Source organism: Ylistrum balloti, unplaced genomic scaffold, assembly GCF_031769215.1.
Source record: "Ylistrum balloti isolate Yb309-2 unplaced genomic scaffold, AGI_CSIRO_Ybal_v1 Utg370416, whole genome shotgun sequence".
Lineage (NCBI taxonomy): Eukaryota > Metazoa > Mollusca > Bivalvia > Pectinida > Pectinidae > Ylistrum > Ylistrum balloti.
This window is the reverse complement of record NW_026782282.1, coordinates 19,209-588,708: the sequence shown is the minus strand read 5'-3', so window position 1 is coordinate 588,708 and position 569,500 is coordinate 19,209. Positions and strand designations below refer to the sequence as shown.

The 569,500-nt window shown below is 34.8% G+C and overlaps 17 protein-coding genes and 1 pseudogene across 17 annotated transcripts; 11 read left to right on the top strand and 7 right to left on the bottom strand.

Moving 5' to 3' along the window:
* Positions 1 to 12,404: 12,404 nt before the first annotated feature.
* LOC132554544 (L-threonine dehydratase catabolic TdcB-like) lies at positions 12,405 to 15,420 on the bottom strand. Its single transcript, XM_060218869.1, has 3 exons — positions 15,301 to 15,420; positions 13,224 to 13,572; positions 12,405 to 12,944 (listed from the first exon to the last, which is right to left on the bottom strand). The coding sequence occupies exons 1-3, from the start codon at positions 15,418 to 15,420 to the stop codon at positions 12,448 to 12,450; spliced, it is 966 nt and encodes a 321-aa protein (XP_060074852.1). The 3' UTR covers positions 12,405 to 12,447.
* Positions 15,421 to 18,488: 3,068 nt separating this feature from the next.
* LOC132554564 (lipopolysaccharide-induced tumor necrosis factor-alpha factor homolog) lies at positions 18,489 to 25,565 on the bottom strand. Its single transcript, XM_060218889.1, has 5 exons — positions 25,499 to 25,565; positions 20,401 to 20,478; positions 20,136 to 20,165; positions 19,266 to 19,464; positions 18,489 to 18,597 (listed from the first exon to the last, which is right to left on the bottom strand). The coding sequence occupies exons 1-5, from the start codon at positions 25,563 to 25,565 to the stop codon at positions 18,489 to 18,491; spliced, it is 483 nt and encodes a 160-aa protein (XP_060074872.1).
* A 53,804-nt stretch (positions 25,566 to 79,369) lies between these two features.
* LOC132554568 (L-xylulose reductase-like) lies at positions 79,370 to 80,101 on the top strand. Its single transcript, XM_060218893.1, has one exon. It carries the CDS (start codon positions 79,370 to 79,372, stop codon positions 80,099 to 80,101), a length of 732 nt encoding a protein of 243 aa, XP_060074876.1.
* Positions 80,102 to 92,639: 12,538 nt separating this feature from the next.
* On the top strand, positions 92,640 to 112,527 carry LOC132554567 (RYamide receptor-like). The gene is made up of 4 exons (XM_060218892.1): positions 92,640 to 92,646; positions 101,552 to 101,630; positions 110,598 to 111,360; positions 112,066 to 112,527. The coding sequence occupies exons 1-4, from the start codon at positions 92,640 to 92,642 to the stop codon at positions 112,525 to 112,527; spliced, it is 1,311 nt and encodes a 436-aa protein (XP_060074875.1).
* A 36,180-nt stretch (positions 112,528 to 148,707) lies between these two features.
* On the top strand, positions 148,708 to 156,160 carry LOC132554541 (beta-lactamase domain-containing protein 2-like). Its single transcript, XM_060218865.1, has 9 exons — positions 148,708 to 148,770; positions 149,283 to 149,385; positions 149,889 to 150,080; positions 151,082 to 151,181; positions 151,527 to 151,632; positions 152,785 to 152,907; positions 153,404 to 153,561; positions 154,063 to 154,317; positions 154,488 to 156,160. Exons 2-9 carry the CDS (start codon positions 149,309 to 149,311, stop codon positions 154,740 to 154,742), a joined length of 1,266 nt encoding a protein of 421 aa, XP_060074848.1. The 5' UTR covers positions 148,708 to 148,770; positions 149,283 to 149,308; the 3' UTR covers positions 154,743 to 156,160.
* Positions 156,161 to 156,885: 725 nt separating this feature from the next.
* On the bottom strand, positions 156,886 to 170,596 carry LOC132554524 (DNA excision repair protein ERCC-6-like). Its single transcript, XM_060218844.1, has 22 exons — positions 170,233 to 170,596; positions 169,611 to 169,710; positions 169,227 to 169,341; positions 168,926 to 169,013; positions 168,430 to 168,596; positions 167,613 to 168,054; positions 167,123 to 167,312; positions 166,701 to 166,826; positions 166,345 to 166,497; positions 165,876 to 166,011; positions 165,001 to 165,171; positions 164,457 to 164,633; positions 164,090 to 164,200; positions 163,440 to 163,535; positions 162,927 to 163,142; positions 162,583 to 162,693; positions 162,042 to 162,256; positions 160,398 to 161,461; positions 159,982 to 160,113; positions 159,339 to 159,525; positions 159,004 to 159,079; positions 156,886 to 158,795 (listed from the first exon to the last, which is right to left on the bottom strand). Exons 1-22 carry the CDS (start codon positions 170,522 to 170,524, stop codon positions 158,322 to 158,324), a joined length of 4,839 nt encoding a protein of 1,612 aa, XP_060074827.1. The 5' UTR covers positions 170,525 to 170,596; the 3' UTR covers positions 156,886 to 158,321.
* Positions 170,597 to 171,164: 568 nt separating this feature from the next.
* Positions 171,165 to 184,035, top strand: LOC132554514 (tether containing UBX domain for GLUT4-like). Its single transcript, XM_060218830.1, has 18 exons — positions 171,165 to 171,263; positions 172,015 to 172,073; positions 172,420 to 172,641; positions 173,062 to 173,143; positions 173,344 to 173,417; positions 173,922 to 174,537; positions 174,851 to 174,934; positions 175,116 to 175,162; positions 176,434 to 176,458; positions 177,018 to 177,090; positions 177,629 to 177,701; positions 178,114 to 178,256; positions 178,922 to 178,984; positions 179,290 to 179,342; positions 180,466 to 180,517; positions 180,988 to 181,060; positions 181,909 to 182,084; positions 182,861 to 184,035. Exons 1-18 carry the CDS (start codon positions 171,186 to 171,188, stop codon positions 182,869 to 182,871), a joined length of 2,004 nt encoding a protein of 667 aa, XP_060074813.1. The 5' UTR covers positions 171,165 to 171,185; the 3' UTR covers positions 182,872 to 184,035.
* Positions 184,036 to 186,622: 2,587 nt separating this feature from the next.
* On the bottom strand, positions 186,623 to 231,489 carry LOC132554561 (coiled-coil domain-containing protein 33-like). Its single transcript, XM_060218885.1, has 23 exons — positions 231,210 to 231,489; positions 230,300 to 230,769; positions 229,527 to 229,693; positions 226,940 to 227,073; positions 221,269 to 221,378; positions 221,058 to 221,162; positions 219,788 to 219,879; positions 219,477 to 219,597; positions 218,842 to 218,974; positions 213,157 to 213,290; positions 207,566 to 207,586; positions 205,884 to 205,955; positions 205,195 to 205,476; positions 203,294 to 203,335; positions 196,041 to 196,249; positions 194,774 to 194,818; positions 192,855 to 193,105; positions 192,425 to 192,513; positions 190,962 to 191,151; positions 189,196 to 189,272; positions 188,851 to 188,955; positions 188,307 to 188,435; positions 186,623 to 186,697 (listed from the first exon to the last, which is right to left on the bottom strand). Exons 1-23 carry the CDS (start codon positions 231,487 to 231,489, stop codon positions 186,623 to 186,625), a joined length of 3,333 nt encoding a protein of 1,110 aa, XP_060074868.1.
* A 5,066-nt stretch (positions 231,490 to 236,555) lies between these two features.
* On the top strand, positions 236,556 to 243,347 carry LOC132554534 (caspase-3-like). Its single transcript, XM_060218859.1, has 6 exons — positions 236,556 to 236,635; positions 239,426 to 239,519; positions 240,136 to 240,386; positions 241,024 to 241,199; positions 241,935 to 242,076; positions 242,427 to 243,347. The coding sequence occupies exons 1-6, from the start codon at positions 236,608 to 236,610 to the stop codon at positions 242,660 to 242,662; spliced, it is 927 nt and encodes a 308-aa protein (XP_060074842.1). The 5' UTR covers positions 236,556 to 236,607; the 3' UTR covers positions 242,663 to 243,347.
* Positions 243,348 to 248,936: 5,589 nt separating this feature from the next.
* On the top strand, positions 248,937 to 257,939 carry LOC132554557 (THO complex subunit 1-like). Its single transcript, XM_060218882.1, has 8 exons — positions 248,937 to 249,060; positions 249,835 to 249,959; positions 250,439 to 250,544; positions 251,286 to 251,380; positions 251,605 to 251,659; positions 252,489 to 252,619; positions 255,187 to 255,366; positions 257,345 to 257,939. The coding sequence occupies exons 1-8, from the start codon at positions 248,952 to 248,954 to the stop codon at positions 257,462 to 257,464; spliced, it is 921 nt and encodes a 306-aa protein (XP_060074865.1). The 5' UTR covers positions 248,937 to 248,951; the 3' UTR covers positions 257,465 to 257,939.
* Positions 257,940 to 268,510: 10,571 nt separating this feature from the next.
* LOC132554562 (dual adapter for phosphotyrosine and 3-phosphotyrosine and 3-phosphoinositide-like) lies at positions 268,511 to 273,845 on the bottom strand. The gene is made up of 9 exons (XM_060218886.1): positions 273,803 to 273,845; positions 272,130 to 272,222; positions 271,623 to 271,742; positions 271,036 to 271,169; positions 270,598 to 270,722; positions 270,230 to 270,277; positions 269,680 to 269,831; positions 269,261 to 269,348; positions 268,511 to 268,591 (listed from the first exon to the last, which is right to left on the bottom strand). The coding sequence occupies exons 2-9, from the start codon at positions 272,192 to 272,194 to the stop codon at positions 268,568 to 268,570; spliced, it is 756 nt and encodes a 251-aa protein (XP_060074869.1). The 5' UTR covers positions 272,195 to 272,222; positions 273,803 to 273,845; the 3' UTR covers positions 268,511 to 268,567.
* Positions 273,846 to 276,679: 2,834 nt separating this feature from the next.
* Positions 276,680 to 277,336, top strand: LOC132554566 (uncharacterized). The gene is made up of 2 exons (XM_060218891.1): positions 276,680 to 276,757; positions 276,893 to 277,336. Exons 1-2 carry the CDS (start codon positions 276,680 to 276,682, stop codon positions 277,334 to 277,336), a joined length of 522 nt encoding a protein of 173 aa, XP_060074874.1.
* Positions 277,337 to 282,311: 4,975 nt separating this feature from the next.
* Positions 282,312 to 471,970, bottom strand: LOC132554521 (ankyrin-2-like). Its single transcript, XM_060218839.1, has 52 exons — positions 471,917 to 471,970; positions 425,595 to 425,696; positions 421,780 to 421,878; positions 421,313 to 421,411; positions 420,986 to 421,084; positions 420,393 to 420,581; positions 416,586 to 416,615; positions 412,409 to 412,507; positions 411,586 to 411,684; positions 411,115 to 411,213; positions 410,779 to 410,877; positions 410,279 to 410,377; positions 409,922 to 410,020; positions 409,514 to 409,711; positions 405,607 to 405,822; positions 405,193 to 405,390; positions 404,110 to 404,208; positions 403,702 to 403,800; positions 403,409 to 403,507; positions 403,103 to 403,201; positions 402,668 to 402,766; positions 401,647 to 401,821; positions 397,588 to 397,683; positions 390,735 to 390,799; positions 387,338 to 387,493; positions 385,497 to 385,673; positions 384,360 to 384,599; positions 381,897 to 382,084; positions 380,485 to 380,502; positions 375,748 to 375,972; positions 368,549 to 368,703; positions 367,940 to 368,157; positions 366,831 to 367,035; positions 364,726 to 364,749; positions 363,651 to 363,747; positions 363,065 to 363,293; positions 362,337 to 362,667; positions 361,963 to 362,166; positions 361,612 to 361,740; positions 360,880 to 360,980; positions 355,466 to 355,547; positions 354,429 to 354,596; positions 353,061 to 353,204; positions 351,039 to 351,104; positions 348,172 to 348,270; positions 339,067 to 341,385; positions 333,408 to 334,403; positions 294,661 to 294,711; positions 292,309 to 292,407; positions 290,024 to 290,137; positions 284,787 to 284,835; positions 282,312 to 284,471 (listed from the first exon to the last, which is right to left on the bottom strand). The coding sequence occupies exons 1-52, from the start codon at positions 471,956 to 471,958 to the stop codon at positions 284,267 to 284,269; spliced, it is 9,786 nt and encodes a 3,261-aa protein (XP_060074822.1). The 5' UTR covers positions 471,959 to 471,970; the 3' UTR covers positions 282,312 to 284,266.
* A 7,362-nt stretch (positions 471,971 to 479,332) lies between these two features.
* On the top strand, positions 479,333 to 482,406 carry LOC132554518 (modulator of smoothened protein-like). The gene is made up of 3 exons (XM_060218836.1): positions 479,333 to 479,492; positions 480,061 to 480,276; positions 480,932 to 482,406. The coding sequence occupies exons 1-3, from the start codon at positions 479,390 to 479,392 to the stop codon at positions 481,117 to 481,119; spliced, it is 507 nt and encodes a 168-aa protein (XP_060074819.1). The 5' UTR covers positions 479,333 to 479,389; the 3' UTR covers positions 481,120 to 482,406.
* An 8,087-nt stretch (positions 482,407 to 490,493) lies between these two features.
* Positions 490,494 to 491,264, top strand: LOC132554565 (keratin-associated protein 19-2-like). The gene has a single exon (XM_060218890.1). It carries the CDS (start codon positions 490,494 to 490,496, stop codon positions 491,262 to 491,264), a length of 771 nt encoding a protein of 256 aa, XP_060074873.1.
* An 8,587-nt stretch (positions 491,265 to 499,851) lies between these two features.
* On the top strand, positions 499,852 to 526,186 carry LOC132554559 (voltage-dependent calcium channel gamma-7 subunit-like). Its single transcript, XM_060218884.1, has 4 exons — positions 499,852 to 500,652; positions 516,406 to 516,486; positions 519,704 to 519,841; positions 522,424 to 526,186. Exons 1-4 carry the CDS (start codon positions 500,406 to 500,408, stop codon positions 522,675 to 522,677), a joined length of 720 nt encoding a protein of 239 aa, XP_060074867.1. The 5' UTR covers positions 499,852 to 500,405; the 3' UTR covers positions 522,678 to 526,186.
* Positions 526,187 to 539,287: 13,101 nt separating this feature from the next.
* LOC132554554 (uncharacterized) lies at positions 539,288 to 551,202 on the bottom strand (annotated as a pseudogene).
* A 12,254-nt stretch (positions 551,203 to 563,456) lies between these two features.
* Positions 563,457 to 569,267, top strand: LOC132554525 (alpha-L-fucosidase-like). Its single transcript, XM_060218846.1, has 8 exons — positions 563,457 to 563,800; positions 564,256 to 564,362; positions 564,787 to 564,914; positions 565,461 to 565,594; positions 566,809 to 566,906; positions 567,274 to 567,406; positions 567,622 to 567,792; positions 568,152 to 569,267. The coding sequence occupies exons 1-8, from the start codon at positions 563,457 to 563,459 to the stop codon at positions 568,411 to 568,413; spliced, it is 1,377 nt and encodes a 458-aa protein (XP_060074829.1). The 3' UTR covers positions 568,414 to 569,267.
* Positions 569,268 to 569,500: the final 233 nt, after the last annotated feature.

The following is a 569,500-nucleotide window of genomic DNA, read 5'->3' as shown; positions in this document are numbered from 1 at the left end:
CATATATATACAAATTTGATATATCATATATGTTTGGTTTAGAGAGATTTTTCACATCGTTATCCCAATGTTGGGTCACCATTGTCTTGCACTATCTGGATTTGAGACCAGATTATCTCCCCTTATGGTATAGACCTTACAGCTGATTTTATGTAACTGTTTGGTGCTAGAAAAAGACCATACCAATGTTTTTTCATGAAATGGAGATTTTTTTTATCTAAAACAAAAACGTTATGTTGCAATGATGTCATGAGGTATAACATATATATATATCATATACATGTACCACTTAAGTACTCATTATTTCAAAATATTTTAATCTCAAATCTACATGTTTGTGTGATTTTCAAATGTAGATTTTGAAGAGAAAATGGTATGTTAAAAATTAATATCAACTTTATCTATTTTACAACAATTGCGATACGAGTTATTTCAACTTATACTAATCACTCTTGTTGGCCCAGATGTAAGCGCATTATAGGTTTATTGTGGGAGGAAACCGGAGTACTCAGGGAAAACCCACGTGGTTCCCTTACCTTTTCACGTCCGTTCCAGGAAACAAACCCCAGACGGCTAGGTAAATGGCGAGCGCATTACCACTGTGCCACCAAACCATTGATGTTAGAAATTGAAGTTTATTTTGTTGAATCTCTGCTGTTAGATAGATTGTGTGTTTTTCCCTGTGATCAGTGGTGCTTTGATAGTTGCATGTAATGAAAACAATATGATGGAAATCATTTTCATTGTTTGTTTTTTTTTAATATACAATGAATATATGTATATGTGAGATTAGAATTCTATTTATATGATAGTAAATTGTTTTCATAATGATGTTAGGAATAATAGAATTCTATTTTATAAAAATACTGACATAATTAATTATATATTACTCAAGATTGAGATTTCATTTCATTGTGCAAGTACATTGCATTTACATGGTCACACCTTCTTTGGTGATACTTAAAAGTTGGAAGTTATTCTATTAATGGTGTTCAGTCATCAGGAAACCAGGGCAACACATTATCATAGAATACTGTTAGCAGAATTTTAAAACTCAAGAAATTTCATTTTGGAACAATAATGGTAGATGTTTGATTTGTATGTTAACACTTCATAAGGTCGCTGTCACATATAGGTATTAAACAGTGTTGCCAATTCACCTGATTTCATCAGGTCAACTTTGATATTGGATATATAATGACCTGCTCAAATCACAAAAATGCTGGAATCGCCTGATATTTATTTACATTTAATCAATTTTTAAAATTAGGAAATAAACTTTTTGATCTTATATAGTCATTATATTATACAAATAAAACATAGCACATCTTCTAAATACAGACAGAAGTGACAACTATATATATAACTGAGATAAAATCTTTTTCCTTAATGTGACACCCTATTAGGTATTAGATGATAGGAGGCTTGCGACACTGCTGACACAAAACACATTGTTAAAGATAGGGGTATATCATCAGTTATACTGGTTTTATACGAGGACTGTTTCTGGTACATGTGTACCTGTACGTAAATGATTGTTTATTTCAAGGGGAAGAGAGCCATGTTTATCTTAGTTACCATGCATAATTAAGGTATGATCAGGAATTATGATATTATGAATACATTGCAACTACATAATACTTATCAGAACATTGAAGAAGATGTAATGTTGAAATGCTATTTCTATACAGTGAAACCTGTCAGATCTGACCTCTGTGGAATATGGCATCCAGCCTTTTAAATATACTACTGAAATCATACTAAAGCAAGAAAACTGAACCTGAGTATTCTGATAACCTGAATAATTTGACCTCTTTACTTTTGTCCTAGTGAGTGTCAGATAAGACAGGTTTTACTGTTCCATTACTAGGTCGATGTTTATCATGGCAAAAATGAAGGTTTCATGTGCAACACCTCGTGGACAAGACAAAATTGGTGGTTTCATGTGCAACATCTTGTGGAGAAGACAAAAAGACTAGTTTGATTCTTTGATGTACATCATCGAATCTTTAAAGTTGGCTTTAAAGTTAGGTGTGCTGTCTCCGTAATCTTCTAAGGAACATATCAGTCTGTTTTTTCCTTATGAAATCCGCTCTAAACCAATCAAAGTCTTCAATTCTGCCGTGACATGTTCCACAGGTGTAGAGAGCGATAGTGATTGTAACCTCTGGAGTATCGAGGATGGGAGTGGTTTAGTAACCGTAAGTTGTTAAATTACGACTGTTATCTGAATTATGTTGATGTTTGTATTTCCAAATCTGATCTCATTGCTGTTTATTATGTGGTAACATTGTACGTTAATATGGCAGCTAGGTATAAATTTGTCATAGACATTGTATATTTAGGTGTGAAGTTCAAGCTTGAATACTCAGCCATTCATTTCTCTTAAACGTTTTTGATATGTAATCTCCATACAAACAGATTCACTGGTTATATTGTTACACTACAATGAACATTCATGACATCTTTCTTGATTTTGATTTGGCACATTCATTCAAATGTTACCTGTGCTTTACCTTATATTTTGATATATTTCAGGACTCAGATATCACAGATTAACATGTTGTACATAGAGAATGTTGTTGCAGAGTTATCTCCTCTTTAAAAAAATGAAATCTTTATATAAAAATTATTTAAAATATGTTTCTTAATTACACTCCAGTTTTTTTTTAATTGCAATGCAACATGCATTTATATGGTAAAGAGTTCAAATTGAAATTTCATCTCCTTTTCTGTTTACAAGATACACTGCAGTATACAAAAAATAAAAGGAAGTAACTCTGAAGTTAGGGGATTTATGTATGAAGGTAGTACATGAAAATATATCTTATGAACTTGTCAGTGATGCATAATTATAGTGTTAATTGTGAAATTTTAATGTTGTTACTAAAATTTGCTTTTAGAATAAAGCTATTACAATCTTATTTATTATTATTTTTTTTTATGTATTGCCCATTATCATCAGATGATTGGCTATTCAAAATGCCTTTCATCCACAATCTATCAATTTTTTTTTATCATTCTTTCTTTAGCAGTGGACACATCTCTCTCAAATTTCATTTGCAGGTTCCCTTGGTCCCTAAAGTAGTGCCCTTTTGATTTTTTGGACTAATCAAAAAAGGAAATGGTCAACTGGCGGCCATCTTGGAGTTTGACAATGAAAGATTGTCATCACTTTTTACTGAGAAGTGCTGGATGGATATTTTTCAAATTTTGTATGCAAGTTCCCATTGCTTCCTAGTTGTGCCCCTTTGATTTTGAAATTGATCATCTTGGAATTTGATGGCGAGAGTTTGTTATTCTTTTCCTTGAAAAGTCTTGGATAGATCTTTCAAAAATTTCATCCCTAGTTTTGATTTTGGGACTGATCAGATGCAACAAATTGGATGACATGCATCAATCTTAAGTTTTGCAGTTAATGATTTCCAGGGTATTATCAATAATTCTTTAGAGGAATTTTCACATTTCATATAGTTTATTTAAGCACAAAAACAGAGGATTGAAGAGACAATAAGGGAAAATGTTTTTAAAGAAAGATTACAGATCAAATGATTTTGGGTGGCAAAATCCTTCTAGGATCTGTTGTATATAAATCTGGTTTGACAGATTTTCAAGCTGAAGTGTTTTCTTACGACTCTGATAGTAACACTTTATATTATTTCTTGTTGCCCAGCAATATTATAGTTATTCAGTGGGGTTCACAACTGTTTCAAAGAACCAAAGATCCAAATGAATTGTTGATGGTGCAAAGTGGACAATATCCTGCAGTTCCTAAGGAAGGTATATCTTTAAATAATTGTTAGATATTCCCCATTGGACCCCACCCCTCCAGCCCCAGTCGTTTATACAAAACCGATTCCTCTTCACCCACGCATGTTTCAGACCAATTTTGGACAATATCCTGCAATTTCTTGTATAAAAACAAGATTAATTCTAAAGAAATTGATAGATTTTCCCTGTTAGGCCCCACCCCTCCAGCCCCAGAGGGCAGAAACCCACCATTTATAGAAAACGGATTTCCTTTCACCAGAACATGTTTCATGTTTAACTCTTGAGTTATTTTTTCCACTCTACAATCATTTGTAAGAACCCACTTACAATATGCCAGTGCTGTTTGGAAACCCTACAAATGAAACATATTGAGCAACTTGAAGGTGTCCAAAGGAAGGCAACAAAACAACTACCTGGAATGGGAAATCTGTCCTATCCGGAAAGATTAAATCTTATGGTATCTTATCTTATGGTATTTTTTCCAACACAGGTCCTTAATGGTCCTCTTTGTCGGACTCATTAGTGTTTTCATATTTATGACTGGTATTGTCTAATACAAAATCCGCCTTTAAGTCATACAGTACTTCTTGATCCTTCCAAAAGTTGTCCAGTCTATTCTTAAAGGCTTTGATGCTACTGGCATTCACAACTTTTTGTGGTAGGCAGTTCCATAGTTCTGCGGTCCTCACACTGAAGCTGTGTTTCCTGATGTTTAGCCTGGATCTTTGCATATATATCTTTTTTGACTTCCCACGTCCTTGCGCTCTCTGAACATTTCGCAATTTGATGAAGTTCCCAGATTCCATATCATATTTTCCATTCAAGATCTTGTACACTTCAATCATATCACCTCGACTTCTTCTGTATTTCAGGGTGGGTAGTTTGAGTTTCCATAATCGGTCCTCGTATGTTAAGTCATTGTATCCTGGTAACTGCTTGGTTCCCCTTCTTTGAACTCCTCTATGAGGTCCATGTGGTATGATTTGTACGGAAACCACACTGAGCTAGCGTAAACAAGTTGTGTTCTCAGTAATGTTTGATATTGGGGGATGAAGGATGACTAGTCTAAATGCTGGATAATTCTTCGTATCATGGCCGACATAGAGATTGCCTTCATTACATTTTCAACAATGTGGTGCTCAAAAGTTAACTGGCTTTCAATTCTGACTCTGATGTCCTTTTCATGATCCACCTTCTCCAGAGCTATGCCCTTTTTTCCCAATGTGCATTAAACTCACACTTTTCAGGGTGGAATTTCAGTAACCATGTTTCACTCCATGGTGACTTATTGAGTTCCAGGGCATTTAAGGCTTTGATAATGTTATGATCTGTGATTTCTACTTCTTTCCGTGTTATATTTTCTGTTCGGAGATTAAGCTCTGGAACTGTGTCTTGTGGTTCTTTTGTAAGGACACTACTGAAGAATTCTGCTAGTATATCTGCCTTCTCATCATTTTTCTGATTTACTATCTGCTGACTCCTGGTTTGGTCTTACTCTTTCGATTTCTATAATGCCATATCTGTTTTGGATTATATATAAATTAGATTTATTAAAGATGTTGAAACTGCCAACCCTAACCTACCTCGAGGTGATATGATAGAGATGTACAAGGCAGTTAGAGGAAAATATGATGAGGGGGCTACACAGTTTATAAGGATGTGGTCTGATACCTCTGAGAGATCCAGCACAAAAACTAACTCAGTGAAAATATAACCAAAACATCATTAAGGAAAAACTCCTTTTCCATTTGCTGTATGAAACAGTTTTCCTGACCACATTGTAACTTCCAATACACTAAACAGCTTCAAAAACAAACTGGATGACTACTGGAATGGGCAGGAAACAACTGCAAGGGAACAATACGTATATCTACCGGAAGTGACATTTATAATTACAATAACAATTCATATGAGTCCAGCGAAGTGGATCCTAACGACCCTGTGCCGGAAAATATCATTAAATATCATTAAGTAATAAGTAATAGTTGCAATATATAGTAAAAGTTGGCAGACAGACGTCACTGTATTCCGATAGCACACTTGGCCTTTCGGGCAGGGTGAGCCAAAAATCTGACACTCCAGTCTGTTTGTGATGATAGGTTTAATGAATATGACACTCCGAATGATTATTTTTTAACTTTCGCGTGGTCATGTGGTACAGTCTACTTTCGGTTTCGGACATCTCTTTATTTGTACAAGCTAAGTAATCTCCCCTTACCGGAAATTCATGCGGCACCTGAATCGAATTTCGTCTGTAGAAAATTTACCAATAACCTTGCGGGAGACAAAGGTGGAACACACTATCCTAAGTAACTTGTGGTGAGAAAATTAGTTTTGCAGTGTCACAAGAACTCAGGAATAGTCATATCACAATGTAGACCTAGTACAGTAGATATTCAACATTTCTCTATGATCACGATTGGTATGTCTGAATTTGCGGTATGTCCCCAATATTTATAAATTTTGAACGTGTCTAAATACTGACAGTGTTGTGGTTAATAACTTATATGGTTTTGAGACTTAGATATTTGAGTCCTTGACGGGTCCAAATTGTGAGAACCCACTTGTAATCAATATTGTGACTTGTAAAGATTTTGTAAATTGCATTATGGACTCGTCTGGGAATAAAAACAATACTAAAATTACAGTTGAATATGATTAAAAGAACTTTTGTTTCTATTTCAAATTATCTTGCATTTGTGTAACTAATTGATTATATTACTCAAAGCAGCAACCACGTGTATCACTCAAATGCAGGACTATTATTATACATATATATTGTAATTTAGGGGTGGGGTGGGGGCAACCTTCTCAAGTGCTCCAGAGGGTGCGCATGTGGTTACTGCCAGCCCGTGTTTTGCACAAAAACAAAAAAAAAACAACAAGAGAAAACAAAATTCAGAAAATTGTTCTGTTACTGATACAGGACAATGTAAATCACACACATTCACTTTATAAAACCTGGAACAGTAGGTACATGTACTGTGTATGCTTGGGCAGGCAATGCTAGCTCAGTCTGTAGAGCATTCAATTTCTGCATCCTCCGATAAAGGGCCGAGATGTGTTTCTTAATGATCCCATCATGAGGAAAACTTACAGACCACGCTGTACTGTCATGGGTGTCATTAGGTAACAAACTGTCTCCACTTTTAGGACAGCACACAGCATACCACCTGCATGTTATTCAGTAAGGTAGACACCAGCTACTACAAGGACAACCCAACTCCAAAATGACCCAGACTGTTGATGGCTAGATAAATTTTACTCTAAAACAGAAACTGCTCATTGGTGGTTGGCATGGGAACTTCACATTACTTTACAGGAGAATAGACTGGATTGTATCATATGTTCCTCTCAGCTAATGAATTATAATTTTAAGTAGGGACATTAATTATACCCGCTTATGGTAGCAACTCTAATCCAAGAATCACATTGTGAAAATTGCGACCACATTATGTGGTATACAGAGCATTTCATGAAAACTGAAGAATAAAAATCAACATTTTCCATATCTTTATAAATGTATAAAATATTAAGCTTGTATAAAGGAATAAGTATTTAGATACAAGCATTATTTTTTGTATATACCTTTTTTTTTCATACCACAGGACAAACAGCTGTAAAGAAAAACTGAATGTGATAGAAGAGGTTTCCGTGTCAGAGAGTAAAAATGATGTGTTCTAAAACTGCCTCCTGCTACTCTCGTAGAAGTTTGTGGCTGCTAATATCAAGGAAGTTCTCTTCAAACAGTGTTTTACAGACCAGATTGTTATCGTGTGGGAGTCAAAAAACCTGTTTCCAGTCAGATTATAGGAAAGCCTGTACAGAAAACATTCATCATCAGTCAAGGTATTTCACAACAGGAAAATGTTTAATGTTGGGTAAAAAATTGGACGAGACATTACCAGAAATGGATGATAATCAGACATTCACGACGATATATAAACACCCATATGTACCTTCATTTGCATTGATCTCAAAGGTTAAATCGGTTGTGTACGTTTTTGCCTTAGCGGACATTGGGTATGGTTTAACCACATTCCAGTCTCCAGATGCCAACCTCACATTGTATATCACAGGGTTAATACTTTCGATGCTGGCTGCCATTAATTTGACAGTTTTTAGTCAATATGCATCTAATTTTGTTGGAATTATCCAAGTTAATGAAGCTAATAAGAGAGTCAAAGTATCTCATCTAAATTTTAGGGGAAATAGGAAGGATTTATTTATGGACACTAAGGATATTGTGCCCCTGTCGGAGACTTCATATACTGATGACAACAAAGTGCCTTTCCTCACAAAGGATGGCACTGTCAAACTTCGTATGTCCTTTTCCAAAGGCCACGTCCTAGATCATGACAGGTTTTATAAACTCTTATGTTAAATATGATGGAATTAATTTAAAAAAAGTGCTGTGAATTCATATTTCCATATACATGTATGTGTGTCAAATTTTTTTTATGCCCCCGCCATTTATGGCCGGGGGCATATAGCATTGCCCATGTCCGTCCATCCCGTCCCGTCCCGTCCCAAATCAGTATATACCACCTAACAACTTCATTCGGAAGGCAATTTTCATGAATCTTCATACAAATTTCAAGTATGGAAAGACCTCATACAGTGTTGAATTTCTCGGCATTCTAAAAAAAGATGGCCACCATGGGGAGATAACTCAAAAAAGAGGAACATCATCTTATTTCTACATAATTTGGTACTTGTGGGTTTTAAGGCATAAGGAACTAATATACTCCCTCATTTTTTCCAGAGAACAAAATTCCAACTTGTCAATTTAAGTATGAAACTTAAGTTGTACATAGTTGCATACAAATTAACAAAATCATCTCTTTCGGACCTTTCACTATTATTTCACATGGGGGGACCGGGGCATTCATGTCTTACAGACATTTTCTAGTTTTTTTTCAAATAAAATTTTTAATGTCATGAATTTGTGTTTTTATTTAACATTTCCAAAAGAATTACTTAAATTACTTAAGAATTTATAAAGTATGAAGTATTTGATTAAATTCGAAATATTAAGAGTATGTAAAATGTGTTAAATAGTCATAGCTGTTTATGTACAGACAGGTTAAAACTGACATGTATACAGGAATTTGTTTTAACAAATACATTATACATATTTTGGAAATAAAATTAACATTGAACAACTTCACACTAAAGTACCGATGCTGTCACAGATAATCCGATTACTCGATCTTGCAGATATTCTGCAACTACTCCAAAACTACTCTTACTGCGACTACAGATGCTCTACAACCACTGAGCAGATTGCTCGGCAACCACTCAAATAGCTGTCATTTTTATACGCCCGTCTTATGGTATGGCGCTGTCCGGCGTCCGTCATAAACTTTTATTTGTCCGGAGATCACCTCCAACATTTTTCAGCCGATCTTTATGAAACTTGGTAGGCTTAATCACTATGATATGAAATTGTGTTTTCCTGAACAGGGTTTTGATTAGACGATTTTAATAAGAGTTATGTCCCTTTGTTTATTTCACTATAGAAATCTTGTCCAGAGATCTCCTCCAACATTTTTCAGCCAATCTTTATGAATCTTGGTAGGCTTAATCACCATGATATGAAATTGTGTTTACCTGAACGGGGTTTTGATTAGACGATTTGAATAGGAGTTATGCCCCTTTGCTATTTTGGATTTTCACGGGCGTATTTTGTTCCGCTTTGCGGTACTCTTGTTATACATGGGGGCCATTAGAGAAACCATAAATTCCCTATGGTTGTGTCATATCTATTGTTAATAGGAAGAGGGATCTCTGTAATTTCCCACATGATGCACAGTGGCATATTTAGATTTTGAAACAAACAAGCAGAAATAGGATTTTGTACTTATAGGTGTAAAATATGTTATGTTTTGTATAATCTCTATATATGTTTACTTAAAATCAGCAGAAATTTGTTGCCTTTAAATTACCACTACATAAAAAATGTATCCAACTGCATTCATAATACCATAAATCCAATAAAAAAATGCTGTCTGATCCTAATTGTTGTTAAAATGTACAATGTGCAATGTACATGTAAATCACATTTTCGATAAATCACATTGGTTAATAGTTCCAAATTGTGAGGCAATTTTGCATTGCATGGTAATGTAAAATCTCACCCGTTCTTTAGGGAAGAGGTTATGACTAGTGTATTGCATGTAACACTTGACTGGACACTGTCCTGGATTGTTAGTTGAAGCTGAATATCTTGTTGATGTGAAAATTGTGCCTCAAGTTGTGACATCATTTAGGTCTTTTTTTTCAAAATCCTGGATCTGCAAAGTCAGCCTTTCAACAGGGAGTTGTTACTATTTTTAACCTGTTGAACAGTTTCCTAATTTTGTATGTAAGCTGTAAATTAAGCCTGATTTCCCATACTACAATAAACATGTTTCAGTTGAATGTGTCAATATCACAATTTTTATGTAAAATAACCATTAAACTGGCAACACAGGGTTTTTTTTTCCAATATTTAAATTTGATGACAATGTGTAAGCTTACAATCATGATCTTTTTGATTGCCAAATGCTGTAAATGTAATTTGTTTTGGGAAAGGGCTTAAATAATGTTGTACTCAATCCTGTTGCTGATGATTATGACAATATTTTATGTTTGAATCAAAAATTAAAAAAAATATAAATCTACACAGGGATTTGAGTGATGCAGGTTGTGAAAAATTTTGGGGACGTTTCATAGTTGACACAACAATCCCCCACCGCCCTCTTTTAGGTCATCTGACCCCCAAGGGTCAGGATGACCAATAGTCTTTGTGTTGTGGTGCACCATCTGCCGTCCATTGTCCACTGTGCAAAAATGTTCCATTCAAATGACTTCTTCTCAATAACGAAAAGCCCCAGGGTTCTTATATGTGGCATGTGGCATGATGGGATGAAGGACTACCAAGTTTGTTCATATCATTGACCCTGAGCCACTTTCAACAAGGTCACATGTGTCAAATATATCGAAATATGTGAAGTAAATGTGCAATGATGCATGTACCGAAATATGCATACGGTAGTTCCGAAACAATAAATTTGATCAACTCTATATATTTATTTTTACATTTATCTACTTAAATATGCATGTCGTAGTTTGAAACAATTTGGTGTATCATTATGGCGCAAAGTTATTTTAAAGTTGATTTAGAAAATCTGTCTTCCTTCAATATTCATTATGATTGTACAAAAGATGTTTGGTCCTAGGGCTAGTCAGTGGTGGTGCATCATACAATTGTTTTGTCCATCTTGGACTAGTTATGGCGCTAAGACCCTAAATAAGTATATATGTACCACGTTCTTTGAAAGTTTAGATTTATTTACTTCATTTCATTTACAGCGTTAAAACTCGTCGATCATACCGTTGTATTATACACTCAACGAATTTTAAACGTGACATCCTACATATGATTATTGTAAACCATATCTGGTCAGTATGACACAGTACTAGTATGTAATCAGACAAATCGTCAAACATATACCTCAAGATATCCATTATGGCGCACAGTTTTTTTCCCCCGCGAACCGCTTTTTTAAAAGGCGCCAAATTGCTATTTGTATCTGAACACAGTGTGCTGCGCTGGACAACATTCACTATGCGTTCTCCAATCAACGTCAAATTGCAATGTAGGCACTTACTATAGAACCACACAACTGTCCAATCTGTACGTTAAATGTAGGAGCCATCAATTTGGATTATCACAGATCATCGGTATACGTGTTTAGCGACACAACACATTTGGAAGTGCGACTGATCGCCCTCGTCCTCGAAGGCAACGTATAAAGCTCCCATCTTCAATCTTAATGTCAATCATTTACTAAGCGAGCGACGATTGAGACTTTCGCGGGCCACTTTTCTTAGCCACAAAGCATAATGCTTTCCACAAATATTTCATTGTATTCTGCATTGTAAGAACACTGCCATGCCTACACAATTACACACTTAAAGCCAATTAAGGAGCAACAGATAGCAATATAGACACGCAGAATGCAGAATAATACGAGGTAACATCGCCACAAGTTTCACTACATATGGGCTTGGTATCAGATTTGATCAACGTGGAGTTCCGCTGACATCCGTGACTAAATTAAGACATGGATTATCTGGAATTATAATGCGTTGTTATCGATGCCATCAACGCTTAGATTTATTCTACAACTGCACCAACGCCACCAAAACCACCAAATAAGGGCATAGGCGCAGATTTCACTAACGTCGAATTCCGCTGGCGTCAGTGACCCAATTAAGACATTCGTTGGCGGGAGCTAATAACGCTTAATTGCCGATACCTTCAACGCTTATTGGGGGAAAACATGAATAACATTTGTTTTTGTTTTATGAATGATACGTAAGAACGTTTTATGGTTGATTAAACATCTCAGATTTACAGTTTGTTAATTGTAATGATAAGCCACCTTTACTTCTCAAATTTATAGATTTTATAAACGACAAAATTTCCAATGAAACAAGTTGTTGGCCAGGATGGAAACAGATTATCCGGAGAAATTAAGGTGTCGAGCAGACGACTCGCACACCTTTTCAGTACGATCAAGAAATCGATCAGATTTGATAATTAATGTACAAGAACAATGACAAACAATATTTGATGTCTGGATCACCCGTGGAACTGGCATATACCCCGTTATTCAATATATATATTTAGGGTATGTTGCCTTGTAAGATTGTTGTCAATTTGTCCGTGTCGATATTACCACCAGACACCACACACACAATATTCCCTTTTCCGGCTTTTCCTGACAGGGCAGCCGCGAGAGGGGCTGCGCCTGCACCTTCAGCAATCACGTGGTTTCTTTCGGCCATCAGTTTCAAAGCGTCAACAACTTCCTGTAGTTTTACAACAATAGAGTCGTCAAGAAGTTTACGAGCCAGGGGCCACATTTCTGTCAGGACCGATTTTCCTCCCATGCCGTCAATAAAGGAAGCCTTGTAATCAAATTCAACGGGTCGGTCCTCTGTCATAGATGCCTTTAGAGGAGCCGCTGTGTCCACTTCGCATGCGTAGACCTTCACATCTGGTTTAAGTGCCTTGATAGCTGATGCAATTCCACATGACAAACCTCCCCCTCCATAGGGAGCAATGATAGCATCAACTTCTGGCAAACTTTCAAATATTTCCAAGCCAATAGTTCCATTTCCTATAAAAAAAATTAGAATCTTATGATAGATAATTTCATGGTAGATACCATACATTAAAATCTGAAACACGACTTTTCATGACAATTTCAGAGAATCTAGCGCAATCAAAATGTTGGCACACATACTGGTAGTTAAGCCCAATGCAGTTGCCTCTGTGGATGCTAGCGTGACTATTGACAAAAGTAGAAGTGTGTCATTGGAATGTACTGACAATTCATTTTGACATGTATATATATAAACCTGATATAGTTAAGATATGGCTGACCTATTTTCTTTACCTGCTATGACTGCTGGGTCAGACACCGGATGCACAAACGTCCCTGCCATCCCATCAAAGTTGTGCGTCTCTAAAACTTTCCACCACTCGCTAAACGGGACCTTTACAATCTCGCCCCCAAGTCTCTTTATCGCCGAGAGTTTGGCTGCTGGGGCGTGGTCAGGGACAATCACATTGCATGGTATACCTAGCTTCTGTGTATTCCAGGCCAGGCCCTGAGCGAAGTTCCCAGCACTTGCGGTATAAACTCCGTCTTTAAGTTGATCAGCTGACAATTTCCCCAAGACGTTGCAGGCTCCACGTAATTTGAAGGAACCGATCGGTTGAAGATTTTCTAATTTTAGATATATCTGTTAAAACAATAATTATTTTGAACAGAATATGCATCGTTTTAATTCAACATACTTTTAATAAGGTGTTGTATTTTCCGAAATGACAACTTGATATCTCATTACTATCACGGTATAAGCTTTTTCACCTTTCCTACAACTGCATACTTTGTTTAAGACACTTCACTTCTTATTTAAATTTCTTTCTTATAAAATTTAACATGAATAAGTATTTCTTTAAAACAAATAATTGTCTATTCTATATTTTTATACTTTTGTATATATCGTCACCAAAGTCCTTTCCTTATGTAATGTGTTATCTCTGCACCCCGACATGATATCGCGTTTTACAACGACGTTTATCAGATCCGGGTTTTGCCTAGGTCACAGTAGAAGCAGTATATGATTTAGAACTGATAAAGTTAGATCAAATGAAAACTGACCCTGATTTATCAAGAATTTTTGCTTATTCAGGACGTAATATATCACAATACATTACAGACTTAAATATTCCTGAACACTTCGTAAAGATTGGAATTGTTAGATTTTGTTTTAGAATTACTAATTTTGTATGGTCACGTTCGTGGTGTTTTTATTATCTTTTTTGTAAAGTTAAGTTTCGAAATGAGTTGTTTTATCTCAGTATTTGCTAAAGAATTAAATGTGTTTTTACATTAACTCCCTGACTTTAATTTAATAAACTGTTTTGGGGTGTTCCTCACTACAGAATGAATAAAAGTTTTGAACTAATGTTCATTGATAAATTTCTTCAAATATATCGACTATAATTTAGGTTACTCTAAATATGCACTTTGTAAATATGTTATAAGTTTGTTTAATATATCATGTCTAAGATAGTGATAGTAAAATACTTTATTGATTGATTGATTGATTGATTGTTGACTGATAGGTCTATTACATGATAACAAATCCGTTATTAAACCCACATTTGATAATCTCGTGACTTGTCTATAAAATTAAGCACATCATGTCTACCGTGTATAACATAACCTAATATTTCATTATCACTACTTGTGACAATTTTATACCACATTTTCAGTTTCTCATTTGACAAAGCATATTACCCTACATATTATGAGTTAGTGCCCAGATTTGAGTTTTTTATGGGTTAATGCACCTCGCAATCTAGGTTTTGATTTTTTTTTAAATTTAATTTTGATTTATCTCTGGCGCCTCATAGCCTTCAAAGTTCGTGTTGAAAGATGTTATCCTCTCATTAAACCCTGGGAGTACAGTTGCTTTGATCGGGAGAGCATATAAGAATGTGATATCATGTCCCACATAACCGATTTCAGGCTGTTAGTTCACCTCTCGTACATAAACAAACAGGTGTCTTTTGCAATCGTATGTAGTTACGTTAACTAAATAATTCGGACTGCGGTGAAGTGGCTCAGGTGAGGGTCTGGACAATGAGAAGTAATGGAATGCAAAATCATTTTTTCCTTTTAGAATCAAGAATATTTATGAAACTGTGCCGTTCATAGGTAGAAGTCATAACATGTCACTCGGTGAAAATACGTGTCGTGGAAACTACAGTCTAAAAGTATATTACATTGCTAAATGTATATGCTTAAATATTGAGAGGCTGTCCTCTCTCTCAACTGACCACTATACACCACTATATATATATATATACACACGTCACGTCCGTGGCCTTAATGTAGTACCTGGTCATTTTCTCCACCACGCACATATAAGTAGTTTATGCAAGTTACATAAATCACCTACATTTATATCAGGGACCAGGTAATTCAGTGGTATAAGAGGACTGCTCCCGACCTTTCCGTCCAGTCTCTTCCGTGCTCCCTCTATATCCTCGAGAGAAATTGTGTTAGTAGTGTAATCCATAGCAGGTCTATGTTTGCCGAGTGACTCGCCGACAATGCTAATACGCCCATGTACTATTACGATTGGGGCAACACGTGACTTACAGCGCTATAACACAAAAATGGAGATAGAAAACGTCGATTCGCGGTAAGTTTTAAGATTTTCGACTGTATTGTGCACGGGACACGCAATTTCGAGTAGTTGAGGGGCTTTTTATGGTTGTCGCGGAATATAGAATTTATAGAATGATTACTAAACTCTAAATTCCACCTTTATAAATACAGCTGTGGGATTGCACAACGTTACACTGTATGCGATGTACGCACGACGTCTGCACAATGTGCCCACAATGTATGAGCGAAAAATGCACCATAAGAAATTCGGACACAATCATCTAGTTTACTATCGCACAACGACAGCCATTTCTATCGTGGTCCTCATAATTTAGAAATGTCGTGATGTTCAATGTATATGATTTATTTCTTTTCTAAACACGTAAGACTATAGCTAGGAGCTAAGTATACTTCCTAATTCAGTCATATTATTATAGGTCAGACAATTATACATACCAAGTACATAACGAGCTATATTTACAAAGTGGTATGTATGACCGGTCTTAGCGTACAGCCAGTCATTACATACAAAGTATACGTAAACATTAAATGGACGTCTCCCTTTGTCACCGCAATGAATCGTCTAAACTGTTATACCGTTGACGATTTCTTTCGTTGGTGTCGGAAAGCTGTGACATGAAAATTGGAGCACTTTTAATTTTGAGAAGACTGTAGGTAACAACGAAAGATGTTCCCCATATCCATTAAAACACAATAGTTCCTCATACTTCCGTTAAGAGAATTAAAAAAACAAATATTCTGAAATACATAATTATATGCTACAATGATAAATTATAAGGTGAGATTTGTAATGGCGAGGTGTCCAATCCTAACGGTTTTGTGGAAATTATGTCATATTGTCTTCAAAAACTCATTTGTCATTATTTTACTTGGATCGCACATATATACTCGAAACTGCTTGTCGCGTGCACACGTGAAACTTAAAATTTAAAAAAAAAAATCTAAAAATCTTGAAGCGACCATATAAATTCTTGTATTCATTCGATGTTTACCTTAAATTGCAGAGTGCCTTGCTTACTGCTTAATTAGTGTGTCTTCAGTGAATATATGAATATATGGTTTACGCAAATCAGTTGTTTAATTTAATGTTTGTTTCAGTATGGAAGTATATGATGAAAAGTGTAAACAAATAAGTGTAAAGATAAGTTGAGATCTTCGTTTTTTACATAATGATTCGCTGTTATTGTGTTTCTGAGCCTCATCAAATGATGGCCTTGCTGATAGCAAAATGGACTTTCGGTCTGCATGTGTTGAGGTAAAGATATTTAATCTCAACGAATACTTAACAGATATAAAGCCTATTGATTAATAATACATATACAAAGTGTACCGCAGGTCTATTGAATTGTTATCATTATCTAACGTCTATGTTGTATGCTAATGTATTTTGTCTTGTACTTCTGTAATGACATGTGTAGAAGAGGACTTACATAGGCTCTGCCTGATGTCCGATCCCCTTGTCATATATGTGTTTATATGTCAATAAAATTTATTCTAAATTGAATACGCCATTGACATGTTTCTTTACTGCAAACATACTTTTTCACATACAGAGTATTGTACATTTATTTAGCTCCTCGAAAATAAATATTTTGAAGATCGCTTTTTCGATGATTCAAATTTTCGTGGGTTTGCCAGAAGTTTGAAGTAAAATGGTCGCACACTTCATGGCAACTGGCAATGATTTTCCTTTGAAATATTATCTTTATTATGTTTCATCAATGTTATTTTCGAGCTTCTTTTTTGGGACGTTAATCCATCCTCGAAAATAAAAATTAGAACCCAATGAAAACTAACCCCACCCCTCCCCCCCCCCTCCCCCTTTACAGAAAGACACAACAGTCTTCTATAGTTTCGATTCGCTATATGAGAATATTTTGTATATTTATAATGAATTCATTCAGTGTTCAAACGGTCATTCAAATTGTGTTATCGTCAATTTCTTCTCCGAATTTGAGCCGTTGGGAAGCACTGTTGTCAGTTTTGTCACCAAATGACTTTTTGTCCATGAAACAATTGCAAATTTCTTTATATCATTGGAAATAATCTGCGAAACGCATATGTCAATCTCTTCATGTGATGATGAAATGGTTTATGAAGAACAATTTCGAACTGCATCACTGACATTCAAATCGTCAATGAAGCGTTTGCCAACTTAATGATAAAATTACTAAGCTTTGTAAAGTTTGTAAAGTTGCATCCTTTCACGGATCATAAGTAGTACATATGCCTATCTTCCAGTATAAAAAATCAAATTTTAACAAAAATACCCCGTCCATTCACAAAGAAATGTCAAATGTTGCTAAATCAAGTTCAAAGTCTACAAATGTGAAATCAACAACGTGTTTTATTACATTTGGCGTTCATATAAACATAAATGTCAAATTCATATATTTCACACGAGAAATTCTATTGTGAACTTGTCCACAATATTTCATGTTTGATCAAATCGGTTGTTTATTTTAATATTTGGTTCAGTATGGAAGCCACAACTGCTATGTACTGTAAAATATAAACAATTCAGCGTCAAACTCAGATCTTCATATGTACATATCTTATTATATCTATCATTAGTTATCTTACCTGACAATCAAGTTACATGTTTGTGCAAGTAACATAGATAAAAGACTGTTAAACTCGAAACATTCTAATCGATTTTGTACAGTGAAATAGTGATATACGAGTTTGGATTTTGTTTTAAATATTGGTGAGTTACAGGGGGCAGATAAAATGATACACATGTAAGCTTATTTGCATGGTACATGAATTTGTCACATTTACATTTCACGGTCCATTAGTCACACACGATATAAATACTACTAACAAAAATCACGGTACAGAGATGCATTCATATATAAATGAAACAAGATACATTTGTAAGACTTATCTCCCCTGTGTAAACGTGGTCATAGATGTTGTCCAGTTTTCAGCTCATCAACATTGTATAATTGCCCGTTACATACGTCTCATAACGCCGAGTTGGTGTCGACAGTTGGGACACGAGTGTATGACATCTTTGAAGATGTTCACGCAAAACGGTATTAAACAACATCCTGCTACCAAGCTGCAAAAAGAAAATTCAAAACTCTTAAGATCCAAATAAACTTTAGTGAGATAATTTAATATTGTACTGTACTGCCAATTAATATCCATGCATTCCCATTCTCGACGAAATATTTTTCGATATCACCAAAGGCCAACCTGATTATGAAACAGCAATGATATCCTATTTTGGAACTAAAGTAAAACAATATGAATACCCAAGAAAGAACAAATCGAAAATTAATATGACGTCACCATCTGACGTCACCATACTGAAATATATGCATTTTGGAATTATGTGGCGTGTTAATTTAACAGATTGATGCAATGATGCAAGTGCAAATGTAAAACTGCAGTGACTGTAAAGTCAAACAATTCGTTCAACGTTATCACACAGATGCTTCGTCCTGCTAGGACACGTCAGCAATGCTAAAGACATAAATGTTGAAATACAGAAGGCTATAGAGGAAAACAAATTGTTGAGAAGAAAATTGACATTTACTTTCAGCAATTAGCATTTTAAAATAAGTTTTGAGCAAAAAATGCATTAATGGTTGTGGTTAAATTTCAATTATTAAGGGCTTTTGCTTTTTGCTTTTTTGTTGGTTTTTGTTTGTTTGTTTTGTTTAAATTTATTTATTTATTTTTTTGTATATATCTAATCACTTTCCACGTGATGTAAGTAGTTACCCCAATACACAGCAGACAATGGATATTAGATACACCATCATGCCGGTCTCGTAGTGAATGGACGTGAGCACTTCCTGGTGGCAGGCATCACACTTCATCCTGATTGGTTCTTCATTGAACGCATCCTTGGGTGGTACAAACCTCGGTTGATTAATAATCACTGTGGTTCCTCCACCCGGGGGCGCATACGCAGGATTGGCTGCGAAGAAATCAATATCTTCTGTATATAATTAGGAAAAGAAAATTCCGTGTGTTTTAACGAATCATGATTCAAAAAGGTTAAAACAAAGAACGTTACTTATAGATGTCAAGATGTTTTATCCAACTTCTAGATTTCCACATATCAAGCCCCTAGCATAAGTAACGAGTCCTTGGAAGGACGGCACAGCCGTGTACTTCAGTTTGTTCCTTAATACTGTTTCTATTAAAACAATTATTGATAGTGAATTTTTCACAATGATAATCTATGCATGGTACTTTCAAACAAAAAAGCGAATAATTAAAACGAAATTGAAGTGTCTATATTTAGATCATATGTATACTGTACGCTCTTCTTTTTGTCTATGGTTACAGACAACCGTAAACATAGCGGTTAGGATAACTATATTTTGATTGTAATAGCTGTTTTTTCATCTACTAAACAAAAACAGTTATTCCAAACTTGATACTCGAAAGAGAAAATCCAGATATTGTGCGGTAGTGGTATTGTATATGTGTTTGGTGCTAAGATATTCAATAGCGGGGGTTATATAGAATAAAATATCCTCAACCTTATGTAACCCTATACGAAATCGTCTGAGAATACAAAATAAATTACATACCTTTGAATGAATTTATGGAAATTACATCAGAAAATTTTCTTTTACTTACTAGGTCCATAACCCTCCGCCGGGGGCTGAGCTGAAAATGAAAATACTTTACATCACATGATTATAACACATTAATCGTTATTTTGAAGACTCTGAATAGATAACGGAATCCAAATAAAAATTATTTCAATTTTAATGAGACAAAATAATATTACACCGAGTTAAACCCTTGAGACTATGTTGAGAATACTACTCTATTGATTATTAGTTACAAAAGTATCTTTAGAGTACGTTATTTCATAATGCATGTGTTGGCAATCACTCACCTCTAGGGGGCGGGGCTCCATGGGAGTATCCTTGTTGTGGCTGCTCACTCTCGTTAAGGTTCCGGCTGTTGTTGTCGTCTAGATAGTAAAAGACGAAGTTAAGTAAATATACAAAAGCATTGCAAGTACCGCTTTTTGTGGAATTGTTTTTTTATTGGACTTTTAAAACTGAAGTTTTCGTTTGAAATCTACCTCGCAAAATTACTATCAGAAATGTATTATCCTCGTAACGAAAGTGATATTTTAACAGTTCATCATCATTTTCAGTAAACGTAGTATGTCTTTGGTTGATCCTGCTCCAAAGGACAAAATAAATGGATGATTTGAAAATGTAAATTTATCAACATTTGACTTTTGGTATTTACATTGTAATATCACGAACTAAGACAGTAAGTCTGCGGTTATATGTCAACCTCCAAAACATTTCTTCATTATATGAACGAAATCAGTGCTAAGAGTGTTATCACAAGATTACCGTGTACTTCAGTCCATGGCCTCATTTTAGATGACATATTGGAGGCCAGGATTAGATAACGAAAAGACATCATACAGGGTTAAACTAGACATGAAAGCATATGGATGACCTATAGCCATCATGTTCCGTCCGTCGTCGTGCGCTGTTCGCTGTCCACCGTGTGTAAACTTTCCATTCAAATACCTTCTTTTCATTAACCAAAAGACCCAGGTGCTGATATTGGATCTGTAGCATGATGGATTAAGGGTTACCAAGTTTGTTGAATATGTTAAAATCTTTAAATGATTTTTCAATAACAAGGTCCAGGATGCTGATATTTGGCTTGTATGATGCTAGGATGGAGGGCTACCAAATTTGTTTATATGAATGACCTTCATCTGCTTTCAAGATCACAGAGGTCAAATGTGTCGAAATATTTAAACGACTTTTCAATTACAAAAAGGCCGAGGGTGCTTATATTAGGCCTGCTACATGATGGAATGAAGGGCTATCAAGTTTGTTCAAATGTATTACCTTGGCCTACTTTCAAGGTCACGGGTCAAATAGATTAAAATCTTCTCAATAACCAAAAGGCCCAGAGTGTTGATAATCGGCCCGTAGCATTCACGAATACAGGGTTTCCAGTTTGTTTTGTTCATGTGATTGACATTTTCACGTTTAAAAGGTCACAGGGGCTAAATGAGTTAAAATATTCAAACGACTTCTTCTCAATAACAAAAAGATCCAGGCTGTTGATATTAGTTCTTTGATATAAGTGGATGAAGGGCTGCCGATTTGTTCAAATAATTGACCTTGACCTATATTGAAGATATCTTGGGATAAGTGCGTTGAGATCTTAAAATTTCTTTCTCAACATGCAATAAGTTCGGAGTAATGGCCTTTGTGTAGTAGCAGGTGTTTTTTAATGAACCAACAACATGCTTCCTTGTAAGCTGTAGAGTAGCTGAGCAATTCATTTTAGGCCTATTTGTCTTTATATTCAGATGACCGCTATGGCCCATGGACTTATTGTTCGTGATTTATTTTTAGTATCAGAACTTGTTTATATAATTATCGATATGAAGCTTGGTGATATAATCATTAACAGTTTCTCTTTATGACATATTTGATATCAAACACTGGTGATATATAATTTACTGGTTTTTCGTGAAAAATATAGATAATTTGTCACACTCCGCACTTCGTCGAATTTCAATGCAGTGAATAGAAAACACCGTTCTGATGGGTCAAATTCCTACATTGCACTGTCAAAAATGTAAACAATTTATTAACAGGTTTCCATAATCTAATACAAGTACAATCATTATTTATTATCAACCAGCTGTCCTAGCACTCAGTAGGAATTTTAACCTTCAATGTCACAAATATTGTCAATGTTTTTTTTTTTTTTTTTTTTTGCTTCAGATTTCTACCGATATCTTTTTATCGTTATCGTTGTTATCGTGTTATTATCGTTCCTAATCTTATTTTCAACAGATTTTTTTCCGTCGGCGAAAATTTGAACCACCCAAAAATAACTATCTTTACAGTAAGTAAGAAATATTGAATTATACAATTATGAAGATTCTTATCCGTTTATAGAAAATGTTTTGAGCTTTAATGATAATCTGCAGCTCCAGCAACGTTTCTGAAATGACAATGAAAAACGTTTTATAACATTCTTTGTCCTACATATGTACAATCGAAACACGTTATCTCGAACCTGTATAACTCAAAGACACCGTTTGATTCGAAGCATTGCGTCGGTCCCTGCTTCACTTTACACAAAACATTTGATATAGAATACTCGGTTTTTCTATGACCCCCAACGTGTTTGAAATGACATGGTTCGACGGTATATATCAAACTTATTATCTCTGCCTTGGCTGTTGAAATATAGATTTTATCCCTCTTATTTTGTAGTTTATAACATACTGATATTTTCCTCAGGATTCAATTTCATTTTTATGAAAAGTTTGAATTCATTTTCGATAATTAAACTTAAGATTTGTCTTTCATACCGTACAACATTTATATCTATTTCTATGATGGAGTTGCTTAGAGCAAGCCAATTGGATTCTCCAGTCAATTCTTTGTACTTCTTGGCCATGTGTCTATTCTTTTATTGTTGTTGAAACAACGTAAGAGACTGGTTACCGATATTGATCAGCCTATGTTTGGAAAACTGAGCTGAATGTAGCCTCGCACACAAGGCTGATTTGATACTTAGTTTCTGACCAGTGTCAAGAAGTTGCCAAAAGGTGTTCTCATCATCACAATCATCACAATCATGTAGGTTAGTTGTTTAAAAATTAAAATCAATCAGCCCCAAACAGATCGATATAAATAGGACGAAATAAATTCTACGTGGTGTTATATATATATCGACATGCACGTGCAATAGTGTACTAAGTAGGTAACTGAGGTGATATGAGTTGCCACGTTTAGCTTTATGCAACTGTTGCAGACTGCGGTACAATCTCCGGAAATATCGATCTTAATTAAGAAATTATAGGTTGTTATGTAGCAACTGAAACAACATCTATCTAATTATAGTAACATCTATCTGATCACCTGCCAACACTTAAGATAACTTGGTGCGTCTCTAACATGGAGGTCATTATCACTTCTGAACAGTTTGATATTGGGTCATTTTGTATGTTAGTGTTTACCTGCCGATAACATATATCTTCTTGATTTTATATCATTTATTTTTAAATATACATTGCAAAAAAGTAAATTGCAAGATATTGAATAGAATATTTTGAACAAATACATAACAAAGTTGTATATGAATTACGAGATTTTGAATACGAGTCACAATATTCACTATGTAAAATACGTATCTTGAAAGGTAAAATCAGATTAAAAAGATGTAAAATATCTTGCAAATGTTTTATAATATGAATCACATCATTAGCAATAGAAAACACAACTGTAATAATATAAAAACTAACGATAGATATGAATAAAAAATTGACAACAAGAATTATGATGTAAACAATTTAAATCACAGCTCTAAACTATAATATAAGAATTACAACTATAATCCTACAATTATATATCGGATGTGAGCCTTGTATTGAAAACATTAAGCAAATATGTCCTTTTTCATCTCTACTAATCCCTAACTATTTCAGGCTGTGTAACCGAAGGCTTGTCCCATTTGGCTGGTTTATGTCGAAGAATTAACATTCTTAAGTAAACAAGACAATTGACTTTTTGCAAAATGGACAAAATCGCTGAAAGAGCAGTGATTTGATATTTGCACAAGAAAGGTCTAGGACCTATATGCATATCCATACTGATATGGCATCAACACTAGAGAATGATTTTCCTTCATATGCTACAGTGGAAAAATAGGTGGCGGAATTTAAGCGTGGCAGGCAGTGCCGTGGGAATGACGCCCATCCTGGAAGGCCTGTCACTATTGCAACACAGAAATGGTCAATAAAATCCATGATACTCTTATGGCTGACGGGCTAATTAGATAAGATATATGTCCAGTACATTTTGGATTTCACAGGAAGGAGTACATTCCTTTCTCATGGAAGATCTTCCAATGAGAAAGCTCTCAGCTCGTTGGACGTCAAGACTTCTGACAATTGATCGGAAGTCCACCAGGTGGACTTTGTCGCGTGCTAATCTGAACATTTTAGAGGTAGATCTTGCTAACCTTCTGCAGAGGTTTGTGACTATGGATGAAATGTGGGTCCATTATATCACCCCACAGGCCAAACAACTGTCAAAACAATGGAAATACCCCTGTTCACCCCCTGCGAAAGAAGGCTGTTCTAACAGCAGGAAAGGTTATGGTTTTCTGGGATGCTGATGATATTGTGATTGTAGATTATCTACAAATGGGACAAACAATCAATGACACTTAATATGCATCACTTCTTAGGTAGTTAATAGAAAATATTAAACGCAAGCGCCGCGAAAACCTCAGTAAAGGTGTTATGTTCCAAGAGGACAATGCCCCTGTTCACAAGTCTGTCATTGCCAAGACTACCATTAACGATTGTGACTTTGAATTGATAGAGCATCCGCCTTATTCGCCTAATCTCGCCCCAGCATGCTGTCATGTATTTTGTTTGAGAACGCCTGAAGAACTCTTATACTTGACATCTTAATCATCACAAAATATAAGGCATGTATCCTTATTCTCCTTAACTCAAATAACGTTTTCCGTCGGACAGGTTTCAAAATCTTCCATCGAAGAACGTTTTCATACCTTTTCTTACTGTTGTTGAAAAATCAATATTTCAATATTACAGTTAGCATTGTTGGCCATTATGGTATTAGTCACCAGAAATAGCAAAATCTATCATGTTGTGGTGACTCCCTACTCAAAGGTCGCTGCAATTTCACAACTTGAACCGGGAAACTGTGATACAATGATGAATTACACAAGAAGAAATCTAATACGAGAGACGGTTAGGAATAAGGCGGTATCTTCGTGTCGAAATAAGTTAACACTGGTAAACATGCTCTTCTTTTGTGTGGCATCTCTTCCTTTTAGTGCATTTACGGTGTGAGTCTTTCTGCGTCTAGATAAGTAGGAATACAGTAGGATGTGTACAACATTAAGTACCTGGTGATACGAAAACTATTTCTAACTGATGAGTTTGACAACGGTTTTACCTGATGACGGGTAGGGTGGCGGGGCCGGAGCGTCCTCCATTGAAACCTTTAGAAAATCGTCCGACATTCTGTTCCAAAAAGTTGAAAATTGTACAAGTCAATAGCACCTTTCAATTCAAATTTAAAGTCAGATACAGTAGAACCAAACAATGAAAGCAAAACTGCACCACACATCTGTTTCGTCCTTCTCGGACCTGTCAGTGATGTTAAGAGCGTAAGTGTTGAAACCAAAGCGACGACTGAGAACATCAACATAATCATAATTTTCAATATTGTTTGATTTCAAATGAACGTCAAATACATCAGTGAATTAAAAGGTGACATGCAAGTTACCGTAAACCTCGGTGACAAAAATCCTCCGTTTGAGCTTTCTCAAAGGGTTGTGCAAAGGCACAGTAAGTGAAACGCATTTACAGGAACAAAACATGCCATTTGAGTATATAAAATGATCCTTCAAAGGACACACAAAGGTAGTACGTAGACTTGGTACCTTTACTAGATATTCTGTATCTATATTAAAAATAAAAACCAAACGAAACTTTTAAACAAATTTTTATCTTCCATGGACTCATCAATGGTGTCTATTTCAGAAAGAGAAGAAATCTGACAAAAAAGTTCAAATCGATCAAAATCAACGTTACAATACAGATATGCTGTCTTTAGATGTTAGAAATATGGAGAGTACATACCGAACAAGAATTGTGATAAAATTTAAGTATATACTTTTCAACTGGTACGAACGCCAATTCACAAATACACAGCAAACGCCAACCCGGAGAAAATGTTTCATAAAACAATTCTATAAGTTGGTTCCATCCTGCCTCGTTACGACTCTTATGATACGACTCTTGATAATCATCCACACTAGATAATTCCGAAATGTATTAAAATATGTGGAAATCGCGCTTCCTCACTATGTATTCCAATCATTTGTATTTATTTTCCTTTATCGCCTCCTCGGTTTCAAACCTTTAGGTTCCAATCATCATTGATGGATCTTAGAAGGACGAAACAGATGTATGATACAATGTAATTCATTGTTTCGCTCTATTCTATTTCGTTCTACATTAGTATTCACGTGTTTGTCTTCCGTAAAATCATCACAGATCAAACGAAAGAAAAAGTAACTGGTACCAAACAATGTGTTACTGTACATACAAATAATATATTCTTATATCCGAAAGATCAAAACATCAAGAACACATAGGAAAAGGCATTACGCAATTCGCCTCTTATCCAGTGAATTCCTCGATGTAACATTTCTGCATAGTTATCACTGGTATTATCTACTCTAGAACGTATTTAGATAATGATGTTACGTCATGCATTGAAAGTGGCGTAACATAATGGCTGCTTTCTTTTTTATTTGTCCTCTACATTCTGACTTTCAAACCTGTCAAAATGTAACGTCTTCCTGATTTTGTGATTAATAAAATCTTGGATTTGTTTCTTTTAGTTCTTATGAGATTTTATGAAACTCGGCTTGCTGTGATTCTCAGAAATGAAAAAAAAATTCTTTGACTAGTTTTATAACATCCCATAAGAAATATTATATATATATATATATATATAAACTTTATTTCTTTTACAACAATTGCGGAACAAGTTTCAATATTATATTAATCACTCTCGTTTGCCTAAATGGAACCGTCCGAGGAGTCTTGGTGTGAGATGAAACCGGAGTACCCGGAAAAAAACCCACATGGTTAGTAAGGTCACCCCATACATTTTCACGACTGTGCCGCGAATCGAACCCCTGATACCTTTGTGAAAGGCGAGAGTGTTTCAACTGTGCCATTCGACTACTAATATTTAGTGAAAATAGAAGATTGACATAGACACACACAAGTGAATAGCATTCTTAAATACAAATTTCGAGTTAGATAGAGAAGAGCCAAACAACGTCATATACTGCATCATACAGCTGTTTTGTCCTTCTAGCACTCGTCAGTTATGCCAAGGGCCTAAATTTTGAAGTCTGAGAGGCGACTAAGGGAAATCCGAAGTAACCGAAAGTAAAGTCAGAATCAAGACGGGGAGGTGCAGCAGCTCGATAAATCTCGTAATTTCTACCTACATGATAATTATAGTCGAGATTTTGAACCTTGACACTATTCGAATGAAATGAAAATGGAGGGGGGCGGGGAGGTGGCAAATTCGATAACTGAAACAATATTTAGTATGATCGTGCTATATTTGAAATATGAACGTTACCAAAATACTGTATTGCAACTCATGATAATTTTATATAAGTTCCTTGCGCGAGAATTATTTCTCTGCTACAGTATACAGCTATATAGTTAATTAGTGCGGTGACTTGGCTTTCTCAGCTACAAGACTTATCGCCCGGTGTCCAGACATTGCCGATAGAACACTCTACCAAATCAATCCTAATTAATAATTTACAGTCATTCCGTTTCTACGCTAAGGAAACGATGTAGATCAAATTAGAAATTATGCTTTATGTAGCATATATATTCTTTCTAAATATTGGAATAAAAGGATCTGTGAAAAATGCTTTGAAACAGTTTATACACTGTAATGTCTTATATTACTTACACACATATATAGATAGAAATACTTATCTTACCTGCCGGTATGGTGTTGAAAGGCGTGTATACAGCGAGGTAGATATCCAGGTAACTAACTACAAACGTCATCTCTTGGCGTTATATTAACGGTAGAGAGGGATGTCTACATGTTGCAGATACAGGTATACATAGAAAACCAATTTATTTTGTGTGTAACGAATAGGTAAAGAAAGCAGGGGATAGGTTTTGGGGTTGGTTGGGTGCAGGGGTTATAAAATTTTTATTTATTCATTTTTATTTCACGGTCAGGGGTCAGACTCTCACTCCAATATCCAATATCATGAGATGCATTGACTATTAAAATCATAGCCTGTTTAATTATGAAAATGAACTCTGGGCCCATCGCGGATCCATTTTCAACGTTACACCGGAAACAGACTGTCATGACCGGAAAAACGTTTTGAGAAGAGGAATAGTCAAACACGAAATTTAGAAACATTATGACCGGAAACAGACTGTAAGACGCGTAGTAAATATAGAAAATGGGAATGGATAAATGTAATCTGCGTTGATTACATCTTGACCAGAAACAGATTGTCAGTATCATGGGTTTGAGATTGGATGACACTGACCGGAAACAGACTGTCAGACGCGTATCATGGGTTTGAGATTGGATGACACTGACCGAAAACAGACTGTCAGACGCGTATCATGGGATTGAGATTGAATCACACTGACCGGAAACAGATTGTCAGTCGCGTATCATTGGTTTGAGATTGGATGATACTGACCGAAAACAGATTGTCAGGCGCGTATCATGGGTTTGAGATTGGATGACACTGACCGAAAACAGACTGTCAGGCGCGTATCATGGGTTTGAGATTGGATGCCACTGACCGAAAACAGACTGTCAGGCGCGTATCATGGGTTTGAGATTGGATGACACTGACCGAAAACAGACTGTCAGGCGCGTATCATGGGTTTGAGATTGGATGACACTGACCGAAAACAGACTGTCAGGCGCGTATCATTGGTTTGAGATTGGATGACACTGACCGAAAACAGACTGTCAGACGCGTATCATGGGTTTGAGATTGGATGACACTGACCGAAAACAGACTGTCAGGCGCGTATCATGGGTTTGAGATTGGATGACACTGACCGAAAACAGACTGTCAGGCGCGTATCATGGGTTTGAGATTGGATGACACTGACCGAAAACAGACTGTCAGGCGCGTATCATGGGTTTGAGATTGGATGACACTGACCGAAAACAGACTGTCAGACGCGTATCATGGGTTTGAAATTGGATGACACTGACCGGAAACAGATTGTCAGACACATTACCAGGGTTTGAAATTGGATGACACTGACCGGAAACAGACTGTCAGACGCGTATCATGGGTTTGAGATTGGATGACACTGACCGGAAACAGACTGTCAGACGCGTATCATGGGATTGAGATTGAATCACACTGACCGGAAACAGATTGTCAGTCGCGTATCATTGGTTTGAGATTGGATGATACTGACCGAAAACAGACTGTCAGGCGCGTATCATGGGTTTGAGATTGGATGACACTGACCGAAAACAGACTGTCAGGCGCGTATCATGGGTTTGAGATTGGATGACACTGACCGAAAACAGACTGTCAGGCGCGTATCATGGGTTTGAGATTGGATGACACTGACCGAAAACAGACTGTCAGGCGCGTATCATGGGTTTGAGATTGGATGACACTGACCGAAAACAGACTGTCAGACGCGTATCATGGGTTTGAAATTGGATGACACTGACCGGAAACAGATTGTCAGACACATTACCAGGGTTTGAGATTGGATGACACTGACCGGAAACAGACTGTCAGACGCGTATCATGGGTTTGAGATTGGATGACACTGACCGGAAACAGACTGTCAGACGCGTATCATGGGATTGAGATTGAATCACACTGACCGGAAACAGATTGTCAGTCGCGTATCATTGGTTTGAGATTGGATGACACTGACCGAAAACAGACTGTCAGACGCGTATCATGGGTTTGAGATTGGATGACACTGACCGGAAACAGATTGTCAGACGCGTACCCAGGATTTGCGATTGCATGACACTAACCGGAAACAGACTTTCAGACGCGTTTCCAGGGTTTAAGATTTGATGGCAGTTACCGGAAACTGACTGTCACAGGCGTATCCGGGTTCGAGATTAGATGACACTTCTCTGAAACAGACTTTCACACGCGTATCCAGGGTTTGAGAATGGATTACGATTACCGGAAACAGACTGTCAGAGGAGTATCCGGGTTCGAGATTGGATGACACTGACCGGAAACAGACTGTCAGGCGCGTATCCGGGTTCGAGATTGGATGACACTGACCGGAAACAGACTTTCTCACTCGTATCCAGGGTTTGAGATTGTATGACACTAACCGAAAACAGATTTTCAGACCCGTATCCAGTGTTTAGGATGGAATGACACTTACCGGAAACAGATTTTCAGACGCGTATCCAGGGTTTGAGATGGGATGACGCTTACCGGAAACAGACTGTCACACGCGTATCCAAGGTTTGAGGTAGGATGTTATTGACCGGAAACGGACTGTCAGACGCCTATCCAAGGTTTGAGATTGAGTGTTATTGACCAGATACGGACTATCAGACACGTGTCGAACTTTAAAGTTTTGTAAGGAAAATACGCGTGTTTAGGGATATAAGAAATATTATTGATAAAAAAGACCATCGGCAGCAGAACTAGTATTGCCGGAATCTACAGGCTCGAATCATTGTGAAATACATTGAAATAAAGCTGTAAATGGAATTATGTATACATAATACTAAGATTATTAATGTATTTTATGGTAAATTTTAAATATCAGAATGCAAATCATGTTTTGTTATGTGCACATGTTAGGGTCACTTTAGACAATAAATTGCACAAGAAATAAAACTAAACGTTCGACTTCAGCTAATGATGTATCGAAAGAAAAGATAATTTTCCATATTCCTCTATAATTTCCATTCTCCTGGGCTCAGCAAAATTAAAAGCAATTTAACATTTTTATGATTTAACGAGTCTGTGAGAGAGAGAGAGAGAGAGAGAGAGAGAGAGAGAGAGAGAGAGAGAGAGAGAGAGAGAGAGAGAGAGAGAGAGGGGGGGGAGGGAGGGAGGGAGAGACTGACAGACAGCAAGACAGACGGACAAACGGACGGACAGAGATAACAAGTCATTTTAAGTAGTTTAACTGTTCCAAAACAATATACTTAATGCATAAATGTTCTTCGATAACTCGTCGTTTATAACTATACGCCGCCCTACACCTTACACAGACTGTACTCATCGGATATTATAACTGAAGGGCAGTGTCGGACAACAGGTAAAACGCGTGCGATTCAAAGAGTCACATGTTATACACGTGAATAGGAAGACCATGCATGCATACGATCCGTGTTCGAGCAGAGCAGAAGATGATCAGACGGAGGAGGTCGTGTTTCTAAGAACGTATGTACATCAGGTTTCACTGAATACCTTCCTCAAATGATTTCATATAATGTAACAATTTAGTGTTAAAGGCATTGAGATTGATACACTCCTGAAGACGCCACTTTCCAGAGGATAAAACATTACCCTCTGAGTATGAGTTTTGTTTCTTTGTGTTTGCTGGGCTGATCGCCCCATGATCAGAAAAAAATCATTCAAGGCGGGGTCTTCTTATAGCATCTGGTGGCTACCTTACTGAACAACATACGGAAGGCCCGTTTAACAGTCTAACACGAGTTAAATATGTACTTTATATCGTACAAATAATTGTATTTTGATATTTTGATCTCTACTAGCTTTTGTATCATAAATCCTTCACGATGTATGGTCCGAATAGTTTGTATAACAATGTCATATGTGTACATAGATATATTTCACTCCATTTCCGTTTATATCATTATATAGAACGTCGTCACTCAACTTCCCAACCATCCTACTAATTAACACTGAGGACTTAACAAGTGAGGAGATCACAAGTGCAAGCAGGGGCAAGGTATGTTTATCATTTCGTAAAAAAATACTTAAATGCATGATTTTTTTCCCCAAATACTTTTTTGAGCGTTACTTGAGGAAACATCACTTTTTAGAACACACGACTACCCTCACGTTCGTCAACTTAATAATTTTCACACATTAAACGTTTGAATACACTTGTGCAAGGCAATAAACCTATCATGATACAAATGTTTTAACTTTAGAAACAATGAAAATAATATACATAACGGTGACGTCACTTCCTGGATACAGTCGGAATTTCCTGCGCTCCGACAATCAATTTACTTAATAAAGTATTTCCTTGATATATGACGTAGACAGCGTGTAAAATCCGTTGTAAAGGAAATCGGGACAACTCTGCTCAGTTTGGCTGGTGTCGTGAGCTACTTAAGCCAGAGAAGAACAAGATACAGATCAGGATACGATGGGCGAAACCAAGGAGAAAGACAACAAAACATGGCGACACGTCACCAAGGGAGTCAACAGGCAAAACACGGGCAACGCGATCGTCTAGTAGGAGCGACATACAAGGCAGCACAAGCAGATATAAGGAAAATAAATCATCTTTCCAAATGAATTGGAATTGTGACGATGTACATGATAACTGGTATGAATGTTTTGTGTGTAAAGCGGAAGTTTCGATGAGTTCGAAACACTTGGAATGTGGACGTTGCAAAGAATGATTTTGCATAAAATGCCTGAAAATCAAGGACCATGAATACAAAATCTGAAGTCGAACCGACTTCATGTGGTTTTGTATAGAATGCCGGCAAAATGTAGCAAAGAGTATTTCGGTCGACAGAACGATAGAAGAGAAATGCAACGAAATATTCAAGGAATTTAGGGAACGAGTCACAGAAATAGAGAAGTGTCTTGTCAGCAAATGTGACGAAAAAAAGAGTACGCGAGATAGTGAAGGAGGAGATTGGTCAGGAGAATGTCCGGGTTACAGCTACAATGGAAGGGAAGAAGGAAAGGACTAGTACACTTGATATTGTTATGTCCGAAATATCGGAAAGGAAAAAAACAGAGAGAGAAATATTGTTGTTTACGGTATTCCGGATTAAACAAGTACATCTGGTCAAGAGAGGAAGAAAATGAATTTAGAGAAAATACGGAAAATATTCTCGGCATGCAAATTGGAACTTGAAGAAACGGAAATGCTTCAAATCTCAAGACTAGGAAAGTAAAAAAAAAAAAAAACAGAAAATGCTGCAGCATCAAAGAGACTGATGCTAGTCGTTTTTGAATCCGAGCAAATAAAGCGGGACCTATTCCGCAATATTAACAATCTACGGGACAAGGTCGAATTTCACGGCATCAATATTAGTAATGATTTAACAGAGAATGAAAGAAGGGCAGAAAAGGCACTCAGAGATGAAGCCAAACGAAGAGCAGAAAACTCGTCGGAGGAATACATGTTCAGGGTTCGCGGACCTCCGTGGGCTCGGCGAATAGTCAAAATTGTAAGCGGAATCAGGGCGGGGAATGAGGAAGGAAGTCAAGTTGTCGTTATAAAGTGTTTATACACCAACGCTGATCAGCTAAGGAACAAATTAGACGAACTTTTGATAAGAACAAATATTGAAAGTCCACAGAAAATTGGAATCACTGAAGTTAAAGCAAAAAAAATAGCAAATATACCGTGTTCAAATCTGAATATATCGGGAACAATTTTTCTATGTTTTGGATTCTCCTACCGGAAGGGTCCTTATGTTATATATTAGTAACTATCTAACTTGTAAGGAGGTGACTTTTAACACTTCCTTTGAGGAATATCTCAGCGTAAACATAACTTTAAATAGTACGGATGAGATGTTAGTATGTCTTTTGTATAGATCGAACAGCGGATCAAGTGAGAATAACAATCAGTTACGAACCTTTTTACAAGGCATTTCTAAGGAACATTATTCGCATATTCTCATACTGGGAGATTTTAACTATCCGGAAATAAACTGGAAAACATGAAATGTAAATAACACGGAATCACCGGATTACAAGTTTATAGAATGTATAAAGGATTCGTTTCTATATCAGCATGTTACCACAGCAACTAGGTGTCGGGGTACAGGTAAGCCTAATTTACTGGATCTTGTATTAACAAATGAGGAAAGCATGATTACAAATTTAGATCATCAGAGTCCACTAGGAGAAAGTGACCACTGTGTAGTTGTCTTCCAATTCGAATGTTACTCCACAACAAAGAAACCGTCACGACCTAAGATATTATATGATAAGGCCAATTTCTCAAAAATTAACAAGGAAATAGGAGAATTTATTTGGAACAATCACTTTAAAGTGATTGTTCCAAAACCAGCACATAAACATTTACACGATCAACAGTATTTCCTTGTAAATTTTTGAGAAATTGGCTTTAAACCAAAGATGTAAATGACAGTTGGGAAATATTTTACAACAAAATTATGGAGGTTGAGGAAAGATATGTACCGGTGAAAATGCCAAAACCAGCACATGCGAAACATGATTACCCGATCAACAGTGAAATTAAAGAAATCACCAGGAAGAAACACTCTCTCGGAAAGAAAGCAATAAACGGTGGCGAGCATGCTAGGACAGAATACTGCAGAATAAGAAACAAAGTAAGGAAAATCACGAGGAAATTAAGAAAAAAACTTCCAAGACAAATTATCATCAGAGGCTTAACAAAATCTAAAGGCTATTTGGATATATATCAGATCGAAGTCGAAAACTAAAGCTGAAATTGGCCTAAAATTACCAACATTGGCTTTCAGGAGGATTCGTAGGGATATGATTGAAGTCTTCAAAATTACGAACAGTTTTTGTGATAGTAACGCTGCTAGTTTCCTTAAATTGTGGATCGACAAAGCTCAAATTCAGCGGACAAGGGGTCACTCAAAAAAAACTTTACATGCAGCACTGTAAACTTGACAACAGGAAACATTCTTTTGCTTTGCGTGTGGTCAAAATATGGAACAATCTTCCGGAGTATATTGTATCGGCATCAACAGTAAACTCTTTCAAAAATAGTTTAGAAGAACACTGGGTAAATCAAGAACTGGTATATAATTATAAATAAGAAATTCTGTAGTTCCTGGATCTGACGTCTCAAATGACAATGATTATAAACATTATCATTGTATCACTGAGACCGGTATAGAGGATCGTAACGATCCTACACTGGTAGTAAACTAAACTAAACTTATTTGAGCTTTTCAAGTAGCCTTATTCGCCGATTGTAAAACTAGCATAGCTGATCAGATTCATTAAAGAGAGAACTCGAATTTATATCATAAAGGAAACCTACACTTAATTGTAGTTCTACGGTCTATTTAACATCGAGAAATGGACTTGATTTTTAAAAACAAAATCGGCATTTGTCCACTCATGCAGAGCTACGTCACGTTATTTCGCTCAAAATTTGCGCTGCAAAATTGACGTTTTGGAGCAGATATTGCAGGTAAGGCAGTCGTGCCTTTTGAAAATTTTTTAATTATAACACATTAATTTAAAAGTTTTCAGCTTTAGCACACGTTGGTTGTGTTTATGTTTTTGCATAAACATTGTAAATTAATTCCGGTACAATGCAGTCGTTTCATTTTAAAGTTTAAGATATTTTAAGAATAGGATGTGTCTTTATTAATTAAATACAGAAACCAACAAATATTGAATATAATAAATATAATTTTTAATTTGCTAACTGAACATTTAACACAGAAAGTTCTGTAAAATAATGCATCGTTTTTAAACTGATAAACATTCTGAAAGTTTTTTTTCTTCATCCAGCACCAAAAGGTAAAATCTCCAAGGTGACTTTGCGGACAATGAAATCTTACATGTATTTGCTTCGTGTGATCATCCTAGTCTGCTTGTCATCACATCGATATGAGACAAACGCTCAGAATTTTGGTGAGTATTTCATGATGTTTTTGATGTGTATGAAGGAACAGCTATATATAAACATACATACATACATACATACATACATACATACATACATACATACATACATACATACATACATACATACACATACATACATACATACATACATACATACATACATACATACATACATACATACATACATACATACATACATATGTAAGTACTTCAGAGGGATATTCCGTACAAGTAAGGATTTCATAAGCTGCCTTCAAAGAAAATTGTACAAAATTATCTACTAATATTCGTACACCTCAATTGGTCATTTAGATAAACAGATGATATCTCATTGGTGGACATTTATATAAAATCAACAGAAAATACCTTTCGAAATGATAAAACTGTACTCCCAGCAGAAATTTTAGTGACCAGCATACACACGTGTTTATTTACCAAATACTCTGCATGATATTAATAATAATGATAATAATAATATTTTTATCTATAGAGGATAAATGACTTAGTACATGTAAAACAAGTTATGTCCTCATTAATTAATCAATTCATTCATTCATTCATTCATTCATTCATTCATTCATTCATTCATTCATTTATTCGTTCGTTCGTTCATTTGATCTTTCATTAATCAATCAATGCATTCATACAGAAATGTAGATTAATGATTGGATACATAAAATCATTGATCGAGTCATTCATTGTGTGTATCAATATTAAATATACGTTGGAAACTACAGTTACATTGAAATGAATGTATGAACAGTGCCCTGTACGATAAAATGTTTGAATTGTCGACAAGGAATTGGCAGAAACCAGCCAACATAGCTTGGAACTATTCCTACTATTTTCGGCAATCCAAACTGACCACAGGAGACTTATTTTGATGCTAGCAAAAGTTTTTAAAGTCATTAGAATGAGTTTTTAAAAGATACAGAACAGCAAGAAAGTTTGCAACTTGGGTTGAATATCCCTCTTACTTAGGTACCCATGTTAACCAATCAGGGCTGATGACATAAGTCAAAGTATCGAGACATATTGTAGCGGCGCCATATCGGCGGTGGTGATAATTTAGATTTCTGATGCAACAGAATTTAACGAAAACCAAAATCGTGGCCAAAACACTTTGAATACAAACCGATGATTAAAAGGTATCTGAAATTAAACCTTATGATCAAATCGATTTATTGCTCGCACGATTTTTTTATTGACAATTTCCTTCGAATCTTCCTGCTTGACAACAGGTGTAAACAAGACATCAATGTGTTTCCATTTCCGATATTAGATGCTTCTTATAAGTGTATCAAAATGACTCCAAGCACTTCCTCATGGTTGCTAGGTTACATCCGAGTCTCTACACCCGGGCCGCGGAGTTCAAAATTGGTGCGATATTGTGAATACCGAAAATGTTTTATGCTGTAATGAAAAATTAAACGAAAGCTTTTGATACAATCTTAACTGACCCCTGTATTCGGATTGTCTCTGTTTTGATGGCATTGATTAATTGAAACATAACTGCTATATTAAAATTTGATGAAATGCGCATGACTTGGAGGTATGTTCCGGTACTTCCCTTTTGGACATTGAAACCAAAATTAATAACGACCTAGCTAAAATTCAACATTGGGCAGAAAAGTGGCTTGTAAAATTTAATCCCCTAAAAACGGAAGCCTTACTTATTTCAAACATAGAGCATGATCATGTCATAGATATTAAATTTAATAATGTGAGTGTCGATTTTGTTGAACATCATAAACATCTAGGTGTAACTTTAGATGAGAATTGTAAATGGGGTAAACATATAGAAAACATTTGTAAAGATGCATCTAAACAGGTTTCCTACGTAAATTAAAATACATGTTAAATAGACAAACTTTAGTCAAAATCTATAAGGCTTATATACTTCCATTATTAGAATACTGTTGTGAAGTTTGGGATGGGTGTTCTCTCAGCGATGCAACAAACTAGAAAAACTTCAGTTAGAATCTATCAGAATTATCACTGGTTTACCCTCTTATACCAGTAGAGAATCACTGTATTCTGAGAGTGGTACCATTATCAGAAAGACGCACTAGAAGAAAACTACAGCTTTTCTACAAAATAGTTAATAATCTCACTCCAAATTATCTGTCTACTCTATTGCCCCCTTTAGTATCTGAAAATTCACAATATAACCTCCGTAATGCACAAAATTATTCTTTACTAAATTTCAGACTACAACTAACAAACTTATCTTTCTACTATCCGACTTTGGAACCAACTTGAACTTGAACTTAGACAAAGCGTTTCTTATTCTATCTTCAAACATTCTCTTCGAAATACTTTCCATATTATTATTTTTTTGGTAGTCGTAAGGCTAATATACTACACGCTAGGTTAAGAAATAAATCCAGTACCTTAAATAATGATCTTTTCACCAATCTAATAGATCATCGTTTCTGTCAATGTGGACACCCTGTTGAAGATACTTACCACTATTTTTTTGTTTGTAATATTTATTCGGATTCTGTCTAAATAATTTTATCCCTCTTGCAGTTACTCCTACATGGTAGTATTATCTACTCATATGAAGATAATGTAAAAATATGTCAAATCACTCAGCAATATATACTTAATTCAAACAGATTTTGATCTTTATCTCTCTATCTACCTCCATCTATCTCCTTCCGTGATAAATGTAAAAATATTTTTCTTTTTTTCTGAAGGACCCGGATGCCAGGAGAAAGCGATATTCGCACGGGATGTGATGAACTGTAGAGAAGTTTGAAAGTTATGAAAAGCGTTTTGTATTTTTACTTGTGTTGTTTGTATCAGGAGAGACCGCTCTACATGAAGTTATTTAAACTCTCTCTCTCACTCTCTCTCCCTCCCTCTCTCTCTCTCTCTCTCTCTCTCTCTCTCTCTCTCTCTCTCTCTCTCTCTCTCTCTCTCTCTCTCTCTCTCTCTCTCTCTCTCTCTCTCTCTCTCTCTCTCTCGTTTTTTTTTCGTATATTATAATTGTATTTAAACATGTCGTCTTGTCTTGCTAATACGTATTGTGTAAAATTTTATAGGAAAGGGCTTTATATAAGTTAGAAAACTTGTGCCCAATCCTGCTTGTATACTTTGTACAAATGAAATATGTTTAAATCAAAAAAATGGCTAAAAGAGTAGATAAGGGAAGTAACTCGTGCATACGTTTACAATTCTTTAAAAAAAAAATACAGATAAAATAACACAAAAATGAATCCATTTCTTGTCCTTTTATCTCACCTCCTACAAATGATTTGTAATTTTATTTATTGATTTTAAGTGAATATTTCTTTCTATCACATTTGCAGTGATTTGAATTTCTATCATATAATGCATATGTCTTACGACGTAAAGATAAGGGAGATTACTCTGGTAGGACTAGCAGCTAGATTACCAGGTCTCATTTCCTTCTTCTTTATATAATAACATTTTTATTATCTTGATAGTTACAAGAAGTCGTAATTTCATCAATTTTCTTTTTGTAATCAAAATCTGTACAAATTTGGTCTGCCCTCTAAATCCAAGGCTAATTTAGTGTTCAGAGTGACATTTAGATTTGGTTGTACAAGTGAGATAGGAAGTCGATTAGACACTTGATTAAATGTCTTATCATGCCGCGTTGCTGGCTGTTGAACGTTGAAATTCCCAAGACTTTCAATGTCTAAGTTGATGGATTGCATTTTAAAATATCGTCACCTAAACCGTTGTTGTATTTATTTTTTCTGCACTTTAAAAATCGATATTTACAGCACATTTATTGTACATGCAGAATTTTGCTTGCTTCTCACGATATATTTTTTCCCTCTGTGATACAATTTTTTATGTCGAATTCTGCTGATTTATTGATCAAAATTCAATTTAGTGAATTAAAAAATTTGGTTCTCTTAGATGTTTTTGTGTCTCTCGTTTGGTTTCTTTACAAGAGTCTTTGCTAAGATAGACCGTGTGTGATGCCATGTTCACTGTTATGTCGATGTCCTACTGTACTCCGAACCATCACATACATAGGCTTGACATGAAAGCAGGATACCTCTGCTAGTCGAATGACAAACCAGCCCTTTTAACAATCTCGTTTAAATATAAATCCGAACGTGAAGCAAAGAGCAAAATAATTGTTAAATCCGTATATAGACCGAGACAGACCTCCTACTCCCCTTCTTTAAAAAGAAAAAAATCCAAAGTGAGGACAGAGTTATGTTTTACGATATCTGTAACAACATATAATGGCTGGGTCTTACAAGAGCTTAAAAGATAATGATCATGAATTTTTTTAATTAGGGCCGTGTGCATGATCGCATAGATTTCTAATACGGAGGAGGCGTTAGAATGAAAATTAAACGCGTAGGATTTATAGATTTATAGAGAAAAAAACCTTAATGTGCATGGTTTTACAATCAAATGTAACCTAATTGCTTCTACTGATGTTAAAGATGCTGTACTAAATCTGGACTGTTCTACAGCCACTGGTCGTGGTCTTGCCAATCCTCAATTACTCGACACTATGCAACCCTCTAAGCACACTCTTCAATTAATCCCTCACATCTGGATTTTTTTTACAACAGATTGGAAGATTTACGAATGCAACACGTGCACAAAAACGACTCTCTTACAGGCATTTCTCTTTAATATCTATTTTTGGAACACTGGCGGAAAGATGCATTTTAATTTTTTTTTTTTTTTTTGTGATTTTAGTTATACGTTTTGATTGCGTTCGGCATAAGGAACTTCTATGTAAGCTTTCTTGTTTTGGAATTTCGGAATTCGGGGCTAACTCTTAAAATTGTTTGAAAATTTTCATCATAACCACAAACAGTAAGTTGTTATCTACGGAAAAGTCTCTTATTGGTCGGACATTAAGGCCGGGATTCATCAGGATTCGGTACTAAGTCCCCTTTCGTTTCTCCTTTTTATAAATGGCTTTGTGAAAGACAAACGAGAAACTATCAAATTATTTGCAGATGACATCTCTTTATATATCATTTATTTATTTTGGTCTGTTTTTATCGAGAAACGGTGGCTGGACCAATCATATTAACCTCATCAAATATAAGATTTCACAATCGCTAAATGTTTTTCGCAGAATTAAGTTTACTCCAGACTGTGTTTTTCTTCAAACTCTGTATCTTAGCTTTATTTGACCCAATTTGGGATATGGCGACATCGTGTGAGATAATTTTACAGAAGCTCAGTCTGACATGTTAGAAGATCTCCAATTAGAGGCAGCACATATAAATACGGCGGAACTAGGCTGACTAGTAGAGTGAAACTTGATATTGAGACTGTCTGGCTTCCTCTAGAGCAAAGACGAAAACATCATAAAATCATTCATTTCCATAGCATCATACATGGTCTCCTCCCTCAGTAGTTTAAAGAAATTCTTCCTCAAATTAACAACATCCGTGATCATAACACTCGCGTTGGTAAGATTTTTCGTCCTCTTTCTTGTTGAATAAGATCTACATGACATTTTTTTTTCTGTCTCTCGAACTCTTTGCTAGTTACGATAAAAAAAATGACCTGTCAATAGCCAAATAGAAAAATCATTTAAATGCACCTGGCCACAAAGTTCCATCTTATTTCTATAACGGTAGTAACCTGTGTTAGATCCACCATGCCAGATTGAGGATGGAATGCAGTTCATCTTGTTAATAGTCCATTTTGCTTATTATAATCAAAAAGACGAAAGTAGTGAACACTTTCAATACACTGTCGACAATTTCTTTCTGAAATTCGCCTACGTTGTTTTAGTATCATGAACACTCATATTTCAATCGAAATACTATTCTTTCATGATAAAGGGCTTATAGATGATGCCAATTCGTTATTTTTTTCACGTGTTCAAAACGTCATCGTTGCCCCATGATATTTGAATGATAATTTTTTTGGCCCGATACACAGTTGTTACGATCCTCGTGTAACTAGGTATACGTAATGTCCGTGTCTTATTCCTTCAGTATCAGACTGTCACTTTCTCTCCTTATTTTCCCCCTTTATCCTACGTTTTTTCAAATACAAAACCAACGCCCACATCTTCCCTCCTTGTTGTCGTGTAGCGTTAATTCGTGTGCCTCAGAAAAAGAGACGGATTTATATAAGTGGAAAATCTTGTTTCCGAATCCAATTAAGATATGTTTGGTCTTCTGTAATCTTGATGTATATGTACACGTCAATGAACGAAATTAAGTTTATATTAATGCAACTTACGATACTCTCTACCTGTGTAGTGACTGCAAAGCCGTTCGGAACACAGTTTTACGGCTCATCAAAACAACTTGCCAAGATATTCCGAACAAATAAATTCAACGACTGTTATAAGTCTCTAAAAAGATGTTTTTTCATCAGATATTGTATCGAACTACAGCTGGAATGAGGTCATGCTAGTAGTGCATTTTTGGGACTAGTTATTTCATTTATTTCAAAGAGATTGGTTTGGTTAGAAAACAATTTCTGTAAATCTGTCGTCTTAGTAGTAATAAACGCAAACTAGGTTCAGTTCCACGACGTATCTTGTAAGGCATGTTGTTTAATCTAAATGTCAAGCGAAAGAGCCCGTACGAAAGGTTATTAAAAACTTCACAGGGGTCTGTTTCGTTAAATCGCAATTCTTTTTTTATTCTGTCTTTTTAACAAGACGTTATATATGTCTTTTGCTAGTAGACCTCTAAGCATTCGGAAACTTCACCAAAATCCCATTTACTCTGTAAAGCAATAAATAAATTCCTGTATAATTATCGGCAGCCGGCAATGCACAGTCAATTAGAGTTAGCTGCTTTCGAAAAATGTCTCATCTGTGAGGTAATATTTTACAATGAAGAGATTTTTTTGCTAAATAAAAATTCAGTTCATACTGGTCACAATTATATAAATACGTTTTATTATACCTTTTGGAGTTTTAATTATATTGATGTCTCTTTTTAATTTCTTTTCAAGTTTAGATAAAGAGGAAAGGCGGACTTGAAGTGGGCAGGTAAATTGGTACTGTGTGATAACTAGAACGAAGTTTGTTTTAAAGCTGATGAAGTAATCACTGGTTAATGACCTGTTTAAAATGTCCATGCGTTTATATATATATATATAATTATTACTTTTAGTCTCTCCGAAATCAATAAGATCATTTGGTTTTTCTATTACAATTATCATACTACACGGTTTAATTAATATGCCCTCTTATTTCGGATAATATTATTAATTTACCATAGTAGTGATATAAAAGAAAAAAACTCTGTTAACTTTTCTCTGAATTTGATAAAATAATTACAAATTCACACAAGATTACCACCAGTAAATGTCTAATTGTGACGCTTTGATGAATATATATATATATCTAAATTTGATATAAAGTTTATCAATTACTTACCAAAATGTCAACGTCAACATAATGTTACTATTTGGAAATCTTTTCGTTGTATACGATAGGGATTCAAACGTGGTAACTTTAGATGAAGCAATTTAGGTTTTATCGATGCCTAAGAAGTGTTACAATATCGTTAATGACTCTCTCGTGCGTTGGAGACGATATGAGTAATTCAATGTAATGTATTTCTCGTAGATGTGGTAGACAATACAATAATTTCTAGTGTAAATTAGGGGAACCAGTATGTGGATATTGATGTAAGGTTTCAGCATTAATTCGAAGATGGAAAAATTGAAGTTACTTATTGAGACAAAATTAATTCTTATTAACTTTCCTTCAGCAAGATTTTCTGAAACATTACAAAATTGATTTCAACATTGAAAACAAATTACACGACTTTAGTTATATATTCGTTTAGTTGGAAATGTCCTTTGTGAAGAATAACGATTCAGCTGGAAGGCGCTTGCATCAACAAAAATTCTTAGCGGCAAGATTAATTCCTCTGAATTTTGAATTCATGTATATTGTGATAGATTTGAATTACAGAAAACATGTTTTGATACAAACGCGATTTATATATTTAAGAAACGAAATCAATCAAAACATATTTAATAAAAGATGGATGTTTATTTGATTCATACATATTGCGCTCAGCTGAAAATAACACTACAGAAGTCTTGATGCCGCCAGTTGTATCCATTGTATTAAGAATGATATATAATGCGCCGTATAAGCTCTATTTTATGTATTCGGCTGTCAATCCCACGAAATACATGCAGTTTTTTTGGACTGTAATGAAAATAAGGCATCGTTATGGATCAGTTTGATGTGTTTTTAAAAGCTATTTTCCTGATTCGGGTAACGTCATATATCCTGAATTACCAACGGAAAACCAATTACCATATACCCTAATAGACGAATCCTTACATTATAAGAACTTGTCTCTCATCCATTTGTCTGCTCTGTGACAATAACATGTATTCAAATATTTATTCTTACAAGTTGGATTACAAGTGACATGATTGCAAATAGTGTTACTCTCGAGAAATATTAAATTGATTAAGACAATATCGCGCATATCACAAAGTTTATTGTTAAGTGGTAAGCCACATTTGACAATTACATAGAAAGAACAAAAATCGACATAAGCGGTTTATTGAATATCGACATAAGCGGTTTATTGAATATTACTTAATAAAGGGGAGATATTTTTAACTCTTCAAAGTATATTACAATTTTCTTCTCAACAATTCCAAAAAGGAAAGAGAAATTCTATGAAGATATCTCATGCATAGGGTCGTGCACTTCATATGAAAAATCTCCAGAAGATACCAATGAATAGAGAAATTTGACTCATTATACCAACTTTCAATTTTAAGAAACATATTTCCGTTATGATTATGGCAGAGGGGATGGAATGGATCGATCATGGATGCTGGTTTCGGACAAACTATTATGGTCTGTAAATGCTTTGACTAGAATGGAGCGATCGTGGATGCTGGTTTCTGACAAACCGTTATGGTCTGTAAATGCTTTGACTAGAATGGAGCGATCATGGATGCTGGTTTCTGACAAACCGTTATGGTCTGTAAATGCTTTGACTAGAATGGATCGATCATGGATGCTGGTTTCGGACAAACTTATTATGGTCTGTAAATGCTTTGACTAGAATGGGGCGATCGTGGATGCTGGTTTCTGACAAACCGTTATGGTCTGTAAATGCTTTGACTAGAATGGATCGATCATGGATGCTGGTTTCTGACAAACTATTATGGTCTGTAAATGCTTTGACTACAATGAAGCGATCGTGGATGCTGGTTACCAACATACTATTATGGTCTGTAAATGCTTTGACTAGAATGGAGCGATCGTGGATGCTGGTTTCTGACAAACTATTATGGTCTGTAAATGCTTTGACTAGAATGGAGCGATCATGGATGCTGGTTTCTGACAAACTATTATGGTCTGTAAATGCTTTGACTACAATGAAGCGATCGTGGATGCTGGTTACCAACATACTATTATGGTCTGTAAATGCTTTGACTAGAATGGAGCGATTGTGGATGCTGGTTACCAACAAACTATTATGGTCTGTATTTGCTTTGACTAGAATGAGGCGGTCGTTGATGCTGATTTCTGACAAACTATCTTGGTCTGTAAATGTTTTGGGCCAGTTTGGGTTTGGTAGTGGACGCCATTCGTAACAGAACGACGATGGCATCATCCAATTGCAACATACCGGCGATAATTTCCGAAGATTGCCGAAAATTTCCCCGATATGTTGCGATGGGGTGTCACCTACACACTTCTGAATACCTCACACACTTAAGATGAAGAAAGTGGGTTTCACCGGAATTTTTGGATAGTCTGTGACTAATTTCAAGTTGCAAAGCCAATACAATACCTATGAGTTCGAACCCGGTTTCAAATAAATCGTTATTTTTTTTGCTTAATTTACACGTAAAACTTAAAGGTGCCGAGTGACAGGTTTAAATTTTCCATCGATTTTATGACATAGCATATTGATATCATGTCACTTTGAGTAGGAATAGGCCATTCCTGATAATGCTGGCAGACTATTGTAACAATCGGGGGAGTTTATTTACCTCGTACAGATCTAGGTCTATTGCACTTTGTTCAGATTCACCGAATGACAAAGGTGCAATTTATCATTGTGATGTACAACTGATATGTAATATTTATTAAAAGGTAACCATTTTTCCTACAGAGAAATAAACTTGACAGTGATATAATTGAGTATAATATTTGGAATTTGTTCTGAGGACGTTGTATTTCTTCTCTTGAAAAATAGTCATACAGCTATATTGTACACTGTACCCGGAAGTTTAGTTGATGATGAACTACCCTTTTTTCACAAACATTCGCCGTTGAGTTTTCATCAAGCGTAGCTATTTATGGGTACATAGAACAAGATAAATATGTTCTGAAACGAGTTATTTCTGTCAGAATTTCCGGATTGAATTCCACTTTTGTTTTTAGCTGTGTATAACAAGCTATTCATGTTGCGAAAGGCACGTGTATTTGAATATAATATCCCATATTATTTTTGAATTTCCACAGAAACTAACCAGGTTATTTGTAAGATATTTCTGTTATGTTATGAGGAAATCGCATTGTAAGTCGTACGTGGTGACCCATTTAGCACTCCCTCGCCCCGGGGATCAGCGTCTCGTCTAGTCTTGATTCTGATTTCCACTGGGTACTACAAATGTAGTAGGCCTTGTTGCCAATTTTGTCAAAATCCGTCCAGTAACATCAATGGAGAAAACAAATATAACTTGTTCACACAACGACGGACAAACCACGATCAACATATGCCACCCGTGTGACTAAAACAATATTCGAAATTGTCGGCCAAATCGTGCATAATGATAAACTGAGGATCCGGTTTACATTAATGAGCCAACTTCCATGCACAGGGGGATGGAAAAGCGTATACACATCCCATACTTAAATTTGCATTCCTCATAGTCATACCCCCTATCTCCCCAACACCCCCACACCCACCCCAAAAAAGGGAGAAACATCTCAAATTATCCTAACTGTAAACGAACGACCATGAAATACTTAGTGGTGTATTTTCCGTTGGTATGGTGGCGTGCAGAATTGAAACCGAAGTGCTTTTCAAACACTATTATTTATATGTCTTTTGGATAGTGGACGCGCCTCACGGTGAGGTAACACGTATCCTTGATATTCTGTTCAATATTCTACGTCTAATATATATTTGTATATAGAGTCACGCTAGGCTATCGTTCTCAAAAAAGTTGCGATATGATGACTAACCATTAGGGACGTCTGCCGGTGGACTGAAAAATAATTGCCTTTTCTTTACATGGTTTCATTCGTAAAATTCCGATTTATACGCTTGTTTACGTGGTAAGATAATAAAATAAAATAAAAAAAGCTGTAAACGAACTTTTTTCGCTCACATTTTTTTTTTCATATTTCGTTTAATAGTGCAATAGTTAATCCCTGCAAATTTAGTCATTGATTACAAACAATAACGATAATTTAGCGTTATATAGTCTGCTTCGCGAATGTTTAATTCCTGTCACCTAGCTATGATGCGGAAATTGTGCAAATTATTATTAGTTGATTTGCCTACATTATCCATTTAGCTATTTGTATGGTTACACTACCATTATCTGATGTTGATATCTTTGTTATTGTTAAGTTAAGTACTCTTTGTTCTGCTAACTTGTTCCTTCTTACTTCGGCACGAGGCGTCAATCTACCCTTGTGTAGTATTTATTGACCTATAGTTATCGTCATAAGAAAAGTTATGCTTGCACGGAACATTTTCACGTATGGGTTTTTTTGGAAATCTTCACGTGGACTGCGAAAAGAACAAAATAACAAAAATGACTAGATACATATTGGAACGATATACCTGGATTTGTGTTTCCGATGATCAAGGTAACATTATTAATTTATTGTATCATTATGAATTTGTAGCACACTAGTATTGTTTTAAAAAAAACATGATAACTGACGTCACAATATCCGATTAGATGATTTATCAACCAATAAATGCGTGTCAATGGACCGCTTTTACTTAAACGTCTTCTGTAAAGTTCTTTATTGGAAAGTCTACTTCTAAAGAACAGAAAAATAAATGTGTGCTACTTGACCTGTATAAGAAGGTGATTTTGCATAATTTTCATTAAGGTTTTAATAATGTCAACTAATATAGGAGGATCTAGTTCACAGAAATCTGAAATAAGTTTTGGATAAACATCTTTATATGAAAATTACAAAAAAAAAATTACTGAAATATGGGACAAGTGTACCTCCCCGTCTAGATACCGCCATTTTTTTCAATCACTTGAAATTCTCCTCATTCGCCTCCTATGTTTAACCTTTAAGCCCTTAGCATTACTGACGAGTCCTAGAAGAATGAAACAGCTGTGTGATGCAGTTCAATTCATTGTTTGGCTCTACTGTATCTTTTTCGATTTTGTATAATGCTATTCACTTCTATGTCTTTTGCACAATTTTATTTCATATCTTCTGGCGGTTACCATACTCTTCCTTTGATATTGGAGACCTATAAATCATTTCAGAAACACAAAAAGATTCATTCGTTGCAAGTTAGCATCAACTAGAAAACAATATTTATCAAAAAATATATTTGTGAAGAACGCTATTCCAAGACCCAATAACAAAACCGGGGAGACTGTAGTCCGCCACACACATTACAACATGGTAGAGAAATGCGCAAACACATTCAGTAGTGCACAGAAGTATTTGACTATGAATCCTCAACCACGAGTGACTTCAAATTAATGTTAATCTCACAACTAACACATTTCATCGTTGATGTTACTCTTTTTTCTGATCATGTGTTATTTCCATAATTTCTAAAATCAAAGTTATTTAACTCCTTGTTAACGACCTTCAGAAACTTCCACTTGTCCTTAATGGAGAACAACAACTATGAAATTGCACGTAAAAAATCTCCCTACATTTATATTGACTGCAAAGTACAGTACTTTTCCAATAGACCATTAAGACAACACCAAACAGAGCCCTACATTTCAACTTTTCCCGAAAGTTTTATTGATGAAATACGCAAATGCTTTCGTATTGCTTTGACACCGTCCATTTCCAAATTGTTTTTTATACTCGTACCATCGTGCCAAACTGGTCTATTAACCGGGAGATTGATGTTCTCGGTATTTAAAGGTTTTCAAGCTATGCATACTTTCATGTAATACTCGAGATTGGTTTTACCAATTAGGCAAACACGCCCGATACAGTAAAGCATTCGATGGTGACTCAGGCACCTCTGGTTACTGTTCAATCTAATACGTGATGGATGTTTGTACGAAAAACACACGTGAACAGCACTTTTCTATACAAATGTAGAATTTGACACAATAGAACCAAGTACTGCATTTAACTACAACAAACAGCTGTTTCGTCCTCTCGTCCTCCTAGGTCCCGTCAAGGATGTTAGGGGCTTAACTTTTGAAAACTTGGAGGCCACCAATAGAAATTGTTTGCTTGGATATTTCATAACATATTTAGTACTTAATTAGCTTTTATATAGAAATTATAAAGAAGATTTTGAGCGAGTTCAGATAGAAATGTCTCCATTAATTCCGTGACCAGCCATTGTAAGGATAAACACAGTTAGCCTATGTAATACAATTACATTGATATAGTTAGAAATCTGGTTTGATCCAGGGAAATGATATGTGTAGTTATTATTCAAACTCTTTTCTCCCACTTGTCAGCTATTTTCCATTAGTTAAAGACCACATGTGCGTTATTAGGCACAGAAATGTTTAGGAATTAGTTGCTCTCAGTTTATCGATGCAATGCTATGATAAAAGCACCTTGATATAGATTTACATAAGTGAATCATATGATTTGTCTATGATGAATTGGCTTTGTTATATGAAGAATATCGCTAATGCTTTACGCTTATATCCACATTCAGAAGTTGCATGCCTTTTTTATACCCTTGGATGTCCGTAAGCTTTTCTAAGCAAGGTTTGGACAAAAATATCTGCCACTTCCTTAGCCACGATGACCAGAAGATATCGTTTGCTTAGGCGGGGGGAGTGTCTCAGAAGCATTCCAAAGTTGTTGTTGTTGTTTTTTTAATCTGGACATGGGCGTTTCTAGCTTGCATTGTCAGTTTTAAGTCAACTGGTTTTGTTTGCCGGTTTTCATGATATTTGGTCCCAATTCCAGAGCCGCCACGGTCATTTTGAGGCGGGGCCTACTTGAAATAGTTTGTGACCACCTCACAGAACAACATACGGAAGGACCTTGCATGTCATTCAGAGAAATGATGTTAACATGTCATGTCCAAGGACGAACCTCGTCAGCACAGACCGGACTGTCTCTAAAAAACCCCGTTACAGTGTAAACAACATCCCTCAGGTCTCTACCTGAGGTTACCTAGGCCGGTACTCTAGCAGACTAAGACTAACCTACCATTATATATACCTGACATGTTAGTGCTTTACCTCATAAATGCCAACAAAAGAGAACAAATGATCACATGTTCTGTTTTTTACTCTTATTTCCCTTTAAGTACATATACCTTTAATACAATAGTTCGCCACCTCATCCGTAACTATAAACTTCGTTACCAAAAATAACTTTTGCTCGGTTGCCTTTTGTTGTGGTCATTAACAAGTTAATACTGACCTATTTCCAGTATTTTATTTTCTGCCATTTATTGGGGTTTTCAAAGTGTGAAAACCTGGGATGAAAAGTAGGACACAAAGAAGGAAAGACGAACGAATGTTAAAAATACCTTCTGTGGTGTCATGACAAGTAATAGCAAACCAACTAAAACGAGGATACGATAGAGAATAGAATGATTATATCCTTTACCATTTCCAAACTACCCTCATTATTTTATTTTTTATTTATAGCATAAACTACGATCATCCTCACTCTTTTTTTATATACTTATATGAATATTGATATGATTTGCGAGGAGAGACGTGGTCTGTAGGGAAATCGATTACTTAATCATAGTACTAACCTAATCATGACGATTAAAAAAAAACATATATATATATATATATATATATATATATATAACATGACTTTCCCAAAAGGCACCCCACAAAAGACGACAGTGATAATTAAAAACTGAACGCAAGTAAACCGACTATGAAAGGCATAATTTACGGCATTACATAACGGCCAATATAATTTGAAAAGTTACTTTACGACACCCAACAGTTTCTTAAGGTAATACAGAATGTAGACACAGACACATGAGCGTTATATCTTTTCATTTGAATCTTGCAAGGGATTTCAACTTTCTGGAAGACAAAACATTCGACGAAATGACCGATACAATTTAAGAATATGTTCTTTTGTGCGAGATTTTCGAATTCATAGATTCGACATTACTGATGGTGTCAGTTGATAGATAACAGACTCAACTTGAAAAGTAAGCTATTGTTTTCGGTTGATTTACACTAAAACAAAATCTCTAACATATGGGTATCTAATGCAAACGAGAAGTGGAGACAAATCAAGAATAAACGTATATCAGAATATTTTAGGGAAAATCCCCAAAATACACCTTTTGCAGCTTCTGTGCGTTTTATTTTTGTTTATTAATTATATATGCATTCACGTCCAGAAAGTGTTCAGGTACATGTAGGTACATCAGCTCTATAGATGTGCTACACAACTAGAGAGTCCTCAGGTACATGTAGGTACCACAGCTCTACAGATATATTACACGACTAGAGAGTCCTCAGGTACATGTAGGTACATCAGCTCTACATATATATTACACGACTAGAGAGTCTACAGGTACATGTAGGTACATCAGCTCTACATATATATTACACGACTAGAGAGTCCTCAGGTACATGTAGGTACATCAGCTCTATAGATGTATTACACGATTAGAGAGTCCTCAGGTACATGTAGGTACCACAGCTCTACATATATATTACACGACTAGAGAGTCCTCAGGTACATGTAGGTACCACAGCTCTACATATATATTACACGACTAGAGAGTCCTCAGGTACATGTAGGTACATCAGCTCTACAGATATATTACACGATTAGAGAGTCCTCAGGTACATGTAGGTACACTAGCTCTATAAATGTATTACACGACTAGAGAGTCCACAGGTACATGTAGGTACATCAGCTCTATAGATGTGCTACACAACTAGAGAGTCCTCAGGTACATGTAGGTACCACAGCTCTACAGATATATTACACGACTAGAGAGTCCTCAGTACATGTAGGTACACCAGCTCTACATATATATTACACGACTAGAGAGTCCTCAGGTACATGTAGGTACATCAGCTCTACAGATATATTACACGATTAGAGAGTCCTCAGGTACATGTAGGTACCACAGCTCTACAGATGTATTACACGACTAGAGAGTCCTCAGGTACATGTAGGTACATCAGCTCTACAGATATATTACACGATTAGAGAGTCCTCAGGTACATGTAGGTACACCAGCTCTATAAATGTATTACACGACTAGAGAGTCCACAGGTACATGTAGGTACATCAGCTCTATAGATGTCTTACATGACTAGAGAGTCCTCAGGTACATGTAGGTACATCAGCTCTAAAGATTTGTTACATGACTAGAGAGTCCTCAGGTACATGTAGGTACCACAGCTCTACATATATATTACACGACTAGAGAGTCCTCAGGTACATGTAGGTACCACAGCTCTACAGATATATTACACGACTAGAGAGTCCTCAGGTACATGTAGGTACATCAGCTCTACAGATATATTACACGATTAGAGAGTCCTCAGGTACATGTAGGTACACTAGCTCTATAGATGTATTACACGACTAGAGAGTCCTCAGGTACATGTAGGTACATCAGTTCTATAGATATATTACATGACTAGAGAGTCCTCAGGTACATGTAGATACACCAGCTCTATAGATGTATTACAGGACTAGAGAGTCCTCAGGTACATGTAGGTACACCAGCTCTATAGATGTGTTACACGACTAGAGAGTCCTCAGGTACATGTAGGTACATCAGCTCTACAGATATATTACACGATTAGAGAGTCCTCAGGTACATGTAGGTACATCAGCTCTAAAGATGTCTTACATGACTAGAGAGTCCTCAGGTACATGTAGGTACATCAGCTCTACAGATATATTACACGATTAGAGAGTCCTCAGGTACATGTAGGTACACCAGCTCTATAAATGTATTACACGACTAGAGAGTCCACAGGTATATGTAGGTACATCAGCTCTAAAGATGTCTTACATGACTAGAGAGTCCTCAGGTACATGTAGGTACATCAGCTCTATAGATGTCTTACATGACTAGAGAGTCCTCAGGTACATGTAGGTACATCAGCTCTATAGATGTGTTACACAACTAGAGAGTCCTCTGGTACATGTAGGTACACCAGCTCTATAGATGTGTTACACTACTAGAGAGTCCCCAGGTACATGTAGGTACACCAGCTCTATAAATGTATTACACGACTAGAGAGTCCACAGGTACATGTAGGTACATCAGCTCTATAGATGTCTTACATGACTAGAGAGTCCTCAGGTACATGTAGGTACATCAGCTCTAAAGATTTGTTACATGACTAGAGAGTCCTCAGGTACATGTAGGTACATCAGCTCTACATATATATTACACGACTAGAGAGTCCTCAGGTACATGTAGGTACCACAGCTCTACAGATATATTACACGACTAGAGAGTCCTCAGGTACATGTAGGTACATCAGCTCTACAGATATATTACACGATTAGAGAGTCCTCAGGTACATGTAGGTACACTAGCTCTATAGATGTATTACACGACTAGAGAGTCCTCAGGTACATGTAGGTACATCAGCTCTACAGATATATTACACGATTAGAGAGTTCTCAGGTACATGTAGGTACATCAGCTCTATAGATGTCTTACATGACTAGAGAGTCCTCAGGTACATGTAGGTACATCAGCTCTAAAGATGTCTTACATGACTAGAGAGTCCTCAGGTACATGTAGGTACATCAGCTCTATAGATGTCTTACATGACTAGAGAGTCCTCAGGTACATGTAGGTACATCAGCTCTATAGATGTGTTACACAACTAGAGAGTCCTCTGGTACATGTAGGTACACCAGCTCTATAGATGTGTTACACTACTAGAGAGTCCCCAGGTACATGTAGGTACACCAGCTCTATAGATGTGTTACACTACTAGAGAGTCCCCAGGTACATGTAGGTACACCAGCTCTATAAATGTATTACATGACTAGAGAGTCCACAGGTACATGTAGGTACATCAGCTCTATAGATGTCTTACATGACTAGAGAGTCCTCAGGTACATGTAGGTACATCAGCTCTAAAGATTTGTTACATGACTAGAGAGTCCTCAGGTACATGTAGGTACATCAGCTCTGTAAATATTTAACACGTCTAGAGAGTCCTCAGGTACATGTAGGCACACCAGCTCTATAGATGTATTACACGACTAGAGAGTCTTCGGGCACATGCAGCTACATCAGCTCTATATATGTAATAGTTATGCGTTTATAATAAAAAAGAAAACAGGCAATCTTTGAGATTTTGAAAGGGTCGTTAAATTTGCAAAAATTAGATACCCGCAAAAAAGTATACAAACATTTATATGTCATGTAGGTTTCAAGATAGAATAAAGACAGTTTCAGGTGTACATCAGGTTCCAAATAAGAATTTGGATTTTTTCCCGTTTCTTCGTGGTCAGTGAACAAACCTCGGTCAATATTATGTGTTGTGTTAATGTTCATATGGCTTATGTCGTCTATGAAGCAGAAGACACTAACCCTTCCGGAACACTTGCTCTTATTCCCCTTTTACGTTTCCTTTGCTCATATTTTGCCATAAAGTTTCATCAAATTTGATTATGAGTTGGAATTTTTTTTGTTTGTTTGTTTGTTTTGTTTTTTGTTTTGTTTGTGTTTATTGCTTTATCAACTCAGTAGGCAGTGCCGTTCTATAATTGGTAATGTATTAAGTGTCAACTGGAACCCTTTTAAAAATATGATTAATTTCAATACAGATTTCAATACCTCATCTCTCAATTTACACAACTTTGTAATTTAAGATTAAACACAAATACAAATGGCTCAAATTTCACGGGTTTGCAAAAAAAAAAAAAAAAAAAAAACACGCACACACATATATGTATACATTTCGTTGGCACTTCATCTCGTTAATAAATGCCAAAATTTCTTTAAATATCATTTAGTGGACATTAGGGAAGAGACGCAATCCCGCATAGACTGCACTCGTTTCTCAACTTCCCTAGAAACACAAAATGCTACGGGTAGTTCGCGTCAAATATTCACCTCAGATCTTCAAATAATCATCGGTTATTTTCCAAGCAATGTGTCGCTACCATTACACAACTGACACTGTCTGTAAATAACCTTAATGTGTTGATCAGATATTAAACATTACGTTCATTCCTTTAACGGTTGCAAAACGCGTATTCTATCTATGACGGGCGTATCATGTACCGCCTCGCGGAACTCTTGTTCCCTCTCTCTTTTTGACCCGAGTGATCGGATTCCGCTTAACATTCAAATATTTCTTAATATTTCTATGAGCTAGATGCAGTTATAAATGATCCATGACAGATATCGGACAATTGTTTAAAGTACGTGTCCCATTTGTGTCAAGTTTTCTGTTTTCCTTTTACGCTGCATTCCATTCAAAGTAACTTTCGGTCTGATTTTTGTCATCATCATCATCATCATCATCATCATCATCATCATCAAATGCTGTTGTTATCACTAAAACTGGTAGTATTCATTTATTTTATCTAGTTTGTCTCCAATAATTCTGTATTATTCCGACACCCTTTACACTATTCATTCATTACCTGACTGATGTGTATATTTATTTAAAATTTAATTAAGAGAGGACATTCATAAGCTATACCTATACTCCAAATCCTTTTGTCACTAATATTATGACAAAGAATGTTCTGAAATGAAAAACCCTCGCAAATGAAGTTACGTAGACAAACGCCGTGGCCGACTTATCTCTCGTGACCCATCTTAGTGTATCCTCAACGATACTAAAATGTTAAGAATTATTCGATTTTACAGTGGGAATCTTCAAAAAGGTACATTATTCAATGTTAACGGGTATTCCCACAAGTCAAAGTAAACTAAATGTTCACTCCATCTTCGTTAAAAATTGCATAACTAGTTAATGATATGCCGTAAATGCTGTGAAGACGATTAGTAAATTTTTGTTATGTTAAAGATGATAACTCGGCGAAATTTCCTTAAATAGAGTGTTTCACATTATGTAGAAGTGTCATTTAGAATAGAGTATTTGTCGTCATCACTGCTGGTGTACTGAAGTAAAAATACGTCGTGAATGAATAAAACGAAACGAACGACAAACAAAATATACGAAACCAAAATTGGTCGGAACGAACAGAGCTTAGAACTTCAATCAAGGTGAACGGAACGGAAAAGAAAAATGTGAATTTTTAGATTCTATTGAAATGAAAGGACTACTTCGTAAAATTTTCTATAAAATGGTTTCATTGCCGGCTACAATAATGATCTCTTGACTGACGGAAAATGTTACGATGAAGCTATTTAAGATCAGAAAGAATTGTAGGGCTTGTGCACCTCCCAATTAAAAATTGATATCTCTTTTGATCAATTTTAGTTTCCTTCAGTCGCTTCCGATATTTCAAAATTTAGGCTCCTTAGTATCACTAACCGAATCCTACAACGGTGAGATAGCTGTATGATGTAACATCACTGATGAGTCCTAGAAGGGTGAAATAACTGTATAATATAGCATCACTGACGGGTCCTAGAAGGGTGAAATAGCTGTATGATGCAGCATCACTGACGGGTCCTAGAAGGGTGAAATAGCTGTATGATGCAGCATCACTGACGGGTCCTAGAAGGGTGAAATAGCTGTATGATGCAGCATCACTGACGGGTCCTAGAAGGGTGAAATAGCTGTATGATGCAGCATCACTGACGGGTCCTAGAAGGGTGAAATAGCTGTATGATGTAGCATCACTGACGAGTCCTAGAAGGGTGAAATAGCTGTATGATGTAGCATCACTGACGAGTCCTAGAAGGTTGAAATAGCTGTATGATGTAGCATCACTGACGAGTCCTAGAAGGGTGAAATAACTGTATGATGTAGCATCACTGACGAGTCCTAGAAGGGTGAAATAACTGTATGATGTAGCATCACTGACGAGTCCTAGAAGGGTGAAATAACTGCATGATGCAATTCAATTCATTATTTGGATTCACAGTAACTAATTATAGATTTACATCAAAAGGTGCTATTCACTTAGGTGTCTATTGTACAATCTTATGGCATTTGGGGTTGGAACTGCAAAATCCGTTTTGAGATTTACAACATGTTAGCGACTGTAATTAACACTGGTTTAGACGATGCATGAATGAATGTTGTTGAAGAGATCGACCATTAATCTTCAGCTGGATTTTGACTGGTGTCTTTTTTGATACACAATAATTTTGTTGACAGAATTTGTGTACCAAAATAGCTAGCAGCAGGATGATAATGATCATGTGATTTAACCATTCATCTTTTTTAATGAGTCGAAGGCACGGAATTTATCCATTTGAACACATTTAATATTTTTCATTCCCCATTAGATGTTTTTCGATTAATATCTGGCTATTTTTTGCCGAACTTGGGAATTTCCATCATGGTTTTTTCTGCTGATTAACTTTGAAAGCTCTATGATTAAATCTTTTTGGCTCGACCGAAATAAGCACAAAAAATCACGTTAAACAATTTAGGAAATAGAACAACTTCCTTTTTTGGTTCATTCAAACGAGGTATTAGTTTTATGAAGCAAGACATCATTTCTAAAGATATTGAAATGCAATGCAGCCCGAACTGTATGCAATTACATTGCACTCGCTGTATCCGACCTTACTTTAAATCATCAATTTGACGAGTAATTTGTTTTGCAACAAAGTTTTTTTTTCTTTAATTTACTCTTCTGGGATACCTTGTACAAAAGACACACAGCTTTAGTGTCGTTTTAATGATGTAGAGCAAAATCATTGACAAATGATGTCGATTTTCAAGATTTTTTTTAACTTGTATTATAGAACAAAAGCTGACAGAGATTGAAGACATTATCGAACCAGTCACCGTGTCGTTCTTCCAGAGGGTATCAGACATGTAACATTTTCTTTGATACTCTTGTTTTGGATAATTTCCTTAATGAAAAAGACGTTTTGTGTTTTTTTGTTTCCTCTCCTGACAAACAGATAGGTCATACCACTTCGGGGTACATCACACTTCTTGTCGTTAGATAAAAAGGAATACAACCGAATGTTCAAACTATTGCTTTTTCCAAGTACAAAGATGACCTCATACCCCTTTGAACCTTGTACACAACTGCTGTTTATGTGACATACTCCCTTGGGATTAGGGTTCATGTTTCTAAAGAAAAAGTTATTAATGATGCTGTATCACCCGTTAATAAGACCGGTATGCTCCAAATGATCAAGATTTGACATCATCTTATAAGGCTTTGCTTATGGAATTGTGGCTTCATATATTGTCATTCATTCACTTATTAACGTTATTTTCCACATCGCTAAGTTTTTTTTATTAGCCATAGGCTGATTTCAGGAAATTAAGAGGGAACTGGGCGGATTTAATGATCACCAATACGTCATTAATGTGTAACTTGTTCGTTTTTTTTTCTATATTAAAAAAAGTACGAGTCTTGTGAAAAGCTGTGTATGTTTTTTTTTCTTATTTAACACGATGAAATATTGGGAAAATAAGTCATATGTGCCGAACGTATTTAAATAAAGTACATATTATTCTAAATGAGGGAAGTTTTGCTGCGTGTATGAATAACGATGCGCCCAATTAGATTCCTCTTTAGAAATGCTACGAATTTTTGGTGTAGTTAATCTCTACATCGAGGACTAATTAGACGGAGTCGCCATAGATGGGACTTTAAACCCGTTGTTTGATATTAGATATCATATGTAATCAACCAAGAGGACTTAGCAACGGTAATTTGACAATGCAGTGCTTCAAAAGGTGAGAAGTTGTCGTGATTTTCTAAATATAGATACGTTACGATAGATTAAGAGGTGAGAGGTTTGTCGATAATGATTGAAAAGAGTCCAACACTGGCAGGCTTTCATTTTCCTCCCGGCTACCAATAAAACACACAAAACCAATTCTTATATGATGTCAAGATTGCGGCAAATTAAAATTTCATATACGGATTTTACAAAAAGTCAAGAAATTTACAAAATTATCAAATATTATCGATAAAACGACTTCGATGGTAATTAATTAAATTCAATTCTAGTAACTTATTTTTTCCATATCTTTTAATCGGAATGCAGTTTTATAGCTGCAGATCACGACCTAAGTAATAATGTAGCCTTGGTTTTCTACCGGAGATGTATCCATACACTCTTTTATGTGTACGGATATAACGCTTATACAATTTTTTACCGATTTTTTTCATTATTGCACATATATGTGTGTATATAAGTGTTTCACTTTATAAACAAAGACAGTTGGTTTTCGCTGAAATAAGCACATAAAGAGGTTAACTAAAGATGTAAAAAGGAAATCCTTATCTGTTGGTCAACAGTCTTGATATGTAATTTTTTACGTCATATATGATTACGCATGCGCACAAACACAGTCGCTTTTCTGCAGAAACGGCTTCCTGCGTAAATCGGCCACGACAAAGTTTGCGATTAATGTCGCTTAATTCGTAATTCAGAATTGACTGGAAGCTATGAAATAACATTTGACACACCCATTAAAAATCCGGTTCATCAGTGACATTTCTCAAAAAGATATATATATATATATATATAGCATACACACAATTTAAGATTGGCATTCAACTGAAGTATTACTTAAACTTAGTCTGTTTTCAACTGCTTTTAAAATAATTTTGAGAAAAATTAAAAATAATAAGATTGACGTGTACAAGAATGTGTATCTCAAAATTACATTAAAAGTAATTAGAAAAGTAATTCATATTTACTGTGACAGAAACCATTAATATTGTGTGGAAAATGCAAGAAGGAAAATTATTACGATCATTGCGATATGCACTTCTGAAGATGCCTACTCCGAGAAACAAGATTTAGCTTTTATGGTTTCTAGTGAGGTTTATTTTAACTTTCTTTGTTTAATTATGTCCCCAAAACGAAGTGGGAGAGGGAGGGGGAGGAAGGATGGGCATATTGTTCTAGCTTCGTGTCTTATCTTTATCATTCTTTCTTCCACTTTCCTCCGCCGCCGAGTTTCCGACACATTCGAAATCTACTGGATTGAATTTTACGAAACTTAACATGATTGTTATTGTGTGAGAGGCAGTGTGCAGGAGTTTTTTCTCTCCTTTTTCTCTTTTCTTTCCATCGGTCAACTGACCGGTCAACCGCTGCCTTTTTGGTCAAACTTTGGCCAAACTATAGATATCGTTCGATTTCCATGGAAATTGGTAGCGAGGCGTAGTTTTACACTTGAAATACGATGGTGACATTCGTTTTCCGATTGTACAAGATGGCCGCCACATAACTGCCTCTGATTGGTTGAAATTTAGACATCGCCCGATTTTCATGAAAATTTGTATCTGATTTCAGTAACACCATGCTGAAGATAATTTTCTCATTTAACAAAGTAGCCCCCGAGGCGACTTTCTGATTGGTTGAAATTTCCATATTGTTTGCTTTAATGAAAATCTCTATATAGGTGTTGTCTGATAAAACAAATATAACGCTGATGTTTATTTTTTATAAGGCCAAATTACTGCCTCACGCCAATTTGGTGAAATTCAAATATCGTTAAATTTTTATCACATATCTCACCTATTCGTATTTACCTATGTAGTACTGTGTACATGATTTACGACTGCAAGGGTGTTTTTACATATGTCACGTGTCTCGCTACAGTAATTTTTGTCTATCTAATTATGTATGATGTCATTCAGCATTAACATACATAAGGTCATGTCTAAATGTTGATGTCCGTTATCCAGAATCCGATGTCCGGCAGGGCTCATGTCGTAAATGGTCAACCGTCATAGTATCTCGTTAGGTGACGGAAGTTTGAAGTGAAGTGAAGAGAATATCGATTATTGTAGCTTATTTCTGAATAAAATTTCGTTCTTTTACTTCGTTCCTGTTAATCACTTATGTTTATGTTTTAAGTTTTATCTATTAGAAAAGGATGTAATCAATTTTAGATTGAACAAACACCAAAGAGAGAGAAGTACAGAAAAAAGCTACAGACATTTTAAAATGTTATCGATATTGTATGCATTATTCACATCAAGAAATGTTCTTCTAATCTGACTGTCATTAATTGTCGATATCATACTGATAGTGCATAACTCAGCAAAACTGATGTGGTCTAGGAGTCCCCAAAAACATCACAGATCTGTATCAAACGTTGTCACATGGTTCAACAAGATGTAATCGGCAGGATGTTTTTTTTTCAGACAGAATGTCGTCTCCTCGTAGCCACAGTCAATAACTCTGACAAGGAGGGAACACACGAATCGCTACAAATCCGTAGGCGATGTGACTCCAGCTAGTTATCACTACTGAATCCTTGAATTTCTTTGGCGCTGTGGTAACGCAATCGTCTTTCGCCTAGACGCTCTGGGTTCGATTCTTCGAACGGGCATGAAAAGGTACGGGGTGGCCACCTACCCGACCATGTAAACTTTAGCAGGTTGACACGGTACCGTTAACAGTGTGCTCAATACGTTTATGTAATTTTCTGTCTTTTAGATGTGTCTACTTTTATACACTGGTCCTTGCTTTGTGTCTGCATGGGTTACTCGCTTTTCTGATACCGTAAGTTAATTTCCCGGTATATTAAAGTGACCACGAAAATCTAGTATGTGAAATGATAAGACACTTGTGTATACGAAGTCCTTTTGCATACAGAGCGCAAAGTTGAAATTCGTTGAGATATAATTCAATAGTTTTTTTCCATGAATATCGCGAAAAAGTTGATCCGCAAAATTTACGTACTGTACGGTAGGATTTGAGATATTTTTTTTTATATCTTTGAAGAAAAATGAGCCATATACAGACTTGTATCACATATCGTTATCTATCCTGGGTATGACGCCTAGACATTCTCTGTGAATGATTGCCAGATTTTAACCAATCGTAATTTCCTTTTTCTGAAAGAAGAATCAAACAGAAGGTCTGTCATATCACCAGGGGGATACACAATGACACTGACTTGACAGGACAGAAAATGGCGTCACAGACGAATGCTTTCTCGTGACAGAATTCTGCTAAGGGAAATACGACTTTGTGACAGGTAAAGTCTGGCACAGAGGCAGTATCATATTACAAGTGATGTTACACGAAACGGCCAGTGGTGTGGTCAGTTGAAGCTGTCCATCGGTGGATAAACAGGCAATATGGTAGTTTGTGATTATATGTGAGCATTTGAACCAGTGTCATTGATAATTGTGTAACAGCTGTTTTAATTCTATCTTAATGTTTCCATTATGATTTGAACCCGGGACCTCTATCTGTGAGTCCCTCCATATAAGGCATTGTAACAGAATTTATTATCGTTTTCCAATGTTACAGCTAGAATTTTACCGCGAGAGGTTATGCTTATTAATCTTACGTTCAGACGATCGTTTCTCTAGACGAACAGTAAATTTTTGCGAGTAAAATGTGTGGTTGTCCTCTCTGCTTGTTATATAATCTTCTATAAAAGGCCAACTTAAATCAAATTCGTTTTTGCAAAAGTTTAAGATTGTAAAAACTGACGATTTTCATTGATCTCCATAAACAGGTAACATTAACAGTTAAATCGGTAGCCAATGACGTCATCACAACGATGACGTTGAAAGTGGAAAAAATAAAGTGGAGTAGACATTATTGGTTGATTGGAATAATAAATACTTTTCTTGTAGCTGCATCAATTCCTTAATCAAAGTGTTTCGATGTGATGGTGTTTACTTTACATGACGACATATATCACCATACATGTATAGAAAGTTGAAAGGACACACGTGCATGTAAAAATAGATTAATGCCTACTGATGAACAGAATTACAGCACACAATTGATTCGTTCATCCAGCTCGGCCTACACAGACATAAGAGGATGGTGTATCATTCTTATTTTGAGTTCTAAGTTTAATGTTATATGCAGCCATATTGTGACTGAGTGGGATATTCCGCACAAGAGAAGATCTAATATGATGCTTTAAATTTTACTATTTAAGCAAACATGTGATTTTAATTGCGGAAATTCTTTACAGTTCGCGTGGCTCTGATTGCGTCATAACAGATTTGCGTTGTTATAAGCCGAGCAGAATAAACACATTTTTGTAAATTATGAACAGCAAATAAGCCTAATGAAGTAATGAAATTTCTACCCCTGCAGAAATTTAAAGTGAACAACATACACATTTGTGTATTTACCCAATACTCTGCATAAAATCTATGATCCAGTAATCCTTCAAATCTGGATTTCCTAATTAAAAATTATATTGGCCGGGACTTTCCCCATCACTTTCGCCGCCTGTCCACACCGACCACAAGAGAGATATTCTGATGTTCACAACAGTTTTAAAAGTCGCTAGAATGAGATCTTAAACGATAACGAACAGCCACAAATTTTGCAACTTGGGCGAAATATCTCTTTAAATGTCGCGTTCTGTTCGTGACCGTAAACATTTAAACGGCTCTTTGACGCCGCGAAAGAAACATAAACATGTACGCTAGGTAATCTGCTGCACATTTTCCCCAGACGCTATCTTATTGTTCTGAAGGAAATGTGCCTTTTTCTATCGGAATATCACTTTTTATTTATAAGGAAATAGGTTGAATTACTCGATAACACTGTCTTACATTATTTTTATTTGTTTTGAATATCACAGCACACACAGAAGGCCGTTTCTACAGCGTAGAGATGTTGAGCAGGCGTATCATTTCATTGACCTGTGCACGAAACATTCACTGTTACTAGAACATTGGACAAGCCGGAAACATGTCATTTAAAAAAAATTTAAAAAGTCTGATATATGAATTTGTTAGCAAAGTTTTTTTTTAAGTTTCTTGTATACAACACGTTAAATTCTAACACAAAATGAATATCTATATTATTTGTTTACTTCAACCAACTGGAGATTTTGTTCCTCTTTGATTTGAAAACTCTTTCGTAACATCGTCAAATGATGCCTACGTCACTTGCCTGAATGATGTGGTTAGGTGGCAGGGGTGTTAATTCTTTTGTGAACTTCCAGGGCAATACTTATTTAAAATAAAAATAGAGATATCTTATTATGATAAGCACAGCTATGAATTTATCCGTTCGAGTAACCCAACAAACAAATAAAAAAAAACATTCATTCTAAGATATTTTTATTCTGAATGAACGATGTTTACATCTAGGGGATATTTGAACAACTGATTGTTAAACCACGTGATTTGACTCACTTCCGGTTAAAAGTGGGCGTATAGGTAATGACGTAATTGATTGCTACACGTTTCCATCTCGGAAACATGCTATTGTTAACACAGTATCATATATATCAAAACTTTTGGTAATTGTAACCTTTGTATCGAATGGCCAGTTATTTTCGTGGTGATATTTTCGCTATTTTGCATTACAGTAACGTGATCGCGAAAATTAAATCCGTGAAATAATTAGACGCGGGTGTATTACATGTATTCTTTTACATCTAAATCACGAAAATTTGTGATTTTTTTCAAAAATACAATTCGATCGATTTGAAAGAAAAGCGCGAAAATTTTGACCTGTAGCTATTTCCAGTTATAAAGTATGTTCTTTTAGTTGTGATATATAGACAAATTGTTTACTACGTCGCCGAATTAACACCATTATATAAAAGTCGTATTTAAAATAACACAATACATCGTTTTTACGTTTCAGTTAAGAAAATGATATATATTATACGTGTCCCTGATCCTCGGGGTTCTCTGGGTTACTGAATGCAAAAAGTCTTGAAACACTTCCGTTACAATTTTAGCCTCAAATTATCCACTCAATAGAATATAAATAGAGAAATCAGTGAGAGGTAAGATCTATGGTAACCTTTCATTACTTCCTATTTTCGTCGAAGTGTACCCCGTAGGTTTGTTATATATTGTAAACAGACGATATAAATATAATTTCCATCTTTGTTGTCATTTTCCCTCAGCACGCTGTATACCACTCTATCTATGTGAGTCAAACGCTTACATCTGAAATGTCATTACTTAATAAACAAACGTCTGCATCACGGAGACTCGACTAATGAATAAGAATGAATTGTGTGTTTATATACTTTGTTATCAAAGATATGCGTCAAAACTGAAAAAAGGAAGCTTTATATGACGTTTGGAAGAAATCTAACGTTTTTGCTACAGTTTTCACGGCGTTAGTGACGGCTTAATTCAATGGAAAGCGTCAACATTTACAATGTTTCCTCGTTGCTATGGTAATTTTCTTGAGTATTACACTGGATGTCTTGGGCGGAGCTAACTACACTTGGCATTGATTATTACCATAAACAATATATTTAAATTCTTGAATTCTGACTTTGTGAAACATTTTCTCTGATTTTAGCACCCGAAAACAAATATTTTTTGATCATGGAAAAATTGGTTACTTGGATAAATAAAATGTTCAGTAATCCCCTTTTTGATCATGAACAAAATATCCTCTGTAAAATTTTAAATACAAATAGATTGCCAAATAAAGATTCCTTTTTCAATATTCTCTTTTTTGGTTGCTATGCAGTATCAAGTTCATAAAATTAATTGTAAATTCAGTAATGAAACGTTGACTGACATTTCTTTAAAAATTGGTTACCTGGAAAATTGCAAAAATATCTGTTCGTCAGGGGAAATAATCCTGTAACACATTCTGACACCTGTATCGGAAAAAAAGTATAGCAACAGCTGATTTTACACTTTTAAATTATTTTCTAAAATCTTATATTTAAAAAAAAAATTCACCAGAACAAAAGTTTATACTAGATTTTTAAAATTTTCTCATTGGTTATCGACTACTTAGTGGAGTGCATCCTTGCATAGCGTTAACATAAGTATATATGTGATATACACCAAACTGTATCCTTCATTGGTTAAGATTGGGTATAATCACTATTTACAGTAGACTATATATATCGCATACAGGCCCTCAATTTGATCGCCCTGTCCATTGTAGCCAACATGACTAATATTTCTCTGAGTAACACCGTACCAGGAGGACAACAAAATCTACTTGTAATTGTCCATTGTATTCCAAAACTATTGTTTCCCCAACCGATGCAACTCGTGTCATTCATTCTTAAGCAACTTAGAGCGGCTCAGCAACAAGTACCATAAACGTCATCCAGTTTTTTGTAATGTTTTTTGAGATATACTGAATTTGGTTTATCATCCTTAACAGGAACCACTTTGTATCCGTATAACATTATATTCCAGTCACTTATGTAGGTTTGAGTGACATATGGTGTCTGATATCCACTAATTAATCCCATCTCCTACAGATTCACTGCAGCTGTTCGATGCTTGCAAGTCACTTCATCTTAGCACGCTACACGCTGACGGATCGCGAGCTCACAAAATACCATATGACACAGACCGGTAATCGAGAGATTCTCTGGAGGCGATCTCTCTTTTTTTTTCTTTGACGTATAGATTTCTTTGCGTAGATATGAACATATCGGACATATTTGGCCAAGAGAGTCATCCCAAAAGTCATTATCTGAGTTTTCTTTGACATGATAAAATCATTTGTGACCTCGAAGATCCCAGTGGATTTTCATCGTAGGTTTATAAGATATATATCTATACTGAAAACATTTCAGCTATTCCCCGATGTCTATAATGATATCTTTCGACCTGACAATTTTTTCACAATGATGAAGGTCTTTCAGTATAATAGGTCAAAATTTACAAATATTTTCCTATAAGTACAGAAAGCCCTATACGTCAAAATTAATCAGACTGGCGCATCCTGTCAGTAAAGTATTTTGTATTTTCAGATGTACAAACACATGAGAATAGAATACAAATCTATATTTGGGTAAGCAGAATTAAATTAATGAAATAAACTTCATCACAATATTTCTTTTTCTTTTTTTTTTTTTGTTGTTGTTTTTTTGTTTTTGTTTGTTTGTTTGTTTGTTGATTTGGGAAGGCGCCCAAGCCCAATATTTTGATAAATTTCATATCTATTTTTATTATTTGATGACTTACGGACTTCCCTCGTTTGTATTGGATTATACTAAAAAGAATCTATCTAAACTGCGTTGCATTGCTGGCTCCTTAATTGTTCAATTTTGTCAATCTTTTCAATACCACTGATATGCTTATCAAACCAGTAATATAGTCTTATTGTGATTATGTTAATCGAGAGGTGGCATTAAATGAAGAACCTCAAAGAGTGTTTTGCCAATCTCGAACACTCTCTTTAAGAACATTACTCATATGAGAACATTTGTTTTCATCCTTTACGCTATGATACTCAATCCAAACAGAATGAACACCTTCATTCACTTGTTATTGGAGCTTTCTTGACAAAGGAAAGTGAACTACAGTACAGATATATAGTTCTGATATATCCCTTCTTACTCCAGTCTACACTCGCTCTTTTGAACATGATACAATATCTCATTACTTTTTGGTAATGTCCTTTACCTAATTATCAAAGAACTGTTTTGTTATTTTCTCTTTTCTTTATGGCAATAACAGCCTTTAACACTTTGATATAAACATGCTGCCAAGACAGTCCTGATTGCGATGGACCAACAAAAAACGAATGCTGAAGGATATGCATTGTTTTATCGGAAACCCCTGACATTTTAATTTGTATATAAGTATGTATCTACCACGTTAGGCGATTCTACTTGAGCACGATTGCTGTTTTTTACACTGAACAATTACAGTTTCTATCTATTGAATATATACATTATTCCGAATTCTAACATTAAGAAGTTGTTGATATGAATGATCTGTGGAATAACTTCACAGGGACCTTTAGTCCAGGTTTCCCAATGTTTGTTTATGATGTTATATATATATTTCTTCTGAAATTAACGCACTTGTATATGTGTATATGTGTATATTTATATATGTATATGTGTATATGTGTATATGTATATATATGTATATGTATATATGTGTATATGTGTATATATGTATGTGTATATGTATATATGTGTATATGTGTATATGTGTATATGTATATGTGTATATGTATATGTATATGTGTATATGTATATGTAGATGTATATATGTATATGTATATATGTATATATGTATATGTGTATATGTATAGGTATATGTGTATATGTATATGTATATATGTATATATGTATATGTATATGTATATGTATATGTATATATGTATATATATATATATGTATATATGTATATGTATATGTGTATATATGTGTATATATATATATGTATATGTGTATATATGTGTATATATATATATATGTATATGTATATGTATATTTTGCGTTAAATTTTCATCTATTCATTGTTTATTCCTTATTCCTCAATGACCATTTGACAGAGAAATTTATATAGGGTTTTGCTTTTTCATTCTGTTCAATTGACTTTGCAATTAAATGTCACAAGATGTTGAGAGACAAGTTTTTAGAGAGCAGGATTATGAAAATTATTGGAAGTTCTATGGTAGGCATAAAGGTCTCACTGGGAAAGATTGTATCCTTGTGTGATACGGAGTAAGACTCCTTTAGTGCTCGTTACATTGGTGGCTCTGCTATTGTTTACCTTGTTCTCATTTGGGAACATGACATTACGTAGTTCATTTATGTGGCAGGTGTCGTCGATGTAACATAAAACGCTTACCCTTTCAGAACATGTGGTCTTATCCATAGTGTCCTTTTTGAAAGGTCTCGGTGTAAATGTTGTTTTTTTTCAGATTTGCTCTATTTTCATTGGATTTGTCGGTATTTTCTTTGCTATTTCAAAAGAACGCGAGACAATTAAAACATGGCAAATCACAAATGTTTATTTATGACACGAATTATTTTTTTTCCAGATCTAAGTTACAAATCTATGATGTCGTTAATGAATTATTTAACGTATATTGTGTATACAAGTAAAACGATGTTGAAGGGCATTTTTATTTCTGTAGATTTTCTGATATTGCAGGAGGATATATTATGCCATATCCCATATGAGGTAACGGATACGCTTAATGTTCTGCTGTTCTTTAGCGATACCTGGTTACAAATAGGCCTCTAATATCAAATAAATTCTCCGTACAACCTGTTCGATTGGTCTGAATGGTTTATTATGTAACTTTAACTGGTATTGCTAAGCATTTTCCTTCCCATCGTCCCAAGCCTTGTCTGCATCATGGCTTTGCATACCAGCGTATCGTTCGTGGTAAGTCTTGAAAAGATATTTAAAAGAAAAACATAAAATCTAGAATTATTAAAAAAAAATTAAAACTTGGTTACTCATAAATTATTGTTGAAATCATTTTCAAAATCTTTTAGTGTGATACGAAAACAATTTTGCGCAGCGCCTGATTTCGTTTGAACGTTGGCCCTCATTTATGTTCCAGTGCCTTTTCGTGTTATTAGTGTAAGCAACCATCAATGATTAAACAAAACCAAATCTCAGTGTCACTAAATCCAATAAACACCCACAAATGAGAAACATTACAGGGAACATACGACTATAGATACCAGTACTTTAATAAGCTTCAATCGTAAAGGGACCGTTACAGAAGAAAATGGAAAATCAGTGGAAGGAGTTATAGCTTAATTGTAAAAAAAAACGTGATATTCGGACGATGTTTATGCTTAATATCAACAATTTTATTTCTTATACATGATTTATTTGAAAGATAATACTTATCGCAAGGTGACAATTCTTTTAAAACCATCCAAGAGGTCCTATTTCTGATCCGGGCCAAATAGAAAATGCTACTCACCGCACTTGCTATACTTATAAAGCAGATTACATTGCGTTGGATCTAGGATAAAGTTCAATTAAACAAGATTACATCCGTGTGATAACGACGCTTTAATATCGCATCAGCGTCATTTGATCGCTTTAATATCAGCTTAATATCTCTTTATGCTTAAGACTCTATAATCTAAAGATAAGTTCACTGATTGATCGTCAACCATTCAAGGTCGTCTGCACGTTTGAAGTTTTTAGTGACGTAAACGTTTGGCTAAAGGAATAAAAAGGTGCCAATTATCAGAATCACAATAACAGATTGGTCTGTAGCTCAGGGGATAGTTACTGTTTTTGCCAAATAAGGATTCCGTTTTAAAACTGTATACAAAATTCGACATCTTCTGTTGAGATGATTATGATTAATGCAAATATCCTTTCTCATCATCACATTTCTACAATCATACTGATAATTTCGACTGTATAGGCTGGGCTTTTTTGACAATAACAGCTATTCTACGTGTAAGTGTGCAGACTTGTTATCAAGTCTATCCGGATGGATTTAGCAGTTGCCTGCAGGGACGTGTGTGCAAAAGACACACAAATAAATAATACCTTTCAATATCAATTTAGAATCGGACACAACATAGCCAAGCAAGGAATAAAACTGCACCATGCAGCTGCTGTCTAGGACCCGCCAGTGATGCTGGAGATCGTTGTTGTTGGAACCTTACATGCCAATAAGGGGAACTCAAAATTGGTCGAAATAAATTAATAGGCATAAACTATTCCCAAAATGAAATAAATTTTTTTTTTTTTTTTGTTCTTTTTCCAACTTTCAAATTTCAGCTTCTGACCATTGGGTTAGTAAGTTTTCGAGCAAAAACTAACGTTTCTAAAGCAACACAGTGAAATAGCCTGCACTGGGTGCAATGCAAATAACAAAATCGCACGAAGGTGTTTTCAGTGAGTTGATTTAATGTAATTTTAGTGATGAAAGAACATTATGGCAGGTATATAGATTTATGCCTGGTATTTAAGACTCGCCTTCCTAGATGAATGACTCAGTAGAAAATCCACTTTTCTCAAGTCATTTACATCTCGTCATTTCCTGGGTCAAAGGTCAATCAATTTTTATTAATAATACACTGATGTTTGTCAGATGTTGTTTTTACAGAGAGTCTAGACCAGAACTCTATGGATGAAATCGTTTGTAATGATACCAGACATGCACGAGACCGATATGTAAAGAAGGGGGTGATTATGACAACTTAAATACGGAGAAAACCGTCAAACTAGCATAGACAAAATAAAACCAAAATTGATCATAATGCCGGACACAAAGGGAAGTAACTTCTAGAAGAAGAATAATGGCTTTGTTACTTTCATCTTTAAGACAATACTGTCGCAGTGATTTGACTTAAATGTGTTTCTCTCTAGCTAACTGAACATCTGTGCGTAAATTGAAAAAAACAAAACAAAGAAAAAACATACATAAAGGGAAGAAGTTAAAATGAACTATAAAAAAATACCAAACCTTGCGTATATTGTGTAAATGAAATACTTGCATGTATGTCTGAAACAGCAATTTATATTAAACGTATACCATTTATTGATGTAAATTGTCTTATAAAGCAATTGCAGACTCCTTCTATTATAGATAAATAGTGATTGGCATGCTGTAACATTCAGCTGACCTTGACATTAATCGATACAATACTTATTCTATTGTGTGTAAACAATTGTAAGTGACGGAGAAAGTTGACATGCTTGGATATTGGTAGTGTTTCGTCTAAGGCTGATTAATGCTACAGCGATGTCGACCATGCTAATGCTTAAATGACAGGCTTTAAACTTCCGGTAAAGGCGTTTCCCCGACTACCCGTTATACTGTCACTAGTTGCGTTAGTGAACATCATCGTCTACCACAGATAAACCCGTCAAACTAAAAGCTTCACATGTAATTGAGGATTACAGTCAATAGACAGCATGCCTACGTGTCACTGGCATCTGTGATCTGTGATACCACTCCTATTTTCGAGTCAGATTTAGCCAACTGGACGCCAAATTATGGTCAAGCTTTCAGCGTTCTCAACAACGCAACGTATTAATTATCGTTAAGAAGAAAAAGTACAGTGATTGGAGTTGGACAGATGGATTTCTAAATACTAACATGTAGAATATATTCCGAATAGTTCTGAATACTCTAATCAAATTAAGATAAATGAAATATATTATCAAACACAAGTTTCACAATATCAAACAACTGCGGTTCGTTATTATTCACGCCAATAGATGATGAATGACATTAATTAAGCGTGCAATAAGTTTTGATTAATTCTGACTGAGGTTAAGTTTGCAATAAGTATGGATATAGGTTGCCTGAAATAGAGCAAGCAATAGTTTGAATTTATATGACGTGACACTCAACATGCCATGGTATTACGCATGCAATAAATTTAGATTCAGCTGCATGGCATTAATCATGCAATAAATTTAAATTTAGCTGCATGGCATTAAGCATGCAATAAATTTAGATTCAGCTGCATGGCATTAAGCATGCAATAAATTTAGATTCAGCTGCATGGCATTAAGCATGCAATAAATTTAGATTCAGCTGCATGGTATTAAGCATGCAATAAATCTAGATTTATGCATCATGATTTTAAGCATGCGTTTTCACCACGAAAAGAGCCTTTAACCTGATTTGTAAAGCAGCATGTTATTTCGTGTTGCACAGACCTCTAAATGAGCCAGATTTAGTGTTGGATTTAGGAGTGTTTCGTCTATTGATGTGATTTACATCCTGGTAACACATGAGACCATTTGATGACAATGGCAACTGATGATGGCCACTAAGACGTGCCATCACACTGAAATGCCATTAATCATTACAGAATAATGTTATCATACGACCTTTTGTAATGTTTTGGCATGAAAAAAACAAAATATCTTGGACAATCTACCAATATTGTCGCATGTTATGCTATAGTTATATGGTATGAATTCGTTGTAAGCGATCTATTGCTCTTTGCCAGACACACACATCATTCTGGTCGTCTATAAGTCATTGTCTGCATCCGTCAACGCTTTTCAGACATCTTTATCTAATATTCCTTTGCTTTAACGTGGGTTAGACGTTGAATCAATCTTGTATTGATAGATTTTTTAAAAAGGGATATCGCTTCTTAATTTCGAGGGGAAATTTCAAAGCTAATTCAAATAAAATCTATCTGATGTCATTACATTAAATTAAATCCCAGTCACCATTTGTAAATTTAATTGTTTTGCATTTGTAAGTGCAAGTGTAATGAAATTTATATTTTTGAAATGAAGGAATTTTTTCTGACTATACTGATGCAGATATGATTTTTCTTTCTGTAAAAGGGTTTGCTATGATTGGGGAAAATGTAGATTTTCATGTTGTATAAGAAAGAGTGAAATATGAATTAGTGTTTAACGTTGAAAAAAGAAAATAGCTTTGTCGATTTTATCTGCAGAGAAAACCGATGAACCACTGAAATAGTGTTTTGCTTTGTTTGTTGTTATTGTTGTTTTCCAACCTAAATAATGATTGCCAACATCAAACGTGATATGAATTGACTCACAACATTTTCATTTTGAATCTGTGTCACGTTGGTGTCTATTGTTTCCCAATTGTATCTGAGCTCAAAGCTGGACATTACATGGAAACACTGTGGCGTATCATTATCTTATCTTTTTTTGATCGACTTGTGGTAGAAATAGTGTTGATTTTGAACTATCGGGTTACAGCTGAATCATAACAAAACTGTTCCGTTCATCAGGAAGATTTGTTAAGGGTCAAAATATTCGTTTAGTAATGTGGAATTACAGTAGATATGAATTACCGTTAAAATCTTGATGATCAATACCTAGACAAAACTTGTGAGTAGGAAGTCAAGAGGGAATGAGGTATCCATTCAGGAACTTGACCCAGACAACGCTTAAGGGCATATTAGTCAAAGGGAAAAGACGAACTATCGTCAAGGGGTAAAGGAACAGCTGCTGGTGAACATGACTGAGACAACTCTTAAGGGCATATCAGTCAAAGGCAAAAGACGTAACTAACGTCAGGGGTAAAGGAACAGCTGCTGGTGAACATGACTGAGACAACTCTTAAGGGCATATCAGTCAAAGGCAAAAGACGTAACTAACGTCAGGGGTAAAGGAACAGCCGCAGGTGAACATGACCGTAATAATGCTCGGGAAATGAAGTGATGGGGGAAAGAAACATCTATTGGAGAACATGACACAGTCAATGGTTGAGGTCCTGAGGACGTTTTAGGGAAAAGGAACAGTCAGATTTGACCGTGGTTGAGAGGGAAGATACCAGTAGAAAGTGGCCTTCTAGTCTTTAGAGTCAATAGAGTTAAACTCTCACCAGTTGGCTTCTCTTCCAACGGTTTTATAATTACATGGTCTTAATATGTTTCTTTGTTCATTCCAATATTAGTTTTCTATTTTTATCAATAATCATAGTGCCGTCTTTGACCAATAGTCAACATCTGTGGAGCATTGTCAAAAAATCAACATGTTGGCATTCGGTATACTCGGAGAGAGTTCTTCTTATTGACATTGAATCGTTTCAGTTTCAAATTCTTATTATTAAATTGGAACATGGAACCAAGCAAAGTGCTGAAGGTTAAAATGACTTGAGTTACTATCAAAATAAAAACGACGTTTACTGCTTAATGTATGAATAATTATAAAACTGTGTTATAAGAGCGAATTCACGAACTTCTCCAATTTCACTAACAGAATGATTAATCGTGGGTCAATCGGATATACACAGGAGTTGAAATTTGAGGGCAAAACGAACTCTTCTACATAAGCTGCTTACCTTGAACTTTAATTAAATTGCATCATACAGCCGTTTTATCAAGGGTCTGTCAATGATGCTTAGGACCCAAACTGGTGTAACCGAGAAGGAGACTTAGGAAGATCCAGATTGGTAAAAAATATGTGTCATAAATTAGACGAAGAGGTGGACTTTTCCCGAAATTCCGGGAAAACCTTTTACGTTGTGTAGACATGTCAGAATGTATTGTTGTTTCCCATTACTATCTTTTGTGATAAAGAGATCATTCAGTGAACCCTGTTTATCGCTGAATCTCAAGCGGATGGTTACAGAAACGGCTGCTTACTTGAAATAATGCAGAAATGTAGAATTGTATACAATTATATTGGTTTAAAGCAGTAAATGATATAAGTATTCAAACTTTTTCATAGGATGCTTAGCCAATCATTCAATGCCCTGCCGTTTGTTGGTCCATCCGTCCGTGAACAATTTCATTATCTCCATTTCTTGAGAAGTGCTGGATGGATCTATTTCAAATTCCATATATAGGTTCCCCATTGTTCCTAGTTGTGCCCATTTTATTTTTGGACTGATCAGGAAAAACAATGACTGACAAATGACCGTCTTGATTTTATAGCAATGGCAGTTATTTGCTATATCTTAAGAAGTACTTGATTGATCTTTCGCAAATTTCCCTTGGTTTCTAGTTTTGCCCGTTTGACTTTAGGACTTAAAAAAAACAAATTTAAATTTCGTTTGTCTGTATCCCTTGATCCCTCTTTGATTTTGGGCTTATCAGAAAAAGAGGGCCGAGTGGCGACTTTCTTGAATGTAGCAGAATAACGGACAATAAATTTGGCAGTTAACAAAATAACAAAAAACAAAAACGAAACAGAAAAAAAAATCCGTTTGGAATCTTTATCTCTCGTTTTATCATTTGTTTTCAAAATTAATAACAAATTGCATTACATTTATCCTTCGAGATGACATAGAATTACTTTCTACAGCAATTATTAAGCAAGGTTAAGCAATGATTGTTGCGTAGCCTTCGTCAGGCAGCTGGTCCTAGATATCACAGTTATTTTTGTTTTCAGTTAATAACACTTTCCGTAGAATACTGCAATTAAGACAAGTAAATTAACATACACACAAAGCAATTTCCATTTTTCTATTAGTTTTTTTCTTTCAGCGACTGGCTTGTAACATATACACCCACTATTATCAAGATAAAAAGGCAATGATGCCATCTAAACGATGTTAATAAACCGCCTGAATTATAACTGACAATTAAATCATTATCAGGAGTTTGCTTAAGCGTTGATTTGCAAAATCAATTTGTCCGGAACGCAATCGATTTTACACAATTTCGTCATTCTCAAACGTGGCTTTTCAAGGTGTTCAGGTATCGGATTGAACTGTGTCCGGTTAGTTTTAATCGGGATTTTATTTACCCCTTACACCGGGAGAACAACTATTCAGGCAGAAAATACCATTAGCATCAAAATTCCCCAAGGAACTGAACCACTGGTGAGTATATAAGTATCTAAGTAAGTATGGTATAAAGTCTTTTAAGTTAATTGACAAGCTGACTTTTCTTCAATGTTATCCGTTTTCAGAGTGAACCAGTTACAATGTAACAATGGATTGTTTCCTGTTTTCAATAGCTGTATTGTAAGGTATCATGCAAAATATATACAGATCCATGAATATTTTCTGATATGTAAGTGTTTCCATACCATATTAGTAATACAACGTTAACTCAGTAACGTTATCCTATCGCCTATGTTTTACACCCTTTAACACTAGTCTCTGGTGTACAATGTAACACGGTCGAAGTTAAAAACTACCTGTTGTATGTAATTATAAGTCACGTGTTCAGGAGATCCGGGTATCAGTACAGTGTATCTGCGTCGCGACGTCACATCTTTTCATCTGATCACCTGAAACATGTACATATATCGGACTATCTACTACAGGTAACCGAGAATTCAACCCATGCGTGAACTCCTATCCATCACATTGTAGGTAACCGAAGCGTTGAATACGGCCTTCTCTAACTTAATCATATTAATAAATAAACATTTAAACATTTACACAAATTATGCATTTAATCTATGATGAGCTGTTCTTGATAAAGGGTTTCTGGTCACATTTTTTTTTTTTTGAGGATTGGGGATTGTTTTTTTTTTTTTTTTTTTTGTTTTGTTTTGTTTAAGTTTTGTTGTTGTTGTGTTTATTTATTTGTATTGTTTTTGTTTTTTGTTTTTATTATTTTGTTTGTTTGTAAATTTCCAATGATCAATGCTACAAGTATACACACACACACACACACACACACACACACACACACACCCTCACACACACACACACACACACACACACACACAGCATTTGGTAGCTTTCTGGTCACGCGGTATTAGTACGCCCTCGCTATCACTCGGGTATGACGACTGCAATCTTAATATATTTAAAGAAATCAACTTTCATGCAATACTATTGCTAAGGAACTGGCATATTATTTCATTAAAGTGTACTTTAAATAAATCATTAATGGTCAACAAGTTAACCGACATGTTGGTGTAGCAACATAACAAAGATACTACGAGGTATGTATTCTACAGAAAGATTAGGGTTTAAAATAAAAATGTCAATTACATTTTTTTGTTTTTTTAACAGTTGAAATATCAAGAAGAAGAATAAACTTTGCAACTGGAGTCTTGAATATTACGTAATAGCCAATTTTTAATATTTGAGAGGATGTAACAGTTTCGTTTAGTTACATCAACTTCCGATAAAACACGAGACACTTATACTCGTTAGAACACGTGACATTAATTTCCTAATGGAGCTGAATAAACAGGTATGAAAAAATTATACCTGAATTTGCTACAAAAACAAAAACAGGAAACATACATAACATAAAGAATGTATTTTCAACGTGTGTTGCTTTACCCAATATTTCCGCTTAGGATAGGCAAAAGCACCTAACAAATATGTCGTGTTCCATAACAACATTCTTAAAGGCAGCATGACTCTTGTTCACCACTTGTTCAATGCGCGGAAAACCATTCGCGTTATAACGTGAAAGTTTCGCAACATAACCGTTTAGTGTCGTAACATTATGCGAAAGCCATTTGTGTAAATCAGCGGAATAACTTTCTTAAGCGAGTATGAGCTCAATAGTGTTTCGTACTATAAATTGTGAAGAGGTCATAAGACTATCTATATCAGATAGACAGCTGATAATGAAATATCCTGCAGATACAGCGTATCATATGCAAACAAAATATGGCTTAGACTAGGCGGAGTTCTAGCGATAAATAACTATTCATCCAAATAGCTTAAAGGAAAGACAGTAAGTTTCTTTCTTTTCTTTCGTTCTCTCCTTTTTTTCTTTCGTTCTTTCTTATATTATAGAGAATCTTTATCACAATTGGTTTTTTTCATCTGTGTTGATACAAACAGTATGATATGATTTATGTGTTAAGTGCAAATCGTACATTTTAATAGACAATGAAAACTGCTGGTGTACATTTTTTATTCATTTGAATACCTATGTCGTCTCAAATACACACATACGTTTGACGGCCTTTTAAAATAGTGTGGTATATACATATGATGTATTTTGATTCTATCATGTAAATAACAAAAAACAAACCTGCTTTTCATATATACCTTTTTACTAGACAGGGTTCATTGAATAAGGCTTTAGACCTTTTATAACACAGAGCAGTTAAGTACTAAGAATTACATTCTTATGATTTTTGTTGACCTATCACAGACGGCGTTTGTGTGAATAGCGTTAAAACAACGTTACCCTACGCCGTATCCTGGTCCAAATCAGTAGCGTGTGTATCCACCCCTGGGTTCATTAGCTGCTCAAAGTCTCCTTAACACTGACCCCATCAAAGTGTTTATTGTCTGTTGAGGGATATTATTACACCACTAAATAAGGGCCTGCTTGAGTTGAGCGACGTTATATAAACGTTGACGCGCCTCCTAATCCTCCTGTCCAGCTCGTCCCACAAACAGTCGATAGGAGACAAATCTTGACTGTAAGGTGGCCAATCAAGAACTGGGACGATGTTATGAGCCAGAACATCATGACAAAGCCTTGCAACATTGGGCCTCGTTTTTCCCTGCTGCAACGTAAGGTTACGTTGTTGAATAAGAGGAAGATCGTCTGAAGAGCTGATCCCGATATGTTACTGTTGTAAGATTGCCATGGATAACCACAAGAGGTGTTTTAAGACCTTGAGTATCCATGCCCATATCATAACAGATCCTCTCTCGAATCTTTTAGAATATCGTTCACCACGACGTCGATAGACACGTTGTCGTCGATCTGACATACAACATACATGCGACTCGTCAGTGAACAACACGCGTCTCAAACGGGCCAAAGGAAACCGATTTTCCAAACTAGAACAAACCAAAAAGCATCTTTTTGATGATTTGTAGTAAAATCACAATTAAAATTTGTATTGAATTAATTATTTCTCGTAAATATGCAAAATATAAGCATCAAGACTATATGCGAAATAAGCAACTGTTTTGATGTTTATATTTGGAGACATAAATTAGTTCCTGCTGTAAAGCCAATGTTTCTCCTTAATTCAAGGAGCAGAATATCGGTAAGAAGATATCACAAAAAAGTGGGCTTCTCAAGTTCTTAAGAAATCATAGATCTGTAAAACATTTTCATTCAAAGTAAGATTATTTATTTAATTTGTCCAGTAATATTTATGAGTTTCCTCTTTCAGGAAATAGGACGCTTTCAACATGTTCAAGGGTAAGCGCGCATTGGTGACGGGCGGAAGTCGAGGAATCGGTCGTGACATAGTGCGCAAACTCAGCAAAGAAGGCGCCGATGTCATCGTCCTAGCAAGGGATCCGTCAAATCTCGAGAAAATTAAAACCGAATTACCAAATGTTCAAACAATACAGGCAGACCTTGCGGACTGGGATGCTACAAGAAGTGCTCTGAGTGGATTGGATCCAGTTGACTTTCTAGTTAACAACGCCGCAAGTGGGGGCTTTGCTACCGTCGAGTCAGTCTCTAAGGAACTATTGGATGATTTGATGGAAGTCAACGTTAAAAGCGTGGTGAATGTTACCCAGACATTGCTTGAAGGTATGAAATCGAGAGGGAAAGGAGCAGCCATTGTGAACGTTTCTAGTCTCGCAAGTCAACGAGTCTTTCCTATGATTGCCATATATGGAAGCACGAAGGTCGCCGTCGATTTTCTCACTAATTGTATGGCCGTAGAGTTTAGCCCCTACAACATCAGAGTCAATGCAGTAAACCCTGGTATCGTATATACGGAAATGGGAAAAGGCTGGGATCCGAAAGCTGCTAACAGGCTCCTGGAAATGGTTCCTGAAGGAAAGTGGCCTACCTCTGAAGAAGTAGCGGATACAGTCGTTTTCCTCCTCAGTGATAAAGCTGTGAATATTAATGGGACTTGTCTACGGCTAGACGGCGGATTAGGACATGCTGGTTTCAGCGTATGACAATGTAACAAAACACTAAACGTCTATGGTGGTAAAGTATCAGTTCTGTGTATTAAAGCCACATCATAGAAATTGCAAATCCTTTCGAAGGAGTTCACATAAACATCAATCAATCATTGCTATTAACGAAGTGACACGGTAATCGCCTTGACCGTATATTTAATATATTCTTAATGGTAGGTAATATATCCATGGGAAAAAAAGGAAATCAGTTCCTAAATCAGATGACAATAGAAATATTCTCATATTTGATGCAATTTTAAGTTTGTAGTCCTCAACGAACAGGAAACAAAAAACGAGGAATACAAACGAGATATAAATAATTGAGAGGTGAATGGACACGCCACTCATGATTTACGGGGTCTATTGCGGTCTGAATGCCACATTTAAATACATTTGAATAGTAGCAACAGTTAACACACTGACGCTATTCTTCAATTTCTTATTCTTAAAGAAAAATTAGTTTAGTGGTTGCTGCACCTCCTCGTCTGCATTTTGTCTCTTTGATTTTCCTCAGTCGCCTCCTAGGGTTCAAAATTTAGGCCCCTGGTATCACTAACGAGTCTTGAAGGACAAAACAGCAGTATGGTGTAGTTTAATTCATTATTTAGCTCTACTGTATCTAACAAAATTATTAAATGTTATTTAACTGTTTTTCTTTTGTACAATCTTTGCCGGTTATATCTGAAAAGAGCTGGAATGACTGTTCACGTATGTGACTTGATGGGTTTCTTTAAATAAACATGATTCTTCCACAACAAGATTTATTTGGGATTAAAACAGTTTTTGATACAAATACATAAAAGATCTTAATACTTGAAAAGAACAGCGGATAACTAACTCAAAATAATGGGCATTACAGGTTCTTGATTGCAAAATAGACCACAGCTGAATAAGCATCGCATTTTAAGTATTGAAATTGTGTTAACGAACCAATCTAATTTCTGTAGACAGTCTGTCCTAAAGTACGGATGAATGGATTTGAACTGTATTTTGTTTTTGGAATTTATTGCTGTGAAAATGAAAGTGAAAATGTGTAAAATGAAAAATTATTGTAACACTCATATTAGCATTATTGAATTAAGAACATAACAATTGGCTGAAAAAGTCGATATTTTTCTTACATTTCTCTCTTGGTCTTTTTCAATTTGGTGGTCATCGACGGCGTTGCCCACACAATGGCTTCCTTGTGTCGACGTGGCATCACGTGGTGAAAAGACACGAGCTTCAATTAGTGTTTCATTGCTGAAGTGTCTATTTAGGATTTCTGTTTAGATGTGACGGACAATCAATGGTCATGTTCATTGTAGCTATAAATAGAAAACTGACCCTTTCATCACATTGATTTGGGTTCCAGTGGGTTGATACCTCAAATGTAGTAAAGTAAGTCAGTAATTGATTGTTAGTTTGTTGTTGACATTTAGGTCTGAAAGGAAAAGCCCGTGGTTACTAATATTTCAGAAGTTGGAAAGTGCACCTGCCTTTTGATAAAATCAAACGAATCAATATTTAGCCTTTTGATGAGTTCTTCGTGCAGTTGTTGTTTTTCTTCGATGTATTTTTCGTCTTTTTATAACTCGAAGATTGCACAATCTCAAACATCTCAGCTTTTACTACTCAATCAAAAAGCTGAGTTAATCCAAACCGTGTCTTGACACGTCTAATGAGGTATATTTTTACTGTATGTGTAAAAATAAGACATCCTTTTTCCCTCAATTACTGAAACAATTTGACAGATTTACCTCCCCAACGGATCAGGTTTAATGTCTGTGACCCGGTAAGTTCCTTTACCAAATGCCATTATATGAACCAATAAAAACATAGAATGACTCACATCATTTTCCGTTAGCGGGCTTCAAGTACAAATAACTAAACAAATTAGCATACGAATCTTGATCTGTGTCTTTTTTTCCAAAGTCAGACAATTATAGATGACATGTGACCTTATGGCCACCATGTCTACTAAAATAACATGTACTTGAAGTGCGATATATTCTACACCAAGGAGGACTAACAAACAGGATGAATTCAGGTTCCGACACTTGTGAATGTACCTTTGAAGGTTAGTGGAGAATAACCGATAACCCAAAAACTTACTTATAACCATACATATACCATTTTATTTCTGGTTACTATATGGAGACTGGCGTTTGATGCGTGTTATTATGACTGCTGTTATTTGCATTGCTCTCATTTGTGCACACGATATTATTTACTTGGATCAGTCAAGAAGTATATGAAAGGTATCATCGATGATGCAAAAAAGCTAACTCTTCCGGAATATCATCATACTATTCCATTCGCTTTTCTATACATCTTTATTTTGTTCAAAAGTAACCCTTGGTTTTATCGACTTTGAATCTAAATTAAGGTTCTGTTGACACGTCGGGATTTTCTGTGTTGTTCTTGAAGTCTGAGAAAAAAAATCAACGACTAATCGATTTATGCCCTTGTTGACTTGTGGGGAAATAGATTTACCCTTGTAGGTTAGAATAAAAAATAGGATATATATTAACTAAATTGAAATAGATATAGACCCCCAGTGGCTTAGGAAAAATGAAATAAATTTATCTTATTTGATCTATTTCAACATCGTAACTAGTTTATTACGAAATTTTGAAATGATTTACAGGGATAATTTAATCTCCTACTTCCTATGGTTCTTAAGAAATGTTGATTTTTTTCTTTGTTTTGTTTTTGTTTTTGTTTTTGTTTTTTTTTTTTGACACCTTTGATATCATATTATCCCTGTCTCTTATATTGCATCTCTTTGCCCCGGCAACATTGACAAAAGCACAATCCTTCCTAACTGTATGTAATCGAATTTTGTTGCTTCGTTCCCAACAATTATGATCTCACATTTAATAGGTTACATTAATGAAGACAAATGTTTAAACAGGTTCCCCTCTAAGCATAATTGACATCTGAATTTAGAGTGCTAATAGATAACCCAAACATGTTGATGTTCAAAGCGAAACGGCACTTAAACATACAGGATAAAGCATTGAAATTCTGAATTTTTTGCTTGTTCGTCATTCAAGTTTTATGTGAATTAAAGAGTTCTTTGGAGTCACGCTGGGAAAATAATTCAGAATACTACATCAGCTACCAGCATTTAAAGTCATGTTACATCACTGATGCATTTTAATGACTCAATGTTTTAGTCGGCCTTGGCGAACGAAATTTAATTAAAGACATTTCAGCAATCCATTTCTAATTTAAAAGTAATTCTAAACCATGTATAAACAGATTCTATGCGAAAAGTCAGACAGAAAATTTATTTCAGGGCAAAATGTTCAATCAATGGTTGGGAATACAGCTTATTCAAGTAAATAGACCTGATGCATTTTAATCAAAATCACTTAAAACAGTACAGGCACATTTTTAATATATAATTTCACAACACATTTTGACAGGGAGAGTTAATCTGTGCTGCAATAAAAAACCTTGTCAAGGTACTTGTGTTATATACCGTGCGGGTAAACCTTCTGTCTGGGCATTGTTGTTATCAATAGTGCCACAATACCTTCTGTCTGGGCATGATTAATATCCATAGTGCCACAATAACTTCTGTCTGGGCATGTTTGCTATTGATAGTGCCACAATAGCTATGGACTTGGCACGTGTGTTTTTCAAGGTGCTACAATACTTTCTGTCTGGGCATGTTTGATTTTCAAAGTGCCACAATACCTTCTGTCTGGGCAGGTTTGTTTTTCAAAGTGTCACTATAAATGTTGACTTGACACGCATGTTCTTCAAAGTACCAAGGTATCTTTCACTCTGGGCAATTTTGTTATTTTATAGGGCACCAATACCTTCTGCCTGGGCATGATTAATATTCATAGTGCCATAATTTCTTCTGTGTGTTGGAATATTTCTTAACTATAATGCAACCATACCTTCTGTCTTGGTACGTGTGCTATCCATAATACCACTGTATCCTTCACCCTGGACATTCATGTTATTTATAGGGCAACAATGCCTTCTGTCTGGGCCACGTTTGCTATTTAAAATGCCACAATACCCACTGTCTGGAAATATTTGTTATTAATAGAGTCACAATGCCTACACTACTGGCCACGCTGAATATCAATAATGCCTTTCAATCATTTTCTACACTTATCCATCGATGCATTTCTACGTTATAGGTTTTGAAATTATATTCATAACTTAAAATTATGGATTGAATACTTACATTATTAAAATAGTGATATAAAGCATAGTTTCAAGACATTAAGTTGTTGCTGTGCAAATGGTTTTGTTTTCATTACTTTTATTTAAAGTGCGACAATTCATTATCAAAAACAAACAACACCTTTCAATGCAAAATCTAGAATAGAAGCTGCACCAAATAATGAATTAGATTACATCATACAGTTGTTTCGTCCTTCTAGAACTAGTAAGTGATGGTGTATCATACAGCTGTTATGTCCTTCTAGGTCAGTGATGTAATATCATACAGCTATATTCTCTTTCTAGGACTAATCAGTAGTGATGCATCATACAGCTGTGGACCTAAATTGTCGACAACTACGCGACCGATGTAAATTTGAATAGGTCGAAATAGTGTAAAATACTAGGAGATGCACTGACCGCAATAACCTCCATTACTTCCAATACTTCACAAGAACGTGAAATGCATGTGTATATTCCGAACCGTTCTACTGTTCGAATGAATTAAAACTTGACATACAGGTGATGGCAAAGCCATAAAGAAACTGATCTATCATGCTAAACAAATCACTCTCTTGCTGACTCGGAAGAATTCAATAAGGTCTCGATAAAGCAGCGAATCAGTGTACGGTTGGCGACTTGTCGTTTCTGGGCAGATGACCGGATAACTTCTCGAATTTATGCTTAGAATCGAATCCAAACCGTCTTAGTGAAAGACAGCTGCGCTCCTGCCGTCTAGCCAAGTATACCACTAATGATACGCCCAACGTACTAAGATGTGGCACGAAAAGTTGATGGTTTTCCTAATCGAAGCTGGGAATTAAGAATCTGTCTCCAACTGACGGAATCCAATGACGGAAAACAGCAAGAAGTCTAAACAAAATTTTCAAAAAATGTGATTTGGGATGAGAGCCATGCTATACAAAAATATTTGTAAAACCTTAACTATTTATAGCTTTCACAGAAACTATGGTATATTGCATGTTTTTAAGCACACGAACAACATATTATTTCTAGCTATGATCCAGTGTCGAAAATTTTGGTGAATTTATAATTTTACAATACACCAGCTCTACTGTAACTGGTTATGAGAGAGTATCGGGTTCTGAAGCCCACGTTAGCCTAGTGCCTCTCTACCTGGACCTGTTCAACACATCTCGAGATCAATCACTGGTCGTTACCACTGGTTCAGTAGGGACTCAGCATTAGACGTTAGCAGCGCAGCTTCAACGGAGAAACAGAAAAAAATAAGAAGAGAGCGCTGAATGTTACAGTAAATCAAAACTATAGGATTTAACACATAGAGAAGAGCGTCTGTATAGTTTTCATATGACTTGTAGTTGTTCCAAATTCGTATTTGTATCTCACTTGTCACAGTAGTTGAAAATGGGATGTGGATGAGTGAAACCTGGATATAAGCATAATTCGAAAGGTAAGTAATTTTTTTTTTTTTTTCATTTTGTTTAACTTCTAAAAATATCAACACGTTTGTTGTTTTGTTTAAATACGCGTTCATATGCAGTGACGTTAACAAGAACCGACAAAAGCTGTAGGGATACAAGAAAAATTCTCTAACAGTTGAACAAAAAATGTACAACTGAATAGCATTATTTGAGTAGATTTAAGATTAAGAACCAGATAAAAAATGCCAAACAAGAAATTAAAGTACGACATACAGCTATGTCGTCTTTTAGGACTCGTCAGTGATGCTATGTGCCCAAAGTGTTGAAATCTCATAATAAATGTTTTGACAAGCTTAATATAACATTACTTTCAAGTTAATTTTGACATTGTCAAAATACAAATTATTAGCAGAAGTACGAGCTGCTGTTGACGAAAAGTCAAATTCAAACAGTATGACGGTTTTGAGATTATATACTCTATTGATGTTAAACATAGCAAACAGTTTTGCTAAAATATCTCTTTTAAAAAAATCTTTTGTTTACAATGAATTTCGAGTTAAAAATTCGCTTATTCGAATATAAAAGGCATTAGGTCAACATCACACCCTAAATTATTTTAAACTTTGTCATCATTGTGTAATCTATATCTTACAATAATTGTTTTGATAAGCACATGATTATTACACTGTGCAAAGTTGATAGGGCCACTGTCAAAATACAAACGTTGCCAAAGCAACAGCTGTTGTTGACAAAAGTTTTGTGATTAATTTCCCAGTATTAGCAATAATAGGAAGAGCTTTATCAAAATGTCAATTTGAAAATGCCTTTATTTACGATGAGTTTTGAGTTATAAATTCGCTAAATCAAATATAACAATGTCATTTGTACACCATCACATCCTACATAATTACAAATTTTAACAAGATTTTGTAATCTGTTTGCCAGTTACACCAATAAACATTTAAACACGATTGTTCAAATGACACATAAGAGAATAGCACACAAACAAATTAAGCCTAACGGAATAATGAATCAAACTAGCGCCTACAGTTTCTTTGTCCTAGGATTAATAGTGATAATAGGGACCTAAATGTTGAAACCTGGAAGGCAATTAAGGAGAAAATTTGGCCAAATGAACAGAATAAGTTGTAGCATCATTAAAAGGCATTTGTCGATATAATCAGCTTTGCAAAAGACTCATTCTTACTATAGGGCAGGTCCACATGATCGGTTTCGTCGATGAAGTAGAAAACGCTTACTCTTCCAGAACACCTGGTCTTATACTTTTTGTACTGTTTAAGAAATCGCCGTATATATCTTTCTTTTGGTCATATTTGCCCTAGGTTTATTGCATTTGTGTATTGATTATAATTCTGTTGACACGTTGGATATTTGTTTTGTATATTTAGATCGTTACATATTTTAATCATGATCTAGGTTTTGTGGAAAATCACGCAAAATCCATTAAAAAAGATAAATTGGAGTTGAAATTTTATTAAGTATAATATTTCTTCATGAAGACAACTCAATATACATTTGTTTCATTATCTTTTTTTTAATTTATTGATGCAATTTGCTCCTGACGACAATTTATATAAATGTTACAATTCTGAGGAGTTTTTAATAGACGTTTCTAAAGTGGAAAATCTCTGTTGAGGTGCAACGTTTTATTTGTATGTTACTATCCGTATGAATTAGCATGTATCAGAACATTAATTAGTATATACTTGGCGTTATTTTGAATCTCGTGGCGAAAACAAAGAATATTGAGTTATTGGGTTAGTGTACCTCTCCGTCCCTAGTTTAACATTTGTGTCATTTTTTTTTATTTTCCGCGGTCGCCTCCGAACATTTAAGGCCTCTGGAATCACTGACGATTCCGAGAAGAACGAAAACGATGTATGATGTAGTTTAATTATTGGCACCACTGTAGCTAATTCTAAATTACGATATATTAATAATAATAAAAAAACACGCATTTTGTTTCATGTGTCTCATTGTTAGTGAATTACTTTGTATAATTCGTTAGTTATTACTGGTGTTATACTATTTACTTAATTACGGTGTAATTTGGCGGAAGGCGTTACACCTCCCAAGTGATTAAATGAAATCGTGTAATGCTAGAGACAATCAAGAAACGTACAATAAACCTTATGTAATCACTGCTATTGGCAGCAAAGATCTACAGTAGCTTTATTTTGTAACCAGGCACCACAATATCTCTGTATATTAGAACATTGGCATATGTAACCCCAGGTGACGACCCGAGGTGTGTGGTTCGATGTGTTTTACTCTTGGTGGTTTGCTTTTCTCTGAAAGCTGAGAAACGGACCTGTCTCTGGATATAGTATGTGTCGGGCCTTCCGTATGTTTTCAGTGTCACCAGCTACTACGAGGAGACTCCACCACAAAAGACACTAGATGGTGAACCGTGCAAGCCAGCAAACAAACAAACAGATTATAAATTTTGTAAATAAGTAATTGTAGTAGCCCCTCATAACAAGTGTAATTATCATGCATTTTTCACTTTAGTGTAACCTTACATATCATGAGCAATGTCCGCTAGTTCCTTGTTGGTGTATAAACTTTAGAATTCAGTTTTATCATTTTTATTATCAGCCAATTGGACCAAAATTTTACTCCACAAGGCCTTTTACAACTTGAGATATTGCTGTTTACTCATTCCTTGTGTGGGATTTGAGTATGTTTCGTATGAGTGGAAACATGGGCAGTACTTCGTTGGTAATCAATATACGGTTGGTTTGGAGACATCATGATATATGCCAGATGTGACCCAGGCAAAAACTTTGTTTATGATTTCTTTGTGTCATCCAGGTCTTTTCTTTATTTTATTTTTTTCTTATTCATTTATTTATTTTTTTTTTAAATTTTTTTGTCTCTTTTGATGTAGAATTTTCTTTTCGTTTTGAATTTTCGTGATGTAGGTTTCACTTTTTCCAACGAGTTCAAGATTCATGCGTTTAAACATTTTTTTTTTCTTTGATTTTTTTTTCTTTCTTTTTCTTTTTTTTTTTTTTTTTTTTTTTTTTTTTTTTTTTTTTTTTTTTTTTTTTTTTTTGTTTTTTTTTTTGCCATTTTTGCCATTTTTGCACTCCATTTTAGTTCATTCAAAAGCCTGGAAAGAATTTTAGAATTTTGGAACAATCATTGTTCTCCTGAGATTAAAATATTCACGCTGACTCGGATGTTTACGTCTTGGGCAAAATTAAAACGGGAAGCTGAAATTATCCATGGGTTCTGTTAAGAAATATTTGTGAAATGAGTTGGGCTTAAAATGTATTAATCAGGCACATGTTTGACGGTATCAATGTCATATTCAATGTCATGCCTACAGAAATTTTAGTTTTATAATACCTTGGCATTGTATAAAATGGCTGCGAACAACTCGTTTGATGCTGTATCAAAATATACTGAATTTCACAGTGCTTCTTCGCGATGGTCCCAGTTTGTGCTAGTTCATGGTATTTTATTTCACGATCATGGATATTGGTATCCATGTATACAAATAAAAAAAAAAATATAGATTTCCTTATAATTTCATTGATGTTAAATGATTTATAAGTTCGCGCCATCTATGATGACCGGGAATATATTTGTAACAGATGTCATTATTTATTTCAATGCCTCCGCTAGGAATCGAACTCTGGACCGCTGCCTTACTAGTTTGACGCTCAACCAATCGAGCTAAAGAGAAGTTCTCGCTAGCCGAGCGGTATATTGCGGCTAGTATTTCACCAGGGTTACATATCGAAATTCAATCATCCGTCAATATTATCAAATGTCCATCACACAAAAAGTCCAAATATTCATATATCGGTATTGTTGATCGACACTATTACGGGAAAATATGAAAACAAATCATAATATGTAGACTGCAGCCTTAACTTGAAAACACTTTTGTTATCATACCATTCTTGTTATTATCTATTCTGGAATGCTTTCGATTTGTGTGGGTTTTTTTTAATTGCTTGTATTTATTCGGAGCACAAGCTAAAACCGTAGCAAGGTTGAAAGCTTTCTTGTGGACTGGTGTGTAACAGTTCTATTTTATGTACATTAATAGTTATTTTCTTATTGGAAAAATCAATAGCATAACCACCGGCAATTTCATTCATAGGTCATATGAATGTCAGTTCAATCAGTAAAGTATGCGTTCTCAATAACTGCAATCATTTTCAGGGAAATCTGATGGCATTTAAGCCAGTCGAAATTTTCAGTTTTCCAATTTCCGGAAGGAACATTCCCCGGAATGTATTTTCATAATGACTCTCAGAAAATGCTTTCCTAACAAAAATGGCCCCAACACAAAACATTTAGGGATAGGTTTAATTGAATGGTGCAGTGCACTTCTTCCACCCAATATAGGTATTACGTAAAGGACGGCAAGCAGACTGTATAGCACAGGGATCGTCCAGAAGCAACACTCGAGACATACGTGCATAATGGTCTAGAAAAACAAGCGTTCGAGTGAATGAGAATTGATCACATTGGTGGTTTATATATTATGTGCTTGACCACAATCATTAGTATACGCCTCTGTTACTGAATACACCGACTGTCTACACAGAAGGATTACGTCAGCAATGGTCGGGGAAACATTCAATTATCGGCCAAATACCTGCTAGAAAAAGACAGTAAAGGTTTTAATACGTTTATAAACGGAATAGATACATCGGTTAAAATCTAAAAATATCTGTTTCCAGATGAAACAAAATTGTTATAGAAAACAGTATTCAATAGAATGATTAATAAACCTCACACAGACAAGATTTCTCATTAAGCTGTAAGTATTTTACATCGAGTTATGTCCCTTATCACGGGAGGGATCGAACACTTAACCACAGTTGTCGTTCCTTTACAGTCACAATACACCTCTGTAAACGGCTCATGAACTACCAATATTTGACCTAGCGGCCAGGGTCAAACTTTAACGTCGGACAAAAAACTGCACAGAGTAAAGTTTAAATTTAAATCTTTTTATAGTGGCACCAGAGTATGAGATATCCACTAATCGTTCCTAGTAAGGCTACACGCATTGGAAATTTACACGCCAATCGTGTTCAATAGGGGCCTAATTATGATATGGCCAGAGACCGCTTCTGAACGTTAAAAGGACATCTAATGCACACGTGTCTCATTATTTCATGGATAAAATTTTAGCGGTCGCGTTAATGTACTGGGAAACAGCGAAAATATCACCCCCGCGAATATAACCGGCTATGCAGTATTATGAAGATGGCACCATGCATTCTTATGCAAAGTTTGACATTTTTTCTATAAGTTGGCTTCAGTATTCGTGAGATCAGTCCCATGTGGTGATGCAGTATGCGTTTTAATACATCATTCTGCTGTTGACATTATTTCCTCTCCACATTAATGACTGCAGGGGAAGCTTTAAAATTGTCATACGTTCAGATTTTTCCATTAGAATTAGCAAAACTGGTATGCGACTCTCTTGCCAAAATACATTGGATTCTTTGTGAAAAAAGTAATCCTTTAAATAGTAAAATTACTTTTTACCAAATGTAATTTTTTGAAAAACTATCTCAAAATACAGATAATGCGTCTTGACACCACTGAAGACACTGCTGTGTTTAAGTTTTCTTTTCTAAAACGGCTTTGACACTGGTTGACCAAACTTTTAATCAACATCGTCTTTACATGACCTTAACTATTGTTACAAGTGCATGTGTAACAAACAGTCCTTGGTATCGTTTTTGTCATGGGATTATGATTGCCTCTGAAATTGAAAGAAGCTCTTTCAACACGAAATAAATTCTTTGCTCGATAGTTAGGCAGCTGTTCAACTTTAAGTCATTAATTCCATAAAATTAAACGGTTGATGTAGGAGCATTTCTGGCAGCCACTCTCACTCTAATCCTTGATAATTTTTCACAGTAAAATCTACGAATTTCTTTCGCAAATTAAACATTTTTTTCTAATTCATACAGAAATATACCTTTCAGTCTGAAAAGAAATGAAAAGGATAGATTTTGAAAGAAAATAGGTGATTTCAATGTATCTGATACGTGACGTAACCGTTAATCTCCGTTATTAGATATGTGAAAATTTAGCAATTCGATCAGTAACAGATATTTTAATAAGTCCTTGAAAATAGAATGCAGACACAACACTGCGGCCTGAAATATTTTCTGTCTTTCATATTTTCTGCTCTGGCAGAATTTCTTGCTATGAATGTTTACTTTCTTGATAGTAACAAACTCGCTCCTCCTTTTGTGGTATTCATAATTCAAACTTGATTTGGTTCTCCCATGGATTTTCTCCGGACGAGAGCGAAATATGACACAGGCGACTATCTTGGATTTTGAGAATGTAATATTTCATTGTTTTTTGGCGGAGTGATTGAGCGATCATTTTAAAAAGTTTTATATGTAGGTTGGTCCCTACTGAATAGTTTATTCTGAGTCTAACAGAAAAAAAGAAAGGAGAACAAGATTTTATGATCAAAATTTGTTATCGTTATTTCTAGCACCAGATCGATCTTTCCCAAAATTTCTAGGTAAGTTCTTTTTGGTGCTTTGTGTCCCATTTGGTTTTCGGTTGAATCTGAAAATCTAAGATGGCTTACACGTCGCCATCATGGATTTTGACTGTAAAAATTGCTAACTCTTCAGAATATCTCAAATTTCACATGTAGGCTCCCGTTGTTACATGTACCCTTTTTGATTTCGTTACTATCCAGAAAAACAAAATGGCCGCCAGGTTAAGATAATTAATACTATAACTTAAAGCGAATCTTCAAATTTCATGTAACAAAGAGCAGAAACAATGAAAGGAAGGGAAAAGGGAGAAAAATATTCAACTTCTAAAGACAAAATAAAAATCATTCAACGGTGACTGCCACGATCACTCTAGCATGTTTTGTTTCTTTTTATCATTGAAATAAGTCATGCATTACGTATGCTTTAGGGTTTCACAACATGGAAGGTGAGTGTCGGCTATTCCGACCCCCGAATCACTGCACCATTCTTCTTCTACGTTCAAAAGGACCCTATATCAGTATCTTTGTTAACATGTTGTCCTTGTTTGTCTGAATTTGAGTATAAGTAACGGGTTTGTTCACGCCTTGAATTAGTTTGTTTTCTTAACAACAATGATGATTGTTGTATATAAGCGATATTCCCAGTGGTTTCTTCTGTCATGTTTTCTTGATTGGCTTTCCAGTTCACACGAACAAATGTTTCACTGCGTCACTGTAACATCTATATGTTTACGACACTTACACAGCCGTTTTATTTCAACATTTAACAAAGCTATTCAACTATGTTTGGTGAACACGTGCTTCAATTTATTGTAAAACTTTTAATGAACACTTGCCATTGTATGTATGCTTTCTATTGCATTCTAATAATACTACAAGAGGTCCAAAAGGCCTGTACCCATTAATCTCTTTCACCCAAGATTGCTTCAGACCAAATTCGGTCATAATACAATCATTCCTCCGGGAGAAGTAGAATTTTAAATAATATGCTCCATTTTCCCTCTGGCCCCAGGTCTACAAGGCTCAAGATTTAAACATAACTGATTCCCCTTCACCTAAGAATGCTCAGACCAAATTTAGGCAAAATCCAATCATTTCTACAAGAAGAGTAGGATTTTAAAGTAGGATGTGTTGATTAAGTTATATCTGTACGATATAAATTGGTGCATATGTTCTTTAGTTTCATGTAAAATATGAGATAGCCTGTATAATGCACGTGCAGAATTTTGTCGCAATTTCTGTTTACAAGGTGTTATTTGGTAATGCATGTATGTATTTTCACGATATACGCCCAGAGGGCTGTAAATTTTTTCTATCCACGTGTTGAGAAATACGATTCATTGATATAGTGCTAAAACTGAAACATGTAAACAGTTTGGTACCGCTGAGATTCCCAATGTCTTCATGAATCAAATAGTCGATGGGTCCTTAAACACTGAACATGCTGAGGAACACGACACCAGTCTCTGAAGTATTCTAGAATTTATATATCTCACCAAATCAATGGCAAATCTCCCTGTTCCATAAAATATAAACATTATTTATGTTACAATTGCGAAACATGTTATTTCAACTTAAACTAATCACACTTGTTAGCCCGGGGGTTATTATTGTGGGAGGAAACCAGAGTACTTGGGGAAATCCCACGTGGTCGGCCTTACCTTTTCACGTTCGTTCCTGGAATCGAACCCCGGACGGCTAGGTGAAAGACGAATGCGTGGCGATTACGTTACCACTGCGCCACCCGACCACCCTGCCACTCGACACTTTGTTCCATTGTCCTTCGAGATCATTCATTTTCGGCGGAGTTTTATTTTCGTTGATTTCGTGGTTGTTCTTTATACGCAAATTTATATGTACAGGAACTGTTGCAATTAGTGTAAGTAGATGAACTGAGCTATAGTTATCCACGAAATCGAACGTCCAGGAATTTTTTTTTTTTTTTTTTTTTTTGAAAATCTTCTGAAAGCGAACCCGCTAAAAATATATGGGTTTACCAAACTGGTTTTACGGATTGTCATATTTTCCTCGTATAGATGATTAATATACCTAGTTAATGGAAAATCGTTAAAAATCTTAACATTGATGACGGATTGTCTCATTTAGATTTAAGGTTTAATTTTTACAAATTTTCCTCGTATAATTGAACTATATAGCTAGTTTATGGAAAATCGTTAAAAATCTTTACATATAAAGGTACTATTTATCTATTATTCAAACCTTAAACTCCTCGAGGGAAAAAGTTTATGACTAGCAGCCGGGTAACGACAAACATGTTTTTGTGCTTTTATTTTCTTCATTCCTCCAGTGGTACTTACGTCATTGCGAATACGCAAGGCCATACCAATTAGGTTCCAATGTCATGAAGTTTAATGTATATGCCAAATTACAACAAAAATGCATTATAGTAAGCTCCAGGACCTGTTTGCATGAAAAAAAAAATTAAATCTGTTTATCAGATTGTCTTTTCTTCTAAGCAAATTGCTTACCTCATTACCTCATTAGCTCATTGTACTAAATAAAGATACCAGGGAGTGTAACGTCAAAGTAAAATGGAAATCGGTAACCGGAAGGTTAATTCCGGAATTGATAAAATTTCGGTAACCTAACATACAACACTATGATGAAGCAACCTAATTGATTCCGGAAGATCGTTTCACTAAATAACTGCGTACGATCATTAAGAAATATTTACAAGAGAAACTATTTCCCCGTGACTCTATATCAGGTATTCTAATTCAGTTAACCTGTATTCAGTAAGGTGCCACAATGACAACAGCCTGAGAAACGAAAACGAACTCATCCTTTGCATGCCTTAAAGGTATAATTACTATGCTAATTTCAATGATGAAATTGTTCAAAATCTTTCCAATTTCTAAACAACACGGAATCTTTGAATCTGCACGAAAAACTGCGTAATGTTACAAAGGATGAATGCTTCCGAAATGTCGGTGTCACTCACAAATTTAATTACGCATGATATATTTCCAAAAAGGAACCGTAACTAATTGATCTACCCTTACGGAATGCAACATACTACAATAAAATCGATTTCGAGTCGACATGGCCTTGCAGTGTTAATGGAATCGCATTTTTGCAATATGTGTGTATGGAGCGGGAATTAGAACGACGCCCGCGTTCTGTTATTTGTGTTATTTTGTTATGTTACGAGTTGGTTGCGGTAAATTCTTGGTATTTCTAAAGCGGATGGATTGATATTAAAGGACATTACTGCAAATAGGTAGATGCCTTTTTTGTACATATTTTCTATTACTTTGAAGACAATTTAGAGCTGCAAAAACAATAGTGAGGTTAATTGCAAATAATTCGTATAAATACTTTAGAATACAATAATAATGACGAAGTTGTTGCCCAGGAAACTCAGGCTTGCTCTAAAACGACAACGCTTTCTACCGGATATCCATTTTGCCTTCAAATACAATATCTGCTAAACATTCAGTGTATAGCATTTTTGGACTGATGGACGTGAACGAAGGTGGGTCTGGTGACGCAGTGGTAACGCACTCGTCTTTCACCTTACCGTCTGGGCTTCGGTTACCAGAAAGGACATAAAAAGTCACATGTCCGGCAAAGTTGGTTTCCCATATGGACTCTGGTTTTCTCCCACAGTAAGGCCCACAAAAGTTAATATCTTTATATAAATGAAGGTTAAACTTACCCCGATGTTATTTACTCATGATTCGGCTGGCCCAAGAATGTAGGTATTTTCATTACCTACATTGGCTGTAAATTCACGATGATTGGTTACATTCCTAAGCCTTATATGAAGGCAGTTTAAATGTGAAGAAACATGCAAACCATCTAGATGTTATACTACATGATGTATTTGTGCCTACAAACATAGATTTTATCGTTTCCTCTTGGAACTAGTATATTGTTGTTATTCGCGTAGTCAATGACGCCATGTGGCGCCACCTACTTCCGGTATGATTCGGATTTTCAATCGAACTCGCACTGTTGCTTATCAAATGTAAATACAACAATTGTTATTTATTTTACATCGAAGCATATTTAGGGGTGACTGAATATTTCTCTTGGTGCCAAATCATGGACGATAAATATCCCGATGTAATTTCACTTCGATCAAAACGTGACTACCAGCAAAATGCAAACAGTTTCTGACAAAACATGGACGTAGTTTTTATATACCTGGTTCATGGGGAAACGACAGGATATCTTTTATATCTATTTTTAGCGACCAGTTTTTCTTGACAACATCCTGAAATCATTATATGTTATATGGTTGCGTTTTCATGACTATTTCTAAGAAAATATAATCTGGTAACACCTCCTTTCCCTACAAATATTCATACACAATAACACAGCCACGAGCTATGTAATTATAACTGTATAATTATACAACGTAGAGATTTTATTTTTTGTGTTCATTCTTAAAAATCAATGGTAACTGGTAAAGAAGACAATTATAGTTCAATTAATAGTGAATAAGAGAGTATGATTATCAACAGGATGTAGGGTTTAATGTATCAGGTTTAGGACCAATACCTTGTCGTGTACATTGTTGGTATTTCTAGTCGATGGCATTCAGGATGTTCATAAATCAGGTAATTTTTTTATCCATGTGCAGGATTGAGAGGTTATTATTTTATTTATTTTTTTATTATTTATTTATTTATTTATTTTATCAATTTTCAAAGCTTGGTTTGGTAAGAGTTAATCAGTGGTTGATCAAAAATCCAAATTGTTGCTGCTTTAAAAAACACTTTCAAAGCAGAATTGAAACTCAAAAATATCAATTGTACAATCAAAAACTGTGACATGATAAAAAAAAATCTTCAAAATTTTGCTTATATTTGAAAATGTTCGCCTCACCATTTGACTTTTCTAACCAAGCTTTGAGCACTTGGGGCCAGATCTTGTATTTTACGTCCTTCGTAGCATTCCGTGTAGTTGTTGATTATTTATTTCACTTTTTGCTAATCTGCACCTCGTGCCACGAGATTTTGTTTCGTCATATACTCTGAACCTAATTGTGTAAGTCCAGCTTCGAACGATCATCTTGTGGAGTTAACGAAACGGGTTTCTACTATGACTGCATACTTATCAAATCCTTCCTAATGCTGAAAATTATTCTTATTTGCAAGTATTTTGTGTAAATAATTCTCGTAAATTTCTTTTCTTTCTTTCTTTCTTTCTTTCTTTCTTTCTTTCACTTTCCCCCTTTCTTTGTTTTCGTGTGTTTTAATATTTTCTGCAATTTTCACCATGACAACATAACCATTCGTCGAACTCAAGAAAATGCTTATTTCTAAACTCAAAATGTAGAACTAAAGCCTGTGAAATACTTTTAGATGGATTACGTAAGCGCTCATCTCTTTAAACCTCGCAACTAGTAACTAAAGACAAACCGAGTCGAATGATAATGCTAAAATCTTAATCGATGTTATCTTATTGTCACTATGGCCTTTCAATGATAACGGAATAATAAACTTAACAATAATCACAAATATCTCTATTGCACAGCTGCAAAGTTTCTTTTCATCATTGGAAACAAGCACCAACTGTCTCCGAGTACAGACTACGTATGCTAGTATGTTTTCTACTCGGGATCCGTTCCAAGTCTTCAGGCATTGTAAAGATGGATGTGTGTTGTATAATTGTACTTAATTTAGATAAAGATGTACCGGCATCAACCGATGTGAGATAAACCTTATTCAGTGGTTATTTATATTCCTCCCACGATATTTCGGTATCTACAACGATGAGCTGCAATGTTTGACAGGAAAACATATGGAATAGAAACAGCCTTTGTAGAAGTCGGTTACTATACATTCAAAGACTGCATCGAAGTTGGATCATGTAAATGTCACGTGAATGTGTTTTGCAGCTGATTTATAGAGTTACAGTGTCTGATGTCGCTACCAGATGACTGTCTAACTAACTAAAATTTGACAATTTAACGATGTTTGATGAAGTTTTTCGCCAATAATATATTGTGAATCATTTATCAAATAAAGGAAAATTTATATTTATCTGTCGATTCAGACCTGCGAGATATCTCCACAATGATTTATTGACTTTCATATGTCTCCCGATATCCGGTCATTTCATCAAGCCGATGATGTTGGTCACTTTGATTATAAAATACTCATATTTAGAGATGAATCCTGTGATATACCTTTATTTTAACAAGCAACTACGAATCAAGAATTAGATTATCATTATTACTTCCGTCCCGTCCGGAATCTTGAAGAGGTTTGATCAAACTTTAGAAAAAGATCAACTATGACAATAACCCGGATGAGTTTATGTTTCAAGATTTCAGAGTCAAAGTAAATGTTATTTGGTTGAAGGTTTTCTGTCACCTTGACTCATCCTATTTCTAGGCGTTGTCTCACTGACGAACGCCTGTATTCTAGCGATGTGGGTCAAGGTCAAGGCCACCGTTACTATTTATAGAATGTCATAAATCAGTTCAGTATCATCAATGTAGGGACTTCATTTCTAATAATATACACGAAAACAGAAGTGTTAAATTCAGAAATTTTCTAGTGGACTGTTTTTACCTAAAAATTTAAAAAAATATTTCTTGTCGTGCCTACAGAAAATAAGCTGAAAATTACCAATCAAAATAATTCCTCGGTTCTCTCTTTGGCAGTGTTACTATTTAATCTTATTTTCATAACGGTAGATGTAGTCTCAGATCTAATTTAATGTTAAGTTAATGTAGCTAGCTGAAGAATGAAACTGAATTCGTAACAAAACCGAATTCAAACTTAAAATAGTTGAAACTAGGGCAAATATGAAGATTGATATCATGTCATACCAATGACAGAAGTAACAGGAGAATTTAGCTTTACGTTCCAGAAGGGTAAGCGTCTTGTCAATCTGAACAAGGTTGACAACAAAATGCATCATACCGATCATCAAGCACATTAATCTCCGTAACATACTAAAAAGTAGGCCATTTCCCAAGGTCACGGAAGCAAAAATGTCACTTATCTTTAATTTTAGTGAACCTGTATCTCACAAAAGCCAGTGATGAATGCTCAGCTGCCAGTTCTTACGTGTTATATAATTGAATTTCGAATCAGAAACAGCGTTATTAATACGTAAAAATCTTAAATGCATAATGTCAAAACTGAAATAACCACGGTTATCATACAGCTAGGTGGAAAGTTGTAACTTCCGATTAAAAACAAACCAATGCATTGAATGTAGTTTAAATCAAAACTGTACGATTTGAGGTTTGTTACACTGAAACTTTGTCTAAAATTTCAATTTCAGAATATTTTTGTTGTCATAGCAACAAAAGGATTGGACAACAGTCAAAGATTATATAAGTCCTCTCCTATAACTGTAACATACTCTGTTATACAAACATAGACTTATTATAAAACTTTATAAATACCAAGCAACCCCAATGGATTCAAACTTCAATATTTTTCTTTTTGTGTGTGTTTTTTTTATTATACTTAGATGCGGTGTGACTGAATAAGACTGAGAATAAGAACGTTAAAAATTACTTGCTTCAATGAATAAATATCTGATGGAACATGATTTCCTCACCTTAACAGATATAGCTAAAACCTCAATAAACGTCGCTCGGGTGGCACAGTGATAACGCATTCGTCTTTCACCTAGCCGTCCGGAGTTTGATTCCCGGAACGGACGTGAAAAGGTGAAAGGTCACCTGCTCGACCTCGGGTACTCCGTTACTTCCATATCAAGACCCCTCACGCTCTTACTTTCGGGTCAACAAAAATGATTAGTATGTTGTTGTAAAATAAATAAAGTTTAAATTTATGTATTTAAATATATGTTTTTTATCATTCGCAAGAGCACTTTATCGACAAAGGACTATATAGATATCCGTTTTCAATGTTAATGTTTGCTTGTTTTTTGTGTTTTTTATGTGAACAAAATAGGCATCGGCTTCTCTTTATCAAAACTGTTAAAGAAGTGATGATGATAAACGTTTTTGCAAGATGTTGACGGTATTGCATAATACAATTTTGACAGGAACTTGCCAAGGAAGTTTTAGATAATGAAAACATGGATTTGGTTGCACATTAAAAAACCGTCGAGAACTCTGTCAATCACAAACGGAAGTTATCAAATCTGTTTTATTGTCATGTAAAATATATCTTCTGGCATCATCAAACTGCAAAGTACAAAAATAATGTTGATTTCCTAAACAAGCCGACCAATAAATCATTGCTTAATTGACAAGATATACGTTCCTCGTTTTTATGCGATATCGGATGCGCTAGATAACTTAAAGGTTATTTGTGGAGGGCCTGACTGAAGAATTTGATGCGGACTAAAAAATATATCATTTGGCATATATCGTTATTTTTAGTTTATAGATCAAAACACATCAAAGGACATAGTATATCGAGGTACATTTTCCTATTTTTCGTTTTATGACAAAATTACGATCGGTACATTTAACACTTCGTGTAGAAACCTCGTAATTTCGTGTCAAATTGACTGACTGAAAGAACACATCGTAGGTCAGTAAATATTGATTAAAATGGAAATGAAGGGGAAAAACAAGTAAACATGATATTGCTGTTTTTAAGACAAATATGGACCCAAGGGATAAAACATCGGTTATTAGATGATAGTTTTAATCATGAAACTTAATCATTCGTAATGAAATGTCACCTGGATCATTTGTATTAATTGACAAAGATGACAGATAAGAACAAATTATGGCGATTCTGAATATAAAGCTTGTGAATCAAAAACATTTACAATGCAACTTTTTTTTATAATTTTTATGGAAATGACAATTTTATCGTTACAAAAATTAATTATATTCTATATATCAGATGCATCTTTATAAGGATGGGACTGTGATGGATTAAATTGAACCTTATAAAGATGTTTGTTCCAATATCACTGGTTAACCGCTGTGATGTGCTCTCTGCTGATACAGCAGCTGAAATAAAACACGTCATTTGCCTCCCATTACTACAGCGGTATACACAATATCAACACTCTCTGAATTATCCATGAATTAGCTTTTGCTACGTCACTCGTCTCTGTTAATGGTCATATCTTCACATTTATTACATATTAATTTCGAGCAAACCATAACAGAATAGGAAGAAAGAATATATGTTTTAGACCAGCAATGCTGACGACAATGACAACGACGAAGAAAAATAAAAACGCCGGAAGGCAGTAGTTTATCTACAATTCTGTCGTTTCTGCATTAAAACAAAAATGTTGATTAAATAAAACTCACATAGCAAGCTTTCCATCACTTAAATGGTTATTTTTTGCGAAATGAATATCACTAGTTCACTTTCACGTTAAATTGAAAGTAGAGTTTATAAATAGCATTTTTATCTTCTACAGGAGAATATGACAGAGAAGTTTCAACTGGGGCGATGATCTACTTAATTGTTATAACGAGACATGCTTTCAGGTACAAAAGGTAAGACATCTAACCATCACACCTAGAAAGAACTTTTCTCTGGTAAATTCTCATTGGCGGGCAGAATCCTTGGTTCTTCCGGTCGTATTGGAGATCTTGGGAAAAAAAGCCGCGACTGTAAAGGATAACGATATGTTTGTAAACCCTGATATACACATAATTCGTTTGACCGAAAATGTATCTATACTTTTTTTATCATTCTAGTTTCTTCACATGACTTTCTTTTATCATACATATTTTAAAACCACAAGGGATGATGACAGCAAACTCAGGAACCAGTAGAACGAGAAAGGCTTGTCACAGAAAATATCTCTCACAAACGTATTGCGTAGTTTCTTGCAAAAGCGACAAAAAGTGATTAAAGGTTTTCTCCAACGAATGCAACAATATAGAAATTCCCAATTTCTGATATATTAGAAATAGAAGCTGTGAACATTGAAGCCTCCAATGAGATTCCCAGAGAAGTGGACTCATAACCCATACATTTCAAGTTACGTATTTGAATAGTGATTGACAGACATTAATTAGGTTTTAGATGCCACTAACTCTAGCAAAACAGTGCACTTATAGGGTTTATTGCGTTGAGACAAAAATATACATTGTTGTTCATTCCAAAAGTAGCAATAATTGACGACAAAAGCATTGTTGTACTAGGTGTTTAATTACGATCCTTACCAGATCTTTAGAGATAAGAAGCAATATTCTAGAAGTGTGTTCGATACCAGATAATCCCAGTTTTATCTTTATTCAGATACAGATGGTTCTTGTGTAATCCTTTGTATAGTACATCTTATAAGATTTTCATGACGTGCTTAAACATCGTTTAATAACAATACAATTCTGATTAGTTCCGACGCCTTAAAAGGCAACCAACCTCATCCCACAAAAGAAATCTCTTTTCTCCAGATCATGCATTGTAACGAAGAAAACGAAAGAAAATCTGTATTTATGATAGCTTTTCAAATTACAAGAAATTTATCTAAGAAGTAATGTTTCTTGAAAGGGAATATTTAATGTTTGGTACTGTTAAAGAAAAAAGCCTTTATATCAAATCTCGTTACCCCGAAAACAGTTTAAGCAAAGTAAATGGTTCCTTTTCCTCGTCCCTTGAAAGAGAACAAGGAGAATAACACCATCTGTTCCGTTAATGGTAAGCATGTTCTGCTTCAGCGTCAACATCGGAAATCTTGGATTGTTTTCAATTTTATTTTAAAATCACCATTCTTTATGTTATACAATAATATATACTGCTAAAAATAAGGGAAGATTTCAATCATACAATGGGGAATTTGACTGATTGGTTTTCCCAACAGTGTGAACTCACAGAATCTACACCATAGAACAAATAATCAAATGTGTCAGAAGTGATTAATTGTGTGGGGATGTTAGAAGATGATATGTAAACAAGCAGACAACATACCAGAAGGAAACGACGGGTCCGGAAAATGCTAATAATCTTATATATGATGTAATAAGACCCTGTTTTTGATCCGGTTCTAAGATTTACTTCTTGGTTATCTCCCATTATTTATTCACCAGAGGTCGCTCCGTTGACAGGTTCATGTCTCTATCAATGGCGCGCCGCCTGAATTTGTTTGATAATCAGAGCTTGTCAGAGAGAGGCTCTTGTATTATTCATAGTTTCAAATATTAATCCATCAAGCAAAATGACATCATCAATCGAAATTAATTTTCGGGTTTGTGTATATAATGGTATAAATCATTGTCTGGGGACGGTTTGTATACATAATAACATATATCATTGGCTGGGGACGGTTTGTGTACATAATAACATATATCATTGGCTGGGGACGGTTTGTGTACATAATAACATATATCATTGTCTGGGGACGATTTGTGTACATAATAACAGATATTATTGCCTGGGGACGATTTGTGTACATAATAACAGATATCATTGTCTGGGAACGGTTTGTGTACATAATAACATATATCATTGTCTGGGGACGGTTTGTGTACATAAGAACATATATCATTGTCTGGGGACGGTTTGTGTACATAATAACATATATCATTGTCTGGGGACGATTTGTGTACATAATAACGTATATCATTGTCTGGGAACGGTTTGTGTACATAATAACATATATCATTGTCTGGGAACGGTTTGTGTACATAATAACATATATCATTGTCTGGGGACGGTTTGTGTACATAAGAACATATATCATTGTCTGGGGACGGTTTGTGTACATAATAACATATATCATTGTCTGGGGACGATTTGTGTACATAATAACATATATCATTGTCTGGGGACGGTTTGTGTACATAACAACACATATAGGATATGTGATCTAGCTACCCTGTGTGCAATGACACATTTTTTAAAAGAAAAAATGCCTTTTTTATACTCAAGAAATTTAACTGAAAATGAAAAAATGGGAAATCAACCTTGCTGAAAAAGCACTACACTGACATTTTCTCAAATCTGTTGTTAAATTCATGTACGTTGAAGAGCGCAAAAATAAGTTATCGAAGATTCCCAAAGTGTCACGATCGTTCTCGTGTTGAATTATTTAAAGTAAAACTAATCAAACTGATGGATGTATGTGTTACTACCAATAAATCCTACTCACCTTACCAGAGATGTTATGCTGATTTTACTTCACTAACGCATGCAGCAAAATAAGTGAATGCAATATTGTCGAACCAATTATATGCTTCGTCCCGTGGGAGTCTCGGCTTCTCCGCGTCTTCAAAAGTCCATTGCGATTGTAGAAGGTTATTGACGGCATTGTAATCATCTACTTACCTATGATGTCTGGTCCGTGTCGCCAGCAACATGATTTATGTTAGAACAAAACGGATGGTAAAAAGAAATAACCTTGAATCACCCCCGGGAACATCTGGCGAAAGATCGCGGACATGATGTGAGGGAAAATAGGGTAAAATAACTGCTTTGGAACATTTAATAAATTGTCAGATGCATTTCAGCAATATTTGATGTTTGTTTAATACATTTCTTAAATATTCTTTGCACAATCCTGATTTCTATTTTTCCTACGTTTTGAAATTTCCGTTTGTTCATGCATCGTTAAGTCTTGTTAATGAAGACGGATTATGGAGTGTGGCGGACGATTATTGATAGTTCAATATTCCTTGATGTTAAAAGATTCACATTGGAAGTGTAAGTCTTGTTCAGGATTTAGGTTTAAGTCTTTGGATATGAAGGAGGAAAAATGATGATAGATAGGGTATCATTCAGGGACATATTTCACAGCAGTGTTTATACAGATTTATAGACAGATGAACTCTCAATTTACAAGCCCCTCCATCACTCTCTGACATTATAAGCATAGCTTTCCTTGTGATCGATCAATGCTTCTAATCAACTTATTCTCCGCATAACTACCAGGAACTCAACGATACTCGCTGTAAGTCAATTATCAATTTTCAGTTGCTGTAAAAGCCTATATTTTCGCGGGGATATATTTTCATAATTTTTCAAAAAAAAAAAAAAAAAAAAAAGATGTTGACTTGATAACTAAAATGATAAATTAAATAAGTTAGTACTAAAACTCAAGTCAATATTTATATGTTTATCATTTTTTGTGGATATATGATATCACCCCACGAAAATGAATGATTTTACAGTACTTGGGTGCTTCTATGGCATTTACTGTGATGAAAGATTTGTTTTACTCTTTTTTTATATAGGAAGAACCAATCACTAAGGACTTGTGTTTCGTTCTCAAATAATTTCATAGTTTTTAGCCCATTGTTAAATTCGCTCTAGAATACTTACTAACATTCACCCACTCTTGATTTGCACTGAAATGGCATACTTGGGATACGACAGAAACTTATGATGCGGGGAATTGTCCCCTGTATATAATATCTCTATTTCCATGTCATATGATTTCGAAAAATACAAGGTTATAGATACGACGGTAAATCTGGTCACTGCCATGACATAATTTGTACATGATGTTACATCCTTATGTCATATCAAGGTTGGCGTAATTGTAATCCATTGCAATGTATCTTTTTGTTTAATCTTCGCTACCTCGTTTCTCACTTTAAGTACACAGTATTTTCTGGATTTGATCTATCTTCACATCGTACTTTCCCCAGTTTTTGCGTGCCGGTTGTATTTACGCTTCGTTTGTAAAATGTAGATAACTATCGTTTATTATCAATCTCAGTTAACCTGCATTCGGTATCACAAAATTGTTAAAATATACACATATTGCATGAAGTAATACTATGAATTTATTAGTTTACCACTACCGCATTTGTTTACATTTTAAGCCGCTGTTTATGTAGCTAAATAATCTTAAATATATATGAAATTCAGGTTTGATCGGAAGTAGGACATGAAATAAATATTTCATTATAAAATGCGTAATACCTTACACGTCAGAATGTTTAAGTTAGTTATTATCTATTGTTATTCACGTGCTCTTAATTGGAACGCTAACATGATGTTTTGCCTGTGAACTATATTTTGTGGCGGAGTAATTGACACAGTGATTTGGGCGAAAGCGTCAAGTTTCAATGTATTTCCGTTGCGGAGGTTTTTTTCATTAGCATAAATCTGAAAGGTATACAAACACGAAATTTTGCATGGATTATCAGGACGAGTTACAGATCTGGAATAAGTAAATATTGACTATAAATATTTCAAATCGGTTCTTGATCCTTTTTAAAATTGCAAAATATAAAGCGCATCATTCCATCCCTGTTCTGATGAAAATAAAAATCAGCCCCCGTATATCAAAGATATAGCTAAGCAGCATTGGTGAAATGATTGCTTGGGTCAAATAAAATGGAATGATTATGATGACAACACTCTGTAAAATTATAGGAAAAGTAGGTTAAAAATGGAAACTGCAAATATATCTGTGGTTTGATTAATTTGTTTTAAGTAGAAGCATTGGAATAAAACTACTAACTACTAACAACCATCTCACCAGTCCTACCCCGGATATCTCTTTAGGGTGCATCCGTCGTGCTGTGTTACAGGGGATGCCATTCTGAAAACAATCAACAACCACGTCACGCATAATTCTTAATAATTCAGTAAAAATCGCTTAAGAGAAATATAAAATATTTGTACCTTGTTGACACCAATCAAATATTTTGGCCTGGGGCCTCTTCATTTATGTCCCGGTTCTTTATTATCAATTCTGATATTGTAGGCATAAATCCTGGTGGACCACCATATGTTGATAAAATCTTGAAAGTCTGCCAATGTTCATTAGAAAACATAAAAATAAGACCCAAGTTTGCCGTTGTTTCCATTCTGATCAAACCAATCAAACCGTTTTGACCGTGATATAGAAACGTGGCATGGCAGCAAAGCGTCCTTGACCTCGCATTGAAATAGTTTCCATAACAACCGTACTCGCAATAAAGCACCATTTATAATTCATGTCACTGGAATGTCACTTAAAATTTCATTACTGAATTGAAGTTATGGATTTTTTCTTAATTTTTAAAAACATTCGATTTAATATTGATATGGAACAGTCGGATCTGATGTTGAAACAAGCCACTTAAGACTGGTTACTTCCTGAAATTCAGGAAAATTGTACAAACCGGAAATAGAAATATCTAAATTAGCTGCACGTCCAGCTTAGAGATAGTTGAGATAAAAAAAATATCAGAGTCATGTGTTAAATCGATTTCAATGAATCTGTTTTACACTCTGTACGATCTAAAAATCATGGTGTTTTTTTTTTGCACTCATGTGCCGAACACCAAGCAAGTTGCGATACTGTGCTGAAGGGTGTAAAAAAAGACTGTAATATGTTTAAGACCAAAATGTCTGTTGAAACATGAAGCACAAATATTCCTACAGTTGTTGTAGTTATGAAATGTTTTGTAACCCTTGTCTGTCAATTATATACTTACTATTTACCGTACAGATCGATCAAAACCAGCATCCAACCCCTCCCTCCACCAGATTTATATGAATTCATAAATCTTCTTGACACTTCTAGTTTTATATAAAATTCAGATTTAAAACCTTTTATTTTCTGACTGATCAATAAATATGATGAAATTAGCAAATTAATGAACAATACTGGGCTGATCGTAACCCCTGGAGTATCGAGAATGTAGTGTAGTGATCGTAACCCCTGGGGTATCGAGGATGTAGTGATCGTAACCCCTGGGGTATCGAGGATGTAGTGATCGTAACCCCTGGTGTATCGAGGATGTAGCGATCGTAACCCTTGGAGTATCGAGGATGTAGTGATCGTAACCCCTGGAGTATCGAGGATGTAGTGATCGTTACCCCTGGAGTATCGAGGATGTAGGGATCGTTACCCCTGGTGTATCGAGGATGTAGTGATCGTTACCCCTGGAGTATCGAGGATGTAGTGATCGTAACCCCTGGAGTATCGAGGATGTAGTGATCGTTACCCCTGGAGTATCGAGGATGTAGTGATCGTAACCCCTGGAGTATCGAGGATGTAGTGATCGTAACCCCTGGAGTATCGAGGATGTAGTGATCGTTACCCCTGGAGTATCGAGGATGTAAAGATCGTAACATCAGGAGTATCGAGATGGGTATTATATGAATTACCAGGTATTTTGACGTCTTCAGTGTTAGGATTTGATAAATTCGATCGCGTCATTAACACAACCTAGATGTTCCCTATAAATAGAATTGTTAGATTAAGCACATTGTGTATGGCCCAATATGTAGGTATGATGGTATTTCTGAATCATGTTTAACTCAAACATCAGGAGACAATCATTGATATATGTGATAATTGTATTTGCTATGTTGAATCATATAAGAATGCTTAATCCTGCCGAAATGATTAGTTTGTTGCATCGCCAATTATTTCGGACTTAGCCATCCTTCAGTTAATGAAACTGTATCATATAGGTCAATTTACTGTGTATAATTCCGAAGGGGCTATAATCACCTGTGTGCCATTTTAAAATCAGCACACAAGATTGAGACCAGACAGTATTCATGAAGCGATCCTAGGCCACAGATCAAATCTATATCTAGTCCTACGTCTCGCAGAAACTAGACGAAAACAATTCAAATGCATAGAAAGACGTGTTTTATTTCTTTTTTAACTTCTCCAGACTTAATGCATTTAAAAGTACATATGTATCTTATGACGGCCACTTTCCCTACATGCTGATTGGTCAAAACACCTCTCAAAGTTCTAGATAGATAATGATCTGACACAGGCAAAATCCGAGCACGCAATGAGAATCTAAAATGACCACATGTGAACAAAATCAAAATCCAAACTGAAATTCAATTAAAACTAGAGGGAAATATGAACAAGAGAAACATCTACACGGAGATTCCTGATCAGTACAAAGAGAATAAGACAAGGTGTTCCGGAACAGTAAGTGTCTTCTGCTTCATCAATGAAACCTGCCATGTAAATCTGGATTAAACTAAGTAATGTCACGTTCTCAAAGGAGAACAAGGTATAAAACAACGGAACCAACAGGCAAATATCAAACACGTCAAGCGTCTCTCGGGTAAAGAAAACAATCTGTGCTAAAGTTTTTTGGCCAATCAGAGACGTTGGTTGTCAAGATATTGAAAAACAGTTAATGACTGGTTTAAAGTGCAAAAGGTTCCTCTTTTTGTCTTAGTGTTAGGAATGGCGATTTTGTTTTCAAAATACCCAATGACCTTTCTCGGCGCAAAACATATAATCAATTTACACAACATGTACGTGAAAAGACCAAAAACAAAACAAAATTATTATCACTAGGTAATGGGGGTTTTCAACAACATTGTAGTTTCATTTACATTATTATTGATGTTGTTGTTGTAATTGCGTTTATTGTTTTTCGTTGTTGCTGTTGTTGTTGTTTTGATATTTTAAAAAAAATTGCAATTACTGCATAATCCATTAGCGGGATGTCGATGAAAAAAAAGAAACACATTAGGAACTGAGGAAATGATAACACGGGGAAAGTATCAACAGCTACCTTAAGGTAAAAATTTGGCGTGAGAAGTGTAGGCTACAGTTAAGCTAACTATAATGTATAGAGCTCATTATCACAATAATTACACGTGTCTGATTATATGTTTTATTCATTAAAAAGTAAGCAGTGTACAACCAATAAAGTCGATAATAAAATCATGCTGGACCATATACTATAGATAAAGACATGGCGCAATCACGAGAGAATTATCTCTATTTTGGTCTCCAGTGTACCAAAAGCGAGCTCTCAATGAAAAATCATCAGTTCTGGTAAGGAGTCCATGATAGCCATATACATCAGCATACCGCAGTGGAAAGTACATCAGAACAGTTACACTTTCTCAAAAACCTGTGTCCCTGAATCATGAAAACGAACATGATTTGCAACTTCAATATCAATACATAAGTCAAATTCAATGTCTTTTGTGCTCTGGAGAATATTGGCAATTTATCATATTTATCTATTAATCTGAAGGTATCAAAGTCTGAATGTGGTGTGGAGAAGAACGTCATAAGTTTGATCCCGAGACTATCCCTGAAGTGACCACAAATATTACTCAACATAATGTTACATTTTTCATATGTTGTGAGACCTTGAGTGAGAAAGAGTTTATCTAATATTATATCAAACGGCGCATTTCCTGAGATCACTTCAACGTACATTATTTTAAAAAAACGATGATGTTTATGAGTATGGTATATTAAGTGACATATCAATAGTGTGTCTACTTTAAGAATGATTTAATATTCGTTGATTTTTTTTCTGATTTCAGATAAAAGTTTATGAAGGATATATGAACCCAATACAATTCTACAGCTGTTGTATTAGTTCTAAGGTATATACTAGTTTGCAACGACGTCCCTGTAAGAAGGAAATTGCAACTGCAGTGTAAGGATTTTTGGATCAGTAGTTTGTGACTTGGGAATTGAATTGTCCGCCAAATGTCAGAGTTTCGAAAACAGTTTCGGATTGTTGCGTTGCCTGACTATAAGCAGAGAGAGATTTGCTTGGTATATGTCTCTGTAGAGGAGTGCTAGAAACCAATATGGAACCGACTTGTAGTACGTACAAAAACCTAACTGCCAATTCATCCAATGGGATTTCTCCGGACAACTACGGTATCCCTGAAGTATTTCAATTTATCCTGCTCGGAATGTACGCCGTAACATGTGTGATAGTTCTATTTGGAAATGGAATGATATGTTATACAAATTTTAAAATCCAAAGCTTTAGAACAGTAACAAACTTTTTCATCGTTAGCCTTGCCATCACAGACATCATCATGACGATTCTGTGTGTACCTTTTTCCATCTTAAGTAATCTATTTTTCCATTACTGGCCATTCTGGAGTTTCTTGTGTCCAATTATGATGTTTATGCAAACAACCAGTGTGTTACTAAGGTCATTTATGCTAATTGCCATGACATGTGACATGTATCACGTGGCCACAAAACCTCTGAAGCCACGCCTCCTAACAAAATGTCGGGCCAGAATTTTAGTGGCGTGTATTTGTGTTATGTCTTGTTTGATATCATTTCCAACGTTCATATACTCACACATTGAATACATGGCTTATGAGCCAGGTTCCCTGGGTCTCTGTGTGGAACAATGGCCGGATGACTTCGTTCGTAGTGTCTATGGAGTTTGCATTATGATGATGCAGTACTTTATGCCTCTTATCATCATTGCGGTCACTTACATCCACATCGGGGTACTCATATGGGTGAAGCGAACACCAGGGGAGGCCATTTCTGCACGCGACGAAAGGCAAGCCTCGTCTAAGAAAAAGGTAAGGCTTCATAAGAGAACCCGAATGATTATTTTTGTCTGAAACACTGATAATTAATGAGGTCATAAGTCATAAGTCATCGACTCAGCTAATAAAATGCATGTACGTGTGAACATTTGGAAATGTCACAGTGATCTAAAGATGTGACCACCTTATCAGTGTTTACACTTCAAGAGCAATTTGTGAGAATTTTGTAAATTTCGCCAATGTAATGATCTCGTTTATGCACAAAAAGGATTTATATCGCTTTAAAGCGTGCGATTGATATCATATAAACTCACCCCATTTTAAGATCGTTCTGCTCTGCCGATGACAAAAATATAACACCAGAGCGTGAAAACATAATTGAAATATACATTATAATTAACGTTATTATTTTGCTACATTATCCTAATTTTTCATAAGTAAAGTTTGCTGCAATAAAACCATTCATATGTAGACATTGAATAAGGGTTATTTACTAATGAAATTTCATACCAATTCAGCCATTCCTGTATTAAGAGGCCAATATTTGGAGGTTCAAACAATTCCTTATTACGTCTGGTTGTCTCCCAATAAGGGTTCTGAACAAAGGAGTAAAATAAATCTCTTGTTAGCAGGTTGTTGTTTACATTTTGTGTATAAATAATTGAAAATATGAAACAAGAAATATATGAAATTCTACCCTTTAAATGTTTCATTTTCATATTTTTGTTCTATTTTCAGACGATCAAAATGATAATTGTTGTCGTGATAGCGTATTTGTTGTCATGGCTACCTCTTCACGTGATCAACATCATTGGAGATCTTGATCGATCTATTTTTGACGCCGACTATGTACATATGATGTGGCTAACTGCTCATTGGTTAGCATTCAGTAACTCTGGTATAAATCCGATAATCTATTTTTGGATGAACTCAAAATTTCGTCACAGTTTGATCGTGTGTATTCACATGAAATGCTGCATTCCAAGAAAGCATTTGAAGAACATGTCTCACAAAGATTCATTTGGTATGGCGTCATACAGAAAGTCCAATGGTGGTAGAAGGGTTTCTACCGGAAATGACACCACAATGAGTATGACATCATATCCCTGTCGCACTCCTTCCCCAATGAAACAATCGAGCCATCGTTTTTTCAATGAGAATGGGGTAAAACAACAAAGTATGAAGTATGACAGAGTGTGAAACTACATAAACGCTAATAATAAACAGACATTCAGATGAGCTATCGAAAACTACTCCGTTGTGTTGGTATGAAAAAGTTAATTCCGTATACGTTAAAGCATTCGGTAGACTCATTGAGTTCAAAAGTAATCTTATGAGGCAGTCTAGTGATCGCTTCCTTGTATTTCTTCCAAGAAGATTGGTGTATTTATGAATAGCTGTATCTATAAATCGCATGAAGGACTAAGATGCGTTGTGACAACATCGAGTTTTACAACTGATCAAATTTTGGTGATCGTCGCTCAAGGTTAAAGGGTCAAATGAAATTTAACCAAATTTATGTGTGGGGTATATATTTTTAGGGTTTCGCTCTCATTTTGTTTATCAATCATTGCATAATAATGATACCAGTAATTAATGTTCTCGCTTTGGTGTCATTATATCATTTCCATTAGTGTGGTAACTTTGAAGACATTAAAAAATAAATGTAATACAGTTTGAGAAAATTCACATTTAAAGATTTATCACATTCAAAGATTTTCTGTTGTAGATAAAGCATGTAACTTTTCACTAATCGATCTCCTTTCCGCTTCATGTAATCTGTCTTTATCATCCTTTTTTTCGGAATAAAGCCGATATTCAATAGAAAACATGTCATGTTTGTATTGTCGTCAGTTCAGTATTTGAAATGTGATAATTTTTCAGGGTTAGTTCGGGAATCCTCTCTCAAGTCAGGCAGGGTTACTCCTTGTCATCAAAATGGGACGTATAACAAATATAGCATCATATAGAAATTTAAAGAAACCAATTTATTATTAGCATGAAATGTGATATTGATCAATATGTCTTTTTTATTTTGTTTGTATTTGTTTATTTATTATTATTATTTATTTTTTTTTTTTTTTTCGAGGCTTTTTTTTTTTTTTTTTTTATTGAATGTATCAATTTTGTTGCACAATTAGTCTTCGGTTGCAAATACAGTTAAAAACAGTTGATGCAAAAGAGTTAATCAATTTAACTACGTCAAACAATGTCTCTTGTGTGACTCAGCAATGTTGCTTGAGGTCAAAATTGTAAAAAACAAAAGATAAGTGACCTATCTTAGATTTGAGTTACCAATACTCTTTTATTTTTGTGAATAAAATTGTCATGATTTCATCAGAGAAAAGTGTATGTTTCAAAAAAATCACCAAATGAGCAATAGCTTTATCAATTTAAACTTTGTTGCATTCTCTATAGTAGCAAAAATAAGAAACCCCTCGAAAATATTAATTTCTACAGTAAGTCATTGTTGTTCTATTTAACATTGTGTTACATTACTGACCCACAACATTGTGGTATTTACAAAGGGGAATTAGTTTTACAGAGAAACTAACACTAGAAATGAGAGAACAAGTTTTATCTTTCAGGGCGAAGCCTATTTAGTGAACACTGTCTGAATCATCAACGATAAACATTCTCATACTGCTGTTATTCATAGAAATAAAATTGTACGTATGAGACTGTGTTATTCTTTTTTTACATTCAATTCCGTATTTCGAGTCAAATCAACAGACCCATATGTTGTTAATAGTTTAAAATATACAAGGTTATCGCATATCTGATGTAGGTCCACTTGTGCAATACCATGTCTCCTTAAGTTGGAAAATCTATGATAAACTTTGATAAAGAAGATATCATGTTCCACATATGGAAACAAAATAGAAAATCCAGATATACAGACACACAAACATTTGTCATCAGACGTAATATTGAAGGGGCATTATAAACATAGTAGGATTTATCACGAAAATGACTAGAATAGGACAAATTGTACCGGAAGGATAAGCGTTTTGGCCTTCATCAGAAACAGTTGGTCAATTAGCAGAGATACATCGAGGTCACACAGACGCAAATCTGTGTTACATCGCATGATATAGCTGGAATACTCTATATGTCAATGAAATGTGAGCATAATATCTTAATGTCAAATTACGTGAAAAAAAAAAAAGGAAAAACAACAGAAGACAAAGGTAAACTTATTTCGAAATAACAGCAAATGGAAAGCTTTTAAGATCTGACTTTTTCATATCCCGATGCGTTAAGAATCTGACCTATAGTTTCAGGATATCGTTACATTTAAATGCTATATTTCTTGATCATTGCCCTCAGCTGTCATCTCTCACACAGAAAGGGCTTTGTGTCACACACAAAGTGATATTGCTCTGATACTGTCAGGAAAGAGGTATTAGAAGGTTTCGATATTCAATATGCGGCATTGTACGACCGAACACATAGAAATAATACTGTTATCAATTTTACTTTATGTCAATCACACGTATTTATAGAGATTTCCTATCGTGAAAAAAGGCTTTGCAGGTAAATTCGTTGGGTTCATCCTGATTGAAGAGGTGCGAAACGAAACAAGAACTAAGCCATGTAATATAATGAAATGTACATGTTGTCATCAATCTTATGGTTTAATGTTTATGATATGCGATGTGCTAATAAACTGATACAATCCATGCATTCCGAAGGAATCAGACAAGGAATTTATACCATGGTGATATATTTGGTAGCAATAAACAGAACGCGTATAAGGCGGGAGCTTAGGTTAAAACTAGAATGTATGTCTAATGATCCAGGATATACGAGGTTTAGAAATGTCCTTGGTAAGAAATAGGTAAGTATACAGCATTTAATTTCCACAAACATTTCACATGTCACCCTTCAGAAAAAAATGCATGCAACTTCGGAAAAATATTTTTGCTAGTATGACAGTACTTTTGACTCCTGCGCACTGTAATATAGATGACGCACTTCCGTGTATTTTAGTGCAGATAAAGTTTCAATGGACGTTTTAATGCTGATAAAGTTTCAATCGACGTTAAATCGCCCTCAACGAAGCTTTTTTTTGAAGTTAGATTGAATCGTTTGGAATACGAATCAAATTCAAACAAATTTCCTGCAATTATCTCTGAAATCTATATTCAAACACAATTTGCCTGTATGACAAACCCGATATAGAACTATCATAGTTATTATTTGGCCTGAATCGCTTGAAGGCAGTGTTCAACATTAATTATTGCATTACACTTGAACCAAATTCTCACTTTCATACTATGAATCATTTTTTCCCGTTGACGCAGGACCCCTTACTTTGCGCTAATAAGGCTTTTTATAGAATTCTTCAATACTCCGGTCAATAGAGAGTTCTCTGAGCCATCAGGTGTCGGTGAATTATGCCACTTGGAGTCGACGTGAATAAATGTTTGTATCGCTAGATTGAAGGTGAATATGGTCTAGAGCTATTGCTCTTTCTAGCAATTTAAACATTCGGACTATGATAAAAAGTAAATCTTCCATTTTGAAGTGTTGATAAAATATCACCTTTCGATTACGACTTAATGACAGGTGTGATCTGAAACACTTCTTAAACGAGTAAATATAATAATCTAGTGCAAAAAGATGTCCAATATTTATGAACTTTTCAAATGTTTGAAAGCTTTAAACATATATTTTCCATGTGGAATTAGTGGGAATATTGACACCATCACACATCACGAATATTCACACATCGCAATACGGTGAGAAGACCATTATTTAAATCACAATGACTTGGGTATGAAATATTCATTACGATAATGATGGACTCATGATATATAACGATTATGCATATCTCTTTTGTGTTAAAAGTTAAAAGTGTGATATTTATTGAACAATTTTGCGTTTTACGTTCCGGAAGATTCATAGAAAATATAGATATATATTCGCGGTTGCCTTCATATTACGTTTGCATCTAATTAGTCAGTGAAATTAAGTTATATACAAAACATATCAGATAGAAGTATCATTCTGTCAATAAATAGCATATCTACCAATATTTATATTCCTCTTTGCATGAATGGTTGAAAATATTTCGCAAAAATTTACATGGCAGGTGCCATCGATGAAGCAGAAAACGCTTACTTTTCCGGAACACATGGTCTTATTCTCATTTTACTTTTACATAGATCTCCGTGTAAATCTTTATTTTGTTTATATTTTACTCTAGGTCATAATACTTAAATGCGATACTTATACCTACTTGATAAATGATTTTATAATCAATATGTATTACTTGAGAAGTCAATGTTAATTTATAAACTCTCTACCGACCATTAATTGTTTGAAGGCAGAACGCGCAAATATTTTTCTTGACATATTTTGAGCTGTTTTTTTTAACTGTTCGAAACCATTTAACATAACTGGTACTGTAAATTAATCAGAATATGCTTACCCTTATTGTAAAATATTGCAGCTCTGGAAATTCGTCTTTGAGGTAGTTTACCCTAAAATTTTAATACGCTAAATTGTTTCGCCTAATTGAGAATGTTTAAAGTGAATTTATTATATAGAACTTTTGAATTTCTTTCAATTTCTATTTCTATTTTCTAAGATATGATTGCATGCATTGGTATATTCGTGTTGCTTTCTTAGACATAGAGTGTATAATGCCGTTCATCAAAACGTATCCTGTATCCTATATTTTTACTTAAAATCTCAAGTTGCACCAAAGTCGTGTCAAACGATCAAGACGTCATAATGAACTTAAATGACACCAAAGATAAGAAAAACTCTATCTCATATATATGCCATTATCATTGGCCAACTAAGTACTTTAAGCTGATTGTTTTGTAATCGATTCCCGTTTGGCTACACATGATCGATAGCACTAAGATAGGATAGAGAAAGGAATGTCTTTGTTGCACCCTTTTTTGCGTGCACTTTTACTTTGTGTTAAGATGCATCGACTGGCAAATGAAAGTGTTTGATTTCAACGATCTGTTATCAGTATATTTTTTGTGAGAAATAAAAACTGATTTATTGCAATCAAAGAAACAGGAAATCATAACGAATCGCAAACAGTACATGCGCACAAGAATCAAAGACGACGAAAATGCTAAACGTACTTTAAAATGATTGAATCAAAGTCAGTTGACAGCCGGTTACATTAGCCATCACTTCACTAATGATACGCTAATTTAAATATTCAAATCAAGATTTTAACAGTATTGATAAAGGTTTGTAATTTGTGCCAAATATCCAAAAGATTATTCTTCAAACTCTTGCGTGAGTCTTGTTTTCTATTGTTAATGAATAAAGTATCATTGATTCAAATTTTTACATTGATACCTTATAAACAAAGGATACTGAGCCGTCTATTGATAATATCTCTGCATTAAAGCAATAGCATTCCAGTTATTGATAATACCAATCGACTTTTATATGCAAAATAAAATTGGAGAGAAATACTATAATGCCATACATGAGAAGGCGTGCAACATCATCACTTATATCTAAATTCAAATTCAAAATTATAAGTAAGCCATGCTGAAAAGTATAGTAACTTTTTTTCATACAAATGCACTTGAAGTTACTCAGAATCATGAGATGTATCAAAATTATATATAAATATGTATACATTTTTGAATTATGGGTCTAATGCACTTCCCAATTTAGAATGTGACATTTTCCCAGTCATTCTCTTTTCTATTTTTCTTTGTCGCCTCCCAGGCTTCAAATTTTAGGCTCTTAGTATCACTTTCGCGTCACAGAAGGACTAAACAGCTGCATGATGCAGTTTCGTTCATTGTTTGGCTCTACTGTATCTTGTTCTTAGTTGGTATTAAAAGGTACTATCGGGTTGCATTTCTTAAACAGACTTTCAATTCCAGTGTTATTTCACTTCACAAGGCTATTCTTTATGTGATGACAAGGAAGTATTACCTGCTTCGGTACAGCGCGTCATTAAACACAGCCAGAAGGTTCTCTTTCGAAAAGTAAATGTCATTTTAATTGCACACTCTAAAGTATATCTATCAAGTCAAGATAGAGAATTTAATCCTAATTGTCCATCAGCAATGCCCCAGAGGCAGAGAAGTGTTGGTTCTTTAACACTTAAAAGTCGTGAAAATATAACCTGATTTGAAATGGACAACTCTTGGGTACAGGAGAATTCATTTCAATCTGAATAAGTAAATTTCCTAAAAGCTGACGTGCAGCATGAAAATAGAATACTCAACATTGTATTTCATTTCCTCCGGTTAAATGTGTATTATCGTAGATGGTGAGAGCATAAGCATCACCAAATGTTGATAGTTTTGGAAATGTCAAACGGGGGTATTTTTAAAGACCCATTTCGCTCCGTTACATATACGAACAAACAAAAAACAATTCTCAAGTGGTCTTTATCATTTTTTGTATACTTTCGACTTTACCGATGCTTAATTCATAAAGTACGTAGGCTAGGCAATGAATTAAACTTCATCATATACCACCATCCTTTAAAAATTAAGCATCATATTGATATACTATTACGTTGCATGAGTAAAGTTTCTTAAACGTTTTTGTGTATGGATGAATATCTCGGCGTTTTTGTCTTTTAGAAGTGTTTGGAACTAAAAGTTATAATTCATTTCTTCTGACCAAACTATTTTATAGTGATAAGGCTGTTAGCTGTAACTAAACCTTCTTCTCATTTTGGTAGCATGGCTTATCTCGGATTTGACGAACATTCTTGATATTGAAGGCCGGCATCGTCGATGAATTTAAAATTTCGGTTAATCTTGTATTTTGACGTCTTATTTAGGGTTTTAAACCAATAAGATATCCAAGATTGCAGTCACAGTCTTAATTTTTCACTGACGTAGTCTCTAGTAACACACGTAGGAGATACAGATCTCTCAATGGTTATGCCCTCTCAATACTGACATGATTTGATAATTTTCCCTGATATTTAAAACAGAATTCAAGAAGTCGTCGAAAAGTGAATGTGAGACCTCATACAAGGAGAGACAAAAGCGAAATTCTTCATGCGAGATCCTACACTCAGATTGATGGTCCTTAGATAGTAATTGTCTTTGTAGAGTACATTGGTATGCAGGCTGTATCATTTATCTGTGATTTGCATGACAAAATGTTGTTTTACTTTTTATCTCCTTTCGTTGTCGATGTAATTCCCAACGAATTGTTCTGCAAAGCCAATTCAGAGGTGTCCGCATCCCAGAAGGAGGCAACTAGAAAGGAATGAATTTGTCTTTTAACACTTATGGAACTTCACTACTTGTGGTACGGTCAATATAGGGCGTCAGACGGTAATGAAATCAGAGACGAAATGATTAACAGGACTCCACTGTAGCATTACGTGATATAAACACGAAATTCCTAATTAGATTTTCTATTCATTGACAGGTTGTCACACTAATCTTTCAAATTGGCTGATCGTTAGACAACAATAGAGTGTTTTGTGTTGTAGACTTTGTAATACAAATTACATCAACAAATATTAGATGTTAACAGGGAGACTTTGTGCGCTTTGCTATGATAGTGACCTGCATGTAGTGTATGAGACTTTTGAGTTTTCTTACCTTTATGAAACGCTCTAACATGTGAAATCAAGTAAGAAATGTTCAATCCCACTTCACGCATTACTAACTCACTCTCAAGCCCCTTTCCTCCTCAACACATGAATATAATATACCATCGTCTCACAGTCTCACACGCTTTGTTCCTTAATTGACACAAATGACGAAAATGCTGATAGCTTTGTCATATTAGTTTCCTTGGTTATTTTGTCAGGGTACAATCTCTTTATGGTGGTTGTGAAACAATTTTGAACAATTGCAACCTATGTGTAGTAGTTTATTGGTTCCACTGAAGGGAAACATGTTATGATTTATGATATTGGTCTTCGCTGTAGTTTGATAATCTCTGTTCTTATATCTATATAGAAAATTCTTGAACAATTTATCCATGCCGTTCCCGATTTGTTTTCGAAATGATCCATTAACCTGACCATTCTGCACGCAAAACATCCCAACATCTATTTTTCTGACATTTTCTTCACGCAAAACAATATCTATCATTCTGATCATTCTTCACACAAAACATCATTCTTTTCTATTATACCCACATTATTTAATTATGTGCAAATTAGATGCTTAATACTACGAAGTTTGCAACTCTTCAATTCCAATGATATGTTCACTGTATTTGGTACCCCCAGTGTACGATAATGCAGACTTTATATAAAGATTTAAGATATAAGTTTCATCTATTTTACAACAATTGCGAAGCAAGTGTTTTCGAACTTATAATACAAGTTAAGCTTGTTGGTCCTGATTGAAGCGCTTTTCGAACTTATAATACAAGATAAGCTTGTTGGTCCAATTGAAGCGCAAGAGGATTCTTAGCATGAAACCGGAGTACCCGGGGAAAACCTACGTGGTCGGGCAGGTGACCCTTTCACGTCTGTTTAGGTTTCGAACCCCGGACATCTTGGTGAAAGCTAATGTCTTACCATTGTTTTACACAATTACATCTATAGATTTTCTCAAAATAAAACAAATCAAATAAACAACAAAAAACAAAACAAAAGTAAAGAAGTCCTCACAAACACATTAGATAGTCGTTGGAGATACTTGATCTTTGTATATAGATTATTAATCACAGCACGGAACTAGTCAGTTTTGCTTATTTTCTTAATTACATCTCTCTGCACAGCGATAACTGACCATATAGAGCGTCTATCGAATAGAGATGATGGGGGAATAGAGCATTAGCCTGATCAGTAACATCATGTGAAGGTTCCAGGTGTGTGTTTTGACGCTCCCCATCCGTTTTTATTTGTACATCTCAGCAGGAAACGGACCGGTCTGCGTTGCAATGTATGGGTTGCGTATTAGGACAAGGCACTTTCCCCTATTTGCTCTAGGTGACATCCGACAAGTCTCTTTTGTTTTGTTCAGTTAGGTAGCCACATATTACTAAAAGGAGCAGTTCGCAGGGTGATAAACCCAGAAACATGCGACTAGTAATGATGATATACACACATATATCAGTAATCATTGAGCTGATATCAACATGGAAATGCTTTTTCATGTAAGAACAAGAGGTTATTGCCCTTGTAAGTATATGAGATTTAATACAGGTTTTTCCAGATCGCCAGATCGCCTTATTGAACGTTGATGTTTGTGGACGTACAACAGCTAGGCATATCTTGGATTTCATTTGATCAATCAAGTTTATTTAACGTTATAAAGCACCATAGGTATAGCTTAGATATAATCAATATACTTAATAAGGACACTTGTGCTCAAGAATAGTCACTTCAAATCAGCCTGAGACACTGTAAATGATGTTTCTTGTTGCACTTCAATTGAAGCAACCTAATAAAGTCTACCAATTTACATATTCTTCAGTGATCGATTTTTGTTAAAGTACATGATAGCAGATTTAAAATCGCAATCATTGATTTTATTCTCTCGTCACGATAGTAGGGTTTTCTCCTGCTCGACGTTCGGGCAAAATAGTTAGGAAATCTGAAAAAGGACAAAAATATCGTTCCATGATCTTGTAGCATATCGGGAACCAACAATATCTCACAGATACTGATTTTCAGGGTACCAAAATACCATATTTCGTAAATCTTTCTAAAGGCTGGTTCATAAGAGTTTAAAGATACATAGCGTTTTTTATAATATCAATATAGTAATATCAAATCATTAAGAAAATACAAATATGGAAATAGCAAATTCAATAAAACTAGGACAAAATATGAACAAAAGAGAAATTTACACTGAGATAAAAAAAAAGTACAAGGATAATAAGAACAGGTGTTCGGGGAGAGTAAACGTCTTCTGCTTCATCGACGACAACCGCCATGCAAATATTGGTTAATCAAGGTTTCAAATGAGGACAAGATATACAACAACTAACATCAAACACATCCAGTTTCATATCACTCAAAGAAATGATAAAAAAAAAGAATATTTCTCAATGAGACCAATATAAGTGAAGATATTTAAGTGGTAAGCATATTTTAGAAAGTTTTTCGCGCACGAAGTATTGCGCTGAGATATGATTGCAGCTTCTGTATAGAGTGTGTTTGAATAAGAAATATAGGTGTAAAATTGTGTCAATACAGCTGACCTTATCATCTTGATCACGTGTTATAAAAACAATGTCCCACATTTAAATACATGTATCTAACCCAAATCCGTGGGATGTGCCGAAACATATGTATGTCAATTTGCATGGTACCGATTCGTGGCTAGGAATACTTTCACTTCATCAACGAGGAAATTCAAACAAGGAATCGATCGGTTCGCCGGGTCAATAAATAAAGAGGGCATGATTCAGTCCTTACAAATGATGAATAATGGACTATAAAGTAAAAGGTAAATTATCTCAAAAAACTCAAAATAAGAACGTCTCTTTTTTCAAATGAAAAGATTTTATCATGTATTGTTAGGTCGCTCCTTAATCTTCGTCTTGGACGAAAGAGCCGTTGGCATCTTAAGAAATAACACTGAATTATGTACATCGTTCAATTGGTTGTAGTGGATCATTAAAGCTATACCCAGAGAACCTCTCAGTAATTGGTGACCGTCTGGATCAACCCTACAGTGTGGTCGCCTTCTGCAAACATCTTTACTTAGTTATCGCTTCATCACAGCTAAAAGCGTAATAAGGATGTGTCGTTTGTATGGCTCAATTATTTAGATAGAAGTGGGCTCCGCACAGCTTCAGTAACACCTTATTTATCTATTTATCCTTCAGTCCCAGAGTTTAAGCAAACGACACACATCGAATCCTTCTCGTCGGTTTCCTTTCAAGTTACCAACAGAGTACTTAGTTACCCCTAAAATTATCGGCTACTTTTCATTCAAGGGATCGTTAAGATAAGTGGCAATACACTGCCAAATGAGGTTTATATAGTGAAGACATTTTTGTACTGCAAATGTTGAAAAGACATCAGATGTGAAGTGATAAAACGTTAGAGCAATCTTGTGATAAAAACAGCGTTGTCAAGGAAAATCCCTTCTGCCTCCAGGGGCCTGATAAAAAAAAGAGTTTTCTCCATCAAGTGACCGTGTACAAAAATAATCTAAGAACGCCATCCAGTTGCTCTCCATCAATATATTATCAGGGGCGTCTGTACCATAAGATAAATACCTTATTGGGCAGAAGATGGTCGAATCTAAATGAACTGTCATCCTAATGTTAGCCCGGTCTGAGTTACAGAGTCAGATCTTCTCTCTTTGTATTCTTCTCTTACAACATCCTCATAATTCAAACATGCATACAGACTATCGACAAATTGCTCTCCAGAAAAGTTCTTCACAAAGAAAAACTTAATTTAATTACTGTGTTATATTTTGCGATAATGAGTCTCTATTTAAAAGGCAAAGGCACTTCAATCTGAAAGACGTAGTATCATTTCTGTATAAGAAAATAATAGCATACATATAACATACCAATAAGCGCTAACTAAGACACGGCAAGTCATGGGGAAAAAAAAGATTTTTACAATGGCAATAAATTTGCTTTTTACTTTTGTTTATTTTGCAATTATGAGTCTTTATTTAAACGTCAAGGGCGCTGCGTGTATCATTGATTTCTGATTAAGAAAATAGATCTTTAGAATAATACTAACATCTCCTGTAGTAAATAGGCTTAATACCATGATGTTCAAAACAAGACCAAGGCTTCATGGCCGTCAAAGTGAGCGATGTTTGCGTGATGGACTAAGTATAATTAAGTGTGGCCATAGTATATAACATACGAAACAAAACATTATCCTTTCTGTGATAAACATGAAATGAAATGACGGGAACCCACTCCGGATCAGGAGTGTTTGAGCTTACTTAAGAAGTGGGAAATCTTATGATCAATTTCAGGATTTCCGTTAAGAATGTATCCATTGAACGATTTATTGTTCGCTGTTTTGTTTTTCCGAGGAATTTTTTACTTCCTTTTCTTCTGTTTAAAAAAGGTGGTTCATATTACCTTAGAACGAAGGTGCATGGTTCGACAATCCCTACCCTTGACGTTTTGTGTCTTTCTGTGTTGTCGTGTCGTGGTTGTGCCCTTTGGCAATACGCTTTACTCTTATCGCTCTGAATGACAAGGGACGGGCCTCCCCTGTTGTTCAGTGAGGTTATCGCCAGCTGCTTCATAGAGATTCAGTCATTGTCCTTCACGAAACGAAAGATACATAAAATACATTATTTTTACGGGCTATACTTTTTTTATTTTTTTTTCTGGCGAAAAAATTAATATAAAAAGAAATCTGACAAAATCATGTTGAGGTTACAATTATACAAACAGTGATGAAGCTGGCGGTACAACCCCCAAAGATGAATAGTCAGTTTAGCGGAACAACACTAATGACCTGAAACAGCATGGGTTGAGTTACCATTGCCGTTTCTGCAGCAATCATCAATATTACGGTAGTGTTGGTACCCACTGGAACAACAGAGCATTTCTGAACACGTTTGGAGATAATAAAGAAATACAATTATATTGATATATGTCCTTGAAAGGAAATTGTGTTGGATTTATCTATAAACAGGGTCTCATCCTGTCAACATCTAATTTGTTTTATGTACTTACATAGCTCAATATTTCAAAAATTGATTCTCAAATTGTTTAAAAAATCGGAACTAAAAAAATATTATGTAATCAATATACGACCTCCAGACAACAAAAATAGAATTTGAACATTTAAGACGATAGAACATCACTGCCATAAATATTGACTTTAAGCTGACTTTTAAGCGATGAAAAGACTTCTTTGTAAACACTTACTCTTGTGGTTGAAGCAGTAAGATGGGCAATAAGGATTTTAAAATCATTTGGCAGATCCTTGCAAGGAACTCGTTCTTACTCTGATGCGCGACTGTGACCTCATTATTGAAACAAAAATAGTTATTTTCTCCTATGTCAATATACTCTATGGACGATTGTTTATAATTCAAATTAGCCCTTGCTTTCAATAGCGCTTAACACCTCGGCATGTCTTTTTTCGGGACAATTACAGTTTGTTCGTCATAAATATACAGTTAAGTACATCTTGATGTTTTAGTTAAACTATAAATCTTGTTAATAGACATCAATAATAATCAATAGTTTTGACTTAAATTTTTTCGGTAAATATATCAAATCATTTAACCTTTGATTTGCATACAATTAAAAAGTTTTTAAAAAGTGAAAAAAATCTTTCATATTAACAGCGACTGTTGACATCATTTTTGAATCTTTTAAAACGATTACCAAGACGAAAAAGAAAATGTCGACATGTTAACATAATTCAACTTCAAATTTCATGACATGATATGAACAAAAGGAAGACCCTTGAATGTTCGACGACAGTCGCCATGTGAAACTTAGTCAATTAAAGTAAGGAACGCCATATCCCCTAACGAGATCAAGGTTAACAACGAATGGAACAGAGTATTAGTAAGTATATTTCCAATAAGATCAGCATGACGACTGTTTAAACAAAATCAAGTTTTCATACTAAAATTCGGAGTTGTTAATTTCAACCAGGACATTTCAACTGTATGTATGAGATCTGTCATTGAAAATCTTTGCAAACAAATTGCAGAGCAATAATAATTTTTTGCAATATTTTAGAAATCTTAACTTAAATTCTTCTGATCGCTTTTATAGGTTGGACTGGCGGCGGTAATTTTTCCAGACGTTTGCTTACAATTCCATTAGTTTGGTGTCCAAATGAAAACTGATTTGTAGACCTTCTATTCTGTGGTTTGAATTTCAACACATGGAAGTCTTTAAAAGACTACATGTCTGGACCAGCATAGAATTTATATTGATTTCTCCATGAATTCCGCTTTACAGATACAAAACACATTCACTAATATATATATATTGTATTTAAAGTAAGTTAGGATAGAAAAGACGTCAAAGTTACCCTTTTCAGATATCCGGTGTTGTCCTTTGGGAGGAATGACCGTCGAAGAATATCTCACTGCCGTATCTCACGATAAATACCAATCCAACCCAGCGTCATTTCTATCTCTCTGCCCATTTACATATTGTTCTTAATTGTCCTCGGGATTTCCAAATATACCTTTATCTATATGTGTGTGGATTTACGAAGTAAACGTATTCAGATAGCCTAGGGTATTTGGAGCATTGTCCAGATGTACAAAATATATTCCATTGAGTTGACGCGGGTTATATTCCGTTACCGATTTTTTATTTTTCAGTCCAAAAAGTTCAAGTAACGCGCCTCAGTATATTGTATTTTACGTGTTTATAATGTCGTGTTATCCAGACTGTGTACATATCACTACTTCACATATTCATAACTCAAGACGAACTATTTAAGTCGCATGACCTCTTCCCTTTATTACAGTCTGTAGTGGTGTACCGCGCCGCAATATATCCTGAAGTAAAGGAAATTCATCTGTAGCACTGCATCAATACGTTTCCGGTATATTGGTTACACATATACCTTTCTGTATTATTTTACTACTTTGTGACAAAACGAATCCCAACTTTTCAGAATTAACTTTTTATATGTGATTAGATATATAACTGGGTGTTCAGTTAAAGAAAGGCGCTCGCTTTTTTTTCTTATATTTTTTCATGGCCACCTTCATGAGTCCTATAACATTTTAAAAGTATATTTGTGGGTATGATATTCTTTTGAGATGGATTTCAATGGACTGAAATTGGACCGATGGAAGAATATAATTTGAGACACGGTATGAACCCAAAGTTTTTGAGATTTCAAATGGATTAAACGTCATGCCAACCACTATGGTTATTAAGTAAATACCCATATCAGTGGAATCATATGTTAAACATTTTAATAGGTAACAGTTCATCATGTACATATGACGTTTTAAGCTTACCATTATCATTGGGTATTGATGGTCAATTTTCGAAGAGCGAATAAGGACGCCACAATGAAATGACGTAAGATTTTTTATATGTCGTCAAGTATTCACACGGGATAAGGATACGTGTCCGTATATTATCTCGCCAATCCTTACACTATAGGTTAAGTTCTGGACATTTTTCTTCAGAGAATGGTACAGCTCCTCATAGTATTTGAATAATGAATTATTCTTCGCGTAAAAACGTAAATTTATAAAGAAGCAACTGGGATAGATATTGGGGAATTTATGGCCCATTAGCTATAAGATCGAATGTAACTGAAATTAACATATATGTTAGTATACAAAGAAACAGAATTAAACCTAATAAGAAACAATATAAAAAATAAGTGCTTAACACATGTAAAGACACACAGCTAGAAAACAAAAAAACGCAAGGAGTAAGAGAAAACGGTACCGGTAAAAAAATCCTATATAATATACATCAAGGCACATGTCACAATAGTGTAAGGGAAGTTGGCGGGAAAAGAAATTAACGTCGTACTTTCTCTTAATGAAGTGAATGATTTATTTTGTTTTGCTACTTGGAGGACAATTACCACACTTAAGGATCGGAAGTTCTTTTCCCTACTTCTTCCGGTGTTGTCACCACTGGGATCAATTTCTATCAGACTTTTCATGTCGTGAGGACGTTACCGACAATAAAGGGAAACACAATTTGACCACTAAAAACACAAGCCATAAGGGGGCTAGCAATAAAAGCAACCAAAGCATAATAAAAATCAAATGAAGCATGAGTTATAGGGAATTAGAAAGACAAACTTATGTCCAGTTTAATCAGGGACAACTACCACTTTTGGTACATATGTACCAAAATAATTTCCATGAAACCTGAATTAGGCATACAGAAAAGAAGAAAATTATCTGTTGTCTCTTCTTTTGGAAACTACCTCTTTCGATATACGCATGATTCGCTGACCGTATTGTAATATATTCATAGAATTGACCTAAAAAAAGAAATGAGTTTCTGTGTTTTATCTTTGTGTGTCATTGTCAATACTAATGATGTCAAACGATTATGAATTACGATAGTATCAATTCACGTTGTACGTGCCTGAAGATTGTTGTCCAAGTCATTAATGCCAAGCATCGTTCTAACTCCATAACTCATGATAGCATTGATGTGTGTGATGTCGATTGATAGAATGCTAGGTAATACCGCTCAAATTACAATTACCGAGAAAACACTTCATCTCAACTATTGATATGTTGGAACTTGATAGCATTCAATTACTGTTATTATTCTCGATTGTGAATTTCAGCAAATAAGGTAACACGATTTGAAATGTATTGCATGAAATTAACACGAGTCCGGGTTTGCTGTACAAAACGTTGTGCAATTTCTTATAAAATCGCTTCATTCCTCATTTTTTTGTTTTTTGTTGTTGTTGTTTTGTTTTGTTTTTTTTTTCCTTTGTAAATCCCATCGCTTGGTAACATCGGTGCATATGATACGCAACCGCTGGAAACATTGGTCATCATCAGAAGAACCAAATGATTTCTATTGGGTTTTTACATTCACATGTCTCTGGTAGTGAGATACAAGTTTGATATCTGATAACACTTTTCAGAAATCAGCTTTGCTCTTTCGTAAGTGTACGTGCAGTTACTATTACTATTACAGTTACTATTAAAGTTTCGAAGAAAACAAATACCGATAACGTAACTGATTTTTGTCTTTTACAAAACCTTTTAAATGGTTATCGATTCTGAGGATTCTGACAAATGATACCATAAAATAACAGAATAATATAAGTTCTTCCCTTTAATATCATTCAACGAGAAACTTTAAGAATGACAAGAAGTCATTATCTAGTAAGACATTCTAAATTGAAACATATAACCAAAAATAAAATTCAGCTGGCATGAAATTTATGCATCGAAATTCCGTTGTTTTTGTTAAACTGACTTTCACGATGACGACAAGTCATTTAGATTAACAATGGCGTTGGCCACTGTTTGAGCCGATCTTCGCTTATCTGACAAACCAATAACCGCCATAGCTATTATTCCATCACTTCGGAAAGCTTTGATGGACTTAATGACAAGAGATAGGATGCCTGGTATAACCGCTTCTTTGTCGATAGCATCGGAAACGTGTTTCTCTTTCAGATATTAACTGTTAATTGCATTCGAGTTTTGAGAAGTTATGACGAGTGTATCATTTTCATGTAAATTTAACCAGTGGCAACGAACATTTCATCGGTGTAAACTATACCTGATAATGAATTATTATATGACTTACTGAATTCATAAGGTCAAACCGACGGTTTAAATCACATGTACCGTTTGTTATTGTACTTTGTAAATATCATATAAAACGAAATAGGTGAAACGTGATTTTCTGTCCGGATAAATCCATGTTTAATATGTATCTTGATTTCAAATCTGACGTACGAAAGTTTCAGGAAGGCTTCAAATCAAGGGATTTAGTTGATATGAACTTTAGCTTATCTACTCTGAATAAGCATCATTATCACAACACAGTAAAGCTCTCCAAGCACTGTGTCTCATTAAATGTGGAACATCTGGATATACTATATAACAGAGTCTTTTGAAATTCATTTGTGCAACATTTATCGGATGAAAATATGACGTGAAATATGTGATTTGGTCATATAGCATTGTTTTCTATATACATTCTGTATATATATATTTTTTTTGGGGGGGGAGTGGGGGGGTATGTAAATAGATAAAATAAAGCTTACAAATAGAAGCATTTGTAGTCAATAAAATGGTTACAGTCGTCGTAATCTGTATTTTTGTTTAATGAACTGGACGGGAGATTTAGAATATACGACACACTTAAAACAACGACACGTTTAATATATCCAAATCTATGGGGCGTTTCGGCAGAAGAGAAAGTTTGATAGTTTTTTCTACCTTCATGCTTTCGTAGCTCTATGATGAAAAGATACATTTGGTTTTGAAATCAATCATGAAACCTACATTAATATTCTGTATCATAAAATGCTTGTTATCATTTTCTCAACTTTCATCAACCTACATGATGATTTAAATAATTGTTGGCTATTTTAACAGATCAGTTTGGAATAAACTTCTTACTTTCGTTTAATCGACCCTAGTGTATATGATTCTAAGTTTGTACTGAAAGACGCTATTCACTTGTGTTGTATAATTTTAGAATCGATCCAGAGCCGACATGTTTTCTATTTGGTTTAGAATGTTAATTACTGTGCCTTTTTAATTGTATACCAGACACACAGGTGAATGACAATTCTCAATACAAATCTAAGAATAGTGAAAATGGGACTCTAGCGCAGTGTGAGACAATCAACGTCCTGGTCATAGGTTAATCTTTGAATGAACAGTCAACAGAATCCCATCAAGGAAGGTTTTAATACAAAAGGGCACATGTTACGGTATATTAGAACTAGTCATCAAAATAATTCTACGGTGGTATTGTAGAGCTGAGGTGCAAATATTGGCTTACATAACGACATCCTGATAATTGTTATTTTGATCATGTGATGAAAACATGTTTAGATTGTGAAGTTTAGTCACGAATTGGCGATATTTTTATTTATTACAAACAGTTTTAAAAGGACAGAAATTAGAATTAGACACAATAGAGCTGAGTATTGAATTACCACTGCTGTATTGTCATGTTCAAAGTCAATCTTTTCGCCATTTACATATTTAGATATTCTTTCATTGGTTTTGAAAACGGATCACGGTTTTCTCAATATATTGGTATTCTCTTCAAGAATTTTGGACTTTGGTATCGCTGACGAATCTTAGATCTCTTTTGAAAGGTGGTATTCAGTTGGGTGTCTTTTGTATATTCTTGTCTCTGTTATGTAAAATGATTGATGTCCTGAGTCATGCATTCTAGTTTCTTTTCTTAGATGGTCTTTGTAACATAATTGAATGTTCTCGTTTTTTCGAAGTCGGTATTGGGACGGATCGCTTTAATTTTTTAAAAAAAATCTTTCTTTGTATTTCTGATATGAATTCCATGGATGGAGACTAAAATCAAGGTCCATAATACACATACAGTCGAACTTTGAACCTCGAACTCAGCAGGAAAACTTCGAGATAGCAGTGAATTCGATTTCAGTGAGATTAAAATCAATGTCCATTATACACAACCAGTTTGGTAGAACGTCTTACCCAGACTGAACGTACAATCGATCCTCGAATCCCGAACTATGCGGAACCATGGAAAGACCTCGAGATAACTGTGTATTCGACTTAAGTGAGTTCGAATGTCTTGAGTAATGTCCGGCAATGATCGACGAAATGCTTCGAATTAAACGGGGTCTTCGATTTATACGAGTTCGGGATGACGATGTTCAACTGTACATATATATATACCTATCCTTTTATTGTTATTTTTCTCAAGAAAAAGTTTTACATTAATAAGTGTAAGTAGTGTTAAATCGTACAAAGGACATTTTACGTTATAATTTGTTCAATTTCTGACGAATTCTCACTTGATCAAAACCTTTTATGGTCAAATTTACATTTGCTGGTAAATTATATGTTAGGCATTTTATGGAAAATGCAATGTCTGACGTTTTGAAAACAACCGGCCTTAAAGTTGTTATTTTGAATGTGTTATTCTATTTAAGTGTTGTGTAACTTCAGCACTATGGGTATATATATCATTATTCGAATGAGCGTCTGTAAAATTTGTTTACTGAAAATGGTTTACCTTCAGACAAAATACGCTTCTTTGCTTTACTACGGGTCTTTGTAGTTTACTCTCACGATACGTGTAAGGAGTATTGAACATTGAAGTTCACACAATGGAATCGTACTTCTAGTCTGTATTTAAAAAGTGTAGATATATATAAATAATATTGCAACAAAACATAATTGAACATGACTTCACAAATAATAATGATAGTGATGGTTTATTGAAGTAGAAGACACTTACTCTGATCGTATCCTTTTTTTTTCAGGAGTCTCCGTATAAACATTTCTTTTTGTACATTTTTTGCCCTGGTTTAATTGAATTTACGTATGGATTATGATAATGTTGACATGTTTTTATTTTCTGGATGTTCTGGTCACTGGAGAAAACAATGACGTCATTATTTAAAATATCCATCAAATAAAAACACCTTCGTTTCTATGTATACATAAATATAGAAACTTAATTTGTAGTCACGTGACTATATTGTTTATCATGAAAATTAGTACATTAATTAATGACTAACACTCACATTGGCATATAGAGGATTGAAAAGCGAAGGAGACCTGGACAGTTCCCGTAAGCACCAGTCAAAAAAGTGTCGAGGATCCTTAAAACATTGAAAATTAATAAATTTCTATTTACCTTCTTAGACATTCCTCGGATAACAGCGAGTTTGTTTGACGTTCATGTATTCAGGATCTGTTAAGTAACAGAAAATATCGATCTTTGATAAACAGGTCGTACTACGTAACCGGCAAACAACCGATGAAAAGAGGGTCAATCTTCGATGTACATTGTCCCCGTTCATAGAAACACGGCTAAGTCGAATTATCGGATAAGTCGAATATTTCATTTGGTCCCTTCGACTTCGACTTATCCGAGTGTTACTGTAAATAGAAAATAAATTAAAAGTGCAATGCAATTGATAGGAATGAGTATGAGTATTTCATATAGCATCATTAAAAATAAACAAAGTTCTCGCTCGGAGCCCATGTATTTATCAGACAAGACAGTGCTCGTCAGTAATGCTAACGGCTTAAAGTTTGAAACCTATTAGGCGTCTGAGTAACATCCATATCAGTCGAGATAAATGTCTAGGGCCACACGGGGAGTGACTTACCCCAAATTTCAATAGATTTTAATATTGAATGATTTCAAAATAATGTCAAGTATAGGGATGGTTTTAGAACCGTGCCCATGTTCAAATGAATTAAAGCGTGACATACATGTTACAGAAAATTTAGGGAATTGAAAGTTCGCCAGCAGTGTCTACCACCTGCAATCTGGAAGATTTTACAAAAGACAAATGGTACATTAGACCGTTGTCTTCGCGGTGTAGTCTAGGAGGATATAAAAATGTTATATTGCAGTATCTGTGTGAGTTTTTTAGAGCGCTGTCGACTAAACTTGATGGTGAAGCTGTCATTCCCATGATAATCTTAACAAATTTTGAAAGATACCCAGATGGTTGAATCTGCATTTGTCAGTTAAAGGGTTTACAAAAGACACAAGCTGATAGCATATTTTAACACAAATTTAGAATAAGATTCAGTAAAGCCAAAGAATATAGTGAACTGCATCATACATATGTTTGTTGCATCTAGGACTCGTCAATGATGCGAAGGGTCTAGATTTTAAACCTAGGAGGCGACTGAAAAAAATCAAATGTGATCCAAAGAAATGCAGAACTCTAGATAGTATGGTGCCCCTGCCCTGTCATTAAATAAATTTCGTATCTTTTTATGTCAGATATTTTTATAACAGCGTCAAGTTCATGTGTATATTTCTGAACCATGGAATAAATGTGGCTTGCAGGTTACGGCAAACCTCGGGGACTATAAGTCCAACACCAATGTCTACAACCTGCTATCTCAAAAAATACATAAGATTTAGTAAGAATTGATTCAAATTTAAGGTGGAGGTAAATATTTTGGAGGATTTATCATTTCTAACAATACCAGTCATTTTGCACAATCGTGATAATTTAAGAGTTCGCCAGAATCCTGAAACAGGTTCAGAGTCCGTATTTCTATCGTCTCCTTATTAGAATCATTTGATTTGGAAAAAAAATATCGTTACCTAGTCTTGCATTATTCATTTATCTTCCTAGAGATGACATATTGACTGCAGTTATCAGGGAATATGACACGCGCGAATCCCTACAGAATAACTGGTCAAATTGATCTCTTTAAAAAACACGTTCAATTTCAAGGGAAATCTTCCAACTTCACAAGAGATGCAATTACACCGCAAGCAGCTCGCACAAGGTATTATGTGTGATCGATTGACTTGCCACAAACCTTTATGGGTAAGAAACCAAATTTTATAGATTGTTTTTCACATAACTTTTTAAAAAGCTTTGTAATCGATATAAACACAATTTTCTACTCAAATTTTAAATCTGTCTGACATGTTGAAAAACAAAAAAAAATATAACTCTAAGTCAAGAGCTGTAATTTGCTACGATTCAATGAAACGATTTTTTCGACTTAACAAATGCTGATAATTTTCTTAAAATTGTTACGAGTTCGTCATTAGATTTTAAAAAAGGATTACAGTGGTTAAGAATATAGCTGTTTATGCTTACCATCGCTTTCAAATCCACATGCATTAAAGCGTTGCCCACCGACAACATTAAATCCCTATACATCGGTGCTGTCACAAGAACAGCATATCGATTTATTAACTATTCTTTGGAGTGCAACATTCGCTTCAGTTGATAACCAATATTTCCTAAACTGTCTTTACACACAAACTTGAGTACTTTAATAGTACATTGCGTTTTCGTATATCTACCCATAAAACAGATTGCTTCTGAAGAAAATTTCTCTTTTGGAGTCGCATCCCAAAAAACATTTGGTAAGTTCACTCTAATATGATTTTCAAAATTTCCGGAAGTATATGTAGTATTTACATTGTAACCAACTTAATTCTAACATAGCTGCATCTAGCATTGTCAGCTTTATTTTTTTTTTTAAATTATTTATTCTTATATTAAAATTAATTCTACGACTATCTTGTATCATTGTCACCACTATCGATGATTGTTATACGTCAATCACTTTTATGTAAACAAAAAAAGATAAATCACATGTGGGTTTAACTATAAATTTGAGTGCTATGATGAACTTTGACCGGCGCTTCACGCAAGTCTTTTGAAGATAATAGACCCGTTGATCACGTGTTATATTTGTGATAAATTATGATATTTTCTCATGTTTATTATCTTGTCAGTTTTGCATATTGATTATTCATTGATAACGGCATTTCATCACAGGTCATATCATTACGTCCCAACAGATACAAACAATCCACACGTGAGCACAGTACCGGTGAACCATCAACGGATAAAACTGATCACAAAAACTCGCGGTTAATGTACATAAAATTTCTGTCACTCTCGCAAGTAGTTATTTTTCAAAGGTAAATAGCATTCGTTAAAGTTAGTGAAAAAATACTAATTTCACCATTCACATGTTTTAACCTCTTTATAACCAGCATCCAGAGGGATATCTTTGGTGTCCTTTGAACCATTCGTTTAAATAACAGGGATTAGTCTTGTTATTGCCCCTATGTTTTGATACGTGTTCTTGATTTTTTTCCTTTTCAGCTTGTTTTTGGTCATAGGCACACGCTAATAAATTTGCACACCAATGAATGGTTAATGCTACATAGAAAGGAAAATTCATACTAGTAATTACTGTATATTTGAGGTAAGCTGTCCGTGTTGGATCGAAAAGATCAATAGACATCATGGGAAGACATAACAAGACGTCTGTGATAAATCATCAAACCTCCCCTACAATGAACTGTATCATAAAGACAAATACAGTCGAACCTCGTTATCTCGAACTCGTATAACTGAAAGATCCTGTTTTATTCGAAGTATTTCGTCTGTCCCGCTCAAACTTTTAACTAAACTTTCAATCTCACTTAAATCGAACACTCGGAACACTCGGATAACTCGAAGTTTTCCAACGGTCCCGCCGACATCGAAATAACGAAGTTCGACTGTAAATGGAAACGAAGGAAAGGTTATTTGCGTTCTGCTCTGCCAATGACATTGATACTCACATAACTGCTTCTTACTAAAACAAATAAATCTGCCAACATCAACCAGCTTGTTCCCAAGAAGGAAAATGATGTTATTGGTTAACGAAAAGCAAAATGATGTAGACCATGTTGTAGTCGTGTTGACGATTGTGGTGTGTGTATAATCTACTTGTGTTACATTTGATTGATGACCGCTGTTTCTTAAAGTGTACGGAGAGATGCTCGTTTTCTCTCTCTCTCTCTCTCTCTCTCTCTCTCTCTCTCTCTCTCTCTCTCTCTCCCTCTCTCTCTCTCTCTCTCTCTCTCTCTCTCTCTCTCTCTCTCTCTCTCTCTCTCTCTCTCTCTCTCTTGTTATCTTGGATCCAAGTGGAAATAGTACGCTGGACTCCGTATATTTTGGAAACACAGCGGAATCTATTGACTCACTCCAAAGATCTTTAACCCTATCCGTGTGTTCTAACTTCAAAATAACACTGATTATTGTTGTTTTCTCAGGGAGGGAGGACACTTAACTCAATTACCATTATCGATTTTGGATGTATGTGATACAAGTCAGCTTGATGTTGGGATTTTTGTGACTGATTCTCTACCATTTACTGCTGCGAAGTAACAAACATCGATACAAATACATGCATTTTTATAAGTTGAATTTGTGATTTCCCCCGAAAATAAAATATTCAACAGTAAGGAAATTCTTAAAGAATAGATGACGGATATTTTTGTTAAATGTGATTTGCAATCAGTACAGTCGCTACTGACAGGAACTCTTTACAAATATGCACTAATTATACAGAAATAGGAAAAACATTTGCATGTCACACTTTAAGTATCAGTAAAGTCGCTACTGACAGGAACTCTTTACAAATATGCACTAATTATACAGAAATAGGAAAAACATTTGCATGTCACACTTTAAGTATCACATAGTGATCTCATATATATGTTAATATAGATAGATAGAGATTACGTGTTGAGTGTCTTAAAATATAAACTCTATTTTGGCAAGGGTGAAGAAAGACAAAAGTGGCGAAAGACTTGGGTGACTCTGCTCCCAGCCAAAGTACATCTTATATTTTTAGTCTCTGATAAAGTATTCCAGCTATCCTGGAACACTTATTGAAATTACAGACTATTGAAAATTTCAGCAGTTTGTTCAGTTTTGTTTACCGGATGTTGACGTTACGCTAAATTTTGCCTAATGACATACGTACAAATAATTGCTTCGCGCGGAAATATAGTTCCAAACTACAACGGATATTCGTGTAAATAAACTTGTTGATTACAATAGATAAAATCGCTTATTTCAACTGTTTCTGGTCTGTTTTTCATTTAAGTAAATAGAAATAAAAATATTTCTGGAGTACTAAAATACAGCGTTTTTCGTCACTGGGAATACAGCAAAGATATATGAGGCAATTGTATTCCGAAAATAACAGTGCCAGTTGCAGGATAGGGAAATATCTGATAGCTTATGACGTCATATTGGAATATCATTTCATTTGCATAAAGTTTCTGGTGCTAAATACATCACAACGTGATAAATACTCGTGTTCATTTTAGGAAAGAACATGTCATGATTTTTAAACATGGCCTTATTACGGTGAATAAGACAGTTACATGAGAGTCAAATGCGTTGCTCCAGTATATTACCACATGACTCGCGCCTGCAAATATAAAAGCATATACAATGAAAAAATCGAAAACAAGGCGCCCTCTGACATAAAATCCTTTTATCAACAAAAGTCATTCTTAAAATTACCTGTACACGTAATGGGGTGATGAACCCAACGGAAAAAAATCTTTCGTATGCGTGGAAATTCAATCTAAAGAAACACCAGTATCATGGCCTTAAAATAAAACTCGATGAGGATTTGTAAAGTATACTGAGATCGAGTAATTTATGCTGTAAATGTTGTAATTTTTTAGGTTTTTCTTTATCTAATTTTGTTATATTGAAAGCAGGAATCATTTTGCGAAAAGATAAAGGGTTTTTTTATTGATACTTTTAAAGCTTTTGGTCACATCGCGAAAATTTTATCCGAGGAAAAATACACCCTTTATAGTTTTATGTGTATTGTATAACGCCAATTTGCTATTAGATTTTGTGGCAATCAAGATGACGATTGAGAGCATTTGTTTCCTCAGGAGTAAGATGCCTTCCATGTCTCCTGTTTAATGTATGTTCAGTGATTTAATCCTTTTCAAAAGTATTTAAAATATTGATATGTGTTACAGGAGCCGCGATAGTTCAGACGGTAGAGCGTTGTCTTATGCAAACCTTGGATAAACATTCCAACGTGTGATTCGACACTACATGCCTGTGGCATTTTCTCATGAAGCTGCGAAACGGACCGGCTTGTGTTAATGTCGCTATGTCATCAGGCAAGACACGTTACCCTTATGGTTCCGATGACATGCGACGGGCCTCTTGTATGTTGTTCAGTGAGGAACTACAAGGAGACTCCGCACCTAACAGACCCATGTTGTTCAGTAAGGTACTACAAGGAGACCCCGCACCTAACAGACCCATGTTGTTCAGTAAGGTACTACAAGGAGACCCCGCACCAAACAGACCTATGTTGTTCAGTAAGGTACTACAAGGAGACCCCGCACCAAACAGACCTATGTTGTTCAGTAAGGTACTACAAGGAGACCCCGCACCAAACAGACCTATGTTGTTCAGTAAGGTACTACAAGGAGACCCCGCACCAAACAGACCTATGTTGTTCAGTAAGGTACTACAAGGAGACCCCGCACCAAACAGGCCTATGTTGTTCAGTAAGGTACTACAAGGAGACCCCGCACCAAACAGGCCTATGTTGTTCAGTAAGGTACTACAAGGAGACCCCGCACCAAACAGACCTATGTTGTTCGCGGAGCGATAAATGCTGCAAACAATCAAAATAAAACGTTCAATGATGAATGCCTAGGATATGATATTTTTAAAAGCTTTAAACTGACATATGTTGCCAGGAGGAAAGTCATAAGATAGAAGACGAGAATGTCCCTTTCGGTACTGAGTTAGAGACCTGAATATTGACCTGTCCCTTGTTCAGAGATTTATTAACCTATTTCACTCATTTGAAAACGTGATATTACTTTTAAATAGGCAATCTCTCATTCGTATACCGATTTTCTTGCACTGTCCGAGAAGTCAACAATGGATATAAAGTTAAATAAACGAATTAAAGACAGAACCTTTTGTAATCACACATCATCAAATAGAAAAACTTTTTGCATAGACAATAACGGAAATTCATCCATAAATACCATGAAATAAAGACACGATTAACGTGTATTCACAAGAAAACGGAACACCGTACAGCATATGCCACGACCGCATTTACAGAAACGATTACGAAGCCACAAGCGGGTCACTCTTTTAGGGAGCTTTGTTCATGTGACAACCCATGCTTGACAGGAAAATCACACTTGGCTTCTTCTCGAAGACGTGTTTAACACGCTCTTGTATTCTGTATATATACAACACGACAAATCTTAATTGCGGTGTTTCAAATCTATTCAGTTCAAATGCACTCATTTCAGACAACCAATGAAATCAGGCAGTGAACTAATGTCGGGCATTGCATTTTGTAAATTGTGGTAATGAATTTCGATCTTCACCTCCGTTTAACTGATTTTATTTCATTGTTTTCACATGCTATCATTAGGTATCACGGGATAGGTAACGAATATAGAACGTATGTGAAAGACATCCACAACACCAGAGAATAATAGCTTCAAAATCTCACCATATTTCAGTTTTTTCGCGAAAATATCGCTACGCATTTGGTTATTTTAAACATGAACACCTCCTAACAGTTTGATTTTATTCGTTGCATTTAATTTTAGGTGAAACACCACCATGTATGCAAATGACTCTAAAACCACAAAAACGACGTCATGACACCAATATAAGAAATGCACCAAAGGGAGTATGGTGGGCGTGTCTTTGCTTTTTAAAAATGGGGCTTTTAAACGTCACTAGGTCCAAATTTGTCAATATATTTAAATGAGTTATTTAAATATGCGAATTGGGTTTTCCCGATATTTTCGATTTACGCTTGATCAAGATCTACTTATTATGTAAATAATCAACACAGACTAGATGAATTCGATTTTAATTTGATGGTGGTTGGAATATCGAGAAAAGCGGACTTACCTATTACCTTTTCACTTGTTTTCAAGTAAACTACATACTTAATAAGATTCCTAAATTTTCACTTAATCATATGTAACGTAACGATAGCACACTGGTGAGCTTTCCGCTCTCGACTCCAAAGGTGCTTGGATCGAAACCTCAGTTGACATCTTTTTTTTTCAATAGAAAAGGGAAATTACATGATATCGAAACTTTCACGACATTGCTTCTATTTTGTTTCGTTATGGGTCACTTTAAAATCTGATGAAACAATTAAATACATTGATTGTTTGAGATGTGAAATTTTAATCTTAACATCAATCTTTTAATTCTCAAATGGTTTCCAATCACTAGAACTTCATATTATCTCTTAAGCGTGCGAAATTCTTTTTCTCATCAGCAACAAAAAAGTGGTATGACATAGATATTTCTATAAGGAACTCTCATTCTCTCAATACATTTGAATCAATTATCAGTAAGACAGAAATAATACATGACAAATGCTTTTAGGTATGGGATTTACGTAATTTAAACATACTTCATTTCCGTTTGAGAAATCCTGCCAGATCTCTTTATTAAGCATTTTCAGAGCAAAAGGTAATACAGCTGAATGTAGATGCTGTAACCCATGTGAAGACTTTTATTACTATTTTGATGTTTGTCCCCTATACATTCATAATCGAAATCTATTGATAAAACAGTTACAACCTCTCTTTGAGAATTTACTTATATTTATCCATATAGGGCGATCAGAAATTAAACAAAGATGATTAAAACTCTTGATTGCAAAAAAAATAAAATAGGGATTTGATTGAATGTGACTCTCTCCCTCTCTCTCTCTCTCTCTCTCTCTCTCTCTCTCTCTCTCTCTCTATCTCTCTCGCTCTCTCTCTCTCTCTCTCAATGTCTCTCAATGTCTCTCAACATTTTATAGAGCTCGTCAAATATCGTTACCAAAACAGACCCACAAACAGAGCTTAAATGTACTGTGCTGTATCCATACATCTGTGATGCACGTTAAGTTGATTTCAGTAAATACTGTTATAGCAGTGACTGCTGCAGGGGAATCTTCCTTCGCAAGTTACTTCAAATGGATTGAACAATCTGGAAATATTTACCGTTTCCTGTCTACTCGATTATATCATTTCTACTCTTTCTCTCTTGTCAACCATTGTCAGATATATTTCACTCTGTGATGACGCAAATTACCAAACAAACAAACAGTGCTTTATCGGCTGTTATTTTTGTTGGCTTCGATAACCCATTCATCGCATATCTTTATAATTATTCTTCAGTTTAATTCCACGTTTCTACGGTATTTTCGGAAATAAATTGAAATTGCCTTCTGATGAATCAATGTTGTTATTTGCAGAATGAAATCAATATAAAACACAGGACTGTCGCCATTGATTTGCTGGAATGCAACAAGTTTGTAACTTTTTATACAGGCTAGTTAAAATCTTATATGCTTAATGTCTTTCTGGTTAGCTTTTCATGTAAATCTAAGAGAGAGTGTCGTTTTTCAAAGAATGACATTGAAAAAAAACACAGTTTCATATTATTGTACCGATTTGAAAAAATACACGTGGAATTTTCATCGACATTTTTTCGTTCTTTATCACAGTTATGGACTTTTGTTGAGGTGAACGGAAGGTTATGTTAACCTGAAAAAAATGTCGACTCCCGGTATGTGTAGTTTACATATTGACTATATTGTAAAAGTATAAAAGGAAACACGCTGTTCTCGTAATTTGAAATATTTTCCCCGAGTTTAAAGTATCTAAATGACATAAGAAATTTGTTCCACTAAGCTCAACAATTAACGTTTCGTTGACTAGGAAAATCAAATTATATTCATTAGACAAATTCTACTTCCTCTTTACATTTAAAGAGTAGGCAAAAGAGAAAGGAAGTTTTGTACCTTTAACTGGAGTAAGGTCAGCGTAGCCTGTATCTTACATTGTCACAATGATCATGAGGTGGATAGCTTTGCAGATAAAGATGATCACAGCGCAACAAAAATGTCACTGTGATATATCTTACCATACAAACACACACATCCAATATGCATTTGTATTACTTTCACGTTATGAACTTGAATAACTTTACTTTTAGATTTTAGATTTTTTTAAAACAAACTTGAAATTTGAAAAGATATTTGTTCAACAGATAATCACTGATGAGTCCTAGAAGGACGAAACAACTGCATGATGCATTTCAAATTGTAAACTTGAAATTATTTTTTCAATTTCCCTATTGTGAATTTTCCATTTCTGGATAGCAATATCCCTGCATCTCATCCGAGGGCCTGTTCCCGTTATAACGATTTTCGTGCAAGAAGTCATCAACTGATTAATAAACTCGTAACACAAGGGTTCAAAAGATTCAGGTTAATGAAAATTATAGCGAAGTTTCATGGTTGCCATAGTGATCTCATCGAGAAATATACCAGTTTGTTTGTGCGACATGAAGCTGGACGTATTGAATGCTCGTTAGCTGACCTGTTGGTTCCATTGTTGTATAACTTGTTCTCATTTGAGAACGTGACATTACTTACTTGGGTTGACCAAGGCTTACATGGTGGTTGTCGCCGATGAAACAGAAGACACTTACTCTTCCGGAACACCTGGTCTTATTATCCTTGTAATTTTTTCAAGAGTTTCCGTGTAAATACTTCTTTTGGTAATATTTTGTCCTGGTTTTATGGAATTTGTGTTTGATTTGTGATTATGTTGCCATGTTTGTATTTTCTCGATGTTTTTTTTTTTTTTTTTTAAATAGGTTCTTTTAACTTGTGTGTCTTTCGTGAAGTCATTTCATCGGGTACCTTTCAATAGCACCGAAATAATATAATGACGGAACCGACATACATACCTACCTGAAGTGCTTCTTAAAATTCATTTGGTAAACGTCTCGGAGACGCACGTAATTGCACGAAAATGCCTTGTTTACTTTTCATGCAATATATCGTTCAGAAAACAATGCTTTTCAAAAATGATTCATTACACTGTACAAAGGCGACAATCGAACGAGAAGTACACATCTTATCAATGTTAAAAAGGAACATTGATTGTACATATGAAGAAGGTAATGTGGTGTTCAGGGCTTGACAATGTGAGGCCATAACATGTGTTCCTTAATCTTTTCACATGCATTTTATTAACAACTTTTTTTAATCTCCTTCCCGGAGAGTTCAACAAACGACGCAACAATTACCTCCCCTGTACTCTAATTGTCAGATGTGTGTGGTTCTCAATTACATATGTATCATATACATATATAACAGTGCGTACTCTAAGGAGATCTGATGATATTTATATATTAATATTTTATCTTTGTGACTTAAATCGATCGCGAATTTGAATGTCTGTCGATGTTTATTAAAACTACACTTCTAAATCAAGGAAACCATGATACTCCGGTAGCGTGCCACACCATTTTTTCTTGTAATCTGAAATATTCATGAAAACAACATCGCGTTAATCATAAATTGTATGAAATAAAATAAACATAAAATAAATTTGTTTATGGAAAATTGCCCATATTTGTATTGACCAATAGTTTGTAAACATCACGATAACGTTTGTCATCAGCGATCGGATAAATAACTACGTTGAATGTGAACAAAACAAAGACTACGGGGCCTGCAGTGTAAGTGATTTATTCTCATGGTTTAATGCCAATCTCTCGAATGAATTTGTAATAATTCCTGCACGTAAACAATTAAATCATACTTAAATTTGTTATAATGTTATTGAACAAAATACGTCCCACCTTTGTAATTTGTATTGCCGATATTGCAAGCGTCTCCGACATCCTCACCCTAACTGTTCGTGCCTAGTAAATTTATATTGTGATAAAAAATGGTCTGGAATCGGGATGGTTTTCTGCAGATATCGACATGTTGAAGGAGCTGGGGATAATGTGATAACAGAAAATCAGGCCTTATATTCCCCTTTTTAATGGTTTGCCTTAATTTAAACGCTTCAGAGTTTGAAATGAATATTTTGTCAAAATGTTGTTTTCGTTGTTGTTGTCGTTATCTTTCTTGTGTGTTTTGTTTTGTTTTTGTTATTATTATTGTTTTTTTGTTTGTTTGTTTGTTTGTTTTGTTATGTTTTTGTCGTTGTTGTTGTTGTTGTTGTAAACACACATTGTTTTTATCACGTGACCTCCTGTCGTTGGTACAGTTGAGTCTAGACATTCTTTCCGGTGAAAATTAAAAAAAAACCGAGAGAACTATAATTCTTGTATAAGCAGCATGACAACGACAAATGGCTACATTTCCACCAGTTGCCCACTGTGAGAAGAAATAACGAGTACACGCGTACGTGCTTCCTTCGCGAACTATGTTTTTGTATTCTTCCTGTCACGGCAGGGATACTTTGGGTTATCTAACATGGTCATGACCTATTCTGATATTTTTCACAGCCAGTCATCATCTGATTTCACAACCTTACAACAGTACGATAGGTTTAACCGTGATGTCTTCGTGAGTTTACTTATAGAAACATCACAATTCATAAAGATGCTAGACTGATGGCTTTCGAGAAAAAAAATCACATATAGAAAATTTCGGATATATTTTTTATTGCTTGTCTTTTTAAATTCCAGTAGTTACCAATGCAACATTTATTATGAATGAGTGCTTTAATACGTCTTTTTCAATAGACCTTACTTAGTAATTTTTTTCGGAAATGTCCGTCGCTTCATCAAATAGGGAGCGGTAGAGATTTGTGCTTACAGTTATACAGTGATAGGTAACATGACAACTGACTCCAGTATAATTCATTTACGCTTTTCACACACCATGTCGTGTCATGATCAGGACGAAGTTCCGCTTTATTTTGCTCTCATGCAAAGGATCATGATTCATAGTATGTTTTTCTAGAACATCTCTTCGCTACAAGCAAAATAAAATGACTTTTTCAATAATAAATAATAAGAGTCGTGATCAAATTCTTTTTGCAGATTGTTTACTGCGGATGTTCATTATCATTTTTTAACAATAAACAACAAGAAAATACCGACAGGTCAACATAATTTTAATTCAAACTAAAAATCGATTAACACGTGTAGAATAAGACCGGGTGTTCCGGAAGGGTAAGTGTCATAGCTTCATCGACGAAACCCGCCATGTAAACCTTGTTCAATGTCGTTCCCAAGCGAAAAACAATGTTAACAAAAATGGAACCACCACGCTTACTACGAGTAGCAAACACGTCCACATCACCAAAAAGGATAACACATCCCAATGAGATCATTATGAAGACAACAAAACGCCCCCCCCCCACCCAATCCCCACCTCTAGTTCATCAACCTGCTTCTCTGAAAACTCTGTGTTGTGAGTTTAGCTTTAAATTAAAATCAACGTGTATGATTCGTCTCCACAGAAACAAGCCATATCGTAAATGCTTCTATTATGTCTTTGGTACAAGGGCTCACACAAGTATCAAAGTATAAGTGTATAGTTCAGTCTGTAGGGAATTTATTTTCGTTGAATCTGTGTGTATCAAAAATCAACAAATGTATATGTCCATGAAATGACACACAGATAAATGTTGACATGGATCATATTTTACGAGTTAATGTTGTGATCAAGATCTGTCCATGATATTTCGTGCCAAAATGTATATTTTCGAAAAAAAAACCAAGAAATTTAGGACCCGCTAAAATATCTGATTTTACAGTATACAAAACATTTAAATTAAATCAACACGTATCCTGTGATATATATACTCAACACTAAAATGTGAATGCAAACGTGATTGTGACTTTAATATTGCAATATATGAGAAGGGAAGTAACTCTATTTAGTCATTGCTAGTGTTCACTTACTTCTTGCCATTGTAGAGCTCCACTTGAGCGACTGCGACACCTGAAAGCCTCGTTCTGGTATACACGTATTTAATTAATTTCAGGTTTCTGTTGTCTTCTATTAGCAGAACAAATCTGATCCAATTCTCCCTTTGCAATAACTCAGGCATCTATATATTGGTTTTCTTTTCTATACAGTAGATAAACAGACAATACGGTCGTGTCTTCAACCGGCCTCTGTATCATGAAATCGGATGATGGAATGCCGCGTCTCTGTATTCATGTAAATTCTAAGTTGTATATTTACAACAGGGTATGAAAGGCCATACCATTCGTGGCATGCGTCTTCAAAGGAATTAAATTTTTTCTCGTATATAACAACGTCGAATGACATCCGTTGGCAAAAATATAATGAGATATGATGTGTTACTGGTTTTTATGTCCAATTTTGATAAATGAAATTGGTTTTCTATGTTCAGTTTGGTTCTTGGTTTTGTCTCATTTGTCTTTTCATGTACATGAGTTGAATTTTCATTCCTATTATTTTCATTTACTATCTTTGTTTCTTTTCATGATGTATACGACATCCATCATGAATGGCTGCCATTATTGATCGATACGTTTTAAATCCTCGTGCAATTTGTAAACGTTCGCGGGCAGTGTTTTGTTTCCTCCATCAACGAAAGAGCACTTTAACGAAGCAAGGCACTTCAAAAACACTTAATTTCCGTCACTTTTTTGACAAACAATTATTCCTGCTAGTGCAAATGGTTAATTTTCGCTAATGATGTTCTCGAGTTAATTCGCATCGACGATTTTATGGTATATCATCCTAGCTTTGTTGTTTGTAATTAATTATATACATGTAGTATGTCCCTCAGAAAGTCTCAACAAACACATTAGCGTTTCTGTGGCAAGTCATCTTGTCTTTTATGCAAAGAGAAATGTCGGTTCATATTTCATTTCAATTATATAAAATATCTTATTTAGAATTTGTACCAGATGCTATATATAGATATCTCGTATGATATGTAAGAAAATCTCTGTTAATTTTCTATATAAAATATCTTATATAGTTTATAAAATATCTTATTTAGAAACTGTACCAGATGCTATGTAAAGATATCTCGTATGATATGTAAGAAAAATTCTGTTAATTTTCTATAAAATTTGAATAAGATATCAAACATATTGTGCATCTTTGATTTGCATCATACAGCGATCCTTCGTGAATATTTTTGTAGTTATTACAAGCGTTGTAATATTCCGTGGTTGTTTTCTTCTGGCATTTCAATCGGAAGATATTATAGGAAATTATCCCTGTAATCACGCGCGCTCGTGACAGCATAACTTCATATCCTGTTAATTAAAACAACTGGTGATCTTTTTTGTGCATTGAAATATTCTATCTGATTTCGCTTTAACAAATGTTAACATAAAAGTAGAAATGTTATATGTTTTCTTACAACACCAAAATGTAATTGTGCAAAATACTAAACCCCAGTCCTCCAAGATGCCATGGAACGGGCCTCTCGTATGTTGTTCAGTGAGGTGGCGATCCGCTACTTTAAGGAGGCACCGCTGAAAATGACCATGACTGGTGACGAAAATCCTGCAAATGAAACAAAACACAACAATATCGAATTCTTGAATAGTTTATGAATGAGATAAGATGAAAAAAATGATACATTATCAATTGTATCGCTGCGGTTAACAAAATCATGATTTAGTAGGACACAAAATGTAATTTATTAGACATAATGAATTCGGTAAATTTATATCGGAATTCGGCGTAAGAGAGACTATGGCATTTTATCAATAGTGTAGAAAGATCCATCTTTAACACACCACGCAGTCTCAGAAATTCCCAGAGGCAAACATGGTAACAGAGATTAAGTCCCGGACGGTAAGTCTATGGTACGGGAGAAAACCTTTCTCAAACAACGCGAGTTTGCTTGATGTACGGAGAGACTTACCAGCGCACGTCACAGTTCCAGGGCGAGGAACTTACGTGACCTGAATTTCTGGATGCGTGGGTGTAGGATGACATCAAAGATATGTGCTGTCTGGTCGTGGTGACCAGCCGTGATGAAGATAATATCGATATGACAACAGACTACTAATCCGAATTCCACCACAGAGCTCCTTGAAAATGTACCAGGAACCAGACTAGCAATATATAATCTCTTTATTTCCTTGTTAAACTCAAACATTTCAGGAATAGTGTAAGTAATCACGTATTTAAACTCACTACTTCCAAAAAATACTGCCGTCAGCATCACCAATGTCTTATTAAAAGGGGAAAAAACCGCTATACTTTATCAAAAAAGAGAGAACGCCAAAAATAAACCTGTGGTTCTAACGTGAAATCGAAGAATCGAGAGCTGCCTTTACACAATTAATAATAATTACACAAAGATAAGTTGAATATCTTTAAGAAGACCAAATCAATTAATGTCATGTTCACAAAATAGGAACCGGGGCGATAACAATGAAACCACTATGTATGAAACATGTCGGAATTTATCAAGCATGAACAAGGAATCTTCATCATGATATCGTAAGATCCTGAAGAATACCACCAAACTTCGCCATAATCTTCAGCATTCTCTTGAATTTTAGATACCGACAACTGTCACACCGGAAATCGCGATTTGAAATTGAACTGGAAAAAAGTAAGATACGTGAATGTAAAAAAAAATGAAAATCATAGATATTGCAGGGGAGATAAGTTGTAAATTCGGCTGTTTTGTGTTCTACATTTTGACACTCCGGTGATAAAGTCCGAACTGTGATGAAACACCAGATAATGATAATTCATAGTTCGTACTGAACCTGGAATATCGACTAAGAGGCAGGTAATTAATTTGTAGTCAACTGGTTATGCTTCTACCGCAAACTTGCTTGGAACTGCACGTGTATTTGCAATTGTTGTCCAACTTGCTTTCAGGTTGTGTGATGAAGGACACCTGTGCTATGACATCTGATTATTTGCACGCCAAGCATAGCATAATGATATCATATGGTATCAAATAAACACACGTTGAGATGAACTGGTTACAATTCAGTGTAGAGTCGTGGCATTTCGTATCAAATTTGTATTTGAAATATCCATGTTTACTTACATACGTTCAGAGTGTGTTAAATAAGAGTTGTCTCCCTTGCTACAGATCGAGATCGAGTAATTCTGCGTTTAGATACAGAAAATTGAATAACAATTTTATTGAGATTTTGAATAATCAAAACTGCAATGTGAAATATTTCGTATGGGATGACATGAAATTTCAACTAGATAAAGTTCTTGTTAATCTATTGATACCAACTGAATAATGAAAATAAACTGAAAATGAATTTAAGTATCTTCATTTAGATTTAAACTAAAAAGACCGTCCCAGAATGTCTCGAGCCAAAGCCAAAATTTACGTCGATGGTTTTGTTAAGCCTGGGTTTGAGAAGATCCTGCAGACCTTTAGGTAAGTGTCATCCAACTTCCCAGAATCTTATTTGATATTCATACGCATTATGAAAAATAAACAATACAATTATATGTTCATACTAATTATTATAATTTTACCAAGATAAATGATAAAGTTAGTTATGTGAATATATTATGTAAGCTTACCCATAGCTATTGATATTCTGTAGAATTTCAGAAATTTACTAGAAAAATTGTATTTTGCCAAAATTTGTGTGTATGCCCCTCCCCCCTCCTTCTCTCATATAGGTGTAATGCAGAATATACTAGGAGCTGTTTTCAGATTTCTGGCATTAAAGGTGACCTACATACCCCAAACTTAGTTAAATCAGCTGATATGAACAATAACACAGATTATTTTTGCTTTCATCTAAGCATTTTTTAGGTATTTATTTTCATTTTTTTTTTTTTTTGTCAAGTTCAGATATACCCAAATTATAATACTCCCAAAAATTCAGATGGAAATAATTAAGAAATGATTTGTTTTATCTTCTTTGTTAGATACAATCTCGAACAAGGACTGGAGAGAGGAGGAGCATTTGCTGCCTATTACAAAGGAGAGCTAGTTGCAAACGTTTGGGGTGGAACTGCTGATGGCAAGTCTGGAGTTTTATGGAAAAAGGATTCTCTCCCTTGTTTTTACTCGACAACAAAGTCAATGTCTGCTGTTGTTATAGCACACATGGTCGACAAGTAAGTATAAGATGTGTCCTGGTCAAGTTTTACCCCAGCATCATGTGATGATGGGCTATTTAAATTATGTTACATCAGTAGTCTGTCATTGGTCTGTCCGCCCATTGTCTCATATCTTGTTACATCAGTAGTCTGTCATCTGTCTGTCCGCCCATCATCTATCTTTAAACAACCGTTGTTGTCACAATTTTAGGGACGTACTGAATAGAATTTTTTTTTTTGCAATTTTATGTGTAGGTTCCTCTTGGTCCCAAGTTGTGCCCCTTTGATTTCTTGACATATTAGAAAAGCAAAATAGCTTACAGGAGGCCATCTTGGATTTGAGAGTTAAAAATTATTATTCCTATTAAGGGAATTCACATAATTAAAATCAAAAACAGAAGGAAGAAGAGAAAAGATGGGAAAAGATTCTTTGAACGAATAAATTAAGATAAAACAACAGAGTGTCTACGTAGAGTCTCTTGTTCTAAATGTATTCACTTTGAGATGAATTCTGAAACTACCATTTGAGCTTAAAGAAAATTTTTCGAGAAATTTTTTATATAAGCCTTCATTGTTTCCATCAATATTTTTACTAAATTCTTCTATTATGCCAATTAATACATATCTGAATTTGATAGAAACATGGTATAATTTACATGTAATAGAGGTTTCCAAAACACAACTAGTAGAAGATTTGAGTGTGACTATACAATCACCTTCATCGGACAAAGGAAGAAAATGTTTAAAAATAATTTATATGTTCTAGTCCCCAAAATTCAAGGACTGGCCACTTAAGGTTCTCTTGAACATACACGTTTACCGATAAGAAAATGTTGTCAGAGTTGAGAAATAAAAGTTCATGTTCAGAACATGGTCCAAAAATTCTGTAAATGCTTTCCTCTGAAAGATGAACAATTTTCGTTACGGAAATTTGGTCAAACTGAAGCCAGATTGTCACCTGTTGTAAGCCGACTGTCTTATGTCAGATTTTAGTGTCTCACATGTGCTTCACTTTGCAGAGGATTGCTAAATTATGCAGAGAAAGTTAAAACCTACTGGCCTGAGTTTGCTCAGAATGGAAAAGAAGGTGTTTCACTGGAGCAACTGATAAGCAATCAGGTAGGGAACAGTTCACATATTGCTTACAACATACTTTCTCATTATAAAAACCTGGATGATTTGTTGAAGTGTTTTTGTGTAAAGATAGGTACACATGAGTTGCATGTGATTGATCGTATCAAAGGAAAGCCCCGGAAGGCTTTTGATCAGAAACAGTTGTTCAGGATTTACTCCATGGAGTTTCAATGTTGAATAAATGTGGATGCAGAAGTCCATGGAGCACAGGGATATCACTTGTTAGTAGGACTAAATTTGGCTTACCTACAATACCCATGAAACATCCTTAATTAATTCTTTTTCCATTTATTTCCTGACTGGTGTTGTGTATCTGTTTATTTTTGATAGGCTGGTGTTGCTGCCTGTGACGAAAAGTTCCAGATGGCCATGATTCAGAGTAATCCTGATAAACTGGGTGAAATCTTAGCCAAGCAGAGGCCTTTGTGGAAACCAGGTATGATATTTCACCTGTATACCAGTCTTTTAACTATGGCAGAGCCGCGCATCAGTGGTATATAGATAAATAAATAAATAAATAAATAAATAAATAACCCAGACCAAATTTTGCTGAAACATTTTACATATTTATCATATTTCTGCGTTTTGTCCTACCTAGAAGCTTAATGATGGGTTTGTGTTAGACTAAATAGCGAACTGGCATGATTCACAGAAATGTGACTTTAAAATTGTTTCAGCAGTAGTGCTATCTATTTCTCATTTTTATTTTTTTGTATGATTGTAAATCAAGATTGTCAAAAGTGGAAGTTGATGAGAAAGGTGAAGGACAGTCACTGATTTTATGTGTTTTGATGAGTAAAATAAAGGTTATTTTTTCTGTGGTCTAAGTTTCTGCATTTCAGCTAATACCTTGAAATAAAAAGAATACATGTTTTATTTGATGAAAGTCATGACCAGCTTATGACTTTCACTGTTGAATCTTATTTTTCAAAGTAATCTTTTTTTCAATTTTTTTTTTATCAGAATTTTAATTTTCTTGGGGGTATTTCAGCTGTGATACATATTCAGTTTGGTCATTTTACTTCATTATGTAATTCATAAGTCCCCCCAAGAATTCTATTTGGCAGTAAATAGTTAAGTTGCCTCTCTTCTGGTACATAGCTCGGCCAGCAGCTTCGATATCTTGACAGTCTATTTAAGCATTTACTTCTTGGCCGGGTAATACTGAAGTTTTGGCAGGCACTACAGCTGTTATAGCCCCATATTGTTATAATGTAATAAACTATTAAGATTCCTCGCAATGTGCCTCTGCGTTATTTGTTCATAAACATAATTTTAATTTAATTGAATTTTAGCCCTTTTTTCAAACCTCGTAATGATTAAAAATAGAAATAGAATGTGAAATATGAGTAATGTTGAAGCTATCCTGTACAAACAGTCAGTTACTAATATCATATTTTTGAAGCATGAACTACGTCTGATATGGCACATGTCCTAGACCATTTGCATGGTTTTAAGTACTTCTAATTTTAAGTAGTATTTCATCTATAGGACTGCCAAAAGGTTATTGCCTGATACAAAAAAAAACAAAAAACAAAAAAACTTGATGAAACCATGCCATAACACAATTCAAATTATTTTTTAACAGGAACCAACCACGGTTACCACCCAATCACATTTGCTCTGTACTTAGACCAGATTGTTAGACGTGTCGACCCCAAAAAAAGAAGTCTTGGAATATATTTCAAAGAAGAAATAGCTGATCCATTTGGTAAATTTTCGTCTATTTTAGCAATAAATTTGAAACTATAAAACCACAAAATTATTGACATTTTTCAGTGAAGTCAGCCTTACTTAGCACATTGGTTATGGAAACTCTGAGTCATTAGTGAGCTATTATTTTCCTCTTGTTGTTTTATCCTGTAAAAAAATTATTTTTGAGGGGAATTTATTTTCGTTAAATTTGTGGGTACTCCAAATTTATGGATTTACATGTCCAAGAAATGAGAAATTATAAACATTTCATGGACTATATTACTACAGGATTTCATGTGCTAGATTTATCCAGACAATCAAATGTCAACAAAAATATATGCTTTTGGAAAACTACAAAATTTTAATCCCACAAATATATATGATTTTACAGTAATTGACTTGATTTTCAAACATCAGATGTAACATACAATATTTTTCTTTATGCAATTTTAAGTCTTTTTCAGTAATACTTATTTCTCATGTTTGAAACATTAAAAACACACATTTTGCAGATTTAGAATTTTACATTGGGCTTCCAAAGGCATTGTTCTACCGGGCACCAAGAGTTGTGATGATGAAGAAGTTTGATGTTGCTGAATACATCGCAAATTTTAAAGGAGATATTGAGATTTTAAATAAAACATCTGACAATCCATCAGATTTCCGCACTGTAAGTAAAAATTTTCACTTGTGTGAACATAAGAAATCACAATGAGTGGACAAGTAATTGTGACATAACTTGTATTTTCTGACCTGAATGAAGTTCTCCTTATAAAGAATTTTCAGCTGAGCAGCAATGACAATAACGAATTCATTAAAAATAGGCATGCCAATAAATTATTCGACCAGGAAGTAAATGTTCTTTTGGCCGATTAGATTTCAGTACTTTGGGATCACTACATTGTACGAAAGACACACAAGTGAATAGCACGTTTCAATAAATTAGAGTTTGATGAAGTAGAGCCAAACAATGAATTAAATTGCATCATACAACCATTTTGTCCTTCAAGAACTTGTCAGTGATGCTAAGGGTCTATATTTTGAAGTCAAGGTGAGGACTGAGGAAAATCTGAAGTAATCGAGGGAAAAGTCAAAGTCTAGACAGCGAGGTGCAACATTATTTCTGAATTTTATTCTTGCCTTGTAAATTCCACCTTAATTTTAATAACAGGTACGCCGTATGAATGACCCAGACATTCGCTGCCTTCCTGTTGGGTCTGTGTGTGGCCATGGCACAGCTGAAGCTGTTGCCAAATTTCACGGTATCCTTGGCAATGGAGGAATGCACGACGGCAAGAGGATGCTGTCACAGGAGGCCATCAGGAGGATCCAGGAAATGAAGGTTGGAGGTTTTGACCTCTCTTTCAGTATGGACGGGATGTGGAGTCTGGGCACAATGGTGTTTCCCGTCTTTGAAGATGGAAAGGTAAAAGTGACACATATTGTCTATGTTATGAATGCCACCTAGAGATCCCCTCCGAGTCTCAATTCCTTTTAGTTCCCATATTATTTGTAGGAAAATTTTTTTAAAGTGTTATAGGAAGAGCAATTTTTCTTTACTGAATAAAACCAAACATAATATTTACTCATTTCTAGATGACGATGATGTTTGGACATGGAGGTTATGGAGGACAGATGGGGTTGGCAGACTCTCACTACAAGGTCGGGCTAGCGTATGCCACCAACCACTTAGATCCCACATCCAGGGCTGGGGCTGATGCTGACAAAAGATGGCCGTCTCTCTACCACACACTGTATGAATGTATACACAAGATCGAGAATGTGAAAGTCAATCGCAAAACTCTTTACCAATTTAATGATTATAAAAATTATACTGCGAGCAAGCTGTGATAAAGTTGGGTAATTTCGAGAAATATTGGAATTTCTCAAGAGAAAATTGGTCTTCCTATCAAGAGTTTGTCAAGAGTGACTGGTTGTCAATTTGAATACATGATAAGTTTGAAATATTTGGTCAAGATTCATGAAAGAATCTAGACTCAGTTTGAAGACTGTTGTTTATCATTTGGTCCAACCTTACCTAACAGAATTACGTAAAATGTGATTATGTGACATTTGGTGTTAACATTTGTAAGCCTTCATCATGTAACTGTAGTGTTGTAACTGACCATGTTATCACTCCACCTCTCTATCACTATGTCATACTCATGTTTCTGCTCAAGTACTCAGGAGGGATTGAGGTGCGTAACTGAAATTTGGTATGTTAGTGTGTAATGACATGTAGAAGTCTTATTTGGTTCAGGTCAACCTACGATTTCCAGAGTTATGGCCCTTACAGTTTGAAAATTTCATAAAAAATATCGGGATCCACTTATTTTCTCAGAGTTCAGGATTTAGATGTGAACTCAATTTGAAATGGAGTTGTTTTGTTTCAAGATGAAATTGAAGTCAAATTCATATTAAGATTTGGTCCATTTCTATTTTCTAGATTTTAAGACTCAATTAAACTGAGAAAAATTGCGAAATGTCAATTGCTCCTCGTTTTTTTCTGAAAATAAGTACATTGCACATACATATATACCAGTTAGTTGTATTGTTTACATCAGCATGTCATCTTGTCATAAACTTTAGTAATCAGACTTGCTCAACAGATGTCTGATACTCTCTTAAAAGTCATGAGAATTGTTTTTAATGCAAATAACACTACAAAGCTCTGTTAATCTCATCTTGTTGCCAGCAGGGAAATTTGTGTCACCGACACATCTATCTTATTCTAAAAAATTAAAAAAAAAATTCTATAGGCAATGATTTTTGGCTGGTTGAAAGTTTCTTCAAAGGTCAATGTTAAAGGTGTCAAGGAGACTTTGACATACTTTACTGGTTGCGAGGGGTCAAATAATGTAACCAGAGAACCTTGTACTAAACCTTATACATGTAGTTGGACTATCTGTCTGGAGAGACAAGCAGGTGTGATTCATGTTGCAAATCATATGTATTTATGTGATATTCTAGTCAGATATATGGTGCTTTAATTCTCAGGAAAGCAGAAGTAATTGTTTGATATATAAACTTATACTAATCACTCTTCTTGGCCCGTATGTAAGCATGCGAGGGGTCTTATTGTGGGAGGAAAACGGAGTACCCGGGGGAAAATCACATGCATCAGTAATGTGTACCAGTACTTTTCCAATATAACAACGAATGCATTCTAAAATATTTCCTTTTATGGGCATTCAAATATCATGTTAGTCATATTTATATGAAATCCAAGTCATGATTAAAAATTTTTAATTTCAATTTTTCTTTTTAAATTCCATGTATTTTTTATCACATTTTCTTGTTTTGAAAGCATGAATTTTGTTATTTGAATGTTCTCAACTCTGTGTACATTCCAATTAAAACAGCAATTATTACTGAATAAAGTGTTTACAATTTTTGCATGACATTTGTTGTATGTTCATTCACTAATACTTGGTCAGAAAGAAGTACATCAGTGTAGAGCCAGTTTATTCACTTCACCTACATATACTTGCCTTGTGGCCGTGAAATGTGAAAGAAAAGAAAGTGTTGATAAAATACCAATATCAACATTTTGTGATAATTTTATTTCTCAGATTTGATGAGAGATGTCTTCGGTGCCAGTTCTAGTTCAGAAATTCTGAGTATCTCAACTCCTCCTTGGTTTTGATATTGACTCCTCCTTGGTTTTGATATTGACTCCTCCTTGGTTTTGAAATTGACTCCTCCTTGGTTTTGAAATTGACTCCTCCTTGGTTTTGATATTGACTCCTCCTTGGTTTTGATCTCAACTCCTCCTGTGGTTATGTTAACATCGTTTAAATTTGATATCAAAGTCCAAGCTTTATTATGTTCAGAGAAATTTGGAATTTCTGGTATTCATTGATTAATGACTGGTGGAAATATCAATAAAATTTACTATACATGACTGGTAACAAAATTCACACAACAAAACCGTTCTTTTGACATTCTTTTTTTTATTCGTCATTTTTCGCGAAATATTAGAATGTGTCATGATTGAACATAATAACTTAAAATGTAACAATTATAATGGTTTTGATCAAAGTAAAAAAAATCTTGCTTCAAAGAATTCACAATATACTGTTCTTGTTCATACTTATTGGGGCTGTAAGTAATATCACAAAAATACTATTTTAACAAAATGATATAAAATAAAATGCTACTGGCTGGCCCTGGCAGTGGTTTTATTTCTTTCATTTGAATTTACTTATATGTTCATGAACTGATTTATAGATTAAACAAAAATGACATGTAATAATGAGTACTAACGGATTTTGTGAGCAAGTCTTATCCATGAAATCAGGCGCCAAGAAAAATGCACATTTTGTTTAAACCACATAATTTGGGCCCCATGAAAATATATAATCTAATGTAAATTGAAACCTGAGTTTTTGAACTTTTTCTCTCCATACCAATCCACTGAGAACTGTATTTTAACATAGTTTGAAATGTATTCCATCATTATACACAAGATGCCTCTAAAATCATAGTCACAATAGCTCATCACTGTATGATAGACTCATGTTGGGGCACTTGTATGAAGCATTCCTGATTGTAGCTGCTGTGTATTGCCTGAACTGGCTTGGACGGAAAATTTTGATACAGAATTCAGGAAATGCAAATTAAATTTACACTTCAAGGTACTTACAAATTAATTGTACAATACTTAAAAAAAAAGATGAAAACAACTTCATATGATTCCCTGATTTTTTTTGCCTTGATGTCTAAAATGAACACATGATTTCCAAATGCATTTTACATTCAACTAGTCTTTTTAGAAAACGATGGAAGTGTTTCAAAGGTAAAAGTGTATCTTCCATCTTCATTCCAGTTCTAATGCCCAACACTGATAACTGGTTATAAACATATTCTGTACTGTTAACAACACCACCTCTAGCTTGGTACACACTACAGGTAATTATACAGGTATATGGCTATATAATTGGGATCTGTATATTACCTCCCCTCGCTCGGTACAATCTAACAAAACCTTAATTATCCTATAACAATACAATACTGCCTGCATATAAACAAACTTATTCACCTTTGTATTAGAAAACAAATAATAAAATTATACAAAAATTCAGGCACACACATATTCATACCCACCTACACAAGAAACCACTTTCATTTGTCTCGGCTCCTCTCTGCTTTGAAATGCTAATTATATAGGTATATAGCTATACAATTGGGATCTGTTAAATGTTTTAGAAGTGGAATTGTAGCCCTACTGAAGTGACTTGGTGTCTGCAAGTGATTTCTTTTTGAAAATTTCTGTTGTTTTCTTCTGGTCATGTAATTCAGAATAAATCATAGAGAATTTTTATGGATATTTATGAGAGACATTCTGCTTTGCCTAATCACACTACACACAAACAAATGTTCCTGCCATTTTTTCAAACACATATACACCTGGTTCCACAGGCAACAACACTACCTAAACTGGTTTCTTAATCTCCAGCTTCCAACATCATTTTTCTTTTCATAGTCACATATTTCCTGTAACATAGCCCTGAATTTCACAGAGTCTGCTTTCGGCAGTTTAGGTCCAAATTCCCTTAAAATTTCATCAGTCGTTGCCTCTCCAATCAGGTCACACTCAAACATAATAAAATTGCGAATGTCTGTGATAAGGTTGAAGGCTTCAGGTTCTGGAGCTGGAGTAGAACTGTCGGCCTCCTCGGTCGATTCTCGAGTGCCCTCATTCCTCTGTCGCATCCTGTTGAGCAATTCACTAGAGGTCATCATGCTTGCTTCTGACAAACCTGTCTCAATGTCCTTCACAACGTTTCCAGCACGTGAACCATCAAAATGGTGCTTAGATGGGGGATTTGAAGTTGATGTGCTAGAAGTTGCAGTACTTGACGTTATGGTGCTGGAAGTCGTTCTGCTTTCTGACTTCTTCATCTTTGATAAAAAAAGAATCAACATTCTTTTTAAATTTGAATACAACAGCATATAAAATGCAGTATTTTTAAATAAAGAGGCATGCTTTCTTAATACAAGTAAGTGTTTATCTATAAAAATACAGTATTTCAAGTTCGGAAATGTTCATTTTGTAAATATGATAAAGGGAAGTTGCCTCGGAGTTCTGTGACCAACAAATGGCACTTACTTGTACTGGTTTTGATGTGTCTGGTTTAGAGGACTTCTCTACCAACAGACTATTCTTTTTCTGTCCAAACCTTGGCCTACAGATCAAAGTAACATTACACATTATGATTTCCAAACAACAAAATAAGAAATATTATATAATACATGTACATATGACAATCTAAAACATCACTAGACTTCAAAGATGATATCTGAACTCTGAACTGCTGACAGTTTGAAATTTTTACTTTAAATGCTGACAGACTGAAATTTTAAACTTACACAATGTATTATTTTATCAATTCACATTTTTTCAAGCTTTCAAAAACTTTCCAACAATACATGTATGGAACTTACTTCTTGATAGCACCAGATTGGCCAGTCCAAGTTGGTACGCCAGATATTGCAGAGGAACATTGTGACCTTGACCTTTTCAAGGCTTTCATGGCTTCCTTAGCAACACGATCAGCTTCCACCTCTACAATCATATAGTCATGTTTGCTGGAATCCATGATCACGTCATGCTTCATTGCACTCTGTATTCCTGATGAAGAAAATGAAAAGGATCTAAGGCTACTTTTTACCATTCTGGTGATTTTCAATTTTTTTTTTGTTTCCCATAAAAATTGAATTTCCTTGAAGTTATCAACAGCCATAGTAGTAAAACTTGCATGCTCCATTTTTGTCATACTCTTGTTTGTATAAAGTGTGAACTGTACATCATATCACCCTGAAAATAGGTGAGACCAATGTGTAGGAGTAAATGCTGATTATGGACAAGCTTTAGGTCAAAAGGCAACTGTAATGTGGCTTCAAACTGCAGGAATAATAAGCAAGCAGGCAGGTACGTCACCTTATAAAATCCTTCTTCACAGATGAATCAACAGTAGTTATTCAACTCCTCTTCTTATCTTATGTGATCAGTCATGCAGCCTTTATATTCTACAGTACTTTCTGTGAAACATAGATAAGAGTGAAAGAAACCTAAATAGAACAATACCTGTTTTCTTAAACAAGGTCTTCAAAACATAATCATCCATCTTTTTTCCCTCTTGTTTCTCATCTTCTTTTGATTGGTTTGTCTTATACTCGTCTTGTTTCACCAAATTAGGGATCCTTTCACCTTCGAACTCTGTAAGTTCATAAAGAAACTTTAAAGCTGTATACTGTATATTCTAAAATTGATTCATCAGAGCAGATTCATACCCAACTTTGATTTATATTCAAGTCTAGAAATTAAAAAAAATAGGTACAAAACAGCCTCTTGGCTGCAGGTATCAAAAGGTCATGAGAAATGCATTCAATCTATTTGAAAACAAATTACATATTTGTTCAACAAGTTATGAAATTAAATTGAAATATGTATAGAATATTTTCTGGTTAAAGAGTTATAATATATCAATGTTATCCACCTACTTGCATCCCTGTGTTTCCGTTTTTTATGTTTTCTCCTGCTGTGATGTCTGTCCTCCTCTCCAGAACCAGGCCTCTCACCATCATGTTTGTGTTTCTTATGCCTCCTCTTGTGTCCCTCCCCTTCTTCATGGGAATGTGCTGCCCCCTTGCCATCATCCTTGTGTCTATGTTTCTTGTGTCTCCTACTGTGATCCACTTCTTGGGAATATGCAGCTCCTTCACCATCCTCCTTGTGTTTCCTATGGGAGGATGAAGCAGAGGCTGACAGCACTTCCTCCTCCTCTTTACGACCTTTGACCCTACCACTATGCCTTTCTCTATGTATTTTATGGTTCCCTTCAGTACCAAACTTTTTCTGAAGATCCTGCTTTCTTTTGAGAATCTGTTCTAACAACTGAGACTGGGCCTGTCCTCCCCTGTTTTGAGGATGGTCATTTTGGTCAAGATTGACTTTGGCACTGTCCTCTGTAGGACCTGGTCGAGAGCCACTACCAGGTCTTGAACCAGATCCTGAACTGCCAGGCCTGGAATCTTCATCATCAAAACTTGACTCCCTCTTTATTGTGACCTCTTCTGTACTACTGGTTCTCCCGCGACCTTTCTTCACTGACCAATCAGAGGCTCCTGATCCACCTTCCTGCTCCTCCTCTTCTTTGATATCCTGTCGTAATTTTTCAGCGAGTGCATACATCCCTTCAATCTCGTCTTCGCTGTCACCACCCTCCACCCTCATTGCCATTTCTCTCCTCTCTCTCTTCTCTTCTTCTTTTCTTCTTTCCTGCTCCTCCTTTTCTCTTTCCTTTTCCTCTAACATAACATCAAATCTGTTGCTTTTGCTGCCTTTTTTGACCTGATCATCCTTAACCTTGCTCTTACTCTGTGATTTCAGAGAGCTGACCTTGACCTCTGACCCTGTACCAGCAAAGAGTGCCCCTGTTTCAGTCTGCTCTCGACCATCAGCACTTCCAAGTTCAAAAAGTTCATACAGATCATTGGATTTGAAAAAACGTCTTTGTTTTGGATCTTTGAGCACACGATTGGTAAGAAATTGCTTGAAGATTTGTCTAGAAAATTAAATAAATCAACTGCATCAAAAAGTTTCATTGATAATTCTTTTTTTGTATTGTAATGATTTCAGATGTAGATATAATGGCGAGTACTTTATCATCATTATTCGTGCACTAAAGAAAGAAAACCTTTCAAATTAAATTACACCAGACTATGTGCAGACATGGTAATACAGTGAAAATTACTAAAAGAATGATAATGTTGAATCAAAGTGCATTATCATTTCCCTCTCGAAATATTATAAACAAATTTGATTTCAAACAATTGATCCTGTTAAGCTTAGCATATGAAATTTACATAACTATGAGTAAATTACAGGGTTTTGATCTTTAAATGTAATACACATGTACTGGTTAAAGTCCAAAATGTCCAATTTCAACCCATTATTTCTAACTTTGGGCTCTCTTATACCAATCTTCTGAGACCTAACCCACCTTATCCCTAGATGAACCCTTCACCTCTTTCCCAATATTATGCAAACATTTTGATGAGGTAAGAAGATACAGAATCTTCTCCTGAAGTCTGCTTCAATTTTCTCCCCTATTTCTCATTCCCCTTTATGTCTGCCAGACTGACCTGTGGTAAATTTTCTCTTCTATTGTACCCGTAGTCACTAAACGGTAAATGGTCACTTGTCGTTCTTGGCCTATTCTCCAAGTTCTCTCCCTTGCCTGGGTGTCAGTGCTTGGATTCCAGTCTGGGTCGAAAATGATTACACGATTGGCACCTATCAAGTTCACACCAAGACCACCCACTCTCGTTGTCAACAGAAACAGGTAGTATGAGCTATCCTGTAAATCAAGACAACATTAATATTTCTATTTCACTGGAAATCAGGAGTTTCCTTCATATCTAACCCAGGTTTACTATTTAACTTTAAACTTCCATTTGGAAAAAAACCTTCATAAGAGTTCCAAAGAATACATTTTTGAGTTAGATTTATTATTTCTAAGAGATTTTGTTAGATCAAAGAACATTTTTGCATCTGGTTAAGTATTCAATACCTGATAAAAAGATCACCACGGAGAAAAAGGAATTTTCATTTGCAGTTTTATTCTACTTCAATGTCTCCTCATATATATACCTGAAAATTCAACTGAGCAGTATCTTCACAAACCTTATTAAACCTGTTGATGAGGCTTTGCCTTCCTGAAATGGCTGTTCCTCCATCCATCCTTAGGTAGGTGTATCCCTCCTTCTGTACAAATTTCTCCATGATGTCGAGCATCTGTAATATTATCAAGGAAAACCTAACAATCAAATGGAGCATACAAACCCGTATAAGCAGGAATTAAAAGAAAACAAGTCATGTAGGGTCATTCTAAAACTTTTTGATCAGAAAAAATCCAAAGATTAAATTATAAAACTCAGCCATTCTTCAATAAAATTTACACATTATAACTCACATCTTTAAATAAACTGACTATAACTTATGTTGTACACCCGGACATTAAAACTTACAGCTCTACTCTGGGTAAAGAACAGTGCTCGGTGGCCCTGTTTCTTCCAAAGCTTTAATAGAGACTCTACGACGATCATCTTGCCCGAACGACACTTGTGTCCGAACTGAAGGTCTGCGTCATCTCCCTCCTCCTCCCCAATATAGAGCCGAGGCCCACCGGTACATAGATCGGGATGGTTACAGATTTTTCTCAGAGTAATTAAACCAGCAAATACCTGTCATTAAGCAATTTCATTTGATAATTTTTACACAATATAAGTAACACTTGTTTTGAGTGAAATTAGTCTTACAGTACAATATTAGTTGAAGCAGTATGAAATATTTCATTTTGAAAACCGAAACAAATGCAGACATGACACATATATGTATTTTTCTATGAAATATTTTGGTCTGAAAAATCAGTTAACTAGGAAATGAAACAAGAAGATGGAAATAAAAATGTTAATGCAACAATTTCATGTTTAATGGAAAATTTTTACATTGATTTCAATGTAAGTAGAAGAAAAACTTACCTGGAACTTGCCAGAGAGTATGGCCTGACATTGTCGAGACTGAAGGTATTCCATGTACACTTGTCTCTGTTCATCTGACAGTCTGCAGAACAGTACCTAACACAAGCAACAATATCTGATGAACATTTATATCAATCAAGGTGACAGTTTACAATGCTTAAGAAAAACATGGGTACTACTCTCCTAAATAGACACTATAATCCTTGGTTGATTCCAATCTCCTACACTGACACTATACTTTTTACTAGACATATAGTTTTCAACCAAATTTGGTACTAGAAACATTGAAATGGTAACATACAAACTATGTAGTGGTTTTGAAACAAACTGGATATCATGCAGTTTTTTTTCATCAATGTTGAGCAAAAGAAAGCACATGAAGTTTCATAAAAAAATTTTGTTTCTTTTTTCCAATTCAGATGTGTATGTCGTTGCATAGTTCATCTTTGGTGTTTTATCTATTAAAATAGTTTTAAAGTTTTTGAATAAGGTTTCGTGTTGGAGACTTAACTTACTCAACAATTACATGTGCATATAACTTCAGAATTTTCTCCTGGTGTAAATAGCCCAAACGTTCAAGGACAAAATCCCAGGTGAAAATAATTTGGTGTAAAAAAGTTCACTTTATGGTACGAAAGGATGAGACAAACCTGTTCATTCTTGTGTGGAAGATCTATTTTTACATCAGCTTTCATGCGCCTCAGAAGGTAAGGATTGATGGTGTCTCTTAATACACATGCACACTTGTAGGCTGTCATCACCTGGTACACAAAAATCACATTTCAATAGTCTTAGTCATTTTTTTTTAAAGAGTCGCAACTTTTGCTAAGACTTTCTCAGGCTACATGATTATTTTATTTCTCAAATTGAGGCTAAAATAATGTACTTTAAAAAGGGGTAATGAGTTTACATTTGTTTGAGCAGAAAAATGTCTGAATTTTTTTCTCTTTTTCCTAGACAGTGTAATACAACATTTCAGAAAACCAACCACTGTAGACCACTGAGAACAAGAAATACCTGAACTTCTGAAGCATTGGAATAGCCGCCCTGTACAATAGGCACAGAGAAATGTGCCATAAAATCTGGCAAGGTTCCTAGTTTCCCAGGAAACACAAAGTCAAACAGGGACCATAACTCCTTAAGGTTGTTCTGTATTGGTGAACCAGACAGGATGATCCTGTGGTAGGTACGAAACTGTGGAAAACAAAATAAATCATTCTGTCATCCAATACATAAATTCAAATTTGACTGACTAATATAAATCAGGAAAAATTTTGTGCAAAGAAGCCCATCTGGTTTTCGAAAATGTTTTTTTTTTGGAAAGGCAGGAAAAGAAAAATTCATCATACCCTTTTTCTTTATAGTATTCAAACTGATCTTGATATCACTTCAGCATAAAAAGTTGTTATAGTACCTTTTTGAGAACTTTCTCAAAAGGGTACTTCAAAAGTCATATGAAAATGTGGCTATAACTTAGGAAACTAGCAAAGACTTATTTTCATGATTCTCTCTGCAGACCAGCCATTCTGGCTTTTACAAGGAAAAAGATGTCTGCCTGTACCTGTTTAACGGCTACCGTAATCTGTGCATCTGGGTTTCGGATCTTGTGGCCCTCGTCCAAAACCACGTAGTGCCAGTTATATTTGATGAGTAGCTCTTGGTGGATAACAAGTGTGTTGAAGGATGTGACCAGCACACCCCTGTCCTTGACAATGCTTCTCACAAGCTCTGCCTAAATAAAACCAAGTACATCAGTAATATTCCTCCACTGTTAGCCACAAATAAAGAGTTAATAATCAGTTCTGATTACAATAGATTTGTAACAAGTTATAGCAAGTTATGTTAAAGTAGGGTATCTTAACCCTTTCGGTGCCAAATATCTCTCACAATGTACAGCTCAGCGCCAAATATCTCTCACAATGTACAACTCAGTGCCAAATAGCTCTCATAATGTACAACTCAGCGCCAAATATCTCTCACAATGTACAGCTCAGTGCCAAATATTAAAAAAAATATAAAAAGTGTCGACTTTAGTCGCCTACGGCAGCCTGTCTGCATGTCGACTTTAGTTGCCTACGGCGGCCTGTCTGCATGTCAACTATAGTCGCCTACGGTGGCCTATCTGCATGTCGACTTTAGTCGCCTATGGCACCGAAGGGTTAAAATAAGTAGACACAAATATTGATACATGTTGTAGTGATACTGGTTTTCAATGTCATAATGGTTGTTATTTCGTTTCATGTGTAAAGAAATTGTGGATTTCACAGATAACATTTGAAATTTAGCAGTTATTAAAGAAAAATAATGTTGTCAATTTACAATATCAATACTCCTTTAGAGGAAGATGTATCTGGTTCTTAAAATTTCCATAATTTAAAGTTATTATAGTATGCATATGAAGAAAACTGAGAAGAACAGAATAGACAAGATTGTTACCTCTGTACATGTGTAGGAGCCAGAGGAGTGCAGGATGGCCACACGAAACAATGGCCACCAGGTATGGAACTCTTTTACCCACTGGTACATTACTGTAGTTGGGCAGACAACAATTGTTGGCCCAAGACCCTGGTATCTGTAACAGTATGTAAAGATAGAAATATGGCAATTATTCAAAGAGAAATGTTGACCTTAAACTTAATCAAACTTGTTAAAGAGACAATGAAGATATTGAAGAATTTATTACATCAAAGAATAGAAAAAACATATTCATTCAAAAATCTTTAAGAGAATTTCTCAGAAGTCATAATAAGATATCTTAATTCTGAACATGACAGCACGAGTCGAGTACCAAAAGAAAAATTCTTCCTACAAAGAGGATCAATATCCTATCTATTACATTTTTAGGGTTTAAAAGTAAAAAGTGGCTGAAATCTGTTTAACTGCCATACATCATCACAGTACTTACTGGAAGTTTTTATCTTTAAGTTTACTATGTCTGAGAGCAGCAAGAAAGGCGATCATCTCTATAGTCTTGCCAAGTCCCATTTCATCTCCAACAATACCACCTGCCTGCTGGCCATGGAGTTCCCACAACCAACTCACACCAGTCTGTTGGTATCTGAAGACCAAGGTCAAATCAATATATCAGAAACCCATGAACTCTGGATATTACATGCTTTGCATGCAGTAGGAGTATACTTTTGCTATTGCAAAACAAAGCACTTTGAGTTAAGGATTGTCCAGGAAATATCTATTTTTCATTTTTGGAGTGCATACATTAATTTACTTGAAGGATTTTACACTAAACATTGAGTATCTTACTTGAACAGTTTTGACCAGATACGTCCTGGTACTCTAAGACCCCCCTCCAGTTCATGGTCTTCCTCATCACTCTCCTCTCCATTATCCACCCGCTGCATCCTCTTTCTCTCCACTTTGTTGAATTCTCTAAAATAAAAAATGGAAATATATCAAACAAGTGCAATTTAGAAATATACAAATAACTCAGCCTTTGCCTATTTAATTCTCCGGAAAAATTGAAACAAATTTTTGTATGATTTTTTTTCTCCTTTTACTACTTTAAAACAAAATTTTAGCCATCATTAATGAAGACAAACTTCATAGACTAAATCTCCAATCCTCCTTTTTCTGTTCTAAGATGACAGGCAATCTCTAGTTAAAAATTCCTTCCAGATTTTTATCCAACAGTGTCAGCATTGTGTCCTGATTACTGCTGTACTGACCTCATTCTGTCTTCATAATCCTCTTCACATCCATCGTCTCGAACTTTCTTCACTCTCACTTCACCACTGAATCGTTTTCTCCCTGATGCTTCTGCATCATCGGAGTCACTGTCACTTTCACGATACTTTGGAGGCTTTTTCGGCCGACCAAACCCTTTCTTTTTTATTTCTTTCCTTTTCTTCATACGTTCTGTTTGAAAGAATGTCATATAAAATATTTTTGCTTATATGTCCAACAACCAGGAAAGAGACAAAAAAAACTAATATAGATACGGTATATCTATTTTGATTTTTGCCAATGGATGAAACAAAAAATTCTTTTTAAACAAATTATAAACTGCCTGTTAATATCATCTACTTTCTCCATAGTTAAAATGATTGTTATGTTTGTACATCATATTCTGGGTTTCATGTTGTAGAGCACATAGAAAAAAAATCATAACAGAACCAGGAACTTTTGAAAAACTAATCACATCTTTTGGTAACCTACCTTTGATTTCATGGTCACTAAGGTCACTCCACATAGCTAACTCTTGTTCATTTGGCTGATATTCATCACTAGAATTATCCCTATTTTCCTCGTCACTCATGGCTGGATCCTCACTGAAGTTATGATTAAATTTTGGAAATTTTGTTTTGCTTGACTTTAAATGACTGAAGTCTGCCCCTTCAACATCATCTCTATAATGTCGATTATCTCTTTCATCAAACAGATTTTTTTGTTTCGATTTTGATTTGCCTTTTTTCTGATCTTCATCTGAGGTAGGTTTTTCTGGCTTTTTTTTCTTTTCAGATTTTTTGGAGTCCTCTGATAAACTAGCTTTCATTCTTTCCAGTTTTCTATTCAATTCCGACTGAACTTTGGCTGCTGGTTTCTTCTGAGATATCCTTGAATGATCCTTGTCCATGAAGAATTGATCAAATGAGGAGTTCTGTTTAAAAAAATATATAAAATAATATAATTCATATCTAGACTTACCTTTGTTATCAAATACTGAAACTTAACAGGATAAGTAACTGGTCAATGAAATAAAAGAAACTAAAGATAGAAATGAAATTCTAGGCTGAAATCTATAACAATGTTTCAATGAATTTTATCTTACATTTTTCCATTTACAGCTACTATTAAATATTGATTGATAATTATGGTCACAAATTTTCCTTACAAATGATCAAAAACAAAAGAATATACATTTCATTTTATTGTCATTATTATGCTGCAAACAAAAACTCTGAAAAATCATATAATTCCTGGTAAAAAAAAAAGTTAAAGTAAAAGTTGTGAAAGGATGAAGTGTGTCTTGTACCTCTATTAATGAAATTGATGAAGCTTTCTTGAGTGATGAAGAGGTAGGTTTAGACACAACAGTACCGAACGGCGTCATTTCTCCGAGGCGTATCATCTTTTCACGTTCAGTTTCCTTTGAAGGTCCAGCAGTTAGACCCAATACCTGGTTTAAGTCAAAACTGTCACCTGCAGAAACAGATAAAAGCTACATTTATTAAACTGAACAATGAAAAATCCTTACTGTAAAATAATTGTCCATACTGAAAAATCAAATGCTTCAAATAACAAAATATCAGATCAGAAATTTTAACAGAATATTTATATATTTTGGTTCATCTGATAAACATTTTGTTAACAGCTTTATTTTTCATGTCCCACATAAACAATCTAGTGAAATACAATTAACTTATAATGAAAGTCTCTTAAAAAACCTGACTTAGGTAATCTGAATAACTTATTTGAAGTAAACTGTATCATCAATCATATTTTACGAACAATTCATCAGATACACTCACATTCTTCTCCCTCCTCCTCTACTGATGCTCCAGGCAACTTCCTAAGAAGGGACTTCTGTTTTACCTTCAATGTCTTCATATGACTGATCTACACAAAGTTAAAACTCTTTGTGAAACATTTTATATATAAAAACATGAACTTCAACTGTGGGAGTTAGTAACAGAAATATTGGAAAAGAACCCTTAATAATAATTTCTGCCAATGTAATTTTGGCTTTTACAATCAAACATTGCTAAAATTTAAAGACAAAAGGAAGGAGGGTGTCAGAGCTGATTTTCATAATCCTTGTCATAAACTTACTTTGTTCTCCTTCTGTCTGCGAACAGAGTCAATTCTGCGCTTGGTGTAGTCCGACTGACCACTGCTAAGACTGGTCAAAACTCTTTCAATATCCAACATTTCCTGCTTGACCATCCTAAAAGTTACATGAAACTACAAGTTAAATTCTGTTATTGAAAGTCATACATCAAATTGTAGTATGTATTTACTTCTCAAGATAAGTTCAATATGTGCCTGTTATTTGTAGTTCATCAATATTTGACTATTGACCAAATGATGTTTATATACAGATGAAGTGTTAATAGTATTTAAATTTGAAATAAAATATTACCTAGTTATGACTTCCAAAAATTCAACGACAACAAAACTTTTTTGTATCTTATATACCACATAATATTGACTAACTTGATATCATCTTCCACTTCCTTTATTTGCTTCTCAACAATTTTCCGTTTCCTTTCTTCTTCTTCAGCTGCTATAACTTGATCTACCTGGGCCATTACACCTGTGTGTGGAAAATATAAGTTAATCAAGATTCACATTTAGAAATGGAAAAAATAATTAATATCAAAGAAATATCATTACGAAGAGGACAAAGTCAACACTATTTCTAAGTATAAACAAATTACTTTTTGATAGTTGTTGGTACATTAAACATTTTATATTATTTGAATTTAGAAAAATGATATTTTGCTAAACCTGTACCCTGAATATCACTGACCGAAAGCTTATAAGAACCGTCAATATGTGAATGCTTTCCAAATTCTCTTAATAGATCTAACTAACGTTCCATTACTGATCACATGTATTAAGCACCAGAGATTTTTCATATTAATTTGTATGTCAAAAGTTTGGTTTTCAAATGCCAGTTTGAGGAAAATTGGACTACATTGTAATTTGCTGGCAAATTCCTTTATCTCTTTTGACTGGGTTGACATACTGAAGAATACACTTTGTAATCATGACATCTACATATTTTGAAATGATAACACATGACAAATACAATGTATTTCATGTAGAAAAACACCTTGCTCAAAGTCTTCCTGGTTAAAGACATTCAGTCCTAAACCTTCCAGCTCTGAAGATTCCTGGATTTCATCAAGCTGAGCGGCTGGAATCAATGACTTGTCCACATGGAACTTTCCAGGTTTCTCATGTACTCCTTCATGATCATCTTCCATCTTCATTTCTACTGAGCCAGCTCCATCACCATTTTCTATACTGCTACTAGTACTCTGTTGTTGGTCACAGCCATTCTTATTTGGTTTGGCATTACTCTGGATTCCTAAATCATCTGGCCCTGTCTTGAATTCTTCCATGATTGACAGTAGGTGAAATCCGTATATTCTTCAAATGATGTATATGACACGAGAGAAGCTCATACCGTTTTCAGACTTCTTACTGAAAAGAAAAAAATGTTGAGTCAGATCATATAAACGATTATTATACTTAGTTTAAAATGAGTCTATATCTTCATTTAGCTTTTCGTCTTCTTTATTGCATGTCATTTGTGACTGCCAAGAATTATCCGACTGGCAATCATTTATGTTCAAGAAACATTACAGAGAACCCCTATGGTCTTGACTTTTGCCTTAGAAAGACAAGTAAATTAATGTGAGTTTCGGACGCAAAATTAATAATAACAACAATTCTGTAGATACGAAACTGTGACGTTAGGGACAGGTAAATAAGATTAGAAAATAGCGTACATCCTTATCCATAAACAGCTGACAAAGCAGTGTGCTTTTAGTCGGCTGCTTCTGTCATTACACAACAAAATGTTGATGTTGTAAACGGCATGACTAATTTCCATATTTGAACTATTGAATAAGAAAATAATTTTAGACCAAGCCATCCTTATTTTTCTTGTATTTAATTATTTTGTCAATAAGTAACATTATAAGTATATTCATGACCACTTTAAAATAATATTTTGTCATTTTTTAATGATTAAGGGGCACACTTCCGTTGTAAACAAGCATGGCGACCGTTCAAGTTTTGTGTCCGAATGGACGTCGACAAAATGTGAAAACAACGCCTAATATGAAGCTTTTACAGGTAACATGTAGAAAAATGTTGTGAAATGTACACCTTAACACTTTGTCGGTCGTGGAAGAAAACAAATTTACATCTGTCGCTTTGTGAATAACTATGCTGAACCTGAAAAATAGCAAGTCATGTTAGATCTGCGTTGATTCAATCGCATGGACAACCCAACACCAGGGCCCGTATTCATGAAACCGTTCTCATGCTCAAGCATGAGTTTTGTGCTCAAATCTGATATCTTGTTTAAGTTAAAATTAATAAATGAAGCTGATTTTGCCGAAGATTTAAATACAATTTTAAAGGATTTCAAATCAAAGCTATATTCAAGGTTTAAAGTTGGCATTTGTTTTATTTTATATGATTTAGGTGAATTATAAAAAAGGTTTGCTTGAGCATAAAATCTATTCTTGAGCATAAGAATGGTTTCATGAATACGGGCCCTGGTCTGCGAGTTCAAACAATTATATAATATCACTATGTTAAGCAAATTACATGATATTGTACTGAAAATCAATGTTTATTTTTAAGGAAGTATTTATTTTAACAAGTCCCTAAAACAAGAACACTTGTTGTTAACGAACTTTTATACACTTTATATAAATTTGATGGCTATGTACTGTGTATATGAATCATAGATGTTTAAAGAAGGATATACCGCGGAGTACCGAATATTTATAAAATCATATGCGAAGGGATTATGAAATCAATGTGCAAGTTTAAATTTATATCATCAAATAAGTAATCCTTGGATTTTTTAATACAGGTTTTAGAAGATGTCTGTCAAAAACAAGGATTCATGCCACCTGATGATTATGGATTTATGTAAGAGAATATTTATTTTTTGTATCATTTTGTTTTCATATCATTTACTTCCAATTCTTCTTCTTCCTCCTCATATGCGACTGAGAAATGACACTTTATCTAACCAGTTGTACATTTCTTGTTATGGCCTTTTGTGACAAAAAAGTAAACACTGATGAGTAATAGCATTGTGTGTACACTACATGTATAGGGAAAATACACTCTTGCGTTCAACCTTGACAATTTTTAACAGTCATTTGCCCTCAGAAATGTATGATACATATGATTAGTTCATCAATACGTATATTGTAAACTATCGTCTAGATGATCAGTAAATAATTGACATTTATATTTGTTTTGTCTCCAGTCATGGTAACAGCAAGAAACAGCTAGACTTGAGTCTATCAATGCGCTATGCCAACCTAGCTAATAATGCCAAACTGGAACTGGTTAAGTCGCAGACTAGTCGGGCCATCCAGGATGTCACCATTGCCCTACAGCTGGAGAATGGAACACGCCTACAAGGAAAGTTTCCTCCACAGACATCTCTGTGGGATATACTAGTCCACTGGGAAGAGAAGCCAGATAGGTATGTCTAGTAGTTGTTACAGATGTTTATATAGAGAGCAGAATTTTCATTTCTGGACTCTCCTTAATACATTTGAAGTTAAAACAGGAATTTGTTTTGAATTTTTGTACTTTCATTTGTTTGCTGAATTTTCTAAAACTTTCAATAAAGTTCTGTTATGTTGTAATATATGATAATATTAGCATGGCTTTTTTTATTTCTGTTTTAATCACTTAAAAAAAAAGACAGTTGTTGTTATATGTATGCCTGCTTATCTTTTTGAGGGAATAATTATGAATTGAACATGTATATAAAGATGTCACCATTTTTTGGTTAAAATATACAAAACATACAAGTTTATTTTCCTGAAATTTCTCAATATGACCAATAAAAAATATAATATCATGCTGTCATCTTATTTCAAGACATTGTCAATTTTAGTACCTGTAAAGGGGAGCTAACCAAGGTAGATATGTCTCATGACCCACCTATCCAGCCTGTTTGTATCTACATGAGAGAAGAGGTCAGTACACAGTTAAGCGCTGATACTTAAAAACAAAACAGTTGACTGATTCATCTTACAATAAACCTGATAATAAGCAGATTTATATTTATTTTAGTGAGGTAGAAAAACCAATAAAAGATATTTTATTATCATTTTCAGCTTTCCATATTTGTTAAAATCAGTAGGTAATTATTGGTTCTTTCATTGATTTTTTATAGGTAATAGGAGAAATGGCTCTTATTGCAACTAATTTAAGGAAGCTTGGCCTGACAAGTGGGAATGCTGTGATCAGGTATATACAAATACTAGACAGCAAAACTGTCCCCACAATGATCAGAAAATAATTATGCTTATAAAAAACTTAATGTATGTCCATTTGATAAAAATCATTACATTAACTATCTGCTTATTCCATGCGGTAAGTGTTTTAGTGGAGGCTTAAGTGTTATAAACAATTATGTAAGTTGATAGAGGAGATTATTTGCAATATGATTTTTTAATAGTAAAATTGTATGTAATAAAAAAAAATAACAAAAGATAACAAAAACCACTGATAATGTAAACGAAAATCAGTGAAAACATACATTTTAGATTGTAACTGAATTTTTTAGTGAAAATTGTCACATTATGAAAGTGCAAGATAATATCCAGTCATTGTAAAATATTTCAATTTTTTCTGTCATTTTACAGTGGCTTTATTTACATACCCCGGTAATTTGATATTCATATGTGTTTTGGGGGGCAATAAGTGAAGGATAATGATCAATCATCACATTGTTGTAATTCCTTTTGTAAGGTTGACACACAGAGCAGTAGAGAAGACCACAATGACAGATATTGCTAATCAGTTAGAAAAAGAAAAATCAAAGAAAGCCAGACTTGAACAGATGACAAGCAAACAAGCATCAGAGCCAGAAAAACAGGCAAGCAACATGTCAGAACTATCAAAAAATGTTTCAAATCCTGGTATACAAAACATAAATAAGGACAACATAGATATAGAAACAAGTAAATGTGGTTCTGGGGCAAGTTTATCCAAAATGGACACTTCTTGTGGTGTTACAAAGGATTCACCTGAACCTATGGAGATAGAACAGAATTCTTCTAAATCATCGGTTTCCACGGAAACATCAGCCATGGAAGTTGAATTAGGAGCCACAGGAGGAGAATATGATAGAATAAGGAGTAAAACAGAAAACAACAGGCAGGAAGAAGTATTGGTTGGTCAAAGTTCAGCAAGTGGCGTTCATATGGCAACGAGTGGAGTTCAGAGTTCATCTGGGTCATCAAGGAGAGGTCAGAGTGCATCAGGATCAAAGAGTGCTATTGACTCACTGCGAGAGATGAATATCCCTGGTGTAGAGATTTTCACTCCTCAAGATTTCCAGAATTTGTCTCCAGATGAACAGAGAGTGAGTACCATACAATGCCCAACCAAAATCAGTGAATTTGAAAAAAGAAAATATTTTTGAAAAGACATGATGAATTATAAGTGGTGTTTGTGGTCGTTATTTCTTATGTCATATTTAGATTGCAAACTGATTGTCAAAAAACCATTTGACAGCCATATCGTAGCATTCACAGCAAAAAAGTTTTAATGGCTGTTTACAAGCACAGGTACAGAAATGATTGTTATCGCAAGCAAGTTAACAGAATCCAGATAAAAAGTCATCATGCAGCTTATACTGCAGCAATTTGTCATGTTTCCTCTTGTCATTTGTGTAGATAGCAAGACGACTGGCAGCAGAATATGCTAAGCGGAACAATCAACAGGTATCACAGGCCCCAGCTTCATTTGCGGATTTTAAAGTAAGTATCTTGCATTACAAATATCACATTCTTACTTTAAAGTCAAGTTAGAGGTTTAAAATGTACATGTATATACAATATGTATATTTGACATCAAAACATTGAATGCATTTTAATCACATGTAATCTTTCTAACAGAGCTATCTTATCTTTGAAACAACATTATAAACTTTTTTTCAAGTTTCCAGAAGAAACAAAGGGAAAGGACCTATACCACAATGAGCTGAGGTAAGTGTAGAAACTATACGATAGTCAATTCATATCTTAATCAATATCAATACTTGGCTCCCTTGAAATCAGAACAAGTTGTTGTTGACTGGGTACTGTATACCGGGAAATTTTCATCCTTGTTTACTGGGTTTTCCATAAGAGCCGGTTGCTGGCCAATTTGACCGGCTACTTTGATCATTTGGTCACCTACACCAATCCAGTTCCGTAATAATGTTCTGTACACGACTACACGTACACGGCAGACCAGCCTCCTACTTTCACTACACAGCCTACTACTAACAAAATTATGGAAAACCCTGTGTTTAATTATTGCATTTTTTGTCCATGAACAGGGAAGGCAAATTTAAGATGGGGACGAAAATATGTTAATCTTATATTACCCGTTTTTATAATCCCTGAGGGGTGAAATGAACATGAGTCGTATTCATGTGTAATGGTACAAGGGCGAAAATAACCTAGAACAAAAATATCCCGGTATACAGCATGCTGAATTGTGTTGCCTGAAGCATCTACACATAGGTATCATCTCATTGGGCAGCTGTCATCATCAGCTACATCTTCCAGGCAAAAATTTTCATGTGTATGAAAACTTCAGTTCCTGTGGACTAAGGAAGTTTCGTCTTCATGACATTCTTCCTTATCGAAAAACTACTTGTTGCTCTTTAAATGCATGTACCAATACACACATGTGGAGCTAAAAATCACTACTCGGATAAGTACATAACATTATCCATGAAACAGCCTGAACTCCCTTGTGTTGAGTAAATATCAACAGTCATGTACATTTCTTATGTTGAAAAATTGTAATTTTTCTACTGCTGGCTATGTACAGGCTACATCATTTACTGTGGAATTCTTCTTTATAGGCATTAAATGAAACTAAGTTCTTACCAACTTATCCCATCTGTCCCTAATCAATCACTTCATTTCCTTTGGGGTTTTGATCAAAGTTGATACCAATATCTTTTACGCAACTACCATGGATGAGTTAGTATTGAAAGGTTTCTGAGATTATGGTCTTAGTAATTTTGTATAGAGGGGGCTCTCACATGCAAACTTGTCTAGTTTCCTGCATATATGTATGTATACACTGTACATATATATTATTTCTGTGCTTCTATTAATTTGTGTAATACGTAATTGTGCTATACATGTAGATATTATCGTTGCTTGGAGTTAACATAAGTTGTTAATCACAGCTGTTTATTGTGTAAGATATTAAAAAGTTATTATTAATTAATTTTTTTTTCATTTTGTTCTGTTTGCAGTTCTGTTACTAAAGAAGATTTTCAGGTGAGTCATGTCTCTGTAGTTATAGAAATGTTAACATGCACTGGTAAATATGAATGAGAAAACTGAAACACTACTGATCAAATAGCATTGGAATGATTACATCAGGTGTAAGTCTAGTTGTAGGAGAGAACATTCATTATTAACACCTTGAGTGAAATACAATGAATACACACTTCAATTCATTTGAAAAGTGACTTGGTTTAAAATATACACACGTATTTGACGTTGTTCTCAAATCATCTGATAGATGAAATTTATTTTAATTACCGGTATGGGTTTAGTGCATCACCATGTCTAGATTTTGACTTTTCTTTCAATCACTTTGGATTTTTCACAGTCACCTCCTAGGCCTCCAAATTTTGGCTGTTAGCATCACTAATGAGTCGTTAGGAGTTTCATTCATCGTTGGGCTCTATTGTATCTTATTCTGTATTGAAAAGTTCTGTTCACTTGTGTGTCTTTTGTACAGTCTTTAAAGTGTTTAATTATTCAGAGTATCACTCCATAGAAATGTTTCACTTGTTGACTTTTGTATTTATGTGTCAATATATATATTCAGCCCTGTGACAGGGAAACAGTGCTGTTCAATGCTGAGGAACCAATCCGCTCCCCAGGGATGCAGTCCTCTCAAGGTATTTTGGTCTAATTACAAAACAATATCATTTATGGTATAGGGAGTTACCTTCGTGTTTACTTACCTGGTAATCAATAACCAAATGTAACCATGGCAAATACTAGCTGTGTAATATACTGCTCAGGAGAGGCATTTGAAATAAATCGTGACCTTTGTTACATTGGAAATAAATACATGGTGGTCAGTGGTAAGGTTAAATGGTCAAAGGTCACATTTGACAACTTCTACTAATTCACTGACTAATGATACATATACCTGGTACACATAGGAGCAGGGAACATTAGTATTTTGAACACATTTTCTAGATTTATAAATGCCTTGATATATTATGGTGGAAACTTGAGACCAGCAAAACATTAAGATAAACTGTCTCTGATCTGTTGATGGACACCTTTTAGTCCTGTCAATTTATATCTTTCTCTCAAAAATATATATATTTTTTTGCAACATAGCATTAGAAATATGAAATAGTATTGCTAAGGTGTATAAATAATTTCCAGCACTGTGTTTTATCTGTTTTTTTTTTTTTATTTTAGAAATATCAGATGAATTCTTTGAAGTTACTGAAAAAGATTTAAGGAAAATGATGACTGACTTGCAGAAGCAAACGTAAGTCTCTTAAAACCACATCAGTGAATCATTAAGGTACTTGTTTCTCATACCCTGGAGATGTGCATCCATGCTTTTACTTGTGTCAGATTTCCTTGTCATACTCTAGGTTTGAAGTTCCTTCACATTACAACTGTATAATGTCATAGTAAAAATCAAATGATGTCATGATTGTGCACTTAATAATCTTTTACCTCTGGTTGAGATAGCTCTGTCTTGCCCTCAAAGAAGTGAATGATTCTATGAATGTTATACAGTTTTATAGGCTGTGTGTGATTACAAATAAATGTGACCTCATATGGAAGCAAAATGTAAATATTATTTTTCCTGGAAAGAAATAAAAAAAAAAGATACAGAAGTACCAACAGATGAAGTTATAAACAAAAACAGTGGAGACTAAATATTTTTTCAGTGAGAGTGATCAGATGTTGATGACACAATCTATGCGTGAACTGAAACAGGAAGAAAAATACAGTAAATATCAGAAAGTCGTCATACGAGTTCAGTTCCCAGACAAACTTGTTGTACAGGGACTGTTCAGGCCAAAGGAGACAGGTAAGTAGTTGGTAATTATCATCTGGTCAATAATGTTGTATATAGGTTAAGTGTATCTTAGTTGTTTCAAAGAAGAAGATTATCTGTAATTGTAAAGTTATATTATGTTTCTTGTAAGATCTCCTGTATTGAAACCTACATATAACACCACCTGTAACAGTGTTGAAACACTAGTGATGATGTTGTAAGCCTTTGTTATATAGATGTTGATATGTCAGTTAGTCTGTGACATAGTACATATGGATAACCCCTCATCTTCACTTCACTGCCATCTCCACCCGCACCCCTATCCCCTACCCCTAAATATACTTTAAATATAAACTTTATTTATTTTACAACAATTGCGAAACAAGTTATGTCAACTTATACTAATCACTCTTGTTGGCCCGGATGTAAGCGCGCGAGGGGTCTTATTGTGGGAGGAAACCGGAGTACCCGGGCTAGGTGAAAGGCGAGTGCGTTACCACTGCGCCACCCAACCACCCAATATACTTTGGCCTGTACCACTTACAAAATTTCTATGTAACTATCTCCTGGTATTGAAATCAAGTCCTACTCAACTTTATGTAGAGTTACAGCCCTTGATAATCTTTTATAATGTAAATTGTATGGAGGTGAGGGACTTTGAATTACTAGTCCTAATTAATATTACTTTGGTATTTCAGTGTTTCAAATACACAAGTTTGTAAAAAGCCTACTTGAAGATCAGAAGACACCTTTTTATTTGTGTAAGTTAGTTTCTAGTTTCTGGTAACAGGGGTATTTAATAAGTTTTCTTATACAGATGTATACATTAAGTAAAATAATACACTGTCATTTATCAACATAGAATTACAACAATGATATTCTACTTTTACAAAATATTATATCATGTTAACATGGAAAACAGTTGTATTGTTATTTAAATGAATTAAATTTTTGTCTGACAAAAAACAAAAAATAACATGTTTAATAAGACAAATTTCGTCAGAACTTTGACCTTTGGAAAATCAACATCTCACCTTTTTCATCAAATGTGATTCATCTTTTACAGATACTTCACCACCAAAGTGCGTTCTGAAAGATCAGGCTAAAACCCTTATACTGGTGAGTTTACAGGATATTTTATATGGAAACAAGATGATTACAGGATTGTGTTTATAACAATATTGAGAGTGTGGTGGGGGGAGGGGTCATGATAGCTACTAGATGATTGTAGGATTGTCTTTTATAACAACATCGAGAGTGTGGTAGGGGCTGGGGTTGGTCTCGATAGCTATGAACCGAGCAAGTAAACAAATGAAACCATTTGGATGCATGTCTCATTCAGGCATTTGAGTGACCTTCATTTGTACAGGATGCTGTACTTGTTGGTGGACTGTTTATGAATAACATGTCAACATATACATCATCAATATGGTAAAAAAAATGTTTGATTTCTCGTAATACTTTACCCATCGTTCATTAGGCACCGGTAACCAAACACTGTAAACACGTACATCTATACATGGTATCAGAATCCAGAGTACAAGGTCGGGGCCACTGCTACTAGGAATAGAATTTTTTGGTCTGTCTTCCCCATCTTTTGTCAAATTTTGATTATTGTGTAAAGATTGGGGATAATTTCAAATGATTGATAAATTAATGTTTCAAAGAATAGTGTTTGAAATCATTTAGATAATATTTGAATGCAAGAGAAGACTAAAGAAATAATTATTCATTGCTAAATTTGTCAAAATGAAGCTTCAGTATTATTCATGTAGCTGTCCTGTTTTAAATTCTGTCATTCACTCCTGGATGGTACATCCGGGATCCCATGAGATGCGTGTGCATCGTTAGCAGTCATTGCGTGTTTTGTTAGCAAATAGTACAGAGGGAACTGAGTTCCTCTGACTTTATATCGCCTTTTATACTTTCATTATTTGTTTCACACCCCCAGAGGCTCTCTAGGGTTTACTTGTTGGTTCTCACTGTTCGTGTAAATACTTTTTACATTTCTGAACACTGCCGTCTCAGCATATTTTCACATTTTCTTGTGAGGAGGGGCTCCCTCTCGGGCGCGCTTTACGGCCACCATCTTGGAAAAACGTAAAATTGTGAGTGAATTTGATTTTGTTGGGGACATTCTCAACAATATGGAGCCCCGTTACATTATTCATGTAGCTGTCCTGTTTTAAATGATCTGATACTGTACTTGTAAAGTGTTAAACCGATTTATAAAATGTTTCAGGCTAATCTGGTGCCAGCCACCTTAATTTATTTTGGATCTGAAGTCCCAAAAGGTATGTAATAATGATATATTTTGTTTTTACATAACATTAAATGAATGTTTACTTGTAGTGCTGCCTGGTAAATAAAATGATGTAAACAGGGTGTTTTGAATTGAATTGTATATCTTTGTTCTTTCTGGGGTAGAAGTGTTATATGTGAACCCCAGGAATGACTACAACACACTATCATTAATTTGAAGCTGTGCTGTTTTTGGAAGTCTTTTATAAAGGAGTTGAATATCAGCCAGGAAGCATATGTCATTAAGATTAAATTTAAACATTCTATACTAGAGTTAAGTAAGATAAGTAGTTATACCTACTGCCATATTAAGAGATCATAGTTGTTTCTGTACATACTGAAAGCTTATCAAATTGATATGTCTAACGCCAATGTCTCTAAAAAACAGATGTCACAAGTCGCTCATAATGTATTATTTTTTGATGAAAATAGAACTGATACATGTTTCTGTGTTTGTTTGTAGAACACTATTTATCTGCTAAGCTAATGGAGGGAATGGAATCCAGGAAAGCAGCTGATGAGAAATTAAATACATGGTATCGATCGACACTATTCAATCATTTTCAGTATCAATATTTGATACTCAGCTTCATTTGTCTTAAATCTGAGATTTTTCATGTAAAACCAATTTTCCTCATGCAATAGTTATCATAAATTTTGTGTACACCATAAAGAAATGTGCTTTTACCCGGGGGTTCATGACATAATTTTATCTGTCCATTCAATGGTTTATTTTACCTCACACAAATTTAGTGTCAAATCCAGAAAAATTAATTGAATGCAAGCCTTATTTCATCATTGAAAAGTCAGGAGCTAAAAGTTTATGGTGTAACACATTTTCAAATATATTATTTGCTAGTTCAACTCCATCCAATCTTCTGGAGAAAAATGACAAAAAGGACAGACTGGTGAAAAAAATGTACTGTGTTTTCTTCAGAAGAAGCATTTGGAACTCTCTGATCAGGCTTTGATCAGACTTTAAGAATAGCTTTTTTTCTTTCGTAATGTTAGCATCTGTGTTTGTTTTCTTGTACCAAAAATAGGTCAATCAGATTTTGATCTTTGGAAAACTGTAGAGCGATATTGTAATCAGTGTTGTTGATTTCTTATACTTTCTGAAGATGAAATTTTTTTTATGTTAGTTAAATATTTTCACTCATAAGAATCTCTTAATCCTAGAAAATGTAAAATGCTTTTCACTCATAAGTACGTTTTAATCTTAGAAAGTGTGAAATACTTTTCACACATAAGTATGTCTTAATCTTAGAAAATGATATATACAGTGCACTAGTATTTATCAGTGGTGATGATAACCACTTGACAGAGGCAAAACAAAATTTGATCGTCAGTCAGTTAATATATCTCACTTGTTTTTGTGTTAAAGCCTTCCCATTAGTGCAGAGTCACAGGCATTGGCTCCAGTTAGTGGTCCAAGTAGGGCCTCCGCAGGAACATCAGGTGGGGCCTCAGCGGGGGCAGCACAGGATCGGCCACGCCCCAAACAGACCACACAGCCATCCACTGGTAAAGAGCCAGGTGTCCCCAAATGGTTCAAAGCAGGTAAGGACAAATACATGATAAAGATTGTCTTGTAATGAAATGAATTTTGGGAGAGAGTTTACTGTAATTGATTGGAATAACAACTTGAATGAATCTTGACAAGTCGTAAGATTTGTAAATGGTGAACGGGTACCTTATACAATACGTTATACAAACCTTTGACTGTAATTAATGGATACTTTCGGCTTTCAGGTATTTTTCAGTGTTTTAAACCTTGTGATAACTATTATTTTTCCAAATAAAATGTTTAGATAGGCATTGTTTCATTGTATCTTTTCAAGTAAAATTCCCACCTCACATGTGAAGTAAATGTTGGAAAGCAGAAACTTTAAAGAGAATCACTTATATAGTACAAAAGTCGAGGAAAATCACTGTTCTTAGGGTAAAACAAATCAAATTTCAAATTTGTCTTCAAAAAATTTCTGTTAGAAACAAATCAATTTTGCAAATCTGAAAATCAACTTCTGTGTTAAGACACCAGGGAAAATGTGTCAACTATTAATGTCATGTTTTGATAAAATCACATTTCTCCCTGACAAATAGTACATGATGTTAAGCAGGTTTCACTGTACTATATAAATAGTCATCAAGCGTAGAATTTCTTGATCCTAAACAAACTGCCTCTTTCTCTTTTCTTTTAGACTATAGAATAACCACATTGAGATAAGTTAATTCAGATGTCATAATTTTCATTATTGTATGTTTGGAAATAGGTGATGGGTAGTAGTAATGGAATTGATATTTTTTCTAATTTAATAATTTTATTTATTTCACAGGCAAGAAGTAATTGCTGTACTGTCTCCAGGTTTTTAAGTTTGAAATCATCTATTACGTGGGAATATCTTTGAAAACATGGAGTGACATTGCTGAACTGGACGAAACAGAAGAGCGTTGTCTGAGAATTTGGGAAATCTTTCTTTGGTACAGGATGGATATTTATGAATTCTTGTTTTCTAAGACAAGTCATGTCTCATCATAGTGTGGTAAGCTGATATCACATTGTGTTTTCACATCTTTGATTTATAAACTTAAAGGGGTTGTATTTGATCAAGTCTGTTGGTCAAATGCCAAAAAAAAATAATATATACATGAATGAAAATTAACGATTGAAATGCCTGACTGATCAATAGATGGTAATATATGTAGTTGAAATAGTCAGCATTCTTTTTTGTTTGTTTTTTGAATAAGATCTAGTGCTAAAGAATATACTCTTTCATTTGTTTATTTCTTTTGATTTTTGAGATATAGATAAAAGATAAATAAGTGTAATAATCCTGAACTTGTAAAGTATTATCAGGGTCAGCTGTATGAAATCTGTTGACTGTTGTTGATTCTTAACGAATTACCGGTGTAACCAACTTTAAAGTCGCTTGTCACATTGAGTTGGTAACGGAGAGCACATTTTCTGTTCATTGATGTACTATTTCAACTGCCACAGCTGATAAAAAACAGTCTTCCTAGCAAGAGTTTGAACATATGTATAATGTAAAACTACAGGTACACAGAATTTGAAAAAAAAAAAGAACGATTTAAAACTAATATACCCTGACAGCTAGAATCCAAACTGGAGTATTCACAATATCGTGTGATATATACCGGTCAGAAGTCAGAACCTTTGTGCTGTTTACTGAGAAGAACAGTGGTTATGGTAAAAAAGTTTTGTGATCCTCATCGGTTCAATGTAGTCACAGGCTGTATCACATGGAATGACTTTACAAAGAAGTTGATATTAACTAGTGACTGTGCTGACATTTTCTGTCGAACAATTTGAAAGATAATGGCCATATTGGAGTTTACTTGTCGAGAGAACTTGTGGTATCATTGCACTGTATACCATGGTTGGTATGCTTTTTGATGCAATATACATGTGTATGTATTATCATAAATTGTACGTTGTAACTATCATGTCAAAGTGCTCCTACTTTATCTAATAAAGACGTTACTTGTTAAATATTATTTTTCAAAGTTTTCTTGAGTAGGTAGTAGTAGATAATTCACACATAATTGGAGAAAAATGGATTCTGTTTTATATCTTTAATCATTAACATCATAAATAAACAAGAATGAAATATTTCAATACATGGTATGTACAAAAATCACAAAATATCACATTCACTTCATACAGATATCACAGAACATTAAATGAATTGTTTTGAAAATAAACACTTCACAATATACGATACACAAATACTAAGTAACATTATCTGGCACGGGAAATTAAGAATGATACATTGTGTGCTCATTGACAGGTACTGTAATTAGCATTAAACTTTGACCCCACCAACCATTATCACAATTGAACTGTTCCTCTATTTGGAAACATCACTGTTAAGTGAGAGCAATACAGGTATATTATGAAAAGACAAGCTTGGAAAATGGTTGTTTTTGTTTATATCAAATATTTTACTTACAAATGATGTTCCAACTTACTATTTTTTTATACAACTGTAAACTTTTCACAAGATTGATAAATTTTATCAAATCTGATTTCAAAATAAATTGTATTGTATATTAAGATATCTTAACTTCCAAATTTGACTTTAACTCTAACAATGGAACATTAAAGAAAAAGATTAGATGAAGTAACTATACACAAATTGTATCAGAAGGTTCTACAGACTTAACGTGCAATCTTATCATATCTATAATTCATTAAAGCCCATCAATAAAACTAGGTATACAATATATATTGGACTTCAATTATAGTAGTTAACCTATAGCAAATACCCTGGTATCCTAGCCTATCAGTTATATCAAATTTAATGAACAGATGTAGGAAACTTACTATGATACTTACTGAAATATTTCTGATAATACGTATTAAATTTTTAATAGTGGAAACAAAAAGCCATCAAGAAAACAGACATCAGAGACAAAATTTATGATTATATGTAGGACGGACAATGATTTTGGTTTTCATTATGAACATGAATGACTAAAAAAAAATTAATTAAAAAATGGACGGATATCTGAAGTAGAAACAATACGAAGCATAGATTGCTAGTGTTATTACAACTGATAATGAAAGTTTCTGTACTTATCCATTGATAAGCCCACGCCTGTCCTTTCTATATCTACTGTTTAGTTAAAATGCTTTAAAAAATGCAATTTTATTGTCCTGTTATAAGCATACCCTTAGTCATTAACAAACCCTTTCAGACTTACTGAAGGATAAGTACAGATACAGAGACATACAAATAGTATTAAGATAATTTATATGGACATGATTTTTTTTTTATATATGAACATATAAAGCACCAAGCAAGATTCAATTCATCAAAGCAAAAATGTTGACATATATATGTATATTGTAATGGAAGAAATTGTATGAAATTTAAAAAAAAAAAAAAAAACACAGTCATTATCTGACAATGTTCTGATTAATAAACGCACAATGGACATCAATTAATCTAGAAAATATTGCTTTAATATTTTTTGTAAACTAAATATAACCAGTTTCCATACTTTGCATGTTTTGCTCTATAAATCCTATTTCTTTTATTTTCTGGTATCCTGATTCTCGAAAAATATGCAGTAATTTAAAACAGAATGTTCATTACGTCAAATTACTACAGCAGAACCCATACAAAGTTTACTGGGTGAATGACTAACGAATTGGGATTGACTGATTATAGGTGATGCATCCTTGATGCACCATACCCTGTATAGATAAAGTACAAATGAATTTAAAAAACAATAACTCGCACGCTTTCACACAACATCAAGACAGATTTTGTTATAATGGTATTTCCTATGGAAGTTATTCCCAATACGGTACAAATTTGTGGTAAAGAAGATACTTCCTGAGATGTCATTACAATGTCTCTTCCACATGAGATCATTATAAAACATTAATAAAATACAGCTTTAAATATGGATAGTGATTAATTCATTAACTTTTCATGAACACTTTGTAAGAACAATATTCTCTATTGTTTTTGTATTAAATATTGTCTGAACGCTGGAGTTATCCATCTTTTTATCCAAGTTTCTCAGCTTTGCAATGAGCAATTGTATTTGTAAAAAGTTTAAAAGAATTTTTTTTTTTTCAAGTTGAATGCAAAATGATAAATCTTAATCAACCTAGATCGTATTTCAATGTGTTTTTTATCTGACAAGTATAGAACAGAAATTAAACCAGAAAAAAAACACACATCTTTAGATTTCTTTGAAAAGATTCATCAGATACCACACTATAAGGTTATATTGTTCTTGGCTATCCCTGATTACTGATGTCCAATAAAACAGAAGTCAAAATGTCCTCAAATCCATCCAAATATTTAGACACAGTGAAAACATCTGTATATGATTCTCATGGGCTCAGACCTCCACTAGTAATTCTACGACGGTACTTGTACTGTCCTGTTTTGTCACGGTAACAAGTAACATGATTTGCAACATGTTGTATCATGCTTGGGGCTACTGCCGTCTGATATCTAGGATAGTTCATGCGGGTGACATGAGCCAGAGCTGAAGTAATCTCCACATCAGCTACCAATGAGTCAGAATTCAAAGAATGGAGATTTCTGTGTGTTGTTTCACCTGTAGAGTGGCATTGGGGACAGTCTTTGCTTGGGTGTGTATCTACTTGGGTAAGAGCGACCAACAGGTTCCTGGAAATGAAACAAAAAAAATCCTGTGAATGAAATAATTTAACACAAAATCTATTACTTTACTGGTACAGTAATTATTAGGAAAATAATCAAACTTAAAAATAGAGCATGCATGATAGTTAAAACTTATTAGTAGCAAAAACATCATTAATATTTACACAGATCTAATTATGTACACTTGTATACTACAACTGTAATAATGGTGGATATTATCTTTCACAAACCTTATTAACCCAGCATTAATTAAGCTCATGTCTGTTAATAAGCCCACTTGTACTCATGCAGGATTATGGTACTTTGATATGCCAATAAGCCCATATATGTGATAAGCCCACCCATATCTTTAGCCATTCAGAAGACTTGTCTTGTAATAAGCCCATCCTCTGACTTAGAGTCAGAGGTGATATGATAAGTAGGCCCCTGTACATATGACAGGAGGAATACAGTATTCTTTACAGACAAATCAAAACTTCCATCAAATGACAGTGATATGACAGTTTTTTGTTAGTAACAGAAAATGTAAATGTCTGAATTGTACATTTTTAATATATATATATATGAATTCAACCATGCTTTGAAGGTTGAAAGTAAAACCACATTAGTAAGTGACATGAAACTTTCATGACAACATAAATTATTCAATTTTGAATAGGTATCATTGATTTCATCCAACAAGGTCTTGCATCAAATTTTCAACTTGAATTAAATACGGGCTAAATAAGGTCCATATTGTGAGAAATTGTTATAATATTAATATAAAAAAAAAACTTTTCACTGTTTCTTAGATTATAAGAGATTTCCTAATACTTGCTGGAATGAAAGTCGTGAAGCACGGACAATAGATATTATTGCTGTAAAGTCACTCCGTAGAGTATAAATTATAATCAGTTATTACAGTTAAAATGGCTGCTTTGCTACTGCATATAGACCACATCAAACAGATATATATATATATATGATTTAGGTGCACTGGGTAGCACTTCTGGTGAATGTATATTTACGTTTTCTAGACAACTAGGGAAATCAAAGCCAATGGGTAATGCAACATCTACATAGTATGTACATGTGCAGATATATCTGATAAGTAATCACAGAAAATCAAATTATTTAATGATGTCTAGCCAAAAAAACTACTAAAAAATACAATACACAATTCTAATACTGCCAGGTCTTAAAACTGGTTACCTATATGACGAAATACGTCCTTCCATGTCCTTTCAAATCCTTACAGAATAAATTATGAGAAAAAAAATACAAAATGTATTGACTTTTCAAAGTTTTAAATGGTATAATTGATCATCTATATGTATTGTGATATCTACCTTAAAAGAAAATTGAAGCTGATATATGTTAGTATAATTAGCACATTTCAATCTTGATGAAATTAGAAAATCACAATTCTCATAAACACTGAAATTCTTTGCAGTTTTTACAAGGATTCAAGATCTCTGCAATTTGATTCTGAAATCTGGATTTGGTATGAAACCAGCTAAATACAGAATAAAATGCATTCAAAATGTAACATATGTTTATCTAGACTCTTGAACTGTGATAAAAATGATGTTTACATAAACATTCACTAAGGAATTTTATTTATGAAAACACTTACATAGGAGCTTGCAGTTGGGTAGTCATGCAGAACCATGCCCTGTGAACGACCAAATCCATGTTCTGCTTCATTGAGTCGGATCTGCATATCAGCTCGTTCCTTTCCCCACTGCCGTGAATTTTCAGCAAGCTACAATCACACAGGAAAACAAAACCTTAAAAAATAGTTTGAGGATAGACAACTTTGAAAATGACTTACATTTAGTGTGGGATTTATTTTCGCATTTGCATGCAAAGATAATCAAATTCAAATCCTTTGCAATTATTTGTATGAAAATAACTATGGATGACATTCATGTTGATGTGGTTACCATTATCGGAGACTTGAATAATGCAGGTTTCCATAAGCTCGTCATTCGTGAATTTTAAAGTATTTCTAGTCAAGAGTTAGTGAAATCATGTATTCGTGAATACATATGAAAAGGTAAGTTAGCAAAATACAGTATTCGTGAAATCTATGTGATTTGCAGTATCTTATTTTTATAAATGTTTTGCTCATTTTCAACATTCAGACACTTGTATCAAGTAAAAGACACGTTTTTTACCTGTTTCTCAAGGGCCAGCACTCGTGCGTCTGCTCGCTCTAGTGCCTGGTACATAGCAAACTTTTCCTTCTCATCTCCAGCTTGCGCCCCCGTCCTTAGCTGCTCCTATATGGTAAAACAGTCAACAATTAGACCAAATATATTTTCTTGGGTAGATGTGGTGAGTTGTAATCAGATTATAACAATTAAATCACTTTTATCGTATTATCTGACTTCTTTCCGGGGTCAGAATCCAAGACTTTGTTATTTTCAGTAAACAAGATGTTTATGCATGAATTGGTTGTCTGATTATAGTTTTTTACACTACCAGGTATCTGTAACTATAGCATATAAAAACAAACCTACCCTGAGTTCGTCCATTTGTGAACGCAAGCGCTTGTTTTCCTCCAGTAAAGCCTCGTTTGCCTCAGATGATTTGTCACCTTAAAGCAAACAAATAAGTGATAATCATTGATATAAAAGCAGGTCAAAATTCCATTTGATTTTATTAAATTATATTATCCGAATGGTTATCCACTGTTTTGCCTCTCTAGACCTGTACAGTATATAATGATTATCATCATAAATCTGTCCCATGTACTGACCTATGTGTGACCTGTCTTATACACATGTACTGACCTATGTGTGACCTGTCTTATACACATGTACTGCCCTATGTGTGACCTGTCTTATACACATGTACTGACCTATGTGTGACCTGTCTTATACACATGTACTGACCTATGTGTGACCTGTCTTATACACATGTACTGACCTATGTGTGACCTGTCTTATACACATGTACTGACCTATGTGTGACCTGTTTATACACATGTACTGACCTATTTGTGACCTGTCTTATACACATGTATTGACCTATGTGTGACCTGTCTTATACACATGTACTGACCTATGTGTGACCTGTCTTATACACATGTACTGACCTATTTGTGACCTGTCTTATACACATGTACTGACCTATGTGTGACCTGTCTTATACACATGTACTGACCTATGTGTGACCTGTCTTATACACATGTATTGACCTATGTGTAACTTGTCTGATACACATGTACTGACCTATGTGTGACCTGTCTTATGCACATGTACTGACCTATGTGTGACCTGTCTTATACACATGTACTGACCTATGTGTGACCTGTCTTATACACATGTACTGACCTATGTGTGACCTGTCTTATACACATGTATTGACCTTTATGTAACCTAGCCTATACATATAATGACATGGTTGACCTGTTCCATAAGCTGTCCTTGTTAACCTGCCCTATATACTGACCTAATTGACATATCCTGTAAACTGACCTGGTTGACCTGCCCTCTATACTAACTTTTTCCACCTGCCCTATATACTGACCTTGTTAACCTGCCTTAGAAACTGACCTGGTTAAACTGTCCTTTTATCAGACCTTGTTGACCTGTCCTATACACTGACTAGGTTGACCTAACCTATTACCTGACCTTGTTTACCTGTCTCATAAACTGACCTAGTTGACCTATCCTATACACCGACTAGGTTGACCTGTCCCATTACCTGACCTAGTTTACCTGTCCTATAAACTGAACTAGTTGACCTGTCCTACTTACTGACTTGGTTGATCTGTCCTATAAACTGACTAGGTTGACCTGTCCTATTACCTGACCTGATTGACTTGTCCTATACACTGACTAGGTTGACCTGTCCTATTACCTGACCTGATTGACCTGTCCTATACACTGACTAGGTTGACCTGTCCTATACACTGACTAGGTTGATCTGTCCTATTACCTGACCTAGTTGACCTGTCCTATACACTGACTAGGTTGACCTGTCCTATTACCTGACATTGTTGATCTGTCCTATAAACTGACTAGGTTGACCTGCCCTATTACCTGACCTGATTGACCTGTCCTATACACTGACTTGGTTGATCTGTCCTATACACTGAATTGGTTGACCTGTCCTATTACCTGACCTGATTGACCTGTCCTATACACTGACTAGGTTGACCTGTCCTATACACAGACTTGGTGGACCTGTCCTATTAACTGACCTGGTTGACCTGTCCTATTACCTGACATTGTTAACCTGTCCTATAAACTGACTTAGCTGTCCTGTCCTATACACTGACCTTTCTTTGACTTGTCCTTATTTTGTTTCTCCAGCAGTCTCTCCATCTTTTCTATCACAACTTCCTGTTTTTTACAAGCCTCCTCCATTTTTTTGTACTTTCTGATTCTCTCCTCTAGTCTCTGTATCACTGCACTTTGTCCAGACTGAGACTGATTCAGCTTTAGTAATTTCTTCTCTTCATCGTTTTTCTGCATTTAAAGAAATATATAATTCAAAAATCTTCCGTAAATTTTTCAACCAGTTCAGTGTAATTAAACTTTTTTTTCACACATACTGACAATGAATACTTCGAAGAATTACCTCCGTCTAGTTTCATTTCATTTTAACTGTTTGGATTGCTGTACATAATCTCATCAATACTCTTTATTTTGACTACCATAATAAATGACTGTAGAAAGAGGTTTCATCATACATGGTACATGTATTGATATTTTTAAGAAGATGGCCATTATCACACAGGAATACACCAATTAAACAAAGGCATGAGAATCTTAACATTAGTTTTTAGGGCGAGACTAACAGTACACACAGTTAAGGTAAGACCGTGGGATTCTAACACAATGAACAGTGACTGATACTATCTAAGTGGGATTCTAACACAATGAACGGTGACTGATACTATCTAAGTGGGATTCTAACACAATGGACGGTGACTGATACTATCTAAGTGGCATTCTAACACAATGAACAGTGACTGATACTATCTAAGTGGGATTCTAACACAATGGACGGTGACTGATACTATCTAAGTGGGATTCTAACACAATGAACAGTGACTGATACTATCTAAGTGGGATTCTAACACAATGAACGGTGACTGATACTATCTAAGTGGGATTCTAACACAATGAACGGTGACTGATACCATCTAAGTGGGATTCTAACACAATGAACGGTGACTGATACTATCTAAGTGGGATTCTAACACAATGAACGGTGACTGATACTATCTAAGTGGGATTCTAACACAATGAACGGTGACTGATACTATCTAAGTGGGATTCTAACACAATGAACGGTGACTGATACTATCTAAGTGGGATTCTAACACAATGAACGGTGACTGATACTATCTAAGTGGGATTCTAACACAATGAACGGTGACTGATACTATCTAAGTGGGATTCTAACACAATGAACGGTGACTGATACTATCTAAGTGGGATTCTAACACAATGGACGGTGACTGATACTATCACAGTGGGATTCTAACACAATGAATGGTGACTGATACTATCACAGTGGGATTCTAACACAATGAATGGTGACTGATACTATCACAGTGGGATTCTAACACAATGAACGGTGACTGATACTATCTAAGTGGGATTCTAACACAAAGGACGGTGACTGATACTATCACAGTGGGATTCTAACACAAGAAAGGCTACAGCTCTGAAGTACAATAATGGCCTGGTGAACTACAAGTGACGTTTAGCTTCTGAACTTCAACAAACTTACCGCGATTAATTCGTTCTGGACTTTCTGTACTTTGTCTTTATACGTGTTCAAGTCGTTGGTTTGTGACTGCAGTGTCTGCTTCAAAGCAGCTGAAAATGAAATTTATGAAATATTATACAATGTATAGCAACTTTTCATCCTTGAATATTACCAGCCTTTGAGTCACTGTTGACATCTAAAGTTAGCAAAAATTGTCTTTAGTTAAAAGTATGAAAAGGACTCATTTTCAATTGGTCTTCTTTTGTATCATGTTCTGTTTTGATTTAGGTTGTGATCTTCAGATAATATAAATTCTGACGAGTCGGCAATTTTGCAAATATCATTCTGAGACTAAGATTGTTCTAACCAAGAACAGATGTCTGTATTTCGTCCCAGAGATATAAACCTTGCAATAAAAATTTCAATCTGTTTTGATACTAAAAAAACTCACCGTATCGGGACATGATTTCAGGTTTTGAAAGGCCATCAAGTTCGGCAGACTCGATCATGAGTTTACTAGCATCGTTGTAATTTGCAAGATCGCGACGAAGCTGACTGTTGTTGTTTTCAAGCTCGCGGATCCTTTCCTGCAGTGCAACCATGTCCTGGCCCATCTTCTGCACTGCCAAACGGTAGTTCTCCAGCTCCTTTGACTGGTGATCAAGCACATTCATAGACGCATTGTCGAGGTCAGGCTGCCGACTGTGGACAGTAAACAAAGAATTAATCAAATGAAGTGGTACAGAACAATATTGTCAAAGCAGTTCCAGTTAGAGTTTTGATTCTGATTACTATCATTCGAGTGGGAATTACATTTAACATTTTTTCAATAGGTCCGCATAAAATTTCTAAATATTAAGTTTTTCGGAGTCAATCAATTAATAGATCAACAATTTGACGTCTTAATGTGAACACAACATGAACCAGAAAACTTCTTTGACATGCAATATCAAATTCAATGATTTAGAATACGTAGTTTGTTTTTAATCAACCTGCACTTTTGTTTTCAATTTTTGGATACATGATTAGAACAAGTTATATTTTCCAAAGTGAAAAAGAAACTGACAGTTCTGCATGCGTTTGAGACAGAAAGTGCCTAGAAGTGAAATACAAATGGTTTTATTTTTATCAAATACTAAAGGCTAATATTGTAATCCAAATTCATTTCACAATGTATGACTATTGATATCCTCCTCCTCTTCATCATGTGACAGATCAGCTGCGCATGTTTGATAAGGTTAATAATGAAACGGGTGATAAAGAAATAAGTTCAGGTCAAGGTCTAGAAGAATCAAGAACTAAAACAACTAAAAGTGGTGCATTTTAATGAATATCAATGACGTGATCGCAGTCAAACCTTGTTACAGCTGATTTACACTTAAGGCTGTATGTATGCTAAATTGTTGCGATACATTATTATATATGTATTTAATTTCCAAAAAAGGAATGCTATCATTTTTTTATATTAACAAGTTTAGGGTAAAGTTATGTGATACATGATTCTCTCAATATTCATAAAACTCTGTTGATAGGTATACAGTGTTGTGTTTCTGTCTCACGAACTACGAATGTCATGGGAAAACACAAGCATTTAAGCAAATTGCAGTTGTCTCCCCTTAAAAGAAGATAAAAATAGAAAATTTTTAATATTATCAAAGAACTGTTTTTAGTTGGCATTCCTAAGTAATATGAACTGAAAGCAGATCAATGCCTTAAGTAATGCAAAATTCAAGGGAGATAACTCTTACACAAATCACTAGTAATATGATACATCATTCAGCCATTCCAGTAACGTTAGCTAACATGTATTTCTTAATCATATTAAACAGTCTATATTTCAACATTTTGTTTTGTATAACAAGATTTGACTGCTCATAGATGGACAAAATATATGGATATTCAATTTAATACTATTATTTAGAATGGAATTTGTTTTCGAATTAAAACTTTTGGCATAATTGATTAAAGAAATATTTTCTTTTATTTGGGAGTTATTGAAAAATAATCCTTTCAGGATATTTGGGAAGTCTTGAGAGCTAGATGCTACATTCACTGAAAAACAATGAATATCCATATATATTAAATTTTGTGTACTTATAAAGAATCTTGTAAAGATTTCTACCTGTAGAAATTAAATCAATTATATAGTTTAAAATATATGTTTATAGATGTTTATATCAATTTAAGAAGGTAGATTTTAGGACTTCTGGTGTCAACATTTACAAGATTCTATAAGATTTGATAATTTTTACAAACATGCAATGTAAATGGTAGAGAACACTTAGAAAAAGGAAAAATAAGAGACAGTGATAATACACAGAGGTAGACTCCATCACCATTGGGGTTCTAGTGCTGGTAATTATAGCAAACCTGTCAGGGAGAACTCTAAGTCGATCTCTATAATGGGGCCTAATACTGGAATAAGATTGGATTGAAATTGTCACGCAAAGCAGATAACATAAACACATAATAGTGATGTTCAACACATAAAAAATAATTTAAAATGCTGTAATGATATCATGATGATTTCATTATTACACAAGGAATTATTTTGTTATACAAATGATAGTGATGTTCACGGTCAGTCATGAAAACACTACATAAAGGAATCGTGTCTTTAAAAAATAATTTAAAATGCTGTAATGATATCATGATGATTTCATTATTACACAAGGAATTATTTTGTTATACAAATGAAAAGATTTAATATTCAGTGTACATGAATATTAGCCGTAGTTTACATTTCTGGTAAGCAAAACAGATTATATTCAAAATGAAAAGATTAATTGAAAATTATATCAGCTATCCTAATACTAATTTTTGTCCTGAAATTGACAATATGACTATCAAAAATTTGAAATTTTAACAACATTTTGTGTATTGGCAGTTGAATTCCTCACGTGAAATGACTATGTTAGAATAAATTTGCTTGCTGGAAAAGAATTGGTTCTTTAAAGGTATTTAATTCACAAATGACTACTTAGAATAAATTTTTAAAAGAAATGGTTCTTTAAAGGTATTTAATTACACACTTACTTTTTAAAAATTTTGAACAAATATTTAAAAACAAAAAAGGATTAAGTACATGTAATAAAAAATTATAGACAAAAATAATTTCTGAACAACCGTTTGGAAAATTTGTTATAAAAGTACTTTTTCAAGCACTAATACGACCCTGTTAGGACATCTCCACATAACATAAATTATTTTACGATAAAATATTCTATCTAAAGTTAAATATTTCAGTAAATAGGACAGAAATGACTGTTTCAGGGTGACATTTTTGTAGTGTTATGGGTTGGGGTGGGTTATCATAAGAAACATTAGTGGAGTATTATATATTGTTACAGATGCCATCACCACTGTGCTAGTTTAAAAGTTTTACCACAAAAATTTCTCCACGAAAAATCCAGTCTTACAAAATGCATCGGTATAGCATTGTTTTGTTTAGTAAGTAAACCCTGCTAGGATTATGCAGCGATATTGATAATACTATATACAAAATGTTTTCTTCTAAACATTTTTAATCTACGACATAATTATGCCTTGCAAATAAAAATAAAAGCTTATGAGAAATATGAATAAAGACATTTTGATTTCTTAAAATCCTTTAAATTATTAATCTGGAATCATTTACCTCTGTACTGGAGCAGCATACTTCGTATATGCCGCTGGTGCGTTTGATGGTGCAGCTTTCTGTACAGGACGAGGGACACGCCCAGTGGGGCTAGGCTGTCGACCCCTGGGTGCATGCTGCTTTCCCTGGGGGTCTACAAACACATACTGGTAGTCTGGTAGCACAGAGTCCACGGCACCATGGGAAGGCATCTCGCCATCTTTAATCGGCTGCAAGAACAAACACAAGCTTGAATCAGTGAAAATTTCTATAGTCAATTTTTGAGAATAACTTTAAATTGACTAAACTGAAGGTGAATTTGAACAGCATCTCCCCCCTCCCCTTCCTCCGAAAAAATAAATAAATCAAAAAAAGAAAACAAAAGAAAATAAAATTTTTCAATGTACCTCTTCAGCTTCCTGAACATTGATTTTTCGTATCCCAGACCCATTCCCCATAGAGATTGGTTACAATAGCCTTCTCTCAAAATATCTGTCGATTGTTCTCAAAGACAAAACAGCTTTGTTTAATAACCCATAATGTTAAATAATTTATTCATAAAGGAAACTTTCAAATGCATAACAAAACTTGTGACTTACATAACAATACAACGCAGAAAATAATCAATTTTCTCCGTACAAAAATTCATCAGAACAATTGTTAAATTTCCTGTATGTATGTTTATCAAAGAATAGAAAATGGCTGCCGTGTCTGAAGTACCTTTTCATCTTTCTTACTGTTTTATGGACCCTGAAGGAAAACGATTGCCTTCACAATGAATAATTCAGAGACAGGTCCGTGAGTTCAGTGACTTGCATGCAATGAACAATACAGTTACAACTCTAACTGATGTATAACATACTTTGGTCTATATAACGAGTTATGTACCTCACAGAATTCTCCTGTCAACCCACGGAAATGAGTTACTTTCTGATAAGAATTTCTGTTTAAATCGATAACGCTTTAATAACAGACATCTCAGGGCAATTATAATACAACAACTGTTTCCTGCATGTCTTTATAAGTATACATTTGTAATTAAATGAACATACCTTGTTAATTTTTTTTTAATTTTGTTTGATTAAAGAAAGTATCCTTTGAATTGAAAATAAAAAAAAAAACATTCAACTCTATTTCTAACAACTGCACAAATTGGCTGGCAAACTATACTACTTGAAATTGGCTTGTTTTTTATTTCAAAAAAGGCACAAATGAAATTTTTGGAGTAAATTATGTGTACAAGGCTTTCACAGAAAAAACAAATAAATATGAGGCTCATTTTTTTTTCAAAAAGCTGAAGCAGTTCTTCAAAGTTATTCAACAGAATTAATGGTCGTGTTTCCCCTTTATTACAATATTAATTCCAGACAGGTAAATATATTGAGAGCATATAGATCAGTGTTACACTTGCATGTAAATATTTACAGATGGCATACTTTTTAGTAATTGTCATCTTCCAAATAGAATATTTCAGTTAAAGCTGAAAATGAAAGTTTGTTCTACTCCAACTTTCACTGTTTTGGGATGATTTGTTTCATATGTCTTTATTCTTAAGGAAGTGTAATATCTTTTTATCTTTGTTTACAAAACTACACATTTTTTTTTTCTAAATCAATATAAACTGATAGATTTTTTCTGATTTACAATAATATAGTTGATAGCTTTTGATGAGGACTTAAAACAATTAAACCCATTATAGTGAAATTTTAGACAACTTTCTACACGTCTTATCAAACTTTGATCATCAAAAGAAAACCACAATCAAAAAGTCTATAATGCTTGTATTTAACCCCTACTTAAGTTATTAAAACTAAATCCTACACACTGATCTACCAAGTCTGACAGACTACCTGTACGGATTTCTCTAATGTCAATATAAACAAACATTTAAATATCATTTTACACCTGGACTACCTTGTCCCTAACGATTCACCCTAACCAACCATACAGTTGGCCTCCAGCTGATCAGTGGCACTTTCTATGCTTTCATATACACTGATCCCCTTTTTTCAGTTATCACAAACCCCAATATTCATTCATTCCGACCTCTGTCACTATCATAGATAGTGTTGTTTTCTTACTAAACTAAATTCACTGAATGAGAGCATCAAACCAGATTCAGAATTTTCCTAATTCAAAAATGTCTATGACATTTTTTTTTTTTTTTTTCATTTGCTTTTTTTTTCTTTTTCTTTTAGACATTTTTCAAGCAACATTTATATGGATGCTTTCAAAACATAGATGTATATGACATCGTTCCCACTAAATATGAAGTCTCAAAAAATAAGCTAATTTTAACCAAAGGCAGTGAAGCAGAAAATACAGGTCACATTGACTTCAATGATACATTGGCGAAGTGTGTCTCAGGATGAATCCACACAGTATGATGTATGGACAGAAGGACAAAAGGACAGTCCACCAAACCTGTGTCTATAATTATACCTCCAAAGTCAAAATAAAGCCAAGGATTTTGTTTATTTTTATTAATCAAGAACAGAAATGGAAGAAATAAAAATACATGTAAAATATTTGCAATGTTTTAAATAAAAAATTGCATTGAAATAGATATTATTAATGATTAATCTTAAAAAGTGGGATTTTTTTTGTATATCTTAAGAATATGAATAGCCATCAAATGTATTTATGTGTTTTACAGGGGAAAAAAACAGACTTTAAACTTTTAAACTTGATCTTGTTACCTTATCTTATTTGATCATAATCTGGATATTTTTATTTCATTTAATCAACCTAATAAGAATCATAGAAACCATTACTAGTGTTATACAACTGTCAACATCCCTGAATCATGCACAACAGATCTCAAACAATTCTTAACGTGATTTTTCTTATCACGCAAACTTTTTTACAAACTTACCTCTGCCGTATATGGACGATAGTACATAGTAGCCATCTTGGAAATTTTATCTCAAGTTCAATTAAATTTCCACTCAGTTTATTAGTAAATTGATGAGACACTGCACCGAAAGTTAATTAAAGATATCCGTCTATGTGTACACTTTAATCCAAATTTGAGTAAGTCAGGTAAAATTTTGTTTATACTATAATAATCCTCAAAGACATTTTGTTGGAATATGGCTGACAAAATATCCTTGCCAAAGATTAGTGTTCTACAAATAGTCCATAAGACATATTACACAGAATGTTGTATGTGTGTATATATATCCCATTCAAGAGATCTCATTTTTGATAGAGGTTCCTCAGGGTGAAATCCAACTACCGTTATAAATGTCAAAGTTTCCGTAATCAAAACTAGCAAATAACTAGCCTGTGGTCTTTCTATCGATATATTCTGATCATTAAGCTGAACTACGACCGAAATTATATGAAACAGGTAGAAATCAATAGGAAACTAGCCCCACTGGTATTTCTTCCATGTTTTTACCTGGACACACAGGTAAGTTAATTAACTGATCCCTAGGCTACCCCTTCGGACTACCTGTAATGATTGTTTACCTATGGCCGCCTGGTTACCCCAAACAAGCTGTTTCACGATTCAACAGGTGATCTAGTTAAACTGTATGCCACCCCTAAGTTCCTTTTAAATGTCTCAAGACACTATAGTCAGTTCTATATAACTGGCCAGATAACAGATTAGCTTTATATAACCCATTTCAAATAATTCAGATTCCCCCCACCCAACCCCCCCACCTATTTCTCAAAAATATCAAATGTTCATTCACTGTTTCTCAAATTTAGTTAATCAAGTAATAAATAAGAAAATACTTAAGTAATTAAACTCATATATATGTGTATATAATACAAATGAATTATTTGATCTATTGATTTTTTATTCAAAAGATATTCTCTGTAATACATCAAAAACTAGCAATAGAATATGCGGCATTTAAACGAAGCAATGATCATTTGTTGGAAGACAGAACAAAAAGTTTCAGCTTATTTTGTATAAGAAGATGGTTAAGAGTTGTTTATAGTGTATGATTATTAAGCCCTGCTTACACTGAAGTAGTAAGTACCTATGTGTATGCAATATTCGCGACATGTGCATGCATGCCTGTATGCCATGTGTGTGAAGACGCTTCTGGAGCATATCTCGGTGAAAGTTTTGTGTACAAAAATCTAAGTCAGGAAACATTTAAAATGTAATATGTTCAATACTAAGTCAGGAAACATTTAAAATGTAATATGTTCAATACTTTGCATGTAAAATGAGGTCAATGTGACCTCCATTTGACCTCTGACCTTGACCTGTATCAGCCACTCTTTCTTGACTTAGAGTTTGTGTAAAGGTTTATCCTGATAAATAAATGTATGTGTAGGAGGAGATAGAACACTTCACTTTATCAGTCTCAGCATTAAGGAATTAATTTCCCTTTAGTCAAACAGTATAGTCACCAGCTTTATAAGAGACCAAAATGTTGCCATTAGAAACCCCAGTCAGGGCAGGGTGATTTTAATCATTCCTTTTTCATATTAGGCACGATCGATCACTCCAACAGTAGAAAATATAAGAAAATGAGATGTTTTCTTGAAAATATTGAACAGCAGTTTGTGCTTGGGGGCATATTTTTGAGACCAATCAGGGATTAGTGTAGAAGGATAGGGTAAAGACTATCCTACCAACCACCCACTAGCAAAGCAAGCAGTTACATTGAGTGTCTGGCTGGAGACTCAAATGTTGCTCATTCACATCCAAGCTTAACAGGGTATGTTTTCCAGTACTCCATCTTGTTTCACCTATATCGGAATAGATTTCTGGTGAATGGGTATCCATGAAGTCCACAATCTACATTAAATCTAGTTTGCACTCATCAAACAGAAATGTATTGATCATATGACTTAGAATCAAATGCATGCCAAAAAAGTTAATAACAATAATATCATATAGAATATGTAAATAATAGCAAATTAAAATGTGCAAATCTCTGTAAATATGCCAACAAATTACGTCTCTAAAATAAGTTTTGTTAGGCGCTCAGTGACGTAAACAGACGACGGTAATGAATTCTCTAACATGCTGTATTTCAATTGTGACACACATTCACCACAAGACTTAATAGTGTTCATCCAGTTAAATATGTTTAGCATTCCAAAACTTTGTCATCATACTAAAATAAATTCCTTGGGATTTTTATATCAAATGTCCTAGGGACAATAAATGCGAGCACAAATTATCATGATCACACAGAAGCCATATAACAATGAATACCGTACACTCTGACAAAAGTTAAGCACCATCTTTACAAATCAGTGAAATTAAAAAAAAAAACTGAAACATTTAGCTATCTGTCATTTTCTTCAAATATATATGCAAAATGTTCTTGTTGACATTTAGTAAATAAGTTATTGGTCTGTGCGATAGAAAAATGTGTCGGGCGGTTTCTCAGATCGTTTTGGTACCTGGTCATTTGGCCATTCGGTGTTTGATCCTTGTGAGTACGGACAGGACACACACTCTGCGAAACAATACTACCCTGGTAGTGATGCTATCACATGTGAAATTTAAAGATATTGAGACAAAATTATCCAAAGCGGTTAAAGGGCAGCTCATTGGCATATTAAAAGTGGTTGGAGAATGGAAAACATCAGTTCTCATTTTGGATCACTTTATTGTACAATAATTCCAATAACTAGAAATGTTATTGAGTGTTAACATTCAAGAAGAACTCTGAAAACTACTGCCTGAGATGACAGGGCTTTGCACATAGTACGCAAACAACACCTTTAGCAATGGGATGCTAGTAGTGAAGTCAACAGTGAATTCCAGAAAGTGGGACAGTCAGAACAGTAACACTGCGGCTATTAAACATCCTACACTAACGCTAAGGCATAAACGGATGAGATACCAATGGCCTTGAGGCCGACGTAAATGAAGTGTCGGGGGAAAAGGTGTCATTTCCATTGGTCAAGTTAAACAAGTTTTTGCTACATCCTAATCTGGGTATATCATAGATATGACCAGAGAAATCCTGTAGGTACTAATACTTCCCGAGGTAGTCAGTCGCTGTCTGAACTGACTAACCGAGGTGGTCAGTTACTGTCTGAACTGACTTACCGAGATAGTCAGCTACTGTCTGAACTGACTTACCGAGGTGGTCAGCTACTGTCTGAACGGACTTACCGAGGTGGTCAGTTACAGTCCGAACTGACATACCGAGGTGGTCAGCGACTGTCTGAACTGACTTACCGAGGTGGTCAGCAACTGTCTGAACGGACTTACCGAGGGGGTCAGCAACTGTCTGAACTGACTTACCGAGGTGGTCAGCTACTGTCTGAACTGACATACCAAGGTGGTCAGCTACTGTCTGAACGGACTTACCAAGGAGGTCAGTTACTGTCTGAACTGACTTACCGAGGTGGTCAGTTACTGTCTGAAATGACTTTTCTAATGACTGTAAGTCAGACCTGCATTAATTCACGATGGTATCTTGATTGGTTGTCAGGGAAACAGCTGTTCCTCATCTGACAACCATCTGACTGCCAGTCTTCCTCCCTTCAGGGATGACAATGTCAGACAACATTGTGGCAGAATTGTGCAAAATTACATGCATGGAGAGGAAATTCATGTTATTCCTTGGACTGCCCTCTGACTGGATATAAACCCAATAGAATATGTATGAGATCAGATTGGAAGACACATCAATCATTTGGATCCTCTTTGTCAAAATCTGAATAAATTTGGAGTTGCATTTGCATCAGTTGGGGTCCCCCCCCCCCAAAAAAAAAATTTTCAGTACACGAGGCAATGTGTTCAGGAATCAGTTCAGTTCAGAAGTGAGTCACATGAACAATTTATTGGACTTAATACTATGATTTTGTTGGTAGAATATTCAATTTTACAAAAATTATATATATATATATATATATAAATCTACTCTTATGCTTCCAAGTAGGTAAAAGCACTTCTCAAAAAATTCTGTGGTGCTCAACTTTTGTCCAAGTGTATGTATACATGTACCCACTCCCGGGAGTGTATGCATTGAAGCACATCAATACAGAGAGTAATCTGTTAAGCCTGCTATATAGGGAGATAGAGCAGAAAAAAATATACTTGCTATCACTATATTCTGGATTTTTCTTGTGACCATTTGTAATAAACATTTACCTGGTATATTTATGAGAATGCGACACACAATAATACAATAATAATATATCTTCACACACATGCACAATGAAATCAACCTTTATATAAAGAACAAGTAATAAATCTAAGCTAAAAAAAAACAGTTTATTCTCATGTTAGATTGTAACTTCAAACCAAAAACCCTCCAAGCAAATTTGCAGATTTGACTTACCTCCCCTTGAGCATCAGTGTGAACTTGATAAAATACTTGTGGCTGTGTATGTATAGAGACACTATATAGTGAAATGTGTCAAACAATATCCTAAAAGATGATTTCATTTACACACGTTCGCTAATTAAGATGAATTAATCAGCCACCTTCATTTGATCCATGATACATGCACTAGTATAAATACTAATATCGACATATCTACTTAAATGAATATGAAATTTAATCAAGCCATTACCTTTGAGTAACTTTATCTCCCACACATCCATCAAACAATTTTATCTATCTGGCAATAAGCCCAATGTTTGATAACAAGACCATCCATATATATTGGTTTGCGGTAGAAATATCAGTGAACATTTTTTTCAGTGTCATGCAAGCTGTTGCACTTGAGGTATAGCATAAGTCCCCTATTTCACTACAATGGTCTTATTGCAGAACTGATATGGTAAGGGAAATGTTCATATCTTGTGAATACTGTGAAATCATATATTTTTGAGGGGTTCAATTTTCATGGTTTTCCAAAAAAATTGCTATTGTGTAGACACCTTATTTTGATGATAATCTTTGCTCAATAAATTTACTTTTACAAATTTTCAATAATTTATGGACATATGAATCCTGGATTAAGACAACCCAAGAGATGAACAAAAATAAAAACTCCACAAAAATTAATGATCTTTCAGTATATTTTGTAACAAAGAGATCAAAAGTTGATACGTTGAAGTCGTTGATGAAATTATTTGAATCTAGGATTATTACAGGTGTTCTTTGTAAATTGTGATTCAGTATACTGTATACAAAAGGCCAGCAGTGAGCTCAATAAAGACTTTGTACAACACCTAGGAATGGAACTCTGAACATACCTCAGACTTATGCTTAGCTTGCTATATGGCACACTTCTCTAATGACAATAGTTTGAGTAAAAAAGATTAAGATATCATTAAGATGTTAGTGCTGGAGTTTGAGAATCTATACAAGTGAGGTTATGTATGGCAAAGGTGGGGAAGGGAAAGTAGACTGGATTGGTACACATTGGTTAATAAGACAAAAGTGAAGGTATCAGTGAAGGTTTGGAGAGACTCAGACGACCAGTAAGAAAACAAGTTGGAGGCAGTTCTTAAGCATATCCTTTCACAAAGATTGAGGTTGTATAGAGTTAGGTACACTAGAATATAACATAAGAAAGAATGAGATTTACCCTTATATAGTGAAAATAGGGCGATTTGTAAAAGTAATGAATTTGACAACAAAGAGGTTGAGTCAACATCAATTTGGAATAAGTAGGGTGCTGCACGTTGGGTGTGGATAATGAAAACAGGGCCATGAAATAGAATTACAAAATTAAGAAATGGGTTACAAATGAAGGTATGTGGGTGGCTGGAAAAAACAAAATTCTAGAAACATATATGACCTTTACTTTACAATTATGAAACATTCTTAATGGCCATGAGGACTTAACATGGAGGAGACCTGAGCGCTTATATAAACACATGTTTGAATACTTTTCGCAATCTGATAGTGGACACCAAAGTCCTAGCATTGATGACAGATGAGTGTTCTACTGACTGGGCTACTTGACCTATGTGAGTATATACATGCATTTTACAAAAGCAGGGGTAGGCCGAGGCAATATCAAATGATCAAGGAAGACAAGAATGAAAACAGACATCGATGTAATATGGTTTAGGTAAGACTGGCCCACTCTTGTACCTTAAAGGAGAAAGACAAACAGAAGCAGCAGGACAGAAAGGCAACCAGTAAAGAGGCAGACTAGTGGACACAGGAGTTCAAAACTGGAGTAAGGAGAGAGAGGAAACAAAAATTAAAGACAAAAATGAAATTATTGAGAAAATCTAAATATATAACCTGAACAAAAATTATTTGAAAAGAATCTAACTTACAGATAAAGGTCTTTTCTTCTGTTTTCTCATATAATAGCCTCCTCCTGGCGGTGTAGGTATGAGTCGACCAGTGAGTCTATCAGCATCATCATCATCCTCTGACTCCTCTCCTTCCTCCTCCTCCTCCTCCTTTGCTGTACCTTCTGTGTGGACACTTCCCTCCTCTCCCTCCACTTTCAGTACATCCGGAGTTGTGCGGTGATAGGTGCTTCCCGGATTGGAGAACATGTCCAGTGTTGGAAGGGCATCTATGTCACTATTGGTTACCATGGTGTCTGGATCCTGTGATTGATATAATAGTCAATGTATTAATAAAGGCTTGAGGTACATGGACTTTCATGCAAGGAAATATTTGCTACAAATTTCGTGCAGATTTAAAATGGCTATTCCTATTTATGTCTTTAATTTCATATTTCTATTTCTTTCCCTTTGTAAAGTCTGCTGATAATTTTTTTAATTTTTTTTTTCACTAATACATTTTGATTCAGAGACCTCACTGGTAATACACATAGAAATGTGTGTGTGCATTTATTATCCTTTGTTTCAACTGAATTCAAATACCTCATTAACTTTCATAGAGAAAAAGTTATTCATTGACCGGAACTTTATAATTGTGAAATTCTCAAAACTTGAACATGTACCGTAAATTGTTCGTTTTCATTTAATGGACTTCATAAGTGCAGACTTACTGTGGTGGTGATGAGCCGTAGCACCATGCCAACTTTAGGTGGGTTGCCGTTGATATCCTCCACTTCCTCACCCTATAGTAAGTTTACAATAAATTGATAAGACTTCATACAGTACTGGGCTTTGATTAATGTTTATTTTTCATAAAATATTGTAGGAGAAAGAATTCAAATTATTTTACTGGGAAAAAAAATACTACATGATATTTACAAATTCATAATTTCTGTTTCAAGCTACTCATATTAAGAAATGAAAATCTTAGATTACGAAAGTATTTTCAGAAAAAAAAAAACATAAACATACCTGATTAAATTGATTTTTGAAATTTCATTTTCTCTTTTGATAGATTATATTAAAATAATAATATTTGGTAAATTTAACAAATGAAGTTTAAGTTTGAATCAGTATTTAACCTATTACAAACCTGTTGATTTCTAAATCAATATATTAATTTCAAACGTTATAGATTCTGTACGTATGTATTTTCAAAGGGAGATAACTGCGGTAGAAGAGCCGTTGGCTAATTACTGATTAATTAGTGCAAAGAAGATTAATATCTGAACAGAGAGAAAGAAGGTTAGTAATCTACTGATAAGAAATGTTCATCTTCATCAACATCTGTCTTAAACTTTAAATTACATGTTTACATGTATAAATGATAGAGGTTAGGATTTTGAACACTTTTATCCATGCTATCTCTGAAAATATTGTGTTATTAAATATTAAGAATTATTTAACATGCACTTTACCACTGCTAAATTCATATCTGATGTTGCTGTTCTTATGTGTGTATTGCTTCAGATTTTCAATTAAAAGGAATACACAACCAATTCAAAACTAGACACCCCCACCCCTTCTTGACTTTCAGATTGAAATACAAATTGTCTAAAATGGATTATTTCATTGAAAGCTGAAGTTTGAACAAATGTTCTGTCCATTTCTGACAGAGGAAAGATTTGATGTTTTTGTTACGACTATAAATCATAATAGACAAGTATGTCCCCACATAGACATCAATGTGACGAGAACCAACAATCTGTTATTTTAGAGGAGATGATAATCTTAAACAAAAAATTACTGGAAGTGCTTTTAGTTTGTAAAGGTACAGGAAAACGTTTAAAATCAATCTGTCTTAAATAGCCAGTCAATGTGTTTATAGATCTATATCATGCAGTTAGGAAACTTATCACTGTTTGAGGTCATGCAGAAACAGGTGCATGTTAATAATTAACATGCATTGTAGAAATGAAATATTAAATCTACTCCAGGTAGGTTTTTTTTAACACAGGCAACAGTTTCATATTATAAAAAAATGGTTAATCTTTATGAAATATTTTCAAATTTTAATCAAATCTTTAAAATTATGAACGACTTTTTTTTTTTAAACCAGGTTTTTTATTTCTTTGTGTACATTTTCTTTCTTTACAAATAAGTTTACGAAGTTATTTAAAAACCGAAAGAAAATAATAAAAAAATCACTAAATCAAAAGATCAAAGAGAATTAGTAAAATTTTCTATTTAGAGAAAAAATGGTGCATAGATTAAACAGAATTATAAAGTCACATGGCATGCAATATATTTTCACTACTCAAGAGTGCACTTTTCAAATTTAGGACAAAATCTCAGCACAAAGAAAGTCTACCGTGCAGTGACATGCAGCTACAGAATTGTTCATATAACTTACAGTTAGAACATCTTTAAAAACCTTCAAAAGAATCAAACACTCAGGGTCAAAATTTATTTTAACAACATAAGACAAATCTACACCTGATTTCTTAAAATAAAAAGATAATATACACAACAGCATGGAGTCTGCAAAATTTTCTATGTCAAGTCTATTTTTGTTTGCATGAGAATAAAAAAAATTCAGTAAAAGTCAAAGAATAAAAAAAAAAAGGTTTGCTTGTTTTTCTGCAACACATCCAATAACATTCATTGGAAAGAATGTATAAAAAAAAGTTATCTCTCTTCAACCACTGAAATTAGAACACCTAAGGACAAAGGTAAGCGTTCCACCAGAACACGTTCGTCGGTGAGACCATACCCGGGCACGGGAGTGGTCACAGAGACGGAAAACCTGTCAATCAATCAACTGAGGTAAAATGCCTGTCTCAAAATTAAACATTTCCTAAAACTAAAATATGTTCGTTCTTAAAACTTAAAAACTTGGCATTATCTAGTGTGTTACATACAATCGGCTTTTTGCATCATGTTTACGTATTCAAAATGGATTATCAAAGAATCAGAGGAATTTTAGTCATTTTTTAAGATGATAAACTTTCCATTCAAATTTTGATAAGCTTATAGAAACAGCATTTGCACTCCTTGTTACATGTACATAAAATATTTCAAAATGAGTGCATACATGGGGACACTGAGTATAATTCAACACAAAAAAAGTATTTAGATTTTAATAATTGTGAATAAAATTCAATTTGATTACGATCAGTAGGTCACATATATATATATAAAATGTTGATTAAAATATATGTCAGATTTTTTTATTGGTTTGTTGAAAATTAAAGTGATTGAATATAATGTTGATTAAAACAATTAAAACAACATGTAAACATCAGTGTTAAGGACCGTCACCATTCACTGGATAAATAAGAAAATTTTGTTAACAAATTCTAAGAAATGAGGGCTAATTACTTTTATAGAAGTGAAATTTATCATAATCTGGTACTGAAATATTACTTTCCATAATTACACAAAGCATGAAAATTGAGGACCAATTACTTTGATAGGTGTGAAATTTATCATAAATTATGATAATTTTGTACATACTATTCAAAAATTACTTTCCATAACTACGTCTACAAAAATACCATCAGCATCCATTCTTTTAGAGGGAAAATTGAGCTGATACAGAATTGATGAATAATTATTTGAAACAACAGATTCAGTCTAAACTTATTATTCTTAACATAAGAAAATCTTAGATAGGCAGTGAGTATATCCACCAAGAATATAAGATGAATGTTTCTACTAAAATAAACAGAGAATTGTAGAGAATTTAATCCATACACCAACCAGGTCATCTCAGAGTGGGTTCTCTGATGTAAAATCACAGACAACAACAATGTCATTAGTTGAAATTAAACACATAAGGAACAAGCCGTTCAATACTTCAGTTTCCTTAATGTTTGAATTAATATATTTTTTATCAAAATTTGCAGGATATATTTACTTTGGAAAAATAAACAAAAAACAAAAACAATAATCACACCCCTTACTGTTTGTTTCTGTTAATAATTCACATAAATTCCAAAATAAAATTTCTGTTTGTCTGGGAAAAAAATTAACACATAAAAAAAGATAGAAATGATAAACTGAGAAAAAAAATATGTTGGATGTTTTTTTTTTTTTTTTTTTGCATGAGATTAACAAACCTATTTAAGTGGAGGTAGTTCAACTGTTTTTTGGTAAGATTTCATGAAGTATTGAAGAGCTTGATCCAAGATACAGTCACATAAATATACATGTACAGTAAAAATCCGTTCAGGTTCATCAAACAGATATATATTTATGGTTAAAGAATATACATTATATGAGGTAAACTATCTTGAAAATTGATAAATAAAACATTCAAGTTTAGAAACACATTTTATTTCTAAAAGAAAAATGTTATTGGATTTTTGATGAGACACGTTACAATATATGATGAAAAGGAAGAAAATTACATGTAATTTTTGTATTAAAATTCATTTTCTTAAACAAGTATAAGGTTTTATTGTGAAAATTTAGTAAAATTATTTATCATCATTTCAGGAAAATTTACCTCATCTTTAATTATAATCCCATTCCTTGATGTTATTGTTGTTCTTTACAAACCTGCTTTATAAACCTAAACTGCAAATAGTAAACAAACAAAAGAAAATTTATCAGAATTAATTCCAATTTAAAAAAAAATTGTATGTATTAGAGCTATAAATATATGTGAATTTCTCCGAGAGGAATGAATGTACAGAGAAGGTATTTGTTATTTATAGAACTAAATGTTCTTTAAGAAAAACAATTTATTCATATCTACGTATAGAACAATTGTCAAATTGTATCATTTCTTGATTTTTTTCTCCCATGAAAAATTTCCGTGGAAATAACTTATTTGTGCATGTCACTAAAAACCAATAGATAATAGGGTCTGACACACACAACCAAAGTCTTAGGATCAAGTCATTGAAATCAGAGATATAATTTGATCAAGTATCAACATGGTCTATTCTCATTCTTATTTTTTCTTTCCTGTTGTCTAAATAAATAAAATGTGTGGATGGCTATATAGAATGTTCTGATAGACCTGAAACAGAAACATGAATTTCATTTCAGGAATAATTACCATAACTTTAGTATGCAAATATAGTATCTGAACCCATCTGTGTAGCCCAGAAACAAAAGGCTCTCCCTACCGTCCCATAACCTCAAATTATTACACTACAACACATTGGACAATACTTGTGCACAAATAACAAAATTAGTTTGTTTGTTTGTTTTAAAAGTTCAACAACTATAGATGAATATTCCTTAGGTCCTTCCAATCTATCATGGCCCCTTGGGGGTCAATGCATGATTAAGATTCTGCCTCAGTTAAACATCACTTCTACAGACAAAATGCAAAGCATAAATGTTCCCTCTTTAAAATGATTAACTTGCCTTTGCAATAAGCAAAGGGGTCAACATATTACCACTGAAACAGAGTGAGAGGGTGGGCTTATTACAGACCCAAAAGGGGTCAACATATTACCACTGAAACAGTTAGAGGGTTGACTGATTACAGAACCTGAGGGTGCCAATACATTACCAATGAAACAGAGTTAGAGGATGGGCGTTTTACAGGACCAGAGGGCACAAACACATCACAATTGAAACAAAGATGGAGGGTTTGCTTATTTCAGAACCATATTGTCAACACATTACCACTGAAACAGCAGGTGATTTAATTACAGGACAATGAATTTGTGTTCGTTTGTGACTCTACTAAATAGTAATATGAGTATGGATGGGCTTATTTCCTATCACAGACTTATTTTAGAATAAGTATACTATTGTTGCATTACAAGCATAGATACTAAAGACTCTTATAATTTTCTATAAGTTGAAAAAGGGGGATTGAACTGTTTAATTGTAGGAGTTGCTTATAATAATGCTATGAAGTGGTTTACAGAAAACTCCACAGCTAGGAAAATATTTGTTTTTGAATTTGAATTGAAAATATTGAGGTAATGACAAGGTGTGTTTGTCTATAGCAAACAGCAGATATTAATAACTGTTGGTATCTAAGGTGTGTGTGTCTTCATCAAGCCTAACAGACAACCCTAGGGGACACTTAATCAATATTCTACATGTGTTGTTATCTTATAGCCTAATTTTACTTTATTTGAATAGTGACACAGTTCAGAATATACACATGATCATCCCATTCTGAAAATTATAATGACAAAAATGAATTTCTGTGCTAACACATCTCCCCAGATTGAAAATTCCTTTAAAAGATTTTTAATTTTTCCGCAGCTGCCTCCTACGATTCAACTCTTTTGGCCTAAGATCCATGAACAAGTTCTTGAAGTCGGATACAGCTATATAAAGCAGTTTGACACATATACTGTATGTAACAGCAGTATGGCCAAAGCAGTATATTTTTTTGTTATATTTGAATGGTATGTCAGAAATTCTCATTCTACTTAATTACATCTACTTCTAGTCTGACAAGTCTTGTCCCTTTCATGGCTTGGTTTATTCAATTTTGCACAAGGTATTTAAATTTTAGGAGACTTAAGTAGGGACACGAGTCCAGACTGAATTATACATATAAACAAGAAACATTAAACATCAGCTTTATTACATTACACACCTCTATATTACAAATTCAAACCATATTCATACTGTAATACAACAACAAACCACAAACACAGTGTCACTTGAAAATCATTTTTAAGATATTTCATTAATTTCTTTATGATACAAGGCAGTTAAATTTCATAGATAATTCGTAGCTATCAATCTTTGTCAAATAAATATTTTCTTTCTTGAAATAGTATTCATGTTACAGGTATGAAAACATCAAATGTATTTATTGACAAATGAGTTTACAGTTTTACATGCACATACATATCGTACACAGCAAACAACCCACACATCAAAATACTCCACCTCGTATTCCGCTAATATCTCATCTAGAAACTGAAATTATATAGATTTTGTACTCTTAATATGATTACAAAAGTAATATTCTTATACATCAAAAATTATTTGATCTGAAAATACTTGATCCGTTACAAATGATTGGTTCTACAGGATACTTGGTGTGTAATTCTGAATAAGATTATCAAAATCTTCTACAGCAGTTTTTCAAATATGCATGATTCAAAAGGCCGAACGAAAAAAAAAATTGTATAGCCTTTCAAAAGAACAGGATTTTAAATACTGTCTTAAATCAGTTTCTCATTACTAAAAGTATGATAATCAATCCATATCGGTCACTGATCGATTTTCCCACTACATGGGTACCCATTCTCAATAATAACATGCAATAAGGGCATTAACATGGATGGGTACTTGATAAGAATAGGTTGGCAAGCAGTGTTGTGAACAAGCTGATATTTAACTAACTACCTTGGGTAGTATAGTATGATACTATTAAATCTGGTCTGATTTATAAGTGGGCATCCGAAATGAAAATTAAATTCTTACAGAATTTTAGGGTTCAGAGTCGAACCTTTAACAATTAGTCTAACATATATTTTTTTTTTTTTAACACTTTTACAAAATGTCTCCACTCATATAATACAATTTTATATCAATATTATGGCATCTTTTATCCATTAAGCTGTGTTTTAATACTGATGAATATACAGTTTTAATTCCTTAATTTATCGAGACTTTCATAAGTTGATAAAAAAATCAATGATGAGACCCAACAAGGTAAGACAGTTGAAAAAAAAAACAGTACATGATTATATTTGTTTTAACTACATGTTTTAACTTTTTTTATTGAAAGATTTCTGGAACTTATTTTTGGCTTAACTTTCAACTTAAGACTGATGTAATGGGTGCAGGATACACTGTTATTTCAGGGGATAATACAATGTTTAAGTTTTGAGTCACATTCACTTTTGTTCACCTGTAAATTTTACCTGCTGATAAAAAACACAAGTAACATAAAAAGAAAACGATGAAAAAATCAAAAAAAGTAAACATACTGTCAAACTACAATTATATCATTTTTAAAAAACATAGTTTCTTCAAAAAGGTTAAAGGTCAGTTTTGGTATCCTACCTGGATAGGCACGCCCTCCAATCTAAGGCCATGTTTTCCACGCATTGACATCAGCTCTGAATATATATCCTTGTCCATCAGAACAGCTGAGTAGCCAATCGGGCTGCGGACTTTCCAGAACTGGTCCGACATCGCTACAGGCGGGAAAAAAATTGTTTTTAGATACATAGTTTGGACAATAAAACCTACAACTTAAACTATAACCTTTCAAAATTTAAATAATAAATTTGACTTTTTATCTCCTATAAGATGGATGAATTGAGCATATTATGACTATAAAGACGTACAACCTCTATTTGTTTACATGAAGTTGTTTATAAGTGAGTGTAAAGTTTCTTATAACATCTTTGAAGCAAGATATCATGGACATTTTAGCATAATTTCTAAGGGAAACTGCACTGAATGCAGTCTCCGATTGCTCACTTTATTTCAAATGTTTGTGATTTTTACCATCAAATCAGATGTTGAAATTTTAACTATCAAAATACATAAAATGTTAAGTAAAAGGAGGCAAAACTATCCCCCTGCCTATTTATGAGACTCTTAAAATTTGACAGTTTTACCGATAGCAACATATATTATAGAGCAATTTCATTTCCATATTGGATGAATTTTTGGTCCATACTTTAATTGAATTCCATGAAAAGATCTTTTCTACTGTAAATCAAATACATCTTCATCGCCATCTCAAATACTACATCTTCATCACTATCTCAAATACATCTTCATCACTATCTCAAATATATCTTCATCACTATCTCAAATACATCTTCATTGCTAACTCAAATGCATCTTCATCACTATCTAAACTATATCTTAAGACTATCTCAAATGCATCTTCATCGCTATCTCAATTACTACATCTTAATCACTATCTTAAATACATCTTCATCGCTATCTCAAATACATCTTCATCACTATCTCAAATGCATCTTTATCACTATCTCAAATACATCTTTATCACTATCTCAAATATATCTTCATCACTATCTCAAATACATCTTCATCGCTATCTCAAATACATCTCCATCACTATCTCAAATACTACATCTTCATCGCTATCTCAAATACATCTTCATCACTATCTCAAATACTACATCTTCATTGCTATCTCAAATACATCTTCATCACTATCTCAAATACTACATCTTCATCGCTATCTCAAATACATCTTCATCACTATCTCAAATACATCTTCATCACTATCTCTAATACATCTTCATTTCTACATCTTCATCTATCTCAAATACATACATCTTCACATCTATCTCTCAAATACATCACATCTATCTAAAATACATCTTCATCTTTATCACTATCTCTAATCTTCATCACTATCTCAAATACTACATCTTCATCACTATCTCAAATACATCTTCATCACTATCTAAAATACATCTTCATCACTATCTCTAATACATCTTCATCGCTATCTTAAATACATCTTCATCACTATCTCAAATTTATCTTCATCGCTATCTCAGTAGTAAATTGGGTAAAGAAAATAACAAATAACATTCAGAGATGATGACTCAGTAAGTCTACAATAGATAAACATTATTTTCAATATCTACTGACAAGGTTGTAGACAATAGTAAGCAGATATATGTACTGTTATACCATACAAAAATGATACAACAGAGAAACAAATATGACTTAAGAAAACCAGATTGGTAAGAAAGGTATTAAAGACTTTTAACAGATATAAGAAGAAAAAGAAGGAGGTTTAATACAATTTGATAACACAGTTGAACCTCGTTATCTCAAACTCGTATAACTCGAAGACCCCGTTTAATTCTGGAGCATTTTGTTGGTCGTTGCCTAACTTTACACAAAACATTCAAACTCACTTAAATCAAATGCTTGGTTACCTTGAAGTTTTCCCATGGTGCCTGTGAGTATGTGATATCGAGATTCAGCTGTACTGATTACAGGGGTATGTTATATCGACTGTGCTTATGAAAGTAATTGACTTTGTTCAATAGTTTGTATTTTCAGTAGGATCACTAAAGAGAAAGAAAACAAACGTTTTTCTTAAAGAAAAAAATATTGCCGACATATGTTATATAATATCAACATGCAACATCATAGTTTGTAGGGGAAAATATTTTGATGTTTTTTATGTTTTATTTAAATTCTAGTAATCAATATTAATTACATAATTCACACAACAAAGTTTAAATATATTTTGATAAAATAAGATGTAAATAAATATATTTGCGAAAAATACACATTTTAATATTTGTTATACACAACATCAACAGATACATATAAATATAAATATATATATATATATATATATATACAGACAAACAGTTTTAACGATGTACCCTTTCAAGCACCTGTCAGAAAAAAGACCATCACCAAAATGTTATCTGGCCCCACTTGTATAAAATATCTCAATTTAAGATTTCCTCAAGCCCATATTTTCCTCAGCTAATATCTCCTTGAAAATACCTTGTATGAAAATTCCTCAAGGAATTTCAGGACATCCTAGCCGATGACTTCCTCCTGTTCCTTGAGAAAATTTTACACAAAGCCGTTTTCGAGGAGATATCAGCTGAGGAAAATCTCGACTTGAGGAAATCTTAAATTGAGGCCTTTTCCCATCATTAGTTACATGTTTATACATTTTGGGTATACAGGTAAATTTACCATTGGAATATCAATATTGCTCTCTGCTTGGTTGATCAGCTATTGATTCCAGGGACCTTTAGAGTATCACTGAAATGTGTCTTTGTATGAAAGAATGGGAGCTACATGTAAGTTTGATTATTTACCTAATGAAATGACAATGGCTTCATGATGACACTTAGTAACAGCTTCTCACAGGCAGTGCTTCCATCATAAACATCATGTGATGCCCTAAAAGGTTCTCATTTGGAAATAAGTAGATAGAAGATCCTAAATATTTTTTCCCCAAAATCCTTAACGTGGTATTCATTCAATTATAAATACCTTAATTTTAACATTTAACATTTATCTATTTGTTTTCTGGGTTAATTGCCAAAAGGGTTATTTTCACTGCTCCTTGGAGTAGGTAGTAGCTACCTCACTGAACAACATGCTGGAGATCCATCACATGGTGACTTGGGAAATTAGGTTAAAGTATTAAGCCCAAAGACACAACCATGACAGCATGAACTAGTATGTGTTGTTTTCCTTTGAAACACAAACTTCCACAGGTAAGAAACATCAAGTCTTAACATCTCCAATGTTGATGTTTTATAGGCCGATACCCTATCGACTGAACCACCCTAGTCTGGATGGAAGCACTTACAGGGTTTCACTCTGACAAGAAACCTAAGTAGCAACGAATTGCCACGATAGAGGATTCAAATCATGCTAGTGAAAGGCAAGTTTCATTTCTGTAATAATTACCATAACTTTAGTATGCAAATATGGTACAAACACCCATCTTTGTATTCCAAAAACAAAAGATTAAAAAATCGCGCCCTCCCTACGATTCCATGAGCCTTCACGTCAGGAACATAGAGTGATCTCCCTTCCTCTTAGCCTTTATGGGGCACCCGCAGAGGGGCAGCCAGGCAGATAGGAAGAGGGGAGGATAGGGTGGGACTGCATAACGTTATGGTAAGTATTACCTCATGAAAATTGGTTTTACATTAAAAAACCTCAATTTCATTTCAGTAATAATTACCATAACTTTAGTATGCGAATTTGTCTTACCGTAGTGGTGACTAGCAACCAGGCAGCCCATCTAGCACAGCCGAACATGGTAGGGATGGGGGACACAGTGGTGAGAAGTATTTTACCTATGAAAATTGGTTTTACATTAAAAAACCTCAAGTTAGTCAGACTTTGGATGCTCGTAATGCACACATGTCAAGAAAGCCACATGTCTGGCTGGCTATAGCTGAATTGTTGTATGTCTTTAGTTAGATCAGAGTGACAAGGCATAGTCTCTACAATATTTTCATCGTCATTTGGAAGCTGTGGACAGTTTTTCTTCTTGTTTATCAGCATTTTAAATCACATGAAAGGGATGAGCCTATTTGTAATGAGTGGTCAGTGCCTAAAGCACAGGGATTGTAATAACTGGGATATCTGACAAAGATTTGAAAATACAGTAATTTTCATTCACCAAGTGTTTGAAGAAATAGCTATTTCCTTTGAGTTCTGTTATTACTCTGTACAATCAAACTTCCTAAGTAGTAAAAATCACAAAACATCAAGATCACCATGACTGAGCCAATACTAACGTCTGTTAGAGTAGATTCAATCCTTAGTTCATGTACTTACTTCTGAACAAACTTGAACTTATATATGGCCAAAGAAGGAAAATACTGAGGCAGTAAGAGTTCGTATAGTATCATGTTTGAGAATGTGAGTTTAAAAATTAAAGAACTAATTTCAATCTGTGACATGTTTTTAATAAGGAAGATTGACTGTACTTGTATATCAGACAGAAAATGAAATACACATATATAGTGAGCACTGTAAATTACTTACATTTCCAATGGGATATATTCTTGCAATAATGTTGTGTTAGGAGAAGAAATTGCGAATTCAAATCCCTCACGATTATTTGTACACGAATAACTCATGCTGACTTTGATGCTGATTCGGTCACCGATATCAGAGTCCATTTATCTAATAGCCCATCATTCACGAATTTACAGTCAATTCTAGACCACTTTTCATGAAGTCTTATTCGGAAATATGTCTCCAGAGGTAAGTATGGGAAATAAAATATTTGTGAAATGTGAGTGATATACAGTGCATACAGTATAGATATATATAAAGATCATCCCACAGCTTGATAAATACAAACCCGTGTAATTTGTACTGCTTTTACTAGAAGGCATGGCAACTGTAAGAAATGTCATAAAAATACTGATACATGTATTTATATATCCTTGTAAAATGTTACGCCAAAATTCTGACTTCAAACATAACAGAAATATTGGCCTTACATTGGGATAAAACATCTCATTTGTTCCAATTTTTTTTTATTTTGACACCAGTTCTCAGTATGGATTAGATTTTAAATGAATCCTTTTGAGTACTACACTGAACTCAGTTTCATAACATATCAGAGACAAGCGTTGATTTGTTTCAAAAATATTGAATTGTGAAGTTTATTTGTTAAAATCATTTTGTGTGAGGGTGTGAAAAAATTTGAAGTTAAGAGACAAAAATGAAACAATGTTTTTGTAAGTGCCATCAATTTAAGCAATAAACACATGGCTGGAAATAAACCCATCCTTATCCAATCCAGTTCTATAGCCCTGCCAACAAAAGCAATTTCATTATCTTGTAAGTCCCCCCCCCCCCCCCACCTTCCCCCACTCACTTCCTTGACTTTGAGTCAAAATTCTGTATTACTTTCTTTGTTTTTTGGTTACAGAATAATGAAGTATATGATCATATTTACACTATATATGTGATCAAAGCAAAATAGCCAACTAGGTGACAAAAAACGACAAAGTACTACATAAGACGATACTAATTATATATACTACTATAGCTCTTATATATATATTTTCCATGCACATGAAGCAAAGAGGATTGACAAATTAGATATAATTCAGTGCTAAAAGCTCTGTTTTTATCAATACCTGAATTACATGTATATGAAAGACTAACCTTATATTGTATATCGTAAAAGTGATATAATGAATAATATTATACTAATAAAGAAGAGATGAAACTTTGTCATACCAGCAGTGGCGATGTAGTATTCTATGACTAAAGCAGCTCCAGGTGTGAATAAGGTAGCCTTATCTCGTTCATCACAGAATAAGTACGGGTGATTCCACAATGGCTGGGTATCGGGTCGCCCTGGTAAACTAATCTATAAAAACATCAATACTTAGACATCAGAAACAAGAATCATACATGTAAACCTCCGAATTTTTTTACTTGTGAACGGAATTTCTTTAGGAGTTTGAAAGTACAACAGAGGGTGAAGGCTTTAAATGGGGTAAATAGGTGCTACAACATATGAGTGAAGCTATGTAAATATATTTCCTTGGTTAAAGTTTTGAAGGCATGACATTAAGGAGATTGTGACATCATCTCTAATGACCTTCATCATCAATACCTCATTAAGAATGAAGCTTGCAGGACAGAAAATATGGAGATGTCATAAGATTTCTTTGTTCATTTGTGTGAAGTTATCAGTTTGAAGGCAGAAAGATGGACAGATGAAAGCTTTTTCAACAGGAACGTGAAGTATCATGTACGGATAGTTAGGCCTTGAAGAGAGCAGGACAGACAGCATGACTGGATGAGATGGAGAAAATATTTTGTATTCTCATTCAAGTAAGGTATTGAGAAAATCATTATGTGCTTACCTGTGGGTAGCCATGCTTAGTCCTCGGTGGGATTTTAAATGTGGCAGGATGAGGAGAGGGAAATGTTACACTTGTCATACTAACGGCAGCAGTACGTGGGTGGGACAGTAGATTGTCACTTCTACAATAAAGTCATCAGGAAATGGTGTACTGTGAGTACAATCTTAACAAAAAAATAAAGGTTTTTCAACAATATAGTCATCGGGAAATGCTGTAGTGTGAGCACAATCTTAACAAATTGTTTTTTCCAAAAAAAAGTGATAAGGTTCAAAATATTTTTATAGATCAATATTTGATGAGCAAAAACTTACTTATAATTATAGTAGTCTGGCACCATTCTAGCCACAGCTATGAGTGGACCCAGTGGATTTCTGAACGGTCTCTGGACTGATCTCAACATCACCTGAATCCAAACAATCACTTTATGTTATACGAAACATTCATTTATTTTTTACCTTCAGACATGCTAAATGCTCTGGTTTGAGTGTTACTGTATATCAATCAATGACTCTGCAGTCTCCCAGAAAGTAGGACTGCATAATCTATATTATAATTTTCAGATTTGTAATTTAGGTTAAGTTTTTAAATACTGATGACATCCATTTTCACAGTTACATTGTGTAATTAATGTTTTTAAAACAAATAAACAGTAAACAATAAGTTGAAATTTATCTATACCTTATATTTATGTTTAAAAAATCTTTCTCTTCTACGCCACATAATACAAAAAATAAGAATCACAATATTTTAAAAAAACGTGTTGCATGCATGTTTCCTGTAACGTATCTACAAAACTGTAACAGAAATAATCCATAACCAAAACAGGTGAACATTTAATTTTTTTTCAAAAATACAAAAAGAAATAAAAACAGAAAAACAGACAGAAATTAACACGACAACAATAAACGTTTGAAAGTGAATACGTTAAATACCTGTAAATATACTGGCTCCTCTATTTCTAAACCCCACTAAAATGTAGATATTGCACGATATATATAGTAACTAAGTCTAGTTTCTCATCTAAGTGATAATGAAACTGTGTATATATGTTTACACACTGTGTTTTATGACATATTTGGAAGTCAATCTCTCAACAAGCAATGTATATCAGGATGGCATTTCTTAAAGAGTTGGAACGACATAATCTGCAACTTCCTCAAAGACCTAGAAACAGGAATATGGTGAACATAAATCCATATTCAGGAACTAACTAGTTTATCCAGTTCATCATTTAAGATATATACCTTTTTATTTAACTACGGCTATATTCCAGTAATGTTATTTTACTGAAAGGTTCCATGTATGTGGGTGGCTCCCAATACTGAAGCTCACAGCATTATGTCCGAATTTTCAGTGTACATAAAAAAATTTGAGGTCAAACATGATTTTGATGTTCAATGTCTATACTGAGACAAGATCAAATACTAAAATATGGTCAGAATTATCTTGAAGATTAAAAATCTAGTTGGCAGTTCCTTATCATACCCTCATTCCTTCGGTCAGTATAAGCCAATTGAATTCTTCCTACGTACACAGGGTTAGGAAGTAAAATAAAAATGGTCACTTTTTGCCAATACTGACCTCAAGTCCTAGGTACTGAGGAGATGCTGGATCCTTGAGGAGGTGGTCAAGCTTTCTTGTGATTGTGACAAAGGTACGCACTCCACTCTTTATTCCTTGGACAGGCTGTCAGTAGAGAAAACAAGACCATTGATATTTTACTATATCTATGTAGGTAAAATTAATAAATTTGAAATTCTACATAAATATTAGGTCTGGAGAAAATGCTTACCTTAACAAGTTCCAGGTGATACTGATGGAAGGGCTCTAGGTATGCCATAGGGATCTCATAATGAGCAAGTCTCTCTTTACTCGGGCCATCAGCCACTGCTATAACTAGCACTGTTGATAAGTAAACAATGTAATCTTCTAGAAAATATGTTTTCTTATATTGTCTGCAAGCAGTAGAAATATTTCAAAATCTGTTTAAGAAAACCTTTTTTTCTGAAAATGTATGTATATTAAAAAAGTAAATTTTCATAAAGTTCAAAATTTTACATTTTGATATGAGAAGTTTGAAAACACAGTTTCATTAAATTTTTTGCATGACATGAAAACTGGTATACATACATAAATGAGTGTTGATATTAAATGTTTTTTGCGTGCTGAATTTCTATTTAAAGCATATAAAAACGCTAGCTATATTCTGTACATGATAAGTGAACACAACTCAATGACATATAAGAGAAAATGTTCATAAGAGTACAATTTTAATTTTCTAAATCTCAGATTACCTAGGTTAATAAAACTTTTATATCGTACAATTAAAAAAGAAACAAGGACAGTACTAAATATTATGTAAAAAAAAAAAACAATAAGAAATTATTTTTAAATGCATGTCATTCTTCCACCACTACTTTCTTCAAAAATAAAAAATTTTTAGTTAAGTATTTTCATGTACAAAAATAAATACTAACAGCACTGTATCTACAAATATCTGGCCTTTAGAACTATGGTTCTAATGAAGAAGCAGTGGATATATATATATATATATATATGGACTATACCATGATATCTTACCACCCTCTGGTGTGATTTTCTTGGTGATAAATGGACGTCCTTTGTATATCAAATGTTATTCAGTTATTCTAAACTGTTACACAATACATCAGATAAAACAAAACAATGCACACTTCACACAAATGGTTTATGTATACAAATTTTCACTACATTTGCACAAGAAACACATTGTTAACATTCAAATGAGACTTTACAACTTATTTAAAATATTTACCACATACTCATTAGCTAAATGTGCTGATTACACAATTTTTATCTAAAAAAAATTCATAGAAAATTTCAATACATGGACAAGGAAAAATGTGGCACTACATGGGGCTAATACCTAATTTCTTATTCAAAATGATGAGCTGGTTTTGTTAAAGGGCAAGGATAGATTTTCTTTCTTTATTTTGCATTTCTTATGAAAGTTCAATCAATGTTGGTGGGCTTTATTAACATGAATGGGTTTATTAACATGTATGGTCTTATTAGAAGGTATGTGTTCGTTAACAGGTATGGGCTCATGAACAGGTATGGGCTTATTAACAAGGACAGGATCATTAACAGGTATGGGCTCATTTACATGTATGGCCATATTAGCAAGTATGGGCTCATTAACAGGTATGGGCTTATTAGCAGGTATGGGCTCATTAACAGGTATAGGATCATTTACATATATGGGCTCATTAACATGTATGGACTTTTTAGCAGGTATGGGCTCATTAACAGGTATGGGCTTATTAGCAGGTATGGGCTCATTAACAGGTATGGGCTTATTAGCAGGTATGGGCTCATTAACGGGTATGGGCTTATTAGCAGGTATGGGCTCATTAACAGGTATGGGCTTATTTACATGAATTTGTTTATCAACAGGTATGGGTTCATTAACATGTATGGATTTATTAGCAGGTATAGGCCCATTAACAGGTATGGGCTCATTAACATGTATGGGCTTATCAAAAGGGGTGAGCTTATTAAAAGGGGTGGGCTTATTAACAGTATGAGCTCATAAACAGGTATGGGGTTATTAAGAAGAATAGGCTTATTGACAATTATCACAATTTTTTTGCCGATATGATTGGTAAGCTGCAAACTAGACACTTATCAATAGATGCTGTACCTGATTATGACTCACTTTTTTATATAGATATATATCACGGAGAGAAACCCATATACTGAGCGTATGTTTAGAATATTTCATTCACAATGAAAAAAGATAACTCAAAATTATTGAATTAAAGAAAGCAACACATTCCAAAGACAAGAAAATCGTATTGTATGTACTTCAGATTCTCCTAATTTCATAATTTGTTTCTTCTTGTGCACATTTTTGTACACTATATAACAGTATAAGTTAATCCTCATACTTCATTGTACTTTCACAAATGTTAGAACACAACAGATCATACACCATCTACCTTTTATACAAACTTAGACAGCAATAAAACAGTACAAGATTACCTCTCTTTGGATTGTCTGTAATTAGGTAAAGACAAGTTACGAGTCTTAATAAAATACCAATAATAAGAACTAAAGAAGGACTTAGAAATTTCACTGTACTTAACACACTGGTATTCTATTGTAGGAGAAAAGTCAACCATTCACATCAATTCTATAATGCACAGGTATCTTAGTACACAGGGGTCAAAGCATACAGGTAAGATATCATATTTTACATAAACTTATTCCATTAAGAATAAATTTCCTGCTGGATTTTAAGTGATGTTTCAATACAATGACACAGATAGATTTTGGGGGCTTCCTGGACATCGCTTATGACAGAAATTTTCCATGCACATTTGATATGTGTTGAGACATTTTATCTTTGATTTCAGTTCCCAAAACTATGTGTAAAAATTACATGTGTGTGCATATTGCACAGGTTTTACAGTGTATAAAGCAATTATAATGTACTTTCAACTCGAACAAAGAGGTTACATTTTAAAGATTTTTATTATCTTGTGTAATATCTAATTACTGAAGGGAACAATGTTATACAATTTCAATTATGTAATAGTTATGTAAAGTGAAAGTAAAAAGATGTAAACTATTTTAGTATAAGCTGGGCGGGGGAGGGGTTAATACTTTGAAGGAGGAGGAACACTTCATGCTTGAAATATTCATTTTAATGAGTAGTTCAAGGGGATGAAAATTTCAAAAATCAGGATTGGAGAGGCATGAACAGATATGAATTCATATTTCACTTCCAGAAATTATCATTTCCTACAACAGTAGCACTGGATATCAACTATATTTCATATGAAATGCAGCAAGATTTATTTATAATCAAGGTCTATTATGTGTAAAATTTTTTAAAACTATTTCCACTTGTCATCCTAAGATAATTATATGTTAATTTCTTTTTTAATTGTAATTTAAAAGCATTGTTCCAATAAATTCCCTTCAGAAATAAGAAAATGTCCATTTGAATCTACACCTCCAGTATATATTTTTATCTACCGAAGAAAAAATTTGAAAGATCCATATATTATCTTTTAAAGATTTTTCGATTTAAAAAATATTTTTTTATATAAAACATTTTTTTTCGATTCATTCATCTCGAAAGTTGATATAAATATTTATTCTAGAATTCTTTGTAGTGCCAAGTAGTGACCATTAAAGAAGTTTATCAGTAAGTAGTGGTTTTGATAGCTTTCACGATAAAGTGAAGAAAAAAGGATTTAAGTAAATAACACACCACTTCAAGAACTAGAGGACATCTCATACTACAAGCATAAGTGATATTTAAATTGTACTTAAGCAAGAGTCATAACCAGATGAACATAGAATTGATCTGAATTTAACGGCTATCTTATGTACATCGCAAACAGATTAGGTCTTCGTCAGTTACACAGATATCTAGGATAACAGGTGTTAAGATACCTGTACATTTGTTAAAGTATTGAAGAACTGTGGTATATAAACTAGAAGGAATCTATGTACATGTATTGCACAGATTTAAACAATCAAAGCTCTGTTTCAACACCTGCAGATTTATTCAAGTGTTCAGTTTAAAACTGTAAAGTATGGTTATTTAATAAAATGAAAAAAAAAAATAAATTCCATATTATATTGAATATATATTTATTCCTGTTCATTGGAATAATTCATACTGATAAGACCCCAAGTCTCCCTCTAATATTTGGTGCCATGTACCATTAGTATTACAAAATGATATTACAGCTATGTAAAGAGTTTATATGCTTTCAATTTTGTCATCAAGAAATTAACTATTTGTCAACTCTCTTGTGTAAATTGTCAGTTTTTCTACAAAAACATAAAAACATCCTTCCAATATCTGGAAACTTTGTAAGGTTCACAGCATTCAGTTTTGCAACAGATCTATACCTCAAACAAATCTTCCACACAAAAGAGTGATCACTTTCTTTTCGAATGTTTTCAACGAAACTATAACTTCCAGTACATGGGCAGACCAAGACGATCTCTTGCGGGGAGCTTTATAAAGATATCCCTGTCTGCTATGAGTTACATGTATATTTCTTCACCTTTGCCTATTCATTGTTCAGGCCATGAAGTGTATGCCAATTGCAATGCAAATAAAGATTACATTACATCTATTACCAGACCTGGAAAAGGATCACCTAATGATCACTCATTTTCATGCTGGGTCTACCTATGTTTCCTTTATGCCTGATTGGTGGCACAGATTTTCAGTGATTTTAATTTAATTTTTATAACAGTTGAGATAATTATTCGGCCCAAAATGTCCCCGGCTGACAAAGGGCCGTAAAACATAAGTCATATAAAAAAGGTAGCACAATGGTAACGCATTTGCTGGTCACCTAGATGTCCAGGGTTTGATTCCCCAAACCGATGTGGTATGGGTTACCACTGTTGACCACATGGGTTTTCTGCAGGTACCCAAGTTTTCCCTCACAGTAAGACCTCTTATACACTTCTATCCGGGCCAGAGAGAGAGATTAGATAAATTAGATTTAATCAAAAATCCACCCCGGTTTTGTAATTTGAAGTCAAAATGACATGCCATACTTCTCTCCTGTCGATCATTTACTATGTTGATTTGTGACTGGTCTTTATTGAATTGTTTAATTCTATATCTAAAAGAAGCCGAGAAGAAGTCAAGGTCAAATTACTCTATGTGAAATTCAATATATTCTATACAGATGAATATCTTTATCTGATCGCTTACATGTTCTACAACAAACATGTCTGCTGTATCAACTTTCAGCCATATGTAACACTATCTATTACTAATAGTTATGTAATAGACGCACATTCTAAATTTTAAATTTCTTTTTAGGATTTTTTTTTATTTCAAAAACTCCTAATCAATTGTAGTCAAAATATTATATTTTGTTTGTATGATAAAACATGTTGTCAACCAATAAACATTTAGGTGCTTCCAGTATCTAGCTGAATACATTTGGCCTGATACACAGAAGACCTGGGTTCAATTTCCATCAGTTTTTGCAGCAAAGATTTTCAATGACTAAAGTTAAGAATAAAATGACCAGAGATGTAATGCAGTGTCTGAGGTGTAACATTTAAGGTGGCATTATAGTTTGAAGCACACATAGTCTCATTGCAGAATATAACACCAGTCTGCTTCCAGCACTCATGTAAGCACAACATGTATGTCTTGTTAAGAATCCTCAACTGAATTTGTTTTCCCTCAGAGAGTACTATGATAATTGATGGGTATTAATGATGAAAACACCCGTTCCGCAAAATACCTCCTCAGATTTTTATTTTAAATATACCTGGTACTGTATATTATCATATATTGTAAATACAAAATAAATGATTAAGCCACACCAACATAACATTTATAGAATATTTTTGTATGTGTATATCAATCTAGTTAAGGAATCCTTTGTTTATGTGTAGGTTTACAAAAGATTAAAAAGGACTGATATTACCATCTTCTGCTGCCTCAGCATCTGTCATGCTAATGGTGAGTAATTCCTCCCACGATGGCGCATGTGTGGGCTGTAGTGTTGTGTGACCTGGAGATCCAATAGCCATTTTCTTTTTGTCTGCAGCTAGATTCTTACTGAAGGATACAAAATACAATAATTAACATTCCATATAAAAGGTGACACCAACAGATTACTCCTGTTCAGAATTTTATCAGTACGTATATTTGTTTGAAGTTCAATAGCTACGGCAAGCAGCAGTAATATGGTTATGGACTTGACAAAGAGGTTTCCTATGTTTATGTACATATATATTAATGTTTTCACTGACTTTATAGTGTTATCCCAATGAAATACCATATTATAGGTACTAATCACTGTTACATTTATCCTATAAATGGATTCCTTCCAAATCTAATTTCATTATCGTACCCTGACCTTTGATAAAATCAAGACATACATTTTAAAACAAAAACAAATTTGAAAGGGAGTGTAGAAACTAATGAGCACCAAGCAAATATATGGAACTGTTCATTTATGGCGTAGTAGGACATGATAGAGACTAGGCAGTACATGGAGTGGACAGTTTGTAAGGAAGTGAGTCTAGGACATGATAGATACTAGGCAGTACATGGAGTGGACAGTTTGTTAGAAAGTGAGTCTAGGCAGTACATGGAGTGGACAGTTTGTAAGGAAGTGAGTCTAGGACCCGATAGGTATTAGACAGTACATGGAGTGGACAGTTTGTAAGGAAGTGAGTCTAGGACCCGATAGGTATTAGACAGTACATGGAGTGGACAGTTTGTAAGGAAGTGAGTCTAGGACCCGATAGGTATTAGACAGTACATGGAGTGGACAGTTTGTAAGGAAGTGAGTCTAGGACATGATAGAGACTAGGCAGTACATGGAGTGGACAGTTTGTAAGGAAGTGAGTCTAGGCAGTACATGGAGTGGACAGTTTGTAAGGAAGTGAGTCTAGGACCCGATAGGTATTAGACAGTACATGGAGTGGACAGTTTGTAAGGAAGTGAGTCTAGGACCCGATAGGTATTAGACAGTACATGGAGTGGACAGTTTGTAAGGAAGTGAGTCTAGGACCCGATAGGTATTAGACAGTACATGGAGTGGACAGTTTGTAAGGAAGTGAGTCTAGGACCCGATAGGTATTAGACAGTACATGGAGTGGACAGTTTGTAAGGAAGTGAGTCTAGGACCCGATAGGTATTAGACAGTACATGGAGTTGACAGTTTGTAAGGAAGTGAGTCTAGGACCCGATAGGTATTAGACAGTATATGGAGAGGACAGTTTGTAAGGAAGTGAGTCTAGGACCCGATAGGTATTAGACAGTACATGGAGTGGACAGTTTGTAAGGAAGTGAGTCTAGGACCCGATAGGTATTAGACAGTACATGAAGTGGACAGTTTGTAAGGAAGTGAGTCTAGGACCCGATAGGTATTAGACAGTACATGGAGTGGACAGTTTGTAAGGAAGTGAGTCTAGGACCCGATAGGTATTAGACAGTACATGGAGTGGACAGTTTGTAAGGAAGTGAGTCTAGGACCCGATAGGTATTAGACAGTACATGGAGTGGACAGTTTGTAAGGAAGTGAGTCTAGGACCCGATAGGTATTAGACAGTACATGGAGTGGACAGTTTGTAAGGAAGTGAGTCTAGGACCCGATAGGTATTAGACAGTATATGGAGTCAGTTTGTAAGGAAGTGAGTCTAGGACCCGATAGGTATTAGACAGTACATGGAGTGGACAGTTTGTAAGGAAGTGAGTCTAGGACCCGATAGGTATTAGACAGTACATGGAGTGGACAGTTTGTAAGGAAGTGAGTCTAGGACCCGATAGGTATTAGACAGTACATGGAGTGGACAGTTTGTAAGGAAGTGAGTCTAGGACCCCATAGGTATTAGACAGTACATGGAGTGGACAGTTTGTAAGGAAGTGAGTCTAGGACCCGATAGGTATTAGACAGTACATGGGTGGACAGTTTGTAAGGAAGTGAGTCTAGGACCCCATAGGTATTAGACAGTACATGGAGTGGACAGTTTGTAAGGAAGTGAGTCTAGGACCCGATAGGTATTAGACAGTACATGGAGTGGACAGTTTGTAAGGAAGTGAGTCTAGGACCCGATAGGTAGTGTATAGAGCAGTCAGTATACAAGGGAGTGAGTTTAGGACTTGACAGGTACTCGTCAGTATATGGAATAGTCAATTTATGAGGTCTTAAGTCTAGAACATGGTAGGCCAGTATATCATGTGGATTGTTTATCACGTTACAAGTCTGGCACCTGATGGGCAGTACGCAGAGTGGTATAGGCAGTAAGTGTATATAGAGCGGTCAGTTTATAAGGTAGTGAGTCTAGGACCTGATTGATACTGGCCAGTATAGTGAGTGGTCAATTAATTTGGTTTTCAGTCTAGGGTCTGATAGGTATTATGCAGTGGTCATTTTATAAAATCATGAGTCTATGATCTTTTGGGCACTGTTCAAAATGTGGTCAGGGTATTTGGCATAAGTGGACACCAGGGTTAAACTACCGATTATCTGTCTAAAGTGAGTATGACAACTTGCTACCTACATGATAGGGTAAGGCAGTGGAGGATTTCCACTTGGTGTAGATGGTAGACTCATGGACCCGTGTACAATCACATCAACTTGCTCCTTGCCGTTTTTAGCCACATGACGATATGTCTGACCTACGAAGAATGTCTTCCGATCAGATTCTAGGAGAGGACCCTCTGGGAGCTAAAACAACAAACATGCATTGGTGAATCTGTGCACTTCTATTTTATTCAAATGAGAAAATGATAAGAAAAAAATATAGACTTCCCTGTATGTGTGTTTGTGACTGTTCACTAATCTACTATGAAATTATGCCAGCATTCTTGTAAAAAAATCACTTAAAAGGCAGTGCCTTAACGTAAATAAAACTACTTCTGACTCTCAAATATATGTTAAACACATGGCGTAGAGTTGGGAAAGACTTGTTGCTCCTGCAATTCATATCTTTATGAACTAACAGTGCTTTTCATTGACCAACTTGCTGTCAAACTTGACGTGACTATGCTCAATTAAGTTCTTGATAATTTTCTAATTTATTTTATTTGCTATCTTCATTGCATTGACACAGACATAATTATCCACATGTAATTGAAACCCCATTTTACATAATCTGACCTTCTACTGTGTAATACACACACACACCTGAAATTATCACTTTTATATAAAATCCATAAGCATGTTTCACCACTATGCACAAATCAATGAACTTGCCTGCTTGTAGTTTATTTTGACAGGAACATACCTCTCTGTCAATGTTTCCATTAACTTATATTCATTATGGACACATACCTTCTTGCCTTCATTGGCAGGTGGCAGTGTAGGAGAGGGTGGTAAATGTAGTGATATATTCTCTCCCCAGGGAGAAGTTCGTTTTGGTTGCTCTCGCGGAGTTGGCTCTGGAGTGCTCACAGGTGGATCCCGTCTTGGAGTGATTTTTTCCTGTCGCGGTGGTGGAGGCGTGATAACGGGGCTCTTAGGACGAGGTGGCAATACCTCACGCAGAGCATAGGTACAACGTATCCTCCCACAATGCATCTGTACACTGTCTGTACTGACAGTTCGCAACAGGGACAGGACATCCGTGAAGCGGTAAAAATCTTCCCCTGGATCAACATCAGCCTTTATTCGTGGTGCATTTGGACGGGGATATATTGCAAACTTGCCCTCACCAACTTTTCTACTTTTTCCTCCATTCTTGGGCTGTACAAATGCTTCCACCAACAGGTAAACATCGTGCATTTTGTCATTTTTACAGAAACCTGAAATAAAATAAATATAAAACAAAGAACCTTTAATAGTGAAATTTCGGTTTCTGGAAAACAGAAAAAGCGAAAGTAAAAACCAATTTTTACTTTGTTTTATTGAAAAACAGCAGCAAGTGTCTCACATGCTGAAAAAATCTTTTTTCAAATTTTATCCAGAACTATAAAATAAATGTCTTTATGTTTCAATTTGTGTCACAGTATGTTTTTTTCCCATATGTAGCTCAAGAGAATATACTTTTCAAATGCTATCAAACTTTGTCATTTATAAATTCAACCATATGGCTCAAAAAGATTAAAAGATTTTATTGAAACCACCTATCATCTGGCAAATTCTCATGTTTTGCTTTTTCTGGATTGTTATATAACAATGTAGATCATTTTTGAAAGTATTTCTAAAACCATTTGAAAAGTGCTCCAAATGCAGTTGGGCTTACCTTGCGGAAGTCTGAACTGAAATTTTTTTTGCTGGAACCGTGACACTTTAGAAGATTCTACTTGACTGACAGTGTCTGTCTGTGCACTAAAGCCATTGCTGAACATTGGCTCATTTCCCTTGCGTACAGTAACATTGCTGTAATCGGTCACTTCCAGACTCTGAACCGACAGCTTCAGGAAGTAACTGCCTTCAAGATTAAACTGACCATCTCGGATGTCTACATCAAACTCCAACGCCTTGTCATCCACTTTGGGCAAGTGGGATGCCAAGGATTCCATGATGGTCGTTGTATGCAGATGTCGCTACCTAACTTTACATGTGGGTGGACTACTTCAGTGATCTGTAATGTAATCATAGCAGTATATGTTACTAGTATCACTATCTTAGTAATTATACAGAACAGAGATTTATTTCTCTTTAAATACAATGTAATGGTTATTTTGAGTGAGTTTGCTTCCTGTAACAAAATAGTCCCTAGTTTTAACTTTACCGCAGGAGTAATAAAGTTATTACCAATAACCCATACCTGGTTAAGCTCATCCAATTGCATTTCATTAGAAATATCAATAAATTTCATTCCATATTGTCCTATAACAAGCTCAAGACTTCGAGATCCCTTAAAGCCTTATTATAGGATGAAATATAAAGATAAAATTTCCTGTCTACAATAATCGTATTGTGTCGGAAAAAGGGTATTTTTAACATTTGATATCACATATCATAATAATAATTCAAGTCCACACCAACATTGAGACGAAACTGTTAGAATTGATATATCTTGCCCATCCCTGAACCCCCACCCCCTACCTCCACCCCTACAACCTCTGGCCAACCCTTCCCCTAAATGAAAACTTCAATATACGATTAAATATAAAATGAATAATAATATACAAAACTGTGTGAATGGTCTGGTTGTTCTACATTCTAGACATATATTCCGGGAATTGACAATAATTCCGTTTGATAATCATGCAGTGTATCACATCAAGGTAAATATATTTAATTTTATTGTATCGCTGAAGATCTGAACAACTGATAATAACATGTCTATACTTAAATTCTTTATTCAACTCAACTCTCTCACTGCTTCCACCATAAGTGTGTACAGAAACTAACTTGACCAATCCATCATTTTTTTAAATTAGTCCTAATCCTACACCAGAGACTGTTTTTACCAAGAAATAGTACAAGGGTACATAATATCTGTTGGTTATGTATGCAGCCTATGCTAATGTGAAAATTGTCTATAGATATGAAATTTTTCATTATAATGTACAGAAATTTACCTGAACCCATTAACAGATTTACACATGTTACGATAAAATGTCTAATATCTTTAAACCACTTACCTGTTAACATTCAATCCAAATACTTATAAGTTCCATTATCAAATAGTTCACTATCATAGAACGTGATAAAATTGATCAGAAATTAATCATGAACCATAAGTTCCGTACTGCTCCATTTTGATAAGGAATTCATCATTTCCTGTATCGTTAAAATGTGAACATTTTAGTACCAAATAGCCTCTAGTGATACCAAAGTCTATAATACACAGACTGCACTAAAGCTGAGTATTTCCTAATAGAATATATGTGCGGGCCATAGTTTCATATACAAAGCCCATGGAAAATCGGTGGAGCATTTGATAGGCAGTGTCTTTTTGATATACAATAGACTGTTTAAATGCTTTTATCAGTCCTCTGTACAGACAGAATGATCAACAATAATTACACCAGGATTACATTTATTTACCGAATGGTGTGTGTGTGAACAATTTTAAACAATTAAAATGATGCCTTGTTGTTTTTTGCTACGGCAGGTCATTTTTGGGATTTCATTCAAACCAATTTACCTACTATGTATATTTGAACAGGTAGGTAGTCTTATCATATGTATATGTACAGGTAAACAAAATTTTGGCACTTGTCTTATAGTGTGAAGTTCAATAACTGATACCCTTCTTTGGTAAAGATCAATTTCGGAACTGAAGGAATTGAGATAAATATTTAATGAGACAATGCTTTAATTAAATATTTATATTATATTTATATATATTAAAAAAAAATAAACAAACAAACAAAAAAAAAAAATATAATAAATTCTTACTAAAGGGACATATAAATATTATTAACAAAATGAAAAAATTATCCTGACGACTAGAAAATGTTTGTCTCCATTAAACATACAGAATTTCTGAAATTATGATTTCATACATTCTTACAGAGACGTATATATTTTCTACCATTAAATTTTCAGCCAATACATTAAGTACTGCACTCGACATTAGACATGATTATAAACAGCATCCACACTGATATTATATCAAATATATCACCGACAGTAACAACAAAGTTTTTCCTTACCTTTCAAAAGCGAAAAATTCCACCTGTTTCAGAGATCAGTGTCGTCAACGTACAAGCAAGAGTAAACAAATTCCACCACCGTCTTTTCATGGCTGTTGAAAAAAATATATCACAACGCCCAATAACTATACAGTTATTTTACAGAAAAATAAAAAGGGAGAAAAAGTTTTCAAATGTTTAAAAGATATTTTTACTTCTGGTTATATTTTGTAAATTACTACATTACAACAAATTTTATTGAATGTTCATCAATTACCTGAAATCACAATGATTCACTCATCAATGTTGATAAATGAACATGATTGAGATTTCGGTGTCCCTTACAATTTCAAATCCTTTTTCATGCTCTGTGAATTTTAACCATCCCGTCACTATGTCCATTCACATACGAAAATCATATTGATAGCTATTGTTGAGCTAGCCTTTGTAATTTTCAATGAAGTATAGAAATGATAGACCATTTACTGCCTTGCTCAGAGTATATATACTGAGGTAGAAGGATGAATGGCTCTTTATGATTTAATATGGCATACACGATTCGACCGTTTCCAAACAACTTCAGTATACACACAAGTATTTCACTAACATCATTGAGTGAAATTCTCAAAAGCCAAGAACTCTTTATGAAAAGTTAGCCTCTTGTTTGTTTGCATTTGAAAATATTTATGGTAAATGTTCTCAAATTTGTCATGTTTTAAAATAGCTTTTATTTCAAATGTGACAGTGTATATGTAATTCTACATCAAAGTTTTACAATCTTTTGTCAAAGCCAACATTTTTTTTCAATTCACAATATTTGTTCATTATTTTTTTCTTAATTAGCTAAAAAATATGTTAAAATCACTTACTGATATGAAAAATACATATGTCTATATATTCATAAGTATATAAATGACCATTTTTATTTCTCTTCCTGAAAAATCCTACCTCCTTACCAGAAATCCTTAATGTATACTGAAAACAGTTTCCAATAGACACATGATATGTTTAACAGATATATTCAGCCACTAAAATGATGTATACTGAAAGCAGTTTCCAATAGACACATGATATGTTTAACAGATATATTCAGCCACTAAAATGACGAAGAAATTGTCAGATCCTTCATTTGATAAAACGAGCATGATATCCATAAATTTTTTTTATATCTTTTTTGACTACAAATTTGAAGAACATTTACTACCTTCATACATCAGACTAGATTAATGCTCAATTTCAATTGATTGACATTTCCAAAGACTTACCTGTGCATATCTCAGGTGTAGAACGGTTACCACCAACTACATGACAAGAGCTAATACTGTTTGGACCTTACCAGTTTACATATCTTTACTACTAAGAATGTAGCTCTATAAAAATTCTTATATCACGCATCAAAACCTTGTCATCTTTTTAATAGATGTTTGATGACTTCAACACTTCTTCTTTCTTTATGCTGTATAATACATTTTCATTTTTAATTGCCACAACTCAAATATTTTTCGAAACTTTTGAAATTTTCAAACACATGTGTTTTTGGACATCATAAAAGGACAATGAAATTTTACAGTTGATCTAAGGAGCTGGTTACTTTGATTACTAAGGAACTGTTTTAGATCGAAAATATCCGGATTATCCAGTGATTAAGAAGTCAACACACTGATAAATGATCTTCTACCCCGGTTAGTTTTAACTGTCTAAACTATCAGGCCCCTTTATGACTGAATATAGCTCTGGACTAATACTTTATAAGACATAAGACTGTTACCCTGGAATTTTTATCAACAATGTGACAGGCATAATCTTTTGAGGGGGCAAAAGGACCCTTGGCTCCTAAAAAGTGAAATCTATCCCTCCATTTTCTTTTAAACATAGGTAATGATGGCCTATTCTTATTTTTAACATTAACTAAAAGTTATTAACAATTTCATATCAAAGTTAAACAATACAATATAATTTATAACTAAGTAATATGCTAAAAGTTATTTTGATGTTTGTTTATTCCTGTGAGATAATGACGTACATTATCAATGTTTTATAGGAAACAACATGTGTGTCCAACCATGACTTTAAGGACAGGACAATTTTCTGTAGCCGATAGAAAATGAGGTAAGGAATTTTTTGTCAAATATCTTTCTGCTATATCCTACATTTGTATAAAAAAGTTTCTTTTTTCATACTCTTGTGGATAATATTTTTGATATTTATGACAGGACATTTTTCTTGAATGTGTTAAACCATGCTTAAATACAGCTTGGAAAACTTCTTTTTTTCTGACAACATTTTGGAAAGGTGATCATTCTTTTACCATACCTTAGGAAAGTATATAGATATATTTCTCTGTTCCACTCTTTAGGATAAGGCATTTTACTGTTACCAAACATTTAGGGTACGACCTCTTTCTTTTACCACAACTTTATAAACAGAACATTTTTTGTCTTTTTTTTTTAAATTTCTTTTAGGTATTTCAGAGACATTCTGTTCGTTGCTATAGTTTGGGCAAAGGACACAATTTGTCTGAAAAAAACGAATTCAAATTTGCTGGATGTTAAAATCATGATGTATTTTAAACGCATCAGTCTCTTCAATCACTGGTCACAAAACAAATATTTTTTTCTGTAAGGTAAACAAATGCCTTATGTTTTCTTGTTCATTGCAGATACGTTACCTTGTAGATCGTAGACCAATGCAAAATGTTTAGACGTCATATTATGGCGCCTGTCGTTCTTGTAGAGTTTAGGTTGACAGAGTTAGGTCCCTTGTACGAAACAAAATATTTATGAGCTTTGAGCGTACGTTTCAATGGTTGAAGAAAATTTCATTTTTTGCGACAATCCATTGAGGCCAATTCAACAAGTGAAACTTTTCTTCTGCAGAGATAATAACAATTTACGAATCTACAGCATCGAATACATATCCGGAAAATTTGTCCTACTCATGAAGTAGTCTATCAACCGGAAGTTTACTCATCTAAACCGAAAATAGAAACTTAGCGTAAGCTGTTACCATCGAGTTGCAGAAGTTCTTCGGGCACAATTTCACTACAACACAATGGCTGACAAAGGAGATATGAAGAGAGGTAATGTTTGATTTCTGTTTTAGTCACATACTAGTCTAAATGTATTTTTTTACAATACAAGAAGAAGTGATGCGTTGCTTTTTAGCATGTCATCAAATTAATTAGGAAATGACTGGTCTAGATTTATTTACGTCTCCTATTTATCTTCCTATTTTCTTTTCTGTTCATAACCTATAAATGTATTCTGAACACATATATGCATGTTATGTATTTTATTTAAATCAGATATATTGAACCGGATTCGTGTCGTATACTAAAACATGTTCACTCGATCATTTTAACATCGCCGCTACGGATGTGTTTATTTATAAATATTTAGGATTTGTACAGCTGACATACATTTCTAAAAATAAATATCGAAATTTATGTCTTCATATGGTTTGGTACCATTTTTATTTTTGATTGTTTGACAAGCTCAGTACAGGAATAATGATATTGGTGTGTAATTTGGAATAGGTAAAAATGTTAACGTCATTGTTATTTTACAGGTACAGATACCTATCATTTTGTGACAATATTTTTTGTCTCATTTGTTGGTATAAAATTTTTGAAACTGAAAGACAGATGTTCTATATAAGATGCTGTATAAAACAGATTTTCTTCCCTTGTATTTATGTGAAAACACACAAAACATACATATATCTTATAAATAATTTGGCATGATGCCATCATTGTTTATTCACTGCATGGATACAGTGATATATCAGGAGTCTGCTATTCATTGCAATAATGTCTATTTATTCAACCAAGTAGTTTTCATCGCAAAGTGATATCTTCTCCATTAGTTAACAACAGAACTGATCCAGGGATGAAACCTGATATCGTTTGTTACTCAAACCTCTTGTGACATTTTTCTTGTTTTCATTGTTCAGTAATCCCTATTACGACCTTTGTAGCCCCAGGCTAGATATCCATCTCCGTGTAACTGCTGAGTATATATGTGACTGTCCTTATGTATGTATCAGTTTGCATTATAGGATCTTGTCATGACATAAACCACTCTTAAATGACGTCAGTACCGTGACTAAAATATATTTACAACATACCTACTGTCTCTAATAATTCTAAAACTTGCCAGAATGTCACGGAAGACTGACTGCTAGAAATTAATATGAATGTTTATATAATTTTAGAGCTAATTCTCTCAAGCCCTGTAGTTGTGTTTGTTATTGTTTTTGACAATGTAATACATAGATGTACAGTATATATCAACGGTTCCTGATTTTGAATAGGATAATCAGGACATAAATGGTGTCACGTCTTGAGAATCCAAAATTTGACTTCAAATGTACATATACAAAAATAATTTTCATTTCAAATTGCATAGCTTAACTATCGATATCTTGATAATAGTGCATTGTGTCATATCATATAGTGGTTAAGATATTCACATAAAAGTTGTATGTGTAGAAATTAAAAACTTATATCATAGAACTGTAGGATGATCAGATGTTTTTCGGTTTATGTTGAGTGTGAAAGTCAGTTCAAAATAATCTGTTTCAGTTTATCTCCTGAAGACAGCATTCATGAAAAACACACCAAATACCAGGTATCAATTTTATGAGTAACATACTGAAATAGTTATCATCTTTGGGTGACTGACTAACGTGATTTACAATCTAATCCATCTTATCCAAAACATAGGAAAATAATTAGATTGTGTTTTTATATGTAAAAGTGCTATTTCTTCATTGAGGAATAGAATAATACCCTCAATAAATTAAGTTTCTAAATCAAAGTTTTCTCTGGACACATGTTAATTCGTTTCGTTCATATGTAATCTTTTTTATTTTTGTTACTTACCCTTGCCTTAAATAAAAATCATACATTACTAGTAATTATATACTTAGTATTGAAAAAACATTTTTATTAATGATGAACTAATAATAATGATAATAATAATAGACTTTATTACGTGAGGATTAAGAACCTGTTTAGCTGAGGCTAATCTTCCACTGAGTCCTCTTGTTAGTAAAACATGGTATATGTTAAAATACATGATTGTTCACAACATAATTAGAAGATTTTCAAACATTTATTACAGGTACATAATAAAGAATATTCCAGAATGCACGAAAGTTTGTGCAAATGTTTTTATCATTAAAGGACAATTTGTCTATTATACATACACACTAATATAGTAAAGTGTAAAAATTGAAATAGTTATATGCTAATATAGCATAGAGTGAAAATTACTGGTGTTGGAAATAAAGTCTAAAAAATTATGTAATTAAAAGTTCAAATGATAGCACACTAGTTTTTGTTTGGACATAGGAAAAGATGTTTCATCTCGTCAGGAGGTTTCATCAGAATTAATAGATTCTGCCCAAACAGCAGCTATATATGTGTTAAAATGAAGAAATTAACTACAATCAGTATATGTGTTCTCTGTCATAAAAATGAAAATTAGAAAGAAAAACAGGTAAAAGGTTGCTCACATCCTGTTTTCCAAATAGTAAATGTATGGTGTATCAGAAAACGTTGGTTTTTTTTTTCATTTCCCAGAAACATACACAATGCATGGTATATGTTAGGTAATGATAGATAAATACTACAAATCATTAGTTTTGTGGTGATACAAGTACCTTGTATATCTTTGCAATATGCCCAAGGTACTAATTAATAAGACATTAGAGTCAGGGGATGGGCTTATTACTGGACATCATAATGGTATTTCCTGGTAACTTTATAGCACAGAAATTATGATGTATTTATAAGCCAACATGGGCTTATTGTGTAATTAATACAGAATTGTACAAAGTAAAATTTCAAATTTCGTGTTGTCTTCAGATACGACAGATGCCAATCCGAACCTTGTGTCTGACACAGATGCCAGACATGGAACTGGTTATTCAGGATTATTCTCCAAGGGATCAACTAGAAAGTAAGGAATAATACAAGCAATTTGTTTGAATACGTTTTGAGTCCTAACTTTGATTTAGGTATAGGGTTCAATCTTCATACAATGTTCTTTGTAAAGGTCAAGTGTGATTTTTTCAGTATACCTACCATATAACAAGATTACTTTACCTTTTGCAAAATTAGTCATTTGGTATCAAATCCAGAATTTTTAGTGTGTCATATATTTTCATCACTGAAGAGTAGGACCTAAAAATGTATGCTGTTATCCTTTATAATCAAAATTTGTCGATTTTTTTTATTCATCATGCTTTTTCCTGGCAAAAATTGTGAAAGATTAGACACAAAAATGTGGTTGTATTAAGCATTGTGTAAATGGTTGTAATTACCTGTTTCTGTCACATAATTTTTTTTGCTTTTGTTGGTCATAAAAAGCATCATACAGCTGATATTTTCCTTAGAAATATTACTTTTAAAAAAAATTATTTCCTAAAGAATTTTTATTTTATCTCATAAACAAATATTATAGGTAGATATGTTTTATCAATATTTCAGTGTATTTTCTATTACCCAAGGTATGTTGGGTACCTGTATCTGTAAAAAAAAAATTCCAATCATTTCGTTTTTACTTCCTATATTAGACCAGTCCCAAGGACCAAAGTCTTAACTGAAGCAGAACTACACAGTCCACACTACAAGATGGACCACGCTAAACGTGGGAAGGCCATTATTATTAATAACAAAGAATTTAAAGGCAACATGGGACTTGGGGACAGGAAGGGAACAGATGTAGATGCGTCTGTCATGTACCGGAGACTTGAGGAACTGGACTTTGACGTCACATTAGAACACAATTTGACTGCAGACAAGATGCAACATCTTCTCAATAATTGTATGTTCACTAGGACTTAATCCATTTTAATGGACATTTAACCAATTCCTACTTATTGATCTCTGAAAATAAAAAGGATTTATACTATAAAGATATATATGGGAATGTCTATAAAATCGATGTGACTAGCAAATTAATGGTAAAGAAATGTCGATAGAATGTCAAATTATATTAAATGTTGATAAGCTTAGATCTCTTGTACTGCCTTGAATAATGATTTTCAAATTTAGTTTAATGGTGGAGACTGCTTAAAATAGGAAATTCTGTCAGACAAATTTTCACCCACAGATTTGTTTATAAGAAAATAAGATATAGTAACATATTACCAGCTTACAAATGACATGTAACATGAATTTTTTTTCATAAATGAAATTACATTTTAGTTAATTCTACTTTCATGGCTCCACTTCTTAATGATGAACATTATCATTTTCAAAGTAAATAACAGTACTTTTATAATACTATCAGTACTTCTTGTTCTTGATGAGTTGTTTTCAATACTTAACCATTTAAATTGAATTTACGATCATCCATGTCTTGTCAGGAAATGCCAAAGATATTTGATATAAATAAACGGTTGGTCAATGATTACAGCAATGTTTTTATGCCTCATTCTGTACCGCCTTTGTATTTACAGTATCTTTAGAAGATCACAATGACTGTGACAGTCTGTTTGTCGTCGTCCTGAGCCATGGTGAGGATGGGGTAGTCTTCGGCACAGAGGGGTCAGTCGAGGTCAAGAAACTCTTTGAACCCTTCAAAGGAGATAGATGTCCAAGTCTGGCTGGCAAACCTAAAATATTTGCTATACAGGTCCGTTAAGAGCAAATTACATCATACACGAATGAAGGATTATCGATCATTCAGATAATGATAAAGACCCACTGAAAAATATTCTCAAACAGTGTAATATTTACTTAAAGACGATTCAATCAAGAGAAGCACATTTTTAAATGTTGATTAAAATAAAGAAAATTTCATCAAGAGTTGCACGTTTCTAAAGGTTGATTTAAATGTCTGTTTCTATAAGAACATTAAAATATGATTTCTTCTTTTTCTTAATGGCTGCTGTTGTGTAAAAATAAATATTGAAAACTTATATCCACAAGTGTTAACGCACTGCAAAATTTTGGTAGTCTTTAGTTTAAAATAATCTGTGGATTTATATCAGTTTCCCGACATAACTGCTGGAATCGATTTCAGGATTGATTTTGCAAGTGCTGATTAGCTTACGGTTGATGACCATTGTTAAATATTTTACCTTGATATTTTTTTTTTAAATGCTTGAGTTTAAATTTTTCTAGTAACTTATTGATCTGAACTTCGAGGTATTTCAGGAAGACTTGTATCTATAAATTATCTTCTGCAGATAGTACATTGTTTTAATAGTGACTGAAGATTTGAAAATATGCTTCCAAAAATTATGTATCTTTTTACACAGTATATTCTTTGTGAAATTCTCTGATGTCTTTATTGTTTTATTGGCCTGCTCATTCCCTGTCAGTTTTACTCGTTCAATGATCGAGAGACATTTCTTTTTATTTGTAGGCATGTAGAGGTTCACAGTTCGACGACGGTTTGGACGTAACTGTCGCAGATGCAGAAGGTATGATGGAGGTTGACCGAACTGTTAGAACTCAGTCCATCCCTGCCGAAGCTGATTTCCTTGTTGCTTACTCAGTAGTTCCAGGTAAGTTTATGGGTCTGGCTCCATGTACCACATCTTCATCCTATAGAAGCTTTGTTCCACACCATAAGTCTGCTTTCCACTTTTGTGTGTTGCTGTGTCTGAGATTTTGATTCATAGGTAGTAATCGGTTTTTGGAGATAAATGTTGAATAGTAGTGCAAGAACATGGAAAGGTGAGACATCAGTTGCAAAATTAATCTACTTTTTCATTCATGAATAACAAATCACTTTGGTAGCCTTCATCTTTTACCTCTATCCAGTACATTAGTACCTACTGAGATTTAGAATCATTATCACATCAAACAATATTTCTTAAACTATTTTTGCAAGATGTATTTACATTTTTGAAAGGTTATTACTCCTGGAGGAACTCAACAAATGGATCATGGTTCATTCAAGCCTTGTCAAGTGCCCTTGAAGACAAGAAGCTTAAAGACCTGGATTTCTTGCGTCTCCTCACTGTTGTAAACAGGAGGGTGGCTTATTGTTTCCAGTCACAGACCTCTGACCCCAGAATGGCATTGAAAAAGCAGATCCCTTGCATAACTTCCATGCTTACGAAGGAGATATACTTCACCCCAAAGTAATTCCTGTTATATTAGGATTAGATTAAAGTTGGTATGTAAATTTAGTAAGACAACTATGGTGTAAATCTGGGGTAGAACTGATTAAAATTGATCAAGTTTGCGAAGGACAATTGAGATATATGTGTGTATGAAAATGATCATGGAACTTGAGTTTTTTTCGTGATGAAAAAAAAAGTAGTGAAGAACAAACCTGAAAGATATAGTGATATTCAAGTAAGAAGACGGCTACTATCATACTATTCTGCACTTTAAAATTGTTTTGATATCGATCAATGGAACATACCCAGTTTTTAAACTTTCAATTCAGGTTTGTGAATCTCCAAATTAAATATTAGTTGACATTATGGAAATTTGGTAACAGTTTTAAATATTGATGTACTCTCAGATACATTAACTGTAGATATGTGTCCCAAGCATATCACTTTTACTTTTTAATAAAATTGTACATTTGTGCGAGACTCAAGTTTCGTGGGTTTACAGATAATACTGTTTCATTTGTTCTTAATTTCACTGATAAATATAAAAATCGTTGGAAAATTAAATTGGTGAAATATTATCAAGGAACAATTACAAAAAAAAAAATTTAAAACAATGAAAATTAATTCACATTTTATTTCATAAATTACAGCGGTCATTATTTTTTCAGTTTTGACTTTTAATCATGCAAAATTTAAGTTTATTTCCGATGTCAGTAATTGTGTTGATATGCAATGCATCAGTGATTCTTATTTTTCTTGAAAAGATATTTTTAGTTATGTTTATGAGATACAACAGAGTGCTGCCAGCAGTAAAATATGTCACCAAAAACCATGCACCACTTGTGATTGGTGAAATAAACAAGTATGACATAAATACTTCAAACATGCTGAAATGTTTAAAACAATTTAGAAGTTTTACTTCCATGATGCTCTTTGTGTTTATATACATCTTCTAAAACATTCGTCTTGATTTTTTTTTCGCTTTTTTTTTTCTGTTTTTTAGAACTGAGATTTTTAAAACTATTTTGATTTACCACTCATGAACCAATCCAAAGTGTTTTCTGTCTTTTTTGTATATATATGTATATATATATATTTTGATGATAAAAAAGCTGATATTGAAAGGTCTTTTTCCTTTGTTCACATAATGATACCTCATATTTAGACACATTTTTTAAAAAAAAAGACAGAATTTAACCATCAAATTATTACCAAAATATTCATATTATGAACAAGTTTATTGACATTTAGACATTTCAATGTACCGGCACAAACAAAATAATTTCCTTTATGTTAGAATAAAAAAATTCCTGTAATATTTGTTTAAAGAGAATTTTGAAATACATGTATTTCTGAAATGTAACTGATTGATCTAGAGCGGAAAAACTGGAAACTAATCAATATTCAAAACAAATAGACTCTTCGTGACCGTGTTTACAGGTTATTACTTACAAATATATTTTGGAAATTTTTTAAAGCATGTAATGACAAGTCTTATTTCTGTGATGTGTGAATGAGATTTTCCTTAAATTTGATGTCATAATCTTTATATGACTCGAAATTTTGTTGCTCTTCAGAAAAAGTATAAAAGATAATGAATTTTGAAAGGTTGAACCAAATGGTAAGAAATGATCATGTTTATATGTCTTTATATGTATACAATTGTATGTTTTGCTTTGTAAGTAAATCAGCATATTTGCCATTACACTTCAAAATTATTTCAAAAGCCTATTAGAAAATGCAGAGCTCCTGTACAATAATGACAATTAGAAAAAGCAAAGCTCTTGCACAATACAATATATGTAACTTGATAGTTTCTGATGTTGGATATTACAATTTGGTAACACAACTTTGTATCTTCATCATTAATTTATTTTCATTTTTCTTCATTTTCTAGTTAATTTCATTTTCACTGTTGATTTCTACAAACGGCACAGTAAAGATTCAAATGTTAACATTTTTCTAAGAAATTATACATGTATATATAATCTGACTTTTAGGTTTTCAATACAACAGTACAACAGATTTAACATATATACAAAGAAACCGGATGATTACAAGTTTTGTAAATTCCACTGTTTGACGTTCTACTTAATGTTGGAAACATATTTGTCCCATGTTTATTAAGTCATAAGGTTAATTATCTGACGATCTCCTTATGTGATTGTTGAAATGGTCATTTACACCGGAGAATGATATAGAATTTACTTTAAAATTGATGCAAAGATTTAAGGAATATTCAATATAATTTACATCACTAGTCAAATCTAAATCAGTTCTTCAAAGTGGGGATTGAAGTAGAAAGATGAAGTTTGCTTTCATTTCAGTCCTTTGGCTTGTCAGGTTCAATATTCACTTCTCAACTTCTTCTAAGTATGACATTGATATAGAGAGATAGCCAGGTATTTAATCAGGGATCTTTCATGTCTGTCGTATTCTCAGAGATATTCAGACATGGGGTACCTTTTTTATGACTCTCTTTGTAGGATTTTTCTTTCTATAATAACTCTCACAATATTGATGAAATATGTATATAAATTTTGCTTAGAAAGGTTTCAGCTCTTAAATATACTGACAAGAAATTGTTGTCTAGTAAAATCTGTCACTGTATATATCCGTTTATGCATCGACCAGTCATTGTGTTCATAAACTTATGTACTCTTTTAGAAAACATCGCGTCTAACCTTGCCGCTGCTAAATGGAAACTAACTGTCAATTCAACACCCAAAAACATATTTGTTATCTGCAATATTAGGTATGAACTCAAAGTGAAAATACACATGTACCAGTAGCAGAAGGTTTTATATCACTTTTTGGTATTTGCCTGTTGCGACCCCATTCTGCTAACATTACAAACATGTATATTGTTTTCTCCAATTTCATTTCCTTTAGTTGAACAAAATTTACTAGTTATTGTTTAAATACAATAAAGAACAAATATCGAAAAAGAAAATTGTTACAATTTTTCTATAAAAGTTTTAATGAAGATATATCTAACCATACTTTGCATGTTAACTCTTTAAAAAAAAAAGTGGATCAAATAAATTTAAATCACTATTTGAGAGAAAAGTGGGTCATATAAATTTTAATCATTATTATATCTTTTTACCAGTACTGCTGTGGTTAATTCTGTCTCTTAATCAATTTCTGAAATGATGGATATTTTTGTTATCATATGTATTTGTAAGTGAAATCTACTCTGTAAGGCTGCTGATCTGGACATTTAGGTTTCCAAAACAAACAAAATCAATGCAAACCTTGTCAGCTGATTGAGATGAGAGATTTTGCTCACAAGTACAAATATTTTTTGAGGATGTTGATATTACTTCATGGAGATTTTCTTTTTTTTTTTTTTATCTTTTTTTTGTGGATGTTGATTTCGTTGTGTCCTGTGGTTCATTTTTCGTTGATCAAAGTGTCCGGTACAACTTTAGAGCATTGTACCGGTAATATATAACTTGATTATACTGTCGTTGTTCTATATAATTCTTGTCAGTTAGATTTTAATTCTTCGTTATATTTTAGCTAGTGCTATCATGTTGCTTCAGATTTATAATCATTGCAAATGAAATTGTGTCTCCCACCTCTGCATAGATACACAGAAGATGAACGTGTCCTGTGTGAGATGTCATTCCCATATTCTTGACCCCTGACTTCAATTAGGAGCCAACATTATTCTGTTGTAGTTCATGATATTATGATATCAAAATCTTATATGAACATCTGAAGGAAAATGCATTCATAGGGATATAAATGTATTTAGATGAGTATTATTTTGACTCTTCTAATCCTTACCCATAAGATAGTAGATTGTTGTAAAATGAAAACCTTCACATTATGGACTGTTCCAGGAATGATGATGCAGAAAGTTCAATGTTATACCCCAGTATTAAACAATATATTTATAACATTGGAAAGTATAGATTTTAGAGAGAAATGCACAGAATAAGCAGTTATAAGGCTATATATTGCAGAAAAAAAGAAATTAGATTAGAACTGGCTTCAGAATGTTCAAAAATTTGTCGGGAGACACTCCATATTGAGCTGTCATTCCAATGTGATACATGAGGTCATAATGTCATGTTTTAAAAAAATCAACTGTCTTAATAACCTCATCTTAATATACATTACTCCATACTATAATGCATTGCCCACAGAGTAAACATGTTTAAGTACAATACCTGCAATTAATATGCCTTATTCTTTTTCACTCTTTTCAAAATACATATTGGGCCCACTTGAAAATTATCTGATAAAAATTGATAAATATTTTTGCACTAGCAATATCAATATTGATTTAAAAGCAACTCCTAAATAAGAGGTGGGGTAAAAGGAGTCCTTATTATGTAAATTGAGAAGATGTGAAAATTTTATTACGGAATTTTCCATATCCTCAGTACTTATATAATATAGACTATTGTAACTCACCACTAGTGTTCGCTATGTTGTCACATGATCAATTTGACCTAGAAAGAGTAAAGTTAGATACATTGTTTATTCGCTACAATAATGGTGATTTATTTGTGTGGAATATACATTTAAAAAAGCCAAAATGAAACAAATTAGGTGAACATCAATTAGGGTAAAATTGAATTGTCATTTTGTTGCGTTTAAATGTCTTTAGTGTTAGAAATAGGACTATATTACTTTGCTGTTTTTTTTAGCTTGAATTGATTTGGCACAGAATATTATCATATAACAGTTAATAGTGTTACTGAATTGCTGACAGATTTAATTCAAATCTGAACTAAAAAAATGTGTAGGATTTCTGTGAAATGTTTAAGAATGATCATAAGATATAGTGTAATATGTGTTCTTTGATCGTGTATTATTACCTATTAAAACTATTGTTTCAGCTTGATGTGCTTTTTTTATGTTTTAAATCCAGAAATAAACTGAAGTACAAAATAAAAATACTATTAAAACTATTTCATTAAAAGAACTCTTGTTGGTCCCTACTTGTACATATTTTGTTTTGAGACTGATAAGAAAAATCAGTGGTTTACAAGTTTCCATCTTGGACTCTGTTCAGGTTTATTATCACTCAGTTTCAGAAGCAAGTTTTATGCATGGTCTTTCATGAAGTCATGTATGTAGCTGTTTATCTATATTGTATTTTTGGAGGCATCAAATAGATAACAAATTGATCAAATATCAAGATTCTGGGATAAATTTTTTTCCAACAGGCCAACTGCGTATCTATAATAGCATAAAAATGTAACAGAGGTCATTATTTATATCAATGCCTCCGCTAGGAATCGAACACATAAAATTCTGAGCATCCTCGATACTCCAGGGGTTACTTTTTCCATGGCAAAATAGTTTCCATGTACAACACCTCCTGAATAAGGAGAGAATACTAGTTTGATCCTTTGATGTAAATCGAATGAATAATGAGGTCACATAATGGTATGTTGTATTGGCTTTAAGGTATTTATTTATGCAATGGATTTTATGCCCACTGTTATGGCCTTTCGGTCTTTCAGTTGACAAGAAAAGATTGAAAAATAAGTAGAAAGGGGAAATATCTGGCTTTATCTTCAAAGGAGTTTATCTTTCTGTGATTGGGGAGTTTTCTTTCTCCTGAAACTCGCTGTAGACCAATTAAATTACTTCACCTGTGCCTCCAATTTCGTCAGGAAATGTTCCAGGGTGTGGATAAGTGAGAAAGTGAGCGAAAGCCCTGAAGTAATGACGGTGTAGAATTGGTTGACAGCAAAATACATTTAAGGATGTGAAAAACAATCTTTTGCATAAAACATCATTTGTTCATAAGAATTTTAAAATTATTAAAAAATCGTTTGACTTGCTTTTATATCAAGATGGGAATATATAAATTAGAATGTGTCCTTATTGAGCGTCGAATTCCTTTAACCGAGAACGTTCCGGGGAAATTGTATTTCGGAACTCTTCAGTCAACGAAACCAAAGAACGTCGTCTGTTTACAAATGAATGCCTGAGCAACATCACGGAGTCGTGCATTAGAAGAGATAGCCTATCATGGAATGAGACAAACAGACTGATCAGTTGCTGGAAAATGGGCACGACCTATCTATTTGTTGTAAGATAAACGTTCATCTTAAAAAGGGTAAGAGAAAGTGTACAATTCTCTAATAAATACTATTCAAACTATGTTTGACCAACTTTTTGAAAGACTCCTCAACATTCTTAACCATAGTTGGCATTAAAAAATTTACGTCATGCTTCATGTTACAGAAAAGTAGAAAAAATGATTGATATAGAAATTAAAAAGAAAATGATAATTAAGTCTACATCTTTTCTTCTTTCAGCTGGAACATTAACTTGAGAGGATGGGTTCTTACGCAAGTCAATTCATGGCCCCTGTTGGGGACGAGGTATCTCAACACACACATCCTAGCAAGGCGAACTGGATCACTGTACATGCCATCGCTTCTGAGTGTAAGTCATTGGACATCAACGTATATATCTGAAATTTAAAGAAAAATATCATATTGCATGCTTTTGTTTTAGAACAGGTAAAAACATATTCCTGTCAGATCTCTGACAAGATGATCCACAGGTCTGCCAAAAACAAGCATACACCATCACCTTACTGACATAGACCTAGTTAGATGGGTTCTGACTGTCAATCTCCGATTATGTTTTTACCTTAGTTGTGGCTGATCCGCGACAAAAACAAAAATAAAATCACATATAAATATTCAGAACCCTTAATACTAACAAAGACCTTGACACACTCACCTGCTTCTTTTATACAACTCCTCCTATTTTGATATTCCCATTATCAAAAATATATACTCTCCATTCCAAAAAGTCCCAACAGGATTCATAAATCAAATCATAAGGTGTTGGAGACCATGTATATAAAATCCACATTGTCTTTCAAAGTTTACCTGATGATTTACAGATCTTAAGATTTTGCAATGGAAAGTTACATTTCGGAAGGTTATAATAAATACATAGTGTGCTTTATAAATAGTATCAACAATTTCAAAACCTTATTATTATGCAATATGGCATGAAAATAAGCTCACCATTGTATATTACTGTTCAGTTAAAATACAATCTTTCATTTTTTAATGCATTGGCCTAATAGCCCTATTACTGGACAAATGCAGAAATATGATAAAATATGTTTGGTTTTTATTTTCTTCGTAATCATTCAGCTTTAAAATCTGTTTCTTAATAATTAATTATGATGTTTAACAATAGTGAGTATAGCTGAGACAGAGCGTTTGTGGCTGCGGTTCCAGCAACTGGGATGTAACAAAGATGGCGTCATAACAGAAGATTTGGCAACGAAAATGTCAATTTCAAATGATGCCTTTTCAAGAAATGTAGGTGTATATGGTTTATCTTATAAAAACTTCATTGTATCATTTATAGTAAGGAGAATAAATGTGGGACAAAGACACATATCACCATCTTTGATGTTTATTGATCATCATCTATATAAGGTTAAAAATCAAAGATCAAGCCAATGTTAGTGCCAATATTAGGGGTGTTAAGTGATGTGGTTTCTTCTCTGGTATATGGATACCACAAGGGTATGCAGGAGTCAAAAAAGTTTAAAAGATGATTTCTTATGCGAGTCCATAAGTCTAAGCAGTTTCATGATGTGTGTGATAACTGACATATGCTTACCATTGTGCATCCAGTTTTCTTGCAGGTTTGCATCTCCACTGTCTCTATATGAAGCTTTAGAATTGCACTATTAAACAGTTGAAACAATTTTGTTCGATAGCTGTGATGGGACTATTTGACTTTCTGCTCCACTTCCGGCTTCCATAATTTGTCTTTCTTGTTTTTATTACAGTTAATGAAAAAATTCACTCTGAACCAAACGAAGGACATCACATTTGAGAACTTCCTTCGAGGATTGAAGTGGTGTGAGATAGCAGAACCGACTGACAAACTCAGGGGTAAGTCTTAATCACTTGAACAATTAGATACTGCAGTCTCATTATCACAAATAGACCTCATCTCCTTTTACGGCTATAGATCCCCATCCACAAACTTAAATTCTCTAGGTTGATGTTGTTTATAAACTGTTTGTGTTATGATAGGAACCCCTTTAATATAAGAGAAACGAGAATGAGACTCACAAGTGTAGTATTAATGTGGAATTATTTACTTACATACTTATGTTGGGCAGTTTGGTGAATCATAAATATTCTGATCTTCCAGAGTTACTTCCCTTCGTGTCACTCTTTCAGTAGGATGGCCTTCAGCATGACAGCTGAAAGGGGTCAAAGAATGCTGGGAAGGGGTTATAGAAGAAATTGATACTAGGGCCTCTGTCTTTTCAATTCTGTTAACCTCATTTGTATAATGCTTTTGAGTGCCCCTTTTGTGATTTATTCCTCTGTCAATAATACCATGATCTGAATCGTCCATATTGCATCTTCCTGTAATAGTCAACCATTGTGGTATACTGTTCACATTTGCAATTTGAATAAGCAAACTGTGTGTACAGGGGTTATTTTCAGGATGAGTATACCTTTCTGCGTATATTTTGTCACATATGTATCACAATATTCATACAAATTGTAGGAATTTATGTGATCAAATGACTTTCGCATATTTAGTGTAAATTTCCATATTTACAGTATGTGTATCTGTGATGATAGATAAATTGATTCATTCTGTTTATTATTACACAGGAATTTTCAGGCTGTTGAACAATGGAAACCCTGTTCCGAAAACAACATTTGTAAAGATCTTAGAACGTGTCTACACCAACCCAAGTGATAAAAAGGTTTGTTTACATTAATTTTTAATGATATTCAGAGTTGGTTGCATTTTTGTAGGCCAAAAGCTCTCAAAGAAGTTTGTATTTAACTAATTCTCCTAGTTACCTCACACAATTGCCATTTTAAATTTGCTTTACAATACGGGACAGAATCTAGGGTTGAAAATGTTATTAAATGTGCTAGCTGTTTTTTTTCCTATTCATTATTAAATCTGAATTTTCTTTTGTAGGATGTACAAAGAGTTGCAGAGATAGTGTATAAACATATAGACAAGAAAAATACAGGTTTGAGTTATTCTTTTCAATTTGTTTTTTTTACAATTTTTTAAAGAGTTGAACCCATTTTAAAAGTGGATGCAATGCTTATTTTTTGTTCTAAATATGTCATAAATTGTAATGGTTTTCGACAATTTATCAAAATGTACTTGTTCTAATATACATTTTGTTTTGATTGACTGTTGTGTCATTTAAAACAATCAGTTTAGTTTGTTCAGTATCAAATTTCTTCATCAAGACTCTACCTGGTATCATAAACTCACTCATATATTTTGCTGATCAGAAAAAAATAAACCGATGCTATTTCATTGTCCTGTAATAAGCCAGCTCTCTGACTTTTGGTAGAAAGTAAAATGTTGATCCCCTGGGGTCCTGTAATAAGCCCACCATCTGACTTTTAGTAGAAAGTAAAATGTTGATCCCCTGGGGTCCTGTAACAAGCCCTCACTTTGACTTTGAGTAAAAAGTAATATGTTGGTCCCCTGGGGTCCTGTAATAAGCCCACCATCTGACTTTTAGTAGAAAGTAAAATGTTGATCCCCTGGGGTCCTGTAATAAGCTCTACATCTGACTTTTAGTAGAAAGTAAAATGTTGATCCCCTGGGGTCCTGTAATAAGCCCACCATCTGACTTTTAGTAGAAAGTAAAATGTTGATCCCCTGGGGTCCTGTAATAAGCTCTACATCTGATTTGGAGTAGAAAGTAATGTGTTGGTCCCCTTGGGATATTTCAGAATAAACATGGTACATGTACCAATAGTTACCAGGTAGTGATGGAGAGTGTCTTGAGAAAGGGAGGGCTGTTTACTCTACCTCCTGACATTTTGTAATTTCTGTAGGTCTGATGAATGAAGACCAGTTCGTGACAGGTGTCAGGAGTGTTATTCCAGGAGAAACGCTAGAGGATATTCTGAATTTCGAGGTCCTTCCTACCTATATGAAAGAACGCCTTCATAGTCAACTTCCGGAGGTATATATTCTGATCTACTTCAAAACCCTTAAAGTGTAGCCATCACAAGCAATTGTTCCATGAACATCCCTGAAAGCAATAAAAGAAATCTTCAAATCCGGTTTGTCTGAAAATAAATTGTCTTTGATATTTGACCTTATTGTGTGTGAAGAGCACTGTTATGCTAGTTGAAAACATCATGGGAAGTGTTGTGTGTAATGGTGACAAGTTTTTGTTTTACATACATGTTCCCCATTACAGTTTGAAGCTGCAGGACGATTCCTGAAGGTTGGTTTCCCCTTTGTTAGGTATATAGAATTTTCAAATGCACTACAAGCAAATGTGTGAAAGAAATGGAGTCCAACAGCCAGTATAGTATCTCCATTTTGTAAGAACTGTCAAATGCACTCAGTGAGCATGTGTGGGTGGATCTTGGACATTTATCACTGGTCCTTACACATCTATTGTCATGTTACACAACATATTTGTTACTGACAGATTTCAACACGCAATGTAATAAACTAATAAAATTAAGTCACAAAAATCCTTCTGCATTTACAAAACTACGAAAAGAAATGAAACTTCTTGTGTTATTCTATTCTTTGACTAAATTTTGAATAACTATATACTCTGCTGATACATGTACCAGCTAAGTGTAAATGTGTGTAGTCAGGAGGCACAATGGAAACACACTCGTCTATCACCCAGGTGTCTGGGGGTCTATCTCTAGAGCTGCAAAAGGTATGAGGGTCACCTGACTATGTCATTTTTTACCAGTTATTCCAAAAAACAAAAATATAAAAATATTTTAACTATTATCCTGTATAAGTACTGTCCCAAGTCAGAAAACCTGGATATTTTCCCAACTTTATCACAGCTCAGAAATCTGGGACATAATTCTAATTGTATCCCATATCAGTACTGTCCCAACCCAGAAATCCTGGATATTTTCACAACTTTATCACAGCTCAGAAATCTGGGACATAATTCCAAATGTATCCCATATCAGTACTGTCCCAACTCAGAAATCCTGGATATTTTCCCAACTTTATCCATACAAAGTATGATTCCAGCTAAGAAATCAAGGATATTATCCCAATATTATCCTAAACCAGTTCTGTCCTAGCTCAGAAATCCAGGATATCATTGCAACTTCATCCTATACGAATACTCTCCCATCTTAGAAATCCTGGATATTGTCCCAACTTAATCCTATACCAGTTCTGTCCCAGCTCAGAAATCCAGGATATTGTCCCATCCTTGTTACATTAACATATATGTACCCAGAGGAGGTAAGAGATCAGGTGTATAGACACTATTCAGAGAGGGAAGATCTGGTTGACTTCCTTGTCAGGTTGTTGTGTTCTCTTACCAAATCTGCCACACTTATTAAAAGTGTAAGTATTCACACTTAGGAAAAACAGTATCAATAAGAGATAAATATACTGAAACCTATTCAATTACATTGAAATAGTCAAATGAATATTGTTAACATGGCAACAAATTTGAGAATCAAAATATTTTTTAAGCAGGAATCAGTCTTTCTGTTTATCAGTTTGTTTGATTTTTTTCCAGCAAATATTTCCTTAGGAAAAATTTTGATTTGAAAAGCCATTATTCTCACTGGTAACATGGATAATTCAGGATATTAAATTTAAACTTTATTTCATTTGTTAGTCATTAAACAACTTAGATTGCCCTATTTTATGCCAAATGTTGCTTTAACTCTGGTGATGATGTCGCCAGAGATGGTCAAATATATTATTTTCTGTAAATATTGACTTGTACTGTAAAATGTTAATAGCGGACGTCCACCCGAAGTCTGTGACTGACCATTAGTGACCACACGGACAGGTAGCCTAATGCTGTATGGTTCTGGTAGTGTGATAGTGTTTGTTCTAACTCATTCTAAGTAGGTCTACCTAAATCAAATGTTTTGAAGTGTGCCGTTTTGTGACATTGAAAATTTGCAACATTTTTTTTTTGTTTTTTGTTGTTTTTTTTTTGATAAATAAGAATTTGGATTTCGTTTGCTTTCTATTGACTTTTTGTCGTCATGAGAACTAACTGATTTATTTTAGTGATATCTTGGCAATGTTGCCAAGATGGCAGGTCGTCAAATACAGTTATTGAAGCTGACAGTACATTGAAGAGCTGATGTGCTGTGTGTGATAGATTTTAGAACCACTAACTGTGTTATGTGTGAATATTTACAGGAAAAGACTTCAAATGCAAGTGATTCTTTAATTCAAAATTTATATCCAAGAATAATTGTGAAAAAAATGGTATTTTATCCCTTTGAATTGAATCAACCTCGTCTGAAGTTCTGAAGAGTAAATAATAAAATCTTGCTTATAATCTTCTACTTGAGGGAAGGTAATGTATTTAAAAAACATTATGTATATAAAATTTGTTTATTTTAGGATAAATCTGCAGGATGTTTTTTGATTGGGGCTGTTGCTCAGTTTTTTTATGAATAGAAATACCAAAAGACGTTGTATGGATTTTTTTCCAAATTTGGGATTGTCGCGAATTCATTGGTACCACAATATAATGTTATCAAGTCTCTTTTACTTTTTTGGTTACAGTTTAACAGTGAGGGGCCAACCCCCGACCCTGGAGGCAGACAAATTCCCTCAGATGCATCTCTCCGACAGGTCGCAGAAAAAATCTACAGACGTGATTGGTTAAGGACAGCCAATAAACTTGGACTTACCAATGAGGAAGTGAGCGATATCAAAGCAAACATATCCGACTCTAAAAATCAGGTAAGCTGTCGTTTACGTTGTGTATTGATGTGTGAGAAATGATAGAAATGGCCACCTTGAAAAAAATGTATTTTGTAATCATGACTAAACCTAATTTTTAATTATAATTTCTTCTGGTGAAATGAAATGAGCCTGTGTGTTCAGGTGTTTGAACCTCGTCAGGGAGCAGCTGAAGTTTCAAAACCTACACTGTTGATGTGTTCAATTATCATTGCACTTAACATGTATTGTAGTATTGCTGCAAAATTGCTTTAAACATACTGGCTTTTTTTGTTTTGTTTTTTTTGTCTTTGAGGAAAAGCTCATAATTTATTGTTAGTACATGTATATACATTTTGTATAATGCAGTTCCATATGTTGACTCTTAAGTTATAGTTTTTGTATCTATTAATATACCAGAGGAAAGTAGTTCAAAACATGTTACTGTATGTTTTACAAGAATCAAGCTGTTTTATATAATATATATAGATAGCATTTGTAGACTATTTTGTAAGTGGATTGTTCATGGATTTGTAGACTATTTTGTAAGTGGATTGTTCATGGATTTGTAGACTATTTTCTAAGTGGATTGTTCATGGATTTGTAGACTATTTTGTAAGTGGATTGTTCATGGATTTGTAGACTATTTTGTAAGTGGATTGTTCATGGATTTGTAGACTATTTTGTAAGTGGATTGTTCATGGATTTGTAGACTATTTTGTAAGTGGATTGTTCATGGATTTGTAGACTATTTTGTAAGTGGATTGTTCATGGATTTGTAGACTATTTTGTAAGTGGATTGTTCTTGGATTTGTAGACTATTTTGTAAGTGGATTGTTCATGGATTTGTAGACTATTTTGTCAGTGGATTGTTCATGGATTTGTAGACTATTTTGTCAGTGGATTGTTCATGGATTTGTAGACTATTTTGTAATTGTTCATGGATTTGTAGACTATTTTGTGTGGATTGTTCATGGATTTGTAGACTATTTTGTAAGTGGATTGTTCATGGATTTGGATTTGTAGACTATTTTGTAAGTGGATTGTTCATGGATTTGTAGACTATTTTGTCAGTGGATTGTTCATGGATTTGTAGACTATTTTGTAAGTGGATTGTTCATGGATTTGTAGACTATTTTGTAAGTGGATTGTTCATGGATTTGTAGACTATTTTGTAAGTGGATTGTTCATGGATTTGTAGACTATTTTTCATGTTTGTAAGTGGATTGTTCATGGATTTGTAGACTATTTTGTAAGTGGATTGTTCATGGATTTGTAGACTATTTTGTAAGTGGTTTGTTCATGGATTTGTAGACTATTTTGTAAGTGGATTGTTCATGGATTTGTAGACTATTTTGTAAGTGGATTGTTCATGGATTTGTAGACTATTTTGTCAGTGGATTGTTCATGGATTTGTAGACTATTTTGTAGTGGATTGTTCATTTTGTAAGTGGATTGTTCATGGATTTGTAGACTATTTTGTAAGTGGATTGTTCATGGATTTGTAGACTATTTTGTAAGTGGTTTGTTCATGGATTTGTAGACAGTTTTGTAAGTGGATTGTTCTTGGATTTGTAGACAGTTTTGTAAGTGGATTGTTCTTGGATTTGTAGACTATTTTGTAAGTGGATTGTTCATGGATTTGTAGACTATTTTGTAAGTGGATTGTTCATGGATTTGTAGACTATTTTGTAAGTGGATTGTTCATGGATTTGTAGACTATTTTGTAAGTGGATTGTTCATGGATTTGTAGACTATTTTGTAAGTGGATTGTTCATGGATTTGTAGACTATTTTGTAAGTGGTTTGTTCATGGATTTGTAGACTATTTTGTAAGTGGATTGTTCTTGGATTTGTAGACTATTTTGTAAGTGGATTGTTCATGGATTTGTAGACTATTTTGTAAGTGGATTGTTCTTGGATTTGTAGACTATTTTGTAAGTGGATTGTTCTTGGATTTGTAGACTATTTTGTAAGTGGATTGTTCTTTGTATTTCCAGGCTTACACCATGCTGAAGACCTGGAAGGACCGAGAGGCTGCACAAGCCTATACAAGTGTGCTGGAGTCTGCTCTTAAGGAATCAGGAATGACGGACGCAGCTTACGCCCTCATGCTATAAATTCACTTTTTCACAACAACATTAACTAGAACACAACTACTTCACTAAATGATATGGTGGACTTGAACAGGACAGAGGCTACATGAACCCTGCTGCTAAAATTCTACATTCTCACCACAATACAAACTAGGACATAGCTGCTATATGATCTAGTGGACTCAAACATGACACAGGCTACATGAACCCTAATGTTAAAATTCCACCTTCTCACGATGATACTAACTAGAGCATGGCTACTTCATTGAATGATCTGATGGACAGAGACTGTGTACACCCAAATGCTATTGTTCACTTTCTGATACATATGTACATGAACCATTATAAGGACAGAGCTGTCCAATGAACTTCTGTATGATATGTCTTGATGTACAGATCCATCTTCGTCAATATTTAGACGCGAATAACTCTCTGCATATTCTGAAGTTCTTTGGAGTAGAGGAGGCATCGTTTATTTGAATGCACTACTATACCTTCTCAAAATACATGAATTTTGTAACATTACTGCTTTTGTAAAAAAAATGTTCTGTAGACCCTGGCATGAGAGTGGCAGTATTTTCGTTACACGGGTGATTTCACTTCCTCGTATCAGTACTAGTCTCTGAGAGACTCTGGGTTGATGGAGGCTGTATACTTCCTGTCAATAGCTCTATCTTATATGTACAATTAATGTCTTAAGAGAGCAAAGAGTGTTATTAACCATTTAGGCAATCATTATAGCATGACATTTTGAAAATTTCACTGTATATTATATTACATAATATACATACATATACTACATACTTTGATAGTTCATGATTATTTTTTGTAACCAGCATTTTAATTGCAAATTTTAATTAAATAGCACACACCACATTTTACAGTTTTATAAATAGGGGTCTCATGCACTAAACACCGGTGAATCTGCATTACTCCAGGTAATGATAGGGGTACTTAGACATGATCTGTACAACAGTTGCAGAAGCATTTAACCACCAAGATTCCATTTCATTAAATTGACTTTATGCAATTTCATCTTCTTTTTTAGAGGTGTTGTATTTCATTGACACTAAGCTCGAAGATTTTGTCATAAAATGTTTTGGTGTTTTGTATTATTGTCTATAATTTTAAAGTAAGCAAATAAATCATTTTCTTTCAACCGTTTATGAATTGGTAGCCATTGTCTAGTCCAAAAATAGTTTCATTGATGTAATGACTTAACTGATCATCAGAAATTCAGCAAGAAATAACCATAATGGTCGTGCATTATGGAATTCCTTAAAAAAACAATATAGAAAATAATTAACGATCTTTACATACTTTACTTTGTTCAATAGTCAAGTAAGATGATGCTTCGGATGATTTGTGTTTCATTGCTCTAAGGCATTGTTTCGCTTTGTGGAAAAATGGTTGACGTCACTCCTGCTGTTTAATTTTTTACCTGGTTATATAAGCTCAGGTTATCTCATTAAAGTCTATATTTATGCAATGTAATTAAGTATGTAAATTAACATTCCGCTTTAGCATTAAAGTCTTGACTTAGTTCCAGCTTGTGCAGCTTGTATAGTCTATAAATCATCTTTACAGATAGTGTTTTGTAAAATTGTGATACTATAAACCAATATTCAGAGAATTATTAAAATCAAAATATTCTATTATGGATGCATTGAAATAGCACTGTAAAAATAAGACTTTTGATAAAACTAAAAATACAACAGATATTTTTCTAAAACATTTATATATTGATTTCCAAACTTTCTACAATACACTGAATAAGGTGGGGGGGAGGAAAATGGTGATAGAGTTATTCCCCTTAAAAATAGATATCAAATTGTCTCCCTTCTCAAGTAGCCAAACATTGTTATTGCCAAATATGCAAATTAATCTTGACCACAGCTAGAAAGTTTCCACAAAAATATAATTGAAATTAAAGTTTTGTAGGGTATGTGGCAGGGTGGGGTATTTACATTGGCCATCTTTGGCGACCATCACTGTCTTTAATACATATCCAATCACATAAATAAAAAAAAAAGTGCTTGCTGGTAGTTGAACACACAACTTTCCCATTTGTTGTCGGACACCTTACCAACTTAGCTATACAGGCTGAAATAAAAGGTGTGTCATTTCTTATATCTGATATTAACATTGAGAATATGGGGAAAAAATGTTCTTGCTACTACTGTTTTGACTTATCTCCCCTGATCTTTCTGTAACAATTTGTTGTGAGTACCTATGTTTTGCAGTTGAGTACTGATTAATTTGAACGAGAGTTCAATTTAAGTCTGTCAACTCATAAAATTGTCTGTCCGTAACCAAACTAATATATGTCAATATATGTACTTTTGAAGTATGTGAACAAGTATTTATCTTGCACGGCAGGAATCAGTGTGATATAAGGATGTTTTAGTTCATAACAGAAATAAATATTTATTACAAAAAATTCATTTTGTTGTTTTTTAGGAAATTTGTCAATCCAAGTCATGAAAGATGTAAATATTTCCCCCCCGTCAGTTTGGCCAAAATTTCAGCTTTCTCAAAAATGTAGTAAATAACAGCAGGTCATCTCCCAACTGGCAAACTGTCATGATCACTCTGAACACCATCATAACAGATAAATTCGTAAGTCTTGTCAAGGTCGGAGTTCAAGGGTTCTTAAGCCAAAGTATCCAGACAAAAACTCTTAACACTTTGTTGAAATGTTGCAATCTTCTAAGGAAATTTAAGTTAAAGAAAACATCTGAGAAACTAAGGATAGGAAGATCACCTCGAGGTCAGTGTCTCATTATCCTCTGGTTGTAGGTGCCGAATGTAATCTTGGGATACTTTATGCAAATCAAAACAAAAAATTGTGGAGGCGTATGAATGCTTAACAAAGTATTTCATGATAGTAAATCCTCCCGATTTTTGAAGCGATATCCTGGAAGGTCACATCAGAGAGATATCTGGTCAAATTCATTCATACTTACATGGGTTATACAATATGTTGTTGAAATGACCAAATAGTTACTACAACATCTAGCACATCAACAATAACAGGATTTTTCAGTTTCAGTTTTATTATCATTTCAATGCAAGTAGGTGACAAACAAATCATAATCACAAATGAACTGGGACAAGTATAGGTACTACAAACATACACAATGGGATAGATGTAGATCATACAAAGGGGATGGCGTAGAATTCAAGTGTATAATGAAATTATTTTGTAAGGAAAAGCATGAATGTAACAACGAAATGCAAATTCTGTCACTGCAAATAATATCATTAGACTCCGCTATGAATTTCTTTGAAAAAAAGGTTTGCCTTCTCCTTTCCTGACTAAGGAATGGTTGCAAATCCTATCAGTCTGTCAGTATTTTCTGCCCAAAACTGCAAACTCAGTGAAATATAAGAGAGTACTAATTTGATTAATCTTTGAAAATCCTATTTTATTTCTATTTTAAAAAAACTTCTGTCCTTTGCTTAACAAAGATAAAAATCTCATTCTCCCTACTAGCATATATATATATGCTAAGAAGACATTTGTTAATTAAAAAATTCAACAAAGGTAAAAAAAAAAAAAAGATGCAGAACTTTTAGATTTTTAAACTTAGTAAAGATTATAAAAATACTTAACTTGAACACAAGGTTAAGATGACTTTTCAACCAGAAATGATTTCAAAAATAAAAAAATTTTCATGATATGGAGATATTTGAAAGTTCTAGAAAATAAAAATGAACAGATTTTAATTTTGTTAAAATGATATCAAGCATAAATGAAGGAAACAGTATTTTGATCAAATTTTACTTACCAGATACCTACTTTTTGGTTAGTGTAAATGTCTATATGGTTAAAGCTGGATTTCAAATATTAAATACATCAAATGATAAATATTTGTACACAAGATACAATTTCAGAAATTGAATGCAATCAATTATTAGTACATATTATTTATAACTATGTACTGTACTTAACTTGTGACAAGATTATTCTCTGTATTAGCCTGCCTCTGTCCATGTCAGACAAGTTGGCAAACGAGCAATAGTTCATACGTTTCTTTTTCACTTAATTAAAATCAATGTAGAGTTGATAGCTTTAGTAGTGTCAAACCTGGAAAATATGTTTGCTTTTACGTTTGTTATCATTGGCTGCATCCGGCTTGTCACTGTCACTTTTGCAACAGTGGCCAGCATCAAGGACTTGTCACAGATGCCATTGCCATGACGGCTGGCATCGAGGACTTGTCACAGATGCCATTGCCATGAGGGCTGGCATCGAGGACTTGTCACAGATGCCATTGCCATGACAGCTGGCATCGAGGACTTGTCACAGATGCCATTGCCATGACGGCTGGCATCAAGGACTTGCAGTGGATAACTTTGATATCTAGCATGGTTATGAGTGTCTACATCCCTTCGCTAAAAAAGTAAGTATTGAGGAATTGTCACAGGCCTTTCCTAGGACCACAGGCAGCATGGAAGGCTAGTCACAAGTTAAGTACTGTATAAGACAAATTATGCATAAAAAGCAGTAAAAAGGCACTAACTTTCACTGATCACAGGGCCCACAAAACAACACCGAATTGATACACGAGTATAAACAGCATACATGTGTAAAGTAATGTAATAACAATTTCAGATTATAGTGATGAGCTAATTATATTTCTATGTTACAACACTTACGACTGATTAAATTTTATTTTACCAATGAAAGGCATCGTCTGAATATTTGAATTATAATTGTTTTGTAAATCATATCATTAAGTTAAACTACATAACCATATACATATTTCTACTTTGTTGAATTTTTTCTTTATATTCTATGCTTGAAAACTGGCATGCAATTTATACGTATCGTAAATACACATGTGTAATATATAAATGTTATTACTTTAAAAACAATTTATATGCTTGTTCATAACACTAAAACTGGCAGTGGGAGTTTTGTTTGGTAATCATCGCACACAAACAGTCCATATCAGGTACTATGCCTACATCTTTCATTCAATTATGCTGTTCTGTCTAACCCCGTCATCTACATTAAATAAGAATTATGCTTCAGTCCCTAGATAGACTTATTCAGGTTAAATTATCACGACAATTAGTAAAAATCAGTCCAAAAAAATCCAAAATGAGCGAAAATTCACAACAGAGATCTAAGTGAGAGGCTAATACAAAATTTCATTATCTATTGGAACTTTATTTTTCAGAACCTAAACCTTTTTGTTATAATTAAGGGTATGCTATCTATGACAACCATTTTTTCCTCAGAAGAGTTGGCAACAAAAAAAATTTGATTTTTGTATTGGCAGAAAATTTGTAACATACACCACCTAGGTGCTTGTGGATGATTAGCCAACTCTCTGACACAATGACAACAGTCATGTGTCACCATATCAACAAGCTATCTAAAAATCATTACATAGATAAAATGTCATTTTATACAAAATCATATTTTAGTAAAAGTTGTACAAAGAGCTGACCATCAAAGGATTGTTAATCCTGTACATATTTTCTGTACCTTGTCAGAATAAATCTATGTATCTATGTATGGTAACACAAAACAAGGGGAGATAACTACCATAATAAACAGACATGAAATTAAAGACTAGAACTGCCACAAAACAAAACCATATTAGGAAGAAATCTAACAGACTGTAGGAATGTTTTGAATTTATAATCTGGTTTTAAACAGAACTACCTGTAAAGAATAACACGAACTGTTCCATTGACCAACATGGGAGATGAAGAACATGGTTTTTATGTATACTCTATTTCTTTGCCCTATGACACCCGACTCCAGACATTGTGACCTAGAGATGTCTAAACTGGAATCAATTTGTCCAATATCGAAACCAGAGAGAACAAAACAGCTTCCAGAATTGGCCATGTGCAGAGTTATACCTAAATTTGCTTAATAAGTCAGAATCAACAGGTAAGCTGAATGATAATCATTAACTTTCTTATACGTTGAGCACAGAAAGATTTGTAACAACATTATGACAAAACATTTATACAATATCTTGCGTAAAATTATGACATGACTTTGTCAAAAGGTTATATGTTTTAATAACTCAAAGGCACATCTTTTGTTTCAATACTTTCTGATTAAAACTACATTTTTTGTACCTTTTTTTTTATTAAAGTTTGGGTTTCATTTTTTTTGTCCTGAAGGAACATAAGATTTAATTACTAAAGCAAAAAATCTACAGATTTACCCTTAATGAAAGATTTCATTTCATCTTTCTTTCTGTTCTGTTAAGACAGACACAAACATAAATTTCCTGTGCTCTAAACCTGACTACTTTACAACCTTTCATCTTCTTTTGGAAAAACAATCTTCACTTGGAAATACAATCTCAACAAAGCAATTCACAAGAAACAGATCTGACCTTTTAAACAAGCAAAAAAAAAATCACACAATAAATTTGCATTTCACAAGCACAGCAGATCAAGATCAAATGCACATGTAAACAGTTAAAATGATACACTATTCACAAACTTCAACTAAAGCATAAAATATATATGGAGGTAAAGTTACACAGAAAATAAACACAAAATCCATGGGAAGAGATCAGGGTGGCAGTTTTAAATAGAGATGTACAATCCAAATTCTACAAAGTGTAACAAAATTATTTTGACATTTTGTTTCCAATCTTTCACACAGTATCATTCTGGACTAGCTAGAAAACATAGTTGATTGGAATTTTGGATATATTCTGAACCATGCTGTGACATATGACACCGAGTAATATGATGAAAGAACAAGACTCCTTGAAGAAATTATCTAGAAAGAGATGCCACTGGTGTTACACATGGCCATCTATGATAAAACTTGAAATTCTTCTGTTTTTTCATTGTCATTACCAGGTAATTATTTCTTTACATAAAACTATCACAACTCAAAAATATGTGCACTTGACCCGATCAGGAAATTTATGTATTTAAGATTTATACAGACAGAGAAAAAATTTCTATTGCAAAGACTTAATGCAAAGAATCCTAGCCTGAAATATCTATGCCAAAAAAGTTCACACCTTTAAATCATCTGTGGCACCTAAATATGTGCACTCCATGCCACACTGATCTGAATTATCAAAGCTTACTCGAGATACACTTGTATAATACATATACAGCAAAATTTTTTATACTTATATATATATGTGTGTATAATTGCTACAACTGCTATATATATATAAGAGTACAACTGGTACATATGTTTAAATTATCATTAAACATAAAGTGTTAAAAATTATTTCACTAAAATAGGGTGTACAACCATTTATATGAGCCTTAACAAAACACCGTCATATACATTACAATCTGTCTTTGTAACAAATATTTGGAAGTTGAATAATTACATATTCCCAAAATTAAACAAACTTCATTACATTTATTTCTTATAATGTTCTGAAATTTTATGGTTATTACAAAACAGGGAAATCTTGGAACTGCAGTTCTGACTTGAATCATAAGAAAAAAACTTTATATTTCTTGTTTGATTTCAGTCATAATTTCTAGATTTTGATTGTAAGATTAAGAATTATTTACTTACCTGTCACCATGTTTTTAAATTTCATATTTATTGCAAAAAAAAACTAAAAAAAAACATTTCTGTTATATAAAAATAACAGAACAGAATCTTTCATTTTTGAATTATTCAGTATGTTTGATTGGTGAATCTTTTTATATAATTCAATTTGTCCCAATTTTTGGAACTTATATTATCAAAAGAGCAAAACAAAAAAAACAAAAATACAGTGCAACATTATGTCCAATAAAGATTATATATGGTATCATCATACAATTCTGCATGATAAAAAGAATATATATGTGTTATAGCAATTAATAAATTAGTAATTAGAGATGTAAAAATGACTGAACATGAACTATTGAGATGGACTATGCATCTAAATTGACATAATTTTTGGCACACAATTTTGTCTGTGATGAAAAACAAATACTTAAACACAAAATAAACTTAATACAAAAGTAGAATGTATAAAGTCTTCTACTGAAATAGTATAAATTCATATCAATAAAAAAAATGACGTACATATTTCTAAAGCTAAAATAAAAACCATGAATGGTCCTTTATATAATTGTACAATAAAACAGGTCCCAAAACTTTGATATTGTAATAATCCAGCACTGGTTGGTATATGAGCAAACTTTGGTCTAGTTAAAAAAGAAAATGGCCACAATTTTTCTATTTATTTTCTACTGGTATTTTAATGTAGACATTACATCACTGTCATAACTTTAACATTTATTTAATTTTTTTTAAATATCTGTATCATTAATCTTTGAATTCAAAGTTAAAGGGAGGATAGAGATATCAAACATTTACAGAATTTGCCATACTCTTTAATCTTAGAAATAGATAATAGATACAGACAATATTTTTATCATCCTAGGAACCATTGATTTTGGTATTTAATTACATAAAATCATTTCATGTACACAAGCATGCATGATTTTAAACAAAAAGTTTGAGCAAACAAAATCATTTTATCCTCATCAGACCATGAGTGGGAATGAATAAAAGTGTTTTATGAAAACATAATAAAATTTTCTAATACTTCAACAAAATAATATCTAGTTTTCTATAAAATGATAAGATTCCTACAAAAAATGTTCAACTCCTTCACAGATTTTTCTGTCAACAATTGCTGTTGATAAACATAACTAATGATACCTCATAAAAAAAGAAAAATGTGTACAAACAAAATGTCACACATTAAGTGAACTTATATAACTAGTACAGTTATATATGAATGTATATTATCATTCGATAGGATAAGAAATTCATAGACACTGCTATTAAGTCTTCAATTTTTGCCACTCTGCCTTGACATAACTTTAATTACATGTTTCACACATTGTATAACAATAATTTTTGTGGGAGTTTCATGACATAGAGAGATACAGTTGGGTCTGAAAATTTGAGCGAGTCCCACTGATTAAGCATGAGTCCAGGACTCAATTATCCGAGTCCCAAAAATCACTAGCATGCTACTCCTCTTTTCATAATAACAACAAAAGCTGACTGTTTTGAAATAACATTTTGATATTTGTTAAAAAATGAATACTGATATTTTTACTCAAGTGTCATTCAAATAAATACAACTTATTAAAACCTGAAAATAACTACTTTGAACATAGTATAAATCTCTTGTCAGTTTGACAATTTTCTACAATATAATCAATGCTGAGAACAGTAGTTCACTCATGTCTTTTTTTATTTAAGAACTGTCTTTCCTTAATTTTGGTTCCAAAAACATGAAAGCTTATTTCTTTTTCAATTTTCTTTGTCTCCATCAAATCATATATTGTGACACTTAAAAGGAATATTTAGAGGCTTTTTTATTTTTCAAATTATTTTCTATATGAACAATCTTTATAATATACCAGATATTTATCTACGACATAAACAAGGCACAATTAAAACACCCATCCCCCACCCCCTCAGAATAAAAGAAAAAAGTTGAAAAATCATTTTTGCTGATTTGAAATGAAATATATCACTTCCTGAAAATCATCACAAGAATTAACATACGGAAAAGAGGTGTCCATAATATGAGGTGTATTCAAGATGTCCAGCAAATATATATAATTCCATGTATATAAAGACATAAGTTTATAGCAAAACAGAATTACTTTATGAGTAACATTTAATGCTGATTTAAATCTGTGTATCTAATATTTTAACAAAAAACATTTCAAGAGTTGTGCAAATTTCACCTTAAGCTTAAAAAAAAAGTTTTAATTTTCAAATAAAATCTAACTACCTTCAATAAGACAATAGACATTTGACTTTTAAACAGAGATTTCAATTCTAAACCATTTTATGCTTTTGTATATATATATATAAATTTGTTTTTTATTTACTCTGTACCATAAAAGAGAGAAAATCAGGTGGCAGTCAAAACATTTTGAGAAAACATGAAAGTACAGCGAAAAAAATAGCATGGGGAGAACGCAATATCAGTGAATACATACTTGTAAAGCTTGGGAATTGCACTTTGATTAATCGAACATTTGTATCAAAATGTTGCACACGACATATACAGGAAACTTACTACGTGTTAAACAATGCAACACTGGCTGTTTCACTATAATTTTAGTACAATATATCAACGAGAATTAAACATCAAAAATCACTGATGCAAATTGTTGACAAAACATCATCTACTTTTGCTCTCTATCATCATCATGCATTCTTGAAGCATCTTTAAGCATACTATCTTCCAGGCTGGTTAATTACTGAAGCATGCATGTTGCTTGATTGAAAGAAACACAAACAATTTTTGTTGAATCTTCAATTCCTGAAGCATGTGGTTTGATGAACTGTTGACTCTTGAGGCACTCATCATGTGATGATCATATTCTTACAGCCTGCATGTCATTTGTTGAACAGTAAATCCTTGAAAAATGTCCTTTGTTGAACAGTAAATCCTTGAAAATATCGTTTGTTGAACAGAAAACTCCTGAAGAATGTTCTTTTTTTCGTTTGTTGAACAGAAAACTCCTGAAGAATGTTCTTTTTTTAACAATAAAGTCTTGAAGAATGTCCTCTGTTGAACAGTAAATTTCTGATGAATGTCCTCTGTTGAACAGTAAATTTCTGATGAATGTCCTCTGTTGAACAGTAAATTTCTGAAGAATGTTCTTTTTTTAACAATAAACTCTTGAAGAATGTCCTCTGTTGAACAGTAAATTTCTGATGAATGTCCTCTGTTGAACAGTAAATTTCTGAAGAATGTCCTCTGTTGGACAGTAAATTTCTGATGAATGTCCTCTGTTGGACAGTAAATTTCTGATGAATGTCCTCTGTTAAACATTAAATTTCTGATGAATGTCCTCTGTTGAACAGCAAACTCTTGAAATCTGTTACTTGCTGAACTCGCAATTTGCTGATTGAAAACCAGAAATGTCTGATGTTATTGATGAAAATAACCTTTTTTTAAAGCTGACAACTAAATGCTAACAATGAATGATCAATGTGACACAACTGTCAAAATGTTGGAATCTACACAAACCAACTGCATCACACTTTCTAAAATGGAAGTCTTTTTCTCTTTGATTGCACTCATAACCACTTACTAGAATAATTTCATACAGCATTTCTCACAAATTCAGCAAAAATCATGGTCGCCTCTGAGTATTTTTCTGAAAAAAAAGGAATAAAAAATGTTTTCACTTGATTTACCAGAATGATCTGTTTGACACTTCTTTATTAAATTAAACACTAAATCGGGGTCTTGGCATTATTTTTTATTTCTAATGTTGATAAATCAAAGCTTGTGACTCTTCTTTTCCAAGTATTGGCAACATATGAACAATACTTCTCATCTTCTGCCGAGATAGACACATCATGAAATGGTGAATATGGACTTCTTAAAAGACCAAAATAGTTGCCGTAATTCTAAATGTTGATTAATTATAAATAATGGTTCTCAAGTATTCCAAATAGGGACCAAAATATGTTGTTTTTCAATTCCTTTTCCAAATATGGATATTTTGTTTTTGGGGTGAGTTTAACATCTGAACAACAGCTAAGATCACATCAAGCTGATTTTGTGGGGAGGTCCGACTAAAATACATCAGACAAAACAAAAGATCAATTGTGTTCAGATTTTGGCAGAAGACAAAAGCTGGTAAAAAAAGTTAACAAACAATAGTGAAAAGTCATTATCACTTCATTTGCTTGTGGTCCCACTAATTTCCAACAGTAAACGTCATATGCTGTGTTAAAGTGACCACAGATGATAGTATCATGTTATTCAACAGACTATGCACATGTATCTTGGAGGATGCAAACAAAAGAAAGAGACGTACCAACTTCCAGTTGATGAGTTTAATCCAGTCATTGCACTCTTGTTCTGTCGTGGAGTACATGAAAAATGTCCTCCACTTGAAAACAACCCTGTAAGACAATTGTTGATATGTAATATTTCAACTTTAAGGTATATTTGTAAAATCTCTTTTACTTTCAGACACGTTTATCAGATTCTATCAATTTGATGTAACTGATATTTTTCTGTCTGTGAGAAATACTGTCTCAAAAATTACCATTCTGTAAACCCAAGGTACAACGCGTAATTTCTGAATCACATTTAAGAGATCGCTTTTAACAAGAAAATATTGTCACAATTATAGTTATTTTTTACTGAAACCATAACAAACATTGATGGGCATGCCAATTGCCAGACATGTAGAAAATTTTAAGTTGCTAAAACAACTCTTCCAATTATTACCTGAAAACATTAAATTTGCCTTTGTTTGTGTAATCTCGTTTACATTCCTCACATTCTCGGAGGTCCATGGCTCGGATAGCTCGAGTATCCTCCTTCTTTTTATAATACCGAAGTTCAAACTTCTGTAGTACAAACCACCTTGTGTGCCAAGTCTACAAGAAATAATCACAACCAAAGACTGAAACGGAAACCGATAACCAACTGTGTTATAGATTCTGACAATTCCTTTTTGTCTCTAAGACAACAGAATATGGTGAAAATATTGATGCCAAAGCAAGACACACTTTCTTCTTGTTAAAATTCATCCAATCCAAAAATATTTACAAAAATACAATTTTGACCAGTGTTGTCCTTTCATCAATATTTGATCACTGATCTGTTGTGACATAGACTTTCATGATACAACTGTAAATATATATATGACAAGTCAGGTTGCTATATTGGTATGTTTTTCGTCTCGTGATACTCAGACTCTAGTCATAACAAATACCTAAGATTGTACAGATAGAGAAATATGATGAAGATATAAGACAGACAAAGAAATCATTACCTTGAACCTAGCTCCAAGTTTTGTGAGAAAACCCTCTTTAGAATTGATCTGAAATTGCATGAAAATTCTGTCAAAAATTGCAACATTTAAAGTATCAATCCTCTACAAAGTCACCATATCAAAAGCAAAATGGCAAATTACACAAAACATCTTTTCATGTAAAATTCAGTTATTGACAATAACATTTTAAAAAGTTCGAAAACAACACATTGTTTACAAATTTTTACACATCTTCTACATCAATCTCAGCTATCCTAATACTGACCATTTCATTTCGCCAAAGCAACTTTCAAAATCTGTTTAAAAAGCAATAGTGACAGTTTTCTAAACAATCATGATTGTCACACAGACATTTGGATTGTACATACTGCGAATTCTGGACCTCTTGAGAAGTCATCTGCTGTGCTAAACTCGGCGTGGACTCGTATTGTATCATACATGTTAGGTTCCTCTATATTACGTGGGTAGGGGTAATTCAGCAACGTCAATTGTCCTGGGATAAAAAAGAACAAACAACTAGTATACACAGTGTGTTGTATATTGGGAATTTTCACTGTCATATGTACAAGCTGTGTGTACTTAATTTTCAATGAACAATTTGTCAACAAAAGCTGATTTCTTTTTACATCCGTAATGCTGATTAATCAATTAAAAACAGCAGAAATTACAAAATTGTTAACTGACCTATCATAAGCCATAAGATTTGAACAATTTCTGTAAAGAACAAAGAAATATGAAAAAAATAACAAATCTGGAGAACTTTAAAAAAAATTGTGATCACATTGAGATTTTTATACTTCTCTTACCTGAATCAGCACCTATTAAAGGCTTGTTGGCAAAATGATTGATAAGTTCACTCATACTGTGAAATTCACCATGTCCAAATTTGAAGTCAGTTCCCTCAACAGACAGATTGAAGTGTTTGACTGATTTATCACACCTGTAAAACAAAGGTGACATTAATAGAGGTAAACCAGTGTGACACTGATGTGTAATATGTAATTACATACTTGCACTTTTGTGTTAGAACTTTTAATAATACTTTAAAATATGATATGAACATGCTTTCAATAACACTTTACAGAATTGAGGGTTAAAATTTTTATTGTTTCAATTGTGTTGTACATGTAGCATATCTAACACTTGTGACTGAATCGTGATTTCGTGAAAAATGCTTGTATCTAATTTGCATTTTAAATTTCAAGTCAGTGGAGGAGAACGTTATTTTCACAAATATTTCCAAATCATTGGTTTTGGCATCTTTATAATCCGATGATTCATGCAACTTGTCATTATTTTTCAGTTTCACTCTAAGGGCTTCCTAAAATCAAAATTTCTTCCAAAATGTATGAATAATTCCCGAAAATGATCTCTGATACAGTACTGAACATACCTGACTGATAATGCATACTCCCCAGCTTTAGAACTTGGTCGAAGCATGTATGTTCCATCCACTCCATTCTGTAACAATAAACTTTCAGCTGTGTGTCTATCAACACCTGGATGGAACCAACTACAAAGAAAATAAACAATTATTAAAATAATCTGATCATGTGACAATGGATCAATATTCTATCAGATCAGTCATCAATTTTTTCCATATGAATTTATGTTTATTGAATTTTTTTTTTTTTTAATTTATGTGGACTGAGCAATATCTATACCGAAAACAGTTGATTTCAAAATTTGGAAAAGGAAAGGATCATGATAATTCCATACTGATCCAGTTTTTTCCTTAAGGTTTTGGCATGAACTGATAACAGGACATTTTGTATGTCAGGGTAATTCTAAAGCTCTCTGAAGCAAGACTCACCGGAAGATATCAATGGTGATCGAGATATTCAACCCATATTACTCCCTAAAATTCTAATATTGATACATAAACAAAAACAAAACTTACTCTAGGGACTCTAGTTGTTTTCCCATCTCCAGGGTTATCTGATCCAGTGTACCTGCCATACTCATTAGATATTCTTTTCAACCTCTGTTATCACTGAAACCAAAAGCCATACATCTGTAAGCCTAAAGCAACATAACCAACAGATGATAATACATTGATTGGGGACCCATTATCGTGAAAAACTGAGTCTGTTATTTTCTTTTTCATAAATGGATTAACATCTGATTTTTTGTGTTTATCTTTAACATGAAATAACCACTGAAGTAGTATTTCTGTAAACTGATGAGTCCTTTGTTGAAAACAAATGTTTAAATTTGCCGTAAAAACAAGTTTTCTTACCCAGAGTACTATATTTTTTTATCTATGATTTTAATCAAAATGGTAATTAATGCAAGAGAATAATCTTTTTTTACAATTAAATCTTTTGATGTGGGTCTTTCTGTTTTTCAGTAAATCATTTCTTTGCTGCATTGTATCTGACAGTACAGCTCTGATTTCATTGAACAATTTTATATTTACTTAATATCATATACTAGACATAATTTGAATATTGAATTAACAAATTTATACACGTAAGTGTAAATTTTCTTTCTAAACACAACAAAATGAAGCAAATAATGTCTTACTTAATTGTTACTGAACGTAGGCCTTAAGACCTCTATTTTCTTTGATCACTGTCATCTGAAAAAGCACCTATATGACCATGACTACTGTGATGATGATACTGTATTTTTTGTATATAACGTTTTTATTTTCTGCAAAAATAAATGTTAATATTACATTCACATCAGGGACATATGATATGTATCTCCTAACATCAAGGACCTAAGGATAAAATTGCATTTGATAGACTACAAACAAATACATTTTCATTTATATCTGCAAAACTATCAAAAAAATTGTGTGCATTGTGGCGCCAGAAAAATTATGATAATTGGGGCATCACGTTAATTGGATCCCAAACAGTGCAGCACAGTCTGTATAACTAACTTAACCATACAAACATGCCCCGTCCACTACAATACATGTGACAGAGACGAACTGTAACATTGTATTATTATGTGAAAGCCGTGATGATCCACTCTTTTTATCAAAGGTTATCAACAATAATAATTAATATCCAATATCAGTGACAATTACCAGACTGGACATCAGTATTTGAAAACTGTTCTGGATATATCTAAAATTATCAGAAAATCCAAAATTGCAATCACAGCAATTCTTTCAACCCATTGATTTGGACAAGCCCCGAATTTAATTCGTCTGGGGAAAAAAGGAACAATTCTGACAAGTATTTTCTTGAAACGAAGACAAAGATTCCTTGCAACAACATTATCAGGACAGAAGACTGCCCTTTTCTATTCCAGCTGGAGTATCTTGTGCAGGCCAAAGCCTCAATCATGGTTTTTTTTTCTTTCAAAGCGACAAAAAGGCACATGTTTGTCTGAAAAGGCTATTTAGTGGACTGACAGCTTTGGATGATATTAAATAAGTAATAATCATATAAGCAGATTTAGATTGGCATCAAAGAAACCATAATCTATGTCAAATATGAATGATTCAGACTGTCATTCTCTTGCCGTCTGGTTTTTGTGTTGGAGACAATAAATGCAAAATGTAACCGAAAAGATTGTGGTAGTTTATAGCAGTATCAGAAACACAGGTGGACATACTTATCGTCTGCTTGCCATCAAGTTCACCGCCTTCGGGCTCACAACAAAAGCATAAACCATCTACTTGTTTTGATGAAAGTCGGAAGTGCTCCTGTGTGTCATTCCCTCACTTGGTCCTTTTGAGACTTTCAAAGAATTTGATTGGTCAAAATTCCTCAAGTATATTTCCTTCTTAATTTATCTATGGATTCTGGTTTGATATTTTACAATAAAAGCTGTATCGTGGATTTTAGCAACAGTTTTGTCAGATAATGAAAGAAAGCTATGTTATGTGTGTTTTCTTTCGGAAATACATCCAGAATCGATTTATTGCAATAGACTTGCTCAAGTTCACATTCTCAAAAACGTGGAACGAACAATATTGTCTCGTACATTATAAATTTGTATTGTCCCAACAGTTTACAGGTCAAATAATCGTTCGTGGATTTCTTTCACTGACAGAAGGTAATCTCACGGTCTATGCATCGTCATTCTGATAAGCAGTACTCTGCACTACTTTAATCTATGAAGTAGGAATACAAAAAAAAAACCACACACACACTGTAGGCCTATAGGCTACTTCAGTTTTAATTTCGGAAGTTAAAACTTAAAAGACACTCGAGTATGACAGATTCGTGTTATATACGTCTCGGGTAAAACAACAACAAAAAATTAGCATTAAAAGACAGGTTTGATAAAACTTAAATTAAAATTTTCACGCCATTACTGTAACCAGGGACGTATAATACATATCTGTATTATACGTCCCTGCTGTAACAAGCAAATTTAAAACGTCTAGCTGCATTTCTAAACATGATTCAGTGAGATGGGCCACGGACTTGTATATTTAAGTCCGTGGATGGGCCATCTTCAACGTATTTTTAATTTAGTCGTCTTTAGACGGTGGTGTTACGTAAAAACTGATACATGCATAAATGAAAAGATATGTCAAATTCTATCGTTATATTGTCCCTTTTTGTTGGTATGGTGTTGATTCCAGACAGTGACGTGAAAGTTGATGTCAGATTTTATAAACACTGGAGTGCAAATGTCTGTCTAGACGAGTCATTTCAACCACATTGAATTTTACAGATAGCAGCAGAAAAATAAAAAAGGGAGTCAAAAATGAAATAAATAAGATAAAGTAGCAAGCAGATGACATTATATACTGACATGTACTTAGGCAATTTTTTACTATCAACAATAAAGTTATGAAAATGCTTACAGTTTCTTATTTCATTTATATATATGTAATATCTTTCGTTTATATATCCAGTGCAGTATCAACTATATCTGTAACTGTTGTAGTTTTTTATACTGTGATACGTATTAGTTGAGCCAGTGCTACATGTAAACTAGTATTGTAGCCGTGACGTATTAGTTATCACGTCACAGGTGTATTGTACTTGTATATTTATCTGTGTGAAATGTGTCGTATGGTCAACTTTATTATGTACATTATCGTTATGTTGCTTTATCTTTGTTATTGCAGAGTTAATCTCTTGTCGCCTGCAATAAAAACCAGGTTAATGGTTGAGAAACTTACGAAGGTGTTGTTGTGGTGTTTTGCCCATAATCACACAAAAAGCTTTTACATGTAATTTTTGTATACTATATTAAATCTCTAAACGTTGTACTTCTTTGAACCACATATATTCAGACAGGGACGTATAATACCGTGATTTTACGAGTCCCTGATTCAGGACAATAATAAAAAAGTTTTTTGTGCCCTCGTCGACCACATCGATAGAACGGGTTGTCAAATAAATCGAGACGAAATAAATCATAATTGGATTGGTTTTTTTTCTGTTAAATAGGGTGTCTGTGCATTCTCTCCCTGTTTTAAGGATTGCCAAATGATTCGTCTTATGGGCGAGATTTACTTGTAAAGATGGGCAAACCTGTTTTAATTCTATAACAGTTTCAAATTGAATATTTTCAATAGCTTCTGTATCTTTTTCATTACAACTTTCCAAAACGTTTCTAAACATTTCATCCTGGTTTGTAATAGTTATTTCAGCTTTTCAAATCAACAATATTTGCCTAAATGTATAAAAATATATTCCGCTTAAACGACTGAGGTCGTTAAATTTGAACACATATAGATACAATATTAACGCGATAATCACAGGGAGCTAACTCAGCGACAATGTCTATTATTAAAATAATTTCGTTTTCTGAAGTTGAACTAGCCACCATAAACACGACGAGATTTTAAAATATTTAAAAAATGTGAAAAAGTAGTAAAAAAATCGAGGAAGATATCACTAACTGCCATTCTAATCATTTTACTGTTCTTCCTAAGCGGATTCGCGGCTTCTGCGCCGGTCATATTTTGAGATAATTTATCCTTGAATTTGGCCACTCTTGGATACGAATGAAGACACCAAGAAACAGGATTAAAAAAAAAAAAATAGAAACAAAACATTTCCAGATTCTTGCAAATTTTCTAGTCGCGTTGAGTCATTTTTTCTTTGTTATAGTTATGTACCCTATTGATACCTATCGATGTACTAAGTAAAGGGGCGCATAGTAAGTGTGCACCCAGCAGCATCTCGGGAGGGACAATATCAAAGTGTAGGATGGAGTTTCGAATCCAGTACCACAAAAACGGGATAAAAACTTTCGGTTTTTCATTTGCGAAAAAAATATACATTTTCAGTACTTTGTGACTCGATGGCAGTTGCTACGTCATCTTCCATATTTGGACTGGTCTAGTTACAGCGACTGGCGATGATAATGAACATAACCTTGACTAATATAGAACCTCGTGATGGATATGCATTATGACGTCATGATTCATTTTCATTCGTGACGTCACAATGCATTTCGTATCTATGCGCAATTTGCTGCACGACTATCGCGCAAATCTAGTTATCTCAGATATTTGACGAGAAAATGGGATGTAATAACTCGAAGACGGATGAAAATACACGAGATAGATGGATTTTCCATTGTTGGATAAAGAGAAACAAGGTACAAGTATTGTTAAAACAAATCGTTTCTAATAATGGACATAAAAATCTCAAACATACTTAATTTGATACATGTTCTGTTCCCGGCAGCGTTTGGATTCTTGGCTTTTACAACTAAAACATTATTTTTTCGTAGGTCGCATCAATCAACATTCCTACTCGAGAGGAGGTCGCGACATCGCTAGAATTGAGTGCTACTCTGAACGCAATACGTAAAACAGAACAGACAGCTTTGATGCAACTGAAGGAGCAGGGAGTTGTCCCCAGGAAGGGAGAGGGAGGAGTGGCTTTTGTACTGCAAATTGAAGGTGAATCCGAAGCCAATTCGATTTCTTCCACTCTCCCTGGTGTTCCAGAGTACAAAACGAAATATCCCCAGTACACCACATACTCATGGGAGGCGTGTCGAGCTGCAACACACGGCCCTCCTCGACGACTTCCTCCAATAAACAGAGCATCTATTGACGCCAAACAGGAACGGGCAAGACGCAACAGGGAAAAGAAGACAGCAGAGAGGAAAGCCAAATGGGCCAAAAGCTACGCAAGAGTACAGTTATCCATGCAAAAGTCAAATGCATAAGGAGCGGTTTCCGAGTAGAAAAGACTGCTATCGTATCGTGTTTTAGTTTAAAATAAAGTTAAAGGAAACCTGATAATGTTTCAGTTTGTTTGTGTTTATTTGTTTGTTATTGTTCTTTGTTTTCTATTATGAAACATTGATGACTACTGTTGACATCTGGCACATTTACGTCCAATACATTGTTAGTTTCGTTGTTATTAGATTATTTGCATTTTGCCGCATAAATATTAATTACACAATGTTTATTTAAAGACTTTGCCGTCAGGGTGCAAAACTGATATTAAGAAGTGAGCTTTTTTGGAAACACTGAAATGTATTAATACCAACAAGTTAAAAATAAAGCGAACTGTTTGTGTTGATACTTAATTTTTTTCTAGATTGAAGAACGTTGTGCATCAGAAAACCATCTAAGCTTCATCACAACCGCTTGAATCGTGAAAGGCTCTCTCTCCCAAGATCTTATTTGATATAAATTGCATTATTATATTTTGTTCGAAACTGGATACAACAGACTTTCTTCCACTTTCCGAGAAGTCTATTTGTATAAGCTGAAAATAAGTACCTGTCACGATCGCCTATTTCTCGAGGTTATATCAAACATGTCTATATAGACCAATCTGAATAGTATAACCTTGACATTCATACTAAGGGGCCCAAGATGATACATTATATCGACAGGATGCAATAAACGAATTAGAGACAGAACCTTTTGTAATCAAGCATTTTCATATAGATAAACTTTTGCACAGACAATAACGGAAATTCATTCATAAATACTATAAAATAAAGACACGGTTAACGTGTGCCCGCAAGGAATCCTCACAGTGTACAAAACCTCAGTATACCGTACCGCACATGGTACGACCGCATTTATAGAAGTGATTGGGAATGGGCACAAGCGGAGCACTCTTTCAGGGAACTTTGTTCATGTGACAACCCATGCTTGACAGGAAAATCACACTTGGCTTCGTTTTGAAGACATATTGAACACGCTCTTGTATTCTGTATATATACAACACGACAAATCTTAATCGCGGTGTTTGAAATATATTCATTTCTAATGCACTCATTTCAGAATACCAATAAAATCTGACAGTGAACTAATGTCGGGCATTGCATTTTGTAAATTGTGGTAATGGTTTCCGGTGTTTACTTCCGTTTAACTGATTTTATTTAATTATTTTTACATGCTATCATTAGGTATCACGGGAAAGGTAACGTATATAGAGACTCTCAACACCAGAGCATAATAGCTTCAAAATCTCACCATATTTCAGTTTTTTGCGAAAATATTGCTACGTAGTTGGCTATTTTAAACATGAATACCTCCTAACAGATTGATTTTATTCGTTGCATTGAATATTGAAGTGAAACAGCACCATGTATGCAAATGACTCAAAAACCATTGTCGACGTCATGACACCAATATAAAAATGCACCAAAGGTAGGATGGTGGGCGTGTCTTTGCTTTAAAAAAGGGGGTATTTAAACGTCACTATGTCCAAATTTGACAACATATTTAAATGAGTTATTTAAATATGCAAATTGGGTTTTCCCGATATTTTCGATTTACGCTTGGTCAAGATCTACTTATTATGTAAATAATCAACACAGACTAGATGAATACGATTTTAATTTGCTGGTGATTGGAATATCGGAAAAAGCGGACATAACTATTACCTTTTCACTTTTTTTTCAAGGTTTTATCATCGCAACGCAGTAAAATGTTACAATGAACTTGTTTATTTTTCATTGACTATGACTAACCAGAAATCATTGTTTGATTCCAAGATGAGCTTTTGTAACGATTATACATTATTCATAGAAAATGTGAAACAAATACTGCAGGCGTCATCTTACAGTGTAAAGCACGTTATCTGTCGTAAGATATTTAACGTACACTTACAGAAAATAACTAGCGAATAGTTACTTTGTTTCTTCAATAAAACATCAGACTTGTGTAATGTATATTATTTGGGTGATTTTTAGTATAAGAGTAGGGTGCAGAGCATGTTGATATGGAGATATTTGAATTTTTGGCATTTTAGCGTAATCAGCCATTAATGTACTGACCACATCATTGTCATCTTTGTTTTTCTACACTCATGTTTGCATTCCACACAAACACAAAATATGTTCAATAGATGGAGGAAACTACATACTTAAGAAGCTTTCTAAATTTCACTTCATCATGTGTAATGTAACGAAAGCACAGCGATAAGCTCTCCGTTCTCGACTCCAAAGGTGCATGGATCGAATCCTCAATTGACATTTTTTTTTAATGAAAAGGGAACTTACATTGTATCGAAACATTCACGACATTGTTTCTATTTTGTTTCGATAGAGATCCTTTAAAATAATGAAACAACTAAATCGTTGATTGTTTGAGATGTGAAAATTAATCTTAACATAAATCTTTTAATTCTCACGTGGTTTCCAATCACTACAACTTCAGGTTATCGCTTAAGCGTGCGAAATTCTTTTTCTCATCAATAACAAAAAAGTGGTATGAAGTAGATATTTCTATAAGGAACTCTCCTTCTCTCAATACACTTAAATCAATTATCAGTAAGACAGAAATAATACATGACAAATGCTTTTAGGTATGAGATTTACGTAATTTAAACATACTTCATTTCCATTTGAGAAATCCTGCCAGATCTCTTGATTACGATGTTTTAGAACAAATGGTAATACAGCTGAATGTAGATGCAGCAACCATGTGAAGACTTTTATTACTATTTTTGTGTTTGTCCCCTTATACATTCATAATCGAAATTTATTAATAAGACAGTTACAACCTCTGTTTGAGAATTTAATTAGATTTACTCCTATATGGCGATCAGAAATTAAGCAAAGGTGATGACATCTCTTAATTGCCAAAAAAAAGAGTAAAATTGGGATTTGATTGAATATGACTCTCTCCCCCCCCCCCCTCTCTCTCTCTCTCTCTCTTCCAATCAGACAGAAAAACAACAGATACCGTTACCTACATTGTATATATAAGAAATAATTAACAACACTAAGGAAACGAAACGATTATTATGAGAAATTAATTCATAAATCATTTATTTTCTTTTGATTTGTAAAGTGATGCTTCAATCTAATATAAGTTATTATGGTTGGTGTGTGGAAATCCTATTTCTCATTAAGATTAATGACTTAAGTTTATGAACTGTGAACTATAAAGAGCTAGTTCTACAATGGGTATGTAACGATGTGCTCGGCTGTAGCACCATGTTCTTAATGTTTAAGAAACAAGTGCGTGATTTTTTAAAAACAAATTCGTGTATTCATATATTAAATGGGATACTAGCACACCAACATTATCAAATCTTCTCTGAAACGATGTCTTTTAAAGGGCATTATGCCAGGTAAAACAGGAACGTATAACAGATTGTGTTAGAGACTGACTGTTTGTTTTTCTATTTTTCCTTTTGTCTTCCAAATCTAGAAAATATGCGTTTGTTTGTATGAAGAATGTTTGAGTAATGTTATTATGATTGCCTGGTACCGTGCTGATTACAACACATAGGTTTTTATATTCTTTTCTAGGACGGTATTAAGGTAGTAGTGGACAGTTACTCGATGTGGTCATGGTGATATCTTTGTTCATTAGATTAACCTATTATACAGGTTTTAATTAAAATATTAAAAAAAAATCCTTGCTTAAATTGGTCTTGCTATGTTGAAGTGGACAATTTAGGGTTTCATTTTCTTCAGAATAATATTTTAGCTTTGTGCTGGAGATTACTTTTTGGGCAGTCTCGAATCTGTGTCTACGTACCAAAAACTAGCTTTACAGGAAGTGAAGTTTTCAAAGTGTTTACATATGGTAATGTTATAAAGGATTTCCGAGTTGGAATTTGCTGAAATGTAAGTTGTTTGTTACCATGGCAGTGTTGTTGATTTTGAGACAGGTGTTTAGAATTAAATTTCTTCTAGAAAGTTGTAGTGTTAGGTTGGAACTAGCAGTATTTCTGCATTTTTAGCATTTTTCAGTAGGTAACCATGGCAATCACCAGTGCCTGGTTTTATTCTCCTAAAACGTTTTTACAGGATTTTTTATTTTACTGTGTCTTTCACTTATACTTGAAACAACTACATCAGGATCAGATGGTGTGCATGGCATTGAGATCAGTCCACTGATTTTTGTCTGAAGGTCACAAAGCTTCATTGCAATATTGCCCTATCATAAATTCTGAATTCTGATACAGGTGATTAGCATTGCTTTAAATAATATCACGTAAATGTTGCCTTCACCTCAAGGTCAAATGTCAAATGTGAACCACATAAAATGCACTGAAACTTGAAATTTGAATCTCTCACCAGTTGTTACTGCACATTATACTGTAATTAGGTCACTGTGACCTGCCATTAAAGGCCATCATTACTAAAATGATGATTTTGATGAATATTGAAGCAAAGTTGATTAATATCTAATAGCAAACCACTGACTATAAGTCAAGATCACATGTTGAATACATGTAGTTGAATAAAAGCCAAAACATTGGGTCAAACATCAAGGTCACATTTTTTGCCTGCTCAATATTTTGTTACAACATTATGGAATACGACACCATGATAAAAGATCAAGGTTAAATCCTCTATCTATTGACTGGTAAAGAATTTGTTACCATGTGATGAATCCAAAAATATCAAATGGCCATAACGGTCAAGATTACAGGTCAAATATCAAATAATGCCCTGAGGTCCCGTACATAAATATGTATCACATGAAATATTTGTTACGTATTGCTACTTTGGTTGTTTTTCGTTGCCAAAAAAAAAATATAAATGAAACGCAGTAAATCAGATTTTAGATAAAAGAACTTGAAATGATGTCTTGACTTCAGATTCTGAATGAGAGTTAGCATAAATATTTTTTGTCATACAGCGTTCCTCTTGCATACCACATAGAAGTTGTTGCTGAGGGAAAAGTCCCCAAAGTGTAAACAAAGTACAAAGGTGAAAATGTGTAATGAAGCCTTTTATTTCAAATATGCAGCTATACAAGGGTACAAACATGGACCTACAGAGGGTAGGAGAAAGATACACAAATATATAGGTATCTATTACATATATCAATTATCAGGAGGGAGTAAGTCACCAATCATCAAAAATCAATTCAATTATTTCAATGTCACTTTTTCCTGATTTTAAAAAATTACTCCATATTTTTTGACTGATGCAAAGTCTGGAATCATGCACTCTTCAATTTCTCTCAATGAATTTTTCCTGGGGCCACTTTTAGTTTTATCTGATGTATTTTCTCATGAAAAATTACCAGAAAATAAACTAAACAACTTGGAAGAATTACAGACTTTGCATTTCATAAATACATAATTCATACCATTCTAGAGCAGCAATTTCTCTAGGAAAATTATAATAATCAGTTTATGATATTGATATTTGTTACGTGATATTATTGTAAGTAGGATATCAAATTGAATCTAAGTACAATGTGAGCATGACGCACGAAGAAAAAGACTTTAGAAAAGATTCAATTGACTATTTATAGACTGTATTGACTTTTCATTCTTTATATTCTCATTCGAAATAACCCATGCACATTCTACTTTTGACCTTATTTCTTTTAATTAGTTATCTCCCTTTCAAGGTCAAGTTATCTCCCCTGACACGCTTATACACCTTCATTAATTTGAAAGTATAATTACTCAGTAATTTCTTTAATCCCATAAATTTCATCATAGAATCACTCATATTATACATATGACCGTTAGATATGTGCATTTGAACTAGAGGGCCAGTTCTAGTTCATTGCACAAGTTTAACAGTTTGTCTAATTCTCAGAGATAAACATCGTCGGAAAAAGCTACCCCAACCTTCTCGTTCTATCCATCGGGGTAAGTTGACGCTGGGGTATCCATTCCAGAATACATAATAAAATCCTCGGGTTTTTGGAAAAAACCACAAAATAGATTCTCATGTTGCCTCTGAAAGCACATGGTTTGTTTGATTAATGTCATTATGGTGGTTTAAGTAATGGTAAATCTGTATAGATAAGTTTCACAACAACAGTCTGATTTCCATTTCTAGAATATACATAAAACAAACAAAAGTGAAAAAAAATATGAAAAATTCTTAATGAAGTAATCAAGAAACAGGAATTAAAATTGAAAAAAAAATGAAGACCTGTACAGTTAAGATAAGTTATCAATGAAGCTATGCATTCATTGCGGACAAAATATGTAAATCTTTGATAAATATTACAATGGAGCTAATACGGACAGCAAGGCTCCCAACTGTAATTATGACAAGAGTACTGCTAAAATTCAGGCAAACGGTAGTATTTTACAACATTATTATTAAGATAGTACATCTTTTGAAGCATGGTGAGTTAATGAAATTAAAAATATACAGATCTATCATCTAGTTCTCCATTCTGTAGGATCAGACCACAGCATGACCTCAGTCTTTGCTAGGAAATAGATGAGTGAAATTTACAGAAATTGATTTACCGTTTTTATAAATGGAATATAAAAATGTTACATTTATATAACATTTCTTTGTGATGAAAGCAACAAATTTCAATAGTTGAATCCATGCAACTAAAGCCTATTTTATAGAGCAAAGACTGAAAGAATATCAAATTAGAGCTAAGAATATTGATGTGAAACATTAGATTTCTTCATATTACATTTTCTTAAAAAAAATTATTTATTCAAGAAATTTCAGAACAAACGCTTCAATTCAAACTAACACAATGTTCAATGCATTATTTTTCCATCTGTTTCAAAAACCAATTCTTTACAATTATCATAGGCAATGATAACACAAGCTTTAAGAAACTCAAATCTTATGCGAAAATGCAAACCAGGCATAAATGTTCTTTGCGAAAAATTTAAGCCATATGTATATGATTTTATGGAACTTTGATGAGAGTTCAATGTTCTTTCAATTGTGTTATTACACATCATGTTCAAGGGCTTGGGAGGTAGGCTCCTTTTCACCTCCGTGTTCCATGAACTGATCAATAATTTGTCTCATGCTGTCGCGGAGCTCCTCTGGGGGTTCATTGTCCTGTTGGATATGCGACTCCTCAGTAACAAATGTTTGCTCTTGTCCATCCTTCATCACTGTCTTAGTGTGAATCTGTTTCTTCATGTAGAGCCTATAAATGTAAGAAAATCTTGTCACTGGCAAGAATTAATCAAGAATATGTACAAAAATAGACATCCCCCAAAGACTGACATATTGATTGTTAACTGTCTCCAGCTGTGGGTCAAAGAGAGGCAGATTGCATTCTGACATTACATGAATATATCAAATTGTTAAAATCATTTTTTACATAAGTAGTCGGGAATGATATTCATCTATTTCTATTTTTTAATGGGGAAGAGGGCAGGACTGCTGGTTTTTTTGTCTTTTTTGAAATGAATCCAAATATTAAAACCTTTCAAATAAGTGAATCTCCCCCATCACCTACTTGGCTGATCCCTCGTCAGCTCCTTCAGCTCCCTGGGTGTTTGGGTCTTCTGCAAGGAAAAGGCTGACATGAGAACAAATAGACAAAGAAAAGCTGTTTCCAAAACAATAGTAATTATTTATTCATTAAAGCAATGGCCATCAACTCCATATAGATTTACAATGGCCACTAACTCCAGATAGAATTACAATGGCCACCAACTCCAGATAGATTTACAATGGCCATCAACTCCAGATAGAACTACAATGGCCATCAACTCCAGATAGAATTACAATGGCCACCAACTCCAGATAGATTTACAATGGCCATCAACTCCAGATAGAACTACAATGGCCATCAACTCCAGATAGAACTACAATGGCCATCAACTCCAGATAGAATTACAATGGCCATCAACTCCAGATAGAATTACAATGGCCACCAACTCCAGATAGATTTACAATGGCCACCAACTCCCATCAACTCCAGATAGATTACAATGGCCACAACTCCAGATAGAATTACAATGGCCACCAACTCCAGATAGATACAATGGCCATCAACTCCAGATAGAATTACAATGGCCACAATGGCCACCAACTCCAGATAGAATTACAATGGCCACAATGGCCACCAACTCCAGATAGATTTACAATGGCCACCAACTCCAGATAGATTTACAATGGCCACCAACTCCAGATAGAATTACAATGGCCATCAACTCCAGATAGAATTACAATGGCCATCAACTCCAGATAGATTTACAATGGCCATCAACTCCAGATAGAATTACAATGGCCATCAACTCCAGATAGAATTACAATGGCCATCAACTCCAGATAGAATTACAATGGCCATCAACTCCAGATAGAATTACAATGGCCATCAACTCCAGATAGAATTACAATGGCCATCAACTCCAGATAGATTTACAATGGCCATCAACTCCAGATAGATTTACAATGGCCACCAATTCCAGATAGAATTACAATGTCCATCGACTCAAGATAGAATTACAATGGCCACCAACACCAGATAGAACTACAATGGCCATCAACTCCAGATAGAATTACAATGGCCATCAACACCAGATAGAACTACAATGGCCATCAACTCCAGATAGAACTACAATGGCCATCAACTCCAGATAGAACTACAATGGCCATCAACTCTAGACAAACTACAATGGCCACCAACTCCAGATAGAATTACAATGGCCATCAACTCCAGATAGAATTACAATGGCCATCAACTCTAGACAAACTACAATGGCCACCAACTCCAGATAGAATTACAATGGCCATCAACTCCAGATAGAATTACCATGGCCATCAACTCCAGATAGAATTACAATGGCCGTCAACTCCAGATAGAATTACAATGGCCACCAACTCCAGATAGAATTACAACGGCCGTCAACTCCAGATAGAACTACAATGGCCATCAACTCCAGATAGAATTACAATGGCCACCAACTTCAGATAGAATTACAATGGCCACTGACTCCAGAATAAGTTCACAAATTTTACAATCTTATTGCAATCAGATCTCTGATTTTATATACAAAATAGAATGAGAGATCTGATTTTGATCATCAGTTACATATATACTTACCTGTTATCTCTGTTATAAGGATTATAAAACAATTTACATGTATATCAACAGTTTTAAATATACTGGCCCAGGTGATTCCAACAGATTTTAACACCAAGAGGAAACCAGAGTCCAGAGAAAATCCACTCTTTTGGCCATGGACAGGAGACTGAGTTAACTAGGTTATACATTCTCACATCAGCCCACATGGGGAATTCAACCCAGCTGTCATAGGTGAATCCAACAACCCTTTGTGTCACCTAACCAGCCTTTACCATTAAAATACATATAACCCAGGTAAAGTAATAGTCACAAATACTGCTATGCTACAGCGAACTTCTCTTCAGCTCAATCAGCTGAACATCAGAAAAGTAAGCCAGGTTCAAAGCATAGCGGAGGCATTTATATAAGAATGAACTCTGTTACATACATAAATGATATGAATCCCTCTTTGAGGTCCAATGCATTTTACGTTGTACAGAATGGAGTTAATTTTTCCACTCTTGGAGTCAGTTTATAATTAATATTCTTTCATCGTGACAACGATGGACTTTCATGGATGATGTTTAATAAATATCTACAGAATTGATCATTGCCAACTCGTATTCCATTTAAGATATCTACTGCTTACAACCGTATATTAAAAATAAACCAAATCATTTCTCATAACATTTTTTCTTATATCTAGAGAATCAGTAAATGGTTTAATAAATTAAAAGTTTTGAGAGCACATATTTTCTAATTTTCCGTTTTTTGCTTTTACTTTCATCTTTAGAAGCATCAATTCTGCATCAATATTACAAATAGAGGTAGAAGATGCTATACTATACCACCTGTATATAGAAAGCTTTCAAACACCTGTATGATCAAGGAATGGAAGAGACTGGAGGAGCTGTGCAATATTTAACTACCACAATCATGATAAAGGATGTTATAATCAGATGTCCAATCAGTTGAGACTATCAGCTGAGTACATTTATCTGAGAAAATCACCCTGTTAAAACACTTTGTAAAGATAAGTGTTTGAGACAAATTCTTTAAGGGAGTCAAAAATCTCTATTCTTCATGTTTGCTATCTACATAATGTTACTTAGATCTCTTGTCATAAAATCTACATAAGGAAAACCCAATATTGTGTAAAGAGACACAAAAGTGCCTTATATAAAATACTTCTGGTAAAAGATAACAATCATATTATACATCAGCACAACAACAAAATACACAAAATAGAATAAATGAAAACCATAAAACAGTGTGAAATGAAGCAGATTTTTACAACATATAAAATTCTATGGCTTTGACCACTTCCCCAGTCATAACATGGAAACATTTCCTGTAGAACTCAATAACTTCATCTATCTCATGATGGTCTGTGTGTCATTTCTTTCATTCTGTGATAGTCCAGGTTTATAGTGGTGGTCTGAGGACAGGATTTCACAAAAAAAAAAAAAACAAAACAAAAAAAAAAAACCTTACAGGTATTAGTAGGTGATCCATGCCTTTTCATGATCAATTATGAAATAGAACTATGATTGTTTAGGTGAAACCACTGTCACCTGACCATCGCATCATCAGACAAAAGAATTAACCACGAATACACAAGGAAATCTGGTTTCATATGAATGTTAAATATGCTATGTGTTTATATCTACGAAAGTGTAAGTCTATAATTCACCAATCATAATGCATTTTACAAAATGATAGCCAATCAAAACTAAGAGTAGTATTTCAAAACAAATATATATATATAAAGGAAAAACAGTTTTAATGTGGGTAAAACTCAAGAAATGCACACATATGACCTATGTTTTTCTAAGGCTCATCATTGCCATAGAGATGTATGACTGTATGTAACTACAAGGAGAGAAGAATAAGCAGGACGCTACATTGACAGGAAAGAGCTATCATTATGCTTCTCCACATAGAAAAAAATCCCAGAAATAAACTCATCTTTTTTATCAAAGTGTCATACATTATTGTAGTTATTGAGCAATAGCACATCAAAATTCTAAAAAAAAAAAAAAAATCCCCCCCACCCCTCCAAAAAAAATTTTTTCAATGTGTTCTTTATAAAGAATTTCAATCTAATAAATTTTTAGTTCAGATGTTTGAAAAATCAGTACACTAGTACATTGTACTGTCTTATTTGAGAATAATATTAATATAAAAGAATATTAGGACTAAATCCCATGTTGTAATTAGAGATTTTGTTTGTATTGATCCATAGTAATTACCACAATACCACTGACAAGACTTACTTTTGCCAAAAATTTACAGCCAACTGGTGAGTGATTTTATCATCAACAGTCAATTCAAAGAACACCGATATAGATTTTACCACAGAATTACAGGCATCAAATATCCTGTGCTTTTCTTACAGTCCAGAGCTAACAGTGAATGAAGCAGAGCCTTAGCAGAATAATGAATGCGAAACTTTTATTGAAAAATCTATAACACTATAAAATCCTGTTTATATCACCTAATGAAAAAGTCTATAATTGAAACACCTACCTAATATCAAGATCTATGAATAAAAAACCTAATCCCTAATGATAAAATCTATTATAATGGGATCTAGACCAAAGGAGATTTAATTATTTTCTTCTAAAACACCTGACAATGTACCAAAGCATTAACAACTTTTTTCTTCCTCACTTAATCTCTGACATTACTTGATGCTGTCATCGTTTTAAAGTAAAGGAAAATCTCTAGAAATTTTGTTGAATGATTTCAATATCAAAACTGAAAATCGTTTATATCAGTATTAAAAGATATTTCTTAAAAGATTGCATTTCCCCTTCTGTATTGTTCAATGTTTTTTTTATTATCAAAAATATTCCAGGATCTAGTGCTGTAAGAACAGTTCAATATCCATGTGTCCTTTTATGTAATATTGATCTCAAATATAAGGTTCAAATAATCCTTTAGTCTGAAACATTTATCTGAAAAAAAAGTATCAAAAAAAGTATTCAAAATTATCAAATGCCAGTACATAACGAGATTACAAAATCATTATGGTCTGTATTCAGTGTAATTTTGTTGCACTTGTAAAAGTTTTGTAAAACACTGATCACATCTAGCCCAGACTGGCCATAGTTTCGCCAAATGACTAAGAGTAAAATTGTCTATGTGAAAGTATTACAGAATTTAAGGAAAATATCTTTAACAAAGAAGTTTTCCTTGATTCAATAACCTATTTCTAAGTAACAGCTGAGGAATGATTCTGAAAATAGGGCACGGTGACAGGTAATTCTCCCTAGTGTCCCTAACTGAGATTAAAAACATTGCTGTAGATTTAAGTAATCAATTAACCTTGGCTTTTCCCTTTAAATCAATAAAAAACACTTTCACTAACACAATCACTGATCACTGACAGCATGATGAATGACAGAGAAAAAGAATGTGTGGAAATTAACAAAATTACACAAAAGGAAGACACCTACACTCACTTGCCGCACCTAAACGATGGAGGATTAATGAAATCTACATATTCCCTGATGGGTGAAAGCAGTGCTTTAAAAACAAAAGAGAAATAAAAACACAATTGATATCTGCCATAAATCAATCATGGGTGGAGAGGTGAAGAAAAAAAAAAAGCCAAAATTTAAATCACAAAAAAAGTTGACACAATGAGGATTCTCCTGTCATGCAAACATCCTTCTGACCTGAGTGACCTAGATGTTTGGGTGTTGTGAAGTCGAGAACTTCATCTTCCTCAGAATCTTGGTCTTCATCGCCTGGTTCATAATATATTGGACCACTTCTCTGAGCTACGGGCACTAAACACAACAAATACTCTCATCAATGTTAAGCATCTCAAGTTTGTCTCATTTCATTGCTTTTCAACACTGTTTCTCCTTTTGGCAGTAATATTTTCTTCAGAAAACTGAAGTAAGTTTAAACATAAAACATTTCTTTCTTCTTGTGATTAAAAATATTGACTTTAAGGAAAACACATCACCCTTACTGGTCTAAATTTATAAACGAAAACAGAGTATCAGTTCATTTTCAGGAGAAAAATCAATCCGACGGTTTTAGATAGGATTTCCCCTTGGTTACTCAGCTTATTTTCATATTGTATGTCTCTAGTTTTTACAGTAATTGTTCAGACCTGAGACAAGGTGATAATTATACATGTCAGTTACAACCTACAACACTTAACAGCTAATATAGATTACCTGTCACTATAAAACCATTCTATCCAATTAAAATTTCTATAGCAATTAACCCCCTCCCTTGTAGATTCAGGTCGCATTTCAGATTTTAAAAATCAGTTATTATCATTATTTTTTTTCGTTTTTTCTTTCAAATAATCATATATGACATTAACAGTGAAGGAAATGATTTTTACAAATATTTTTCTCAAATGTAAATAACTTTCCAATGGTTAAAACAGGATATCCAATTCTTTCAAGTTTAATGAAATGTTGGTATTTCTAAGAAAGTGAAGCGATGCTGATCTGAGGTTTCAAGAGCAGAGCAGCAACATAATTTAAACTGAAGGGAAAGTGTTTTCAGACTTGACAAATCCAATTTCCATTACATGACTGTGATCGATCGACAATGGTCTCTCGAGAGACATTATTAAAAACTCCGAGATCGACGAACTATTCAGCAGTCAATCCGTCACCAGATTTTAGTGAAATTATGGAGCTATGAATGTCACAATATGAGCGACAATACCCTCCACCCTCCTCCCAACCTCTTCCTTCCTATCCAGCATACCATAAAACATCTTTGCTGAATAGTAACATTATGTGCGAGAGACAGAGGACACAGGTGCATCAACTGTGCAGTTAATACACTAATTAGAAAGGGAATGACATCTACACAACATCATACACTGATGAATCCAGGGTCATACTTAGTCAAAGAATCAGAGCTAGTGATGTCAATGTCCTTTTTCAAAAATACTGAAGTGGTTAAATATCTGCTGATATGGCACAAGCTGTGGCCAATATCTAACATGAGTAACATCCGATGTGTGAGTCACCGTCGATACATGCTTGAGATAATGCTGTGAGTCAATGTCAATACATGTGCGAGTCAATGTCAATACACATGTGACTCACTTAAAAAAAGGTGTAAGAGTCAATGTCAACATGTGTGCATGTAATTTTCATTTTGCGAGTCAATGTTGATTCACTGTGAAAAGATGTCTGAGTCACAGTCAATACACTTGTGAGCAATTTTCAATATGTGAGTCACTGAAAATATAAATGTCCTCGTCAACATGTCTCGGTCTATATATAAAAGGTAACTGTCAAAATTCGTGTGATTTACTGCTGATGTGATCAAATGAGTAATTTGTTATATAAATTGTTTCGAGACACAAAACATCATAACTCCTAATGTGTGTTTGTTCATCTAAAAATTATGTTTAAAATAGCTTTCGTCGATTGCCCTTCAAAACTCTGTCAGAATTATTTAGAATGTCTGTCTGTTATCTGTCCAAATGTGGATGTATTGTAACTGATTAAATCTAACAACAGTGCAAATTACTAACATTGTACAACACTGTAAAGAAGGCAGGTATGAAGGAGAGGGGTCCAAACAGTAGACAGAGATTCTTCAATAACTTTCTGACAAATACCACAGAGTGAAACAAATGATGAACTTTGAGGTGATACTGGCGTCGTCTAACAGGTAAAAAACCAATCAACCAAAGAGTGCGAGAGAAAATGAGGGAATATTTGACCAAAATGACCATCAAGGGAGCAATAAGAGGATAAGGAGAAAAAGATCAAAGGTCAAGGATGGATAGAGGTCAAAGACACAGGTTGAAATGATGAGATTCCATGAACCATAGATAAATGGAAATATTAATGAAAAAGACAAACAACGAAACGACAATCTACTTTCTAACCATTAAGTGTGACGTTAAAAGCATGCATGACATGGATTGCTACTCTAACCAATAAGACATGACAACATTGGACGGGAATCCTACCGAACCGCTCGGGAATCCCTAGAGACAACTCCTTGTGTTCTGTGACATCATACTCTGCAAAGTCATCATCATCTATTGACGCTACACGCCGCGGATCAACTGTAGTGAAAATGAATGACCTTATATGGTAAGCCTGATCAGACTGGTAATTTGATATCCTCCATTGGCAGGGAATGGCATACACATATTTTCATCTCAGCAAACATTTGATCAAAGATGCGGTGTTATCATTAGCAATGAGATATACAACAAGAGCAAATAGAGAGATATCAATGTAATTACCTTCAATGTTATTAATTCAGCATGTGATTAGTTCTCCATATCAACAATTACCTCTGACCAGATTAATCATGAATGATAATTAAATATGAGGAGAATATGTAATTGGAGAAGTCCCTTGCTTCGTAAATACAATGGATAATTCAATTCTAAAACTGATTTACACCCCGGAAAAGTTAATTACAAATGCTTTAAGACACAACAATAGAATAGGTATAATAAATAAAAATATATATAAAGTTCATAAATGTATGAAGTAAAAAATAGTCGATAAATATAAGAAGTAAAAAATAGTAGATAAACATCATTTTATGCCCCTATGTATACACAAGTAGATCTTAATTACACAGAAATACCAGAAATGTCTTGACTTGACAGAATGGATTGTTTCTTAATATATTCATTTACTTCACCCCAATAATGAAATGTATTAAAAACGCAGTTTCTTTGAAAATCAGGTATTATATCTACAAAATGTATCTCTATAGGAGAGGTTTAGAGGTTACAACTATTCCAACATGCGTGCCCATTTAGTATATACCGTTCCGGTGTGAACTCTGTTTGCCAGCATTATCACTATAGTAACAGGTTTGATTAGATAACATCACCATAAATCAATATATCCATCAGATATGGAGATTTTATTGCATCAGATCTGACCAATCATCCCCTATAGTCTATATATGTAAGACCATAACAATCCCCAGGGGTCAATATTTTTATTATCATTTCACATTCCTTCACAAAAAGAATTATTCAATTTTCAGAGGAAAAGACTTTATACTTTAACATATAAGACAAATTGAGGAAAAAATAAATGTGATATTTCATCAAACATTTCATCATGATGTATCTATACATCTAAACTTCAAATAACAAAGGCCCACATAGGTCATAAATTACCACAGATATGTTAACCCATCACCTTTAAATAGCTATAAACTCATTTATCCTGGCCCAGGGGTGCTAGCACATAACGTATAACTTAAAAGTATGGGGTGGGCTTATTACAGGACACAAGATGAGATTGCAAGTATTCGACAGAAACTGCTATATAAGTAGCGAGACTCATTACAATGTACAATGTATTGGCTTATTGCCAAAAGATATATTGATCATGTAAGCATTATAACAAAATCCTTATTGATATGTCGATGTTATAATTATAGCATTATAACAATATATTATATAAGTACATGTAAATATAATTAAGCAGTTCAAAAAAAGCACTAATCTTAACAAAAAAATGCTTAAAGAATGTACCATTTATTTCCAATACATTCAAAAGATGATTGAGAAGAAAACACTTTTAAAATGTGACCAAAACAAAGAGTTAAGTGGAAAAAAAAATGCTTAATGGCAAACCAATTAATTTTGAATAACTAAAAACCACAACAGATAGCAAAGTGAACAACAATGATTCAAGACAGGAATAGCAACAATAAACAACAACACCATAAACAGAATTCTCATCCTTGACCTTTACTCCAGAAGGAGGCTATAATTACCATCAGACTAACATCAGGGATCACTTAGGGGGAAACCATCTAAGGCTTCACACCTCTATCCATGAATAATCACAACACACAGGAGAATTTTTAATGGTATCTAAAGATTGCTTATACTAACTACATTCCGAATCACTGGTACTTACTACCAAATCAGGACATGTGAAATTCTCTTCCATTTTAGGTATCAAAAATTGGTGACACAAAATTTTGAAAAAGTTGGATTTTTAAAAAAAAAAAAAAAAAGGAGGAATGAATCACATTTCAAACAGAAATTCTGTATATTGATGTTTTCATTTTTTCAAAAACATTCTGTATTTTTTTCCCGTTTTTTATTTGATTATTTTTCTTTTTGTTTCAAATTCAAAATATTATGAAAAAATTAGACTAGATTTTCAAAATAGCAAACATTATATTACCATTAGAATCATAAGAGTTATCAGCTTCAACAGATTCTGTAATTTCATGTGGTTCTAGGATATATCAAATAAAGGGATTTCACACCATGAGATGGTTCTAGGATGCCTCAAATAAAGGGATTTCACACCATTTGGGAATGTCTTACCTCCAACATCAAGTATTGGTCCATATATAATGGGGCCATATACACCATCATCTCAAAATGGAAAAGCGCACAATTATACACTCACAATACACCAGCCATAAGAAGTAAAAAATAGTCGATAAATATCCATAGAAAGTAAAAAACAGTCGATAATTATCTAAATCATGCCACCATATATAGCACATCCAATTACAATCACTGTAAAATTGTTTACAAGTCTCTAAGTTTGACATTGGCTTTAAACTGGGGTAATTTTGTCTCTATGGTTACAATGAATGGAGTTTTTCAAGAGGAGCATACTGGTATTTTGATTTGATGGTTAACACAGTAAATTATTTTTTGAGCTGAAACACAGTTCCAAAAGAAAAAAAAACTATTTATTTTGTTAAACAAATTTATCAAAAAAGGGGAAAGAAAGAAAATCTCAAATTTTTTTCAACACAAGTCGGAAACAATTATCAAAGAACTGTACTCATATATGGAGACATTAGGAAATACAAGACAACATAAAACTGACTGAAATTTTTATAGAAAAATGTGAAAAATAAAATATTTTGATTACACAACACATAGAGAATACAATGTTCAGAATATCTTATATAAAGTTAACCTCTTTCTGATGAAGCTGTTGTGGCAGACGCCATATCTTCACGCCTCTCAATACCTGGAAACAGTGACAGGGTATCTTATCTTATAAACGAAGTATTAGATTTTTTTTTTTGTGTGGAAGGTACGAAATATTTTGAACGAGTGTAATAGAATTTCCATTATTGAGAATTCATGCATTTCTTTCAACAATGGAATACAAAAATTTGAGTCATACGAGTCATGCTGGGAATTTGAGGCTGTAAAAATCTTCCAAATCCGTGACTCAAATCTCCCCCAAAACCTCCTGCTTGATATGTCCCCATTACCCTATGCCTCCGATAAAAAAGAAAAAAAGAAAAAAGTAGCGTGTCGTATCCTAATTCCTAATGTACACTGTGGCTGATGAATAAGGCTAAAGTTCCCTAGTCGGATGAAACTGGTCTGGAAGCTGAAGGATGAAAATCAATGACGAGATAACATATCTGTATGTTTTTATAGCATTTAGATCCCATATACAAACAACACATATGCTTTTGTGACCTACTTTCTAGTAGATGATTCCCAGTTTGAAATATTAACTGTACGCTAACGTTCAGGGAATATTTCAACAGGAATGACTGTAAAATAATCATTTATGTACAAAAAAATATACAAATACGTATCAAATCAATAGTGACAGAAAACACTTCCTGTTTCTGGCATTTCTTTTTCAGATCAAACTTAAAAGAAAAAAAAAAAAATCAATTTCTGACCCTATCTGAGATCTCAAAACACTTTTTGACAAGATAGAATGGTGCAGTGAAATTGCGTAAAAATAGGCCTCTGGGATGTGTTCATGTGATATGACTCAGAGCTGAATCAATACACTACAATCATTTCTATACCGTTAGATGCTATTCTTCAAAATACAATATTTACTTTGTATTATCATTTATATTTGTCTAAAGCCAAACCAGTTGGTAAATAATTCTATCCTGAGACAGAGTGACAGTTTAACAGCCAAACTGCACTGAAGCAGCTGCCCCACGTTTGTATATCTTCCAGGAATATGGGGTTTGCTTGCAATGAAAAAAAAAAAAAAAAACCCAAAAAACCCACAAAGAATGAGTTTTATACGAAGTCCACCATTCAGTCAGATTTATCTAAAATAAAATATCATTTCCATTATCAGTACGAATATAGCAGAAAAAATACTTTTAACTTTGTAAATTACAAATTTGTTTAAATTCAGTTAACCATTGAATCACTTTTTGTCACACTAGTCAACACAAAAATAATATTTTGATCTAGTGCTATATTCACAAACAACTTCCCTAGTTCTTTGTTTGTGATATTAGACTCAAGTGTACAGTTAAATTTTATAAGTACCATTACACACCCACCATAAACCACTGACCTTTCCTCTTGCCTGGTCATATAAATATGTTAAACCTCTACACTAGTTACAGTTTTTAGAGCAAGAATGAATAATTCATCAACATAACAACCAACAGATGGTCCCAAAGGACTTGTCCCAATTCACAGACTTACAATGATGTCCTAATTTACAGATCTACAATGATGTCTTAATTCACAGACCTACACAGTGTCCTAATTCACATACCTACAATGTTGTCATTCACAGACCTACACAGTGTCCCAATTCATAGACTTACAATGATGTCCTAATTCACTGACCTACAATGATGTCCTAATTCACAGACCTGCAATGATGTCCTAATTCACAGATCTACAATGTTGTCCTAATTCACTGACCTACAATGATGTCCTAATTCACAGACCTACACAGTGTCCTAATTCACAGACATACAATGATGTTCTAATTCACAGACCGACAATGATGTCCTAATTCACTGACCTATAATGATGTTCTAATTCACAGACCTACACAGTGTCCTAATTCACAGACTGACAGTGATGTCCTAATTCACAGTCCTACACAGTGTCCTAATTCACAGACCTATAATGGTGTCCTAATTCACAGTCCTACACAGTGTCCTAATTCACTGATCTTCAATGGTTATCACTCCTTTAAACATGATCTACCACACATATTCATTTTATCAATAGAGAGAACAACAATTTGAATTATTTTACCTCACATCTATTCTGTTTCCAGAAAGATATATGATATATTTGCTTGTTTGCTTTTTTTTGATAAATTTTGCATCTAAAAAAATCATTTTTGTCATAAAAAGTTTATTATAGATTACAACAGAAAATTCAAATTCCAGAACAACGATGTTCCACAAAAACTATCTCCATAGTTTGTTTTAGAATTTAATAGAATGATAAATTGAATATAACAATTTGATTTCATTGTATTATCAACATAACCATTCAAGATGTCACAGACTATCTGCGATCCAATTTTCAATTTAGAATAGACCTAATATTTAAACAACAATATAAACACAAATACAAGTTCACAAAATACACTTCTATCCTTCAAGATTCCTGTTCATCCACATTGATATTCTCCTGGAGAGAAAACCCTACCGTCTATATATAGAGTTGTGTTGTTTGGCTTAACTGACACACAAAATCCAGGTCTGTATTCCAAACCTCATAGTATGAAGATGATTTGTAATCCAGAGAATACCATCATCCGATTCAAACAGATGTATTTCAAATGACAGCAACTCAAAATATTGGCAGACTTGTTGATTACCGTCCTGATTACATGTGCTTGAAACCCTGTTGCGGTACGTTCAAAACAAATTATTTCTACACATATTTTGTAGAAATAGCACACATGTTGAAATAGAGTCCCTAACACACATGTTCAACCTCAGTTTTCCCCAAACAACATTCCTTCAGAATCTCCTACACAAATCTGATGAAGGAAATGCTGTAATCTGTAGTAAGCACCACATTAAATAAACTGCCACTGTATGATTGTAAGTGCCACCAGATTTGCCACATTTGTGGCCGTGGCCAACTCATTGACCAAACAATAGTTCCATTGAAACCACAGCTGGCTGACTAACCATGGCCCAATCATGTAACATGAAACATTATTGATTGTGGGCATTGATCTCTGGAGCAATGGAATCGCATGGCCTTTCAAGGTATGTCGCGGTGCTGCCAGATCTAGGCAGTCGAGCATGCCGTGAAGGGTTAGATGGTGAAGTTTCCTGATGACACACCAGGGCAAATTTGTGATAATCTGTAGGAAATATATACAGCTGAAACTCATTAATCTGACACTGACTTCCACTAAACTGACTGACAAGACAATCCCTAATTGCCGTACAGAAACTGTTGATTTTGTTGTCTTTTTACAAGACTATCTACAAAGTTATTAACAGAATAGAGTTTTATTTCTGACGTTTGATATTTCTTCTCAGATATTTTTATCTATAATTTGACTCAACTGTGTTTTATCATTTTCAAAATTTCATATGTACTTTGACTCAACTGTGTTTTATCATTTTCAAAATTTCATATGTACTTTGACTCAACTGTGTTTTATCATTTTCAAAATTTCATATGTACTTTGACTCAACTGTGTTTTATCATTTTCAAAATTTAATATCTATTTTGACTCTACTCTGTTTTTATCATTTTCAAATCAATCAAATCTGATTTACTCAAATATCTTCAGAAACTAACTATGATACACAAATGCAAATTTTTGAAACAACACTTATTCATTCTCAAAGTGACCATTAAGCAAATTGTAGATTTTTTCTCTCTTAATGTAACTTTAAACATTTCGCAGTTTTTTTAATTTTTGTTTACCATTTTCTACAGCTGCAAGGATGAAAAAAAGGAAGATATAGTTACAAATTACATGCATACTTTTTCAGTTTGCTACTTTCGACATCCATCTCAAAACTAGTTGCGGTCATCTGTAGTCGTTTAGCTAATGAATTTCACTTCGAGAAATTACCAAGCTTTAAAGTATATGAAAAATGGAATAAGATTATACTCACTTTTCTCTCTCATCTTGTAAACACACAAACCCACAACAACTATACTTCCCTTCCAATTTCTATATCGAATGAATCGGTTTATGCTTGATCAAACCCTGACAGTTTGAGAAAGCACACCCTACGTAAATGTTATTGCACGGTACCTGTAGCTATACTGTAGCATGATTAACCAAACAAACCATTTGTAGGCCAGAAGGGTATATTAGATTAACAAGTCGCTGATACGTAGTCCTCAGATCCCAAGGGATCTCATCAAGCCAATAGCCAATACTGCAATGCACCAGCCTTCGTGGTTACGCACATACAATGCGTTTTCACACCAAATTGATCAAGATTTTATGTGAAAATGACGAATGTGTGTGCGAAATCAATGAAGGTGAAGTGGTGAAAGCTCTTGCAGTGTTTTTCTACCAAGGGTCATGAGCACAGATCAGACATATAAACTCTTCTTAACGAATCAATAGACCTCTAATTAGTCTGATACTGTCTGATGTTTACTAGAAATCTATCCCGCGGATAAATACGTCGAAACTAATATTAACACCGTAGAAATATATATACTACACAAAGCATTTATCTGGACCTGTTCCGTACTGAAAGGTCAAGCCGTGTAATAGAATATGTCATGGATTCATTTTTCACAATAAAACATTGGTTAGGGATAGATATATAAGTATATATTGCATGTACCGAATCCCATAAGAGAGAGAAAAAAAAATGTCTCCCTTGATAGAGGGCTTAAAAATCTACACACAAAGAAATCATCAACATAAACATTTTGTAATGAAATATCCCAGAATACAGTGAAAAACATCGTAACAAAATGAAAATATTACCAAGGTGATAACAATTGATAGAATAACACAATATGCTTATCCGATGAATAAGAGTATATGATGTCATCTTAAAATATTCCAGAAAAAAACTTTTTTCTGAATTCATATTACCTTAATAAAAAATATTTGACTGGTACCTCTTATAGATGTATTTTTTATATCAATATTAATGATTATTTATTGTATATAACAGCTGATCACGTCATATATGCATAAAATGCGTAGATAAATAACATAATGAAACTTGAGAATGTGAGATTGTTTTTAAATCAAATGAGACAAAATTTTTAAAGTTACACAGATCATGCCATGCTTACAATAGAACGGTGATGATAAAAAGCCTGAAATAAAACAAAACGAAAAAGACAAGAAATTACTATTGAATTGACATTTTCAGCCATATCTCACTCAGATCTCATATAAACATGATGACCTTTGGAAATACAAAGCGATTTAAGATAGACATTATTTTTTTAAAAAATGCATTTTGCAACAAAACTAGTCTCAGTTATAGGACTGTTTTTTGAAATAAAGGATTTTTTTCACAAAGCAAAAAGTAGCAAAAATGAAAAAAAAAGAAATTATTCCTTCCTTTCCTCCAGTAATGCTTTCCATTTAGAGTTGATTTTCTTTTCCTTCGAAAACGCAAAAGAATGCAGTTACAAGAATGTGGATATGAAAATCATTCACTTTTACAAAAGAGCCATTTGTATTGTTTGATTAATCAACCGGTTCTATATTTGTATCGTTTGATAAATCAACTGGTTCTATATTTGTATCGTTTGATAAATCAACCTGTTCTATATTTGTATCGTTTGATAAATCAACCGGTTCTATATTTGTATCGTTTGATAAATCAACCTATTCTATATTTGTATCGTTTGATAAATCAACCGGTTCTATATTTGTATCGTTTGATAAATCAACCTATTCTATATTTGTATCGCTTGATAAATCAACCTGTTCTATATCTGTATTGTTTGATAAATCAACCTGTTCTATATCTGTATTGCTTGATAAATCAACCTGTTCTATATCTGTATTGTTTGATAAATCAACCTGTTCTATATCTGTATTGTTTGATAAATCAACCTGTTCTATATTTGTATTGTTTGATAAATCAACCTGTTCTATACTTGGACACTGAGTGAACTATGGCTACTTATGGACCACCAATACATGCAACTGTGACAATATTCTAGCATCTGCAACTTAGGAACGGGATCTTAAAGGCTAAAATATGAATCTGAAAAAAAAGAAAACTAATAAAAACACATTATAATAGCTAGGTTGATAGACAAGGAACAAATGTAATCATTTCCTATGCTTTTTTTTTTTAGTTCTACAGTAATACTTAATAAATATTGACAGAAATTTCAACAGTTCCACATAAATTTCTCAAAGTGATGAGAGAATCTGCTGCCTATTTTTTATAATTAATAATTACCGCTGCCAACTTTTGAAAAAACTCTTAAATTCATTTGCAATTTTTAAGACAATCTCCCTCCCCTCCCACTCCCAACCCCAAAAAAAGATTCTCAATCCAAGTCATTTTGATCAAACTTTTCATCGATTGAAATAGAAAATGGTTACATAGCTATTCCTGAGAAATGCTGAAAACATGAAAGAAAGACAAAATACCACAATACAAAAAAACATTTAAAAGAAGTGCAACACCAGTGTAACCAGTTGATAAAAATAACTGCAAAATCCAAAGGATTTCTAATGAATATCATGTCTTTTGTCTTAATTAGGAAAATACCTTGGAACATGAGCATATTTCCTGTGTAACTAAACATGTAATGATTTAGGTATTCACTAAAAACTCCAGATTAAAAATGAAGTGATACTTGAGTAGTATAATCAGGAATACTTGATTTAGAAATGAAACACGTTTTGGCAAATATGCCTAACTGTAAAATACATTATTTTTTCCAGCCTTAAAAATGAATTTCAACATTAAAATTCATGAGATATTCAAATATTTTGTGCAGTTTTTCAAGAAAAAGAAAACACATCTTGCATCAAGACCTTAAATGACTGAAATGAATGTGTAAGCTGGAAGAAAAAGAGTATGAAGCTGAAAAAATCAGTGATTAGACATGACAAAGTTTAAAGCAAACCCATACACCATATTGGAAAACAATGGAAAACAAAAAACAAAAAAGATCAAACTGAAATAAGACATAAGAAACAATATGGTTTGGCAAAGTTACGTTTAATAGGATTTCATGTATGTACAGTTGAATGACAATGGTAGATCAAAACAAATTAAAACTAAAGTGACATTAAGCATACAAAAATAAACACAATGAGACAGCAAACAATAGAAATAAGCTAAAACTGGATTGGTGAAAGCATGCTTTGGTGAAGAGGATTTGACCAATGACAAACACTGTTACAAGATGTTAACTCTGGAGTTATACCTCTGTTAGTAGTTGTTTCCATGCTTGAGGATGCAGACGACATAGACCTTGTGGCTTGGTGGGAGGTGAAGGTCAGACCAGACTGGGTGGGAGTTTGGGACAGATAGGACCGACTCATTATTGTTTCGACTGAGGAAGATGAAGAGAACTGACTGCTGCTCAGTTCTGAGAACTGGTGAGTAGTTTTTGAGGACTTTTGGATGGGTACAGGCTGACTGTGTTCTATCTTTGGATTACTCTTGCTTTCTTCAGTTGGAGATTTCTCTTCCTCCTCCTCCTCCTCACTACTTGGGGATTTCTTTTTCTTTTTCATAGCTTCCCACTCTGCCATAGTGAATATTTTTTTCTTTTCCTCATATGGGCCAGATGCTAGGAAAGGTTTTGGTTTTTCATCATGCTCAAAATCCTCAATATTGGAACCAAACTGGTAATTGTCTTCAATGCGAAAGCTTGTCAATTCGGAATGTAAGTTATTTTGATAGTCTATGAAGGGGCTTGCTCCCGCACCCGTTGTTCGGTAGCTGTGATAATTATCCATGATATACTTTTTCCCTTTATTTTCCCAGGATTCGTTCGATACCTGCATGATGTCAATATTCCCTGATTCACTCCTAGATGAACCAACAGATCTCATTGTCTCTGCTGATGAACGCGAGAAGTTAGAACTGTTCACACTCCACATTGAGCATTCTAACCCGCTGTCCTTGCCACCATAGTGCATATCCATGGATTCTAGGGAATCGGCTGAGGTTTGCATGACATCCTCTCGACCTGGTACAGAATCAGTTGATGTCTGCATAACGTCATCGAGACCACCAAGGGAATCAATGGATGTTTGCATGATGTCTGGTACACCATGTAAGGAGTCAACAGATGTAATTGATGTCTGCATGGCATCTTCATGAAAATGAAGAGAGTCAGCTGAAGTCTGCATGATGTCGTCTGGAATGAATAATGAGTCTGACTTGTTGTCTGAAGACTTATTGAGTTCGAGAGAATCACTAGAGCGTTCCATGATTCCTTCCTGGTCTTGGAGTGAATCTGTGTCAAACTCTTTTGGTTTTACACCCAACTGTTCACCCAGAGAGTCTGAGGAAATTTTCATAATGCCATCTGTCTCATGGAGTGAGTCAGCATCACATGGCTCTTTATGGGCAAATATCACACTAGAGGTCATTGAGGTCAACTCTGACAAATCCCCATCGAGAGAGTCCACCTCAGCAGCCTCAATCTCATCCTCTTTAGATGGTCGTTTTCTTGTGTCATCACTTAGTGAATCCTCCAAGTCATCACGACCGTCTACTGAGTCCTGGTCCATGTCTTTTACTGCAGTTGGAGACTGCTTGTGTATAAAGGCTCCCGCGGCACTTTGTTGTGGTAATGTTCCAGATTCAAGAATTGACACAATCTTCTGTGCTTCAGCTTCCAATTCTTGTGCCATAGCTACCTCTTGCTCAAGTCTCTCAAAATCGTTAAGTGAAGCTAATGAAGAGGTTTCACTCCGCCTGGTAAAACTATCTGTTGATCCTCGGCGATTATCTTGGAAATCTTTTTCTAGTCGTTCTAGTCCACCTAGTGATGACTTAGATCCAGATATATCACTACTTTTACTATCTGGAGGTGTGATTTTATCAACTGATCCTGCGGAGCTCGACTGACCGATATCATGCTCTAATCGTTCGAATTCAGCCAGAGAAGATGTTACAGATATGTCATCCCGTTCTGTGCTTTTGTTGTACATAAACTGTTTATCATCCATAGAACTTGAAAGACTCTCCTTTCCTTCTAATGAACTGGCAGATCCAGACTGTCCAATTTGTCTTTCAAGTTTTTCAAATTCCAGCAGTGACGATGTGACAGAGATATCATCTCGATCCGCACTTCGGCTAAGTAATTTAAATCCTCCTAACCCTGGGCTAGGCATGGGCATATCAGGAGAGCTGTAATGCCTGTCTGAAGTCTCAGATTCCAGATCCGTCTTTTCTAATATTTCAAATCGATCTTCTTCTGATAGCTCTGTGATTACAGACAATGCGTTCTTGTCAATGAATTCATATCTCTCATTTTCCGATGAACTCAGATCCTCTTCTTGATTTCTCCAATCGATGAGTGGACCGTCCAAATCCTCCTCTTCCTTCTCTCCCTTGTATCGTAAATCTGCATGTCTGTGCTCCCAGTCCTGTTTTGAGCGCACTTTATCTGCCCACTCCACCATGTCTGGATCATGAGGTTTAATTTTCTTGCCAGTTTGAATGGATATTGGACAAGATGTGGCTGCTGTTGGTGTGGTTGCTGGTGGTTTATATTCCTTGTCACCTGATGGCAGCATGCTATCCGGTGAAAGTTCCACGAGAGGTGTTGTCTTTTCTGATTCCTGACCTTTGCCTCCATACACATCCTCTGGGCCCCAGTCTATAAGGGGGCCTTCTAAGTCTTTCGCAATATCATCGTCAAGGTTCATACCCATGATGTCAGAATGAAATGAGGACGTCATAGAGGCAAAATCATCCATCCTATCCCCATCCTCATGGCCTTCCTCATTGGCAGGAACAACTGTTGTGAAACTGTCCAGACTTGAATTGTCATCATGACTCAAGGAATCGCATTCACTTTCTGTTCTGGGTCTTCCAATCTCTTCCTCTCTCTGGTCATCATGATGTAAAGGTTCAGACTTAAAATGATCAAATTTCATTTCCATCGGTTGACTTTCCTCATGACTTGTTACTTTCATAGCAGTGGCTGGTGCCCCAAAGTGGTCAAATTTCATTTCAACAGGTTTAGTGGACTGAGGTCCAAAATTCTCAAAGGTTTCATATTTGATTTCATGATGTTCGGGTTGCTTATCTGATCTCGACTCAGTACCAGCCTCTGTCTTTCCTGGTGAGGAAGATAGACTTTCTACCATACGGGACAACGCTGATATTGGCTTTGGAATAACAGTGGCTGTCACTGAGTCGCTATCATCTAAAAAATGATCGGTGATTTTAGTTGTTGTATCTGTCGATTGTTCTTGTGCAGAGGATTCTTCCTCGTGTTCCTCATAACCATCCAGTGAATCCTCATCTTGGTCACTGTCTTGGTGCCTCCCTCTATTCTCCTGGTTTATTTCAGCCTCCAGACTGATCATATCGGCCATAGCTGGGGAGTGTACCTGCTGTACAGGTGGTTCATCTTCTTTGTCTAGTGAGTCATGGAAAAGGTTTTCCGGTTCTGAAACAATGAGGTCTCTTCCTGAATCAGTGACATCAGTGTGGACAGGTACAGTGAAGGTCAAAGGACGAGAGGAAGACTTGATCACCAATTCTTCCTCTCGACTGTCTTCATCCATGGTGTCATCCTCCTCAGGAATGCAAGTCTTTCCGGCATCTACCAAATCACTTTTCTCAGATGCAATTGCCATGGAAGTTCCAGTGGCTACTTTCTCCAACTTTTCTTCCATGATCAAGTCATCATCTTCCTCTTCTTCTGGAATACATTTGGTTGTGATGATAGGTTTCTGGTGCTCAGAGGGTATTGTCTCTGAAAAAGAGGAGGACTCTGAGGCTACAAATTCCTCATTTACTCCCTCTTTCTCTTCTGAAGTTTCCTTGTAATATGTTGTGTAGTCATTTTTTTCTTCCTCCTCCTCCTCCTCTTCATCATGGAGGTGCTGTGTAATTGTGATAGAAGGAATATCCTCTGAGATTTGTCTTGTAAGCTGTCTGGTTGTTGAGGAGTATGTTGAAGAAGAAACATCTGATGAAGAAGAGATGACAGTAAAGCTCTCCATTGTTTCAACTGCAGATGTAGATTCAATCGATTTAGAAACTGTGGTTGATTTAGAAACTGTGGTTGATTCGTCTTGCTTGAACTCAACAGTTTCAGATGAAATAATTTTCTCCTGTGTCATTTCAATACCATCAGTCATTACAAACTTGTTTTCATCCTCTCTTTCTCTCTGTTTGTCAATATCAACTTCATCATGTCTTACTTCAAAATCATCTGTCATAATAAATTTATCTTCGTCCTCATTTTCCCTCTCTGCAGTTTCTATGTTTTCGTCAGTATCTGTTGTAACTTTAGCCTGTGCTTCAGTTATGACTGATTCTACAAAGTCAGAGGCAGTTACAGCGATTTCTTCCCCATCCTCACCTTCCTCCCCCTCTCTTGGAAGATCATCGTCAAATTGGAACATGTGTTGTTTGGTGTCCACGGGAGTTGGGGTAGTAGGTCGCTCTAAATCAACTAGATCTACCTCAAATTCAAAATTGTCTGAAGGGTCATCTTCAATATCCTTGCTTCCACAAATCAGTTCCAGATCTTTTGACTGTCTGCCTGATGATTCCTGATCACTAGTGTCCTTATTGAAGTCAAGGAGTAAATTTTCATCATCTTTTTCATCTGGTTCTTCGTCAACACACTGTTGCATAAATGGTTCATCTGGTTTGTATATATCTTCTTCCATGAACTCCTCTTGGAGATACTTTTCGTGTTGGTATTCGTCATTTAGGTATACCTCCCCGGTGAATTCTAAGCTGTCTGGCATTGAGAAGCCGGCGTTATCTATACCCATAGTGCTTTCATTTGTAAAGCTTGCTGCCGCCTGGTCAGTAGGTACTGAACAGTCTTCTCTATCCAATGGGTCATCTTTGACTACCATTGTAACGTCAACCATTTCAAGAGCCCGTTTTCCATGGTAAATGACATCTTTTTTCGGTTCTTGGGTTGTTTCTTCCAATTTTAGTTCCTTAGATGGTGTTTGCGATTCAAGTCCAAAAAGATTATCGTCAGATGAGGGTTCTGCGATGTCATCACTGGCATCATAGTGAGTGTGAGACAATCCTGAGTCATGTTGTTCCTCTGTATAAAAAACAACATTTTTAGACTCACTCTGTTCAGATACATCATCATCTATTTGGGATGTAAGACCAACAAATGAGTCTGATTCTGGCTCTGTGTCGAAGCGTCCAGAACCTTCCATCTGTGATATTGAGAGAGAGAATGCTCCTGTTTCTTCAGATGGCATGTCCAGGCCATATAATGTCTGGTCAGAAGATAAGAGTTGATCTCCAGGAGGCAGAGCAATCTCTTCCATTATACTTTCTGTGACTTGAGACTGAGATCCATACATGGTGCCCTTTGGTTCCATTGGCTTTGTCTCATCAATCTCTAGATGTGATAGTTCCTCTGTTGGTTTTTCTGGTGTTTCTTCTACTTTGAATCCACTGTCCTGGTCAGTGGGCTCCAAAAAATCGCTTTCAATAGCAGCTGCTGAACTTGGAGCAGACGACACTGAGGACATTGACTGGATCAAATCTGGCTGACTTTCCATTGACTGACCCATCTCTGGTTGGGGTTCAGGAAGTGTACGACCCACCGATTCTGTGAAATCAAAGTCTATATCAGGGTTGTATTCTACTTCAGTGGGTCCATTGGGAAGACAAACAGCTTGGTCCTTCTCCGTAACTTCGTGCATGTCTCCAACTACTGCTGAATCCTGTATTATGTCTGGAAGAAATTCTGACGATACATGATCGAATGGAGATCCCAATCCCTTCTCACTAGGTTCACTACTGACGGGAGATGAATGCTCAAATGAGGATTCACTTTTTACTTCTGGCATGGGAGGAGCTGTAGGTTCAAGAGGAGACAGGTCATAGTTCATAGCTGCAAAATCTTGTTTTTGTTCAAACTCAGCATAAAAGTCAGCAGTTCTCAGTTCTGAGAAACTACTGGTACTGGTTGTCATTGACTCAAAGGACTTCATCATCTCTACAGTCTTCATTTCATCCATATACTGGTCGTAACCTTGCAGTTCACTGGGTGACATGACTTCAAATGGTGAACCATTATCTGCAGAGTCGTCTGTGATGGTGTGTGTTAGGACTAAAGCTTCATCTCCAACAAACTCTGATTGATCTGTCGGCGTTCGTATTGTGACTAAAGGTTCCAGCTGTGGTTCTTGTGACTGCTGGAGCAAGGTTTCTTCTTTGTCAGCTTCACCTTGAAGTTTCATTGCTGCTTCTTCCAAGTCTGGCCGTGTTTCATGGACTGTCGACATGTCTTTTGGTGTAGGGGCTGGGGGTGAGGGACAGGACTCAACAGAGCCAGAATTCTTGTCCAGTAGCCTTCCACGATGACTTGTTGCATCAGATACCATCAATAAATTCTTGGAGGCTTCTTCATCAGCGGCAGCCTCAAACACATCATCCTCAGGGCTTGACAAAATTGCTTTAGTTGTACTTTGGACAGGTAGAAACTGTTTTTCCACACTATCTGGTGACACATCGTATGATGCAACCACACGTGATACACGGCCAGAATCCAAGTCATAAGATGCCGCTAAAATTGTTGGCTCCATTTCTGAGGATGAGGTTGAAGTTTTAACAAGATCATCACTGGATACTGAATGGAGGTTGTGAACATCTGTTTGAAATGTAACTCGCTTTTCAGTGTTCTGTTTTATATCTGTATCTACTTGTTCTTCTGGAAAATCATCCTGTGGCGTCTCCTCTATAGGGGAAAGTTTCTCCTCTGTAGTATCACCGCCAGTTTCGGAAGACTCATAAATTTCATTATCTGCCAGGGCCTTGCCAGCACAAGGTAGAGCCATAGGGAACTTTAGAGAGGACTGTGAATATGATTGGCTTTCCTCCTCATGCACTTCCCTCATCGACTCAAATGTTGTCATATCACGAGACGGGGAATGTGAACGGTCACCTTCATCAAACTCTTGCAGCATTTCCTGCTGGGCTAGACGGGAGGCCCGACTTACAACTTCAGTATCCATGCCAGTTGATTCTTTTACAGGAGTAAGGGACATTTCTGTGGTCACATCATCACGTGCAAATAGTTCTTCACCTGTAAGACTTTCTGTAAAGTGAGAAGAGTCGATCATGGAGCGATTTATTGAGGTTTCTAAAGATGTCTGTGCTGTCATGTAAGACGAGGTCATAGTCTCGGAAGTTTCAGAAATACCTGACAGACGTTTTTCCTCCTTTGTGGAATGATCTGCAAAGGTGCTTGTTCCCTGTGAGAGGTAAGTTCTCTCATTTAGACTGTAGGCTTCGTGTGATATCTCTGGATAGGCCATCGTCTCCACATCCTTCACTTTCAAGTTCTCCTGATCTTTTCGTCGAGTTTCAAGGATGCTGGCAATAACCAGTTTTTGATGTGTGTCTGTAATGTTGTCATGTGGTTCAAACTGCACAGGTGATTGATCCTGGTCTATTTCTGTCAGTGTGATTTCATTGTCATCCAGGTTCTCCTGTTGATAGTAGTGTGTATCTTCTTCCAATGAAAGTGCAAATCGTACTCGCTGGGCTCGTGGCTGATGAACTGGTGTTGATTCCTCCGAATCATCAAAACAAGTTACTTGATCATACTGGGTTTCCTCATCACGGTCTCGCAAGTAAAAAGTTCCAAGGTCAATAGATTGAGCACTTGTAAATGTTGTTTTCTTTTCCTGTTCTAGCAGAGAATCAGAAAACTGCCTCTTGTATTGATGTGCAACTTCCCATGGAAGACGAACATACTGACCAGAAGTTTCATCAAATACTTCATTGTTTCCATCAGAGCTGGTCTCCGAGGATGTGTCACCAGGTAAATCTGTTGGTGGTGGCATAAGGTGTTGATCATCAGTTAGAGTTATCATTCCCTGATCTACTGTTTCCTGTCCCTTGGATCTCCCCTCTGTGGGCTCATGGCTCTCTTCATCTCTTGGTATTTCCTGCCATGTTTTTTCAACAGATTCCTCACTCTGTTTCTTAATATCTTCTGTGGTATGACACTCAAACACATCTGTCTGCTTAATTTCCTGGACATTTTTAGATTGAAACAGATGTTTTTCATGGTGTATGTCAAATGTGGATTGTTTTGATTCTAATTGGGCCAAGCTGGATTGTCTTGCCAACTCCAACTCTTCTGCCTCTTGTTCTGTCAATGAAAATGATCGGAGCTTCTCTTCAAGATCTGCTGGAGAGATGTCTCCTTCAGACTTATAGGATTCTTCTGATGATACTGAAATCTTCTTCTCAGTTGGAGAAATTTTTTCTTCTTCATCCTCTAGTTTTGGTTCTGCTATTTGTTTTTGTTTCTCTGTCTCTTTCTCCACCGAATATGTGAACGGAGACGGGATGTTTTTCATGAAATCGTTATCAAAGAAACTTTTGTGATGTCCTCTGTCCTCATCTTCTTCTTCATATTCTTCTTCCTCACCTGGATGTTCGGGAATGAAATCAGAAGGAGATACGCCTACTGTTATGGCTGCCATATTGGCTACCTCTAGTGATTCCTTATGAAGCGGAGACACTTCATCATCAGCTAGACTGGGCGAGACATTTTCAGGAGGGGTATCCGTAAAAGAAAATACCGTGTTAGGTAGACTGAACTCAAGGTCTAATTTGGGCTTTGGTGAATGTTTGGGAGATGGTCTGGGGGATTGCATTGGAGAGTGCTTAGGAAGGGGAGAGAACTGCTCTTCAACGTCGGTTTCCTCTGTTTTGCCTTCACTGCTATCACGAATCTCTGCAGAAATTGAGTCACAAACAAACATGGATTATAGGGTTAGTAAGGAACCGAATCATCATATGAAACTGAGTTGCTTTTTTCTCAAAAGAAGTTTTTAGAACTAGATACTTCTAGTCATGTAAACACAAAATGTTTCGCATACAATTTCAATAATTAATCAGACAATATTAACTTAATATTAAGTTAACAAAATCTATAAATAGCTTAATTCGTATAGGTTTTTTGGGTTTTTTCCTTTCAGAAAGGGTTGCAACTTTACAAGATGGCTATTAGAAAATTGATACAAAGAAGGAAGGATATTTTTTAAATTCCTGCAAGCTGTTGATAATCTGCTTTCCCAATCTACATATCAGTAGATATAATCCATAAGTTTGGCAAAGATTTCAACTTATCATATGAAGCAGTTTAAAATCAATAAGATCAACAAATCACAATAGTTTACAGAACACAGTAAAATCCGCAGGTACACACAGAAAATTTGTTTGGCATCAAAAAATTGATAATTCAAAAAGGAAGAGAATTTATCAAAGTATATAAAAAAAAAACCGAAATGTTCAAAATAACTAACTTTGTACTATAACTACTAATCCTTTATTCTTAATAATGATTTTATATTTCATTCTTTCAATTAATTATCAGAAGGAAAATTTTAACATTTTGCAAACTTTGAACAGAAGTTGTGTTTGTAATATTTCTGCATTGATCATAGTACAAAATTAGTTATATCACTTTAATCATTATCATAAGCTTATAATACACACATTTTCACTTCAGATGTCTCAATGTGACATGTTACAGAAAGTTCAAAATTCGCTTTTGATTCTCTTTTAAATTTCAAATAAGATATTATCTATAAAGACATGGCTGACGCATCAAAAATGTTTCGTAAAATCGATATCAGAAATTATTTATATAAAGGTTAAGTGATAATGTGGGGAAACCCCATGTTTTGTCTATCTTATAATATAAATAATTTATGCTTATAGCATTTTTAAAAATTTTGATATATTAGAATTTTTTATTAACAAAGAAACATACAAATAAGGAACATACTAATATATACTCATCCAAGAAGAAGTAGTTACTATTTTCGGAATTATTTTACAAAATGTTACTTTTGTGAAAATATGCATATCAGAAGTGCCATTGAGAATGTTTTTTTTTCCATGCCACAATAATAGAGGTGAATCGAAATGACCGCCACTACCACACAAGACTCAACATTCAATTTTCCAAAAAGCGATATCTGATATAGCAAGAAACATATTCATGGGGTAGTATAAATATTAGATATACATTTGTAATTTTAACTTTTCATTTTTGTCATAATTACATAAACAAGAAATATTTTCCTCCTGAATATCCACAATCTTAGAAATATTTTCAGAAAAAATCTTATAATGTTATTTCTTCCATAATTTCTTTGTGAATATTTCTCGTATTGCTTCACCTGTTTGAGAATTCCTTAACTTTTAGTTTAGCTTGTGTGACAGTGAAACATACATTATACAAGTAGAAAGTTCTGGAAAATAAATTCAGCATAAAACTGAAACAAATACATGAAACCAATTTCGAATCAATAGTTTGATCACAATGCTAAGAAGGACAAAACTTGAATTTAAATACCTTCTTCATTTTCATCAAAGTCATCCAGCTGAGCATCTTCAGAGCTTGAAGAGCTTTCATCTAAACTATCGTCAACCTTATGTTTCTTCTCCTCCTCCTTAGTATCGACTTAGCATTAATTCAGAGATAAACTTGTGGTCACTTGAGTGTTAGTAACAGACAAGGAAATCAATAGCATTCCAGGAGAACAATAACATGCAATATTAGAAAAAAAAATTTTTTTTTTTTTATTAAGTCCAATTTTGTCAACTATATTCAAATTGACATGTTAACTATCAAACAAAATTCATAGTAACATTTCAGTAATCATGACCTTTGACATCTAAAAACCACTAATTTCTAATTCCTTGACTGCAAATATCGATTTGAACTGTGGACAATTTTTTTTTTTTTTTTAATGCCAAAAACATATCATGATGTGTGACTTTACTTTCTTGAGTTCTTTGCCAATCATAACTTACAAATAAGCGATTATGACCTCTGATTATTTGAGGTCAATAACTTATAATTCCTGGCATAACTTTTTAGTGTATCTACCCGAATAGTAAGAAATATGCCCATATCAACATGCACATTGTTATATTTGATCTTATGCTAACATATCAATAACATTTGTGACCATGACCTGTGACCTTTTGATTTACCAGTAAAAACAGAAGTTCAAAGTAAAGTTTCTACTGTCAAAATGTTTTTACCCCTAATGGATAATTTGTCGAAAAGAATTATTCACATGCAAAAACTGTGTCACTTTATAACTGTGAAAACTGACGACATCTAAATGGATTATTATATCACCTCTATGCTATAAAGATTTGAATCAAAAACTTGTCCAGTGTTTCGAACCTTCTAATAATTTTTTTTCTTCAGTTTTCATAAATAAATTTCAAATTCAATTGGCAAACTAGGAGCACCTAATACTTCAGATAATGTCTGACATCTTTAAAAATTCAAAAAACTTATTTCTTGAAAATCATTTTTGTTTCAATAATTTGTAAAAAGGAAAACGCTGATGTGAGATAAAAGAAATATATCATTGTTAAAAAGAACTTAGCAGAGAGGTCATTTTAAAAAGGGACAATAAAAAGTTAAAAATAAACATAATATATACAAATATTTTTGTTCTCATTGAGTCAAATGACATTAATAAAGTTATATTCTACTATTTATAAATAATCTCCATGCAATGAACAAGATAAAATTTATACAAAAAATTTAATCTTTTATACGTATAAAGATAAAAGTTGTAGATTCATATTAAAGACTTCATCAAATTAACAAAACAAAAAATGCAAGTTGATATTTTTTTTAATAAAAAGTAAAAGTATCCAAACTCCTGTAAAAGAACCAAATTTAATTCAAAATAAGCATTAAACATGCAAACATATAATCCACAAGAAAAAAGCCATGAAAAAAACATGTGAAATGCAACAAAATCTGAAAATGGAAAAAATGTGAAGAAATTATGAAAAATCAGTGCCGAAGGGATGGTTCAAAAATGGACTGATGAAAGGACTAAACACAGAAAAAGAGAGACTGTAAAAAAAGAACTGTCTGTATCCCAGTACCTCTGTCATTTGTGCTATCACTGATGTTTTGGAAGGCGGTCATATCCGGGGAAGAATTATGTCGCATCCGACCATCGAGGGGATTTGGTTCCAAGGACAGCTCATAAGATAGGGAGCGCTCCTTGAAATCCTTGGGTCGCAGTAGAGGCGATGATGGGGTGTCAATGTCACTGACAAGCTTGTCAAGACCCTCCTCGACAGTGATATATATGGGGCAATTATTTGTTGTAAACGAAGGCAAACCACCACTATCAAAACTAGACACCTTATTTGGAATTTTAATTTCTACCCGATCTACAAAAGCCGATGAATCTATGTCAGGGACTGGGGGAGGTAACTCACCTATATTTTCCTCGGTATTTGCTCCATCTTTAGCATAAAGCTGTTCATAACTAGAGGTCAATTCACAAGACTGTAAATGGGACTGGGGCTGTTTCGTATCAAAACGATCGCCTATTTCTAACTCGCTTGCATCCATTGAAAGGCGATTTTTTTCTGGATCCAAAGGTACTGCATCGTAAACATTTTCGTAGCTTGATGATATGTATCGGTTTTGAGATGAAGCCAGATTCTGGACTTGCATTGGCATAGGAGCCATCTCAGAGGTGACTTTAGGATTAGGAGTTAGCTCTAAATCCCTCATATCACTAGATCCAACGTAGTCATCTGGCGAGTCCTCCGTAATTCGCAGTTCATTTTCATCAATTTCCTCATCTTCAGGCATACCTATACGGATCACCAAGGGAGCAATCTAAATGACCCTTAATTTACAAAAGAACTCTTCTTGTTTACAAAATGTATTTAAATCATATGAATGGGTTTTGTTAATCCAATTCGTAATTAATGATCCTTTAGATTGGATATATTTGGCTTGGTTGCTAAGATATGATTTTATAAGGATTAAAGGTCCTGAATTCAACACCTAAATTTGAAATATTTTTTTCATTTTCTATTCAATTTTCAAATAATAATTCATAAATAAATTCTTTAAGTTAAACCTTTACTAAAACAGTAAGGAAAACTTTTGAATCCTCTAACTATCAGTTGTGCCATTCAATAAATAAATTAAAATAGATTCTATATATATATATTTTTTGGATCAAATATATTTCTTGGAATATAGGAATACTGAAACTATGGCAACTGCCATGCTGTGAACATTCAGCACGCGACTAACATTGACCACTGATGTGCTTTAACACCATGCAGTATTTGTAGAGGTTAGATCTATCTACTGTTATCCTTGTAGTTTATTTCTGAATCCGTATTCATTCCATTCGTAACTGGCGTCAAACAACACATTTTCAGAAACTAAGTATGCAAAAAGAGTGATGAATGAAAAAAAATAATGATACAATGCAAAAGTAAAAAAAAAAAAAAAAAAAAATAACTTAAAACAGATTTACGTGTGTACATTGTGAGTTATCTACCTTGGTCATGCAGCTGATCTGCTTCATGTACATCATCTTTGACATTCACTTCAACGCGGAGAACCTCGTCTTGATCCACAAGGCCGAGAACTCTGTTGAGCGTATCCTGATCCTGGGATGTGATAAGAGTGAATTCTGATGGAGAAGGCGGACATTCCAAGGGTTTAGATTCCAAAGAATTTAAATCATCAACTTCTTCATTGTAGTCTGTATCACTAGGTACATCTACATCATTGCCTTCCTGATCATCTGTGACCTCTGTCGTGATTTTATCTTCGTGAAAGAGATATTGTGTGTCTGTTGTTGTTACATCCTGTGTTTCAACGTTAGTGAAATATTCATCGATGTTTTGTCCCTCGTGACTATGAGATAATATGGTCTGTTCAATGAATATTTGCTGAGAAATGTCTGTGGACATTCTACCCTCAGGTTCCTCCCGTTCCTCCATATCCATAGCAATTTCCTCAACATGTGTGTTGTCGTCAATGTCAGTGTCCGTTTCCAGCGTGTAAGAGCTTGGTGAGAGAGGACGTTCATCTGTGCTCTGAGGTGTATCTGTACCATGTTCACTTGAAGCTTTAGCTGGTGTCAAAACTTTGGACTCCAAAATAAAAGAAGATTTCACTGAAGACTCTTGTTCACTTTGTTCGTAAGTCGATTCTGATTGGACTACTTTTTCTACAGAGTGCAGCGACTGAGTTACCTGTTCTGCTGTGGATTCTGACCGAATAATTTCGTCCAATTCCTCCTGTTCGCGTCTAATCTCATGTTCAAATTCATCAACTTGTGCCGTTGAAAATTTACGAGAGATCATCTGATCATCCGTACTTTCAGATGAGTCTTGTGTGTGGTCATCTCCATCATCCTCAGTCTGTCCTACCTGATTTTCCTCCAAACCATCCTGTCCCACTCCCTCTCCACGGGGACCATTGATATCACCATCTGGTGCAGATGACGGTTGTGTAAATCCTGTTGAAGTATCAAAAATCTGATCAGGGAACTGCGTTTCATTTTGAAGGGAGCGGTCTCCTGTCTTGTGTTCCTTCTCAAACAAATCACCAGTACGTGTGATACAGATGAATTCCTCTTTTCTGTCAATGAATCCCTCCTCAATACCGAGTCCAGCATCAGAATCAGATTCAGATGAAGACCTGTCCCTGTGAGAGGGTTTTGTAACCTCTCTATCCTGTTGTATATCAATATCTGTTGGTTCTTGTAAGTGACTATCGGAGAAAGGGACTGGCTCGCTCCTACTACTTTCAATTGGTTGTATATATTCAATAGAGTCAGACATTGTCTCTACCTTAGATTCTGACCTATCTATTGCATGTTCTTCAAACTGTAACAAGTCAATTTCCTCTTTTATTTTTGTTGCTTCCTCAGGTTCCACCTGTTGGATTATCTCCCTTGAATCATCCTGTTCTATTATCTCCCTTGATTCATCCTGTTCTATTATCTCCCTTGATTTATCCTGTTCAGTTATCTCCTTTGATTCATCCTCCTGTTCCATTATCTCCTCTTGTTTTATTATCTCCCTTGATTCTTCCTCCTGCTGTATTAACTCCTTCCTTACTTCCGGTTTGATTACCTCCCTAGTTTTCTCCTCATAGAATTCCTTTCTATCTACCTCCATTTCCTCGTGAAGATCATCGACTAAAACTTCCTTTTTTACATCCTGTAAATCTTGTTCATCCTTCTTGACCACAACAATGTCCTCATCCTTCCAGTCTGATATGGTCTTTCCATCCTTATCAATGATTTCTGTAACAGTATATGTGCGTTCTGTTGTGGTGTGTTCACGAATAATCTCAGTATGTAAGTCACCTTCCTGTTTTTCCTCAGTATAAACAGTAGTTGTTGTGGTTTCCAAGATGCCATTGTCTACCTCATCCTCCTCTCCCTCAATGATCTCAATGACTTCAGCGGTGACCTCTGTGTACTGTGGTTCATCCGTTCGACCTTCGACCTCATCGATCTCTGGGTATTCCTCATCAGATGGTGATTGTTTCCGGATCTCAACTTGTTGATGCACAAATGGCCTTTCCTCATGCTTTTCCTCTACATCCCTATAAATATGTGTATCTTCATCATCTTCCATATAAGGATGTTGCTCATAATGTCGATCCTCATGATACAGATGCTGATCATGTTGATCATCTTCAGAGCTATACCCCTTCTGGATTTGTTTTTCATAGATTTGTGGTTCTTGTTGCTCTGGGGGTTTGTATTGTTCTTGTTCTTGAGAAATTGGTTTTTCTGGTTCATGGGAGAGCTGCTGTTCATCATGTTCAGAAGATATTTGCTCTGGCTTGTTCTCATCAAAAGATAATGCTGGTGTCTCCTCTACTGGTGATGGTACACTCTCTTTGAACACATCTGTATCATTGTCATAACTCTCTCGACGATCTTTCTCAAAAGAGTCTTGAGACACAGATATTCTAGCAGGTTTTTCTACTAAGTCTTCGTCGGACATTGAAGAGCAAATGTCAGGCATAATCTGCGGAACAGGTTTGCTTAACTCCTCTTCAGTTTGTTGCTCTGTGTGTGGTGAAACCCTGTCAGTAACATACGGTTCCTCTGTGTGTGGTGAAACCCTGTCAGTAACATACGGTTCCTCTGTCTGTGGTGAAACCCTGTCAGTAACATACGGTTCCTCTGTCTGTGGTGAAACCCTGTCAGTAACATACGGTTCCTCTGTCTGTGGTGAAACCCTGTCAGTAACATACGGTTCCTCTGTCTGTGGTGAAACCCTGTCAGTAACATACGGTTCCTCTGTCTGTGGTGAAACCCTGTCAGTAACATACGGTTCCTCTGTCTGGCACTTTTCATCCTGATCAGGTATTTCCTCATCAGACACAAACTCTTCCTCGGAGTCCATGTCATCTTTGAGTTCCTCTCCTTCATCATCGGAGTCCATGATGTCATCCTTGATTTCCTCCAGTGATTCAATGAGCGCAGCGCTTTCCTCTTTCAGAGCTTTCTCTTCCTTAGCTATTTCTATTTCAAGACTTTCGAATTCCTTCTGTTCATTATCAGATAAATCCAAGTCCTCCTCATCTTGTTTTGTTTCTGCGATAAATTCGTCCAAGTCATCCTTTTCATTCTCCTGCTCTCTTTCCATGTCTACCTTTTCCATTGATAATTGTACATCTAAATCCTGTACTCCTGATTCCTGTAAAGCATTTTTTTGTTGCTCTTCTTGCTCTGCCTCCTCAGTCTTGTGTCCCATTAAAACCTGTTCATCCCTATCATCAGGAACTTGTTCATGTGTCTCCTCTGAAGGTAGTTCATGTTTGTCTTCAGGAATTCTCTCATGTGTCTCCTCTGAAGGTAGTTCATGTTTGTCCTCAGGAACTTGTTCATGTGTCTCCTCTGAAGGTAGTTCATGTTTGTCTTCAGGAATTCTCTCATGTGTGTCTACTGAAAGTAGTTCTTCTTTTTCCTCTGGGGCATGTGTCTTCTCTGCAGGTTGTTCAAATTTGTCTTCAGGAACAAGTTCATGTTCATATTTGACCTCAGAAATTGGTTCATGTGTCTTATCTGCAGGTTGTTCATATCTATCCTCGGGAACTGGTTCATGTTCATATTTGTCCTCAATAACTTGTTCCTGTTCATATTTGTCCTCTTGGACTTGTTCATGTGTCTGCTCATGTTTGTTGTCAAGCACTTGTTCATGTTCATATTTGTCCACAGGAACTTGTTCAAATATCTCCTCTCTAGGTTGTTCATATTCATCCTGGGGAACTTGTTCATGTGTCTCCTCTGTGAGTTGATCATATTCATCCTGGGGAAGAACTTGTTCATGTGTCTCCTCTGTGAGTTGATCATATTTATCCTGGGGAACTTGTTCATGTGTCTCCTCTGCAGGTTGTTCATATTTGTCCTCAGAAACTTGTTCATGTGTCTCCTCTGCAGGTTGTTCATATTTGTCCTCAGAAACTTGTTCATGTGTCTCCTCTGCAGGTTGTTCATATTTGTCCTTGGGAATTTGTTCATATGTCTCCTCTGTAGGTTGTTCATATCTATCGGTGGGAACTTGTTCACATGTCTCCTCTGCAGGTTGTTCATATTTGTCCTTTGGAATTTGTTCATATGTCTCCTCTGTAGGTTGTTCATATTTGTCCTCAGCAACTTGTTCATGTCTCTCCTCTGAAGGTTGTTCATATTTCTCCTCAGGAATGTGTTCATGTGTCTCCTCTGCAGGTTGTTCATATTTGTCCTCAGCAACTTGTTCATGTCTCTCCTCTGGAGGTTGTTCATATTTGTCCTCGGGAACATGTTCACATGTCTCCTCTGCAGGTTGTTCATATTTGTCCTCAGGAACTTGTTCATGTGTCTCCTCTGGAGGTTGTTCATATTTGTCCTCAGGAACTTGTTCATGTCTCTCCTGTGTAGGTAATTCATATTCATCTGTGGGAACTTGTTCACATGTCTCCTCTGTAGGTTGTTCATATCTGTCTGTGGGAACTTGTTCACATGTCTCCTCAGTAGGTTGTTCATCTTTGTCCTCAGGAACTTGATCATGTCTCTCCTCAGTAGGTTGTTCATATTTGTCCTCAGGAACTTGATCATGTGTCTCCTCTATAGGTTGTTCATATTTGTCCTCAGGAACGTGTTCATGTCTCTCCTCTGTAGGTTGTTCATATCTGTCCTCGGGAAGTTGTCCATGTGTCTCCTCTTTAGGTTGTTCATGTTCGTCTTCAGGCACTTTTTTGTGTGCATCCTCTATTAAGTCCTTGTCTTGCAGAGAGGTGCTACTGAGCTCGGCTCTTCCATCCAGTTCCTCATAAATATTACTGCCTGCAAAGTCCTGTACCTGGACGACTTGTCTTGTAGAGACGACAACCTGTATTTCATCCTCACTATCCTCCTCAGAGTCTTGGACACCTTCTCCCTCACCCTCTGACTCTGAAGAAAATTCATGGTCATCATACATAGGAGGAGGTGGAGGAGCAGTAAAGATACTGGCAGGTACTGCCTCATCACGCTTCACATCAGTTGACACAATGACCTCCTCTACTTCTACTTCCTCAACCTGATCTGGTTCACTCTGAAGCTTCTCAGTGTGCATCTGGGGCAGATCAATATTGTCAGAGATGTTCTCCAGTTCTACTGCTTCATCAACAGGGATAAACTGTGTCTCTTCAACCTCACCTTCACTGATTTTAAGAGGAGCAACAGCCTCTATTTGATCATAAACAATGCTTTTTTCTTTTGCTTCTGAAAGCAAATCCTGTTCAGGCATTTGATTTTCTTTATCATCATCCTCAAACGCTTCTCTGGAGGGGGAATCTTTTAAGGTTTCTAGTGGTTGGATAAAATCTACTTGACTGTACACAGTGGTTTCCTCACTGGCAGCCACATGTATTTCCTTGACAGGTTCAATGTTTTCCTTGTCTTCCACCACATCCCTTTCCCCTAGAATATCTGTGGCTGCAGATTCCCTGGTTTCAGATTGAATGGGTAGTATATCGGTGGTTTCCTCAATGGTGAAAGCCTCCTGTTTGACTGTAGTAAACAATTCTGTATGGTCAATACTTTTCTGTGTGACATCATCTTCCTTGTGTGGAATTTCCTGAACAGCCACCGCTTCCTCCTCCTGATCTGATGTTATTTGATGTTGTGACTGATATTCCTCCCAAGTCATCACACATTCAGACTCCATAAACTCCTCCTCGTCGTCCCCCTCTGTCTCCTCGACCTTTGTAGGCACCTCATCTTTCTTGGGAGCCTCTACAACTATTTCTTGTTCTAGAAATGATGCAATTTCTTTACTAACCATTTCCTTGCTTTGTTCGGACATAATTTCATCTGACTGTAAGATTTCAACATTTTCCTCCGCCATTGTGGAGTCCATCTTTTCTTCTGTGGCAAATGATACTTCCTTAGTTGAAGATGCTTTAACAACAATTTCCTGTTCGAAAAAGGAGGCATATTCCTGCGGAATTTCTGGAATATTTCGGTCCTCTCCTTGATCAGTTTTCACAATTTCTTCAGGTCGTTCATCAGGAATGACAGTAAAAGACTCGGAACCCATCACGAGATCAGACTCCTGTCCGAGAAACAGTTCCTCTTTTTGTGTAGCTGTCTGAAGTTGCTGTTGTGATCCACAAACTTCCTCAACATCTGCAGACATTTGAGCGGCCATCAGCAGTGCCTGTTCCCTCTCCTCAGCTTTTAAACTTTGTTCAAGCCTATCTTGCTTGAACTCAATTGGACTTTCTATTTCGCTCCTATCTGATCCATTGTCTGCAATTTCTATTGTATCTCCAGCAGATGAATCACTCAGGTTAGAGAGCTCCTCTTCCTCCTCCTCTTCCCGACTGCCAATTCTAGTGTCGTCCTGGAGCGGTGAGACAGCTATCATGTCTTGTTGATCATCAACATCCATTGGTTGTTCTTGTTTCTGATACAGGCTTTTTTCTTCTCTATACTCTTCATTTGTTATGTGTCCATTTTGTTCTGTCATAGAATAAGACATATCAATTGTCCTCTCTTCTATAGTTTCAGTTTTTGCAAATGAAATGTCTTCATATGATTTTTGTTCTAATTTCACAGTCTGAGATTCTGAAGATTTGTCTAGAGTTTCGTCATATTTCAGTTCGACCTGTTCTGTATGCAAACTCTGTATGTGTTCAGCTGTTGTTCTGCTATCAACAAGATATTCCTCAGTTTTTGTGACTTTTTGAAAGTGTGGTTCTTCTAACGATTCCTCAGTAAGAGATGCATCCTGTTCATGAGGAGATGGAAGACTAAAAGGAACAGCTTCGTCATCATATTCATCTTCTATTTCACCCTTATCTACCACTTCCCAATCATCATCTTCCTCATCCTCCTCTTCAACAGCAGCAGCAGTAGCAGCAGCAGCAGCAACATCTGGACCAGCTTCTTGATATTTCAATGTTTCACTGAAACTTTCTTTTTGTTCATAGAATAATTCATCGTCTGATGGTTTGGTATCTGTGACCGAACCGTTATCTGAAAGACTATCCCTGCGAACTTCTTTGCGAATTTTCTCGATTTTCGTTTCCATTTTATGAACAATATTTGCAACAGGTCTAATGCTACGTAAAATGGGAGGTGCTACATCCTCTTCTTCAGAGGAAGCTGACCCCTCTTCTACTGTTTGTTTCTTTTTCTCTAAAGCCTCATACGGTTCATAAGGTCTATGTAAAATTTCACCACTCTCTTGAACAGTTTTGAACTCTGGTTCTGACACCGTTTCCACGAAAGTTGATGCTGAAGACGTTCTTTCCTTAGAAGATTCAAAAGTCTTGGACGAAACCTTCTCCCTTACAACTGCCTCCATAGAAACAACTTCTTCCAAAGATTGTGTCATTACACTTGCCTCTTCAGCATAATTTGTTGAAACTTCCTCTTGGGTAAAAACAGATGAACTATCCTCCTTTGAAGCCGTACTTTCTGTGACAGTCTCCCTGGTGACCTCAGTTGTCCCCTGAGATACAGGTTCAAATTTTTGAATGATTTCAGCCACACTTCGACGCTTGTCAGGCGACTCTACATCTACATCTACACTACCAGCTGAATAACCATCCACCAAAGTCCCATTAAATGCAGCATTAAAAGACAAGGGAGGCAATACATGTTAGTGGATTAGTAAACCTACAGAAGTGTGAGTACACAATTATCTCCCCTAGTTCCAGAAAATGAAAAAAAGCTGTCTTCTCTTTCTGAAAAGCCAGTTACCTTACACATTGATCAATGTAGGGCTGGACTTCCTGTAAGGAGCTTGTGAAAAATCTTTTGATTAATATTAATGAACTTAAAACAGAACTAAAATGCAAACTATACCAAAGATGAACTTAATTCCAGGGACACAACTCTAGCTAAAAAAACAAACAATGTTAATATTTCAGCATATTTCACTCCTTGCAATCTAAGTAAACTTCTGAAACACAAGACAAATATGAATTACATGCAGAGCAGTTGTGTCAAACATAACACTATAAATGCCACTGAAACAGAACGCTAGTGACAATAATGTTAGTTTTATATATAGCTACATGTGTCACACTGGATATTGTGGTGGAATAGTTTTAACACTCTGGTATAACACTAATAATATGGTGATATTACACTGGTTTTTACACTGTAATACAAACACTTTATATATGTGTCATACAAAACATACACAGTATGAATTTCTTGTTTAACACTTGAAAATACTGGTGTTCCTGTTTTTATCCTGCATAACGTCCAGCAGAGCAGCAAACAATATTTATGTATCTTCAATGATATTGCATCTGTCGACATATACCAGAAACTGCATTTAATAGATGTGAGTGGGTTTATTACTCGACATTTGCTTATTGCCAAATAACATTGAAAATATGATTTCCGTATTACACTTCACTACACCAGTTTTCGTTTGTAGTGTTACACAATTATACAATATATATGTTTGTATTACACACATAGTACTATCATTGTACTAAATCATTGGTGTTACACTGGTATTACACTAAATCACTGGTATTAGATTGGTGTTACACTAAATTACTGGTTTTACACCGGTGTTACACTAAATCATTGGTGTTACACTAGTGGTACACTAAATCACTGGTATTAGACTGGTGTTACACTAAATCACTTGTTTTACACCGGTGTTACACTAAATCATTGGTATTACACTGATGTTACACTAAATCACTGGCATTACACTGGTGTTACACTAAATCACTGGTATTACACTGGTGTTACACTAAATCATTGGTATTACACTGATGTTACACTAGTGTTACACTAAATCACTGGTATTACACTGGTGTTACACTAAATCACTGGTATTACACTGGTGTTACACTAAATCACTGGTATTACACTGGTGTTACACTGGTGTTACACTAAATCACTGATGTTACACTAAATCACTGGTATTACACTGATGTTACACCAAATCACTGGTATTACACTGGTGTTACACTAAATCACTGATGTTACACTGATGTTACACTAAATCACTGGTATTACACTGATGTTACACCAAATCACTGGTATTACACTGGTGTTACCTCTAAAACAAACAGGAAGTATGCTGGTATCACACTGACATTACACTTACATTATATATACTGACTTTATACTGGAGCCTCCAGTACAAACCCACTACAAAGACACTGGGTCATCAAACAGATAAATACATGTACAGTTAGAAGTCAAACTCATGAAAAATCATCAGGATGCTTCATTCTTTCCCTTAAAATGCAAAATAAATAATTTTGTATTAATCTTTGTCAAAACATTCATGAAGAAACTGTTCTATTAAACATGGTTTCAGCCCTGATGAACAAGGTGTTATTTTCTACTCATCAAAATATAACAAATACTGGTAGGTCAAAAACTATTTTCTTCTAAATCTTTTTCTTCGTAATTCTTTTTAATTTTTTTTTCAACACATCAATTTTGTCTGAGACACAAAGACACCTTGTTCGCAATCAGAGCGATAAACGCACATATCAACCTCCTGTCATATGATCGCCAACCACCAATCAGGTCCAACTTGTTTGTAGTAAAGTCATATGAATTATTGTTCATTAAAAATGTCCTACACTTTATTGATTTGCCAGCATATTTGCTCAGACTCGTGATATTCAATACCAGAACACCTGTGCCACTAAATGGACATATTTATAGGTGTATAAATCATTGTGCAATTTCTAAGAGGAAAGCTTGACATAATTTTTTAGATTTTATAACTATTTTTTTTTTTTTTTTTTTTGCGCAAAATTTGATATTCCATAAATTTTTCTTTTCTTTCAGATCCCTTATTGAATTTTTTGACATTAAGATTTCAGAAAGTTGTGTAATCAGAATTTCAATAGGCAGGGCAGATTTGATTTATAACACACACTAACCAAAGAAAAACGTCTACCACTGATTAGAAAAATATATTTACATCAAAAATGATTCAATCCTTTTTGTTTTATTCCATCTTTTTCATTTATTTATCTTTTTAAAATCTAGAAAATTATGCAAATTGTATTGTTTTATGTTAGGCCTGGATCCTTGTGATGTGGTGGAGGTGACTATGGCGGTGTTGAATTGTACGCAGTGTTATATAACATGCCGAGAATGGTAAACACTGACTGGGTTGGGGTAAACACTATAACAGGCGCTGGAAACAGAGTGAAACACTACAGGAACATTAATGTGTTGTAACTATAGTGATGAAACAACTGTTGCAGGCTCAATAAACAAGATGGCTACCTGTATCTTCATCTTGGAAGGCACCGTCTCGGAATTCTGAATCTTCTTCTATACAGAAAAAAAAGAAGGATGAATACTGCAGGAAAAACTCGGCAAATGGAGAAAGAAGCAAGAAAAATTGCATAAAAACTCCAAAACAGTCCAAATGAACGCTTATTCTGGACTCAAGTAGTTTCTGTGGAAAAAGGTTTAGAAAAATACATCAGCTCCAACAGACATCAGGAGCTCAATCTAAAATTTGTGAAAAACTAAACTTCGCCTCAATGAAAGAACAATTGATTATAAGTTAGAACAAATAATTTTGGATATGCAAAACATCTGGTGGTTATTCAGTTCATATTTTGAATCTACATATCAAATGAGGTTAAAATGCTTATATCTCTATTACAGAAGAGTACAAGTGTACATAAGTTTAGTCTTTTTATCAACCTAGATAACATCATGCTTTGCAAACAAATTTAAAGGAAATGTAGCTACAAAATTTAAGCATGCTTAGACAAAATAGAAATGATTCCACTTTTTTTGATACTAAAATATAGATAGCCTAATAATACTGGTACTCTCATGCACTAATTTTATATCAAGTCCATAAGGATATGCTAATAACCAAATGCTTGTATTAAACATTCAACTTCTGTTTATTTAAAAGCTGAAAAATTTTGATCAAGCATAGTTTACTTTGGTATAATCTCATAAAGATTAATATTTGGAAAAAAGTATTTGAGAATATCAAACTATATTTTTCCTGATTTCAAAAGTAGCAGAAAAAAGTAACCTAATTTTCAAATTCCCAAGTTTGGGATGTCATTTCTCATGTCTGTGCTAGACTGTATACAGAAATAATATAGTCAAAACTTAAAAAAAATGAATATTTATGAAAAAGTTTGTTATTATAAATGAGTGACCATACATATTTTTACCTCCAACTTTTTGTAGAGTTATCTCCCTTGTGACTCCTTGAAGAGTTATCTCCCTTCAACACTTTCTTATTGACATTGATTTACCTTCCTAATTAGTTCGTCATTGTCATATCAAAACATTTGGCAGCTTTCCTTAAACATAGATTCAAGGCCACACAGGAGTAGCACTTTGAAGCCCTTGGAAAATTGTGAAGATTGATCAGAAATGACTGAAGTATAGACTTAATATTAAAACACTTTTCAGAACCATAACCCAAATTTGTAAGATATTCTGACAAAATAATCAGTGTAAATTTACAATAGCATACGATGCTAACGAAAAAATAATTTCAAAATAATTTTTTTTTCAATTTGTTTTTTTCAAAATACCTGTATCTGCCTAACGTGATGGGGAAAAAAGGAAATATGTAGTTTTCTATGAAAAATTAACAGAATGTTCCCTTTTCTTATCAACAAAATGATAGAGCAGAAGAAAATATTGCTTATTCATCAAAACCTATTTCCTTTTGGATTTGCCTTCCACTAGTTTCATACAAAATCTACTGATAGAATGGACGATGATGTATACACCCAGGTATATATAGATACACATTACATGTTCCATCAACACAATACCACATACACAGTATATATATATACACACATATGGTGGCATATATAGAGGCCTATCTAGGGAGGATGAGATCTCCTTAGAGCAGAAATATCAAAAAAATTCAACCACATATCATCAAAAATATCCCTGATAAAGTTAGGACATTCCTATATTTTGTGTTGGGACACAGATATTACCACTGATAAAGTCAACCTTTACCAAAGATTCGAAGACTCGAGACTCGAAGAATCTTAACGTACCAAAATAATTATGAAATGACTGGAAAATAACTTTTTTTAACTTGATCCAACTTTACAATAGGTCAATATTGCTAAGTACAAAACTTTTAATCATTTTGACTGATGACAAAAATATCCTTCAATGTTTCCAATAAAGAAAATAGGACATCATCTTGTAGAAATGCATTGACAATAGAGAGAAGCACATTATCCTAAAATCCTGTATGTTTGGACCAGGGAGAGTAATACAATATCCAGTTATATTGTTTGGAAAAGTGTAATAATAATTATCATTATTACATTCTTAACGGCCCATCAACACATAAAAGGTCATTATGGCCATCAAAAAGTGTAAAATACCATATCCTGTGATGTTTGGACAAGAGAGAGTAACACAATATCCTGTCCTATTGATTGAACCATAGAGTTACACAATATCCTGTGATATTGACTGAACCTTAGAATTACACAATATCCTCTGTATTGTTTAGACAAGAGAGAGTAACACAATATCCTGTACTATTGATTGAACCATAGAGTTACACAATATCCTGTGATGTTGACTGAGAGAGTAACACACATATCCTGTCCTATTGATTGAACACAATATCCTGAATGTTGACACAATAACACAATATCCTGTAATGTTGACTGAACCATAGAGTAACACAATATCCTCTGTATTGATTGAACCATAGAGTAACACAATATCCTGTACTATTGACTGAACCATAGAGAGAGTCAGAGAATATTCTGTGATATCTGGACCATAGAAAGTAACACAACTGTGATATTTGGACAACAGAAGGTTATACAATGTCCTGTATGATTGGCTAAGACAGAGTGATACAATATCCAGTAACATTTGGACCAAAGAGGGTAACACAAAACATCCTTTAGGTTTGGACAAAGGAGAATTACACAATGTTGTGTGATGTTTGGACAAGAGTTAATAACACAATATACTGTAATGTTTGGACCATAGAATGTAGCACAACATCTGTAATGTTTGGACTACAGACAATAAAACAATATCCTGTACAGTTCTGAAGAGGAAATCTATGACAGACAATATCAATACATATACACATCAGTACAACAAATTCAGGTACAGTGCCGAGATAGGAACTACCATACACAGACACAAGATGATGCCGACAGTTATCTAACCTGTTTCACTTGTTTTTATTCCAAAATAGGAAACGTAATCGTCATCATCTGTTGGAACACTGTGATCCTCTGTGATAGTTATAGTTGGTGTATCAGAGGACGACTGCACTGAGGTCACTGAAATATCAAAAATGGCAGACCCATTGCATTTTCAGGGGATGTCTCTGTTTCTGTAACCTTTCTTCTATATTTTTGTTGGACTTGAAAATGTGAAGAAAGCTGCAAAATGGCTAACGTACACTGTTCTAGGGTTTATTTTGTGAAATAAGATTTTGATAGATATTTTGGGTGAATTTTTAAAAATGTTACCCACTTGGTTTTGTTCTTGCACTTGAAAACAAAAGTGCAAGAAATTAAAGCTGAATGTCAAATACTACCTGACTTTAATTTTCTGTTAATATTACATGCTTCCTGATACACTAAATATGATTCTTAAATATTCATAAAAATAATTTTTAAAGAAAAACATAAAAATGAAAGATTATCATCACACAATCCATGTTAAAGTATGCAAATAAAACATAAGAAGAAAGAAACAATCTACATTAAACAGCATCATGCAAATGACCTGACACTGTAACAAAGGGACATAACCAAGATAAGTGTCTGTTTTCAGTATGATCGAACAAAGGGATATAACCCTGTAATGTGTATGTTATCAGCATGTTATGATAAAGTGTTATTACTCTGGGAAATGTCTGTTATCATGATGTCATAGCAAAGGGACATAACCTGGTACATGTCTGTTATCATGATGGTATAACAAAGGGACATAACCCTGGTACATGTCTGTTATCATGTTGTTATAACAAAGGGACATAACCCTGGTACATATATGTTAACTTGTTGTTATAACAAAGGGACATAACCCTGGTACATATATGTTAGCTTGTTGTTATAACAAAGGGACATAACCCTGGTACATATCTGTTATCATGATGACATAACAAAGGGACATAACCCTTATACATATCTGTAATCATCTTGTTATAACAAAGGGACATAACACTGGAACACGTCTGTTATCAAGATGTTATCACAAACGGACAAAACCCTGGTAAATCTCCATTGTAAGCATGTTGTAACAAAATGACATGACCCTGTACATCTCTGTTATTTCAATCATTTGTGTCTTGTTGTGATAGGTTATATCCTGAACCAAGGTATGCATCATCTGTCTATAACATTTTGATGTTATTTATACTGTCTGTGTGACAGCTGGTTTCCTAACAATACATTGGTGTACCTTTTTCTATCTTTCGATTATCAATTTCCTGTAAATCTGAGAGTCAGTTTCCAGTCTATATTTGACATCTATTTTATTGAAAGCATTTGACAGTCACTTTAGTCACATTACATGACAAAGGGATTTTTCTTTTTATATATAGTCTCAGCAGCTGTATCTCAGGAATTTTTCTACCCATAAATAATTGGTATGCTTTCCTTGTTTATATATCAATGTAAATATATTAATCATTATTGTATAAAATGTAAAAATTCCATATGTCATATATTTGAAGTATTCTAGAAATAAAAGTATTGGAAAAAACTAACAAGTTTTTGTTTCATTGATTTATCAATGTTTTACTTGTGACCTTTAAGAGACAATTATTCTTTGGCATTCTAACAAATCAAACATAGATTTATTATTCAGATTTCTTTCTAACATTTGATCTTTTTTGAGCGAAACTTGTTTCTATTTAGAAGTGTTAAAAATCAAAGTTCATGTATATATCTCTATATCTAAATTGTAGATTGAAACAGGAATGGCACCCAATCATAAATTACTGGTGTGATGTCACATTAATGTTCCAGGCATCTGTACACATACAAGACAGACTGCATTGCTGTTTTTTGTTTCAGGGTACAAGATGAAAGTAGGAATATCTAATGAGTGAAAGTTGCTGAATTTCACTCAAAATTAGTTGTTTTGCCCCTAAAGTTAATCGACATGCTTGTGTGCATTTCTAACATTCTGCTATTTACGAGCTGATTAGCACTGAGGACACACGACTACATGCTGATCATATCCTCATTATGACTAAACAACAGCAGGCTAATTCTGATTACACTCTCTAATAACTACAAGTTAGTTAACTGGGGGGGAATGGTCAAAGATCAATATTTTTTGCAAACGCCACTCCAGACTTTTATGCGCTCGAGGCCATAGAGAAATATTACTACCTCCAAAGCATTCAGATTCACCAATCACAATTGGTTGATGGGGGTCGTAGGTGACCTTTTTGACCTTCCTTTTGGCGAACCCACTATCTTCCAGCTCCTTCCACTCTGTGGTACACATATCAAACATTTTTTGTACTGATTGCTTTAGGCACATTTAAGGTCACAGTAGACACATTTAAAAGGTAATGTCTGGTGATCGAGTCACTACAGCGATCTATCAAATTATTAAAGACTATTATTGGTTTTCAACCAAATTTTACCCACAATTATTGGCTTATTCCATTGTAATTTTCAAAAAAAAAATTATTTATTCAAAATTCTTTTAGGTATTTAATTTCTATTTTATCCATTTTCATTCTTCTGGTAGAATGAAGTGGATCATTTTGGAAACGATAATTTTAAATAGTTATGCATAAATCTATAATACAAATTTTACCAAGTATGAATGCTTGTAACAGGTTGAAAATTCAATCATTAATCAGAAGTGTTTAGAGTTTCATATAACTCCATCAGTTTAACTCTAAAATAGTATATGTAAATTTTAAAATTTCATACTTAACACCCAACACAATTCATCAGAAGTAGTAGCATACATTCCATGTTAACTTTTTTCTACATCAGACACTTGGACATACATGTAGACATGTATAAGACATATGGATGGACAGACAGAAGAAAATAAAGTCAGTTAAGGATGACTAGATAGACTGGACTAGTGGTGGTCATTATTAAATACAGAGGGTAGGCATATTACAGGACAACCAAATATATTGGTTTATGATTTTACCAAATAGCAATATACAGATGGGCTTATTACTGGGCATGGGCTTATCAAAGGATATATATGGCAAAAGTATCTTGTGTTGAGTATTGGTTTCATGATACATGTGATGTATGATAGAAAATATAGTGATATTCGGTGTATAAAATATTACGGGAGATCAGAGCCGCTGTTTCAACAAAATTAAGTTCGCTTCACCCAAGTATGCTCTAGACTAAAGTTGTTTAAAATCCCTTATAAGCTGCAGAGGAACAACATGTACATTTTTATCAATCAGTTCTTGAATAGTTTTCAACAAATTCCACTGTATGTCACACAATTATTGTTCAAAGTTCCTAAACTTATGTACAATTAATAATAAATATGCTATACATAAGGAAGGTAGGTTGATTTTGTGTCCAACATCAAGAGCCATATCATATATTGAGTATGTCATTCACTCTCGGAACTATTTCTAGCTAGCTCATGATTTTTTCAGAAACAAAAATGCATGCAATGTTCATATTGAAAACCACTTCCAAAGGAATGCAGATCTACTTTACAGAAATCAAATTTTAATTTCTGTCCCTAATATGCTACTAGAATCTCAACACTGTGTGTACAACCTTCTAGCAAAACCACCAAGTATCTATATAACCAAGATGGTAAGAGAAAATAACAACCACAACAGTGACAATGATGCAAAATACCTTAATAACAAACATTGTAATGACCTTGATCCAAAGTTTCCAGTATGTAAGCACAGAAACTTTCAGCAAAACTTTAGACTGACCCTTTACAATACTTCATCGAAACTAGCTACACAGACATCACAAAGACTATGACTGGTACCCCAAACACCTTGCAGACCTTGATCAGTTTTGAGGTCTTGACAACAAATAACACATCCAAATGCCCTTGATGTCACTACAGCAACTAGCCGACTGTACACTACACAAAACCAAAACAGGAAAAACCAATCATATTGTCTTTTCCATCAACACAGCTTTCACATTAGTGCATCACACTTTTCTTACACAATGCATAAAAGATATCAAAATGTTTGAGAACATTGACCTCCTGGATATTCATTGTGCTGGACACGAAATTGAAAGCTGTATTTAGCATAAATATATGTTTTCTGTCTCTGAAGATCAAAGTAAAAGCAGGCCAGATATAAACCTCTGGACATTTTATTGTATAAAAAGAAAATGTGTTCTAATGAGAGTGATGCCACAACTGAGTCTGTGTTAGAAAAGAAATGACAACATTTCCACATCTTCTAGTGTAACCAGGTCTCCAATGTCTCCTCCAACAGCTAGTGATCAAGTAATTTATAAAAATCACCAAGAAGAGAAAGAGATTGATAGTTGATGATAGAATACCTCATTTCATTGTGTAATTATTTCATCTGCTTTATCCCGTCATATAACCGACAGCAGAGCCAAATCATCCACATTGCCAATTTCATTATGAATATACAAAGACAGCAAATTTTAAGAGCATAAATATTTGTGCAGATGGCATATCAAATTCTTGCATTCTTTGTGAAAATTGGAGCCTGTTAACTGTGTGGTAAGCTTGATGATCAACAAAAATGTGAAGAGACTGTGGAACTTAACAGTGACCTGAAAACTACAACACAGAGCACACAAACTGACTTTTCATGACAAACCATGTACCATGATAGCCTAGACTTGCATAACCAGCCAACACCATCACCCAAAGCAGCTGTTACCTGTTTCTGATGCCTCTGTAAGTGAATGCCCAGATGGTGCTTTCGTTTCATCCTCTGTCTTATCGAAAGTTGTTTCAACTTCATCCCCTCTCTGGACTGCTTCAAAATGTGCTGATCTGACTGTCCTTTGAACAACATTCTTAGCCATGTCATGAAAATCTGCTTCATCTTCGACAGTCACTGGAGATGTTGATCGTGGACTAGGGATGTACTTCTCCTCAGTTATAGTCTTAGAGACTTGAGCTTTGTCAATATCACCTGATGGAGATTTCACTCTAATGGTTTCGTGACTCTCGATCACACGTTTACGAATAATAGAGCCATCGGCAAGGACTTCTTCCACCTCCCCAAGTTCAGCCTCAATTTCACCTCCCAGTTCATCATCTTCATCAGTGTAGGAGCCAGACGATGATGATGAGGACTCATCATTGTCTATGAAGCAGGATTCTGTGCCAGGAATGATTTCATCGATTTCATAATCTTCTTCCGTTTTTTCACCTCCTTCATCAACAGACTGGTGGTGAGTATGGATACGATGCACCATGCGACTAGAAATGATCTGCTTTTTCACTTTTGTACCATCAGGCAAGGTGTCTTCAATACTCTCAACATCACGAACCTGTCGTGCTGGTTCCTCAAATGTTTCAATAATATCTTCCCTGTTTGTGCCAGGAATGGCTACATCTCCTTCAAAAATGTCCTCATCTCCAGTCTCAGATTTTAGACTCTTGCGGACATGTTTGACGGAATGTCGCCTGACTTTCTGGAATGAGTGAATTGTGCCATCAGGAAGAATTTCCTCCGACTCCTGGACATCTATTTCCTCTCTTATTGGACCTTCGGACTCTGTCACTTCATCTGTGCTCTTCGATTCATCCTCAATTTCTAACGTTGGCTGACGGGTAAATTTGCGAACCGTTCTGTGTTTGATCACTGTGCCATCAGGTAGTGTTTCTTCATATCTTGTCTCCTGCGGCGGTATATTTGAATCGAACACTGGAAGGCAAACAAGTATTCTGAAAAACCCCCACTTCTCACATCGACAAGCAAGCAAGGCAAATACATTATAATAAAGACATCCCTCACAGCATCGCAGACAGCAATTTTATGAAATGACCACTGCAAGACGAAAACCTCTTTACCAAATCCTATTAATCTTATTGTGATTTCCCTATGAGGGAATATAATAGGATTAGTATATTTGAGTTAAAAAGAAAGCTGGGTTGTATGTAAGTGATGATTAGTCTTAACAAAATAAAAATATGAACCAAACTGTAAATATGAAACCGGAAAAAACTTTGAATAAAGAACTAGATCATTCATGAATGGTAGAAATCTGGGGTATGTGTTATGTACAATATAGGGAGGAAATAGGGACTACTCACTGTTGTGACACAGAAAAGAAAAATACTTGTAAACAAATATACAGATACTATTGATTTTTACAGACAAGTGATCAAACTTGCTGCTGTTGAAAAGAAACATTAATCTGCAAAAACTGCTGTTTTCGTAGATCTTATTTCTGCATGTACTTCAAAATGGAATCATTTTCAAATACAATCACAACCTAAAAGGATGCTAGAGTTATTTCAAAGATGTTTTATCAGAAAATGATAAATTCCTTGGTCTGTAAAATGTACCAATGACCAAATGAAATTTACGTGATTTTTTTCTTTCTTTTTTTTTGTTTTTTTGGTCAAATAAGACAAATTTGCAATTTTAAGAGATAACTAACCTGCCATCTGTCAGGTTATCAAAATACCTGCATTCTTAAGAAATAACATTAGGAGTAAATATGAAGAGTATTAAAAACAGCATCTACCAAACACCTGAATATACAGAAACCACAACCAACTACATTAGAGACTATATCCATAGTTCTATCTAGATCTGTACGTAGTAACTAAGGTTCTTGGTTTTCTCTATACAATAGAGACGATCTGATACCTTGTGAAATAACACCAGAGGCCTATATTCTGTATGCAATATTCCTTCATGTGAATATATTTGTTTTTTCCATATAGCTATCTTTTCAAAGTCATGTCAGTTCAGATTGTAAACATAGCAAATAAATGCTTTACAACCTTTAAATATTATAATAAATCTACCCTAAAATATCTGTGATGTTTTCATTTGTGTCTGTGTGATCTGGATGTGTTGATGCCATGACAATTCAACCTGTCACTGCACCAAATTAAATACCATCTTTTTCCAATGCCCAAGTCCTATTTCATTTATAGATATACATTTAATGAACCATGTACTGATGTATTTATTTCATGACTTTTCTCCTTTAGGAGATAGCGTATTTTCCAGAGTATCATTCCGAATCAGATTTCTAGATGACTTTTCTCCCATATCGAGTGTAAACAATGACATACTGCCCTATAGGAGTGCTCAACATGCCTAGTTTAAGTTTCCATAGGGTGGGGGGGAATCCATGACTTATCTCCCTTTCTATCTCTACTGTATAAATAAGAAAGATCTCCCTTACAAATAGTGTGGAATTTTTGTGTGCTTTCGACTATTGAGCCATCCTCGTGACATCTCTCCATTCATCCGGAGTTTTTTCTAACGCTTATCTACTTATAACTGAGTGTTTCCATTAAGTATTCCTGTAGTTAAGGTGTTCATTTTGAATATGATTCGGGCAGAATCCTATTATAAGTTCCTAAGACTACTTGAATGATTAAAGTTTAAATTCAACACTGTATTTTAATTAAGAATTCCACTCCTGAGAAATGCCCAGATTTGTTAATGATGCTTACTAGCTTTTTGTCAGCCACAGTTGGATTGGAATTTATCTGATCCAAAATGGAACTATACAGCCCTTTGTTGTCATGGTAGAAGTACTTGACCACATTATATTGGTAGGAAGATATTTACAACCAACCACCTGGCATAAACACAAACACCATGCACTCACACCACAAAACAATCCACACAGACTAACAGCACTTCAAAACACATCCTGTACTAAAAACGTATAAAACACAATGAAATGTAACATAGTAATTAAAGCCATTTCATTCCTATGACAACAATGGCCAATACTACATACTCAATACAGGGCAAAACATGGAAATATGGTAACCATGGAGACAGGTAGTCATAACAAACTGGGAAAAGCAGGTTTTAATTATCATGAACAAAATGATCAATAGAAGGTTATCATTATTACTGGGAAAGGGCGGGGGGTAAGGTTGAAATTGGATTACAGGGATTAACATTAAATCCTAAATTAAAAATATGGCTGCTGTGAAAGGACTTTTAGCAACAACAGAATGGGCTGATTAATGACAGCCTACAGTTGGGATTCACCATGTTCTGGGGAGATTGTGGAATCATCCCCCGATAATGGATCGAAGGATTACATCTCACTTTGGTGGTTTGATGAATTTATTTGTAGAGAAGCGAACAATTTGATAAGAATATAGTATTGATTGAGGACTTTGATCCCCAGATCATAGATTGAGGGATTTTATCTCAGTATATTGAATTGAGGGATTTAATCTCAGTATATTGAATTGAGGGGTTTGATCTCAGTATATTGAATTGAGGGGTTTGATCTCAGTATATTGAATTGAGGGGTTTGATCTCAGTATATTGAATTGAGGGATTTAATCTCAGTATATTGAATTGAGGGGTTTGATCTCAGTATATTGAATTGAGGGATTTGATCTCAGTACAATGGATGGAGAGATTTCGTCCCAGAATAATGGATGAAGGGATTTGTTTTGACATGATTGAGGGATTTCATCCCCGTTTAATGGATTGAGGATTTGATCCCAGGATAATGGATCCTGGGATCTGTTCTAAGAAGATTTAGGGATTGGATCCCAGGCTAATGGATCCTGGGATTTGTTCTAAGAAGATTGAGGGATTGGATACCAGGCTAATGGATCCTGGGATCTGTTCTAAGAAGATTGAGGGATTGGATACCAGGCTAATGGATCCTGGGATCTGTTCTAAGATGATTGAGGGATTTGATACCAGGCTAATGGATCCTGGGATCTGTTTTGAGAAGACTCAGGGATTGGATCCCAGACTAATGGATCCTGGGATCTGTTCTAAGAAGATTGAGGGATTGTATCCCAGACTAATGGATCCTGGGATCTGTTCTAAGAAGATTGAGGGATTTGATACCAGGCTAATGGATCCTGGGATCTGTTTTGAGAAGACTCAGGGATTGGATCCCAGACTAATGGATCCTGGGATCTGTTCTAAGAAGATTGAGGGATTGGATCCCAGGCTAATGGATCCTGGGATCTGTTCTAAGAAGATTGAGGGATTTGATACCAGGCTAATGGATCCTGGATCCCAGGCTAATGGATCCTGGGATCTGTTCTAAGAAGATTGAGGGATTGTATCCCAGACTAATGGATCCTGGGATCTGTTCTAAGATGATTGAGGGATTTGATACCAGGCTAATGGATCCTGGGACCTGTTCTAAGAAGATTGAGGGATTGGATCCCAGGCTAATGGATCCTGGGATCTGTTCTAAGAAGATTGAGGGATTTGATCCCAGGCTAATGGATCCTGGGACCTGTTCTAAGAAGATTGAGGGATTGGATCCCAGGCTAATGGATCCTGGGACCTGTTCTAAGAAGATTGAGGGATTGGATCCCAGGCTAATGGATCCTGGGATCTGTTCTAAGAAGATTGAGGGATTGGATCCCAGGCTAATGGATCCTGGGATCTGTTCTAAGAAGACTGAGGGATTGGATCCCAGGCTAATGGATCCTGGGATCTGTTCTAAGAAGATTGAGGGATTGGATCCCAGGCTAATGGATCCTGGGATCTGTTCTAAGAAGATTGAGGGATTGGATCCCAGGCTAATGGATCCTGGGATCTGTTCTAAGAAGACTCAGGGATTGGATCCCAGACTAATGGATCCTGGGATCTGTTTTAAAAAGATTGAGGGATTAGATACCAGTATATAGGATAGAGGGATTGAATCCCTACAGTGTGGATTGAAGGATTTGATCTCTATCAGAGAGAACTGGGCGATCTGATCCAAGTACAGTGGATTGTTGACCTAGATTCCAATATAATGGAACTAGGGATTTAATCTAGGTACTGGATTTCAGAATAATTATCCCTTTAGGGATCTGAAGGATTTTAATCTGAATTTCAAGTTTCAAAACTAGTGATAATGAACTAGATAGGACAGATAATGCCAGTAAACAGATACCTACAAACCATCAAAAATTATATATCGTTAAGGTTGCTGCACAACTCTGAATGTGCATGGACATTAAATATCAATAACAGAAAACAGAATTCATGCTGTTTTGAGTTGAAAGTGCTGAACAGGGAATGCATGTCACCATAACAACATGCTAGAAAGAGGTTGGAGTGGAAAATTGAGTGTATATTTATTAATCTTTACAAATAGATATTTTATCATACAGGGGAGAAAGTTACATGCTATACAAAAAAGGCTAAATGTTCTTCTCAGCCATCATACCTAGACATTTTAAACCAAGGGAAACGGCATGTTAGTAGGTCAGAGAACGGAAGGCTATCGTTTCTCTACTGGGATGTCTTTTATTTGGGAGAGAATAACTTGTACAAGTTTTGTTTTATTTGATTCTAAAGATATTACTGGGAGAACTAAAAAGCCTGGGTAAAACTCAAGTCAGGCCAAACAAGATACCTTCTCCCTCAGTATCGCCTTCCTCAGAGTCGCCTGGGTACCGCCACTCTAGAGGGCTTCCTTCTTTCTCTTTTATGTCCTCTGCCCCTACCTCTGTGGGAGGACAACCTGTCTCGAGAGGAAGAGACTGTTTAACCTCGCTCCCTAGTTCCACAACCCCAGACTCACCCTGTACAGAAACGCCAGAATCCTCAAATGCTACATGTTTTGTGTGCTTTCCGTCCACCTCTGTTTCTTGTTCCTTAGTAATCACCATCTTCACAGTTGCTTCGTCACCTACACTCTCATACTGTTCACCTCTTTCCACAAAGGATTCCATCATGGATGCTCTTTCCTCCTCTATATCCTCATCAGCAGGTTGACATTCCTCAACAGTAGATTCCTCCTTGGTCGTCACTTCCTCCACAGCTAATGCTTCAGTTTTCTCCTCAACTTCTTCAATGTCCTCCACACCAGGCTGACATTCAGACACAGATGATTCTATCTTGGTAGTTACGCTCTCTGTAACAATACTTTGCATGTCTTGTTCAACTGATTCCAAGTCCTCCAGAGCAGGCTGACATTCCTCATGTGAAGATTCTTCTTTGGTCGTTACATCTTCCACAACTGGTACATCTGAATCTTGTACCACACTCTGTACTCCAGTTGGACCCTCATCGGGAAGAACCCTTTCAACTGATGCTCTATCTTCCACAAACTCATACTGTTCCCCTCTGTCAACGTAGTCTTCTCCAATAGCCTTTCCGTCCTCAGAGTCGGACAGGTAAGAACCTTCCCCACTCGAATAAGTGGTGTGACTTGAAGAACTGCTTTGCCTACGACACTCTTCAGCAGGTTCAACAAAATCAGGTTCTGTGTCTTTTTGTAAGGGTTCAGCATGTTCAATGACAGGTTCGTCTGTATACGCTGGTTCATAAGATTCATCTGCTGGCTCAGATTCCAACTTTGCTGGTTCATCAAATGGGACAGGTTCATGTTCATTACCCTCTGATACATTCTCATGTTCAACACAAGTACTGTCCAAACCTGAACCAGGAGAAACAAGTTCACCAGCTTTCTCTGACGTAGTGTCATGGGAATCAACTTGTTCTGTGATGTCAGCCAATGGCTGACCTAGTTCTACATTAGGTTGTAAATCATGCTCTCCCGAACTGTCTGAATCTGATGAACTAGAACTTGATGAAAGTTTGTCTTCATCACTTTGGTATTTATCGACATCATCTGGCTCTTGGACACCACTGGCTATTTCAGCAGGTTGCAAATGTCCAATATTTTTTTCTAAAATGTCATCCAAGTCAGATTCCTTTGAGGAATCAGGTTGCTTCTCTATTTCTACAGAAGATGTGCTGGTCAAAGAATCATAATGTTCATCTGCAGGTGTTTCATAAGATGGCAGTTCCGTCCTTGGAACATCGTCAACAACTGTTTCTTGCACAGGTTGAGAATCTTGAACAAAATCACTTCTTTCTGGATCAGTTGGGTCCACAACAACATCTTCGATACTTGTTTCTGGAATTGGCGTTTTTTCTTCCTTTTCATCAATTGTTTCTTTGGCAGAAACATCAGTGACACTTTCAGGGACAAATTCTGGAACACCAACATTCGACACCTCCATAGTACGATCAACTGGTGGATCTACAGATGATTCTATCACTTCTTTTGACTCTGATACAGGGGGATGTGCTCCATCATCTTGTGCTGCAGTCAATTCCTCGACACCTGTTTCCTTGTCCTCTGCGGTAGTATCTGTACACTGTGTGTATCCTGGTGGACTTTCCCTGTCCTGTTCAAATCTGTCTTCTCCCAGCGTTTCCTTGTTTTCTGATGACTTCGATGGAACTGGAACATCTTCCTCAAATTCAGCTTGATGATCGGACAAAGATTGAGAAGATGACGAAAATGACGAAGAAGACAAACTAGAGGATCTCTTTCCTGCAACCTCTGGTGGAGAGGTTTCCCTAACCAGATCTTTCCTCAAACTATCTACAACTTTGCCCATGTCAGGTTCGATGGGTTTTGGATCAACACTTGAAGAAGAAATGTCTGCTTGTTGAGGTTCACGCATTTCAATGTCTGATGGTATTGTAGGAATTTCAGTACCTAAATCCCCTACAACACACTGTTCAGTTTCAATATTAGCTTTATTTATTTCTTCCTCTAAGAATTCAAACTGATTGTTGACAACATCCTCATCCAATGGAGGAGGAGCCGTGAACTCTGACCCCTGGGTCACAGGCATGACCTGTTGCTCTGGAGCCACATCTTGTTGCAAGTCCTCAGAGACCGTTTGTAGGCTTAAACCTTCCTCGTAAGGAGGCACTGAAATTTGTGAGAAAGTGTCAAGATAAAACATAAGGTATTTTACCAGTGAAAATAGTCCTCGCTTCCGCTAGTTAGGTGATCAAGCATAGCCAAATTGGCCCAAAAAGCATGCCCAGATGCTGTGAGTATTGCGTTTGGTTTCTAGCTCAGCAAATCACAAATGTAGTAGTAGTCCTGGGATGGCAAGCAATCTTGGGTGAGCTAAAGTAACCCCAAGATGGCAAAAAACACTACCATGTTTTCCCAAATCTAATATGGCAATGTGATATATCAAAGATGGAAATTATGAGAGTGACGATGATTGATGATGATGATGACGATGATATATTTTAAAAATTGTTAATAATTAATTGAGTCAGATATAGAGTTATATAGTGTGTATAAGCTAAATGGCTAGCAATAGACAATTTTTAAAAGACACTACAGGACGTTGATGTAGACAAAACAGTCAGAAAATATATACAAAGACACCACTGTCACGCACTCACTGGTTTTAACAATCTGGATACATTCTCAAAACCATTTACACATTTACTGACCTATGATTTCTGAATTGATCATATTCATCCTATCAACAAGAAAAGTAGTATAATTGATAATATTTTACGAGAAGCTTTGCTAGTGTGTATAACTGGTGATGGAGGCTATGTTGTTCTTATAGTAGTATGTTTTGTGCTGTTCAATGATTTTAAAGTGTACATACATACCCTGTGTGATGTCTCAAACACAGTTCTTCTGCTTCATGGTGAATGTTCTCGCACAAGTCCTACTTCAAACGATTTCGGTCACTTTTTATTAGAAGATAGTAGGTCCGACTTCAAACGTTTTTGGTAACTTTTTATTCGGAGATAGTAAGTCCTACTCCAAATGATTTTTGTCACATTTTATAAGAAGATAGTGTGATGTGGGAAACTAGATTAATTCTGTTTCAGCCTAGGTTGTGTCATATTGGCACAAAGTTCTACTGTAAGTTTTATTTTCGAAAAATTGATTTTCGAAAAAATTTCTAAGTTGTATGTGTATTATATATAACTTTAAAATCAAACAATGTACTTGTGAAATACATACCTATGTTGTAGAGTAACACTACAAAATGATATTTGTGTGACTGTGTAATTTTCTTACTATAATCTATGGATACGTATCTAATTCGCAATAAAGCAGAAAATCCTACTTCCCTGTGTTTCTATTCACCAGTACATAATTTCAGCAATGTTGACTCGCCTTCTTCTTTATCTGAATCACACATGTGCATTCTAGAACTTGTCACACTTTGGAGGGGAAAACTGACATGGCCAAACTCATGCAGATATTACACAAAGCGCACTGCATTTCATAAAAGTACCTAATATTACAATTACTTTTTACTAAGAAGCATTGTTTTTCGACTATGCTATTATCAAGGGAGATAAGTAGGTTTGGAAAGAGAGAGCATCATGCATTGTTATCCAAGCCTTCAAATGTCCTTGCATATTGCAGTACATATATTGTAGTTCAAAATTATGCAAAATGCAATCCATTTTTGAAAATTTCCAATCTGGATTATGATAATGCAAACAATTCAAATTTACACATGCTTGTGAATGAAATTGTTCTATAATTTCTTTAGTTGTAAAATCTTGTGGTATTCCATCTCTGTGATATTTGTCTAATGCAGACTTGGTTTGTGAAATGTACCTATATTGATTCTAATAAAAACTAAACTACACACAAGCAAACAAACCCAAATTAACCTCTAGCATGTAAATTATATGACAGACAAAAGAAAAAAAAATGTGCCACAACAGACTGAGGAAGTTTGGGATAAAAATGTTGGAGAATTCTGCTTTTAATGTTTTGAAAAAGAATCACTCTGGTATCCAATGTCTACTACAGATAATGGGAAATCTTTCTGTTTAATTAATTTGGCTTCTTTGTTGTAAGGAGATCATATTGTGCTGATGAATTATTGGAGAAATGTCAATCTTTAACGAGATAGATCTAGATATAGTACACATGCCAACAGCCAGGGTACGACACTTGTACAATGAAAACTCATGCTTAGATAGGAAACAGTATCGATCTGGTAGATCAAGACATTAATAACCAGGTACCAAATAAACAGTTTTACAGAAAGGCATTCATATGTATATAACTTGCTAAAATTATGACTTCTTTTTCCAGATTTAACAAAGGAGAAAAAGGGTAAATATCCATCACACACTAAAATTTAATTTAAATTTTCGAATTTATTTGAAATTTTTTAAACAGAGTAATTTTTTGATATTTGCAATTTCTGATATTTGCAACGAATTTTATAAAAAGATGTTTCTTTTCATGGAATCTATAAGGGATTTAAAAAAAAAACTTTCGAAAGAATCTATCACCAGGATTGTTTGTCAAGATTTTAAACCAAAAATAAACAGAAATCTAAAAAAAAAAAAGGTTACAAAAAAATTCTATGGGAAAAAGAAACTAGCTTTTAAAATTAAAAAAAAAATGCAGATAAAATCCAGAATTATAAATAAAAAAAATAGAATATATATATATATATATATATATATATGTATATGATAAAATATGAAACTATAACCAAAGTTGATTACGAAGATCCTTTTAATTTGGAGGAATATTACAAAAAAAAAATAAATAAATAAAAAAGGAAAGAAGAAGACTCTGTGAAAATATTCACAACAAACACTAGTGCAATTTGTGCAATAGTAAACGTAAGCTTGGCCATACCATTCTTCATACCAAGGTCTACAACATTAAACATTTCCCTTCTACTCAAACTGTTGATCACTGTGAGATCGACTTCCAGGATAACGATAATACTTTTAATAAATATGTACTTCTTGGTCTCTGTTTAATTTTCTTTCATCTACTTCTTTTAATATTCCTGTATTCTCATTTGCTTTCTTTGATAATTGCTTATGAAATGTTAAATTTGATTCAAATTATGTGATTTTTTATTTTGTTTCTTTTCAACCTATTTGTTAAATTTTCAGAGTTTTTAGCATATTTTACATGTTTCATTTGTCTTTTTGTTATTATTTTGCCTCCATTTCTGTAAACAAAATACATGTCTTGTCCATTTAAAGTGTGACCCTTCTGCTGTGAGCATGTATATCAAGGACATCATGTGCAACAAAACCTCTAATGATGAATGGCTCAAAGCAATCAATCATGCAGTGTCATAGATATTTACTAAAGCATGGAAAAACAAGCATTTACGAAAAAAAAAAAAAAAAGAAAATCTGGTTTGAAATTTTTTAAAAACATTGTGTGATGGTCATTTCTCTTAACTTATTCCTTTGATTCAATGTTCTAAAGATACCTTTCAATTATCTTATTTTTTGACATTTCAGTTAAAATCAATAAATTTTTTCCTTCATCTCAAGAAAGAGCCAAACATGAATTAAAAGTAATGTATGGACATGCTTTCCTTAATTTCTCGTTAAATTTCTCTCTTCCTTCCATTTTTCCAATGTTTTTTTTTCTAGTGGCTTCAATCGTGAAAGTTCAAATCAATTATATGTATCTGTCCCTAAGAATTCATCAGCATACTTGACTTGCGGCACTCCATCAAAGCTCTCATTGGTCGAGAGACTGAGACTTTTACAGATCAACATTAAAAGCAGATCACCAAATTTTTCTCTTGGGGCAGAAATGAATGAAAAAAGTAAAGAAAAACAAAAAGAGGAAAACAATGCAATGAATTTTGAAATTTGCTATATCCAATTTTATTGGAAATGGTTACCATGACAACAGTGCATTAAAAGCGGTTAGAGGTCTATGACAGAAACAAATTGAGATAAGGTTTCAATGTAAGTATGAAACCTAGCTATATAACAGAACATGTTATCTTCCATATACTTATGTAGGTATTAGCTCTATTCATAAATATAGATAAAAATCTCAAATGTTAAAATCTAATTTTTGAAGTTTTGAATACATGCAAATGATAATTATCTGTTTACATATTGTATCTGAGGGTAATCAAAGTCCATTTTTTCTAAAATGTGGTTCTTTTAAGTAAATCTGATCTGGTTGATGTAGAGTTCTTTGCAGGTATTGCGAAATATATAAACGATAACTCCAAATATTCAGATCAAAGGTCGTAACAAATCTAGAAAGAGGCTTCTTACTGTTAGACTGAAGTGGGTTCCAAGAGAAGCACAAATATGTTGATAAATGTGTAACACATGTACATTTACACCACAGCAATGCCAAGCTTTGAATTAATAAGCTTTTTGAAATTATATCAGTTGTTCAGGTTAGAAATGAATTTTGTGAAAAAAGTGTCTTCTTTAATTGAACTTTCCCACCTCTTTTCTTCTTTTGCTCTTCAAGAAAATTCGAAATATCCCAGCATTGTTGTTATTACTTACACTAAATTTACATCAGAGCTAGCTGTAGTGTAAAAATGTACGTTTTCACCTCAATCCAACAGCAAAGGTTAAACACAAAAAACACTGCAATCTGTGGATGGCTGCAAGGATATATCATTCCGAAAAAACATTTTTGCAATCCATTTCCAGTAAAATGATCTTTTCATTGAAGATAATTACTTCCAAATGAGTTTCTGAATTCCTCATAAAAATGCTTTTTTTTGTCGGTACATGTACTTGGAAAGGTCGTGAATACAAATTGGCTGACTGTTAAGTGCCATTAACATTTTTCTAAAACTTTTTTCCTTTTTTTTTTTTAACCTGATGCTGTAATGAGAAATTCACAATAAATTTCAGAGCTATTTTTTTCCCTGATAAAGCAGCCTTCTAGACTTGATACAATTTACAATACCTGCAAAAAACCTTTTCAACAGTCATTTAATAAACAAGATCAGTTTCGATAATCATACTTGATACTGCAGTATCATTGAACCATCAGTTATTGTTATTATCATTAATAATTTTGTTAAAAATGTTTTGTTATGGAAAAATAGAGACTACTAAAGAATCTAAAGAGCTGCCCAGAAAATATAAGTAAAAGCTAGATTTTCAAGGGTTGTCTACCCTTGGATATTTTTGTCATTAGATTATTATAAACAATTTTCACTTGATTTTTTTTTCTTTGCTGAGAAAATATATAAATAATCAATTCAAGAGTGCCTCATTTTGGATAAGCATCATCTCACTGTAATATTACTGATCCCAAATAACAATACAATAATCTAAAATCCTAAAATTTTACAAACGTTTGACTGTAACATTTATGAACACCACAGATAACACATTTAACAATGAGCGAGATATACATATTAACCATTAATGAACCCTTAACCAGTAAGCTTACTACATAATGTAATTTCAAAATTTTAGTAATGGCAGAAAACCCATGTCATCTTGTACACTACATGGCAAATACTAGGCATTATAACGATTACACACTACATATATGATATTAACACACTTCTTAAATAACAAATACGTATCATCAGATATTAAGTTTATCAAAAAGAAACTATTGCAAATTACAAGTCTTGTGAGGTGTCCAAGTCATAAACTACTATGGAAAATCTTATTGTATGGTGGACATTAGGAATATGACATGCCATTGAGCTCATGGAATTTGTAGGAAAACCATGCACAGGGAAAAACCTTGATAACATTATGCCATAATATATTACCTTGTCACCTCAACACATGTCAACTGTGTGGTCATCTAAATATAGCTAATGAATATTGGCTGGCGTGGAACCTGCCCAACTTTTCACCGAACTTAAATTTGAATATGTATATGACTGCTTTGTCAGTAAAAGATTTTTTAACATTGAAAATGATGAAATTCTCACACTAATTCTTTTTCATTTGATCATGTCATGGATATCGCTTTGATATACCTGAGTGTAATTTTTGTTATTGTGATTTATGGGGCATGAACACAACTTTCGTCTCGTGATCAATCGCTGTAAATAATTAAGGCTAAAACTTGCCTAAGTGACTTCATTTGAAATAACACAATCTTTTTACCTCAGCATATAATGGGCCCAATTCCCTTTGGTAATATCTGAATCTTTGATGGAAGAAATCTAATAACTCTGGAGAATAACACCACAATCAATGACGGTATCATATTACCAATTACTAATAGGAGGCACATTTTCCATTAAAAAAAATTCCTTTTTTTCAAGATCGTACAATGTACATCCTTCAACTCCTTCTTGTTAAAAACCTGCTTGACACAACGAAAGGTAACGAAAATGTCATCATGGAAAATAATCCAAATGACAGCTGTGAAAAAACAGTCGAAGGAATTTCTAATCTTGATTCACACATATATAACAACTATTTAACAAAAAACAAGTGTTCTTGTTTTCTTTTTATAAAATTCTCAGTGATAAAATTTGGTAAACAAAAACTCAATGATCTTTTGTGATAACGATGAAGCTACTGGCCATTTTTATTTCATTCTTTCACCTGGAGTGTGTCTATTAGTCCCTGAGGTTTATGGTGGCAGCAGCAATGCCATTGCCATGGAAACACTCCACACCGTTTCTGGTAACTATGGAATGAAATTCGTAACTCAGTGTAGCAAAAATAAAAATTATGTGATTTTTTCTGTCTTTATCGCTGACAAAGCAAGCAATGGACCAAAAGCATTTGGTTGATTGTGGGTTTTTTTTTTTTTTTTTTTCCTGATTAAAAATGTTCTGATTAAAAATTTTCTGGTTGTTTTTCTGATTAATGACAAACAGAAATAAGCTTGGCAGGTTCCACAAAATATTTGAAATATCCGATAAACAATGTGCCCTCTTACTGGGCTTCGACAATGACAAACAAACATGGAGCCTAGTCTACACACCAGTTTCCTCTGGTTGGGAAGCATCATCTCTCTTGGGCTCGCCGAAGGATAAACTTTCAGTTAAGGCCTTGATTGCTTCTGAATCTGGTGCAACTTGCTCTGTAAATGAAAAAGAATGAGGAACAGGGTAATTTTAGTGAAAAAAGACTTTTTATATGACATGTATATAAAAAAAAAGCAACTGAATTAGTTTTCTAAACACATTCTTTTATAAATTTGAAGCAGAATCTCACAAAATGAACATGATTTCATTTCTCAGTATACCGGTAAGTTCACAAAATTTTTTGTGTGCCAATACCAATTTTCATTTACTACAAAAAATATATGTATATACACATTATGTATTAAGATATTGTATCCTTTTTCAGAACAATGAATCTCCGGTTTCTGTTCTATTGCATGTATCCCAAAAATTAAACAATTAACTGACACTATAGTTATTTCCACTATTTTAATATCCTCAAGCTTTTCAGAATTCGCAGCAAAGAGAACAAAATCAAACTTCTTGATTTCGAAGAAAATCTAATAATCTTCACTGAGGATTTTTTTTTTAAAACCTCTGAGGAATGAGACAGACATCTTCCATCTTAACAAGCATTAATTGAATAACAATTTGAAATATTTCATTATCATAATGATCCAACATATTTGCAGTGTCCCAATACTACTCAGGAAGTCAAATTACAGCTAATACAATGCTGTATTACCATCTGCTTTAGAGTACAATATCACAACAATCATGAAACATGCTATACAATTGTTCTATCATGCAGAGATAAGTTTATACAAGAAATACAGGAAAATAGATGCACTATATACAATGGTAACATGGAATTGAAATATAGTTAGACAAATTAAAAGTAGATGATAATGTATTACAACATCTATACAATATATAAAAAATTACAGTAAGTGTAAAAAATATGTTATACAAAATATGTCTATAATATTGCTATTTCAGCTTTAGAAAATTAACGAGTACCAAGTTAAAAAAAAAATCAGAAAGAAAATGTAATACATATATATAATGGACTGTCTCTAATTACTACTACAGTAGTTTCTTGGCAGTTATTAAAATCTGGCAATCATTTTTTATCCAAGAATTGAATTATATTTTTGGTCTTGAAATGAGTTGTACAACATAGGATCTGACTACAGAAATTTAGACTTTCTGATAAACTAAGCTTTTCACTTTGTCTTCGCCTTGTCATGGATGGTGACACAAACAATGATGGAAAAGTGACGACTATGATGACATAGCCTTGCTTCCACTTATCAGCAAGACAAAAGTTTTAATTGGCTGTAAAAAACATTTAGGAAAAGATCGTAGAAAAAGTATATTTCAATGTAAAGTGCCACTGACAATGTCACAGGTGCTTGACAACATTGCGAGGGAATCAGCTCCCAGTACACAAAGCTGTGCTAGCCATTGTACCTTCCATAACCACAGTTCTCTCAGTTGTACCCGATGGCGTAATTGTGGTTATTTTTTTGACAGTTTTCCATGTTTTACCATTGTCATCCGACTCTTGGAAAATTTCCTCAATCTCTTCCGTGTACATTTCCTCATACTCATCGGCAGTTTCCGAGACACTAGCAAGCATAGAACTCTCCCCTTTGGAGGTGTGAAAAGCAGCAAGGACAAGAATCATCATCAGGCAATGAAGCATTTCTATTTATTACAAGTTTCTTATCCAATTTTCTACAGAGCAATATATATCGAGCAAAGCTTATACGGCGAAAAAATAAACAATATCCTACAAAGTTTAAACTTTATCTGTGACTTATACTATCACAAGGTTCACAAAATTACAGATTTATATGTCAGTTGTTAGCAGTACTCAGTGAGGGTAATATCAGTCCAGTGTTAAGTCAGTACAAATTAATGACCATCAAAGTTCTATTCAAATGCTGTTGTCTTTATAACTCCTCAGTCTCTATACAGACTAAATAACGTCATGCAGTATGTAACACTCTACTTATCAAAATCTGGAAAAAAACTACTTCATGCTCATTATGGGTAAATTAGGTGTCTACTGTTTTAGGATTTAATGGATTCATGGGCTTAAAATCTTTGACAAAACTTGTGTATAATATCAACCATTTCTATTACATACAAGTATTACAAATCTGAGGAAAGTGATGGGGGAAAAGAATTTTAGATTTACCAAATAAATACATACTTCCACATCCTTCTTTTAAGTATTTCATTTTAAATGATTGTTTTAGCTTACAAATTATCAGATGTTGTATAAAATTAATGCTAGTACACCAACGAAAAATCTTACAAAAAATGTAAATGGTACTGTGTTCGCAAAGCAAGATAAGTTTGATGATATTTTGAGAGATTGTTATGTGGTTAATTTTGGGACAGCTGCTGGACAAGTAGCATATATATTTTGCAGAAGAAATATTTTGCGTATTGATTATCCAATGCAAGATGTTTTATATTTGTTAAGAATATTTCCATTTGAGAAGCATTTTCCTACGAATTAAGATAGATATGTGTTAGAGAGAAAAATGATCAGATGTACACCAATTTGTAATATCAGAGGAAAGATTCAGTTGAAAGTTTGATACACTTCAGAGCAACAAACAGAAAGCGAGTTTATTAATGGAGAAATTTCACAGCACACCAACCAAATATACACATCACCAAACAGAAAACAAGTCAGTTATTCTAGAGATGCACAGACACTCTTGTCCCGCACATGAGTATAGGACAGACAGACAGACAAGTCTCACATGTGAGTATTGGACAGACAGACAAGTCCCACACAAGTATAGGACAGAACGACTAGCCTCCTATACACTGTGAGATAAAGACAGCTAGGTGAGTATATGGTTGATTAGGTGTGTTTTTGTACCTGTGGGGAAAGCTTTCTCTACAGGACTTGGCGGTGGAGTCTTTATTCCCTCCGCATCGTCGCTGTCTGTAATATCCCAAAGTCAGTGTCACAGTTATTCCCCTTACCAAATAATTTATGAGAAAATGCACTGTTACCACCAAAAAATTACTTTTAAATAATTCCTCCACTTCCTCAACAGAAATTTCAATTAAATCTGAACTGAAGACAAAGATATCCAACCATAATTGTTGTTTGTTTTTACAGAAAAAAAATAGACTAATGACAGCATTTCATATTATCTTATTCCAGACTTAATTTAATTTGAAAACTACAAAGATGTAAAATCATATTATCTTATTCCAGATTTATCTTAATTTTAAAACTACACAGCTGTAAATTCTTGATCCCAGAGTTATACAGATATTATTTCGTTTTTTCCTGATATTTTCTTTTTTTTTTCCCCTGATATTTTCTTTTTATCATGAAGACTTCCACAAGTTATCATTATTTCCACCTGAAAAAAAATGTTGTGAATGGACAGATTGTCTCCCTTGCATCCTACTATGGAACTAACACCATCCACAAGTCAAAAGAAACCAAACATATCTACTGACATACTAAACAACACAACATATAACCAATATTGAAACCACTTTCAAACCAAGTTTTTTCTCTCTCTTTTTTTTAACACATAAAAAAAATGAGACACAGACATAGTTTTATTTTAATCATATTCAAAACAACAATAAAGAAACAGACATTTAAAAACCTGTGATAGGTTCGACTAGAGATAACATAAAAAAAGATGACATAAAAAAAAGACATCAGAATTGATATACAATATAAATGCATAGGCAACACCTATATGACATTGAGAGGAAAACCAAGAAATACACTGAACATAACACGTACAAACATTCAAATGAATATTTACAGCAAGAAATGAAGAAAATACAGGAGAGAGGGAGCTTTGAGATTTAACCTCAACAATGAAGCTGTATAATCTACGACTGACATGAAATTTACAATTATTTATATATATCCTCTTATCATCAATTATCTCTGTACACAGAAAGTCATTTCATAAAGATGTCATTGTATATAGTTTGTGTTCATGTGTAAGGTGTTACTATATAGAGAAAATCTGACATCAAATATTAAGGATTCAAACTGTCTTTTAGCATGTGTCTCAAATTTATCAAACCAGAGGTGATATCACAACTTATGGTACTGGGTTATCATTATACATTATTACAAACATTCATATCAAATACTAGATTTTTTAAAAAAATAAATAAACTTTCCCCCATAATCATATCATAAATAAAACACAGTTATCAAAATTAAAATGTCAGTATTATACAAAATAAATTATCTGTATGATATATATAACTTAGCATTTTCGGTTAGTCTTTAGTGAGGCTAAATACTTTCATAAGATTTTCTGCTATATAATGTATTTCAATACATGTAGTTTTGTCTCAACAGAAAATAGAGAATATTTGTGTATCTGATTTCTCCAAAGATTTTAAGAAATATTGTTTTTAAATGATCTTGTACATATCTTTAAATTACAAAATTCATTAATGGATATTTTTTTTTTAATTCAAAAATTTTTTTTTTATTTTATTCCCAAATGGCAGTTTGATTGTGTAAATTTTCAAGTACTTATAAACATCATATACCAGAAATATATTGCTTAGAATTGCCCATATCCATATGATTAGAGAAAGTTATAAATGATAAAGGTTGCATAAAGTTAAGAATATTTGAGGGTTTATAAAGTTATAAAGATTTGAGGGTATGTAAAGTTATAAAGATTTGAGTGTATATAAAGTTATATAGATTTGAGGGTATATAAAGTTATAAAGATATTTAACCATGCCTGTTAGTAGATATTTTTTTTAAACGAGGTTTTCAACTTTTTATTACATGCATATTTATTAGAGAAAAAAGACCATTATTGGTTGTGTTACAGGTCGTGAGAATACACCACAATACCACGAATACAACAATAACAACCAGATCGTGCCGTAATACCTTGGCTTTGAGAAGCCGTTTGCTGCGGAGCAGATTGCTGACCAACTTCCTCTAGTTTAGAAAATAATTCGGAGACAGCGGCTTCACGATCATGACGATTGAGTGTAAACTCATCCTCCTGGATAGATTGCCTATCCTCTGTATCTGAAGTGTGCGGAGGTCAAATGATATCAACTCATAATCACATGATATCAGTTGTATCAAGTCACATGATATTAAAATAGTAAAGGTCACATATTGAAAATCACAAACAAAAAAGTAGAAAGTAGAGTATGCACTGAAACAAGGGAGGTAATCTAGCTTCATCTAAATCTGTAAATTAACTGAAAACAAAAAAATCACTAAAAATTAAATCAATTAATGCAAATCTTCTAGAAGAAAGTTTTATTGCCTACAGAAGCTGGAAAAAAGTTAAAGCAGTAGTATAAATATAGTGCAGAACAGAAAATTGCCTGGAGTTAAGTTTCTAATTCATTGGTTTTACAGAACTATACCTAAAATTTTATCTAGAAATCTTTGATAAATGTTATGTTTTTCTTATCACTGTACAGGATACATATACTCATGCATACAAAATAAACTTTTCTTTTTAAAGCTCTTTGTGAATCGATACAGGGTTAGGTAATAAGACAGCTGAGAGCTTGTGATCTATGTTAGTATACAATGCTACTTTTCTGTTAGTTCTGTGAACATTAGTAGGAAATATTTCTTTCCTTGCTAAAAACAAAAAGGTAAATAAAGATATTTCTAATTAGAATTTATCTTGAATGAAAACTATTATTTTCATTTTCAATATAGTCAGCTAAAGTTTCGGGACTCATGCAGAATTTTGCTTCATCACGAATTGAGGAATACCAAAACAATTCATAGAAAACAAAAAAACAGCAAAATACAAATAAAAAAATACCAGGTGATAAAAAATAGCAGCACGGGAAAGAATTTAACTGAATAAACACATCTTCTTAAAAGACAATAATTTTATTCTATCTTAACCGTGAGAAATTTTCTTTAGTTAACACAGTGTATTTATAAATAGGAGTTAGTTCGACCATTAAACATGGCATATCAGTTATTAGTTGGAAACAATTTAAGCCAAACCCTGTTCATAGTGACAATGGAAGAACACTTCGGTTATGCAAACAGCACAAATTTGACGAGGGTACATGAAATTACCAGTGAATCTAAGTTAGTGTGGTGAACATATGGAGGTGTATGTGGAGGTCGTTAGCCAGTGACATTCACAATATCCAGTAACCATATTGCCCCAGTTAGTGATACAAATTTAGAGGAATATTCCTTTATTAAAAGTCCTTGTATTAACATGCATTGAGAGGCATGCTTGACAAATGTGCTGATCAGGCATAATACCTTGTTCTTTCGTCTGTTGTTTGTCTTTTGCTTCAGCATATTTATCCATTTGTGAAATCAAATCGAAGAAGTCTTCCTCCTTGCTTTCGTGTTTTACTGCCTCTTTGGCGACACCCCTTCGGGAGTCAACCTCCATAATAATTTGGTCATCATCACCCTGTTCAGTATCTATACCGACAAAAAACCATCACCATATATCAGAAGGGGCTTCTTGATGGTAAACAATCCTCAATATATACTGCATATAGAATATGACAGCAGAATGGCCAAAATGGGTCTCGGGTAAAATGGACAATGAATGATGAATGACGAACGCAAGTTATTGCTATTTAGAAAAATCTTCAAAATTTTGAAACTTTCAAATAAGAAACAAGTGTTAAAATTTATTTGTCTTTTACCAAGAACTGCAAAAATGAAATGAGGATAAACATTTCCAGGTATACAGCCAACTTAAGGTTTTTTTTTTTTTTTTTTTTTGTTCAAAATTAAATCACCTGCCTTTATTAAAGATGATTGTATTTGATAATATATTCAGTTTCATTTGCACAAAAATACTTTATCCTGCATTAACTGCGAAGAGTTTATTTATGCTACTGTAACACTTGTTTGGATATTTTTTTAAGCTGTGCCTTACAACTTTGACACTTTTTATGTGTTGTATCTTTATGCAATCTGTTTTACCAAATCACGCCAGGACAAAAATGAGAATTTATGAGGCTAAAATAAAGGTGGGTCAAAATAATGAGAGGAATTGAGGATAAATGAAGATGAAATGGGATGAATGGGTACATGAAAAATGGGATCTAAATAATAATGAGATTGATAACTACTCATTATTTTACATCTAATTCAAATTTGATAATCCTGGTGACTACTGTCAGAGTAAATAGATACTAGTGTTCAGGACTACTGGTGCAGATATCTAAATCTAGCAGAAAAATCACACATAGATTGTATTGCTTCTTTCCAAATAAGCAGATAGGATTAGCTGTCCAAGAGACACACAAGTTTTCACACACTCATTGATAGATACACACCTTCCTCGCGTGCCTGTGGTGCCGACCTCTCTCCCACCGAACCAACATCACTACCAGATTCTTCTGCTACTGATTCTGATTCCTGTAAGAATACATAAATATTGACCAATCAGCATTGAGGTATAATGGCCAATCAAAAGGCTGTAACATGACCATAAGCCACCAAGAGTGGTAAATGGGGGACCACATTGTCAACTGAGCTGACTCTACAAATTGAAGAACCTGTATAGCATGTTAGTTTATTTATCAAATAAAGTATCTCCCGTTATCAATTGAACACTTCAGAATTAATTACCATAACCAGTATATGTGCATAGATTAATGTACAAAGTTTTTTTCAACTCTAACAGGAACCTTGCACTTAAGATTTCTACTTTCTATGACCGTTTTTTTCGTTTTTTGTTTTGTTTTTTTTTTTTCTTAAATATTTTTTCTTTGATTTAGGTAACTTATCTAAAAGTCATCACAAAAGACAGGTTTTCTGTTTTAATTAATCAGAAAATGTCACCACTATGGACATGCTTTTCACAATTACACCATTATACAGAAAAATCTACGTAAAAAAAAAGACCTGTCCAATACAAATATCTCCAGATCTTTATGCCAACTGTAAATTCCTGATATGCATTCACATTTATATAAAACAAATGCTGATTTCAAAATTTATCAAAGATTCCATGCTCTAGAACATTCATCTAGCTAGAAATTATTGTATCAACGTTTTCTTCAATGGATACAAGATATCTACAGAGAAAGCTAAATATTCAATTCCTAGCTGGCTTATCTGGAAACGCAACCACAACATATAAGTTCCGGGAATATGTGTCATCTGCACGACAAAATGTATTAAGTGACTTCAAACATCAACACACAAACCTGAAAAACAATCCTTGTCCCTATTTATGAATTGTCACAGAATTTGTTTTCCCCCTATTTAAGCTTTAGGAGGGAAATTATCCATTTGACCAGTCTTTTTGATAAACTTGTTAAAAAATCTGACTCTTTGCTAACGTTATATGCTATTTTTTTTTAGCAATTCCATTAAATTCTGTATATTGGGAAATTATCACCTCTGTTCAATTTTGCCATTTTTGTCCATGAACTGGGAATGAAAATTTAAATTTAGTCGAAAATTTCTTACAGTTGTATAAGATTTTAATATAATCTGGAGGGTGAAATGTTTGTGAGGTGAATTTGTATATAATGGTACAAGGACAGAAAGAGCCAGGGGTGAAAATATCTCAGTATGCAGAAGGTACATGTTGACAAATTATTACTGCAGTTAGCATCTAAATATTAAATGGATGAAGTTTGAAAATTGGTGGATTTATGGAGAAAAAGAAATCACATTTACACAAAATTAGTGTATTTACAAAGTAAAGAATTCAAAAGCAATTACTGATCGAAAAAAAGTAGAAGTTTACAATGTAAGAATTATAAAACAATAAAAAAAATGTGTATTTGGGTAGCTGTGAGTGAGGGTTAACTAATGTCAACAACCTGTATTTGGGAAGCTGTGAGTGAGGGTTAACTAATGTCAACAACCTGTATTTGGGTAGCTGTGAGTGAGGGTTAACTAATGTCAACAACCTGTATTTGGGTAGCTGTGAGTGTGGGTTAACTAATGTCAACAACCTGTATTTGGGTAGCTGTGAGTGAGGGTTAACTAATGTCAACAACCTGTATTTGGGTAGCTGTGAGTGTGGGTTAACTAATGTCAACAACCTGTATTTGGGTAGCTGTGAGTGTGGGTTAACTAATGTCAACAACCTGTATTTGGGTAGCTGTGAGTGTGGGTTAACTAATGTCAACAACCTGTATTTGGGTAGCTGTGAGTGTAGGTTAACTAATGTCAACAACCTGTATTTGGGTAGCTGTGAGTGAGGGTTAACTAATGTCAACAACCTGTATTTGGGTAGCTTTGAGTGAGGGTTAACTAATGTCAACAACCTGTATTTGGGTAGCTGTGAGTGTGGGTTAACTAATGTCAACAACCTGTATTTGGGTAGCTGTGAGTGTGGGTTAACTAATGTCAACAACCTGTATTTGGGTAGCTGTGAGTGTGGGTTAACTAATGTCAACAACCTGTATTTGGGTAGCTGTGAGTGTGCGTTAACTAATGTCAACAACCTGTATTTGGGTAGCTGTGAGTGAGGGTTAACTAATGTCAACAACCTGTATTTGGGTAGCTGTGAGTGTGGGTTAACTAATGTCAACAACCTGTATTTGGGTAGCTGTGAGTGTGGGTTAACTAATGTCAACAACCTGTATTTGGGTAGGTGTGTGTGAGGGTTGACTGATGTCTACCACATGTCTTTGGGTAGCTGTGTGTGAGGGTTGACTGATGTCTACCACATGTCTTTGGGTAGCTGTGTGTGAGGGTTGACTGATGTCTACCACATGTCTTTGGGTAGCTGTGTGTGAGGGTTGACTGATGTCTACCACATGTATTTGGGTAGCTGTGTGTGAGGGTTGACTGATGTCTACCACATGTCTTTGGGTAGCTGTGTGTGAGGGTTGACTGATGTCTTCCACATGTCTTTGGGTAGCTGTGTGTGAGGGTTGACTGATGTCTACCACATGTCTTTGGGTAGCTGTGTGTGAGGGTTGACTGATGTCTACCACATGTCTTTGGGTAGCTGTGTGTGAGGGTTGACTGATGTCTACCACATGTTTTTGGGTAGCTGTGTGTGAGGGTTGACTGATGTCTACCACATGTCTTTGGGTAGCTGTGTGTGAGGGTTGACTGATGTCTACCACATGTCTTTGGGTAGCTGTGTGTGAGGGTTGACTGATGTCTACCACATGTTTTTGGGTAGCTGTGTGTGAGGGTTGACTGATGTCTACCACATGTCTTTGGGTAGCTGTGTGTGAGGGTTGACTGATGTCTACCACATGTTTTTGGGTAGCTGTGTGTGAGGGTTGACTGATGTCTACCACATGTCTTTGGGTAGCTGTGTGTGAGGGTTGACTGATGTCTACCACATGTCTTTGGGTAGCTGTGTGTGAGGGTTGACTGATGTCTACCACATGTTTTTGGGTAGCTGTGTGTGAGGGTTGACTGATGTCTACCACATGTCTTTGGGTATGTGTGTGAGGGTTGACTCTTTTTGGGTAGCTGTGTGTGAGTGAGGGTTGTGACTGATGTCTACCACATGTCTTTGGGTAGCTGTGTGTGAGGGTTGACTGATGTCTACCACATGTTTTTGGGTAGCTGTGTGTGAGGGTTGACTGATGTCTACAACCTGTATTTGGGTAGCTGAGTGAGGGTTGACTGATGTCTACCACATGTTTTTGGGTAGCTGTGTGTGAGGGTTGACTGATGTCTACCACATGTTTTTGGGTAGCTGTGTGTGAGGGTTGACTGATGTCTACCACATGTCTTTGGGTAGCTGAGTGAGGGTTGACTGATGTCTACCACCTGTATTTGGGTAGCTGAGTGAGGGTTGACTGATGTCTACAACCTGTATTTGGGTAGCTGAGTGAGGGTTGACTGATGTCTACCACATGTCTTTGGGTAGCTGTGTGTGAGGGTTGACTGATGTCTACCACATGTTTTTGGGTAGCTGTGTGTGAGGGTTGACTGATGTCTACCACATGTTTTTGGGTAGCTGTGTGTGAGGGTTGACTGATGTCTACCACATGTCTTTCGCTAGTGTGGGTGAGGGCTGTTATAGGCTTATGTCTGGACTTTGGGTCAGAGGTTGTGTTGACACAGTAGATTTATATCATGTTTATACAAAAAGGAAGATTTTCTACAAAAACAGTGCATCTGACATTTGTGTAATCTACAGGATGGGAGTATTTAAGAAATGATGTTAAAGTACACCATGTGATTTTTAAATAAATCCTTTTGTGTGCAAGGTGGCATATTTCTATTTTTATAAAGTACACTTCTGAACATGAACAATGAATATTTTATCTTCATCATTTTTGTTTATTGCAGTTTAAACCATTTGACCAGAACTGGAAACAAGGATTGATCTAAGATGATTTAATCTACTTTTCGGTGAGCTAACATGCGCACATCCATCTGATAAAAAAAAAAGAGACAATTTTACCCACTATTAATTTCTGAATCATTCTATCTGTCACACAACTGTAGAATTCACACTGTTAAGATATGGTGTATCAAAATATCTGTGCTATTTATTTATGATAGACAGATGCATTACTCTATATTTGTGAGTCTTAATACATTACACTGGAGTCAAATCAGGTGCAAATATTAACACTATATGTTGCTAACTTTACTTCCTCTAATTTCATTCTGATAAAAAAATTGATTAATTGTTTCAATATATTTTGCTGTAAAGCAATGGCATTTGATACCTCTTGTGACAAAATCATGATCTGCAGAAGAACTTCCCTTTCATAGGATATCTCTCCTTCAAGATATATTAGTTCCAAAAAATACAATATCTCATTTTCTAAAATTGAATGGAAACTCAATAAAATGGTCTTCATAAATTTGGATTTGGATGAAATCCTTTTTGCATTTCCCCAAAAATTTTCAACTAAGCTATAGGTCTGAATAGTTTTCAAATGCTAATTTGAAATGAGGAAGTTCTTCTGCAGAGTATTAAAATTTACATGACACAAAAAAGGACTGAATACATGCTGGGGAAGTATGGGTACAGCAGCACTACAACCAGGTCAAATTGACCTAGTTCTCACCTGCCGAGCCTCAAGGTCATGGAGTAACTGCAATCCACATGCAAATGAGAGAGTTGGTATTAAGGGAAAAATCATAATAAATAAATGAAATTGTTTTACTACAGAAAATCATAACGAAATTAAATATTTGGATAATGGTTAATTAATTAAAAATAAACAAATAATCATTTTAACAAAATAACTACTTTGTTAGACCATTTCATTTCAACTGCAAAACAAAAACATAGGTTGCCAAATCCTGAAATACCCATGCCGATGTAATTCGAAATGAAGCTGAATGTGTTTTGGCAGTGTGTGTAATAAGAAAAGTCTTGCAGTTAAAATGAAATTATCAAGGGAATGTCTAAAACCAGTTTAAACCATGCATTTTATAACCTGTAGTGACTGAACAATCCAATGTAACAACCAAAGCATAATTTGTGCTGTGTACAGGATTTACGACAAGCATGAAAATATGTTATGATATACAATAACAAGTACATGAATTAAACATGAAGTGCCAACTAAAACTTTCATGCATGTAAATTTTCCGCAATATTTTTCACCAAAGTCAGTAATGAATTGTAAATGAAATTCAGATACAATTTTGTTTTATCCTTTCTTTCTGAAGAATGTCCGTCACATTCGGGACTAAAAATGGAACAAAAATTCTAGTCACCCACCTCTGAATACTAAACATATACAGCATTTATGTTTAGAATATTTTGCAAGCGTTGAATAATGACAATAGATATTACCTTGATGATGTCTTGTTCATCATACTGGACATCTAAAGACATGCCTCGTTTCATGGAGGAATCTCTAGAAATACCGACTTCTTCTGTAAAAGTGTCAAAACCTAAACGGGGGAAAAATAAACAGCCATGATCAAATATAGTGAAACTATTCTGCCATCACTAATCACTGTTTTTCCTTTACTTAATATCAACAGATTCAACATGGAATGACTTCATAAATCATTTTCAGAAATGTTTCCAGTGTGATTTGTACTTCATCCTGATGTAGATAAGCTTTAAACTTAATCTTCTGTTGTAATTTCTGGACAGCACCAACAGAAATTTAAAGATAAGTGTATTATGAAATAGATCATTATGAAAACACATCACCTGTTGACAGAAATTGATAAACAAATGTTACATATTATACACAATTTGACTGTAAGGCATTATTGTACATTGTTGTACAGTGTAGTTTTGTATAACATTCATGTATGTCACTATCTTAAGTTCTACTCTATGCACAAACAAAACATGATTTTCTTGTAAATTTTACCTGAAGAAGACATGTTTTGTTTTTTAATACACATCAACTTTTTTTATATGTAAAACTCTCTTCTATTGGTCAAAATTTCCACTTCCTGGATCAGATATATGGAATCACAGGATTGGCTGATTTTGAGCATCTTCTTTCTTTGTAAGACCATTTCTGATTGGTGGATAATTGATTCAGTGTGTCATGTAAAAGCTTACCTGATTGGTCCATAGCTACCCTAGCTGCTGCTGCCTCTACTTCATCTTCTACTGTTTCCACATTGTACATGCATTTTTTGACAACATCTTCTCTGTTTATCCTTGTTAAGGCTTTCTCTAATGCATTACCTGAAAAAGAAAATAGAAATTTGTAGAAGCAAGAATGTATCAAACCATAGTTCACTTTATTTTTACAATTTTCCTTTGTTAATTTTTTTTTTTTTTTGGGGGGGGGGGGGGGGGGTAATGGTAACACAAAAGAAAAAGAGAATTAATCTATTTCTATAGTATTCAATTTGAATTATGACACAGATTTTTTTTCTTTCTTTCTCTCTTTGATGACAATATTACCTGTAGCTTGTTCCTTATCCTTTGCTGCCCAAAGCTGGAGCATGGCAAGAGCCTGGTCATTGACAGTGTTGTAATCATTTTTTATTTGGTTTATCTCCCCTGACGTAAAGTCAAGTTGTTGAGCTAAGACAACCCAGTCACCCTTCAGCGTGTCAGCTACATCAGTCAGTTTGATCTGAGCCCGGCTTACAGTGTCTTCTATTACTATAAATGAAAGGAAACACATTTCTTAATTACAAAACTATACAAGTTTTTTGAAATATGAAAGTTTTCATAAATGATTGTAACCAGGAATTTACGACATATTTTTAAAACTACTCATAGCCACTGATATAGCCATTGCTTAACTTGACCAATGGTCAGAAACCACTCACCAATACCATACTCCTTGAGAAGAGAGGAGCGTTTGCGTAGCTCAAGGGCAGCATCCCCGTCCATTTCCATGGAACTAGAGGTGGACATGTCTGGGAGGGAGATATTCAAGTTACAGATGGGGGTCTGTGGCACTTCTCCACGAGCCACTTTAGGCTCCTTCATGAATGCAACACGTGCCGCTGGCTCCTGGTCCAGGTCACGGATGCGTACGGTACAGGGGAGTCGATTCTCTCGAAAGGCTTTGAAATCAACGTAGAGTTGGTCACCGGACTTGGTAATCGGGATGAGATTACCAGCCATCTCAACAAACTGCTGTCGGCCTTCTAACACCTAGAGGCACACAAATTCATTTGTAATGAAATTATTTCTTACTTGATGCATAACAGGCGCTATTCTGTCTTTTCAAAATACAGAGGTATCTGCTCTTGTTAACAGATATTGGTTGTCATGTTATCAGTTTGCATGGGAAATTATGTCATTTTCTCACAAATTTATGAAGGCACTCTCTCTCACAAACGATGTTGTAACAATCAATAACTGCTCACAAGAGCAGATAACTCTGTAATGCACAAAGACATAATTTTCAAGATGAAATGCCTTAAAAAGCCAACACAACTTTAGAAAAAATACTTTTATCAAGATGTACTTTTCAAACTCACTGTGCTCAAATTTGTTATTCATTAGCAAAGTCTAATTAATTTGTTAGGTGCAATATTCAAATATTTACCTCTACGTCTCGACTCCGTGCTACCTCTACGAAATGCTCTTGTTTTTCAAGAGTCTTGTCAATCTTGTCATCCGTCATACAGAACATGCGAAGCTTGCCTTCCTGTTCACCTGTGCGTTTGGCAAACACAACAAAGCGTGCCATATAAGGAACGACTACTGCCTCTCGGTAAAGCTCAGTAGCCATCCTTGTTGCATCAGAATAGTTCTGACAATCCATCAACCAAAATCTGTCAACAACAACAAGTGACGTGTTAATATATCAAATGCTGATCACTAGATTCTAGACTCCAATACAAAGGCTGCATAAGTTATAATCTTACAATCCTGAACAGTGTAACAACAGGCACAATAGTTAACATAATCTACATTTAAAATTTTTTGAAATTCAAAGATTTGTCTTTGCTCTTCCCTTTCAAATAATTTTTCAAACAAAATATTCCGTAATTTTAAATATTGTGATTTTGATGTTAAACTACTGACCTGATCAATAAATTAGACAGGTATCTTAACAAACATTAATACCTTTAATTACTTGAAGATAACTGAAAAATTGACCATAATTAATGATCTGTGAATCTACCCACCTTCCTGAAACTCTAGTAGTGAAGGAAACGCAGTCATTGACAAGTTTGAGTTGCGTCTGCTCTGTCAAGTCATCCCAAATGGCCACATCTGTCCCCTCTACAATCCAAAACAATATCATTTGTCAAGACAACTTTACAGCGAACAGAACTTCATTCTTCTTTTTTCTTTGATAAATACACATATACAGCAGATTTGGACATTAAATTTTGATACAATTAAACAAATTTTTAAAAAGTTCATGGCTTTGATATCCTTTGGAAAAACACTATATTTGAAATCTGATACACTGTCTTTATATGGTAATACCCTCATCAACATCTAATTGAATTGTCATATATTACTATTTCGTTGTTCTGTAATAAGCCCATCTACCAAGTTAAATCTGTAATGGGCATGTAGGAGAGTAATTACAGTTGTCAAAATGTCAAAATTCATGAATATCATTATAGAATTCAATCCAAAATATTTAACAACGGATTAGAAATATTTTTTTAAAGCAGGATAAGATTGGTCCCGGTCAAAACACAGTGTCATATAAATGATGTTAAATATGTTTCAATTAGAGAAATCGTCATTATAATAATAAAACTATTTACACATTGTCTACAAAATCAAACTTCATGTTTAAATATTTCATCAAGGAAATCATATTGTTGTGCCATTATAGCAAATCAGACAACTTGAGAATGAAATTTTTACTCAACAACTAAAGAGCAGCGTTTTTGTCAATCCGTTAACGAGCAAGGAAATCATAATACACAAAGCATATTTAACCAGTAAAAATATCATACAAAGCTAGGAATAAATATGCCCGCAATTGAAAATATTCTATTTTACAACTCCATCTTACAAGTTATGTTTCCATGAGGAATCTAATTCTAAAAGAGAAATGACCGACAAACAAATAAATTTATACTTTCCATGTTTGTGAATGTCAGTTTTATTTTAGTATTTACACAGAATACAACGGAGCAGACAGTCACAAAACAATATCAGGGACGAAGACATATTTACATGTGTACACGGAGGCAGACAAATTCAACGTAAACATGGTTTTAAATTTGCCCTTTTTACCTTTGTTTAAAGAGTTGTTCGAGCCTATGGTAAGCATAAAGAGAAGAAAAACAGATTGTGAAAGCAAGAGAAAACACAATGTGAGATTATAAACATAGCGGGTGCACGCTGACATTCGAGCTTTTTTTTCTCCACAAATTGAAGGAAACTCTATTTTTTCAATCAAGATTTACACTTACCATCAGAATCTTCACAAAAACACTACTATCCTACACAAGAACATAATTTCAATTTGATAATTAATAAAACATGTTATCACCAGTTCAGTTGACGAAGCAAATTAGAAAGTTACATATCTTTAATATAGTGATTTTACTGCGTGAGTGCAGCAATATCAACGTCTGTTGGGATTTTCATATTTCGTTTGCAAAATAATATTTTTTTTCGAGAATCTGAGAAAGAAATCTAGCACCTTTTTATCTCAAATTAGTAAGGATTTTCATCAGCACCATTGAATATTGCAGAAAATTCAGAAATTAGTCTTGTGCTTCAAGTCCTAGGTCTTTCTTAAAGAATTTAAATGTGTGTATGAATGAATGACAAATTATATATATATGATGAAAATATGTTTATAGGTATGGAAGTAAAATACTATTTGATGAAAATCAAATTACAAAATGTAGAGATTTAAAATATTTTCGTGGTACTATCTATCCTACTACACTACTAATCTTTGTGCAAGTATCTAACTACAAAAAATAAAAAATATTGAAACGTGACCAAATACCTCTGCTAGGTGAAAAATCAAGTGCAACTATCTGCTTTTTCCACTTCTGGTAAAGAACCATTTAGGATTTAAACATGATTTTCTACAGGTAAGGATTTGGTGAGATCACATTACCACAGTGTCTGTGAGAATCATGCTCATGACATCTGATAACTAATTTACATAGTGGGAATGAAAATAGATTTCATTTGTATGATCTTCGACAATTTTTGGAAAAACATCAGATTAGATTACGGAGGCAACTTCAATAAATTTAAAATGTATTTTTTTTTGTTTCTGTTTTGTTAATTTTTTTTTTTTTTTTTTTTCTCATATAATATTTGATTACATTCAGAAACACTAAATATGTGGAATGGAAATCGAGTGATGCAATTAATTTTGTATGTTTACTTGGAAGGATACAACATATTTACATAAATTAACTAACACAGCTGAATAAATGGCGCAAAAAAAATTGAACATAACTAAATCTTAATTCTAGAAGGACCTAATTTGATGTTATCATGAAAATATGAGCATAATATACCATGCAGGACCGCAGGCAAGATAACAATGCAGTTTTGTTATGTATGAGTGTTCTTGAGCAGCTGTCAGTTTAAAATTGTCATCATAATTCTAATTCACTGAAAATGAACATTTCTGTCCGACAAAATTTAAAAATACCCAAATAAAATGTGAAAATAGATAGGCAAGATTTTACCCGGGAAATGTCTTCTGTTATGTGAAAATCATTTGCTTCCACTGATCCTGAGATGTGAATACTGTTAACAATTTTTGGTGTATAAAATTTCAGTGAATAATTGGACATTGTTTTTTAAAAATTTCATTGCAAATTGTTTAATATTCTTATATTGCAAAGACAAACAGAATCTTTCACATTACATTTTAGTTTTCGTGTAGATGTTTTCACATAACACCAGAATGCAATGTTTTTAATGATTTTGCATAACAAAATTCAGACTAAAGTGTGACCTGAAATATTTCATGAATGTGCACGGAGCATAAAGCTTTAAAAGATAATATGAAGACAGACAAACACCGAGGATTGTCATGCAATAAAAGCAAGTAGCTATGATGATATTGCTTAATCACTGAAACTACTCATAGGCAGGGAGGGAGCCATCTTGAACGGATCAAGGGAAGTGGGTCCAGGGGTAAAGGGGATTCAGAAATCCCAACAAAATATTTCTACTTTTTCAGTGCAAATTCAACACAGATTCAGTCACCAAACAACAAGACCACAAACTGAAGCGTTGTTTAAAAGTCTACTACTATATCTACATATTTACAAAACAAAGCGAGGAAGATTTATCTCCCTTGAAATGCTATACATAAAACTATGCTGGTAGATGGCGTTGTCTCAGTGACATATCCTTACCAGAGATACTGTAGAGTACTCGAAGACTTGGCAGGTCATCACGATGTGGGTTTATCATTCCTTTTTGTTGTGCTTTCGGGACTGGGATCGTCAAGGTGATGGTCTTGTGAAATTTACGTCGCCTTGGTTCCACAGTCACTATTGGACTGACGGCCACACGGTTGCCAAGCAGCTTGGCAACAAGGTCAGGGCTGATTGGCTGTGCCTGGTGAGTGATTGACATTTTGCAGGAGTTATTGGTTTCAATTTCCAGCGATTTGTACTTATGATATAGATATTTCTTCAGAGCATTTTGCAAATAAATACAATAGCCAATGAAACAGAACGAAAAAATCAGAAGACAGAACTTCACAGAAAAGTAACGTAGGGTGGCGTAAGATTGGCTGATAATGTTGCTGAGTGGGCTATTATTAACACTAAATGGAGAGCTACCAAACACCAAGACAGACCAACACACTAGAAGCAAAGAAAATAGAGTGCATAAATGTAGAGGGGAGGTCATCATTCTATATACAGTTGCTTTAAAAAATGTCGGTTTGAAATTCCACTAGCCTCACAATAGGCCCGGCTGGCTAAAAATGAAAGAGAAATAAAACCAGCTCACACAACAGCCTTACCTTTCATAATCCATGAGATCACACAGATTCATTTTTAATAATCACAAAATCTGACAAAATTTGATGGGCGTGTTAGTTCACACACCAAAATGTAAATAATGCCATCTTTGCCAACCCTATCACTTTAATTTAAATAGCAATTTATCCACAGAAGAAGTAAACAGTTTTGCAATAAAAACAAATAAACAAACTAAAAACAGAGCAAGAGAAAAAGGAGAGAGAGAGAAAAGTACATAATATGGAATGATAGTAGACAGTTGATGAATTCATGGCTTTTATTATTCCAAATAAGTATATCAAATTCATTCACTATTACAAAATTATTTTGAATGATTGAGCTATTTACATACAATTTTGTTGATATAAAGAATGCAACAATATTGAAACATAGATACCCAAGTAAATTTAACTGAAAAATTGTTCAAAAGCTGTAGCGCTGACAATAGGTCGGAGATAGAAGTATATATAAGGATGATTGTTAACTAGATGTACCTGTAATCCGACACGAATTTTCTTAGTGAGAGCGCCCTCAGGGAAAACTGCTTGAACCTGAGGCACAACTGTGGAGCTGATCACTCCACCTTCTTCTCCTACGCTCTGTCGTTCCTCTCGAACCCTTGTTACCAGTGCAAAGTAGCGAGGGAAGTCATCTGTCAGAATACGTGTGATACGCTTGTTTGCCAAGTCATCCTCATGTTCCAGGTCTGAAAAAAGTCATTTTGATACACCATTACACATTAACAAAATATCTCAATGTTTACAAACCGGTATTGTTAGCTGAGCCCGACACCACAACCAAGCAGTGTCCAAACATTCACAACCATATTTACTGCTTTGTTAGAATTCTTTTACCAATTACAGTTCAACAATTTGAATCTTTAAGTAAGAGTTTTGAAAGAAAAATAAACTTTCCCTTTTTCAAAAATTTGCTAATAAAAACAATTTTCTTACAGATATTATCAACATTAGTGACTTGCTCTTAACCCCTCTAAACATTTATTACATATTTGGATCAAACAAAGACCAGACCAGAGTTTAATCTCTTCAGGTTCACCTCCTCCTAAAGGAGTTACCTCCCTTAGTAGCCTCAGATGACCCTACCTTCCAGACTCTCATTCAAAGCCTTGTTGACAGCATCATCTGTTGCCAGGATCGGGTGCTCTTCCCATTTCTCTCCATTGTCACTCCTCAGAATCTTGATCTCGCGTTCCTTTCCTCTCAGTGAAGCAAAGTGTGGGATCTCGATGACAATGCGCCTGTAATACATGATATAATATAATATAATAATATAATATATAATATAATATAAGATATAATATAATATATATTAACATCATTGATTTATATTTCTGCTGAATATCAATAGATATGGGCTGGCTTATTACTAGTAATGGGCTTATTTACAGATAAATATGGCTCAATACATGCTATTTTTGGCTAACTCCATAGTATTCAGATCTTACCCCAGTTATATATATGATATGATAGGGCTGGGTCATTTCTGTAACACTTTAAAACTTTCAGATACAAACTAAGTATGGTTTGAAGCCTCAACAAAATTTGTTTTCATCATGACACTCTTCTTTTTATCCTGCAGTAGCCCCAGATGGCCAATATTCTGCCTCACAAGTGTGGACTTATCTTTGACAATTAGTGTAGTAATATTTGTTTTCAGTTCTATTAAACTACAATAATTACTGGTGGGCTTGCTGTGATTCAGCATGGTAATAGGATGACATATGTGTCAAAAAGTACCACTCTGTGTGTAGAGAATGCCTGTGTATATGATAGAACTGTGAAACAGCCTCCTCATCTGGCTGCCATCATTACTGGCCCACACCCTGTACACACATACCAATGACTCTGGTCACAATGACACAACAATAATTAGATATGAATTATTACGGTGTGGCGTGGCCGTACACACAGTATCACATCTTAATAAACAGTTTCCATATCCCAACATACTATCTTAATATTTCTGTGAATTTTATACCCCCATCTCCCATGGTGAGCCCCCATCCATAGCCAAGGAGATAATTGCTTTTCTGATCATTCCAGCTGGTTTTCATGACCCCCAGGAAGATGGCCTGGTCTATCACTATCTCTTCTTTCCACTCAAAGTTCATTAGCACACGACTACACTTCCAACTTTACACCATACAACTTAGCCATATGCCTCCCTCTTAATTTCATTAAAACAAAGTTTTGTATCCCCAATAGCCCTGAGAAAATATTTCAACTGAAATCCAAAGTTAATAGTCCTTTTTGATACCTGTTGTACACTCATTTAGAGATTCAAGGGAACTGAGGTGGCTTCAAAGACATCTTTCAACACAGGTTTTTATAACACAGAGATGACCTGCCTAGACAGGTATTTGTTATATGCAGATGACCTGTATAGACAGGTGACCTTTATGTAGAGTTGAATTGAGTTGTTTAACATTCAGATTAAAACCCAGTGGTCTTTAAAGGAAAGTATTTGTTATATATAGATGACCTTTATAGACAGGTATTTGTTATATATTGATGACCTTTATAGACAGGTATTTTCTATACACCCATGACATTTAATGATAGGTAATTTAGGTAAAGATGATCTTTACCAATAGGTGTTTGTTATACAGGGTGTAATAGAGGTCATTATTTAACCCAATGCCTCCCCTGGGAATCGAACCCAGGACCTCTCATTTACTAGTCTCATGCTCAACTGATCGAGCTAAATAGGTGAGTGGTATATTGCAGCTAGCATTTACCATGGTTACGAACTCTCCCTTTAGGAAAGAATTTATCCTTCCATGTGTAAAAACATTGTCTGTGGAGCAATGCTAAGTATTATTACAGAGGCCCTATATGGGCACCAATTTAAAACAGGTCATTACTTAATTCAATACTCTGCACTAGGATTCGAACCTGGGACCTCTGGTTTACAAGTTTGACACTCCAACGAGGGTGCTCAAGACAGGTTCTCTCTAGCTGAGCGGTATACAGCAGCTAGTATTTACCAGGATTACACAGGTATGGCCATTATAGACAGGTATGTGCTATACAAAGATGGTCTATATAGACAGGTTTTTATGACAAATACATTTCACCTTTATAAAGAGGCACTAGTTTGAGATAATTGTGACCTCTATAGACAGGTATCTGTTCAATGCATGACCTAAGGGTCATGTACTCTTGTATTTTGTCTTTCTCACATTTAAACAAGAATTGTTGTATCATACCCATAACAGAATATTAAACTTAAACCAGAAATATCACCTCATTTCCTGTTATGTCAGTCTCTAAGAGGAAAGAGATTAGTCAAAATAGGTCAATTTTCAGCAATGGTTTTGTCTGCCTTGAAGTGTATCTCGAGTGTTGGGCGGCAGGGTCAGCAGAATTTTAAACACGAGGATCTCCATTGGTAAGATAATGTGTTGACTTAAAGTGACATCCATGGATATTTATCCAACACTTCACACAGATCTTATTTCAGATTTCCTCAATGTTTTTTCCTTTTTGAATTAAGTTATTCTAAAACCCACTGACAAATATGTATTTTTTAAAAAAAATTTCTAAAATAGAAAAATAGGGATTATTGGTTTTAAATTTTAATTATCTATAATTAAAAGAGACAGTTTACTGTGTAGTTTCATAATATTTATATCCTATGAATACCTGGAAAATTACAAAAAGTACAAAAGACAGATTATTTGTAATCCACACCAACGTCTAGAATTTTATTTGATGGGTGTAAGTCAATCTGTGTCACTTGAGTGTGTTGTTTCCTGCCGACGCAATATTGTACAGGAAGTACAAATATCTGACAGCAATTCTCATGAGCTTGGTCATTAAAGATATGCAGTATTTTTCCTAATGTCTGCCCCCTATTAAATCCCCCTTGCGTTGTTAAACTAAATCATTTTAAATTTCCCTTTTGCAATTCACCAAGATTACCTTTGAAAAATCCTTTGCTTTGTTAAACCTACTAAATTGTTTGGCAAGTGTGAACATAAAACACAGTTTAGCACCAAATGTTCATACATGCAAATATTGATGTTTTCATCTAATTCATGTCAAATGCTATCAATGTAAACATATATTTACTTCAAAAGTGAACCTGAATAGAAATGAAATAGACATATGTGATAAATTTCCTGTGAAAACAAATTCATAATTGATGTTTTTTGAAATATGCAAAACATGGGGAAGATCGTTCATATGGCTCCCTTCAGTTGCAAACTTTAATTTATACAAATACGTGATACTTTGAAGCATTACTTAAATGTTGCTTAAGCTTTTTCTACAATTTTCTTCAATAAACATGAAATAAACAACAGCTTTCTCTGTAATTACAAAAAATGACTGGCTTTGACACACAAACTTTATTTTGGTCTAAAAACCTGTTTGTCACTCATTTTGTTTCTGAAGAATTTACGTACTGACAATAACTGTAAAGTAATCTATTTAAACTATCAGCCTGGTCTGTTTTTCCAAAATATCTGATGTTGATCTTCAATTACTTTAAATGGATATCATTTACTATCGTTCTTTGATCCCTGGAAATATTGTCATGTTAAACAAAGACTACAATATATATACAATGACTCAAACCAGTCTATAATAGGCAAGTTCTGCTAATGACTGTGTTACTTCTTATTTCTGAAACTCATCAGAAATTACACATGGCAGAGATGACCCTATGAAATAATGAGTTAACCTCGATACACCTTTTGCCACTATTTACATGCTAAAAGATTAATTAAACCACATTGTAAACAAACTCTAAGCATTGTCAGCTTACTCTGGGTAAATATCTATTTTTGTAAATGATGAAAATCAGGCCCCACTTATATAAAACATCTCAACTTGAGATTTCCTCAAGTTGAGATTTTCCTCAGCTAATATCTCCTTGAAAATATCTTGTATGAAAATTCCTCAAGGAATTTCAGGACATCCTAGCCGATGACTTCCTCCTGTTCCTTGAGAAAATTTTATACAAGCCGTTTTTGAGGAGATATTAGCTGAGGAAAATCTCGACTTGAGGAAATCTCAAGTTGACATGTTTTATACAAGTGGGGCCTGGTGTACTTGCCCCATATGATAATCTGGAATATTTGAGAACCTTTCCACGTTTTAATTTATTTTGTCTTAAACAAACTTTGCTTTACCGAACCCGATGAAATTTTATCAAAGAGAAAAATAGAGAAAGAATATTTCTATTGTAAAAGCAAATAAGATCATACAAGACATATTGTATATCCGGGTATATTCAGATATGAAACAAAGCCAAAACATTTTATTTTTTACAAGATTCATCTAACAATGAGACCGATTCATTGAAAGAAATTGAAAGTGAACTTTAATATGTACCACTAACACGGACAAAGAAATCATACATGTACATTGTATATCCAACAAGCCATTAAATGTAAAACCCTTTCTGAAGCTGATCTAACAATGCATCTCATTCAATTTAAAGAAACTGACATTTATGGTTTTTTTTTTTCATTTCTTAGTCAGACTTTAGAAAACTGTGTGTAAATATCATTTGACACAGAATATGGTTGGAAGACTTTCAACTAAAATCGGAAAAGTCTCGAATGTACTCACTTTTCTTCAAAAAGTTTCCATGATTAAATGTGAAAAGGTACAGTAACTTGTCATACCAAGTTTCTTTGTTGGTTTTCTCAAAGTTCTTCCATTCTATCACAAGAGCTGTATATGTTTTTTTCATTTCTCCTACACACTGATTGGTCAAAGCAACTCTCATATGTCTAAATATACTATATTTATATGACGAAACATTGATGATGATGATGATGATGATGATGATTATTATGATGATGATGATGGTGATGATGATTATGATGATGATAATGATGATGATGATGATGATGATGGTGATGGTTAACCATCTCCTTGACTCTTCCCGTTACCAGACGTTGTCCCCCCAATGTTATAACAAAACAGACCATGAAGTAAAAGTCCAAAATGAAGTCAAACATCTTATGGGTTGAAACAACAATCCAGTAACCTGTGCTGCAATTTTAGACCAATCAGAACACAGATTGTTGCTGTATAAATAAACAATCATTGACCTGAGAAGGACATATCATCGTCCAAAAGTTCATAAATACTCGTATTCACCTCCAAAACAGGTTAATAATTCAATATTATATTCCCTTCTAGTAATATTGAGGAAAAACAGCATACATTTTAAACATGTTTGATTAGTCATTAAATTTGGATTTACTGTTTGGTAATTTTATGACTGAATTGGTTCAGTTAAAGAACTTTACCTATCAAAGATGAAATAAATTCTATCAAATGAAATGTATTTATGAATGGAAACAGTCCATCCACCATCTGCCAAAGTGAAATATATTCTCAGAAAAGGAACTGTCAATGAAGTGAAATGTATATTCCACACACTAGATTAGGTCTATTCTGTACTCTAGATGTCCCTGGCTGCCAGTTGACATTCTGTATAAAGATATTTGACTGACAAGTGTTGTAACACTGATACACATAACAGTCACCCATAGCCATGTTCCCTTCTGTAATTTATATCACAGTCTGCAGTCACTGATAACCTACTGACAAACTATGGTGGGTGACCTACACCAGCTGGGGTGCACTTACAATCAATCAAATCTAATTTCTACATGTAATATATCCTGCCTGAAAAATGCCTTATCATGTGGGGACAGTGACAGAACACATCTGATGACAAATGGTGGTTTTGGTTAACCTTCCTGTCCTGCATTCTCCCATCATCTGATAGGTTTAGGTGATTTCTTATATACGAACCCAAAACCAGTTTCCCCACCCAAACAATCCAATTCGACCCAAATACCTCCGTGTTACATTTAATTCCACCTCTTAATTCAATCTTCCATCCAATTACACCTCTCCTTTCAATCTAACATTCAATTCCATCCCTCCCCTCCATCTACCACCCAATTGCACACCTCCCCTTCATCTACCACCCTATTTCACCCTCACCTCCATATTCTATCCAATTCAATCCCTTTTCTCCATCTACCATCTCTTTGCACCCATCCATCTATCATCATACCCTTCAATCTAACATTCCATTCATCCCCACCCCTAAATCTGTCAAAAGTGTACTGATCAATACTCATTTCGTTTTGGCACTATAATCACAAATTGAAGACAACTAATTTCAAAACATAACCTTTAAAACCTAATTAGTGTCCTGCATCCATTCCATCCACTTAAATACAAAAAATGTTCACAACACACATGTTCCTACTCTCATCCTTTGTCTCAACATTTACCTTTGCCCAACTTCCAATTTTTACAGCTTAAAATAACACTGTCAACACCATTCACAGTTAACTGGGTGGAACAAGACGATGTACTTGTTCGAGAAGATTTTTTTCCCTAGTTTGCATGTTTCAAACTATTATCTCTTAATCTTGTATGTAAACACCGGTCGCCTGACACGAAATCCTTGTACACATAAAGAAAATTTGGTTACTTCCTCAAAAATAATGTCTTCTGACTGGTAGTATCAGTTTACATTAATTGATGGTTTTTGTGTGGAACACTTCAACAGCTTTTCATGATTCCATTCTTAATAAGACACACACATGCTTTCCTATGTGACATATGATTGAATATTATGACAGGTCTGTCTATTCTGACCCCTGATTATCACAGAAACTGGTTTGAATGATATTTTCCGCGAACAAACCTGTCTAATATGACCCCATTCTCTCAAAAATCTTCTCTAATCCGACAGCAAACAAATTCTTATCAATGAAGATAATGAAACCCTGTGAGTTGTCACATCACACCAGCTAATGTAAACAGTTGTTTTGTCTATGTTTCCACATTATCTGTTTTTCAACAGGCTTCAGTATAGACTCACTGGTCAGATTAGACAGGTTTAGTTATAGGCCACCCTTGTAGCCCTAGGCTCCATTTGTACAGTATAATCAAGAATTCTATATCTTAACTACCCAGTAAAACTATGTGGTATTTTTTTCACTGGCACATCTTCATCTATTTTAATATGTTTTTAGTAAAAGGTGTCCCCCACCCCCATCCCCAAAAGGAAAAAAAAAATAATGAATTTATTTGGCAACGAAACCTTGCCTGGAAATGAATCCACCAACATTTCTTAAGCATTTCATTAGAAATTCCAGCAAATGCATAGTCACAACCCTTAAATAAGCCTGCTGCTCTATTTCAGTCAAGGAAGTGCTGACCTCTTGGGCTTATTAAGAAACAAATCTGGTATTTAGGTTCAAATTATTCGGCTTTTTGAATGGAATTGTACTCACCCTAGGAACTTTGTAGCTACAGGTCCCATCTCCAAGATCCTGGCGGCCAGGGCTTCACCTTCATTTAGGGGAAGTGGGTGCATCAGTTTGTCCTTCTTGATCAGGCGACAGGTGACACGGGTGGGCATGGATGCTTTTCTAGGGGGGATGATGATCCGGACCCCAGAGTGTCGACGCCCCCTCATGGCACCCCCACGGGCATCCACCATAAAGCTGATGAGGAAACTGTTGGTGACAAGAACCATGGCGAAAAATAGTTAGAAAACTTCAACAAAAATATATACCAAGTGGATCTCCAAGAAACTGAAAAAGAAATGGAAAAATTCTTTTGGGTCTCCCTGCTTAGTTCATCTAGCTCTGCTAGAATCTATCTTAAGACTAAATTTCCTGTGATAAGTTGTTTCTGGAATTGGCAGTCAGTACATTCTTCTTTACGCAAGACTTAAAACTTTTCCTCAGAAATATAAATTCAAAGCATTACTAGAGCAAAATGATATGCTTTCATGTTCCGTAGACTTGAGGTCTGATACAGATGGTGAGATAGCTGGTCCAAATCTAGTTATAGTGCCACTATTATGTTTATATCTAACTGCAGTTTTGGGTGGGGTGAAACAGGAGGGGAGAAGTTTATCATAACACAGGGAGGGAACATGCGGGTCTAGATTCAGCAAACCTCATGTCGTAGATGTGAAAGTATCTAGTTTCCTGCTGCAAGGCAACACAAACTCCACTCTGAATCTTGATATAGAATCGGTCCTAGAGAATTTAACAGACTGGGGAACTTCGAAAAACACAACACATCAATGCTCCAGAGCTATGACTAAACTGCAGTGAACATTCCTCAAGGCTCTGTTATCTCCACTAAGAATTTGAAAATATCAAGAGATCCTGTTCACAAGGCTCCAGCAGGCTACACAGACAGCAGACATATACACATACACTTCCCAGGCAGCTATGTACAGATGCTCATGTGTACACCACTGATTGTATATGTAAAGCAGTGCTTTATCTATCCAGGGTTTATAGCTCCCTAGGGGCTTCCGTCCCAAACCTGACTCCCTGTACTATCAGCCCCTCATTCACACAGTGCACCAACTGGCCTCAATTTACAAGCCAATAGTGTACTCCCTGTGTAGACAGTTATATAAACAAATCTCCAAAGACTTTTTATTGTTTTCTTGAGATTAAATTTCAACACAATTCCGAGTAGAATTCATCTGTGAACTTGTACACTACCCAGGTGAGTCACACTACTTCCGTCAATTTACTATAGCTGTTTTCTGACAGCCCACTTTGGCTGGAGTTCGCAAGCAAAATGTTCACTTTCAATACAGTAGCTAGACATTTAAAAAAATGTCGCAAATACACTGCAAAGCACCAACTTTCAGCAAACAGTTGTCTGGTCGAGTCACATACATCAAACCAGCAAGGTAATATCTGACGAACGCCTTCTACACACATATACACACTTGATATATATATATCTGTACACACACAGGTAGAGATCTAGGTCAAAGGTCAACAATACTTAGGTGTTTAAAAACCACAGAAAATATCTGATATATCAGGTAATGCTGACCTCGCTAAATTCTTAATTTGTTAGGAAGCATGCGCAGACAGGTAAAAAAAAACCCTATTTAAAAAACACGGAAACACCAGTACAGGTAAATATTAATATAGAGGTGAGAGGGAAAATGGACAACAGAGCCAATGGCCAGAAGAAGGTTAAAAGACACCTGGCTGCCATTTTTGTTATATTTCCATTGTATTCTTGAATGAATTTCCCGATACCTAGCTATACAAAATTTTTTTTTTTAAATCGTCTTAAGTTTAGTTTAACTATGTATTGCATTACAACTACAGATTTTGGCATCAACATTCAGAAACTTGATTTTGTGAAGTCACACATAACATTCATGATGATGTCAATGTGTTTGTTCTACCTTCCGGCTGAAGTGTAACACAGCATGTGTTCTTATTATATCATATCATCCAAGCAGTGAACGAAAAAAAAAAGTTACAAAACACCAGGTTTTAATTTTCAAAGTGCACATCAAATGTATTACTCACAAATTAACTGGAAAATTACACCAAAACTTACTCAAACAAATAACAAAGAAACACTGTGTTAAGCTCTTTTATCTTTTTTTTAATGCAATATCCTTGACTCTTTTTTAGACTTTGCATGAAATCTTATTTCATTTTTAATATGGCAAGCTTAAGGCAAGGTTATTCAGAAAGTTCTGAATTTTCAAGTATTTCTGCTCTAACTTCTTATTAGTCAATTTTTAAAAAGTTATTAATTGGTATACTTTTATATATTGCTACTACCATTTTGATAATTCTGGACTTTTTCTTTCAAAAATTCTTCAGCAAGATTGACAGCTATGATAACTCATGCTCCTTGTTTCATAACTATAGGAATTATCAATAAAAACGAGACTTACAAGTATACCATTGTTCTCTTTTGGTATACATAAAAGGGAGATAAGCCTGTAGTAAAATGCAGCTGTTTCACTCTTTGCAAAAACAAACAAGGGTATGTGCTCATGTGAGATCGGGAAATGTTGTGCCCAAAGTGAGATCTGGCAGTCAATGAGACCGGATTTAATTTCCAGCCTCAGACATATTTGTCTTCAGGCTAAATACCAATTGAGATTATCAACATTTATTACACCTGATTTTGGACAGTGACTAAACATAAGCGATATCAAATTTAATTACATAACATTTTCTCAGCTGTCAAGACCAGACAACATGGTTATCCAGGAGATGAATAATGTTGACAAAAGTTTCAACTTACAAATTTTAGGTTTAAGTATGTTTACATGCTGTAGACAGGTTAAATATCTTATCAGTATAAACGAGATTAGAGATTACCGAAAAGGAAAAAAAATATTAAGTTGCACATTTGTTACGATATTCAAAAGGTACATGATCAAAAGTATATTGATATATCAGATATACAAATACATACAGGTAAAACAAAAAAAGATGATTGGGGATGGGGTAGTGATATTCTCAAAGTGTAACAAAATTAATTTTATTTTTCAGTTGTCTTATTATTTTGAAATTTGACATTATAATGTTACAAAACCAGATGAAAAAAAAACAAAATTGACAGAAAAAGGCATTTTTCAAAATTACTATGAAAATTGTTGATATTACAATTACACAATTTTTGTAAAAAAAATTCTGAAATTATTATGAAGTACTTTGTGAAGTTGAAAAGGAAAAACTACGAAGAGGAAATGATAACATGCTACCAGTACAGAAATAAAACACAGAAGACCACCCTAACCTGATCACAGTGTCAAGCTGATTACACTTTAGACCAGGTGACAAATAGATCCGCCCTGAGTTAAATGTATATATTAAAATGTAAATATTTCAACAAATCAAAATTGTCTATTAATAACTGATATTAAATTTGTTTACGACGATTGTAACTGGCATGCAATAAAGCTGTAGATCTTTATAAATCTTAAACTATGTACCACAATTATAAATCATTCATCCCTATTATGCTGCATGCCTAGCAAGTCCTAGCATATGCAATTAGTAACCAGTTTCCTCCTCTTTTTTTAGCATACACTGAAAAAGCCACCCTCCTGCTCTGCAATTTTTTTACGCAAATTCAACAAATTTTATCAAAATGAGCCATGTACTCTCTAGATATTTGCCTATGTATTCACTATTGCCTATGTAACGACTATTCTGTTAATCAAGCTTGTGTATTGAATACGGACACTTGCTTTTCATGTTATTCAACTCTGCTGACGTATAATCCGATCCCAGTAGAAACATTTACTTATTGAATTTCAGACAATGAAAACCTGTATGTAACAAGTCACCAGTGCTAAAACCATGTTGAATAAATCAAAGATGGCACTTAAGAGCAATTATGTCTTTTCCGATCAACTTCAAAGTTACGAGAAAATAACGCTAGATCTGTTTTACGGGTACATTTACGATTATGAAGAATATAATGCTTTATTGATAGTTACAATGACCGTGACCTTTTGACCTTCACATTAGATAGGCAATCCAAAGCAAGAAAGAAGTATATGAAATTTGATCCATAGCAGTCAATTACTTGGGATATCTAATGTCACTAAGACCATGACCTTTGACTTTTCAACCCCACAGGCATTCCAAAGTAAGAAGCATTCCTTGAATGTACATGTAGGCTGAACAGAGAGCTAAGCTGTGATCCTTGAATTAAGAATTTTTCCGTACAATCTCGCATCGCAATTAGATCATATGTGCTGCGTTGTTTTGTATATAGTAGCTAATTAGCTGTAGTAATTTTCTATTTGCTGTATAAAATAAAGCCATAATTTCCATAGACAGGCTTTCTGCATTAATGGTCGCAAGTGCAATTATTTATAATGATAAAAGTTTGCAATAATGGATGTTACTTCTATCATCAGCTAGCTTGTGGACAGCTAAAATCTATTCTATATCTCAGCAATGCCTAAGTACGCAAATGATATATACTAATCATGTCTGCTAATTATAAATGTGCTAATTTATATGCATGAAGTGATTTCAAACCAGCCAGCGAACAGCATCCATTTTTCCACCCAATGCTTTTACATTAGTGCAAATTACCTCCCCTGACACAGCAGTACATATATACAAATGTTACACAGTAAACAAATTAAAAGAAAAAAAAAGAAAACAGTGTTAAGGATAACAATACAGTGATTCTAGCATCTACAGAATCAAGTTTACCTTTTCCATTTCAGTTTGCTGTATAAAAAAAGACATAATTATAAACATTATTTACAACTGATTATATCAGAATAGGTTTGCAAAATTTCCTGTTAGAAAAAAACATTCAAGGATTTACTAAAATTTTCTGAAAAAAAAGCAGCTTATCTTCCTCCTTAATATCAATTCCCTCTAAAATATTTTTCATACAGAATGAAAATAAATGAGAGATATATATCTACAATATTTCCTAAACCAGTTAACTTATTTCCTCCCGGCATTTCACACACATGTTCATAATGCGTTTCTCAAGAAGAAAATCATTTTATAAATGAAATCATTAAAATTTTATTTTCTCGATTCATTACAAAATCCAAAAAAATAGCAATTATATATATATATGTAGATATGTATGTATATATATGTATTACAATATTATATATATATGTGTCCGTCTATCATATCTTTTTAAATAGCGATCATGCAAACTCGTATTATTAATTTTTTTCCCCAAATAATCACACATTTATCATACTTTGCTGAGCCAAATCATGCAGTCATGCTGTTAGAATTTCATTTTTCAAATATCAACAATATAACTGTTTTAGTGTAAATAAATAGCCACAAACACAACCAAATTTTGAAAAAAAATTTATCACTATTTTTTTTTCTTTTTTTTTGTACAACTGCTCAAATGATAATAATGTTTTCTTCGAGTGACATTATCAATCACAGTAAACTTATCTATCTGTTTCTCTCTGTTTTACATGTCCATCACCAAATACAAATTCTGAAGGATCTACAAGGTCTAAACTACAGGTTAAAATTAACCATTAAAAGATGAAGACTGAGTTTCAAAATAATCCTTTTTCAAATTACTCAAAATTCTTTTATATAGTTCTATTGTTGAGTTTAACAAAAAGCAAAAACTAGTTTTGGAGCATTTTTGGAATCAGCTGAGCTGAAGACAAGAAACATGAAAGCTAACTAAGCTGTGAATGGATCAGACCAATGTCAATATTATGCTTAAAATACTGTCAGTTTGATAAATATTTTAAGACCAAATTTATATTAAAAACAAGTAATAAAAAAAGTTACTTTTATCAAGGATGTGGAAAGAAGCAAAACCATGAGTTGCTTCAAAGGTATTTCTAAAGTGCTTTTGTATCAGCACTCAGAACATTTAGACAGAACATTAATTTGCTAGAAAAAGAATGTTTATTGGTTGTCTGAAACTTTTTGCCTTGCAGTCTGATTATAAAAACCTAGTCTTTGTCTTTCATCTTTTTGTTAGTAATTCTGTGGAGCTAAAAATTCAAGGCAAAAGTAAATACCGAACTCACTGGTTATATACCAGACATCAGACCTCCCCACAATCAACCAAATGTTTGTAAGTAATACATAAAAAAAGTATAACCAAGCTTTTTCCTTACCCAGAGTAGGTTGGAGTGCGGTCGATGGCGACATTGTCCGGGTCATAGCTGGCATTGAAGGATGATCCACTGTAGGAGCTAAAGCGGGAACTCTCCATTTTGGAGGTGCCAGTAAGCAGACGGTTGTCTGGAGGGGCTGACGAGTACTGGGAGTATGACTGGGACATCATCTGGGCTTCCATATAATCCTAAATATATAATAATGGCGGTCAGCCTACTGGAGGTATCAAATAAGTGGTCCTAAATATAAAACCCACTGGTCAGTCTACAGGCAGAGACAGCTGAGTGGTCCTAAACATTTAACATATTGGTCAGTTTACACATGGTGTCAAGCGTATGGTCCTAAATATGGAAATAGTGGTCACTCTAAAAAAATGTGTCGAATGTGCAGTTTTATATCTAAAATATAGTGGTCAGTCTACAGGAAGTGACAAGTGCATGGTCCTGACCTTAGGACATAATTGTCAGTTTAAAGAAGGTGTCAAATGTGTGGTCCTAACTATAGGACACATGCGGTCAGTCTAATGAAGATCTGTGGTCCTTAAGATATAACACAGGGTTTAATTTTACAGCAGGTATCAAATGCATTTATCACACAAGTGGTCAGTCTACATGTATATCATGGGTGGTCAGTCTACTAAAAGTGTCAAATATTTGGTTCTAGATCTAGAATGCAGGTGGTTAGTCTACAGAAGTTGTCAAACTAAGCAATAGTCAATGGACAACAATAGACAGAGAGCACAAACAGTCAGTCCACAGCTAGTATCAAACTAAGCTTTATGTCACACTTACAGTCATGACCAACTGCAGAATCACAGCGTTTCACCAACGTTAAAGACAAGCTTCATGGTGGTTGATTATTGGAGTCTAGTCTGAATTAGTCAAAACAAGGACGTAGATAACAGATCTACATCCCTGGTCAAAATAGGTATAAGTACAGGGACAGGTTTAAGACAACCTACAGAACTGACAGAAGTGGTCAGTTCTATCCCCAAGGCAGTCAAATCAGCTTTGTTCAAGAAGTCATCATGTAGATGTGGTTTTTTTTTTTCATCCTGTAACAATTTCTTTTTCTGTGACATCAAAAGATTCCATCGAAGCAGTTTGCACCACATAATCATGGCAACTGTACCAGATGATACAAAATAAAATGATTTATTGGGAAGCATTTCTGTTCATTGGCTGAATTGAAAATTCTATAGCGAGTTTTCTTTTTAGTATTTGACTGTTCAAACCTACAAGTAAGCAAATTTGTAAATCCAAAGTTCATTTAGCATGCAAACAATACTACTAAACAAAAAAGATATTTTTAATATATGAAAAATGAAAAAAAACAAAAAGAATCACAATTCCACAGAGAAACGATAAAATGAGAATAAGTTTTTGATTCACAAGTCATTTAATTTCAACATCATGGATACTGATTTGTTCTGTTTAATTAATATCCAATAGACTTTGAACATTGGCAAAGTGAAGGTGATGACTGATTACAGTACCACACATTGATCAATCACAATAAATCAATCAAATATCAAAACTGGAAACATAAATGTTCAACAAAACAGACAATTAATCGACAAAATAAAATAACGTTTGCCATCAAATGAAAAGAAAAACAAATATGATTGACATTTTGTCTTATGAAATCCGAAATTAAACATACAGAAATATTTTTAGTAATTATTGAAATTTATAGCATTTGAGTATTTGTTATTCTGGTCAATACATAAATAGGAGTAAAAACAGAATTATTAACAACAGACCACTACGGTGAGTAATGCAACTATAATATGGCAACATGCCCTAACTGGAATGTCTATCCAGAACATCTGTGTGGAAGAATTCCCCCATGCCAATTTTTGTAATCCAAAGGATGTGGAGTAGGGGAGGTAACTCTTATATCCATCAAAATCCTTCAAAATTTCCAACAGATGGCAAAAATTGTGATGGATATTTAATATTTCATTTTAAACTTTTTGTAGTGAAGCATAAAAGCCATGCAATATCAAACTTTTATATATATAAATATTACGATAATACTATGTTCAAGCATTCATGCACAAAATTAGTTATAATCACAATACACAGGCAAGCTTTCAATAAAGGCCTTTTTCAAAAGACCTTGGGTTATACGAATTGATATTTACGGATGGTGTTTACTGATGAGGTTTACTGATGGTGTTTATACTATGAAGTCAACAGTATATGGATTGGACAATAATTTACAATGTCTTTCAGTTGTAGATGGGCACTAAAGTAGCGCAGGATTTAAAATAGCAAGGTAACTTGAGTTAAAGAAGCCTACTGACTTCGGTAAGAAAAATATTATGTTAAACCTAGCCACCATATGTTAGAAAATCTATAGTGATAAAGCAGGGTGATTTTAGTAAAATGGGTATTAAATTAAAAAAAATGATTTGCTGTTAATTCTAGTCACCACAATCTTTTTCAATTACAAAATACCTCTAAGGGTGTATGTGGTTCAGATTCTTCCCTAGCAACCGAGTCGTCGGGCAAGTATTTAAATTCCTCGTTCAGATCAATGCTACTGATACTGACAGATTCTCCGTACCCAGCCGCTCTATCAGGATGAGAGCGATATGCTGACCCTGGGTACACACGGCGGTTACGGGCCTGATCTTTACCATAACGTACAGATTTCCGTAGATAAAAATCCTCGGCATATTGAACCGTGCTTGTGCTCTATCAAATAACAGATATCAACAGCAAAGTAATGTAACAGAAAAAAATATAAACACAAGTAATGTTAATATAACACCAGAGGGCATGCAGATTATTTCCATTCAATCAGTCGAGGACCTAGTTACACCCAAAGAATACTTTTTTCGCCACAAGGAAATATAACAAATAAAAAAAAAAAAACACCAAAAAAAACTATACTGTAATTCTTTTGACCAAAAATGCGATGTATTCCTTTTTAAAAAAATTGTTTAACTTTCAATTAAATAAAAGATATAAACAAATGAAGAAATTCAAGAAAATATTATTCTAACATCAATAACTGATTTTAAAAGAAAACACAAATTCATTCATATTCATCTAAATCAAATTTCACAAAATTCATGAAAAAGAATAAAAAATTTGAATTCATGCTATCTGGTGGCAATTAACAGGCCCGTTTTTCCAAATTTTACATAAACCCCCCCCCCCAAAAAAAAATAACCAAAAAATCTCACCTGTTATTTTGAATTTTTTTATGTAAATATTCTTTGTAAAACTATGGTTTAGTAAGTAACCAAACTGGTGTCCATGCTGATAACACGAAGGTCAAAGGTAATTGAAACTCTGTGTTATTTACCAGGATAACATGCACGTTTCTCTTCACATTAATAATTTATTCATTTGGATTAAGTTGATTACTTCCCTTATTAAAAACAGGGGTCAAAGGTCATCCTAAACTCCATTCCGCATTCAGACATCCATGCAATAATAGGATTTTTCAAAATTCTTAAACTCTAACCAACATGAAAAAAAGGTCTTTGTTTCATTCTGTAATAATCCAATATAGATGCTAATTTTCAGTCCCTTGGCAAGAAAACGGGATTAGTTCAGGCGTAACATGTTAGCGTCACTCTTTACCTTTTTTATTGCATCATCGAAATCGTCACCATATTCAAGTTCGCTACTTTCTTCAGTGATGCGTGACTTTCCGTCAGCTTGGGACACAAAAGATGAATCATGGGACTTGCCCACAGACAAACGGTCGAGTGTGGAGTACTCTCCCCCAAAAACACTGTCGCCTCTCCCAGAAACATCCTGGTGTGGCGAAAAAATCAAATCATATTGTACTAAAATCGGCATGCAACAACATCAAATTTCAGAGATGGAACCTTTTTTTTTTAATCTATTTATTTAACTATTTCAAAATATTCTAAGTTTAAAGTTCATTTCTTAAATGTTGATTTTTCAATTTTAGAAACATCAACATCACTGTATTAAGTTTCACCTTCAAAAGTTCATTTCTTTTCCATCTCTGATCAGTGTTAACAAAATGAAAGAAATTTCTCTATGTGCTGACGATAAAATTTTGTGCATAAATAAATAACTGAATGTTGACAGTAAACATTTATAAGCAGGCATCACAACAGACAGTGAAAAACTGAAAAAAAAATGACAACATTGACAGGGAAATTAAATAAAACTGAAATTGTAACAACACATTTTTATATCAATAAGATCACACATAGAAGTTAAGACATTGTCTAACTTTTAAAACTTTAAACCATTAATTATTCTTAAACACAAATTATTTTTTACAAAAACACTGTCAAAAACTGATCATCTCAAACTCGGAGAAGAATGTTCAAGGCCCAGGGCAAAGGGAGGTAACACAACGAAGAACAAAAACAGGTGGCATACCACTAAAACATATCTGTATAATTTCTTTTCATTGAAAATCTAAATCTATTTAAGAAGAAAAAATTCTTCTCAAATTACTGGTTCTTTATGGATGTCATTCACAAGAAATAAACGAATATGATTGACTGATTTAGTGATGTGCAACCTAGGACCACCTGGAAACACCATGGGGCATTGTACAAGACCAAGGGCAAGTCACTCTTTTGTTCAAACCCTAACAAGTACCAAAATCCAACAGGTAGATAACATAGCTTTCAGTTTCTGATCTGAAACAAAATGACTCAACTAGACTGATGGTAAATGTTGAAAAGGATGTAGGTATGGTATAGGTAAAGATAATGAATAACCAACAGACCGATGAAATATTTACATACGAATTGTTATCGCACTTTATTTATGAGAACGCAAACAGGTACACCTAATGTGTCCTATGTGCACACAAAAACAAAAGCAACAACGCAATATTGAATGCGGGAACAACGTTGTCTTATGTGTGAGGGCATGATATGATATAAAAAAAAATATTTCATAGTACACCTTGATATTTTTTTTTGGATGGCACGAAAAATGAAAGATATTGAGAGGTATTCTTGGGTGCTGTTAGTATTTAAGTATTGTTGAAGGTACTAAATTTTATCAATAATCTGAGGAAGTCACTAACATTGATCTGTTACAGGACAGCACATATGACACAACAGTAGGGTAGCAATATATGTCAAAGGTCAATTCCCTCCCCCAAGGAAGCATGAATTTTTTCTTTTTTTAATCAATTTTATTAATTTCTGGCAATGATTGAATACTGAAAAGATTATTATTCTCATAAGCACAGACATACAGAGGAGGGGTTATGGAAAACATTTATTCGTGAAATGGAAGATTAAATGATATATGTGGGGACCCTATTTCTGCTGATGAGATATATAAGACACTGGGTAATGTAAAGGTATATTGAATATAGGACAAAATATTTCTGTGAGATTATACCAATATTGTACATAATTTGAGGTCATGATGAAAATGGTCGAGGACAAGATGATGAAGATGATGATGAGGAAACGTACCCGTCCGTGCGGTGATAGCGTGTCCCCGCTATAGTACCTCATCTCAGCCTCATAATCGGGGCCTCGCTCTAAATAGGATGGGTACCTCATGGCTGAGCTTATCTCGCTCGTGATACGACGTCGCTGGTCCTCACTCACAGGGTGGCGCAGAATGTCCTAACGAAAGCAGATACCACAAAGACGAGCGTAACAAGAGGATCAACCAAACACACTGACACAGAAAATTCAAAATCAAAAAAGGGCGCTGGCCATCAAAAGTCACCATTTTAGAAAAACAATGAAATGTTTTATTATCAATGACCCAAGGTCGAGGACGTAAGTTTCAAAATCAGTTTCTTTCTTTTGTAATGTATTTTATGATCTGCAATGAATTTTATATGACAGAAGGAAATTTATTTTTATAGATGCCTTGATTATGACAGGAAGACCCAACGAAACTGAAACCAGTATAACTCAAATCTGAATCTGGAGTAATTTGAAAACCGGTGTAAAACTTACTCTCTAAATTTACCTGTAAAACTTACTCTCTAAATTTACCTGTAAAACTTACTCTCTAAATTTATCTGTAAAACTTACTCTCTAAATTTATCTGTAAAACTTACTCTCTAAATTTATCTGTAAAACTTACTCTCTAAATTTATCTCTAAAACTTACTCTCTAAATTTATCTCTAAAACTTACTCTCTAAATTTATCTGTTAAGAACTATAGAACTGTTAAACGATTAGAAAAGTAAACTCCTGTGCTGAATAATTGGGAATCAAATGTGATTTCAGCAATAACCTGTGTTAGCTGTACCACGAGAAATAAGAAATCCTCTATAATATGTAGGTGTACTTCTATATATCCCTTGCCTACAACAGATCCTTAATTACCAAGTATCTCTGTAGTATGTCCTAAGCACTAAATTGTATCAAATTAACCCGGAGAAATCCAGAAAGCCAACATACCTTCTCATTCTTTAAGTTTAATTATGGATTCATCTTAAAATTTTTTGCATTTTAAGAAAACTTGTCACAATAGTGAACTATTTGGTCCCTGTAGTGTTTGGTTTATGTAGGATTTATAGGTCTAATATCATACAATAGATTTATTTCCTAAGATGGTGATTTTTTTGCCAGAGTAATTACACATGCACACATTCTTCACTTCGTGCCACAAAACTGCAGACGACACTTGCAAAATACGACTGACGAAGACAATCCATTTTTTTTTTCAAAAATAAATCATTTTAACACAACAAATGAAACAAACAAAAGAAAATCATATACAAAAATGAAAATTAAGTTAAATATAGTGCTCAAAATAAACTAAAAAGTGTTTTAAAGAAAAACTCAAGAATCCTACAGATGCCAAATGAATGTGCCTAAACACATGCTTTGCAGTTAAAGATAATTGTAACAAAATTAAGAAGGAATAAATTATTTATAAAACTGAACAAAAAAAAAAAAAGAAAAAAAACACACAAACCAGATAATTTGAAAATAAAAACTTACAAATGTGAAAACAACATTCTAAACATCAATTACATATGAAATCAACATATCTAAGTAAATATTGAAATGAAGCTTTATAAATGTTTTATCATAGAGGCAATGAAACATTACAATTCGTAAAAATGGAGGAAAAAACTACTAAAGACTAAAACACATGTACGAAGATAAAGAAATTATCCCCACCCATTTATCACATACCCAACATCCTAACAAAGTTTAGTTGCAAGGTCTGCCGGTATCTTTAACAAAGAATTATGTGTATCGTATGTAAGAATATTCATAGAAATACATTACTTTTGAAGGTGATACATGAACACCTAATTACGAACCCTGAAGAAAGTGGGCCATATTTACTTTGTCCGTCTGTGCCAGCTATGCGTGCATAATGAAACACCATTCTTTGGAAAATCAGTAAATGATTGTGTGATTTTCTGTCCTGACAGGCTTTTCTCTACTAACAAACATCAGCAAAACCTTGCCTTTCATGAAAAAATTACAATACGTTCTTTCATATTTCTTTGAACTGGAAGATTTCTGTTAGAACACATATCTATCATCCTTTTTCCTAAGATTCTCAAAGTATTTTTCTTTTTTTTGTACCTTAAGACAAAAAAAAAGAATGGTTTCGTAACATTCCAAAGCCTCTTACCCTAAGCTGAAAAGCAAACAATAGGAAGCAATTTTGTTCACAAACAAATTTCATACAAACAATACAAATCTTAGAGCACTTTCAGCACTTCAAGCAAATATCATACAAAAACTTTCTGATGACAAACAGCCACTCCATATATACAACACACACGTACAACATGAGGTTAAAAGTCGTTGACACTAAATGTCATATCTTACCTACTAATTGCCCTGATAACAAGTGTTATTTCATTATTTTTGTATGACTGTGACCAAACCTGGTATGAATATTAAATCTGCAGATGAATTATTTTAACTCCATTCACAATGGGCACTTTACTTAGTCTTTTTTGCTTTTTTTTTTTTTTGTTTCAATAATTTTCAGTATTTACGAACGATAATAAAACCATCAAACAACGTTGTATCCTACAAGGATGTTAGCTAAGGTCATTTTCAAACAAACAAGTAAATTTTTTTGGGCAAGTGCAGAATAATGGGGAAAAAAATTCCAAAAAATCTTCTATCCTAAATATCTAATTATATATTTAAAAAAAAAAAAAAGCCAATTAAAATAATTATTTAACTTAAACTATAAGCAAAGGTTTGTCGAATTCAGCTCTACACTGAATGCTGTTAGAATCGACCTGACATACAACATCTTTACGATCAATACATCAATGATATCCTCTTATCTTCAAACAGGACTTTCTATAGTCATGCAATCACAATATGGAGGATGCACTTTTAAGCTTTAAATGAAAATGAAAAGAAAAGAAAAGATAGGTCACATGACATCTGCTCTAAAAAGACGGTTTTACGGGATGGACAAGGTTTGTCCACTGTCATTTTCTTGTGGCTAATTTATCTGGGGTACCAGCGTTTTTTATATGGGTAGATTTAACTGAGTATGTCGCATGAGTAACCGAAATTCAGTGCATTTTCTGTTACCTAAGAAACCTCTTATGAAGTGTATATGCAAAAGAACATGTTGTTTGGGGTGAAAAGGATAGTTCGTGAGGCTGAAAAATGATAACTCTCTTGCACATTCTCACGAAGACCAACACATGGACAAAATGTTTCCACAAAGACTTACACAAATGGGACACACAGACTGTTTCAGCTTCCAAACCAACAGTAACCCTGAATATGTTGCAGCATTTTCTGGAGAGGTTATGGGAAGGGAGGTAATTATACCTCTTACCTCCTTAACTGATAAGTGAGAGTCTAGCCAGTGTTGCTGCAACATAAAGGGGTGTATCAATGAGTTATCTACCTTTTCATATGAAGTGTCCAGCGGAGAAGTGCTCTCGCCTCGCTCCAGGGAAATGCTGTCTTCACCTGTCAATACATAACACCATTCATTAAAGACTGGACATCTGCCCGTCGAAAATTCTTTATTATACCAAATATGCATATACACTGACTTTCAAAGTCTGCACTAAATTCAAATAAAATGCATGTCTTACTTATAAAGATTATTTGCGACAACTCAACAACATCAGTTTCATTGATAAAATATTAGTTCATCTATACTCCCTTACAACATTCTTGTCATATTCACTTCCATTTGTGAAATTGACCTTCAAGAAATGTCAAGGTCAGAAATCCATTATGAATTATTTACAATTAACTTTGACTTTTTTGCCGGAGATAAATTATGTGATTTGAATGATATAAACAATCAATTTCTTTGTGATGATGATAAAGCCTGACTTAAGTAAAAAAAAAATGTTTAAAAAACAAAACATCCGGTACAAGTGTTAAAATCTAACATCTCTTTTAACATTGAGATATATGATAAAATCATACAACATCGACATTTGAAACATCATGATACTGCAAAACGTCTATTTATAATGAAATATATTTTCACCAAACAAAACTTTCCAGAAAAAAATATTCAATTTATAGATTATTAAAATCTGCATGTGCATGTTACAGCATGTTTCTACAATTTCAAATTCGTGCTTCCAAACTCCTTTGAAGCAAAACTCTGAAAACCGATGCTAACAAACCACAGTGATTTACAGTATATAAGACAAACAGTTATTATTGAGTAATAGAGATATATAATCTTCCTAGAAAAAGAATACAGACTACTGCCAGGCCGAGCTACGCTACCAGAGTATGGTAGGACATCTGTGTGACTTTGTCCTATTGTTAATATATTTGTTTTCTCCAAACAATGAAAACCTTAACCAGGCACGTACCCGGTACATTTTGTCTTTTACAGCTGCTTCAAGAAAACGGAAAGTAGAAATAAAACATTTTGAAATTTGCTCCCTAAAAACTAAACAAGTATCCATTTGGTGCTGGTGGTGATTTTCTTACATAATCAAAAAAGATAAATTTCTTTACCTTTTTGTTGTTCATGAGCTAATTTACTCTTCCCAGTACACGACCAACAAATCATGGTGGAAATGTAAATTCCTAGAAACTTTTTCCGGGGTTTTATTTAACTTAAGTCAACACTCCTGAGAGGAATAAGCATTAAATCCATCCATGGAATGACTGCCACATGTACACACATAATACAGCCCACAGTATACCAGCCCTATTTTAAGTATACACATTTACTTAATTGTAAAAATATCGAAATAAAAAATAATACTACACTTCTGGAAAAGCATTCAGGTATATGCCTAAGTGGATCTGTCGTCCGCCCCTTGCTACTCCGAAACCTACCACCCCAGCTCCTGTTCCGTGGAGGAGTTGTATACTAGCAACACACAGCTTTATGATTAGTATATTCCTACAGTCCAGTGCTAACTGGTCTGTAGAACTCATTTCATGTTTTCGTATTTATTTTCGGGATGAAGCATCATCTTCAGCCAGCTAGCTATCTGTAATAATTATTGCTTGGGCCTTTATTACTATAGAATCACGCTCAAAATAGAGGCCTCTCCATCTCCTTTTCTCTTACAAACTCCCTGACTCTCATGAGCTGAATTGCTTGTTATGACGTAAATCTTCCTGCCTGTTTACATGTTGATGAAGTTTTTGTTTTGTGTGTCTATTTTCAAATTCTCACGTCTAAATGAAGACATAATGAGATTACTTATATATCAAATTTTCACTGGCACATTGCCAAATTCCAAATATCCTCTGTTATGAAGTTTCAATTGTTAAATCAAATTTGATCATTTTTTTTTTCATATCTTTTATTTATTTTTTTCCAATTACAAAACATTCTGAAATTGACTTAAAGATAAAGAAACTGCAAGATCAAAGCATCAAGATATTTCACCTCAAAATTTAAAGGAACTTTTAATCATTTTAAAAAGTTTCTTCTCCTTTTAAAACTTTGTCTTTTAGGGACTTTTTAATAGTGACATCTTTTTAATCAGAAACTGTGAAAACGATACTTAGAATAAAATACAAAATGAGACCATCAAATTCAGTAATTCAAAATTCATTGTACAAATGTCTGATCAGAATTCAGTACTGCTATTCAACTATTCAAAGTCTGTCCAGTTAAAACATTTTGGCAGATCAGATCAGTAGATCAGTAGATTTCAACAAGGGGGGATAACTCCATGCAATGAATTGAAATGATGGACATACATTTCAAAAATTGTTTTTAAAAAATCATGAATGATAAAGACTTTTGATAGCATGATGGTATTACTCGCAGAGGCTTTCTGAAGCGACAGGCATGGGTAGCACAGCACCATGGGATCTAGCTGAAGCCATGACTTGATGAGAGGGCGGAAGTTTTTTCATCTTATCTTAACGTGTTAAAGCTGATATTTGTGATAATCAACAAGTATAATTTGTCTTGGCATCAGTGGTGTAGATAATACTCGACCAGCATATGTATATACATATATATATATAAATGTATACAGTTTAATGTATTTGACCCAGGAGCTGCTCCAAGCTGTTAAAACGTAAGTGTTGTTCGGCCTCCGAATGTGGCTTTGAATTATCTATGTAATTCATATATAAAAGACAAGGGGCTTCAAATTGTCTTGTGTCTTAAATGTAACTTCACCAAGAATAAATATATTAAAAAAAAGATAAAAAAAATTAAACATAAGCATAAGTTGAGGTCTTCAATGAAATTTTATAACTTGATAACTGTAACAGTACTTTAAAACAAATACAATCTTTGAAGATACACATGTATTTTTCTATAATCCAAACTACTGTCATCTTTATTCCTTTCTCTCAAAATATCCTTCCCTTAACCCTCTTTTCGAAAACATTTCATGGCCTAATATTCATATTTGTACTCTGCTTTCTGTAGCCCAACCACCTGCCTCTGTTTTACACTCACCCTCCCCTTATTTCAGCTGAACCACTCTCCTCTATATCCCCCTCGCCCTCCCCTTATTTCAGCTCAACCACTCTCCTCTGTATCCCCCTCCCCTTATTTCAGCTCAACCACTCTCCTCTGTATCCCCCTCGCCCTCCCCTTATTTCAGTTCAACCACTTGCCTGTGTATCCCTCTCGCCCTCCCCTTATTTCAGTTCAACCACTCTCCTCTGTATCCCCCTCCCCTTATTTCAATTTAACCACTCTCCTCTGTATCCCCCTCCCCTTATTTCAGTTCAACCACTCTCCTCTATATCCCCCTCGCCCTCCCTCCCCTTATTTCAGTTCAACCACTCTCCTCTGTATCCCCCTCCCCTTATTTCAGTTCAACCACTTTCCTCTGTATCCCCCTCGCCTTATTTCTGTTCAACCACTTGCCTGTGTATCCCCCTCGCCCTCCTCTTATTTCAGTTCAACCACTCTCCTCTCTATCCCCCTCGCCCTCCCCTTATTTCAGTTCAACTGCTTGCCTGTGTATCCCCCTTCCCTTATTTCAGTTCAACCACTCTCCTCTGTATCCCCCTCCCCTTATTTCAGCTCAACCACTCTCCTCTGTATCCCACTCCCCTTATTTCAGCTCAACCACTCTCCTCGGTATCCCCCTCCCCTTATTTCAGTTTAACCACTCTCCTCTATATCCCCCTCCTCCTCCCCTTATTTCAGTTCAACCACTTGCCTGTGTATCCCCCTTCCCTTATTTCAGTTCAACCACTCTCCTCTGTATCCCTCTCCCCTTATTTCAACTCAACCACTCTCCTCGGTGTCCCCCTCCCCTTATTTCAGCCCAACCACTCTCCCCTGTATCCCCCTTGCCCTCCCCTTATTTCAGTTCGACCACTTGCCTATGTATCCCCCTCACCCTCAATTATCACAATTGTAATAGGTTCTTCCTCCTTAAGCACTCTTTCAATTCATAACATCAACCAAATATAAACCTCTAACCATCTGTTTTACCCTCCCCCTTCTCTAACCTCATCATAATCACTCTGTCCCCTATTCCTCTTACCCACTGTTAACCTATTAAATTTCCCTCACCTAACCTAACATTAGTATCAATCCCTGGCTGTTTAATGCCCCTGAGATGCAGCCCCAACCCCTGCAGTGTAGCTCCATGCAGTTAGTCGGTTCTATGATGATTGGTTAAGTAGATATACAAATATATATATTTGTGTGTACATGCCCTGCAGATCAATTTATCTTATCATAACTGACCATCTGAAAAAATATCTCATGTGCCAAATTCCTCTCATGAAACTAAATTAGCAAAAACTTATCATCTTGCTTATATTCATTAACACTTTCTGTGTGAGTATATTCTGATGATGAAAATCTATTTCAAACAAATAAAACTTGTTGATTACTCATATACATACATTTTGAAGATTTGAAAATGTTGTACTTCGAAAAAGCAAAGAAAAATTCCTGTTTTCATAACAAACCTGTAGCTTTGCACAAGGAAAACAAAAAACAAACCATAATGCCTATATTATCTGAAAATACAATTACCTTATTTTCTGGTTTATAAACCGCATTGGTATGTAAGCCGCAGAGCCAATTTTTATTGATCTGATTCACATATTAGCTGCATCGGAATATAAGCCGCATCCTTTCTTACGATGTGGTAATCATTATGTTGACAAAAGTTTGTTGATAAAACAGACAACGGAAGGCAATTTATCAAGATCGTCAGTGAAACATTTAATATAAGTTTGCAAATGAATTATACACAGTCTTTTATCTTATTGATGTGTTTCAAAAATGTAAAATAGCAATTACTGATCTCGCTTGTCTTGGGAGCCTTCAAAGGTTGTCTACTCACAGATATAAGGCCTGACGTTAGGTATGGTTTACTTAACAATATCTCCATTGGTGTCTGTACGGTTAGCGAAGGCCTTGCATGCTGACAAAATTCTTATAGTCCCATATTTTTTCTTGTAAGTTATACAATGCCATTTTTATCTTATACAAGCATGGCGGTCGTTCTAGAATCTGATCTGATAACCTATCGATATCCCAGGATGCAAGAGGCTATTGTTAACTTCCGCTATGGCTTCTAGCAACCACGAAAGTTCTTAAGATGTTATTGTGATTCATATTAAAAGGTGTGATTAATTAAATCCACGAGGATGTTATTTCTATTTCAATCTAAAAATCGTCCTGTCAACAGTTGCAAATGAAGGTTTTAGACGATCTGTTTCAGTCACAAACATGTGATGGACAGGTATTCGTAAAAATCTTGGTACGCATGTCTCGTACTGGTGTACTGGTATCTTTGGTATAAATCACCATTTTTTATTCTTTCTGGAAGCGTGACATGTTACAGCAACCAAAGTTATTTCTGTTGCGAGGTCATGCAGGTCAATAGTGCATGTGATATGCCTTGATAAAATGGCTGTTCAGAAATACGTAACGGTCCGGAACTGATGTCCAGATGACATGCTTCACTTTTTTTTTTTAATTCTGCCGATTGTTTTTTTGTCCGTATGTAAGCCACCGGGGCTTGACTGCCAAGGAAAAGAACAGCGGCTTATAATCCAGAAAGTACGGTAAGACTTTTACAATTTTGAATTTCATTTAAAAAAATTGAAATAGAAAATCTTATGATATAGACAGAAACGGTCAGTGCTAGGTATTACATAGTGGGCAGGTTTGGTTAAAAGGGCATGCATTGGAAGGCTGGTGTTGACCAATGGTCAAAAATGACCACATATTAGTGGTCAACTGGCCAATCACCAGTCAATATAGCACAGGTAGCTCAAGATTTTACCTGACATGAAACTGTGGCTTCCTAAAAGAAAATTATTACAAGGAATTTACAACACAACATCGCTACAGTGTGAATGCCTTGAAGCTGGCATAGTTCATTCCGGCCATCACACTACACGCAAACTTAGGCTGTTAAAAATAGTACACAAACACTTACAGCTACATCAGTAACAGAATCAACAGAATATGAAATAAACATGATAGAAATAAGAAAATAAAAGAGAACATATTGTGAGTCATCGACACTGAAAATAAACATAGCATTTTAACTGCCAAGACATGAGATGTGGGCGATAGTCATGAATCCATTAACAGTGGGTATGAGCTTCTAATACACTGGGCACGTGTCGTCTGCTGATGCATGTTTCACACCTTGAAATGTTATATGGTATATAAAGAAAATAAATATCACTGAAAGATTCTCCACAAATCTGTAACCTAGGTTTAGATAGATTATTAAATATATATATAACACTGTACATAAATTCTATATTTGTTTTGATTTCATCTGATATCTTGAAATCCATGAAAATGAAATTGACCCGATACTAGTCAATCATATACAAATGAAATGTAATTTTCAGAATTGAGAAAACTGGGCTCTCTATGATTTTAAAACTCATTTTTATTAATTTTCTGAAAAATTAAACTTTAAATATTGTCATGTTTGTTTTTGCTTTGTTTTTTTTTTTCTTTTTAAAGATAGCCTGTTAACCAAGGCCCCTAACATCAGGTTAGATTCATCTTCATCAACAAACATTCCACGACAGTCTTAGAAGCTATACACTTATACATTGTCATATCCATCAGCAAAGCGTGACTATGGAAACCGAAACAAAACAAAACCAAAGTGATCACAAAAAAAAAAAACACCAATATAAGTGAAATGACAAAAAAATGAATCACTGTTGAAAAACAAGAAGTAATTACAGAAACCAAGACAGGGAGCCATCATATCATGCGATTAAATGGTTACAGTTGTACAATCAGGCAGAACCATCGGCGAGGACACTTAGTAATGACCTGATGCTGCCAAACTTACGAGAACGTATTTTGCTTCCTTCATAGTATGGGAGATAGACGTGAGTTTCAGAGAGAGGCTTTCCAAACAAGGGTGATTGTGGCAAAAAGTCATCTCCTGATCCAGTTAGCAGCAATAAGAAAAATTCAAAACGCAAATTCATCAAAATTATTGTAAAGAATGGCCAGTCAAACTCTCCACTCTGCTGGAGAATGAAATAAGGCTCAATTTGTAGATATGTCTGGTCTCAATTCAAACCACATATGGCTACAAAAAACTTCATCATATAAACTTATACATTTTCAAGGTCAACAAACTTTGACCCTGACCTTGACCTATAAAAAGTTGGCCTTGACTTTTGAAACAAAAAATCCAGGATAACTAAATATCACACAATTTCAGCAAATAAATCTTAGAGTAAACAATAATTTCATTTTTGGCACAAAGAAATTTCAGTCATATTTCATACTACAAAATATAACTGAAAGATAATTTTTATAAAAAAAAAAGAATAAAAAAAATGATATGAACTGGTAATATGAAAGGATAAATGAATTTTTACAAAAAAAAGGGGTACCTTCGGAAGGGAAGCCATATACTGCATTTTTTATATAGAAGGTCAATATGCTGATAGGAATATTAAATATGCCTTTTTCCATTGTATAGCAGATGGGGTATATTTACTAGAAAATATGCAGATTTATACCATCGTAAATATAGCATCCTGATATCCACGATATCTTTGAAGGCTGGAATCTTCAGGGTATATGAAATATTCCAAGGATAGCAAGGGATTCTACAGAAAATCTAGTGCTTTAATTTCTAAACAAGTCTTGACCTCACAACCAAATGTCTTGTAAACATGATTGATTGTTTTTTCTGGTCAAAAATGACGTTTTATTGCTTAAAAATATTTACTAGTGATAAAAAATCTTTACGAAAATTGAAAAAACAAAAAAAGAAAAAGATATTTTTTCCACTTTTGTAGCACATACTTTGGAAACTAAAGCACTATGTTGTTATAAACATTTTACGGGGATATCCAATTCCCAGAATACCTTTGGAATACAGTTCTTTATACTGTGGATGATCTTTGAGTGAATCTGAAATACGATGTTAGGTGGTCTAAATATCACATTTAAATTGCTCTGAAACAGGACGTAAAATTATTCTGAAATATGATGTTAGGTGGTCTAAATATGACATTTAAATTGCTCTGAAACACGATGTAAAATTATTCTGAAATATAATGGTATGTTGGTCCAAAATATGATGTCATATTGTTCTGAAATATGACATCATATCATTCTGAAATATGACATTAGGTTGTTCTGCATAACATATGACATCAGTTGTAGACTGGCAGAAGGTATTATTGACTGAAATATGTCATTACTCATCAGAGATAGACTGAAACATGACACCATGTACAAAAGCATGTAAAATTAAGTGAGTATATCACCGCATACAATATGATATGAGGGTATGGATAACTGTGATTAATTTGGTTTGAACAGAAAACGTAACCTACATCCAAACACATTCAGAAAACTTCCTTTAAAAAAAAAGCACTGGTCAATTGATAACACAAACATTTCAATAACGTTTTAGTTTTCATCGAAATTGTATGAATTGTTAAAACACATGTTGGAACACAAGCCTATCTCCAATGTATAGAAACAACGACTTTATTTATCTTATATCTTCCCCTTCCAACCAATCAACTCCCTTCCCTCAAGTTTTCCACATAGGAGTATACAATTAATCAACCTTTAGTTTCCACACACATGTTGAAATGTATAAAATACACAAATATCTGTGGTCCATCATACCTATTCCAGTTAAATGTATTTATATACCTCCGCAAAAAAAATTTAAGCATCAAATCTGCAAAATAACTATAGGTTTTGAAGGAAAAGTGAATTCACCCCACCTGTGATACAAGAATTTACCTTAGGAGAGGCAATTAACTTTACAATTACGGAACACATCAAGAGCTCTTGTAAGAAACATATCCTGCATTGTAATGCAGACTCTATCTTTTCCCATATGCTCTAAATTAAGACTCAGCATTAGGATTATGTGTGTTGCCTCGAACAGACCAACCAGGCTGCTAAGTATAGTGAGTGGAGATTTGTGCCGCATAACTTGCATACCTAACTTTCGCTTACAACTTGTTTGTAAAAAAAAAAAAAAAAAAAAGGCCCACTTACCTTATTATTAAATAAATGTGTGGAAAATGTTCTGTTACTAACAACTAATAACGTTACGTTTTTATGACTTGTTCCAAAAAAATCAAACATTTTTCTTGTATCTATGTTTATATAATTTTGATCATAAGTCATATTGATTAATCTGAATCTCTTGCGTATAGAATAGAATATGGTAAGATTTAACCAGATATAGTTTGATATTAATTGTTAGTTTAACTTATGGTTACAATATCCTGAATAAAGTCTATAAATAAATCACAATTTCCAAATAAAGAATGAATTATTTTAATCAGTAGAGAAAAATAATGTCTAAGTTATTTATGTAAAGATATAAGTTTGTGTTCTTCAAATCCGTCTACAACAAAAATATTATATAATTTTTTATAATTTACAAACCTTCACTCACCATCTGACTCAAGTATATCTGTGACATTGATATAAAAATATATCTATTTATAAATAATTCTTTGTTGTCTCCCCTTGAAAAGAAAGAAATTTTTTTTTTTTTTACACACACACTCATGAGGTGCAGCACCCATATTGTGAACCAAAACAACAAACAGAACACCTTGTTTTTCACAAAGATTAGTTACAAATTAAATCACAGATTAATTTTTCACACCAGACCTGATTTTCTATCTGTTTTGTTTACATCATTACCAAATTTAACGAGAATATCATGTATTCTTAATGGTTCACTGTTTAATTGAGAATAAAAGATCTCAAAAATATTTTGGTAAAGTATCTATCAAATTAAATCAAAACTAAATCTGCTATTAATTATTTCTTCAAACAGAAAAAGATGATGCCTGTATGTTATCAAATGACGGAAAGAAGGAGCAAATCTTTCAGAAAAAAAAAATTGTGAACATCTCATATTTTTATTGGCAGAAATATAAAAATGCCAAGTTTACGAATATATTTTTTGAAAAATGGAGTTAAATTTCTCTCTATTACCAATGCAAAGCAGCCTAGCCAATGATGCCAGTGAATTGCAATGTGTCTATTGTTCAAATAGCCAATCAGATCAGTGTATTTGGCTAGCTAGCCAATCACATCACACAAGGCACAGCACTTCCTATTCAAATACACTTCTCACCGAGCGCACTGAAGCGAATATTGGCCTCATCGAGTGAATCAGACTGTATCCAGCGTGAATATCTAAAGTTTCTACTATACCAACTGTTTCCACTGTAACGGGCTGTTCCTATAGTTTTCATTTTGACAAGATTTTAATCAATTCATTTTTGATAACATTTTTATGAGTACTTATCCAACAATAAAAATTAAAATGACATTATCTGTCAATAAAATTTGTAAAATAATTGAATATTTACTCCAACTGAACAAAAGGATTCAGTAACCATCTCATAAAAAGAAAAAAATATAGCTCTACTTTTCATTTTTAAGATTCTTTCCTCCTTTATTCACAGTCTTCAAATGAAAGAATTACTGATTTTTAATTTATATTCTTACATATATTCAGCAATGGTTGAAAGAAACTGAACTATTAACGAATACAAACAAACAACATTAACAAAACATTTTTTTTCTTAAAAAATTTCCGATCAATTATAACCCTTAAATTTTATTACCATTTCAATTCGAACTTATCCTGTTTTGGCAGAAAAAGTCTTTGATTAAAAAATTTCTATTCTTTGAAAAGTCACTCACGACTCAAAATACTGTTTAGTATGTGTAACATCTTCAGAATGTAAACATTGTGATGACATCATCAAGTCACATGATCCACATGTGATACAACATTTATAGTTTTCTTAACAAAAAGTCAACATCTTGAATTTTTCTACAAGCATACATTTAAAATCTAGTTTAAATATCAATAAGAAACAACTAATGTACATACCTCCTTCATCTTCTGAGTCAGATAACAATGTATCCTGCATGGTTTCAGGAGAAACAACCTTGTATTTGTCCTCTGATGATGGCACAGTTTCTGTAACCTCGGTGACAGTGCTCAAAGTGTCAACTACAGAAAGGTACCCTAGGCGTTGAGCAATGGACAAAGCAGTTTGATGATTCTATAAATAGAAAAATCAATAAAATGATGATTGCTTATACCTATATATATATATAGATATAATAGATATTTACATACACCAATAAATTACCTTTATTTTCATAATGAACTTATCCTAAAATATTGTATCATGAAAAGGTGTTGTTTTGGTAGTTCTAATCAAATGCCCAAGTCATCCCAAAGGTTGAACAAGTGTAAGTGATTGTATTGTCAACAGGTTTTCTCATTGGTCAAATTAAAAGGCCAAAGGTCAAAATCAGAGGAAATCATGATGCAATATCGTTTTCTTTCATGTATAAAATTTTCCTTTATCATAGGGAATGTTTACTGGTTGATAAAGTTTCCACTTATCAGAAGAATTCTACAACTTTTTAAATTAGGAAAGGTCAAAAGTTAAGGTCATATGATCTAACGATATATGTATTACTTTGTGTACTGTAGAATTATCATTTTTTGTGGGGTATTTATTTTCATTGATTTCTTGGGTATTCTTAATCCACAAATAAATATGTTTACAAACTTTTAAATCAAGTATCAATAGATTAAACTCAGCTTTATGTATCCAACATCTCAAGTGTCCATGAAATTTTTTTTTTCAAACCATGAAAATTGATCCCCACAAAAATAAAGGATTTTACAGTATATATGAGCAAAACTAAATGTGCTGCATCAAACTCAAATCCCACAAACATGTTCCAGATTTATATCTATGAAATTTTCTCTCTTGCGACAACACCATGCTAGAGGAAGTATCGGAGACGGCAAACCTTTAACTAACCATCAAGGTTTTCTGCTTTCTTATAAAACAATTTGACAATGGATCCTGGAAAGATGAGTGGAGACTTACGTTCGTGACAGCGTTTGGTGAGGCTTTGTTTTTCAGAAGGAGGTTTACAACTTGTACATGTCCCTGCTGAGCTGCTTGGTGAAGTGGAGTGTATCCGAGCTGAGGACAAAAATGGGTCACATTAGTGTTCCAAACAATATACCATATAACACTGGGAAACAAATAGGTAATATCAGAGAGAGAGGGTTAAAAGTAGGTCACAGAGGTAGGAACAAAAATTGGTCAAGTTAGTGATATTGTGGGGGAAATATCAAAATATAATGCATTAAGTCCACATTTCTCCTGATCACAACATTTTCCGACAAAAATTTGTGGACATTCTGTTTTCACTTAACTAATGAGATAATCCTTTCGAACTACCACATTTACTGTTATAGCATTTATGATTTCTGTTTTTCTTTTCAATCCATACAAAGTAGGTTGTAGTTGCCTTACCTTAGTGGTTGCGCTTACTGATGCGCCCTGCTCCAAAAGGAAGCGAACCATGTTGCTTTGTCCAAAATGGCAGGCTGTGTGTAGTGGAGTGTAACCAGCCTAGAATAGACAAAAGGTTAAATATCAAAGGTCACCTTACTATCCCATGAACTGAAGCACAACAAGAAGAAAATCCATACCACTCCATCATTATTTCTTTTGCCACATTCGTCTGAAGTTTATCATATATAATTTACCAACTTTGAAAATTCAATGTAGATTTCCAATATATCTGCAGACAGTATTTTTCTATAAAGTGACCAGTACCTTTGTCTGGGGGTCAGTGTTTGACCCATACTTGACCAGCACTTCAGCAATGTTGACCTTATCTTCTTGTGCAGCCAAGTGCATAGGAGTCAAGCCGTTCTGTAATTTAAAACAGATGTCATAATTATCTGCACATTCTCGTCACAACCATATTTGTTCAAAGTTTCCAGGGAAAACTGAGATGCCTATCCCATTTTCTCTCTGATAAATTAGAAAGTGGCTCCACATTTTACAGCAAATTTCCCTAGTATTTCCTTGTATACCATTTAAAATATGTCAACTCGAGGACTTACATGTGCTTTGGAGTTGACATTAGCCTTATGTTCAAGCAGTAAGGAGACCATGTCGGTGTGACCTTCCTGGGACGCCAGGTGGAGAGGAGTGAATCCATTCTGAAAAAAAATAATCCCAGTCTTCCTTATTTAAAAAGCCAAAAAAAAGACACTTTTTAGATGTCGCCTTGAACTTCACAGTCAAAAAAGTTCATCGAAGTATTTTGAAAATTATTCACTTGGAAAATTTTACAAACTACTTTTAAAGCTTCAATATCAAACAGCAGGCAAATGTTTATCAACACTGATAATATTTGGTAAACATTTGATATTATTCCGTGAATCTTATGTACAACTTTGTAAATATTTAATAATGTTTGGTAAACTTTTAATAATCTAGAGTTTGTGAGGTGTAATGGTATCGTTTACCTTAGACTCTGCGTCAGGGTTGGCACTGAATTCTAACAGAGTTGTGGCAATGTCCATCTGATTCTTCTTAGCAGCAATGTGCAGTGGTGTATATCCATTCTGTAAAATTCAGACATGTTGCCATTATACAATGATTTCATTAAGAACACCGCAATACAAAAGAATTGTGTTAAATTTAAAGCCATATTACCATTATACATTACTTTCATCAACAGCATGGAAAAATCATAAAAGAGATTTTTGCTCTGAGGAAAACGTTATAGATCATAGACCCAAGGGAGTGAATTCTGTTTTGATAGCACTAATCAGGAAATGTACTAATGATGGATATATAATAAAAATAAATATCCAAGCTGTCTTGAGTTCTTGAGATCCAATGTGTAGCAGGTACCACTACATGGTCAATGTCTACTGATCATTTACACTCTTCTCCCAATATGTTTTATATCAGAGCTTGCTGTCTCTGTGACAATCAATGTGCTTTTTTATCAAGTTTTGTCTGTTTCACCTGTTTTTGCCTGTGGTTGCTTGAATATTGCTTTTTATGTCTTTGACAAGTAGCGTTTGCCTGTGATGACCAATGATAGGATGTTTTTGCTAATGATAGGATGTTTTCACCTGTGATAGGATGTTTTTGCCAATGATAGGATGTTTTCACCCGTGATAGGATGTTTTTGCCAATGATAGGATTTTTCACCTGTGATGGGATGTTTTTGCCTGTGGTTGCTTGTTATTACTGTTCTGTGCCTTTTACAAGTAGTGTTTGCCTGTTATGGCCTTTTTCTGACAGTAACAGTTATTTTTTGCCTGTGATGGCCTCCTTTTGCCTGTGATTCGCTTTGTTTGCCTGCGGTTGCCTGTTATCATCTGTTATGATCTTTTTCTGACAGTGACAATTAGTTTTTGCCTGTAGTGGCCTGTTTATGCCTGTGTTGAACATTGTGTTCACATAGTCAGATATAATAGTGTCTGGTACTCTCTGGTGTCCATTAACGACTTCTGACCAGCATGACAGTCTAGGGTAATCTACAGACAATCTGCTACAGTAGGTGTCCTCTAAGATAGCCTGTGTCAGAGACTTACCTTGGCACTGCTGTGTGGTGATGCCTTATTGTCCAGCAGCAAGAGTGCCACACTGACATGGTTGTAGTGAGTGGCCACATGTAAGGGTGTCAGGCCATTCTTGCCCTGGACATCAGGATTTGCATCCTTCTGCAGCAACAGTCGTGCCACCTTGATGTTCCCATACTTAGAGGCAATGTGAAGAGGCGTGAATCCTTTCTGTAAAACGATAATACATAACATTTATTAATTGATTGATTTCATTGTAATCCTTGGTTGTGATAAAAAGTCTCACATCAATAATAACTTATATCTATTATGTTGTGTAAAATCTTCACTTCCATAAAACCACACTCGTAAGGTACGCAAACTGACTTTCCTTCTGAAAATTTTGAGTCTACATTTATACAAAGGAAAAATAACAAATCTTCCAACCTTTGTGGTGAGGCTGTGCGTAGCTCCCTGGTCAAGAAGAACGGATGCCACCTCTTCATGTCCCTCTTTGGAGGCGATGTGGAGGGGCGTGTATAAGTCCTTGGTGACGGCATCAGGTGAGGCTCCATGTTGAAGGAGTAGTGTCACATTGTCCACGTTTCCGAGTCTTGCCGCAATATGTAGAGGAGTTTGTTGTTCCTGAAATACACAAACACTCTGATAAATATTGATACAAATCAAGATGCATTTTAATTAAGGTGTTGGTGACCTGATAAACATCAGTTACAGACACTTGATGAGGTGGACATGAGGTATGAGAAAAAGATATCGACCAATTCAAAATCAAGCTGAACATCACTTTGCAGATTCTTGTAATCACATGTTCAACAAAACTTATTTGAAAGTTTATGTTTTTGGTAATGAAGGAACCAGAAAAAAAAACAGGAATACAAATTGAAGCAATGACCTCTACATGTCTAAGTATGGAAGAAAAAAATTGTACAGTACAAGGTGTTAATGCATATAAATACCTCAATCCAGTTTACCGCCATCGGAACTTATAGACTCAAATAAATCCATTTACAAAACAAAATTATGTGGAGCAGAATTTCCTTGGTGGAATCTGGTCTTAAATTTCTGATACAAGACACAGAAAAGATAACTGATAACAGTCTATATTACATTTAACAGATTTACATTTAACTGTTTTGTGTCTGTCATACTCTGTTTGAGCTTTCTATATACAAGGTGTATATAGGTAAACCTTCCTCATACAAAACAAGTACCATAAACACCCTAAATATCACCTAATACACGCTGTGTTTACCATGACAAGTACTGGGACATAGTAGGAACAAGTACCATAAACACCCTAAATATCACCTAATAAACCCTGTGTTTACCTTGACAAGTACTGGGACATAATAGGAACAAGTACCATAAACACCCTAAATATCATCTAATACACACTGTGTTTACCATGACAAGTACTGGGACATAGTAGGAACAAGTACCATAAACACCCTAAATATCACCTAATACACGCTGTGTTTACCATGACAAGTACTGGGACATAGTAGGAACAAGTACCATAAACACCCTAAATATCACCTAATACACGCTGTTTAAATTTTCTATATACAAGTATAGGGTTGTTATAGGGACAAGTACGGTAAACATCCTAAATATTGCCTGATTCACCCTGTGTAGTCCTGAGCTGTGTGTCTTAGAGAGCATTCACAGTTGTTTATTTCCAGATAAACTCTTTGTTGACTTCAGGCTATGTTTGATGTTTATTTTGTGTATTGGGTGTGGTTAATGAATGCTTTGTCACATCCTTAAATAAATAGTATAGGCTGAGAATCTTGATTAAGTTACTGGTTAATATCAGAGGCCTCTAATACAGACACAGGTTTCTGTCAAGTTTAGTAGGACTAAACTCATGTCATTTGTAAAACAGCCAGCCTCAGAGTAGGACGTTGTTATATTTCTGTTGCCAAGCAACCAGACACCATAACACTTAACAGTGTACATCTCACACAAATTGGCAGATAGTCATAAAAACACGACAGAAGCTACAGACACCGGCAAATGAACTTGGTCGCTAAATGTATTACTAGTCATGTCTAAAACACTCAAGCACAACCACAAACTTTTCATCGAGATGGAATGAAAAAAAATTAATGAGGACAGAGATTTTTAAATGAGAATGACAAAAAACTTCACTGAGGGAAACCAAGAATTTAATGAATAAAAAATAACACTTTTTATCCCTCCTAAACATGTTAAAAATTCCCTGCAACATGTAACCAAGTTAGATTTTCATTATCATAATTTTGAACATTACCTTGAAAACATCATCTAATTCTGCAGGCTTGATCAAGTGGAAATCTTTTCACCACAAACATTTATCAAACTATAATTTATTTTACAGTGTTAAGAAATTTCTAGTTACCACAAACACTTGACAGAGTGAAGGAGTTCTCCTCGTAACATCTATATTAAGTGGACGCTAATCATTTCCCTTAGTTTTAGTTTGCTTTCACCACAGACTTTTTATCAAAGAATCAATCATACATTGTATAGAGCAGAATTGCATTTGTTGTTTAACTCCGTGGAAAACTACCCAGGTCAGCAAATTTCTCGCTGAAGCAATATGAACCTCCAGCAGACATTTTATGTGCTGTACAAATCGATATCCGCGAACCAGTAGATAAACCGTTTGCATAACTCATTCCTCTATCAGCCAAATGCATCTTTTATAAGAATTGGTTTGTATTTTGTTTTGCTACAGAATTCCTGTGTACTGTATGGCTGTAGGTTTTGCACATCCTGTGAATGTAGACTCTGGTAATAGACAATCAAAATCAATAGTTCTGGCCTACACTTAGTCACTGAGACACACAATCAATACCAAGAGCTGCACCACAGACAGGTTCAAGAGGTGATATACATCACTTCCTGGACAGGCAGATTCTCCAGTCACCAGAGACAGTCACATGACATCTGTCAAACAGGAGAAAATGTCACATTACCACTATACAGTACAGGGTGTCATGTGATCACCACCCAGTAAAAGGTGTGACATGACCATGACCTACAAGCAGGTGTCACATGACCACCTCCTACAACTAGGTGCAACATGACCACCATCTATAATCAGGTGTCACATGACCAACACCTAATACCAGGTGTCACATGACCACCATCTATAATCAGGTGTCACATGACCACCTACAACCAGATGTCACATAACCACCATCTATAATCAGGTGTCACATGACCACCTACAACCAGGTGTCACATGACCACCATCTATAATCAGGTGTCACATGACCACCACCTACAACCAGGTGTCACATGACCACCATCAATAATCAGGTGTCACATGACCAACACCTACAACCAGGTGTCACATGACCACCTTCAATAATCAGGTGTCACATGACCAACAACTAAAACCAGGTGTCACATGACCACCACCTACAATCAGGTGTCACATGACCACCACCTACAACCAGGTGTCACATGACCACCATCAATAATCAGGTGTCACATGACCACCACCTACAACCAGGTGTCACATGACCACCATCAATAATCAGGTATCACATGACCAACACCTACAACCAGGTGTCACATGACCACCTTCAATAATCAGGTGTCACATGACCAACACCTACAACCAGGTGTCACATGACAACCACCTACAACCAGGTGTCACATGACCACCATTTATAATCAGGTGTCACATGACCAACACCTACAACCAGGTGTCACATGACCACCACCTACAACCAAGTGTCACATGACCACCATCTATAATCAGGTGTCACATGACCAACACCTAAAACCAGGTGTCACATGACCACCATCTATAATCAGGTGTCACATGACCAACACCTAAAACCAGGTGTCACATGACCACCATCTATAATCAGGTGTCACATGACCACCTACAACCAGGTGTCACATGACCACCATCTATAATCAGGTGTCACATGACCACCACCTACAACCAGGTGTCACATGACCACCATCAATAATCAGGTGTCACATGACCAACACCTACAACCAGGTGTCACATGACCACCACCTACAACCAGGTGTCACATGACCACCATCAATAATCAGGTGTCACATGACCAACACCTACAACCAGGTGTCACATGACCACCACCTACAACCAGGTGTCACATGACCACCATCTATAATCAGGTGTCACATGACCAACACCTACAACCAGTTGTCACATGACCACCACCTACAACCAGGTGTCACATGACCACCATCTATAATCAGGTGTCACATGACCAACACCTACAAAAAGGTGTTACATGGCCAACACCAATAACAGGGTGTCATACGATGAACACCTAAAATATGTTGTCACATATACAATACTTACCCTAGCACGTGCGTCTACACTGGCCCCATTGCGGAGGAGGATCCTGATGATGTCGGTCTGATTAGCACGAGCGGCCAGATGGAGGGCGGTCTCCCCACGCACTGTGGTGAAGTCTGGGTTGGCGTTGTTCTGGATCAGGTAGATCACAATATTCATGTGACCCATGAATGACGCCACATGAAGTGGAGTAAGGCCAGACTGGAAATGAAGAAAAAAAAACATATATAATGACCAATTAAATTGTCAGGATTAAAACAGCCCTTGCCATTGATTCCCTTATGGATCAGAAGTGAATTTTAAGGCAATCTCTAATGGGTCAGAAGAGAATGTTGAAGGAATTTCTAACAGATCAGAAGAGAATGCAGAGGCAATCTTTAAAGGGTCTACGTGTACAGGAGAAGTATTTACCTCTGTGGTGGCCTCAATGTTGGCGCCAAATTTGAGAAGGAGCTCAACAACCTTGATTCTGTTCTTCTTACATGCGATGTGTAGAGGTGTAAATCCATTCTGTAATAATCAAATGTTGATATTTCATTGTCTGTATGAACAAGGTTCCTTTTACCTTATAATGTTCTAAAATTACAAAAAAAAAATCAGAAAAGTATGCAATGGTATTAAATACAACACTACCAATTACGTTTCTGAAAACTAGTACATGAAACATTTGGACTGGAATCTAATACTGACATGCTTCAAGCTTTCATAGAAGTTCTTTATATTTATCTACTTTGTAATCTGATTGACGATAGTTGAATGACAACTCACCAGAGCCCTTGTGTTGGGGTCGCACTTCCTGTCCAGAAGAAGTTTGGCGGTCTTCACATTTCCACAGTGAGCTGCCACATGAAGTGGAGTCAGATAGTCCTGAAAGCACATACAGAATAGAGAACTCGGTATCATCAAAGAGGACACAAGTTTGTTATATAGCAAAGCATACATTATATCTTAATTACGGTATATTTAAGGAAAGATAATTCTAGCAAGCACTGAAGGCTTTATGGAGAATTTTAAAACCAAAGGGTTGAGTTTTAAATAACTTTCACCACAAAATCAAGGTTTTTTTTGCATTATGGTCTTGTAATAGACAAATTCGAATTTATTTTGCTGTCATATCAAAGCTATTTATCACATAAGATCCTAACACTCCTAGACTGGAGATTATCAGAGTTTTAAACCACCTAACAACCCAACAGGTTACTTTTGAGACAGCAGTGGGCTACCAGTGAACAGGTCTTGACCTCATACCCTTGGGATGCAACACTTACCACTGTGACATCATCAACAGGTGCCCTGTGGTACAGAAGAAGACGGGCACAGTCCATATGGTCACCCTGGGCAGCCATGTGCAGAGGTGTCAGTCCGTTCTGTGGAAAATCCATTTACATTTAGGCATGCAATACAATACTAGATGTATGTATTACTAAACCAAACATCTTTCGTTTTGATCATTATTCGTATTAATTCTATTTTTACAACAGCAGCTTATTTACTTAGGTTGATATGTCTGTATATCAACTTCATAAAAAGTCAGTAACTGTATGTTTGATGAGAATTACCAAGATGAAAGCTTTATATTGAGAAATATCTATTTGACTTCTCACCTTAGTTTTACTTGAGAATGGTGCTCCCCTCTCTAGGAGAAGGTCCACCACATTCTCATGACCGCTTCTAGCTGCACAATGGAGTGGAGTCAGACCATCCTGAGGACGAAAACATCGACAATAAAATCAAAGAATTTGCAGCTCTCATATTTGTGAATAGATGATACCTGTTTGGACATACCTCAATCAGATGATGTATAAATGGATACAAATTTATTGTCCTGTAATCGAGGCTGTTTTTAATCTGCAATTGAACCTGTTGGACCTCAATTGTTCATAATGATTTAAGGACTGTCTAAATGATCATTTTTTTTTCCTTTCAAATTTTGCTTTCTGATGAGACTTGAACAAGCGTTTTGAGGCCTATTATGTTGTCCACATGTGTTTTATTTAATTAATTGACAAACCATTTGGTTTAATAAATGATCGCAACCGTGTTCATTCCATGTACCATATTATACTAAAACTCACCCTGGTCCTTTCGTCAATGGAAGCTTTATTATCCAGCAGTAAGATAACCATCTTGTCCTTACCCCATCGCGATGACACATGGAGTGGGGTGATGTTATTCTGAAACAGGCCGTAGCCAACAGTCAGAAAAAAAAAACAACAACAAAAAATCGTAATCACCGATTACTTAATTTAAACAGGACTCTTATCACCGTGAAATTTACATATTATCATGTGTAACTATCAAGGTCACGCAATTTCAGGAAGAACATAGTGGAAACTTATACACAATACATCATGCAGGCCACACACTTTGATCAGAACAACAAATTCTGTGTTTTAACAAATAGCTTTCAAAATCTTAACAGACACTTTAAATTAATCTAAGGATATATTCTACAGCATAAGTTTTCATCAGATGTCCCAAAAATAATCTAAGGGCTTTGCGCCAGAGAGAAAATGAAATATTTTTACTATTGGACTTTTTTTTCTTACATTACAGCTATAATGAACTTTCCAAGCATTTCATTTACAAGTCTATAAATATATGTTGACATACTACAGTAAAAACATATATATATATATATTTCTCTGTTAAATTTCCTAGGCTCCTTCAGGCAGGGACTTAAGACTAGAATTTGTCTACAATATATTTAAAATTTCTTTGTCAGATTTATTCTCCTTTGCTGTGTAACTCTTTTGTGGTAGAAAAAAGTGTTTAAACTATGAGAAGTTAGTGCATGTACTGTAAGTTGAATCATAAATGGTGTCTACACATTAATTAATATTTACAGAGATAGGAAGGTCATATTAATTTCTCAAGGTCAAACTGTGAATCACTAACTTTAGCTTTGTAGTTGACGTCTGCTCCCTTTGAGATGAGAAGTGAGCCCACATTGATGTTGCCGTAGTGAGAAGCAATATGCAGGGGTGTGAATCCGCTCTGTAAATAAATCACATACCAGTAAATACATTTAATTCTTTATATCATTTGTTTTTTTTTTCTTTTTAAACTGTTTTTAAAAAACTAAATTGAAATTTTCTCAAATTCAATTCCCAAAAACAGATTTTACACATAAATGTAATTCACAATACAAAGATACTGCGTAAACTCGAAGGCAAAAAGTCACCTCCTTCAAGGACTGATTTTGGCCATTGTTTTTGCAATAATTATTTCATTTTTGACTGTCCTTACAAAGATATTACAAGCACTTTTTTTTTTTTTTAATTTGTCCTTTTCAATTTTTGATCGTCAGACAAATTTTCATAACTAAAACATACATGTAGAAGATTATCAACTGCCTATTGTTAAATCATATACCAAGTCTCCAAACTAGAAGAAAATTCTTCACAAAGGATTCATATATAATAGAATATTTTATGAGTCAAATACATGTACAAAAAAATTGTTGTACAACAGAGGGATTTAAGATTTTAAAATATCACAAATGTCACATTTCAATCACAGTACATACTTCATACATCAAAAACAAACAAAGTCTGGGATACACTCAGGGGAGGTTCAGATAATTGGTTCAAATCATCTTTTAACAGTGATTCATTAAAAGTCAAAGACAAAATTAAATCTTAATGGATTAGATTTATCTATAGCCATCTTGATACAATGCATCATAAAAAGTCTGTATATTGAGTCTAGCCAGCAGTATCAGATAAACCAAATAATTTTCGTTTATAAAGCAACACCCTCCCTCTCCAAACCCCCTCCGGAACAAAAAAAAAAAAAAAATTAACGAAACATTTCTACTCTTATAAGTTAAAGAGCAAGGGAGAGAATTAAGTTATGAATTTTCCACCCTAAGAGGCTTGGGTTAAGTTTATCAAGAATCGCATCAGGGCCATTTCGTGGAAGAAATCATGAAGATATTCTGTTAGCCATATTATGTGTTAGTATGAAAGGTACAAGATCTATAAACCTGGACGTGATTTTTGAAACTGATTTAGAAATAGTTAAAAGTGTGCAGACTATAGATAATGTAGATCTACTCCATCATAATAGCTTTCAGCTCGCACTGGTTGACTTGTCTAAACAGATAGAAAACACTTAGTAGCACATTACTATACCATCAACTATCACAACACCACTAATACAGGAGCATCCCGTGGTTACATGGCTAAAACACCCATCCCATATATTATAAAGATATCTACTTTTTCTTATTCAATATGACACAAAAAAAATTATTACTACTAATCTTGCAATATTTTACAACGGTACTTTTAGAATCCAACTTTGAAACGTAGCATGTGTAAACTTTTAAATCAGTCAAGTTTCCATGCACTTTACGATATAAACATATAGAATTGCACCTTTTATCTAATTTTTCAAGATACAAACATATCGCCATTTATTTCGCAACACCTACATAATCTGCTGTCAGAATTCCTTCTAGACTTAGTTACCAACATAACACTGTATTTTATCACCCTGAGAGCCATTATTTCGGAGCTGTTTCTAGATAAACAAAGCACCTGTTACAAATGTGCTAAAACACACTACAATACATGTCTATGATAGAAATCTGAACATGTATAACTTGGAAGTCAGTCTGAAAGGCCCTGTTCATGTATATGTAAGCCTCTGAGAGTCCCTTTATCAAAACCTTAATAAACTGTGTAAGTATGTAATGAGTTAACACCGGACAGGTGTGTTAATACAAATCTCCAGACTACCCTGCCCATGTATAACGTGAAAAATCCCATAAAACTCTCTTTTATGCATAATGTGTAATTACATAACTCAGTCAGCAGAACGCCAGTTTTAACAATGTTCCTCAGGTCAATAAATCTGAGGTGTGTGGTTCGATTCCATACCCTGGGTGTTTTGTCCATGTTTCTAATGACACTGAGATCAGAAATCCTTCTGTGCTGTAATGGTCTTGACCTAGGGCAAGACATTCTACCCCGTGATTGGTTTGGATATAATGCAATGGGCCTCCCTTATAATGTTCGGTCAGGTGACCACCTGCTACTACAAGGAGACCCAACCTCGAATGAAAAGTTCTATATATGTATACCATAAGAAAGGTTTGTAAAGACCTGTGCTTGTATAAGATGTAAATCATCGATGATGCACATATATCAGATGTATTTCCAAAACCCTGAACATGTATTACATTAAGTCCCTGACAAACTCTGTACATGCCTACGTAAACCCTTGAAAAGCCCTGTACATATGAGATATAAATCCTTGACATTCCCTACACATGTAAATGATGTAAGCCCTTGACAGGCCCTGTACCTGTATGCAGACTTAAAGGAAGAAATAAATCCCTATCAGCCAGGCCCCAACCATGTATATCACAAAAATTGCCTGACAAACCCAAGCTGACACATATACACGAGCTGTAGATGTACAACTATTATCATCTGTGCCTGTTGTTACGAAAAAAAATACAGATGCTCTGCTACCTACATCTGCAGCAGCTGCAATAAGCATTTCACATTTTCACAAGATTCACATTCCAACAAATACTCAGTACCTTCCATACACCAATATGTATACATCGCTGTGAAACTGTGTTTTGCGATCAACTATCAATCATCACGATTTTTTTCACTCTTAAAATAAAGTTTGCAGATGCTTAGTCTAGCTTGCATTTTGTCGACAGTTTAAATTCTAAAGAAAATTAGCGATTTTCTAGATAAGCAGAAATTCTAGCGAGAATATTAAATTCTAAGAAAAAAATAGCTTACATGTGAAAAAAAATTGACCAGATTATGAAATAACACATCATCAATAAAAATTCTAAAATTTTAAATTGAAGATTAATTTCGCTTTTTCCAGAATTAATATTTTTATCTTAAACTTAACTAAACTTAAAAATACACTTTATTATCACACAGAAATATCATTACAATCAGATAAATTATGCAGAACTTGAAATATCATTCTTATCAATATTTCTATCAGGCTCAAATCCTGATGAAAGAAAAGTATTGCAAAATCATAAATTTTTGCAGGGTTGTTGGTTTTGCTGATTGCTTGCTCACTCTTAATACCAAAAATTCAGAAGTCTGCAAAATGAAAAACAATAAACTGATCAAAACTGACACAAATTAAATACAAGTTAGTTTAATAAGATACAGCTACAAAATCAAGCACCAACGAAAATGCATTTTTTTTTTTAAACACAAATTTTGATCCCAGCAAAAATTTATGATTTTCCAGTATTGTCACTTTCTAAAATTTCATTTTGAATATAAACTGTCAAAACTTTTTTTTAGAGAAATACAAACGACATTTTTTCCTCCCAAATAGATATATAAAAACAAAAATTAACTTGTGAATGGAAATTATCTTGAAAAAAATTAAATTCTTTTCTTAAGAGATTTGAGCCAGATAAAATCTAATATGCATTATATTCAAGGAATTTCTTTAAACTTTCAGGGATGATAAACTCCAAGGGAATGTTTCATAACTCATAACAAGGTAAGAAAGAGGAACATTTCATTGGTCACATTTACTAAGTGGAAAATTAAATAATTCATATGATATACATAAAACAAGAATTTTCTACACATTTATAAGGTTTAATTGAATCACTGAATATAACAAGACAGTAGAAATCATATACAGCACTGAAAGATCAATTTGAACTTAATAAAATTTGTTTGTCAACATGTTTGTGAAAGAAAATCGAGTATCGCAACTAAGAAATTGAGAAATAAATCAATATAAAGCAGATACAAGGATTTAACTAAATACATCTGTGCTTGGAGATGGAAATAGCTATATACAATACTTTAGAAAGTTTACAGAAAAATGTAAATTCTTGAATATATGATAGAAAACTGAGAAGTAAAAAATAAAACAAAGGAAAATTTCTTTAGAGAAACCACAAAAAAATAAATGAAATTTGCACACATTAACTTGGAAATAACTTGGAGAAGACAGGAAAGAAAAAACGTTCAACAGAATGTTTCCTGTGAGAGAAATTCAACTGAAAACTCAAATTTGAGACAAACAAAGAGAAATTAGGAGAGTTTCCATGGATACAAACCTTAGTGGTGTCGTTAACCAAACTGCCGCTCTGTTTAGCATGGTTATAAGAATATGGACAATGTTTCAATATATGCTTAAGACAATACCCTTCAGGTTCAAATTTAGTATAAATAAATAGATTACAGTGACCATATTAACATTATCAGGAATTTAACTTTAAACTTTAAAATTTATACTTTAAAACTTGAACTTATCTTTGTATAATGCCACAATAGTAGATTCAAAATATTAGTCCCTAAATTTTGTCAATTTTTAAAACAGACAAGTTGATGAAAAGAATGAAATAGTAATGACACTTTATTTTCTGAGGGTGACAAGTTCAGTATGTTCTCATCATCTAAATGGCCTTCACTCAATATGTATATATATACACAATAAATACATTTGAAACACACAGTAAACATTTTAAGTAAATAAAGCTATGATTGCCTACATTGCATAGGTATATGACACTATTTGTGAAAAACGATATCCATGTTGCAATGATCGTACCGTTTTTGTGTAACACAACATCCATGTTGCAATGATCGTATCATTTTTGTGAAAACACAATGTCCATGTTGCAATGATGTTACCGTTTTTGTGAAACACAATGTCCATGTATCAATGATCGTATTGTCACAATGGCTATGAGTCCGAGTTATTCTCCTGCTAAGATTCTCCTACTTCCCATTGGTACATTGTAATTGTTTTTTTGTTTTTTTTTTTCATAAACTCATCCACAATTTTCACAGGTTATACAATTCTGTAGAACTTTCTTTTATATAAATGGTAGTATCATCAGCATACAAATCTTCATCACAGTTTCTCACATGAGAAACTTAAGTGGATCAAGAATAGATCCTTGAGGCACCCCAGATTTTATTAAGTATTTGGAGTTAATCATACTATGTGGTTACATTAACAGAGTCTTCTCAGTGAAGTAGGATGTAAACCACTGCAAACTAGGTACAGATAGATTCAAAAGTATGAATCTGCCATATTTTTATTTTTGGCCGTTCATATCTCAAACATTTCTTGTGTGACAGATTACAGATTGGTTGTTTAAAGGTAATTTTTACTTTTTTTTTTATTTGACGGATATATGATTAATTTGAAGGTATCACTCAGGTAATGAAGAAATAAAACTTCATTACGTTCTCCTTTCCGGAAAATTTTATGAGGATTTGTCAATACCAAGTCCATTGGAAAATATCGTTCATGAAATTTTCTAAACAATCTGCAAGTGATTGTATAAATTGTAGAGGCTGGTTGATTTGACTGACCACATACAGGACAGTGGTCACTTAATGCTATTAACATGGCACTCTTCCATCTGTGGTAAAATCTGGGTTACTCGGATATGATCATTTGGAGTACTGAAGGAACATATTTCCATATTAAAATTTGATTGTCAGGACAAGTATAACTTATTTTAAGACATTTGGAACATGACCACTCTCTCTACAGAATGATCAGTGCCTGGATGTAGATTCAAATCGCTTCCGTCATAAAACTCCACTGGAAAGATATTTTTCCAGATTTTTTTTAGGGAGAATGGTGCACCCTAGTTTGCCAGGAGTATCCCATCATAAATGTAGTTCAATTATTTGGCAGTTTTCCTCTTCTACATATACTCCATCCTCCAATTCATATCTCTAGAAGTGTTTGTACTTGTTGCACCACAGTCTTGCCTTAGGGGTAAGAGCAACAAAGACAACTTCAATATTTTGTAACATAATTTGTTGGATGATCATAGTCACCACATATTTCTGTCTGCATGCGACCACTGGAAATGTCATTTCCTCTTACACGTGGAATGATTCTTTGGTCGGCGGCCGATCTCGCAAATGTTTAGTCATTCTAGGATTGTTCAGATTTTGGCAAGTCTTTGCACCTGTGTTGTGGCGTGTCCATTTTGCTGTATATGTTTCAACAAAGGTTAACCTATTAGCAGAGTGTGATACTTGGTTGCTTGAGAACTCCTGTCTCAATTTTTGTAGTATTTTCTGAATCAATATTTTTTTTATGTGGTTGGGGCCATCACGATCAGAACATCTGACTAACTCTCTGGCCATGTTATTGTGAGATCATTATCGGCTTTGCACACCTTTTTTGGATTCTGTCAGTACTTATTTCCTGTCGACAATACTTCAACATATGTGGTTCTTCTCTATATATCAGCGACACAGTCTTTTTGTCGGGTTGCTTACAGAAGTCTATCTAAGTTGGGTCTTGTGACGACTTTGGCATGAGCGCATCTACCTTACAGTGAAACTTTTATACTTTTTACTGTAGGTCTATAAATGTGATTATGTCATTCACAATGATCACAAATGCTACTGTTATAGACCATGTCTTTGCTTTTGTGGTCCAGAGACACTGTCACAGATACCAAATGCTCTTTTTACACAAAGTCCTGCTTTGGGCAACTGGAGTTGTTACAGCCAAAATGTTTCGGAATCTCAACCTCAAGATTCACTAAAACACCCCCATTTGGTGTACTACTCAAGATATGCCCTGCTAAAGTGACCCATACTTAATTACTGTTTGACTACACTAAAGTCAGTCTTTGGATACATCTGAATTAAGTCTTCCTCTCTAAACAAACTAATGATATTTCAATTTTTAGGATTATTATTGAAGTATTATGTACTCACATATTACTTTACCCTTTTTACTTTTATGTCTAAGTAACAACCAATTTTTTTCTATTCCAACATTTCTGTAGTATAATTTGGTTTATTGTAGCTGTACATCCTTTAAGTCAATTCAAACTTGTATTTTCTTCCCTTAAATACACCTACATAGATGTCAACAAAAACAAAAAAATTTGTAGTCGTCATTCAACTTTTAATTTCTAATTTATAACACATACACAACTACATGATATACTTTACTACAAGTTAATTGCAGTTGACTTATGTCTACCTGTAAAAACCGATTTTTTTTCTTAACTGTCCCATTTCTCATAAGTTTTGTAATCTCTGTAACAGTGTCACCTAGGTTATAGTATGAATAATCCTAACCAGTTCCGCTTAAAATCTGCCAATCAAAACCAAAACCAAATTTTTCTTGATCACCGTCGGTTCACGTGAGTACATTTCGTACATAGATCATGGAGTATGATCTCAATCTCAATTTGAGTTTTCTTTGGTATATGATTTGTATATAGATCCATATTCTTCATTTTGTGCACCAACCAAGTGTGTATTGTGTCTTATGTTATCGTGGATCTGTGAGTCCGGATTATCGCATGATGGACACATATCGTGGTGATCTTCTAGGATTGATGGATGACTATTCAGGAATATCGTCAAATTTTACTTTTTTTAATCCCGTTTTGAAAATCCAGAGAAATCCATTATGATGGAGGTATTAAGCCTTTGATGAAATATTTCTGTATCTTTTTCTGTTCAGTTTCATACACATTTGATAGCTGAAGTTTATTTCATCTTTCCTTCTTTCAAACTGCACTTTGGTAAACTAAACCTCCTAGAAACAAACTCCGTCATCTGCTCTTCAATACAGTAACATCTTTGTATCTACGTGTGTTGGTATGAAGATGATAATGCTGGATTTGAACAAGGCTGATCTATGGTGTGATGACATCTCGGCAGCCATCTTGTAAACATGACTCCTTAGATATCCTTATTGATCAAAGACAAGAACACAATAAGATTGTCGAAAAATACAAAACATGCGTCTTAAAGGACAACTTCATTTAACACATAAGAAATATATATGCCAGCGGGAGTGGACAGCCATTAGCATTGTCTAGGTCTACACATAAACTGATTGGAGAAAAAAAAGATAAAATTTGTACCTTAGTTTGGGAGTCTACGTTGTTCTGTTCGTTCTGCAGGAGAAGGGCTGCTGATTTGATGTCATCCTTCTTTGCAGCGATGTGCAATGCTGGTAGACGGACACGTCCTTTTGTGTCATGTTCTAGCAGACAGCTTACCACACGTTCATGTCCTTGCTGAAGAGCTACAGCCAAGGGAGTGAATCCATCCTGAAAAAGTTACCAAGTTATGTATAAAGCAGATAAAGGAATTACCTGACTCCACAGTTTAAACTAATACAGTAAATTATTCATTTCTCCATTCAATTATCAAATTTTATATAATGATTTTAAACACTGAGTACCTAATAAAAGTTTTGTTCATTGTAATTCTGTATTATCATTATACACTAAAGCTCTGGGAGACAGCGAAAAACATCCTGGTTGACAAGTTCTCTGTGTAAACTGATGGTAACTGCTTGAAGGCTAATTTGCCTGGCATGCAATGTAACACCAAACTTCCGTTCGTTGGGCTAAATAGCTATGACATCGTAATGTCATTATCACGCAAATGACGTCTACGTTAAGCATCTGATGGGTCATTGGTAACGGTCAGATGTAAGAATGAAACTTACAGCTGTGGCAAGACTCTGGTTAGCTCCACTGGCCAGCAGAAACTTGACCACCTCTGAGTGACCCTCTTGGGCTGCCATATACAGGGGAGTGAAACCCATCTGTGGACAAAAACAGAAATTAGAGGATTGGAAAATTGACCACAAGTTAAGTAAAATTAGATTGTATAAAAATCATATATAAGATTGCCCTTAATATTTTGGGTCTCATGAATATGTTTGATCAAACCAACTGGTAAGTATTTTGAGTAATGTTGGACCTCTAAACCTCAATGATACTGGTTTGCAATTTGGACTAATACCGAATCCTTCACTTAGAATTGTTCTTACCTGAGCTTGAACGTTAACTTTGGCCCCATTTTCAACGAGAAGCGTGACGATTTCCTCATGGCCCGCCAAGGATGAAATGTGGAGAGCTGTATTTCCTTTCTGTTAACATAATACCATTAAACTGTATGTAAATGAAATCTTGAATCCTAGGTCCTTCCGCAAAACTACTTCGGGATCAAAATTGAAATAGGAAAATATATGAATTTAAAATCATTGTCATCATTTTTTTTAAACTTTTACTTGATAGAAAAGAAATCTTCTGCAATAAATTCATGAAAAAATAACTTCTTTACAGAAAAAATCTTGAATTGCATTCTTTTGCAGATATATGCCAATACGCTGTCAAACAATTAACATGAAATTCATGTACACTGTTACACTGAATTTTCCTTCCCGCTTTGACAGGGTAAGGATTGATCATTGTTTTATCCTTATAGTTACTCTTTTAGGAGCAGTCCATGTATTACCTTGGTGGCGGCTTCGACATTAGCACCACGTTTCAGGAGTTCTGTTACGATGTTAATATGTCCCTCCTTGGACGCAAGATGAAGTGCATTTAACCCATTCTGTAAGAGAACATCACAGGTAACTAACAAGGTAGCCAACTGAACTTAAACTGACACATCAACTTTAATTTGTTAGAAACTGAAATCAAACTGAGGAAAGCTAACCCCTCTCACTAGATAAACATAGTACAGAAAAAATATTTATCAATTTATCTAATCAATAATAAACCTAATCATGGAAATTTGTATTTAATTCATTGAAGCATGTATATCATATAGGAAAAAGTCTCTGATCAAATCCCTATTTCATATGTAAAAGAGTAGATAAGATTTCAATAATTAAGTTAATTTAAGACAAGAAAACATTTTAGAGTAGTCTAGACAGAGAAAATGTCTTTGAAGTTAACTATTGATTTTTCATTTCTCCAAAGGGCAATAACTCTGTATTAAGAATTCTCCAAAGGGCGATAACTCTGTATCAAGAAAATATTATGGTACGTAATGCATAATTGATAGGGACTGACCACCAACTACACTGGAGTCAGACAATGATAAAGGTCAGTCATATAATCCTATAATCAAGACAAATTTCCAGTGTTGAAAGTATACATAGGACAATCAAGTACTCTATTTATCTAGCAATAAGCCCATGCCTGGTATTACCAACACATTATCAGCATCCTACAGTTAGTCTGTCCCGAAACTCGGATTTTGAGGACAATGTTTTGTCCCCCCCACTCCCTCCACCTTCCCCCTGTGATTATTGCAGTACAAAAATGGTACTTAATGTATTTGATGTATTCTAAGCTTTAGGTAGAAAAAATAATTTCAAACACAGTTCTTATTTATGTTTGCGTTTACCTGGGATTATAAATGGTTAGGCTAGAATAAAAAAATAATTGATCTAATTTCATAACTATGAACAAATGTTCTATCTTAAAAAGAACAAAAACATGAAAGATATAATTAAGTACATTGAGTGTATTCATGAAATCAGAAAATGAAAACGGTAACTGAGCTACTTTAAATAGTATTTTACAAATTAAAAGCAAATGATTCATTAATATTCTGACAGAGGAATTGAGAATGAATCATAACAGTCCAAATGTAATACTTTCTCCCGGAAATGAAATTGTTGACATCCGTAGTGTTGTGGTATATGGTGTTAAAACAGCTACAACTGTACAATGGTTGGCATTCAAAAAATTAAACACTAATAAAAAAATTGTGTTTGTTGTTTTATTGAGTATATTACTCATCCAATCATTGGTTATTTGTAAAATGGAGTTATCCCAAGCGTGACGTAATGGCAAGGTATATATTGATCTTTTGACCTTTCCTTATTTACATAATTCATTACACACCCATATCCTGCAGTGCTAACATTGATCGGTTCAACAAGATGCAGTTGAGAGGAAGCGAATTTCTCCGAATTATTCATGTGATGCCTTACAACAAGAAATGTCTGCATATAAAATTTACGACTGATTTGCATATTACACATCACATTAGTGACACTGATGATGTCAATTTCATTCTTTGTGATATTGATTAGTTTGCAGTGTTGTAATCCATTTCCCTGTATTGTGGAGCAGAGTCATCAAACACACAAGTGACCCAGAGGTAGGAGCTGGATCAATATATTGATTCTACCAACACAAGCATTGAACTAGCTATGAAATCATCAGCAGAACATTGTAGGGGTGTGTTTGTGTGTGGTTGACCAACTCTATGCTGGTATGTTATCTCCGCTAATACACAAATACACAAGCAGGCTTAAACAACTGTTGAGATGAAATACCAGACTCACAAAAGATAGAGGACTTTTTCTTGTCTGCACTACAATAATATGCAGCTTGCAGAAAGCACAGCACTAAATGGGAAACATATTTATCAAAGAAAGAATGGAACTTTTTAAGTTTTTTACGATGTACAAAAAATCAATTCTCTTATAAATAGCTTGATTATTATGATATGATTTATCAGTCCTTATTTACATTAGATCACTTATAAGATATGTTCTCAATGAGTAAAATCCTTACTCAGTCAGGACTTCTACACATCTAATAGGAGTACTTATGGATGGCAGATGGTGTAGCTAGTTTCTATCTATAGATGCCGAAACAAACATTAACAGCCGAAAAAAAATCCTCTTCCATACAAATATCTGAGTTATAGATAGCAACAGTGGTGAAAACCAGCTTACACTATAATACTATGAGAACTACCAGCACCAACTCCTGAACCACTGTTAGCTTTGGCAGCCACAGGCTTTTGAAAATCACTCAATAAATTTTGAAGACAGAAAGTTTGATTGTGATTGTAAGCTTAACTTGTTATCAAAAGATAAAAATATTTGAAAATATTTTTCATTAATTCTTTAAAACGATTTGCAATTTTGCATCATAACCAAAATGTTGTATTTTCGAACATTATTTCTGATTCTTAAATAAAATAAAGAAAACTATATTTTATGATATGCTAAGTTTGCAAGGCCTTAAATGAGCATCATGTAGTGTCTAACACAATATCAAAAACAAACAAAATCTGATTGCGTAATAAACACTCAGTATGTCTCAAAAGTACCCTGTCGACAATCAGAAGGATTCCAGTCCCCAGGATCAAACAAAACCTGAAGTACTACACAATAAAATTAACGAGAACAATATTTCCTTGTCTATGATATCACAAGAAGTAGAAAATAGCAGCTCCAGCCAAGCACTATACCATTATATGTGTACAATGCACATCAATTATTTCAGACAATTTTTCTAAATAGATGCCAGGCTGGTTTGCAATGTTTCATCAGCAGCAGTTATGTATAAGACCAAGAAGAAATCAATTCACAAATAGAATATTCTAGATATGAAATATCCATTTATTTCAATTTTCTATATTTTGTATTGGTTGCAGGTAATTTGAAACTACAATTTAAAATGCACATTTTGCTGCAAAAAGCATTAACAGTAAAGTTTGCCATAAAAATCAAAGTTGCTCTATTATTCAGAAGTCAATTTTAGTTAAATTGGAATTTTGACAAAAAATATGATGACTCATCACAACTTTGAGAAAATTCCTTTTGAATGCTAATAAATATATATAGCAAGCTTACACTGACTTTCATTATAGTAATAAACCTGAAGTGTGTTTTAGAAAGACTTGGATGTAGATTTAAGGATTTTTTAATCTTCACTGCCTAAAATTAGTTTATAAATGAATTAAGCTAATTGCTATCTATTCCGAAATTACAGCTAAGGTATTCTGTACAATATAACGATCAGTGAACATCTAGAGACCACGTACATACTGTTGGTGTGGTGAGGGGCAGGATACTGATTGCACATACAGGTATTTGGTGATATCTTAAGTGGTTACCGACAACCGGATATTTTTGTGGGGAGGATATTTTGGTTATCTTGCGGTACATTAAGATGACCGCAAAAATTAAATCCCTCAAATAATGAAACAATTGAATGTATGATATTCTTTCACATCCAGATTGCAAAATTTTAATACGTTATTATGCAATTTTATTGTTTATTATTAGAAAATCATGAAAATTTGGACTCGAGAAAATTACCATGTTTACAGTATTCGTGGTTATAATTGCGGGGTTTCTGGTTTGGGGTACTGTTTTCTTTAAGGTTATTACTTCTGAGCTATTTATACACTTCAGGGTCATCACCTGTATCATTAGGGTATTTGATAAAGTCAGTGTTACATGGATATTACTGACAGTACATCAGTAGTTCATTTAATTCCCCGTTTTTACCTACCGGGTTACTGGTGTTGATGTCAGTACTGCCCTTCAGGTATTCCAGAACATCCTGAAGGTTTCCATCCCTTGCAGCACGCAGAAAAACTGTGTTTCCGTCGCTCTGTAAATAAACAAGATAAAAATTTCTGTAACTACAAATGCACAAGTTATGGAGTAAAAAATGTTTCATCTTTAAATCTGTCAGGACTATATAATGCATGGACAACTAGGAAAGTTGAAGCTGGAGAGTGGCACAACCAGGTTTGTGGTAGCTGAAAAATGGGACAACCAGGTTTGTGGTAGATGGAGAGTTGGACAACAAGGTTTGTGGAAGATGGAGGGTGGGGTAACCAGGTTTGTGGCAGTAGAATAGTGGAACAACCAGGTTTGTGGTATATGGAGAGTGGGACAACCAGGTTTGTGGTATATGGAGAGTGAGACAACCAGTTCAGTGGTGACTGCAGAATGTGAAATCCAGGGTAATGATGACTGTTAGGTGGTGCATCTGTATTTGTTTTGAACGCTTAATGACTTTAAGATTTAAAGGTTTAGTTGTAGTGGTAAAAGGACATTTGGGATTAGAAAGCCAGTGACTGGGTTTTGAAACAACTACAATAGTTATAAATGAATAATGAAACATCCAGATTACTGGTAACAGAGAATGAATATGGGAATGACCGGATTGACCACAAATAGATCTTGCGACAATGTAAATAATACCGGCTGGACAGTAGAAAGCAAGATTACAAAGGAACAACAAGATTTATGGAATAATATTGTGTACAATGCCATCACATTTTACATCTGTCAGACAGGACAATAAGTAAAGACAGGAACACCTATATATGTCCAGATATATTCAGAACATAGTCATTTATCTTATTTTCGAAAAAAAAAAAAAAGTTCTAAAAAATTTCATGTATGTTTTTGTTGATGATAGCAGAATAAAATAACATTTAAATACACCCTACATACAGATGATCTGTCTGGAGAGATTATCCATGAAACAGGATATCCCGAGGATCCAAAGATTATACTTGTTCTAACTTAGTCATAACCAAGATCACTCAAGATCATCAAATTCATCATCTCAATCAACCAAATTTTCTTATCTTTTATATCCATTATAGTATTCTGCTGTAAGATTTTTCAAAATCAGTGAGTTAAAAGTGATGGACCAGTTTCTATGTTGTCCCAGTGAGTCAGACTGATGGACCAGTTTCTACGTTGTCTCAGTGAGTCAGACTAATGGACCAGTCTTTATGTTGTCTCAGTGAGTTACACTGATGGACCAGTCTCTATGTTGTCTCAGTGAGTCAGAGAGATGGACCAGTCTCTATGTTGTCTCAGTGAGTCAGAGAGATGGACCAGTCTCTATGTTGTCTCAGTGAGTCAGAGAGATAGACCAGTCTCTATGTTGTCTCAGTGAGTCAGAGTAATGGACTAGTCTCTATGTTGTCTCAGTGAGTCAGACTGATGTACCAGTCTCTATGTTGTCTCAGTGAGTCAGAGAGATGGACCAGTCTCTATGTTGTCTCAGTGAGTCAGAGAGATAGACCAGTCTCTATGTTGTCTCAGTGAGTTAGAGAGATGGACCAGTCTCTATGTTGTCTCAGTGAGTCAGAGAGATGTACCAGTCTCTATGTTGTCTCAGTGAGTCAGAGAGATGGACCAGTTTCTATGTTGTCTCAGCGAGTCAGAGTGATGGACCAGTCTCTATGTTGTCTCAGTGAGTCAGAGAGATGGACCAGTCTCTATGTTGTCTCAGTGAGTCAGAGAGATGGACCAGTCTCTATGTTGTCTCAGTGAGTCAGAGTGATGGACCAGTCTCTATGTTGTCTCAGTGAGTCAGAGATGAACCAGTCTCTATGTTGTCTCAGTGAGTCAGAGAGATGGACCAGTCTCTATGTTGTCTCAGTGAGTCAGAGAGATAGACCAGTCTCTATGTTGTCTCAGTGAGTTAGAGAGATGGACCAGTCTCTATGTTGTCTCAGTGAGTCAGAGAGATGTACCAGTCTCTATGTTGTCTCAGTGAGTCAGAGAGATGGACCAGTTTCTATGTTGTCTCAATGAGTTAGAGAGATGGACCAGTCTCTATGTTGTCTCAGTGAGTCAGACTGATGGACCAGTCTCTATGTTGTCTCAGTGAGTCAGAGAGATGGACCAGTCTCAATGTTTTCTTAGTGAGTCAGAGTAATGGACTAGTCTCTATGTTGTCTCAGTGAGTCAGACTGATGTACCAGTCTCTATGTTGTCTCAGTGAGTCAGAGAGATGGACCAGTCTCTATGTTGTCTCAGTGAGTCAGAGTGATGGACCAGTCTCTATGTTGTCTCAGTGAGTCAGTCTCTATGTTGTCTCAGTGAGTCAGAGTGATGGACCAGTCTCTATGTTGTCTCAGTGAGAGTAATGAACCAGTCTCTATGTTATTATAGATGACAAATTATCTTAGATTATCCCTATTGTACACCAATGGTGAACTTTAGTAAATATTTCAGTTTCAGATTGTTTGTAACAGTAGCTAGTAGTCCCTCACACACAGGTACTTTTCATACAATGATGACATGTTTTCATGCCATTGATTTGATAAAACTATTATAAATGAATCTAGATAATCAGATATTTTTGTTGATGATAAAACATTTTGACTGAAGCATCAAAGTTTAGCAATAAAACTGTTACAAATGTAGTAACAAAATTATTTGGCCTTTTTGATACTTTTGAATAATCAAGCTGACTCATGATTTTATACTCAAGATGGATGCCAATGAACCATTCTTGCTAAGCATGTCTTAGACTCATTGGTTTACTAAGGAAGCTAATATTGGTGAGTAATGGTTACTAAGGAAGCTAATATTGGTGAGTAATGGTTACTAAGGAAGCTAATATTGGTGAGTAATGGTTACTAAGGAAGCTAATGTTGGCAAGTAATGGTTACTAAGGAAGCTACTTTTGATGGGCAAATTACCATAGTGTTCTCCTTGTTACCAAGGAGATTACCCATTCTGGAATATTATGTGGTATGCTTGGTCAATTCTCCTGTGTAAACAAATAAACAAGAGTTACTGGTCAGTGGTGTTACCCGTCAATTAACCAGGTAATGACCATGCCAGACATTCCAAAGACAAGTGTACACCAAACATCATCAGTTCCTTTCAGCTAATGCTAGAGAGCATCTGGGTCCAGACACATTTGCTCTGAAATCACCAAACACAAATCTTTCTAGTATGTGTTTTAGATTTTAAATCTTCAAAGAGTTTAGTATGTGTTTTAGATTTTAAATCTTCAAAAGGTCTTCTTTATCAGTGTTGTGCAGAAGAATCACTGAATTTGATTTTACAAAATGTCTCCATCTTCGGTACAGATTTTTTGTTAAGAGCAAAAAATCTTATCATCTGCATTTAGACCACACATGAAACTTGACAATGTCCGACTAACAGCATCACTGTCATGTTTTTTTGCTCCCTAAGGAATTCTATACTTCATCACGTACACATATACACATTCCCTGCATGTTTTCAAGGTCAGATCCCAGTTGCCTGGTCAGCAGAAGGTTTCTTGTGTGTCCACTCAAATAAATCCCAAATGGATAATTAATCCCTTTTATATTCCAGTTTAGGGGGTCATTATCAGCTCCCTTATCAGATAGCATCCCCTTATCAGCTACCATGTGCCGCATCCTATTGCCATAGTAACAATGCGATTCATCCTACGATTCATCCTACGACCATGGTTAGAAACAAGTATACCCACAATGATATCCGATCCTCGGTTCCTTAAGTCTATTTCCGTTTCCAATATCAGATATCTTACAGAATTTTTTCGCAATCTCATGTCCTCACTTTGATATATATATATAAAAAAAATATATACACAAACCTTCTTGTCTACAATTCTAGATCTTAAGTAAGAAAAAACACCTGACAAACTGGATCAAGTACATCACGTTTTGGCATTTCCGTTCCATGGATATAAATTGATAGCGATTCCATGGATATTATCTGATTTTAAGGAAAATTATCAAAAAACACAATATTATAATAATATCATAGATGAATATTTACAAGTCCTGTGAGTTCAATTGACTGCATTTTCAAATTTCTTCAATATTGTTGGAAAACGTATTTCCATGCGTCACATTTGTTACCATATACAACTCTTCTAAATGACATTCCATCAAATCTATGGACATGTACAGATATAAATGGTTAGATGTGCAGGTATCAGTGTTTTTGAACTTCGAAACGATGATATTTGACGTTAATACACCATAACTAATAGAGATGTGTGTCTTTTTCTTGAATCATTACTTGAGGTTGAAAACCAGCAAAGTCTTTATTAAACACAGCAGTTGTCTATCATATTAAGTGGTCGCTAATATTTCGAAACTGCTAAAAGATGCAGATCACGTACAGCCCAGGTGTCCCATATATTAGAGATCAGAGAGCTAAATGCCTATCAAAATACATGTATAGCAAACTTCTGGCAGGATACAAGCTGTTGAAAAAAATAATCCCCGAAAATTGCTTCAGGGTTATGTTTATAAACTGACACATCCACATGAAAAAACACAATTTGTGTTGTACGGAAATCCGACTTAAATATTTCCACTTCAAATTGATCAGATTTAACATTAACATTGATGTAGGTTCCATACACACAAATTCTTCGTCAATCACGCAGGAATATAGGTAGAACTTCTCAACATAGTATGATTCATGTTTATACTAAACATCACTTGTTCTTCTGATGTACAAGATTTCGACTATCCTTGCCGATATTCTCCTCTAGATCAGGATCCCAACAAACTCTGTGTAGAATAAAAAGATTCTCCAAGGAATAGCTGCCAGTCTATATCCCACATAAGTCATTAAAATTTACACACATAAACATCCTCTTGTATTCATTTGTTTTGTTGATGAGAAATACAACGTTCCTCAAACAAGTCACAGCTAAATATAGAAACATCACACGAAAGTCACAAACACCTGATTCCCACAATTATAATACTCCACGTACTTCAGTTAAAACCTTCCAAGACGTTCAGATCTCAGAGACGTTTAGGAAAGATATATACTCCCGGAGAAAGTGCCTCAGGGCTCCGGAACGTAACTCAGGGATTACGTGCCAAATAAAATCCCTGATGATTCTAGTGCGGATTTTTGAAGACTTACAAAAAACAGAGAAGATACCTGACTAAACACTCATACAGGCAATTTGTGTGCACTTATCTATCTGCAACACTTCAGGATTTTTGTGCAAATCTTTTTAACAATTTACAAAAAATTGCGTCAAAGATAACTTTTCGTACTTCCAATATCAGTCCCCGATGAAATGGGTTTGGACACACAGGGAAAGAAAAAGAAAAAGATACATAAGATATGTACGAGGATATTCACAGAACAGATTGGAGATCATGGTATCCTAATAAGTTTTCCATCTGTATACTTTAACCTGTTGGGGTATTTCTGGAAATTAGAATGAGGGAAAACATTTGTTCTCTCATCTTCTCAACACTAATCAGCACAGAAAAAAAAAGTGTGAAGAAAACGATGGCCACATTCTGTGAGCTGAAGGTGTAGGGGATGGACGATAAATTAACAATTAACCTGCTCAGACCATGCCAGGTGCCAAGAAAACTTACCCAAGACATTCTCCATTTCTTGAGCATCGTGTTAGTACCAGCTGGGGGCAATCACACAAGCTTTTGGTGTTGATAAAATCCAACAAAATAAATCTTATTAACAGCCAGTTGTGGTGAAATCCAGTGTAAGAACCATTGGGCTGGTATAGTGTACTAATTTCTGAGTAGTACTAGTACAGAATATTGGGTGGACAGTTCACACCCAGATGCTTGTTGGCCTCCCCTGTGTTTTTACAGCACACACCATTTACAAAACAGTCAGGAAATAAATAAATAGTACAGGCCCTTGAGGAAATAAATATGCCTGTGGGTGACTTCTTTGGACAAGATGGCTGGCTCACTGACAGAATAAAAAGATGGGTCGCCTAGGTAATTGAGCCTCAGTACTAGAGTACCATGTATACGAAAATGCTTGTGAGCTGTTGTAGTGTTTGTGTTCTTAGGCAGCCATGCTACTACATATGTGTAGTGAGTAATCTTGTATGTGTTAGAATGTACCCATAAAAATAGCATCAGGCATTCCCCCTTCACCCCCTTCCTATCGTTAACTCCTCCCCATCCTCGACCCCCTCCCCTTCTAAACATCCCATCCAAAGCACATCAAGGAGACTCTGAATCAGATGAAGGATCTGCCTTCTGTGATATTCTAACCCTCCCCTGATTCCCATAGTAGCATCATCTGTGTCCCCCATGGATTATACTGCTGGGCTGTCTGATGGGCAGATAGCCAGGGGTGGGGCAGGGTGCCAGATGTATAATGGCCCAAATGTCATTCTCTGCAGTACCCCATAGGGACTTGGTTACATGCATTGTACAGACTGATGGAATTCCAACCTAACAACACAGGGGCTTGACATCTGGTCCAAAATAAGCAAGTGTCATCCTCCACACAGGGACCTGGGGTTAGGATGATATAATTCTTCAAATATCACAGGAATTTGATATCATGTTATCAACAAATGCTTTATTTTGTGCCAAGTTTATGACCATCTTTAGAATAAACAAATATATCAGATTTCAGTAAACAACTTGGCAAATTTATAAAAATCTCAGTCTTATAATTTAATATAATTTTAACAAGTAGTATTTTTACATATTTTCGAATTCTACAGGCAGTTTCTGATGATACAAATTAAACATTCATACGATAAATTTTACCTTCCTGGTCAATTATCAGTTTTTTTTAAAAATTAATTCTAATATGTTGAAATAAATACATAAAAAATGAAAATATTTCATTGATTCTTAAATAATGTTTGGATTTTTACTTAATGTCAAAACATGATTTTTCTACTTTCTCATACAAATGACAGATTATTGGGTATACTAAACATCAATACATAACATTACCGGGACGGAAGCTAGACTTATTGACAATTTTGTAACAATACTTTTCATTGGTCACTGATAACATAGTATCGAGCTATCACTACAAAACATACAAATGCATAATTCATCTGCCCTAATTTTCAATAATAGATCATTTGATCAATGCCTCAACATATTACAAATATGCATGCAGTACACATATACATTTGTGTTGCTGTCTTGGATGAGCCAAGCAAGCAAGGGTGTAAGTGTGCATTTGCGTGCATCTGAGTAAGTACCACCTACTACAGTAGCCAACGAAATTGACGTCACCTGTCATGGGCTGTTGGTGAGGTTGAAATGAAAGTAAGGGATTCCACCAGACATATTTTTTAAGCTCAGCAATAATCCTAGTAGAGGGAGGAGAGTCTGGAGAGAGTAATTTAATATTTATCATCTCATTTTCAATCTATCACCCACCTCATTCCTCATCTTCTGAATGCATCAAGGATACTACTAACACGTTCATTTCAATAGGGTAATCTATTTCAGTAAAGCATTCTATAGAATTGTTCATGCTCTCAACAATAAGACATGTGATATCTCAACTTTGGGGGAAGATTCATAAGTTGCCAAACACCTGACTTGCAATTGTTTTTTTTTTCCTATATCATTTGAAAGGATTGATATCCACTATTGCAGCCTTTCGGTCTTTCAGAGGACACGTTTTTCCTACTTGCTTTCTATTTCTTGTACGTAGTGATGTTGTTACCTCAATACTTGCTATTGTTGATTTGGGTGTTAATAAATTGTTATCAAGTCATACTACTGCCATATCACATACTCAGGGTCAGGGCAAACACCTCCATCCCACATTAGCAAAATAAGAATTTGAAAGGGATGCATCTGGAGTTGTCCATATCTGTGTTGTATACCATCAGGGATATATTTAGAGTTGTCCATTTCAGTAGTGTTCAGTATCAGGGATATATTTAGAGTTGTCCATTTCAGTAGTGTTCAGTATCAGGGAAATATTTAGAGTTGTCCATTTCAGTAGTGTTCAGTATCAGGGAAATATTTAGAGTTGTCCATTTCAGTAGTGTTCAGTATCAGGGAAATATTTAGAGTTGTCCATTTCAGTAGTGTTCAGTATCAGGGAAATATTTAGAGTTGTCCATTTCAGTAGTGTTCAGTATCAGGGAAATATTTAGAGTTGTCCATTTCAGTAGTGTTCAGTATCAGGGAAATAGTTAGAGTTGTCCATTTCAGTATCAGGGAAATATTTAGAGTTGTCCATTTCAGTAGTGTTCAGTATCAGGGATATATTTAGAGTTGTCCATTTCAGTAGTGTTCAGTATCAGGGAAATATTTAGAGTTGTCCATTTCAGTATCAGGGAAATATTTAGAGTTGTCCATTTCAGTAGTGTTCAGTATCAGGGATATATTTAGAGTTGTCCATTTCAGTAGTGTTCAGTATCAGGGATATATTTAGAGTTGTCCAGGGATATATTTAGAGTTGTCCACTCAGTATTAACACTATGGAGCTACTAGACATCAAGACTTTGTAATCATTGGAAACTTGATGACAACTAAAAGTTACACTGTTGAAAAAGTATATAATAAAGGATTTGATAATGTATAATTTTGTATTAGCTTCAATTAAAATATATCTTAGTTCTTGGAAATTTTGATTAATGACATGATTTCATGGAAACATTTTTTTTTTATTATCTACAATCATTTATATCACCTGAATTTGTAAATAATGAAAAAATTTCTGACAATATGAATTGCTCTATGACATCTGATGAGATCCCAGAAAACAATTTTTGAATCGTTATATAATATCTTACACTAATTTTTAACGCAGTTTTGACTTCTGACATTTTGTACAACCTTTTTTTTCCAATATGAGGAAAGGAATTTAACATGTCAATGAGATCTCATTTCGTAAGAATTAATCTTAAGTCATTCTAAGATGATAAAAATGGCCAATCTTTAAGTTCCTAATTAAAAAGGCAAAAATTTATGTTAATGGATGGATAGTAAGTAGGCGATATTGGTACTTGTACTACATTTAAAATGCATTTGTTTAAAGGGCGACACAGCAATATGGCTGTACCTGTTTCTCATTACCGAGATCAATATTTATTTCACAGACATGAATGACTTGTATCACTTGTTCTTTGTCTGCTCCGACAACAGATGGCTGGTCTCTCCCCAGGTACTCCCCAGGTAATAATCAACGTCGGCGACAGGTGAGTCACCATCAATAGTTCTATTAGGAGTAAGGGGCGATGGGGGACAGGGCCAGTGTACACAAAATCTGGTGAGTGTTCACAGTGGAAGGAAGTTGATATCAACGATCAATAGATAAATGGCAAAGTTGTACACAAAACAACTTGATTAATGATGATCACACAAGGTTTTGTCGGGTAAAAATATACCACAAACAGGACTTGTAAGAGTAAATGACAACATACGAGAGTCAGTAATGATAAATCAGGACTACGTTAAAATAAACTGTGCTAAGTGAGTTCAAAATTTCAAGACTGTATAAACATTTTTGAAAGAATTTTTGGCAATTCTCAAAATTTACCAAAATTTGATGGTTTTCAACCCAAAATAGACCAAAGAATTAAAAATGTCTATGATAACCCTGAATTGAGTTGTACATCCAAAGTTCCACTATAGACCAGATATAGTTAACACAGGACCCATTTTTCCTTTTTTCTCAGTATTGGCTGTGGATGGCAACGGAAAGGGAAAAATAACACTCTGAAATCTTAAATTTTTCACTCCTTTGTGCTACAACAAAAATAAGGAAAGGAAAGGTCAGCATTACTACAGAAAATTCTTTAGAGATATTCATAGCTTGGAATACATATCAAAAATAGCTTGGAATATATATAAAAACTAGCCTGGAATATATATCAAAATAGCCTAGAACATATATATAGATATCAAAATAGCCTGGAAGATATATATAGACATCAAAATAGCCTGGAAGATATATATAGACATCAAAATAGCCTGGAAGATATATATAGACATCAAAATAGCCTGGAAGATATATATAGACATCAAAATAGCCTGGAAGATATATATAGACATCAAAATATAAAGGGCCATTCTATATCTTATTGTTTAAAGTCACCACAATTTAAAAAAATCAATAACTGGAAGAAGAGATAAAAGAGTTCCAAATCTTTTATTTGACTAAAAGTCAAAGATTACCATACACATTCCTGAGATTTCCCAAATGTTATTAAACACCAATATCCAAAGTGTCTCCTTGTCATACAGGTGTCCATGTTTTTTTCCATCAACTCTAAGGGATAGAGAAGGGACAGACTTGCTGATAAAACACCCTTGACAGTAATTGTCTCTTCGCCCTAAATTTCCCCAGACACAAAAATCAGTCTTCCTGATTAAACTTGTTTCTGACAGAAATTTTTGGGATTAACATAATTAAATGCAGAAATGAACAAATATCCTAAAAAAATTGAAACAAAATGAAACCCCCAAAAAATAATCAAAATTTCTAAATTGAAGTTTAACGCCTGTTAAACAAGATTTATCGGGCATGTTGTACGCCTGCCTTCGACCACAGACCCTGTGTTACTGACGTTACCAAACTATTACTGGTGATTCATCCTTGAGCGAGATCAATGTTGGCTGATTACTAAGAAACCATGACATCCCCAAAGGGACATTCTGGTATTACTGTAAGACCAGACATCACACTATACCATACAAAGTTTCTACATAAAGTGGTTACGATATTCATTGAGCAATATGTCAGGGGATCCACATATTCTTACTCAAAGTCAGGGGGTGGGCTTATTACAGGACAATGAGAAAACATTGGTCTACATTTTTACTGACCAGCAACATGGAAACTGAACTACAAATGAAATAAATAAGGGTGGACAAAGTTACCAGACATGGAATAATAACATTTATCATAATTCATAGGAAATTATGTTATTATTATAGATGGTAATAAATATTCACATGATGATATTTATAAGTAAAACTTATATGTGGCTTCATATATTTTTGGACCTTGAATGCTTCTCATTTCTGATGAAAACTCCATGCTTTACATATCTGAGGAAAACTCCATGCTTCTCATATCTGAGGAAAACTCCATGCTTTACATATTTGATGGAAACTCAACTTCTCAGTCATTTGATGGTAACAAAATATTCCACATTTTAATGGAGTGATCCACACAGTATATCAGAAAAAGTGTCAATTTGGAAAATCCTTGGCTCATAGACATTGTGACTTTGATTGCTTTGCCTACTTCATAGGTCACAATGATAAAGGGAGTTGTATGATAAGGTTGAGTAGGGGTTGGAGAGCTTGGGGAAGAGTATCATATGAGTGCTCAACTTCCCAGACATCCAAAGTCCTCCACTAACCAATTAAACTACAGGATGGACACCTTTCTATGGACAGTATCAAGAGAACATCACAGCATGCTGAAAAATATTTCTTCAAAACATGAACTATATAAGCCATATCAATCATATCAGCTTTGACATTAGGAAATCTTCAACAGATGTCAGAATCATGACAGTACACTACAGATAGAAAATCACAATGCAGTTTCAAGGTATACAGGACATTTTGAATTTGTTAAAAGTCATATTACGAATGTAGTATGTTTAAATTGCCAGTCTCCCACAACTTTGACCAATTAGTCATGCAACACATTACAACAATATTGAGGTTAAAGTCCTTTCCAGACTCCACAATTTACTTCCTAACCATTTAAGTTCAAACCATTCATCCGTCCATCAAAACCTCCGTTCTACATTGCGAGCATCTATTGATTGTTTCTCCTAACACTGAATCAATACGACTGCCCTAAACAGTGATAATTCCATTTCTAATGTCACAGCATTCTGCCGTCAGAATCTGATATCTTACCCAGGGCAAACAACATGTAATGTATCACAATACATCATAATAGACATGATTAACTTGTCACCTCAATACAAAAGCAATCAACATGGCTTTTCAATCCTATATATAGGAATAAGGATATTAAAGTCCGTCCGTCCACAGCTGTTGTTTAGTAAAATGTCATTGTATTTACTAAATAACAATACAGAGACCCAAACATCCATACAATTACAGACAGACTGCTTTTATTCCTACTGTTAGCCCTTTCGTTCACATTTGGCATGCAAGCATCCTAACCGGTATTGATTTTTTTCAAAACATGTACAGAAATGTAAAAAGAGACATGCAAAATATGTTACTGATAGAATGTGTCCACATGTATTTAAATTGCTTGTAAACCTAGAAAATGCTTCTCAATGCTTCATCTATTTTTGTACAAAAATGCTTTCCAACTTTGACAAAAAAGTCGGTCTTGGGTGAGGACCGTCTCCACCTGCATACGTAATGAGCAGACGTCAGGTCAACTCTTCCTGACATCGCACAACAAGTGTTAGATATGTTCTACAATTCCATGTTTTTCACCGCAACATGGAGACCATTTTACAGTCAAAACGAGGAAAAATAATGTCAGAAAATAGTAAGAAACTTACCATTCTTTCTCCTGCGCACAAACAGCGCTCATTCCCAAAATTTCCTTATAAAGACTTATGTCGGCATTATGACAAACTGAATACAAAGCCACTCTGCAGATACTGTGTCCACGTCTCTGATTGGTTGGCGATGAGAGAATGTCTACTGCTGCAGCAGCAAGTGTTCATACATTAAAAATCAATAGGAGAGGAAAATGCTGTGTGGTATAGAGTAAAACTGATCAATACCGCTCGTGGTACCGTCACTACAAAACACGCTCTTAACAGCCTCCGAAACAAACAAAAACATAGGCAATAAACACTAACTGTTTATTTCAGAAAATGCACACAATTTTCATTATAGGTATTTATGTATATTCCTTATACGTGATTAACATGCTATTAATTTTAGGTACAGGTTAATGAAGGCAGTCTGGAGCTCAAAATTTGATAATATTATGTTACATTGTAGGTATTGGTTTTTTGTTGGGATGAATAATGCAGAGTAAGAGGAGTAGTGGTTAGATCTGTCAGGGTCCAGTGAGGTCTCCCAAGGATCAATAAGTCCCTGTGTCATTGATTTCTGTCTCGGCCCACTCACGATAAACTGACACTATAATACAATCGAAGGAAAGGTTTATCCATAATCCTGATTCAGGGAAGGGAGGTACCTTTTCAAATCAGGACGATGCAGGTACCATTCCAAGTCAAATCAAAGAACATTTCAAAATCAGTTCAGAGCAATAGTGACTTAACCATGCAATACAGTTTAAATCAAGGAAGGAAAACTCAAAACCAGGGAAATCAAAAGGTCAACCGGGTGCAGGTAAGATCAAACCCGGGTGAGAGTGCAACAATTAACACTAGTTAACTTAAATAGGAATGGGTACAATCATTATCCATGGGCGGGATATTTTATCCAACAAAGGAAACACACAAATTCAAATTAAATAATGCTTGGGTACCAATTCAGAATAAGTGAGACAGGTTTGAAAATTGCTGATTCAAAATAGCGGGTGAGAAAAATCTCTTGTACATATCTTAACCGTGTTGTGCAAACATTCAGAGATACAAAAAAAAATATGGTCATTGTTCACACCTAAACATTCTGATGAACACTAGTCACTTGTACATATGATACCAATGTTTAGAACTGAATAGTCAAACATAGAAGCACAATTGATAAATAAATGAAGATAATTTTTTTTATCTATGTCCTGTTCCGTGATCATTTGGGCACAAAATTAACAAGTCAAGAAATATATACAGTTGCTTTAAACCACAACAAATTTTCTCACCCACGTTCATTCCTAATGCCCAAAAAAGGAGGTAATTTCAAAAATTGCAATATTTATCCAAACAGAACAATGTCAACTTAAGACAAAACTTTGACTATCTATGAATTCATTTTTTTAATCTCAATGAAGTTGTCTTGGTGTTTGTTGTGCATGCCGATGAAGGATCAACCGGAAAAAGATGTTGAAGGACAGACAGACTAGGGAAACAACCGGACAGACAAACCAACAGACAACAGGACAAACATTTCAGAGATGTCTAGACAGATGGAAAGAGGAGACGATTAAACAGACAAACCTTGGATACCATTGGACATACTACAATCTGAAAGATGATTGGACAGACAGACTGCTGGGATGCTTAGACAGACTTAGTGGAAGGATGATTGGAATGTCACAGTGCTGTGAGTCAGCACCTCAATGCCACAACGAAAGAAACCCCTGACAGTCGAACATTGATTTTCTTCAGAGTCAGACCACTAGACCAGAATTAGTAAATATTATACTTCTTTGCAGATCAACTAATTACAACAAACAGTCAAAATGGCCCGGTCGTCATCTAAACAAGTCAGTAATAGGTTCTATAACATTACATAAACTGTTATTTAAAATGAATTCTCTCAATCTATTTCATCATCACTGTAATCTTGAATGATATTTCTAATTAGATTATAAATATAACCTATTAATAAAGATTGATATACAATTACATTTGTGTAGAGCTTAATAGCAGCAGGTCACATTTCTTCTATAACACGCAGTCAACAAAAATGGCATTTAACTTTCTCTTTTGGTTAATCAGGGTTACCCTTAATCTCAAACCCTACAGAACTGTTACCCTTTATCTCATAACCTACAGAACTGTTACCCTTTATCTCTTAACCTACAGAACTGTTACCCTTTATCTCATAACCTACAGAACTGTTACCCTTTATCTCTTAACCTACAGAACTGTTACCCTTTATCTCATAACCTACAGAACTGTTACCCTTTATCTCATAACCTACAGAACTGTTACCCTTTATCTCATAACCTACAAAACTGTTACCCTTTATCTCATAACCTACAGAACTGTTACCCTTTATCTCTTAACCTACAGAACTGTTACCCTTTATCTCTTAACCTACAGAACTGTTACCCTTTATCTCATAACCTACAGAACTGTTACCCTTTATCTCATAACCTATGTAAGGGTTACCCTTTATCTCATAACCTACAGAACTGTTACCCTTTATCTCATAACCTACAGAACTGTTACCCTATATCTCATAACCTACAGAACTGTTACCCTATATCTCATAACCTACAGAACTGTTACCCTTTATCTCATAACCTACAGAACTGTTACCCTTTATCTCATAACCTACAGAACTGTTACCCTTTATCTCATAACCTACAGAACTGTTACCCTTTATCTCATAACCTATGTAAGGGTTACCCTTTATCTCATAACCTACAGAACTGTTACCCTTTATCTCTTAACCTACAGAACTGTTACCCTTTATCTCTTAACCTACAGAACTGTTACCCTTTATCTCATAACCTACAGAACTGTTACCCTTTATCTCATAACCTACAGAACTGTTACCCTTTATCTCATAACCTATGTAAGGGTTACCCTTTATCTCATAACCTACAGAACTGTTACCCTTTATCTCATAACCTACAGAACTGTTACCCTATATCTCATAACCTACAGAACTGTTACCCTTTATCTCATAACCTACAGAACTGTTACCCTTAATCTCAAACCCTACAGAACTGTTACCCATTATCTCTTAACCTACAGAATTGTTACCCTTTATCTCATAACCTACAGAACTGTTACCCTTTATCTCTTAACCTACAGAACTGTTACCCTTTATCTCATAACCTACAGAACTGTTACCCTTTATCTCATAACCTATGTAAGGGTTACCCTTTATCTCATAACCTACAGAGCTGTTAACCTTTATCTCATAACCTACAGAACTGTTACCAGTTATATCATAACCTATGTAAGGGTTACCCTTTATCTCATAAACTATGTAGGGGTTACCCTTTTTCTCTCAAAAGTGTTACCTAGTGTCTGTAATACTTCAGGGTTACCAATATTTACCCTTTATTTCCTGTACCTACAAATGGGTTATCTCTTTACTCTTTAACCTAAGCAAGAATAACCCTTTTCCCTTGTACCTACACAAGTGTTCCCCTTATTGTCCTGTACCTACACAAGTGTCCCCCTTTTCGTCCTGTACCTACACAAGTGTCCCCCTTTTCGTCCTGTACTTACACAAGTGTTCCCCTTTTTGTCCTGTACCTACACAAGTGTTCCCTTTTTTGTCCTGTACCTACACAAGTGTTCCCTTTTTTGTCCTGTACCTACACAAGTGTTTCCCTTTTTGTCCTGTACCTACACAAGTGTTCCCCTTTTTGTCTGGTACCTAAACAAGTGTTTCCCTTTTTGTCCTGTACCTACACAAGTGTTCCCCTTTATGTCCTGTACCTAAGCAAGTGTTTTCCTTTTTGTCCTGTACCTACACAAGTGTTTCCCTTTTTGTCCTGTACCTACACGTGTGTTCCCCTTTTTGTCCTGTACCTACACAAGTGTTTCCCTTTTTGTCCTGTACCTAAACAAGTGTTCCCCTTTTTGTCCTGTACCTACACAAGTGTTCCCCTTTATGTCCTGTACCTAAACAAGTGTTTCCCTTTTTGTCCTGTACTTACACAAGTGTTCCTCTTTTTCTCCTACCTCAGTCTAAATATTTTTTGCCTATGTATATATTTCGTTAACTCCTGCACCAAACTTTGACTAATGCCAACAAATTCTATTTTCAAAACAAAACAACAAAAAACAAACAAAAAATACAATAATGACCAGTAATAAAAAGTGAAGCTACATATTTCAGATTTCAGTGAAAAATTTGTCAGTGACTTTGTAATACAAATAATGTCAAACATGTATGTCAATATTCAATCATTGTACTTAAGTAAATCTATTTGATATTACATACAATCAATAAAATGGAATTAATATTTTTCCATTTCCGATGTATTTGAAGTTTGCAATTTGTAAAAAGTAATTTACAGAATATGTGTATATATTTTTTAAATAATATTCTCAGTTTAAAAGTCCATTAAGTATTACTACTGATAATTTTGGTAACTGGTACTAACAATTGTGTCAGTTTAAACTTCTCCAACAGTGATGAACAAAGGGAGGAAACTCCTGCAGCCTTGATTACAGAAGATCTCTGAACCAAAGTTACAACATACTATGACCGAAAATCAGGAGACTGATACAACATTTTTCTGATGTTTGTTTAGATAATTCTTTTAAATAATATTGTTGCAGCACATTTTCAGAAAACATTACACTACACCTAAGACTATAGGCAAGCTTGTTTGTTGAACATAGTGAAGTTTTCAAGGATATTTGTAAGCAAGTTTAGGGGTTATGTAAAATCATTAATTTTAATTTAAATGTCCATGCAACGATAAACAGAAAAAAAATGGCATGGATTATAGTTTTAGTAGACTTTGTGATCAAGATTTACCTACGAAGAAAACACCAGTGAAAATGTAAATTTTGTAAAAAACTATGAAATTTGAGTCCAACAAAAATATAAGATTTTTAATAATCTTCTTTATTTTGATCCAAAACAGTTTTGGATTCACTGTTTAAAGTGGCCATATCAAAGTTGAAAGTAAATGGGATAAGATACTTAAAGGCATATAAAAAAATACCTAAGACAAACGTGTGATATGTGGATGGTACACGATTACTGGGTAGTATATTAGAAATTTCATTTCAGTAACATATACTACAACAAAAGTATGCGTATTCAATGCCTACGCCCATTTTTGTATCAACGGTAAAAAACGGTTATTGGCTATTTCTACCGCAAATTGTTCTCAGTTGGACGCATCCATTATGGGTTCATTGAGTCACATATAATGATCTTTATGTACACATTCAATACATATATGGCAGGAATTCTACGTACACTATTTAAATAAGAAAAGGTACGAAAATTATCAAATCCATCATATGGGTAATGTCTCTATGTCTATTCACTGAGTAGCACGTACAACTGTTACAGGAAATTGGATACCAACTGTCAGAAATAACCAACCGTCAGAAATACGCAACCTATTAGAAGTGCAAGCTGTGAATTTTACCTGAACAGCTGATTAATCAGACAGGTTACAGTTTACACATAATCTTTATATAGAAATACACCTTCATATGATCTCTTTAGTAAAACAAGCTATGTGTGTTTCTATGACATGCAGTATTTGTTTTGTTCTAAAAAGCAATAAAAATCTTGATTGAAAATCATTAAAATGTACTTGTCATTTAATTTCACAAACGTGTACTTTCAATTATCTCCTAACACAATAACGATACATACACATATTTTTCTCCGTTGAGTAAATATTTCATTTGTGTTTTAAGCCAAACCAAATCAATTTGATGTTGTGTAATGGAGCAAACCAGAGATGCTCTATAAAAAAATCTTCATGTTTATACCGTGAATGTGAGATTTAAGATATATAATCAACATGTTCTTTCTTTTTTATTTAGAGAAATCTAAATCCCTTAAAAAGGTTTTAAGCATTCAACAAACAACATTTACCACACAGATATTTATCGTTTTGACATTTCAGTATCTATGTCATTCTACATTCATATTTTTTTCTGTCCTTTCCTATTTTCCTTATTTTTTAAACAATAATATAAAAAAAGAGTTGGCCGATTCAGATACTGTTTGAAAACTCCTATTTCACAGTTGTGTCACTGTAGATTTTTTAACATTAAACTGAACATACTTCATCTTTGTCACGTAATTCACCCTGCTGACAATGGTATACTTACAAGTATATAATTTACATACAGGATCTCATACAAGTTTTCAGTTTCTATGAGAATTCATGAAACGGGCCTTTTTTTTAAATTTGCAAGCCTTGGTGAGCAAAATATGAAAACTTCAAGACAAGATACATAAAATCTCATTTAAGGTACCTTTTTGCCACACAAGTTAAAAAATGTTATATTTTGTCATGTTTTAATGACAAAATGTGGAGGACAGAATCAGATGTAGGTAGCCAATGTGATGTAAATTGAGTTATTTACAAAACCTAGCCCCAGATCTTGTCTAAGTCAAATCACAATACACCAGAATAGGCTACAGTGACCTATATTTTACATATATCAGTGTATGGATAAAACATCTAATGCTGCTTTTTCATTACAGTGGACAGGAAAAAGTTTATTTATTTGGGACAATCACGTCAATCATTTTGTGTGGATGATTATCGACAGATGTTGAGAATTAATCCTGCCTACTACTATGTCGTCTCTCATAAACTTGGATACTCCAACTGGTAAATGAAATCTTCTCCTAAACAATGTTGTCCATCAGGCTCCATCAGGGATTTCCTGATGGGTCAAGTCATGATCACATCCCATCCAATCTATGGTATTCCTACATCCGAAGTATGGTCAACTTGGTCACTCGGCTAACCAAACCAGCCACAAGTTCATATAAGATGTTAGAACTGAAATCAGAACCACTGAGGCTGACCAAATGACCAGATAAAATTAGAAAGACCCTCTTAGTCACATAATTTCAACCTAAATGCCAAAAGCAGTTCCAGCTTACACTAACAATAGATAGGTCTATGCTTTTTACACAAGACGTTAAAAAAGTGTCGTTATTTTTTAGCCTCCTCGAAACTATCGACATAAGGCAGCCATGATTGTCATTTTGCAACATAATTTTGCTTTATTAATTAGATACAATTAATAGAAATTACACATTAAACAAGATCACTTTTGAGCATCAACTCAAAATTATAGGCCAAATTACATACCGTTGAAAAAAAATACTTTTGCTCAAGCTGTGTAAGTTAACATTGCTGTTAGCACACAGATTAAACTAGTTTAAAATTTCAAAAAATAATGACTTAACATTTAATTCAGTTTTACTAAAAATGTTTTTTACCTATGTATAAAACAATTACAAGATGTTATATTAAAAAACAGAACTTTTCTAGGATTTTCACGTTGAGTTCTGACGAAATGTCATATTTCATCACCAATCGAGGAAAGTAATTGATAATCGTTATTACAATTTCATGCTATACTTCGCTAATTTCATGCTTCAGAGACCTAGAGAGGATCCTAAATCATCAAGCCGACAGAATATCAATGTAGGACCCACACATCTCAACTTCTGTCAGATAACTGGTCAGGGAAGACGAAAAAAAACATCAGGCTTTCAAAATAACATTAATTTAATTTTCTCATAACTTTTAATAAAATGTGAAAAATCTCAAAACCCAGACTATTTGCTCCATTTGCCTCTCATAAATGTCTGACCTTTTTTTCAATTAAGAAATGCCTTATGACAATTTAAATCTGAAAGATCATCTATCACTTCATGAAACCAAAATACTGCCTGACAGGATTGCTTTGTACATCAGGGAAGTATCAAACATGTCTGGTTTTACTAAAGCTAAAAACCCAATGACTCCATACAATCATACTTATTTGACTTAAACTTCTAAGCATGGATAAGAAATCTGGCTAAGATGCTGTGCCAAAAATAGCTTGGAAAATCCGGGATTCCAACAAAATGCTAATCTTATGATTTGAAATGGGCATACAGAGTCTAATTCCTGTTGCTATGACAACACTTGCACCAGCTAACAACTGATTTGCCTCAAGTCCAAAATGTATTTAAGAGACACTAGATATAAGCCAATATGTTTGAGAGATGGTGTTGTCAATACAATAATTGGATATCTGTCTGAGTACAATAATTGGATATCTGTTTGAGTACAATAATTGGATATCTGCCTGACTACAATAATTGGATATCTGCCTGACTACAATAATTGGATATCTGCCTGACTACAATAATTGGATATCTGTTTGAGTACAATAATTGGATATCTGTTTGAGTACAATAATTGGATATCTGTTTGAGTACAATAATTGGATATCTGTTAAGTACAATAATTGGATATCTGTTTGAGTACAATAATTGGATATCTGTTTGAGTATAATAATTGGATATCAGTTTTGAGTACAAGATATCTGTAGGAGTACCAGAAAAGGATACATGTATGAGTACAAAATTTGGGTATCTGTATGAGATAAAAATAGACAACATGATATCTGTGTCTACTGTAAATATACTGGATATCTACAGATAGACAACATGATATCTGTGTGTCTGGATATCTGTAAATATATATCTGTTTGATATAATTGGATATCAGATAGACAACATGATATCTGTGTATCTACTGTAAATATACTGGATATCTACAGATAGACAACATGATATCTGTGTATCTATTGTAAATATACTGGATATCTACAGATAGACAACATGATATCTGTGTGTCTACTGTAAATATACTGGATATCCAAAGATAGAAATAGACAACATGATATCTGTGTATCTACTGTAAATATACTGGATATCTACAGATAGACAACATGATATCTGTGTGACTACTGTAAATATACTGGATATCTACAGACAGAAATAGACAACATGATATCTGTGTGTCTACTGTAAATATACTGGATATCCAAAGATAGACAACATGATATCTGTGTGTCTACTGTAAATATACTGGATATCTACAGATAGACAACGTGATATCTGTGTGTCTACTGTAAATATACTGGATATCTGTATGAGATAAAAATAGACAACATGATATCTGTGTATCTACTGTAAATATACTGGATATCTACAGATAGACAACATGATATCTGTGTGTCTACTGTAAATATACTGGATATCTACAGATAGACAACATGATATCTGTGTGTCTACTGTAAATATACTGGATATCTACAGATAGACAACATGATATCTGTGTGTCTACTGTAAATATACTGGATATCTACAGATAGACAACATGATATCTGTGTGTCTACTGTAAATATACTGGATATCTACAGATAGACAACATGATATCTGTGTGTCTACAGTAAATATACTGGATATCTGTGTGAGATAGAAATAGACAACATGATATCTGTGTGTCTACTGTAAATATACTGGATATCTACAGATAGACAACATGATATCTGTGTATCTACTGTAAATATACTGGATATCTACAGATAGACACCATGATATCTGTGCATCTATTGTAAATATACTGGATATCTACAGATAGACAACATGATATCTGTGTGTCTACTGTAAATATACTGGATATCTGTGTGAGATAGAAATAGCAACATGATATCTGTGTATCTTCTGTAAATATACTGGATATCTGTGTGAGATAGAAATAGACAACATGATATCTGTGTCTACTGTAAATATACTGGATATCTACAGATAGACAACATGATATCTGTGTATCTATTGTAAATATACTGGATATCTACAGATAGACAACATGATATCTGTGTGTCTACTGTAAATATACTGGATATCTGTGTGAGATAGAAATAGCAACATGATATCTGTGTATCTTCTGTAAATATACTGGATATCTGTGTGAGATAGAAATAGACAACATGATATCTGTGTCTACTGTAAATATACTGGATATCTACAGATAGACAACATGATATCTGTGTGTCTACTGTAAATATATTGGATATCTACAGATAGACAACATGATATCTGTGTGTCTACTGTAAATATACTGGATATCCATAGATAGACAGCATGATATCTGTGTGTCTACTGTAAATATACTGGATATCTGTGTGAGATAGAAATAGACAACATGATATCTGTGTGTCTACAGTAAATATACTGGATATCCACTGGTGAAAATGGACAAGGTACCTACAGTAAAGTTGCTAACCAGCCAATCACTTACATTAGAGTTGAGATATCCCTGTCCACAGAACACACCCATGTAAGATTCTATAAAACATTTGTAGAACACATTGGATACAAACCAATGAAAGGCACTTTCATACAAAAAAATGAAGTCATTCTATTGAATAATATATATTTACTAATACTTAAAAAATCTTTAAAAGCAATTTTCATAAAACCATAGTGTATAGTATTTTTCTACTTTTTCTAAAAAAAAGTGACCATGTTTTTTGTTTGTTTCTAATTTAAGCCTAGACGGGTCTATTTATTGCCAAGATATTTTAATGTTGCACTCCTAGTTGTTTTTATTGTTGGTTTCAGGAGAAAATGACCTCATCAATTTGTGCTTTAAGGTGTGATTTACTGACTTGCAGCATATTGCATGTGTCAAAGTTAATTTGGATTAACAGGAAAACATCCCAACTGTCCCTGCTATTCCGATTAACAGGATCAAGAAACATTTATTTTTTTCATGTTGTTCTAAATTTTTGGTTATTCACCTGTAGCTCTTCAGAAACAGGACTACTTTTTCCAGATTTCGAATTAAAACATCTTCCGCCAACCAAAATTTCACAAAATTTCTTTTGTAAAATATATTGTTCGATACAAATAAGCATATATATCAGAGATTTTTATTTCATTTGATGATTTTAATTCCAAGACTACTGAGTGGTCCATTATATAGTCAGTGTATAATAATACACTTCGACATCAGGAAATCTAACACAAACAAGCAAGTGTTCGAACAATGAAAACTGTCCTTGACATAACTGTTAATTGGTCTGGTACAGTACACCTAAAATGCACACTTTGAAAATGTTTTGAAAATTCAATTACGTAAACATCAATTTTTTTTAACAGGAATATTGATGTTTCGTAATGAAATTGAAAATAAAAAAGGAATAAAATTCCTCAGGAATTATATAGCAATGTGATATCACCACACTAATTACCATGAAATCTTTGTGTTTGATTTTAGAAAACCACTTTAGTAGATCAGACCCAGAGCACAAATAAAAGAAGGAAAGACAGATGAACCAACGATACAGTATTTCCTAACAGAACTCGATTTTTATTTTGTGCATGCCATTTAGAGGCAGGGACTTACTGTAATTGCTGGTGACAACATCAGTGAACAACATGCAGAAGGCCCTTCATATGCCATTCAGGACAATTTTGGTAAAGTGCACTGCCCAAGAACATTACAACACAGACCGGTGTGTTTCTGAGCTTCCTGACAAATACAAACCATCTAAGGTGGGAAGTGTTGAACTACTCACCGCTGGTCTTCATCTGAGGTTGAGTAGTCAAACGTTCTACTGAATCAGTTATTGTGGTCCCATATTGATTGGACATAGTGATAAATTTACAATATGTTAAAATCCTCTGATGTGTTTGGTAAAGATGATTTCATTTTACAGGTGTGGTTTTGTTCTTTCCTGTCACATACAACAATGATACACAAACTATTTTTTTTAAATATTTCATTTTAGTAACAACAGAGGGGTGGAGGCCCAATGTCCCTGCAGGGTATTCAGTTCCATATAGTGGCAGTGGGGATCCAAGGGTGGATACTCAAGTATTCAGCAGCGCTCATCACGGAATAATAAATAAAAGTAGAAAGGATGAGGCACAACACACATGGATCCATGTGTGTGATGCCACATCCTTTCTACTTTTTTTTGTATTTCATTTTAGTACATAGCAGCCTTGACATCAAGATCAACAGCAACTGTATAAATTTTCATTATTCCACACATGATATGACTTAGCACCGCTGCTATTGGCTGGAGGTTTCCCTTGTATCTATTTTGACGTCAGCTTCATGGCGTAAACTGCATGGTTTTTACCGTCACTAAATAAAGATATTATAGAGCGAGAATATCCCAAACTCAAATTTTGTAAGTCTTGTAAAACACCTGTTTTCCCCGAAACTTGTTATACAAATCTCATATGAAAAGGCTTCTATCAAAGTTAATTAATATCTTGTATACGTCTCAGATATATCATCATGATAAATTCTTGTAATCTTTTCAAAAGTGTATAGATCTTTGACATCAAATTTTGAAATGTTTGTCATTGATAATTGTACAACTTTTTTTCATCACTATTTGTATATTTTGAAAAATTTGTCATCACTTTTTGTGCACTTTTGGAATATGTCATTAAATTTTGTGCTTTTTTAAAATATGTTATCAATTTTGTGCACTTTTTAAATATGTCATCAATTTTTGTGCATTTTTTGAAGGAATCAATTATTGATGGACAAAGACTAACATTTATTGAGGGTTTACACAGAGGTTTCTTAGTCTAGAATTCAGCGTTAAAAATGTTATGTCACACAGTAATATGTCATGAAAATCATTAACCTTACAAGGCTTCTTATACTACAACTGTAAGCTATGACCAGTATGTGACTCAGCCATAATCAGCTTTTTAAAGAATACACATTTCCATGCAGTCATTGATTCAAATTTCTCAGTTTCATGATAAAATGTTCATATTTACTGGTAAAAGAAAATACCACTAAAAAACATCTATCAAAATTATCTTTCTTCACAGTTCATCATCTCATGCTTTGTTAAGTTTATCATGCTTTATTTGTTAGGTTTCTCATGTTTTATTTGTTAAGTTTATCATGCTTTGTTTTTATTTGTTAAGTTTATCATGTTTTATTTGTTAAGTTTATCATGCTAGATATGAAAAGCAAACCTCTGAAAAACAGTAAAATTTATCAATATGTATTTGTTAAGTTTATCATATTTGATTTGTTAAGTTTATCATGTTTTATTTGTTAAGTTTATCATGCTTTGTTTTTATTTGTTAAGTTTATCATGTTTTATTTGTTAAGTTTATCATGCTTTATTTGTTAAGTTTATCATGCTTTGTTTGTTAAGTTTATCATGCTTTGTTTTTATTTGTTAAGTTTATCATGTTTTATTTGTTAAGTTTATCATGCTTTGTTTTTATTTGTTAAGTTTATCATGTTTTATTTGTTAAGTTTATCATGCTTTGTTTGTTACGTTTATCATGCTTTGTTTGTTAAGTTTATCATGCTTTGTTTTTATTTGTTAAGTTTATCATGTTTTATTTGTTAAGTTTATCATGCTTTGTTTTTATTTGTTAAGTTTATCATGCTTTGTTTGTTAAGTTTATCATGTTTCATTTGTTAGGTTTATCATGTTTTATTTGTTAAGTTTATCATGTTTCATTTGTTAAGTTTATCATGCTTTGTTTTTTATTTGTTAAGTTTATCATGCTTTGTTTGTTAAGTTTATCATGTTTTATTTGTTAAGTTTATCATGCTTTGTTTGTTAAGTTTATCATGTTTCATTTGTTAGGTTTCTCATGTTTAATTTGTTAAGTTTATCATGTTTTATTTGTTAGGTTTCTCATGTTTTATTTGTTAAGTTTATCATGCTTTGTTTTTATTTGTTAAGTTTATCATGTTTTATTTGTTAAGTTTATCATGCTTTGTTTTTATTTGTTAAGTTTATCATGCTTTGTTTTTTATTTGTTAAGTTTATCATGTTTCATTTGTTAGGTTTCTCATGTTTTATTTGTTAAGTTTATCATGTTTTATTTGTTAAGTTTATCATGCTTTGTTTTTATTTGTTAAGTTTATCATGTTTCATTTGTTAAGTTTATCATGTTTTATTTGTTAAGTTTATCATGTTTCATTTGTTAAGTTTATCATGTTTTATTTGTTAAGTTTATCATGCTTTGTTTTATTTGTTAAGTTTATCATGCTTTATTTGTTAAGTTTATCATGTTTTATTTGTTAAGTTTATCATGATTTTTTTGTTAAGTTTATCATGCTTTGTTTGTTAAGTTTATCATGCTTTGTTTTTATTTGTTAAGTTTATTATGTTTTATTTGTTAAGTTTATCATGCTTTATTTGTTAAGTTTATCATGCTTTGTTTTTATTTGTTAAGTTTATCATGTTTTATTTGTTAAGTTTATCATGCTTTATTTGTTAAGTTTATCATGTTTTATTTGTTAAGTTTATCATGCTTTATTTGTTAAGTTTATCATGTTTTATTTGTTAAGTTTATCATGCTTTATTTGTTAAGTTTATCATGTTTTATTTGTTAAGTTTATCATGCTTTATTTGTTAAGTTTATCATGCTTTGTTTTTATTTGTTAAGTTTATCATGTTTTATTTGTTAAGTATATCATGCTTTATTTGTTAAGTTTATCATGCTTTGTTTTGATTTGTTAAGTTTATCATGTTTTATTTGTTAAGTTTATCATGTTTTATTTGTTAAGTTTATCATGCTTTATTTGTTAAGTTTATCATGTTTTATTTGTTAAGTTTATCATGATTTATTTGTTAAGTTTATCATATTTGATTTGTTAAGTTTATCATGTTTTATTTGTTAAGTTTATCATGCTTTGTTTTTATTTGTTAAGTTTATCATGTTTTATTTGTTAAGTTTATCATGTATTATTTGTTAAGTTTATCATGCTTTGTTTTTATTTGTTAAGTTTATCATGTTTTATTTGTTAAGTTTATCATGCTTTATTTGTTAAGTTTATCATGTTTTATTTGTTAAGTTTATCATGTTTTATTTGTTAAGTTTATCATGCTTTATTTGTTAAGTTTATCATGTTTGATTTGTTAAGTTTATCATGCTTTGTTTTTATTTGTTAAGTTTATCATGTTTTATTTGTTAAGTTTATCATGTTTTATTTGTTAAGTTTATCATGCTTTGTTTTTATTTGTTAAGTTTATCATGTTTTATTTGTTAAGTTTATCATGCTTTATTTGTTAAGTTTATCATGCTTTGTTTTTATTTGTTAAGTTTATCATGTTTTATTTGTTAAGTTTATCATGCTTTATTTGTTAAGTTTATCATGCTTTGTTTTTATTTGTTAAGTTTATCATGTTTTATTTGTTAAGTTTATCATGATTTGTTTTTATTTGTTAAGTTTATCATGTTTCATTTGTTAAGTTTATCATGCTTTGTTTTTATCTGTTAAGTTTATCATGCTTTGACAACTTTGAGATTATACAGACGATCTTGAGATTTTTTTTCTTTGCCTTGAAGCACTACTGTGAGGTATTAAAAATTGATACGATTTCTCAGGAAAAGCATCTCTGAACAAAGTAGCATTCGTGGAACATGTCAGATACTTCATTACAGATCAAATTAAAAATTGATATACATGCATGCAACCACATATATCTATTTTGGCTTTCTTTTTCTGTTTTATTTTTTTCCACCGGATTTCAATTTGACTCTGCTAGCTGAACAAAGAGAATTTCAAATCTGCAACACGATGGAAATTTTCATCAGTCTGTTACTGCCCGAACAGACTTGTTTTAAACTGATGGAGATGTACTTGTAAAACTCATCTATTAACAGGACGATGTGAGTTTCAAATTCTTTTGTGTGAAAAAAGAAAAAAGAAAAAAATTCTCAATTAACAGATTGTAAGCTTCACAGATTTAGCCTGTGTGTGAATTACACCCACAACAGCACCAATGACGTGTGGTGCCAAATACTGAAACCTGTGGCTTCCATGTTGCTTCTCTCTGTGCTGATATTGTTTACAAATTTTTCCCCTGGGCATGATAGAATTTTGATGTAATGTGTACTGATTAGGAGGACAGGGTTAAATCATCCATAAATTAAAGGTTCGTTTGTTGAAGATTTGCGAAGCAAAATACTTATTGTATATTTTCTGCAGTAAGCTAACCCCTGGGGACAGCGCATCACCAGGTACTCGTAAAAAGTGTACTGGTATCCCTGCTATAAATCACAATTTTTTATTCTCTTCTGGAAGCATGACATGGTACAGCAGCCAAAATTATCAAGGTGTCAGGTCATGCGAGTCATTAGTGCATGTGATACGCCTCGACAAAATGGCCGTTCCGAAATACATAACGGTCTGGAACCGATGTCCAGATGATACTCTTCAATTTTTTTTTTTTTTTCTGTCAAATTTTTTTTATATAAATTGCACCAGTATATAAACCGCACATCTGACCACCGAGGAAAACAGAAATACAGTATATCTGACTCGGGATTGATCTGTCCAATTGGCTTATTACAAGACAATAAAATATCATCTACTGATGGTACTGATTACAGACAAATAGGGGTTGGTTTATCATATGACATGGACTTATTGACAGATAAAGACAGTGATATACTGGGATAAAAAAATTCACAATAAGGAATGGATATACATGTACATATATGTGTTGAACCAAGTTTATTGCAAAACCTCCAAGAAGTAGCCGCTCTGAGAAGAGACTTTTCTAGCGAAACTACTATACAAAATCTATCATCGGAGTCATCTCTGTCTTATAACTGTTAAATCACAAAAGAAAAAACTTATCTAAAACAGCAGGCCTACTTGTGCTGAAGTGAGATTAGAATTTATCACACAACAATGCTGTGTGGCCAATTTTTTACCCTATCAAGTTGATTAACTATATATTCTGAATATAATCCACATGTAGACAAGCACTCCCACGCTGTCAAACATTAATTTCTGACACTCAATTAATCAGAGCAAGAAAAATGTTGAAAAAAAATTGTTTATCAACTAACAGTAAAATTTCTTCAGCAGTTCTCATGTTTGCAATGAAAATGAAAAGAGAAGGACTATGTAGAATTTTGGTGGTTTTGGCCCCAAAATTCATCATATTTAAAGATCCATATATTAAACTCTTCAATTTTATAATTATTTGTTGTTTCAGTTTGGACGCCTCAAGAAATATTAACTTCCAACATTTCGCAACTTCATTTCAGTCAAGATGATCAATCTACATTTCATAAATTTACCTTGGTCAAGATGACCGGAAACAAATTGCATATTTTCCCCAAGGTCAAAATCATCAATAACAAAACCCAAATTTACCTTGGATAAAGTTCCCAAATATGAAATAATCCCAAAATTTAAATTGGATAAAGTTCTCAAGTATGAAACTATCCCAAATTTACACTTGGATAAAGTTCCCAAATATGAAACAATCCCAAATTTACCTTTTGATAAAGTTCCCAAATATGAAACGATCCCAAATTTACCTTTTGATAAAGTTCCCAAATATGAAATAATCCCAAAATTTAAATTGGATAAAGTTCTCAAGTATGAAACTATCCCAAATTTACCCTTGGATAAAGTTCCAAAATATGAAACGATCCCAAATTTACCCTTGGATAAAGTTCCCAAATATGAAACAATCCCAAATTTACCTTTTGATAAAGTTCCCAAATATGAAACGATCCCAAATTTACCTTTTGATAAAGTTCCCAAATATGAAATAATCCCAAAATTTAAATTGGATAAAGTTCTCAAGTATGAAACTATCCCAAATTTACCCTTGGATAAAGTTCCAAAATATGAAACGATCCCAAATTTACCCTTGGATAAAGTTCCCAAATATGAAACAATCCCAAATTTACCTTTTGATAAAGTTCCCAAATATGAAACGATCCCAAATTTACCTTTTGATAAAGTTCCCAAATATGAAACGATCCCAAATTTACCCTTGGATGAAGTTCCCAAACATGAAGCAATTTCAAATTTACCAAAATCATGACAAATTATAAATCACAAAGTGACCAATAACAAATATGATATATTGTGTCTTTAGCCTCGTTAAGTGGAGAAAGTTCGTTACTTCAAATCGCATAAAACAATAACAGCCCTACACACTATAATTACCTGTTTAGACATATTTGGATCACCTGAAATCCGTCGTGGTCTTACTTGTGACGGACGTGCAAAGCGCAGGTGATGATTGTCTAAATATGAGTGATGCGGGTCTCGGAACTCCACATGAGCCGAAAGTCGGCGTGGATGGTTCTCCAAAACGAATTGCGTAGATGCTCGTGTAAAGATGTTTGCCATACCTCCCAAACCATTTCAAATGATGAAAGATTTCTACATAGGTACACACACTGTTAAATCAATAGACAGTCCATTCCAATGTCAACTTATAACGCCAGCTCCTCATCACAAAAGATTTCATTAATCCTGATAGATCTTATTATATAAACAATTAACATTCCGATAGTGGCATGTGACATGTACGTGGTTTCGTTTTTCAAATCCCTATACAGTCGGCATGTGACATAATTGTACGAGCACGTTGCAGAATATCCGATATATCACGGGGATTCACTGTTCCCACATTGTGTTAAAACCTTCAAAATCATCACAGCTGTTCATTCATTGTAGATGAAATATCCTCATTCGTCAAAGCTGTTAAATTTAGAAGGAAAAAAAAGTAAAATGAAAAAAAAAAAATTTACACAGGTGAAACCATTTGTAAATACAGAAAAAAAACCCACAGATAATCCTTGCTAATTTCTTACTCCATCGGCTCAAAAGTTTGTAGAATCACAAAAAAAAAGGTTAAGTCAGATTGTATGAAGAAAAATAGAATTATATATAGATGTTGAGTTCAAATCTCAGTGCTACCAACAGCTGTCATCTACCTTACCAGAGAAAAAAAACCTGGTTCTAAACAAACAACTGTGATATTCTACAAGTGACACGACCCTAAATGGGTTTCTGTAGTGATGCTCCAATCAAGCTCCTAATTATTCTGTGAACAAGGCAGAGAACAGAGAAAACCTATGCTGTCCTGTGTACACTAATCGCACGTGCCGATCGATGATTGTACAGGTTGAGGCGGTGACTGACGGATGGCCAGAGCTCTCTCCTGAGGAGGGGGGAAAATCAATGTCACAGCCACACACGTGTTTATTATTTGTTATATTAACGCACTATCATCACAAAAGAAATGCATTATCTTGACTAGCTGTGACTTGAGACTTCGAGAAACTATCACGGCATTAGATTTATCGCAATCCTTTGACTCATCTCTTTAACGTGTACTAATGGCAGGTTATATTGAGAGGAGATGTTAAAATGTTCTGATATAGGTATAAATGCCCATAAATAATAGAACAAATATATTCTGATTTCCTATAAACAAATATATACATTTTGTACCTCACTTTTAAAATGCCACAATGTAAAATATATTTACGATGTGAAAATTTCCAATAAATAGATTTTGATAGGAAAAAGGAAATTTTGCAAAATAGCATTAATTTTCACATAAAAGTACCCATTGTAAACAAAAATATTATATGAAAACAGCTATTAACTTAATAATGGCTACTTTTCGATGAATTACATACAAATGTCCATCTAATCACTACAGCTAAATGTCAACGTCTACATAAACATTCACATGTCATTACTGATTTGCTTAGAAACCAATACTCTCTTCAGCAACAGTAACATGTTGTGAGAAATACATACATATTGCATTCCAAATTTAGAATTAGAATATTCAATATGATTTTATCAGCAACAGAAATTGTCTGCAGTGCAGAAACTGCAAAGTCTGTGTGCCATGTCAGTCTGACAATGTCAGAATCGTATTTAAAAATTTTTTTTTTTTGTTGTTTTTTTTTTTCCTGTTACCATGGCAACTGAATAATGAGACAAAAGACTGTCTGACACCTGAAATTGGGCATGTCAAGTCATCAATGAAATATATTGAAGATAAAACAACAATTTTTTTCCCAACGTGTCAATCTTGGAAGAAAAACATAATATTTTTTTTCATCTTCAAATGTGGTATGAGAAATTTGTTTAGGAAAAACCTTATGACCTTGTTCTGCAAATAAAGTATATATATGAATTCATTAAAATGAAAAACTTGAACATTTCTTCACAAGCATTTGTAAGTACACTAAGTTAAATGTATACAGAACCATGGCAAATTACATGAACAAACAACTGTCCATTTTCTATACTGCCTCCTGCCTGTTTTGTGTGATATCTGTAAAAGATTTGATAAACTTAGTTTTGAAAAAATTACCTTTGCACTGTATGTCATAATACAAACAGAGTTTTAGACACAGAGATGAAAATTCTAAACTTGATCAATATGACTGATAAAAACATCAACAGCACTCCTCCTGGGGCTCCGATTCCAAAAACATTCCTCCTGGGGCTCCGATTCCAAAAACATTCCTCCTGGGGCTCCGATTCCAACAGCATTCCTCCTACGGCTCTGATGTCAACAGCATTCCTCCTGGGGCTCCGATTCCAACAGCATTCCTCCTAAGGCTCTGATGTCAACAGCATTCCTCCTGGGGCTCCGATTCCAACAGCATTCCTCCTAAGGCTCTGATGTCAACAGCATTCCTCCTAAGGCTCTGATTCCAACAGCATTCCTCCTGGGGCTCCGATTCAACAGCATTCCTCCTGGGGCTCTGATTCCAACAGCATTCCTCCTGGGGCTCTGATTCAACAGCATTCCTCCTGGGGCTCTGATTCCAACAGCATTCCTCCTGGGGCTCTGATTCCAACAGCATTCCTCCTGGGGCTCTGATTCCAACAGCATTCCTCCTAAGGCTCTAATTCCAACAGCATTCCTCCTAAGGCTCTGATTCAACAGCATTCCTCCTGGGGCTACGATTCCAACAGCATTCCTCCTGGGGCTCCGATTCAACAGCATTCCTCCTGGGGCTCCGATTCCAACAGCATTCCTCCTGGGGCTCTGATTCAACAGCATTCCTCCTGGGGCTCTGATTCAACAGCATTCCTCCTGGGGCTCTGATTCAACAGCATTCCTCCTGGGGCTCCGATTCCAACAGCATTCCTCCTGGGGCTCTGATTCAACAGCATTCCTCCTGGGGCTCTGATTCAACAGCATTCCTCCTGGGGCTCTTATTCAACAGCATTCCTCCTGGGGCTCCGATTCCACCAGCATTCCTCCTAAGGCTCTGATTCAACAGCATTCCTCCTGGGGCTCCGATTCCAACAGCATTCCTCATAGGGCTTCAATTCCAATATATCAGGCAGATTATTCAAGAGCATTTCAACCCCTTGAGACGACAATCTAAAAACCATTAACTGTACAACATATTGGTCACAATGAATCTGACACCCTCTTGGACTAAGCATATTGATCAAATTAACCTGTCTAACCTGACATCCTGAGTTAAACAACATATTGGTCATATTAACTTGTCTAACCTTACACCCTTGTGGACACAACACAGTGACCAGATTAACCTGCCTTATCTGACACAAAGTCAGACACAACACAGTGACCAGATTGTCAGACACAACACAGTGATCAGATTGTCAGACACAACACAGTGACCAGGTTAACCTGTCTAATCTGACACACTGTCAGACACAACACAGTGACCAGATTGTCAGACACAACACAGTGACCAGATTGTCAGACACAACACAGTGACCAGGTTAACCTGTCTAATCTGACACACTGTCAGATACAACACAGTGCCCATACTGTCAGACACAACACAGTGACCAGATTGTCAGACACAACACAGTGACCAGATTGTCAGACACAACACAGTGACCAGATTGTCAGACACAACACAGTGACCAGATTGTCAGACACAACACAGTGACCAGATTGTCAGACCAACACAATTAACAGGTTAACCTGCCTTATCTGACACAGTCAGACACAACACAGTGACCAGATTGTCAGACACAACACAATTAACAGATTTACCTGTCTATTCTGACACAGTCAGACGAAACACAGTGACCAGATTAACCTGCCTTATCTGACACAAAGTCAGACCAACAGTGACCAGATTGTCAGACACAACACAGTGACCAGATTGTCAGACACAACACAATTAACAGATTTACCTGTCTATTCTGACACATTGTCAGACACAACAGTGACCAGATTATCCTGTTTCATGTGACACCATGTAGAACATATATCATCAGTTAAACTTATTCAAACATGAGGCAGATCACCACATTTAGGTCAAACAATAAAGAAAGAAAAAACCATTATATATTGCTGAATGAGACACAGAACACTTCAATATCTAAGGAACAGGACAAATGAGGCAGGTCTGAACTTAAAATATCGGAGTCAATGATTTCCCATATATAGAATCCAAGGGAGCATTTCAGAAACTCTAGCTCAATGTGAGGTGGTTGGCTTGTTACCATACGTACAAAGTAAATATGTATTGGCATATAGCTCACTGCCAGTTGAAAAAAATGAATGACTAAAAGTGTTTTAATAGTAAGCAAGTGAAAGGACTATCGTGCTGTCGAACTGTAAGTGAGAATAACTTACTGTTGATTCATGACACATTGCCTCACCAATATAAACCAATACCCAAAGTATGAAGTGTTAGTGACTACTATTGCAGGATACAGAGCCGAAAATGTGTAGATGTAGATCTAAGATAAGAGTGACCCACTTTTAGTTTATGACATATCACCTTCGCAAAGGTATACCTATACCCTGAGCATGAAATTTTAATGACATGTAGTATAAGACAAACATTTTTTGCTTGATGTAGGTCAAAGGTCAAATTGTGGATCACAGTGACATAATTTTATACATGACATTCCACTTTCCAAAGGTAAACCTAAATCCAAGTATGAATTTCCAAAAAGTGTATGAGATGGAGCCTGGACAGGATAGCGGAAGGACGGATGAAAGGATGAAAAGACAGATGGACACAACACAAAACCACAGTTCCCCAATGTACTAGTGGGGAAATAATAAACATATCTTCAATGTGATATTTCGTCTCATTTCTCTGTAGTTTGATAAGGATTATCTCCCTTAGTTCATTAAATTAAATTCAGATATGACCTCCACTACATTTGAAAAGTGAACTACAGAATTTAAAGTAGATTTCACTCCAATTTCAACCTGGTCATTTCTTATTGTATATTATAAAAACACAATTGATAAAGAAGTCTACCAAATTCTGGTCATATTTGATAAATTTGGTACAAAAAGATAGGTTAACAAATCAGTTAATTAGCTGTCGATTTTGTGAAAATCTAAATTTTATTAAAAATGTCATGTCATATCTGCCAAACTTTTAGCCTGGTTTCTGTTCATATAATGTTTGTAAAACTTATAAACTTATGCAAGAATTTTTTTTACATATCCATCATGGCTTTAAGCTTTCTAATTGTACATGGTCTGACTACATTTCAATTATAGTCTAATTACCAGTATATTTAAGGAAACCATCCTTTAGAAACCAACGTATACATATATAGACAGATGGATGGCAGGACAGAAAGACAGGTAATATTTCTACACATGATAATACCCCACAATAATTTCGAAAAGCTTTAGTGTTTTGTTTTTATTTTGAACAAATAACACTAAAAAAAGAAGAAATTAAGGCACAATTCGGTACTAAAAAATCTGTTCAGTAAAGTTTTATCGAGCTTCAGACGGGGAAAAAAATTACAGCAAAAAATGGTTTAACGTAAAGAGTCAAGAAAACCAGTTCGATACATAACATCATCTAGTTACATATCAAGTCCACAGATTTCTGGTACATATCCCATACAGTGAACCATTCAAATTAAATGGCATGTCACACTTCACTTATTATCATACAGCCATTTTAAGTGAGCCGGCTTCTGTAAATTTATTCTCGTAACAGCTGGATACCAGTACATATAATTATACACAAACAATTTTTAAACGCCTGCTCGTCTGAGATAAAGATCCAATATGTATGCAAGTCAGCTAGAACATTTACTATACCCTAAAGTTAGACACCTAAACAAGACACACAAACATATATTTTATTGAAATTATTATACATCCACAGAGGCTTGCAATGAATTCCTAACAAAGGTTTATCTACGTTAACGCTGTGAAACAGTAATACAAGGGAGACAACCCCTAAACTGACATGTTTTGAAAGCTTCACTGTGCAAGAATATCTATGTTCAATGTTAGTAACCAAAGCTGTCTCAATCATGAAAATTGTTGTGTAAACTTGATATGATAAAACATGAGGCCCCTGAGGCCTGTATTGCTCACTGTGAAAAATAAATTCCTCTTTACCCAAGAATGCTTCAGACCAAATATGATCAAAATCCAATCATTGAATTTGCTCTATTTCCCCAATTTGGCCCAGCCCCCTGCCCGAGGGAGGAGACCCACTGCTTGTAAAAAATTGATTGCTGTTCACCAAAGGATGCTTCAGACTGAATTTTGACAAAAATCTAATAATTCCTACAGGAGGAGTAGGAATTTTAAGAATTTGCTCAATTTCCCCTATTGGGCCCTACCAATCCAACCCCAGGGACAGAGACCCACTGTTCATATAAAAATTGATCCCCCTTAACCTAAGGATGCTTCAGGCCATAATTTGGGGAAAATTCTACATTACTACAGAAAAACTGCTTTTAAACCTCAACATGTATCTGATCGACAGGGATAAGGATATATGTGACTGATGACTAAGTAGATAATGAACGACAACAATTACTTTCCAAAATACACAGAACTTAGTGGGAAAATTTGTCCATTTAGTTTTTTTTTCATGTAATTGCACAAGACTGGAGACAGTATTAATACTCAGTCAGTGTCACCTGTTTTTACCAGTATAATTACATAATGATAGGCTACTAAGAGTGAACACCTACTAGGCAACATAAGTAATGATTTTGTCATCCTCAAGACCAAGCAAGTCGAGTATGAATCATCTATATTGATAGATATGAATGAACTTAAAAACTGATTGATCAAACATGTAAAGTGGTAGATATGCCACACAAATTTACTAAAAATAATCCAAAATTCTTTTTGAATTTTATTTTTTTCTACAATAGCTTTAATATTGTCATTTTATTATATTTTTGTTCTTAAAACAAAATTTTTGACCTATGAACAATAGTTTTTAGAGATTCAAAGATTTCAACATTCATGGATATTTACTACATTCTGTCTGGCTGACATTTCAACATGTATGTAAATGACTGCTATCTATAAGGTAGGTTTTATACCGGTCGTCTCCAGCAAACACACCACATGGTGTAAGTTTTAATATGACATTAAACAGAGGAACAAAAATGCAGTACAGAAAACACACCTACGTGAGAAATCCAGTAAAACAAAGAAGATGACAGGAGGAAAGAAGGGAAGAAAGAAGACGCCATGATGAATTTAACCATCTAAAATAATTTCTAATTTAAAGAAAAATTTGTCAAATGTATTTTGTGATCATTGGGGTACATGTATCTATTAAATTTCTTCTGACATCAAAATCAATTAAGTACAATATTCATTTAATTTGCGATCTTAGATCTCGTTCAGAGTTAAATTAGTACTACACCGTATGTACTAGCACAACCCACATCCTGACTAGTGCCAGATGTTAAGTACAAGCAATATGATAAAGTCAAACACTCTACACTTAGAATCATTTTTTCTACACCTACTCAAATTGCAAAAACCTGAACTGATTTCTATTTTCAGATTTACCTATAAACCTGCAGTTTCAAATAATTGAAATTTAAAACAAATTCTATAAAAAAAATATTTGAAGAAAACTGCTTCCTTTTCTTTTTGAGCTGAAATTTCTAACAAGGCTGCCTTGGTATTTTATCAATGCCACATTTTCTGCTAATGCTATTTTGAGTCTTCATCCTTACTTACACGAGAAAACACTACCAGATGACTCCTCAAAGCACATTCAGCTCCCTAATGCTTTGATTACATTTAAACATTAATTTGCATCATGTTTATCTTTGTAATATCTTTCCTCTATCTCTGTTCTATCTTTATGGATACCCCATCCTCACTACTCCATTTCCTAACTCCCCCTACCAAGTATGCTCCTCTCCCTGTATCCTGCCTTCCTTCATCAAATTTAATACAAAATACTTTCCCTCCAAGTCGTACTAAACCCATCCCAATCAGACATTCTTAAATTCCTTATATTATATGTATTCCACCTCTGTAACTCCCCTTCTCTTCACCATCTTTCTACCACTTTCCGTTTATCTCTTTTTCCCTCTACTTCACATCAACAATATTAATGATCTCTTCATATTGTTCCAGTCATCCTGTCTCCACAAGACTACCTCACAAATACATTTCCCTTCCTTTTTCTTCCTTAACTCTCACCTCTTCTTTCTTCCATTATTCCAGCCCCATACTCCGTCTTCCTTCCTTCCTCCCTCCTTCCTTCCATTATTCCAGCCCCATACTCCCTTTAACACTTTCCTTATTCCTTCCTTTATTCCATCCCATACTCTCCTTCCTTCCATTCTTCCATTCTTCCAGCCCCATACTCCATTTAACACTTTCCTTATTCCTTCCTTTATTCCATCCCATACCCTCCTTCCTTCCTTCCTTCCATTCTTCCAGCCCCATACTCCATTAAAATCTCTTTTCTTATTCCTTCCTTTATTCCATCCCATACTCTCCTTCCTTCCTTCCTTCCATTCTTCTAGCCCCATACTCTATCAATTAATCTCCTTCCTTCCTTCCTTCCATTCTTCCATTCTTCCGGCACCATACTCCATTAATTAATCTCCTTCCTTCCCCTTTCCTAGTCCCATCATCTACTTATGTTCTCTCCTCCCCAACTCTTCATCTGTTTTCAGTAAAGCCTAATAAAAATAAACTAACCTGATTTCCATCGGTAACCAATACTTAAGACCCAGAATTTGTATTACTGCCTTAAATCAACTTAGGAGAAATACAAACCAGCTAACTATAAGCGAATTTCCCGTCAGATTTTGTCAGAAGAAAACCATAGCAAAAGTTTCAGTGATGTATATAGCTCTACTGGAGATGTGCTCACCATCAAGCAAAGCGCACCACAAGTAACTATATCTCAAAAAATACTATTTGAGCTGATTCCTGAATTTCATTACTTTTTATATGGTGTTTTGTTACAGACAGTGAGACACTGACACAGCCACCAGATTAGATTACACAATTATAATGAAATCTTTTGAAACACTGTTATATCTAATATCTTAAACAGTCTTGTTATGTTAGAAAAATTAAGTACCACATTGAATACACAATATATTTTCAATATTACCAAGAAAAAAAAATTCTATCCTGCAATTGACTTAGAGGGTCTATACATTACTTTGTATCTGGAGTCTGGGTCCGGAGGTGGGCTTATTACAGGACAGTGTAATTGTATACATATTGGATTACCGGACTACAATACATGAAAGTGGGCGTATCACTAGACATATGCTAATTACCTGCTGAAGAGTCATAAATTGAAGAACAAATTAAATAGATAAATTTTTAAAAATTCAACAATTCATAGATTTCGTCAATAAACTGAACAACAGGCAATATCAGAGTTTAACTAGCACATTTAATGCGAAGAAGAATGTTCTAGAACTGAAAAAAAAATGTATGTAACATATTTAATGCGATTGCTAATTCTCTTAACAAGACACTAATTATATTGTTATTGCATATAAATGGCAGACAGCTTCAAAGGAAATCAGGTTTATTCCTCACAAAAAAAAAAGATAATCGAGGACTTCAAGTTACATTCCGTAGATAATGGAGCTTATTTTAAGTCTGTTTACCGCAGCTAACAAACATCTTAGCAAAATAAAATTTGAAATGTTTCCCTAACTCAAATTTACACAGAAATATTGTGTAACATCAATAAGACTTTGACAAACTTATAGTCCTGTGAGAAATATGTTCAGAAAAATATCCCTTTAATTTTGAGTGCTGCATCCTCAATAATACCATCTCAGCCTTCTTGCGTTGCACGCTTCAAGAGGTTTACCATCGGTGCATATAGCACACATTTACATATCTCAGAGTTTCTAAATAGCTGATGCAGTAAGCATATGTTTATAACCAGATGACAGCTCTTTCCCTTCACTTTTTAAAGTGTTTGCTTTCTTTCAATTAACAGGTTTTGAGAAGTTTATATAAACTTCGGGGGCTTCAAATGGGTGTATTTCAAACAATTCTTTATTTTGTCTAAATCTGAAAACCAAAATGTTATACAGCATTTATCTATGAATAAACACTTTAAGATGTTATTCAGCAATAAGACCAGGCCTTGTCATTAATAAGTGTATCTTACTCCTATGCAGCTGAGCAAAAACAAAAAAACAAAAAATCCCCCCTCACCATGTTCCCATCCTCCCCACAAATCTCTTCAATCCCTTTCTACAAGCAAGGTAAAACAAATACATCCTCCTCCCCCCCCCCACCCACCCACTCCCCACTGATAAATCACCCTGGGAAGAATGCATGGTTTAAGACCATTTTAAAAAGAATTTGAATTCATGGGGTAATGATCAGTTATCAGATCAGAATACAGATCAGAATAATCATTCTTTTTTAACTGTTTATTCAGCAATATTGAATTTTGTCATCAATGATACACAAATGATAGGATTTTTATAGCGTCCTACGTCACTGAGAGATATTTCAAGTGATAAATCAAAATAACTTTCTATTTTGTCCCTGTAAACAACTTGTTTATAAACACTGAGTCTATCATTAAAAAAAAAACATCACAGAACTGATACTTTAAACAAGAAAAGGCCTGGCAGCTCTGGCAGATATGCAGTGGCAGCTTAATAAAGATGTTATCGTGCTCTTTTGTTAAACCTTAAACAAATGTCAGAATGTCAGAAAACATTCCAACAGCAATAACAACACAAAAACCTCTTGTTTCAAAAGTCACTTTAGAAACTATGAGTAGAAAAGAAACTCAATCTCTTTCAATAGGCCGTAAAAAGGTGTACAAATAAACGTTATTAATCTTCGCTAAATCTCCACTAAACAATTGATCGGTCAAGAATATTATATACATGTAAAGGTTTGTCTTTTTGTGTATATATATATATATATATACACCAATCATCAGATATACTTATCAACACACAGGAAATGAAAGTATTTCCTCAAATTTAAATTATGGCTCAAGAATAGAACAACTCGAGATATTGTCACTGAGTATTTGGAATTACTACTGCCTCCATCCACAAATATGGCAGAGCGACGATTGTGAAATAAGAATTATTGATATCATACACACATAAAACATCCCTTTCTAGTCAAAAGTGAGATTTAATTGGAACTTGTCTTCGGTTTTCTTGACATTTGGGGTCATACATTTTAAGGAGATGGTGTTCACAGACATATGAAAGTGGTTAAAGTGCAAATCATTATTACAGTGAAATGACATCCCATCTGGTCACATTATACTAACACTTGGCTTCATATCAAACTCACTTGAGTTGTTGAAAGTCTCATTACATTAAGAAATGAATGCCCTGCTATGTACCTGGTGATTCAAATTTAAGGTCAACTTATAAAAATAATCGTTGTAACATATATTAAATTCACCGAGGCGAAAATATGTCCAGTTTTGGAACCTTAAAGCTATCCATGCCTGATCAAGATTTATCATGAAGATATTGATCAACCATTTAGCCTTTGAAGGTCACAGATTAAGGTCAAAGAGGTCACAGATTCAAAATTTTTGAAAAGCATCTTATATGGCCACAAAGGCAGGTACACCTATATGGTGTGTCAAGTTTCATGATATCAAAGTGTTTCCTTTTTTCTTTAAGTTTCCTTATAAATTCAGACAGTATTCCTAGTGATTTCAGTGTTGTTTAGAATGTGACATTACAGGGAAGGTGTTTTCTATGAAGCAGAAGACGCTAATACTTTTTGAACATATGGTCTTAATTATCCTTGCACTCTCTCAAGAGTCTCAAAGTAAATTTTTTTCGTTAATGTTTTTTCCTTCTTTCCATCTATTTTGTGATTTTGCTAAATTGTTGATATATTTTCTCATTATCTTTTCGTATTTATGATTTACGATTTAATGATAGAGATTCTTCTTTAATGTCTAGATCACATCTTAATTTACATTGTCTGCTTGCTATAATTTAAGACATTTGAATAAACCTTAAAGATCTTTCCTTGTCAGAAGATATGCATTTTGTCATCAATATGTACATAACTTCCTTTTAATTTCTGTAATTCTCACCCAGTACAGCCTGAACATCTCACTGAACGCCATCAAAATAACAATGCTTATTCTGGTATTTTTTCATACCACTTGATATCTGGGAACCCTAGATCATACCCCAGTGTACTAGTTACCATTCTACAGTTTGTGATCATTCAAGGATGTCTGTTTACCTTCAGAAACATGGCAAGTGTCAGGAATTTTCCTATCACTAGAAATATGAATAACCACCAATCTGTTTAATATAGTAACTCTACAGGGGTTCCTGACCCATCTGTTCACTCTATAAACAGATCCTGGATACAATCTGGGAGGATGACACTGACAAACGACCAGGGTAGTAACACACCAATTATTTTTTGTGCTGTCAAATTCTAAACAAGCAAATATGAATATTTTTTTTTCTAAGTAACAACGATATTTTTTTATCTTTTCTACCTTTTTTTTTCATCTTTTCCTGGTAACTTAAAGTTTTTGATCTCTGAACTTTAATGTCTGTCAGCTAAAGCCAACGGATAGATTTCCTTATTGGATTAAAACACTTAACAGCTCTAACTTCATGGGCTTACTACAGGACAATAAGCCAGGTGACCAATATATTTGTCCTTACATAAAGTCAGGGGATGGGCTTAATACAGGACAATAAGCCAGGTGACCTTTTCTCCTTACATAAAGTCAGGGGGTGGGCTTACTACAGGGTAAGGATTTTACTTAACTCTTCAGTGGTAAATGTATATGTGTGGGCTTTCTACCCAGCATGGACTTATTGCTGGATAAACATGTATAGCTAGATAATTATGATATCTTCACAGAGTTCTCTTAATTGAGGATAAAAAAGGCTTCATTTTATGACGATGTGCAAGCAGATATGTATTTGGGTAAAGGCAGATACGTGTTTGGGTAAAGGCAGATACACATTTGGGTAAAGGCAGATACGTATTTGGGTAAAGGCAGATACGTGTTTGGGTAAAGGCAGATACGTGTTTGGGTAAAGGCAGATACGTATTTGGGTAAAGGCAGATATGTATTTGGGCAAAGGCAGATACGTATTTTAGTAAAGGCAGATACGTATTTGGGCAAAGGCAGATACATATTTGGGTAAAGGCAGATACACATTTGGGTAAAGGCAGATACGTGTTTGGGTAAAGGCAGATACGTATTTGGGCAAAGGCAGATACGTATTTGGGCAAAGGCAGATACGTATTTTAGTAAAGGCAGATACGTATTTGGGCAAAGGCAGATACATATTTGGGCAAAGGCAGATATGTATTTGGGAAAAGGCAGATACCCATTTGGGTTAAAGGCAGATACGTATTTGGGTAAAGGCAGATATGTATCTGACTTATGTCTTAGTAGATACAATGTCTGTCAGATGAAATTGACAATTTTTAAAAGTGAAGCTGCTGATCATCAAAGACTTCCAAAACTAAGAACAAATTACATGTAGTTATAAATGGACAACTTCTTTGTTACTCGGTCAAGGAGAAATTACTGGTAAATGTATTTGACCTAAGAGGACAGCCTTGTGTCATTCCCTCTCCAATATCACTAATATACACAAATTAACATTACACAAGAGGGCAGCCCTGTCCAACTCCCTCTCCAATTTAATAATCAGAGTCATGTGTGTCTCATTATATAAATACACAAAGCCATATCCCTTAATGTATCCTGGCTCTAGAACCAACAAACAGACAGTTTCAGAACTATATCTATTTGGTACAAGGCCAGGGAGGATCTTTACGTTTCAAATAGAAAAATACATTAGAAATTTTATATCTAATATTCTTTCTGTGAAATTCATGTTTCTGTAATGACTAGATTGCTTAATCAGAACTGGATATTTAATTGTCATGAAATTTTGTTGAAGATAGTTTCATAAATATGTATAATACCAGCAGATTATTTTTCTCCGAGTGTTTTCGTTGCAATCACATATACGCTCAGTGTCTACAGTATAAAACATAGATTTAAATAAAACATTACTAATGTTTTAATCACCATCTTCCACAACACAATTTGGGACAATTTTGTCCCTTGTAATGGGCTTTCGGCATCCATCGGCAGAAGGGATTATTGAGACACCTAGATTTGCTAAACCACTTTCAATCTAATTTTGGTTTCGTTTTGTGTTCTATTTATCTAAAGCAGTTTATGTAATATTTGTGTCTTTATAAAGGGACAAAATGCCTTGAAAATTATATATATATCTTTACAACGTAATTAACATTTGTCACACATTCTCCTTCATCCTAGACACAACCTGTCAATACAATTTAATCAATCCCCTTAAACATCCTTATATGATCAACAGGACTTGAGTAAGTCTATTGGAATTCTCACACAAGATGAGCACTACAGAATAAATAAGGATAAAATCTAAACAAACACTACCAGCTAACTAAACCAGTCAGTCAATGTGTCCCTGTTTACATTTTATTCATCCTAAAGGATTTGCTTGCTGCAGGCTTGACAACAATTACTGGCCATTTAAATACATGCACAGATTTTGGCATATATATGTAGGCCTAAACACAGAACGCACTTCTGGAAATTTCACATAAAAACTTAAAACTTGTGTAAGGGAAAATTCACCATTTCTTAATACTATAATACATGAGGTTTTTTATGCCATATATATTCAACAATAAGCCCATGCCTGGTATTAAGCCCACCCAAATTTGTTTCTATTCAGTACTGATGACCATTGTCCTGAAATAAGCTTGACCAATGATTAATAAATTGCACGAGTCAGAGATGATATTGAGTCAACTAGCTAGGCTGATTGCAGCATAAACACAGTAACATCCAGGTTTCAACACATCAACACGGACTAGTGAATAGAATTTTGTCCTCAATTTTAAAGTCCACTTCTATCTTTATTTGAGATCAGAAACTTCATTTAAATGTCTCCAGGAATGTTTCGTTTTTCCGACTTCTGTCAAGCCTTAAAGTTTTATTGACCCCCTCCATTTAGAACATCAATAAAAATGACAACAATTTTTCAACAACATCTATAAAATAAATAAATAAATAAATAAAGGATTATATTTCCCAAAGCATTGTGTATATTTTCAAAATATTATATATATTTCTGTAAAAAATTTGCAGATGTGGTGCTTTTTCTTGAAACCTCCCAAATCCACCCCCACAAATAGTCTGACTGTGGTTTTATACTGAGTGTATCACAGAGTGACTGTCGTCCAAATTGGGGAAAAATTATGTTTGTAACAATGTCTAATGATGCAATTTACATACATCAACCGACCAAATACATATACACATACAACACTGCTTACTGGTATAAGAGCTAACGTATATGTTATACATAGTTTAGTATCACACGTAAGATCAACCAAATTTTGGCTTCAAATATCATATTTTTAAGAGATAACGATTTTAACATGGCTTCGGTATAGAATGTGCAAAACAAAGGTCACAGTTACCCCATGTGGCGCCCCAAAGAACTTTCCCTTTAACTTATCATGTGTATCACATACATACGGCATGTGTATTGCAAAGAGTTGTAAATTACAGAACCTGAAATGTCGGTTTCCACTAATAAAACAGTGGAAAATGAGAAAACGGCAAATCTGTGAATGTCGAGCACCATATACAGAATATTACATATATTCTGTTAATATCTACCAAAAAATATGAAAAAATGAGAATAGAACTTTCCAAACTTTTGCAACCTAGTCAACTTATATAGAAATACATTCCATGGTGAACTTTAACATCAAGTTTTCTGAAAATGAATTTACGTGTTTTCAACTTAAAATTATCGATTTCCGCGCAAACATAGACGACCTTGCATGGCGGAATGCTGTTTGCCGGTGTTACACCTGAAAGATTTCCAGCGCACACCTTTGCAAATGTTGACAGATGACAAACCTACCTCATCTTCGGTTGACTCGACAATCATGTCTTCCGTCTCCATGACCGGTCGAGCATCGTCCTGCTCTGGAATAGCTTCCATAATTTTGGCCCCCTTCGCTGTCGAAAACTCGAAATTATTTAGAACACCAGAAGTCTACAAAGTTTAAAAGCGCTACACCTTTACACCATACCCCGCGACACTGCGCCCATAAAGTTATGGCGGTTGTAGTAGTGCTGTGTGTATGTGTGTGGTTCAGATCAACGCACAGGTGAGTCAGACTTTTCGGTGAAAAGGGAGATAACCCATTATTGTTACCTGTCGAGTTCATTATCACGGTTGATGGAACTCTGTATTGAGAACTGTTATTTCCCGCGAGCGACATTATTACGTAACAGGGCAAGGTGTCCTTACATTGTAATTCTCAATAGATAACAAAAAGGTTACTGTAGGGACATGTATTCGTCCCACAGGTAGCAGTCAATTTATCTCTGTGTGGATATATAGAAAGTCATTAATAGTAACCAAACCCACGAGAAAATAACTTGTGGCTAATCCCTGTGATATTAACACAATGCAATTCATATACATATATATATTCAAGATATATATATATATACATGTATCATAAAGATATATCGGTACGTAGTTACCCTCAAATAGTAAGGATTTGTCGAGCGCTATCTATCTCATTAGGTATTCAATCCCGTGATTCCACCGAATCTTTTCTCAAATTGGCGCAAAGTATTTGTTCACACGAAAGGAGAAATCAGAAAATGATACTGGCCTGTAGGCATAGTTATATATTCTTGTAAATGGTTATTAACACGAAAGTCTGACTAATATATTACTAGCAAGTTTCAATACAGAGTTCCAAGTTGTTGTATTTTTTCATATAATTCATCAAAATCTACTTGCATAATTCAATATCACAAATTGCATACCATACCAGACGTGCAACCATACATACATATATAGCCTGTATGTAATGAATCAAGAGGCCCAGAGGGCCTGTATCGATCACCTGGATATTTATGACCAACAGTACTATATCTGTGCATATGTTCCATGTTTAACACATTTGACCCATGTGACCTTGACTATGACCCATAGTCAAGGTCATTTCTTTTTGCATACTTTCTTGGACTTCATAAAAGGAACATGCTGCCCAAATATAATTATTCTAAGCTTTTCGATATTTCCGAAGAAATTGTTTAAAGTTTTGACACATTTGATCCCTGTGACCTTGAAGATTGGTCAAGGTCATAGCCTTTAGCAAGCAAACTTTGTAGGGAACCATAAGAGGAACATAGTAGCCTAATATAATGATTCTAGGCCTTCCGGTATTTTGGAAGGAGTCGCTTAAATGTTTTAACACATTTGACCTCTGTGACCTTGAATATGGGTCAAGGTTATTTCTTTTTGCAAACTTTGTTGGGCTTCATCAAAGGAACCTTCCAGCTATATATAATGATTCTAGGCCTTCCGGTATTTCAGAAGGAGTTGTTTAGATGAAAAGTTGACGGACGCAGGACGGACGGACGACGGACGCCGCAATATGTAATAACCTCACTTGGCCCTTTGGGCCAGGTGAGCTAAAAACGGCCTAAGTTATCAAAATATCGGCAACAAGACGAAGCCGCGCAGTGTGCGTCAAAATTTGTATTAAACTCCTAATGATATATACAAGAGCATCTTTTGACTTTGTTAATTTATTGTCTCCTGTTCGTTTTTCTGCGTTTAGCTCCATATTGAGCTTAATTTTTCTCCAAGTACGAAACCTATATATACCAAAGCACATTTCAGATCATGATCAAGACGATTTTCACCAACAGGTTACAGTTAATTGGTCGATGCATTGAGCCACATTAAAATTATACGTACAAGTACATATTTGGGTAATCCTGCCGATACGGAGAAACGTGCACATGCGAGACATATGATAACGTGTAGTATCTGTTATCATTGAAAACTATCGTATACTCTGACTAGGGACGAGCATTGCATACGGGAAATGACAATCTCGTGGAGTGTGGGTGTGTAGCGTACCTCTATTGTTTAGTTCTTCCGTGTTTAAACAAAATACGGAGGAACTGAGTGCACATACATGTATGTAAAAACACCCATGTAACGACACTTGCAATGTCTTCAATCCTGATCAATTCGTAAGTTAAATGGCCCTGGGTTGTGTGCTTTTCCCCCACAAAAGCATTATACACTTTCCATCTATACGTGAAAGAAATGGACTTGTTTTTGAACGTGAAGGTCACAATTTCAAAAGTTTTTTCAATCACAGTCTTTCAACGTACAGGTGAAATAATGTTGTTCTTGTGGTGTTTTCTTAATTCAATGAAACTTTCCCGACTAAGACTCACCCAGCCAGACTATTCAACACGACGCCACTCAGTGAAGAAAAACTATCGCCAGTCTGACAGGACTAGATTTTCTGAAAGCCCGCGAATCATTAGATTTTGTGTTGGGTTCTAAATTGACTACCAATTTTACAAACTTTTTATTTCTTGTTGTTTCCCATCAGGAACCGAGGGATAGGTTTGCATTGTGTCTTTCCGTCCTTCCGTGTTTCCATCCATCCTTCCTTCCTTCCTTACGTCCTTATCTTCTCCGCGCAATATCTCTTATACTATTTATCACTGTTATTTCCTACCTACGGCATTGATTTTTCTAGGTACATTGATGAACCATGTATCAAAAGAAGGTGACTAACCTTTTGACCTTTGACCTATATCAAAGCAATTTCCGGATTCTCTCTACTACATTAATTACATGAACAATATAGTGGAGTGTCATGTACTAAAAGTAGGTCACTGCGTCCTACATTTAGACGTAATAAAAGAGAATGCTCCATTTCTAACAATACTTGGCGATGGATTTTTTTTTTTATGTTTGGAGCATGGATTTACTTTGACCTATATTTTGATCTTTGATCTACATCTAAGAAAAAACTTGTCCCAACTCCATCGTCTTGTATCAAAAGAATGTCACTCTGGCTACATTTTGACATTTGACCTCAACAAGGAATGGATGATACCATCCCGACTCAAGTTATAGACATTGCCATCTCGAACCGGTGATATCAATTATTCGTATGAAATTCTAATGACTCCTAGTAAAATTAGTTTTATTACTGGATTAATTCACATTTATTGCCTTAACAAGTGAGATGTTGTGGGTGGCATGGTATTATCGTATGCGATTTCACAGAAAATCGGCACCTCTTACCAGTTAACAACACACATTCTATTTCTTTTCGTACAAATATTTGGTGTCTAGTATTAGTTCCAGCACGAGCTCATCGTCTGTGAATTCTTAATATTCAATTTTGCATTCGATATGAGAAGGAATACAAATTTTGTCTTGTAATAAAAATTTGGCCGCTCACTGTTAAAATTTCATTTTGCATTAAGCTTTTCCACTTCAACACTTTTTATTTATTTATTTTTCACTGTACCCACCAACTAATTGTTAAAACATTTCTAAGATCTACGTCTAACTTAATAGATGCAATGTATGTTTTCCTCAGTGCAATGGGAAATTGAATTCCGACAAACCCGGTGAAGGACGGAGTCTTGAAATTTTAAGTAAGATACCTTACAGTACACACACATGAAGATTGACAAAACATTGCTGGCTATATCGACATACGTGGACGAGTTGTCTCCCTTTAGCAATAAAACTACGTAAAAGTATTGAATAAAATTCTACCAGCAGCAAAATTTCTGTCTGCTCTAGAGGGCTTCATAAAATCATCTAACTGTATTTTTTAATGAGGTATTGGTGCTCCAGTTATACACCACAATCACAACGGAGAATCATTCAAACTGAAATTTAAGCAAAGGCTACAGGATCAATTTATTAAAACTGGTATTATGATGTTGAAATCCCTCGAGGGAACAAACCTTTGTGTTATATATATCTCAGTTCAATTTTGAACCTTACCTAATAAAACTTGATAAAAATGAACAAATCCTTTATATAAATTGGGAACCGCAAGTTTAAAACTTCCTATAGAGACAGACAGATGAAATAACGTTCATCGCCAGAAAAGCTATGACCCGTGTGCACAAACTGTATTGGTGATGAATAGCACTATTTGTATAATCTGGTTTATATAATCAACTACTATTATGTAAAACCAGATTATATTGAATACTTAAAATATAAGAGACATTTTTTTACCACTAGCACTAATCTGTAATTAATGCATATGATTAATCTTAAATAAATGTTTTTCTTTATTTATTCTGTCCATTCTTATACATATATATCATCATTATCATACAAACGTACTGATATATCCCATATCTTCATTTTATAATAAGTATTATACAAATATACCTTACATTTTCCGTTCATAATACTATTCATCTGCTTTTTATTTTCATGATCTCGTGTTACACGCGGTTACGTGTGGCGTGAGTGAATGAATATTTTTAAAAAATCCTTGGCCACTCCTGTAAAGAACAAATACACCACTGCGAAAAGCTTTACTGATAATGAGGAGTGGCACATGTATGTTTATCTACAGTTTTAAAATCCGCAAACGATGTGAATAAGTATGTAATGTTGTTTTGTATAGTTGCATTGACAAGAGTTATGGGGAGTGACAAGAGTTATGGGGAGTGACAAGAGGTATGGGGAGTGACAAGAGGTAGGGGGAGTGACAAGAGATAGGGGAGTGACAAGAGGTATGGGGAGTGACAAGAGGTATGGGGAGTGACAAGAGGTATGGAGAGTGACAAGTTATTGGAGTGACAAGAGGTAAGGGGAGTGACAAGAGGTATGGGGAGTAACAAGAGTTATGGGGAGTAACAAGAGTTATGGGGAGTGACAAGAGGCATGGGGAGTGATAAGAGGTATGGGGAGTGACAAGAGGTATGGGGAGTGATAAGAGGTATGGGGAGTGGCAAGAGGTATGGGGAGTGATAAGAGGTATGGAGAGTGATAAGAGGTATGGGGAGTGACAAGAGGTATGGGGAGTGATAAGAGGTATGGGGAGTGGCAAGAGGTATGGGGAGTGACATGATGTATGGAGAGTGATAAGAGGTATGGGGAGTGACAAGAGGTATGGAGAGTGACAAGAGGTATGGGGAGTGACAAGAGGTATGGGGAGTGACAAGAGGTATGGGGAGTGACAAGAGGTATGGAGAGTGATAAGAGGTATGGGGAGTGACAAGAGGTATGGAGAGTGACAAGAGATAGGGGAGTGACAAGAGGTATGGGGAGTGACAAGAGGTATGGGGAGTGACAAGAGGTATGGAGAGTGACAAGTTATTGGAGTGACAAGAGGTAAGGGGAGTGACAAGAGGTATGGGGAGTAACAAGAGTTATGGGGAGTGACAAGAGGCATCGGGAGTGATAAGAGGTATGGGGAGTGACAAGAGGTATGGGGAGTGATAAGAGGTATGGGGAGTGGCAAGAGGTATGGGGAGTGACATGATGTATGGAGAGTGATAAGAGGTATGGGGAGTGACAAGAGGTATGGGGAGTGATAAGAGGTATGGGGAGTGGCAAGAGGTATGGGGAGTGACATGATGTATGGAGAGTGATAAGAGGTATGGGGAGTGACAAGAGGTATGGGGAGTGACAAGAGGTATGGAGAGTGACAAGAGGTATGGGGAGTGACAAGAGGTATGGGGAGTGACATGATGTATGGAGAGTGACAAGAGGTATGGGGAGTGACAAGAGGTATGGGGAGTGATAAGAGGTATGGGGAGTGGCAAGAGGTATGGGGAGTGACATGATGTATGGAGAGTGATAAGAGGTATGGGGAGTGACAAGAGGTATGGGGAGTGATAAGAGGTATGGGGAGTGGCAAGAGGTATGGGGAGTGACATGATGTATGGAGAGTGATAAGAGGTATGGGGAGTGACAAGAGGTATGGAGAGTGACAAGAGGTATGGGGAGTGACAAGAGGTATGGGGAGTGACAAGAGGTATGGAGAGTGATAAGAGGTATGGGGAGTGACAAGAGGTATGGAGAGTGACAAGAGGTATGGGGAGTGACATGATGTATGGAGAGTGACAAGAGGTAGGGGAGTGACAAGAGGTATGGGGAGTGACAAGAGGTATGGGGAGTGACATGATGTATGGAGAGTGACAAGAGGTATGGAGAGTGACAAAAGGTATGAAGAGTGACAAGAGGTATGGGGGAGATAATTTAGTTATTTCTATGCTTTTTGCAATCCAGAGATTTTAAATGTACAAACGAATTTCAGAAATTTTTCAGAGGGCGAGTTGTTTGATCAAGTCTCGCAAAGTATCATTGGAATAACTGATCAGACTTAAGCGTTTTATTCATTGATATTTTTCTTCAAATTGGTCCTTCTACATTTCCTCGTCATCATGACTGAGGATGTTGGTGTACACCAATCCACAAAGTAGCTTTAAGTTACCCCGTACCCACCTTGTGCTGATATATCCCTTAAATCTCCTTCGTTGACACAGCTAGAAAGGTGTATATTGGGTCTCTTACCATGAAAGCACGTGACACTACTGTGTTTAGTGTTATTTACTTGTACACATGATTCCGCAACTAAATAGGCTAAGGGAGTGGACCGAGATGATTTTATTAATGAACCAAGATGTTTAATCATAATTTGTGGCATGAAAACGGAGAAAAAAACGGAATCTCATAATTCAGTTATATTTTCGAGAAGAAATACGGACATATTTTATCCAAATTAGTGATATAATGTAGCATCTCATACTTAAATACTGAAAATAAAATAAAATATTTTAATTGCTTGTTACAGAAGGAGTGAACAATTAGTCATTATGATATATATACATTTAATATGTCATGCATCTTAATATTATTCTTTTTTAAATCAGACACCAACGTAGAAGTTGTTTTGTATATATTTAGACCGTAGCACATTTGAATACAAAAATTATAGTTCGAAATACGTTGTTCTTCATCAGTGCTCAGAGACTGAATTCAACGCTACCAGGCTAAACAATTGAAAAAAACTTGTATCTCGTCTCCTGTTTTGAGGTTGGCAATTCGGATATATTTACATCGATCGCTGTCTGAAAATTCTGGCAATTTTTATTAAACTAGATACTGTATTCATAATTTTATCGTCAGAATTATCTAATTCCTCAAAACTTTCAAATATTGCGGAAACATAGCTTATATTTTATGACAGTGGTCATATTGTTTAATAATAACTTTATATTATTTTATTTCCCTAAAAAATTTTTTCATGTTTATTCGAACTTTCGGACCAGTAAGTCATCAGCTACTGACTCAACATGCAGTCTAAAACTGCATCATATCACGGATTTAGATATATAAGCCCTTTATCTAATGTATGAGGAGTGAAATCATACGAGGTTGCTTCGGTAGGAAGTGCATGAGTTATCGTTCTTCCAGTCGTATTTGTAACCCTGTAGAGGGCAGTAATGTTCACAACAATGGCAGGTGCTGTTAGACAGTAGACGATCAGGAGGGTGAACTGAAGACGACAGTGACATGGATAGACTAAGCATAATTTCTGGGGCTCTGTTTTTTACAGCAGATGTCTTCGCTGTTATAAGCCTTGCATTGCCGAACTGGATTGTGTCAGATATTGGCGGTAAGTCCACCTATGCAGCCATCTCTTGCGACATCGTGATCTTCGTCTAGAATAGATGCATTCTAAATGATCTGCGAAGACATAACAGTTCCATAGACTGGTCTGCCAATTTTTAGGCTACATAATAACATTGCTCGGAAACATGGCTCTGCTCTGCTCTGTCAAGTCCATTTCGCCATTTTAAACTTTCAATTATAATAATTTCACACCATCTCTCCTTTCTCCTCTACTCCCATTGTATTGATCAAATTGTTGAGCTTAATTGGTCAGAATATTTCATAAGTCCAGAAGTCCAGCTGTCCAGTACAGAAATTCCTTTTAACTGACTAAGTATTCCAATGTGTCTTGGTACTTAGACGAGATAATTTATCGTGATATACCATTAATATTTATCTTTATTTGTTGAATATAAGCTTGGACTTGGATATGTGTCGAAGTCCATAATATAGGGAATAATGATAGCTTAATAATGATTAGAATTATTCTCTCAGTTCCGCTGTCACGTGACCCAATATTTGCATAACATTGCAATCGCAAATAATAATCTTATCACTTTTGTATATTGTAGGCCGGACGTATATCGGTTTGATGGAGTCTTGTCTGAGTAACTATAATCAACCTCAGACATGTTTCACAACAAGTCCTTTGAGACTTGAATGGCTGCTGACGTTTGTGTGCATTATCCTGGGCATACATTGTATAACAGCTACCATCATTCTGCTGATCATGTCACACTGGAAATATCGAATCATGAAACATGCTCGATGGCTGGGATTTATAGCAAGTATGTTCAACATTACAATTTTTTGGTAGTCGGAATTATTCTGACATGGGCCTCAAAAGCTCAGTCGATAAACTTTCATGACCTGAGCTGATGATCCACAATGCATGATTCAACACTCCCTACCCATGATGGTTTGTGTTTCTCAGGAAGCTGAGTAACAGACTAATTTATGCTGACATGGGTGTGTCCTTGAGCAAGACACTATCCTATAAATACTGTAGATGGCATGCAGCAAGTCTCCTGTTGTTCATTTAGGTAGCCACCTGCTGCAAGGACACTGCATTTGAAAATGACTTGGGACTGTTCACAGGGTGATAAACCCTGCATACAAACTAACAAACTGACTGACATGAGCTCATCAACACCAGACTGTCAGTGATATATATAATCATGATACATATTTATTAAGATTCTGTCAGCAGAACATATAATAATGAAGACTTTTTCAATATTTCAGTACAGTTATACTTGACAGTATTCAACTTTAACACCTGTTATATACAAAAGTGGTAAATATAAAGACACTTGATCATTTAATTAAAAGAAATTACCAATAATTTCACAAACATGAAAATGTGGATGGGTTATATTACATTGGAAATGTATCAGAATTTACATGTTGCTCTTGGTGATAAGTTTTTTTTTTTTGTTTCAGTGGTTCTTTTCTGTAAAGCTGCAGTGATTTTCCCCATTGGTTTCAACATGGAACAGATTGGAGGAAAGGCTTACCAGCTCCCAAACAATTACCAAGTGGGAATCTCTTACATATTCTTCGTACTAGCACTTTGGATAACAGTTGTCTCTGAACTCTTTGCTAGCAAAGTTTGTCTGCCTCATTTTTAAGTTTAAGTTGTAGTTATTTTATCTTTTGCGCTGTCAACATCTGAAATGTTTATGATAGTATATTTTTGTTGTGATCACAAAGGCCAAGTACAAAAATTGTCAGTTTCCTTAAATGTTTATTTTCATTACAGAATTTTTATTTCTAAAAAATACTTTAAGCTAGGAATTGTAAGAAAAAAAACCTGAAGTATAAATATATTATATTTGAAATAGACTTTTTAAATACAAATATATCTGAAAAAAATGCATTTCAAAAGTATATTGATGCATGGAATGAATTTATAATCCCAGTTTTACTTACAAGGATGGTACATGTAGATTACAGTGAACTCTGCGATGTTGACGTGTGAGATTATATATTCTTACATTAGATATATACTTATTTAATATACATTTTATAAGGATATGAAAGAAATTGGGATCTTCAGGTCAGCACATGTGAATATGTCTGTCGAATTTAACTCCCTGTGCTTTTATCATTAAATGAGGAAAAATCCTGAGACTTTCAAAGAGAATTACGTAAAACTTAGTGAAGACTGTTGTGATCTTTCAAACATTTTATTTCTTATTTTTTTTTTTTTTTAATTTTTTATAGAAAATTGTTAGTTGTAATCTTCCTTTCACAGAGGAAAAAAATCTACTTTTGTCTTAAGTATATATTAGGCAACACATTTTGTATGTTCTGAAGGTTTTCTTAGTACAGTATATAGATCTGTATGATATGATGTAAAGATAGTAATTTCATGTATTTATCAATATCAGACAATAATTTTATATTAACTTTTAAGAAACGATATTACAATGTAATGCAATAAAGGGAGATAACATATTATTCTCATTTAAGGTGTAATGACACCTATTTTGTTGTTAGTTAGTTTAGAAAATTAATGTGTACATTGTACTTAATCAGCATTTAATGCTGGTTTGAATATCTTAAGAATCATGTCCCTCTTTATAAAGCAATTTGTGACTAATTTTTGTAATTATCTCCCCTTATGTACTTAATTGTTTTATATCAAAATGTGATACTCATAGCCAAAACGTTGAAATAAAGCTATAGTCTTGAAATTGTTGTAAGGGCTGGAAATGTTGACTTACTCATTTCAATGATGTTATAATTTGTAAACTTGTTAACATACAGAACTAGTGCTGTTTGGATTATCAGTTTTTAATAGAAAACACTGGCTTTTTTATCGATAGGTATATGTTGAAGAGTTGTATCCCTTTCATTACTTATTTTAGATCATGCCAATATGATTAATTTGCAACTGTTTTATCAAGATATTTTTTTTTATTATTTTGCTTTTATATATCCATTGATATATTGTAATTACAAATAAATAAACAATGTTTTCTATTAAAGAAACATTTTCTCTCGTCATAAACAACTCTCTCCATAAAGGTTTTACAATGCTGGCTTTAAAAAGCTTGTTGGTATGTATTTTGTATTGTTTTTATTTTTGTTTTTGTATATTTATCCACACAATATGATACACATGAACTATTTACATTGCAGTTTGTGTAATGTGAGAGAGAAGTTTCATAGCTAACTATACTACTGTATACACAAATGTCTGTTTGCATATCAAACTTTCATTAGACAATTAATTATTTCATTATCTCACTCTGAATAATACATGCTTATCACTATGACTAATAATACTAACTATTTACATATGTAAAATGATAGATTTGGTGGAAATTTGCTCCATTAGAAAACTCTTATCAAATGGGTTACTATACAAAGCAGTGTGAGCAAAATGATCACCTGATCTATCAGGTAAAAACATGAAAAAATGAAAATATTCTTTTAAGCTTGGAAAATCTCTACAATCATTTTTTTTCAGATAATGTTAACTAAACCCCCTTTTTTTAAAGCAAAACCATCAAAAAATTATTTCTTCCAAAGAAAAATGACACAAGTTAGTATGTTATAGATGTGTATATATATGATGTATATACAGGTATGTGTATTAGTTGTCAGCAATATTTGTGTTGTTTTCCTAGTGCGTCCCAAATATGTAAATATAATGGTCACGTACACAAGCCACAGTTTTATTTACAGCATTAGCACTCATTGTTATTGATGTTATATTCAAAAACAATTTGTTACGATTATTTTGTTATTGTGAACTTCTAGTCCATAACTGTATGTGTATGGTACATACATTAACAATTAAAAATCTTCTTTTTTTTTTTAAGAAAAAAAATCATTGTTTTTGTTGTTATTTAGAAGTTATACTGTTCTACATATGTCTGCCTTGTCAACATTTTCTTGGCAAAGAACTTCAGGTTCTGAAAAGAATTAATAAAGATATCTGTCATGGACAATAGAACAATATTTATTTTTGTCATTCAAAAGCTCAATACTAACAACAAGTGAATCATATCGTTTATGAGTCTGAGAAAGTAATTTCTATAAAAGATTGTCCCATCAACACCAATGAATGACCAAGCACAATGTTACGTTTACAGTGTCTAGCCTTCACAATAATTTCAATATTGTGTTGAGGCTGTGTACATTCTCCTGATCAAATATCTCTTACATGTAACACGAGTTTCAAGGTGAAGTTGCAAGGTTGAACACTTGAGACACTATTTTTTAGTAATTTTCATATATAACGATTTCTATGAAATTATTTCATAGTCAATGTTTAAAAAATAATGTCAAAAGTCCAGTTTGTTGTCAATTGCCTTGATATTTACTGCTCTTAGTGGACAACGTTTGAAAGACAGACAATAACTGCCTGCAGACTTTTTAGTCCCTGAGATTTCCCTTTCCCTGCAGGTCACATTTTAGTTCATCCAAATGGTGGCATGGTTCAGAATATACATCTACTCTTGACCTTCTTTTGAGATTAACAGATCTATAAAATTACAAGATAGATTAAATCATAAGGCTTTTCCCCATCCAGATTTTCTTTCAGTCAGTTTTGGTTTCCCTCAGCCGCCTCTTGGGTTTCAAAATATAGGCACCACTGATGAGTCCTAAAAGGGGGAAACAAACTGATTGAGTTTATTTGTCTTTATCTAATTCTATGGTTGTGTCTGGTGCAAAAGCATCTTTTGGTGAAGGGGAATCAATTTTCGATAAATTGTGGATCTCGAGGACCCCTGGGGCATAATATTGGAAATAGAGCAAATTCGTTAAAATCCTTCTCTTCCTGTAGGAATGATTGGCTTTTGTCCAAAGTTGGTTTAACATGTTTGTGTGAAAAGGAATCAATTTTGTATAAATGGTAGATCTCAACCCCTTGGGACGGAAGAGGCGGGACCCAATAGGGGAAATAGAGCAGATTCTTTTAAAGCTCTCTAGTAGGAATGATTGGAATTGGTCCTTATTTGTTATGAAGCGTGTTTTGGTGAAGAGCAATCAATATTGTATAAACAGTGGACCTTTTCCCCGTGATGGCCGGGGCAACTCACTTGTCTATTTTGACTTTATGAAACCTGCCTGCATAGAGCGACTTTAAAAATCCTCCCTGTTTATACTGACTATATAGATCCTCCCTGTTTACAGCCACTTTTTAAAGCGTCCCTGTCTATAGCGACTTTATAAAACATATCTGTCTATAGTGACCTTTTAAAACGTCCCTGTCTATAGTGATTTTATAAAACGCCCGTCTAAAGTGACCTTATAAAACGTCCTCGTCTAAATCTACTTTCAAAACGTCCCTGTATATAGCGACGTTTATAAAACGTACCCTTCTAGAGTGACTTTATAAACAGTCTTTGAATATAGCGACTTTATAAAACGTCTCTATCTATAGTGTCCATTTAAAACGTCCGTCTATAGTGACTTTATAAAACGTCCCTGTCTATAGTGAGCTTATAAAACGTACCTGTCTATAGCGACTTTATAAAACAACTGTCTATAGTGACCTTAGAAAACGTCCCTGTCTATAGTGACTTTATAAACGCCCCTGTCTAAAGTGACCTTACAAAACGTCCCTGTCTATAGCGACTGTATAAAACGTCACTGTCTATAGCGACTGTATAAAACGTCCCTGTCTATAGCGACTATATAAAACGTCCCTGTCTATAGCGATTATATAAAACGTCCCTGTCTATAGCGACTATATAAAACGTTCCTGTCTATAGCGACTATATAAAACGTCCCTGTCTATAGTGTCCATTTTAAAACGTCCCTGTTTATAGCGATTATATAAAACGTCCCTGTCTATAGCGACTATATAAAACGTTCCTGTCTATAGCGACTATATAAAACGTCCCTGTCTATTGCGACTTTATAAAACGTCCCTGTCTATAGCGACTATATAAAACGTCCCTGCCTATAGCGACTATATAAAACGTCCCTGTCTATAGCGACTATATAAAACGTCCCTGCCTATACCGACTCTATAAAACGTCCCTGTCTATAGCGACTGTATAAAACGTCCCTGTCTATAGCGACTATATAAAACGTTCCTGTCTATAGCGACTATATAAAACGTCCCTGTCTATAGAGACTATATAAAACGTCCCTGCCTATAGCGACTCTATAAAACGTCCCTGTCTATAGCGACTATATAAAACGTCCCTGCCTATAGCGACTATATAAAACGTCCCTGTCTATAGCGACTATATAAAACGTCCCTGCCTATAGCGACTATATAAAACGTCGCTGTCTATAGCGACTATATAAAACGTCCCTGTCTATAGCGACTCTATAAAACGTCCCTGTCTATAGCGACTATATAAAACGTCCCTGTCTATAGCGACTATATAAAACGTTCCTGTCTATAGCGACTATATAAAACGTTCCTGTCTATAGCGACTATATAAAACGTCCCTGTCTATAGCGATTATATAAAACGTCCCTGTCTATAGCGATTATATAAAACGTCCCTGTCTATAGCGACTATATAAAACGTTCCTGTCTATAGCGACTATATAAAACGTCCCTGTCTATTGCGACTTTATAAAACGTCCCTGTCTATTGCGACGTTTATAAAACGTCCCTGTCTATAGCGACAATTATTAAACGTCCCTGCCTTTAGTGATTTTATAAAACATCCCTGTCTATAGCGACAATTATTAAACGTCCCTGCCTTTAGTGATTTTATAAAACATCCCTGTCTATAGCGACTGTATAAAACGTCCCTGTCTATAGCGACTATATAAAACGTCCCTGTCTATAGCGATTATATAAAACGTCCCTGTCTATTGCGACTATATAAAACGTCCCTGTCAATAGCGACTTTATGAAGCGTCCCTGTCCATAGCGATTTTATAAAACGTCCCTGTCTATAGCGACTGTATAAAACGTCCCTGTCTATAGCGACTGTATAAAACGTCACTGTCTATAGCGACTGTATAAAACGTCACTGTCTATAGCGACTGTATAAAACGTCCCTGCCTATAGCGACTATATAAAACGTCCCTGTCTATAGCGATTATATAAAACGTCCCTGTCTATAGCGATTATATAAAACGTCCCTGTCTATAGCGACTATATAAAACGTTCCTGTCTATAGCGACTATATAAAACGTCCCTGTCTATAGCGACTATATAAAACGTCCCTGTCTATAGCGACTATATAAAACGTCCCTGCCTATAGCGACTATATAAAACGTCCCTGCCTATAGCGACTCTATAAAACGTCCCTGTCTATAGCGACTATATGAAACGTCCCTGTCTATAGCGACTATATAAACATCCCTGTCTATAACGAATTTGGTTGAATTTATATTTTACATAAATGTTGAATCATGTAAACAATATACACACATATACAATTCCTATCCTTCGATCCCTTGATATAATTGTAAAAAAAAACTAGTGATCCATGATAACAATAGTATCGGACCTAAATAAATAGCGCGATAGTATAGAGTATTTTTTAGTATAGTCTAAGTATTGTTTTATCGCTTCGTCTGAAATGTTAACATGTATAACTTTAGGCTAATAGATGTAGAATTCGATAACAATATATACAATACTAGGTAATGACATACCAAGATTCACAGGCTATGTCTGCTCATTGTTTTCATGCTCTAATTCAAACTGCGTAGAAAATTTAGGAAAGGGCCTTGGAATACAACGACCCTAGTTACGAAATGTTTACCATGTTACTTTTTTTTAGAAATAACGATAACAATTTATCTATCGAAATCCACGAACGACACTTGTCGACAAATGGTCTTTTAGATTCCACAGTTTCAATCATGCAAGACTAAAAATCAAACAAAGTCTTCCCATTCTCTCAGGAAATAGTGATGCGAACTGTTAAAGGACAGATGGACGACGGACTAAGTGCTATTTGATCAGCGAAGATTAAATGTCTCATCCTGTGATATAAAATATCGTGTCCTAAATATTACAATGTAGCTAAGAATATATATCTTTAGTCGTCAGAAAATGTATTTATTTATTTATTTATTTATTTATTTATTTATCTATCTATTTTTATTTTATTCTATTTTATTTTATTCATTTCAATGTTTGACTTGCAGGATTAGTGGTACAAGATCGAAATATTTTCCACGTTACAGTACATATCAAAATCAATTGGACATTCCTTAAAAAAATGATTCAAATAAACAATCCTTGACAAGAATCTGATAACCGTGGATTTGAGCACGAATATTCTAAGATATTAATTTTCAGAAATTATATTAAACAATATCATGATTAGATATACCAACTTGCAGCATCCATATTGTCGACTTGATAACTGTAACAAATATAGTATACCATTGAGTTCCTGAAACAACATATCATAAAAACAAGTGTTTTCTTCAAAAGAAATATTTGCATTGAGATGAGCATCGCAATAAATCATGTTCGTGAAGGACGAAGGATTAATGAGGCAGTTAAAGACTTATAATTAGCTGTCACCGCCTTGATAAACAATGACCTTAAAAATTGCTTGAATGAAACATTAGTTGTCTTTTTATCCATCTAATAAACGTTTTTACGTTTTATTTCTACAAGTCTTTAATGTCAACTGTACTGTATAGGTAAATAAGACATCACATTTCCGCTATAGGTCTAATTAGTTTTTAATTAACCTTTGACATAAAAGGGGCTCATACTTCCCCATTTGGAGTCCATAAATTGCCTTGTTTTGTCTGTTTAATTTACATATGTGGTGTAAAAAAGGTATGTCAGAACTAATTAAGATTGAAATGTTATGGGCACATTAACACGTTGTGTGATAAGTAAGGGCACAGGTCATGAGTTTGATATCAGGGGTTACTATAAAAGGGGCCGAATCCCTCACGACAAACTAAGCCAGCCGCGGAATCCGAAACTCTCCAGGGACAGAGGTAAGTGTCTTACATATTGTACTTTTATCAATGGTAACACTTTCATTTATATATGTATCTGAAATTTTATCGTAGAAGTTTGAAAAATCTCATTTCAGATTTTTTTTTTTTTTAGCATTTTTTTTTTATCGTTCATTATATTAGAAATCTATATGTATGCAGGTTTCTAATTTTAGATTTAATCAAACTTATACAACTCTAAACAGTATATCTTTATCAAAGTTTGAAAAAAAGTTTTAACAGTTGAATTTAGAGTTTCATTCGTTTGGTAGTTAAAATTTTTATGTAGACCTAATCTCACTTGTAACAAAATTTTATCAAATCCAGCAACTTATTTTTGTTGTGATTTTTCTGTGTAGATTCTTTTTTTATGTTAGTATGTCTACTTCATTTGATGTATTTTTTCATTGGTATAATGTAATTGTAGATGTATAGCTTTAATACGTTGTAATAACTCAAATAATTTCTTCTTATTCATATTGGCAACAAAATATATGTAAAGCACAGTAGCATTTATATAGAACCATGCACAGAATTCAACAGATATTTGGACAAAACCTTAAAGCTTTTTTTTTTCAAATGAGTTTAAACAAATATTTAAACGTGACTGTTAAGAAACTTATTTTACAGGTAATATATAGTTATAGTTAAGACCTATAAAGAAAAACAGACAAAGAAATTGAAGAAAAACTTTCATATTTATCAATTATGGACCCTTGATGAGGTTAGTAAAGGGTTATATCAACCCGGTTGATAAAAAAATATTGACCGAGGACGAAACACGAGTTCAACTACACTATGTACATTGTATATACCCTTTTCTACCAGATCGGCATCGAACCGTACTGATCGAAATCAAAGATCCTTAAATATTATATTATAAATTTTATTTTAAAAGAACTCATTGTTTTAAACCTGTTCTCAAGAACAGTATATTTGAGGGTTCATATTCGGCCGTAATTTAAAAACATCGAGTTCTTAGGGTGTGTGGTAGACATGCGCGTGACGATTTCTTGTCAGAAGAGTGGGGAAATTTGACATATGCAATATGAATGAATGCGTTAATAAAATGAATTCTCTGGTCGAATCTCGAAAAATAATATTTTGAGTTATCGCTCATGACTTTCGTTTTTAAGAAGATATATAAGATATTCAGTATAAAACTTTTGGTGTATTACAGTAGGGCCAACTCCACTGAAACCTAATATATGCAGGATGGTAGTTCTGATGCCTGCAAATGGCAAAGATATACAAATATTCTTATAAAGGTTTATGCAAATAAGGTAGAAAAAAATGAATTTGTTCTATCGAGAATAACATCCACTCGTGAATAAAAATAATAAATGAAACTACGCATTAAGATATCAACAATATTCACCGAAAAATAACTATCATTATATCGGGCTAAATCAATGGTCTTTCAGTAAGTTTTGGATGGGTCACTAAATCATTGAACCGTTTAAAGTTGGCATGGTGTGTTTATGAATGTCACTAGGATAAAGGAATTTGTATCCTGTTTGTATTAATTATTCCTACGAAAACCAATACACCTGTTTAATGTTTAGATTTATCATTTCAATTTTCATATTGTTATAAGGGTAGATAACATCAATATGTTTACAATAATTGCAATATACCTACGCCTTTGACAAATGACTATAGTTATCTCCCTTCGCTTGAAGCACACGGTTCTTCTCCTGTGTAATGTGGAGGCGGGGTTCTATTTTTCATTGCTTTATGATCGGTTATATTTGTCGACTACTAGTTTCAAAGCTCCCTGGCTTCGAAATTTAGGCCCTTAACATCACTGATGAGTCCTAGCAGGACGAAATAACAATATGATGCAGTTTAATTCGTTTTTGGCTCAACCGTGTCTAACTCTAAATGTTTGTCTTTTGTACAATCTTCAAAGTCAAAGAGAAATCTTTGTGTATGTGTACGCATTTCACTAAGTTAACTCTTCTTCAAGTGTATTATGTCTTTTTTCATCATAATGTTATATATTTCTTTAATCAACCTCATACAAGGTTAATATATGTTTTCATTTGCAGCTAGACGACGATACAACAATGATTAGACAACTTGCAGTGTTAGCGTGCCTTATGGCACTAACACTAGCTGATTCCGACAAGGGAAGCTACATCAAGGGATCCAAAGGAAACATGGGAGGCTGGTACGGAAGCGGAAACTGGGGACCAGGATCAATGTTTGGAAACGGATACGGTGGTCCAGGAAACTGGAATGGATACGGGCCCGGGGCATGGGGCGGAAATGGATGGGGAAGGCCAATGGGCGGATACGGATGGGGAAAATCATTCGGTGGATACGGCAGACCTGGTTACGGAAATTTCGGATATGGTGGTCCAGGAGGTTGGAACGGATTCGGATCAGGAGGATGGAATATGCCATGGGGCGGAAACGGATTTGGTAGACCAATGTTCGGAAACGGATACGGCAGACCTTGGTACGGAAACGGATACGGCAACATGTGGAACGGAAACGGCAACGGATACGGTAGACCATGGTACGGAAATGGTGGATACGGACCCTGGGGTGGATACGGATCATGGAACAATGGTAAAGGATACTCAAAAGGATTAGGAGGATACGGAAGCTTCGGCAATAACGGATATTTCCCCGGTGGATTTGGTGGAAACTCCTGGGGCAATGGTAGATTTGGTAACAATTTCTATGGACCAGGATACTTTGGCAACTTCGGACCAGGATTTGGAAATTTCGGATTCGGAGGACGAGGATATAATGGATTTAACGGATACAACGGATATGGAAATGGCAACAGATGGGGAGGAAATTGGAACAGCATGTACAGAAATGGATTTGGAAAATCAAGCAGCAAGGTAAGGGTGTCATGATAACATTTTCACGGGAAGTTTTTCTTTGTTTTTTAATTTTTTAATCCAAAGTTGAAAGTTAAAAAATGAATTAATTGGTAAATATGCATCATTTTGGATTTGAAATTTAGTATTGTATATTTTGAAATTGTTTTGAAAATGGCAAAATATCTTTCATTTAAGTATACTGTAAACGTCAAAAAAAAATTCAAATACTAATAATTTAATAAATTTAAGTAATTAATTAATTAATTTCCTGAAAAATAAAATTGAACTCATGTCTAAAGTCAATCAAAGTCATGGGTCATCCCAATGATTATGTAGAAGTGTTGAATCGGTGCAATCCTGAGTTTTGTTTTGTTTTTTGTTTTTTGTAGAAGGGGTCTTATTAGAAGCCCGAAAGATGTCATGCATATCCACACCTCATTACTCGCACATCCCTTGGATGCTGTCCGGGGGGTTGGAGCTGGCTGTGTTGCCCGAAGTCCCGTGAAGGATGGGAGATCATCAGTCTGTGTTCACCCTGGACGGCGAATGTCTTTTATTGTTGTATATTGTTTAATAGTTGATTAAATTTATTTGCATGATTTCAACAATTACTTTGTTTTATTTGAAACCTATATATTTTTTATTTAAAAAAAATCGTTATTGCGTATGGCTGACCAGTACATCTTTCAAATGTACGGTTAAAACATTCTTTTGAAAATAGGAGGGTAAAACCGCTAAAATATTTACTACCATGAACCATCAGCAACTGAAAAGAAGGGGAGTAACTCTGTCAAACTTTAATGGAACTTCCTTGGCAGACCGGTTTTAGATGAAATCTGGTGCTCTCTTGAGATAATCTGATAAAATAAATTTGAAGAATGACGATGGTAATACATGCTGGACAATGTAAATACTTGCAGCATACATGTGCACCCACACATTTTTAATTGGTTAAAATCGATTTTCATAATCCGACATCTCTACACAACACATAATCCATTTTATCGCTTTCATCAATCATTGAAAAGACCACTATTAAATCTGAAGGACCTTCTGGAAATGAAAGCGAAAGTGTGTGATTGTGGACTGAATTAATTGGATTTTTTTTCATATAAAACCACTGATGAGCTTATCTTTGAAATATTAACCATCATCCATTATAAATTCTTAATTTGCTGTGTGTATCTCCCATTCAACGGCCAAGCCATTTTGATTCAAGTTCTCCACATTATACTATTCAAAGTATTTCTCATAACTTGTCTTGACAAACCACGACTACAGAGGGCGATCCGTGAGATCAGTTTTCTGGATGTAGGGATCGAACCTCGCACCTCGGATTATCACAAGAGTTTTCGGTGCTCTACTTAATGAGTTATCCATCAAGTGCCGTCATTCATCTTGAATTTAAACGAAAACACTTGGATAATGAAGACTCGTAGCGTAGTTACACTGATGAAATGAACGTAGCATTATAGATGTTTCGCTAATCTATTTTACGATAAACTGGTGCAGTAATAAAGGTGACGTCAAAGTGAAATTCTCATAGGTATTGAACAAAGGGCGGTAACCCTGTTAATATAGTGACGCCGGATTAAATATCTCGACATTCAGTCATATTTACTTTACATATGCCAGTAAGCCTCCAAACATAAGTGTAACATAGATCTTGACTGATGCCCCGCCAGCTAGAAAGCTCCTGACCAGACGGCCAACAAACTTGACACCCAATCCTTAACTTCTAATGTCAAAATATATCATATTACGTTTTGGGGGAAAAAGGATAACAACAAAACACAAACATTTTCTTACCATAATAAATTGCTTAGTATAATTCTGAAGACCAGAGAACACGTCAACATAGACCTGAAATAGTCGACTGTTAGTCGGTCTAATGAACATCCGGGGATTTATTGAGAAAAGCCAAAATATGGGCATAATATCCAGAGATGTTTTAGCCTGATGCAAATTCATTATAACAATTTTCGTTTGTTTGTTTATACTATACATGTTAATCTATGTGTCCTCCGGTAACTTCTCACATATCTAATTGGACCCAAGAAAAATACTGCTAGTGAGAAAGGAGCGATTTAGCAGGATCGGTTATTTTGGTCAAGGATTTGAAACCGGTGTCAGAGAATTCGAGAAATGAATCATACTAATTACAGCTGTCAATTCGGCGTAGTATTGATAAGACAACTTCGTCATCATGAGATAAATGTAATTACGTTTTCATCAATTTGAGATAAGGAGCGCGTCTTGTTCATACAAACAAATTTATACCAGTAAATGATTTGTTTTGGTTAGAGAAAACATTTGCGATCGTTTATTGTTTTGACATATGGTTATATAGACATTATTATGAAAGGTATCAGGTTTTTTGAGGGAGGTTACCAGTTGGATAGTTAAAAGGTGAAAGTGTATGTGTAGATGAGTTGATGGGAGTTTATAGTGTGTGTGTGAGGGTGTGTGTCTGTGTGGTGGTGGTAGTGGGTGGGTGTGGGTGTGTAAGGGTGTGTGTGTGTGTGTGGTGTGTGTGTGTGTGTGTGTGTGTGTGTGTGTGTGTGTGTGTGTGTGTGTGTGTGTGTGTGTGTGTGTGTGTGTGTGTGTGTGTGTGTGTGTGTGTGTGTGTGTGTGTGTGTGTGTGTGTGTGTGTGTGTGTGTGTGTGTGTGTGTGTGTGTGTGTGTGTGGTAATGAAAATATTGCCATAATTAATGCACGTTTACTCAAATTAGCTCCCTTGCAAAATGTTTCTGTCTAACAATTCCATTCAGTTACATGCATGTATTTTGAACTAAACTCCTAAATTACACAAAAAGTCTCATGGTATAGATATCAGAAAAAAAGTATCAATGGTTTAAAATGACAAACTATTTATACAAATGATACGCCCATGCTACTTATGTCAGGTCATGATATAAACATATGTCTGGTCAACATTGTCTGGTTAACATCCTTTACATTATATCAGAACTTGTTTGGTTTTAATTATGAACGTAAAGTTCCAAGTTTGTTTTAATTCTCAATTATATTGTTTATATATAAAATATTGCTGAATTATTTAATAAATATTGTTTAAACTAAAACTACATGCTGATACTCAATCCTGGAACCAGATGGAAGGTCAGTAGAATTGTGTCTTAACACGAAATCCCAACCTGGTAACTAATTAGAGTGTATTATTCTGAGCCTGTATAATCAGCTTGGAGTTTTGGTTCTGTGGTTTCGGACAACCGTAGGGCTGTCCAGCGCTCGACGCTGGTCATTTATTTTGTCACTAGGTATTCATAACCCGAGATTCACAGCAAATTGTCCGAATTACTGACGATAATTCACAATTGTCCAGATAGTGTTTTTGTCAGTTGTCTTGTAAGGTTCAGGGATTTACCACGAATTAGAGGCTATTTTTAGAATCTCATAATACCATATGATTACGTGCTGTGTACGTCAGATCACGTCAGTTCGAGAAATTTGCATTAGAGTCTGTCTCATATACATATGACTTATAAAATTAATGAAGATATTTTTCTTTATGCAAGCAAACCACATTGTCATAACTTTGAAAAAAAAAACAAATTAAGCATTATATTTACCACAAAACCAAACAGCTGATGCAAATATTATTTTTAAAGAAAAGGGAGAGAGAGAGAGAGAGAGAGAGAGAGAGAGAGAGAGAGAGAGAGAGAGAGAGAGAGAGAGAGAGAGAGAGAGAGAGAGAGAGAGAGAGAGAGAGAGAGAGAGAGAGAGAGAGAGAGAGAGAGAGAGAGAGAGAGAGAGAGAGAGAGAGAGAGAGAGAGAGAGGGAGAGGGGTGGGGGTGGGTGGGGGTGGGGTGGGGGTAGGGGGTTAAAGGGACGACGTCATTGGAAGTAAAATTATAACAGAGTTTCATTTTTTAAAACCTGTTGCTACTTTTTATAAAATTTCAGAGTTTGTTTCAGGGGACAGTTGATCATTTCCATTAAGGAGCAGATCTAAGTCACAGTGAACTTGTAAATTCATATCATTTAAGCGTTGGAAAAGGACATTTCTGTGAACATTATAACGATGGCATTCAAAGAAAAAGCGATAGACATTTTCACACATATTTCCACATACACAACTATGGGTATCCACAAGGTTCATCCGAAATAAGTCGTAACTTAGGGAACTGCAATTATATCTAAGCTTTGTATGAATAATGTTTAGTTTACGGTTACCAATACCAAAGTAAGAAGGAGACAAAGGAAGATCGTTAGGTATGTTAGGTATTAAAGACTTTTTGAATAAGTTAAGCGAGGCTGATGACCTGATAGAGCTACCAAGTATATTCCAACTCCGAAGAGTAGACGGCAAGAAAGAAGACATGGTAGTTGAAAGACGACAGAATGGGATTCTATAATTATTACTGCTTCTCGAAGGATAACGAACTTCATCTTGAACAGTAGAGGAAAGTAAGGAAGATAGATATTCAGGAGTTTTGTTACTATGCATTTTATATAAAAGACGAAGTTTCCTTCTCTTTCTCCTAGCAGACAGTGATTCTAAACCAGCTTCAAAAGTTTAAGAATAAATATTAGCATAGGATGGCAGATTCGTTCTATAGAAGTACCAAAATGTATGCCGAACGCGTCAGTTCTTAGGAGCACTGACGATTGAAACTTTAGGAAATATGAGTAATTGGAGTTTTAACTGAAGTGACAGGACTGTGAATGCAAGACTGCTTTTATGTTGGGCGACAACGCTTCGTCAAATTTAGCTAGAAATTGATGTTTATCAATTAACCAAGAATGTGTTTTAAGGAAGTCTTTCAGAGCGAAATCATCGTTGACGAATAGAGTGCGAGATAAAGCAGATAAAACATAATGTATCGATGCCCCAATACTGATAAGTCGATGAAAAATATCGAATCTCGACGTCGAACATGCCGATGTCATTTACAGATCTGGCATCCGTGATCTAGCCGAAAGGTCACCGAATAGTTACTTAAGCCATAGGATTTTCTAGGCTTGGGCATCATTTACAATGCAATGAGGTTTTAAGTGTTATCCCTCTGCGAGGGAAATGCACACGCTTCCTAATTGCAAGCATAATTACATTAATTGAATCCAAATGTGACGTAAATTATGGCCAGGTGATACGATTATGACGCACGTGTATATGACGAAATTTGACGTAAGGAACACAATGGAGTTGTCGACAGTTTTAAGCAGAACGGCATTTTGACGGTGAAATTAGGCCGTTTCCAGGCACACACTGATGACGTTCAAATGGCCTTAAATCACTTCAAATTTATTTTGTTGCAATTAATGCAAAGAAATTGTAAATATCTCTATATTGAAGATACTTGAATGATGTAATTAAATATAATTTGGACACGCAAATATATGTATTATGATGAAATATGACAGTGATGACGTCATACATTTCCTTCTTTTTTTTTTTTTTTTTGAAAACTTTGAAATGCAGAAAGATATTTCCGCTAAGTGGATTATAACTTTTTTCCATCCCTGAGTAGGATGGTTTGTGGTTTTGTTTTTTACACCATGAAGCAGAGAACATCTGGGCCTCAAGAATTGTACATCACACTTTGTTTATAAATGAACGGTACACCCCCATTATACACTACACACCGCCATTACGCTTACATTCCATACCGGAGTAAAATAATACACGTTTTTATGACGGCAGCACGAATCCCTCATACACACATACCGCCTATCGTTCCCTGACACACACACTCACACACGCGCGCGAGCGTACACACACACACGCACACGCGCGCACAAACCCACACCGACCCACCCGTACACACACACACACACACACACACACACACACACACACACACACACACACACACACACACACACACACACACACACACAGAGAGAGAGAGACAGAGAGACAGAGACAGAAAAACACGCAGAGAGAGAGACACACAGAGAGAGAGACAGAGAGAGAGACAGAGAGACAGAGAGAGACAGAGAGAGACAGAGAGACACGCAGAGAGAGAGAAAAAGAGACAGAGAGAGAGAGAGAGAGAGAGAGAGAGAGAGAGAGAGAGAGAGAGAGAGAGAGAGAGAGAGAGAGAGAGAGAGAGAGAGAGAGAGAGAGAGAGAGAGAGAGAGAGAGAGAGAGAGAGAGAGAGAGAGAGAGAGAGAGAGAGAGAGAGAGAGAGAGAGAGACAGAGAGAGAGAGAGAGAGAGACAGAGAGAGACAGAGAGAGACAGAGAGAGACAGAGAGACACGCAGAGAGAGAGAGAGAAAGAGAGACAGAGAGAGAGAGAGACAGAGAGAGACAGAGAGACACGCAGAGAGAGAGAGACAGAGAGAGAGAGAGAGAGAGAGAGAGAGAGAGAGAGACAGAGAGAGAGAGAGAGAGAGACAGAGAGAGAGAGAGAGACAGAGAGAGAGAGAGAGAGAGAGAGAGAGAGAGAGAGAGAGAGAGAGAGAGAGAGAGAGAGAGAGAGAGAGAGAGAGAGAGAGAGAGAGAGAGAGAGAGAGAGAGAGAGAGAGAGAGAGAGAGAGAGAGAGAGAGAGAGAGAGAGAGAGAGAGAGAGAGAGAGAGAGAGAGAAAATAAATATATAAAAGCAAATATATATAAATACCCCTCCCACAAAAAAAAACAAAACAAAAACAAAACAAAAACCCCAAAACCTCATAAATACATTGTATATTATTTCGCTACCAAAGTGTTAGACATTGTGTCTGTGACTGTTGGTGAAGTATAATTCCAAAGATAGACTGAAAATAAAAAAATATCCTAATGATTAACTGTCTATAAAACAAAAGTGAATTCACATATTCACCAGATACATAATTACAAGTAACAGTGTGTTACGTTAACGCTGACCGTTCTCTATACAAACTACAAGTCTTTTTTTACTTCAATATATATTTTGTTCATTTCACGGTTAACTGAAATTTTAAAATAAAAAAATGGAAAACTACTAATTATTCTTTCAAAATTAGTAATTATAAAAACAAATAGCGTCGACAGAAAATTATCAGCTGATATATTACGACTTTTTATAATTTAATAACACCTGGAAAAATTGTGATGACTTTAATCAGAAAAACAAAACCTTTCAAAAAACATAGCACAATAACCACTAATTTTGTGTGTTAACAAAAGGGACACGAACAGGGGCAGATCTGTATTTACCATTTCTAGGTAGTAACATTTATGTTCATCTAATCTACAGTGATTTCAAATCACGTTTGAATCGATATTCATCGACTTCATCTCAGTATCATGATTTCAGTAAAAGATGTTGATATCTGACAACACAGGGATTCGTGAGACGCAGGTAGATGAAGACTATGGCCGTTATCACAGGGATTTGGCACGAATTCCCGACTCATGGCCCATATCTATGTATTATAGTGACAAGGAGTGTAGCTACCGAGAAGGAAAAACTGAACATATTTTTTTCGTTTCTTTTCATATATGACGGGCTGCAGATGTTAGTAACATATACCTTACACTGAAGAGAGATGTTTGATTTTTCCAATGAGTGTTTGATGAACAGGATTGACCAAGGTTTAACCAATTTATGACCTGGCGAACACGCCTTGTAAATATATATATATATATATGAAAAGCTGGTTTTTACCTTGTTCTCTTTTCAGAACGTTACATTACTTATTTCAAGACAAAAATTTCATGGCGTTTGTGGGCGATAAAGCCGAAAACGCTTACCCGTCCGGAACATCTGGTCGTATTTTCATTGTACTTTTTCAAGGATCTCGGTGAAAATCCTTCTTTAGTTCATGTTTTGTTCTTCCTTTAACTTTTGATCACAGTTTTGTCGATAATTTTTTTTCAGGGAATTATTTCTTGCTTGAAAACCACTCTGATAATATACAATAATATTTATTGTCAACCACTGCAGGTCATTCGTAATTAAGCAACCCTGACCCTATAAAACGAGTGTGTTGTGTTTTTGTAAATAAAGCACTCCCCTTTATACGGTTGCCAGATGTTGAGAGGCAGAGGGTTAAACTTGCGTAACGGTATGGTGAGCCCAATAACACTACACAGACGATAGTGTACGCGAGTTAGCGTGGATTAACAAAAAAAAACACCATTTCTTTATCTCGCTTTTGCTCTCCAGCAGCGTAAACCGCCAATGTGCTGAGAGCTAGAGCTGGTACGCTGCTATCGACGTTTCTACACCCATACACTTTATATTCCAATAGAGCACAATGTATCGGGCCCGCCACATGTTCCAAAAATGGCTCCGCAACGTTTGAAAATTCACTCTTCCCAATCCCTCCGTCGATGCAATGTTAATGAACCTGAAAGAATTCAGTTCGAGACTGTTGCTAGACGTAATTTGTGGATGTAAATTGATCAAATGTGAATCAGATTGGAATGTTTACATTTTTTAAAATAGTTACACGAGATTCAATAAAACCGAGAGATAAAAACAGCTAGCGCTTTTAGTTATGTCAACAGTTGCGTATGGGGACATTTGTCAGGCAAAAGTGCCTGCCTGGATATACACTATCTCTATACTATGTTTCATCGATCTGGTAGTACTATATGGGTATTCCTATCTATCGACCGGACACGCGAGATGATACACTGCATGTTACTGATAACCGCGTGGTCCATCTTGACTATCTGTAACTAAAAGCACCCTTAGTGTCGAAACATTGCACGTGCGGACAACCGAATACCAGTTGAGGACTAACCACAATGTCCGTTGTTTTTGTATCAGAGCCCTGTACGACATCGTCTGATAGGAAGATAAATCGCTAGTGTTGAGATACGGGATGCAGTTCGCTACAGTACAGCTCTCCGAGTTGCGAGACATATAGTTTTACTCAGTCAAGCGCCACGCTCTGGTACTGAAATGCGCTGACTGACGTGCATTGGCGCGTTTCTAGTGTGTGGCTGCCCCTGCAGTGCCTCTTCTGGGTTAATGAATGTCAGATTCGTCAGTCCCTCTCGTGCATGGCCAGTGGGGGTACTCGCATGTAGCCAAACATCGGTCAGGAAGACCGTCGAAGCGAGGAGATTTCAGCATTTCGACATTTAAACTAGAGCTTAAAATAAGGAACAGAGTGTCGTCTGCTGAGTATGTGATAAATGACATGCATATGCACGTGCATGTCCGTTGATGTGTAGTGTCCGGTCACACAGAACAGAATTCCAAAGGAATTAGCAGTTACTTAGCAGTAACAAACATGGCAGCCCCATACATGTGGGAAAAACGACTACTTTATTCCTCGACGGGCGGGACACTTTTCGGCGTATTACTGCATATTATCGCAGTCTCTACGACTCACTGGCTTACTTTTGAGATACCAGGCGGGTTGTACATAAATGCTACAGGAAGGTTCCTAAGCGAAGTTCAAAGTGGCCTTTGGCGATCGTGTAAAACGGAATTTACTATAACAAAGGACTCAAACAACCAGAACATCAAACACACATGTAAGTAAATGTGATGTCAATGTTGTCCTCGGGGACTGGCGTTTTCTAAATGATGTAGCCTTAAGGAAATAGGATTACGGAATGTAACATGTCTTGATATTAAAAAAAGTACCGTAGTAATACTTTAAAACAGTCGAAGCTTCATTTACCCATACCGTATTAATCGTAATAACGTATTTTGATGTCTACAATGAAATGACAAACAATAACATTAATCATAGCTATGACATTGTTTCGTACAATACACTGACATCATTCCTGTACTATATACCGTAGTTACCCTGTCGTGTGGAAGTGACATTGTCTCACTCAATACACTGACATCATCCCTGTACTATATACCGTAGTTACCCTGTCGTGTGGAAGTGACATTGTCTCACTCAATACACTGACATCATCCCTGTACTATATACCGTAGTTACCCTGTCGTGTGGAAGTGACATTGTTTCACTCAATACACTGACATCATCCCTGTACTATATACCGTAGTTACCCTGTCGTGTGGAAGTGACATTGTCTCACTCAATACACTGACATCATCCCTGTACTATATACCGTAGTTACCCTGTCGTGTGGAAGTGACATTGTCTCACTCAATACACTGACATCATCCCTGTACTATATACCGTAGTTACCCTGTCGTGTGGAAGTGACATTGTCTCGTACAATACACTGACATCATCCCTGTACTATATACCGTAGTTACCCTGTCGTGTGGAAGTGACATTGTCTCGTACAATACACTGACATCATCCCTGTACTATATACCGTAGTTACCCTGTCGTGATGTAGTGACATTGTCTCGTACAATGCACTGACATCATCCCTGTAATATATACCGTAGTTACCCTGTCGTAATGTAGTGACATTGTCTCGTACAATACACTGACATCATCCCTGTAGTATATACCGTAGTTACCCTGTCGTGTGGAAGTGACATTGTCTCGTACAATACACTGACATCATCCCTGTACTATATACCGTAGTTACCCTGTCGTGTGGAAGTGACATTGTCTCGTACAATACACTGACATCACCCCTGTACTATATACCGTAGTTACCCTATAATGTGGAAGTGACATTGCATCACTCAATACACTGACATCATCTTTGTACTATATACCGTAGTTACCCTGTCGTGTTGAAGTGACATTGTCTCGTACAATACACTGACATCATCCCTGTACTATATACCGTAGTTACCCTGTCATGTGGAAGTGACATTGTCTCGTACAATACACTGACATCACCCCTGTACTATATACCGTAGTTACCCTATAATGTGGAAGTGACATTGCATCACTCAATACACTGACATCATCCCTGTACTGTATACCGTAGTTACCCTGTCGTGATGTAGTTACATTTTCTCGGACAATACTCTTACCCCGATCACATAACTCTGACACAAGATACCCACTCGGGCACACGATACCATAGTCTCTAATCTAAAAGAAATTGAAACTTGTTTGCATCAATATACACCTATAACGTTCATAGCGAGGAGGCGACTAATGAGAGATGAAGTGACGTAAAGACGAAAACACGAACACGTACATTGTAATACGTCATATTTTGCATTCTACCTTTTTGTTGAGTGTCGGCCCAAGTGAAGATTAGTGTTATTGGTACTATGGACCTAACAAACTAATGTCTTTCCAATAAGTCCTTGATAGTCTGTAGCTGACGTTCATGTTTTATTGCGTTTGGTGTTAATATGTAGTCGATATAATATGTATCATTTTCTGTGTTTCTGTGTGTAGATGACATTTCTGTGTAAAATGGTCATACCTTGACACGATTTTAAAATATTTGATGTCTTGCAATAAATAAATGGATTGGACACAAGTTAAAACAATTTTTAAATTCGTCTCCTCATGAACAGGTTGTCGATCATTCACAGACGCCGTCTTGGTATGACATAAGCTGTTGCGAAGACGTGAAACCTTTAACAAAACCCCTCCAAACTAGCACTAGGATACTAAATTGATATAAATGTGCATGTACTTTTGATCCTGTAATACATTAAGGCAGTTCCGGCGTGTGATTGTTTCAGGTTACCCTAAACTAAAGATTCTAATCGATCTTTTTATCCTATATACACAGCTGTTGTACCAGTCTACCAGCGTAGCGATGGCCCAACATCGGTCCTACAAACTGTCTATTCTAACTCAGTCTTAAATACTACGTTCATGTTACGTTACCGAACTAGTCAGTGATATTATCTGCCGAGTAGGGAAATCGAGAACTAGATTTGGGCCATACGTTTGAATTGATCGTGACGTTTCTCGCTTTTTCCCCAATCGCAAATTGCAAGTTTTGTTCGAGTTCTTGGATAAATCACAGCAAACAATTACACCGTAGAAAAAAAAAATGCTCCAGTTCTTGGACATACTTGATTCAATGATATTTTAATGTAACAGACAGACAGACGGACAGCCAGACAGACAGATTATAAACAAGTTCTTACAACCTACGTGATTTCTCCGGTGGACAAATTACACCAGACAATTGGAAATAGTGGTTTTGTTCGAGTTTTTGGACAAATTAAAAAAGAAATTGAACCTCTCGTATCATATCTTATTAAGCAAAAGGAATCTGGTGTAGTCTAACTTATATGGTACTTAATATACAGGTGTTAAGATTGTTGCCATGGTTTAGAAAGGACAAAAAAAAAAACCAATCAAGAGATGGGTAAAAAAACCTAGAATCTTTTGAATTGTGTTCAACAACGTACTGGGATCTACTGCATATGTACCATTTTTGCATACATGCTACGGCTGTCATTTTGCCTTCACTCCAGGCTGTCCGTGAGTTACGGAGTTCGCGGTATCGACGGTATTAGTGGTTCCATATTGTTATGACAACATTCCTGTCCGATGAACGTGTTACTGTATTATAATCTCGAGCATATGTTAGGGTCTCTCTGTGCACAGAATATATTCACGTTCGTGCCAGGTTGACCAAGGATGCCCACGTGTCCGCCCGTATGTGACTTAACGAGCTATAACTTCACTGCCAGGCTCGTGAACACGCGCCCGGTCAATCATAACATACCATAAGACAACATGTATCAATTCCGTTCATAGTCAGTCTAGTGCGCCGTACAGAACCATGTTGCACTTCTTCGTCGTGCGTGTATTCCCTGCCGTACATTTGAAGCATCAGTCCCTCTCGATACTTTCCTATTTTCATTTGCCAGTTTACTGTCCTTTTTTTTTTGCTTTTTTCCAATCCCTATTTTTGAGTTGCTTGGATTGAATACTCCATGCACGCTGCTTTCAAGTCCCGGATTCAGTGTTAGAATATTCTAAACGAATTCGCTGCAGTGCTTTGTGTTTCAACTGTTGCATTAAATCGCCCTGACCCTAAATGACCCTAAATATAATTGTCCAGTTGAAGCTAGTCTGTTCTGAATCCGTTTTCCTTGTTGATGCCTTTTCCGTTTTAGTCAAACTCCCAACCCTTGACCTACTTGACGTTGGCTAATTCGTTTGGATTCTATGATCATTATACTCAACTTTCATTTCGACCGGCCATGTGAAGTATGTCTGTCATCCGCCCTGTGTTTAGAAGGAAAATCTTTGTGTAATCAACTTTACGTTGCCCACATTGGAATGCTTTCTTTTCCTTTTATCAGTTTTTCATGTTTAAATAAAAAATCTCCAATCTGCTATACTTTATATTGAGATTTTTTCTACCGCGATACACAAATTGCCTGGTTTAAGTGCTGCCAATCCCTACCTCTCTGAGGCCAAGCTGAAATATTACAATCACCTGTCATACATTCTCAAGTATTCTGTTTCTTTGTATTTTCCGAAAAGTAGTCCAAGATTTTGTGTTAAGTGGTGTAACTGTGACAAGTTCGTATCAAGTTAACATACGTACATCTTTTGTCTCCTGCTCAACCTTGCGCCCACACATTTCACTATTTTTGGAATTTTCTTGATTTGAAGGACAACATACACACAAAACCACCCCCACACCACCACATAACAACCCCCACCCCCACCCACACACACAGAGTGGATGAAGTTTCCAAAACAAAAAACGATGTGAAGGTCACCTATCCAAAACTACTGGAAGAACTGCATGGATATCAAAGGCTGGAGCGGGTTGAAGATGATGGTTTTTTAACCTTTGCTTAAACACATTTAATATATTGTCATATAGATATGAGAAATAGAATCAACACCTAGGTAAGTGTAGGCTCACCAAAAAAATCTCGGTCAACGTGATGAGATCTTTTAATGTCTCCACTTGACCCAATATTTATGTTAGATAGTCAAGAATATCATCCCATAGGTAGAGATTAGTCTCACTTGCGCTCAAAGGAAGGGAATATGGTTTTGTGGAGAATCCATATTTCTGTAAAAATATCTTTAGAATAAAATTGATACTCCTACTGTTGCTGCGGCGCATTCGTCCGCATTAATAATTCAGAAATATTGCAATAATAAACAGTCTGCATTGTCATTGATAGATATGTACTTTCATCACTGAAATCAATTTCACAAGAACACAATTAACAAATGTAACGCTCTCTGACAGCCCCTGGTCGTATCATTGTATGATTTCAAACGGCAGTTTACGATTACGAATTGTTCCGTGTAACTTCAGCACTGTCTGATAAATATCACCGGTTTTCGATGTCCCTCCGAACGTTTCAAGTTCAGTAGCTGTAATACTCTTGAGGGTTTTATTTGACTAGCGTGTGACGTCGTCTTATATATACCTCCGCGAGCTTGAGCCGAATATAATTAAGCATATGTAGTCCCGCCGAGGCTCCGTGGTTTTATCAGACGGACGTAGAAAGCTCACAAAAACAGGAAACTTCCGAGAAAGGCTTAGGTAGCGAATCTTATTAAAGATACATCTTATATATATATCGACATTAGCTTGAAACCTTTGCGCTGTGGTGTGCACAGCCCTACATCCCAGGCATCACAAGGTCAATAGGTGCGTGTTGTGTGTTGTTATTCAACCAAGCTCTAGCACACTCGCCATTACATATCTTAACTAGGAATCAGGTATTCACGTTTCAAAAATAATAGTATATATAGGTGACGTGCACTCCTTTCAAAAAGCATTGTAACCAGATTTTATTGATGAATAATGAGAGAAAGCAGATTTAATATTCACCAAACGATTTCTTTCTTCACAATTGGGACACATCGGTGGAACATTGCCATGTTTACATAAAAGTGCTTTTATGATGAAACACAAAGATAATTGGTAAAATAAGAGGCTGGAATATGATTGTTTATCTATTTATTAGTAATACTAATTGTTTCAGAGCTGACTTCGTGTGTACGAGGGGATGTTTGGCAATCCCGTTGTATTCGTTACGCAATCGATGCTCATCTGTTGTTCTTTATTTCGCAATTAATAAGCGTGTAAGTTTTGAAATAGAGGTAAAAACGATGTTTACAATCGCTTTAATGTTTTCAGTGCAGCCCTAATTATATCTTTCAATCTTCCCGACGGAGAATTTACAGAGATCGTACAATGAGTTTGGTTTGGTGTTAAACGTCTTCTATGCTATAGACAACCACCGAAACGAAGTTGTCCTTGCACGTCTTCGGATGGGCCATACATACCTTACTCATTCATATATGTTGAAAGGTGGAGATAATCCACGGTGCATAGGATGTGATGAACCATTCATATTTAATATTGTTTTATTGGACTGCATTTACCTTCTGTCTACTCGAGAATTTTTTATCGTAACGTTACAAGTCTAAAGACCCTTTTTGAAATTGTTGAGATTAATAAAAAATCTAGTTCATCTGAAAAGATGTTGGTCTATATTATAGACTATTACTTACCATTTTAATCATTTGTGATAATATACCCATTTAAAATTTTTAGCATTTATCTTTTACCTTTTAGTTTGTTTGATGTTATTTCCTTTTTGGATCTCTGTGTGTTTTACCGGTTGATGGCCCCAATGAATGAGCATTATCTAAAACGTAAAATAATAGTCTCCTGACACTGTTATATGTATGTATTTAGAATGTGATGAAAGCAAGTATCTTTTCATAAAGCGTTCCATTTTAGTCCCGTCACACCTTTCCTTTAAAAGAATTAAGAGGGGTAGGGGTGGGTGGCTTCAGGCGAAGGGTCGGTTTTAAAATCAACTCCGCAAGACTTCCCTTGATTGATGAAGATGGGTCAGTCCATCCACTTTGTCTTTTAATCAATCGATATTTTGATTGAAACTTCCGAATCCCCAGTTCCCTGTTGTTGACAAAGGAACCTGTATACGATAAAGGATTGGTAATGATTCGGAATCGGTCCGTATGATGAACGAATTAAAGTCATTTACGAAATGTTTCCTTTCGAAATGAATTGCTTCGTTTCGTGCTAACGGGTTACTGTTATCTTTTTATACGAGACGAAAAAAACCAAACATGTTCATCGTCTAGATAAACGATTTTGAAAATAGTTTCAATTGTTCCCCATGAACGACTCGTTTGGAGTGGAATGTATCAACACCTATGGTGGGTTTTTTTCCCCAAGATATACAGCATCCCATTTTGGAAATAGATATATTTCCATTGAAGATATAACTCTCAGTCCATCAAATTAGCAGGACTGATACAGATCACGTGTTCTTGATAATGAAGTTGATATTCTCTTCAGATTTCCTTGCTAATTAAAATCTACGCAGGCCGATCCCGAGTGCTGATCTGTCGTATGATAAAGTGTAGCCTAGCGGAGAGTATGGAAACTACGGTAGGTAATTCGTGGTGCTTACTAAATACTGGATACATATACATGCATTTAAGGTAAACTTAACCTCAGGAAACGTTATTTTTAAGACACTTGATTTCAGTTCCAACTTTTGTGGGTTTTCATAGTTTGTATTTATTTCTCTCTGTCTGTCTCTCTCTGTCTCCCCCCTCCCCTCTCTCTCTCTCTCTCTCTCTCGGCCCATTCAAGCCATTTTCTCCATTGATAGTTTCGAATTTATCTCGAAAGTGAATGCAGTATTCGAAGTGTTAGTCTGTCAAAACAAATTTATCAGAAAACGCAATTAACCTAATGATTTGTTACTGAAATAGAAAGTGAAAATGAGACATGCAAACATAATGATAGAAAGTTTCTCCACTTTGGAGATGAGAAAAATGAATTCAACCCTCAGTTGAAATGGGATTCTAAAGCTCCAGCCCTTGACGTAGCGTCAAACCCATACTTCAATACAAGTTGTATGAATACCCAATAAACCGAAAGCACCATGTAGTAATGTATCTTTTATATGTCGGAAACGACGATGTACCGTAAGAAGGAACTTTGAACCTCTTTTTAATTCTTAAAAAAATATCGTTTCGAACTTTGCCTTGATGCAATAATCAATTTTTAACCAAAAAATATAGTGCATCAGTATGTGACCATTATCCGATGCCCCCTCCCCTTCCCCGGCCCACAATCACATCCCGGTTTACAACAACTCGCTTCCGTATTGCTAATTAGATGATGACTCGATTCCAGTATTTGAGAGGTGTAAGTGAAGTACAATCCATCACAGAGGGATAATTAGGGCCTGTGATTAGCTATCAACACGATTTGTCTGTTTGTCTGGTTCGGCCAAGAGCGTTAGGCTTTTTTTTTCAAATGTCATCTGAATGAAGACATGTTATTCAATCAACTGCGGAAAAACACATTTCCACAGCGGTGTCACAAATTTGTCGCTGACTTCACCAAATTAATGAAAATATATCTGTAAACGGAAACAGCTCATTGCTATTGAGACCAGCGGTGTGAGTTAATGACTATTGGGAAACAGCTAATGGAATTAGGGGCCATGAACAACCTATGAAAATACGCCGAATCATTTTCCGTTTTTATCTCCATTTTAGGTTTGCCATTTGTATATCCCTGAGGGATATCAACCGATTTCAGATCGAAGGAAATTAGATGATATGTGGACGCTGATTTCCCAGAGTGCTTTGCAAAGCTCTGCTGTTGCTCTGGATGACGTTGCTTCTCGGTTTGTACGCATCATTACTTGACATGTCGACGTATTTCACACAAATCAGAATGTCAGTACTACCGGAAGCGTATCGGACGGCCATAATCATGACTAAACGTTCTGTCACGCAACTAGGATGTCACAATGTTTACAGGGTCATTGATTAGAAAGTGTTCCTCGCAGAGCCGTAACACTCACGTATAGTATCATTAATTTCTCCAGTATCATATTATTATAGATATAGTTTTGGTTGGTGTTATATAGCTGCGTGTTAAACAACAATTGAAGCGATTTGATTGGATCAGCAATATATGTGAACTTTAAAACAAAAGATAAGGCAATGCAAATCGTGATACGTCCTTTAAACATCAGAATCTAGGCCACACGAATTAAAAACACCATGAGAACAAATCATTTTCAGTTGGGAAAGGAATTACTATTAGCTCTAATCTGTGTTCCCATCCCATACGTATTATATATACGTGTGTTATATTGTTGAATATTATATAAAGATTGTACAAAATACACACAAGTGAATAACATATTTTCAAAATTTAGAGTAAAATACAATAGAGACGAACAATGAATTTACCTGCACCATACGACTGTTTCGTCCTTCTAGGACTCGTCAGTGGTGTTGCACCATACGGCTGTTTCGTCCTTCTAGGACTCGTCAGTGGTGTTGCACCATACGGCTGTTTCGTCCTTCTAGGACTCGTCAGTGGTGTTGCACCATACGGCTGTTTCGTCCTTCTAGGACTCGTCAGTGGTGTTGCACCATACCATACGGCTGTTTCGTCCTTCTAGGACTCGTCAGTGGTGTTGCACATACAGCTGTTTCGTCCTTCTAGGACTCGTCAGTGGTGTTGCATCATACAGCTGTTTACTCGTCAGTGGTGTTGCATCATCCTTGTTTCGTCCTTCTAGGACTCGTCAGTGGTGTTGCATCATACAGCTGTTTCGTCCTTCTAGGACTCGTCAGTGGTGATGCATCATACGGCTGTTTCGTCCTTCTAGGACTCGTCAGTGGTGTTACACCATACGGCTGTTTCGTCCTTCTAGGACTCGTCATTGGTGTTGCACCATACGGCTGTTTCGTCCTTCTAGGACTCGTCAGTGGTGTTACACCATACGGCTGTTTCGTCCTTCTAGGACTCGTCAGTGGTGTTGCATCATACAGCTGTTTCGTCCTTCTAGGACTCGTCAGTGGTGTTGCATCATACAGCTGTTTCGTCCTTCTAGGACTCGTCAGTGGTGTTGCATCATACAGCTGTTTCGTCCTTCTAGGACTCGTCAGTGGTGTTGCATCATATAGCTGTTTCGTCCTTCTAGGACTCGTCAGTGGTGTTGCATCATACAGCTGTTTCGTCCTTCTAGGACTCGTCAGTGGTGTTACACCATACAGCTGTTTCGTCCTTCTAGGACTCGTCAGTGGTGATGCATCATACAGCAGTTTCGTCCTTCTAGGACCCGTCAGTGATGCTAAAGGCCTAAAATTTGAAGCCTAGGGGGCGACCAAAGAAAAACCAAAGTGATCAAAAGAAAGTAAAAATCTAGACGGGGAGGTGCAGCAGTCCTATAATTATAGATATTGTTTAAATTAAACTAAGAATTGCGTGAAGAATAGATAAGAAACAAAACCTTATATCTGATCAATAGATACCCTAATTTTCATCGATCAGCCAAGAAATGCAAGAGAGCACCTGCTTATTTTTGGAACATTCGCTGCGATCGGGCGATATTCCAGAATTTGTGACGGGCTCGCAAATCACAATACATTAGCCTAACGTCAAAGGGTCGAATAGACAAGAAGACGTGACGTCATAGTCAAGTACAGTTCGACGTAGACCTTACATTGAATAATTGCTGATCACGTGATAGAATTTCTATAGGTTTTATTGTACTCTCTAACTAGTGTGACATTTGTCAGTGATATTAACGACGTAATCAGCACGGCATTGACGTCACTCTGTTCCCAATGAACAGCTACAGCGTCTTCTTGGGCCAACGTTGTTTGACATGTATTTAGTACCATAATTAGGTAATCTGCAAATAGCAACATTGGCCCAAGAGTTGAGCTGAGTGTCTAGTAAATTGGCGCGATCATATACTCTCTACATACATGTACGTAGATTGCATTGACCAATCGATATATACGCGACACATTAGCAGGGAACTTCACAAAACGTCTCGCATTCCTTTCCACGTTGGAGAACCTCCACGCATGAGCGAATTTAGTCAAAGGTCGTCAGCACCAACAGCTTTTCTCATTAATGTTCTGTACATGTCCCTGAACAAGGCGGCAGGCTCATACGAAATTGTTTCGCGTGTCTGTCGTGTTATATGTAATACATGTACGGCAAATTAGCGAAACCTTTTCATAGATTATAGATATACAGCTACGTGTGCAGATACACTTATTATTGTAGTTGCAGTATATAAAATTCGACCTCTCGCAAATGACGTATTTTATGGGTATTCACCATTTACACAGAATATTCATTATGATTTTTCATAATTTTATAGTCTTTTTGAGCGTTTGTTTGGGATCAAAAAAATATTTTGTGAATTTCCGATTTTTTACCATATTTCATAAAATGCTGATTTTTCGTGAAACATATACACACTAATTTGAGCTGAAAATAGCTGTTTTGTTTATTTATTATTTTGTTGTTGTTTTTTTCTGGATTTAAAAACTATTTTATCGCATGTACTACAACGTTGGTTGGTAGATCCCAAACGGCCCTGTTAGATAGTAAATGCCACAAATTTGATTTGACGCTGACACGAGACACGAGGGAATTCGCTTGCGCTCTTGAAAACAAAAATGGCCAAGATCAATAGGTACATTGCCTCCAAAACATCTTTGGTCAACGTGCAATTGACACACGTGACCAGGTAGAAGCGGGCGTAACGTCGGCGTCATTTTGTGACGTATTTCACTTAAGCATGGGCAGTTCGGGATTTGCCTCGAATGAACTATCTGCCTGTAAAGTCAAGTTCTGCCACGACAAAACACGTTACCAGGTGTGAACCAGCTTACATTCATATCTCTTTGGGGGACATTTTATCATAGTGAGTATTCATTTACACCTTGCTATTTAAAATCTTCGTTTGGAAAAATAAAAAACATCTATGATATTATGTCATTGATGATGGTCCATATAGTTGATAAGCGAGGAAACAACAAATAAACAAACAAACAAACATCTCATACGTTTGTGATTATATTGAAATCCATCCTATTGTTTATACTGAGTGATAAAATCAAGAATATTTATGTCATTCAAGTGTGTGGCATCTTAGTGCAAATGATTCAGGGGCCATATATATAAGATGATATATATTTTTTAAAAATACGTGTAACTTGAAGACATTTTACAGTGATTGGTACCATGTATTTTCAACATCGGTGATTCATCTTAAGTGCGTTTCCATTGCGAAAAGTTGGTATTCCAAAAACATCTGACGAAACTAGCTATTGGTACATTGAACTGACAAATCAGCAGCACTCGTTTTAAGCGCATCAGAAGATTTGTGATAAAATCTAGGAAAAAAATCTGGAAAATCTTAAATGAAATCGCTGGAAGGCTGCATTTGATGTAAAAATAATTTGAAATCAGATTACGTCACAGAGAAATATTCTGAAATTACGCCAAACATTTGTAAAATAGCATTATCCGCCATGTAATTAAACGGGCGTTCCATTCTTTCTGCGCGTGACGTGGATAAGTTTGAATTTGTTAGTTGTTGTTGTAGGTTGTAAGTTAGTTTAATGTATAAGAAGATGAGACGTTTTAACATCTGACAACCTGACAAATGACATTCACAATATTTATTCCATAGGACGAAAGCAAATGCTATTATCTAAAAGGTGATTTTGGTGCCATATTGATTTTATACAAATTTATCATCATGACACTAGCGCCAATGAAACAGTTCGCATATCAAATATATTTTAAGAAGAAAATTCCCATGCGTGAAAATTGTGTACATTTGCGTCTTCAACAACGTATCAGACGGCGTTACCACTGCAGCGGCGTGGCGTTGACTTGAAGCGCCGTTGCTGAGTAAAATTCTTTCATAGATATTTTTCCTTAGGTTAATAAAACATGTTTTGACCTCACCGAAAGGCTATGATTGTATTTTATTAAAGTAAGAGAACACTACGTTTTATTCATTTCAACATTGAATCGATTGTATCGTTTGAACGAGCCATACGTTTCTTTCCGTAATTTCATTAAAACTATAAATGTTATCAACAATCTGATATTCGATTTCTCTGCATTGAAATGATAGCCAGCCGTTTCTTTAGATTATTTCAATTAACGTTTGCATTTAGCATGTAGTCAAGACGATTATAAGTTTCTTATCCAGAATTTGTTGCTTTAATTATTTATTGATTGCATTCAACAGTGAACGCTCAATATGTTCTCTTTAACTGTGACATTAGAAGGTGTGATCGGATATAGGGTCTTCAGAACGTTTGTCTTTGTGGGAGTGAATGAGCCTGACAACATGGCACCAACAGGCAAATCTGTAGCTCTGAACGGATGTGCTACACACCTCGTACTGAACAGGCGATGCTCTGCCGAGCGGTGTATACCCTAAGGAATTAGACCGGTATTATTGTTCCGAAGAAATTTGATCGGCGTCAGTCATTACTTCATTAATTATTGATACACGCAATTGATGTTTAACACGGAACTTGGAGAGAGAAATATGTCGTGGGAAAGAGCACTGGGATTTTTGGTGGGAGGGGAAGCAGCAGTGTCGTGGATAGAGGAGAAGGGTAGTGTGGGGGAGGAAAGGGAGAAGGGGAGACTATGAGATTTTCAATTAAAGATGTGAAATATTTGAATTAGTTGAAAGAAGAAGAGCTATATGTATTGTATCCTAAACAGGAATAAAGAGAACGCAGAAAAGTTTGATTGAGATACGGAATTACATATAGGGGTATATAAATTCGACTGAAGTGGGCGTGTGTCGGTTAAAGGGATACAGAAATATCTCACGTTGGAAAAGGAGTGATTTGAGTTGGGGAGGGGTTGATTATGTCGTGAAAGGATACAGTAAGTTTGTAAGGGAGTTTGTGTTACGTGGAAAAGATATAAACATACGTTTCATAGGAAGGGGAGATAACCTAGCAAAAATAAAAATGCAGTGGGTCTTTTTATGGACATGCCCAGGAGTGTTGGAAAGGAGGGAAAGCTGTCAGAGGGATGTGATATGAAGGGTTTGGTCTGGCGTAATGGCAATTTTGCAATATGCTGTGTTGCTGTGTCAGCAAACACGTCAATAATTTGACTGACGCGCTCCCTATATCTTTATATATACATACTTGAGCTTATGTAATCACGTCTTTACCGAGCTACACGTGTAATACATGTCAAATACCAATGTAAAGTGTTCGCCACCACACGCTATAGCCAATCCTGCATACATGTATATTGTTGACAATACACCGAACTGAATTATAAGTACCGACTAGTTGTCATAGTGTAACCGTTCATTAAAAATGGCTTAATTTTCTTCATCCGATCACCTTTGTATGTGACATCGAACTTTCTAAAATTGTCCACACAACCACTTATAAAAAAATAATATCTACTCTCTCTTTATCGCCCTTTGATTTCATCTCTCAGTGGACATTTAATTGTCATTATTATTTTTGTGTCGGTGACAAGAGCTTGCCATACCCAGATCATTTCTAATTCCCTTCGTGACAGTCATTTTGGAAAATGACGTCATTACGGGAACGATAACACATGAATGAATCCCGAAGATGTTATCAGAATAGAACAAATTATTTTAGCAATTTCTGGTAATTTGAATAATTCGCGTTATCTTTTCATGCATTTTCCATTTTCACCGTTTGAAAGCATGATTATGAATAATGTATAAAGAATTTGTTTATTTCTTCTATTGTTTTTAGTTATCTTTTAATTTCCTCTCTGTAAAATTAGCCATACTTAAGACAGAACACAACCCATGTTTCATGGCGGTACAAGGTTAGCATCAATGTACTGGCTTATCGTCTAGTTTTGGCTGTTTTGTCTCGAGTTTCTGGACGCAATGCATATTTTATAGTACTCCGATATCCTCATCCTTGTAACCAACCCCTGTGATGTTGTGACGTACATAGCTCGCTATAGAACCAAGCTGTCTCGGGGGAGGCGTTTGTCAAGTTTTACCCCGATAACTGTAACCCAATGTCGCATAGTCATGTTAGTAGTCTGTCGTTTGTGGTAGCTGGTTCGCTTAGAAGTTTTACCCGTTGTTGTCACATAGTCTCTACTTGTTTTCGGTCCTTTCGACTATTTCCGTAAATTACACTAGCCCCAAATTGTAGACGGCTATCCCTGCAATTACACTAACCCCCCAGACGGCAGTCATGGTCAGATGGCTGTCCCCGTATTTACGTTAACCCCCGCCAGATGCGCTCTTTCGATAATTGACTTTCAGTGTCGGCTTTGTGGTGCTTTGTTTACCTAGTGTACGGGCATATGGTTTCTATCACGACCGTACGTAACTATAAGCACTATAGCTGTTCAATCACCACGCCACATTGTACATTATACTTACTTCTTCTACAGACATAAGATCTACCATCACTGCCAGTCATCCTCAGAGCCCTGCCTCATCCCTTGTAACGTTCAGGTATTGTTTGTTGTATATGAGCCAAAGCCAAACGTTAACCCCAATAAAGCGTCCCTAATTTCAATGCAGCAAGACAAAAATATCAAAGAGGATGTGTTTAAGGTCACTTTGCTAGTGGAGCAGTTAATTCCGTTTGGAATTATTTTGGTGTGATATCAACTTTGACCCAATTTTGACAATTGTATATTCGCGTTAGACATGCCGCGCCGGTTAGTTTCTCGGGAACCTGAGAACCCTTCCCATGTCGTGGTTGTAGTTGTATCCTCAAGAAAACAATTGGGACGGGCCTTCAGCATGATGTTTCTTGGGATAAACATCAGTTACGTTAAGTAGACCCGCATCAAAATGACCCTTGATGTTCACAATGCAGTAAATTCCGCAAAACAAGCAAGCAATGTGAATGGTCATGAAAAAAAAATCGATTTGTCATAGTGCATGCAGCCTTCACGTTTTTTTTTTAAATACAGTAATTCGATATGGATTTGCAGTGAACTTGTTAAAACCACTACACTGAAAGAAACTCACTATTGTACCGTAAAATGTAGCGTAACAACTTTATTATTTTGAAAACGGGTCATATCTAAACAAGGCAATATCATTAAAAAGAAGAAGAACAAAAAAAGTGAAAGAAAACACAAAATAAGGTTAATTTTTTTCAGTTGAGACATCACTTCGTTTCTTATTATTCAGCGCAACCAAAATTCTTTAAGACTTCACATCGGTCGCCTCATTATGCAGTTAGCCACAACGGTCCCATTATTTCCCGCGAACCTGCAGGTGTTTATCAATCTTTGCCAAATTGCTATTATTTCGATAAGGAAAATGAAGAAATGCTGAGGGCCACACACTGCCGGAGGTTTCGTGACTGGTTTGTCTATCTTCTATACATATATGATGAGAAATATTGGTCCCACGCGCAACTCATTGGGAATTGATGATAAGCAATATCATCAATATGCTGCGAAAGGAAATTAAGATCTTCAGATAGGGCCAGACGAGATTTCGATTGATATACAATTTTGCCAATACTTGATCGTTTAATTATTCATACCAAGATTTCGAATGTAATGTACCGTCATTATAATGATATTAAGTTTTATTTTTGTTTTGTCCTGCAGTTGAGACCTGTGCCAAACACAATTTGTTTCCTACTGACAATGAGCTTCACCGGGACAAATCGACAGACTTCCAGTTTCTCGGTAAGTAAAGAACGGGACAGATCTGCAGAATTCTGGCAAGTAACAAATTGGCTGTTACACAGTCTTCCGGTGTAAATGGCAATTACGAGTTCAGGTATTTCGGGTAGTAAATAACAGACAAATTTTTACTCTTCAGACTTCCGGGTATTCATTTTCTTGCGATAATTAATAGAGGGACTTCCGGTTATTCATAGCCTTCCGGTTAGTGGCATAGGGGACAATCAACAGTTTTCCGGTTATTCTTAACCTTCTGGTCAATAACAGAGGGACAAAATCCACTGACTTCCAGTAAGTGATATAAGGACAATCAACTAATTTTCGGTTGTTCCTAGTACTTCCGGTTTGTGGCACGAGCAATCTATGGATTTGTTGCTCAAATACCGCGTATTGGTTAGGAAATGGTTCATAACCATATGTCATGTATGTATCAATGTCACGTGTGTGTATTATGTCATGAATATCACAATCCGTATCTGGACATCTATGCCATTTGATTTTTGTTTATTTTCTTACCTGTACTATCAAGATTACCAAGTTTTAATTATATTCGATGAAACGGCGTATGAAGCTTTAAACTAATGAAGTTCCGTGCATATGGACAGACAAACAATGTGATTCTATACCTATACTCTTCCTCTCCCAGTCTCTTTGCGTGGGTAGAAAAAAGAAAGCATATTCAATATAAATATAAGTTCGGTCAATATCGGCCAAAGCAATATAGCGTTTTCAAATTCTTGTCCGGAAAACCTGATTTCATCTTTAGTTAATGTGAAAGTTCATTATGTTTTCAGACAGATGTTTGCATTTTGAACATATTGAAAGATGGTCATTTTTAAAAAAAATATATATTGGATTATAAACCTTTGTGTAGATTTCACATCGTCACAATTATTTTAGTAGAAGAAATTGATTGCAATTGCGAAAAAAATGTATCCCAAAGACACTGCAAATAGCAGTTCATAATGCAAGTATTTAATTCAACCAAGTTTTTTTAGCCAAGTTTTTTTTGTAAGCTGTAAGTGATTAATGAAGAGAACTTGATTCATGCAATTCGGCGAATTCGAGTGCATCTGACTACAGAAGGAAATACATACAATTTCAAACGTGAATGAATGAAACAAACACACTGACAAGGCGGGAAGACAGTGCAGATTTAAAACACAAGCGGCACTCATTTGTATATCATTATATTTAGATAATGACATCACAAATGTCTGTCATCGGTCGTTCTGCTTATTTCAGTGTTTAAATTTCCGACAGTGGTATTCGTATTCCCCTCTCAATGCATATGTTCATTTGAATGACACCGAAACAGTGGCTGTTTTTCCACACCGAGGGCGCCGACATGTTCCTTTTGCGCTTACAACATAAGTCCGTATTATATACTAACTCAGATTTTCGGAGGGACAGCCTGACATATTTCCAAGCTATCACGATATCAAATTTATACCATTCTGTTCCTGTAAGTTAAGATTTCTAATATCTGCGGTAAACGGCTTTGGCGAAATAACTCTTTCTTGTCGTGGTTAATTGATTTATTCCCTGTAGACGAGCCCACCCACGCAACGGCTCTATTTCAATAGTGTATCATTAGCTTTCCATCCGAGTAAGGTCACCAAGACGTTTAAGGTAATAAATAAAGTTTTTTTTTCGATATTAAATGAACCTGTTTCGTCCACAATTAATCGGGTTTATTCACATGTCTTTAGCCACCAATTCGTCATTTTTGTTACAAGTGGAAAAAAAAAACGTAAAAGAATTCCGATTGGCTGACAATGAAATTTGATCAAGCGAAAGCCTAATATTTATAACAACCTGTGCGAAATCCATTTATTTATTTATTTCAACTCTTTATCCAGTGAATGAAGGGCGCTTACGTTCTCCCGGAGATTAAAACACCCAGTAAGAAATTTACGGTCGTAAATAACCTGTAATGATATTTGATCAATCAAAATACTTTCACATATTTCTGAATTTGGCCGATTTTGTGTAACGTTAAGTAGCATTTTACTAAAGAGTATATCATTATGACCCCACTGGTATCGGTAACAAAACACGGTTGTTGTTCTTTTTTTTTTTTTAATTTTTATTTATTTATATTTTATTTTGTTTTCTAAAACTGATAGTTTTGTAATTTAACTTTAACGGTAATTTCATGCTCAGACTACAACCTATTCACAGCCAGCCTAACAGTGTTTCTCATTTAAGTCCCGACTTAGGATTACTAAAAATAATACAAAAATGATACAGGTCTTGGATAGTTCACCGGATTAAGATACTTAATATTGTTTTGGTTACTTTCGCCAAAATGATCCATTGACTCACAATATGAATTCCACAAACACAAGATTACATGTGGACAGAGGATATTATTTGAAAACTAGGACGGTTACAATCCCGAAAAAGAGTTTCGGTTCAGAGCAATGAATGCAATTTTCATAACTGTTTTTTTCCTCAGATTCCCCCTCCCCCCGTTTGTAATTATCCCCCACGAAATGCGTTTGGGGCGATATTAATTGGGGTTCCGTCCGTCCGTCCCGCCGTCCGGCGGTTTTTCCTGGCTATAACTTCATAAATTTGAAATGACTTCCATTAAAACCGTTCAACTCAATTTCAAAAACTTTCTGTATATATTAAGTTAGTGCACTAGTTGTGCCTTTTGCTATTGACGAAATTTTAGTTTTTATATCTTTTTTTCTGTTACCATGGAAACTATGTCAAACACACAAAATTAGTGTTAACTTTCGTTTCTGGGCTGCAATATCGAAACCATTCCTCTCAACTCTACAAAATTTTCTGTATACATCAGGTTAGTGCCCTAGTTTATTTGTTTTTTTTTATCACAAGTTTAAGTTTTTCTAGACCAATGCTCGGAAATCGTTTAAGATAATTGCTCAAACTTTTAACAGTTATTAAGCTAGTAGTATCTTATGCTATGAAGAAGTTCTCCATTTGAATACTTTTTCTGTTACCATGGAAACATATATGCAAAAAGTTAAGAGTTTTTTTTTCAAATCAGTTCTCTTATACCATTCAAGGTAAACAGCAGTGCGCGGGGGATAATGTCACACTTTGCTTTATCTTATTTATTCTTTTTAATATCTGCGTAAATTAACTATGACTTAATTTATCTTTCAGTTTTTTTTACTTAAATATACTGAACATGTTATATCTAAAGTTGCTGAGTTTACTGAAGTGTTTCCTTCTCTTCCGACAGATTACATGAGGACAGGATCAGCGTTCGGGATTATCGCCCTTCTCGTTATGGTATTAGGACATATATTTGCAATATACACCTTGAGGAGGCCGCGCTATATCCTGAAGCGGTTGACAGCTCTTATGCATCTAATGACAGGTAATATTACTTCACATACAGAAGTTCGCATCTGTACTCTGTATACACTACCACGCGGATCTGGTCATGAAACATTACATTTATTAGGAGATGACTCATGAAGCGAATAAGTATTTCGGCGGAACTTTGATTTTTTTTAAGTTACAAAATGATCACTTCTGTCGTTTCAACTGTTTTTTTTTTATCAAAACTAGATTTATAAAAGTTGTCTATTTTTTTTATATCTTTCGCCTGATTTAACCGAGAGTTTCATAGCTTCTTTAAATCTTAGATTAATGGCAATCCAGTTTTTCGTTAAAAAAGATATACCACACCTAACGCCACACGGTAGAGCGACACAGCCTAAGGTGAGATACAAGGCGAGTCGTTCGATGTGTGGCGGTTTTATGTTTCACAGGAAGATTTTACAATCGTTATCGTGCTTTAGAGTAAAACATTTTACTCCAGTTTTCCTTGATGGCCTGCGACGGTCCTCCTGTATCTTGTTCACTGATATAACCATCATCAACTACATGTAATTCAATGACGCCTCTCCTCAATATGATCCTTGTATGTTGACAGGGCATATAACCCAAACAAACGAACCCATCATATCAACGCAATTCTTAAAGAAAGTGAGCTGGCCAGAAATTACACTAGTTTTTACCATAATAACGACTTAACGAGGACAAAACGGTACAACTTCAACTAAAGTTGACCTCTACCGGGAACAGGGTTTAACAACATAGCACACTAGACAATGGCATTTCGCCAACCCCGCTAAAGCTTTTTTTAGTCTCACGACCCATTAGCCCCAATTAAAATAACATCAAACTTCCACTAGTGTGCAGGTTTTTGTTACCATTGGTCATTTAGAAATATACACTAGTATATATTGACTTCACTACAATAAGGCTAAAGAAAATAAACAGGCCGAGCTAAAAATGACTCTCGTTTCATACGTACTGTAGCCCGTCACGTGCAAGAGCTAAAGAGTTCCAGTAACCTCGCGATCTTAGTTAACGGCTCGGTCGTTAAGGAAATCATGATACTCACTGGATATTACGAAAGCTGCCAATTTCCAAGGCAACGAACATTTCTCAGTGCCGATACTTAACGAAGGGAGACAACTCAAAGAAAACTGACAAAAACTTTTATCAAATGTGAAAATAAAATGTTTTTATGCCCCCGTATGGAAAGATCGGGGGCATGTTGTTTTTGTGCTTTCTGTTTGTTGATAGTTGTCAACTTTAACCTTGACCATAACTATTGCACCGTAAGAGGTAGAGCTTTCATATTCGGCATTGGTGTTCCTTGCGACACAAGTTTTGACCATGTGACCTTGGCATTTGTCCTAGATTTGAAATTTTAAAAAAGACATGAACATAATGAAGACATAAGTGTTTCACAAAGCATGCATGCAATTAACACGTGCCTTCACAATACAGTTGTATGTTCCACTTCGGAATTTTGTTTCGGAAACATCTTGTTACTTTTAAGTTCACGTTTAAGGGGGGATTAGACGATTGGATTAACTGGAGATTTTTTGTCGTCATATTCTTCGTCGTTAGTCTATTTTTCTTGACAATGAAGTTATCTGATTCATGCATACGCTTCTATAAATAACCTGTCACATCAAGAAACTTACCCTAGGTCACATGAACCCTTCTCAACAGGAGTGGCGTGTCAGGTATTGATCGTCTGTCACACCTTTCCTCTCGGCTTAGGAGGTTGTTTCTGGCTTCGTCGGTCTTTCTTTATCATCTCAATCCGATTGTTACTCCAATGCTAATGATGTAATATCTACAGAACAATTCTCATTGTTCAGTGAGTTGAAAATTGAAATATATCCATCTATTTTCTTAATAAGTCCATGGGAATTTGTGTTAGTTAAACCACTTGTCAAAGTCCATGTCTTTAACATCAAGTCACGCTTAAATTAAGAGGCGATTCTCTAAGTCAGCTTTACAAACTAACTATTGAAGCAAAAAAACACAAGTGGCAAATCCGTGCTTTGCGCGTGCAACTTGTGCATTGTCAAAATATGATAACAATCCAAGGGAGATAACTCAAATAAAGAATATGTTTTATCATTGGGTGCGAAAGCGGTCCAAATAGAATATATTGTTACAGATTCTCAACGCCCGATGGATATTTACATAAGGTTTTAAATCTTAAACTGATAGTAAATAAAACAAAACAATAGAATAGAATAGACTGTACTCTGTACAAAGTATGCATTTCATATTTTTTAATGAGATTTAAATTCTGATGACGACAGTGATCGCAATACTACTGTATATGGTTGTTTTAATGATGTGAATGAGAGGCTGCTTGATGTTGACTAATATATATATACATATATGAATAGGCAAGAGTTATATGAAATAGAGAGCGATAAAAATAGATAAATAAAGAAAACAATTAATTAGTTAATTAATAAAACAAAAACATTGAAATGGAACAAAAATATGCTTTAATTAAGATATTCTTAGAAATCCAATGAATCAGATTCGTTGAGTGGCTTTAAATCGTTTGAATTTCTTGTCAGTGTTTTTCAATGCTCTCGTGTTGTGCTAATTAATGGTTCCTGGTCTTTTCAGCTGCTTGTGTGTTAGTGGAGAACGAAGTCTTTATCAGACGTGTAGAATACGCCGACGCTCACCTACCGGAACGAATTCCACACAAGGCGAACCACACATACGGGTACTCATTTGTGTTGTCATGGATATGCTTCGTATTCTTCGTCATTGCTGGTATTGTCTTCTTGCTGACGTCACACAAAAGGAAAGCAGAAATGGCAGATGTAGATGATACGGGGGCGGAGGAAGATGAACCAGTGGCGATTCGTCGGTAACACCAGTGTTTCATCAATAAAAAATCAAAACTACACACGATTTTATACAAAAATATAAAATGCGTCACAGCAGGGTCGACTCTTGCACTTTCACATACAATATGTGTATTTGGAGGCTGAATCACAACTGAAAATATATTTTTTTTGTCCGAAATGATGTAGGAAATATTTGTTTCAATGTGACGAAAGCGTGTGTGGAAACCATGACAATCAAAATCAAGACGCCATGTGAGATTGTTCGGAATATCTCGCCCATGTGATATTTGACACTGTTCGATACATTCGGATCATCTCGGCTTATTGCTGTTTTTCATATAACCGTTTGTATCTGGGCTGAGACATTCCGAGTGTGGTCAATGGAGACCTTACGCGGAGACCCTCCGATTTACCATCGGTTTGCAGCATGTCTACTAAGTTTTTACTTCCCACAGCAGTTGGTCTGTGTCCTGTGCGAAACGTTTCAAATTGTATATTGGTTCTGTCCTTGAAATGTCACATTTTGTATAGGGCGCCATTCGTTTGTAGGATCACCTATATGAATCTGTACATGTACCATAACAATACAATTTTAAAAAGATAACTGTTATTGATCGTTTTACAAACTGTGGTACAATCTGCGTGGTCAGTATCATCAGCCAAGTTCGATATTTTAGAAAACAAAATTGTCATGGTTTGCCATCAAGAGAACTGGTACCCCGGACAATATCTGTCACCATGAAACTCGGTACTTCGGAAAATATTTATCAGCAAGAAACCCGTTAATCTGGGCAATATTTGTCATCTTAGACTTGATACTCCGGAAAAAGCATGTCACCGAAAAACTCGGTACTCCGGAAACTACCAAGAAACTCGGTACTCCGGAAAAATAGTTATCAGCAAGAAACCCGTTAATCTGGGCAATATTTGTCATCTTAGACTTGATACTCCGGAAAAAGCATGTCATTGAGAAACTCGGTACTCCGGAAAATATCAAGAAACCCGGTACTCCAGACAGTATTAGTCATATTAGACTTAGTAATCCGGAGAATATATGTCACCAAGAAATCCAGTAATCCGGACTCTACTACTTGTTACCGTGAAGATTAGTTGTCAACGAAAACATAATAATTGTACACCGGATAGAAATCTTAACCGTAAACTCGGTACTCCGTAGAACGATGAGAAACACGCTTAAAATTGGTACTCTAGAGAGTGATTCTACACTTATGCTTGTAAATTGCTTACATGTAAAGTCAAGAATTATTAGACACATCGAATAATATATTTGTATATTTAAATAAGATTAAATTAGAAATCGCTTCCAACGTCTAAATGAATACTCGTTGAATTTGTCTTATAACTTGATACTTGCGTTAATTAAGATAACTGGGTATTAAGATAATTAGTTAGATAAAGCGAGTCCTACCAGAAGCGATAAATATTAGCTGTTACAGAGAAAACAGCTTTTGTTATTAAACAAGGAACCAAGATAACTGTTTTACACCTGCTCAAAGTGTTCAATTAATAACTTTCCTGTTATATATCTGTGTTATGCGATTTTATTTTCAGTTTTGTCCACTTTTGATTGAGAACTTTTCTTATTTCTGTCCATGACATATTTACAGAAATTATTTGAAACGTATCGTCTCGTCTCGTCTTCAATTCGGGCCGAAGACTTCCGAAAACAAGTCCTTCGATGTCGCCGGTTCGAATGAGATTCATCATAAAACACTCTTTCATTACATCATTAAACTTTGGAATTTAAATGGTAAGAAGGAGTTGATGAAATAAAAACATTTTTTGATAAAATATATTACGGGAGAAATATTTTTATCGTCATAATAGTGTTTGTTCGTTTTCCATCTCCATATTTTTGCCACATAATTATCTCGATCAGTCCCCTGCCTTGTCCCAATTTTTTTTTCTATTCGTATGTTTCATGGTATATGGATGCGAAGGACTATTCGCTCTAATTACATCCTTTATTTTGATCGACCCTTGTAATTCTTGATGTCCATTTCAACACGGCATTTTCTTTCTTTATTTGCCCACATTAACAAACGACCATACGATCTATGATTGGTTATGTGAATTTTTCATTGACTGCCCATTCCAAGTTACTGATGATTTTACCTGTGTATGTTTGTGCCAGATAGCTGTCTTTCTCCGTATTATCCATTTTCGTTATGTTTATCACAGTGTACTAAATTTAAATATAATCTAGCGGAACCGGAAGTGCGCGTAAATATGACGTCAATCAAACCATGTCAATCGACAAAAATATCTTAAAATGGAATTTAAATCTAATGGAATTTATGACACGAGTTTCCTTTTTACGTTTGGATGGCTGTACAATTTATATTTTATTACCGTTTGCTTTTAAATAGATCAGAAGCCGAAATCTTGATAAACCGCCTTTCAAGCTTACAACATTAATTACCTGTAAATCAAGATAGCGTTTACACTTTCGTCGTATATGCAATTTTCTTTCTATCCATGTACATTTCTATTCAAATATTGTGTGGACTCTCACTCGATTTACAGGTAAACATACATGTAGACCTAACGCGGAGTATTTTTTCTGTTGAATACACTTTTGAATGTCTGCAATAAACTTTGTTGTGCTTTATGCATTTTTGTAAATAGTTTTGTGACATTAATCACCTTGTTTAAAATTCAAAATGTGTAAACGATTTTACAACAAACAAGAATTTTTTAACTCGTTTGTTGCTACTTTTATTACTTATTTTACAAATTGTCTTTGCTGTTATGATAATTAAAGATGGTACACATTCGGTATACTTGATACAAGCGCTTCAAATTACACATTCATTTACGAGTGAAAGTGTTACTATTTTTAAACATGGGTTTTGCTTTCATGTATATATACCTCTTTAAATTTATGTACACGTTTTCACACTGTGAGTTCAATTGTTGCTTCTGTGTGTAACAATAATTTGCATTCAATGTTTGATTAATGCACGCGTCTTCCATTTGTAATACTATACAGAACGTTCAGGTGCATGCAAAGAAAACGACGGACAGAAATACCTTATCCATCTCTTCATGTCAATTCATCTGCTTGTACAAATATATATATCAGTCACATGACTTTATGTGTCAAAACATGTATCTACATGTCAACACTCGTATGGATACACGTGTCGATTCACGTGTCTCCCCTTGTCAGTGCACGTGACTTCACCTGTCAACACACGTCTGTACGTGTAAACACATGGGTCTTGAACTGTATGTACGTAGCAGTTCACCTGCCTCTACATGCCAGAACACGCGCCTCTATATATATATACGTTATATGTCAACACATGTGTCTATATATGTGTAACTTCACGTGTCTCGTCAAGGCATTTTCAGTGCGAATTGTTTGAAATGCACTTGACAATTCGTGAAATCAAACTAATGTATGTTATTTCCACATGCGACTTCTTCCTTCGAAATTAATTTTGCGTGTTAATATTGATCTTTACTAACGATTATTTTATATTTTGCAATAAAAATCTGATCCCTCATGTTTACAGTTTTTTGTTGTCTTGTCCTGTTCCACTTTTTTGGTAAGTATAAATAATGTGCAGACACAGTACTAGGCAAGCCGTTTTATGACGTAACAACAATTTCTGTGACACACATAGAGATTATGCATTATGATTAAAGTCTTCCTGAAACTTGTGAACTTGTGTATGTGGATGTTGGGATGGGATGGAGGATAAAGAGTTATGATTCATAATGTTGATTTGAAATTGAAATAAATATCTATTTCAAAAATCGTATATCCAAGTAGAATTCAGCATATCTGCATCTTAGTCATCAGGACAATAAAATTTATTGGTTTTTACATTTAAATTTTACAAGTCTCAAAGTCGCTATTTTTAACAATACACATTGAAACATTTCAACATTTAAGATACTGAGTTTGATATGTAAACGTTTAAAACATGGTACGTGTAGCCCAAGGTAAGAACACCAAAGTTATCACTTTTTGAATTTTAGCACGTGACCCGGAGTCAGCAGTATTATATTTAGAAAAAAGTTTCCTGGCCTCTTTTATGTGCCTTATCTCTCTGCAACATCACAAGCAGTGACCCCATGTTCCAAACAGGTTGTAAGGTCAATTATATATAAGGAAGTAAGATTCTATGTAATATAACATATTTTATTGCCAGCGGTGTGCCGCGAAATGTCAATTTCAGATGAAAATCAACTTCGAAAATTTATTTTCTCCAAAAATTTTATTTGTGATATCAAATAACATGGGACACAATTGGATTTTTTATAGTCTATTTGAATACGGCGCTGGCTAATTATAACTGATGTGATCCGTTGTGTAACCGCTAAGTATTATAACTAAGAATGTACAGCAGAGTGAGCAACTATGAAGGCAGGTTAGCGGACAGACTTGTGGACAAACGGAAATGTGGACAGACAGTCAGGCATAATGTATAAAATTTCTGCAATATCGGCCTCCACGAAGGAAAGTAACTTTGGGATATCAGAACGAGTGTCTGTAAATATGATGGAATGTAGGGTAAAAATAAATAGAGCCGATTTTTCGTGATCCGCCTGACCCAGAATAATTGCACCGACTCAAAAATATGTATTGAAAACGGAAAATCATCATTTGAAATATAAAATATCGACTGATCCGGATATTTTTTTTTCGGAACCTATTTTGCAAATCTCGAAATTACATCTCTCAAACGCTTGAATGAGTGACGAAACGCTTGAATGTTTTGGAGATAGAAACGTGTTAACATCACATTTGACCAACATGTTGCAATATCACTGACCTGATATACCTGTGCCCAACCATGTCAATAAACGACACAAGTAAAAAATATATAAGATAATTACTATTTTTTTAATTTCAAAGATAGGACGTGCAATGCTTGTGCTTGTGGAAAAAGAGAGAACAATTGACCGGATGCTGAAATTTTCCCTCCATACTTTTCTGAAACACTATAACGTCGTTAATAAGCTGGACAATTTAAAACACGGTAAGTTGATGGAAAATCAAAATCAAAGTCGAGAGAGAGGTGCGCCGGACGTGATTCACGGATATAAAATAAAAATCTTAGATATTTCAATGTTTTCCAAAGAACACTGCTGTAACATGACAAAAGTAAACTCCGACATTAATTTGAAGTCTTTGGGTATTACAAATGAATATTGGGTTAAGTTAAAAAAATTGAATCCATTCTTTATAACACGAACACAATGACGTCACTTTATTTAACAGCGGAAAGCTTCACAGTAACAGAACTGAAAAAGGTATTATATACGTTAGTATACCATTTCACTTAGTCAGTGAGGATCGAAAAATAACTTACGTAAAAGGTTGTGAAAACTGATTAGCGCTTCATGATGCAGAGTCAAGTGCGCATGATTTTGCCGTCAACGCGACAAAGCGTTATAAACTCGACATTCGCTGGTTCTCTGTCAGTGGCGGCAGACGTTGTCAACAAGCACCGGTTGTCAAGACGAAGGACCAAAGGATGCTACAAAATTTGTTTCTCTAGCCAGGTAAGAAAACAGGTTATGCCTGAAACATTCATATTTTAATGTTTCTTTTTTTTTTAAACATGTATAATATTTTTTGTTAAAAAAAATAGAAATAAAAGAAAACAGCGCATCGGCGATCAATGAATTTGTAAGGATTTGGACATAATCTGATTGTCTTGAATTTAGCATAAACCTTATGTAATTAAAGTGTTGAAATGCATCATTACGGAGCCGAGTGTATTTAAGATTTTAGTTTTTCTTTCATCGTCTGTCGATTGCGTCAGTCTCGAATGCTCAGTATTTGAATCAAAAGATGCTTTTTGGCGAGGTTCGTAATGAAGAGAATTATTCGTCAAATGAACGTATGTACTCATGGTTCAACCGTTTGTATATTGCACTGATTAAAATAAATTGCTTTATAGATTAGTGGTGTATATTTTGTTTTCGATTCAGAAAGATTTTATCAGAGAAATATTCCGGATTTAATATCAACCACCATCAGATGGTAGGTTATTCAAATTGCTCTACGTCTGTGGTCCGCCTGTAAACAATTTTTGTTATCGCTTTTTCCTGAAAAGTACTGAATGAATCTTTCTCAAATTTCATATGTACGCTCCATGTAAGATCCAACTGGATCCCCAGTTGTGCCGTTTTGATTTTGGGACTGACCAGAAAGACAAAATGGCTGACAGATGGCCATCTTGGATTTGGACTTTGCAAGTTTGCTATCGCTATTTCTTGGAAGGCTTGTAGGTTGCCCTTGGTCCATAGTTGTGCCCATTTGATTTTAGGACTGATCAGAAAAACCAAAATGGCTTCCAGGCGACCATTTGGCATTTGGCAGGTAAAGATTGTTATCGCTATTTCTGCAAACGAATGTTCAAAATTCTTATCATTAACAGCAAAAACATAGAAGAAAAGAGGGGAAAAGATCCAACAAATAAAGATCAAACAATGGTGGGCGACAAGATTTCTATGGGATCTCTTGTTACTGTTAAATCCGAAATATTTCTTTGACAAAATATCACTGAACTGAAAACAAAATATACACAACCAATCTATAAAGCGATTGATTTTAACCCGTGCAGAATCAAAAGGATTGGCATAAAAGGGATTCACTTTCTGTGCGTTTGAATGACTCCTCAGTTGACGGAGTATTATTTAAGAGATACACATATATAAACTATTCCGGAGATCATTACTTCATTCCTATATATTGTGGCCTAATAAAGTGTACAATTTTTCTGTTTGCCGGTATATATCGTACTCGGTGCGGTTTAAAATGTGAAAGAATAAAAAGACAAAATCAATGAAACATTCTTTGAATACGAATGGAAATTTTAAAGAATTTATCTGTAATTCATTTTGAGCGATGTTGAGAGTTACGCTACTGGTATTGTTTCATGTGTCCGGATGAATAAGCTAAGCTGGCTGCAATAACCTCCAGACTGTTATTACAGAACATTGTCTTTGTTTTGTATTTTCCAGAAGAAGCGCTGGATAATGACTGTAACACTAGTCAGGTCAACAATATGAAACTACTAAAGTGACTACCATAACTTAATCTTAAGCCCAAAGAACTGAATTACTCTGGACATTAATTCAAAGACTTTTTGCTGGTGTGGCAAAAACAGATTGTTTACTTAGTGAAATCACCATACCGTCATTTTATTCAATACGTGTTCCAGTGTTAGAGTACTTCCCAATGGATGACAAGTCGGAAGGTACCGATGGAAAAGAAAAGTGTTTGGTAGAATCCAAGACATATGACAAAAGGAGAACTTCCATTACATCTGGTGATGAGGAGAAACAAGATTTTATTCAGAAAAAGAAATACGACATAAGCACCCACAACCACGAAGTAAACTTTCACACATTTAGCTGCAAAAAACAAGGAGATGAAAATGGAAGCGATAGTGCAATTTTACAAATATCTCGACAAGATATCAAAATATCAGCTGACTATAGGTCATCAATGGCGATTGAAGAAATTGTGACACAAACAACGGTAAATCAACAACCCCGAACACACGTCATGGAGGATGGGGGACGTAGCAGACGGAAGTCCTTGATAAAAGAGAAATATTCCGGAACAAAGTCTGAATCTCCTCACGTGCACCAAAGAAGGAAATCCCTTGTAAAAAACGGGGAAAATGAAACTCACGAACCTGTAATCTATCAGGATAATTGTAGCAACAAAATCAATGATGATTGTAGAAAAAAATCATTAGTAGTATGTGAACATACTGGTTGCAAAGCACAGAAGAAGACAATTCGAAAGAAAAAGAAAACGAGAAAATCATCGGGGTCAGATGATCGGCCGTGTCGAAAATCATCATCTTCCAGCATAAATATTTCTTTGGAACGCCAAGAGGAAATCGAAGACGAAAGTTGTCATATTAACAGCACGAATAACGAAGAGGAAGTGCTACAAACATCATTGGCACAGCTGAATTTGGTCCAAGGTTTCGTGAATATGAGTATAAATGCTACCACGTCAACAATTTCACGGTCAATGCATTACGCTGATGACACAGACAGGCTAATACCAATCGGCGACAGCGATGAGGGGAAGCCATCGAGTAATTCTTTCCAGCACGCCGATGACATCAATACAGAAGAGTCGATTACTTCAAATGAAGGTGAAATAAGAAATCACACTGAAAAGGATGCAGTTAATTTACTCAGACAAGTCCCTGCGTCAGCAAATCAAAAGAATGAGACTTATCAAGATGAAACGAAAATACAAACATCCAGGTATCCACGTGAACGACAGAGACGAAAACGTATTCAAGATAACGATGATATCAAAAGAATGGCATCTCTGTCCCCACGTGAACTGTATCAGAAGAAGTACATTAAAATTGCTGATGATCTGAAAAGAGTGGCATCTATGTCGCCACCTGTACGAAAACCAAAGAAGTCCATTCAATGTAATCACGATGTTAATCAACACATATCAAGGTCTCCGCGTGTACGACAAAGAAAAAAATCCATAAAAGATAATGATGGTTTTCAAGGAATGTCGTCTATATCGCCATCAGCACATATTCGAGATTCTAATGATATCAGTTCCAAAGCACATGTGTCTCCGCTAGCGCAAGGAAGAACAGACTACGAAGCGTCTTTGTCTCTTCAAGATGCCGACGCGAAGAATAATTCATTGATGTACTCACGGAGAAAAAAGTCCATTCAGGAGACTGATTTGAACTACCAAATTTCCTCAGTTCCGACTGTACCAGGAAGAAGAAAGTCAATACAAAATATTGATTTCAATACACAAACTATGTCTCCTCGTGTCCAAGGAAGAAGGAAGTCCATACAAGACGTGGATCTCAACACACAAACTATGTCCCCATGTGTCCAAGGAAGAAGGAAGTCCATTCAAGATATTGATCTCAACACACAAACTATGTCCCCATGTGTCCAAGGAAGAAGAAAATCCATTCAAGATATTGATCTCAATACACAAACTATGTCACCACGTGTCCAAGGAAGAAGGAAGTCCATTCAAGATATTGATCTCAACACACAAACTATGTCCCCACGTGTGCAGGCAAGACAAAAATATATTCTAGATGTTGATTCAAATAAACAAACAACTATGTCGCCACGTGTCCAAGGAAGAAGAAAGTCTATTCAAGACGTGGATCTCAACACACAAACTATGTCTCCACGTGTCCAAGGAAGAAGGAAATCCATACAAGACGTAGATCTCAACACACAAACTATGTCTACACGTTTCCAAGGAAGAAGAAAATCCATTCAAGACGTGGATCTCAACACACAAACTATGTCACCACGTGTCCAAGGAAGAAGAAAGTCCATTCAAGACGTGGATCTCAACACACAAACTATGTCACCACGTGTCCCAGGAAGAAGAAAATCCATTCAAGATATTGATCTCAACACACAAACTATGTCACCACGTGTCCAAGGAAGAAGAAAGTCCATTCAAGACGTGGATCTCAACACACAAACTATGTCCCCACGTGTGCAGGCAAGACAAAAATATATTCTAGATGTTGATTCAAATAAACAAACAACTATGTCGCCACGTGTCCAAGGAAGAAGGAAGTCCATTCAAGATATTGATCTCAACACACAAACTATGTCCCCACGTGTCCAAGGAAGAAGGAAGTCCATTCAAGATATTGATCTCAATACACAAACTATGTCACCACGTGTCCAAGGAAGAAGAAAATCCATTCAAGATATTGATCTCAACACACAAACTATGTCCCCACGTGTCCAAGGAAGAAGGAAGTCCATTCAAGATATTGATCTCAATACACAAACTATGTCCCCACGTGTCCAAGGAAGAAGGAAGTCCATTCAAGATATTGATCTCAATACACAAACTATGTCACCACGTGTCCAAGGAAGAAGAAAATCCATTCAAAATTCTGATATGAAGGCCCAAACAGATTTTTCACCCTGTCTACAGCGGAGGAGAAAATTAATTCAAGAGACTGATTTATGTTCAAACGTAAGACGACAGGGAAAATATGTTCAAGATGTTGATGTAACAAATCATACAGTATTTTCATCATCAGTTAAAGAGAGAAGAAATTCCGTTGAAGAATTTAATTTGAATGCCCTAAAACCGTTTTCCCCTCATATGCAAACGAGGAGATATTCCATTCAAGATGCTGATTCTATGACATCAGGTCCTATGTCCTTACTCGCACGACAAAGAAGAACTTCAGTTGATGCTGCTGATGGTTATACGAAAAACACGTTGTTGTCTCCGTTGATTCAACGGAGAATAAAGCCAATTGAAGATTCAAATGAATGTTCAACATATTTGCATAGTTCTTTGTATGCAAAACACAGAGAAAAGTCGATTCATGACAATGATGCAAATATGCGACGTGGCGTTTTGTCGCCATTTTTGCAACAAAGAAGAAAGTCAATACAAGACTCTAATGATCCGTTTACACTGTCACCGTTTTCCCCATCGTTACAACAAAGAAGAAAATCCATTCAAACCACGAATGATATTGAGAACCAGTATAATTTATCTCCTCATTCCCTTGAAGTGAAAAACTGTTTTCATTTCAATGATGACATGATAGAAATAGAACATTTGTCGCCTCTGCCACGTCGACGACGAGAGTCAATCCCTGAGAATGCTATTGGTTTTTCTGCGACAATGCCTGCGCAACCACTTCCAGATGTTGAAAGAATTGTGCCACAAATTCCGTTTCCACATACTGTTTTAAATAAAGGAAAATACCCGTATGCTTCAGACGGAAAATTATCCTGTACCATACTCTCTCCTTCTTTTCGACGAATGTTGAAGCAGGCATATGAGAAAAAGACCCAAGAAAGTCCAGTGGATAATGGAAGAGTTTTCAATTTTCCGAAAACCGACGAAAAATTCCTAAGTAAAGAGGGACAGGCAGGATGTAACTTTTCTTTTGACTATGAAGCTTCCGGCTCACCGGCCAAAGATCTGTCCTTGATCCAGAATCAAGACAATGCCTTCCTGATGTCCAGTCCTCTGTCCAACAGACGATCACTAGCAGGTACGTGAAGCATTATGTCGTCAATATAGTTAAGCTAACGTTCGCATGCTCAACCGAAATGATATGATATAGTGCAACGCAATTTGTACAACTAACTTGATTTACAGTTCATTTCTAATATCTGAAAAGCGAATAGAAATTCAAAGTTTATTGAACAGTCTAATCTTTGGTCAGGAAGAACCGACGATCGCAGTAGGTCACCACCACGAGACTTTTACATAAAATAATTCATTTTTAAATACAACTGTCGATGATTTTCATACAAAAGATTTGTAATCGATCATTTTGATTTAGTAATCACTAATGCAAATTGTTTTATCAATCGTGCAAATGTTTAAAAACTTGAAGCAAAATGCATGCATTTTCACATTATCTTTCCGTGGCAATTTTGAAAATAAAAAAATAGTCTTTTTCATGATACAGTTTTATCTTTAAGAAGAAAATTATGAGCTTTTCCTTTTGGTTGAATACGGATGTGTTATATAAAAATTTTACATGTATTCTGTTCCCTATAGGATTAGTTCCCGACTTAGTTCCCGACACTACTGATATGGATTCACCCAGGAATGTAACTCTTTTGAGAAACATGTCCCAGCCTATTCTGCATATCCATGGCAACGATGAAACTGACCGATCACAGCTCCACGGAAGTCCCTTAACCGTCTTATCCTTAAATACAGATGGACAGGTTGACGGACAATCTTCGTCGTTATTAGGACGAGATACGAAGCCTTCATTGTCTCAGAAAGATATTCGAGAAAAACTGGCCAAGTCGAAAAAGGGAAGTTCTTTTTCTGGAGTGTCAGGTATCTTGGAACCAGTCAGTGCCTTACAAGGTCGAAACGTACCAATCAAACAAGCCGAGCAGACTGAGAAGTATGGGCCGTTCTCACGAAGTGCTCGCAAAGCACACTTGTCAGCCATGGATCAACACACACAAAACGATCAAAGGTCAAAGCCAAAACGAAAGTTTTCTTTACCCTTCAGCATGTCGGCCCCATTCACGTCACAAGAAAATGGAGCCATCACACATGATATATCATGTGTTTGGCAAGCTACAAAACCCGAGGCACCCCGACGTGCCACTAGAAGAATGTCACTTCCAGATACATTTGCACCTATCTACACGAGTGATATGTCATTGCAGTCTTTTTGTCACCATATTCCGGAACACATTCGTCGACTCAATGCAGGAAGACATGTCAAACATTCATCTGAGCGGCAAAATAATCTATGTCTTCAACGCCCTAGCAATCCAACGGGTGCCGATGAAAATATCAGTTTCATTAATAATCAAGAAATAAAGGCAGTTGAAGACGAACTTGTGGTAGAAGACGTGGATCCTCCAAATCGTCATTCTCCTACGTCTCCTGTTGTGAGTGATTTAGAACCAATTGAAATGAAAGAAGAGAATTACGAGGATTCCCATCGAGAACGTATAAATTCGATGTCGTCGTCGTCGGAGGTTTCACTCCCACCGCGCACACCGGAACCGGAAATATTGACTGAATTTTGTAATAAAAATGCTGTAGGACCTCAGTCGAACAAAACATCCTATCAGCCTCGAAACTGTTGGTGCACTCGCTGCAAATTGATGTATCGGATGTACAAAGACGATGATTCAGGGCTTGAATCATGGGGAAATTATCCATGTTTCAGGTTTTGAAACGGAGTCTGTTGAGTATAACGGTCATAATTTGACAAAACTTATTAAAAGAATTCAAGCACTCAAACTAGTTTGAAATTGAAGTGCGGTTACAGTAATAGGAACATTCGTTACGACCCAGCAGCAATATTGGACCATACCGTCGATATTACTTACTAGATTCTAAATATATATACATATTCATATATAAAAAATATAGTTAATGACGATACGCAAGTGATAATATAAAGAAAATTGTTAAAAAAAAACACACAAGAAAAAGTTAAGCTAGCATTTAACAAAAATGCTTAATTTTTTGTGTGTTTTTTAAAAAATAATTTTCTTTATATTCATTATATATATATATGAAATGTTTTTTATCTCATGCATATGTTGCATTTGAGAAGACCTGACGGTTGTTTTTTAATATTAATGTTTCAGGTGATATAAATGTTTGTAAATGTACACATATGTTTAAGAAGAGTTTAGATATATAAACTTCTCCACTTCGCTTAAATTTCCACGTTTTAAGTATTCATTTTTGTTTGTATTTGAGAAAGTGTTACTTGGTGTTTAATTTTTATATTGCAGAGAGTGCTTCAATAGTATATATAGTGTATACATCGATTGTTACTTAATTCGTAAATATAATACACATGTACAGTCGAACCTCGTTATTTCGAAGTCATATAACTCGAAGACCCCGTTTTATTTGAAGAATTTCATCGGTCCGGCAAAATTTCACATTAAACATTCGAGCTCGCATTATTGAATATTCGGATAACTCGAAGTTTTTCCCCAATGTCTCGCCGACTTCGAGATAATGAGGTTCGACTATATGTATTTTAAAAGGCGTTATAATTCATTGTAAATTTCATCGTAAACATTGTATAGAAGAAGGCCTTACCTCGATTTTGTTTTTGTTTTGTATTTTATTTTTGTTTTGTTTTTTCTAAATTTCAGTTGTGTATCAAAGTATAAACAGACACTGCAAATGTTTATAAAACTTCATCTACAAGTTTCAGAAGGCATAACTTATATCTGCATTTTTTCAAAATATAATTCGTGATGCAAAAATTCGTTTACTTCAATTTATTCCATATAATTGTAAATATTTTGTATATTTTGTATATTTCATATATTTACAGTTGTCTCGAACTTTACGCTCGAGATTGTCTTGCATAAAGTCATAACTTTTAAAATTGAGGTAACTTTACAAAAGATTAATTTTGCGAATATATTTTGAGGTGTTACAAATGTTTGTAAACTTTACGAATATATTTGAGGTGTTACAAATGTTTGGAAAACTTTACGAATATATTTGAGGTGTTACAAATGTTTGTAAACTTTACGAATATATTTGATCATGTATGAAAAAAGGTAGGAACCGCGACATATCAGTCGGTCCGAGGTTCATGGTTCGACGCTCACTACCCGTGACGGTATGTGTTTCACGAAAAGATGAAAAAACGAGCAAGTCTGTGCTGACGTGGTTATGTCCTTGGAAAGACACTTTACCATAATTGCTTTGAAAATCTTGCGACGGGCCTCCGTTGTGTTGTTCAGTGAGGGAAATCGCCAGCAACTACATTGAGCTCTTACTTCAAAAAGACCCTGTCCGTGCACTAGAAAAGTTAATTGATATAATAGGGTAAACGCTTGAGAAGGCGTTGATAACGTTTTATTGTTTCTTGGTCCCTCGTGTTCCAGAATCAGTTGATCTAGCTCTCTCTTATATCAGTCTTTCGATATCACTTATATTTCGGATTATTTGAAAAGACTGGAAGCGTGACATGGAACATTCTCACTGGTAACAGTATCCTTGATGTTATTTGGCGATCAGACTGTTGAGGCGCGCCCCACATCCCAACACAGACTGTTACACCCATGTACACACGTCTCTGCAGCCTTTAAAAGCCAGTTTCTAGCTGATAGTAATTAAAATATATGTGTTTGAGAACATGGACGTGATTAGTGTATGTCGATGAGAATATTTTAGAAAACTTAATCTTTCATTACGGTACGTTTACAGTTTTTTATTTAGATCCTTTGCTAAAAAATACAAATTCAACTGTAACAGAATGCATTTTATAGCTAGATCACACACCTCAACACAAGCAGATTGTAGTATATAGTGATGAACTCAGCTAATACACTTTGTATATCTCAGACAAAAACTTCATATTTTGCTTTTGGAGAAAACACATACAATATATAAAGTATTTCTGGATTGTTCCATTCAATTCAGATTAAGCCAAATTAAAATATTCCTTTCCCTCGGAAAGAGAAAGAGACAAGGGTGGATGGAAATTTAGTAATTAACATATTACACTTAACCATACTAAAAGAGCGGCGCAGAACAGACATTATATTCCTGAAATTCCGTTATATCGTCATCCCCGTTATGCAGCCACAATCGGCACTGTGCATAAGTTAGTGGTGGGGGGGACTACTGTACGCCTAGTTTTCATTTATACCGGGTATCTGTTTGAACAAGGTTTCTTCTTTTTATTAAGTTCAACTTTTTCACTTGGATGCATTATCGAGAACCTTTATCTACAGAAAGGAAAAAAGAATTTATCATTGTGTTTGACTACTGTCATTGTTACAGATAAGAATGGTGTACTTGATATGATGATCCGAGCAATTAGAATACGTGTGTGTGAAAATATCAATGAAGTTACGACGGGATATTTCCTTTAAATCATAAACAACAAAGCAGGTTTTGAAATTCATTTCAGTTGATAAGAACATTATGTTTATGAAAAAGCCGGCAACATAACGAGATATTATCCTTTATGTATCAAATTATCAATTAAAAACTTTTATTTCTCTTTGTAAACAAGACATTGCTAACCATGCGTTATCTCCCTTTAGTCGAAATCTTAATTTCTTCACAGAATTGATTGGTTGTGGCGGGCTTTTCTTGGTTCTTCTTTCGATATAGCTTCGAAAATACCAGTGGCGTAGCAAAACATTTTAAAGAGTGTATGCTTTCAAGAGAGGATCCCAGGGCGAAGCCCCGGTTAAGGGGGTCTAGGGGCGCAGTAAGGTTAAAAAAGCAGGGCAAATATATCTCAATGGAATTCGAGTGTATGTTTAAGCATACAAGCATACATTATTGCTACGCCTCTGAATACGACAGGTTAACGTAATCGATTCTGTCATTTTGATTGGCTGATATTTTTATTTACCACGCGGTTTTCCTTTCCACGATGGTATTTAGGGAATTTTGCGGAAAACTTCTATATGTGTATTCAACGATCGCTAGTAGTCAAATACTCATTGGCACAATTGTCTTCAAATACATTTCTAGCCAAGTGTTCTCATGAGAACTTGTGCACTGACTGTTCAAATCTGTGGTGACTGCTCTAGATCATATCTTTGAAACAGTACTTAATCAACTGTTGAATATTACCTAAACTGTTTGAAACACTTTTCACTATATATTATACCATGGAAAATACGTATTGCCGACGCTTCATCCAACAATGCTGTCTGTGAAAACAAAGACGGAATTCCGAGGACGAGCTGTTGAATGATCATTCAGTGTCCTTTCGATATTTTTCTCTACCAAGATTACAGTCCTGGCCCGTCTTAGCACTCGGCACATTTTGTTCCGGCCGAAGTTTCGAAGTTTCTAAGACGCACTCTAGTGGAGAAAAACTGTATTAAGGTAGGTAATCCAGTCTTTTCTTAGGAGAGCTGACAGTGTCTATCGACCAAAATTTGTACTTTGCATATTAAAATTATAAATGAAACGTTGAAATAATCATCTGTGCCTCTCAAACTCTGCGATCTTGGGAGATATGCACGTCACGACACGTATTAAGCAAGCATATACCTTTTATGGTAAAATGTGTATCATCTTTAAACAAAGAAAATGAACACCAATGTTTTTACAAAGTATATATTTTAAAACGCAAATTTTCAGGTAACATGTGGTTTAAACTTGTTAGTCAACTGTTAATTATCTAATATTGCAAATTCATATAAACAATGTTTTTTTCGATGAATTCAAAACGATGCAATATTTCAATTTGTTGTTAAAAATTGTTATTTAAGAACCGTCTGTTTACATGCCACTTCTATACAATGATCAATGGTGGATCACAACTTCCGATAACCAGCAACAGATAGCTACTATTATGGTCCCCGAGCTGGAGACTTAAGGTTAAGTGATACTAAACTTAATATTTCTTACCGAAAAGCCGGCAATAATATTTTTTTACGTTAAATATTCGATAAATAATATAAAAATCACACTTTACAGTTGTGAGGTTGATTGGATTTTTTAAAGAAAAAAAAATCAACAACTTTATTTTGCATGTCTATATGTCGTTACCATAATCCATTACAATTTGCATATTTGCAAATAAAATTGCGTTACATTCCAAATGGAAGTAATTCAGCCGAGAAAAAAAGTTGCTTCATCCTTAACAAGGAAGGGAGCTAACTCTAATTTTAAGCGGATATCTCGATCTTCACAAACATAATTGATCCACTGCGAGTTAGGCCTATCCTCCAGTATCATTTACCTTAAATCACCAACCAAGGGAGGTAACTATATTGTCAGTGCAAGACGTAAATTCACAATGAGATTTAGAACAACACATATATTTTTGTATAATAGATATATAAAAACATAATACAGAGTATACATAAATCTATAAGGATATGTACATTGAATATAGTGAGACTTCGTGTAATGAACATGGTTGCGTAAATTGAATGGGGTACTTCCGGTTCCGGTTGATCAGATTCTGGAGTCGAACTCCTTTAGTCAATATGATGATTATTTTTGGCAGTAATTGAAAGACCAACAACGCAATACCTTGTGTTAAATCACACGTACACACATTTTGTAAGCGTGATATTTCATTATATTGATTTTGAAATTTACAACTTTTTTCATGAAATCCAGTTTATGCAAATGCCAATTTCTCTTACAAGCATGTTGATACAACCGTTCTAGTTGAATGAGTATATAAACAAGATGAAAATGAACAGTAAAAGATATAAATCTCTACTTCTACCATCTGAGAACAATGAACAGGAACACTGGGACTTAGATTCAGTCTTATCGTAAGTGTCTGATCTTAGAAAGCACAAATCACATCCCCGTTTGAACTCTAACCTCATTCAGACATTATGCAGTTTTGGAAGCATCCATGTTAGACTTTTTGGATAATGATAATAAACCTAGGATATGCTAGAACAGCTAGCTTCCAAAACAGGTCTAGCCGTCTTGATCACCATTGAGATGCAAAAGTTGGTTTTAATGCAGAATCTATTTGCTTGACCAATAAGGGTCACCATAGGTCACTGGTAGATAGCGGGGTTGTTGGACCATATATGGCTGTTGCGCGTACATTTCGGCGCCGTATCCGGAGTAGCCGTAGTTGTAGGCTGATGGGTAGTACCCAGCTTCTGGCTGTACATAGACATCCTTGGCAACTGGCTCTTTCTTCTCGTAGGAGGAGTCGTCGAAGTGGCATCCAGCGATGGCATAGAAGCTAGCCGTCAGACCAGCAAGGACGGCACCAATCCATCCAAGGATGTATGAGTAACCATAGGAACGACTTGTTGCATTAGTCAAAGGCTGCAGGAAAACAAATAAACATATGTCACTACGCTTATGTCTTTTATCACCAATGCCATCTACTCTTTCTTGAATTGTTTTAAAAACACTAACATCCTTGTTTCAAATAATTGGAAATTATTTTAGAAATACGACTTTTAAATAGATAATTCAAGATATATTTGGAGCAGTATTAATGACAAATGAGATGTGAACCATCAACTTACAGCTGTCCATGTGAAGGGAAAGTGTCCGGCAGCGTCCGAGATCTTGTTCTTTTCCATGTATTCAGCGCCATGGAAGAAAGCAATGGATGCCGCGCAGGAAAACGCTATCAAACAAACGGAGACACAATAAAACTTTGTATTATCTAACGCTGAATAAAAATAGATGACATTCGTTTTTTCAGAAAAACCATTTACTCTTGTAAAGATAATTTCTCCGTGAAGTAAAGTTTGCCGCTGTTTATATGACACGAGTTTCGCATGTAGTTTATAATTCCGTAAACGTAAACAGCAGAACGATGCACAGATGAAAACCTATTTGATGATAGGGTAAATGAATTCGATGGAATTAAATTCTGCTTAAGGAGCTACTAAGTTCCAATAAAATATTAAGAGTTGTATATTAAACTGAAATTTCCTCATATGTAACTTTTCAGTGTTCACCAAACGTAATAACCCACATTCCTGTATTGCGTCATCTTGTTGTTATAAACATGAAAACACGTAAAAGAGTTTCTAACTATCAGTGCAACCACGCAACGGAGTATATGACACGTGACGTACCTGCTATAAAGGCAAACAAGGAAGCCAGATAGGCCCAGCGCGCCTTGTGACGTATAACACAAATCAGAACGAGGCCAAACACAAATGTTGTCATGAAAGCTACCAGTGCCAGGATGAAAAAGGCCAACCAACATCGGATAAGATCTGTTCAGACATAATAAAAAATACTTAATACATATGACTTTTGCTTTATTCATCTAAGACATCAAGTTTCGAAATGTTAAAATATGTTCATGTATATGAAAAGCTCTCACATTTTTATTTTCTTAAGCTCGACGTTTTTACAGCGACACTTTTGTTCAGGCATGTGTGATTCTGAACGCCTCACACTACTTCCTGATGTGTTTATTATGTAAGGAATTTGATATCGAATATCACATTGCACTCTGTATGGAGTGAAATAGATTGCAGATGTCAACAACGACATTTTGGAAATTTCATATAGCCATTTGGAAATTTTAAGCTCGAGTACAATACTTTTTTTTCAGTGCGTTTTAAGTTGGCCAATTACTGTCTTTGAATTTAAGTATATCTTTTATACGTACGGATTCTCGTGATGTAGTTCTCGGTGTAAGAACTTGTCCTCTCTGGCATTTCATAAGAAAAATGAAAGCAGTGCTGGTCCAACAGGTTAGCAGCGCCATCCAAGACTGAAAAAAAAAGAAAGATAACTCAGAAAATATATCGGAGAAGCTTATACTCTCTTATCCGAGAATTTAATCAACCAATTTTATATGAAATATATGTGTCACGTGCATAAAATTTTCAAATCGTGAGTGAGTCACCAATGATCTATTAAGTAAAATTGAATTTATATTAAATTAAAAAAAATTTTTAGCTGAAAAAGATTTTTTTTTAATTTTCTCGACATCTAGGTGACACTGACTTTCTGGTTATTTGCTCTTATTTATTTATTTGATAATTGTTTAAAAAATATATATATATATGTTTCTCATTTCTGGATGATAAATAACGATATATCAATATAAAATTTGCTAGATTTATATTCATATGGATTTCAATAGACCCCGAGGATGACCGAAAGTCATAACTTCGTGTCATAACGATTAATCACATACAGAACAAGGACGTGGATATGTCTATCTTGTTTCTTGGATCGTCGACTATTAACAAGGTTAAGTCGCCAGAATATGTAATTATACCAAACCACATGCGTTAATTAACTCGAGGAATTTTAACAGATCATACAGCAATGTATGATACATATAAATAAACTTAATGTTGACATTTATGATAGCTTTACTGTTCACGTTTGACATCTTTAATAACTAGTATTTGCCGGGTCGTAACATGGGCCTATGTCACTTAATACATACATAGCGCCTGTGTCATCTAAAAACATAGTGTACCAAGTGCCTAGAAGGTATGTATATATATATATATATAAAATTACTAAATGTATGCAAATAATTGCATCAAGCGCCTGTGACAGAAATTATACCAATTAGCAAACGATTTTTTGCATCAAACCCCTGTGCTTGATTAAAGGCGGAAATACAAAAATATCGTTATAGGGGAAACATTTACAGGTACCTCACAAAGATAAATATTGAAACGACATCAACCTGTCCAATCTGTCAACACGTCGCTATAATACAACACAGCGGTATTTAGTCGAACGTGTCTTTCCTACGGCAACATTTGTTTCAATTATTGTAAATATTTGTTAGCATGAGCGTCATGTAAAAATCGCTACAAGATCCTTATCAGAAATAAAACTTTCTATGTTGTTTTTTTAACTGTTTGCCGTTGATTATATTTGCAAACGTTTCTTAGGGTTAATATTTGAAAAAGTAAAAAGCATTGTAATTTTTTTTTCAATAACTTAAGCGCCAAGATAACAATACTACGGTGTGTGCCCAGGTGTGTATTGTCATTAAAACACTTATTAGTCATAATGTGTGGTGTGTATTGCCTTCCGCTACTTTTGTAAGGCCGCTTAAGACATCGTGATAGGTTATTCAGTTCAGGAGATATTACAGACCCATACGATTCAAAACATAGATTTTACTGAATGACTAAATTTCTCTTAGACTAGATTTGTCATTTAATATAAAAATAATCAAAACGTATATTGGCATCAGCGTTTCTGTACTCTTAATCTTTTCGTCACCATTAGGGAATTTTTTTTTCTTAAAATAGAAACGCGAATTCTTGTTGAGTTTCATCTCTTCGGTTTAGAAAACAACCATGGTTCGACCGATTCGAATGTTATCTTGTAAACAGGCAATTTCTTAGCAAGTTAATAAGCTGCAAAAATCAGAATTTCTAACTCAATACAAATCGGTATTGCTTTCGCACTTAATGTTGTGCGCCAATATGTAAAAAATAGATTATTCATGTTGGTTTGTTGTTTTCGACATAAAACACCGACGGTTCTAATTGTGCGTGCACACAAAACATTCCTCGATATTGCCCATTCGTCCGTCAAGTTCATTCCCTCGGAGAAGCACCTTGAACAGAGAGAATTTATTGCCTTTCGCAGTCAATTTATTTTTCTGCCTTAGGTTAACGAACTGCGGTCAAATGCGGATTACTTTGGTGTCCTACGGTTAAACGACACTGTCTGTATCATGTCATACTGTTGTGTGTCTGGTGCAATTTTGTATAAGGTATGACTCAAAGCCATTACATCAACATACCATCTTGATCGCTTAAGCGTTTAACATCTTTCACGAAACATTCGTACAGTGTTTTGTTGTTGAAATATACATAATGCCTGGGAACATAATATCAAACAAACGTCAAAATCATATAACAATTTCCTTGAAAATCTGCATCATTTTAAAGCCAAGTCGTAATTTAAATATATATGTCGTCTTTGTGTGAAATGTTATTGAACATAAGCATATACATTTAGTTTTTCATCTTAGAGAAGAATTAAATATTTTTAACGAAATAATTGTGCTTTCACAAAGGCATAGATTGAAGTCGATAGCAGATATTAAGTATTGAAATGAATTATATATATACCGACAACAAACAAGTTCACGCAGGTGACCTTTCAACGACCGATCAGGGGAATCGAACCCCGATCGGCAACATTCATATGAGATGGGTGAATTTGTCACCTTCGTAAATCTTCACCGCTAATATACGGAGTTTAGAATATGTTTCTCAAGTTTCTTGCAGATGTGGTGTTTTTAAGATGGCGGACTGGTGAATACAGCTAGGAGATAATTTAGCAAGCTATAGTGGAGAAACTGGGACTTTTATGAAAAGCATTTAGTTGAGTGGAAACTCCTTATCAATAAGCGACAGGCACAACAAATGCATAATAGACCGACATGTTATACGATCTCGTAGTTCATAGAGTTATTCATAGCGAGTAACTTTCTATTATATGTCACACTCGAACTTAAAAGCGCCTTCGAAAGAAATTGTGTCCCACATTACTCTATAAACCGTATTTATGCACCAGTTTGTATAATAAACTATGTTCATCGATCTCTCGGAGAACATGAATACAAGTGTTTACACAATTTATTCTATCGACCACGGAACCGGGCTGTTTACCGACATTATATAGATCTCTCCGTGGTTTTAAACAGCATAGCTGAAACACAAACAGCAGTCACGTTACAGCCACAAGGAAGGAGAAAAGTTACGAAATACATCCCGAGTTAAAATGTGTTTATTCTTACATGCATGTATGCTTATAAAATCGTTTGTGATAGGGTGGGTTTCATTGATATAATGAATCGTGTCTTTTGTCATTTCTTTGACTGGCATATTTTAAGCGAGTTTAACTAAGAAGTGCAACAGATGTTCGAGTCCTCTGTAGTAACTATTTCCATGGGCTCACAAACATTCGTCAGAAAATATTTGAACTTACTGCGAACGATCTCTGTTTGGAAGTAAGATCAATTAATACAGTCAAGATTATTTCCACAGATTAAATATTTTTAATGTTATCCGGTTTGTTTTTTAATTATAATTTCGAAGGAAGTTGGACAGCCACAATCGTTTGATAAGCACTCTGAATGACAGGTGACAACAACGAATTTCATTTCATGTGGAGAAAGAAAAACTGAACATTATCTCAGAAAGGCTACTTCTACAGCAGACTTTCTTGCAAATTAACTTGTATGGTACCAAACTGTGTTTATGGTATACAGCAATGTGCATTTTTATTGATATTTCTGGTCATAGGTGAGAATCATTGTTGCTGTTCTGTCACGAGATCAAGTTTTGGGTTGGTACATCAGGCTGTCACGACATAATGATCCTGCCCTAGTACGGGATGTTGTCTGGACAGCAATAGCCGCTGGTCAGCTATAAACTGGACATAACTACCGACAATTGTCAATACGAATAGGGCCATGGCCCATTCATAGTACACAAATCATTCTTAGGTCATTTGTGTGTTGTAGAAGACTGTGTCAAAGAACCTTGGCTTTTAAGTATAGTCATAATAATTTGTTTGGGGTTTGTTTTCGTATTGAAATGACTGAAGTTTGATAAAAAAACAAACAAACAAACAAAATTATATCGAATAGATTAAAGTTTGATAAATAATAATAAAATTTATTTGTCTTTCGTGTTGTGAGTATCTGTACTTGTAAATTGTAGCCCTGTTCGGTCTCAGGTGAAATATCTGCATGAAACAAGGTGCGTTTGAAAGCCTTTGGAAGTACAATGATGTTAAGAGATTTGTTAAATCCTGACATTATCGCCCTCAGAAACTAAGCGCATACATAGAATACAAGTATTTATTCAATATACCGTTTAAAAATGGGCGGTGCTGATATACACGTTATGTGGGCGAGATCGAAACAATAACACTCCATATGAATAATAATGGCCTTTAGAAATAATTTTACTCATTTCAACACGAGAGGGACTAAATGTTCATGCGAGGTAAATCATAACCAGGTTTTTAAAATGTCAACATGACGTCCAGAACGGGTGTGGTCACAAACTCCCGTTGTAGAGAATAACTAACGAGGGTGGATGGGTTGAAGGAACATAAGGTACAGTGTGTGTGAGGTGTCTGTCTAAGTTTATGTATGGGTGGAAATTGCCATTTACCGACAGTACGCTCCGGGTAAGACCGGTGTCGGGTTATGTTTCGGCTCGGTTTGTAAAGTAACTATATATATACAATGATAAGTAATTCGAGTCATTTTGCAATCCGCGAGGTGCAATTTTAAAAATTAACACGAAAATGAAGTTCTCAATATTTGCCTGGCAACATACCAAGTACAGGTAATTAAACTTACACTCTTTTGCAGTTACAATCTAGTTCATTTTATGAACGTAATTTGAAGACAAACGCCAGTGAACACTTTTGACTATGTATATATCTATCAAGATAAATGTACACAGAACGGCACGGCTGGGTGGATCCCACATTCTCTACCTTTCACACAAAAGGCTTCTGTGTCAATTTGACGCAAAGAATATTCAACATAAAAAACCGCGTCATTTCACAATGAAATTAGAACATTTCAGACATTTTTTTTAGAAATACCTCGATACACTTCACGTACTCTTTGTATAATCATATGAACCTCGAAACATTCACATAAAATGCAATTCTGACCTATATCAGAATACATTTTCACACTTCAAAGACTATGTATTAAAAGTGACGTTGTTCTATCACCAAAACTTGTATACAGAGTGTTCCAGACCGGTACCTAGTCTCATAGTTAAACATGGACTGTCGGAAAAGTCCTCCCACAGCTTCATACGTATCGTTTTACGAAGGTAACAAACACATACAAAACCTTTAAATTGTGAATGGCGAATTTTCGAGCTGCCATCGAGCCCAGGTATATTTATTTACCACGTGGTCAGCTAAAAGTCCTGGGCTAAAAGTGTCCTTGAACATGTCCAGTCGAGTAGAGAAAGTAAATGACCAGTGACTTAAGGGCGTTGGTTTGAATATCATTAAGAAAAAGTCAATAATACAAACACCGTTGTGCTGTCACGTGGTCGATGTCATGTGCGTTTTTTTTCAAACTGAACAAAACTTTAAAACTAACCGTGCTTTACTGTCCATCTTTCACGATCTATTGAATAGTCTATTTAAAAGAATATTGAATTTCGGCCACTTATCGTCCAAGGTATCGACCGACGATGCAGGTCCGCCTAAATATTAACTAGCCAGGGTCGGTAAATACAAATCTGTGTACGAGTCGAGACTAAATTTTCTTTTCGGCAATAAATTTTATGATTTTTTTTTAAATATATTTTATTTTTTATTTTGAAAATTGTTCACTACATTCCAAACACGTGTTTTAGTCAAAAACTGACTTAGTCAAAAACTGGCTGCATTTATTGAAAGGTGGGGCGTCTATAAACATGCATGTGTCTGGTTTAAATAAATGGGACAGTTTACCGTAGAGCCGGAAGAAGAGAAACACCATGGTTGACACGGATGGTTAGGTACAGTCTTACTATATACGGTCAGAAATGGTTTTAAGTTACCGGGGTAGTGGATGCCGAGATAATATTTATTCGGTGTAATGTTCGGCTGGAATGGGGTCACACATACACTCCAACAGATCCGCCATATTGATGACAGTGGTTTGTGACTGTAGCTGACAGAAGAGAATTTAGGATGGGCTTAAGAAATGGCTAGGATCAAATTCGCCCAGGGTATGTGAAGCTGGATCGAAAGTTATCTCGATGTTGAAATGTGTTTGTTTTCAAACTATTTAAGACACAGTCCTTTCTCTCATGAAAATTTGCCTAAAGATATTCTGAAGAAAGGTAACACGCTTTCTTTGTAGAGTATGCAGTTAGTTACACTACTGGCCCATTGACCTTTATAAACAGGAACGTTTGTAGACGCAGTAGTATTCGGTTGTATTTTAGTGAAACTATGAAAAAATATCAAATCTAACAATATTGGTAACGCTTCGTATGATCCTTTCACCTAAGAAGAGTATTTGATTCTATCATATATGGGTCTTGAGAATATTATATAATATTTAGTTGACTTGACCTCTTTTGGCCTCAACTATCAGCCCTTGTGTATGGTAGCGGGGACGGATCATATAATTCACAATTTTGGTTTGCCTTTGCCCATAGAGGGTTTCCACAAAATTTCATTAGCATTGATTTCAAGGGGTTCATTTTTGAGAAATCGAAAATGTAAATTGCTTACGATGATGGACAAAGGTCGGTTTCAATAGGATACTTGCCACTAATAAGTTCAAAATGGCGAAGGAAATTGCTAATTTATGTATGAAAGCCAGTTGACACAAGCCGAATTCGTGGCAAACGTGAGAAGCGAGTCGGCCATATCACGTTATAAATTTAGTGATAAAAAATTCAATGTACCTAGTTATCAAAGGGAAAAACTTAACACAGCGTAACACACCAGATACTTCACATTCGGAAACCAGAGACCAGTGTTTAAGAGTTAAAGATATAAATAAATCCGATTTCAAACACGTATATATTTACGTTATTATCCTAGAAAGGGACGTAGGTATGTAGGTGTCGGTTCCGAGAGAGGGGGCAAATGAACTCACACATGGTAATATTCTGACCTGGGTTATCATGGTAACAAACATGTAAATTGGTCTTTAAGTAATGTTTGTTTACTGGTTTTATTGTCCCGGTCAACTGCAGAGGTCAGTTTTAGGAGATGTCTTGTAACAATTGGTAGCTACCTCACTGAACAACATAGGGAAAGCCCGACACATGCCAACAACGTGTACAGGAGAGGGCCAAGTAAGTTGTCAAAACTTGTGCCCAATCCCTCTGATTGTTTTTTGAACAAATAAATTATGCTTGAACCAACAACTTGTACAGATCGGTCTGTCTTTCAGTCTCCCGAGAAATTCAAACTGTCACATGTATGAAACATTGAAGACGAGGTACTAAATTGACAACAGTTAGACAAACACTATTTAAGAACGGATTGACTCAATGTGAGAGTAATGAAAGTGAACGAGTCAAAGTGTAAATTGATAGGGAAATGAAACATTGAAAGACAGGGGCTTCTTACGTAAAAGTTACAGAAAGGAGAGCAGTTTTGAGAAATTCGTACAAATTACAGGCACTGATCAGGTTTGATAGGTTCAACAAGAAATATTAATCAGGGCTGCGAATTTCACATGTATGGTAGTGACTTTGCAACAGCCTCGATTAAAGAATGTTAGGCACCAATTAATGACAATGGACTTTGGGAATTCAATTGGATGCTGGAGGGGTAAGGCGAGTTGACAACAAGGATATGACATATGAAAAAGACAATATTTTAAAGAAAAAGGTAGACAAAAGAAATGCCAGTTATTTCATAAACATTAGGAAACTGAAAAGGCAAATGACTTTAAGAAGAATTCAAGAAATTAGAAATGAAGATTTTTTTCTTGGTACAAATAACACAGGCTTCAAAATAAGTTATTTCAAAGGGGCAACATGGAGGTCTCATTTAATGTGAACCATCGGTTATTATACGGAATACACTGCGATCAGGGGTCGTTATAACTTATTGATTGCTTTATACTTTGACAGCTAATACAAACAGATGTCACTTCACAAGTCCATTTATCAGAAATTACTGAGTATAGCAGTGATGGCAGTTATATGTTTTGTGTTTCGCCTGACTGCCCAAACGGGAAGAGGTGGGCCATCATGATTAACACCTGTAAACAAAATAAGTCCCCACCCCCGGGAAGCATGCCCCACCCTGCTTTGATAGTTACTGTGTGGCGATATACAAGATCCGTTTTAACTTTCTGGGAAAAAAAAGATGACATTTCGCCAAACAGGAAGTGAATAAATTGATTTAGTTATCAGGTGTACATCCGTCAATTCGTCATAGGGCTTGCGTTTAATATGATACAGTCGATTTACTATTCTATACCCTCAAAAACATATACAAAACAAACATTTTCTTTGTATAATTCATATCTAAATGTGAATGTTTTGTGATAATCATCGATATATGGACATAAATTGAAGTTTCGGACGCCATTTTGTTGTTTCTGGGTGGGGCATTGGTAATCCAGTTCATTAATTACTACAAAAGTATATCATGAATGATATAAGTAATTTCGATACTCACACTGTGTGTCGTTGCCAGGGAAACATGTCCTGAAAAGACCATTCCTTCTGGTGTGAGTATATTTGCCAGCTTCTAGATTTGTCGTAGAACTAAGATATAAGGCGTTGTCGGACGCTCGAAGGATTGTTCTGTCAACTGTATATACCAGCCAATAATCGGTAGCAAAAGACACCGCCATAAACACGATTACTATCGGTAACATAATGGTGGCCAGCGCCATCATTACTTTGGCACACATTCTGTCCCCCATGGCTGGACACTGGTTGTGTTTCCTAGTCCGACAAACGCGAAGAAATGTCAGGTCCTGTTCCGAAACGAAAGGTAAGAGTGGAGACGAGGCAGGCAGTCACCGTTCGTACCTGTTTTCCAGTCGACTGTGTTCTGTGACCCTAGGCGTGCCGCATGACTGATTATGTACAATGGCGTAGTAATCATTTACCTGGCGCTTTGTGGCTCCTACCTTTACACAGGTATGCCGAGAGTGTTATATAAATAGACTAATACAAACACATGCAAACGAGTTTGGGAAGAAACTGGCAAGCCGACCAATAATAGCCGGTTTTATATTTACCCATTGTCATGTAAGGGAATACACTATTGAGTTGATTAAACAAACTAATAATTTCAGTTTTTAAGCGTTAACATATTTCTGTGTCTAAACGCTAAATCAGGTATGCACGTGGTGTTCACGTGCCAACAGTAAAAATGCGCTATATCAAATTACGTACCGTAATATACACAGAGTAAAGTAACATTGCTGATTAGTTGGAAACAATCCCCCCGAAAATTGATTATATAAGTATATGGGAACTTCTATTTCAGTGCTGCAAGGAAAAACCGGTTAAGGAACACAAACAAGAGAAGGCGTAAACAAAGGTTACAGGTGAAGACATTGGAGAATGCAGAATTCAGCTTAGTCTAGGTTCTGTTCGGATCAGAGCTGTCTATCGGGGATTTAAATACTTAACTGTTTAATTTTCACATGACCATGAATAGCTACTCCCACTTAAATCCTTTTGAAAGAAAATTGAAAGATTTTGATAGGCTTTCGTCCGGTATTTACGTGACATTGTATCTTATCAAACATGTGTTTTTTTTTAATATTTGACTGTTTTTTATTTGCTAATCTAAAACGTTTACGTCATTTGCTCGTATATAATATTACTTTTGTCACCAAATTCAATTTACCAATCTCATTTGTTCTTGATGCCATGACAAAGGGTTTGGAAATCAGGTTTTAACATTTCACTGGTCGTATGTAAGAAGGGTCTATCTCGAAATATAAAACAAAATTCTCATTTGTATTTGTAAAGACATCTTCAGAAGGAAAGTATTGCTCATTTGGATATACCGCAGTATTCATTGTCCTAGGATGCCCAGGACACTCACGGACCACGTGTAAAGTGCTATCACACTGAAATGTCATAATTTGGATATTGCAGCATGGTACTCTGTCTCATTATAACGATAAGAGAGAACTCGGTCACCGCAACCATGTGGCTCATTCAAAGCTAAAATGAACATAATGGATTGCAGTTAATTTCAATTTTAACGGGTGTTTTCTTTCAGTGTAAATTTCGGAAGGTTTTTGATCGTGTTTGCATCAGACAGTTTTCGTCCGTGTTAACCTCGGACAGTTTTTTACCAGCATAAACTTCGGACAGTTTTTGGCAGTGAAAAACACCGCACATTTTTGGACCTCGGACGGTTTTGGTTTTTATAAATATCGAACGGTTTTTGGCAGTGTAAACCCCGAACAGTTTTTGTTCGTGCAAACCTCGTATAGTTTTTTTTCCGTGTTAGCATAAGACAGTTTTCGTCCTTGTAAACTTCAGACAGTTTTTGCCAGTTTAAACCATGCATAATGCGTGTCCGTGTTAACCTCGGACAAAAATTCTCAACTCCAAGATCCAAACACTGAAGTGCTAGAAAACAAAGATTCACGACTATTGTAGTAATCTTCGTATCTCTATTATCGAAATGACGAAGGACTACCTTTCTTTACGATTGGGTGCAAAATTAGTCTCCTTCTCACTTAACATATAGCATATTTGACGTATATGTTTAACACTACAACATTCCTTCTCTATCTCCGACGTGATTGGGTTCAAAGAGACATACATGTAATCAGGGATTCATCTTTGAAAAATCTTTTGTGAACTCGTTGCGTCTAGCCGAAAGCATCATTCTGTTCAGTTTAAACTTAGTGTATTTGTCAAAAATAAAAAATGAGTCGGGAACAAGCTATCCTTTAACTTGTTTTAGCCTTCTCCAAAACATTTCATTACATTTATCTGACATCAATATCGAACATCTGCACTTCTTTTTGAAAATAAAACAGAAATGTAGAAATAGTTTAGAAGACAAAAACGAAATTATAAACACATACAGAAAATAACGTGTGCTAAAACAGTGAATGGTGTATATTTTATAGATAAAAGTTTATAGATATATAACTGTATTTGTATCAAAAATGAAAATGAAATCCAGCCAGCGATTTTCATATACGATCATTCGAGTTACTTCCCCTTGCCAGTACTGATCAGAATACGAAAAGTTCACAACGCCACCGCCCACTCAGCAATATGTGGTTATATATGTAAAGATAATTAATGGCTTCGCAGAATACAGGGAAAAAACACAAACAAACAAGTCTTTCTCCGAGTTTAGGTTCCGTTGCGAAAAAGTGTGATCGGATTTGTGTAAGTTAAGCCACAACAATTGGAAACTCATTCCCTGATGCATACCTTCCCTTGATAGATTTTACATAAGACACCTATATGAATAGCACATTTAAAATAATTTAAGAACCAGGTATAGTAAGACTCAATACACAGTTCCTTAATTTTGCCACTTTTTCAATTGAATTAAAATGAGACATGCAGGTTACGGAATACCTCGAGCATTACAGTCCACCAGTAACACATACAAAAAACACAAACGCGAACACCTAATATCTATACAAATTATATTGCTAGATTCATTGTAGTCAAATAATAAATTAATATGCATCGGTTCTCAATCTCCTCTTGCGGCCATTATCCCACTTGCTTCTACGTTGCTCTCCCTGTGTGCTCCAGTTTTTCAATTAGCGAATTTTGGTACCCTTAAACGTGTCCATGCAGCATTGCTCTTAATACCTAAGAAAACATCTACGATTTCGTATAGAGTCTAACCTCGTTATCTCAAACTCATAAAACTCGAAGACCCCGTTTAATTCGAAAGATATAATTGGTCCCAGCAAAATTTCACACTAAACATTCGAGCTCGCATAAATCGAATCCTCGGATATCTCAGAGTTTCCCCAAAAGTCTGGCCGACTTCGAGATAATGAGGTTCGACTGTTTGTGTTTATTTATAATACATATGAAAATAGATCAATTGAATTTGAATTTGAATTAGTTTTGCTGCATAGTAATATACAATTGATCAGGAAAAACTTAAAACGGTAAATAATCTTAAAATACATATACAGACGATGGATGTGAAGGGTGGTGTTCGACATCTGATAATATTCATTTCATCTTCCGTTGTTTATTTCTGGAGTAATACAAAATTATCTACACTGCTAATTTCCATTTGACGCCATTTTCCTATATACGGTTACCAAAATGAAGCAAAAATGGCATGTTGCAAATAAATCATTATTTCCCTCGTTATACACAACAGAAAAAAAAAACGATTGAAATGATAAAAAACGACGCGGGAAAGAATTCAGCGTGAAGAAAATCATTTAATTCCAAATTGAACTTATCTCACTGAAATAAACACTGATTTCCTGATTTGCTTTATTCAATGAGAGGAAATGATTTGTTTTTTGGAGGTTTTGTTTTGTTTGTTTATAATATTCTCTCTAATTATAACAAATATATCAATATTAAGACAAATTCACTTCGTGGTGGTAATGTACATTGAATAGATGTTATGTGTGATGTTTCGATAACTACAATGTCACCTTCATCAGACAAATGACCAGTGTGAAGTATGGTGGCTGATATGTTCATAGTTTCGTTATTTCGTTATGTCGCTGCGGAAAGACGATGTTTAGTTGGGCGAAAAAAAAGATAATTATCTTTAATTCGCGGCGAAGAAACGACATACCATCCACAAATGGTGAAGCGTATTTGCACCGATATACACTATGAATGAGATGATTATGAAACCACATGATTTTCGGCTGTAATATAATCCTATGTATGCTAAAGTGAAAAACAATGAGATTATAATAAAAAAAATCGATTATTTCAAACGTACGGTAAGTGGTAACAATGAAGTGTTCCATGAACGTAGATTCGGCTGCAAATAACTTCAGCGCTTCCTAATTGTAAATGAAAGAAAATCTGGGATCCAACTCGGCGAACACCAGAAAGGCACGGAAAAAACAGAAACAAACCCGCTTTAGCGGATCATATTGTAGTCTCTAGGCGGAGTCGATGGGCGTTGAGCAACCAGTTGATGGTCCTGTATATTCAAAGACTTGTATAGATGAACTGTGAATCGGAAGTGGTATTGATCGAACGAGTATATGTTTTAATTCTTACGAATGTTGTTTTGTATATACACATAAGTGTACATATATATTTATAGTTTGTATATAGCGCATCACTATGCCGTCACCGCCATATTGGTTTGGTTATTGTGTAGACCTTGGATGAATACAAATTCAATATTTAGCTCACGTAAGTGTATAAAAAGATTGTTACTTCATACAATGATGTATTGGCATTTTTATTTAGAAAAAAAAAAACATTTTTAATGCTTAAGTATTATCTATATAACGTTCGCCTGGTTTTGTGACGATTTCACCCTGCTCTTAAGTTTCGATCGGTTTATTTGTATTTTTTAAATGTAGCATGAAAACAATATAACAATGAATTAATAGACAGCGCCACTATAGAACCAACCTGCATCATTTGCCGATTCCAATATGTAAATCGTAGCTCTTTACATTTTCATTTTTGGCAAAATGTTGCATTGCCAATTGTAGAACACGACTTGCGCGAGTAATTTAGTTTGTTTTTGCCTCCTAATCTCTTTATCAGCGAGCGCAGCGAACGCTTTTATGGTATTGTGTGTGTGTGGTTATTCAACTCCAACAAACTGCCCATACGATCAACTTTTAACGGAAGTGTGGCTGGAACTTCATTTCCCACAATACACTTACCGCAGCACGCAGTGAAAACTGCCAACCCGTTGAATGGATTGAAATGATTTTGACCGACAAAATATCGTTTTAAGCTCTCATGTAGAAATGAAATCATACTAAAAGTCTTAAATAATTCATATGGATTTAACAAATATATAACTTTAATGGTTTTAAACGCATATAACGAATATCTCGTTAAAAATTACAATTTTAACTATTCAAGATATGAGCACGATTGTGCACCGATGTTCTTGAATTCCGGTTTAACCTTCGGGAACTTTCGTCACTTTCCGTAAGACATCGTCTCTTACACGGAAGCACCCGAAAGGTCCCGACTTGGCGAAAAACCTGTCCCGTCTCCTAACTATATTAATTCTGCAAGATGTGGATATTCTTTCGATAACTGTTTTAAACTAATCATGATCAGAAATTTTCCAGCAGACACTTATAAGGCACGATGATAAGATAACTATTAGTGGTGAGGTTTTTAGTTGTCGTTTTGTTTTCAGGAATATGCAGTTTATGTGATATACTGTGCCGTTAATAAGGATGCATTTACACATATATATTTATATTGATTTTCTGAATTACAATGTATAACAGAATAGTCTCAACAGGGTTTATAACTTTACCCTCTTTTTGCTATCAAGACAAGTCAACATTGCTTTAAAAACTGAAGGTTCTGAAGTATTTTATGATTTGTTAGTTAACAGAACGGAAACTCTCAATAGCAAAGAGAAAAGAAAACGGTGGTAGAGAACATTCTGATGTTAATAATGAAAACTTGTTAAACATATAACCACCGCCTTAACAAATCCGACTAAAACTATATTGTCTTTCACCATATTTTGACTACAAAATCTTTTCTTTTTTAAAGCAAAGACGATAGGTAGTCCTCTCTGCAATATCTGTAACATTATAGTCTAGATATGTTGTCAAAGCCTTTATTAATACATTTACTGTTACCATTGAAACCGATGACCCTCATAAAAATTTTAAGTTTTTCTGGGCCAATGCTTTTAAACCATTTAAGATAATTGATCAAAACTTTTTTTAAAAAATATTTATTAGGCTAGTAGTATTTTTGCTATGGGGGAAGTTCACCATTTAAATACTTTTTCTGTTACCATGGAAACAGATAGGCCAAATTACAAAGTTCAGTTTCTTTCAGACCAGTTCTCTTAAACCATTCAAGGTAATTACCCGTTACTCAAAACTTTGTACAGGCATCAAACTAGTACTCTAGCAGAAGTTCTCAATTTCAATACTCAGTATGGAATAATTAGAAATAACAAATAGAAATTAAACTTGTTGTAATATTAACATATATATAAATGATTGTCTGTCTTTCTTTTTAACAGGTGGGCACAGGGAAAATGCTACGTTTTGCGTTATTTTGTCCGCGCCTTTTGTTTTGTACTTCTTTGTCTGTCTTCATGGTGTATGGTTGTATGTGCATGACTTACTTACATATGGAAATTTTATTATTTCAACCTATAAAAATCACGCTTTTTGTAAGCATGAGAAGGTTCTAACTTTGGGAGGAAACCTGTATCCCTTCGGGGAATCGCACCCCTGACGGCTAGGTGAAAGACAAGTGTGGTACAACAGTACTACCAAACCACCACCTGATCATGATGATACATTGTTTTCTAGAAGAAGAAGAAGTGGTGTTAATGTTGATGGTGAGGATGATGATATATTGATACATTTATATGTGCCGATGTTTTGTTAAAATCTTGCGAAATATACAATTTTAAAACACGCTTCAGTGCAGACACGGATCAGGCTGTTCAGAATGTGTATCCTGTTGACCAACTTGCTGTCGCTTTTAGGCAGTGACTTTTTCATATCATCGTAATTTCGGGACATTGAGAGTAAAAGTAGCGGAGAATTTTCCTCAATTTTACCTTTCTTCCCGGCGGCGGTTGATTGAAAAAGTCATGACGATGTCCAAGTTGTTACCGCTGTGTCCGTTTGAGTTATCTCCCTTGCATTGATTACAAGCTACAGATGCTATCGCTCTCTGCATCTCCTAGTCTCGCAAACTCTCGAGTGTCGTCGAGGATGCCGCATCCCTTTAACATTTCATGGCAAAATTGAAGACACAATATTGGGCAATGTCTATTTAATATTATGTTTTGGAATAATCTAATTAACACTGGGCGCAATTCGCTCTAAATATAGTGTCATGTTTGTAATCAACAAATGGATTACATGTATATGGTTGCGTTCGCGTTAACGGGCAAAACGGTTCGTCCGTCCGTGAACAATTCTTGTTACCACTATTTCGGGGAAAATACGGGATGGGTCTTTCTCAAATTTCATATGGAGGTTCCCCTTGGTCCCTAGTTGTGCATTGTACCTCTTTTTAGACTGATCCGAAATCAACATGGCCGACAAGTGGAAATGTTTTTCAACTTCAAATGTCAAAGGTCAAGGTTACTATAAATAAGAAATCATTCGCAAGGCAATCATTTTCTCATTTGGTACATAGGGGTGACATGAAGTTGTGCTCTTTTGCATAATGTGTGGAGATAACTCTTGGTTAAAAAATTGATATTTTTCCCATTTTTGATGAAAATGGGGATTAATGATTTGGGAGATATCGATAGCCACCATGCGTGGCCCTTTCTGACCTGTCCGTGTTCTAGTTATATATATCAATACTTAATGAAGACTTGGAAAATACCATATTTCTATTTCTACACTGTACTGTGTACAAGTCATTTTGGGTCTGAAAATATCACATTCAGTACTTATGATTTTAATATTGCTGAGATACAAGTTAACTAGCAGGTGTATTTGTATCAATACTCAGAAATTTGGTATCTTAAAATAGGAATCATCAATATATTAATATCGTTTGTAACAACAACAGCTCTAATATGACTCTGATAATTTTCCATTTTTCATGTTACTATTGCAATTGGATAGTGTTCAAATAAGTTTGTTTATACTTTACAGTTCCAAATATATATATAAAGATTGGAATTGGTTATTTTTTAGCAATAACAATCACTTTTATTGCAAATTCTCTTTTTCATTCCAATGATGCTGCAACATCATCCCTTTTTTGTCTCCCCCTTTCACCACATCCAACATCTGTGTAGCAATGGCCATCATCTGAAGGAACTTCATTAATCACGCTACACCCTTGGTTTGTTTCATTGGCATCCTGACCATCACTTGCAATAACAAAGTTATGAAGGACACAACATGCAAATATAATTTTACAAATACCTGTGATTTAAAGAAGGTCCATGTAGTGTAGTTTCCCTTTCGAAGGCCAAAGCTGCATTCCATCGTATTTCGGGTTGCAGCATGTTTATAGTTGTATTTTTCTGGCAACTGGTCAGTGATCCGGTATCCCCATATGTTGTCAGTAATTAACTGGAATGAGAAAAAGACGGTCGTATATTAGCGTCATCTTCTCCATCTGTACGTCCGGACATCCATACATCCGTCCGTGCGTCCATTTCTTGTGAACGCAACTCCTCCTTAACTTATCATCAGACTTTCATGGAACTTGCTCAACGTCACTACTACAATGGGTAGATGTGCATGAAGGGGCGATTTTCGGTTCTTTTGTAAGATTTATGATACAGACATGTTAAAAGCGATAATTAAAAGGACCAATCTTGGTCTTTATATTTTGTGGCGGTGTATATTGTGTCCACGGCACTCTTGTTATTTAACTAATTCAACACAATATGGTGGAGGGTCCAAATTCGTTTTGAGCTATTCCCCATTTGCATGCCACGATGTAATTGTCGGATGGTAAGTTTGTTGACTGAATCGTTGATTATTACATATAAACTAAATTCATAAATATCGTCGGTTAAATTAAGACAACTCGTCCCTACTTCAGTGCCTGTGTTATTTCTGTTCAACAGACATTAAGTAATAGACTCCAGATTCGCTGGTACCAGTATTGGCAGAATCTCTGTCCGAATATCACCAGGGTCAAAGCTAGGAGACCAGGTTAGATTACTGCGTCATTTTGACACAAGTAACCAACTCTATATAATATGTCCCGGTATCAATGATATCCCAGATGATATTGGGGATCATACAATCAATGATCAAACCAGATGCTTCAATAAAATTACTCAAAAAATTTTGGACATTGAGAATGAAATTTACAGACACAATCAAACAGCTCTCATCTTATTTGGCACCATTCCTCCCAAAAATCTTCAATCCACAATTCAAAAATATCCCCAGAAATCTAAATTGACTCTTTCTGATGTTACAACAACCCATCAGAAATCATTTGAGGATTTTGTAGCCAAACTAAATGATTTTATTGGGGAATTCAACAATATCCATACTCAAGTCCATCTACTACTCCATACAGCCCTCCGTATTCTTGGGGAAGAACATCACATTTTTCATATAACAAACTTTATGATGGTATTCACCCGCAACGCAACCTACTAAGACTTTGGCAGGAGAAAGTGTTAGACATTTATCACCGATTATCTACTGGTATTAATTAATTGTCGAAAGCCCACCGGCCGACTTTCTAATATTCATACTGTTTTTCTATTACACGAACTTAACATTATTGCATTATGTCCTGTGCCCACCGGCCGACTTACATGTATGTTCAAAGCCCACTCCCCAACGTTGATGTGTTATTGATTGTTTATATGTTTACGTACAGAGCTGTTTATTCTTGAAAGCCCACCGGCCGACATTATAAGCTCTATGAACAGTTGTTGATACATGTAAACGAACAATAACTAATATCGACCACAGTAAACAACATATAGCTATATGATGTCATGAATAGGATATCTGCTGAAGTTATTTATGAATCAGAAGTTGATAGCGATGACAGTTGCGGCATTTTTGATGATGTATTTTCAGACCAGAATCAACTTTTTAATGACACATATATCCATTCTGACATTTTATCTGTATCCAGTGGTTCCAAATCAATTTCAGGTGCTTACACAAATGACAATCTGTCAGAAGTTTCAATTCCCGACTTACATGAGCTAATTTTCTGTAATAACAAATTGTGTGAGGCTTCGTGTTCTGGACCTAATCAATATACTGCATTGGATTCTTTAAATTTCAATATGGATAAGTCAATCTCTTGTACAAAATTTACAGGATACCCCTATGAAAATGGAGACAAATTTTTGAATGAATTTGACTCGTTTGCCACATTGATTGATGTTGATTCGTCAAGGAAAATCGCAGAATTTCATCTCCATTTACAGGGCCCAGCCTCCTAACATGGTTTAATAATCTACCAGCAACACATAAAACAAGCTGGGAAGCAGTGTTAACAGCATTGAAGGACAGGTTTCTTACTCTTGACTTGCAAAGTCCTCATATGCTGTCAGAAAGTGCAAACTTCCAGGCCTTGAAACTTCTCCCTGGACAGCCAATTGAAGATTTCGATTGGCTTGTCCTAGAGAAAGGAAAACTGATTAATAAATCAGAAAATGAAATGATCCAGAAACCAGGTTTGAAGGCAAGACTCTTGCCCACTTCACTTACACTTCGGCAAATGATGAAAGTTCTTCGCTGTCAGATGATTTCGTTCAAAATATTCAGTTGAGCTCCAACCAAGAAAGCGAATAAGACCTATACTTTTCCAACTTTGATATACCAGATCATTTGTCTCCGCAAGACCAGGCATGACTCAAAACTCTCCTATTGAAGCACAAACAACTGTTTGCTACTGCGGACTCCCCTGATTTAGGTTACACTAATGTTGTCACTCATAAGATTCGTTTTAAGCCGGATTTCAAACCAAAATATCAACCACCATATAGACTTCCTCCTGACAAAAGAGAAGTTTTGAGGCACCAGCTGGATGAATTCTCGCGTCAAGGAATATCACAACAGTAAATGAGGCAGAGGGAATCATCATAACAAGCCCAGTGGTTCTTGTTTCAAAACGAGGCAAAGGCAGCAAACCAACACAACCAATTACTAGGGATTAAAGTCTTTCTCAGTTTCGTTTTTGAGTTGATTTTATGTACCTGGCCCCACTTGTATAAAACATCTCAACTTGAGATTTCCTCAAGTCGAGATTTTCCTCAGCTGATATCTCCTCAAAAACGGCTTGTATAAAATTTTCTCAAGGAACAGGAGGAAGGCATCGGCTAGGATGTCCTGAAATTCCTTGAGGAATTTCCATACAAGATATTTTCAAGGAGATATTAGCTGAAAAAAATCTGGGCTTGAGGAAATCTCAAGTTGAGATGTTTTATACAAGTGGGGCCTGAACTCACAAACACAAACATTTCAATATGCCATACCTAACCTTAAGGAACTAACAGAATCATTCTCCAATCAAATTCCTCGTCACCTCAATTGATCTGTCATCAGGATTTTTCCAAATGCCCATTGACACCGAGAGTGCAAGGCTGACAGACTTTAACACTTGTTATGGAACATTCCAGTTTCAACGGTTGCCTTTGGGATGAAGTTCAGCCCCAAGTACATTCCAACTTTTGATTGACAAAGTTCTTTGTGGATTAACATTCAAGTCTTGCCTTTGCCACCTTGATGATATTCTCATCAGCTCACCAACATTTCCCCAACATTTGGAAGATTTAGAGAAGGTGTTTGACAGACTTTCTACTGCTGGATTGAAGCTAGGACCCTGAAAGTGTTCTTTTGCTCAGAAATCTTGCATTTTTCTTGGTCACAATATCACAGAAGCTGGTATCTCTCCACCTCCTGATCGTGTAGATGTATAGCCTAGCACATTACCAGCTTGTTATACCAGACGTTATGATGAAGACTGTCATTTCTCTCTATCATGATTCGGTTATGGGAGGACATGGTGGAATTCAACACACTGTTGATTCGCTCAAGGAAACTTATTATTTCCGATATAAAATTATTAGAAGCCGGTGTCATTCGGAAATGGGAATGAAACTCCGTGCGCGTATAATTTGGCATAGTTTTGTCGTAAAAGTTGTTTTGTTGGTGGTGTTCAAAAAAAAGAACATGTCATCGTCATTGTCGCTGTCGATTGCTTCGTCGGATTCCAAAAAGTCGTCAAGAAGCAAAAATAGTCCAGGCGAAATGCCCAGTTATTCGTCTTTGTCAGCCATCTTGGATTGTAGCCTCGGTTCAATTTCAGGCCGGTCGTTTGTTTTACACGGTACGTTCCTATGTCTGTCTGGACTGTTTTAGCCGGTAGCACGAACGCACCCTATGTGTGAACACCTTGAATATTTTAATACGAATTTTCCTTTAAAGTGATAACGTTAAGTCGACAACTTCAGTTATGGAGTCTCCTTTTAGGCAGTGCTTCTATCTCATTTCTTGTGATAACTTAGTTAAGGTGTAACTAAATCATGTAAATTTCGTATTTGACGAATAAGACTTGTCACAGTTATAAACCAACATGTTTTTTGGTGGTTATGCATCTTTAACCATCAGGTCTGTATCATTAAGACGCTGTGACAAGTCTAGTAATTTAGCCTGTGATAAAAGCGTTCGTGTGAACACTACACAATGTGTTTGGTCTCGTGACTTTTCGACCATAACAAACATTTGCATCGAGATGGGAAAGCTAAGTATTTTTGTGAATATATTTGTTTTATTATTTGCACTGACGTCTGCTAAGAAGTACCAACCTAACTGGGAATCGTTAGATTCTCGTCCGTTGCCGACTTGGTATGATGAAGCGAAGATCGGTATATTTCTTCACTGGGGAGTGTATTCTGTCCCTGCATTCGGATCAGCTTGGTTCTGGTACTACCTACACCACGGGGTTCCTGCTTATGTAGACTTTATGAAAAAGAATTACAGACCTGGCTTCACTTATCAGGACTTCGCTGCTGAATTCCATGCGGCATTTTTCGATCCTGAGCAATGGGCCGATATTTTCCAGGCGTCAGGGGCTAGGTAACACCTGTTTACATAACCAGATAACCGGAACCTTCAGCATACATTGTAAACATGTTGTATCATTCGAGTATGAATTCATTATCAAATATGTCCAGCGACCTATTATTATCATTTATTTTGATAACTACAATTATTTTCTTTGTATAAGTGCAAATCGTATATAAATAAAGCTATGTAATTGTTCTACATAAGAGTGCACGTGACAAGGGTTATTTTTTATTTCTCAATATTTCTTTTTTAAAGTCAATTTGTTGTACCAGTAACACACAAACACATATTTAGATTTAACTGAAATTGCAGCATGATGTAATTTGAATTTTGATATTCAGCATGTCACTATCGGTTTAAACATGCTACAAAGTTGTAGCCAGGTAATGGTTTAATGTATTAATAATAGTTAAAGTTGTTTTTACTCTGCATGGAAACAAGTGTTTAATATTTATATTTTACAGATATGTTGTTCTTGTCACAAAACACCATGAAGGTTTTACGATGTGGCCTTCAAAGTATTCTTTTAATTGGAATGCTGGAGCTGTGGGTCCGAAACGAGATTTATTAGGTAATTTGTCTTACATGTTTTAATTCATGTTCTTACATTCACAGCTTTTTCTGAGGGCTCTATAGGATCAAATATGGTCCCCATTCCCATTTGTATTTATTTTATAAAAAAAATGGCCAAATTCACAAAAGATATAGTCCTTAAAATTTCCTTACCAAGTGATCACTTGGCTTCCTAAAATGAGATAAAAAGACCTTTTCCCAAATAAATGGAAAAAAAAACTGGTGTTAAAACACATCATTACATACCACAAATGATTCTTCATACATTGCTCATAATCAATCTGTATATGATAATTATCACATTTTATTGAAAAGTTTTGGATGTGGTATTGTACAAATTTTTAAAAGCTTCACTAGAACTGGGACTTTTTTAATTTGAATGAACAAAATAAGTAACTGGATTTTGTTTCTTATACTTTCAGGTGATCTTCTGAAAGCTGTCAGGGAGAAGGGCATGCACTTTGGTGTATATCACTCATTGTTTGAGTTCTTCAACCCTTTGTATCTGCAGGACAAGGCAAACAACTACACTACTCGTTCCTTCCCTGAGGTAAAGTATATGTTGATACAGGTGTATAAGATAAGTTGGCACTATTCAATTCAAAATTAAATTTCTCAATATTTGTAGTCATTTAAGGTAGCGCAAATGTTAATATCCATTTAATATTTAACAGAGAATCAAAATATAAGGAATTATGTATTATGTACGTGTATACCAATGTATTGACATGAGCAAAATTTAATTCCAGGAATTAACCTGGCCTGGCAAAATTAAACAATTATGCAGTAATTTGTATAACATTTTACATATGTCTAACTGTTGAATTTTTCTTCACACTTTTCAATAATTAAAGTATGTTGCAAGACATGATTAAGCATTCCATATACCAGTAATTATTTATAACTTTGTTGTTGATATGAAATTATCTGGCATTCAAAGTAAATTCCTATAAGAATGAAAGAAATAATGTTTGAGATTAAAAACCTTGCAGATTGAGATCTCCTTTAATATTTTAATTTATACATTATATTTAGCCACATTTATATCAATTTGTTATTTTAAGTATTGAATGTTGTACAATGTAATGACTTTTAGACCAAGACGATGCCGGAGTTGTATGAACTAGTGAATACTTACCAGCCAGAATTGATCTGGTCTGACGGCCCTATGGGTGCCCCGGAATCATACTGGGGTTCTCTGGAATTCCTTGCCTGGCTCTACAATGAAAGGTGAGTCCATTAGTGTAGCCAACAACAAAGAACATATCTTAATTAGTGCAGTTTTGTGTTTGTGAAGAAGGCAATGCACAGATTTGTAATTTTTCCTTGTATTTATCCTACAATAGGCCAAGTAGGTTACCATACAAATTCTGACTGAAAGTGAAGGAGTGGGCTGATTACAAGATATTGAAACAGTATTTCTTTGTAGTTATACTGGACTAAGATACATATATATATATATAGATGGTCTTATTGCAAGGCATAGGTTTAGTGACAAACAATAAGGGTACATGGATTTGTCATGTACCTGTCGTCCTTCAGGGTAATTTGGTTTTGCCAACTCTGTTGATTTGATGAAGTGAGAAATGCATTTAGTGCTTTCTACAGATTTGTTTTGAAAATCGATATGGAAAGTAGGCAAATCTGGGAAGTGAAAGTGGGCAAACCAGGGGAGGGAAAGTAGGCAAATCTGGGAAGTGAAAGTGGGCAAACCAGGGGAAGGAAAGTAGGCAAATCTGGGAAGTGAAAGTGGGCAAACCAGGGGAAGGAAAGTAGGCAAATCTGGGAAGGGGAAAGTGGGCAAACCAGGGGAAGGAAAATGGGTAAATCTGGGAAGGGAAAGTGGGCAAATCTGGGAAGGGAAAGTGGGTAAATCTGGGAAGGGAAAGTGGGTAAATCTGGGAAGGGAAAGTGGGTAAATCTGGGAAGGGAAAGTGGGCAAACCAGGGGAAGGAAAGTAGGTAAATCTGGGAAGGGAAAGTGGGCAAACCAGGGGAAGGAAAATGGGTAAATCTGGGAAGGGAAAGTGGGCAAATCTGGGAAGGGAAAGTGGGTAAATCTGGGAAGGGAAAGTGGGTAAATCTGGGAAGGGAAAGTGGGCAAACCAGGGGAAGGAAAGTAGGTAAATCTGGGAAGGAAAAGTGGGCAAACCAGGAGGGGGGGGGGAGTGGGCAAATCTGGGAATGGCAAGTGGGCAAACCAGGGGAGGGAAAGTGGGTAAATCTGGGAATGGCAAGTGGGCAAACCTTGGGAGGAAAAGAAGGCAAATCTGGAAAGGGAAAGTTGGCAAACCTAGGAAGGGAAAATAGGTTACTGCTTAAACCCACTCTACTGACTTTTAATTACAGGGATTTTGTTCGGATCAAGAGGCCTGATGTATAGAGCCACATAAATAGATTTATGTGAAGTAAACATATTGGTTTATAACTGCTTTTTGTTTGTAGCCCTGTCAAAGATTTCGTTGTAGTAAACGACCGATGGGGCAATGACACCGAATGTCACCATGGAGGTTTTTGGGACTGTTCCGACAAATACAATCCAGGTAATAACACAAAATTTCTGATTTATACGATCAGTACTGGTACTGAATGGAGAGCAAAACTTTACATCCTGACCTAAGGACATGATAAAGTCTGAAAAGGTTTGGTGAAAAAAATGTTCATATAATGACATTTTGGTGAGTTGAAGAGGACATAAACATCAGTTCATGCTGTATCTCTATGCAAGTTTCCTTTTCTGAATTTCAACCCACTGATTACTTTAAAAGGCATTGTGTCTGAGTTATAAACTGAATAATTGTATACAATTTAATATTGTGACTTATTTTTCGAGTTTTATTTCAAACATTATAAAGTAGTATGAAATTGCTGTTAAAAACTGTACTTTCAAAAATGAATTCATATTTGTAGGTAAACTTCAGCCCCACAAATGGGAGAGTGCCATGACTGTCGATCGACACAGCTGGACACACAGACGCAACATCAATTTAGCAGATGTTCTTTCTCTCAACGAGCTCCTCACTGTCATGGCCAGAACAATTAGGTGAGATGAGAAAAAGACGATTAAAGTGAGGAGGTAAAGGGAGGTAACCAGGGTACTTGATAGGGGAGAGGGGAGGTAGCTCAGGAAGTCAAGAACTTTCTTATAAAAGCAAAGATAAGAAGAATGACTTGGAACTGTATATAAAAGACAGATTTTCTAATTTGAAATAAGAATATAACTGGTCTCTGTGTTCACTTTATTAAAATTTGTTACAGCTGTGGTGGTAATTTACTAATGAATGTTGGTCCCACATCTGATGGTCGAATCATTCCCATATTTGAGGTGAGACTGAGGGAATTTGGAAAATGGATGTCTGTTAACGGAGAAGCTGTTTACCACTCCAAACCCTGGCACACACAGCAGGACAACACTACAAAAAGTGTCTGGTAAATTAGTATATTAATACCAAAAGAGAAAAATTCAGTTTTAATTGTGGTTATTATAAAGGGACAAGGTAGTATATAGTTTTCGTGTACATAATTTCACTGTTAATATGAAAAACAAACGTATTTCAGTTATGTGTTATTATGTATAAGAGCAAATGTAGTTTTGATTTGTGTACATGAAGCTAACAATCTGTAATGCTTCAAATAGAAAGTCTAAAACCATGTACAGAGATGTTATGAGACAGATTAAGAAACAGAAATATTGTAACTTTAATTTTTCTTGGGAGTAGACATCTGTCAAGAATAAAAGATTATTTGTTTTTTTGCAGCTTTTAGAGTTTTAATAACTTTGTTTCCAGGTATACATCTCAGAAGCTTATCTCCACTACTGCTGTGTATGCCATAGTGCTGGAATGGCCCAAAAACAACACACTTAGTCTACGGGCCCCCATCCCCAGCCCATCCACGACTGTTGAGCTGCTCGGATACCCTGGTCGGTTCCTTAAGTACTTGCCGGGAGCCTTAGGTACCATGGATATTTTGTTGCCTGTCCTTAACCCTGTCTTCATGCCTTCCAACGATGGTTGGGTCATCAAAATGAAGAATCTTCAAAATCAGTGATTGTTGAAACGTGTTACACAGACTTTTAATGTGAGTGTTCAATAACATTTAAATTAATACTCTACATAGGATGTCAGCCACCACAGTTGAAATTTAAAGTGTCTTAACCTTTTGCCAATTGGGGAAAAATTAAATGTAGGAAAGAGTTAGAAGTTGAAGCTGAAATATTTAATTTCAGGCATGTAAAGGAGAATTTAACAATGTTCACAGGAAAAGAGGAGGAAGCATGTGTTTACTTCTCTTTACATACATTGTTCATGTAATCCCTTACTTCTATAGGATAATGAATATCATTTGTATTTTTTTTTTTATTTAATTTTGAATAACATTACTTGATTATTTGAGTCCTTAATCCTTCAAAGCGTTACTGTTTAACTTTTATCTAGAACTTGAGAAACAATCTCGATAAGTGGTGAATATTTAATATATTTTACACGTAGGTCTTTTTTGTGAGGTGATAATTTAGAAATCCAAACAATTTAGTCATTATTTTACCATTTCAAAATTAGATTGGAGGCATATTTTTGTATATAGCAAACGGTCTCCTAAAGTTAAGATGTGGTAAATTCCAGACTTTTCATCTGAGACTTGTTTTGTTAATGTTTTTTTAGATTATTTCATGTCTGATAAAATGGCCCAAATGCAATTAATAATGATATATTTTCTTAACAGAAATATGTGACATGATTATGAAAATGCATTTCATAAATATCAATTTTGTGATACTATGGAAAACTCTTGTGCCATGATAACAGTTTATAATCAAAAGTGAAGCTTGGAGTCAATATCTCACCTTTTGTATATCTTAAATAAATTATTACAGACACATTCCAATACTGTTTGCTCAATTTCTTTTGGTGACTTCATATACTTTGTTGATATTTTTTTCACAAATTTTTTATTTTTGATAATCATTAAAGTTTCTATTCATCATTTATAAATTGATCTTTTTCTAAATGATCATTATTGATGATATCTTGGAATTTTTTAAAAGTTTGATTGTGAAGAATTTCAATGGTTCATGCTGTTTTCATGTACTTTGATATAAGTTTTCATCTGCTGTTGTATTTCTGGATGAAAGTAACAA

What these genes read in the sequence shown, in the direction of transcription:
- LOC132554518 (XM_060218836.1), top strand. Translation starts at nt 479,390, where the DNA reads ATGGATAGACTAAGCATAATTTCTGGGGCTCTGTTTTTTACAGCAGAT. An exon ending in GATTGTGTCAGATATTGGCG is followed by an intron (nt 479,493 to 480,060) that starts GTAAGTCCACCT and finishes TGTATATTGTAG; the next exon opens with GCCGGACGTATATCGGTTTG. An exon ending in ATGGCTGGGATTTATAGCAA is followed by an intron (nt 480,277 to 480,931) that starts GTATGTTCAACA and finishes TTTTTGTTTCAG; the next exon opens with TGGTTCTTTTCTGTAAAGCT.
- LOC132554567 (XM_060218892.1), top strand. An exon ending in CATGCTTTCAGGTACAAAAG is followed by an intron (nt 101,631 to 110,597) that starts GTAAGACATCTA and finishes ATGTCTCTGTAG; the next exon opens with AGGAGTGCTAGAAACCAATA. An exon ending in AAGCCTCGTCTAAGAAAAAG is followed by an intron (nt 111,361 to 112,065) that starts GTAAGGCTTCAT and finishes TTCTATTTTCAG; the next exon opens with ACGATCAAAATGATAATTGT.
- LOC132554524 (XM_060218844.1), bottom strand. Translation starts at nt 170,524, where the DNA reads ATGGAAGAATTCAAGACAGGGCCAGATGATTTAGGAATCCAGAGTAAT. An exon ending in CCAGGAAGACTTTGAGCAAG is followed by an intron (nt 169,711 to 170,232) that starts GTGTTTTTCTAC and finishes TTCCACACACAG; the next exon opens with GTGTAATGGCCCAGGTAGAT. An exon ending in GACCTTGTTTAAGAAAACAG is followed by an intron (nt 159,526 to 159,981) that starts GTATTGTTCTAT and finishes TTTCTTCATCAG; the next exon opens with GAATACAGAGTGCAATGAAG.
- LOC132554566 (XM_060218891.1), top strand. Translation starts at nt 276,680, where the DNA reads ATGGGATGTAATAACTCGAAGACGGATGAAAATACACGAGATAGATGG. An exon ending in GTTGGATAAAGAGAAACAAG is followed by an intron (nt 276,758 to 276,892) that starts GTACAAGTATTG and finishes ATTTTTTCGTAG; the next exon opens with GTCGCATCAATCAACATTCC.
- LOC132554559 (XM_060218884.1), top strand. Translation starts at nt 500,406, where the DNA reads ATGGCAGCCCCATACATGTGGGAAAAACGACTACTTTATTCCTCGACG. An exon ending in GACAGACTTCCAGTTTCTCG is followed by an intron (nt 516,487 to 519,703) that starts GTAAGTAAAGAA and finishes CTCTTCCGACAG; the next exon opens with ATTACATGAGGACAGGATCA. An exon ending in TCTTATGCATCTAATGACAG is followed by an intron (nt 519,842 to 522,423) that starts GTAATATTACTT and finishes TGGTCTTTTCAG; the next exon opens with CTGCTTGTGTGTTAGTGGAG.
- LOC132554521 (XM_060218839.1), bottom strand. Translation starts at nt 471,958, where the DNA reads ATGGAGACGGAAGACATGATTGTCGAGTCAACCGAAGATGAG. An exon ending in ACATCAACACCAGTAACCCG is followed by an intron (nt 421,879 to 425,594) that starts GTAGGTAAAAAC and finishes GTTCTCTTACAG; the next exon opens with AATGGGTTAAATGCACTTCA. An exon ending in GTAGCTACAAAGTTCCTAGG is followed by an intron (nt 368,704 to 375,747) that starts GTGAGTACAATT and finishes CATGTATTACAG; the next exon opens with GCGCATTGTCATCGAGATCC.
- LOC132554564 (XM_060218889.1), bottom strand. Translation starts at nt 25,565, where the DNA reads ATGTCGGACGATTTTCTAAAGGTTTCAATGGAGGACGCTCCGGCCCCG. An exon ending in GGCGGAGGGTTATGGACCTA is followed by an intron (nt 19,465 to 20,135) that starts GTAAGTAAAAGA and finishes ATTTCTTCGCAG; the next exon opens with CCAATCCTGCGTATGCGCCC. An exon ending in ATTGTCTGCTGTGTATTGGG is followed by an intron (nt 18,598 to 19,265) that starts GTAACTACTTAC and finishes TTCTTTTTGCAG; the next exon opens with CTTGGTAGCAGGATGTTGTT.
- LOC132554541 (XM_060218865.1), top strand. Translation starts at nt 149,309, where the DNA reads ATGTCTCGAGCCAAAGCCAAAATTTACGTCGATGGTTTTGTTAAGCCT. An exon ending in AGAAATAGCTGATCCATTTG is followed by an intron (nt 152,908 to 153,403) that starts GTAAATTTTCGT and finishes CACATTTTGCAG; the next exon opens with ATTTAGAATTTTACATTGGG. An exon ending in CCGTCTTTGAAGATGGAAAG is followed by an intron (nt 154,318 to 154,487) that starts GTAAAAGTGACA and finishes ACTCATTTCTAG; the next exon opens with ATGACGATGATGTTTGGACA.
- LOC132554534 (XM_060218859.1), top strand. Translation starts at nt 236,608, where the DNA reads ATGGCTGACAAAGGAGATATGAAGAGAG. An exon ending in CAAAGGAGATATGAAGAGAG is followed by an intron (nt 236,636 to 239,425) that starts GTAATGTTTGAT and finishes TGTTGTCTTCAG; the next exon opens with ATACGACAGATGCCAATCCG. An exon ending in CTAAAATATTTGCTATACAG is followed by an intron (nt 241,200 to 241,934) that starts GTCCGTTAAGAG and finishes TTTTATTTGTAG; the next exon opens with GCATGTAGAGGTTCACAGTT.
- LOC132554544 (XM_060218869.1), bottom strand. Translation starts at nt 15,420, where the DNA reads ATGGATTACACTACTAACACAATTTCTCTCGAGGATATAGAGGGAGCA. An exon ending in ACCTGGTCCCTGATATAAAT is followed by an intron (nt 13,573 to 15,300) that starts GTAGGTGATTTA and finishes TTGTTTTAACAG; the next exon opens with ATATATCTAAAATTAGAAAA. An exon ending in TGACCCAGCAGTCATAGCAG is followed by an intron (nt 12,945 to 13,223) that starts GTAAAGAAAATA and finishes TTTTTTTTATAG; the next exon opens with GAAATGGAACTATTGGCTTG.
- LOC132554568 (XM_060218893.1), top strand. Translation starts at nt 79,370, where the DNA reads ATGTTCAAGGGTAAGCGCGCATTGGTGACGGGCGGAAGTCGAGGAATC.
- LOC132554565 (XM_060218890.1), top strand. Translation starts at nt 490,494, where the DNA reads ATGGCACTAACACTAGCTGATTCCGACAAGGGAAGCTACATCAAGGGA.
- LOC132554561 (XM_060218885.1), bottom strand. Translation starts at nt 231,489, where the DNA reads ATGGAATCCTTGGCATCCCACTTGCCCAAAGTGGATGACAAGGCGTTG. An exon ending in CCAGACTACTATAATTATAA is followed by an intron (nt 219,598 to 219,787) that starts GTAAGTTTTTGC and finishes ACTTTATTGTAG; the next exon opens with AAGTGACAATCTACTGTCCC. An exon ending in CTTAGAGTTCTCCCTGACAG is followed by an intron (nt 193,106 to 194,773) that starts GTTTGCTATAAT and finishes TACTGTCCACAG; the next exon opens with TCGGCAGCCTGACCTCGACA.
- LOC132554562 (XM_060218886.1), bottom strand. Translation starts at nt 272,194, where the DNA reads ATGAGTATGGCAGGTACACTGGATCAGATAACCCTGGAGATGGGAAAA. An exon ending in TTTAATAGGTGCTGATTCAG is followed by an intron (nt 270,723 to 271,035) that starts GTAAGAGAAGTA and finishes TTTTTATCCCAG; the next exon opens with GACAATTGACGTTGCTGAAT. An exon ending in CAAGAGGTCCAGAATTCGCA is followed by an intron (nt 270,278 to 270,597) that starts GTATGTACAATC and finishes ATGCAATTTCAG; the next exon opens with ATCAATTCTAAAGAGGGTTT.
- LOC132554525 (XM_060218846.1), top strand. Translation starts at nt 563,457, where the DNA reads ATGGGAAAGCTAAGTATTTTTGTGAATATATTTGTTTTATTATTTGCA. An exon ending in CTACTCGTTCCTTCCCTGAG is followed by an intron (nt 564,915 to 565,460) that starts GTAAAGTATATG and finishes AATGACTTTTAG; the next exon opens with ACCAAGACGATGCCGGAGTT. An exon ending in GCCTGGCTCTACAATGAAAG is followed by an intron (nt 565,595 to 566,808) that starts GTGAGTCCATTA and finishes TTTTGTTTGTAG; the next exon opens with CCCTGTCAAAGATTTCGTTG.
- LOC132554557 (XM_060218882.1), top strand. Translation starts at nt 248,952, where the DNA reads ATGGGTTCTTACGCAAGTCAATTCATGGCCCCTGTTGGGGACGAGGTA. An exon ending in ATGATGCCTTTTCAAGAAAT is followed by an intron (nt 249,960 to 250,438) that starts GTAGGTGTATAT and finishes TTTTTATTACAG; the next exon opens with TTAATGAAAAAATTCACTCT. An exon ending in ACCGACTGACAAACTCAGGG is followed by an intron (nt 250,545 to 251,285) that starts GTAAGTCTTAAT and finishes ATTATTACACAG; the next exon opens with GAATTTTCAGGCTGTTGAAC.
- LOC132554514 (XM_060218830.1), top strand. Translation starts at nt 171,186, where the DNA reads ATGGCGACCGTTCAAGTTTTGTGTCCGAATGGACGTCGACAAAATGTG. An exon ending in TTACTAAAGAAGATTTTCAG is followed by an intron (nt 176,459 to 177,017) that starts GTGAGTCATGTC and finishes ATATATATTCAG; the next exon opens with CCCTGTGACAGGGAAACAGT. An exon ending in GAAGACACCTTTTTATTTGT is followed by an intron (nt 178,985 to 179,289) that starts GTAAGTTAGTTT and finishes CATCTTTTACAG; the next exon opens with ATACTTCACCACCAAAGTGC.